Raw genomic sequence first — 557,972 nt, forward strand, 5'->3', positions numbered from 1 at the left:
CAAGTCTTAAGGTGTAATTGGGACGCTAACACTTGTAGGACGTGGAACTAATCAAACCTTTTTGTGCTCATTTGAATACTGCACAATGCAGAACGCTCTCCCTTTATTCTTTCAACAGAGACATTTTGAGGAAACGCAGACGTGAGGCGCTCTCCAAGGACTTTTAAACAAATATGAAGTTTAATTCAGTTGTTTCCTGTGAGGTTGACTTCTTGCAAAAGCCAAAGAAAATCTCTTACTAATCCAAAAGGTGCTCCCCCCCACCCCACCCCCAAAAAAAGTTGACACCGTATAATGAAGAAGGGCTTGGTTTGGAAAAGTTGAAGTATTTGGACAGCGATAATTATGAGGAGTGTGCGGCTGCACTGTGAATTCCATCGTTCCGTTTCTGCTCAAACAAGCAGCACAATGGTCCTTTTATCTTTTTATGTTTTTACCAGGAGACTGGTGGTGAGGCAGCTTTGATGAAGGAAATTCCTATTTACATCAAATCTAAACATCCAGGATGAATGGGATTTTTTTCCTGTGACCTGGTCACAGAACAGCAATGATCTTAAGAGTGAGAAATCCCAAGGAACCTATGATCCCAAAGTGCCTTCTGAATTATTTTAATTAAAAATATGAAATTCGAATTCTATGTAAAACAACATCGTTTCGAACGACGTAATATTAGACATTACACCAGCCTGTCTTGCTCTGCAGGGACCGGCCCTGCCCCACCTGGAAATTCCTCTCCATTGTGGGAATCCCCTCGGAGTGACTCTGTGCTTCTTAGACTCACCTCTGTGGTACCCACCAAGGCTGCCAGCATCCTGGGCCAGTGCGGGCTCCCAGTGATAACCGGAGCCTCGGTGACCCGGCTCTGCCTGCGGAAGGCCCGGTGATGCCCCCATCCCCCCAGCACCACAAAGGATGGAAGCTGCTGGTAGGTTCTATGGACGGCAAACTTCTCCATGTCACCTGGTGACACCCAGGAAACAGCTTGTTCCCTTCCTCATCCTCCTTCCTTGTAGACCACTCTCACCTTAAGCCTCAGAAGTAGGTCTGTGGGGTGGGGCCCTGGGAGGCTCCACCACGGAATTCCCTCCCTCTGAACCCGCTGTCCAGGGGTTTCATCCCCAGCACCAGGTTTGGGACTCCAGGCTTTCCAGATATTTTATCTCCAAACTACTACACTCAGAATGGCTTTCATATTTAGGTACACTTTATTGAATTCAGTTCTTGAAATTAACACTTTAATACTTCAATATTTTTGTGCCTGGCATATAGCACGTGCTTTATAAAGAGCCTGTGGCAAGTGCACACAGTGGGGCCACAAAGATGAGTGTGATTTGATCCATGCCTTCAAGGAGTTGTTGTCTAGATGGAAAGACAAAAGGAATCGTAATCCCAGTTACATCAGTAGAGACGTGAATACAATGTTCCAGAGCAAACTGAACCTGAACCTGAATCCAACCCCATTCTCCAGCTGTTCTTTTTATGGATTGAAGTATAGTTGATTTACAGTGTTGTGTAATTTCTGCTGTATAGCAAAGTGACTCAGTTATACATATATACACATTCTTTTTTAAATACTCTTTTCCATTCTGGTTTATCACAAGGCATTGAATGTAGTTCCCTGTGCTCTACACTAGGACCTTGTTATTTACCCATTCTATAGATAATAGTTTGCATCTGCTCATCCCAAACGCCCACTCCATCCCTCCCCCAACCTGCTCCCCCTTGGCAACCACCAGTCTGTCCTCTATGTCTGTGAGTCTGTTTCTGTTTCATAGATAAGTCTATTTGTGTTGTATTTTAGATTCCACATATAAGTGATATCATACGGTATTTGTCTTTCTCTTTCTGACTTACTTAGTATGATCATCTCTAGTTGTATCCATGTTGCTGCAAATGGCATTATTTCATTCTTTTTTATGGCTGAGTAATAGTCCATTACACACACACACACACACACACACACACACACACACTACATCTTCTTTATCCATTTATCTGTCCATGGACACTTAGGTTGCTTCCATGTCTTGGCTATTGTGACTAGTGCTGTGATGAGCATTGGGGTGAATGTATCTTTTGAATTAAAGTTTCTTCTGGATATATGCCCAGGAGTGGGATTGTCCAACCATTCTGAATCAGCACACATTTACCATAAGTACCTTATTCTAGATGAATATCTAGTTTCCTCAAACTGTTTCCAGCACATACTCCCATCACTGCAACTCCTCCCTCTGTGGTCCACAGGTATAAGGCTGTGACCCAAGCTGCCTCACATTTTAGGAAGACCTCAGGTGTCTTATGCAGGGGAAGGGAGGGGGTATTGGTCAGCTCATAACAAAGTACCACAGACTGGGGGGCTCAAACGACAGAAATTTATGTCCCACAGTTCTGGGGGCTGGAAATTTGAGATCAAGGTGCCAGTAAGTTTGGTTTGTCCCGAGGGCTCTCACCGTGGCGTGTAGACGGCCGCCTTCTCCCTGTGCCCTGACTGTTCTTCCCATTGCGTGCCCACACCTGGCATCTCTTCCTCTTCTTATAAGGACAGTGGTCCTGTTGGTGTAGGGCCTCCTATGACCTTACTATCTCCCCAGTAGCTCCTGTATGTCCCCAACCTGTGAGTTTCGGCCGGGGGAGGCAGATAAAGTCCATAGCAGAGGATTTGCAACATTCATCTTAGAGGCTTGGAATTACATTCAGAAGTATCTGAGTGTGTCACAGAACTGTAACTGATTATCTTTCAATACCGTTCATCGTTAGGAGAATAGAGTTTTGAGATTCGATTAGTGAACCTGCTTTAGGACCTCCATGTGATACATCACGGGCAGATGGCCAGTTTTACAGCTGCAGCCTTTTTTTTTTTTTTTAGTTTTAGGTTCTTTTTTATTGTGATAAAATACACATAAGATAAAGTTTACAATTAATATGGTTTAGTAGATTCACAAGGTTGTGCAACTATCACCATTTCTAGTTCCAGAACATTTTCAATCCAGAAGGAGAGCCTGTACCCATGAAGCCATCACTTCCCCTCTGCCCTCGCCCCAGCCCTAGGCAACCACTAACCTTCTTTCTGTCCCTGTGGATTGCCTGTTTTGGACATTTCATATAAATGGAATCACACACTATGTACCTTTCTGTGTCTGGCTTCTTTGGCTTACCATAGTGTTTTCAAGGTTCATCTGTGGTGTAGCCGGTGTTGGTACTTCATTCCTTTTTATTCCAAATAATATTCCAGTTGTACGGATAGACCATGTGTATCTGTTCGTCAGTGGGTGGACATTGAGTTGTTTCTACTTTTTGACAATTGTAAGTAGTGCCGCTTATGTGTACAGTTTTCTTGCCTGGGCATATGTTTTCAACTTTTTGGGGCGTGTATACGTAGGAGTGGAATTGCGGGGTCATAGGGTAATTCTGTGTCTAACTTTTGAGGACCCACCAAGCTGTTCTGCGCAGTGGTTTCATATCCCCAACTAGCAAAGTGCAAGTGTTGCAGTCCCTCCACCTGCTCTCCAGCGCAGGTTATTTTCTGTTTGTTAGTATCACTGCTGCCGTCCTGGTAGGTGGGAAGTGTTATTGTGATTTTCACCAGCGTTTCCCTAAAGACTAATGATGCTGAATATCTTTTCATGTGCTGGTTGTGTATCTTCTTTGGAGAAATGTCTATTCAAGTCCTTTGCCTGTTGTTTTTTTTTTTTGCCTGTTTTTTGATTGAGTTGTTTGTTTTTTTGTTGTTGAGTTGTATATGTACTCTGGATAGTAGACTCTTCTCAGATATATGATTTGCAAAAACTTGCTGAAGGCTTTTTGATGCTATGTTGATTTTGTTTATGCCATCCTTTTAGACACTCTGGCATGATTGGAAGAAGTCCTGGGTGGTTTCTAGCTCCATATCTTCAAAAAGAAAATATACCAATAGTAAACATCAAAATCAACATAAAATGGTTCAGTAAAACTCTGGGGTTAGGGGTGAGGATGGGGCAGCGAGAGCAGTATGTCCAATGTTTAAAGTTTATAGTAGATGAGAAGAAAAAGAATTTTATATATGGAAATTACTTTTCTGAAAGTCAGTATATTAATTACAAAGGAAAAAACAGGAGGATGAAAGATGAAAACTTTTAAAGCAATATGGAAGATTGTTTTCAAAAGTTTATGACCATTTTTATTTTCAGATGAGGTTAAGTAACCACAAGACAAAATTAATAGAAGTGTAAATTAACATATTTGTTTGGGGTTGCGGTCTCATTTGTTAACACAAACACTTTAACTTAAAAGAACTTCTGGTACACCAAATGTGAGTTTTCAATCCTACTCCTATTTATAAAAGAGGAGGGGGAGAAGTGAATGAACCCAGGGAAAGCCATGCCCAAAACAGACTGCTGACTGGGGTGCAGATGGTAGGAACCTTCTGCTCTTCCTGAAATTTACTGAAAATCACTGTAGATCTTGCTGCTTTTAGAACTGCCAGCCAAATGAAATATGATTGCCTCTATATGATTTGCATCAACAGCAGTCAGCAGAGTTATAAGCCATGATTGCTTTAGTTCTATGACTTTGTACTTGTACTCCTGAAGATAGGGCAGAAGTTTGTTTCTAGGTCAATTGCATCTTATTCATATGTATCTATAGGCACAGACTGAAAGGCAAAATAAACTGAAAATATACTTCTGCAGTTATTAGTGTCTATAGAATTCAACTTTTTAAAAGGTAGGAGGGCACTCCTTCATCACTGTTTAAACCTACTTTGGCAGACTGCCTGACATTTCATTTTGATTATAATAAATTATTATGACTACTACCAAATGTTTTGATAACTAGTTCTAGCTGCTCAGAAGAGAAGAGTAAAATGGTGTAAGGCTTGTCTGTTAAGGATTGTGAGGGAATTTCTTATGGAAGGAATATCACCTCCTTAATACATCTCAGTGGCACCTTCCACACAGATGCTGATTAGTACTTGACAACTTATTTTATAACATTTCAATACAACATACTAGATACACAAAGAAGGTACAGGTAAAATCAAGTCAGAGGAAGGAACCGAATGATATAAAGGCTCTATGAGCACTGAAGACAGTCGACCACCGCATCGAGTAACTACAAAACAGGCCTCTCCTTCACTTTTAAGGAAGAAAGGAACACAGCAGTAAAAGAAAGAGGATGAATTTGCTCAAAGCTCCGCATCTCCAAGTCTGCCAGTCGTGGAGTAAGTTCTGAACCGTTTGGGAGAAACTTCTGTGTTTAAGCTCTGGCATCACCAGGTGATAAATCAATTTCCATATGAAAATGGCCAGCACTGCTTTCTTCATCAGTCAACTCTGACAAATCATGGGTGTTTCAGAGAAGGGGATAAATGGATAGTGGGAGGAGGCTATGGCATAGGTACTGTCTGAGGAAATGGACAATTCCCATGCATTAATTTTTTCCCCAAAGGCAAAAAAAAAAAAAAAAAAAAAAAAAGGAAAAGAAAAGGTAAAATATTAACCCTCTGAACACCACCCCAGTCATCTTATGATGACATAGGAAAATAATGATGCCTAACCATCTGGTGATTGGCGTCAAGTCTGCAGTTAACTCTGGGCTTTCTGTAGTGGAGACTAGTGACCAGCTGCCTGGTGGGCGGGCTTTGGGGTCTGCAAGGGTTGGGCAAGTTATCCTCACCAGTAAAGTGACACGAGTCATTATGTCATCTTTGTGGGGCTGCTGTGAGGATTAAATGTGCACGTAAAACTGAACACCGTGCCCGACACGGAGTAAATGCTCAATAAACGTTAGCTTATAGTGTTTTCCAAGAAAAAGACTCAGTCTGAGAAACGGAGCCTTCTTTTCGCTTTCTCTGGTCTAAGTGCTGTTGCTCTGATGATTTTTCTGAACCCCCACCTCCTTATGTGCTTCCATTGACCCTGTATGTCACTGATCATAGCTTTATAACACTCATGCTCTCTTTGCTTTTTCAGTTGTCTCTCTGTCCAATTTCCAGAGACCTTCAGCTCTGTTGGAAGCAAACAGCCATGGATGTCTGGCTTCTTGGAGAACCCCCAGCACCCAACACCGAGCACAGCACACTGTAACCGCTTGCGTGTATTTGTGGAATGAATAATTAGATATTAAAATCTTGTTAATTTACTAGGTGTGTAGAAAAGTTCGTGGCTGGTGCATTTAAAATATATAATTTTATGTAGCTAAAAATAAGCCCCCCAAAGTGCAGTGAAAGAAAGTGCAGTGAAAGTGCAGTGCTTGGAGAGAGGTTTACTGAAAATGGCACATGGAAAGTGTTTTCCTTTGATTCCGTGGGGTGAGTGGCTGGGTAGCCACCCCACCCGAGTCCACGCGGCAACCGAGCCTGCACGGGTGCCCGATGGTAGCTGAACAGCAGCGTCTTTGCTGTGACTAAAATTGCCTTGGGTTCCATAGACATGGACTTGGAAGGGACCTCAGTGGTCAGACCAACCATGCTCCATTTTAAAGATGAAGAAACCGAGGCCAGCAAAATGCAAGATTTTTTTTCTGATCGGGTTGGGCCTAGATTTCAGGTCGCTGACTTCCAGACCGTGTCGCAAGGGTCCCCAGATCCTTTAAAAATCATCACGGCGGCTTTAATAGCACCAGCACCTGTCGTTTCAGCTTCCCCAAGACAGGAGCTATTAATTTCTCGTCCTCAAAGCCGCGTCGCTGGTCTGTCGCAGCCGTGCTGGCTCCTCGCGCAGCTGTCTACACCCCCGGGGTCAGCTGTGGAGCCGAGGCGCCTTTCTGCTTGAAACCAATAAATCGCTCTGCCCACATGTAGAAGGAAAAGCGACACCGATCATCCGGACAGCGGCCACATCTGGCAAGTCTCCATCCCACCTGGTGGAAGCCCGAGCCCGCCGCGCAGCCCCGGCCAGTGGCCGGCCGCGGCCTGGACCTCAGAGGCTGGGAACTGGCGGGGCAGTGAGTCCAAGAGGCAACTTCAGGGTCTGCAAAATGGAGCGCAGTTAACATCCTTCTTTGGGACGTTTTCAGCATCGGGACCGTGAGTGCCGAAGGCCTCAGTAAGCAAGGTTGCTGTGTCCTGATTGCCGTCCCTCCGTGGGGGCTCGGGCTCGGTTCTCTCCCGCGCCGGCTGGAGCCGGCAGCCCACCGCCCGCCGCCGCCGCCGGAGTCCGACAGGGAAGGGCTCGCGGCCCCGGGGCGTCCGGGGGTGGGGTGGGGGCGGCCCAGCGCGCATGCGCGCCCGCGGCGCCAGCCCCCTCATAAGAGCGCAGCGCAGCGGCGCGGCGGGCGAGTCGGAGCCGGGCGCGCGGGGGTGCGGGGCTGCCTCCGCGCTCGGCCCGTTCCCCAGCCGGGAGGAGCGGGGCTTCCGTGGGAGGCGCCCGGCCGTGCGCGTCTCCCGAGGGCGCAGCGGCGGGGGAGAGGGGCAGCCGGGCGGAGCGCGCCGCGGCCGGAGAGCAGGCGCGGGCAGCGGGGCGAGCCGCCCGCCTGGACCCGCGCCCGGCAGCAGCCGCGGCCGCCGCCAGCCCGGCCGGCTCCCGGGACCGCGGCTGGGCGCGCCGGACCCTCGTCCGTGTCCCCGACGCCCGCGTGCGCCGGCAGGAGCGGCCGTCCGGCCCGCGGAGCGGAACGCGGGGGCCGCAGCCATGCGGGCCGAGTTCGGAGCGCGGGAGGCTGAGCGCGGCCGGCCGCTGCACTTGCTGCCCCGAGCCCCGAGCGCGCTGCCCGCCGCCTCGGCCTCTTTTCGCCGCGCGCGAGGGGAGTAAAGGCGAGGACACGCGCCACGACCCCGAGGCTGCGACTCTGCGGCTGCGCAGCGGTCCCCCGGCTCGAGCGAGCGTCCCCTCGGGGATGCACGGGGAGGGTCCCGTCGCGGGTGAAGCCTCCGGGGGCTGCGGGCCGGCAGCCCCGGGGGCCTTGTGACTCGCTCCCGGAGAGCCGCATCGGCGAGTGCCCGCGACGTCGAGCCAGCCCCTGCCGGGCCCGGGCCGCCGGCCGAGGGAGGGCATGGCTTAGCTCCCGGGGGTCGCGGCGGGGGGCGGGGGCCGGCGCGGGAGGGACAGCCGGCGGGGGGGGGGGGGGCCAGGGCGGCGGGCCGGCCGCGCGCGGAGTCGGCCCCGCGGCCTCTGGAGACGCGCCGCCCGCGCGCAGGGCGCTGCCATGCGGGGCGCACGCCGCCCGGCCGCCCGCTCCCGGGACGCCGCGGCGCTCCTGCGGCTGCTGCTGGCCGCGCTGCTGGCGGCGGGGGCGCGGGCGGGCGGCGAGTACTGCCACGGCTGGCTGGACGCGCAGGGCGTCTGGCGCCTCGGCTTCCAGTGCCCCGAGCGCTTCGACGGCGGCGACGCCACCATCTGCTGCGGCAGCTGCGCGCTGCGCTACTGCTGCTCCAGCGCCGAGGCGCGCCTGGACCAGGGCGGCTGCGACAACGACCGCCCGCAGGGCGCCGGCGAGCCCGGCCGCGCGGACAAGGACGGCCCCGACGGCTCGGCAGGTAGGCGGGCCGGGCGAGCGGACGGGGGAGGAGGCGGGGGCTCTGCCTCGCCGGCGGGACCGGGAGCCTGGGAGGGGAAGGGAAGTGGGAGCCTGCGATTTTAGGAAAGGGGCTTGCACCGGGAGGCCGTGCCTTTAATTTGTGCGGGGCAGGACACCGGTGCAGCGCCCTGGGCCTCAGTGTCCCCATCTGTCAGCCAGAGGGTGGCTTGGCTTGGCTTGGCTTCCCCCCTCTCCCAAAAGCAAGACAAAAAAACCAAAAAACACCCCAGAACCTAAAGACGCCCTAACATCCAAGGCGGGGCGGGCCGCGCCGCCGACTGACCCACATTCCTCCTTCCCAGGGGTCTCTGTGCCCCTTCCCGTGTCTCTTGTCTCCATGGGGCTAAGTCCTAGGATGGGGTCATGTCTTCGTGGCGCTCCCTCGCGAGACAGCTGGCAGGGGCATTTAAGGGCTCCTCAGGGAAGGCAGCTCCTCGGGGCTTTTCGAGGGTGAAGTGCTCCACCAGACCCGCGGGGGGGTCTGCCCCTCCCTAGGGTGCGGCTCCCCCGCTCCAGTCTCCTTACCGCTTCAGACTTGGCAGATGTGACATCAGAGCGGTGCCAGTCCTGCTCTTTGTGGCTTCGAGTTTTTTATTGTATTTTTTCAAGTCGCCAAAGTTAGAGTTGGAAAAATAAATAAATGCGTGAAAGCATGTGATAGGTTCCACTTCCTCAGCCTGTCACCAGCCTCCCAGACCCCCTCTCTCGAGGGTCTGTCCCAGGATGTGTTTGGGAGGGAGGATGTCCCGGTGGAGGTGGCAGGGCACACGTGGCCCGGAGCGGCGTGTCTTCCGCCGTGAGGTGAGGACTTTTTACCCCCCGGGAGCCCAGGGTTCCAGCCGCCAGAGCCAGGGTCCTGCTGGTCCCTGTTCACAGAGGTGGCTGCGGCTGGTGAGAGGCAGCTTTTTTCCGTGTCCTTCCCTTTGCAGTCAAGCATTTTATTAGCTACTCCTCCTGGTCGGCTGCCTTGACTAAAGAGGAGAAGGGAGGGTAATTCCAGAGGAGGTGCGTGGCAGGGTGTGTGGCCTCCCAGGAAACTGGAGGCACGAGCGGAGGGCAGACTGCTTCCTGCTTCCTCTGTAGCTGCCAAGTCGGCTGTGGCTGGTCTCCCGAAAGTTGGGATGACGGTGGACAAATCAGTAGGCAGCCAACTTCTCGTGACGCCGTGACGTGTGGGGATGCCTTCTAAATTCCATTCTTGAATCTTTTTTCCTAAAAACTGTGCAGTTTTGCATTCAGGGAGGACAGCGTGTCTAATTAAGCACTCTCTACCCTGTAAAGTTAATACTCTCCCAACTAAAATCCTAGAAAGAGAAGAGTTATTTTTCCCCAGAACTTGTTATGTGGACTTAGACTGCTTTCAGTTAGTTTTGCTATAATGTTTGGGGTATTTTTTTTAACTGTTACTTGTGTACTTCTTGGTAACATATAGGGCTGGCATCGTAGAGAATGAGATCTTCAATTGTCAGCCTTTGGTTACACACTTAATAAAGTATGTTTTATTATAAGGCGTCAGTTTTCCATGGCTCTCTGTGGTACTATGTTCTAGAAACACTGACTCCAGAAATATCAGTACTGTCAGAGGAGCGTGATTAGAATGGCTGCTGCAGTGTCTCTGACCTCAGATGTGGGAGAGTTGAGCATCTCCCTGGACCACACTTTGCCGAGACCAGCAGGACCAGTTCCTGTCCTCGCGTGGCGTCTAATCAAATAGTCAAGGAGATGGGCAGGAACATGTCAAAAGACATGGGTTCTTGGTCACACGGGGTGGGACTCCACAGACCCCTCTGTCCTGATTCTCGGTCCCCATCAGCCAGTGTGTCCAGCTTCTGAAACCCAGTACTGCTAGGCCCATGGCGCCCCTAAGATCTTTTTAAATAAAATAGTTGAAAACTGGAGCTCGCTACTGATTTTAGCAAAGTGTTTGTTTTTATCTTGACAGTTTTAATTTTCTGGAATAAACCTCACTTGTTGAGTAGGATGCCCGTTGCTTTACGCTCCGCGGGCTTTCCCTGTGGCTCTTCGCATGAAATCAGTGTCCTAACTCCAGGCCTGATGCCCCGCCTCAGCCCCCTGGTCCCGCCTGGGACCTTCGTGGCTCAGCGGGAAACTTGTGTCCTCCTCAGCACCTGACCCGCTGCCTGGACAGCTTCCCCTCATGTAGGCCCACCTCCCAGGAACCAGCCTTCAGCTTGGCAAGCGTGTGTGTGTGTGTGTGTGTGTGTGTGTGTGTGTGTGTGTGTGTGTGTGTGTGTGTGTGTAGGGCTTTTTTTTTTTTTTTAAACCTCTTTGACCTCTGTGCCTTACAGACTCTTTTTGGAAATGGTTTTGATGTATTTGCCTATGAAACAAGAACCTGTGAAAAAATGGTCGAAGAAGTGTGCAAGGAATGTACATAACTTTCTGGGGGGAGAAAAAAGACAGAAATAATTTCAGCTTATTTCTGTGCAGACCCTACAGACTCTCTGTTAGGGTCTGAAATGTGGGCAGTGTAGTTACTGTAGAAATTTAGAACCGTCTTAATCCGTTAAACTCGTATTTCTGCTGAATTGGGTATTTGCCTCAATGAGCGTTGCATTTGGTGAGTCTGACTGTCAGTGTCAGTAGCGTTGCTTTGGGGGCTGATCTGCTGAGCCCATCGGCTGTACCCCTGCCCCGCTTCCTAAGCACTTGATAAAGGCCGCTGCTTCCCGTGGGCTGCTGGTAACTACACAAACCAGCCCGGCCTAGGTTCCTGGGTTTTGGGTACCGGCGTTGCTCGTTCGTCCACCTCCACTGCCCATCTCCGATTTTTACTGCATCCCTACAGGGAGTCACCACAGTATGTCTCTCTCCTTTTCTTCAGTCCCCATCTACGTGCCCTTCCTCATCGTGGGGTCCGTGTTTGTCGCCTTCATCATCTTGGGGTCCCTGGTGGCTGCGTGCTGCTGCAGATGCCTCCGGCCCAAGCAGGAGCCCCAGCAGAGCCGGGCTCCAGGGGGACCCCGCCTGATGGAGACCATCCCCATGATCCCCAGTGCCAGCACCTCCCGAGGCTCCTCCTCCCGCCAGTCCAGCACGGCCGCCAGCTCCAGCTCCAGTGCCAACTCGGGGGCCCGGGCACCCCCGACCAGGTCCCAGACCAACTGTTGCTTGCCCGAGGGCACCATGAATAACGTGTACGTCAACATGCCCACGAACTTCTCCGTGCTCAACTGCCAGCAGGCCACCCAGATCGTGCCCCACCAGGGCCAGTACCTGCATCCCCCGTTCGTGGGGTACGCCGTGCAGCACGACTCGGTGCCCATGACTCCGGTGCCCCCGTTCCTGGATGGGCTGCAGACGGGCTACAGGCAGATCCAGGCCCCCTTTCCGCACACTAACAGCGAACAGAAGATGTACCCAGCTGTGACCGTGTGACGCAGGGTGGGTCCGGGCTCCTGTACCAGACAGAGGAGGGCAGGAGCTGCGGGCCTGGGAAGGCTTCCCCGCCTGGAAGTCCCTGCGTATCGGCGGTGTGTGTGGCACGGTTCTGTGGGATGACTTCGTTTGCCCCCACACTGTATGAAAACGTCTTTCTCCGAATTCGCGTGTCTGGACGTGTCATCCCAGCGCGTGACTGGCTTACGATGGAAAAGAGCGTCCCCTGCAGGTGCCTGTGTCGTTGCCCGTGCTCGTGTGACACATGGGAGCCCTTAAGTGCCCTCGAGGTACGGCTGTGGAGAGAATTTTGTGAACTGATGAAGCGTTTTTAGCATTTCGTTACTATTACTTCTTTTTTGTTTGTTACTGTATTGATTCAAGATCAGAATAGCCGTTCCCTCGCTTTCACCTGGGCCAGTGTCTCCTCAGCATCCAGGGTTTTAGGGAACGTAAAGAACACATTTCTTATAAAAGGAAACCCACTTGGACTCTGATCTCAGTATTTTCCAGGCACATCTTAATTCACTGTAAAAAGATATATATATATTGTCTATTTTTGTGCTTTCTTGGGGTCTATTTTGTGCTTTTTTTACCTTGTGTAGAGATCTTATTACAAAGTGATTGTCTACATTAAAAAGAGACTGAAAGAAATTGTATAGTTACCTAACTGATGACATTTCAGAACTCTGGGATTAAAATCTTGAAGGAGTGGGTGGTGTAGTAATAAAACCATTCACCCCCTTCTTGATCATATCTGACTTTACATTGACATCTGAGAAGGAATTAAGTGTTTTTATATTGAAATCATAAACTCTAGCACCTGCTGCTTCTCCAAGTGACTTAGTTTTGCCGTGTGGTCTGGCATTGGCATTGCATTCTGTTTGGTGTTGAGAGCTCTGTGTCTATATAGTACTGAGTGCCGGTAATTACCGCGGTTAGAAATGAACGTCAGCCTTTCTGCCTAGATCTGATAAAACATTTTCTTGTTTCCCCTATAAAAACTCCAAGAAATGCTTTACAGAGGTACTTAGTATCACCCCTCAGCCATAATCTGAGACTTGGGATGAAATTTAAACCACAGATACCATTTACCTTGCAAATCATAGGCTTTTTATACTGTTGTTATCAAAATGCCTTATTTTTCAGGCAAGAGAGACTATGAAGTTGAGAGAGCTTTTCAAAGAGATATTGCCTTTCTTTCCCACAGTTAGTTCTTGTTTTCCTCTCTTTTAGTCCTCAGCAAGCACTGTGTTCATTACCAGTGTTCTCAATTATGAAATTCAAGTGAATTTGTGTATTGTTCACTTATAAGAAATAAGTTAAAGTGTGTGCCAGAAAATTTCCAACTGCTAGCAAAACCAAGATTTGTAATTATATGGTTGTAAGGTATGGTCTTTTACATATTTATATCTGTATCTGTGGTCATCTGTGTGTGATCCGTCTACCTGTTCTATCACCCATCTGTATCTCTCTCTCATGACTGAATAATGTAAAACCATTGTTGGCAATCGGTATCAACAAAGATACTGCGTCCAAGCTTTTAATAACCAAAGGCAGGGGAAAATCATTTTACTTATTAATAAATATTTTATGGTATGAATTCCTTGGGGAGTTGGGTTTTTTCCATTTTCATTCTACTTGGAAATTTTTCAGAGGGTCTGTTAAACGTGTTAATAGAGTAAAATTGCTAAAAACCATAAACATTGCTTTCTAGAACCAAGAGCCTACCTTTAAAAGTGATGAAAACCTGGGAAGTTGATAGTATGTTCTGAGTCAGTGGGTATTATGTTACTTGCTCCTTGGGAAATGTTGACAGCAGAAAACAAGCAGTTCTTTTGGCGTCATTATATTATCAGGCTAATGTGTGTTCTGTACGTTGCCTTTCATGGGGAGGATTCCAGCTTATCTAAGGAAGGAAAATTCCTAGGAATGTGGAGGTGAAAGGGGCCTTAGAGAGGACTCAGCCTAGGGATTGGCAAACTTTTTTTTTCGGTGAAGTGCCAGAGAGTAAATATTTTAGGCTTTGCATGTTGTCTCTAAAACAATTCAGCTCTGCTGCTACGGCACCAAAGCAGCTGGAGGAGGTGCCGAAGTGAGCATGGCTGTGTCCCAGTACAACCTGATTGATGGACACTGACATTTGAATTTCATGTAATTTTCACACGTCACAACATATTCTACTTTTGATTTTTTTCCCCCAGCCATTTCGAAATGAAAAAGCCATTCTAAGCTCTAGGGCTGTACAAACCCAGGATATGCCAGAGTTGGCCATCGGGCCATGTTCACCAATCCCTAATCTCGTCTATCATTACCTGGTGTCAGAGTTCCCCTGTGACGTTCTCAGCAGCCTTTTCTAAACACAGAGGAATGGAGAGTGCGTGCTTCTCTATACAAGGTTGTCTGACTTTAACTTCTTTTCAATATTATGATTCAAGCAAAAGTGCACTGTAATAAATGAAATGAATTTTTCACTTAGTGAATGCTACTTGGTCTTTCCAAAAAAAAAACGTAACATCCTTAGAAGCAACCTCAGATGTCTTCAATTTTGGTCAAAACTGGAGAAATTTAGTTGACAAAAACGTTCAAACACGTGGTTTCAGTATACCTTCCTTCCTGTCAGGAAATCAGAACCTGTAAGGTGTAACGTGTATCCCTTACAAGTACTGTAAAACTTGTATCGGAAAAACAAAAGGAGCACATACAGACAGAAAATAGTTTTCTGCTGCACACCTTCTGTAGGAAGCCCTCAGGGCTCATTGGTTCATGATGGTTCAGGGGGCATTTTGTGTCCCCGTGTGTAGGAAAGTCAGACCCTTGGATTGCAAGGAAGAAATGAACCAGTTCTTTGTGTCCACCTAAGAAACTCTGCATCTCCTGTCATTTCTGCTGCTGGGAAAATTGAAATTGAACGAGAATATCAACATCCAAAGTGGTGAGAAGACCATTAAGACAGACACATTTTTCTGGTGTGTTTGCTCTGTGATGCTCACCTCCGAGCCAGCCTTCCGCTTCTGGTTCTGGTTCAGCCCCTGGATGCAGGACTAAGGACGGATCCCATTTGTTACCCGTACCTTGAGCTGGGTTTTCAATGTTTGTTACAAGTTAGGATTTAAGTTTCCTGCAGAAGCATTTCCTGAGGAACCTGTGAAGGTGAGACCGGGGTTGCCAAGGCAAGTCGGGGCGGATGTTCGTGGAGGGACTGGACGCCGGGAGAAAGTTTAAATGGTGCTAAAAGTGGGGGTCAGACGGTTTGACTGCCGCGCTCTCTCCACAGGTGGCCGCTACCTAGTGACAGCCATCGCACTTCTCCGAGGCTTTGTCTCTTTTCTGCAGATTCACAGCAGTCTTTTGCTTACATAACATTTTTCCCACCCCCCCACACACCCTCAGCTGTTCATTAGTGGTTTAAATTAATGCACAGCTGCTTGCTTTTAGTTGCTTCAGCTTCCTAAGTGCCTAAAAGGAATACATTTGTTTCTTTTTAATGGACTTTTAACGTTGTGACTTCCCAGGAGCTTAGCCTGGTCCTCCTCCAGCCTGTCAGAACTGCACCATTAAAATGAGTCATGGGTGTTTGACCCCCCTGTCCCTCTACTCCTGGCCTGTGCATGGTGGGCCCAGAAACCAGGCCAACCCGGACGATCAGTAGGATGGAAAGCACACGTCCCGGGCACCTGCCAGCCCTGCTGGACTTGCTGAGTTGCTGCCCAGGGAACCAGGCTAAGTGAACTTGCTGGGAGGTTTTTTTTTAATTTGTTTTTTTAAATTCTTAAAAATTTATTTTTTTAACTTTTTATTTTATATTATAGTTGATTAACAATGTTGTGATACCTGCAGGTATACAGCAGAGTGATACAGTTATACATATACATGTATCTATTCTTTTTCAAATTCTTTCCCCACTTACGTTGTTACATAACAGTGAGCAGAGTTCCCTGAGCTATACAGTGGGTCCTCGCTGCTTATCCATTTTAACTATAGCAATGTGTACATGTCAGTCCCAAACTCCCTACCTGTCCCTGCCCCAGGTAACTGTAAGTCCGTTCTCTAAGTCTGTGTGTCTGTACACCGCCCTGAATGCGCCCAATCTCATGGGATCTCGGAAGCTAAGCAGGGTTGGGCCTGGTTAGTGCTTGGATGGGAGTTTTTAAAATGTGATCGCTTCCCTATTTTACTTATTTCCTCTGCCTCTTGAACAGGAGCCGAATCGGCGCCCGAGTTCGCCGCACCGCCTTGAGGGGAGGACTCTCCAGACCCAGAGTCGGTGGAGCAGGAGCTTAAAAACCCAGGGAAGGGTGTGGACGCCCTGGGACCCGCCCGCCCAGGAAAGGGCCTGGGAGCCCGGAAGTGGGCGGGAAGCTGGCTGCTGGGGAAGGCACGCCCTCCGTGCTCAACTTTGAGAGCCCTTGCATATTGGAGGAGCAGCCTGAATATGGCAAGCAGGGATGAATCACGAATGAGAAGCCCACTCCTCGTCATCAGCCTCAATCCTCTTTTTCGTCCCCTTCTTAGATGCGAGAGCCCGGAGGACAGCTGCATCCTCCTGCCCTCTCTCTTTTTTAAGAGCCAGAGATGAGCTATTTTCATGGGACCATTCATTCCAAAACACTTAGGTAGAAAATTTCTTTGACTTCTGAAATGTTTTTCTTAATTGAAAACATGAATGTTATTGTGATGCAGGTGCCTTTAAAGGGGGTGAGTGAAAGCTGACAGAGTTAGAAGTCACGGCGATGCACGAGGCGTGTGTTTCCTGCAGTGGTTTGCATTTGCTTCTGTGCTCTGTTCCTCTGGATAAAATCATTTATCAGTGAAAAACGGAGAAGTAAAACCCTAGGGAAAACAGTCCCTCCTGTCTAAACTGTTAGGTATTTTTGAATATTAACTATAACCCACAGCACCACGACAGAATCACTTTGAGATAAAATTTCAAAGTTTTATGTAGGAAGTTGGCTGTGATGGTCGTTTTACTTTTTACAGTTAAGTGCCGTCAACACTTAGGCCCAAAATTGAAGGACATAGATTCAAATTGAGAGCAAAAAATTTAGAGTGAGTGTTTTAAAAAAAACTTTTAAATGAGAGATGATAAAAAGGGGTAAAAGTTTATGATGGCAGCCTTAAGACTGACTTCAAGCACAAAACTGGCATCTTAATTTCATGCATCTTTAAGTGCAGGTCTTTCCATTTGGAAAAATCATAGGTTACACATTATTTACGTAGTAGACATAACAGCTGTAGAAGACTGATTGCCATCTGTAACGTGTATATAAAATTGCCACATGTGTGTACACGTGTCTAGAATGTGCACAGGGAAATTTGAAACAGGAGTGACTTTTTATATGAGGCTGTCTAATCCACCACTCTGCTCTCAGTCCTTGATGGGAATTTTGAAACCAGGGTTTATTTGCAGTGCTCAGCTTTCCCTGTCGCAGACGTAATTGGTTCTACCTAATCCCCCCCAGAGGTAGATGGGCCCAAGTTCGAACCCATTGCTACCACCTGTGGTGGGGCCTTGGAGGAGGGCTCTCCAGTCTCTGCACCTCGGTGTGAATTCTGTAAAAGGGGAGGAATACCCACCTCCTAGGGTAGGTGTGGGGAACAAAGGACATAGCATCACATGGCGCTGGTGGCATCCAGTAGGCTTTTATGATACACATACAACTTCTTGTCAGATAGTTTTAACCTGCTCAGTATAGAGAAATACATAATTTATGCTGACAAAATATGTCATGTATTTATATATATATCCTTATACTAGCTTAGGAGATGTCCCTCATTTTTGTTTCAATAGCTAATGGGTTTTACCTGGGTTAGTCTGCATGTCTTGTGTTTGGGGTTGCCTATAGGACGTGTGCAGAACTGGCTTCCTCTGACCCTGTGGTGAGTCCCTCTCTTTGTAATTTCCTGAGTGTCTGCCTTATTTCGCTGCCGCTGTGGCTCTGTGAATTCCCAGGCTCGCTGTCCTCCCTGTGTCTCTTCGAGGTTTGGCAGTTTCCACCCAGCCTTCCTACTCTGCCACTCGGTGGCATCTCTCTGAAGCAGTCAGGGTTCAGTCCCAAACCTGGACTGAATCATTTTAATTTCCTACTGAATTGTAACCTCCACACCGCAGAACAGACACATCTTAAATGTCCATCGCAGTGAACCATCCCCCAGATCAAGAGATAGAAAACCTCCACTTGATAGCGCCCTTTGAAGATGTGTGCTGTCATCATAGATTAGCTTTCCCTGGTTTTGAACTTCCTATGGATGGAAGCACACACTGTGTACTGTTTTGTGTCTCAGTGTTATGACCAATGTTGAATGGGGCTCTTTACTCCTTTTTCACTGCTGCGTAGTACTCCACCCTAGGAATATGCTGTGATTATGTGTGGACCCTACTACTGATGAACCCTGGGTTATTTTCAGCTTGGGGCTGGTAGAATAATGCAGTTAGGAACACGTTTTTTCCTAGACCTTTATTGGAGTATAGTTGCTTTACACTGTTTGTGCCAGTTTCTGCTGTACAACAAACTGAATCAGCTGTATTTATACACATATCCCCATGTCCCCTCCCTCTCGAGCCTCCCTCCCACCCTCCCTGTCCCACCCCCTTAGGTCATCACCCATCATTGAGTTGATCTCCCTGTGCTATGCAGCAGCTTCCCACTAGCTTTAAACATGCCTTCTGGTGAACATAAGCACTTAGTTCTATTGGGCGGAATTCCAGGAGAAGAGTTGCTATGGGGTAAGATATATTTGTACATTCGTCTTAGTAGATATGGCCATTGTCACACCATGTTATTTTTAACGGAGAGAATTTGCGTGAGGAATTGGTTAAATAGGTGTGAGAGGCCTGGAAGAGCAAAGGGGGGCGTTGAAGTAACACAGAGGGAGACAGAATCGTAACCTGCCTGAAGCAGTTATGACCCCAGGCCAAACGAAGGGAGGAAGTTGGGGTGTTGCAATCTAGAAGCTTGAAGACCTGTGATGCTCAGAAGAGGGGGCCCCTGTGGACTGGTGTCCAGGAGGCTGATTGTAGGAATGTCCCCAAACCCCCCAAACCTGGAACTGGGTACCAGCTGCCAGCAGGTGATAGCTGGGAGCATGGCACTGACCGCAGCAGACAGCCAGGCCTTGCCCTCTGCGCCCAGCCCTTCAGGCTCCTCTAGTGCCCCCGGTGGGCAGAGCCCAGCCTTGGCCTGAAGGCCCAGCAGAGGGGGCCGTGCAGGCCCCCAGCCTCGCATGACTTAGTTGGGAGGGCGGGGCCAGAGGTCAGGAACTGGCGTCTTTCAAGCTGAGACCCTCCTCATCTTTCTGACGTGTGTGTTGCAAACGTGTCCATCTACTCAGTACGGTTGTGTGTGAGGTCGGTGATCGAACCGAAAGCACCGTGTCTGTCCCGTCCTAATGCAGAAATGAAACTAAAAGCTCGGTCAGACGTGAGTTTAGGGGCCTCCCTTGGGCCATTGCGGGGGGTCTTTGCAGGCATCTTTTCCGAGGCTGCCTTCTGAGTGAGGCGCAGACTTCGGAGGCGGTGAGAGTTGCATTTACATCTCTCTCCCGTGCTGGACCGGTGAGTGACGGCGCCGGGGACCCCTCTGAGCTCTAGCGGCTTAACGTGGGCCTCAGCGTCACCTCTCCCCGTGGGGCAGTTGTGCCGGCGCCCAGCTCTCTGTACCACGTGGCTCCTGTGGGCTGCTTTCCAGGGCCTCTGCTTTCATGTAAGTGGTTTTGGGTTAAATTTTAAACCATCTTTAAAACCTCACCTGGCCGCATTCTGCTGGGTTCCTTTGGTTCCTCTGTTTTTGTCTTTTCCAATATTCCTTAGACATCGGGCTGTGGGGCCAGAAGGAGTGGAGGCTGGGGCGGGGACCGCGCTGCCCTCTGCTCCTCTCTCCTGCGCTTGGTGTCAACCTCCTCCTTGCTCTGCGTCCCCATAGCACTGACTGGTACCCTTGTGTCCTGCTGCCTGGCACTGCGTTTGGTTGTGTACGTGTCCCCTTGGGTGGTGCGTTCCTTGAGGAGAGAAACCAAGACTTCCTCATCCCTGAATAACCCCTCAGCACCTAGTACAGGGACTGCAGATGGTACACACGTGGTTATTAATTGCAGAGGTAGAAAAAAATAATCGGACATAAAGATTTCATGTATTTCAAAGGGAATTTAATAGGAGGTATCCTTAGGCCAAGGTAATACCATTTGTTAACTTCTATACGTTTATTAACCTCTATACGTACACATGTATGTTTATAGACACTTATGTATGTGTATATTGTCTGATCTAACGAGGCATTATGTGGACTCACACAGGTTTTTCCTTGACTTGAACAAAAACGTTCAAATAGCTGCTCAGCTAACAGTGCCTGAGAGCACGGGGACTTTAGTCCTGTTTGCTTTACTCTTGGACCCTTCTTATGGGGACCTTTGCGAGAAGGATATTGGCTGCTCTGTCTAGAGTTTAGTCACAGGTTGACGCCAAATATTTGGTCCAACACGACTAAGTGAGGCCGGCTAAAGTTTGAAGTTGCCAGAGCCATCTTAAAACAATTTCTCCTAATTATAAATTGGAAGGCTAGGAGTGATCTGGAATGGAATTTTCCTAGCTTTTATTATTAATAAGTTTCATTTTCTTTTTTTTAACCAGTACAGTATTTCTGTATCAGTTTTAGTGTTAAGACGTTTTATACCTAATGAAAGGTATGTTGGAACGAAAAGACTCCGTGTTGAGTACGTGAGGCTGTGTTCACTCAGCAGTCGTTTATTGAGAAGTACCAGAACCTCGTTTGACTTGGTGCCTTGTCTTTTTCATGATGTGGTTATAAGAAAAAACTGTGCTTGACAAATGGTATTTGAACCCACATACATCTCTATTATAACCAAAAGTGGGGTCCGGCTGCTCGCTGCTCAAAAGCCAATAAAGAGGCAAGGTTGGTGGAAAGGGAAGTTTACTTTAATTTGGATGCTGGCAGCCGGTGGGGTGGGGTAAGGTGGGGGAAGACAGACTGCTGTCCAAAGGCCGACTCCTCACCCCGGCAATCAGGAGGGAAGAACTTTTATAGACAGAGGGAGGGGGCTACTTGCAGAAAGAGCACAGGCAGCGCTGACCGTCACCTTGAAATTGGCCACGTGGTGCTCTGACCAGCGTCATCTTGATTGTTTTAGGTACAGTTAATCTCAGTTCCAGGTCGGTTTGTTCCCACTTGCTTGAGGCCAGTTCTCAGAACTGTGGCAGTGGATGTCATGGCTACAGCCTGGGCATCATGGAGTTAACGTCTTCCACCTGGTGGGGGTTTCAGTCTCTACAAGACAGCTCCCAGGATAGGGCTCGGAATATTACCTATGGCCCTTGAGAAGGAACTAAGGGTCCTTGACTTTGCTTAACGACTAAGCTCTTATTATTTCGTCCTGTTTGTTTTCCTTGGTTTCTGCATTTTCTCACTTCTCGGATTAAACTTATCCTCTGGCTGAAGTGTTTCCACAGACAAGAGGCGGGCTGAGGACGTGGGGGTGGGGGCGGGGGCACGGACCATAGGGTCCCCCTCCGTTTCGCTGTGATGAGCAGACAGTGGATGGGCAGTGATGGAGCACGTGACTGCAGTCCCCCGGGGAGAGCGTTGCGTGTGGCAGCGTGCTGGGCCTGGCGGTGGCCTGGGATGCCGTACAGAGCGAGGCGCCCCGCCCGGATATCATCAGCAGGACGCTTGGTTCCTGTAGGGCACACACGTCCGGTTACGTGTGCCCCCCGGTCAGCAGCCCAGAGTCCTGTAATGACTGGAGGAGGGTGAGAGGGCTGATTGCGTCGTATCAGCTGGGAATCAGCTGCGAAGCCTCATCTTAATGCAACATTTACGGTCATTGATGATGCCCTGGTGGAACAATTCATGGTTTATAAGAAATTTTCACATTCATTACCTCATCCTAGATGAGGCTATCTCCTTTTCCTGGAAAGTCTCCTGAATCCCCATAGGCATCTGGTGTCCACAGCACTTCAGGACCTTGTACACGCGTCATTCCCACGTTGTGCTGGAGTAAAAAATGGCCACAAATTCTCCGAAATGCCTTCCATGGAGCAGTGGGGGTGTGAGTCCCCTCCCCTGGGATCTGGGTGGGCGCTGGGACTTCTGCACCCATAGCGTTTTGGAAGTGATGCTGTGTCCGTCTCCAGGCGCCGGCCTTAGCACCGCTCCCACTTTTGCCTCTTGGATGCCTGAGCTGCCACACATGACCTCTGGCTGTGATGAGAGTGAAACTGAGTAACCACGAGGTAAACCCATTTCACCTGTAACCTGCCTTCATCAATCAAGGTTGCTTTAATTGTCGCAAAGGACTGGCGTGTCCTCCACGTGGCACAGAGCCTAAACAAGAAGATGTTTTCTAGGACCTTGGAGTCAGCTGTGCCTAACTCATGCTGAGCCTGTTAAGACTGGCTAGGACCACTGACCGCCCAACCAGGCAGGCGTGAGTGTCCGCTGGGAGATTTGTTGCGGTGAGGTCGGGAAGCCCCACCCTCAGCTGGGCCAGGTGCCTCCAGGTTTGAGTGCAGAGGCCTGAAGCCTAGTTACGCCTGCGCAGAACCGAGATGACGCACCTTCTTCCAATCACCTGTCCCCGCCCCCCACGCCCTCCACGCCCCCAGGCCCAGGGCGCCCGCGTCTTCATCCCTCATCCCATAAATACCCCCGCCCCTCGCCCACCCGCGAGCGGGTCTGGGGCTTGTCCTGTGGGCTCTGTGAGTAAACCCTCTCTTTGCTGCAAACCCCGCGTCCCCCAGTTGTGGCTCCTGACAGCCTGTCGGGCAAACAGACCTTCGTTCGGTGACAAGGCGAGATCACGTGGAGAGGCCACCGGGGCGGCCCTGAGACACGGTGAGGAGATGGAGACGCTGGCGGCCCCGCCCCTGAAGTCGCCTCAGGTGGGGGCCCCGCATCAGGAGCGGAGGTGAGTCGTTCCAGCTGAGCTCTGCGCAAATCACTGATTTGAGAGCAAAGGAAATGATTGTTCTTCTTTTTAAAAAAAGTTGTGGTCAGATATACATAAAATTTGCCATTCCAGCTCGTTTTAAGTGTACACCTAAGTGGCATTGAGTACATGCACGTTGCTCTAAGCCGTCTCCACCATCCATCTCTGGAAGTTTTTCATTTTCTCAAACTCTGTAACCTAAACACTCACTCCCTGTACCCCTTTCACCCAGACCCTGATGGCCACCATCCCACGTTTTGGGGGGAAGATTTTATTGTTTATTTTCTACTGAAGTATAGTTGATTGCCTAATAGTGATTACAATATTAGTTTCAGGTGACTCGGTATTTTTAGATTGTATTTCATTAAAAGTTATTACAAGATAATGGTTATAATTCCCTGTGCTGTGCTGCGTATTATTCTTGCTTATCTAGTTTATACATAGTGGTTGGTAAATATCTTTTCCTCCCCTCTTCCTCTCATGCCCCTATGCCCTTCCCTCTCCCCTCCGGGAACCACTAGTTCTGTGAGTGGGTTTCTGTTCTGCATATACATTCGTTTGTATTATTTTTTAGATTCCGCATATGAGTGATACCATACAGTCTTTGTTTTTCTCTGACTTATTTCACTAAGCATAATATTCTCTTGGTGTGTCTGCATTGCTGCAAATGGCAACATTTCATTCTTTTTTATGGCTGAGTAATGTTCCATTGTGTGTGTGTATACCCCATATCTTAATCCGGTCATCTGTTGATGGGCACTTGGGTTGCTTCCATGTCTTGGTCGTTGTAAATAGTGCTGCTATGAACATTGAGGTGCTTGTATCTTTTCAAATTAGTGTTTTCATTTTTTTCCCAAATATATACCCAGGAGTGGAATTGCTGGATCACATGGCAACTGTAGTTTTAGTTTTTTGAGGAACCTTCCTACTGTTTGCCACAGTGGCTCTACCCATTGACATTTCCACCAACAGTGTATCTTATTGTTTTGATTTGCATTTCTCTAATAATTAGTGATGTTGAGCATCTTTTCACGTGTCTGTTGGTTATCTGTATGTCTCCTTTGGAAAAATATCTATTCAGGTCTTCTGCCCTTTTTTTTTGTTTTTTTTTGTTATTGAGTTGTATGAGCTATTTGTGTACTTTGGATGTTAACCCCTTATCAGTCATATCACTTACAAATATTTTCTCCCATTCTGTAGATTGTCTTTTCATTTTGTCCATGGTTTCCTTTGCTGTGCAAAAGCCTATGTTTAATTAGGTCGTATTTGTTTGTTTTTTATTTTGTTTCCTTTGCCTTAGGATCCAAAGAATATTGCTATAAGTTATGGCAAAGATTGTTCTGCCTATGTTCTCTTCTAGGAGTTTTATGGTTTCAGGTATTAAATTTGGGTATTTAGTCCATTTTGAGTCTATTTTTGTATATGGTGTGAGGAAATGCTCTAGTCCCATTGTTTTACATGTAACTGTCCTGTTTTCCCAGCACCATTTATTGAAGAGATTGTCTTTTCTCCACTGTATATTCTTGCCTGGTTTGTCATAGATTAATTGACCATAAGTGTGTGGGTTTATTTCTGGGCACTTTGTACTACTGTTCCATTGATCTATGTGTCTTTTTTTGTGCCAATACCATACTGTTTTGATTACTGTAGCTTTTTTGTATAGTGAGAAGTCTGAGGGAGTGATACCACCAGCTTTGCTCTTATTTTCTCAAGATTGCTTTGGCAATTTGGAGTCTTTTGTGGTTCCATGTGAATTTTAGGATTTGTTCTAGTTCTGTGGGAAAATATCATGGGTATTTTGATACACCCTCCTACTTTTTTGTCTCTGTGAATTTGCCAATTCTAGGTACATCATATAAAGTCATATGGTATTTGTGCTTTTGTGTCTAGCTTATTTTGCTCACTGTATTGTCTTTGAGGTTCATCCATGTTGTAGCATATGTCAAAATGTCCTTCCCTTTTAAGGATAAATAATATTCCATTGTATGAATAGATGATTTTGTTTGTCCATTAATCCCTTGGTGGACACTTGTGTTGTTTCCACCTTTTGGCTATTGTGAATAGTGCTGCTGTGAACCTGGGTGTGTAAATATCAGTTTGAGTCCCAGCTTTCAGTTCTTTTGGATATATTCCCAGAAGTGAAATTCCTGGATCATACTGTAAGTCTGTTTAATTTTTGAGGAACCTATTGTTATTTTGAGCCACTGAGTTTTTTTTTTTTTTAATTTTAATCAATTTATTCATTTTTGGCTGCATTGGGTTTTTGTTGCTGCGTGCAGGCTTTCTCTAGTTGCCATGAGCAGGAGCTACTCTTCATTGTGGTGTGGTGGCTTCTCTGGTTGTGGCACATAGGCTCTAGGTGTGGGGGCTTCAGTAGTTGCAGCACGTGGGCTCGGTGGTTGTGGCACATGGGCTTAGTTGCTCTGCAGCATGTGGAATCTTCCCAGACCAGGGATTGAACCCGTGTCCCCTGCATTGGCAGGTGGATTCTCAACCAGTGCGCCATCAGGGAAGTCCCGGAGTCCCTGAGTTCTGAGGTGGTTTGTTCCATAGTAGATAACCAGAACGCTCATCGACTGCACTCTGTTTATTTGCCTGTCTTCTCCACTGGGCTGAACTCTTCGGGTGCTTTGTCTGCATCATGAGCATGTAGCAGGGTGTGTGGAACATGGATGAGGGAATGGAGGGTCTCACAACCAGATGTGATTTTAAGAATGGTTATCAATCTGATGGGCAGAAGGCATAGACTCGTCATAAAGGACAAGTGCCTTGTAGGGTAGGGGGTGCCCTGCCCTCTAGCAGGTATTACCTCTTAGTTGCTGGATGGTGGAAAGGTCCAGGGGCAGTGATGGTGTGGTACCCATCTGCCTCTTTACCAGCAGGGGACGCGGCTCGTTATTACCTTGTGTGGAGGTGTTTTAGCGTTTCTACAGGCAGTCGAGTCATCTCAGTGTTGGTGTAGTGCTGTTCACCGTGGTTGGTGGGGAGGCAGGGAGTGTGGTGCCCATGCTGCAGGTGGGGAAATTGAGGGGCAGGGGAGTTAAGTGGCTTCTACGAGGCCACGAGGCTGTAACTGGCCCGACTTCTGAAGCCCAGGGCTTTGATTCCTAGTTCGAGTCCCCCCATCACACCAGTGGCACCGCGCACAAGTGTCGCACAGGCCTCACACAGGGAAGTTCGTGGTCGTATTGGAGGGATGAGGCTTCAGTGTGTAACCCCTCCCTGCAGGGCGTATGGGCCTGGGGGCCTGGGGCTGTGGGTGCGGGTTGCAAGCACTGCTGTCTGGGACGTGCCCTGGGGAGGCTATGGGAACCCGTCTCTGAGGACAGGTGCATCACAGGCTTGGGGGCGGGGGGCCGGGGGGGAGGATGCATGGAGAGCCTGCGTGGATGGTGGGCCTGGGTGGCCAGAGGCCCCGAGCTCTGACTGAGATGGAGATTGTTTCGGGCAAGCAGGGAGACGGCCATCCAGGGGGAAGGGAAGGGACACTCTTACCTCCTCTCTGGTCATTTATTTGTGTGGCCGATGGGAATGTCCAGTTACAGAGTTTTCAGAGGTTGTTTGACAAGAGGACAGTGGCGTTGGCTGAGCGAGACTAAACCACCTGCCAGGTGGTGGGACCTGAGCCCGGGGGTGGTCAGTCACCCTCTGCTGGAACTGGGCACTGCATCCCCCCAAAACGCTCCCCCTGTGGATGTGTTAGGAGGCGGGCGGTGGGGAGGTGACCGGGTCATGACGGGATTAGACTTCTTATAGACGGGACCCGAGAGCTCCCCAGACCCTGGTGCCGTGGGAGGACGTGGCGGGAGGATGCTGTGACCTGACCAGACCCCTCTCCTGCATCTCAGCCCCCAAAACGTGGGAGAGGAGTGGGGCTGTCACCAGCCTGCAGGGCTGGGTGGTCTTGTGGGGCAGCGTCTGTGCCACGGGCCGAGGTGTCAGGTTCTGTGTCCCTTGTTCCGTGTCTGCTGCTCCCCTGGAAGATGAGCTCCGCGAGGCAGGGACCTTGTCTGGGTCACCAGCTCCGCTCCGGGGTCGGGAAGACGCTGGCGTTCCCAGGAGCAGCGAGGCGGGGTGTGTGAGGCCCTCCAGGCCTCAGCCCCTGGACAGGGCAGTGCAAGGTCCTTGGTGCGTCCTGCTGTTCCGAGCGTGGCCCCGGCGCCCACGTGGATGGCAGGGCCCGGGCTCTCCTCCTGTGCCTTCAGCCACGGCTTCTCCCCCGGGCGCTGGGGCCTCCGCAGCCTCATCAGAGAGGCCCCAGGCTCTCCAGCAGCTGTCTAGGCAGCTGGGACCGAGGCGGCCCTGAGCCGTTTCCCGTGCGCACACAGTTGCCAGAAGTGCGTTTTCTTCCGTCTCCAAAAACAAGCAGTGGGCTAAGCCCTCACATACCTTCGTGGCATTGTCGGAGGTGCTCTGCCAAATTCTCAAGGTTAAGACATTCTGTTCTCGTGTGTTCACGGATGTCTGTGTGTCCTTCATCCCCTCCCTCAGAACCAGCCCGTGTGTGCTGTGCCCACGCGGTCCAGAAGCGTCCTGTACGCCCCCCCGGGGCCCTCACGCGCGGGGGCAGGTGGTGGTGGAGGGAGCCCACCGGGGCTTGTCACCCAGTAATTGGAAAGCAGGATTCCGTTAAAACGTTTCCCAGCTAAAGTATTAAATACATGTGCTTGGAGGTGGGTTCTTTTACGGATGCCTAACCCACCCCCATTCAGTTTTAAATGTAATATTGAAACAAATTCAAGGGCTTTTCCTGCAGTCATCTTTGCAAGTAATTTGCACACAGCAGGCTTCTCTTAAGAACACAAGGAAGGGAAAAATGTGACTTTGGTTCTGGCTGAAGGGCTGGTCGGTTTCAGCTCCCAGCAGCGATTTGTACCCTCTGTTCAGGGCCGTTTGGGAAGCCGGACAACCAGCCACCTCCCGGCCACGAGCAAGGTGTCAGGTCAGCAGAGGGGCTGTACGTTCAATGAAATGTAATGGAGGCACCGTTGTTTTGCTGGAAGAATATCAGGAAGAGTCGCTCAGCAAATTTCAAATCAAAACACATGTTCTTTAGGGGAGAGAGTACAGGTAGCATTAAGCTTTGTAAACAACTCTAACAGCCATTCTGTAGAAACGGGGACAGACCCTTCCAGTTCAGGGCTCGGGCCAAGGCTGTGGCTCCCAGGACCTCCCCACACCCTCCCTCTCAGCATCCGTCACCCTGCCGTCAGAGGTCAAGGACCATTCACTGCAGAGAGACAAGCAGCTGAAGATGGAGCTTTGAGGCCAACCCACAGGAATCTGAAGTCATTTTCTTTGTGTGTGTGGCCTACTTTAAGCGAAAGCTTAGCGTTTGGGGCTGGACTGGGTTTGGTGCTTCTGGCTTTGGTAGGTGCAGGGATTTTATTCTGTCCTCCTCTGGGAAAAGATAAAAGTCCCAGACCTCCATCTGTAGTCCCAGGTACCTCAACTGGTTGGCTTTTCAACCATTGCTGGAAAGTTCCCTTGAAAGATTCCTGTGTGGAAGAGAATGTAAGCAGAAGATATCAGAGGCTAGAGTTGGCTCCTGCCACATGCCATTTTCTTTTGGCTACACTTCAGTCCTTCAGATTATGTATATCGTACATAAACATTTTGAAAATACACAACAGAATCTGAATGATTTTTCAAAATATCCCGAGTCTTTTCCAGAGAGAAAACTATCCTAGAGAACGTTGCCTTAGGCGGAAACGTGGGGTCTGCACGCTGTCTTCAGCTGCTGTTAGCCTCAGTGGTTCAAGTTCATTGTGGGATGCACGCTGGCAAAGGCAGGTTATGTAGACACCACCAAGAGATGGCAAAGGTCGGGCTATTGATTGTATTAAATCACTTTGTTTTACAGGATTAAAAAAAGGCGGGGGTGGGGGCAGGCCTGGGTCGGGCAGAGGAAAAGCTGCAGAACTCTGCCCGGGAGGGAGGCTGGCCTCCTGTCCCTGCTGTGCCTGGAGATGCGGCCACCAAGGTGGTGACTGCTGCCCAAGTGCAGTGCTGACGGGACAGGGCCTACTTGGGAGGACGGGACACTGACCAGGGCTCTTGGCCTCTCCAGTCAATAGAAACTGAGCAGAGGCCAGACAGGAAATTCAGGCTGGGCTTCATGGGGGCCCTGCTGCAGCAAGGGGGCCGTTAACACACAGCAGGTGACCTTGCTCGCTCCCCAGGAGGGGCGAGCTGGTTCAGTGTTATGTGGTGAGGCTAGGGGTGTGGCCAGGGGGCGGGCCGGAGGGGTGGCTTAGGTGGTCTGCCCACCCCTTTGGTGGTGCTGTGTGCGGGGGGGGGGGGGGGGGGGGGGGGGGGGGGGTGTATGTGCGGGGCTCCTGCCTTATGCTCCAGCTCTTCAGAAGTGGCAGTTGGGTTTTGGGGGCCTTTTTGTATCTCGTTGTCCATAATTTGCCCCAACCGCACATGCCCGCGGTTATTTTTAGTCCCTTACAGTTTCCTTGTATTTTGCTGTTCAAGCAGACACCTGCCCGGGTGCAGGCACTGCGGCAGAGGGCCCCAGGTCTCGCCTGTCTCGGCATCAGTCTACGGAGGGAAGCGGCAGTCAGTTTGAAGTGGGCGGTGAAGAGGTTTTTGGGTTCTGGGCTCGAGCATCTGCAGGGCTCTGTCTCCAGGCTTGCTTTCCTTCCCATCCTCTACCCCCAGGGAGTGTAGAGCTGCATCGGCCAGGACCTGAGGCTGGCTTCCAGCGAGGACGCCCCCCTGCCCTTCCGGGGCCAAGCTCTGGGCCCTCCGCTGCCCCGACCTGGTCCCCCAGGTTCCGCGCGGCCTCTGCGGTGTGCGCCGTGCGCCCCGGGCCGTGGACTCTTACCGAATGCCGTGTGTTGTGCCTACAGGGACCCCAAGAGGTCTCTTCGTGTTCTTTTAAAGTAACGTCAGGGAGGAAAACTTCCTCCTGCCCTCTCAGGTCCTGTGGCTGGTCTGAGGGACTCACTGCCGCAACACAGGTCAACAGGAGAAAAGCACACACGTTCATGTAATCTCTTCCCGTGTACGTGGGAGTCTGCGGAAGGAAAATGAAGCCCCCCAGAAGCCGTCAGGCCCCGCAGCCTCTCTACCTTTTCACACAGAGAGAAACTGCGGGATGTGACCCAGGGGGCTTGGGCTACTGGCAGCCAGCTGCGGGGCAGTGATTAGGAGATGCGGGGGGGAGCTCGTGCACGATGAGGGTTATTGCAGAAGGTGGCTGGTCCGGGTCCCCGCCCGCACCCACGCGCGTCTCTGGTGGTGAGAACGTCCATCTCTTCCTGGTGCCGGGAGGCCCCTTGCTCACGGGGATGCCAGGACCTGCTTTTAGGTGGACAGGGGAGGGCAGAGCTGTTTCTCAGGTGCCTCCGGCTCAAAATCATCATATGCCGATCAGGCGGGCTCCGCGTGGCCTCTGGGACCCCCTGCTCACCAGGGGGCCTGGCCTCAGCGCAGCCAAGCTCTGTTCGGCTGCAGTTGAGACCCCCCCCGCACGCCTGCCGGGAGCGGCGTGTCCTGGCTGTGGGCTGGGGAGGCCGAGCACGTGTGTGTATCGCCTGTGTACCTGCTGACAAAGCCGCTGTGTAACAGTCCCAAGTCCCGGGGGCGGTAACCGCTTACTAGCGGGAAAGAAAGTCACAAAGAAAGCACAGTCCAGTCATTTACTTTCACAAAAGATTTATCTGAAACAAGTTTGTGCAGACACACACCCGTCAACAGGATGGATCAAAGCCACGAATCACTACAGTTTCCAAACCCCCTAAAAATACGAGTGAAACGCCCTTCATCTGTATTCCCTCCAGGAGGGACCCAGTGCCTCTGTTCTGTGCTGCTGAAATCTAACAACCAGAGGACGTGCGCAGGACAGGAAGACAGTGACCCTTCTAGCGGGAGGGGACAAACCCCAGACTCCACAGAAGAGCCCCCTGCTCTGCTGGGAGCCAAGTAAACGTGCCCCGCCGCCCCTCCCCACTGCATAACCAGATTAGGACCTCCCCGGCACAAACCACACCTCCGCGGTGCGCGCACTGATGTGACAGCAGACAGCCAGCACGGGGCTCTGCCTGCGTGAGGGGGACACCCCCAGGACGGCACGTTCAGACAGCAGCCCAGGAAGGGCGGCCCACGGAGCCCGCAGGCCCTGGGGGGAGGCTGGGGGCAGCGGCCCGGCGCACCTCCCAGCCCAGCGCCGTGGGAGAGGGAGGGTGGAGGAGGAGGGGCAGGAATTGGATTGACTTTCAACTTTTTTTAATTAATTGGCTGCGATGGGTCTTCGATGCTGCGTGCGGGCTTTCTCTAGTTGAGCGAGCAGGGACTACTCTTTGTTATGGTGCGCTGGCTTCTTGTGGTGATGGCTTCTCTTGTTGCAGAGCACGGGCTCTAGGTGCACGGGCTTCAGCAGTTGCCGTGCGTGGTCTCAGTAGCTGTGGCTCTTGGGCTCTAGAGCACAGGCTCAGCAGCTGTGGTGCACGGGCTTAGTCACTCCGCGACATGTGGGATCTTCCCGGCCCAGGGATCAAACCCGGGTCCCCTGCATTGGCAGGTGGATTCTTAACCACTGAGCCACCAGGGAAGCCCCTGGATTGACTTTATTAATAAAAACTGAAAAGGTGTTCCCTTGTGCAGGGATCTCGTTGGAAGGAGGGAAGCTCTCTGAGAGGCAGATGTCTTCCTTCTAATACACCTGGTGTTTACTGATCTACCTGTGGCTGCACACCCATCTGTCTTTGGGAACACGACCAACTCCAGTCCCCGCAGAAGCGGGTTCACATCCTGATCGTCAGGCGCCCCCTTCATCCTGGCCCTTTCTGGGCACCGTCGAGCTCGCCTGTCTGATAAGCTCTCTTGACCCCTGGGCTTCCGGGCAGGGTTGTTTGGATAGCGCCATGCCTTCCACTTTCTTCTTCCTCTTGCCGTCGTAAATCAAAGCCACCTGACACTTTGTTCCCGACTCTTAAAACGAACAGGTCTCCTTTCTGTAGCCAGGTCGGGAGAAATGCCGATGGGCTAATCTTGGGAGCTTGTTTTTCTTGGTCTGGTGCCTGGGAGTAGATATCTCTAAGGCAACCCGGGCAAGAGATTGTCACTTGAAAATGAGCCGGCCTGGGTGTAAGAAGAATCGCTCTCTTGTCTCCCCGGGGTCAGGGGAACAGAGGTGTGCTCTGCAGGGTGACAGCTGTGGGCTGTGCTTGGCGTGGGGACACAGGGCGCTTGCCCCTCTGCTCCAATCCCCCTGGTGTCGCAGCTCTGGCCACTCAGAGCCGTGTGGGCTCAGAGGCCTTGCTTCCTGCTGAGTAGATTCCCCTCCACACCTCGCTCAGACCCAGCAAACCACGAGTGCTATGCACAGTCCAAATTGGAGGCCTGGCTTTAAATGGGGCTCTTGTGAAAGAGAATGGAAGCCTGTGCAGGGGACAGCTGGGGATGCCGAGAAAAACTCAACGAAGAGTCCGGCACGTCAGGTTGCGTATCCCAGGCCTGTTCCTTTGGGGAACACTTCATATGTCATTACCTGGAGGCCTGGGTCCTGACCTCTGAGACCCATTGGAAGATCTTCTAACGGTCCTCCTAGCTCTTCAAGATGGAAAGATGGCTAATATGAGGCGAGATGATCTCCCCCAAGGCTTTCAGAGACCAAGAACTGCCTTGAGCCAATGAAGAAACCAGCCTCAAAGCCAACTGCTGTATTGCTTCCCCCCCTTTTTTTTGGAGGGGGTGCTTTATTTTCACTATCTGCATCCCTGTTACACTCTCTAACCTAAGCATGTGCGTGAAGACTGTATTTAATGAATATGATGGGAGATGCCATCCTTTAACGTGACCTGATAACTCTTTTCTACGTTATTATTTCAGGCTCTGCTTAACCAGTTTCCCTGTTCAAGTTTTTTATGGACCCCAGGAGATAAAGGCTACATTTCAAGTGCTGAGCCTAAATCACTCCTTGAATTACTTTGGGACAGTGACCCTGGGCAGTAATTCAAACCCTGGCTGAAATGTGTGGAGTTTTTTTTAACATGTTCAAAACTAAAGACCACCTTATCCTACAGCAGAGTTTTGCAAACATTCTAGTTAACCTGTGGTCTAAGACATAAATCTCTAGAAGGAATATGATAGAAAATTCTCTTCCGTATGGTTCAGAAAGATAAAGGGTCATTGTTATAACAATGAGATTATAGACTAGAGCTTTCTTTAAAAAAAATCCAACCGTAAAGTCTATAATATATGTCCATATGCATTTTCAGATATTAGTTACCTATACTCACTTTTTCATTATTCACTGTTTCTTGACAAGTGATTACATGTTCTCACCGCCAACTCCCTACAGCGAGAACTAAAGCCTTGTCAGGGAAAAGGCCCACAGAGCTCTCAGCTGTGATCTGCTGAAGCCCAGGCTCACGTGTTAGGGTATCACTCCATGTGTTAAAAAAAAAAAAGGCATCTCCTTTCTCCAAAGCACAGGTTTGGTGTGTGCGTTGGGAGAGTGTAACACTGGTTAGGAAGCCTGGACTATTCTGCACGGAGACAGGCTGGACACGTCAGCGTGGACCACCGGCCCCAAGTGGAATCAGCCACGTCAGCCCAGCCCAGAGCCGGGCCCCGCAGTGCCGACCGGCCAGCCTGTGTGTCACTTTCCATGTGGCAGAGTGACAAGTCCCAGGTGGCATCTCCACTGAGCTGACAGTGTGCACTTAGCCCCGCTCACCCTGCTCCCCGGGGGTGGGCTTGTGTGCGACACTCTGACCTCAATTTAAAGACAGGACAAATGACACAGCCCCCAAGTCAGCCCCGGCTAAAGATCATACATCACACGTAGTGACAGCTGCTCCTCCTAGAAACCCAGTTTAGTTATTTGGCTACAAGATAGCTTAATTGCAGGAGAGGATAAATAGAAAGGCATCCCTCTAGTGCTTTCTTCTGTGTGTGTATTTCACGACTGCAAAGACTGTTTAGTCTACCTCTCAAGGGAACTGGAAAATACACTTAAACTCAGAAAAATCTGAACTGTATCTTAATGTAAAAAATAAAAACCAAAAAGCCCCAAACAAGTGCACGCTGTAATTCACAAATCTGATTCGGAAGGCTTCAAGTTCAAGAACCAGCCAAGTGTTTGACAAAGAACTGAGTTTGAATTCCCTCTTCCAACTAGGTTTAGTTCCCGAATGAAACTAAACAGGACGCCTAAAAGCACTCAGTGCCAGTGTTCACTCCTCCTCTGTCTTTAGGGCTGCGTCCCTCCGAGTGTGCAGGGAAGGTGTCCACCTTGCTCTGCTGTGTTAATTACAGGCACATGTTCTGCTGTGGTTCCTGCGTGATGGTCCTGCAGCCACTCCTCTTGCTGGGTGCTCTAGGATTTAAAATGTCTTGGACTTGGGGAGGAAGGAGAGGCAACGTTCCCAAGCTCGCCTGTCGGCTGCACGGTTCCGCTTGCCCTGGAGCTGTCTCTGGGTCCCGGCACCTCGTGAGCGTGGGATTCGTTTCTGTGGTCCCTGCAGATCACACTCTCAATCACTTCAGCGCCCGACGCGACGGGGACGCGCCACAATGAAGGGGGAGGAACCAAGGTGCCCTGTTTTATTTCCGAATGTAGCACAGCCCTCCCCAGAGGAACGGTGCTGTTCTAACCAGCAACAGCTGTCCGCAAGTATCGATGTTAAACCATCCAAACATCAGGTTTGGCAACCAAATCTGCGAGCAGAGCGTGAGCCTCCAGGCTGGCCTCCAGGTGCTGCCTTCCTGTCCTCCCGCCTGAAGGCACCCAGGTTGGGTCCACGTTCAGAACGTGGCACTCGGGGTTCAAAGTCAGTGAGTCAGCGCTCCCCTTCCTCCTCCTGGATTCAGGGCCCCTCGTGTGCTGGGAGTTGCCTGCACCTAACACTGGCTGGATAAGGAAGGAAAACCTGTCAACGTGAGGGAGGCCGTTTCCTTGAAACGGTTGGAGTTGTGTTCCATGGAAACCGTGTGTCCGTGGACACCTTAGGCTGATGGTGACAACTGTCTGAGCTTCGGGACTTGATTTCAGAATTTCTCCCGAGATTTGCAGGAAAGCGTCCTCCGTGTTCTCCTCTCAGTGTCTCGGTGGCCTCGCTTCCCTCTGACGGTCGCCTTCCTCAGCACCCTCAGAGGCCCTCCCTCTCCCCTTGGCTCACTCATCCGCTGAGATTCTAGAGCGACAGGTGTGCTCCTTGGCTGGGGAGACGTGCTGTACATTCGCTCGAGATCCAAAATGTGCTCTGAGCTCCCAGGAGAACAAGCGTGGGCTCTAATTTAAGCAGGTGCCCAGGTCCAGGGGTCTGGAGGCCGGGAAATGAGTTTTGAGAGTCTGACCAGGGCGGGCAGGGCCCCAGTGGCCCCACCATCACCCGGATCACAGGCCCCCCCGACCTCAGAAAGAGCCAGAGACTCTTAGAATATATGTGAATTGCTGTATTTCTTTAGTTATAGAAGGGTTTTCTTGCATCCATGTCTGCATCTGGGGATGGGGGAGGGCGCGCGTCTGGGTGGGTGCTGGCCACCGCCATGCACCGAGCACGGGGCCAGCCATGCGGCAGGTGTGAGCGCAGGGTGCCCGGGCAGCAGGGGTGCAAGAGGTCGAGGGGACCCCGACGGGCCCACCCTGCTGGGAACGTGCCTGAGGTTCCACTCATCGTTCTCAGGTTTACCACCCAGATAGCTATTGCTGTGATTTCACTGCAATCAAGACATTTATGCCAACTTCATACAAACAAAGGAGGAACAGAGCAGGCCGGCAGGCGGCCAGGAGCGAGCTTACACCAGTCTGTGAGCTGACCACATGGGGAGCCAGCGCGCCCGCCCCGGCCCCTAGGTGGGTTTCTCACGCGACATGACACCCGCGCCCCCTGCTCCCAGGGCAAGTGGGACTGGTGTCGAACGCTTCGGAACAGTGCAAACAAAAGTCAGGCCAAGCACTGTGGACGGTGCGGGGGAAGGGAAAGAGGCTGCCCCTGCGGTCCGTGTCCGGGTTTGCGAGGGCATCGAGGACTGACAGATGGGTGGGCTAAGGCCACAGGATGTGTTTCGGTGTTTTGGCGGCTGACACCAGTCTCTCCTGACAAACACGTGTTAACACTGGGTGCAGCAAACGCATCTCTTTCCCAGGCTCCATCAGGAGACCGCGTCTTACTTCCTCTTGGATTTCTGTTTGGTGGTGTCGTAGGCGCGGACGATTTCTTCCTGAGTCACGGCTCCGTGCTCCTCCTGGGAGAAGGCGTATCCATCTGCAAGAGGAGCACAGAGGGCCTGGTTAAGAGGAGGCTCGCGGAGAAGCTGCTTTTGGGGGGAGACTGCCGCCGAGCTCGGCACCCTGGCCTCCGTAGCCTTGGATGGGGGTCCAGAGACCTGTGACCCCCTTGAAGGCGCAGGTGGCAGAGAGCGGGCAGAGGCCGCGTGGTTCTGTGCTGCTGGGCGGGCAGGGCTCAGAGGGGCTGCCTCCCATTTCTGGGGGTGGCCACTGAGCACAGCGTGTGAAACACACTCAGCGGGTCACTGGTTCATGGCTGCACTTCCCCATCACCAATCAAGGGGAAAGGCAGGTCGTTCTGCGCCGGAAATGTCCCAATCTGCCTGAAGTGACAGGCCAGTTGGTAATTTATGAAGCTGTAAACATGCCAGGTAAACACACACATGCTGACAGTAGAGGCTAGCAAAGTGCACAGGGTGCCGGGAGCGCGCCTGGGTGGAATCGCACGGATTTGGACCAGTAATCCATTACAGCAAGTTTACTTTTCTGTGAATAAAGATCACTCACGTCAATAGGAATTTCATGATTGGGCCAGCGGCTACAGAAAGACTGGTTTTTACAATCAGTTCCAATAAGGATGATACCAATAGCAGACAATTATCGAATGCTCCGTGTCTCAGGCGCTGTTGCATGTACTACGCACACACAGCTCTTTTCTTCCTCCCGACAGCGCCATGAGACGGGTGAGAGTTCTTCCCATGTCACAGGTGGGGAAACTGAGGTACGAGGTGATGTCATGACTTGCCCAAGGGCCGGCGCCCTCCTGCAGCTCTGTTCTGAGGTTCTGAGATGGGGTTAGCACTCATAGCCCAAGGCAGGGCTGTCCCTCCTAACTGGTCCTTCCCACAGGATGGACATTTGCAAGACACCCTCTCTGTTGACTGACCCTTCTGGGTCGGGGTATGGAAATGTCCCGTAGCTGGTTAGACCTTTTCAGCAACAGACAACATAGGCAACAGCCTGCCTCCCATCCGTGCGTATTTACAACTTATTACTGGTGCTGTTTGTCATAACCTTTAAAGGAGAAGAAATCAGAAATTTTTCACACGTATCATCCTGGATTCTTTAAAAAAATTTTTTTTGATTTTATATTAGAGTATAGTTGATTAACAATGTTGTGTTAGTTTCAGGTGTACAGCAAAGTGATACGGTTATACATGTATCTATTCTTTTCCAAACTCCTTTCCCATTTAGGTTATTAAAGAATATTGAGCAGTAGGTCCTTGTTGGTTATCTATTTTATATATAGCAGTGTGTACATCTCAATCCCTAACTGCCACTCTAACTCTCCTCACCACCCCTGCCCCGATTCCATAAGTTCGTTCTCTAAGTCTGTTTCTGTTTTGTAAAGAAGTTTATTCGTATCCTTTTTTAGATTCTGCATATAAGCAACACCATATGACATTTGTCTTTCTTGGCTGACTTACTTCGCTTAGTATGATAATCTCCAGGTGCATCCGTGTTGCTACAAATGGCATTATTTAATTCTTTCTAATGGCTGAGTAATATTCCATTGTACAGATGCACCACATCTTAATCCATTCATCTGCTGATGGACATTTAGGTTGCTTCCATGTCTTGGCTGTTGTCAGTAGTGCTGCACTGAAGTGAACAGTGGGGTGCACAGATCTTTTTGAATTCTGTTTTTCTTCGGATATACACCCAGGAGTGGGATTGCAGGATCATGGTAGCTCTGTTGTTAGTTTCTTAAAGGACCCTCATACGGTTCTCCACAGTGGCTGCACCAATTTACATTCCCACCAACAGTGCAGGAGGGTTCCCTTTCTCCACATCCTCTCCAGCATTTATTGTTTATAGACTTTTTGATGGTGGCCACTTTGACTGGTGTGAGGTATATCTCACAGTTTTGGTTTGCATTTCTCTAACAATGCTGAGAATCTTTTCATGTTCCTCTTGGACATCTGTATGTCATCTTTCAAGAAATGCCTATTTAGGTCTTCTGCCCATTTTTTGATTGGGTTGTTTTTTGATATTAAACCATATGAGCTGTTTGCAAATTTTGGATATTAATCCCTCGTCAGTTGCATCATTTGCAAATATTTTCTTCCATTCTGTGCGTTGTCTTTTCATTTTGTTTATGGTTTCCTTTGCTGTGCAAAAGTTTTTGAGTTTAATTAGGTCCTATTATTTATTTTTGTTTTTATTTCCATTACTCTAGGAGATAGATCAAAAAACATACTACCGTGATTTACATCAAAGAGTGTTCTGCCTATGTTTTCCTCTAAGAATAGTATCTGGTCTTACATTTAGGTCTTTAATCCATTTTGAGTTTATTTTTGTGTATGGTGTTAAAAAAATGTTCTGATTTCTTTTTACATGTAGCTGTCCAGTTTTCCCAACACCATACAGTGAAGAGACTGTCTTCTCTATTGTATAGTCTTGCCTCCTTTGTCATAGATTAGCTGACCATAGGTGTGTGGGTTTATTTCTGGGCTTTGTATCCTGTTCCATTGATCTATATTTCTGTTTTTGTACTAGTACCACACTGTTTTGATTATTGTAGCTTTGTAGTATAGTCTGAAGCCAGGGAGCCTGATCCATCCAGCTGTTTTTCTTTCTCAAGATTGCTTTGGCTGTTTGGGGTCTTTTGTGTCTCCATACAAATTTTAAGATTTTTGTTGTTGTTGTTCTAGTTCTGTGAAAAACACCACTGGTAATTTGATAGATTTCATTGACTCTGTAGATTGCCGTGGGTAGTACAGTTGTTTTGACAGTATTGAGTCTCCTAGTCCAAGAAGTGTTATTGGGTTGGCCAAAAAGTTCATTACAAACTTTTTGGCCAACCCAGTATATCCTTCCATTTGTTTGCATCATCTTTGATTTCATCTTAGTTTTTGTAGTTCAGGTCTTTTGTCTCTTAGGTAGGTTTATTCCTAGGTATTTTACTATTTTTGATGTGATGGTAATTGGGATTGTTTAATTTCTCCTTCTGATCTTTTGTTGTTAGTGTATAGAAATGCAAGAGATTTCTGTGTATTAATTTTGTATCCTGTAATTTTACTGAATTCATTGATGAACTCTAGCAGTTTCCTGGTAGCATCTTTAGGATTTTCTGTATGTATTGGGTTGGCCAAAAAATCCATTCAGGTTTTTCCATAGGATGTTACGACAAACCTGAATGAAGTTTTTGGCCAACCCAGTAGTATCATGTCATCTGCAGTGACATGCTCACAGTGACAGTTCTACTTCTTTTCCAATTTGGATTACCTTTATTTTTCTTCTCTGATTGCTGTGGCTAGGACTTCCAAAACTATATTGAATAAAAGTGGTGTGACTAGACAGAGTTGTCTTGGTCCTGATCTTAGAGGAAATGCTTTCAGCTTTTCACCATTGAGTATGATGTCAGCTGCAGATTTGTCCTAAATGGCCTTTGTTATGTTGAGGTAGTCTCCCTCTATTCTGACTTTCTGGAGGGTTTTTATCATAAATGGGTGTTGAGTTTTGTCAAAACCTTTTTCTGCATCTATTGAAATAATCATGGTTTTTATTCTTCAGTTTGTTGATGTGGTGTATCACACTGATTGATTTGTGGATATTGAAAAATCCTTGCATCCCAGGGATAAATCATGTCTTAAAATGTGTATGATCCTTTTAATATATTGTTGGATTTGGATTGCTAATATTTTGTTGAGGACTTTTGCATCTATGTTCATCAGTGATATTGGCCTGTAATTTTCTTGTTTTGTGGTATCTTTGTCAGGTTTTGGTGTCAGGGTGATTGATGGTGGCCTAATAGAATGAGTTTGGGAGTTTTCATTCCTCTGCAATTTTTGGAATAGTTTTGGAAAGATAGGTGTTGACTATTCTCTAAATGTTTGATAAAAGTCGCCTGTGAAGCCATCTGGTCCTGGACTTTTGTTTGTTGGGAGTTTTTAAATCACAGTTTCAATTTCATTACTTGTCATTGGTCTGTTCATATTTTCCATTTCTTCCTGGTTCAGTCTCTGGAGATTGTACTTTTCAAAGAATTTGGCCATTTCTTCCAGGTTGTCCACTTTATTGACATATAGTTGCTTATGACCCTTTGTATTTCTATGGTGTTGGTTGTAACTTCTCCTTTTTCACTTCTAATTTTATTGACTTGAGCCCTCTCCCTCTTTTACTAGATGAGTCGGTCTAAAGGTTTATCAATTTTATCTTTACAAAGAACCAGCTTTTAGTGTCATTGATCTTTTTCTGTTGTTTTCTTTGTTTCTATTTCTGCTCTGATCTTTATGATTGCTTTCCTTCTGCTAACTTTGGGTTTTATTTGTTCTTTCTCTAGTTGCTTTAGGTGTGAGGTTAGGTTGTTTGAGATTTTTCTTATTAAATGAGTGAAGATTGTATTGCTATAAACTTCTCTTAGAACTGCTTTTGCTACGTCCCTTAGGTTTTGGGTAGCTGTGCTTTCATTTTGATTTGTCTCTAGGTATTTTCTGATATCCGCTTTGATTTGTTCAGTGATCCATTGGTTGTTTAGTTGCACATTGTTTAGCCTCCGTGTGTTTGTGTGTGTTTTTTCTTGTAGTTGATTTCTAATCTCATAGTGTTGTGGTTGGAAAGGATGCCTGATGTGATTTCGGTTTTCTTAAATTTACCGAGGCTTGCTTTGTGGCCCAGCATGTGATCAATCCTGGAGAATGTTCCATGTGCACTTGAGAAGAAATGTGTATTCTGCTGCTTTTGGATGGAATGCTCTATAAACAGCAACACTGTCCATCAGGTGTCACATGTATATTTAAAATTGTTATACGTTCTTCTTGGATTGATCCTTTGATTGTTATGCAGTGTCCTTGTCTCTTGTAAGCCTTTAAGTTGTTTTGTCTGATATGAGTATTGCTACTCCAGCTTTGTTTTTATTTCCATCCCCCCACTTTCAGTCTGTATGTGCCCCTAGATCTGAACTGGGCTTCCTGTATACAGCATATATATGGGTCTCGTTTTTGTATCCATTCAGCCAGTCTGTGTCTTTTGGTTGGAGCATTTAATCCATTTACATTTAAGGTAATTATCAATATGTATGGTCTTATTGCCATTTTGTTAATGTTTTGAATTTGTTTTTGTAGGTCTTTTTTTCTTTTGTTCTCTTCTAGTGATTTGATGACTAACATTGCTGATCTCAATTTCAAATGTGTTTCCAATATCCTGCATTTGTGCTCTCCTCTTCTCATAATTGCTGGTTTTGATACTATATGTGTGTGCAGGTGACTTCCTACCTTTACTGTATGTTTGCCTTTACTGATGAGCTGTTCTATTGATAATTTCCTATTTCTATTTGTGGCCTTTTCTTTTCTGCCTGGAGAAGTTCCTTTAGCATTTGTTGCAAAGCTGGGGTGGTGCTGAATTCTCTAAGCTTTTTCTTGTCTGTAAAGCTTTTGATTTCTCTGTTGAATCTGAATGAGATCCTTGCTGGGTAGAGTATTCTAGATTGTAGGTTTGTTCTTCCCTTTCATCACTTTAAATATATCATGTCACCCCCTTCTGGCCTGCAAAGTGTCTGCTGAGAAATCAGCTTATAACCTTATGGGAGTTCCCCTGTACATTATTTGTTGCTTTTCTCTTGTTGCTTTTTTTTTCCTTTGTCTTTCATTTTTGTCAATTTGTGTCTCAGCACATTTCTCCTTGGGTTTTTCGTGCTGGGGACTCTCTCTGCTTCCTGGACTTGGGTGACTGTTTCCTTTCCCATGTTAGGGAAGTTTTCAGCTATTATCTCTCCAAATATTTTCTCAGGACTCAGAACTTTCACTTTTGTGGGAAAACTTTGTGATATGATGACTTACCAGTTTGTGGGTCGCCTGCCTGGTGGGTATGGGATTTGACTTTATCAGGATTGCTCCCTCCTACCATCTAGTGGCTTGTGTTTTGTCTTTGGATGTAGGGTGTCTTTTTTGTAGGTTCCAGCATTTTTTCTGTTGCTGGTTGTGATGCTGGTGCTTCTGTGAGCAGCAGGGAGCTCCTGTCCTGCTCTGCCATATTGTGACCTGTCATCCTGGATCCTGACTTAGACGTTTGGCTTAAAAAGGAAAGTTTCTGGGCTATAAAGACATACAATAGTGATGTATAAGAAAGTCTTGGTGGGGACGGAAGAAAGGAAGTGACTTCCTGTTCTGATCATACTGTAAACTGAGTCTCCACCCCCACCCTGGGGCTGGCTTCCCAGCTCTTCCCAAGAGTATGCCTTTCAGCCTGAGAGGACTCCAGGGCTCAGGAGGGCCACTCCAGGAGGTGAGGGTTGGGCTGCAGAGGTGGCCTGGCAGCCACTGAGGACATGGCTGGACAGCAAGGAGTGGGCGGAGGTGAAGGCAAAGTGAGAACGGAGATGCTGCCACAAGACATTGGTCTAGCTGTTCCCCTGCATTTATAAGAAGACCAAACCCAAAGGTCCCACCCCGGGGCAGCAGCCCCCGGCCAGCATGAGCCCCTCCAGCCAGTGTGGGGCAGGCCAGTGGCTCATCCTGCCCTGGACATCCCCAGAGCCCCTGGGCTTCCTCATGGACCACTGCTTCCTACAAGGAGGCTGTGCTGAGTCTCCCAGCCTCTGAGGCTTCCTGGGTTCCAAAGAGGAAACACCTCCTCTCACCTCTGAGCTCTGGGTCGGAGATGACGGGGGATGAAGAAACCTCCTCAGACCTGCTGTATGGTCCCCTCCTCAGACAAGCTCACAAGGTGCTCTCTGTGCTGTGTCTTTGCTGCCATGGTGTACCAGACCAGCTGCCTCTCCCTGGGTTGTTTCAAAGCAAATCGTGCTGTCTCCTCCAGCAGCAAGGCTGAACTCTGCTTGGCCTGGACAACATTCGCCTTCCTGTGTCTTGAAGGGGATGTTTCTGGGCGCATCGGTTGTTTTTGGAGGTGGCCCTGCAGCTGTCCTCGGATCTAACGTGCTGCTGGATGGTGGTCCTGCCACCCCAGGGGGTTGCTCCTCAGCCCTGCAGAAGGGGCTCTGACCCCGAGCGATGGGAACACCATGTAAATGCTCTTCCCACCCCCAGGAGGCAGGTGACCACAGGGCTCTCTGTCTCCTTGCCCTGCTTTCATGGTGGAGCCAGAGCCCAGGGAGAGAAGGGCTTGGCCGAGACTTGACCACAGAACCAGGGCCCTTTTAGCTCTCGGTCTTTTTGGTTTACTTTTCTGTAAAATAAACTGCCTGGACCAGGTGAGGCCCAGGTCCTCCGGGCTCCAGTCCTGCATGTGGACGCCAGGATGGGTCCTCGGCTGGCAGTGCCCAGGCCACAGCCCTCCCTGGTGATCAGGACTAATTCTACACTTGGCACCCACAGAGAAGGCCTCTGCTCCAGGCCAGGGACAAAGGAGCCTGTCTTGACAATCAGCCCAAACAGAACAATTGCTGTGTGCTGTATAATGTGTTTTTTGGGGGGTGGGATGGGGAGCAGGATACTGGTGGATGGGAAGGAATGAAGGGGACTTGCTGAGATGTAAAAAGAAACATTGTTTGGGAATGTCCTTTTGGGAGAAGTACCTGAGCATCTGGAACTGTGTACCCCCTGTTCCAGTGGAAGGAAGAGCAGCCCCGTCTTTATTTACTATTTTCAGTTCAGACCGGCCTGTGCCTACAGAAGCCAGCTGCAGTGCCCTCCTCCACTGCTGTGTGTCTCACGGGCACAAGGGCCACCCAGTGGGATCACTCAGCCACTGGGGGGTGGGAAGGGTTTCCAGGCATCCAGTCCAGAGGGAAGCTTCTGGTTCGACAGCAAATCTCTTCTCCCAGGGTCTGCAGAATGCCCAGAGGTCATCCCCAGAGGGCTTGTCCACCTGCTCCCCTGGGTGCATCCACCATCATGTTTCCAAAATGGGCACCAGGATGTTCTTAGCCTCAACTGAGCTTAAGTGGACTTTGAATTCAAGAAAGAAAGGAGGCTGGCCCGATAGGGTGGTCCTGGGAACACAGGTGTCGCTGTGATTCAGATGAACGTTTTCCTCTTAGAAACAAAGTCTGGTAGGGGTTAGAGCAGGATACAGGGACCAAAATCACCCAGCCAGCCTCCGCCTGCCCAGCCCGACCAAGATGCACCATCCTCACCAGCTCCTGCCTGAGGAACACAACTACCACTTGCACCCAAACGGGGTTGGAGCCCCTGGCTCTTAGCATCTCCCACTGTCATTCATCTTCAGGAAGCCCTGGTGGCCAGGAAGGAAGGATGGGGGCTTGGAGAGAGCTTCAGTGGACCTGACCTTCCTAAGTGCTCAGCATGGCCAGAATCCGGGGACAGAATCCGGTAGGTGAAAGGGCAGGTGCATTTCTTAGTTGTTTTGTCTTCTTCTGGTAGAACATTTGGTGAAGTCCATAAAATCATGTCATGTTTTCATTATTTTGGAATAAAACTTCCGTTTAGTAGCATTCCTTCAAATCTGAGCTCTGATAACATCTCAGTGAAAATAGCTGTTTCCTGTCTGGAAAAAGATTCCTAATAGCAATGGAAGTTGGGAACACGATGTAGGAAACACTGAGCTCAGCTGCGAATACTGTATGTGGGTGCTCCATCGGAACTACTGCTCCAAGACTAGGGCTTTTCCTTCCGGTTTCCTGGGAAGACTGAGGCTGGAGACAGTGGGGCCAGGAGCCCTTCTGGGTGCTTGATGGTCTTCTCTGGTGGTCAGTGACTGAAACACCCTGGTATACATGAGGCTCTTACTCCTAGTTGCTGAGTGTCTTTAAAATGTGGTGTGATGATTTCAGCAGCTTGCTTATTTTTTGTACTTGTTCATTAGAATTTTTTTTTCAGTCCTTCAAAATATTGGGAGTTCAAAATACGTTTTGTAGTTGTTTTCAGACCCTTTTGGCACTCCCACGAAAGTTCTCATGTGGTCTTTGCTCTTTGTGTCTGTTCTCTCTCTGGTCGGAGGCCCTGTGGCATGAGCCCTGCATTTAGGGAACCAGCACTAACGTTCTCTGTGCTTTGCACACAGTGTCACGGAGCCTCACAGGCTGTGTAAGATGTATATTCTATTTTCTTTTTCTTCAGAGGAGAAAATGGACATTTACAGAAATATGTAAGTAAGCGGCCCAAAGTTATTCAATTAGTGTCGGAAAAGAAAAGTAATACCTAATGCTTATCAAACTCCATACTGTCAAGCTCTGTTCCAGACACTTTATGTGTACAGTCTCAGGGTAGGTTCTCACGTCATCTCTATCTTTACTATCTTTACAGGTGTAGAAACAGAGGGGTTACTTACCTAAGGTCACAAGGTGGCAGACCTGGGACAGGACCGCAGGTGCCGGCTCTGAGGTGGAGCCCCGGACCTCATGGCTTGGACCCCAGCAGCCAGCCTCCTCCAGGACTCAACCTCTGGAGGATCAGAGGCCGTGGCTGGGGTCCGGAGCCCTGGGCTCCACTGGGCCAGTTACGGTGCTGACCTGAGGCTCAACCAGGTGTCCTGGGGCAGAGAGGCCGCCGAGGACACAGGGCATGTGGGCCCCACTCGGAGCTGCCACAGCCCCTCCTCCCACGGGGACGTCCAAGGTGGGGAGGGAGGGGGTCACTGACCGCCACGATGTCCCACCCGTTCCTTCTCTCTCTGTCGACAGAGTCTGTGAAGACCTGTTCGTGGTGGGGAGCGGGGGGAGTTGGGGTGCAGGGCGTAGATCCTCCAGCACCTGTCCTAGGGATGCAGACTGTTCACTTTCTACACGTTGTTTCCTTCTCAACTCAGGGAGAGAAAGGAGAGCAGAAGCAGGGTATTGTCAGAGGGCATGTGGCTGGGGGGAGGCGGAATTCAGAGGCAGAGCCGGGGAAGGGAGGCCGCCCGCACAGGGGCCCCTGCGACACCCGCACCTGGCAGCCCAGGGGCTGGATTGCAGGTGAGCCCACTGCCTCCCTGAGCTCCATCCCCCATCTCTCATGCCTCCTGCTCCTCTGGGCTCTTCTGCATCCCCATGGACCCCTGCTTGGCAGAAACCGGGCCTGGGCTCCAGCTGCGGGGCCTGGGGACTGTCACTGTTTAATATGTGAATAGCACAGGGCCACCCTTGGGGAAAACCATGCAGAAGTAATATTGCTTCCACCTTAGAAGGAATCGGATTGGGAGGCTGACCCAAGGCTCTTAACCACGTCAGGACTTGAAGCTTACAGATCCTGTCATCCAGGCGTGGGAAGGGGTCCCAGAGCATCACCTGCCATCTGGCTGTCCCTGACTTGGGCCAGGTGCACTGACTCCATTTCCCTGCATGGGGCGCTGGCCTGGCAACATCGACCCTGCCCCCCAGCCGTGAGCGCCCTCCCGTGTGGGGAGGCCCCCACGCCACCCCTGCCCCGCGGGCTACTCACGCGGCACCGACTGCTGGAGGGAGCTGCCCCGGAACAGGGTGGGTGGCGTCTTCCTGCTCAGCCTCTTGAGCAGCCGGTCTCGCTCGTTCATCCTGGGGACACGTCACATGCGTGCGGTCAGTGTCCGTGCACACGGGCGACACCGCTCGCAGGTGCTCAGAATAAGTTCAGGTCGTAAGATAAAACAAACCAGGAAAAAGCTGCCCACGTCAAGAAGGATGTCCCGTTTCGCCAGCTGCCCCTCTATGGACAGCAGGTGCTGCCTGCGCACCTTCAGTGCGGCTCCCTCCTCCGAAGACCACTCTGTGCACAGCCCGCCCCTACCCGCCCCTGGGAGCCCCACCTGCCTCCTAACGGAAGGGACCAGTGCCCCTGCGTCCCGGGCATGGAGTGAGTAAAAAGTCTGCATCCCACCTGCAGCTGCCCATCACCTGCCCCAGGCCTGGAGCCTTGCCCCGGTGCCCGGGACCCGGCAGGAGACACATTCTTTCTGCAGAACCTGATGCTTATTTTGAACCACAGTGAAAACCAAGGGGGGTGGTTTTCTTTGAAAACACAAGGATTAGGGGTTCTTCCTGCCTCTCCTGAAATGATCCCCTGCAAGGCTGCTGCTGCTGTGGGGACACAGAGGTTCTCCTGGAGGACAGCCGGGCCTTGTGCCTACAGACCAAAGGTGGGGTGGGGTGGGGGGATGACTGAGGATGCCCCGATTCCCTCCTGCCGGGAGGTCCCTCTGTTACGGCTGAACTGCACCCTGCAGACTGCACCTGGGGAGCCCCAACCTCCAGGACCTCAGGGTGCCGCTGGATTAGGAGATGGGCCTTCAAAGAGCTGGTCAGGTTCAAATGAGGTCACTGGGGTGGCCCTAACCCAATCTAACTGGGGTCCTTATCAGGAGAGGAGATGAGGACACACACACACCTAGGGACCACCACGCAAAGACACAGGGAGAAGACGGGCTTCACCTGCAAGCAGAGGAGGGAGGCCTCAGAAGGAACCAGCCCTGCAGACAGCATGCTCTGGGACTCCCGACCCCCAGAACTGGGGGAAGACACACCTCTGTAGTTGAGACCACCTGCTGTGCAGTGCGTCCCCATGGCAACACATACACCCTCCGTCTGCTCTCGCTGGGACTTGAGGAGGAGCAGTTGCTTGTGGTCCAGAGCCCCTCCCCCATCCTGTTCAGGCCTGAGCCTGGGGCCCACTTCATGCCCCGGCAAGGGCCTCTGCATGGGGAGCGGGGCCGGCTGCTCTCCACAGCCCTGTGAGCTGTAGTTCGCTGTGCCCTTGGGTTTCCGGAAAAGAGCAGTTTCTGGTTATCTTGGCCGAAAGCACATGGTTTAATTCATCACAGCTTGGGGCGAGCCCCAACCTGGAGAGGAGGTCTGATGGTGAGAACATGCGCTTTTTCTGTCCCCTCACCCTGCCCGCCCTTCCCTTCCGGGGGCCGCACGAACCGCCCTGGGCTGCAGGGATGAGCAGATGCACCATGCGCATGTGGCCGCCTGATGCCCGCAGCTGCCGTGCCGGCTGCGCTCAGGACGTGGTGTGTAACACGGGGCGTCCTCCCTGTGCCACCACACCAGCTGCGATTCCTGCCCGGAAGCCACTGCCGGGTGGCTCCGAGCCCGGGTGCGAGGGGCTCCCTGAGGCCCTCCCCGCCAGGACCCCGGTGAGATGAAGGCATCTCTTCCCAGGAACCAAGGGGACAGGCAGGGCTGGGCGCTCCACCCCGCCTGTCCTCTGCCCTGTCCCTCCTGGACCCTCCGACGTTTCAAGTCCAGAAGGTCCTAGTAGTGACGGGGCTCCTGAGAACCTCACAGAACCACAGATGGGAAGGGCTCTCTAAAATCACACATCCTGGCTTCTCTCTGGGCAGCTGAGGAAACAGCCTCATCCTTGCCAGAGACAAAAGTCACAGGACACCGTGCTGGGCAGACATCTCTAACTGCTGTGTGGAGCGGTGTCTGCTTTTCTCTCTCTTTTATAATGAAATATTCAAGCACACAGAAGCTAGCACAGCAAACGTCCACCAACCCGCTCAGCTTTAGCCAACGATAGCACCAGCTTTTGACGTCGTGCTTCAGAGGGACCCACCCACTCTGTCCTGCAGCCCTTCCTTCCACGTGGGGAGGGGAACATGGGGCCAAGGAGACATGCCCACCGGGAGCCCACCCCAAGTGTGTGAGACCTTAGGGGTCCCTGCCAGTGATGCCCAAGCTGGCATCCAAGGCCAGCCTGACCCCCTCGCTAGCTCCGTCTCCCCAGAAAGAGACCACACTGCCAGCGTCCATGCTCTGAGGCCTGTGGGGTGGCCAGAGGGTGTTGCAGGGTGGGACGTGTGGGCTGGGAAAAGCACACACGAGCGCATATCCCCTCCCAGTGCAGGACAGAGCTGGGGTGGGGGGGGGGGTACACAGCGCCGCTGACTCCTCCCGGGGTCATCACCGTCTCAGAGAACCTGGGCACTGCGGGGCACTGCGGCCTTCACCCAGGTGCGCCAGACAAGGTACAGGGCTGTTCGTTAGGTTGACTCACAACGTTCACACACTCAGACCAGTCTCCACTTGCACTCCTGTACCAAGTCCTGCAAGTGCTGGGAAAGCTGAGGATAGAAAGGGGTATGAGAACAATGTTTACCATTTATCGTATTCTGTTACCTACACATGGTTTGAAAGCCATCTGCTCACAAAGACATAGGGAAAAAGGTGAAGAAAACACATTCAAATATTTACTTTGGTTAATTCTGGTTAATGAGAAGAAAAGAAAAAAGGAGTACAAATTAGCACAGGGAAAAACGAGATCTATGAGTTTGGGCTTTTAAAAAAGAGAACTCCTGACAATATACTACAAACCGAATTCAGCAGTATAATGAAAGGATTACACACCTCACCAAATGGGATTTATCTCAGTAACGGAGGGGTGGTTCCTCATGCACAAAACAATCAGTATAATACACATGAACAGGATGAATGAAAAATATCAATGATCATCTAAATAAATGCAGAAAAATCATTTGACAAAATCCAACACCTTTGCTTAATAAAAATACTCAGCAAACTGAGGCTAGAAGGGAAATTCCTCAACATAACAGAGCATTTATGAAAAACCCACAATTGACATCATACTCAGTGGTGAAACACTGAAAGCTATATGTGATCAGGAACAAGACAAGGATGCCTGCTTTTACCACTTCTACTCAACGAATGTACTGGAAGTTCTAACCAAAGCAATTAGGCAAGATTCCAACAGAAATATTTATCCTACGATTCATATGGACAACACAAGGGACACCAAATAGCCAAAACAATCTTGGAAAAAGAACAACACACTCATAGGACTCATACTTCCTGATTTCAAGATTTAATGTAAAACCACAGTAATAAAAATAGTGTGGTACTGGCATCAGGCTAGACATATAAATCAGTGTAATATAGTTAAGAGTCTAGCAATAAACCCATACGTCTATGGTCAGCTGACCTTTGGCTAGGGCACCAAGACCATTCACAATGCAGGAAAAGTCTGTTCAGCAAATGGGTTTCGAGTAACTGGATTCCCACACACTGAAGAATGAGGCTGAACTCTCACCTGCAATCATATATAAAAAGCAGCTCAAAATGGATCAAAGACCAACATAAGGGCTAAAATCATATAAATGTTTATGACCTTGAATTTGGCAATGTTTCTTAGATATGACACCCAAAGCATAGGCAACAAAAGAAAAAATAGATAAATTGGACTTCATCAAAATTAAAAACCTTTGTGAATCAAAAGACACTATCAAGAAAGTGAACAAATAACCCAATCAAAAAATGGGCAGAAGATCTAAATAGACATTTCTCCAAAGAAGACCAACAGATGGCCAAAAAAGCACATGAAAAGATGCTCAACATCATTAATTATCAGGGAAATGCAAATCAAAACCACAATGAGATTTCAACTCACACTGGTCAGAATGGCCATCATCAAAAATTTACAAACGATAAATGCTGGAGAGGGTGTGGGGAAAAGGGAATCCTCCTACACTGTTGGTGGGAATGTAAATTGGTACAACAATTATGGAGAACAGTATGGAGGTTCCTTAAAAAACTACATATAGGACTACCATATGACCCAGCCATCCCACTCCTGGGCATATACCTGGAGAAAACCATAATTCGAAAAGATTCATACACCCGAACGTTCACTGCAGCACTATTCACAACAGCCAAGACATGGAAGCAACCTAAATGTCCATCAACAGAGGAATGGATAAAGAAGATGTGGTGCATATATACAATGGAATATTAGCCATAAAAAAGAATGAAATGCCATTTGCAGCTACATGGATGGACCTGGAGATTATCATGCTAAGTGAAGTAAGTCAGGCAGAGAAAGACAAATATCATATGCTATCACTTATATGTGGAACCTAATAAAAATGATACAAGTGGACATACATACAAAACAGAAACAGACTCATGGATCTGGAATTCAAACTTGGGGTTACCAAAGGGGAAACATGGGGGGAAGTGATAAATGGGGAGATTGGGATTGACGTATACACAACTACTGTATATAAAATAGATAACTAACAAGGACTTACAGTATAGCACAGGGAACTCTACTCAGTATTCTGCAATAACCTATATGGGAAAAGAATCTGAAAAAGAATAGATATGTATATATATAATTGATTCACTTTGCTGTACACCTGAAACTAACACAACATTGTAAATCAGCTATACGCCAATAAAATTTTTTTTAAAAAGTGAAAAGGCAATCACAAAATGAAAGTATTTACAAATCACATATCTGGTAAGGGTCTAGTATCCGGAATATATCAATAATCCCAGCAACTCAACAGCAAAAAAAAGACAAACCAAATCAAAAGCAGGCAAAGGGTTTGGATACATTATCTGAAGAAGGGGCACAGTGGCCAAGAAGCACCTGAAAAGATATTGAACATCATCAGTCATTAGGGGAACGCAAATCAAAACTGCAAAGAGACAGCACTAAATGTCTCCTAGGACGGCTGTAAGCAGAACAAGAGGAGACAGTAACGAGCACTGGAGAAGACGCGGAGAAACTGGAACCCTAGCATGTTACTGGTGGGCTTGTAAGATGGTGCGGCCACCGTCCTTCAGTAACTTCGTCATGGAATTAGTCTCACCTAGCGAGTGCACTCCTAGGTCACAGTACAGCCCAAAGAACTGGAAATGGCCTCAGACACTTGTACGCCGGTATCTACAGCAGCATTTCTCAGGAGGAGCAGAGGATGGAACAATGTAGATATCTGTCAGTTTCTGGATGGATAAAGAATGTTCCTCAGCCACAAAAAGGAACAAAGTACTGATACACGCACAACGTGGAAAAACCTGGAAAACCTTATGGTGAGTGAAAGAAGCCAACCCAGTAGGCTGCGTCTTGCACGGTTCCATTCAGATAAAGGGTCTGAAACAGGCAAATACACAGAGACAGAAGAGCGAGGGGTGGCTGCCGGGGACTGCAGGGCGGGAGGTGGGGTGGGCCTGCTCAAAAGCGTCCAAGGTGTCCTTTTGGGGAGGTGAAAATGTTCTGGAACTAGACGGGTGATGACTGCATGACATCATGAAGGTACTAAATGCTGCTGAACTGTACACTTTAAAATGATAAATCTTATGTGTAGGATGGATAGACAAGGTCCTACTGCATAGCACAGGGAACTATATTCAACATCCTGTGATAGACCGTAATGGAAAAGAATATAAAAAAGAATGTATATATGTGTATAACTTTGAGTCACTTTGCTGTACAGCAGAAATTAACACAACATTGTAAATTAACTATACTTCAATTATAAAAAATAAAATTTTTTTTTAAAGGAGAGGAAATGGGTCCTGAATGGAGGTAAATCCCCCCCATCACCTGAACTGTTGGCAATGATGTCATCTTCATGTTTATTTCCCCGATGGTGGGGATGGAGTTCAGTGCTTGTTTTGGCCTTTTTCCCTCCCAGCTCAGGCAGGGATGCTGCCTGAGATCTGTCCCCCAACGTGGAAGGTGCAGGTAAACCCCAGAGATGGTGGTGAAAACCCCTCTCACGCAGGCCCTGCTGAGAGGCCGGCACCTCCCCGCGAAGTGGTTGGTGTGCTCCCATCTCAAAGAGCAGCGATGGGAAGGAGCAGAGCGCTGACAGGTGTTACTTGGGGGAATAATAAGGTCCACGCTTCTGTCAGGAGCCTGTGCCTGCTGAAATCACACACTCGTAACCAGCACAGAGCAGAACGTGGAGAAAACAACAAATAACTTACAAGTCTGTTTTCAGGTTGTGTCAGTAGTTACAGCTGGTAGGAATGGCAGCTGATACCAGGAGACAGCCAAAAACAAATTGGTATTTTTAGAAACTTATTTTTAAATGACTGCTGGACGGTCTTCAAAACATACATCTGACAGGTTCCTCAAGATAAAAGCTAATCAGAGTTCCCTTTCCTTCAGGTAGGGCCAAACATCTACCAAACTATCAGACTGCTGAAATTCGAACCCACTTTGAAAGCTCTATAGGGAATGAGACGTCACAGCCTCAACTAGTCACTTATTTTGCTTATTACAACCTGATCCTTAGGAAACGAGACACTTTGGGCTCCGTTGTGTCCCAGACCTACCGGGGCCTTTGTAGGAATAAAAACAAAACAAAACAAAACAAAAAAACCACCTCACCTTCGTTAAATATACTTATGTAATGAAGGAAAACAGCAAGAAGAAAACAAAGCAGAATAGGTTTGGCAGCCTAAGATTCCAATAGGATAGGCGTTCTACCCTGGACGTAGGAGCCCTTCATAAACTCTATCCTATTAGGTGGTAGTAAATTATTCTCCCCCCGAGTTGCCTCTGGTGGGTGGGGGGACACACCGGAGAGGAGATGCCGCCCTGGCCCCTCAGCGTGCAGGAACCACGGAGAGCAGGTGGGCAAGAGGCCCTGTGCGCGGAGACTTCCAGAAGCACCAACACGGCTGTTCCCCTGGAGGGCCCGTCCTCAGACAGGGACCAGGGCTGATGTCTGGTCTGCATTTTCACTGTGCCCGCCCTGGCTGAGAACAGGGAACACGGGCAGGGCACTGGGGTCCCCTGCACTGCTGGTTTGGGCCGTGACTCACTGGCTATTCCTCTGTGTCTCCATCACTGGATCCTGCGCCGTGTGTCTTTGCATCTGTCCACACTGCCCGCCACTGGGCTCGGGACAGCAGGTTTCCCAACCGTAGCTGAGAACATTCCTCTTTAATCGACAAATTCTTCTTTCACCATCCCAGTTCTCTTCGAGAGGAGGAAAGCCCCCTCCGAATTCTAGACAACACTCTGAGCAGGAACTAAAACAGCTCTGTGGCCTCTACAGAGACGGGGACATTGTATTTTGTTAAGAAAAGAATTCAGATTGTGCAGAACAGTTGGAGGACAGTCTGGCTGAGGACAGGATTGAGTTCAAGGTTAACTAATTTAATACACATTCCATTCCCAAAATAAAAAGATTCCTCGAGTCTCCTGACCATCAAAACTGGGAACTGGAGGGCAGAAAGGCTTGTTTTAGCGTAGTGTTTATTTTCTTCTCTTCTAGACAAGGCTTTGGAAAGTGGGGGTGAGGGGCCCATTCTGGGTGTTGGAAGAAATCTCATTCTTGTACAGTGTGGATTGGGTGATTTCCTGTCAAAAAGAAACGTGTGACCAGGGAGTGGTAGTATGAAATTAGGCAGTGAACTTGACAGGGGAAGCAGATCTGCAGCCTCAAAACAAGTGGCATCTATCTGTGAACAACCATCCCGGCTCAGGACACAGGTGGTGTGTGTGGGGTAACTGCGCTGATGGACAGGAATGCCCAGGAAGCCTTCGACGGAAAGCGGGGCAGGGGACACGGAAAAGACCCAAAGCAAAGACAGATACACGCGGTCCTTTTCCACCACGCCTGCCGGGGGGGTGGTAGCATGAGAAAACGAATGAGGTCAGGAGCAAAGTCCAAAAAGAAACAGAAGCTAGCAACCAGCAGCTACCCCGTCCTTTCACCCGAAACAGCAGCGTGGGTGAAACTGGCAAAAGGGCTCCTCCTGAAAACCAGTGCCGCATACAACACTCTACCTACTCTTAAAAGGTGTAAAAAACACTTCAAAAAAATTCCCGTCCAGAGAGATGTCTGCTTCCAAGAAGATGGACTAATGTTATTTCCTCCTGTTAACTGATAACCCTGGACATGACATATAAAACAAATAAAAGAAGACACTGAAAAGGTGGTGAGAAGACGGCCAGGTAGAAATCTTAGAGTATGAGACACGTGAGTTTTCTTTTGGCTCACAGATTCCAGACTTGGAGCAGGAGAGCCCGGCAACCCCACAATGCCCAGGGGTGCAGCTCAGAAAGCCCAGGGAGAGCGCCCTCTTCTCTTCAGCCAAAGAAGCAGGAAAGCGGCAGCCTTGACAGACAAAAAACTTTTAGACCACAATCGCTCTACCCCAGTCCAAACCCTAGAAAAAACTGTGGCTCCACTCCCGTCCATGCTGGCAGAGACCAAGTGGGGAGCCTAGAGGTCCACCCTCATGAGGCTCCAACAAGGTGCCCCAGAGCCCCTACTGGGGTGGTGACAGAGGAGGCCAAGTAGGGACCTGGGACTTCCATGCCTGCCAGCGGGGAATGAGGTCTCTGGTACCCTGTGGTGTCAGTGGAGATGTCAGGAGACGCATGGGGAGAATGGACTTCCGTCCTTCCTCTCCTCACTGGGGTAGTATCAGAAGAGGCCTAATGGAGAATCAGGACCTTCATCCTTACTCAGCAGTGACAAGCACACAGCCCTACCGTGGACCCCGCCCCACCCCCTGCAGTGTCTGTGGAGACCACGTGCAGAGTGGGGACTCTCTCACCCCCGCTCTGCAGGCAGCGACGCAGACCAAACAGGGGATCGGGGTTCCCTCTGCCTGGCAGGAGTGAACCTGACATAAATTCCGGATTCACATAAGGTAATATCCAAATGACCAGGTTTTACTTGAAAGGTTTTACACCAGGAACCAGGAAGACCTAAAGCTGAGTGCAAAGAGAAATCAATAGGTGCTGATATCAAGATGACAGAGGAGGCGGACTAACCTTAGCAAGACTTTGGCCACAACAGAAATGCTTCAGTGCGCAATTACAAACACGCTAAACACAAATGGGAAAGAGCCTCAGCAAAGACACGGAAGATGTAAGCTCTGGAAGGCAAGCATACAGTACCTGAAATAGAAAGCTTAGCGGATGAGCTGTCTTGATGGCAGGGCGGCGGGGACAGAGCAGACATCAGTAAACTGGAAGGCAGAACAGGAGCGACGATCCAATCTCGGTAACAGGGACAAGCTGGCCTGAGTCTCAGGGACCTCAGGGAATACTGCAGGAGCACAGCACTCATGTGTGCAGAGTCCTAGAGGGAGAGGAGGAGGAGCGTGGGGCTGAAAAAGCAATAAAGGCTCTGAGTGATAAAGGCGGACAGCTTCCCCAGTTTGGTGAGAGAGAGAATCCTACAGATGTAAGCCACATGAATCCTAACTAGGATAAATCCAGGCCAAGACAGATTATAGTTAAACTTCTGGACAAAGAAAAGATCTCAAAAGCAGCCAAAGAGAAATGACACTTTACCGATAGGGGAAAACCAATCTCAATGACAGTGGATTTCTCATCAGAAATCACTGAGGCTACAAGTGACATAAAATTTTTCAAGTACTGAAAGGAAAACTGTCAACTCAGTGAAAATATCTTTCAGGAATGAAGAAGAAATCAAGATATTCTCAAATGGAAAGAAAACTAAGAGACACCGTCACCATCAACACCACCCTATAAGAGTTTCTAAAGGAAGTGCTAAGAACGAAAAGGGAGTAATAAAAGAAGGAATTCTGGAACACCAGGAAAGAAGAAAGAACATGGTAAGCAAAAATATGGGTCAACACAACGGACTTTCCCTTTGCTCTTGAATTTTCCAAATTACGTTTGGCAAGTTAAAGCGAAAATTACACCCTGTCTGACGTGGTTCTAAATATATGCAGAGGAAATATTTAAGAAAATTATAAATGTGGGCGGGTAAAGAGATATAAAAGGAGGTAAGGTTTCTGTATTTCACTCAAATTGGGAAAATGACAACACCAGTAGACTGTGATGAGTTATGCACATAAAATGCCTAGAACAACCAGTAAAAAAACTGTACTGTGAGACACACTAAAACACACAACAGATAAATAAAAATGGAATCCTAAAAAATGTGCACATAACACATGAGAAGGAAGAAAAAAGAAAACATTGAGAAATGAAAAACAGAACAGAAAACAAAAGATAAAATGGTAAACTAAGCCCCAACATATTAATAATACATTGAATATATATGCTCTAAATACACCAATTAAAAGTCACAGACTAGCAGAGTGTATCACAAAGCATGACCCAATGATACGATATGCTGTCTACAAGAAACTCACTTCAAATATATTGCTATAGGAAGACAGAAAGTAGAAGGATGGAAAAAGATACCTCACACAAACATTAACCGAAGGGAAGCAGGAGTAGCTACATTAATATCGGAGAGTGAAAGACATTCCGTAAGAGCAAGGTCAGTCTACGGAGAACACACAGCAATCGTGAATGTCTAGGCCGCAAGCAACAGGGCTGCAGAGTGTGTGAAGCCAAGACTGAGACAAGTGAAAGGAGAAATAAATTCACAACTACTGTGGAATCAGTCAGTATTCCTCTCCCAGCAACTGAGAGTACAGACAAAAAAAGCATGGCAAAATCACATGACCATATCAGCTGATGCAAATGAAAACCACAGTGAGCTATTATTACACAACTATCACAGTGGTTAATATAAAAATTAGTGACAACACCAAATGCTGGCAAGGATCTGGAAGAACTGGATGACTCGGACATTACTGGTGGGGATGTCAAGTGGTCGACCACTAGTTCCTTAAAAACACCAAATATACCACATCCTTGTGAATATACTAAAACCACTGAATTTAGACTTCAAAAAGGTGAAGTTTATGTACTTGAATTGTAGCTCCCCCCCCAAAAAAAAGAAGATCAGATAAGCCTGGGCTAACATGCAGCCGGTTGCCAATCCCCAGAATTGTGAGCTAAATAAATGCTTATTTTTTAAAAAGAAAACAAACAAGTAAAACAAATACCTAAATATGTAACTACCATAAACTCAGCAACTGCACTCCTGGACATTTATTGCAGAGAAACGAAGACTTGCACATGAGAGCTTTATTCATAATAGCCCGAAACTGGAAACCCAGATATCCTTCAACAGGTGACTGGGTTAACATGCATCCCATGATGTACTACTCGGAGAGTAAGAGGAGGACAGTACTGATACACGTAACAGCACGGATGAATCTCCAGAGAACTATGCTGTGCAAACAAAGGTCACTCCCGGAAGGCGACATACTGTATGATTCATTTGCATGATATTCTTGAAATGACAGAATTATAGAAATAGAGAACAGATTAGCAGTCGCTCGGAGCTAAGCAGAGGACAGAGAGTAGACGCTGCTATAAAAAGATGACTTGAGAAACTTGTGGCCATGGATGTGTCCTGTATCCTGACTGCATCCATGTCAGTTTCCCGGTTGTGAGACTGCGCTACAGTTCTGCAAGATGTTACTATTGGGGGAAAGTAAGTAAAGGGGACAATGGATTTCTCTGTATTATTTCTTAAAACTGCATGTGAAGCTACAATTCTCTCCAAACAAAAAGTTTAAATTAAAAAAAAAAATCCTCAGTTTTATGCATTTGCTCCCGTTTCCTGTTTGTCTGCAGTTATCCTTTCTAAGCAGTTGGGAGAAGGCTACATCTCCTCCTTACATCTCGGAGCTGTGTCAGAGGGGGCAGGAGACCCTCCCCCATCTCCCGCCAGCACTGCCCCAGGGAGAGGCCGTCCACCTCCGTGCAGCCATCTGACCTCATTAGCCAGCAGGCGAAGTCAAGTCTGAATGACAGCCCCGGCACACATGGAAACCATTCCCGCATCCCAGGACTTGCAGTGAGGTAGGAGGCTCCTGAGACGGGGCTGAGCTCTGTGGCCCAGTCAGAGAGCCCATGGAGAGGTCAGGTCAGAGTCATGGGGCTGTCAGGAACAGATAAATTAGCAGGGGCACCTGGCTGACCCAGAGAGGCCTCGGGGAGCGGCCGTGCAGTGGGTTTGAAAAGCCCCAGGTGTAATGGAGCCAGTCGGGAATGGTCCAGGCTCAGTGTGTTTCCTGATGGGGCATCTGGGAAAAGGACAAGCCTGAACAGGACCACAGTGGTAAAGCACCACACTAGTCAGGAAGATGCAGCTTTACAAGCAGAAAGTGCCGTTAAAGTTCTGTTTCCACCCACTGGATGGGCCTCTTACGTACTCAAAATAGTACGCTAAAGGACCCAGGCTTCCTCTCAAACCCAGCTTCCTAAGAGCCAACCCCTCCCTCCCCCTGCTCCAGCCTCCCAGCCTTCTGCCCATTCCTGGAACACACTGGATAGTTTCCTGCCCCAGGGTCTTTGCACGTCTCTCTCTGCCTCCCAAGTGGCTCCCTCCCCCAGTTCACTCACAGCAGCCCCTGGACCAGTCATAGGAAAACTCCCCTCCTCTCTCCACACCATCCCTGCCCTTTCTTCATCCCACTTTTCACCACAGGGTCTGTGTTCACTGTCTGTGGTCCCCACCTGAATGTAAGCTCTAGGAAGGCTGGAATTTGGGTTTTGTTCACAGTTCTATGCCCAGCACCCAAAACGGTGCTTAGCCCATAGCAGACGCTCAAAAACTATTTGTTGCAGGATTGAAGGACTAAAGAGATGAATAATAAAAGCAGGCTGGGCCAAAGGACCAGAGCAAAGACAAAGATGGACGTGGCAAGGCCAAGGGGCCCTACATGTTTCTCCTCCAAAGGGCCCTGCGAGCTCTCCTCTTCCAGAGGGCGAGGGGGTAGCTGGCACGACCCCACAAGATCTGTCACAAGAGCTTCTTTTTATAAAAGGGAATTTCCAGGCCCACAGGACTCCCAAGTCTACTTTTTAATTTGGCCAAAGAAGAGTGGGCACTTCTCAGCAGACACAAAGTCTGGCTAAGAGTCCTTTCCTGTACGATGGAAACCACACATCTCAGCCCAGGTCCAAAGTGCACCTTCACGTGAAGTCTAAAAACCACAACCTTGTTTAAGGCTGTTAAGTTAACTAAACAAGGTGGCCCTGAGCCGAAATCGTTTAGGAATTGACATCTCAGGACACGCGATCACCAACAGCCGACTGGGCTTGAAGTGACAGCTTCCCCTCCTCTCGGCACAAGTCTCTCCCCAGCTCCACTTCTGGTTTGCTGCTGCCCAACTGACTCTAATTGCTTTTTGCTCAAATAAACTCTTAAATTTTAAAAATATGTCTCAGTTTTCCCTTTTTGTAGGACAGTGAATGTGATGAAGGAGGGAAAAACAGAGCTCGGGAGGGTGGAAAGAACGTTTATAAAAAGGCAACGGTGGGGCTTCCCTGGTGGTGCAGTGGTTAGGAACCCGCCTGTCAATGCAGGGGACATGGGTTCGAGCCCTGGGCCGGGAAGATCCCACGTGCCGCGGAGCAACTAAGCCCGGGTGCCATGACTACTGAGCCTGTGCTCTAGAGCCCATGAGCCACAATTATTGAGCCCATGCGCCACAACTACTGAAGCCCGTGAGCCTACAGCCTGTGGTCTGCAACAAGAGAAGCCACTGCACCAAGAAGCCCATGCACCACAACGAAGAGTAGCCCCTGCTCGCTGCAACTAGAGAAAACTCACGTGCAGCAATGAAGACTCAACACAGCCAATAAAATAAATTAAAAAAAAAAAAAAAGCGATGGTGATTCCTGAGGTGTTTGATGGTTACGTAACATCTGGAGGATGGAAGTAGCACAGGGTGCTGGAGAGAAGCTCTGGGGCATTGAAGCCAGGCAGCAAGGGTGGGTTTTGAACAATGAAGCCTGTTGGGCTACAGTCTAATTTCCCGAGGGTACAGCTGGCAGCTGTCATGTAAAATACTGAAAATTCAATGTGACTTGACAAAGTAGCCAATATATGAAGGTTAAGACATAGGGATAAGGACTTAATAGTATTTTTAAAATCAAATTCCTTGAATATGAACTTGCCCTTAAATGAAAAATAAAATTTGCCTATTAGAGCTTAAGAAGATTTGAATCAAGTTTGAAACCACTGGTATCTCTCACAATGGTTATTTTGTTTTACAGTAGCAAACTTCCTAGTAGGCTCAAGAAGCTGCAAATTAATTACAATAAAAACAACTTCCCTACCACTGCGGCTCTTTTCCTAGCATCCCCTCCAACACGCGCAGATTCTGGGTAGTAAGCATCCGACCTCACAAATTCAAATCAGCATCCAGACAGAGTAATTCAGAGCTGGCCACGAGGTGCCCCGACTCGGTTGCTGAAGTAATTAAAGCAAGATGAGCTTCTTTACCGATCAACCCCCTAAACGCTAATTAAAGAGAGTGAGGGATGGAGGTGCGGCCCGCCCTCTGTTCTCCGGGCGCCACCTGCCTGCTCCCGGGAGGGCGAGGCTGCCTCCCTGCCGACCCGTGGGGAGGACAGTAAGCTCTCCCAATAAGGGTGACCGAGGAGGCCTGCCGTCTCGGCCTCGGGTGGGTGCGTCCAGGACGTCAGCCCCGCCTGAGAGAGCGCAGGAGGACGGCAACCAATAACGTGTGATTCCTGGTCTTGAGTCGCCTGAGGCTCATTCTGGAGGCAGGTGGGGCGTGTGAAGAAGACGTCACAAAGGGGGTGCACTCGTGGTCGAGTCCCCCCGGCACATGGGAGGCTCTCCTCCCAACCTCCTTCGCTGCACCCCCGGGGAGGAGGGGGCGGTGGCAGCAAGTCCTGGGGAGACTCAGGAAGAGCCACGAGCTGCCCCTCCTTTCGGATGACTGGTCCACGTGGGACGCGGTGTGGGGCTGCAGTGACTGGGGACGGGGCGAGAGCGGGGCGAGCCCGGCACCTCCACGCTTGGGGCACAGGTGACCCCGCGGGACAGGCCTGCCTGCCTGCTGAGGCTGACGGCCCTGCTCCCTCACTACATGTGGACGGGTCTCCCCTACCTGGCGGAGCTGCTTGGGAGTTGCAGCTGAAACTTCATTTTCCAGAATGCCCTCTGGATGCTCGCAGCTGTGTTTCCCGTGGCCACGCAGCTGGGCTCAACACCTGAAAACGGCTCTGGAAAACCATCTGCGTCATCCAGAAAACAGTGCACCTTTCTTCCCCCGCAGGTGGTGGCTGTGGACAGGGGGCCCAGCTCAGCCGCGGGAAGACGGCCCGTGTGCGTGTTCAGCTGCGGCCACGCCTGCAGACAAGCTCCGCGCGGGACGGGCAGCAGCTACACCGCAGGGGCTCCTGCTGTGGGGCTGGTTGTTGAGCACTGAGGTGAACGGAGAGGGAAGCCCCCCCGCAGCTCTCTGGTGCCACTCGAAGGCAGTCCCGGTGCGGGCCCAGGCGACAGCAGGCGTGACCCCACCTCACCTGGCCGGTGGCCCAGCGGGGACCAGGCAAAGCGTCAAGGCCCCTCTGGGCCTCGTCTTTTTTTTTTCCCTTGTCCAATTTATTTTATTTATTGGCTGAGTTGGGTCTTTGTTGCGCGCAGGCTTTCTCTAGTTGCGGCAAGGGGGGCTACTCTTCCTTGCAGTGCGCAGGCGTCTCATTGCGGTGGCTTCTCTTGTTATGGAGCATGGACTCTAGGCACACAGGCTTCAGTAATTGCAGCACATGGGCTCAACAGTTTTGGCTCACGGGCTCTAGAGTGCAGGCTCGGTAGTTGTGGCGCACGGGCTTCGTTGCTCCGCGGCATGTGGGATCTTCCCGGAACAGGGCTTGGACCCGTGTCCCCCGCACTGGCAGGCGGATTCCTAACCAGGGAAGCCCTGGGCCTCGTCTTTAAAGAAGTGTCTTCACGGTGCGGGCAGGGTTGAGGCAGCTCCACAGTGTCGCAGAAACCTGGTACGTGCTCAGAGAGACGACGCCAAAGGGCACCCCCTCCCCCCGGGTGAGGCCCCGTCTTCTTCCCGGTGGGGAGCTGTCAAGCCTGCCCTGTATCTCTGGCAAACCATCGCTTTCAGAATTTCAACACAGGGTGACTGCCTACACCACCGCTGACTCACGCTTCCCAGTGCGAAGAAGAGCCCTCGCTGAAAAGACTCCCCTGGATCCCGTACGCTGAGGCTGTCCTGAAGGTCTGGCTGGATTCCCTTGGTCTTGGTACCCAGCAGCCTGGGGCAGGACTCATGGCAACTGATGCTGGGACAGCGTGTGAAAGACGTGGTGAAAAAGAAAAGCATACGGGGCGCGGGAGAGGGAAAACATGTCTCCCTTTCCTTTCCCATTGGAAAAAAAAACCCCTTTGGATTATGGATCTTTTAAAGAATGCATCGAATGTTTGCAATGAATTCCTCACATATTATTACCTGGACTCTCTCTGGGTCATCCATAAAGACTGTGAAATAGCAACTAGAACCACCATCTATCCCCAGTGTTTGATCCTTGTACTCGCTGAGTGGATGAACCGCACGGGAGAAAGCTGAAATCTCAGAGTAAGCTGCATCCCGCCTCTGGGAAGCAATGCTGTTTTTCTACGATAAAGAATAACATCCATTGACAGAGGCGTGGGTAGAGAGGATGCGGCACATGTATACAATGGCATATTCCTCAGGCATAAAAAGAAGGAAATAATGTCATCTGCAGCAACATGGATGGACCTAGAGATGGTCACGCTAAGTGAATTAAGTCAGAAAGAGAAAGACATACCATATGATATTGCTTATGTGGAATCTAAAACGCTGATACAGATGAACTTATTTACAAAATGGAAATAGATCCACAGACACAGAAAACAAACTTAGGGTCACCAAAGGGGAAGGGTGGAGGGGAGGGATAAATTAGGAGTTTGGGATTAACAGATACACACGACTATATACAAAACAGATAACCAACAAGGACCTACTGTAGAGCACAGGGAACTCTACTCAATATTCTGTGAAAAACTATATGGGAAAGGAATCTGAAAAAGAATAGATACACGTATATGTATAAGTGAATCACTCTGCCGTACACCTGAAACCAACACAACATTGTAAATCAGCTACACCCCGTATACAATAAAAATGGAGAGAAAAAAAGAATAACAGTCTTCAAGGGGGTGGGGATCCCCTAAGTGTCTAACGCCGACCTGGCAATGCAGGGAGATGGGGCCTGGCTTCCCCCAGAGAAGCAGAGGCCGGAAGGAGACCTCCAGTGTCACCCCCGACCTCCGCTTCCCTCCCCCGCTGGGGGGCACGCAGCCACACCCCAGCTTCCCACGGGTGGGTCCCAGTGAACCAAGACGAAACCCACCCACCACGGCACCTTCCTCCCTGTGGGATTAGCTCAGGGTGGTCCCATCCGGGAAAAGAGCAGCTTGGGAACGGGTTGTCAGGGGCAAACCCTCTGTTTCCCATTGGCTGAGAGCAAGGTCGCCCATGGCGTGACCTCCCTGTGATCACCACGGGTCGGGACAGGGTGAGTATAAGGCGTTGACGCAAAGTGAAAGGAGGGAAAGAAACCGGGTCCTTGGTGACATTCCCGGCTCGAGATGCACCACCCGCGGCTGTCCTGCAGCCGCACAGCACGTGAGGTGGGCCAGGGACGCTGCCCATCCTGACGGGGCCTCTCTTGTCTGCAGGTGACGCACTCTCTACTGACATGAGTTCTTGTTCCCAAATAACGAAGCACCAAGGGCAGATTTAAGGACCCAAGCATGTCTGCTCAGGAGACAGCAGGGAGAGTGAAGGCACGGGAGTGACAGAGAGGTAGAACGTGGCCTTTTATGCTTGACCTTGTCCCTCTGAGGTGCACTTAGTTGTTACCTTTAAAGCACGCTTTGGATGTAATTTGTAATAGTAATCTGGGTTTTATCACCTTCTCCATTCCTGTTAGCAGCATACATTATTTCTGCTCACTGAATAGACCCAGCAGGTCTTGCCTGAGGGACCACATTCCCCACAGGAGCAGTGCCACGAAACCCCAGGGCTGGAGGGCAGTTCTCCGTCAGCCCAGGGGGCAGCGTTCTAAGTCAGCACACGTGGTTGCTGAGCGCTTATCTGCAAGGCAGTTACTAACCTAACAATTTTCTTCTCAACACTGGTGTGAGGCCAGTATAAGAAAACTTTCCTGGGACTTCCCCGGCGGTCCAGCAGTTAAGACTTGGCCTTCCAATGCAGAGGGTGCAGGTTCAATCCCTGGTTGGGGAGGTAAAATCTCACATGCCTCGTGGCCAAAAAACCAAAGCATAAAAGACTTAAGAAGAAAGAAAAAAGAAAACCTTCATATATTGTGTTATTCTGGGGTGGGGTCTGAAGGGTGATCTTCAGACACTCTTGGATGAAATGTGTACGTCCCAGGACAGCCCTGCTTAGGGGAGGCATCCTGGAGACATATAAACTTTGTTTCTGCAAGGACACACTGCACAGACCTGGATGAAGGAAGGTCAACAGTCTCTACTCACAGGATCTCATTCGATAGCTGTTTCTTGCAAGTGAGGCTTTTGATGTCTCCCTGGGGTTTACAGAATAAAGCTTCAGCCGCATCACCAGTCATGTGATTTGGCCCTTGCCTTCTTATCCACCTAACTTCTCACCACCATGCTGGGCTTGCAGCCCTTTTCACTGGGCCTGGGCAACGCTCTACGTCTGCCAAGTCACTCCCTGCAGTCAGAATCCTCTTCCCCTGCTTCACTCCCTGGTGACAAACTCTAGTTTGCACTGTGCTCTCCTGGCAATCTCTCCATCGCTCTCTATTCCCCTCCTCTATACTCATCTGCCATCATTCCGTGACTCTTTTCCTATTGTTTAACTGTCCAGGATGATCTCTGGCAAGATGCGACGACCCAGCACACGCTCCTGCCTGGTTAGCACCGCCACAAATGTCAACAACACCGGCACCTCTGGGTGAGCAAGTGCGTACGAGCCACCCTGCGGGGAAAACCCTCGGAAGCTCTCCTTCTATCCAAGCCGAGCCCTGGCGATTAGGAGCAAATCACACCAAGGTTCTGTCAGAGAAACCTCTTTTTATAACGTGATCTTCAACAACAGGCTATGCCCACAAACAGGCATTTAAAAAAATATCAGGATACTACTTGCTCGGCAGGTGTTTTGTGCAAAACGCTTCTTAGAGTTTGTAAGTAACTTGTAATGGTTTGTGGAAGAAAAAAAAAATAAGGACGTATTATGACCTGCACTGCTCACAGATGGTCGAAGAAAGTTTTGAGAGAACAAATGAACTTCACTGTAAACTCTAGGGTTGGTGTTTTGGTTGTTACCTCATTTTCTTCTGTTGTTCCTATAAATGGTAGAAATGGATGTTCTTTTGCACAGCAAAGGAAACCATTGACAAAATGAAAAGACAACCTACTGAGAGGGAGAAAATATTTACAAATGATATGAATAAGGGGTTAATATCCAAAATATATAAAGAGTGCATACAACTCAATATCAAAGAAACAAAGAACCTAATTAAAAAATGGGCAGGAGACCTGAACAGACATTTTTCCAAAGAAAGTATGCAGATGCGACAGACAGGAAAAAATGCACAACATTGCCATCCTCAGGGAAATGCAAATCAGAACCACGATGAGCTTTCCCCTCCCACGCGTTAGAGTGGCTGTTATCACAAGGGCAACAAATAAGCGCTGGAGAGGGTGTGGAGAAGAGGGAACCCTTGTGCACTGTAGGTGGGAATGTAAATTGGTGCAGCCACTGTGGAAAACAGTATGGAGGTTCCTGAAAAAATTAAAATTAGAACCACCACAGGATCTGGCAATCCCACTACTGGGCATATGTCCAATGGAAATGAAAAGGCTAATTCGAAAAGATAAATGCACCCCAATGTTCACAGAAACATTATTTATAATAGCTAAGATATGGAAGCAACCTAAGTACCCACCAACGGATGACTGGATTAAGAAACTGTGATACACACACACACACACAATGAAATACTACTCAGCCATAAAAAGAATGCAATACTGCCATTTGAAGCAACATACATGGACCTGGAGGATATTATGCTTAGTGAAATGAGTCAGACAGAGAAAGGCAAATACTGTATGATATCACTTGTATGTGGAATCTAAAAAGTAAATACAAATGAATGTATACACCAAAACAGAAACAGACTCACAGATATAGAAAACAATCTAGTTTCTGGTGGGGAGAGGGGAGGAGGGAAGGGAGAGATAGGGATATGGGATTAAGAGATACAAACTACTATGTATAAAATAAATAAGAAGGATATACTGTACAGCACAGGAAATTATAGCCATTATCTTGTATAATCTCTAAAAATACTGAATCACTGTTGTACACCTGAAACTAGTATTATAAATCAACCACATTCAATAAAAAAATAGAAATGGATGATCTTTTGTTATTCTTGTAAATTGTAGCACTTGATGAGAAATGCTTCTCAGTATACGTGTATGTGTGTGTACCTAATATATATCAATCAGTTGTTAGGTATGTGAAAATATTTGCTGCTGACATGAACATGAAAGCAGCACAGAAAATCCAAACGGATCAACAGCAGGTGCGTCTCCAAGCCTACACGCTATGTCTACTGATGTCATTGGTTGGACACGCTCCAGCAGGGCTATAAAAGAACAAAAGCCAGAAACCATGAAGCCTCTGCAGAGTAGAAGCTGCTGCGTTCAAGAAAGAAATGAAGGCAGGGAACACAGCAGTGACACAGCTATGAAGTAAACCTGATGGAATGATGTGGTTATGTCCTTTGAGAATATTACACAAAAAGGAAGAAGAAGAAGAAGTTGCCTGTAAGGATCAAAGGAGAAAGGAAGATGTCTGGTGGGCTGAGCAGGCGAATTCCCTCAAGATGCTCAAGACAGTTCTTTATCTGGGATCAGCCCATGCACTTTGCCCGCAGACATTCCTTACAAAACAGCACAGATAAAAATCAATTGTTTCTGAGGACGAAAGGGTGTTTTCATTTCCCAGCAGGGCAGAAGCTCAAGCGAGAAACTTTGAGGGACGGCAGAAACGTGGTCCTCAGCCATTGGATCAGGACAGCATGATTTACAGATGCAAGAAGCAGAGGTCAGAACGGAGGGGAAATGCAGCTGCAGCGTTTCCCTGGGTTATCAAATAAGAAGCTCACTTGGATTTTACTTTGGAAAGTCACTGGGTCTCAAATGCTTCAGGACACAAAATATCTGTGATGCTGGTCAAAGAACACCGCATGGTGGCCACCAGGCCTGCACACAGCCCAGCCCGGTGCTGGGGCTTTAGCATCTTTCATCCACTGTGAGAAAGACCAAAAGAGGCCACCTGGATGGAGCAGGCAGAGGGCTTGCTCTCCCATTTTCTACATATTTGTGAGGAAGGCGAGAAGATGCAGCCCGGACAAGAAGCCCAAAGTTCCACCTGACAAAAGCGCTAGCAGCACGTTCCTGTCCTACGTGCTTTTACAAAAGCAAATGCGTTCTGAATAGGTAGCACACAGCCAGGAGGACAACAGGTCTGGGTGATATGTCAAGGCCTTAATAAACAAAACAACTATCATTCGAGAAATACCTTGACTATCTAAAAATCATGACTGTTTCTGATGAACTGACAAAAAGAAGTATATGGTAGAATTTAAATTTTTAAACTTTCATTAGTAATGAAAAGTTATATTTATCAGGAAATCAAATAAGTGCATGTAAAACTCTTGCCTAAATTTTACTTTTTAATTTAAATACCAAAATTTAAAGTTATTCATTTTATATTCCTAAATTAGATTTATAAGTAACATTAAAATAATTGTTTTATTCTCTCTAAAGTCTATATTCTCTTTTTTAGACTTATTTTATTATTTATTTATGTATTTTGGCTGCATCGTTGCTGCACATGGACTTTCTCTAGTTGCAGCAAGTGGGGGCTACCCTTCATGGTGGTGCACGGGCTTCTTACTGCAGTGGCTTCTCTTGTTGTGGAGCACGGGCTCTAGGCGAGTGGGCTTCAGCAGTTGTGGCACGTGGGCTCAACAGTTGTGGCTTGCAGCTCAGTAGTTGTGGTGCACGGGCTTAGTCGCTCTGCAGCATGTGGGATCTTCCCGGACCAGGGCTCGAACCTGTGTCCCCTGCACTGGCAGGTGGATTCCTAACCACTGTGCCACCAGGGAAGTCCCTAAAGTGTATACTCTTATAAACACTTTAAATTTTTTGAAGAATGTATGCATCTGGATATGGTGATTGAATTGAAATACACAGATAAGATATATGCTTTTAAGGTTACTGTTTACTATTTTTTCAAACCACAATCTAAATCACAGTCTCTATATTTTAAAAATATTTAACTAAAGAACGTATAAATATTTCCTATGGTTTAAATCTTAACATATTAGAAACCACAAATGTTTTCAAATTAACTTGCTTCCCTAAAGTTCTCACATGAAATGGTCTTATAGTTGACTTTACAAATAGGTCACGTATTAGAAAGGTTGCAACTATATATCGCTATATTTAAAAGAGCATTCTTATGTGTCCATTCATAGCCAATGACAGTGACAGTGAGCCTGTTCAGCTGATATTCAGCTGAGTGCTTTGCTTGACCCCTGTTCCTGTCTGCAGTCAATTCTCCAACAAGAGAGCAGTCGGGATACCACGTGATGCTGTCTTAGAGAGTTTTATGCTTATAGAAACTGTCGGGTGCTTCTTTAGATGACGCGTACATTTTTCAGAAGAAATTTAAGCAAATTTATATTATTTATATGTTATGTATTCTTTATATTTATATATTATTTGATAATTATAAAATCATTATGTCATTATTTAATAGTATACATTATTATTATTTTATATATTAATTTAAGCAAATGAATCATTATATTAAATATAATCAAGAAAAAAAAAACAGTCTGAGGTTACAAGGTGAACTGTGAAATACTTAAACTTGGCAACTAATTTCTGTATATCAGGGCTCTTCTAGGTACAACCGCAAAGGAAATAAGAGAAAAACTGAATATAGAGGTGACGTGAGGCATCTCTCCTTCCTGAGACTAATTTCAGAGTTTTGTAATTTTGAAAATCATCTCAGTGTGACCACCAATTGACTTTAAAACAAATACACGTGTTAATTTGAATTTTATAACAAATTCATACTAATAAATACCTTGTTTTATATATTGGGATTTCACTTAAATTTTTAATTTGGGCATGGGAGTCCATGGCTTTACACATCACGGTCATCACGTGTTCAGAAGAACCAGGTCCTGCATCCCCTTGCTATAGACCCTTCCCATGATCTGGGGGCTGAAACCCTGGTCCCCTGAGCTGGCTCACAAACCCCCGAAGGACCCAGTGATGTGGACCCTGCCGCCTCCCAGAAGACTGGGCCCGCACCGCGGAGGCCGTGGCCAGACCAGGCGGGGGGGGGGGGGGGGGGGGGGGGGGAGGAGTTACAGCTTCTCTGAGCTGTGACTCCTCCACGTTCTCCAGGCTCTCCCAACCACAAGGTCAGTGATGTCATGCTCACCAGTGACCAGATGGGCCGTGACGAGCCTTCCGAGTGCCAGCTGTGGAGACGGGGGCCACCTCACCTGACACCAAAGGCCAAGCTCAGGCCCCCGGGCAATGTATCGAGAGCAGTGCTGGGCAAAAGCAGAGGCTGGACGTGAATGCAAAAGGTCCAGCAGCACCCAACTCCTCCTTCCCCCCCACAGCCCAGTACGACCAGGGGATTCAGGAACTGTCGTGAAGGCGCTGCAAAACCCCCTCTGCACCTGCACTTTCCAGGTGTCAGAAAGGCTACCCTTCTTTTCCTCGGCCTCCCCAAGAACTGAGGAGCGAAACAGGCTGTGGAATCGGGCACTTCCTGGACGATGTCTCACTGCGACTCAGTTTCACAGTGGGTGTCCCTGGGCGTCCGTTTTCCTCCAGCTGGGATGTTTGCTCCCATCCCAGCTGGATGCAGGCAAGACGGGAGGCAAACCGGAAACAAACAGCTTACCGATAATGAAAGAAGAGCAATTAGCCAGGATCTTCTAAGAATCTCCCGAAGAACTAATCCCTGCTTGGAATGTGAGACATCACTATTCTAATTACATGACCCAGGTATACAACAAAAACAAAAATTTTAAAGTCTACCTTTAACTATTTCTGTTGTTGCTCAAATGGGTTAAATAAAACCAACTTTCCAAAAAAAGGATTAAAACGCTTCATGTTAGTTTAAAAGGGAGGCAGTGAGCCATTAGCACTAGTCAGTTACTGACATTAACCTCATGAGTAAAAATAGTTTTTAGAAAGGGGTCTGGTTGGCAGAGAAAGCTGACATTGAGCGAACTTAAATCATAATCCAAGAAATAAACGTATTCAAGTCATCCGAGAAACGGGCTGAGAACTGTTGCCAGCAAACCACTGACCAAGACTGAATCTGTTGCCTCTGTCTCACCTCCCTACATCTCAAGGAAACACAGTTCCTTCCCGGCCTTCTCCAGGCATCCCGTAAGGATGTTGTCATCTTTCATCAAGTTGTGGCCAGTGGCCAGGCTCTGGGCAGATTCTAGAACAGCTAACGCACCACTCAACAGTGGATGAGAAATCCTTTTCTTGTTTCCAAACAAATGACAAATGGTATTCAGAAAAGTTGTGCTTAATTATTAAACAGCAGGCCATAACAACAGCAACCACAAAAAGGCCCCTGGGATGGAACATCTGTAAAGTAACAGAGCCAATTATTTTCAGCTGACATGGCGGCTGAGGTGTTTATTAACCAAATGCTAATTAGGCCTCGTGCCTCCTTAGGCGTTTACTCCCTCATACTTTCCTTCCTGTGCCCAGGATGCAAGCAGTCCCCAGAAACCCCCACGTGGGTAATCCCGTCAGCCCTCCTGTCACTTCCTGGGCCACTTACTCTCTTTGTCCCACGAATGCACTTCCTGGCTTGTTCTGAGGTTCCCCTGGTCTCGCCTGGCAGTGTGGCCGATGCCCCCATGGTTGTTTCCCTGAGAAGGCCCCCTGGTCTGTAAACTAAAATACCTGCCGGCCTTAGGCCTTGCCCAAGGTTCTTCCCCACGTGGGATTAAACATGCTCAGTTAGGTTCTTTTACGGACACACGGGTCCCAGGTAAGGGGATGCTGGCTGGAAGTCATCTTTCTCAAGAAGGCTGTTCTTCTTTCCATGCTGTTCCTCTCCAAGCTGCATGGAAACAGGAACAGCCTGCATCAGCTCCTTGCCTTTCTCTGCTCTGCAGTGGTCAGCTTGCTTGGCTTCTGTGTTCCTTTAGGGGAGGGTACGGTTTCTACATTTGCTCCATGTTCTTTCTACATTTAGGGACCTAAAGCCACCAGTACCACGACTGCCTGGCTCCTGCAGAGCTCGGCTCACGACTCCATCAGGCTGGCCGACGTCGGGCCCTGGTCTTGGCCTCTGATGGGGCTCCTGCTATGGGGCAGCCGTCCCTCCTGGTCTCTGGGGCTCTGCTGCTTTCTGGGGACTCTGATGAAGGTCAGGTCAGAAACGGAAGCACTCGGGTATCTCTCAGTATCTTGGCTCCTTGGAAAGAGCCCTGGACTTCGGAGACTGGGTCCAGCCCCGGTTTAGCTGGGCCACCTGGGGGGTGAGTGCCCCTCCTGGAGGCCGGGCTCCTCCTTCTGCACAGGAGGAAACTGTCCTTCGCTGCCCGTGCTGATGACTGCCGGGAAAAATCACACAGGGCATCCCCTCTGCCAAGCCCACGGCGTTAAGAACAAGGAAGGGGGCGCTTCTTGAGCGTCAAGGAGACTTAAAAATACAGCAAACAACTGTTACGTGTGGGCCTCACCTAGATCCTAAAACGAACCTGATAAAACCCTAAAAAGACAGAGCTGAGAAGATCCAGAAAACCGGTGTATGGACTGGGCATCCACCAATACAGAGGCGTGACTGTGGATTATTAGATGTGACAACAGGCAGTGGAGTTCGTGTTTCTACGTCACAGCACAAACAAGGGTAAGGTGGATCCGCTATAGACACGCGGGATATTTAGATACGTGCTAAAGTGCCTAAGGGGGAAATGCTGTCACGTCTGGGATTGGCAAAGGAAAAAACGGGTGGGGAATTCCCTGGTGGTCCAGTGGTTAGGACTCGGTGCTTTCACGGCAGGGGGCACGGGTTCAATCCCTGGTCGGGGAACTGAGATCCCGCAAGCTGTGTGGAGCGGCCCAAAAAAAAAAAAAAAAAAAAAGGGCGGCAGGGGGCGTGCAGAAAGGGGCTAGATGAAGCAATTGTGGCAAACTCTTGGTGAGTGTTGAATCCGGGCAGCAAGCACACAGCAGTTCATTGTCCCAGTGTCTCTGCTCTTGTGTATGTTGAGTATTCGAATGATTTAGAAAACTTTAAAAATGGATGTCCTAAGGGAAGCCCAAGCAGATGTTAGGATAGTGGGAGAAGTCAGAAGCGAGGGAGCAGTGTCAGTGTGGGTCCCGAGAGGAAGCATCTGTGCTCAGGGCTGGGTCCCTCCGGGACGGGGATCGGACTCCTCTGTCTCTCCAAGTCCTCTGGGAAAACCCCGTGTGTTCAAAAGGTCCGCAAAATGGAACTGTGGTTCCGCTTCTAAGTCAGAGACATAGGGGTGTTCACACGTTCTGAAAGTCTACATATGCTATAGATTTAATATGTATTATTTCATTTAAACCTCAAGTCAAATGGATGATAAGAACACGAAAGTTCAGAGAAGTCAGTAACTCAGCCAAGGTCACACAGCTCAGTGAGTGGCAGGGCTTGGAGGCCAACACAGGTCTGTCTGTCTCTACAATCTGGGCTCTCTCCTCAGCTTCACGACACGTCGCTGGAAAAAAATGCAGCTGGAAGTGAAATAAATCGTAACCAGGTGTTGGAGGCAGACATTTGCCACCTGGCCTGGAGAGGCTGCTAAAATGATGCCATAGTTTCCTATCCTTTAGGCTAATAAAACAACGAATGGATATTTTAGGCGGGAAAGTGTGGGAAGGGGAGGGAGGGAAACAAAAGACAGACAGAGACATGGGTTGCCGACAGCCAATACTTTAAGAAAGTATTTTTCCTGAAATGACATAAAGCTTATATTGGAGAAATAATACACAGTAAAGCTGGTGGAGCTCCTACTTTGGGCCTTGGTGATCTTCATCTTGGACTCAGCAGTTGTACCAATTCTGACTTGGAGGTATGATGATACACAATAGTTTTTTCAACACTGTTTTAAAGATCAAAGGATTTCTGTTTAAAGACCAAAGCACAATGGATATTTTTAGTAGAGTACACACTCAAGATGTATTGGGGAGTTTTTGTGTTTTGTTTTCAATGTAATTGGTTTCAAAAGAGCCTGGGAGAGTGCGGCCTGGGGTGGAGTGGGTAAGCTTTCGTTTGTCTGAAAATCTTGCTGATGTGTTTCAGGCTCTGACTCTGGTTTCCGGCAGGTAACACTGCAGGAGGAGGCCCCGGTCTCCAGTGAGGACCAGCGCCCTGGCTGTGCGGGGCAGCCTTGATGGAATGGAAGCTGGGGGGACACAGGCTGCGGCCCAGATGGAGGCGCGGATGGGATTCCCCGGAATTCCCGAGAAGGGGACAGGCCGTCCAGATATCCCCGTGAGCGCCGGCTCAGGCCGGGGGGCTTGGAGCCTGGGTACCAACGTTCACAAAGGACAGGAAGCCACCCGGGGGTGCAGCGATGGCTCACGGCCAGGGAAGGACCAGCCGCACGGCTTCCTTTACCCAGGGCTCAGCATAAGCGCTATTCAGGAAAGCACTTAAGCGAAAGAGAATCTCACTGCCTTGCTGGCCCAAGGCAGGGGCAGCAAGCAGACTCGTGACCTTGAAGCTGGAGAAAATCAGCACAGGGTCCACTCCCCTTCCACCAACTTTGATGAGCAGAAAGAAGGTCTAGAACAAGACAAGGGCCTCCTTGTTTATCTAGACTAAGCATCACTGGGAAACCAGGTGTCTTCATCAAACACATTCAACTTTTTTTCTCTCTTTGGTGAAACATCTGAAACACCAGGACACCCCTGATCACACGCCAAGGAAGAAAACCAATTTAAGGGGAAAAAATTAGTTTGTCACCTTACATGACATTTTAGGCATCTGTTTGAAAATTGTATTTGTAAAGTAAGTGGCCGCCGGTAGATTTTCTTCTGGCAGGAAAAAAAATGCATGAGTTACACATGAGAAATAAAGAGCGATGGATAGATGACAAGGTCCTGCTGTGCAGCACAGGGAACTATACTCAACATCCTGAGATAAACCGTAATGGAAAAGAATATGAAAAAGAATGTGTATGTATGTAGGACTCAGTCACTCTGCTGTACAGCAGAAATTAACACAACACTGTGGATCAACTATGCTACAATTAAAAAAGAAAAGAAATAAAGAAGGAAGAAATATTACCAAACACGGAAACAAGGAATGCTTTCACTTAGCCCCTCATTTTTCCGATGGTACAAAGTGATGGTGTACATGACAGACCCTCTTCCGCACGCAGAACAGTAGGCCTGTCTCTTGGTAAAGATCACTGGGAAGATGGTTTGGGGAAAGGTTCCTGAACCATCCAAATATCACTGTTTCTAGCCTCTCTAAGCCACACGAACCACACGGCGAGAAAAGTGCTCCACCCAGAAAAAACCAACGAAAAATCAAGAAAACCCATCCTCGTTCATTCCCTTCGCATTTCTTCCTTCACTCTACTTTCTCCATCTCTAATTCTCTTTCTCTTTATCCACTTGTTTTCTCTACGTCATGAGAACAGGCAGATTTATGCACAAATGACATAGGTTAATTTTGGAAGCTGATTTACTCATGGGAAAGGGCAGAAGCTCGTTCATGAAATTTTAAGGTTTACCAAAATCGTGCAGAAGTTCGGGGGCTTAGATAAGATCAAGAAAATGTTCAAGTGTTTTAATGAATGAGTTAAGGGCACAGAGGGACACTTAACATCTCCAGCTACCGTTGCAAAATGGTCATTTGGCACAAAAGGGGTTTTAGGGTTCATGCATAAAGATTTTGATTCTGTTTCTTATGAGTACATTCCTGAGAAAAACAGCTAGACTATTTGCCAGTAACTTGGACCTGGGGTTTAGGACTTAGGAGGCTGTCCTCGAGAGGGGCATCAGAGCCGAGCTGAGGATCAGCGATGGTCAGGGTGGCCAGAGAGGAAGGACGCCTGGGTGCCCGGGGTGGTGGGTGGCGAGGAGCACCAGCTCTAGGCCTGTTTATCTCTGCACAGATAGGACCATCTGCCCACCTGTGCTTCTACGTGAGCTCTACTCAAGCCACGAGATAAAGGGCCCTCTCACTAGAGGCCAAGCCATGGCCTGCATCCCTCTCTGGCCACTTTCAACAGCAGCAAACGCCCTGGGCACCAGCTACACGGACCCTGCAGGCTCACCTTCCTCTCTCCACTGGACTTCTGTGTTTCCACTCAGTCAACAAATATTTACAGAGCTTCCCCTACATGCCAGACTGATGGCGAGAGAGAGATGCCCGGATGAACCCAAACATCCGATGGGGCGGGGAATCGGGCACGGGGAGGCGAAAGAAGAGGCAGAACACTCAGGGTCTCTCCAAGAGGGAGTCAGTCCGTGAACCTTCAGAAGGAAGGACAGGGCTGCAGAAATCTCCACCCCCACCCCCGCCCAGGCCACCCCTCCCCCAGCCCCCCGCAGCTCCAGAGCAGCACGGAAATCCAGGCAGGTGTGAAAGGGCAAGCAGGTGATGAAGGAACAGCTGTGAGGGCAGAGTCTTCTCTGCAGAGAGCTGCCTATCCAGGCTGCACATGGACCACCCAGGAAATTTGGAGGCCATTAGGAGGGAGAAGTCAGATGGGGGGGGGGGCGGGGAGACACTGAGGATGGTGGGAGGTGTGGGGTCCCTGAACGATCTTCTCTAGGAACACAAAAGGGAGGCCAGACGCTGGGGCAGAGAGAAAGGAGGCTATGACCTGGCGGGGAACTCCTGCACCCGCAGGTTCACAGACACTCCCATCAACCACCACCCAGAGAAGAGATTCCAAAATGTAGAGGGCAGGAGACCACATTTACACTGTCACTACCTTCTGATTCATCTGAACATGTAAAAGAGAATTTTGAACAGGATAAGTGCACTTAAAATTTACATTCTTGGGGGACTTCCCTGGTAGCGCAGTGGCTAAGACTCCATGTTCCCAATGCAAGGGGCCCGGGTTCGATCCCTGGTCAGGGAACTAGATCCCACATGCCACAACTAAGAGCTTGTATGCCACAACTAAGAGTTCATATGCCACAACTAAGGAGCCCACCTGCTGCAACTGAGGAGCCCATGTACTGCAACTGAGGAGCCTGCAAGCCACAACTAAGGAGCCCACCTGCCACAACTAAGACCTGGTGCAACCAAATAAATAAAAATTACATTCTTTTAGAATCTGAAAAAGAATATATATGTACAATATATATGTCACTGAATCACTTTGCTGTACACCTGAAACACATATTGTAAATCAACTATACCTCAACAAAAAAAAATATATTTTTTTAATTATAGTTTTTAATCAACCACAAGCTCTCTCAAGGCTGACAGGCCCCGACGCCCTTCAACATCACGACTCTCCTGACAAACTGAAGCCCCGCCCCCAACGCCTGGCTGGTCTCCGAGGGTCAGCGAGTGTCACACGTCTTGTTTCATAAACACCCCCTCCCCCCACAACCACCCAATCAGCCTTCTCCTGTACCAAATGAGGACACCCTCCTCCCAGGAAATCCCTCGCCCAAGGCCACTGGCTCATCGCAGCCGAGGCAGGATTCAAAGGCAGGCTTGGAGCTCTGCGGACGCGTGTGGTCCCCACCCGCACACGCCTGCCTCGAACCTTCACCCAGGCCCCTGCCGCAGACATGCCTCGTCATTTCTGTCCATCACCATCACGCATCCTCAAAGCCCAGCCTGTCTCCATGGGGAAGCTTGTCTCGAGCTCTGAGGCCAGAGGCCATCTGGGATCGCGGCCTCTTCCGGACACCCCCTGTGCGGCTGACCCCCCAACCCAGGCCTGTTTTCAGGACCTCACAGGCCAGGAGACCACCCCCACCTCCCCCAACGTCGGATCAGACTTGGCGAAGTGAGTTCTCATGCTGCCTTCCTTGCAATGTTTTCCTGTCCAATGTTTGAGAGGAGTTTTAGAATTCTGCTTGGAAATTCTCATTTTCCTTAGAAATGACTCACGATCTCTCCGCGATCACTGTGTATACGGGAGGATTCTTGAGATATAAAAGAACCTGAGCTTTTTTTGCCAACAGGATACAACAGTGTGCTTATCTCGCTTAACGGTTAGTAAGACGGCACCCATTTATTAATTTCAGTTGGCAGAAGTTTCTCCCTATTTTTAGAGCCTATGAACACGTTGATTTCAGGGCTCAAAGAATTCTGTGGGTCACTGACAATCTAGCAGGTGCTAAACCCTGTGCCTGGTGTCTAACGGGGAGAAGAGCCCTGCTCACGCGGCCAGTGTAACACTTACACGCAGCGCACCTTAAAGCCCAGCCCTGCCCCCACCAGTCATGACTTAAGCTTCGGACGGTGACTTTTTGTCCTGTGGACAATTTCTTACAACAACTAGCACAGCTGCCATACAATGAATCCTGACGGACTCACTAAAAATAAGTCATAAATACACAAAAAAATCACAACTTCAACTCCATACTCTTCAACCCCTTTCCTAAAATATCTATAGTTATGTGAGATTATATTCCTAACACGTCTCAAAATGTTTGGATTCTCTTTCCTAAAGGCAAAACAAAACAAACAAAAATGCTTTGTTTCCATTGCTTTGAAAGGTAGCAGAAGTAAACAGAATATAAACAAAACAATTTAAATATAATAGGACCCTACAATTCAACCTCTAGATTTTTGTTTCCTGAGCAGCTGGCTACAGGGTTCCTTCCAAGTACCCACAGGAGAGCCGCACTCATAATTTCCCAGACGCCCCAGTCCGTGTCCCTAAGGTAGCAACGGCTCCTTATCGCCCTGCAAAGTCCCCCTGGGCCCAGGTCAATTTCCTTGGGTAAATTTTAGCCAAATGCAACCTGGTAACATTTTAACATATGTGATTAAACAAAATCTACTCCCACGCCCAGCAGCTGGGTGTTGGGGGGAGGAGGCTGAGGCTCTGTGAGAAATAAGGGGCGGGCTGGGGGGGGGGAGGGTGCAGCCCTTGCTTCCCCGGACCAGCCAGTAGGTCACGTCATGCTTTCTCAACACCAGTAGCAAAAAAATAATTCATTAGAAACAAAACAAACCCCAGGTATACCTGAAGTGAACTGTAACCAAATCTAGACGAATAACACACGTTCTTCAGCAGGCAAACCTTCAGGGCAGACACGCTTTAGTAAAATAACTGGGCCTGATAGCAAAAGGCTTGGCTTTTAAACGCTCTCTGCTAATATGGCCACACACAGAACTCCTCCACCTGAAGACTGCAATGCTCCTATTTGCGTTTTCTGCATGCGGGCTGTTTTCCCCACGTCCAGACCCCATAAAAACCCCCGTTTCCTCAGGGGGCCAGCCCAGGGACCCAAAAGTCAGATTTCACGTTGCCCCTGAGGGTGCAGTTTACATCTCACGCATCCCCTGCTCACACTGAACACAGAGAAGCAGAAAGGAAACCGGGAAGGAGACGCGGGAAACGGGCAGGGGATCCCGGGCGCACAGCCTGGGGCAGCCCACCTCTTCCCGTTGCTGTCCCGGAGCATGGCTCTTCCCATCACTTTGGACTTCATTTCCAGCTCCTGCACCTCCTCCAGCAGCGTTTTTTTGCAGGTGTGCTTGGCCCTGTGTCACGAGGGAAAGACAAGAAAGACATGACATGTGAACTTCACACAGCCGTGAAGATGGGCTGCTCCCCTCGTGGGCCACCTCGGATGCCCTCTGACCCAGACAGAGGCTTGGGGACACCTGGGAACATCGCTGTCCCTGTGCACGGCGAGGGCTCCCCCTCTGCACCCCGGGAAGCACCGCAAGTCCTGTAGGAGAGACTCAGGACAGGAGCGTCAGGAGCTGCTCACCCTGAGAGCTTCGGAGCTCTCTTGTCACTGCAGAGCTTCCCTGAGGCCCCCCACATCCAGATAGAAGCCCAGGGTTCCTGGAGAGTCATGGGTCTACCTCTAAAGCTTTTCACTGCAGGACCGAAAAACCCAGAAGATGCTCTAATCCTCACCCTGGTGGATGTATGCAGGTCCCTCCGGCTGTGCCCTGACCGTGAGATCAGGAGCCCAGGGAAGGGGGAACAGTCTCCGCTCTCCTTTTAGGGTGAAAAGAGCCACTGCCGCATCAGGATTGGGTGTTATGATGCCAGGGTTCACAGTCATCATGCCAAACCCTTGACCTGAAAGTCAGGTCAACACCAGTATCCAGGCACAGATTTCCTTTCTTCTCTTGCAGAAACTTACCATCATGGCCCACGTCCGCAGGCCTTGGTGGCGTGAAACAACGCACAGGGTAACAAAACAGGCCGGCCCTTCCAGCCGTGTAAACTGCAGATGGGCCCTCTTCCTGAACTGCAGGAAGAGCTACCTGCACCCTTTCCTGATTAAACTAAGGAATACCTTACAATGTTCCAATAAGTGTCTGATCGCAGAGGTCTTCCTCAAATTGAGATTAAACAGTGAGCAGCTGGTTGGAAACCACACAGGGGAAGAAAGGGCATTTAAGGAGATGCAGGTTAGAAACGGGAAAAGAAAAACTGTAAAAAAGCACAAGGGCCCTAACGGAGCAGCCCAGCGCAGCATTCCTTCTTCTGAAAAGCTTGTTAGCTTCTGTATGAGCGCATGTGGGGAGCCCACCAAGTACCAGGACGCAGAGACAGAATCACAACAAAACTGAGAGCATCTGCAAGGATGTGGGACAGGGTGATGGAACATTCTGGAGATGAGAGCTGTTCCACAGAATCATGTACTCCGATCCCTGCTCCACCTTTAAGGAAAGGAAGTCTGTGAAGACAGCACCCAGTCAGGCGCTGACATCCCAACATCTCCGATGGAGGATCCGAGCTGGGACTCTGTTTACGGGAAGGTCATTACTGCCCCCGGAGGAAACAAGAGAACCGAACCGCACAGGTTTTCACACATAATTCCTTAATGACGCCAGCAGCGTCCCGAGACTCAGGGGTGATAAAATACAGCAGCTCAAAGCGGAGACGGCGGAACTTCCGCTTAAACAAGACATGAGAAAACGTTTAACTTTTTGATGGAAAGGAGACAGAAAGACTGTGACCATTAATACTGTTCCACATGAATGAATACACTGAGCCCGAACGTCACCTGTGACCTCACGGGCTTCTGGGGCTGTAATGGATAAAAGCCAACTGGGTCAAGGGCCAGCCCCACTCCACGGGGTCCCCCCAGATACGTGGTCCCGGGGAGCGCATCTGGTTCGCCCCGGAGGATGAGCTTTCTCGCTCACTGTTCCAGGACTATCCTCACTCCGTCCATCATCCTCCCTCCCTCCGTCCCCTCATGCCCACAGAGCAAGCAGGGTTCATCCGCCCCCAGACCAGCCCCCAGTGTTATCCTCTGGGCTGGGGTGCTGGGGGAAGAGTGACATGAAGAAGTAGGCTTGGAACAGGAAGGCTGGACCACAGGGTGCAGAGCACTGGAAATCTACAGCTTGGGCCAAGAGAAAAGGAATCTGACCCACCGTGCTGAAGCTGCCGGGTTTTATTCAGTCACAAAATCTCCGGAGAGGGAAGTGACTTCAGTATCTTGATGCTACTGGGCGTTGTTCATGTTCCCAGTGGCTGAAAATGCATCCATGTCCCAGGTGGATACTATCCAATTTTATAGCATTAATATTTCCGCTAGGCTAGTTCCCGGGAGCCAGCCTGGGAACTTAACCAGCATGAGTGAACACGGCTGGTCCCTCTGCACAGAGCACTGCGATACGTACAGGCAATGCTAGCAATTTTAAACCGTTTTCTCAAGAACCTTTACCCAATAAGGCCTTACTTAGAGAACGGATTCTAAGACCTCCCCTGTCAAAGTCTGCATGTGAATCGACTAGAAGCTAACACGCAGAGGTTTCAAAAGACAGCCTCTAAGTGTTAGCCACTGGCGTGGAAATTGGATCTCACCACGAGCGGGGGCTGGGCTTGTTCTGAGTCACAGTCCATTACCTGTGGACAGCTGGTCCCCAGGGATCCAGGGCTGCTCACCCAACCCCACACCAAGAGGCCAGGTGATCACAGAAGGGGCAGGTGGGGGTGCTTAGCCCCTGTAAGAGAACGTGGCCACCCGCGGTGAGGCTTCACATCGATCAGAGGTATCTCCAGGTTGTTAAGGACTTTTGAAATAAATAAGCTGGCTTAGAATCTTGAACTTTTCATCTTCTTGTTTCTGAAACTTTTCTTCCTGGTCTCTTTCTTTCTTTTCTTACGGAAGGAGAGCAAGTCAGAAGGAAATGTTAAATTCTAAATGTGGATGAAAATGTAGATACAACGTGCTTTGAAAGAAATTCGTCTAGTTAGGTCTGTTTGTTTGTTTTTAAAATCAAGGCCTCATTGTACACAGAAATTTCTTATTACCTTTTATTTCCATTCAACTGCCTATCTGGGATTATAATAAGGAAATGAAGTCATTCTGGACTTGCTAAATGCACTGTGTGCCGACTGGTAAGGTACAAGATCTACAGTTAGATAAAAGGAAATGCATCCCTGTGTTCCGTGGCCTTGAGCTTTACATTATTCTCATAAGGCAACATTAATTTCTCCTCCATGAGTATAAGTACATGGCAGCGTACCTAAGAATGCTGTCATAGGTAAACATTTTGGAAGCATGTAAGCTAAAGGATATGAAAATAGTTCTGAGTAATTTAAGCTTCATGCGTCTAATAAAAATATTCATTAGCTAGGTATCACATATAATCAATCACTGATTTTAATAAAAGATGTGTTAGTTTGGTCCCTCATGAAAATTCTGGTTAAAGGATAACAGGGGGTATTTTACGGTGTCCAAATCAGACTCAAGATAGTCAATGGTAATGGATCTTTGTTCAGAAATTTGATAGACTTCATGGAAAAAATGACCCAATTACCTCATGCTGTTTGTGTATTTTTTTTTTTTCCTTACCCTTAGCAATGTAGGTCCTGAAATGGGAGAAACACTGGGCAAAGGAAGAGGGAAAACACAGGAAGACACAGCAAACCAGCAAGCACAGAAATGTACGTGAAAAGGCAGGCTTGCCTTCTGCTGGAATCTAAAAGCTCTTTCAAACTAGAGTTAGCCACCAAAACTCAAAACAAAAACCAAAAAACCTCACGATTGGTCCAAGGCAAGATGAAAGAGCCACAGCAAATCTACAGAAGGTTCCAGGCCCTGCCTCAAGCTGATTCATCACAGCTAAGCTCTCCAGCTGCTCCCTGATCCCCCATCACGTAACTCAGGCTCTTCTCTTGAGTCCAAGGTGCAGCCTAGCACATCACATGTCAAAAAACATTCCACAATTTGAACCAAACGACGGGCGATTTCCTGGACCATCAGGATGAATACGTTTGTTCAGTGTGCAGGAAGGAAAAACGGGACACGTTTTATGAAGCTGAAGAGAGAGAAACGACACGGCTGAGTATTGTGGCCTCATCAGAGGTACACAATTCATAATACACATGCCTTCTCTTCTTGGGAGAAGGCTCTGCATTTACTTGACTCAACAACAAATATTTCCGGCTGGGAGCATAACAGGAGATAAAACACGGGCCCCGGGATCCGGGCAAAATGTCCAAAGAAACTTGCCCAGTTCTTGTTTTGGAGGAGAGGGATAAGTATGGTTTAGACATTAACTGTACATCACAAAATGGGCAAATCCTTTGGGCAAACACTCCAGGTGAGAGGCAATCTACACCATCCTCCCTAGACCCCCAAATAAAATGACACAAAAATGCATTTTGGGAGATGTGTCTGGAATTGCGTGGGGCCCTTTCCTGCTCCTGAGAAGGGTGGTGCCCTGGGCCTTTGCTGGGCCCCTGCTCCTACCTCGCTGGCAAGCTCCTTAGAAAGAAAATGACTTTACCCCTCCTGTATGGTGGAGCTGGAAGCAGTGTTGTTTCGTGTATCCTTGTTAGAATGTAAACAGAGATAATTTTACAGGGCTGGGAAAACCCAAAACAAATCCTGTTTGAGGGAATAATCTGCTTCGTGGTGACTGGGAACTTTAACTTGGAATGTATTGGAAAAGATCCAGAAAACAGACGAGGAGGCAGAGACACTGTAAAGTGCAAACACTCTCTGAAATGGCAGAAAGGTATTTCTGCTAGTGTCTCACTTGGCAAATATCTGAATATCAACAAAATTTTTTTCATGACATTAATCGTTGAATTAAAACAGGCTGAGATTATGGATACCAAGGGTGGGGGGAGGGGGGGATGGATTGGGAGATTGGGATTGACATATATACAGTACTATGTATGTAACAGATAACTAATGAGAACCTACTGCAGAGCACAGGGAACTCTACTCAGTGCTCTGTGGTGACCTAAATGGGAAGGAAATCTAAAAAAGAGAGGCTGTATGTATATGTAGAGCTGATTCACTTTGCTGTATAGTAGAAACTAACACAACATTGTAAAACAAGTATACTCCAATAAAAATTTTGAAAAATAAATAAAATAGGCTGAGATTACTTTCTGATCAAATCCCTATTCTGTCACTATACACTGAAAAATGATCTGATGTAACCACATTCTATTTACCTAAAACTAACTTGATCCTGCAAAATGGAAGAAATGTGACAAGGAAATACATTGTGCCACGATTGGGGTGTGTCATGAGTGAGAATTGTAGAACTAACATTTGCTCTCAGTTCATTTATTAGATTAAGAAAACATTTTTCCTGGGCATCATAATTTCATTTCCTAGGATTCTGATTCTGCTATTCACAGAGCGCAGTTTCAGCAGATAAAATGGAAGCAGTGGTATATCAAGGCATTTAAGAAAGTAGGGTTACTTAATTTTCACTAACAGTTGTAAAACTTAGTGAAGAGAAGAAAAAAATAACACCCAAAATATGTGCTATAAAATTCTCTCTCTCCCCTTCGCTCTCTGCATTAGGTATCATTGGTTGTCAAGATAATGCCAAGAAGATTTTCTCAAAAACATCTTTAACTGTCAGGCAAGAACAATTCTCATTGAGTGTGGGAGGAAGGGAGACAGAAAAATGAAATCTGATGTCTTTTCTTGGAAGGACTGGAATAAAGTCTCAATTCTCTTCCTCAGGGGCCCCAAATACTTACGCTTTGCCTAAAGTAAAGCCAAGCTGGGAGTCTCGATTTTTAGGGAAGCTGGCAACTGCAGGAAGCATCAGGCCTTTCCCCAAACCAACTGGACCTCACTTGGAGTGTTCCATCTTTTCCTCGTGGATGAAGTACACTTACATCATCTTGCAACTTAGTAGCTTTTTTTACATGACACATAAGATACATAGGAAACAATAGATTTTGAAACATATAAACAAAAATTGAGCCTGAATTATTTCCTATCGAACCTATGTTATAATTTCGTCGTAGTGACTAATCTTCTCATAGACTTGTAAACTGACACTTCAGAAGAATTATATTCGAAGGATTCCTATTGGGAATTATTTGGAAAAATGAAGAATACCTGATTCTAAAAACTTGGTGATTTGAAATGACTTACACATACAAGCAATTTCCCTTTAAGCATGGGGTTTAAAGCCAGACTACATTTGTGATCATTCAGTGTTGCGTTTTAGATGGAAGGAGAAATGAATTTTGAGTTACGCTTCTTAAACCTGATGGAATGGATCTCTGCTTAGAAATTCTCCCTTATGATCGTGTATAAGCAACACCTCTCCTGACCTTCACAAAGCCTGACTCCTTTTTGACCATATTCTCATATCAAGGTGAAGCACAGGTTAAAAGAAAAAAAAAAAAAAAAAACAACCCAACATCCTTTATCCATTGTTGCAGGTGGCAGGAGACCTGTTTCTTCAGAAGTCTCGCAGCATCTAATACCCTACGGTGGGGCTCACTAAAGACTAACTGGAGGACACGGGACAAGACCTGGGGTACCACTTCATCTTTCACTTACGCTCTCCACGCCACATCTTCGATCAGACACGTGGTAGGAACCAGAAATAATCCCAGCCAGAAGTGCGCAGAGCTCAGGACCATAGTTGCCTGCAAGAAACAGAAGTGACATCTGCATGAATACTCTTTCAGAAAAAAAAAAAAAGACAGAGAGATGTAACTGAATCAGTGTAAGACGCCCATCACACGAAAGCAACAGAACATATTAAATTCAGTCAAAGTTGAAATACACACCCAGGAAGAACGTCAAGGGACTGGCGGGGTGCGTTCCCCACCGTGATCTCCATCAGCTCTTGTCTCCATCCTGACATTCTGACGAGTGTTGCCTCTCTCTCTTATAAAGAGCTTCAAGCCCCCCTCTGGTCAGAATGCTGTCCTAAATCCCTCCTATGGAGAAATGCTGGAGCCACTAGACTCCAGCGTAATAAACTTCACTCCACTAGGCGCCTTGCATCCGCCCACGTGTCCATCAGTTCCTGGTCCTTCACTGCTCGTTCGCTGATGTAAACAGCACCTGGTGCAGGGCAGAGCAGTTCTCAGCACCCAGAGGAGGAAGGTGAACGGGTTATGGTCCTTGCCTCCTAGGAACTTAACATGGGGTGGTGTCTCTGACATCACACATGGAATGGGTGTGTCCCGATCATATTCTCTGGGGCGGGGGGAAAGGAAGGCCAGAAGGCTGGGAAGACTTCTTAGCGACAGAGCGTGGGATGCGATACGAAGAGAAGCAGGATTTCAACAGCTAGAGGGGCGGAGGGAGGGCAGCCCCAGAACACAGCCTCCGATGAGACTCCCAGTTTCTGGGACAGGACACAGGGTCACAGAGAGGGGGAGGAGGCAGGAGAGGGTCTTAAGGGAGAGTTCCAGGGCAGAAGTCAGTTAGGGGAGGAGCTGAAAAGAGGGCTCAGGGCCAAAGCGGAGGGAGGTAGGGAGAGAGGTGAGTTTGCTCTGAACAGAAGTGGGGCTGGGAGGCAGAGTCCTTAAATTCTGTTTTGAGTGAGCAAGGCCAGAGCGCAGAGCTGGAGGCAACGGCCAGCTACCCAGACGAGGCCCGAAGTTGAAGTGTGACAGACGCCTTCAGCATGTTCACCGGTTTCTCTCTTCTGAGTTCTCAGCAATGGATTCTACTGCAGTGGGTGTGTTCTGCTCCAGCCCACGCCTAACCACGCCGGTCTCGCCCCTAAACCCCAGCACGTAGCCCTGTTTGTGGTGTCGGAAATGTATGACAACGAAACTGAGAAGCAGTGAGGTTTGGGCTAAAGTTGAACACCAACCCTGGCACCAGAGGACCTGCTTTCCTCTTCTAAAAGCAAGAGTACCAGCTTTCTGGAAGAGCAAGTTAAAACCTTAAAAATATGTGAGTACATCTTGCCCCATCCATTACACGTCTCGCAATTCATCCTGTGGATGTAAGTAAGAACATGGGTAAAGAAGCCAGTACAAGAGTATTCATGCAGTGCTGTGTCTCTCTCTCCTCCATTGTCAGGGGTGCTTCATGGAGAAAGGAGTTAATTCAGGAGAGTGGACTTCACAGTCAGGAAAACGTATCTGGGCTTGAAAATAATTTGCACACAAGATGGCCACTCACAGGCACAGCACGCGGACAGGAGCTGAAGCCGGAGCTCGGTGGGGTCGAAGCAGGTGTGGGGGGACACGGAGGGGTCTCGGGTCACCAGGCTTCCACTGCATCACAATTCCACGGATTCAGGCTTCCTGTGCTTCCTGACACTGCTCTGATGCAGGCTTTCCTGCTTCCCACCACAGGATCTCGTGGGGGTGCTTCTCAGTCTGCATCCCAGAATGGACAAGGAGGGTTCTCCCTGGGGACAGGGCCCCTGTGCTTCTCCTCCTCCCCCTAAGTCACAGTGAGCATCTTCCAGCGGAGCAGAGTTCTCTCCCCCAGGCAGCGGCCTTGTTGCTCTGGGGGGTTTCTCAGGAGCTGAGCAGGTAGTGCAGGGTGAGGACTTTGCGTTCAGACGGACCTGGGGCGGAACGGTGCCTCTAAGCTGTAGACGGTGACACGTGCACAGGTTCACTGCTCTCTACGTGCCTTAGTTTCCCCCGCTGAAGGACCAGGACAGCAGAAGCACCCCCCTCGTGGGGCTGTGGTACCCAGCAGACTGCCAGCCACGTTCACAGACCATCCATCTCACCAAACCCCCAGGAGCCCTGGGCCAAACCTTCAAGAACAAGCCCGTGCCTCTTCCCTCCTTGAAGCCCATCGTGCCTCCCCAGCCCCCAGCATCTGCACAGGGCCTTGTGCCGGTCTGGAAACAGCTTTGCCTGTAAAATGACTTAGAAGCAGCGCATGAGCTCAGGGGCTGGCGCATGGCACTGGCGTCTGAGCCCCAGCCAGCTGGCTGTGCTCCATCCCTCAGCTGCCTTCCCCGAGCAGAACAGTCCAGGGACCCCTCGAGGAGACATTTTCTCCACTGTTTTCTTTAACTCTGACAACTGCAACTGAAATTGAGCAGCAGCCCGTAGCCCCCCAGGGACTCCTTCTGCATTTTTTTCCCTCTCTCTCACTCTTGCTGTTACTTTTTACCGCTCATGCAACCAAAGTTTAGGTTGCTTTTTCTTTTTTTTTAAAACAGAAAACAAAAATGTTCTTGGGGAGAAAAGACTTGACTTCATAAAGAATTTATGATACCCAAATGAGGGCTGCAAACAATCCATCCTAAGGACCGAACTGAGAAATTAAAATTATACTTTCTACCTGTAAAGTTTATTTCTTTCATGAATCTAGAAACTTCACAGCAACAATCGATCTGCCTTACGCGCCCCGCCCCCCCACGCCCCCCGCGGTTTCGGAGACTCCTTATGTGCCAACCTCTCAGTCCCTTGGAGAGACACAGAGACGCAGGAGGCCCAGCCCTCCAAGGCTCTGTATCCACCCACTCGCAGAACGTAGGGCGTGTTGTTAAGATCGATGCACATAAGGACCCTGCGTCACCTCCAAATTCCCCACGAGGGTTTCCCAAATAATAGACATGCGTATTAGTAGCCGAAAACCAACCCTCCCACCTTCCAACTTTAATTAAGCGATACGACTGGCCTCAGGCACAAGTAAGAGGTGGGTTTTGGTTTCTGCTTCTCCTCTCTTCTATTAAACCTCTCTTCCTGGGTGCTCCACGTACATTATTTCTAAGCCCCACAAAAAGCCTGCAAGAGAAATACTAGTTGTTCCCATTTTACAGATGAGGCAACTAAGGCGCAGGGGTTAAGTGGCCAAGGTCACCTGATAAGGGGCTGAGTCAGGATGTGAACCCTGGTCTCCGACTCTAGAGCCAGGGCCTGTCCCATGGTCTGAGAGCCATGTTCTTAACAGACAGTGGCTTTCATGTCTACTGATAATTCACTAGTATTTTCTTTCCTATATTTGCTAGTGTTTCAATAACTTTTATTTTAATAAATTGCAATCCTTTAGATGCGTATAACCCAGCTTCCATTTTTAGCCCAGAAATCCTACTCTGACTTTTCCGTGCATAAATTAACTCCGCTGCAACCTTTCTGACCCTTGTCTTTTCCTATTCTGCTTAAAATGTAACATTTTTAAATGATGAATTTAGTAGCTGGGCTACTTCCCGGGAATGTGGGAGTTCCAGAGCACGATGCCATGTGCAGACCCAGGCGACAGGCATCATGACTCAGTAAGGCACAGGCTGCCACGTCTGGGGGCCCAGTTAACAGACACCACAGCACAGGTCCGTTAACCGACGGCCCAGAATCAGAGCAGCCCGTGGGTCCGCCGGGTCTCGCGGCCCTCACGACTCCTCGGTAGGAGGAGTCTTAGTAAGGTTGGTACCTATGTAGCAAAACCAACAACCCAGTCTTTACAGCAGCCTGGCTGGCATCGACAGGTTAGGAAATAATCATTTTTATAAAAAGGATGTAATCTGAGTGGGGAGAGGAGGCTTCCAGTGGATGGCCCAATAGTCCTCTAGAAATTTCCAGCTTCTAGAGGCTTAGCCTTACCTATACCGAAGGTCTTAGGACTCTGAGACTCTCCAGAGGGACAGAGCCTCCCCTGCGGGGACCATCTCAGACACACTTTACATTCAAGACACCCACCTGCAGCGAAGGCTCACAGTCCTCAAAGCCGGGCTAACAGAGGGCCCCCTTCCACGGCTCAGACCCTGCCCCTCAGACCCGACCCCGAGACTCAGCTCCTGGACACGAGGAATCCCAGTGACAACACTAGAAACCTAGTGGTCAGGAGTCCCACGCTGATGGGGGAGGAGGGCTCGCCGGCCCAGCTCTGCGCGTCTAGATGCAACACGTTCAATTCCACCTGCTTCACACCTCAGACACACGTCACTTCCAAGTGGATCAAAGACCTTCCGGTGAAAAGCAAAACCCTAACACGTTTAGGAGAAAACATGGGAGAATGTCTTATGACCGTGATGAGCTCTTAGAAAATGTGATACAAACAGCAGACACCATGCCGGAAAACAGAGGAGTCCGCATTACGATGGAAAGCTTTTGCACGGAAGGACACCATAAACAAAGGTGAAAGAAAAGCCACAGATGAAGAGATCTCCAACGTGTGTTCCAGTCCCAGTGACACGCACCCTCTGGGGAAACCCGCACGTGTCCGCAACCAGATGCAGGAACCTGCGGGGTGTCTGCTGCTGCATTTTTGGTGACTGACTCCCACCCCCACCGAACGTCAAACACTTAAATGTTTATCCACAGGAGAAGAAATACGTTTTGGCATATTTACATAACTGCAGACAGCGTGACAGTGAGGCAGCTACCCTTTTATCACGATAGATAGACTTCAAAAACCAGTCCTGAAAAACACCAAAGCAACCCAGACCTGAGGGGAAGGGTGTATGTGACACAATCTCAGTAACGTGTCAAAACCCTGAAAAACTCAACATTGCCTACTGCTTATATTTTCTATGGGTTTACACGTACACAATACACGCATGAAAACAGTAAACATGAAAGTAAGGAGCGTATTTCTAGTTCCAGGGGGATGAGGACGCAACAGCACGGCTAACATTTTTTTTCTTTTTTCTTTTCATAAAGATACGCAGCAAGTGGCATGTCAGTATCAGACCAGGCTGGGGATTTAACGCCACACCCTCTGTCTCTACATGTGACGTCTGTCGCCTGTTGAACAATTCCGCCCTGAGGCCCCATGAATGGCAGAGTACAGGGGGTCCCCAGGATGAAGTCACGAAGGTTCAGCTCAGTGTGTGCTGTGCTGGGACTACAGGGGAACAAGGGGGCCGGTCCTTGTCCTCTGCGGTGTTTGGGCTGCACGGGGCGGGGGGGGGGGGGGTCGCGAGGATCTGAGATCTGAGGCCACGTGGAGTGACACAGGTCCCACAAGAGAGACTGTGTGAGGCTGAGACCCTGCCCAGCAGCAGGAAGTGAGGAGCCCTCCAGCCCGAAGAAGAGAAGCAACAAAGATGCTGACGCAAGCCGTGGGAGCAGATTCCGCCAGAGAAAACGGGCCTGGGTTCAGGGCCTGTGTGGGAGGCGGGTCGAGCCTGCAAAGGATGGGAAGAGAGTGGGGCTGAGGATGTAGATCTCATTCAAGAGACGACAAAACGTCACAGACGGCGTCTGAGACAGGGGCCACTCCTCCACGGTCCAGCAAACAGAGGCCATCAGAGGGAGGGTGGGGTTGGGAAGGCCAGACGGGGGTCTCTGAAACAGCCAGGGGGACACAGGCGAGCCTGACGGGTCAGAGGGCAGCAGAGGGGGGCACAAGGGTGGGCACGGAGCCTCATGCAGAAGCAGGAGCCAGCACGGAAGGGGAAGGTGCGGCGCCAGGTTCTGAGGCTGAACGAGGCGGACTTTCAGACCGTTCTGGTTTTGGAGACAGCTGGGAGCTCACAATTATGACACCACGTGGAGGTGGAGGAGCTCGGCCACAACCACGAGGAAAGAGCCACAGATACCTGTGCCTGCTGTGTGCTCAGCCCTTCCCCCGATCTGCTCACTCCATCCTCCCCCAGCGCTGTGAGGCGGGCGCTGGGGTAACTCCCGGCTTACAGATGAGGGCGCTCGGGCAAGAAAGGTCTAGGGTTTGAACCTGTAATAGGGACGAAGCTTTGTATTCTACTACAAGTTAATGACTAAAGGGATGTGGCTTATAAGCTTAAATTCTACATAATGGTTCATTTCTGGGAACCCTGCTTCCCAGGTAATGAGCATTAAGCTAAAATACCTTTGTCCAGCTCACAGGAAACACCCTGACCAGGCCTGCCTGTGAACGACTGCAGGGAGGAAGAAACTAGCACATCCCCTCAGGAGGCTGAACCAGGACTTTACTCCCTCCCCTTCTAGCATAAAAGCAGCCTGAATTCTAACTCAGGCAACACCTTCTCTGGGACACGAGTCCAGCATCTTCTCAGTCTGCTGGTTTTCCCAGTAAAGTCGCTATCCCTTGTTCCAACAACTCATCTCTCTACTTTCTGGCCTGTTGTTGTGCAGGGAGCAGTACGACCTTGGACTTGCTAACAAACCCAGCCATCCGACCCCAGGGCCCACGCCCTCTCACACGGCAGGTGGGCTAGCCCTGTTTATTCGGGGGTCATTTGTACCCAGTGATAGGTGAACCTGTGGAAATACATGAAATCACAAAGAAAGGGGATGCTGGGTGCGGAAAGGCTTGAGGTTAGAGCCTGGGTGGTTCCTATACCAGGAGGTGGGGAGAAGGAGCCAGGGCTCAGTGACACCTTGGTACGGAGGGAGTCCAGGATGGAGCTGTGCTGTGAAGGTGGGAAGCTTTTAGGGACAGCAGGGGGAGGGTGCTGGGGGTGGGGGTACAGCCACATCATGAGGAAACGGGGGGAGGGCCGCGTGGAGCGTGTCCAGAAAGACGAGCTGGCTGTGGGGGAGCTGACGGGAAGAGAAAGAGCCGTGAGTGGTGAAAAGTCAAGAGGGGAGCGTGGAGAGCGGTCCCTGCGGAGTGCAGAGAGGGGATGATGTGGAAGGCGTGGCTTATGGAAGTTCAAGGGCCTATATTAACTCAGAGGTGCTGTGGATGGCCTTCCACGACCCACAGACACACACGGCTGCCTCACAATTGCCAAGAAACCACCCTCCCAGCTTCTCTGGTGAACAACCGACTTTGAGCGAAAGCCTATCTCCTCTTCCCTCCATCCTCGGGCTCCCAGGCTCCTGCGTGACGTGGGAAAGGAGCAGAAGACCCATCACGCATCCTGGTTGCACGTTTGCTCCCGTACTTACAACCGTAATTCAGATGGAACACACACACACGCACGCGTGTGCAGGCGTGAACGTTAACAGCACATCCCGGAACATGAAATACTACACATGTGCAGTGGGGCTAACGTACAGTTACTGCGGGATCCGTAAGTGTGTAATTTCCTGGCTTGGGTCTGTACAGCTTTCCAGACTCAACATTTTATTAACTTTTCCTTTAAACCAGCTATCTGTCTTTGGCTAGTATTCCCCATCGTCCTGGTGTGCATACTTCCAAGCTGAATATCGTGTTGTAAAAGTCTGTCCATTTCCTCTCATCTCTCTCAGTCCACCTGTATTTTTTACATTGAACCTCCTGGGCCTTCACCCTTTTTGGCTCTGTAAATTTAATTAACGTACTTCTAACATTCTTTACCAGGTCACTTGAAAATTTACATAAAACAGAGTCAATTTTTTCCATCACACTCTAATAGAAACACGTCATCTATGTTTCCCTTTCCCATATATTTCAATTTATCTTTTCAATACAGCTCCCCGAGTTTAAAGTCTTAGATACAATGGCAGAGGCATGCTTCTGACTGATTCTTCTACAGAGAGCCTACTGCATTTCCGCATCCTCCCATGCTAGAATGGGGGTTATTATGTAAATAACATGTGACAGCATTTGCTCTTCATAAAATCATCTAGACCTTTTTTTTTTTAAGAGCTCAGCACAGAGATTTGATTTGATTTTTCAGTTATACATATATCCTTTTTTGTATTCTTTTCCATTGTGGTTTATCACAGGATATTGAATAGAGTTTCCTGTGCTATACAGTAGGACCTTGTTTATCCATCCTGTACATACCAGTTTGCATCTGCTAATCCCAAACTCCCACTCCATCCCTCCCACACACACACCCCCTCCCGCTGGCAACCACAAGTCTGTTCTCTATGTCTGCGAGTCTGTTTCACAGATAAGTTCACTTGTGTTGTATTTTAGATTCCACATATAAGTGATATCTTTCGGTATCTCACACCTTCTTTTTTTATGTCTTTGTTCCCCTGAATATTGTTGAAGGCTCTGAGGGATTTCTTCTGCTTTTATAGAACTATCTTCTTATATTTCTATTAATTTTGGAGAAATGAAAATGTTTTCAGAGGAGAAACAATTGCAATAATTAGCTGCCTTTCCCATTTTTTTCAAAAACAAACCCAACGTGGCTACTTTGAGTCACTGTTAAAAAAAAAAGACATTCCTAGCTGATTGCATGGATGAATTCTAGTAATGCATTTGAGATTTTGAATAATACAATATTTATTGCAAGGATCCACTCTGTTATTCCTCATAGTTTTACTTGTTTACTCACTATGGCATTTCATACCCATGGCATACAATTTTATGTATCCTTTATCTTTTTCTTTAAAAACATTTATTAATAAGCTACCATCATTTCTTTGTTCTCCATGTTAACAACCTGCTTTCTCCCTGGCACAAACATTCACGTGTTTAGCCCCAGAAACAGCAACGTACATACTCCATTCTCGGAAAAAAAACAAAAAACTCAACTCTCTAAGTCAGTAACAGCTGAATGTACACCTTTGCCTGCAATTCTTTCTACTGAAATCCTTAATGGGCTATAAATAAGTTGGCAATGAAACCAAATGAGGAGAAAAATCTGAAAAAAACGCATTTTCTGAGTTCTATTCCTCTTAGAATCCTTATTTAAGTACTTTGCCTTATTTCTAAATTTTTCTTCGATGACCCTTACTGGTTGAGATGATTCTAATCTTAGCATCCCTTTTTTTCTGTGGCTCTTTAAATAACTTCGCTTTTTAAAAACCAATAACACTTACTGAAATGTACTGACCAACACAATTGAATTGCATGAGAAAGATCAAACTGGAGTTCACTAAACCCATGGCGTTACCTGGAAGCACCTAAGGTAATTGTCTTCTGGTTAGCTTTCCTCAGAGCAGCGCTAAGAAAGAGCTGAGGATCACAGGTGGTCCACGGAGCAGATGCTAAAACTGTCACCCACAGCACGGTACGCTCTGCACCTCTAACTCACAGGGTCTCGGGAAGCAGGCTGAGCGTTTAAACAATGGCACAAATACCGCCGGTGGAGCAGCGGGACAGCGGGACTTCAGGATGGCAGGGAGAAACAGCTCTGCGTTATACTGGGCTAAATCAAGCCCAGCCTTGGAGGAATTTTCCTGGAAGCTGGGTGGGGGATGGGCAGCCAACCTTCCAGGCCTCGGCCAACTGCCTCCCAGTGACTCACGTGGAATCAGAGGGTCCTACGCTGACGCCTCAGTGTCACGGTACCACTCATCGATTCACAGATTAGGGTTTTAATGAGTATCTGTGGGATGAGGGTTTCTTCCCTTCTCCGTTCAGCTGGACTTGAAGATGATGGACGATTTCTCTTTCAGTCCAAGGACACCAGGAGCACGTGTGCTTGGTGTTCTGCTCTGCAGGCCCAGTGAGGCTTACTTCCTAGGACTTCTCACTGCAGGTTCAGCGGGGCCTGTCCGCGTCCCCACAATGAATTACTTCTGCAGATGTTCGGGCCCACGGCCTCCCCGAATCCTCCCAGCTAATCCCCAACATCTGTTCTGTGTCCAGTGCCGACCAGAGTGAGAACTGGCAAGTCCCGGCCGTCAGCCTCGCACAGCGGAGCCGACAGGCGCACGCGGCGTCAGCCCTGTGATTCCAGCTGAACACGCCGGACGCGGCGAGGCTCTTGTTTAAACCATTTGCGATGCAGAGGAAACACCTGTTTAGAACTTGTCCAAAATAAACGCGGGGTGAGCATTCCGAGGGCTTGGGCGGACAGCCGCAGGGACGGTTACAGAGCTCGGGGTCCTTGGGTGTGCCAGCCTGACGATGCTCCACCTGAGGCTGGTCTGGGTCTTGTTCCTCTCTGGGTGACGTGCTAAACTTCATGAGATCCACAGCTTCAACCTCAACCAAATGTCCCATGTTACCTGATTTGGGGCGCAAGCCTAATACCTTTCACTATAAAAAAGTAAAACAGAGTGTGCTGGTTTTAACAGGATGCTCCATTTATATGGAGAGGATGTGACCCTGACATGAACCTCTTCAGCAGTGCATCTCTCTAAAGGGGACGCTCAGCCCCACTTCACCCAGCCCGCGGTCCAGCTGGGGACGGTCGCCCGACTCCTCAAGGGTTCCTCATCAGCGGAGATGGTGTGTTTTACTTATCCACAGTATTGTTTTGTTCCAAATGCATCCAAGGTGGGATAACAAGTAAATAGCAAACAAAAAAATAAGGCAACACAACTGAACATGAGTATCAAATGAGACAACATCTCCTTCAGCTGGGCAACCCGCCTAATCCCCCCCAGTTAACACGGTGAATTGAATGACGAAGTGACAATGTCCTTGAGCCCAAATGCACGCGTCTGTAAAATGTGTTTGTTTCTTTGTTGGCCTTTGCTCACCTTGTTCTGTCAGCGAACAGTACCTGCCTCTGCTGTTGTTCTGACTGTGAGAATCCTCCTTGCTCCTTCAACAGTCAGTTCACGGATCCTCCCCTCAGCTTCTCCAGGCAGAACGACTCGCTTCCTCCCCCGTATCCTTCTGTAACGGTAACGATTCTATGGCTGCCATTTTCTGAGTGACTAGCGTTTGTTGGGTGCTGTCCTGGTCACTTGCCGTCCCTAAGTTCATACACGGACGGCCCTACAGCAGCAGCGTTAGGCTCTGCGTCACAGATGTGGAAGGTTTGGTTCACAGAGGTCCCGTGACCTTCCTCTGGCCCCGCGTTCAGGAGCACCACCGGGTCCAGGTCTGCAGACCCCAGAGGGCACCGCCTTTCCACCGTCCTTGTGACTCTGCTTCACGCTCAAGGATACTGCGCTGTTTCTTCACCTTCTTCCTTAGACAGAAAGCCTCCTGATGGCAGACGTGTGTTCTCTACACCCGCGTCCTCAGCGGCTGACGTCAGAGGCGGCCACTTACTCACAGGTTTACTGGAGACAATGAAGGAGAAACCCCTCTGACAGGAGCCAGCCACAGAGACTAGGCACGTACTCGACCGATTCTACACTGCTGGCCTGACGGGGGTGTGGCCCACGAGTACCACCCAGGTACCACCTGTTCCTAAACCTTTAGCAACGGACACCAAGTATTTTCATCCAGACTCAAGGATTTTTGTTGGTATCAGGCAAACCTCCCCCTTCGGGTGGCTCTCCAGCACCTAGATCAGGTGAGGCTTCAGCGCGTGGGTCCACGTTGAGCCGCCGGCTGAGGAGCGACGCGCTCCGAGGGGCTGGCAGTGTGCTCACTCTCAGGCCGGACCGCCCCAGCCCGGGGGACACGGCTGCTGGCCTGCAGGTGCCACCGGGGCTGCGATTCCGGCACGAATCGCCCTGGAGGCCCCGCTCGGAGCCTGACTTCAGAGTGAGGGCCCCATCACGTACCCACCACCTGGCCCCAGCAGCTGAACGTCTGCAGGCGTCCTTGCCACGTAGGAGGTCTGCCGGGCAGGCCGGTCACGTGGACATACGCCACTGCCCTCGGCTGGCCTGTGCCACGCGTGGAGCCTCTCCTGTGACCCTGAGGCCCTCTTAGGTTGGGTGAGCTCTGGAGCTTTGGGGGGAATCTAAGTGCACAGCCCTTCCTGGGTCCACTGGCTGCAGCAACAGGGTGTCCTGCCTGTGTCCTTGGATAAGCACAACAACGGCTGCCACTTCACACGCAGCCTGAGCCGGGTGTCCCGCGAAGTCCTCGGACACAAATTCCTTATGAATGAACACAGCAAACCCCGTGACGCGGGCGCAGTTTCCACTGCCGCAACCCTCCTCTGGCAGATGACACAGCAAAGCATAAATGATGGTGACTTGTCTAAAGTCACACTCACAAGAGGTGGTCCAGCTGGGAGACCCCGTGCTCTGAACCGTGAGCTACGCTGCCTCTCAGGCAACCCTGTGTCTTATTAAAGCAAAGGCCTTCCGGGAAAAGCAGGAAAGGAATCCAAGGTTGGGACTGCCAAACCAGGCATAAAGGCTGGGCTGGCCCCGCCGCGTAACCCGGCATCAGCGGAAGGAAAGCTGAGTACACAGAAGTCAGAGTAAACGTTCACGTACGGCTCAGAATGACGCACTGGGAGTGGGGAAACCTAACCAAGAGGATGAAAAGTGACATGTGGGGGGCACGAAATATGGTTCCTTCAGCTCTAAAGCCCATGACTGACTTCCCCAGCAGGCTTCAAGCCATCCAAACAGCCAAGACAAATCCTATCAGCATACTTAATGGAATAATCCAGATTCTGCTTCCTTGGGTTTGTGAGGCATCAAAACAGCTCCTTTCTGTGCTTACTCTGGCGGCCCCGCAGTTTTAATGAAGCCTCCCAAGGCTCGCAAGCATATTAAAATCACGCGGAAAGAGAGCCCCGTGGCCTCTGATGCCAAGGACCAGAAGGTGCAGGTCTTCCGGTCCGATCTCTGCTCAGGCGGTCTCAGCGGATGCTCAGCGTCAACCCGGAGGAAGAATTCTCCATTTATTTTCCCTTGTGGGGCGGGGCCCGTGACTACTCAAGTGATGAAAAGGCTTCTTTCTCGTGGGAAGCTGCAGCGAGACAGGTGCCGGGAGGCCCCCGGCGGGCTGGGGTTTCCCTTTGGCCCATCCTGGGAGAAGGGGTGACGGTGGGCCCCTGCCCTCTCTCCGCACGGCATCCACCCACCACTGGTCCCACTCTTTTTCTGCTGTAGCGGAAGGAAGTCACGTCACGCCACCTCCACGGCTGCATCTTCATTTTGGCGCTCATCCTGTGTGGTCCAGAAATGGTGACTGGTCTCCGCTCCTGCACGACCAGGTGAGATTCTGGGGGAGACTGTGTCTCGTGGGTCTCCCCGGGTAGATGCCCTGGATACACCCCCTCCTTCACCTGGCCTTTAAAGATGCTTTGCTGAAACCCCTCAGGGAGTTGAGGGTTTTCCTGAGCACCAGCCGCCCCTTCTCCTTGCCCGGCCCTGCGATAAACTTCTCTTTGCTCCAGACTCTGACGTTTCAGTTCGTTTGGCTTCACTGTGCGTTGGGCACAGGAACTTGCGTCGGGTAACATGGGCTACTCTCTCAACAAGCCTGGGAGTGAAGAAGGGTGCAGAGTAACTTATGGGGCAGAGGCCGAGGACAGGAAGATGCCTGCAGAGCTCACGGTAGCGAGAAAGCCAGTCAAGACAGGCAAATTAAAAACGTACAGGAAGTGCCCGTTTAGGCATGGTTTTTATATTTGTTTTGTTTTGGGAAGAGGGAGTATCAGTTAGGTTGTGTGTGTGTGTGTGTGTGTGTAACTAAAAATTCAACTAACTGTGGCTCAAACAACACACAGTGGCTGATTTTGCTTTTTCTCCCCAATTACTTCTGCAAGAAGGTATCTGCTCCTCCATGCTCCAGAGAACCCAGGCTCCTCCCGTCCTTCGGCACTGCCACCCTCAGGGTTGGCTTTCTTCTCCTCTCACCTGTGGCCTCGTGGCCCCAAGACGGTGGCAGTAGTACTAGACACTCCACCTGCCTTCCAGGAGGGACGCGGAGGCAGCCAGCCAGCTCCCCTGGTGATGGAAGGCCCTGGCTGACTTCCCTAGTGCCTACTGGCTACATCCGGCTCACAGGGCCACCTCCAGACACTAGGGAGGCTGGCCACCCAGAGGTGTGTCCTCTTAGCATCCTTAGTGGGAAGTGGTGGGGACAAAAGAGGGTGCTGATGGCACCTGAGTCAGCCATGCGGATGCAGATGGTGAGCTGGGGAAGAGCCTTAGCGCCTGAGAGCCATCACAGGGTTCCTGAGAAAGCAGGTGAAAACACATGATCCAGAGGAGTTCTGAGAAAGAGAAACACGAAATTGAAGGTGGTGACAGCTCAGCCACCAGTGTGGAGCACGCGACTGTCCTCTGATAGAGCACGAGTGAGAGCGGGCAGGAGAGAAGCGGTGACCTTAGGAATGTCCCACTGTGCAACACGGTGGAGCATCTGTCCACACAAAGCGGGACCCACCGGGCTTGACTTTATTGAAACACCACTTCTGATATTGATTTCCTTTTAACTATTTAGAATAATCATTTTATTTTTCTTAAAAGGTTGGCTTTCAAATTTGTGGGAAGTTCTTGCTCTTTATTCCTTTAAATATTTAAGGGATTGGTTGAGCTAATTTTAGGGTATAAATATCATCGTAGGCTTAAAGTAAAGAAAGGAGAGAGGACAGAGAAATACTGTCACCAATTTCCATGTGAACACAGAGAAGTTAACGGAATAAACAATTCTTCTACTTTCTTCAATTACATAATTTTGAACCATTTGAAAGGATTCTGGTATCTATCATCCCAAAGGGAGTCCTTAAATATGCATGTCTGCTGACTCCTCGCCTCTTCCTTAAGAAGTGATGCTCCCCCCGCATCTGCTCTGGGAAGCCCAGAAGTAACAGGGAAGTTGTTCCTTCTGCCAAGCTGGAGCTCCTTTCCAACTGACAGGGAGAGAATGTGGGTTTGTAGAACTTCCCAATTGTTTTCTCTGGGGGTTGAAATCATAACATTTCCATTCAGAGGAGACAGTCTTAGGATGTTTATTTGTTCAAACTTCATGAATATTAAAAGCACTGTGACTGAAGCCAAAACATAAGAAAAACGAAGGCAGTGATACCAAATGTGGGTGTTCTGCTTTCAAAGCTGTCTGCATCCGTGTAAAATGTTTGAAGCAAAAGAAGAGAAATGGTAAGAAACATAAAGCAAAATCAAATGCCATTCTGGAGACACGGGGATCAGTTTTATCTGGGCTTTGGCCGCATCTCGGGGACAGCGGCATGGGGGAGGACGGCACTGCCCCGTGAGTGGATGGACCTCAGAGAAGAAGGAACAGAACACTCAGTGGTCAGCTGACAACTCAATGTGCCCATTCTTTTTTAAACCTTCACACTTATTCCGTGAGGATATACCATGAACCTCTGAGGATTTGCATATCTTAATGTGAAGAACTAATAACCAGTGAATGGCTTAGATAAGACCTTATGAATATTCAGACCTTTCAAGTCTTCGGGGGCCAAGTCGCACATTTCCCAGTGTGAACACATTTACTCTAGCGAGCATCAGACTTTTTCTTTTCCAGCCCTGCTGGCCCAAGAGCAGCCCCACAGTTGGAGAAACACTAACCGGCATAATGACAATAAAAGTTCAGAATGCTGACACAGACAACTACTGGCCTATTTTGGGACTGAGTACAATGCAGGGCCCCCCGTAAGTCAACCCTGATTTATTTTTAAAGAGAAAAGCCAGGGATTTCCCTGGTGGTCCGGTGGTTAAGAGTCCACGCTCCCAATGCAGGGGGGCATGAGTTTGATCCCTGGTTGGGGAGCTAGATCCCGCGTGCTGCAACGAAGACCCAGCACAGCCAAATGAATAAATAATCAAATAAATATTTTAAAACACAGAGAAAAACCAAACACTTCTAAAATGAAGAAGCCATTAAATTTTGTCCAATGAAAGTGATAAAATGCAGCATCTTAACCTTTTTATTACATGCTTCTTCCGCCGTGTTGAGCAGCACGGGAGGTGAAGACAGCACGACAGTGGGCTTCCTGAGCACAGGGGCAGCCAGCGGAGGGGGCGGGGAGCCCAACCCTGAGCTAGCATTGATGCGTTTGTGCTGCAACAGACTGTGCACCGGAGACGCGGGGGAAGGAAGGAAGGGAGGGAAGGTGAAAGGATGGCGAGTGGAAGGAAGGAACAGGAAACAAAATCAGCAGAGGAGAGGGAGGCCCAGGAGAATCCGGGAACGCACGTCGCCCGCTGTCCCCGTGGTCCTCTGGGGCTTTCTGGGGTCACGCTAAGTTACGACCAAACCATTTTTCAGGTCATTAGTTCTTTCTTCCAAAGAGTTCCGTTCACTAAACAAAACTGTTAGCTCTGCAGTAATTTAACTTTTTGTGACTGCTAATAATTGGTTTTTATTTTCAAACTTTAAGTTTTTTTTTTCTTCTTCTTTAAATTTCTTGGTGCTGCTGCACAGCATGTGGGATCCTAGTTCCCTGACCAGGGATTGAACCTGCGCCCCCTGGAGTGGAAGCGTGGGGTCTTAACCACTGGACCGTCAAGGGAAGCCCCTAAGCTTGTTTTTTGAGACATGATCTGTCAATTTATGTTTCTCGTTCATTTAGCAAAACCTCCACTGAACCTACCATGTGCCAGACACAGTCTCACGTGCTGGAGACGCCGTGGGCTCCGTGGGGACACGGGGGGCTCATGGCCTCCAGAGCCTCCTCTCCATTGGAAAAGAAGGATGTTCAGTGAATGATAAGGGCATTGAAAGTGACAGTGAACAGCAGGGTGTCTGGGGTGGACGGCAGCTGAGGGGAGGAGGGGGCAGGAATCAGGAAAGACCCTCCTGGATGAACCACTTTTCAGCAGAAGTTTGAAAGATGAGTGGGAGTCGATCAGGTAACTGGGGAGGCGGGCAAAGCTCCAGAAGCTGGAGAGAGCCTGGGATGTCCCAGGAACTAAGACAGCAGAGCAGAGAGCGAGGGAGAGCTGAAACTGAGAGCAGTTAGATCAGGGAGGGTCTTTATACCTTGTTTAGAATCCGGACCGTATCAAAACGTCAAGATGAAGCTATGACACACACACTCGGGCTGACATTACAGAAAGATGACTTAACCCTGGTAAATGTCCTGTAACAACTGAGAACTTTAAGGGACTTCCCTGGCGGTCCAGTGGTTAACACTTCACCTTCCAATGCAGGGGGTGCAGATTCCACGTGCCTGGCGGCCAAAGAACCAAAACACAAAACAGAAGCCATGTTGTAACAAATTCAGTAAACACTTTAACAATGGTCCACATCAAAAAAACAGCAACAAAACAAAACAAAGAAACAAACAAACAAACAAAACCAATTGAGAACTTTAGCCTGAAATCTTCAACGCTAAACCTTTTTTATGCCTCTCAATGTGCCTACACTCACACCCACGTAAATCTCACTTCATCTTAGATGGTCAGGCATCTCTCTTCTTGGCCGAAGCTCCCTGCTCGTGCTGAACTCCTGGTCCCACCGCGCCCCCTCTGCGGGCACTCACTACGCTCGCCACTCCTCCCCGCCCTCTCTCCCACCTGCCGTCCTAGAACCTTTCCTCCGCCACCGCAACGCTGCCCTGGCCCTGAAATGCTGGGGAAAGGCTCTGTGCTCATCAGCAGCTTGCTGAGGGGAGTCCCTACTATCCCTAAGAAGCTCCCACGGCTTCCTTGACGCCACCCCGCAGCTGACCCTGTTCTTTTGTAGTTTGAGGTAATTTGTTCCACCTGTATATTACATGCATTACACAGAACACATTTACTGTATGTTGTTTCCTTCACGGAGCCTTTAAGGGCAGTGGCCAAGCATTTCATCTTTATATACTCAGCACATGGCTCAATGCCTGACAGAAAGGAGACTCACCGAATAATTTTTTTTCACCGGAATTCTGTAAAAACAGCAAACATTTTAAAATCCCTGTGATTCCCCAAGCCTCGCTGAGAGAAGATGCTTCAGTGAAACAGAAGTACGACATCATTTGCAAAAAAAAAAAAAAAAAAAAAAAAGCACAATCCAGTCCTTCACCTGGTTGGTTCTAAGTGAGAATTATATACAGTAGGAACCAAAAATATCTCCATGAAAAATCAATTTAAGATACTGTTATAGGTTGAACTGCATCCCTCCCAAATTCTCATGTTGAAGTCCTAATCCTCAGTACCTCAGAATGTGACCTTATTTGGAAATAGGGTCATTGCAGATATAATTAGTTAAGATGAGGTCATTAGGATGGGACCTTAATCCAATATGACTGGCGTCCTTAAAAAAAAGGTGAAATGTGGACACAGACATGAACACAGGGAGAAAGGCATGTGAACATGAAGGCAGGAATTGGGGTGATGCTTCTCCAACCCAAGGAATGCAAAAAATCACCAGCAGACCACCAGAAGCCAGGACACAGAGGCCTGGGCCAGGTCCTCCCTTATTGCCTCAGAAGGAACCAACCCAGCTGGCACCCTGACCTCAGACTTGCAGCCTCCAGAACTGTGAGACAATACAGTTTTGTTGTTTAAGCCCCCCAGTGTGCGGTACTTGCTTATACTGTAGCATTCCTAAGAAATGAACATGGGTGTTAACAGGTCATCTTCTGCTCATAGCTCATTTGCTCTTGTCAAGCCCTCTGTTACTCTCCTGAGGGTCAGGGAGGCTCAGGAGGAAACGGGAAAGGAATAGCACATGTTTGATGGGATGTAAACCACAGACATGACCAACCTATTTGATTCTTGCAAAGACACGGGAAATGAGTTGAAGGGCTGCTGACTGGCTAATACTTATTCCCCTGCCCACGCCAGCTATCTGGAAAAGAAGGACCCTTTGATAATGATACAAACTCACCAATTAAAAAGCCAGACACTGTAACTATACTATCATTTTCTGAAATGTCTTATGCAGCCAGAGAACAACTTTACAGAAAACGGTAAAATTACACAATCCTATCTAGACGACATTCTTCAAAAAAATAAAGCCAGAAAGGAACTAAATGGTTGAACCCTCCATCTACAGAAAGAGGAAGATCAAAGCCATTATAAAGTCCTCCCCTCTGGACGTGGGCAGCATTTTTAATACTCACAGGACCACCACGTCCATTGTTTTGATAATTTCCAGGTACCGGGGACTTAACATCATGCCCATTTTACAGAAGACAAATGGAGGCCAGAGGTCGAGTTGTAATGTAAGTAGATGGTGGGTGGGGAATCTGAACCTGATCATTGGAATTTCAGTCTCAATCATTTTGCTACAACACATGGTGCCTGGATGGACATCAACACTGAGAGGGTGATTTTTCTTAACGTGAAAAAAGGTAACAGTAAACAGCACCAGAAGATTTCACGCGCTGTGCGTTTCATGCTTTTCAGCACTTAGACCAGCCCTCGGTGGCGGCGGGGGCCACGGTTTCCCCTCCTGTCTGCAGCACCTAGCGAGCGCTGGCTTAAGGCAGGTAAACAATAAATGTTCACTGAAAGTGAAATAAAAGACTTCAATAAAATGCTCTTTTAGGAGCCTCCATGAGCTGGCAAGTCTTTCGCTACTGCTCTTGGCAGGGCAAGGACCGCGGATCCGGTTATGGGAAAACTTTACTACATTGTTCAGCCAAACACGACAACTGCCGACCTCTTCTGATGTGAGGAGGGGCGCTCTTTTTCACTCTGTGTTCCTCTCCAGACATGCATTTCCAGGTTGCTCCTTGGCTTTGTGAAGTGAACAGGGCAGCCCCGTCTGGATGCGTTTAACCCCACCTGTCCCTTCCCTTCACGCTGATCATACAGAGAAGAGACTCCACCTCAGATCTGGGCCAGCACGGTGCACGGCCCAAGGCGTGGTCCCTGGAAAAGAAGGCGTTCCGGGGTTTCTGACAGGTGAGGCTCCGGGTGCAATCAAGGCAGCGCGGCTACACGGGTTAGAACTAGCGCACGTCGCCGGCTGGCCGCCGCCTGCCGCCCGGACAGCTGCGCGACAACTGAGCGGCCGCCCCGCCCGGCCCTGGGCCTCCGGACACACACGGGCGGCCGCGCAGGGCCAGCGGCATCCTAACGGCAGGCCGAGGAAAGAATGCCCGGAGTCACAGCCCCTCTGCTCCGTCTCTGAAGGGGTTCCAGCAACTGCTTATTTATAACCTCTGAGCACTCGGTGGCCGTCCAGGGAAGGAGCGAGCAGCTGCCCTGCCCGCTGACTGCAAACACATGTTCCTTTCTGTCATCTTGGGGGAGAGCTGCAATTCCAGAACGGGCTACTTGTCCACTGATTTCCTTTTCTTTGTGCTTCACGGAAACTTCAGGACCGAAAGGTCTCATCATCCTGTCACCAGCCGCTGTTAATACCCCAAACAATGTTACAACAATAAGACCAATCGTACTTATCCTTGTAAGATCATCCTTTCATCCTAAACTACACGACTGCATGGGGCCCTGCTCAGGTGTGCTCAGATATCCGAATCCTGGATGCCTGAACAAAATTCTGCATGTTTAGAATAAAAACTCTTCACAAGCAATGGTGAGCTGACCACAGAGATTTCTTCAAAATTGCATGTTGCTGGTTAAGGTGACAGACCCATTGGTAGAATTTGAGAGTCTAAGAATGGATCCGTCCTGTGGTACAGTTTCACCTCCTTATTTTATAAATAAGATCCAGGCAGCCATCATGCCAGGATTTTCCTGTTCAATTGTGAAGCCCTGAAAACGCAGCTAATTCTTACTCTTCAAAATTAAATGCAGTTAATTCTTACTCTCCAAACATCGCACAACAAGCATGTCACTGTTTTTACGTTTCAGAAGTTGAAGAAATAAACCGGAGAAGGAAAAATATTCACTACCTCAAGAAATTATTTAACTTATTTCTGGTTTAGAAATCTAGTTCAATATACATTTCACTTCTATACACATTTGATCAAATAAACACCGAGAACTACAATATGTCACATATTCCACCAAAATAGCATATCTTGACCTTTAAGTCTTTGATGCCAGCACAAGATTTATAAGTAAATAAATTAAACACAACACAGAGATACGAATTACTTTCAGTTCAGTTTTTCTAATATCTGACCATCATGTATACATTTTAAAGAGGGAAAAAAGATTCAACAATATTAGTTCCTTGAAACTTGCTTACACTAGCTTATTCTGTTGGAATCAAAGTCTTTTAGCCTTGCTATTGAACTCTGTTAATCTTATTCATTAGTCATTGCTTTTACTGTGCACGTAGGAGTAGGGAAAACAGGACAGTGCCGCTTCTTGGAACACCAGGAGGAAGACAGAGTTTCTGCCCCCTGACCCCTCCCCGTTTTTCCTCTGGCACAAATAAGAAAAAGTAAAATAAGAAAATGTTGGGAACATTTAGGAAAAGGAGTCTGTTAAAGGCCAAGGAAGGGCTGGGAACTCCAGGTGCCGGGGCAAACTGCAAAGCTGCAGGATGGGGACCCCTGTGGCCACCTTCGCCAGAAACAGTGTGATTCCGCCAGCCAGGCAGCCAGCACGCAGGGAGACCTGGCACAGTGTTTCAGAGGCAGCATCCCCAGACTCAGTGATGACTAGCCTGGTGAGAGGGAGGACAGTGGCTCCTGGCCATGTAGGCTGGTAGATGGTAAAGCCATCTTTTCTAAGAAGGCGCAGAAGTGCAGACAGATGCAGGGCATGCAGGGGAAGGTGAGGACTCTCTCCCATGTGCTGGGCTAGGGGTGTGTGGCATCCAGCCTGGAAGGTCGGGAAGACACTGGGTCACTGAGTCTGGCCCTTAGAGGAGGTCGAATCTTTCAAAGATTCGACTTGGATGTCATCAGCACGGAAGCAGCAGTGGCTTCCAGGGGAGCAGATAACACCAGGCAGGAAGAACAAGCCCGTGGCTAAAGACAGAACCCTGGGGAGGGGGGCATCGCAGGGAAGCAGCTGAAGAGGGAGGAGCCAGGATGGAGCCTGAGAAGGGCTGGCTGAAGAACGGAGAGCATCCCGGGGAAGACGGCTGTAGAGGAGCAGAGGAAGGTGTGAGTTTAAAAAACCCAACAAACTACAGAGAGGTCTGTAAAATGGAAAATATTCTTTGGGATTGGAATTAGGAGCTCGTCGCGGACTTGGGGGAGACTAGTTTCAAAGACACGATGGGGGCAGTGGCCAGTGCTGACAGGTAAGGGTGAACTGGAAGTAAGAAAGGGGGTTGAGGGACTTCCCCGGCGATCCAGTGGTTGGGACTCCACGCTACCACTGCAGGGGTGTGGGTTGGATCCCTCGTCGGGGAACTAAGATCCCTCATGCCACGCGGTGCAGCCAAAAAAAAAGGGGGGGGGGGAGGGGGGTTGAAAAGGTAAGGGTAAATCTTCCTCAACAGTGTCCTATGGAGTCTCTCTGGACTGTCGCCAAGAGGGGGGCAGAGAATCCAGAGAGCTCCCCAGCCCCCCCGTGCACCTCCGCTGGACCCGTCTCCTGAGCGCACAAACACGTTTACCTCTCTTACACCCTAACACCCAAACCAGAGCCCCAGCGCCACCAATCTCTCGGGCATAGTGTCTGAATACACCCCAGAAGGGGGTGGTCCACTCAGCTAGGAACCCCCAACCCTAAGTGGTAAAAACTGTTAACCCTGGCCGATGGTTTTAGTGTCATTTTTATAATACGTAACAGAATATGTAACATACATATACAGATTATCACAAGGATGCTTCAGTGTTTGAAATAAAAATGTTGAAAAAATCCAAAATATAGTAAAAGGTTATAATCAAGGAAGACGTCATAATGATAACCAAATAAAGTTTTATATTTAAAAATTAATTCCTGGGAGAGGGCGGTGGGGGAGGGATGGAGTGGGAGTTTGGGGTTAGCCGATGCAAACTATTGTATACGGGATGCGTAAACAACGAGGTCCTAGCGTAGAGCACAGGGAACTGTACTCGACGTCCTGTGATAAGCCACAATGGAAAAGAATATTAAGAAGAATGTGTGTGTGTGTACAGTGGAATCACTTTGCTGTTCAGCAGAAATTAATGCAACATTGTCAATCAAGTATACTTCAGAGGATAGAGCGTTGGAAATGGTGGATATGAAATAAATGCTCACTGGAGAGCATTCTAGGAAACCACTGCAGCTGCGGCCAAGGCTCCGAGCCCTCAAGTGATTTCTAGGGTCCAACCAGCAGGCTAGGGAGCAGGAGGTCCTGGGGGCAGGAAGCCAGTCTCAAGGGAATGACCGCCCTTTACAAATGTAAGTAAATGCCATTAATGGTGCCAGGAAAGGGACTAGCTTGCCTCTATTTTACTAAAACATACGTGTGTGTATGCACACAGCATTCATCAGAGATTACTTTTAAAATACCTAGAAAGAGGTAGAAGTCATGCTGTGTGTCCAGTCTCACATCCTACGTTACTCTCAAAAAACTATTCACAAGCCCTTTTGTGCCCTTTAGTGCAAAGATCACATGTAAGGAATCAGGGCAGAGAGAAGGACCAGTCATCTGCCAGAACGCTAAATGCCTTGGCCAAGACCTGTCTGATGTTTTTTCCCAGATGAGCATCTGTAGTTCTTCTCTGCATCTAAGTCTGGATCTTGACCACAAGCTCACCTGAACCCTTCCAGTGGAAAAGAACAAGGTAAAATTTTGGAGAATATATTAAAAACACGGATGACCTCACATCTGGAAAAATATATCCTTCCTTTAAATGTGAATTTCATTTACTTTCAAGGCCGCATTTCATTCTGGTTCAAAAAGCAAATTCATTACCTTGGTGGGCTCCGTCCTCCAACTCAGTAACTTATAAGATCTCAAGCAACACAGGCGTGCACACTGACTTTTCAAAAAACGTGCCAATAGCCCTGCCTACGAGGAACAGTACTTTAAAGCTCTTCTTCCTGCTGCTTAACCTCCGTTCCAGTACCAACCCCCAGGGAGCAATTTACTTTCTTTAATAATTAATTTATGAAGAATACATGGGAAATTAATTAAAAAACGTCACATTCTGGGGTCCAAAATGAAATGAAATGTCTGGGCCAGGCTGGGGGGATGGGAACGGATGGGCGTCAGGTACCAACCGTGATGCTGAAGTCACGCTAGCCTTGGTTTTACCGCACCTGCTTTGTGTGAACTGATTCATGAGTTTTAGGGGGGCCCTAAAGCTTTCACAGATTAGAGCAAATTTTCCATAAAATAAGCCACTGTAATACTTATCACATACACTTCTGCTCATTCCCTTGAGGGTGGACTCGTCTTTCCGGGTTTTCCTTTGGGGCTACGGGTAACAGACACCATTTTCGCACCACGGAATGGTCCACACCACGCAGTCCTTTTCTTGATCTTAACTGTGGAGCTGGCTCTTCCTGCAACCATGTCGTCACCTTGCGGTGACAAGTAACCTTGCGACTGGAACATCGCACCGTTGGAGGCTAACACAGACCCATCAACACAAGCAACATCTTGGCTTCCGCACTTCCTGTTACAAGTCTCCCTCCCTCCTACTTCCATAATTGACGTCCTCCTCAGAACACCCTCCTACCCAGCCCTCATGCCTCTCTAGCATCTTGAAGTATTTCCTTTCCATCAGAAGGCTTTGGGAAGCCTACCCTAACAGGCTGCACCCCTGCCCTCTCGTTTCTAAAGCGTTCTTTATCTGGCAGTCAGTTCAAGTTCATTTACTGTATGTGCTTTGGCCAGGATTTCCACTTCATAAAAGATGAATTCACTGCCTCTAAAAACATATGTTCCTCTACAGAGAATTATTCTCTTCAAATACCCACCTTCTCTTATTTTCTCCCTTCTTTCTCTGCAGTCAATAGTCTCTTGAGGCCTCTAATACTCAAAGCATAAAAATGTCTTTTCTGACATTTAAAAAATTTTAGAATTAAATAAGGCATCTTATTCTATTGCACTTTTGTGCTACGATACATCAATTAACATTTAAAAATAATGTGTCCCACACAATGGGATACTACTCAGCCACAGAAAAGAATGAAATTGTGCCATTTGCACCAACATGGATGGACCTAGAGTAAGTCAGACAAAGACCATAGGATGTCACTTATATGTGGAATCTAAAATACGACACAAATGAACCTATCTATGAAACAGAAACAGACTCACAGACACAGAGAACAGACTCGTGGTTGCCAAAGGAGGGGTGAAGGAGGCATGCATTAGGAGTTTGGGATTAGCAGATGCAAACTATTATATACAGAATGGATAAACAAGGTCCTACTGTAGAGCACAGGGAACTATACTCAATGTCCTGTGATAAACCAGAATGGAAAAGAATACGAAAAAGAATATATATGTGTAACTGAGTCACTTTGCAAAAAAAAAAAAAAATGTGTCCCATTATCAAGAACTTGTTTTTATACTTATCGGGGGGAGTGGGGGAAGATATATCTCTCTTTAAATATATATCAGCACAGTGAAAACCATGCTACTTTTAAACTTCACCAAGACATAATTTTCTAGTAAATTATTCGTCAACATTAATCAGTGATTGTTCCTGAAATTACAGTTATTTATAAGACTTCTAACTGGTCTGGCCACCCACTGATTATATAATTGTAATGCCATACAGTAGTGAGTTACATGGTGTTGCGAGCTGGTCAGACCCAGCACTGGACCCAGCTTTGCATCTGAACAGCTCTGTGAGACCAGGCAAGTTCCTCGGTCTCTCTCTTCCTCAAGTTCTTCATCAAGTGCAGAAAATAAAACTGGAGCTTGGATGAAGTGAGAGAGTAGCACTGAAATATACACACTACCAAAGGCAAAAAGATGGCTACAGGGAAGCTGCTGCATAGTACAGGGAGATCAACTCGATGATGGGTGATGACTTAGAGGGGACAGGGAGGATGGGAAGGAGTCGTGGGAGGGAGGGGATATGGGGCTATATGTATAAATACAGCTGATTCACTTGTTGAACAGCAGAAACTGGCACAACAGTGTAAAGCAATTATACTACAATAAAGAGCTTAAAAAAACCCTGGAGCTTCAAGATCACTGTGAGGAACACACACACTCAATATAAAACAACCAATAGAGCATTGGGCTCGAATTAGACACCTACTAATCTCACGTGCAAAAGCAAAGTTCAGATTGGTTCTCTGCAGATTTAGAACGTCTTTAAATGGGGAAACAAGAAAGGAAGAGAAGGGAAGAAAAGGGAAGGGAGAAAAATGAGGATATAATGTCCCTAGGTTCAACATTTGGGGTCAACTTTGATGGACTGCACCCACACGACGTCCAGGGCAGAGGAGACGTGCTCCAGCCAGGAAGTGAGTGGGATGACGATTTTCCTTGTTTCTCAGACATGGAAACTCTGTCTACATGAAAGGTCGCTCCAGGGCTGGGTGCCTATACCCCATCCTTTTGAGTTGAGTACCATCTGCTCATGCACTAAGGAGTCAGAGTGAGCGTGAGACTTAAGGACTTAGGAGTGAGAGCAAGTGGACGCGTGGGAAGGACACATGCTGGAAAAGCCAAGAAATGTCTCCCGGACATTGTCTAGAGTTCAGCAAGTGCTCAATCTACGATCTCAGAGTCCAGTCCCAACAGAAGCTAATAAAAGAGGTATAGAGAAAAAATTAATTCAAATAATTAGAAATAGGAGGAGACAGGACAAGGAAAAGTCAATGAATTCATTGACAAGGACATGATGAGGACAAGAACACTGCCATGCACTGCTGACAGTTCACGGTTAAAACCACCCCTGGAACTTGCACAACAAGGGGCTCAGAATGACCCAGGTCAAATTCTAGGTGGGAACACTGCCATCCAGTCACCAGCCAGGACCGTCACCACGTCCAGGCTTCCATTGCCTCATGGAAACAACAGGCTGGGATGCTCTCTAAAATTTCCTGCTCAGCCACCTGCTTCAAACAGTAGAGCCCTTGGTGCATTTTTCAACGCTGAAGTGCAGCTGATTTACAAGGCTATGTTGTTAGTTTCAGGTGTACAGCAAGGTGATTCAGTTATATAAACATTTCTTTTCAGATTCTTTTATACTATAGGTTATTATAAGATATTGCACATAGTTCCCTATGGTATACAGCAGGTCCCTGTGGTTTATCTGTTTTATCCGTGGTATATTTTAAGTTGAACCCTGTGCCCGATGGAGCCAATCTATAGGATGGGCTGTGGCCAGGTGACATCAGGAAGGTAAGGCTGATTTATCAGCAAGAGGGTGATGTCTGAATCCAGGGCCACGGGTGCTGCCCCGGGGATGCCTTTCTTCTTTGGAATGAGAATGTCCCCTCTGACGGAAAGCAGGATCGGTGAGGAAGGCAGGCAGCCTGGCCACACAGCTTCTGCCCCACACCTGCTGTGCCTGGCCCGGGATGGGCCTGTTCTCTCTGGAAGGTCCGCTCTGCACGGCCCAGGGGGGCCTGGCTGCAGCCCGGGAAGGAGCCGGTTCAAAGGCTTATTTAGGATGAGCTATGCGAGAATGGCCCACAACATCATTTTTTTCTTCTTCTCTCACATTGTTAGCATTTATGAAACCCATGTCTCCATTTCCCTGCCTTTATTTTCATCTGACTCACAGTCGGTGGAGAATGTTTTCAAAACCGAACCTGGAGCTGATAAATAGCATTGGTTTAATGGTAATAAAGGAACAGGGTTGAGATGGAATGAAAGCCTGGGTTTAAGTAAATAATGACATGAAACCCTATGATTTTTGTAAAGAGAAATTTTATGGAAATGTTTCATGTTCTTTTTTCAACATGGTGATAAACTGGGGCAAAGCATGGGTAGAGGAAGCATCGTTTCAGTCCTGGAAGGAAACCTGAGAATTCAATTTGCTAAATATCTATTAAGCCCTACTTGGGGCTGGGCGCTGCGGTTACAAAAGCGAGTACGACGAGGTCCCTGTTTTCAAGCGGCTCAAAGCGTACTCGGGAGACAGAGCCCCTGTCTGTGCCTGGTCTCTTCTGCCCTCACACCCCTCCTGATCGCTCCTGCTCTGCTCTGCTGCGCGGGGGCCGGCCCCTGTAGGCTGCAGGTGCGGGTGGCTCCAACTGGGTCCTGCCAAGTGGGAGGCTCTGGCAACAGATGGGAGGGTAGGAAGTAGGGAGAAGCCAGGATGTCCCCCCTCTGCCGGGATGTCTCCAGAGTGGCTGTGTTTTCCCTGCACACTTGCTTCTCCTGGACATGCCCACCAGGATTCCTGCTCCGTGGAGTGGTCCAGCCCCTTCCTTCCTACCTCCCAGCCTAGGGAGGGGGAACCTTCTGTGGTGGTCCACCTCTGGCTACCCTCTCAGCCCCTGTATTATCTGTACAACCAATTCTTTGAATTAAAAATAAAAGCACTATTAGGGACTTTCCTGGCAGTCTAGTGGATAACACTTCCCCTTCCAATGCAGGGGGTGCGGGTTTGATCCCTAGTTGGGGAGCTAAGATTCCACATGCCTTGCAGCCAAAAAACCAACACATAAAAAAACAGAAGCAACATTGTAACAAATTCAATAAAGACTTTAAAAATGGCCCACATCAAAAAAAAAAACCTAAAAAAACCCCACTATTTAAAGTAATGGCGTGGCTGCCGTATTACTGCTTAGATCCTGACCAATGTACAACAAATTAATGATGAGATAGTGAAATACATGTTTTTCTAGCAGCTTGAACACTTCAGAGCTACGGGTGGCCATGGAGAGAAAGGTTAATTTTGCTCAGAAGACGGGAGAAGACCCATCCAGGTAGTAACACCCGTCACTGAAACCCTGACACGTGATGACGGTTTGGTCCTTGAAAAGTGAGCAAAGAAGAGCTGAGGAAGGAGGATGGGCAGTGTTTTCCAGGGAGATGAAGAGCTTGGAAACAACCAGCAAGTTTCCAGCACAGGGTGTAGTGAAAGAAGATGATGGTTTAGAAGCTGGAGGGGGCTCCACTGAGGGGATCTTGAAAGCCCTCCCAAGGAACCTAGGATTTGCTCTTTAGGTCGTTGGGACCTTAGCGTGTTTCTAAGCAGGGAGAGAACTGCAATAAAGAGTACGGCATAGCGTGAAGGAGGTTATGACACGAAGACCACGCACAGTATCTGCCGTGGTTGAGCAGAAGGTGACGAGGCTGCAACCGTCATGGTAGCAGGTGAGAGTATGGAGAAGTGTGGATTTACAGGACACATGGGTGATGGAAAGGATGGGGATGGAAAAAGAGGGATGTGTAGGCCAGGGACTAGTAGCAAGAATATAAGAAAACTTCCACGTTGGAGCCTAGAGATGACCACGGATGCTCACAGGCCCACAGGTCATAGGCAATGAGTTTGATTTCTGAGGACGCTGACTCCTCCGTGACCACGCGAACACGTGAGAGAGTCTTAGAGATGCCAGTCTGGTCCTCAAGGAAGAGGGGAGGACTGGAGATGTATACTTGCCATGTCAGTATTTCCATTTAGTTGAAACACGGGAACTGAAGAGGTGACCAGAAGACACACAATATCCACGAAGGATTGACCTGAACCCTGACAAACACGACAACTAAGGGCCAGAATGGAAAAGAAGAACCAGCAAGTGAGGCGGAAGGCGATGCGCAGGAGGAAGTCAGGCAACAGACACAATTCGGGTGTCAGAAGAGCCCTCAGGCGCTGAGAGCCATGAAGACGTAACAGCACAAACACCAAGTGCCGTGCTGACTGCAGTGTCTTTGGTCGGGTGTCGTGATGCATGCTTTTATACGTCAACTTGCTGAGGAGTGATCTGAGGTCTTCTGCTTCCACTCCCTCATCTTAAAGTTGAGGGAACAGATCCTGGGGTGACTGACGAAACCGGGCTCAGAACTGCTTAAGAATAAAGCTGGACTAAAACTTGGGCTTTTGACAGTGAATCGGAGTGTTTCCGGCTAAAAGGCCCATTGTCTGTGATTAGAACCAAGGTGTCTGATGGAGAAGCCCAAAAGGACCTGGTACTCTGCATTAATTCTCTAAGTCACTTCCAGAAATGGGGGTTGTATTTTTCAGGCAGTAATGTTCTTATACACATTAACCTCAGAGAACTTAATTCTTTAAGACAACTTTCTCACCAGATGAAAAACCCAGACCAACACAGACCAGACCTCTGATGGCGACATTTGAAGCCGAAAAGATTCTTGACACCAAGTTCAGGCATTAGCACGCACCCTGCAACCTAGTTTATAAGCAGTAGCTTTTCCTCCTGGGAAACAAATATCGTGACCTTGAGAACAATCAGTGTCTTGCTTAAATGTTCTCCCTCCCCTGACATGCTTGTCAGAAATAAGTAAATCCTAGTTTTAGGAAAGGAAAATAACTTCCAGGCCAAAGAGATCAGAAAACAGATCATGAATTTTCAGTTATATTTAACTGACATTTTTTTCCTCATCTGCTGTTTTGAAAGATGGAAATAAGCTTTCCTATTTTATTCTTCAACATTTTTGAAGTATGATCATATTTTCCCTTAAACTCTAGTGATGACCTGACAACAAGGCATTCTGGGAAAGCACAGGCTTTAAGAGTCAAACAGGAGTTGCTGCGAGTTTATCTCCACCACTTCCTGGCTCTGCAATTGCGGGCGCCAAGTACAAGGGATGGCCTATCTGTGCTACTTACCTGGCGCTGAGTTGAATGAAATGAAAGATGAGCTCATGTCTTTTCTCTCTGCCGTTACTTTACGAAGTAGGCATTTTCAAGGCAGAAACTTAAGCTTAGCCCTTTCAGAACCTTGTTTCAGGGCATACAGGCTGAATGCAGCTCCGCTGGGAGAGGAACCTGGCTCTGTCCCACCTCAACGGCCACACCTTATCCAAAGCTCTACAGCATTTTTGTGGTCTCACGAACACCTCCCACCTGGACTGGGTTGTTAGACTCACTAACTAAACACTCCACGTGAAATGTGAATCGCTCGGACACCAGGTAGCCCCTAATCGATCTTACGATGGGGGGAGGAATGCTAGTTTAAAATACTAACTTGATGAGAATTAGAATGTAAGATGACAAGTAGAATTTTGCTAGGTAGTACATCCCATCCTATCCCAGCCCATCCCAATATAGTTAATTTCTTCAAAACAAATTCTCGAAGAACCTCAATACTGCACACAATTATTTATAAGGGTCTGATGATTATAAGGAAAGAGGTGACACTAGGTTTGGGGACACATGTAAACTGGCATCTGAAACTAAACTGTCCCTTTTTACAAAAAAGGGGAACCGAGGTGTGAGCTGGAACCTCGGGTTTTCCTGCACAGCCGCAAATGCTTTGCAACCTTGCTACCCGTGCTGGAGCCTTTGACCCCCGCCCTATCACTGGGTCCCGCACTGCCGAGCTACTAACTCCTTCCTTTCAGACTCTTAACTCATTCCTCTAGGATTCTAAGGGTAGATTCTAGTGGCTCTCAGCACACTTCCTCCTGGTTAAGCCCAAATGAGTCCCCTCTCCTGGACTCCCACGGGGCTGCCCTGGTACGTCACAGGACAGGACGCTCGCGCAGAAAATCTCTTTTTAGTCCCTGCAAATCACTCTGGTACCTGCGACTCTGCCGAGGCCTGTGCCATTATTTAGTACAGAATAAGCCCTGGTTGTTGAGGGTCAATTATTCCATTGACCAGGCATGACAATAATTCCTGGTAATTAAAAGAGGTACTTATGTGAATCTGGGTGCATATTGAAAGAAACATTAGTCCTTTTGTCAACTTGGCAAGTCTATTGTTCTGAGCCAGGCCCAACCAATTAACATCTTTTGCCAATCCCTGTCAGCTGGGGCTTGAAAAAAAGGAGAGCAAGGGGGTCACTCAGATGCTAATTTAGATACAATTGTGTCAGGGCTGTTTGGAGGGGCTGGCTCTAAAGGAGCCACTGGGTTTAATGAAGCAAACAGCTTGGGTCCCGGTGACCCTGCCGGGGTAATTTTAAAAAGACCCTTCTGTGTTCCTTTGCCAAATAGAAGAGGGCATCACAAGAAGCCCTTCCTTTAAAAAAAAAAAAAATTAAGAGAAGGATAATGATCTGTTTAATCTGCTCATTAAACAAATCTCTCAGGCGGACTTAACATGAATTAGCACGTCTCTAAAAAGGTAAAATGTGACATACAGCAGACAGCTCGGATAATTTGAAAGGTCACGATTCTTTGTCATAAGCTCAATTGTTAATGTATTAATATTCGATGATACTGAGCAAAGACCACCACCTCCAGCCAACCCTGCGAGCAGAATATTATACAGCTTCCTAACTGGAAAACAAAATCACTTTCTCCAGGTCCTGATATGGATCGGAGCACAAGTTAACTGTAGAAGATGCCCTTTGTTGCGTGATTTTCAAACACAGGAATTGAGAAAGAGGAGAAAAAAACCACAACTGAATCAGCGGGCTCCCAGCACTGCTGTCCACCTGACACTGATGGGCTCACACGTGTGGTAGCCGAGCTCCAGCAAGACTGCCCTGCTGCAGGGAGCCTCAGGACCTGGGGGCCACTTGGTCTGAGCATCACAGCCTGGACATAAGGACTCCAGCGGCTGGGGCTTCAGGGAGGTTCACATTGACAAGATCTGGAAGGCAAACTTCCTGGGTAACAGTGGAATCTTTTGTTCACCAGTGAAACATCACACTGACAGAAGCACCTTTCAAAGATCTCAGCTGCCTCTAAAGGGGGATAATTAGTCTCCACTCCACACTTACCTAATTATTTTATAGGTGCTGTGAATGGGGCCGCTATTACGTTGAGATGGTCTTTACAAGGAGGCATGAAGACTTACATGATCCTCTAACTAGTCAACCTAGACCTTCACAGAGGATGTTTATACCCATGGAAGAATTATTTCACGGGGAAAAGAGCAAAAAGGCCAATCCTGGACCACTTTTGGAAGAGACTGCTAACATTTCTTATCGAAAGGTATTTCCTATCATAAGAAAAAGTGAGGCCCATTTCAAGAGAAATCAACACTCAAACAGAAACGTGCACACCCATGTTCACGCAGCATGATTCACAGTAGCCAAAAGGTAGAAATAACACGAACGTCCGTCAACAGGTGATGGATAAACAAAGTGTGGTCTATTCTCACAGAGTTCAGGACACGCTTCCCCCATATACGGCACCTTGGCAGACTGAATAGTTTAAACTGAAGGAGTTTGAGCAAATGGCAGAAGCAGGAAGGTGTCTCTGACCTTCTCCTGCCTGGCACCCCTGACGCGGGTTAAGGACCTACACGCGAGAGGAACCCCCACACCCAGAGTAAAGACCGTGGACACAGAGGGAGTCCCCCCAGGTCACCACCCTGAGCTCACACTCTGCTCAGCACATCCTTCCATAACTTTCCTCTCTTCTTCAAATGTAGCATAAAAACATTCAGGCTTAACCCTTTCTTCTGGTCTTCATTTCCTTATGAAGGTTCCTGAGTCACATAAAACTTACATAAATAACTTTGTATGCTTTTCTTCTGCTAACCTGTCCTCTTCAGTTTAATTTTCAGACACAGCTAGGGACTCGAAGAGGGTCAAGGAAATCTTTTTTTCCTCCTCTACAAAGCATTTAATAGAATCACTCACCCTTAGAAAGGAATGAAATTCTGGTGCGTGTTATGACAGAGATGAGCCTTGAACACATCATGTGAAGTGAAATAAGCAGGCACAAAGGACAAACGCTGTATAATTAATTCTAATCACATGCGGTCCTGGACCAGGCAAATGCAGAGAGACAGAGGGGGCTGGGGGTGAGGGGAGTGAGGGGTTAACGGGTACAGATTTTCTAAAGATGAAAAAATTCTGGAAGTGAACGGTGGGGATACTTGATGCCACAGAACTGTACACTTAAAAGTGGCTAAAATGATTAAAAATTAATATAAAACAAAATACGACATGGATAGTGAGTCATAGTTCCATGACTTTACCAGCTACATTATTCTAGAAACTTCTGTTGTGAAGCTTGTGAAACTATTACCTTGGAATGATTTAATTATAATAACATCAATGTGTAGTTACGATTTCCTTTTTTAGGAAGTAAATAACTATAGGATAAATCAATCAACAATTCTGATGTCAATTTGCAAAGCTTTCCTACTCAGCTTAAATATGATAATATTCAGGTTGAAGTAAAGATTTAATATATGGGTATTACTGGTAAATAAGACTCCTCAAAGTTCAAGGCACATTTTACATAATCTAAAAGTTAACACCATAAGTTCAATTTAAAGCCATTTATACATATAAAGTGTTTACTTTTATTAATAACACTCCTTAACACTGTTCCTCTTATTTTCCAAAGAATACTTTCTACTTTATTGGCTTGTTAAATAAAAGTTAAGTATCACACACTAAAAATACTCAAAATCATTGAGCCAACTGTCCCCGCTATAAAAGGGCCAAGAAACAAAAATGCTATCGAAGTCAGAGGAGCCTGAGAGCTGCTCCTCTGAAGTCAATTTCTTTTGAAGAAAACAGCAGCTACTTGGTATTTGAACTGTTTTCTCTCTTTGGAACTTGTTGTCTGAACAGTAAGTCATGTCAGCTTTGGCTCAGCCCCCTTGAGGCCCAAACCAAGGGACGCCTGCATTCACCACTGAGCGCTGCAGCAGCCGTGGGGCGTCTGGAATTTGTTGAGTGCAGTGAGCCTTACAATGGCCCTGCTGCTGTGGAATGCTGCTACCAGACACCCATGGGGCCCGGGCCTCTCGGACACCCTGTTTATTCTGAACAGGGAGGCCAGTCATGGCTTCGTTACCTTCTTACCAGACAAGAACTTGCAAACGGGAAAGTGTGCAAGAGCAGCCTAAGGACCAATGGGGAAAGCCTCAGCTCCTCGGCAGCCCTCACTGGACACGACAATTCAATGGGTGAAACTCCGTGCAGCTCCCCTAGGTCTCTGTGACCACAGACCAAAGTGCTCAGAACAGACCTCCAGGCTGGGGGCACACGGAACTGATGATTCACAGAAACCATCCACTGTGTAAATACACCACGTCTTCTGTATCCATTCCTCTGTTCGTGGACACTTAGGTGGCTTCTGTGTCCTGCCTATTGTTAATAGCGCTGCAATGAACATTTGGGTGCATGTATCTTTTTGAATTACGCTATGTTTATACAATGCAATATTACTCAGCCATAAAAAGAATGAAATAATGCCATTCGCAGCAACGTGGATGGACCTAGAGATTATAATACTAAGTGAGGTAAGCCAGACAAAGACATTGTATGATAACTGGATGTGGAATATAAAAAAAAAAATGATACAAATGAACTTATATACAAAACAGAAATAGACCCACAGACACAGAAAACAAACTTACCGTTACCAAAAGGGAAAGGGGGGTAGAGAGAATTTAGCAGTTTGGGATTAACAGATACACAATGCTATATATAAAATATATAAACAATAGGATCTATTTATAGCATAGGGAACTGGACTTAATATTTTGTAATAACCTATAAGGGAAAAGAATCTGAAAAAAAATAGATATCTATGTATGTATAACTGAATCACTTTGCTGTACACCTGAAACCAACACAACACTGTACAGCAGCTATACTTCAATTAAAAAGAAAAGAAACTACCAAAACCGGTGCATGAAAGATCCGCTCTATAGATGCCAAGCAAAGAAAGTGTATCTCAGCAGGAAAGCATCAGGCATGCAGGAGCAGGCTCCAATGGAGATTTCCAATGTTTATGTCAAAGTGTGGTAGTTACCTAAATTATTTCAATTTTGACGGTCTGGTAGGGGGGACCTAGACCATAGGGTTGGTTTGTTATCAGAGAATCATTATCTGAAAAAACCTATCAAGACTTTAAGCAAAGTCTTAAAATGACACAGCAATGCAACAGGACAGCTTAACTCCTGAAAAGCACCTGTAAGACCCCACTTCTGTAGAGCAAGCTCTACTGTGTCAGGCTTTGGTCCATCACAGAATCCTGAGAAAATCTCTTTTTACTCTATAGTCTACTGCATTTATTTAAAAGTGTAGTATGATATCTGATAGCCAAAAGCACAGGGGCCAAGCCGTGGATGAGAAATAAAGGTAGGACAAGAGAGAAAAAAGGAGGCGGGGGAGAAGGGCGTGTGGAAAGTTTGTAATGGCAAAAAGGGAATAAAAAAAAAAAAAATCTCTCAGACGCCTGTTAATCAAGTAAGGTTTTTGTCTGTCTTCAGAAAACGTCATTGCTATTGTACAGCTGAAAGTAGCCTTAGAAACCCCCATGTCCCTGTCATAGGTATTCACGAATGATGGCTGAATGGCTAAGTTAATAAATTCTATTACTGAATAAATGAGACAAGTAAGAGGCATGAAGAAATCTCAAACCTCTGTTTCGGAGAAACCCACTGAGGAGACCGAAATTCCAAAGAGCGTTCATATAAATGGTTAGCAAAATGGGGGCTGATTTTAATCGCATCCCCTTTCAAAGTTATCAGTGTTGGGACGCGACAACATACCAGTTTCAAATGTTTTCAACCCTGTTTTTTTTTTTTTTAATTTTTTTTTTATTTATTTATTTTTTAAATTTATTTATTTTTTTTTGGGGGGGGTACACCAGGTTCAATCAACTGTTTTTATACACATATCCCCATATTCCCTCCCTTCCTTGACACCCCCCCCTCGAGTCCCCCCCACTCAACCCTGTTTTAACTGCTCGACAACAAATACTGATTAAGGAGCTGTGCTCCAGGCGTGGATGTGCTCACCAGGGAGAAATAAAGATGCAAAGTCCAGCCAGGGAGCCACCAGGTCACAGAAGCCAGGATCTCCTATCCAAAGGCTCTCGTTTTTGTCATCTTGATAATTAAGTAGAAAAAGCCCCAGAGGAGCAAAGATTGGGGTAGGATGTGTTCACAAAAGGACAAGGAGAGGAAAAAAGGGCAGGATGTCTGGGTGGAGAGAAGGACGGACAGCATTTCATACGGAAGCACAGAGGAGTTCACAGAGAGACAGAGGAGAGAGGAAAGAGGGGACCCCGAGGCTGAGCAGTGGGTGCTGGGGGGGGCAGTGGGAGGGGCCGTGGGGAGCCTGGAACACCGGGTGGGGAGAGTAGAAGGGAAACACGGGAATCGCTGCAGATGCTGGGCAGAGAGACATAACGAAAACAGGCTTTCAGAAGAGTCAGGGTTGTAGCCGTGCACGTCCCAAGAGGAGAGACTGGAGGCAGGGAGGCCTGAAGCAATAAAAGACGTGAAGGTTTACACTCGGGCGGGAAGACAGTTAACAGGACGCAGCCGGATGGGCTGGGAAAGCACATCAAGGAGGAGGACAGGGGCGACCAGAGGCTTGGGACACAGTCAGAGGATGAACGACAAAGACAGAGAAGTTAGCAAGGGTTTGTTTTTAAAGGGAGTGAGGAGAGAAAAGATAAGTTTCAGACAGTAAAGTGTACTTAGGGCAGAACCCACGAGGGGCACAGCTGGCAGTATGGCCCAGGATGGAATAAAGAGGGAGCGGGGACCGCGGGCACCTTCGGGAGACGCTCTCTCGAGGAGGATCAGCAAAGAACTAAGGGGAGATGAATGTGGACGTGCCCCTGCGCTTTCCTGTCAGTTCCCATCTGTGCACAGCAGCCCCGCGTGGGGAGATGGGAAGGCTCCAGAAGAGGCAGGATGGGGACCCAGGAGAGCACAGCTCGCAGGGGCCTGGCAGCGTCCTGCAGGGAAGCAGGTGGCAAGGGGGCGGACACTGGTCAGCGGGCAGACAGGAGCGGCTGGGGGACAGCCGTCTGGACTTTAGGTGGAGGCCATTGCGTCTGCTTAAGAGCCTGAGCAAACAGGCAGTGCGCAGATGCCCGGGGCTCCCCAAACAGACGGGGGCGCAGAAGAGCAAGCAGCAGAGGGGCAAGCCAGGGTTTTTACTGCTCTTCCGCTTTAAACGAGAAGAGAGACCAGGATATTAAAAGACATGGGGTGGGGGGGAAGGGCGTAGAAATAGGGGTGAAAATAGAATCAAGGTCCATTGCAAAGGGACGGAGGGTAGGGTCAGAGAATGGGAAGCAAAGTTAAATCTGGAGAGGAAGAGAACAATCTTATCTGTTTAGAAGTGAATACATAAGAGGTGTCACTTGGAAAGCCTTCCTTAAAAATATTTTTAATGTAAAAGTACCTCCTGAGGTCATCCTCTGAGAGAGAGAACAGCAGAGCTTCAATTTAGCAGAAGGAGAAGGCACGCAATGGCCAGTAAGAGAACAGCGGGTAACCTGGGCTCTCCCTTCAGGACCAAGGGATCGGGACTGGACACACACAGGCGTCTCCTTACACGTGTGTGTGTGCGCTCATGTGTGTGTGCACCTGCATCCAACTACCCAACAGTCAAGAAAACCCAATAAAGGTATCTCGTGTCATCAAGATAGTTGCTCTTTTGGTACGCTGCTTTAAGAGCTGTATTTGATAATTTGCTAGATGTTGAGGATAAAGCCATGGGGTGTTCCTATAATCTCCCAGGTGTTTAGAGTCTGACGGGGAGCAGTCTAACCATAATGGGATAAGATACCTAGAGACCAGAGTGTGTGCTACAAAAGTAACCAGGGCTTACTTGGATGGTTGTGGAGAAAACAGGGCATAAGGGAAAATTACACTTAACCGCTGACATCTGAATCAAGACGTCAACCATGAGCGGTTCACCCAACAGAGAGTGGGGGGAAAGCACTGGGGCAGAGACGAGGCACGTGGCCAGGAAGCACGTGACACGCTGGGGAGACACAGGTTCCTGCATGCAGCAGGAGGGCAGGCAGACAAGGGGCAGGGCGGACTCGGGGTCCCCAGGGGTCCCACCTGCACAGGGTCTTGGCTGTCGCCTGAAGGACTCTGGGCAGGGACTCCAGGGGAAAACGGGGAATGGTGGAGGGTTTTCAACAGGGGACCTCCACGGTTTAAGGTCTCTCCCTGGCAGGGACGGTTTCCACCTGGGCGGGGCCCTGCATCCCCTGCGGACCCCATAAATATATCAACGTCCGGTCCCCAAACCCTGGGGTTCTGATGCCACAGGTCTGAGGCAGAATGCGCATGAGAGAGTTTGTAAAATGTTCCTCGGACGATTCTCCTTCATGTATTTTTAAATCACTGAATGAGTTCCTGTTATTTTCAACTGAGAACTCCACAGTGAATAAAACAGATGAAAACTGCAGCCGCTCAGAGCAGATGTGCGCAGGAGCGCAGATCCAAGACCAACATGAACGACACAGAGTCGCAGAAGGGGGGCGCAGCGGGGCCAGGAGCTCAGCGCGGGAGGAAGGCTGGAAAGCAAGGCAGGGGTGGTGGCCGTGGAGGAGGGCACCTGAGCAATGACCCGGAGGGTGCCGGCACCAGGACCCGGACCTCTGAGCAAGGAGGACTAGCCGGTTTACAAGCTGAGGATGGGATGTACCTTGGGCGGTTGGACGGGGAGACCAGGGCGGCAGAGAAGGATGTGTGAGGCAGGCGGTGGCCGGGGACGGTCACGCGTGGTCTCCTGGACCATCGCAGGGACTTGCTCTGAGTGAGGCGGGCAGCGCTGGAGGTTTTCGAGCAGAGGAGGGACGGGCGTGATCCAGGTCCCTAAGCCCCCTCTCGCCACCGTGCTGACAGTGGACTTGGAGGGAGCAAGATGGAGGCAGGGAGACCAGGCGGGCAGCAGGGGGCTGGCAGGGGTCGGGGGAGAGCGGTGGGGCCCCGACGCACCCTGTCGGGAGGGCTGGGACGAAGGGCAGGGGGACAGCTGCGGCAGCCAGACCACACGGAGCGGCGGAAACTGGACAGCAAGGTCAGGGTCGCGCTGCCGACCTCGGGACAGTGCACATGGGGAGCGAGGGAGGTGGGGGAGACGTCAGGAATGGGTCCCTGGTGTGGGTTACTCGAGAGCAAGACAGGGTGTACTGCAGGAGGGACACGTTTTGTCCTGCTTCGTCCCCTCCCACCCTCCCCCCGCCGCCTCTGCTGCACGCGTGTGCGTGCGTGTGTGTGTGTGTGTGTGTGTGTTGTGGGGGGGGGGTGTGAAGTTAGTTAATACTTTGACATGTTGATTTTGAGAGGCCTAAAGATCAAGTGACATTTAGGAGGACGTGACCAGTTGAAAAGCCGGAAATTCATTCAACAAGCGAGGGCCTGAGGCTCAGGACGCGGTCTGGGCTGGACGTGGACTTGGGGTCACCGACTGAAAGCAGTGGTTGATGTCACTGCCAGGATGTGGCTGAGCACTTCCGATGAGTGGACACGATCCAAAACGTAAGCACAGACACGCAGTACTCACTCAAAGACACGCAGTACTCACCCACAGACACGCAGTATTCACCCACAGACACGCAGTACTCACCCACAGACACGCAGTATTCACACACAGACACACAGTACTCACCCACAGACACGCAGTACTCACCCACAGACACGCAGTATTCACCCGCCTCTTTGCCCACCAGATACGGGGATTCTATCACTAGAAGCTGGATCTCCTATCCCAAAAACGCCCATCCTTTGGACAAATAACCCCATCAGCTTGTACAGAGAAATGTCCAGTGTCCCCCAAGGCTTTGGGGAGGGGGGTAAAGAGATACTATTAAAGCTTCAATGTGTAAGTAAAAAAACACCAGATAGACTATTATCACATCACTCTGCCGTCAGATAATGTCTTCTGGCAGGAACTGCATCTGCCTTTTGAAACACCGAGATGGTGGTCAGAGAGACGGGTCCCTGCAGGTCTGCTGAGGAATCTCCCTTTCCTGCTCAACTTTTCCATTGTTCTTTTCCAAACTCCAGGCTTTTGCTTCATTCGCTTGCCAAGAATTTTTCATTTTGTTACCTTTTTCTATAAGTACTAGGCTAGTTACTCAATGGGTCCCAAATCTAGGTCAACATCGCTAAATTACTTAGAATTATCTTTCTTTAGTCATCTTCCAGTTTGGTAGATCAGCCAGTAGTTTATATACTTGCACATGTGATATTTTCATTCAAATCATCTTTATGTGTTTAAAAGCCACCCCTCTGAGCACCCAGGGGTGAGCTATTGTCAGAACAGGCAATGATCATTTACAAATAATCACCACATCCTGTTTGCAGAGAGTTTCCTAGCCAACAGGCTAGAAGAGGCCCCTCCGGAGTGAAATCTAATCTGACTTTGAAACCTCAGCCACCCATAGCAGTTTCTTTGTTATCAAGGGCTGCTTAAAGCCTGGCTATTCACCCCTCTCAGAATCACACTTGTAAAATCACTGCTCCTGCTTCTAAGATCTGTGTATGAAAACAATGCAAAAACGAGTAACTGAAATTTTTATTTTAATCCCATCTAGTTGACTTGGTTTCTTCTACAAATCACTTTAAATCATATGTATATAATACAGCCATGAATTTGTATTCATAGCTATGATAAATTTTTACATCAAATTATCTCCTGAGTATAAAATTTAATTCTTTAAAGACATACAGGGACTTCCTTGGTGGTGCAGTGGTTAAGAATCCACCTGACAACGCAGGGGACATGGGTTCGAGCCCTGGGCTGGAAAGATCCCACATGCCGTGGAGCAAGTAAGCCTGTGCACCACAACTACTGAGCCTGCGCTCTAGAGCCTGCGAACCTCAACTACTGAAGCCCTTGTGCCACAGCTACTGAAGCTCCCGCACCTAGAGCCCGTGCTCGGCAACAAGAGAAGCCACTGCAATGAGAAGCCTGCTTGCTGCAACAGAGAAAGCCTATGTGCAGCAACAAAGACCCAATGCAGCCAATAAATAAATTAAAAAAAAAAAGGCATACACATGCATAGAAAACGTCTCAACTCCAAGTACTACACGTGATCACTTTTTTTCTCGGACATGAACACAGATGACGCTGGAGCTCCTTACTTAACAAAAGTTCTCCAATCCCTGAAAATCCCGAAGGCCCTGCTGCTCAGTCCACTTCTCTTCTTCCTGCTCTTCAAACTAACGCTCAGCTTCCATCCTCCAGTGCTGCTCACAGCACCCCTCGGTCCAACACTACTCATCCTCCACTTCCAGCACCACCCAGGCTGGCAGAAGCCTCCAGATGTTTCTTCCTCCAGGACTGGCATCGTCAGCAAATCACGTCAGCCTCGTTCAGTTGCCACCTCAGCAGGCTTCTCTGCCATCGCAGCATGGTCGCCACCACCCCGTCTTCCTTCACCCCCTCTGCTTCTCCTTCCCTCTGTGGCCAATGGAGAGTCAGCCCCTGGGCCCCACCTCCGAGCACATCACATCACTAACTATACGTTTGCTTCTGCGATGGCTCACGCCTCAGATACTGTCACATCGACTTTTCTCTTGCCTAGAGACAAACTCCATGAAGATGCTCTCTGATGGGCTCACGTCTTCCACACACCTCCAGAGAACAAACACAGCCAGAAGAGAGGAGCTGACTGCCCCACAGACCCCCACCATTCCCAGTGTTTTCCATCCTGCTAGGCAGAAGACATCATCTCCCTACTTGCTCAGACCAACAATCTAAAAGGTGTCTGGGATACCTCTCCTTCCCCAAGCCTCTAATGCAGTCCCCACGCAAGCTCGGTGTATCCTGGACACATTTTCCTCACCTCCACCCACCACTCACTCCAAGTCATCACTGCCTAACTTGGTCAGCGGATGCTGGGCCATCCGGGGGTGTCTCCCCACCTCCACTTTTTCCAGGGTACCATCTCTCTCCCACACAGTGGCAGGCTCATCTTTTAAGATGTATATATCAGATCGTGTATGTATCAGATGCTGTTGAAAACTCTTCAGAGCCTTTCCATCCCATTGAAAGTAAAATTCAGGTTTCTTACTTTGTCCTTTACAAAGGCCTCCACGGCCTGGCCACTGCTCATCCCTCTGCTCTCTTTCCTGTCACCCTCCCCTGCGCCTGCTCTGGCCCAACCAGCCGCTGCACCCCGCACTCTCTGCTCCCTCCTGCACCTCCGGCTTGGGGTCCCTGGGCTCCCTCGGATCACACAGACCCCAGCCACGACGGCAGCCCCCCGAGGTGCCCCCACCGCCCTCCCTGAGGGAGGCACAGTCCCTTGCTGTCGTAATTCTCGGCACAACAGTGACAGTAATAATTTTTCCTGCTTATCTATTCATCTGTATCTGCCTGACGTCACCAGGAGAGAAGCTCCATGAGAAAAGGGGCCCCATCCTTCATCCTGGCTGAACCCCAGGTCCTAGGACAGTACCTGGTACATCACAGCCACGGAGCTACTGGTACTCAGTGACCATATCCAGGGTTTTTTACAGAAGATACTCCTGAACCATTTCAGATAGGCTGACACCATCAAGTGAGAAAAATCCTATAAGTGCCATTTACCAAGTAACTGTCACAGGAGTTTCCCGACACCTTTGTGTGTTTGCTCACAAAACCCTTAATAAATTGGATCCTAACTCCTCCACCTTCCAGACACGCTTGGGAGGGTAACCAGGCTGTGGCACGTCACATGGCAGAGGGGCAGAGACTGCGGATGCTGGGCGATCCCTGGGGGTCCTGAGCCATCGGGGGTCCTGGCTCCGCGAGCTCCAGCAGGCGGACTGGAGCCAGGGAAAGCCCGCCTCCACGCTTGTCAGGAACAACCCTCCCCAGACCTACACTGAGACGTTACTGGATTGAAATGCCCAATACACTGGACAGGAACAGTGCAAAACCCGGTCTATCCGATACTAACCACCACGTGACACACTGTGCTGGCGCGAAAGGCTTTCAGACCTGGGTCGCGTGTGAAGAATATTTTCAATCAGGAGTCATTTAAGGACCCAGCCCTCATTTGCATGCAGAAAAACCACCCAGCACACAAAACAACCCCTCTGTGCTTCACACAAAGGCAGCTGAGCCTGGGCCCCCACACAAACTGCGCGCGCTGGTGATGAGGCCATTGCAGGGAGGGGAGGGGGCACGGGAGACGCTTCCAGCCGTAAAGGGGAGACGGCCCTGCGCTCCGTGTGCCCAGACCTTCCCCGAGCATCTCAGCAACACAGGTGGAAGGAACAAGAACAGTGAGGAGTGTGAAAAGCAAGTTTCCATGGGTTTTCACTTCCTTTCCACAGACCTCAAGAAAATGTGTCTCCTCAAGCCCAAATAAATCTCATAACAGAGATGCCACACCATGCCCAGATAGGCCCTGCACGGTAGGCACCCAAACTGACACCACCTCCCAACAAAAACCAGAAAAAAGACATTCGAGGTCACACATGTCCATTTTCTAAAAGGACACGGAACCTCAACATCAAGCAAATGACAAAAAAACACCAGTCCAATCAATCTGTTAGATATGTTACCTTGGGATTTCTTTTGAATGCTCCAGACAAAAGAAGACCATTGTTGGTCTTTCTGTTTTTTGTCCTTTTCCCAGCATGGGACACTTTGGTCCTTCTTGGAGAAACACTCAGACACCCAAGCACAGAGGCAGAGATGGCAGTGTCCCCTCCAAAATTAGTCCCCTAATGTCAAAAGATCTTTTTTTTCTGGTTTATTAGTTTTTTTAAAAAATTTATGTTATAGACGTATAATTGATTTACAATGTTGTGTTAGTTTCAGGCATACAGCAAAGTGATTCAGTTATTCGCATATATATGTATGCATTCTTTTTCATATTCTTTTCCATTACGGTTTATCATAGGATATTGAACAGAGTTCCCTGTGCTATACAGTAGGACCTTGTTGTTTATCCGCGATAGACAGATTTTTTTTAATTCATAGGGATGAAGATGAGTGGTGACAAGATCAGATGGTTCAGGTCTAAGAAGCCACCCAATTTCTACTCCATCCACAATTCTGTAGGCTTTTAACGTGATCTTTTGTGAGTGGCATAACTTTGCCCTAAAGAAACATCAAATACACATTCAAGAAAACAATGGATTTTCCCCGGTGAGAGCCCAGTACAGTGTCTATTAAAACACATTTTTCATTAGACAGAAGTAAATCTCAAAGACGAGGGAGCCTGCTCAACTCAGGAAGAGCATCATGGTGCCTGAAACAATGTGGAGGCCCCTCCCCGCCTGGCCTGGCGGCCCCCGCACACCCTCAGCCGGGAGCTCTGCTGAGCTGTCAGAATGTGGTCCAGGTTAGAACTTGGCAAACATGACTTCACCTGAGAGAAATGCTTTAAAACAAATTTTCATAACATCTGCCATGTCCTTCTTAAGCAATATCTTCTGTTTCCACAGAACTTAAACACAGCTTTGTTTTTAAAAGCTAAACTTCACAGGTCCTTTTTCAGCTCTATGGGAGATTCACTTCTGGCCATAAAAGGCTCCCCGCTAGGAAAAAAGGTTCCCAAATGTTTTAGCATTTCTGCACCATGGACTTAAGTTCAAAATCAGTCTGTCCCACAGGAGTCAAGGAAAAAGAGTACTCCGCAACGTGTCACCTTGATCCCTAAACAGGCACTTCTACAGGAAGTCTGATGGGCTGGGTCCTCAGGTAAAAAGGCACCATGGTGCGCGTGGCATCAGGACAGAAGTGTAACTAAGTCTCAGGGAAAAGAAACATCCTCTTCACCTTCCAACACGTCATTATTCGGAGAATACTTCATTAGAATAAGATCGTAAAAGTGAATATGGAAATTAAAAATCTTCTATCAATGTGAGCATGTTTTTCATCGCTCTAATATTTATTATATACCAGGAATTCTGATAGGTATTCAAAGAGATACAAAAGGTGAAAAAGACCTGTCTCCATCTTCAAAGTGAATCAAGCTGTAGGCAACTATCAAATGTTGGCTGAAAGATATATAGTTGGGAGTTGTTAGTTTTTAGCTGAAATTGAAGACTTTAGTATATCTACTGTAACCTAAGAGAAAGCAAAAATAAAATAAGATAAAATAAAATGAAGAAGGAATCCCTCAGGCCAATTATACTTAAGGGATGTGCCTTAAGGGGTAGGATAAACCAATGAAATTGTGGTAAAGAAATAGTTAAGAGAAACAGGAGAGAATTATGCTTCAGAAGCATAAGATAGAATTTCTAGAAGCCTCAGGGTCAAGTCCTGCCAGGAGATCAACCACCAAGAAGGTGAAGAAGAGGTTATTGCATAAGGGAGGGAGGCGGCGGAAATGGTATCGATAATATCCAACAGGAAAAGAGCTAAGGTTTGCATAAAAACCCCAAACTGAGCCTAAAATAATAGTCCTTCCTAAAGAACACTTTCTTCATCTGCCACGGAGCCTCAAGCAAGTGTGAACAGAGTTATGACCAGACCGCATCTCGGAGACGTTCTTAAGAGAAATGAAACCATGTCTTCAAGAGTCCTCTGGCCAAGAAACAGGGAGAGAAAAAAGTGATCTCAACAGAACTTGTTCATATGATGCTCTGCCCCGGGCAATTCCAACTTCCTGAAATCATGAAACCTCTTATTATCTTTGAAAAATCATTTCAGTGATATATTTGACAAATGAGAAAGCAAATTTAATAGCAATAAAGAGACACGGGTCTCTGTTGGGAAACAGGGAAGAAGTTCAGAGCAGAAACAACAACAGGACAGTAAAACAAATTATGGTCTGAAATGGTCTTCAAATGACACTTAATTTTTCCTCCGTAGAAGGAAGTCTCTCTTATGCAACAAAGCTTAAACAGCTTGCTTCCTGGCACAGTCCCTGACAGATCATAGAGAAAAAAAAATTGCCATATTAGGGTGAAAAAGAGATGGGAAGCTTCAGAAATCGTATTTCCCCATACACTTAAACATATGGGAAAAACTGATCTATTTCAACAAACCTTCCATCTCTGAGAACAGCCCCCCCGGAACCCGCACAGGCTGACACATCAGCTGGTCCAATAACGTGGCTCCTCCCCTCGTCTTGCCTCCATCCACCCAGCACGTCGACCCTGTTGAGCGGCTGCTGCACACAGCCTCGGTATTTGTTTGCTTTCCTTCTGTTTTCAGCTTTTTCTGAACTTCCCCTTCAGGAAAATAAAAAATTCCCCTTATTGTCCAGTTTCATAAATTTTTACACAAAGCATTTTAAAGCTCTTTAAGGAAGTAAACTGTAGTCAGGGTATTGTTCTCACATTTCAGATAAAGCATCTCATGGCAGCAAAAAGCCATTTCATTTATTTTATTTTTTTTAATTGAAGTATAGTTGATTTATAATGTTGTGTTAGTTTCAGGTGTATGGCAAAGAGATTCAGTTATACATACATACATTTTTTCCCCCAGATTCTTTTCCCTTATTACAAAATATTGAGTACAGTTCCCTGTGCTATAGAGTAGGTCCTTATTGGTTATCTATTTTATATATAGTAGTTTGTATATGTTGACCCCAAACTCCTAATTTATCCCTCCTATACTGTTGGTGGGAATGTAAATTTGTACAGCCACTATGGAGAACAGTATGGAGGTTCCTTAAAAAACTAAAAATAGAGCTACCATATCACCCAGCAATCCCACTCCTGGGAGTATACCTGAAGAAAACTCTAATTTGAAAAGATACATGCACCCCAATGTTCACAGCAGCACCACTGACAACAGCCAAGACATGGAAGCAACCTAAATGTCCATCAACAGAGGAACGGATAAAGAAGATGTGGTACATATATACAATAGACTACTACTCAGCCATAAAAAAGAATGAAATAATGCCATTTGCAGCAACATGGATGGACCTAGAGATGATCATACGAAATGAAGTAGCCCAGATAAAGACAAATACCATATTATACTGCTTATATGTGGAATCTAAAAAAAAAAAAAGAACTTACATACAAAACAGAAACAGACCCACAGACATCAAAAACAAACTTAAAGGTTACCAAAGGGGAAAGGGGAGGGGCAGCAGATCTGAAAAGATATTTCTCCAAAGAAGACATACAGATGGCCCAAGGCACAGGAAAAGATGCTCAGCAGAGCCATGTCATTTTTATAAAGAGAAAAGCGGACTGAGTTATTCAACACACCTTTCTGGAACCATCACTGTACTGCCTAGCAATCTCGTGCCACCTCTGGTGAACAGACGGCCGTTTACCCACCCTGTAAGTGCTGTGTTCCCTGGGGGCTGTTCCCTCCTCGTCTCCCTGCCCACCACCATGCACAGTGCCACCCGCTCCCATGACCACCACCCACACGGTGGTAATTTCCAAGCCAGCGTATTAAAAGGCATGTTTAAGATTATTCACTGCAGACGCAGCAACAGAAGCATTTATCCAAAAGCACTCTACTGAGATCAAAAAACATACTGATATGCTCATTATTAAAAAGCAAAACCAAGTCAAAAAAACCAACCTGGGACCCTCAAAAGACAACCCAGCACTTAACAGGAAGAGTCATTAGAGGCTACAGACCCCGAGGGCTCCCACCTCAGGCGCTAAAGGGAAGACCTAGCTAGATGTGCAGCCTCCTCTCTTATCCTTTCATCTGAATTTATTATTAATGCAAGTTGGACTGAGGAAAGAACTTATTCCTTACGCTCTTATGTCATGTTTTTAAAGGCAAACTTCTGATAGAAGTAAAATATGTACACAACAAAGTGTACAGATGACACGTGTATATCGCAAACAAGTTTTCATTTTCACAAAATGAATTCTGTGAACACAGTAAGTACGCAGATGAAACCCCCAGAAACTCAGCAGAAAACTCCTCACACCTCTCCCGTTTCTCACTCCTCCTCCACCCAAGCGTAACTCCTGCCCTGACCTCTAACACCATCAATTAGTTTGGCAAGTTTTTGAACTTTCTACAAGTGTAATCACACAGCATGGATGTTTAGAGAGACCACTTGGACATCATGGAGAGCGGACTGGTCCACAGAACAACGTTCCGTCGGCTCGTTGACCGGGTGTTGTTCGTGGCCTTGCTGGATGCCCTTTGCTTTGCAAACTGGATTCTGTACTGAACAAGCAGCAATGCGGCGTCCATAAAGCCCATGGAACGCTTAGGGTCCGGCAAATGGAAGCCTCATCATGCTTTTCTCATCATTTTCCACTTTAACGGCAGTAAATCTCTGCTGGTCCCTCTGGAGAAGGCTGAGTCTCAGAACATTTTTCCTACATGCCTCTGAACAGCCACCAGCTGGTACAAAGATGCTGCGGGCTGCTGCTTGGCATGAATGCCTGCATGGCCCGGGGGTCGCTCTGCCCACGAGGTCAAGCCCTGGGGGCCTCCCCTCTCCCACGGTCGGCACCCAGAGCATGTGGCAGGTGTAAGGCCACGCCTGGCAGTGGCTGCATGTCACGCCCTAGCCTGGATTTGGTGACCTGTTCACAAAAGGCAGGCTGCGCTTGCAGATGGGACCAAAAACAGGGAGGCCAAAGGGCAGGCAACGTCCAACAGGCACTGCACGTAAAACAGGGGCACGGAATGCCCTTCTCTAAAAACACAAAGCACAGGCATCAAATCCAGCAAGAGCCCAAAGCCATCATGTCCACTTTGAGAATCTTCCAGAATGAGCGCTAGTTGAGATTTATGACCGCATCCCAGCAGCATTTTAATCCACCATCATCACCCCGACATTCCAACTTCTTTTGTGGGGGGGGGGGGGCAGGACGGTGTCACATTAGGTAATGTGCAAAACTTAACATTGTTGATTAATACAGGTATATAAACACAGAAGCTAATCTAAGAGATGATACACTCCATTACTCGCCTGTTTCAGAACTAGCTTCTAGAATATTCTTAGAGAAGAAACTTCCTTCAGATCAAACGCAACTTTAAAACAGTGGAGTCTCCACAGAGCTCCAGTAATGTGCTGCTCTGGAAGAGCCCTCTTTTTCTTTTTTAATTTAATTTGTTAAGAATTTTATTGAAGGTATAGTTGATGTACAACGTTGTGTTAATTTGGAGATCACTCTCTTAATTCAGACTTTCCCACGTCATCTTTGGTAAGGCCTTATTCACTTTCTCTCTGGAATTTTGAACTGTCAATTCCCTTTGTTTTTCTTGAAAAAAATCCCTTCCTTCAATAGGAATCCTGGTTATTAGCTAATATTGGATTACTCAGGGCAAGAGAGAATTGTGTGAGTCTAGGTAAATAAACTCACCATCAAGGAGAAAAGCATGGAAACAACCCCTGTGGCTGCGAAAAGGCCAATCTTAAAAGAGGAGAAATGCCTCGACTCCACAAATACCCTGCTCTGATGGAATTCCCATATCAGATTGAGAAATTTTTAACTCTAGGGGAAACAAGACTATAGAATTAATAAGAAGAAAACAGCACAGTCAGAATCAGGGGAGCAGTGAGACTTCTCTGGGTTAGCACTGGTTTACTTAGGCCCCTGGTGACTCCCAGACCAGCCGCCTCTGCTCTGTCCATGAGCTGGGAAGGGACAGCGACATCCAGAGATGATGACCAGACCTCGACATTCGCCTCCTCCAGGAACAGGCCTCACCCAGGTGGAAGAATGGAAGGTGAGAGGGATGGGGCTGGGAAAAACTACCATGTCCACTTTGAGGATCTTCCAGAATGAGAGTTAACTGAGATTTATGAGCTCGTCCCAGCAACAGAGGTAAAAGGAGGAAGAAAGAGGCCAAAGAAGGAAGGAGCCCGGGCCTCAGGCTAGATTTAGGAAGGATGTCCTGGGCAGAGCTCGGCTGCATGTCCTGCTTCAAAGGCCACATCCCAGGAAGGCCAGGCCCCTCTGGTCTCTGTGCAGGGGGCTCGCGGCCCCTGCAGGCCACACGGTCAGCAGAGCAGGTGACGTGGAAGGATGAAGAGGCACCCGGATCTGGGAGGACTCGAGGGAGGCCAGCAGGTGACAGCAGCCATGGCCGCAGGGAAACACAATTCTGTCCCTGAGGCTCTGGTTCAGGTCCGTTCCTCTCACGTGTCTGACTTTTCACAGTGAGCTCAGGACCTCCTCAGGCCACAGTGAGGTGCACGGACACGGAAGGGAAAGTCAACGTATCCGCCTGCATCCGAGCAAACGTCCACAGACTGAGGGCTTATCACGGACCCAGCTCAGCCCATCAGGGCACAGAATTGCTGCGTCCCAGAGCAAGCAAGCCTGAAGCTCAGGCCAAAGCCAGTGGTCTTCTGGCTTCCTAAGGGCTGAAGGCAGGAGCAGGAGACCACACTGGCCACGAGTCGACCAGTCCCTGGATGTAGGGGAGGAGGTGATGAGCGATGGAGACTCAAACCCTGAAATGATTCCCTTCCCGACACTGTGTACCCGCCATCCTGACCCCCGAGGACGGAGGTACAACTGTTGAGCCCTGAGCTGGGATGGAGAAGGGAGCCGAGACCCCTCCCCTTCAACCTGCCCTGGTCTGCGGGAGCCCCTGGGCACGACCCCCTGGAGGTGGTGGTCCCAGAAGGCAGAGTGAGGCTCCACTGTCCTGCTGGCCGGCCTCCCAGCAAGCACCATGCTGTGGCAGGTGACGGAGACTCAGCATGGGCCTGAGGGATGAGGTTGAAGAACTGACTTCCCTCTTTTTTAGCCCCCGGAAACCCCTTGGCCCTGGAAGGAAAGGCCGCGTGTGCAGAAGGGATAAAGTCACTAGAAATGAAGGCTCCTTGATCCAGTGGCGAAAAGGGGCTCATGGGTCATTTTTAGCTGGGAAACAGATGTCTCTTTGGAACACACAACATTCGACGAGGTCCTACAAGTGACGGCATGAGAACCACCTTGTATTGGGCTGGCCGAAAAGCTCATTCGGGTTTTTCTGGAGATGTTACAAAAACCCTGATGAACTTTTTGGCCAACCCAATAATATGCAGGCAAGCGTCTTGCCCCGCGGGGCACCTGGAGTTTAATAAATATGACCTGGTAATGATCACTCGGCCCCCAAAAGAGTTCGTGAACATCAACTGCCAGAAACCAACCCTGTAAACTTTGTACAGGCTCATGGTGCCAAGGATGCTCTTACCTTATCGAACTCAATCTTCCCCTCCCTGTTTCTCAGGGACTCAGTTTTGTAAAGAAAGAGGGGCTGTGAACAGGTTATTTATTTGGACAGGTCAACAGGCTGTGTGGGACCGGCCACTGTCCTACTCATCTGAAACCCTGGAAATTCGATCTGTATTGATCTAAGAGGAGGGGGGCAGTCCAGGGCACTTCATCTTTCCAAGTAAGACTTGATCTCTGCGGGCACAGCCTCTCCAGTGCCACTTGGTTTGGCACTTAACGCTGCACTGAAAACCTCCCTCACACGATCAGGGTAAGAGCAGCTTGTCCATCATTATCTCGTGGTTGCGGGGCCATCGGACGGATCCCCGGCCGGCCGTTTGTGGTGCTGGCCCCTGCATTCCTGCCTGCGCCCTGCAGGAAACGGAGCCTCTGCAGCTGCCAGCGTTTATTTACACACATTCCTGCCTCAAATTGAATTAATGAGCATAATTTAACTCAGGCGATGTCCTCCCCGCCCTCCTTCCTCTCTGCCCCCCACGCTCCCGGGAAATATTACTGGGATGGGCTCTGCTGGCCAGAAAGTAACTCAGGGCTTCTTCCCCTTTAATGTCCTATGAACCCCTGGGACTCTGGTTAAAATGTAGACTCTGGTCCAGTAGTTCTGGCATGGGGCCTGAGGTTCAATATTTCTACCAGGTCCTCTCTCCCTCCAGTGACACTGAGGCTGGCAGCTGCAGGGGTTCCTGAAAACCTCACCTGCGTTGCATATAATAGGCGGTGTCCTCAATGAGTCACCCGAAGGCAAACGTGACCCTGTGATCCTTTTGACAAATCTGATGTGATGTAAGGTTTCTCAGAAGCGCGTCCACAGGGGATCTGCTTCCCTCGTCCACCTTCTCTGTGTGTGCACAAGTAACAGGGAATATGTCCTATTAAACCCCAAGGCCTGTGAACCCCTAAACACAGTCGTACACCAATGCCAAAGCAGAGGAGCTAAAGAAGCGGGAATAGGAATGCCTGGACCCTTAACTCTTACACAAAAAGTAGAAGGAACCCCACATAAGAAACTTCAGCGTGGATGCGGTTGGATGCAGGAGGTCTGTTTATTGCATTGGGCAGACCTAGGAGGAATTTCCTGCGTGCCATGCCAAAGTCAGAGTGCAAGGAACTTTCTCTGATGTCTGCAATGAAACCAGCAGCTCTCCTGTGTATCCACACACTGTCTACCTTCGCTCCTTACTCCAGGGCAAAAATCCTTCCAAGCTCTACCAAGTGTGGAAAAGGATTAAAACGGGGAGCGGGGAGAAAAACATTCCCCTAAGATAAAAGAAAGTAAATTAATATATTTGAAAACACTGTCAAACGTGTTGGATTTTGTTCTTTCTGGATACGAATATATGTAATACCTCCAAGCAATAAATATCGTTAACCTTGGACCCAAAACTGTTTGCCCAGGCCCACACAAACTCAGTATTTGGCTGCTTCAATAGAGAAAGCCTTTCAAGTCGAATTTTGCACAGCAAAGTAGATTTGGGGAATTTTTTTTTTTGGAGGAAAGATTGAATTTATCATGAAACATATTTCATCGAGAAACTGGTAAAATGAACCACCTTTTTACCCAAACCACAAAGACTGCAAATTCCTTTGCTGGAGAAGCTGGCTGCTCTGTTGAAAAGATTAACTTATCCTGAATAGCTCTTGGGGGGCACGCATGCGTAGATGAGATTGCATTTTCCATTTAGGGGCACAGAACTCGTAACGATACTTAGTGACTCCCAGGAGAGGAAAAATGGTATCTCACTGTAAAGATTCTTCTGGAAAATTTACATGAATTGATCTAAAGGTATTCTAGAAAGATCCTCACAATGCCCAAATTCTGCTGCAAAGCCAAAATTCTTCTCAAACATTTCATTCCCACTTAAGGTCTCACTCTAAGGATTACAAAGAGGGGAGCAACCTCCCTTGGTATTAGTAAATGATGCACTCAAGCTGAAACTACTGTAGTGCTTTAATTGATGTGATGAAACAACGCTAATTGTATGTTTTCTCCTCTTTTTTTGGTTGCTCCTGACTTGACAGTATCCTGAAGAAAGAGAAATTATACTTTTTAATCTGGTGGGATGTTTAGCTACTTCACACGGAGCAACTTTGCCAAGAATTAGCTGCTGCCTTTCCTCCAAGCAGAAGGAAAAGAAAATTTGTTCTTTGAATTGCTATAGACATTGACAAGTTATAGATAATTAGATGCCTATATGTTGTTAATTTCTGACTTTAGGATTATGTCCTTCTTGAGTCCTTAATGAGCAAGGCTACTTCCCAAGCCATGTCTGAGGGGCTGATAGAATGGCTTTAGAACTCATGGTGAAACAGATTTTGGTAGGAGATCCTCTGCCAAAACTGTGATCTATAAACTAAAATTTAAACTTAAGCCACTATAGCAGTATACAAAAGTTCAGAAAGGCACTTGCTCTAAGAAACATGAGAGGACACATCCCATAGAAACTACCACTGACTGGGAACCAGAGTCAGACGGAAGAGCACGGGGCGACCATGACAGGACATCAAAGGGAAAATCAAGAGCTAGCCTGAAAGAAGGCAAGATGTATATAAGACTAATGAATATAAACAATTCTCTGTGAAACAAAGTAAAATGACACAGAGAATTCACAAACAATGCAGCTTCAAACACATCATGTTATTAGTCAGATGTTCGTTGTTTAGAGTTTTGGGAGCTCATCCCATCCTACTGGAAGTTTAGGGAAGCCTCTGTGGACCACCTGGCCCCAAACCGCAACTTTCTAAAATGACAACTCCCAATCTTGGCAGTTACATAAATGATGTTGAATAAAGGACCAATTACTTTTCTTTAAAAAAAAAGTTGTTTGGGGGAGAAAGTGGCCTGAAATGGCATCTCGCAGATGGCAACCCATCACTATGACCTACTTGCCAGAAAAAAGTATTAAAAGGGTTACATAGAATTCTCGTTCATGTCTTGTAAGAGAAGACTACCCTCCTTAAATTATTCCACTAAATCTGAACTGTTGAAAACACTGAAAAAATAAAGGATCCGTTTTTCTTTTAACAAAATGAACAACTCCCCAAGTGGAAAACTTTGTTAATCATCTACAGTTGCCTGTTGATTTTTCATTTCCGGTTCAGAACAAACTATTCTGGCATAGTAAGCTATTTTCCAAAATCACGATCACCTCAGATTTTTAATCTCATTTAGAATCATTAAGTTTATATGAAAGAAACGACTATCATGTTCTAATGAAATATTTAATTATTCTTGAATGGTGGAAGGACTAAATTTTTTTTTAATAGCCTAGACAAGGGCTACTTTTTAATTCATTTCAAATGACCGAGTCATCAGAAAGTTAACAAAAAATAAAACTCCTACGCTCTCCATTTCCTTTTGTTTCTAACAATTAATTTTCCCACATCAATCACAAGAAGGTTAAATTCTGACTTATTATGTTACAGGACCTTTATTTATGGTCAAGCTCATTCTTTCTTGATGCCATGTCTCGGAAAATTGCTCAACAACCCTGTAATTTCCTTCAGTGAAATTTTAAAACCCTCTCCTTCCAGTTTCATTGCCCCACCTGGCCTTCTCCATCACACTAAGACTTTTCACGTCCTTCTCGTATCAATCACTTCTCCCTCCATCCTTCTCTTTTTCCCACTTCTGCTTCTTCTGGTTTTAATGCACACAGAATCACTTTATTTACTGCTTTTCTTGCCTTTAATGAAGATGCTGTACTGGGGACAAATTTCAAATCTTAAACTTTTTCTTTTTTTGTAATATCACTTTACTTGACACTAAAATTCTACGTCCCAACGAGGCTCTTGGTGTCAGATCCATCCCTGCTTTTAAGCCACTAGCCTGGAATTCTTCCCCATCTCATTGACTAAGGCACGAACTCCAAGAGAAGGTCTGTTTCTTCCATGAAATCATCTCAGATTTATCACAGGCCAGCTGCTAATGAAACTCTACCTAGGCTCGACATTTTCTTGACCAAAACCTCCTCTGCAACTATGTGCTTGTATTTATTACTCCAAAAATACCAGTCCCTTCAACATAATAATGAAAATGCTGTCCAATGATGTATTGGTTCAGGGAACTTACATTTCTGCTAAAACTATCTGTGATCCACTAACTTCATCAGGTTTTATCTCCTGTAATAAAACTGTTGGGAAAACAATTAGCTTAGTGTCTCCTTGAACTAGGTACTCAAAAACCCATCTCGATTTCGTATTTGTCTTTTCTTTAATACCAGTTCCAAAACAATTATTTCCATTAAGTAATTAAACCTTATCATTAGCCCTTTACAAATACCAACATCAACAACAAACATTACATCACAGGTATCACCCATGTAGCTAAAACAGTCCAACTAGAATTTTAACTGGAAATAGTCTAAAATATTTTTTAAGTGGAAATCATTCTTTGGGTGGGAAAAATGCATGGCTCGTGCTACTGGTTTTTTGAGGACACCTCAGAAAACGCTAAATTCGTTACTTAATCACTCCTATGTACGTATCACGTGCTAGGCTATTTCCACATGTTTAAATACTTGGCATCTGTTTTTGTCTCCAATTCAGCAAACATATTAAACATCTATCACACAAAGCCAAATCCATTCTCTGATTCTACAGGAGAGGGGTTTAATTTTACTTCATTCATTCATTTAAATATTTACTGAATGCCAGAAAAGAGAGGCAGGTACGAGGATATACGGAAGAGCGTTTACTTTCCTCATAAACTTACAATTTAGAAGAAGAAACTGACATTAATTATGAAATCACATAAATTTTTGAAAACTGTCATAAAAACACATAACAAAGTTTACCACCTTAACCATTTAAGTTCAGTGTAAACTATCTTTACATTGCTGTGCAACAGAGCTCTAAAATGTTTTCATCTTGCAAAACTGAAACTCTGTATCTATTAAATACAAGTACTTCATTTCCCCTGCCCCCAATCCCTGACAACCACCATTCTATTTTCTGTTTCTATGAATTTGATGATTCTTGGTACCTCACACAGTGGAACCAGACGGTATTTGCCTTTTTGTGACTGGCTTATTTCACTCAGCATAACATCCTCAAGATTCATCCACGCTGTAGCATGTGACGGGATTTCTTTCTTTTTAGAGGCTGAGTAATATTCCGCTGCATGTACGGATCACATTTTGTTTACCTGATCATCTGCTGACAGGCATTTTTCTTGTTTCCACCTCTTGGCTGTCGTGAATCGTGCGGCTATGAACAAGGGTGTACAAGCGTCTCTTTGAGATCCTGCTTTCAATTTCTTCTGGAATAAGAGGTAGAACTGCTGGATCATATGGTAATTCTGTTTAATTTTTTGAGGAACCTCCATACTGTTTTCTGCAGTGTCCACACCATTTTACATGCCTACCAACCGTGTATATAAGGATTCCATTTTTCCATGTTTTTGCCAACACTTGCTATTTTTCAGTGGTTTTTTTTTTTTTTTGTAGTGGCCATCCTAATATGTGTAAGGTATCATCTCATACACAAATGTAGATTTTTAACTGTGGTAAATGCAAGGGAGGAGAGGTAAATTGTGTTAAAAGAACATGAACTGGGAGGGTTTAACCTTGTCAGGGACACAAGGAAATGTACCTGCAGGAAGTAATGACTCACCTGAGGTCTAGAAAGCAGGTGAGCCCTAGCTACGTAGAAGACAGAGACCAGGGCATTCAGGAATTGAGGGGAGCAGGTGCAAATGCACTGTGGGTGCCCAGGCAGGGCCGGCCCAGAAGCGAGGGGAAGGTCAGTGCGGGTGGGGCAGGAGCAGGCGCCGGGCTGCACAGGGCCAGGGCCTGGCAAAAGGCCTGAACTTTTACCCTGAACACGTTGGGAAGTCAAGTGAACAACTCCATCAGACTTATATTCTAAAAGACTTCGGCTGCAGTAGAACAATGGGTCCAGGCAGACCAGATGCTAGAAACTAGTCACGAGGCTACTGCAATGGTCCAGGCAAGAAATGCTGCAGTACCAACTAACTGGGCAGGACCAGAATTGGATGGAGGAGACACAGGTAAGAGATGTTTGGGAGGTAAAAATGACAGGATGTGGATTCAACATAATGATGGGGGAAGGGGCCTGAAACTCCAGAAGGAAGAAAAGGACGAAGGGGTCACACAATCTTAGGAATTAAGAATCATACACAGAAATTGCCACTTGTTCAACAAATTAACCACCTGTTCAAAACGTATCTAGTTTATTTTTGGTGGCACAGGTTACAACTGCTCAGCTGGTTGCAGCAAGCAGAAAAGTAACCAAAGGCCCCCATCCTGACCTCTTCCCTCCCATGTCCAGGAGGATGTGGTTGGGGAATTAGCCAACGCTTTGGAAAAACTACCTGAAGTCAGACCCATGCTTTGTAAATCTGGTTTATAAGCTCTGCTTAAAGCAATAAATAAGCAGAGATGAACAGCTCAGTGGTGCCCAGATTTTATTCTTTAGGGAAAGTCTTGTGTGAGAGCCAAGACCCTTCTCATTGTAGGTGACAGAAATCAAAGTCAGGCACCTACACCCTGGGGCAGGGGAAGGTCCTGAAGGCCAGGCTTCTCCCAGGCCCCAATCTGGTCTGAACCTGGGTTTCCCACCTCGTCATCTTGCCTGCACTAAATTTAGCTTTGGAGAGTGAATCTGTTAAGAGCTGGGCTGTCCAGTACATTAGCCACTGTCCAGATATGGCTATTGGGCAGCTGAAATTGACCTAGTTTGCCTTGGGACGTGCTGTAAATCCTATATACACACTGGATTGCCAAGATTTAGTGCAACAATGTAAATTATCTCAATAATTTCTTTTAACGTTGATTACATGTTGAAATGATGTTATTTTGCAAATGGTGGGCTAACTATATTAATAAAACTAACTTAACCTGTTTCATTTTCCCCTTTTTAATGGGGTCGCTAGAAAATTCAAAATTATAACGTCTCCCATCATGCTTCTACGGCACACCGCTGCTCAGGACCACAGGACGCTGAGCCGTGTTGAACTGCTGGCTGCAGAGAAAAAGAGGCCCATCTCAGAAAAACTTTTACTTCCTTCCATCTCTGTTTTGAACAATCAGTTCTACCCAAGCGGGTGTTCTTTTTCCTGGGTGGGGGAGCTGGCAGGGAAGGGGCCTGGGAAGGAGCCTAGGAAGGCCACAAAAGTAGGTAAAGTCCCTTGGTAGCTTGACTTGCTGACTTGGAAGATGCACAGTAGGAAAAGTTTACCAGCTGCTTTTCTGCAACATAACCAATTTTCCAGAAAGGATAAGAGAGTTCTCTCTACCTTAACTTGACCCAGCCCATTTTACCTTTTGTGTCTGGCTTAATAATTTCTTTGTTAATTAGGACTCTTTTCAGAAGTAATAGAAATTCAACTTGAATTGTCTTCTGCAGAAATGGGAACCTATTGATTAAGTGTATCTGAAAATTCAGAGATGGCTTCTGCTTCAGGCAGAGCTGGATCCAGGTGCACACTCAATCCTGTCATCTCTCAGTTTGGCTTTTCCCTATGCTCGATTCACCCTCACCCAGGCACTCTCGGTGTGGCCCCTCGAAGCTCCAGGTTGATGACAGGTTCCTGATATATAACAAACCCTACAGCAAGACAGCTTTCCCTTTCCCCTACTAGTTTCTATAAAAAATCCTTGATTGTCCCTAAGTGGCCTTGGTGGGTCACCACGCTGTTCCTGAGTCAATTGCCGTGGTCCATGAGATGAAGCTGGTGGTTGACTAGTCCTGGGTGGTAGGACCAGACCCAGAGGTGGAGCAGAGGTAGAACCAGCACGGTTTGAATGCGTGTTCTAAAAGAGGGGACGGGATTGGGGGGCTATGACCAGAACGGGGGGAACTGGATGGAGGGCAGGTGAGAGGCGAGGAGGTGCCGCTGCCCCCAGGTTGCTGCTGCTGGGCTGAGTGGGCGGGGCTGCCTCACAGCACCCTGGGGAGGACCTGAGCCTCTAAATACACCCTTCTTTCTGTTTCTGTCCTTTATCAAAACCAGGGAGCCCTCCTACGCTCTTGGTGGGAATGTAAATTGGTGCAGCCATCGTGGAGGATAGTATGCAGGTTCCTTAAAAAACTAAAGATAGAGCTCCTGCAATCCCACTCCTGGGCATATATTCAGAGAAAGCCATAATTTGTAAATATGCACCCCATGTTCACGGCAGTGCTATTCGCAACAGCCAAAACATGGAAACAACCGAAATGTCCATCGACAGAGGAACAGATAAAGAAGATGTGGTACATATACACAATGGAATACTACTCAGCCATTAAAAAGAATGAAAGTGCCATTTGCAGCAACATGGATGGACCCAGAGATTATTATACTAAGTGAACAAAGTCAGACAAAGACAAATGTCATATGCTATCACTGCTATGTGAAATCTAAAAAAGGATACAAATGAATTTCTTTATGAAAAAGAAACAGACTCAGACATAGAAAACAAACTTACGGTTACCAAAGGGGAAAGGCGGGGAGGGATAAATTAGGAAAAATAAAGTGTATGTTAGATTTTTTAAAAAACAAACAAGGTGGAGACAAAGGAGAACTGGGTGTCGGGTTAAGGATGGACCTGCACTTCTAGCAAGTAAGACTGAAATCAGTGGCCATCTCCTTATAAGCGATGCCTTGTCCTGCACTAATGATTTGACTTTGCTTTTGTGTACGTCTAAAATTTTCCACTATAAAAAGTCTTAAAAATTAGAAAAAAAACCAGATTGCAATAATTTTAAAAAAATCTGTGAATGAATTCCCTGGTGGTCCAGCAGTCAGGACTGTGCACTTTCACTGCCATGGGCCTGGGTTCGATCCCTGATCGGGGAACTAAGATCTCACAAGCCAAGTGGTGGGGCCAAAAAAAAAAAGGGCAAGAAAAAAAAAATCTGTGAATGAAAGTGCACTATAGGTGCAGACACACGTGACCTAGATTTCTCTTTTCCCGCCTTTAGCCAAAGCAATGCCAAACACTTATGACAGCTGCTTAACCTGGTTCAAAAGGCACACGATTTCCTCAATGAACGTTTGATATTTCGCAGGCTGATGGCAACAACCGTAACCCCAGCTCTCGCTTCCCTGACGTCCATCCACTATTTTGGTGCCCTCGGATGCCGCCAACGAGAGCTCTGCATCCTCACGTACACACAACAGGGAAACCTCCGCACCCGCTTCACAGCACGCTGTGATTCTGTTTCCTCCCTTCTCAGTCTAACCCACCCTGTTATCTTTTCTTGCACGAATGCTTTATCTAGCGGCCCTTCTCAGGCACCTCTCTGTCTCTTAAACAGAACAAACCTAAAGAACACAGACGTCTTTAGGGGGGTGTGTGGGGGGGTGGGAACTGCAGCTTTGGTCAGCAGACGAGGCATCTTCCTCCACAGATGTCTGAGAAGTAAATCCCTGCAGAGAACCTCACCCCCAGGGCCTCCCATGCACATTTCCACATGTTTGGAGAAAGGAAAAGTTCAAAACCACATCAAACATACTCTGCGACCACGGAGTATAAATATTCCAAACAAACAAAATCAGCATGTAATGTGTACTTCAATTTGCTGACAGATACTTAAAAAATTAACATCATAATGAATGGCCAACACCACCGCAAGACCTTTAACCCCAGAGAAAAATAACTCACAATCAAAGCTGCCTGGCCTCGAATTAGCACACAGCATCCTTGAAATGAGAGGCCAAAATGAAACAAACTGCCAAATGGAGAGAACGGTGCAGGCGGGATGGGGCAGGGCTAAGAAATTAGGGCTTTCCGTAATGTACTTAACAAAAGTAACTCCACATTTATATTTGAAAACTTCTATTACACTGCAGGGCAAGTCACTTCAGATACAATTTCATGAAAGCAAAATTTTAAGAGGTGACTGACATTTTTCTGACCCCTGGTTTCCACCAAGCCTCACCCTAAGTGCTTGCCACAGTGACAAGATCTGGGGGTTCATACCTGAGGTCTAGGGGACTTGGGAAGTCCCAGTTACACCCCTCCCCAGCCTGAACCAGGCACTGGTTCTTTCTTTCTAAGCCCTCATTTGCTCATATGGTTGCAGAGTTGATTTTCAGATGAGCTAATGCTTAGCTCATTAGATATGTAATTTCACAGACAACACATATTTTAAAAAAATTTTTTTAATTGGGGTACAGTTGTTTTACAATGTTGTGTCAGTTTCTACTGCACAGCGAAGTAGAATGCCCTATGCTATACAGCAGGTTCTCATTAGTTATCTATTTTATACATATTAGTGTATACGCATAAAATTCCAATCTCCCAATCCACCCCATCACCACCCCGCCTTTACCACCTCGGTGTCCGTACGTTTGTTCTCTATGTCTGTGTCTCTATTTCCGACAGGCAGAGCATACTCATGTGAATGTATGTTTTGTCTGGGACACAGTACTTTCTCAGCAGACATCACCAACTATTACTCACATGCCTTATTTTCTTTTATGCCTTTAGTAACTCCGAAGATAGATATTATCTATACCTTATACCTGATGAAACGAAGGCTCAGAAATAACACAACTATAGCTATTATGAACAACCGACTTAATTCGATGAATGTCTTAGGCACTAAGGTTAATGTCATTCAAACCCCACCTTCACTGTCAGGGTTTGCAGTGAACAGGAGAGAAGTTTGGCTCGGGTGACATTCAACCAGACTGACTTGGTTGATCCTGTGGCCCCAGCAGGAAGTGACCAGGATACAGTGGGTGTCGGTCGCATCCCGGCCTGCAGGAAGAACCTGGAACCACTTTGAGGGGCAAACAGACTTCATAAAACACGCTTTCTTCCTTCTTTGGTAATCGGGAAAAGAACAAAAACAACTCAGCGTGACATAATGACCACAAAAGCCATTTTCTGGCCTGAGTTTTCTGATTTTTAGAGCCCAGACATTTACAGGCCTGTATTTATAGCAAGAACTCCACTAGAGAGCCCTGATCAAGTGAATGTTTCTGATTTTTCTCTTCATTATCAGTGAAGAACGTTTTGTTACAGTTTTAATTTTCTTTTCAACTCTAGTGACTGGCTCAGACAGGGATTAGTGTAGGCTGGCTTCAAGGCGGCAAACGCACATGAATGCAGGGACCCTGGACGGGAGTGACGAGACTTACAGACATGCAGAAACAAAGAAGGCCCTACCCTCTTAATTTTGTTCGTATCGCTATTTTTTTTTTTTAGATAATGATGTTATCCAGAAACATAGCGTGTTCCTTCCTGTAAGTTAGTCTTATTACTACACACAATGCAAAAGTTGAAAAGCAAAATGTAAACTGGACTTCAAGCAGTAATTTGGCCAAGTTCCATACACAACAACACTGTACAAAGAAGATGCCAGAAAGTTATTTCAAACCAAGAAGCAAGTCTCCAGTGGTGGGACTTCCTACCTTACCAGGCTGACCGCTTCTCACACTAGCCAGGCCACTAGGCTCCTGAAATACGTTATTTGAGGAAAACAGGACCAACTCTATTCAATATGGCTGTACTGAACATGATTCCAATGAATTCGTGACATTCACATCAGGTGTTCCAGGGGTGTTATCCTCTACAGCGCTCATGACTGCAAACTCCAGTAATTCGTTAACAAATTCTCAGATAAACCTACCAGCGCCTAACTCGAAGTGTAATATAATATGCGATACTAAAGCCGTAAGCCTGTTTTTAAAAAATCACCTGTCTCCTCGGTTGTCAAACTTGTGACCATAAGAGAACACCCCAACATTCACAAGAGGCTGGAGAGTGTTTCCTGACACTTGCTTCTCACTGAGGCCGGGCGGCCCTGGGAGCATGCTCCTGGGAGGGCCCTCTGGGGGTGGCCTTCGAGGCTGGCCGCACCTCCTGTCCGCACAATCGTGTAAGAGACTTTCTCTGGTTCTGGTGTTTCTATTCGTTCTTTCATAGCGGCAGTCGGATCTGGAGCTGTGAAAGAGCAACTCCAGGCAACTTTACCAACTGTGCACCAGGGAAGGTCACGTCTTTGATGGGTTTCTTTCAGGAGCAAACATGCTTCTTTGCCAGAAACCCCCAGCAAATGTCTCCTTGCGTCTCCTTCAGGGTTTTGAACCACCCATGACAGCACAAGCTCCCCGCTGGACTCAGGGGTGGAAAGGGCTCCCTGAGGGGCCGGGCGCTTGCACAGGGGCCAGAATGGGATACAACGTGGGCCCCCTCAGCAAAAGGGGATGGAGGGCAGGTGCTGGGGACAAATGACCATGGCCCACGCCACAGAAGTGAACCTGAGGACAAGTCCTCTCCTGGCCCTCAGGCTGGCCTCTGGCTGACACAGACGTTCTGGAATGTTCTGAGCAGAGATGGCCCTTATCCTGCTTCTCAGCGTCCCTCCTGGGGCACATGCAACCTGCAAACAAAACCTTCTTTTTATATTCATACAGAAAATACCCGGGCCTGAGACCCTGCTCAGCAGCCAAGCCCAGGAGAAGGCCAGTGCGGGAAGATGCGTAATTAATCGCTTTGATCCAAGGACGGCATCGCAGCAACCGGCCCTCCTCCAGCAACCGGCCCTCCTCCTGTTCACGTTTCGTCCATCGGGATTTGCATTGCGTATACAAAGTGTGTACATAAAACTCAAAAGTTAACCCAGTCCTGGATTTAGGAGAAAAAAAAAAAGGCTGCCCTATGCCAAAAGCCGGCTGGGCCTGGAGCCTGCCTGGCACGGCAGACAGAGTTAGCAGTTTGTAGGCTTTGAAGGGAATGTTTTTTTCCCCTCGTTTACTAGCCACGAAAAGAACTTTAAAGGAAAAGCAGCGGAGTCGGTGAGGAGTATTTTTCCGTGGCAAACGATGTAATGTCTTTGGGTATAATCCTCTATTTAGAAAGCCAGGGCCTTATGGCAGACACCATACCACCTGCAGCTCTCACAGACCCACTGCTCAGAGAAACAGGGCCCCTGTGCACACCGAAATATGCCGTCTTCTCCTGCAGCTCCCGTGACTGGCTTCAACATTGTCCTGGGGTCATATTTTAGGTGTTGTGAGCAGGCGGAAGAATAGCCTGGAGATTTACCAAAATTCAGAGGCTGGGGCTCCACGCACAGGTACTCTGATTGTGTGTGTGTGCACACGTGCATGTGTAAGCATGTGTGCACGCGTGCGTGTGTACGCATGCGTGTGTACGCGTGCACGCTGCAGATACATATCTTTTTTGGTGGGGAAGGAGGTTGTCATTTTAACAAGCAGCCCACGTGATTCAGATGTAGGTGGTCACTGGGCTGTACTAAGAAACTTCACATCGAGAACCTAAAAATGTTAAAAATAAAACAAACAACAAAACAAAACAAAAGAAAACAAAAGAAAAAAACCAAAAAGAACACAAAAAGAAACCTATAAAATGTTGAAATTCTTTAGCCAAAATAATCGGGGAGTTCAAGTCACAATATTCCTATTTATAAAGGCCCGAGAAAATAATTTATCATTGCAAGATAAGGAAGAGTAGGCACTCTTTCTTTTCCCACAGGTAATCCTATTATATCTGCACCACAGCCCTCTGAGGTCACAGGGCAGGTGACAGTATTTTGACTTTGCTGATAAGGAAACGAAAGCAGGTTAAGTGACTGCCAAAGGCTCCAAAGCTAGTTGGGGCAGGTCATACAAGAGGCCCCCCCTTAGAGACTCCTCAGGGTAGTAAGCCTTGAGAAATGCATGACGAAAATAAGAGCCCATTTCCTGATCCAATTTTAGACCACGTTTTCTTCATCTCTAATTCAAAGCCCTACTTCAGCACGCAACTCTGGGCTAAAGAACGCTGATAATTTTCCACCTCCAGGTCTTGGCTATGGGGACACATCATGGAGAAGCTTACATCCCGTGGTGATGCTACTGGCAGGAAGGAAAACGCCGGTCCCCTATGGAAAAACAGCATCACACACTGCACCCAGCCGAGGGCCGCGGCGTCCCTCAGGACACACACAACCTGAGTTTCTGATTCACTCCAGGTGAACTGGGCCTAGAAAAATGGAAACACAGGGTGCCCCCTGAGGTCCTCCCAACGCTGCCCGTTCTCAGGAGAGGAAGGATCCAGAGGACTCTTCTGATGTGAGAAATTTCTGCTGGGACTTCCTGACTCACTGGTTGGCTTTCGTGGACCATATCGTGAGGTGCTTCAGGGAAGGTAAAGATGCTCTGACGGTGGGAAATCCCTGTTCTACAGCCCTCCCCCCTTTGTCCTCAGGGCAAAACCTGCCTTCTTCCTTAAGAGAAAAACTCCGCATATCGCATATGGTGGACAAGACAAAGAAATGGTTAAGCAACTTGGTTTAGGAAACCCAGGCAGAAACAATGCATCTTTTCAACAGTTTACGATGCTACGTACAGAAAGGGAACGTTCTGTGTGCCAAGTCCGTCTCTGGCTCCTGGGTGAGAAGTGCCATTCACCATCAGACACCAGTTTAATTCCACAGCTCGAAAGAACCGTGTTCTTCCGCCAAAACCCAACTGCTTTGTGAATTACAAAAAAAAAAAAAGGCTTATAAAAAGACTAGGAACATTCTTATAATAACAATAAGAAGAATTTTTTTAAATAGTGGTCTTTTCCAGAACACCATCGCTCCTGTGCATTCACCAATCGTCCTAGCCAGCTCGGGCAGCTGTAACAAAATGCCACAAGGTGCATGACTGACCAACAGCAGGGATTTACTCCTCGCAGTTTTCAAAGCTGGACGTCTGAGATCAGGGTGCCAGCCTGGTCGGGTTCTGGTGAGGACCTTCTCCTGGGTCACAGAGGTCTAACGTCTTGCATCTTTTTTTTTTTTTCCTGCTGTTTCTGTCAAGCATTTCTTAAAAATTTAAGTATAGCTGATTTACAATATTGTGTTAGTTTCAAGCGTACAGCAAAGTGATTAAGTTATCCTTATGTACCTACATATATAATATATTTTCAGATTCCTGCATTTTCACACAGCAGAAAACAAGCGAGCTGGCTCTCTGGCCTCTTCTCACCAGATCACTAATCCCTCCCAAAGGCCCTGTCTCCATGTTGGGGAGTCAGGGCTTCAACACGAATTTGAGGGGAACACCAACATTCAGTCCACAGCCCAGAACCAAAGGCATGGACATGGCTTGGCCATACTTTCAATATCCCAAAAAGGAGCCACCTCCTGTCACTGACTGTCCCTGTCTCTGTGACAGCACATCACCCCTCTGGAGGCAGCAGAAAGCCTTTCTGAGACTTCAGGTTAGTTTAGCCACTCTCTCCCCAAATGACTCTTCATAAGTGTTAAACACAACAATAACAACACATTTATACTTTCCCACTTTTCAAAGAATGAACAGACACCAGGTGAGGCCCTGACATCGTTTTCTGACACCCTGTCCTCACTAAGAGCTCCGCCCTGGATCAAGACTGGAGATAAGAAATCACTTTCAATGCAGACAGGGCATCACCACCAGCAGACCTGGGTCAAGAAACTACCATAATATCATCTTCCACGTCTAGTCTAATGAAAACCTCCGTCTCTGCCAGTGGTGGCCGATTCCAGAACAACATTGTGCTTCGTGGAAACAGACCAACCAACCAAAAAGTTGAAACGACGTGGTTTTCGTTAAAAAAAGGTTTTTCTCCCCGAGTGAAATGGGATTTAATGTTATAATTCCTTTGCTTTCAGATGGTAGGAATAGCTCATTCGATTTTTTTGGAAAGTCCCCAAATGGAAATGTCACCATCATGCTGAGCCTTCGAACCACACGGGCGGGCGTGCAACTCGGACACTGAACACGTGGCGTGTGAGTGACCCCATGGTAAACGGTCCCTCCGTGCTTCAAAAGTCCGCCTCCAGGTGGGCTGGCGCCCAGCCTACCTCATGCACGTCTGAACTGGAGGCCCTGGTGCCAGCATACACAGAGGGGTCACTCGACCACCCCTCTGTGGAGGGCACTGTGAGGGGCTGTCAAAGGAGTGGGCTTTGTCGCCAGTCACCCGTCGGCTGACTGGCCTCTAATTTTGGAAACTGTCCACAGCAGTTGGCCGCTGTCCCTTTCACTGTCCTGCACCACAAAATCCCCCCAATGAAATATTCATCAGGCCACATCCATCCTTAACCAGAAGGAAAGAGGAAGCAGATATTCTAGGCACCAAGGCTTACAAGTGACCATCATTGTGGATACTTTCTTGCTTTCAAATATAACTGATTCACGTGTGCGAAGTATCTCTGCTGGGAGATGCTCGTTTTGCTACACAACGATCTTCTTGATTCATCCCATGCCCTATAATTTCCTCTATCGCCTGGATTTGGGAAGGAACTGAAAAGTGTGTTACGTGTTTGTCCTCATGCCTTACAGAAGGCAAAGATGCACACAAGCCACCCCGCAGGACACGTCCGTCTGCTTAGCGCCCACACTCAGACGAGGTCCCAGACGCCCTGGGGTACGTCACCAGATTCACCAAGTGAAACAGGCAAGCAGCCTGCCCTGGATGGCCTCGCACGGGACAGCTGCTGGGCACGTATCCAGACCTGGGGAGACCCAGAGCGTGCGCTCATTTCTGCAGAGTAAGTGAGGCCCCACGTGCCACGCAGGGGCCTGCCCCCACAACATGTAACCGTGGGGCAGGGACCAACAGAAGCCCCCAGACCCACAGTCCTCCTCTTCCCACGCTTGGTTCTGACCCACGGCACGAGTGTTCTCATGCGAACGTAGGTGGCTGTCCCAGAGCAAGCCCCCAGCGGACCCCGGCCACACCCCCTGCAAGCAGCTGCCCTTCGGCCCAGGGGTGTGAGCCGGGCCTGGATCTGGGGAGAGAACCAGGCAGGCCTGTCAAGTGGGCTTCTGGCCGTGTGGGAGAAAGACTCGGGGTCCTGGAAACCCAGTGAATGGACTAGAGTTGGCACGCTGCCCCTGCACCACGACTGCCCACCCTGTGAAGAGGGACACACCCAGTCAGGGACCGCCAGCACAGAGGCCTCCAAAGGAGTTCAGATGTAAAGAAAAAAGAAAACGCAGTGTCTTCACAAACATTCTGTGTCTCTTCCTACCAATCACATATTCTTTTGTAAACCCTGAAAAATTTCCCTATGCAACAAAATTTACAGCTTCATTTGTAAACTGCGGGGGTTTGGAACTCAGGGCTTTCAAGCTCCTCTCCACACCCGATCCTGCGGGATCCTAAGACCCAGTGTGTCAGTGGTGATGGTTCCATCTCAAACAGTGGACAAAGATAATACAAAAGATGGAAAAAAAATCCAACCAAGTGTAAAGGTCTTCAATGTCAGCCTCTCCAGTTAAGAGATGAACAATGAGATACTGTGGTTAATGAATGATCCGGTTAATAGAGAGGTTAGATCTATCTTTCACAGGTGACTAATTATCAACTAATCAAAGTATAATAATACCCAATATCCAAACTGCAATCAGTACAACCATGAACAGCTCAAAACATCTCCCGTTTTCCAAGTCCGTGAACTGTACACATGAGAACTGTAATTAACACGCAACTCATTAAGGAAAGGTAGAGGCACTGGGTAGGTCAGAGGATTTAAGTCCACAGTTTACATAACGGTTAAAACTTCCAATGCTGTTTCCGTGGCCTGCACAACCTCTTCCAGGGGCTCTGACCTGGTGTTTCCTGCCTGACACGTTTTGACGGAAGCAAGCCACGCCACCCCGTCCTGAGACGCGGAACGCCCGCTCACAGTTAGCAGCACTGACCTGTCCTCTCATGTCCGGAGCGATGGGAATGGTGGGCCAGATGGTCGAGTAGATGCCAAAGAACAGCAGCCAGATGAGCATGCTTCCCCAGACGGCCAGGTGACTGAACTGCAGGAGGAAACAGACGCTCAGGCAAGGGCTCTCTGCCGGCCCAGGAGCCACCTGAACGCCACCCGCTGCAGGAGCCCCGGGTCCATGCCACCTTCCTTTATGGAGAGATTTCTACGGGTCACTGGTCACTGGAGAGTTTGGTCGTTCTAATTTTCTTGTCTCAGAGTGTTTAACAATGAGTTGAAGTAACTAGTGGCCCCAAACGACCCTGAAGAGGAAAGGGCTTTGCCACCACCGCCGACCGTCCTGCAGACCCGTCCTGTAGGTGCCACGAGGCCCCTCTCTGTCCCTCACCAGTGTTCGCTCCAACCCGAGGCTGAATAAACAAGGTCTCACTGATCTAGGAAGAGGGCGCTGGACAGACAAAACGAACCAGATGGGTTTATTTATCATTTTGGGACTTTGATTATTCTTCCCATTTTCCAAAGAACTTTAAAAAAATTTGGAATGGATGTACACCTTAATGACAACACTTGGAGCATCTACTGAGTTGTGAATTTTTTCTCCTTTGTCCTCTTGAGAGGATGACCCGTGACTTCTTTTCGGCCACACTCTATGATCTAATCCATCACGAGCCTCTGTCAGCTTTTCAAAAAACCTGACCACTGCTCACTGCCTCCTCTAACGCCACAGGCTAAGCTACCATCCCCTCTCCCTTGGATTCACTGCCTCTGTCTCTTAGGGAGTTCCCCGCTGCCACTTGCAACTCTCACCCCTCCCCCATTTAATCAGCACAGAATTTGTAAACAGCAGAGACAGACATGAAACGCTGGCCATAATCTTCAAAAGCTGGAAATAACCGAAATGTCCAAAATTGGGAACTGATTAAGTAAGGGATGAGATATTGATAAAGCTCAATACCCTTCAATCATGAACTAGGACTTTGTAGAAGTATATTTTAAGGTGTGGAAAATTTTATGATATATTTTTAAGTGAAAACAGACTATAAGACTACGTTCGATAATGCACTGTCTTATTATTCACAGAGAACGAAGTCTGGAAGGTTATACAGCAAATGTTAATAGTAACTATCTCTTCGTGGTAAAATTATGGAAGTTAAAAATTCCCCTTTCTGTCCTTCTGTATTTTCTTTGTGTGTGTAACTTTTTTTTTATATACAATGCACACATACACTGGAAGTGAGCTGACTGTTAACAGCTTAGAGGTGTATTAAGTGCCCAGCAAATGTACCATCAGGGGACTTTGGATTGAAAATGTGCCCTGCTAAAGATCAAACCACAATTTTTACATGCAAAATTTAAAATAAGACAGCTAGATATTGCTTATTGTTTTCCTGGGGCTTCAAAAGATAGTACACCATAAAAAAAAAAAAAATCTATAGTGGATAGAGAAATAATACTAGAGAAAACTTACTTTTGTCCAAGCTGTAGTCTCCAAACCAGCTTTCAGGCAAACAGTAACAACAACATACTGTGAAAGAAAGAGGAATTTGGGAAGTGCGTTAACCTCACTTATTTTCACTTTCCAGAAGAAATCCCACCTCCTCCCCAGAGGCAGCTTCTCCACGGCAGCTGGACTTTGAAAGTGCCAACTTGGCAGCTAATTCCCTAGGGGTCAATTTTAGGAAACTTACAGGCAGGTTTCTTTTAAGAAAAGCCCTCATTTTAGTTACTTTGCCCTTTCCTTAGCTTGGAAGATTTGGGAGAAATCACGTTGCCTTGGTGTTCTTTTTCTTGTTTGTTTTTGTTTTTTGTTTTCCCACAGTAGATGTGAAACAGTCATCTGAAGAACGGGGAAATCCGCTGATCACCTGTCTAGAAATCTTAACTCTGCGCAATCTTCACTCAAACACGAGGTAAGCATTTCACAACTATTCTGAGCTTCAAGAAATCTATAACATATAGTTTAAAGATTTGAAATAAATCATAATAATGAATGCCTTACATAAAGAGTGAGGCAAAACCCACACATGTACCACTTAAGAAAGACTCAATAAACAGGTAAACTTACTGTATAAACGATATTTCCAACAAATAAATAGTCTGTGGCATGACCATTGGCCAACACAGTATCTGAAAAACACAGAGGTTACAATTACCTTCCGGAGCAGAGCACTGCAATCTATTTTACTCAGAATGTAAAAACAGAACTTGAGAGACATTTATCAAAATGTAAGGGAATTTTGAAAATTCCATTGGCTGTGATTCTAATGCCTCCTCTTTCTAATTCTAAATTTTTTCAACTTATATTTTCGCCAAATGAAGCAAACAAACAAAATCAGGTTTCCAACAAACCAAACAACCAAATGCTTGATCTGTGCTAACATTTACATTTTCAGACAGATGACAACCTCCCTTTTGTGGGTTAGAAGAAGGAATAGAATAAAAACGTATTAATCTATCCATGTGGGCACCAGGATTAGACCTTTTCCATGTGATCATTTACTATTCGTCTTTCATTTTTGCTAAATTGGAATTATGGGCCAATAGCAGAAGAGAACTACATGGCAGAAAATGAGTTCATGGTCACTGAACTCAGAGTTTTAAAGGGTGGCCACTACTCATGGTCCCCACCAACTTCTAGACGAACTTCTGGAGTCTATAAACGGGTGAATGCAAGCAATCCAACGAGAGACGCCCAGACAATACGAGGATTCTGAAGCTCTAATTTTGTAGCTTTTCCAGTTTCTCCTTCTTAAGGATGACTATTACAGCAAACATACCAATCACTAAGAGAGAACTCTGAGAGAATGGTCTAGGTCAAATCAGCTGGCCTGCTGGGAAAAGTCTGGTTTTTACCCTGACGGGTCAAAACCTGTTTTAAGGTCAGAAATAGTTTCTTTGGGTGACACTGCCCAATTTCCTGTTATTTCCCTTTATACTCAGATGAGATCTGTGGCCTCCAGGCCAAGCATATAGGGATTCTTATGTTCAAATTTCCAACCCAGTGGCTACTGTACACACATATCTGGGCTCACCAACTTACCATCTGTTTGTGAAGAATCCGACTCTTATTAAAGAATCAAGGACTATTTAGTTTTCTCAAACACCGTAAGGATCAAGCAGCATGGTGGGTAAAACCTGGTCATCATGGGGCCCTGGATCCAGCCTCAGGGCAGGTCCTTCCCCCTGATTCTAGGTAAGTGCATTTGTGGATAAGACAGGTGGACCCGCAAAGGACACCACGGGCTGCGTTAGGTACTGGCCTAACCTGAGGGGCTGCTCCTGGGGACTGTGAGGGTTATCCTAGGGTGGCCACTGACCTGAGAAGGATTAATCTCAAAGCTTAGGGGAGACCTGAAAAGAAACAAAACTTAGGCAGGACTTTGTTAAAAAGGAAGGAAGGAAAACAATAATCAGAAAAGCAAAGGAGAGTCTAAACTAAGCTCAAGAAGGCCACAAGCTGATGTATTAGCAAACAGCTATTCAAAATTGTGAGGGTTCAGGACCCCTTCCCAATGCAGGGGGCGCAGCTTAGATCACTGGTTGGGGAACTAAGATCCCACATCCTGCATGGCTCGGCCAAAACAAAAAAGAAAAACAAACAAAAAACCTGTAAGGGTTCACATTTTAGTAACTGGTCCTAAGATTGTTTTAATAATAAAAATGACACTTTTAAAGAAAAGCCTCAATAAAGAAACACTTGAGATAAGACAGGAGACCATTTCTTTGATTTTAACATAGATGAATGCCATGAAAGGGGTAACATTAGTCTTCTATTTACATGACAAATATTTATTTAAAGACTACTTTATGCAGGTGCTGTTACAGGAAGTGGGGAGACAAGATCCCTGTGTCTGTGAAGCTCCCAGTACAGTGAGGGAGACCGGACAGAAACATACAAATAGATACACAATAAAATGTCGGGTGTAACAAGAGCCATGAAGACGCAGGTCTGCTATGTTAGATGGGGAGTTCTGGAAAAATCCCTGAGGAGGTCACATCTGAGCAGATGGGAATAGCTGGAGGGAGGGAGTTACGTGAACATCTGGGGGAGAGGGTTGCAGGCAGAGGAATGGCCAACAGTCTGAACACAGACAGCAGTGGGTGCGCTCAAACACCACCACAGAGGCCAGACTGGCTGGAGACACTGGGGAGGGCGCCCACACAGTGAGAAGGGGCCAGTTAACGTAGGTCACGGCGAGGAGTCTGAATTTCTCTGTTCAGCACGACAGACAGGAAACCACTGGAAGATTCTGAGCGGAGAGTAAAGTGGTATGAGTTATGTTCTTAAGGGAATAGTCCGGCATTTATGGGAGAACAGGTCCTGGACGACCAAAAGCAGAGCAACAACAGATGCCGCTCCAGTTTAGAAAGGACTGCAGCAGTGCATCCAGGAGGATGATGTGGGTGGCCTGCAGAGTTGGGTCCAACACGGTAGCCTCGAGCTGCTGTTTACATTTAAATTAATTAAAATACAATAAAAAATTCAGTTCCTGCTAGGGGCTGGGGAGGAGGGGAGAAAGAGGACTTACCGCAGTAAGTGTAAAGATGTTCAATTTAGGGTGATGAAGAGATTTTGGAATAGATTATGGTGATGGCTGCAAACATTCTGAATGTAATGCCTCTGAATTGGATACATAAAATGGACCACAGAACCGAAGCCAAAAAACTCTTAGGATGAAACACAGGATTAAATCTTTATGGCTGACATCAAAAGCACAGTGACAAAAGAGAAAAACCGATAGAGTAGACGTCATCAAAATTATACACTTTTGTGCTTCAAAGGACACCATCCTGAAAGTGAAAGACAACCTGCAGAATGGAGAAAATATTTGCAAGTATTTATCTGATAAGGAATCTGTAACCAGAATACAAAAAGAACTCTTACAACTCAACAACAGTAAAAAGACAACTCAGTTTAAAAGTGGGCAGAGGCTCTGCATAGAAATGTTTCCAAAGAAGATACACAGATGTCCAAGTCCAGAAGGGATGCTCACCATCCCAGACACCAAGGAAATTCAAAACCCAAACCATGATGAGATATCATCTCACACCCACCAGGGAGGCTATGCAAAAGATAGAGAATAACAAGAAGGGGTGAGGACGTGGTGACATCAGAACCCTCAGACACTGCTGGGGGGATCGTCAAATCACTGACACCACAGAAAACTGTCAGGCACTTCCTCAAAAGGTTATGCCTAGTTACCACATGACCCAGTGATTCCACTTCTAGGTACACACCCAGGAGAGAGAAAAACATGAAACGTACAAAAACTTGACAAGAGGGCAGACAGCAGTATCAAGCAGTATCAGCAGTATTTCGTCTTGCGGAACTGAAAACCACAGCCACAGAAAGATACAGAAAAATGAAAAAGCAGAGGACTTTGTACCAGATGAAGGGACAGGATAAACCCCCAGAAAAACAACTAAATGAAGAGGAGATAGGCACCCTTACAGAAAAAGAATTCAGAATAATGATAGTGAAGATGATCCAGGACTTTGAAAAAAGACTGGATGCAAAGATCGAAAAGTTTACCAAAGACCTAGAAGAAGTAAAGAACAAACAAACAGAGATATGCAACACAATAACTGAAAGGAAAAATACACTAGAAGGAACCAATAGCAGATTCACTGAGGCAGAAGGGCGAATAAGTGACCTGGAAGACAGAATGGTGATAATCACTGATGTGGAAAAGAATAAAGAAAAAAGATAATCACTAATGTGGAAAAGAATAAAGAAAAAAGAGTGAAAAGAACTGAAGACAGCCCAAGAGACCTCTGGGACAATGTTACACGCACCAACATTCGCATTATGGGGGTCCCAGAAGGAGACGAGAGAGAGAGAAAGGACCTGAGAAAATCTTGGAAGAGATTATAGTTGAAAACTTCCCTAACATGGGAAAGGAAATAGCGACCCAAGTCCAGGAAGTGCAGAGAGTCCCAGGCAGGATAAATCCAAGGAGAAACACACCAAGACATATAGTAGTCAAATTGACAAAAATTAAAGACAGAGAAAAGTTATTAAAAGCAACAAGGGAAAAACGACAAATCACATACAAGGGAACTCCCTTAAGGGTAACAGCTGATTTCTCAGCAGAAACTCTGCAAGCCAGAAGGGAGTGGCATGATATAGTTCAAGTGATGAAAGGGAAGAACCTACAACCAAGAATACTCTACCCAGCAAGGATCTCATTCAGATTCGACGGAGAAATCAAAAGCTTTACAGACAAGCAACAGCTAAGAGAATTCAGCACCACCAAACCAGCCCTACAACAAATGCTAAAGGAAATTCTCTAAGCAGGAAGCATAAGAGAAGAAAAGGACCTACAGAAACAAAAACAAAACAATTAAGAAAATGGTAATAGGAACATACATATCGACAATTACCTTGAATGTAAATGGACTAAATGCACCAACCAGAAGACAGAGACTGGCTGAATGGATACAAAAACAAGACCCATATATATGCTGTCTACAAGAGACTCACTTCAGACCTAGGCACACATACAGACTGAAAGTGAGGGGATGGAAAAAGATATTCCATGCAAATGGAAATCAAAAGAAAGCTGGAGTAGCAATACTCATATCCGATAAAATAGACTTTAAAATAAAAAATGTTACAAGAGACAAGGAAGGACATTACATAAAGATCAAGGGATCCATCCAAGAAGAGGAGATAACAATTATAAATATATATGCACCCAATATAGGAGCACCTCAATACACAAGGCAAATGCTAACAACTATGAAAGAGAAAATGCAAGGCAGAAATAGAGACACAGGTGTAGAGAACAAACACATGGACACCAAGTGGGGAAAGCGGGAAAGGTTGGGGGGGAATGAATTGGGAGATTGGGATACCAAATTGTACACTCTAAATATATGCTGTTTATTGTCTGTTAACTGTATCTCAATAAATTTTCTTAAAAAAAAAAAAACATGAAACATACAAAAACTCGTACATGATTGTTGACAGCAGCAGTAACCACAACAGCTGAATGTCCATCTGCCGGTGACTGGATAAAATGTGGAAAATCCACACAATGGAGCATCATGGAGCTAATAAAAGGAGTGAAGCACTGGTACGCACCACAACACAGGTGAACTTTGAAAATCCTAGGCTACGTGAAAGAAGCCAGACACAAAAGGCCAAATATCGTATGATTCTAGGTGTGTGAAATGTCCAGGATAAGCAAATCTACAGAGACAGCAAGTAGATTAGTGGTTGCAGGGGCGGAGAGTGTTTGGGTGGGAATGGGGAGTGGGAGCTGATAGGTATGGAGTTTTGTTTGGGGGCAATGAAAATGCTTGATCATTGATTAAGGCAATAGTTGCAAGACCATGTGAATACAGTAAAAATCACAGAACTGTACACTTGAAATGGATGAGTGTATGGTATGTAAATTACATATCAATGAATCCACGATTTAAAAAACTCAGTTCCTCGATCACACGTAGCCATGCTTCAGAGGCTCTTGGCTATGGTCCTGGAGATGTAGCCATGTTTCAGAGGCTCTTGGCTATGGTCCTGGAGATGTAGCCATGTTTCAGAGGCTCTTGGCTATGGTCCTGGAGAGTACAGACACAGGACGTCTCCATCATCACAGAAGGCCTAGTGGACACTGCAGGCCAGGGGGCTATGCTGGAGGCAGAAAGAAGTGACAGCTTTCGACACATGTTCTGAACATAGAGATGACAGGATTTGTTTTTGATTTGGAGGGGAGTGAGAAAGAATCTGAAGAATCAAGGGAGATTTCGAGGTTGTGGGTCTGGGTACAAGGTGAGCGGTGTCATCATTCACTCAGTCACAGTAACATAGGAACGCTGATGAAAAGGGTGGCCCATGAGAACTCGGTACCATGTGATCAGTGTCTGAAATTTACAACAGGAAGAAGAGATAGCAGTGAAGCATGCTGCTATTAGGAAGAGAAACAAAAGGATACTTGGAAAAATGAGGTGGAGAGAAGCAGCTGGTTTAGTAGAAAAAACTCCCAGAGATGAGAGTGAGAAGACCTTGTTCAGCCCTGCTCTCTTGTTCCAGCTCTGCCCTGATTTAGTATTTTAACATTTTAGGTTCTGGGTCTCAGTGTCCACACCCATAAAATGGGGGCATTCTGTCAGACCACCATCATCATTAAGGTTCTTTTAGATAGAAAATGCTAAGGTTCTAAGGTCCACACTCTTAGCTGCTAATCAGGGACTCAGTGGTAGAAACCTGAGAGTTTCAGAGCTTCATTCCGTTCATTTTAGCTCAGGATGGATTCCCTATCCTCAGTCTCATCCTATGTGCTCATGAATGAAGAAAAGACTTTCAATTGAGAAGAGCAGTGATCTGAGGGCCCTGGAGTTCTACCCACATGAAGCCTGACGGGCTCTAGAGAAGACGCTGATCAGACAGAAGCGTTCAAGGGGTCAGGAGACCCAGCTGAAAACCGAGGGTTACAAATGATGGTTTGACAACTTTTCAATTTCCTTTTGATAGTAGTATTTCAAACGTTGGGCAGCATATTTCATGTGCTAAAAGAAATTAAATTACAAAGAATTTGTCTAAAAATGAAGGGCTCAGAATGTGTTTCATACTTTAAGGATATACTTAAGGAACAGAAAACTGTTAGACATGGTTAATTCCACATGGAAAACAGATAACACAAGTTCCTAAGTATACGACAGGCTCCGCTGTAAGCACTTTACCTACGTGAGTACACTTACTAATATAGGTAATGCTAACATAGCACTAATAGCATTACTAACATGCAACACTCATCGATGTAATACTCCTTTAATGCTCTAGCAATGCTATGAGATGGTATTATGACCTGCATATTTCAGATGAGGAAACTGGGGCAGCAAAGAGAAGCTAAATGACATGCAAGGTCACACACTTAGTGAGAAACTGTAAACTTTGTAAATAAGAGTGTTTTCACTAACCGAGTTAGAAAAATGGACCCCAAGCAATAAAAGACAACAACTTCAAGGGGGAGAAATAATCAGACTAAGAAGAACTCTTTTAAAATACCAACACCTAAAGGGGAGGAACTCTCAAGGAAAGACATGAGGTGGAAAGAAAGTGAGATTCACACGCCAGTGATTCTGTGCCACCCAGGACACAAGTGCGGGGAGACACATGACCTTGTGTTCTGAGTGAGGGTGGGGATTTCATTCGTCCGGAGTGGCTCAACCTCAGCACTACTGACATTTTTCCAGGTTAATTCTTAGCTGGCGGGGGGCGGGGGGGGGGGGGTTGCTGTCCTGTGATTGTAGGATGTGTGGCAGCATCCCAAACGCCTCCAGACACTGTCAGTGTTCCCTGGGGGAAAAAGTCCCCAGATTGAGAATCACAGCACTAGAGGAAAGAAAACAGAGGAGCTCGAATAAGTACCGAGAATACACCCCAAAATAAGAGTGGCTAATGAAGGGAACCCCTCCTCTGTGGTCAGGCCGAGGAGGAGAGTGCTTTCAACAGCAGAGAAACAGGGTGATGGCTTGGTACAAAGGGATACAACTGCCATCGCTTGATGACCTTTAAAGGGGGCAACTCTGTGATTACTTCCAGGACTGGGAGCTCACTGATGAAGGGAACATCTCCATGGAGACCCTTAAGATCATGGACCACCATGCTGGAAATCTGGCATGAACAGAAGAAACAGGTAGCGAAACCCAGGGATATCATCCAACCGTAACTTCTAGAATTTTATAATGCATAAATTTCTACCTTGCCATGATAGTAAAATGCTACTGGCATTAAACAACATGTTTGCACTTGAGTTAATCTGAATATACTTAAGATAATTTTCAGTGAAGCCAGGACAACCCTACGATTTCAGCTCCTCATTTTGGAAGGATACCTCAACACTGCATTTTAGTTTTCTGCTTACGACTGTCTCCTGCCCCAAACAAAACTAATACCGCTTGGAAATAATTTATTCCTTGGAGGAGAAACTCCCAAACTAACTTGAGATTCTGGGACACGCCAAGAGCCTTGGAAAAGATAGCATCCTCTGAATAAGTCATAAGTCATTGCTTTGCCACCCTGCTGGGGAAATTCCCTCTGGATAGAGTGTTCTCATAAAGGTTATATTTCAGATGTTTAGAGGCAAGTACCTGTGGGCATCATTCCTTGTTAAAATGTGCCAATAACATTCTCCTGAAGAAAAGATCCTAAGTCCTAAACCATCACTGGTGGATGAACAAATTAATAGGCTACAGCTTGCTGATAATTCAAGGCTGGAAAAGCCTGTCTGGACTGTCCAGTTTATTCCTGAAGCACACTACTGCCAATTATTTCTTCCCACTTTGTTTAATCTCAACAGTTAGCTGTTAAGAATAATGATTATGGTTAACAGTTAATGGTTAACTGTTTAATCTTAACTGTTATGATTCTACCACTCTACTCAGGAGAACACTCCTGTAGTTTAGCTATTTTCATTTTAACCGGATATGTAAAATCTCAAGTGATTTTTTTTTTGATAGGAGAAAAAGAACCCCCAAACTAAGGTGAGTCCTTGGGTCCCTAAACCGGCCTTCAGAACATGATTTATCCACCATCTATGTAAAAAAGAACAAGAAGATTACTGCAGATGCAGCAGCATGGGGTGGTACAGACGGGTACTGAGGAGAAGGGGGGCGAGAGAGGGAAGGACAGGTCAGGCAAAAGAGGACTCAGCCCGCAGAGAGGCATGCAGGTGGGCTCCTGCCCTGCCGGAGCGGAACCAACCATGAGATGCACAGGGTGGGGTGGGGGAATGGGAGCACCTCAGGGGTCTGTGCCAGGACGGCGAGGTCAGCGGGGACCGGACCACACCAGCTTCTAGAAAGGTCCTTGTAAAAGAGATCCGCCCAACGTGCAGAGGGAGGAGGTGATCTCACCACACCTTTGTTACCCAGCAGCACGCGGAGCATTTCCCAGCAGAAACCCATCATTAGCACACAGAGGCTCAGCAGAGCCAGGGCAGAGGGCAGGGCCTCGGATATGAGGTCACCCAGCCCTCTGAGGATCAGCTCCACCCAGAGGGGAGCTGACATGTGGTTGGACTAAAGGTCCAGGGAAGCAGTTCCACAGAGTAAAGAACCCGAAAGAGGGAAAGTTTCCCAACTGCTTTGTTGGATAAAATACCGCGTCTCATTTAGAAAAACCTGCTGAGGCCACGTGTGGTGTAAAACCTGATAGAACACTGGCACTGACCATACACACTGAAAGTGTTATTACAAAACACCAGAGCTGGAAGCCCCGTCCTGAGCGGCAGTCATCCTCTCAGAGGCCAACACGGCCGTGGCTTCAGGACCCCCAGACCCACAGCAGCGCTGAGCCTGTTCTTCCAGACTTACATTATTTGCAAAATCTGGTTGGATCCAGGGACTGACATGAAGTAGGATTAGCCAAACGAGGTTTAGAAACGCAGACACTAAAGCGGACTGTGGGAGCAACGCGGACAAACCCACGTGGGCCCTCGCGTGAGTAGCGTCGGCCCCAAGCGCTGCATGCAGAAAGCTTTCTGAAAATACTCGTGGGAAAACCCACGGTTTGTAAGAAAAGTATGTCTTGTTTTCTAAACAGAATGATCAAGGAACTTACCTCAGACGCTTCCAAAGGGCTAGGCTACTGATATAAAGATGCCATTCCAATTAAATGCTCATAGAACATAAGACATCATGGCCCAGCTAAACCACGAAAACGTATTCAGAAAGGGCTCTGAAGAAAAAGCAAAATCTGAGGACTAAGTGAGAGTCTAGTGCTGTGAGGCCAGAGAAGACAGGGCTTAATAATCAGGAAAACAGATGGGGGGGACGTACGTGTGCAGTTTTAGTGCAGTACGAATCCGTGGAGCACCCAGATTCAGAAGCACAGGCACCCCGCTCCACAGGACTCCGCCAGGAGGATGCGGGGAGGGGCACCATTCCCTCCCCGTCAGGGCACCTGCCAAGAATTCGGGGTGGAAAGCAGATGCCAAGTTCCTCCTGTTTTCCTCCTCCCACACGTCTGCTTCTAGAACCTTCACGGCAGCACTAGTTCAGAGCAGCCCTGATTCCAGAATATTAACAGGCTCTCCTTCCCCATCTCACTCTTGGGGCCTCTTAAGACTCCAGAGGCTCAGAGGAGCTACCATGCCGACCAGCTAGTATCAGACGCATACCAAGAGTGAGCATGTCTTCCGAGTTTCAAGTAACTAACTTACAAATAAGCTTAGAACTCATCCTGCTCAGATGTCTGTACCATCTGCACTACAGCTGAAATGATTCTTTCTGCTTCCAATGCTGTGTGTTCATAAGAGAAAATTTATTTTTTCCTTTCTCAGTAAAGAGTGGTATAAACCGTTGGACAGAGTTTCTAACAGGTAGAGTTTATACAAGCGTTAGTGGTTATAACTACATTCATAACCAGCGCTGGGTGAAGTTCCTGGTTACATAAGCCTTTTGCTGAATTTTCTCCTCCCTAGTGACATTTCTGCTGGATAAAGTTAAGGATATGAAACTCAGATTTCAACCTCTCTTTCTTCACTCTTGTTTACTAAAAACAGACTTTTAAAACGGAAATAAAAATGATGGAAAGTAAATTCGATTGCCTGCCAACGTGAAACAGCCAGCTTGTAGGCACTGACTTGTTTTTCATTCCCAGGAGGATAGTCTAATGACATTCCAACATTCCACGGCCCTTTGTACCTAGGGAGGGCCCCGTGACTAGTTCTCGCCAATCAGATGCGAGCAGAAGTGATGGATCCCTTCCTGCCAGAGGAGGTTAAGAGCAAGCAAGTCTTCTGCCTGCCCTCTCCCGTCCCCACGTGAAGGCTGAAGGTGAACCCAGGGGCCCTGCACAGATGTAGCCCCACTGCATTGAGATGAACAAGGGCTTGTTTTAATCAGGGGTCAGAAGACACATAGACGTAGATGTGATGGTTGTGAAGGAAGCAGTTTATACTCACGGGTCCCTAGAAACAGGACACACGGGATGTCAGGCAGGGCCATGCAGGGAAGCACCAGGGTCAGTCAGGCGGCAGGAGGGGGGCAGCATGGCCTCTACCTCCCTACTCTTTTCCTAGCTCGCTCCTACTCATCCTTCAACTATGCTGTCACATCCTCCAGGAGGCAATCTTTAAAGCAGGGACCAGGTTAGTGGTCCTTAGGATGCACTGTATTTGACCTTGGCTGTCCTTTCGTTACCCTTTTTGTTCGGTCCTGCCTTGTCCAGTGTAAGCTCCACGAGGGCAGGGAACTAGCCTGTTACGTGCACTACCATCTGCCAACACTGGCCTGGCACAGAGGACACGCTCATCTTTTTTTTTTTTTTTTAAACGAATGAGTAGTTGATTTTAAGAAGTTGCGATCTCAAAGAACAATGGCAGTCATGCCCCAACTTAGCTTAACAAGAAACTTACATGATATAAAATAACCAAGCTTACAGTAACACATATAGGTCATAAATCATTCAAGCTAAAATGACCCAATAATGCCACAGGCAGAGAGAAGTACCCTACATCTCATTTTATACATGTGCACTATTATTTCAGTTTCTAGAACAGGCCTCGTCTTACAGTAGCACATTTATTAAAAAGTATAAAATAACCTTCTCCAAAAATGTTCAGAGACCCTGTTGCTTAATTAGTTGCCAATATAGTAAGTACCCACATGGCATTTCTTCTTCTGGGAAGAGATGGGAATGGTTTCCAGAGTGTGGACCATGCAGAATCAAGAATAAACTTTTTTTCAGGACTTTTTCTCTGCTGGGAACTACATCCTTAAGTATATTCTCTTTTCCATCACCTCCCTCTTAAATTTCATCAAGAAAAATCTAAAAATTTCCTTTTTTAAAATCAAAACGGATTTTACGTCCTTTTGCCAATAACCACATACCAGTTTAAGGAGGGTTGCTCAAATATGCAGCCTGGATACACCAATGGAAAGCCTGAGTGTGGGCCAACACCAAGGTCTTGATGAATTTCGGTCCCTGCAAAGGTGATGTCTCTGGTTTTAACCTAAAATCACGTTTCAGATCAAAGGGTGGGAGCTGCACACCAGCCATGGCCATGAGCGTAAGGTTGTGATGGTTGGAAGAAATCTGATTTACAGAATTGCTGGAGTGGAAAAATGTATTTTGAAAATTGAAGTGAATCATCACAAACTCCATCAGCCAAGGACTGCTTTGAAAATTCTATCCAAAACCACGCAAAAATAAGCAAAGCAAAATTCTCGGAAGCTTCCTAAGGAATGAACAATGGGCTCACACCTTCTCAGAAACGTTTCTTCCCAACAAGGACGCTGGGAAGGGACCAGCACTGTATGTACCTAAGCCTCCCTCCATGGAGACCGGAGAGAATTTCCTGATAGACACCACTGTCTTTGTGACACAGTCCACAGAGCATGAAACAAGGCAACGAGGCTGCTCTGTGGACCTCAGTCCCCGGTGGAGCAAAGCCCTCAGGGCCCTGAGTGTGGCACATATCTGATCGACCGCTTCCGCAGGACTTGGGGCTGGAAGGGGCCCGAAGGCGCTGTTCTGTGAGATCAGGGTCCCTGTGCTTTGAAAGTGCCCCAGTTTGTCTCAAATTGGTGCCACGTTCCTACGCTTCTTTGGGAGTGGGGTGAATGCATCTTTCTAAGGGGCGATTCAAAGTGTAACAGGAGCACATTTATATTTAGGACAATCAGCACATGAACAAATAATGAAATCAGCTGACATATCCCGGCTCCTCTTGCAAGCTTTCTTGATTGTCACCTCTGACTTCCTTCCCTCCACTGAAAAAACAAACAAACATACAAAAACCCACGCGACTGCCAGACCGTATGTATTTTTCTACACAGTGGTCTTCGCTTCCTCACAGGCAAGTCCCACGGTTTAACTGTCCCACCCCAAACCCGTCACTGACAAAAGTGCCCACTGGGTTCTGGTGATCTGACCCCCACCCAACACCCCCAGTGCTACAGCTCTCTTGACGAGGGATGCCACTGCAGACCCAAGGGGATGCTGGAAATGTGTGCAGACGTGTTTTGACTCATAGTTGCACAAGAACAGGGAAAAAAGCGGTGTGTATGTGTGTGGTGGGGAGGTTCACTGGTCAGAGATGCTCAGTGTCCAGAAAAGCTCACCAGAGGCTGCACAAAGTCCCGAGTCCAGCCCCTCTGCAGCCCCACCCCTCTGGGCGCCACGGCCCACGGGCTCTCCCAGCGCCTCGGCAGCACCGGCCCTGGGCGCCTGTGGCCCCGGCCGGGAGTGCTCTTTCTCCCTGCCCTTCCCCATACCTCCCCTTTCCCACTGGATCACCCTCTACCCATCTTTTAAGAACTTAGGTATCGCTTCCTTGGAGAAGATGCTTCCTTGACCCACTAGACTAGCTTGTGTCCCGCTACTACAAGCTCCCCGTGAAGCCTGCAGGACACAGCTCTCTGGGCATTAAGCAATTACGTGTGTAATTCCTGATCATCAGCTCTGATCTCACAGAAGCCCCCCGAGAGCAAGACAGGCAGCGTTTACATCCGCCGCACCCTCGGCGCCTGCACAGCATAGGTCTGCCATGATTTTGCTGAATAAGTTCTCCTCTAAACATGTTCCCTCCTCTCTACCCAGTCCCTGGGTCTAACCCTCCTTAAGCTCCCCTGGATCAGCCGGAGACCTAGCTAGGATTCTTGTCACCAGTTTGCCTTCTACCATTCACCTTATGAGACACAATGGATTCATTTCCCCAACATTGCTTTGACCACAATACTCCCCTCGATCTAAATTCTACTGACTGTTCACTGCCTCCAAATAAAGTTCTGATTTCTTGACGTGGCCTTCAAAGCCCTCTGCAGTCCAGCTTTCACCTGCCTTCTCCCACTTTTCCCTGCCTCCCACCGGGTAAGGGATGAACTTCTCAAGCTCTCCGCATCTGTCCTGAATTGACCGCCTTCGTTTGGCTCTTCCCTCCTACCCTCTGCATCTCCCTCTGCCTGGACTTCCAGGCTAAGCCTATACACTATCTCCTCAAATTAGCCATGAATCATCCCAAATGAAAGGCATCCCTCTCTCAGCCGTCTGCAATCCGAGAGCACTTTTCCTTTATTTCACTTGAGAGCTACTTTCTGCCTTGTACTACAATCACCCAATTCCCTTACCAGACTACAAACTCCTGTAAGGTTAAGATCCCCTTTGATTCATTTACCCACCACCCTCAGGATCTACCACCGTGTCTCGGACATAAAGACCTCGTAAGTGAATAGGGCTAAGGAACAGTAATCACCTTCCTGGGTACTAATAGTGAGAATTTAGAAATGAATTCTAAAATATTCATTCCATTTATTAGAGGACACCCATGAACATGCAAGAACGCCAAGGGCCTTCTGTTGTTCTTTGCTTAATATACTCAATGTTTGCAATTTATTTCACCATAAACAGTTTCACTCAAAAGGTTGCTGTTTACAATGCAACCAAAAGAAAACCTCTCTGCTAGAGGCTTAGTAAATATGATGAAATAGTGACGCTGCCAATGATGGTGATAATGACTTTAAAAATGGGGGAAAAAATCACCCTTTTGGCTGCTACGCAAAACGCTAACCTGCGGGAAGCAGGTAAAGGTGATAGAAACCAACTCAAAATTTACCTGGTGATGGCTCTTAGGTAACTTACTCACTGTTTGGCATCTACCGCCTTTTAAATACAGACCACATTAGGAGAGTGAATGGATTTACCTGATGGACTCGAGGTAAACAAGAGCGATCCCACCATACACTGCAAACCACACTCTCAGAGCACATAATCATGACTCAAGATCAGAAAACCACCGGGTCTGCTGCAGACGGGGGCCACGCTAGCTCCCTCTGGAGCGGGCAAGTAAACGACCATCGTGCCAAACTTCTGTGAGTTCAAAGGCAAGCACTGCGCATGGAGGGACAAAGTCAACGTTGAGATAAGAGAGTGGGGGGGTCTGGAGACAGTACTTGTGATCGGTCCACAAGTCTCTTCCTAAGGACGAAAGGCTGGGCTCGGGGACCAGAGGACACTTGGTCCTCTGTTGACCAAGCTGTTCCTGGGCTCACCAGACACACTGCCTCCCACCCCAGTCCAGCCTGACACCATGATGGCTGCTTTACCACCAAACTGTCCGACCTTCTAAAACAAACCACAGTCAACACTCATATTTGTTAAGCCCTTACTCACAAAACCGTTTCAAATACATTAAATCCACTATGAGTAAAGATGAATCACAGAAAGCTTTATCATTCAAAGAAAATGATTCCATTAGAATGCCCCTTTGGGGGTAGGACTAGAAGCAGAAACTTTTATTTTCTGATTTAGAGACGTAGGGATCCTTGCAGGAAAAGCGTGTCTGATGAAACTGAGGGCAAAGGTCTTGGGTATCACACGTTAGCTGTGCATGCGTCTTCTCTAACTGTCAACATGACAGGTTAAAGCACATCAGTGAGGATGAATCATGTCTGTTTGAAGCACAATAACATTGACGCAGAAACAAAGAAGCTTGGGAACTTTATATTCTTTGGTTCTCTGAACAATAAAAGGCCTTGTCTAGTCAACATGGAGTAATTTCCCCAGGGGTATTATTATGATTTGAGAGGGGTAAAACAGTAGCATTCTCGTAATATAATACGTTTTCATTTTTTGAGACTAACAGGTATGTCTCTTTAAGAGGCCACATTTTGGATGTATTAAGAAGTGTGAACAAATACACCCTCCTCCAGCTTAGGTAAGACTGAAACCAACCGGGAGAATCAGTCCTCTGGCAAACTTCAAACGTTTGCTTGAAAAGTGTATGTAAAGGAAAGGAGACTCTGAGAAAACTGGGTATAAAATGAAACTCTCACAAGACCTGAGTTCCTTGGCACAGAGGTATGTCAGGCTTGGAAAACGAAAGCCCAAGTATTATAATTAACAGAAAATTTCAAACTCGTGGACAAGAGGCATCAATGTTTCATTACAGTACAGTGCTTTTCTTCAAGATCCTTGACTCAAATTGTTATTAAAAATAAAGTTTAGAATTCCTAGTATTTAAACTCTCCAGGCACCTGGAAAGAACATGGGTTTTCAGAGCCAGAATGGGTGAAACCTACAAGCTATAAATCCGAGGCTAGCTCTCATTAGATGTTTCTTGTATTTTTCTTCTGAAATTTCTTCCTGTGATCTCTGGGTATGCAGAACTGGGGAAAAAAACTGTGAACAACTGGCACCGAGGGGCTGCAAAGCTACTTGCTGAGAGTTGAATCATGAAGCCATTACCTACCGTGCTCCATTGCTTTCATGGGAAACCAGAAGAGGATGAGCGAGTGGACCAAGGCGTTGATGCAGTGACCCCAGAAAACCTAAGGGAAAATAAGAGTCAGGGGCTGCCCACACTTTGACCTCTGTGGGCTCAACAAGCCCCTCACTGTCAGGGATGCTGGCTTCGAGACCCAGCTCCAGAAGGTGAAAAAAACCCAATTTCCTCATTTTTACATACAAATGTCCAGGCTATCTCCAGATAATATTACTCTAGTACAAAGACCTAAAGAAATATTCACACAAAAACAGGCCAATATACAATCTATCCACATCTGAAAAATAAACGATGACCCATTTCCTTTAGAATGGAAAGAAAGACAACATTTCATTCAACATAATCATGCAAAAAAGGGAGTACTGGGTCAAACTGTTAATGGAGAGATTGAAACTGTTCTTTTGGAAAGCATTAGAAACACTTAAAATGTAAATCCCTACACAGCATGCTCACACTTTTGTTTTACCCCTAAAAATTCCTCCCCTTCAATTTTTCAGTTTTTAGGATTATAGATGAATGTCATTCACATTTAAAAGTTCTCTTTAACACCTGAAAGGTCGAACAGAAGAGCGTGAAGCTTGGTTTCTTCTAAATTACAGTTTCATAAATGCACTTCAATCATCTTTTTCAATTATGACAGAATTACTAAAGCCAGACCAAATGTACTTAAAAATCTACAAATTGTTCTGAGAATTGCCATATAGTTTGATTTTAAGTAGTGATGGGGCAACAGAAAATAATGAGAAATGATAAGACATATGGGATTTTCCTACTTTAAATGCTCATTTTTTTCTGTCTCCTCCCTGCCCTCTGTATGCCACCCCCCCCCCCCCAAGTCAGTCTCCGAGCACCCTCAGCTCCACTGCCTTTCCAATGGGCCTGCTCCCTACCTCCCACCTTACATAGCCTTTGAATTCCAACTCTGTAAAGCACAGATTTGATTTACATAAACAGTGCAGAACACACAGGCCACATTTCCCATCAACAGAGACAGTGAACAGGGACCGACAGAATGTCATCCACGGCTCCTTGTGCATAGAACAACACGAGAGGCAGCAGGGTCCCTTGTATTTTCTCCAGACATGAACATGCCTGTTGCTCTCTCCCAAACAGGAGGCAGCTCTGAAGGAAGACAATCTCGACACCGGGCTCAAAACGAAGCCTTCAGAGACTGCTCTGTACCAAGGCCTCCCGTGGCATCCTCACGAAGGCCCCAGGGGGTGTCCCCGTAGGCTAGTCACACACACAACCGGCGGGCGGTGTCTCAACCGGGCTGGGCACCGAGCCCCTGTTCCAGCCTCCGAGTCCCCTCCTGCACAGACACCGGAGACGAAAACTCGGCCAGGCAAGCGCGTGGGCGCCTCTGCCTCCCCTTCGGGCCGGGGGCCCCGCCGCTGCGCCTCTAGCCGTGGCCGGCGGGCCGCTGCCGAGGGCGGGACTCCTGTGACACCCGGGCCAGGCTCCTCTCAGGGTCGCCTACTGCCTGTCTGCCTAGATGCTTCCTCTCCCCTGACGCTCCAGGCTGAGATCCCCCAGGCCTAAGCAGATCCCCGTGTCCACCTCTGGCCAATCCTCCTCCCGGGCTCAAGGAGCACTTCCTGTCGCCGAGAACCAGGCAGGGATGGCGGGAGGGCTGTGCCGGGTGACAGGGCTCTGCTGGAGGGTGGGGTGGGGTGGGATTGGATCCTACAGGCCCTGGGGCCTGGGGGCCGCTGGCCACATCGTCATCGGGGCCCACACCAGGCAGAAGCAGGCGTCACTCAACAGGAAGGGACGGCCCCTCCCCTCTGCGTCGGGCAGCTGGCGCTCACCGCGCTGGCGATGCCGGCACAGGCCCGGGGCCTCCCCGCCCGTCGGCCGCCCCCCAGGGGCCCCGCGCGCCGCTACCTTGGTGTTGAAGCCCTCGGCGTTCTGGGTGATCTTGTAGAGCTGCGGGAACCTGAGCATGCTCTCCTGGCTGCACGACCTCTCGAAGATGCCCAGCGTGAAGGGCGGCAGCGCCGTGAAGATCTGCGCAGAGGACCGCGGGCCGTCAGCAGAGGCCCTTCCGCACACGCGCGCGCCCGGCGCCTCAGGGCGACGTGGTGACGTCACGCGCGCTCAGGCCCACGCCGGGGTTCCGCGGTGCCTGCCTCCCCGGACGCCCCCCTCAGCAAGCAACGTCGGCGTCAGATGAAAACACCGAGCGCGCAACACAGCATCCCACATATCCGATTAGCCAAGAGATCGAGCTCGGGTAACAACTGCCCCGCTCTGCAGACGGCCTGTGACGTGGCATCCTCCCACGAGACCTCTGGGCGGCGTGGGGGTGTTTTCCTGTGCGTGCCGAGGCCCCGTTTACGACCTCGCACCCTGATTTTATACTCACTTTTCGGGAAGCACGAAGTACTTCACTTATTCGCTCGACAGACTTTTACTGGGAATGCGTGACGGGCCAGATATTGTGATAATCCCCAGGGAGAAAGCGATTTAAAAACGGAAGAAGAAAGAAGGCAAAGAAGCAGGTCCCTGACCTCTAGGAGCTCCGTCTGCTGCAGAGGTGGGGACCGGGCAGCTGGCGACAGGCATGTAATCAAACACATAAAACGAGAGCGCTCTGCAAAGTCACTCCTAGGGGAGAGGATGCAGGAGGAGAGGGGGATCACAGGAGGATGCTTGCACCAAACAGCCTCTGGCCTGTAAGGTGCTGGACCTGCAGGATTTGGCAGGATGCTGAGGGATGTGGGTGGGAGGTGGGCAGAGGGAAACATCCCCATGGAAAGAGCACCCGTCACAAAGCTTTGAGGCACACACACCGTACATTGGTGGGGAACCTCTAGAAGGTCCAGGATGGCGGTTGGCTGGGGACACGGCACAAGACAAGGCTAGGATGGAGACAGAATGCCCTCCCGGGATGCCGAGCTCTTGGGCAGGGGTGCTTCCTAAGACGGTTCCCTTGACCTATCCTCTAGAGCGTGTGACATGCTTGTATTTGTGTTCTAGAACGAGAAGGCCTGATGCTGAAGACGCGGGCTGGAACAAGCGGGTCATCCAGCCCGGGGGCTGGGGCAGAGGGAGGGCCACCTCCTCCCTGGGCGTGCGCAGGGGCCGCTCTCCGCTCTGCATCAGCGTCGAGCAAATCCGTACCCACAAGCCCAGCAAGCTCTCGGGGCCGTGGGAACTGGGTGTGTGTCTCTATGAGAGCTCTGGCTGCACGTGAGTTCCCGGGAGCCTGAACCTCTGGCCAGAGGAGGCAGCCTTTTACAAGTCTGTTGGGATAAGGCAACCAGAGGTGCGGTGGGGTGAGGCCCATCAGACGCGCCGGCTCCAGCTGCACCCGGGAGCAGAGAGGAAGACAGCCCTGGATGTCAACATTCCGCGGATTTCGGGGAGAAAAACATGCAGAGTGGTGGCCCTCGCGTCTCACAATAACAAATGCTAGAGGAAGGTACGTCCCGCACATCTCAGAAACTGCACACTCGGTGTATAAACTCACCTTCACTGTTCGGGCTAAAGTAGATAAATGCAAACTATCTGCACGGCCAGCTTTATTTTTTCTTTTCCTTTTTTCACTTGACTTTCTCCTTCCACCCACTTCAAATCCTCTCCCCCCACCACACCCCCAGGCTAACAACCTACCAGATTTCTCACCCAGCTTGTAGCATACCCCGCCACACACACACACACACACGCGCTGCTCGGGGATCATTACTTCTTTTACAGAAACACGCCATCATACAGATTTTCTCCATCATATTTTTCTCTCACTAAATGATGCACCATGGGAAGTCCCCGAGTTCTCTGAGTTGACCCTGGAGCAGCCTTTTTCACGCTCACATAATAAGTCACAGTGTGGATGGACCGTATTTTCTCAACCATCACCTATGCATAGGCGTTCATCTTGTTTCCAGTTTCAATAAACACCTAGAACATATTGTAACATCTATCCTTCATCTTTTATGCAAAGGATTCCCAGAGGTAGGGTCGTGGGGTAAAAAAATACATGCATTTTAACTTTACAGGATGCTGCTTGGCTGCTTTCAGAAAAGGTTCCCATCCTTTATCTCTCCTTCACAAAGGTCAACAATCTTCTCCCTGCTTCCCTGTCAGTAATGCTTATATTCCATTTAATACTTGCCAGCTTGAAAAACTGAAGATGCTGACTCGTACTTTAAAAATGTACATTTCCTGGGACCACCAGTGAGTATGCACATGTTTTTGTGTATTTGTTGGACATAAGGATTTGCAATTCTGCAAAATGTCCAGTCAGGTTCTTTGTCCATTTCCTATTCATGGTTTATCAGCTTTTCTGAGAGTTCTTGAGTACATAGTTATCAACTCTGTCTTTCTGTTATAATAAAATTTCCTCCAAATACACTTTTTGTCTACCAGATTTCTTTATGGTTTCTTCTGCCATATAAAAAGCTTTTAATTTTTATATGGTTAAGAATAGCTTCTCAATGTCCAATTATGGTTATGGAAGTTTTCAGGAGTTTCTTGCAGGATTTTTACAGTTTTACTTCTCAGATTTATGTCTCAATTTATCTGAAATTAATTTATTTATGTTGGATAAGAAAGGAGCCCAATTTTATTTTTTTCCCTATAAATAGCCAGTCATGAGAACACAATTAGTTAATCCAAACTTTTCTACTACACTAAGATACCACCTTTGACATTTATTAAATTCTCACATATTACAGATCTACAATCTAGAACTGGGATTTAGTGCTAAGTTCCCTGACTTATTTGTCCAGTTCTCTGTCAGTATCACGTTGATGTGGTTATGGCAGCTTTACAGTACAGGCTGATGTTCAGGTAAGTCTACCTTTCCGATTGTTCTTTTTTTGAACATGCTTTGCAGATTTATTCTTAGGTGCCTGTTAATTCCATTTATACCTTAATATCATTTTATGCAATTCCCTTCTTCCCTCCCCCCAAACAATCATCCATTGGGATTCTATTTGGAATCTTATAAATTTATATACTAATTTTGGAAGGGTTGATACTAAGTCTTTTATGATACTAAGCCTTCCCATATAAGAAAATAGTATGACTTTCCACTTGTTTCACATACTTCAATAAGATTCTGGGTGTTGCTGATGTAGGTACTATAAAAATTATTCCTATGAAATGTATAACTAATTACATTTTGAAAGTAATTATTATTCTCCTTGCATTTCTAAGTGCTCATTGCTAGAGTTAAACAAAAAAAAGCTAGTGATTGCCAGGAGAGAAAAAAAAACTATTGGTTTTTATATATTTATTATGAATCTGGCCACCTTATCAAATTTTCTTATAATTCTAGTATTTCTTTACTGGTATATTGTGGGTTTTTTAGATGTACAGTCATATATGAACATATTTAACATGGCCATTTTTGGTGCACATATTTGTATAAGCACAGAAATATTTTACTTTTTCCTAGTATTTGTAATAGTTATGTAATTTTCTTGGCAGTTGCTGAAAATTCCAAAACAATGCCAAATTATATAGTGATGGCAGGAATCCCTGACTAATTTCTTTTTTAAAATGAAATAGTTTTAGAATTTTACCATTTATGGTAATACGCTACTGTTTTTTTTTATAAATAGTCTGCATTATAGTCAGTTAACTTATTTCTTTCCTATATGACTTAGATTCCTTATTTCGGGACTGGCATTTGAAATGACTCAAATAACTTTTGCAGCATCTAATGACGGGATCACATTTTTCTTCTTTATTTGGCTGATACAGTGGTATTTAGGAAGTTTTTTAAATTTTAAGCCTCCAGTATTCCTGAAATAAATCCTTCTTTGTCAAATATTTTATTCTTCTGATACATTGTTGAGCTCTATTTGCTGATACCTTGCTTAGAAATTTTATATTTATGTTTACAAGTCAGGCTGGCTCAGTTTTCTTCAAATTATGCTGACGATAAAAGTGAAGTAGGATACATTTTCTGAAAGTTTTAAAAACATTAGAGTTATAACTTCACTAAAAAATGGATAAAATGTAGCTGAAATCCATCTGTTCATGGCAGCTTTTGTCACTGGTGGCCTCTTTAGTCTCCTTCTACCCATAAAATAAAATGATGTAGAAATTCGACTATGGATATAATGAGCATCTAATAGGATGGCATTGATTCATGACCTTGGGAGATGGAGTAGTTTCAAGTCAGTTTCAGTGCTGTTTAATGTGCTATGAGAATTAACTCGAAAAACAGTAACTTGCTACTTTCGCTGGTTTGGGGAATCAAATATGAAGAGTTAAGTACCGAAGAAGAAAAGAGCAAGAGGGAAATACTGCTTGAAGAAAAGGGCAAGGGAGACTCCAGCCCAGAAGAGAGGTCACTAGCAATGGCTCAGATGTCACAAACTGCCTCTTGCACTGGGTCTCTATGGAGTGACCCAGAGTGGAAGAAAATGCTAAACAGAAAAGTAATGACAAAATTGGAACATGGGCTAGTATGGATTAGATAGTACTATTGTACCCATGTTCAATTTTATGATTTTGATCATTATACTGTAGTTATTTAAGGGAATGGTCTTTCCAGCTTTGCACTAAAGGATGGAGCAGGAGGGGCACGATGTCTTAACTGACTCCCAACTGGCTCAGAAATAAACATGTTGCAGTGTGTGTGCACGTGTGTGTGTGTCTTGAGAGAGAACGCAAATGCGGGCAAAATGCTAATAACTGATGACTCTGGGTATTCAGTTCTTTGTACTTTTTTGGCGACTTTTCTCTAAGTCTCTATTTCAAACAAAAGTGAGCAAGACAATTTCCATGAGGGCAGAATTCCAGGTCCTCAAAAGCTTTGGCCCTTCCAGTGATTGACTGTGGAGGTCAATTACCCTCTGACCCCGCTGGACTGGACTGTCCCCACGCTGCCACCACCCCCGGGTGACCGGCTCCCACACCAGCACCGTGGACCACAGGGCCATCTCACCTGGGAATTCACTTCTCTGTTGCCATGTGCTCTCTCATCTGGAGGACACAAAGGGTATAAAACATATCCCCAACCCTAGGGATCAAAGGTCACTGTAGGTCTTAAACTTCAATGTGGGTAACCACTGCTAGAGAGTTTTGTTTAAAATTTTGTTTTGCTTCCCAATATCTCTGAGAAACTCCCTGTTAGTTGAGATGATGCTCGGGAATCTGCATCTTCAAAGAAGTCCTGGTGATCCTCACGCGAGTGGTGTGTGGACCATATTTTGATCAACATCGTCTCACAGCCTATCAGCATCTGATGTGGACTAGACACCCAACTCGAGTTTGTTGGATGAACCTGAACTGCCCAAGCCTGCAGAGAGCCGAGGAAAGGATCCAGCGCTCCTGCCTGAGCATGAAAAGAGGGCTCAGCTCCTTTCATTGTGTAGCCAGGTGACGTGTTTCAGTCCTTAGCGCTAAAGCATAGCTTCTAGGTCTCAGCCTTCTAGTTACAAACTCATACATGGGCCTGGCTTGGCCTTTTCCACACTAAATCACCACGGAGCAGGCAGTATATTTCCCCCTAAACGGTCACATAATTTTAACCTACTGAACACACTTTGAAGTCCTGCCACATTAACCATCTGCCCAAGGGGAGGCCCTGGAGCCCCTTTCCACGTGGTAGGTGGTTAGAGCCGCTTTGCCGGCACAGGTGATAACCGGCCATTCCTCCTGCCCTGCTCTCGTCCCCTGTCACTTTTGTCTTTGGGGGCATAATTATCAGCAACAAATATACCAGTGCACTTTGTAGCGAGTAACCCAAAAGCTGAACTTGGTTCAGCGGCATCTTGGTCTATACACGTGATCCCCTTCACCTGTCGAGCTACGAGGGCTGAAGCAACGTATATGCAGGTTTTATATGGAGCACCTAGCAGAGGGGTTACTTTAAAAAAAAAAAAAAGAGGGAGTTGAATGGATGGGTGACTTGAACATCCAGCTGCAGATGTATATACAAACTATACATATTTACAGCACCACGATTTACATTATTGTATGTCTGGTAACGTCCATCTATGCCTACCTATGCTGGCTGCTTCAGAATACAAACTCCCCCAGGGCAGAGAACGTCAGAGTTAGGGTCCAGAACAGTAGTGAAGGTGCAACTCAAGAAATGTGCCCTACTGGGGTCTCTACAGCACCAAGCTACACCCCCTGCCAGTAAAACAAATGGCTAAGGAGCTACTTCGTCATTTTAGTCTATAGTTTATATTTACTTCTAGCTTTTGAATTCATTACAGTCAAGTAATGAAAACAGAACTCTAAAATCGTGAAAAATACCAAATAAGCTGATTACTATTCACCAAGGGAACTGGAAGTCAGAATTCATTATTTTAGCACTAACTGTGGGAGAAAACTTTCTTCCGCAAGGACAGATACGCGTTTAAGAAGGACAAAAAGGATACCAGGTTACATACTGTATATTCTCATCTATGTTTAAGAATTCAGAAGTGAAATTATGGAGTGGAATGAGTTTACACGTAGTTCAGAAATTTTTTTCTTGAGCTAAAAACATGGAAATGTTGCCCAGGCATTCAGTCAGGAGGTAACAAGGGTCTATTATCAAGATATATGGGTTAATAATTTCATGGGGTTATTCAAGAATGATCTGCTATGATTGAAACCATGTGTGGGGAGTTTGGGCTTCTGCAGGATGTGTGGCAGCAACAAGGCCCTACAGATGTATCTTGTGCTGCCTGCCACGGATGCAGATGAGGGACTCAGATACACTTTGCAGACAAACAGTGCAGTTCTGCATGCCATCAGCTAGAGGCGGGGAATGCTTACCACGTTGTACAAGCCGATGCACCAGCGCTCAAATAAAATCTGCCCAGAAAATCCATTAACAAATGCGAACCAGAGCTGAAAGAGAAAAAAGTTCATGAAGTTTCATATCAATATTGATCTAAATGTTTCCATTCACTGAAGGAGTAGCAGGGAATGTGGACCACCAGCTGGACACAGCTGTCGAGGGATAAAGAGCCAGAGGACCGTAGCCGCTGTGCTTTCATAAAATACAGTTTCCCTATGTCACAAATACAAATATTTTAAGGGAAATTTACACTTAAGGTATACATCGATTTTAATAGGTAGCATGCATGTATTTACAGCAAAGCTATTTGTGTTTAATTGACATCTACTATGTCTTGTGTCAACACTTTCTCAATACTGGAAGGCTCTCCACTTCATGTTCTTTCTCCTACAAGTTGACTCGATGAATATGATTTATCTTTGTCGGACTTTCAAATAGATAAAAATAAATAAAAAACGACAAACTCCCCTGATGGTCACGTGTGTTCTTAGTTCATTAAGTACTGACCCTCCTTAATCAAATGTCCACCACCTTAGCAAAGGGCAACACACAATAATAGGAAAGAAACATGCTCAAATCATTTTGTGGAATAACACGGGATGTATAAATAAATGCAGATTATACCTTCAAGTAGACCATAATTCTAATTGACTAGGCAAGGCTGACAGGAAAAGAGCTGCAGGGTAAAGTGCCAGGGACATGAACAACAAAGAAAAAAAAGTTATTTTAGAGAAGGAACCATCCCAGGTATAATTAGGAGAAGACATGGAGGCGGTGAAGCAGAAGAGGGGGCAAAACATCGGGAGGCTGGATGGAAACCTGATTTAGAAACAAGCAAATACAGAAACAGGGGTACAAAATGCTGCTGTTTAAAATTCAGCTGAATTTACATGATACAACAGGATCCCAGTGATGTGGGGTAGACTTTAACATACCCCATGCTAATCACAGAATCCACCTTAATGGTGTAAAATCATGACAGACCAAATCCATTACTATAGTGGAAGGACTTTAGCAACACAGAATAGCCACCCCACAATAATTTGGGCTGAGATCACCTCTGCTACCAACATTTTACTAAGTCAGATTTTTCAGAAGCAGTTTCTTGACTCCATCAGACTAAGCTTCCTGAGCCAGGAACTGTTCCCAAGTTTGCACAACTGTACCCAGTAAGATGCTTGGTACAAACAAGGACTTACCGTGTCCCAGTGGGACTGGACGGAATACCTCAATTCCACGGCCAGCTGGAATTTCCTTAGCACAGCCTTCATCATCTCATTCCCTCGTTCAAAAGGCTGCCCGGGATCCCTCCGAAATCTAAGATAAGTTTGCTTGGGCTTCAAAAACTCTTCCTCACTCCTATTCACTCTTCATGTCAACTCTCTCCCCAGAGGTCCCCACGAGGCCTGGCTATTCTCAGTGAAGAAACACTGGTGGAGAACTAAGAATCAGAAGTTTGTGCTCTGCACTCAGAATATTTTTACAATCCCTATTCAAATATCAGCCATCTCTAAAACAACAATTTTATTTCCATGGCCTCCCTACCACGTGAGCCTTGGCAATCAATACTTCAACCAAACTTTCAGAGCGATGAGAGTCCAGACCCAGACCTGATTCAAACGTATTTGTAAAGGGTTTCAAAGGTCTTAACCTAATTTTCCCAAGACTGTGGTCTACTTTTCTCCTGTCCTATTCAAACAATTGAGCAAACGTTGATAATACCTAGTGAACAAAACTATCTTATTGCTTAATTCTGTTGGTGTATTGTCTTTTGCTGAAGGTAGAGTAGTGATATTTTTACCGCCCTCCCCTCCCTAATATCAATTGAAAGTGCAAAAATAATTGAAATTAGAAAATAGCTATTTTCAATGAAATCATGAGATAGCCTTAATGAAAACTAAAAATGACAAAGAATAGAAACTTATATGATGAAGTGAGATCAAATCAAGGGAGAATGTCAACAGCAGACAAAACCTTCAGAGTGAAGAGGTTTCCGAGAGACAGGTGAAACAACCCGAGAAAGAGCTGCCGCAGCTCTTATTTAGAGGGTGAGTTACAGAGGTAGGTACGAGTCACAGCTGAGGTCCCCACACTGGTTCAACACAGCAGGCAGACTGCAGATCAAGGGCAGTGTGCACACGTATGCCTTTTCCCCCCAGAAGTGACTGAGGACGATGGCAGGGCACAGCAAGGAGCAAAGGGCAATTGACCCAGAAGATACCAATCGAGGTAAAGTGAAAAGAAATAAATGCAAATTCACCTAATAGAAAACCCATAACACACAGAGATTCACTGTGAGGCACAGAGGCCTCCCACTCACCTGAAGCGAAGAAATGGTGGCCAGGGAGGTGGTCGTTACTGCAAAGTGACAGGTGATCAGTGCGGAAAAGACGGAACATTGATGAGAAAGTGCTCTGAAAAAACTCTGAAGCCCCCTCCCCTAGACATTATCAAAAAATAATAAAGAAAAAAATATAAACAAAATATGACATATAAATAAATGATAATAATATGAAACAATCTCCACAGAAAGAACCAGGACTAAGCACAGAAAAATATTTTGAATGCTCTTGACAAGCCGAAGAGCTAAAGAAGATGTGGCTTTTCATTGAAACAAGAGCTAAAATAAGATGTGTAAGATATTAAAGAAGGAAATGAATAAGAAGAGGTTGATGTGACAGATTGAGGCCACATAAAGGGAAACAAAACCCAGAATGGACACTGCTGAAACCAGTCAGGGTCGGGTAGGGCAGGCTCAAGAAAACAAATGCTGAGCAAAGGACAAAAGTTAACATTGATTTTAAGAGAAACTGACAGCCTTCCAAAGATAATAACAACAGCAACAAAAATCCCAAAGGTGTACCTTAAAAAAAAGTAAGAAGAGAAAAAACATTCAAAGATATAATAGAAGAAAAATTCCTGAAATATTCTAAAACCTTAATCAGCCAATAAATAGAGAAGGCACCCTTTGTTCCCAGGAAACAAAACAACAGCTATAAAAATACCAACAGCCACGCAAACACTGATATATGAATTAATGAGTTTTAAAATTTTATAGGATCAACTCTTTAATATATTCAGGCAGAAAAAGCATTCAGCCTACAAGGGAAAAAGTCAAGTTGGCTTCACATTTCCCTGGCACAGTAGACAATACCAGAAGTCAGCAGTGAAGGTTCACAAGTCCTTAGGGAAATAAAGCATGACAAGAATTTCAGCAAAAGGTAGAAACCAAGGAAACATGAAGAGCTGAAAACATATAAAATGTGATGACAGAAGTAATACCAAGTATGTCTGTTATATTAATAATATATTTAAAAATGCTGAAAGGATAAAAATATAAAACCCCAAATATATGTTAAGTATAAGAGAAATGTGAAAAAGAAACACTATTCGAATAAGGTTGAATTCATAACCCTAACTTACAAAGCCCTACAGTGGACGAGGCCCTCGCCTGCCATTCTGAGGTCACTGCCTTTCCTTATGGAGATGCAATGGCCCTCCACTGGTTCCCTGCAAGCACCAAGCATGGATCTAGCTTCATTATTTTGTACCCAAACATGAGGCAATTATGTTAACAGTATTTGGTTAATAGCCACCTTTATCTCACTCTGTTGAAATGCCCTTTAATATATAATAAAATGCCATGCTATTTAGGAAAAATTATATGTTGTTTTGGTCTCACTCCATATACTCAAACTAGCTACAGATGGCTTGAATACTTAATCATAAAAACGCAACTCAAAGCGTTAGGAGAAAACAGGAAAAAGAGTTGTTTTTTGTATGTGAAACTGAGTTTCTGTATGACATGAAACTCAGAAATCATACAAAAAGAGAAATAAATTTGAAACAATTCATTTCCATAGAGATAAATATTAGTACAGTTGAAAGAAGATGACTAAACAGCACACATATATTTGTAACATCTGTGAAGACCTAATTTCCTTACTATACAAGAGTTCTTACAAATGAGAAAAAAAAAATGCCCAACAAGCTATCAGGAAAACAGGCCAAGACTATACATGCAGTGCGATCACAGGATGCAAAACCACTTAGAAATGCAGGAAATCTCACTTTGTATGAAACACACACACAAAGGCCCATCATTTTTTACCCAACAAATGGGCAAAGCTTTAAAAGTTTGATAACCTGAAGAAATAGCTACCCTCATATCCAGATAGTAATACAGCATTGTCCACAAATATGCTTAATATATACTTTTGCTTTGACCCAGCAATTCCATGTTTGGGAACATAGTCTGTATCTTATAGATATAAACACGTGGTATGCAACATGAAATACAAGGCTGTTACCGTGGCATTGTCTGGAAGGATAAGAAATTAGAACCTGCATCTCAGCTAGTTAAATGGATATAATCCACCCCTAATAATGAAACACTATGCAGACATTAAAAAGAGCGATATAGGTCTGTGAGCACGGTGACACAAAACTCACTGATGTATTCGTACATGAAAACTATCAAGGTACACGTTGAGGGGTCATGAGTATACAGAGTAGGTGATACACTCTCACACACGTGGTGACTTTCCGGAAGACCCGTAAGAAACTGTCACTATTCAGTATCTTGAGGTAGCAGAAGTGTTCTCGAGGGGGTGGTACGGAGACTCACACACTTTGCGTACTATTTTGAACTCTGTAAACACGTTCACGGTTTATTTAGGTAACTGTTTTAAGCAGTTACTCTCAAGTAGGGTTGATTTGGCCTCTGAGACACCTGACAATGTCTGGAAACCATCTGAGGCTGCTATTGGCATCTGGAGGGTAGAGACCACAGATTCTGCCAAATATCCTATGACGCCCAGAAGAGCTCCCTACAGCAAAGAATTCTCTGGTCCAAGAAGTCAACAGTGCCACTGCTGAGAAACCCTAGATGAAAGAGATAGGTTCATTAGGTTCAACCCGATAAAACTTTGAAACCATGTTGTAACTTGTTTGTTATAAGCAAAATAATGCGTGTGACAGACTGCAGGAAGCCATGATTAAATCTGCGTGGCTGGGATGGGGGTTCAGAAAGCTTCGCTTCTTTTCGAGCAACTCCTCTCTGGCCTGACCTCACGCATAGAACCACAGGTCTTACTCTTTAGAGGCCGTGGTAGCGATGGCTGTGAACGCGGGACTTGACAAGATGAGATTCCTAAACTAGAAATATATCTTGATAAATTATTAATGAGCAATCACTTTCAAGACTGAGAGTGAATTTCATACAACTATGACATTTTAGTTGTTGAAAATACACAGTAAGGAAATCAAGCATCTCTTTCCCAAACCTTCGCCCCGAGCACTCCTAACCATGCCACAGTTTCCAATCTTCACTTCAGATTAACATCCTTGATTAGCTGAATGTTGACCTATTTCCTCTAACCAGCCAGTGTTCTGATTCTGTCCAAGTTGGCACTGGCTGGGCCACATGTTTCTTCAAATATTTTTGATATGTTTGTATTAATTTTTATCAGTTGCAGGTGCCGCAGCTTTTTGAAAAGCATAAGCCAGCTCATTTTCAACATTTCCAATTCAATTTCGATCTTCATTCAAATAATCCATCATTAGAGGATCAGACCTGTTTATTTCATTGGAAAGATTTGGGAGAGAGAAAAAAACCTAAAACCTAAATAAACAAAACAAACACAATCCGGCTCCTAATTTCAAAATCCACGAGCTGGTTTTCTCTTACATTGTAAACACTCAAACTTGATTTTACGTTGGCAAGATTTCCCTAGGTGAAATGGAAAAAGTAGGAGAACACGCTGCATTTTAAAATATTTATATAAATGTACTGAGTTTTTACTTTATTCACGAGACAGGTACACGATGGCTGCCTGACACACTATAAAATCAGACTTTCACACTGGTTAGTCATATACAAATGTTAATTCATCTACAAAAAAGAAAGCACTGCCCAGTTCGTAAACATCAATGTCATTTTTGAAGGACTGCAGCTCCAAGCTGCACCCCCAAGCTCACAGCTCGCAAGGCAGAAACACCGCCCGCCCCTTCTGTGTGGTTACTTGGACCACGGTCTTGCTACAGCCACTAAATTTTACTCTTCTGGATTAAGGGGGCAAAGATTCCTCTGCCTTCACTCGCCCGTTAACTAGGAATGCTATTAAATGGATACAGTCAAAGCAGAGAGCCAGGTTCTGCCTGGACGTCCTCAGACTTGTGAGCTGGTGGGAAGACGGGCCAGCAGCGATGGTTTGCCAAGCTCCTGGGGTTTCTCTTGCTCAAATGCAGTGCTGTTATGTGCAAGCTGACCCAAACTTATTAAATGGCTTTTCCTTCTTGAAAAAAGATCCTTCTTTGCTTTAACTGCGGCCTCACTGCCAAGAATGCAGTAACCGTCCTGGCTAATTGCACAGACTCTTGTCTACGGGTCCCAGCCGCCACTGTACCACCTCGGCGGCTGCACCCGCCCCTGCTCAGATTCTCAGCTCCCAGCCACATACTTGGGTGATTGCTTCATCGGGGACTGGGAGGACCTGTTCCTCAATGTACTCTGCTCTTCCAAGACCCACAGTAGAGGCCTGAAGTGGAAAAGTACCCTGCAGAGGGTAATGGAAGAACTCGGCCATGCGGCTGCTCACTAAAGTGGCAGCAACACCGGGCTCTACTGATGCGCAATCAGGCCTGAGCTGCTTCAAGGTCTCTGTTTAAAAGTCAAAGGGCTGCAATCTTTTTGGAGTTTGGTCTGACAATATGTACTAGGAAAAAAAAGAAGCATACACGTCATCTAGAAATTCTATTTTTAGCAGTTCATTTCTCATACATAAAAGCACCTGTGCATAAAAACATATTTTGTTTTGCAGTACTGTTAACAGTGGAAAACAAAACAAAACAAAAAGCACAGGGGGAAATCCCTTAAAGTTCTTTATTAGGGGGTGAATACAGCAATCCTGTCTTTTAAAATGTAAAATCTATACATATAGAAATGAAGGGATGTGTACCAAAGAAACACTCTGAGATTGACAAAGGAAAAGGGAGAATGAATAGGTGAGTCTGTAGGTAGGTAGACAGGAAATTATGGGGAAAAAACCAGGGATGCCATTATAGCATAAGGGTTATCAGAAATAAAAAAATTATAATAACAGTAATAGCAAGGTACCCTAGGAACTTCCCCCTCCAGCATCTTTTGTCCAATAAATATGGGATTGAGTGACCAGAGTTAAATGAAGATTATGGTAATAAACAGGCTAGGTTTCATCTCTGAAATCTTTGGAGAGTTTTTCTTTCTGGGTCAGTTCTGGACAGGCCCAATGCCATCAGCGAACACCACATACTTAGAAAACTTCTAGGGATTTTTTCAAGGCAAACCAACACAAGAGGGATTTCCCTGGCAGTCCAGTGGTTAAAAATCTGCCTTCCAATGCAGGGGACACAGGTTCGATCCCTGGTCGGGGAACTAAGATCCCACATGCCATGGAGCAGCTAAGCCTGAGTGCCACAACTACTGAGCCTGAGCTCTCTAGAGCCCGTGAGTCACAACTAGAGAGAAGCCCGTGCATCGCAACGAAGATCCTGCATGCCGCAACTAAGACCCGACACAGCCAAATAAACATCAAAAAAAAAAAAAAACACACAAGAAAGAAAGTTACAGAGTAATGCGTATAGAATCCATTCCTTGTAAATCCACAACAAAAATGCCACATGTTTACATATTTCTATGAATGTAAAGGAAAGCATGGAAGCTATTGACTACTAGGGCAGAAACAAAGGCGGATGAGGGGAAGTTATTTCTCCTTTATACACTGCTACCATACAACAAATAAGCATTCCTTCCAAGAATTATGCAGAAGAAAAGGCTTTGTTACTCTGTCACTCCACCGTGTTCCTTTCTCTCCTGTAATTTCTGTCGCCTTGTTACCAGTCTATCCCACCACCTGTGAGATGCACCTAGCCAAAGATTATATCAATTTCACTCACTGAATTGCTACCTGATCAGGGCAGCTTCCTTAATCCCCCTATGCTTCATGTTTACAAATTTTTTATTTTATATTAGAGTACAGTTGATTGACAATGTTGTGTTAGTTTCAGGTGTACAGCAAAGTGATTCAGTTACATGTATCTATTTTTTTGCAGATACTTCTCCCATTTAGGTTATTACAGAATATTGAGTAGAGTTCCCAGTGCTCTACAGTAGGTCCTTGTTGATTATCTGTTTTATACATAGTACAGTGTATCTGTTAATCTCAAACTCCTAATCTATCCTTCCCCCACCTTTCCCAAATTTCATTTTTAATGAACGAATGGAAAGAAAACCACACACTGCAGAGCTGTGATCATCATTTTTGATGCTGATGGTAAACGCTAACGTGTACTTAATGCTCACCCTGCACAGAACCTTCGAGCAGAACCTTCTCAATGGAGTATAGTACAGTATCTCATTTAAACCTCGTAGCAATCCTAGCCAACAGGCATGCTCTGCGTTTCATAAATGAGGAAATCAGGGCACAGAGACAAAGATCTTATGGCTGTGACCAAATAGATATCTGATGGACTGCTGTGGTTGTTAACAGCAGACCCTGCATCACAAATCAGTGACTTTTTTTAGAACACTGAAGTTAAGGCGATTCAGAATCAAATCAATATTTTAGGCAATTGATGGTTTAAGATGGTGACAGGAACAAAATACTTCACAACTATATGCCCGTCAGCAGCTCAAAAATCTTATTAACAAAATGACCTCAATCTTAAGCCTCTAAAGCCATGGAAGGCTCATTCTCAGATTAAGATATAAACTTTCGAAAAACAAGCCACATAGCAAAATGCAATCACTCTGGTTTTAAAAACATTTTCCTGCAATATTTTAAGCTGTACTATCACAGTCTTTCACTAATATGGTTGAAACCAGCCCAGAAGACAAAAATAAGCCTCTCACCTTTCACTGTCCAGATTTTTTAAACAAAAAAAAAAAAACACAAATTAATACTAATATGACTCTCTAAGTTATGTTTAAAGGGATTAGAATGTCAAAAGTATAAAACAGAAATTATCACATGCAAATAAGTGTAGCATACAATGAGCATACAGAAATTTTCTTGCTTCAGTTTAAACATTTCTTTTCCATTAAAATCCCAAATAATGCAAGACGTTGAATCTTACAACTCAAAAGTCCCCCAAGTTAGTAAAGGTAAATCTGGTAAACACTTTCAATGTTTCCTTAATTTTTCAGGGCTACCAAATGACACGCTTATCCCACGGACCATCAGGTAAATACAGAATCGTGTTTCCTTCTCATAAAAGACCGTAATACCGACCAGATGGAGTACGTACAATTAAGTCGATTTTTAATAAGGAATTCTTGGCACAATAGAAGGTAATCACTCCAAATTGTGTCAAGGACTACTTACATTTTTTAATAGTTCAAGGCTTAGACTCTCAGCCCAAACCTCGTGCTCCAGCGTTAGGAGACCAAATCGCCCTGGAGACTAGTAATGAAATAATGAGACTTTCATCTGGGATCCCTGGTTAGGATCTGCTCTCGTCCACTAATGACACAGTTGTTTCCAACCTCCTGGTGTTGGAACAGTGGCAGGGGGTTTATTACAGAAGGGGTAGCAGAAATATGTATAAGATCATTCCATTTATGGATAGGACCTATGGCAATTATTTGAGAACATGTGTTTTATAACCAATAAAGGAATGTTCTTAACATATGGACGGTAAGATTTAATGCCTAACTCCAGAGACCCGGGACTGTAAGAATGCAAGATAGGTGTGGTTTTTTTGGCCTTTTTTTTTTTTTTTTTCCACACCATGCTGCATGTGAGACCTTAGTTCCCCAACCAGGGATCAAACCTGCACCCCCAGCATTGGAAATGCAGAGTCTTAACCGCTGGACCACCAGGGAAGTCCCAAAGGCAAGAGAATTCTGATGCGGTCTCTCCATCCCCACTGTCACCTGATACCTGCAACCTGGGCGAGGTGTGACATTTCTTTTCCTTATTTACTTGTTCTGGAAAGTGGGGTGGGAAGTTCTGTCTACTCTATCGGAGACGGATTAGAAAAATCATACATACTTTTAAAAGTTCAGTTATTGAACTATTTACTAAGACCTCGCTTCAAATTATGCTCTGTGCTACGTGTAGCAGTCACAAAGGTGAAGCAGACACCATCCTCGCCCTTAAAGACCTGACTCTGGTTGAGGACAAGTTTGGGACGAATCAGACGTGTGGGAAAGTTCTTTGGGAAATGGGTTCTGTCTACAGAGTCACCACAGCTTTCAAAGGTGGTAGGTACTTGCTATGTCTGGAAGTATCAGATTCCATCATCAGCTCGTGGGGGCGGAGGGTATTAAAGGCAGAGGAAAGACTTGTATGTGATCATAGCAGATGTGAATTTCCAGGTGGCCAGAGCAAGGAAAATGAAGTGAGAGGAGAAGGCTGGCTTCAGACTCTGAAGGACACTAGACAGCTGTTCTTTAAGGATGTGAACAGTGCAGCATACACAGCCCTAGAGAAATCTGAAAACTACATACCTACAAACCTGAAAAAACTCTCTCCGTATAGATTTATTTATTTTATTGTGGTAAAATATACATAAAATTTACCACTTTAACCATTTTCAAGTGTACAATTCAGTGGCATTAAGGACACTGACATTACTGGAAAACCATCACCACCATCCATCTTCAGACCTATTTCATCATTCCAAACTGAAACGGTCCCCATAACCCATAACTGTCCGTTTCCTCCTCCCTCTCGTTGCTGGTAACCACTCTGCTGCTTTCTGTCGCCATGAAGTTAACTAATCCAGTTGCTTCATGTAAGTGGAGTCATGCAAAATTTGTCCTTTTGTGTCTGCCTTATACCTCTTAGCATAATGTTTTTAAGGTTTATCTATGTTGTAGCAATTATCAGAATTTCAGTCCTTTTTAAGGCTGAATACTATTTCATTGTATGAACAGAGCAGGTTTTGCTTATCTCTTCATCCCTCAATGGACAGCTGGGTCGCTTCCACCTTTTGGATACTGTGAATAATGCTACGTCCTTGCTGGCATTATGTCCAAGTATCTGTTCAAGTTCTTGCTTTCGATTCTTTGGGGTATATATATCCAAAAGTGGAATGGCTGGACTATACAGTAATGCTATGTTCAACTTTTTGAGGAATTTCCCTACTGTCTTCCACAGCGGCTGCACCATTTTACTTTCCCACCAGCAAGGCACAGAGCTTCCAGTTTGTCTATATCCTTACCAACACTTGTTATTTTCTGTGTGTGTGTGTGTGTGTGTGTGTGTGTGTTTAATAGTAGCCATCTTAACGAGGGTGAATTGGTATTTCACTGCGGCTGTGGTGTGCATTTCCCTAATAGTTAGTAATGAGCACACTCGAGGTGAAGCTTGGAGGTGAGAGGGCAGAAGACAAGTTCATCTTGGGGGCGTGTTAGATGTGCAATAGCTCTGGGCTCTCCAGGGAGAACTTCAAACCGTACAAGGTTGACGCCAAGGGGAGCTATCTACAGAACCAACATTTATAGGTCAAGGGCCAAAGGCAGAAGCAAAGCAAAGGCACTTTGCATAAAAGTTTATAAATGGTACTTAAAGTTTATAGCTCATTTATTTCAACCCAAAGTAAATATTTATTCGTGGGCCAGACACTTCTGGAAGTCTACCCAGAGGCTTTCACTTATACATGACTGGCCAGAAAAAGGCACACAGCCTGGTCCAGGACAATCGCTCAGTGGTGGGGAAGGGGCGGGGGGCTATGGGGAAAAAGGTTATCGATGAGGTCAAGCTAGTCCAACAACCCTGTCCGTCCCATCACATCAAGCACCACAGGAGACAAAAGCTACAGTCAGGCCACACTGTGAAAGCACCCACCTACCCTACGCTTTGTCCCAGCTGTGACGCTCAAAGTTCCCGCTTTCAGTGTGGGGCCCTTACGGGTGGCAGCTTCCTCAGATGCCCCAAGTTGAGAGCTGCTTCAGCAGCTTTCATCTCAGGCTCCCTGAATGAATTAAAACAGGACGCATCATCAGGCACGTCCCGTCTCTCAGTCAACACCACGCGTCTGCCCCCGGCCCCGAGTTCAGCAGAGGGCAGAGTGCTGCTGCGGAATGAGGCTTAGGGCTTCACCGGCTGCTTGAACACTTTTTCCTTTTTCTTCCCCCTCTTCTTGGGTCTTAGCTTTTACTTTCAGAAGGAATACTATGTCCTCCATAAATTCATAGTATGATGGCATTTTATTGCCTTTTGTTTAATTATGGCATAATGAATATTTAGGACAGAATTTAAAATAATTTTGAGGCATTGATATAGCAACTTGTCTAGTTTAAGTGTATGTATGTATGATTTCAGAAGAACAGTTTAACAAGCAGCAGCAATCTTTTTCACTCTTGCTAAAAGGCCTAGAACACCAATGGAGACTGAGTTATCAGCACGTGCCGAAGGCATGAATTACAGCCTGGTAGGTGTTTCGTGGGGAGTTAATTTCTCAAAAGAGCCTTTTTTGCTACAGATACTTGTCAATCTTAGACCTCCACTAAATAAGCTAAAATACAATTTAACTTGAATCTTATATATAACACAATTAATTATTAACATCTGGGAAAAATTCAAGAATTCCTTCCAGAGAAAGCACTCTTGATTGCTATACGAGGATGTCTGTGCACACTCAGTAATAAGGATGCATTCTTTATGCTTTATACCTGCATGACAAAAAGGAGCAGGCACAGTGCTTGTCATTATCTACATCTGCTGAGAAGTTTGTTTTCAGTTATTTTCATAACTTTGTTTTTTTGGAAATTCTTTCTGAAGAGGAAAATAAATGTGATAAACAATGGAAAATGCTGTCACCTTTCACTGCAGGGCCAAATTACTATGAGTGTACATTAACTTTATGATCATCTGAAATGTATTAACTTATTCAGTGTTTCAGTGTTTACAGTATTTGATGAATGTTAAAATATATACATAAGAAATAAAAGAGCTAATTAAAGAAACTCTAAAACCACATACTGGAGCTTCTAAGAAGAGCTTTCAAAAACAGGAAAAGAAATCTAGATAAAATGGAGATAAATACAGAACCAAAAGAAAAATTCAAATAAATTTTATTTCACAACCTCAAAGAGATGTGAGAAGATATTACACCTACAAACTAAGTTCAGAATGTTACTATAAAAGTCGGGGGAAACAGAAATAAAGCACTTGCAAATTAAAAAGAAATAAAAAGATTAACATTTTAAAAAAACCTCAATAGCAGAACTAGCAGATAAGACAAGGAATCTCCAAGAGAACAAAGAATAAGACAGAGTAAAATTAAAGAAAATATAGGCAGCTTGGGAGGTAAGTCCAGAAGGTTCAATATATGACTAAGTTGTAGAAAGACAAAATGCAGAAAATGGAGGAGAATGTTACCCAAAAATAATACAAGAAAATTTCCCAGACTAAAGAAAACCAGTCTCCAGGTTGAAAAGGCACATAAAGAAGATCCCTTCTCCTTCCACCACACACAAATCTTTGCAAATTTCAGAACACAAAACATAAAGAAAAGACAGAAAAATATTCTGGAGTCTAAATACAAATGACTGGGAATCAGAATTTCATTGAGTTTCTTTCTAGCCAACCAGAAGAAAGTTAAAGGACACATAGAATTCTGAGAGGAAAAGAATTTCAGCCTAGGATTTTATACCCAGCCAATCTACCAACCAAGTACAATCACAGCATACAGGCATTTCTGGTTATCCAATGTCTCATAAATGTACTACCCATGTAATACTTCTTAAGAATCTACTGGTGTTTGTGCATCAGGAATGTGGGGGAAGAAGTTGAGAATAAAGACAACAAGGGGTCCAGGAAACAAATTTCAGTAGCAGAAGGAAGGTCCAGAGAACAAGTGATCTAGATGGAGCTGGAGGACAGGGGCTTTGGAGGGAAGGGAGGGGATGGCGGACAGAGATGCAAAAACGTATGTGATAGGATGGAGCACATGGAGAATATTCTGCAGAGTATGAAAAGTATGTAGAATTCAGTTAGGGCAAGAGACAAAAAGAACAGGTTTTAGAAACTACAGGAGAAATTGAAACCTGAGCAAGAAGGAAAAATAACCCCAACATACTTCTTGGCTCTAGAGCGAACACCATTTACATCACTTTAAAGAGGTTAATATGGACCCGTGCATTAATAAAATGACAGATGTAGTTGCCCTGGAAGGGAGGAGGGGAGGCAGGGCAGGCTGAATGGGAGGGAATTCCTCACCCACCAAAACAGGAGGTCAAAGGTGAGGTGTGAAATAGACAAGCCAGCACAGAGCACACGCACATTCATGAGAGATATAAAGATAATTTCCAGGAGAAACATCTAAAAGGGCTTTTCTTTTGGAATTATGACAGGAGGAGAAATACAAGTAGGGGTAAGGATTATTATTTTTAATGAAATGTAAATATATACATACTCCCAATGTATACACGTATATGCATACACACACATCCTATGCCTCTGGGTCCTGTGACTTTTAAGTTTTAAGTAAACTACATGTTTTATTTTGATTAGAAAATGTAACGTAATTGACTGTATTTCCCAGAAATATTTTCCAAATTATTGACTACCCGGTGTCAGTTTTATTTCTGTATTGACATTTGGATTATATTTATATTTTTCTCCTGCCAAGGTTATGCCACTGACATTGCTGTGTATTTCATTGCCAAGTGCCTTCCACACACTAATTATCAACTTAAAATCATGTTATTACATCCCACTCAGCATAGCTTATATAATTAAGAGGAAAGAAACCCAGGAAAACAGCTGCCTCAATTATGAGGACAAGGTCTTTCAATACAGTTATGGGTATTTTTTTCTCTTAGGGGAGGCAAAAGACAAACATTTTGTATAACTATTTAATTCATCCCTTAAGATCCTAACTCTAACAAAATTTATAGGGCAAACTGAAAACAAAAGGATGAAATAAGATGTAAAGATGATTATAATTCTACTCTTAAATATTTCCAAGAAATTGGAAGAAGACCATCTACGATTTGAGGGTATAAACTAATATATCATAATCTCAATAATGGTTAAAAAAAATGCAAGTGGCCCACCCAGGAAACAAGTGACCTGCCTGCAGTCCTACAGCGGAAGGTTCAATCTGGCTTCTCCTGCCCTCTCGCTCTCCCCCCACACCCCGCCTCTTCCTCAAGACCCGAGTCTCTCATTGAGCCATTTGTGTCCCTGTATTTGAGTCTTCTGGACATTTACTATTACAGCAAAGTCACACGTTACTGCTGCTGGAAAATGGATCCACGAATCACAGATATCAGCATTTTAAAGCCAGAAAGGAATGTTTACTATCGATAGAACAGTTGGAAAAAAAAAAAAAAGACAGACGTATTCTCTGGCCTCAAGGAGGTTTTTAGGCTGGGGCAACCACCGGCTGGACAATTAATTTTGTCCCCATAAATGTGACAAATGCTATTAAGGGCAGTAAAAGTTGCCAGGACCCAAAACAAGGATTCCACTCCAGCTGTGGCATGAGAGACGGGCGGCAGCTCCTACAAGGATGGACCAGCAGGGTCAGTCACACTGTCATTTCTAACTTGTTATCTAAAGAAACAGACTCTTGTATCAATTCATCAGCACTGAGATCAGAAGCACAGCTACATTCAGACACAACATGACGCCTCTTTCAGACAAACTGCTTCTCCCACAACAGTCAGTATCGAATGAAGGTCACAGCCCGTCGGGGTTGAAGGAGAGCTGTTATGACAATGACTTTTTTGGGGTTCAAAGTCCAGGGAAAAACAAAAGCACACAAAACTGAAACAACTTCACTGCATCCGAATGGTGGAGGCTGGTAAGTGGGCTCCCCAGGAAGCGGGCAGTATAGACGGTTCACCCCGTGGCAACACATTAATGACGGCTCTACACAGAGGCTCATTCTTGCAGACTCTCCAGGAGTTCAGCTTTTGGTTATAACTCACTACCTACGGTTTGATCGTGTGTTGGACACGTATTAATGGAGCTCAACCATGTACTAGGCTCTCCTCCAGGTGCTGGAGATTTACGGGGGAAGAAAGATCCTTGTCTCCAAGGCGATTACAGACCAGTGGGAGACACAGGAAATAGGGAAGTAAACATACAAATCAGAGCATCAGGGCTGGGAAGAAAATAAACAGGGTGTTGTGAGCTGGAGGTGAGAACAGTCAGCCTTTCAAAGGGAGACGGAACAGCCCACAGCCCGGTTAGAGCGGAAGGGGAGTTTAGTCTGTTCAGATAACAGGACAGAGAGCAATTCCGCTGGAGCTTAACGAGTAATTGGGAGAGTGGTGTGAACAGGCTGAGGGACTGATGAGGGTGGACCACGGTGGGGAGGGGGGAGAGCGGCAAGAGTGGGCTTTTTTTTTAAATAACTTTTTTTTTACGGTGGTTTTTTTTTTTTTTTTTTTTAATGTGGACCATTTTTTTAAAGTATTTCTTGGACCTTGTTAAAATATTGCTTCTGTTTTGTCTTGGTTTTTTGGCCATGAGGCACGTGGGATCCTAGCTGCCTGATCAGGGATAGGACCCCCACCCCCTGCATGGGAAGGCAAAGTCTTAACCACTGCACCACCAGGGAAGTCCCAAGAGTAGGCTTTGAGAAGAATCAACACCTCTCTGGGACAGGTTAAGTTTGAGAGGGCAAAACAACGTAGACTTTAATCTGAAATAGCAGCCTTTCTCTGTCTAATCACTTAAAGCTAATATTTCACATATAAGCCAAGTCATTGTCAAAATAGGGTCATGTAAAATGTGGCACGTGAGCATTCACTGGAACAATAAAGTTTAAGATGTTACATGTGTTTTTCATGTCGCGCTCTTAAGGAGGACCCGATCCTTCCTCCTGACATGTGAATTCCTTAGATCTCTTTCAACTTTTTAAAAACACTCTCAGTTCTCTGAAAATATGGATTCCTGGTTTGGTTCTCAGGCGATCTCTTTGTTTGTAAGGTCACAGAGGTACCTAGAAGTTAAATCATGGGTAGTAAAGTATAGGTATCTGAAAGATTCTTTAAAAAATTTCAAGCAGAAATATGCTTTCAGTAGGTATTTCAGGTATAAAAGTCTTTGGGGAGCCAAGAAATCAGTTTGAACGTGGGTTCCGAAAAAGTTTATGTGTTGTTCAGAATGTTCTTATTTCTTGCCCTGAAATTAAGGTGACTTGTGATCTAAAGCGCTCACGAAAATATTTCTAAAAGTGTGTTAAGAGGCAGACTTACATGCACAGCTGGTGCAGGGCCCCCGTACTGCACTCAGTGAATCAGGGAACAACAAAGAACAGAATATTAAAAGGAAATTTAACAAGCCTTTTCCCCTTCCTCTGTGTGTGTGAGAGTGTGTGTGTGTGTGTGTGTGTGTGTGTGTGTGTGTGTGTGTGTGTGTGTAACGTGACCCTAGGGGTCCTGCTGCTGTGGGCATCCCCTCTGTCTTCCGCAGTGTGCAGAAAAACAAACAAGCAATGTGAGCAGAGTGAGTTTTTTTTTAAAAAAAAAAAAAGGTAAGAATAACAACGGTAAAGGAACTAAATGGTCCAAGTCTCACTCAAGGGAAACATGGCAAAATATTCACAGTGACGGGATTACAGGTATTTCTCCAGCCTCTCTTTTCCACGTGGAGTAAGTAATATGACTAAGTTAATTGTCTCGCTCTTGGTATTTATTTAAAGACTCTTGCGGTTAGATGTATAGATCAATAGAATAGAAGTGAGAATTCAGAAATCAACCCTCTCATTTGTGATCAACTGATTTTAAACAAGGGTCCCAGGACAATGCCACGAGGGAAAGACTCGTCTTTGGAATAAACAGTGCTGGTACCAGTGGATATTCACAGGCAAAAGAATGAAACTGGACACCTACCTTACACTACATACAGAAATTAACTCAAAATGGACAATAACCCTAAATTTAAGAGCTGAACCTATAGAACACCCAGAAGGAAACACAGGAGTACATTTTTGTGACCATGGATTACTCAATGGTTTCTTACATATGACACCAAAAATGAGGGATGAAAGAGAAAAAGATAAATTGGACTTCGTGAAAACTAGAAACTTTTATGCTTCAAAGGATACCATCAAGAAGGTGAAGAGATGGCTCACAGAGTGGGAGGAAATATTTACAAATCATACGCCTGATAAGGGATTTGTATTCAGAATACATAAAAAACGCTTACAGCTAAATAATAAAAAGACAACCAAACTGGCAAAGAAAAAATGGGCAAAGGATCTGAACAGACAACGCTCTATAGAAGATATACAAATGACCAACAGGCACATAAAAAGGTGCGCGACACCGTTAGTTATTAGGGAAATGTAAATCAAAACCACAGCGATACACTCCACACCCACTAGGATGGCCATAATCAATGAGAAGTGTTGGTGAGGGTGTGGAGACACTGGAACCCTTGGACACCGCTGGCAGGGATGTGAAATGGTGCAGCTACTTTGGAAAACAATTTGGCAGTTCCTCCAAAAGCTAAACATAGAGTTTTTCGCTCTCTCTGTCAATATATACACACCTCAACAATTCCATTCGTAGTACACACCAAGAGAACTGAAAACATGTGTCTACAGAAGAACTTGTATATGAATGTTCAGAGCAGTATTATTCACAATAAACAAAAGGTGGAAACATTTCAACCCTCTATCAACTGACAAATGCATCAACATGTGGCCACCGCACACAATGGAGTGTTATTTTGCCATAGAAAGAAAGGAGGTACAGACACATCTACACCACAAATGAACCCTTGAAAGCCTCACGCTAAGTGAAAGAAGCCAGACACAGAACGCCACATACCGAATTATTCCAGGTATATAAGATGTCCAGGACAGGCAAATCCACAGAGACAGAGAGTAGAGTAGAGTCACCAGAGGCTTTGGTTGGGGGATGGGGGGGTGGATGCAGAGTGACTGGTAATGGGCATGGGTTGTCACTTTCTGGAGTGACAGAGGTGTTCTGGAACTATAAAGTGGTAATAGTTGCACAAGGAAATACACTAAAGCCCCTCAATTGTATACTTTAAGGGGCAAATTTTATGGTACGTAAATTACATTTCAATAAAAACAAAACAAAACAGAACAAAACAAAAAAAACTCTGCTTTTAGCTCTCACCTCTCATTCCAATACCAGCCTATGTAGCTACAGTCACCCACCAGGCATCTCATTGGATCAGCTCAGATGCTCTGCACCTGCCGTGATGTCAGAGAAGAAATACAAGGCTGCCTGAGAGAGGAATTCCATTCTAATCCTGATTCTGCTCCAAAGTAGCCATGTGACTTCAGAAACTTGCATTCAGCTAAAAATAACTCCATGCTTGTTCTGCTTTTGTAAAACATGCTTGCTGCACCGAAAAAGGAAAAACAAAAACAGGATAACCTAGCAATCAAATGTAACCATAGGATGTTTTGCTATATATGGAATGTTCTGCACCTGCTCTTGTAAGTTTCTGTTTGGAAACTTCCATGCTCTGTAAACCAAGTAACCAATCTACCAATGCTAACTGTAACCATGTGCATTGACCTCTATAAAAGTAAAGCTCACCGTGAGCTCTGGGGCCCAGAACTTTGAGTTCTCCAACCCTCCTTGTGTGGTGCTTGGTTTCTCGAGGGACCAATTTCTGCAACAGATAGGTTATTACTAGCTAAGTATACAGTATACACTTGGGTACACTATGTTCTCTAAAGTTCTATGGGTTTTGACAAACGTAAGATGTCAGGTATCTATGATCCCGGTATCAGCCACAGTACTTTCACTGTCCTAAAAATCTGGTGTGCCCCACCTGCTCACCCCTTCTCAACTCCCCATCCATCACTGCGATTTTAACATCTCTAAAATCAGCGTGTCACTTTTTAACCCACCCGATTTCTCTCTGGATGTCCCCAAGTGCAGGCTTACGATCTGGAGTTCAAGATTTCTTTCCTCCTTCTCTTACTCTTTCATTCATGCTCTTTGCAGTGTCTTTGGTTTCCTCTCCCTTCCCTTTTCTCTGATGTTCTATTTTACTGTAAATTATGAGATTCATTTCAAGCAGGGAACTTGCTGTTCTATGTGTTTGTAGAGCGAGTTATCTCCAGGGTCTGAAATAAACTCAGTCTTCAAACAAATGAGTGACGGCCTCCCATCGCATCCCCAGAACTTGATCTTGTGATCTGCCCTCCAAAGTAGCAAACGCCAAATTATAGGAAGTGCAGATTGGCACTGTTTTTGAAGTTAAAGTCTGCATTTTTTTTCACCTTCTTGTAAGTACTGACATAGCTTCAGTGAATGAAACTGCCCCCCACCCCGACAATACAGCTAGCCACATTACCAATCATTTAGTATCTATGGGGGTCTTCAGATCAGTGTAAGAACTTAAAGCTGAAAAAGCTGTAGCCTTCATCAAGATGGTAACTAAAGTATTCTACAGTTTCAAAATTAGATGCCACATGCCATTTTATAAGCACAATTTGTACTTAATTACTGAAATGCCAGTATGGTTTTCAGTGTGGAAAAAGGGTAGAAACTCCACCTACATGCACAGTTTTAGATCCCAGGCATGTGGAAATTTAAAAAGCAACCTTTGCCTTTGAATACATTATACATATTACAGATTTTTATAATCAAATCAAAGATACATTAACTCTACTCTTAAATAAGGATAAATAAGAAAAAGTAAGCAAACTCAAGTATCTATCTCTAAAGCAAAGTCAGAATTTGCAGGACATGAGAATTCAAACAAGAAAAGGTATTCTTAACAAAATCCTCAGCCAAGCATTAAAATACACCCACTGAAAAGTCACAATCAAGAAAACAGAAACTGGCAACTGAATGTTTAATGACAGTGAGTTGGAAACAGTTACATTCTGGACCCAAGACCTGAGTGCTTCAGAACTATTAATCGATGCTAAAAATTTGGTGGCTGTGTCTAACACCTCATTTTTCTCCTAAACAAGCTTCTTGGACCTCAGGTAGCCTCTGCCTTTTCTTTGTGGAAATGTTGCAGAAATCGGTCAGTCGAGAAACCAAGCACCACACTCAGAGGGCTGGAGAACTCAGGTTTATTAAGCCGGCGGCCCCAGACAAGCTAATGCTCCAAAGTTCTGGGCCCCCGAGCTCAGGGTGAGCTTTACTTTTATAGGGGTCTGTGCACATGGTTACAGTTAGCATGGGTAGATTGGTTACTTGGTTTACAGAGCAGGGAGGTTTCCAAACAGAAACTTACAAGAGCAGGTGCAGAACATTCCATATTTAGCAAAACATTTTATGGTTACATTGGATTGCTAGGTCATCCTGTTTTTTTGTTTTTCTCAGGGCAGCAAGCATATTTTACAAAAGGAGAACAAGTATGGAGTTATTTTTAGCTGAGTGCAAGTTTCTAATTTTCCTCTTCACTAGGAATCCCCTTGGGCTGTGATTTCAAGTTCACAGAATTCATTTTTCTACACACTGAGACATCTTTGCAAGGCCACCAAATCCAGTCTGTGACAGCTGTGCATTCAGGCCACACCAGGTTCAGATTCCCTTTCAGTAAGGAGCCCCTTTATAGCAAAATGCCAGCGCAACTGAAAAGAAAAAGGGAAAAAGTTCACTTTTAAAGACACTTTTAGATTTAGAATGTGTTTATAGAAAACTCCTTGACAGTTTTGGGGCCCCATTCATAACAGAGAAACCAGCCCCATCAACTCGCCCTATAAATGCAGACACAACCACTTTCTCTACTGAATTGTTATATCAATACAATTACAAAACTACAACACTCATTACATGAAACTGGCTAATATCACAGAAAATGAAACTCCAAAACACATGGGGATACTTCATAGTTAAAATCAGCTTCCTCATCCCTGGTAGGTTCTAAATTTTATAGCTTTTCAAGTAGGCACCACTTACTTCTATCTTTACACTTTTAATACAAATTAAAAGTAATTAAAAGTTAGTAACATTTACTAACCCTGCTTCCCAGCCCAGAATCCACTCTATGTTAATATCATCAAAGCCACTCTTCTTCACAGCACCCCCCCCCCAAGAAAATGATAAACTGATACATTTAAAAATATCCTGGCAAAAACTAAAAGGCTCTCGAAATTTAAGCAAAACGTTTTGCCAAAGTACATGGTGCACTCTACATGCAAGGCATCACTTCAACAGCAGAATATTCCTAACGTGCTTTTTCTCAAAAGATGCATCTGTTCTCCCGTGCTTGGAGGAGCGCTGGCTGTCTCTTCCCATACCTAAGCTCCTGCTGCTCTTTGCAGCATTTCCATGTGAGCTCTCTTAAACAGGAGGTAAGTAAAAATGTTGAAGACACTGTTTCAGAAAAACTGGAGATGTGGTGCTGCCCACAGACAAACACACACCCAAGTGCAAGTATTGATACAATCTGGTACACAAATACCATATTTAACCTGGAATATATAAACGTAAATTTGTTCACCAAAACGTGATTCTACAGTCAGGAACTGCTCTTCTGTGTGTGATAGAGAAAAGGGCACTTCAACCAGACACCACGACATGTCAATACTAGTAAGTCACAAAATGCCCAGTTTCACTTTTTTTTTAAGGTAAAGAGAAAATGTACTGTTGCAGAAATCGGTCTATGGAGAAACCAAGCACCACACTCAGAGGGCTGGAGAACTCAGGTTTATTAAGCTGGCGGCCCCAGACGGGCTAATGCTCCAAAGTTCTGGGGCCTGAGCTCAGGGTGAGCTTTACTTTTATAGGGGTCTGTGCACATGTTTACAGTTAGCATGGGTAGATTGGTTACTTCGTTTACAGAGCACAGGAAGTTTCCAAACAGAAACTTACAAGAGCAGGTGCAGAACATTCCATATTTAGCAAAACATCCTATGGTTACATTTGACTGCTAGGTCATCCTGTTTTTGTTTTTCGGTGCAGCAAGCATATTCTACAAAAGCAGAAGGAGTGTGGAGTTAATTTTAGCTGAGTGCAAGTTTCTAACTTTCCTCTTCAGTACATGGTAATTTGAGTGTACATTCTTCATGATTTTTTTTAAATCCACCAGTTTTTCAGTTGTTTCACTATCTAGCTTTTAAAGAAAACCTCACCTTTGAGTCTTTCCAAAGCATACAAATTAGTTCTCATTAGAACAACACAACTCCCTCACCTTCTGCACGTATATTTCATCACTTCATGTAAGTTTATACTATATGGTTATGACAGCTTGCACTCCCAGTAAGGCAGTAGCCACTGAAAGGGACTCATGGAATGAAAGGGAAACAGAACTTCATTTTTCCTTCTCACAACTGAAGGAGACAAAATTTCCAGGTGGAAGGCTGGAGGTTTATTTTTATGATCAAACTAAAAATAAGTTGATTTTCAGATGTCTCTCCTCCTAAGTTAATATCTAGCGGCTAAGCCTTCTACTTCACAAATAAAATCAGAACTGTACACACACTGATAACAGAATCCCAGTGGTTATGTTTTCTGTTGCTTCCCGATCTGCTATTTTCAACTCAACCTGAGAAAAGCACATGGACATTTACCACCTCCCTGTATTTCATGTAGGAAAGGAAGCTCACTTGGGGTTACTGTGCTTTTTTCAATTAAAACATGCAATTCATATCTCCTAGTTCTAAAATTAATGTTAATTTTTTACTTTTTTTTTAAACTGAAGTACAGTGAATTTACAATAGTGTTAGTTTCAGGTGTACAGCAAAGTGATTCAGATATAGATATATAGATATATATATATATATGTTTTTTCTCTTTTTCAGATTCTTTTCCATTATCGTTTATTACAAGATATTGAACATAGTTCCTTGTGCTGTACAATAGGACCTTGTTAGTTATCTATTTTATGTACAGTAATTTATATCTGCTGATCCCAAACTCCTCGTTTATCCCTCCCCCCATCTTCCCCCCTTGGTAACCAGGAGTTTGTTTTCTTTGTCTGTGAGTCTGTTTCTGTTTTGTAATATAAGTTCATTTGTGTCATTTTTCTTAGATTCCACATATAAGTGATATCATATGGTATTTGTACTTCTCTGACTTACTTCATTTAGTATGATAATATCTAGGTCCATCCCTGTTTCTGCAAATGGCATTATTTCATTCGATTTATTTTTCGGAAGTTGGCAAGCATCGACAGGGCCTTCATCATCCCATCTCTCACCACTCTAGCCTGCCCCCAGGGAATCGGAACGAGAACGGAGCTTCTGGCCTCCAAGGTCTCCGTGAAGCTGTCCTACAGAAACCGAGCCTCCCTGACTGAACTGTGATCACCTGCTCCACTGTAACTATTCACTGTGTGTATCTGTAAAGACAAATTCTAAGAGGACAGACGCCTATTTTTAACAATCATGGGAGGAGTCTCTTAACACATTTTTTTTAAATTCTATTAACCAGATGATGAATCTCTCATGAATGTAGGTTACCACACAGATCACACTTTTAATATTTAAATAGTCAAATAACATCCATTCACAGCCAATCTCTTCGTGACCTTCAAGTTTCAAAGCATATTTTAAAATCTCCCAATAGCAAGTCCTGGTCCTCTGGGAAGAGCGAGGAAAAAGATTCAGAAGCAGTTCCTCCCTGATCATCCTGAAACTCCTGGCCGTCTTCATGAGAGTACCACCCACAGACACGGACGTGGGAGGCAGATTTTTAAGAGCAGCATTGGTTGAAGTTTACTGGTATAAGCTTCCAAAAGAGTGATGTGCTTGGCCACTGGCTGGCGTGATGTAGCAATCCTGAAGCCTTAGAGAATTTGGCTTGAAGCTGAGAGACAAGGGGAGTTTTATTCGGGTCAGAATGCTAACCCACTCCAGGTGAGCATGTCTGGACAGGCTACCAAGCACGGAAAACGCCTTAGAGAAAGAGCTGCCCTGGGCCCCACAGCCCTCCCAGGACAGGGAGTGCAGGTTCCACAGGAGCCTGAAGAGGAGGCAGGGCACGGAGGTGGGCCACCCACCGCCCCAGTACATTTTAATTCTCTTTCGGGGCAGACTCTTTCCTGGTTGTAACTGGATGTATCTTACTCCGACGACAGTCCGATGTGTTCCTACAGACAGACCTCACGAAACCAAGCAAGGTTAGGGCTCAGAGTTCAGGCTCTGTGGCTGAATGGAAGTGGACTTTTGCCAAGGGTCACGATCTCAGTAATTCTCGACGCGGAAAGAGGCTTTCTGCTGCTTCTGCCCAGAATCAGTACAGAGTTGGCAACGAAACGCTTTTAAGGGAGACCGTAGAATCCTGAGTCCCCTTTGGCTGCTGAAACTGTACCCTAACAACACCCTGCGGTTCTTCTCACTGTTGTTTACTGAGAGTCACAAAGGTTAAGTTTTCCAAGCATGGATGGAGGTGGGCCAGCAGGCTGGAGCAGGACTGGAGCTGGAAAAGCTCAGGGCAGCTGTCGTGCCTGGAGTCCTACTTCCCAGCCCTGAGACACACACGTCCTTTGTGAGAGCTCATTTCTCAGATCGGCCATTTCCTCTCTAGGGACAGTTTTTTAGGAAAAAAATATAGTGCCTCCAGGTGTTCAGGAACCTGCCATACAACTCCTTCAACGTCAAGATGAGAAGCTGCACCTGAAATCATATGCGGGATTTCTGAAAATCACTGTGCAAAGGGTTCTATCAAACATCTGGACCGGATTCAAGCTGTTGCATCGTAATTTCTGGTGTATCTTTTCCTTGACTTCTTAGGATTGACCTGTCAGCCAATTTGAGGTTTTATAATCATGTTCCTGTAGATTTTAACTGCGTTTATTACCCTCTGCCCAGGTCAGCGTGGATGCCTGGCCCCCGTCCTCACTGTTCTCAGAGATGTCTGGTATAGATGCAATGTGTGCATTAATTCTCTACAACCAGTATGTCTGGTTTAAAATGTTGACTTGGCCATCACTTAACTACGCACAGGTCACTTATAACCTGTGTGCACCCTGGTTTCCTCACGTAAGATGGGGATCGCGGTAGTGAACATCTAATTGGGGGTAGAGGGTATTAAATAAGTGAATACGTGTAAGGCACTGAAAACAGCAGATGGCACCTACACAGGCCCAGCAGATGTTCGTGGCTCTTGTGACTGCAGTTATGACAGTCACTGGGAAATATTTCACCTTTTTTACTTCCTTCCGAAAATGTGTTACAGTTTCCTGAAGACCTGGATGCTCTATTGGGAAGGTCCAAATTTTGTTTCCATGAAGAGTCACTGTTCTGCTCTCCTAGGAGCAGAGCGGTCCTTTGTCATGAGCCCTGCTGCCATGGCCTCGAACAGCTTCACCTGCCATCAGCACGAGCAGATGAAATCCTTGAATGTGAGAGCTGCCTACAGAGGAGTCCTCAAAAATACAGAGAAGAAGCTCCTCGTTCACCTGAACACAGCTGTGGTTGGGAGCAAGCCTGACCTGGACTCCTCTCTCTAGGCTCCCATTCAGTCCCCTTCTGCCCTCCAGGGAGGCAGACATGGTTAAAATGCTTTTCAAGTGATGAACTTGTGTCGTACCCCATATAACCATCCACTAGAATGACTCTGTATTTCAGATGGGAATGCATTTAGGAGTTTAGACTCTGGTAGGGGCCCATACGTCAATACCAATTAACTACTGCAATACCGAATAGATCAGTGAAGTCCAGTTTTATACTTAGGACACTGAAATGCAGAAAGATTCCCCAACAGGAGCTCGAGTCCAAAGCCAGCCTCCCAGCCTCTTCCTTCTAATCAGCCCCTCTGATTCCCCTTCCCTGCAAGTACTGCTCAAACGCACAGCAACTGATACCATTTTCTTACTAAGCATTTAAAATTGTTTGAAAGAGTCTTTCCCCACTGAAGACTGGACACTCAATTTTTGTTTAAAGTCATCTATAAATGGAGAAACCTTCAGCTTCAATAGGTCCGGTGGACAGTTACATTAAAGTACACAACCGCTTGATGGTCATGTGAGCCAAATCACCGGGGGGGATACCTCTCCCTGTGTTCCTGTGCCTCAGCCCCAAACACACACAGAAAGCCGAGGACATTTCTGAAAATAACAGATGCGTTCCTGAGGCAGCACCTCCTTGAGGTGCTTCAGAGTTACATGAACCACCCATCATTTTATGATACGTGTCTTCCCAGTAGAATAACTACTATTTCTTGCAGCACAAATGAAACCAACGTGGCTTGATATTCATCCGGAGGGTTATCACAGGACACACGGTAGCCATCTGTAACGTACATCAATCGGAGATTCTCAAGAAAGAACCCTGAGCTGAGGGCATCGCGGCTTCACCAAGACTCAACAGGGAAAATAACACATGTGGTAAAGAATCTTTGAAATAAAATTAACTGTGGAACACAAAAAGGGGTTTGTTATTATTGGATACAGATCTGATCTTCATAAATTATGTGAGCATCTAGGACTCATCACTAAATAGGTTGGATTTTCCAGAGCACCCTTCCTGTGGACAACCACTCACGCTTTAACAGCATCAATGTGAATGCTACACTGTTTCTCTCTTTTGATTATAATTAAATATCAAGACCTTTCATTTTTTATGAATTCAGCATGGGATGTTAAAACGTCAGCAATTTGAAAATGTGCCACTATGAATGGCACTGAAACAGCTAATAGGTCCTTGGAGATCCTACTCTCAAATGCTCATGCCACCAAATAACATTAGTTTTGGTCCTCTAACACTTACAGACACGGTAGATAACAGACCTTGAATAAAAGCTATAGTAAGGCAACCTATACATCCAATTTCCCCCCAGATATGCACATAAGCTTGATTAACAGTCAATATAGTTGCAGATGAAATAGTTCCCTTATACTTGGATTAAAGCTTCTCATAAACACATCACTGATTATTATAACCAATTACCACTAAGTATAAACTTTTAAATACACAAGCACATTTTTAAGCCAAAAGGAGCAAATTCATATAGAAGAACTCAACAGAAGACAACACAGCTGACTGCAACAGGAACGAAACTGTCCTTGGGTACAAGGTGCACATCTGAAGAGCACTGTATCTGACACTCAACGAGTGAGATAAAATTGGTGATTGAAATAGGCTTGACCACACAGCTGCTCTGTTTACCCCTCACCACGGCAACTTTTTGTTATTATATTTGGGTGCGTTTAGAACTCAACTCATGCAAAGGTATAAATTACCTAGTGTCCACCAGAGACCCTTGAAGAGAGAGTCCAGGAAACCCAGCCAAGGCCAGGGCCATTCTGAAAAACCACCTCATAGTGTTTCTCCCTCAGGGAAAACTATTTGTAAACACCTATGTATCACTGACCGCAAAAGGTCCAGCAATAATATAAGACTACATAAGTGATACTTTCCCCATAACAGCCTAAGTTTTGTTGCAATGGCCTACTTTAGCTTCTACGGATTTGGGGGGTGATTTTGGTTTTAATGTGCACGTCAGCGATAACTTCTGCTTGTCTTCCTCCTAACCCTCTTCACTAGAGCATGTATACACACATGTACAAATTGAAATGACATTTTTCTGAATATGAAATCAACATGCTATTTTAGAACATTTAAAAATATCTACAAAACCCATAGAAAAATCATCCATACCTTTACTGAAACGTGAGCAGGGAATGCATGCATATTTGCCCCGCTAGTCTTTTTCATATGCACATATATTTGCATAGCTGAGTTTATACGGTATAAAAATTGTCATTATTTATCTTAACAAAGCTTTCTCGTGGTCGTGAAAAATGCTCAGTCACCATATTTGTAAATACAGACTGAATAGTGGGGCGGACACGGCAAATAAGGTGGCAAAAGGCTTCCCACTCACCGTACACGTCACCCTAAAAAGGAGGGTCTGAGGCAGGCTCAGACCAAGGGCACGACTCGGCCAAGGGGTACTGTTCTGGGCTTGGAAGCAAAGCCGTGACGGCACCTGTGTCTGCCAGTATGTTCTAGTAGTTTCGCTTTTATATTCTTTTTCGATTTACTATCATTATTATTGTAAATTACCACCCTAGACCCTCTCTAGTTCCTGCGACCAGTGAGGTTCATGCCTTGGGGCCTCTTTCCATGAAGGCATAGGACAAAGTCTCCTGCTCAGCCAGCCAGGAGAGGGTCAGGGTGGTGCAGGGCAGTGGACGGAGACCTGAGATCTCAGGGCCGGAGGTCAGGGACCCGGGGCTGGAGTTCTATGGGGCAAGATCCACATTCCCACAGGACGCTCTGGAGTCACCTGACAAAGCTCCCCTGGGGACCCCATGCAGAAACCTTCGCTGTGTGCATGCAGCTGTTGAAGGATTCGTGGTCCCTGGTGGCTGTTGATTATTTTCCAGAGAATAATTAAAACTGCTTTCTCCTCTACACAAAATCTACCTTCTTCACCCATTAGATGGTGTATCTACCTCCCTGGGTCCGTGTCCTTAAAGATCTCTCCTGTAAAATCTTGCCAGTTTACCAGGAATCAAGGCACGTGACGTTTTGTGCGGTACAATGGCCATTTCCAACAAGATGGTCCCAAATGTTCAGAGGCAGAAAACAACACACATCCTGTTTTCTGAACAACTTCCGGAACCTCCAGGTAGCAACTGAGTCATAACCGCATAATTTAGCCCCTGATCCTAATAAAGGATCCAGGATCTCACAAAGTGGTTACAGTTCTTAAAACAGATACACTAGGGAAATACTGTCCCACCAACTCCAGAGTTAAGTTCAATTTCAGAAATAAATGTAAGGGAATGCCTTTCTCCCAGGTGTTGATCAGTTCCTTTCCCAAATATTATCTAAGTAATAAAAGACAATAAAGGACCAGAAACAATTCTAAACCATTTAAAATTTTTTTCCCTGCCTTGAGCCAAGACGACTGAAATGACTTCTTTACTATTTACCCACAGGCCTATTTCTGCAGATGTGAGAAGGTCTTTCAGCAAACTCCAAATTTCCTTTGTCTTTCCTAGAATACTTGCTACTAATCAGGGACTGGGTTGACCATAACCCCAAAAGAGGAAACAAATGCTGTAAGTTTGACACATGGAATAACAACCCTTCTCCCTAGTATCATATTTCTGAGGAAACCTCACTTAAAAATCATTCATTCCTACTAAAAATATACATCTGAAACAATCTATGTCAACGTGCTGACAATCTGTCCTCCTAAAGAAATTCCTTCAGCTGTCACTGAGTGCGGACGGAAGAGAAACTGACTAAATACGCTAAACGTGGGCACAGATGGTGTTTGCATTTTTGAACTGTGGTATATCATTTACTATAATATCCCTATTTGAAGGTTAAGGAAATGTGGAGAAATATGAGCATTTTAACTATCTTCTTATGACTCAAAAATAATGAGGAGTGTGAAGCTTTGACAGCCAGATGGTACATAAGTCAACTGCTGCTCCAGCATCTCTGTACCACGTCACCTCTCAGGGATGAGAAAACAGAAGGGGAGAAAATTCCCCGGTGCTCTTCACACAGGCACATGTGAGGGGCACGCGTTACTTTCCCAGCATTCAGCTGTCGTGGAGGAGGCCCAGTTTAGCTGGGTCACGTGTTCCCCAGGTTTATAAGGTACAGAACCAACCTTCTGATCACAGCTCTACCTGGTGCATCAAAGCTCAGGCATGGCTGCATGCGCCAGCCTCAGCAGCGCCCCCAGCGAAAACAATGATAAGAACGTGTGTGGGATTATGAGAGAGAAAGAGTGTGTGTGCGTGCGTGCATGCGTGTGTTGAGAGAGGGGAGGTCATGGCAGGTCCAGGTGAAAAGGACACCAGGGTAGCCAGGACACTGGGCGGTCTGCCAGTGCCTGACAATTACACCTCATGGTGACAAGGTCCTTGGAACTAGGCTTCTTTTCAATGAGTTGATCATTTGTACATAACACAGGATTCCTCAAAGTGACTGGCTCAAAGGGACGTGAACCAAGAGATAAAGAAACTTCTTGACCCGATGGGACATTAAAGTGAAAATCAGCACAATCAGCTATTTGTTCCAGTGACTGCGGTAACTTAACACGTTATTCCCCAAACGTAGTGGCTCAAAACAAGAATGATGTGAACGTTGCTCACAGATCTGCACCCGGTCGGGCTCAGCAGGGCGCCCGTGTCCGCTGCCTTGGCATCAGCTGGGGGCTGGGGTCCTCTGGAGTTCTCTCACTGCTGTGCGGCCGGCAGCTGAGGCCTCGGAGAGCTGTGGACCAGAAAGCTCTGTGTGTCTTCTTCATGTACCCTGGTCTTCCTACAACAGGATAGCTGGGTTCCAAGGCTGCTGTCCCTTGCATGCCCGACCCCTGCAAGTCACCTGGTGTCTATGTAAGAGGGAAGCCATCTGACCTAGGGTTTCACGCGTTTACCTGAGTCACAATTTCCTCATGCTTCCTTCCCTCCCATCGATAGATCCTGATCTCAGTCAACACCCCTCATGGCGGCTCCAACCCAGAGTCTCCTTCCCCGGAATCCCTCCCTGCAGCGCACGGTTTGAGATGATTCCAATCTTTTATTACAACGAAAAGTAAAATGCTCTCAACTCGTGCCACTGACAATGGGCTAATCTCCCCGATGCATAAGGAACTACTAGAAATTTCTTTAAAAAGGGAAAAGGGCAGTATTTATCAAAATTATTAATGCATTTACCCTTTGACATGGAAGTCCCACTTCTGGGAATTTATCCAACACTGTAGGATAATTTGTTGAAGGAAAATGTTGAAGTTGGAAAAAACCCAAGTGTCCATCAATAGGGGACGGGTTAAATAAACTATTTACCTAACTGAACACTTTGCTATTGAGAAGACTGCAGAGGCCCTCTGGCACTATGTGGGGAGATTCTTGGGATATATTGTTATGTCACAAAAGTGGGTGCAGAAGAGGCCTGATACTCCAATTGTGATATACACGGATATATGTGTATGCATACGTACGAGATGGAGTCAAAAATTATCCGCACTCTGGCTGCAGAATTTACAGAAGTTTTACTATAACCAGAGTGCGGATAACTTTTGACTTACCTGCGTTATATAGGTACGTACATATGTCTGTACGTATGTGTACGTCTTGGTATGTGTGTGTACATATTTCTTCCTATCCAAGAGGGGGGAACGTCTTCCTTTTTATTCACATTGACTTTTACAGTGGTACTTTTCTTACTATACTCTAGTACCTTTCAGTTCATTTAAAATATATCTTTTTGATTAAGGTTTAAAATAAATATTTTGTAACTCATCGTAGGCAGAAAAACTTGACTTTACATACCACTTTAATTTTATTCTTTAGAATTCCTTCTACCGACTTAATCAGCAACAACTGACTTAACTGTTTTACAGGGAACTTAGGGTTCTTTTTTTCCGTTTATGCTTAATGTTTAGAAAGCACCAATTAGCGTCTTCTGATATGGGCAGACATCCCTCGTGGGATTATGCCTCGTGGCCGACGCTACAGAAGCAGGAAGAGAGGAGAAGCGGCAGGCTGTCAGGCATGACCCATCTGTGGAGACGCGGGCGAGAGCAGGGCGATCACGGCACTGGCTGTGGTGACAGGAAGCAGCCAACAGGGAGGAGGGATGCAGGGAGAGGCGTCCAGTGAGGGTCCCTGGGAACAATCCCAGGGAACTTCCATCACCGATCTCTATCAGACCACACACACAGGAAGAGGAAGGAAAAACAAACACCCAAGAGCACGGCTATGTACATGGCTCTTGTGAGTCTGGCGGTCCTTATTCTGGGAGGAACTGCTAGAAAGATGGGCCCAGGAGACCCACGTTAAAACAAGGGCCATCTGCCTGGCGAGAATCAGGTGCTAGGAAAAGCCCAGAGCTGCTGTATAACCTTCCTACGGTGAGTCTTCCATCAGTCGTTTCAGATACATTTGGGGATAAAGTATCGAGATCCCGCAAATACTTCATGTGAGCTTTTAATGTTTCCAGAAAGAATCACTAAGTCAAATGCACGTTTTACATCAGCTAATGATACTGTGAACGGGCCCCAGCGGCCTCTACCATGACCTATCAAATAGCACAGCGATGTTTACAGCACTGCCTTTGGGGATAAGTTCCTCTGGCAGGACTCCGTCTCCCACCAAAAAAGTCAGGACATACACAACGCACCCAGCTTTTACAGATTTAAAATACACTCAGCAGCAAGAACAGCAAGAAGAACCCAGGAAAACTTATTTTCCATTTTCATACCAACACACACCGGTGGCCAGGCCGTACCTCACTGTTGCTTGCGCTTGTGTCCCAACGCAGGTGAATTTACACCTGAAGGCAGGTGTAACTGACAGAACTCCGGATACTTCAAGGTCATAGCTGGAAAACGCCCAAGGTCAACGCAGCACTTTACCCACCCGAAAGCACTGACATTATCTCTGTTGACAGCACAATTCCCACCCGGTTTGTACACGAGGAGAAAGGAAGGTGTGTTTTCAGGCCATCGGTGGGCCCCTAGAGGCAGTGCTATCTTGGCCTTTAAAGCAGGCAGGCATCTTGATCCATCACAGATGGAGCGTGACCTCCAGTCAACACGAGAGGGCTTGGATTTGAAAGAAACTGGCCAATCTCATTCTGGGAGGAACCACTCTCCAGTGGATTTCTTTCAGCAAAGTCCAGCAGAGTGGACTGTTGAGAGGCTGAAGTTTTAAGGAACGAGTTTTAAAGTTTCATTTACATGCTTTTGACGTAACTTGGGCAAAGGGGTCTAGGCTACTTAATGAAATCTGAAAATGCCACTGTGGGTCAGGGAAGAAGATTATACCACAGATGATGGTAGAGGAATTATTTCTCAGTTATGGACAGGGGCCCACATTACTGGAAAGCAATTTATTAGCACATCAGTTACTAGGAATGCACAGACAGGAAGCAGGCAAAGGTCCAGCTGATGTAACAGATTTAAGTGTGGTTGTTTGCTCTACGGTGATTATACACAGTTGCAGAGTTTAGGATTGCATAGCAAGAGCTACCTTAAGGTAGAGCCGACTAAAGATGCAAGAAGGTAAGATGTACCTCCTCCTGGGAAGGCTTCCGGCAGGGGGTGGACTAGAAAACTAGACTCCTGTTCTGGGAGGAAGCAGGGACTAGAAGAGCCTCACGCCCATAAGCACAGTACAGCTGTTAAGATTGTCAACTATGAAATACCGTCAAATGATGCTAAAGGCTGACGTGAGAGCTGGCGACATGGCTGGCACCATGCTAAAGGCTTTCCAATACTATTTCACTTCATCCGCACCAACTTTTGGATGTCTGTACTTTCTTATCATCATTCTACAGAGAAGGACACGGAGGCTGGGAGTGGTCTGGAAGCTTGCCCAGATCGGCACGGCCTGAGCTGGAGGCAAAGCCTCTGGCCATGGCCATGAGGATGCTGCCCTCAGCGGACGGTCACCAGCCAGAGAGCGGGTGGAAGCGTGGCTCCAGGAAGACAAGCCTGTGGGTGCCAGGCCTTTCTCCTCCCCAGGAGGGGTCCAGCAGAGGCATTCCCCAGGCCACCTCACCCGTCCACGACCGTCACCTTGCTGCACGAGGGCCAGTGTCATCCTAGTCACACGTTCCCCCAGCCCTTCCTTAAGCTACAATATTACCTGGAGTTCACGGACTTCCTGGCCCCTGGTTCTCAACCCCTTGGGACTGGGTTTCCAGAACTCCCCAGTCACGGGGAACCTTATTGCTATAAAGGAGTACTACTCAGCAATAAAAAAGAATAAACTACTGACACTCTCAACAACTCTCAAATGCATCATGCTGAGAGGAGAGGCCAGCATAAGAAGACCACACACTGCAGTCCCACGCCTATGACATTCTAAGAAAGGTAAAACTATAGCATCAGAAACCAGAGCGGCCATTTCTAGGCGCTGGGTATGGGGGTAGAGGCTGATACAAAGGGGGCTGGGGGAGGTTTGGGGAGTGATGGCGCTGTTCTGTATCTGAGTGTGGTAACGCAGTGAAGACTCACAGAACTGTACCCTAAAAAGCATTAACTTTGTGCACGTAAATTGTACCTTGTAAAATAGGAGAATGGCATACCTTACTAATAAATACCTTCAAAGGAATAAGGGAAACCAATTAACTGAGGCTAATGAGCAGGTAGAAGCTTCTAGTTAATAGCTAGTGTTATGAAAAAGCAATGTCCAAATTGACAGGTGACCCCCAAAAGATTATCAAAACAACATGCAGTTTAGTTAAGGAGCAATAGTAAACGTCATCCTAGAATCCCAGATAAAAGAGGCCAATATTTTAATTAATCTTCTTCTAACGGCATGTTTTGGAGGTACTGGCAGTATTTGATGGCACTAATCTACTTTGCTTCCCCTCAGTTTGAAAGACCAGACAAGAAAGCAGATACATCACCCCCACTCCTGAGCCTTCTCTCAACAGTCCCCTCGATCTGCTAGGACCTTGGATCTAAGAAGGAAAGGGCACATTCAACTCCCAGGACACCTGTTGGAAAACCAGTACGTGGGCTCACATGAGCTGTCAGAATACAACAGAGATGAGTTACCACTTAAGAGTACAGGCATTCACTGGGGAGGGGGCGAGGGGGATTACCTTCTTCATATGACACTTATTAGTAGGAGTTATTCTAACAAAGTCAAAGCCAACAAAACAAAACAAAAACCTCTCAAGTCCAAGAAAGATAAATGGTATTACCATAAATAATCACATTTTACTTGCCTATAAAAAAGGTATTTAAAAACTATAACGCAGGCTACCATATGACCCAGCAATCCCACCCCTGGGCATATATCCGGAAAAGACAGAAATTCTAATTCGAAGAGACACAGGCACCCCAATGTTCACAGCAGCACTGTTCACAAGAGCCAGGACATGGAAGCAACCTAATGTCCATTGACAGAGGAATGGATACAGAAGATGTGGTGCAGATACACAATGGAACATTACTCAGCCATGAATGAGTGAAAGAAGCCCTCTGCAGCAACATGGATGCAACTAGAGTTGATCATATTGAGTGAAGTAAGTCAGACAGAGAAAGACAAATATCAAATATTATCATTTATATGTGGAATCTAAAACAAATGATACAAATTAACTTATTTACAAAACAGCAACAGACTCACAGACATAGGAAACAAACTTATGGTCTCCAAAGGGGCAAGGTGGGGGAAGGGATAAAGCAGGAGGTTGGGATTAACAGACAACAAACTACTACATATAAAATAGCTAACTAACAAGGGCTTACTGTGCAGCACAGGGAACTATATTCAATATCTTGTAATAACCTATAATGGAAAAGAATCTGAAATATTTTTTTTCAGAAAAGAATGGGGATATACATATATGTGTGTGTGTGTGTAGATATACATAAAATTAATTTCCTGCCACTGGAGCCATATGTCATTGATCAGTTCCCTCCGTCTCTTCCTGTCAGCCCCCTTCAGAAGATGCTCTTTCTGTTGTCACCTTGTCCCTTCCTAGTCTATAACTGAAGCCTCCATTCTTGACCTTGGACTTCCTACCACCCTTCATCAAAGGTCATGAGATCTGCCTCCTTGGCACAGTGCTCCCTAGGGTGTACAGAGATGAGCACGGACCGGCAGGCATCCTGAGACACTCTCTCAAAATTAACTGTGAAAATTAAAGGAAATCTGACTTCAAAAGTTTTAGGAAACCCGGTCTCCACTGGCTGGAGAAAGGACAGAGGAAAATATAGGAGAGCAATACAAACAGAGTAAAATTGTAAGAAATACCAGTCGAAAAAAATCTAATCAATAAAATCAACTTCATGAGAGTGAAAATGTATCTGAGAGTTTCCACCGAAATGAAAAGTAGTTTGAGTAGGAAAGCATTTAAAGAATGCAATCAAAATCATCCTTCACTCTTAAAAGATGAGATTAAACACACTGTAAAATGAATTAATTTTCTAATACTTGGAGGGCATACTTCTCTGTGTGAAAACCCGACCAGGAAAGATTTAAGTTAGACCAGAAAGGCATTTCCTGGGACTTCCCTGGTGGCACAGTGGTTAAGAACCCACCTGCCAATGCAGAGGACATGGGTTCGATCCCTGGGCCAGGAAGATCCTGCATGCTGCAGAGCAACTAAGCCCGTGTGCCACAACTACGGAGCCTGTGCTCTAGAGCCCTTGAGCCACAACTATTGAGCCCTTGAGCCACAACTATTGAGCCCATGTGCCACAGCTACTGAAGTCTGCATGCCTAGAGCCCATGCTCTGCAACAAGAGAGGCCACCGCAATGAGGAGCCCACACACTGCAATGAAGAGTAGTAGTCCCTGTTCTCTGAGACTAGAGAGAGCCCACTCCCAGAAACGAAGACCCAATGCAGCCAATTAATTAATTTAAAAAATCTAAAGAAAAATGATAATAAAGACTTATAAATATTTTTTAAAAAGGTATTTCCTTCAGGATCAAGATGGCGGAGTAGGAGGACGTGCGCTCACTCCTTCTTGCAAGAGCACCGGAATTACAACCAACTGCTGAACAATCATCGACAGAAAGACACTGGAACTCACCAAAAAAAAAACCACCCCACATCCAGAGACAAAGGAGAAGCCGCAATGAGATGGTAGGAGGGGCACAATCGGGTTAAAATCAAATCCCATAAATGCTGGGTGGGTGACTCACAAACTGGAGAACAGTTATACTGCAGAAGTCCATCCACTGAAGTGAGGGTTCTGAGCCCCACGTCAGGCTTCCCAACCTGGGGGTCCAGCAACAGAAGGAGGAATCCCTAGAGAATCAGACTTTGAAAGCCAGCGGGATTTGATTGCAGGGCCTCCACAGGACTGGGGGAAACAGAGACTCCACTCTTGGAGGGCACACAAAAAAGTGTGCTCTCAGGACCCAGGGGGAAGGAGCAGTGACCCCATAGGAGACTGAAACAGACCTACCTGCTGGTGTTGGGGGGTTGCCTGCAGAGGTGGGGGCAGCTGTGGCTCACCAAGGAGACAGGGGCACTGGCGAGAGGGGTTCTGGAAAGTGCTTATTAGCGTGAGCCCTCCCAGAGTCCACCATTAGCCCCACCAAAGAGCCTGTAAGCTCCAGTGCTGGGTAGCCTCAGGCTAAACAACCAACAAGGTGGGAACACAGCCCCACCCATTGGCAGACAAGCAGATTAAAGTGTCACTGAGCTCCACCCACCAAATTGGATTAAAGTTTTACTGAGCTCCGCCACCCAGCCAACCCACCATCAGCCCCTCCCATCAAGAAGCACCCATGAGCCTCCTAGACAGCTTCCTCCACAAGAGGGCAGACAGTAGTATCAAGCAGTATCAGCAGTATTTCATCTTGTGGAACTGAAAACCACAGCCACAGAAAGACAGAGAAAAATGAAAAAGCAGAAGATTTTGTACCAGATGAAGGGACAGGATAAGACACCAGAAAAACAACTAAATGAAGAGGAGGTAGGCACCCTTCCAGAAAAAGAATTCAGAATAATGATGGTGAAGATGATCCAGGACTTTGAAAAAACACTGGATGCAAAGATTGAAAAGTTTACCAAAGACATAGAAGAATTAAAGAGCAAATAAACAGAGATATGCAACACAATAACTGAAAGGAAAAATACACTAGAAGGAACCAATAGCAGATTCACTGAGGCAGAAGGGCGAATAAGTGACCTGGAAGACAGAACGGTGATCATCACTGATGCGGAAAAGAATAAAGAAAAAAGAATGAAAAGAACTGAAGACAGCCTGAGAGACCTCTGGGACAATAGTAAATGCACCAACATTCGCATTATGGGAGTCCCAGAAGGAGAAGAGAGAGAGAAAGGACCTGAGAAAATACTGGAAGAGATTATAGCTGAAAACTTCCCTAACATGGGAAAGGAAATAGCTACCCAAGTCCAGGAATCACAGAGAGTCCCAGGCAGGATAAACCCAAGGAGAAACACGCCAAGACATATAATAGTCAAACTGACAAAAATTAAAGACAGAGAAAGGTTATTAAAAGCAACAAGGGAAACATGACAAATAACATACAAGGGAACTCCCTTAAGGGTAACAGCTGATTTCTCAGCAGAAACTCTGCAAGCCAGAAGGCAGTGGCATGATATATTTCAAGCGATGAAAGGGAAGAACCTACAACCAAGAATACTCTACCCAGCAAGGATCTCATTCAGATTCGACGGAGAAATCAAAAGCTTTACAGACAAGCAACAGCTAAGAGAATTCAGCACCACCAAACCAGCCCTACAACAAATGCTAAAGGAGCTTCTCTAAGTGGGAAACATAAGAGAAGAAAAGGATCTACAGAAACAAAAACAAAACAATTAAGAAAATGGTAATAGGAACATACATATCGACAAGTACCTTGAATGTAAATGGACTAAATGCACCAACCAGAAGACACAGACTGGCTGAATGGATACAAAAACAAGACCCATATACATGCTGTCTATAAGAGACCCACTTCAGACCTAGGCACACATACAGACGGAAAGTGAGGGGATGGAAAAAGATATTCCATGCAAATGGAAATCAAAAGAAAGCTGGAGTAGCAATACTCATATCCGATAAAACAGACTTTAAAATAAAAAATGTTATAAGAGACAAGAAAGGACACTACATAAAGATCGAAGGATCAATCCAAGAAGAGGAGATAACAATTATAAATATATATGCACCCAATATAGGAGCACCTCAATACACAAGGCAAATGCTAACAACTATGAAGGAGGAAATCGACAGGAACACAATCATAGTGGGGGACTTTAACACCCCACTGACACCAATGGGCAGATCATCCAGACAGAAAATTAACATGGAAACACAAGCTTTAAATGACCCAATAAATCAGCTTGATTTAATAGACATCTATAGGACATTCCATCCAAAAACAGCAGATTACACATTCTTCTCAAGTGCACATGGGACATTCTCCAGGATAGATCACCTTTTGGGTCATAAATCAAGCCTTGGTAAATTCAAGAAAATTGAAATCATATCAAGCATCTTTTCCGACCCCAACACTATGAGATTAGAAATCAATCACTGGAAAAAAACTGTGAAGAACAGAAACATATGGAGGCTAAACAATACGCTACTAAATAACCAAGAGATCACTGAAGAAATCAAAGAGGAAATCAAAAAATACCTAGAGACAAATGACAATGAAAACACAATGATCCAAAACCTGTGGGATGCAGCAGAGGCAGTGCTAAGAGGGAAGTTTACAGCAATACAATCCTACCTCAAGAAGCAAGAAAAATCCCAAATAAACAATCCAAACTCACACCTAAAGAAACTAGAGAAAGAAGAGCAAACAAAACCCAAAGTTAGCAGACAAACCGGGACGTATGTAGAGACATGGATGGACCTAGAGACTGTCATACAGAGTGAAATGAGTCAGAAAGAGAAAAACAAATATCATATTAACACATATATGTGGACTATAGAAAAATGGTACAAATCAACTGGTTTGCAAGGCAGAAATAGAGACACAGATGTAGAGAACAAATATATGGACACCAAGTGGGGAAAGCAGGGAGGGTTGGGGGGGAATGAATTGGGAGATTGAGATACCAAATTGTACACTCTAAATATATGCTGTTTATTGTCTGTTACCTGTATCTCAATAAATGTTCTAAAAAAAAAAAAAAAAAGGCATTTCCTAAAAGACAAGACAAATAGTACAACATGCTGCTTAAGTAATCTTCTATTCTAAACCCACCCCACCCCCCAAAAAAAATGCCAAAGCCCAACAGATTCTTAGAGGTTGGCCTCTACTGAAGACCTGCACAGCCGACTATATGCTTATTAAGCACTGTGTCATCATTGCTGCCTGGGACGTCACCATCCATCTGATGAACAGACAGGCACCCAGTACTGCCCTGTGCGGCACCATGTCTGAAAGCAGGAGGGCCTTCAGGAAGGGAAGCGAGCTGGAGGCTGTGAGCCTTAACGCAGACGTGATGAGCTGGACCCCTTGCTGGGCTTGGGTCCTTTTTTTTGCAGGAGCACCCCGTGGAGGGGAGGAGTGGGCACCTGGAATAACGCACATGGCCAAGCTCTCAAAGCTGAGGCAGGGCCCGTGACTTTTTTGCATCAATTTTGTTTTTGGACTTGTGCTTTTTTTTTTTTTTTTTTAATTTCAGGGAGGCTTAAATATGCTACGGAGTTAGAGACTCAATTTTTAAAACAGCCGTGCCCAAATACTTTTTTTCAGAATGTTGGATCTTTTTAACAACCCTCTTAGGTAAAGCAGCTGCAAAAACATCATTAAAAAAGCATACATTGTCACCTGTAAAAAGCAGTAAGCGTCTATTTTTATAAAGTTCAAAGCGCTCGGGTATCTGGCAGAGCAGTCCCTCCAGACTGTTAAGCCTTCTCCGGCTTTGTGATGGCCCCTCCCCATCACCCCTCCCCCTCCGCTAACAAACTCCCAGCTCTAAGGACCAGCAGCAACCAGAGCAGCGAGGCTTTGAGAGAATGGTCCTAAGTCCACATCCATCTAGTCCTGCAGCCGCCTTCCCGCGGAAACGGAAGCCCCGGCAAAGTGCACGTTTTCCCTGTTGTTTGCCAGGCCGCTGACTCCTGATGCTGGTCACAGAGCCGGAATAAACAGAGGGGGTGGATGGGAAAGGCAGGTGCGGGCTCTCCTTGGTTCAGGGGCCTAACCCTCCCTCCCAGGCCCTCCTCCTCCTTCAGGTCTTCACTCATTTCACCCCGGAAACCCAAGGCCACCCCGCTCCCCGGCTGTGGAGCACCCGCTCCGAGAGCTCTCACTGCCCGCATCTTCCTGGCGGCCAGCGCCCAGCACGGTACTGAGCGGTGGGTGCTCTCCTCTGCGCCCCCTCACTCGACCCCACGGGCCAGGGCTCTGTCTTGCTCGTCTGATCCCACGACCCCAGATGGCGACGGTTTAAATCTCTATTCCAGGGATAATATTTCCAGATCTCCAGGCTAATATGCGTCCCATTTCCTGGCTAGTATCCCATACCACGTTAACGATCTCAAGAAAACATTAAAATTTCTTATATATGTTGCCAAAAATAAGTAGACACTCTAAGTGGTATAAAATTCCCATTTTTTCCCACATCAATATCGACGTGCCGTGGTTACCCTCTGTATTAGGAGCCACCAGCCACTCACCATCTTAATGGCCATGATTTATGCCCCAGGTTAAAACTACGAGATCACATTAAAGGTCTCTGCTTACCATCTGCCCGACATATTGAAAGACACATTTTCTGAAATCACTTTCACTGTGAAACCTGCCCATTCCAGAATGAAAAAGGAATCCCTGCTTCCAAGAGCAACAAAGCTCCTGTCTGGTTTTCAGGCCCCTTCTCTGGCCTCTCCAATACCCCCCTACCGCCTTGTCTTCGCTAATTTCATTCTTTTTCTTTTGCTAGTTTCACTCCTTTCCCTGCCCTCAAGACAGACACACAAGGCACGCTCCCTGCTAGCTGGCTGACGGGAGTCCCACCTGCCTGGCGTCCTTGCGAAGCCCCTCCTAGTTCAGCCCCACAACAAGGCTTCACCTTCTGAGAAATACCGTCCATCTAGTCACAGCCACTAAACTTAGCATTCAGTGGGTTTTAATACAAAACAAAACGACATGATAAGCTTGTCCTTCAAGCCTTCAGTGAGCTGATGTGCGTTTTTTGTTTCCCTCCAGGTGACAAAAGCAGGCAAGCGCGTGGGACATTCTTTTATAACATTTGAGCATTTTTTAGAATTGTGGTGGAATACACATAAAGTTTACCATCTTAACCACGTCTAACTGTGCAGTTTAGTGGCATTAAGTACGTTCACACCATCCCACCGTCCATCCACAGAACTCTGTGACATCCTTGTCTGTCATCGTCTGTCGGGAGGCAGACAGAAAATTGCTAGTTTCTAGAGATAAAAACCCAGTTTTAATTCACGGAACTGTACACCTCAAAATGGCGTGTCTTACAGTGTATTAATTATACTTCAACAACGCTGATTAAAAAGAAAACAGGAGGGATGAAGCGTGGACCATCAGGGTCGAGACCACCAGGGGCTCAAGGGAGAGATGGGGAGATTCTCAAAAGACACAGGGACCCTTGAGGAGTCCGAAAAGAGTAGTGGAATTCATTTGCTCACTCATGGCCAGCACTTTGAGACACCCACGCTCCAGACTCTGCCTGGCACTGGAGCTGGTCTGATATATGTTTCCGAAAGCTCATCCTGGCCACGTTATAGATGTTTGAATGGGCAAAGCTAGTGGCCTCTGCTCTCATCCAGGTAAAAAGTGCTAAATTAAGGCAACAGCAGAGAGGATGGAAAACCAAGATGGAATATATTTTTAGTTTTACTATTAATAGGGGCACTATGAAATCACTGATTCCAGCATTTTGTTATTATTTTTTAATCACTCGAGCCAGCAGTTACTTTGGCCGGAATACATTTTATACGGCACAGCACAGAAGCATTACGTAAGAGCTGTCACCAGCAGAGGACATGTGGTACAGATAGCAATGCATGACGTGAGCGTGTGTTATGTTCAAGGCACAGCCGTGAAAATGGCCTAATTAGATCAACATCATTTTGGTGGAATATTTATGGCCTGCTTAGAGGGAACGGCTGTGATTCCACAAGGCTTCTTGTGGGTGAAGCTGGAGGTGACTGGAACGTTTATCAACACAGGAAGGGCTGAACAGGTTGTAGGACACTGTGGTGTGAAACACCAGGTGATGGATGGATCACTACGTGGTGATGGGAAATGATTCCAAAATACACTGTACGTAACACAGGAACTGCAGGACGTGTGGCAAAACAGGGTGACGTGTGTAAAAACACTGACTTGTCTCTATATGTAAACATCCCTATAAAGACAGAGAGAAAGGTCAGAAAAGAATACACATAAGCGAGGTGGGGGTGGAGGCACTTTCAGATGGAGACCCTGTGAGAGCATCACCGTGCATTCCCTCTCTAGAGGAATCCGGGTCCCTAGGTTAGCAGACCAAGTGCATGGACTGTATTACATCATAGGCTCTAGTTTGTCCATACAATCTTTACTGCTAATTCAAGTCATATAAGGAGCCTCATAATAGTGGCTAAGGCTATATATGTGTGTATGCACATGCGATACCTTTCTTAGTTGGCAGATTATTTTACGTTTGTGTTTCTAAATGACGGATAGTTACATATATCAGAGGGCATCTGAGATGAGAACATCCTGGCTATTGCAAAGGTTCCTCCTTGAGTTTTAAGAAAACCATTTCAAAAAAACACACAATATATTTACTTTATTCACGCGTAAGTAATTCACTACACAGTAACCCTCAGAACGCAAAACTAGTCATTGCAAATGAGCAAATCAAATGACCACAATCTTTGATCTTTCAGCTCAAAACACACTAAGACAGCTTGCAGGTACTACCTTCCCATGCTGGAGTTATCCTTGACGTGCACAGGCTGATGCCACGGAGGTTATATAGCAACGGCCGAGGCTGTCTGAATCCCTGCTCTGTCTGGGCTCAGCCAAGGAGTTTGTTTCTTGGTTTCACAATTAAGATGGCTCAGAAATACGAAGGAGAAGACTGGCCACGGAGCAGTGGATACGTTTTATTTATTTTTCATTTTGTAAAGAATGTTTTAAAAGGCTGTTTAACCCCTTTTGCTTGCCCACAATTGAAATATCAGGGTAAGGAACTCGCCCAGCACTTTCAGAATTGAAAGTGTTCCAGACAGAATTTTTCAGACAGACTGAAACTGTACTTGTCTAAGCCTCAGCCCACTTGAAGTTTTTTTCCCAAAGGAAAAAGGCAAGATAGTAGGTGTAAATGACTAAGAAGGGCCCCCAAGGAAGCTCTGGAAAGCTCAAGGGGTGGGGCTTCATGGAGAAGGTCTTGATAAGAAGTCTAGACTATCTGTAATGTGCTGATTGTGAGGAAAACCAGGTTACTGGGAAACCTTGTGAAGCCGGCAGCTCCGGGAGATGACAATGTACGTGAAACTCGCTGACACGTGGGAACAGGGGCTCCAGTGCTCCTTGCTCCAGCCCACAGCGCTAATTATCTATGACCCCAAGTGACATCCAGGAGTGACTCCTATCACAGATGCAAAAATGCCAAGGGGCGGGGGGGGAGGGGCAAACATCTTTAAGTGCCAAAAGGGAACTGTGAAAACATGGACAAGAAGAAGACAGAAACCACAAAACCCATCACGTGTAACATCTGAAAGTTCTTACTCGGAGTGGGCCGAGGTGAACATGGCAGCGTAAGACGAGAAGACAAAGCAAACAGGCTGCCCTTTGTGCAGATTAGAAAAACACTTCTCTTTTTTCTAGGTTTCCCTACGTTTCAGCCCCATCGACCTCTTTGGCTGGGCAGCCTTGTGCAGTGAACGACCTGTGCAACTTGGGAAAATTACTTGGTAGGCGTTTAGTTACAGAGTAAGTGATGTGAACCTCTATGTCTGACCTGAATATTCAACAGCAAGGAACCGACACTTTGGTAAAGAAACAGTTACTCACAGTTCCATCCGCAAACCACTTGTTCAATGATCTGGGCCAAGCATTTTAAGGGACCACATCAGCAAAAGTAGATCTACGCCTCAGTTATTATTTCTGCCAAGAGTTGAGAAACTGGACACAAAATAACCCACAACAGAATGAGATACCAGCACCGCACACAATGACCATTGCTTTTCTATGTCCCCACAGAGCCACTGCCCACTTCCTCTTTCCAAAACACATCTGGAAATCTCTTAGGCATGACGGCCACACCTTTATGGCAGAGCTGTTCTTAAGAAGGAGGAATGAGTTGGCTGGTGCTCCCACCGGGACCAAACATGAAGTGTCTTTTCCACTTGTCTCTCGGCCCGCCCCATCCGCCCCACTAGTCCCTCCAGCCAGCACATTTATTTCATTTACAACTGAATCAGCATCTTGAAAAACAGGCTGACAACTCAATGAGTTCATTGAGATATTCTTAATTACATTCCTGGCTTCCTCCCCACTCAATCCCACATCCTCCTGGCTGATGTGGTAGCATCCAAATATCCCAGAAGCAATAAGTGAAAGCTCAGGAAACCTGCAGATTCCATGAGACACCCAGCAAGGAACCTTTTCATTCGAGCAAAGAGAAAATAGACTGGGTCGCCTAGGAAGTTCTCCGTGCCCACCAAGAAAGGTGCCAATATCTGTTGTCCTGGCTCTGGCCACCCGGGGGAGGGTGCGAGTGACAGCAGGAGGGACACGCAGAGGAGGGGGCCTTCCTCTGTCTGTCTGTCCATCAGGGAGAAGGAGGAAGGCATGCAGAGTACAGAAGGCATCCCTGGACTCCTAGCTTTTGATCCAGAGAAACTGGACCTGGAAGGTGTCCCCAGTTTTAAAGAGGTCAAGTGTGTCACAGGTCTCAATATGCTGGGGGAGCATCTTTTTAATTTCCTCTGAACAATATCCTTCCTTGAAATTACCTAATTACCTAAAGGCCCTCCTCTTCAAGGAAGAAGCAACCCTTGCTCACCTCAATGATGTAGAGGACCACGTTCTTGTAGAAACAGTACAGGATGCACTTGGTCACCCGGTTGTAGCTCCAGGCACCGTGAACCAGCAGGAGCTTCTCCAAGTAGGAAAACTGAAAAAGGAAAGAAAACAGGTTCAGAAGAGCCCATCACTTGGGAAGGAGAGTCACAGAATGTCCTTCGGAGGAGAAGACAGGCAAGGGAGTGGAGGAAACCAGATTCCGCAGGTAACCCAAGAACATCATTCCCTGTAAAGGCAGAGTTTTCAGGCCAGGTGAGAACAACTAGCAGCTCCTCTTCAATCTACAGAATTTTTATTTTCCCCAAACACAGCTGGACTTCGAATGGTTATTCTCGTGAAATTCTGCTTATGCAACTGTTTTAGAATCTTATTAAAAGAAGGTGACCAGGCACAGAGTATGCCCTTATTAAATGTTTGGAGAATGAATAAATGTGCCTTTACCATTAATTTAACTAGATACTGAGATTACAAAAATAAATTTGATGCTGTTCCTCTTTTCAAAAAAAAAAAAAAAAGAAGGTGACCAATTAGAACTGGAAGAAAGGAGCAGCGGGAATCAGATGCTTCTACTGAATCACAGATTTTATGGTGACGACAATTTTAAGGAGCGAGGGACAGGGATGCTCGTGCACCAGTATCCTTTTAAAAATAGAGGGGCGCACATACACACGCTACCTATTTCCACTGTCGGCCTACAGGTTAAAGACACACACAGAGACGCACACACTCTGCCCTGCACATCTTTTTTTTTTTTTTTTTAATTGGCTGTGTTGGGTCTTTGTTGTTGCACATGCGTTTTCTGTAGCTGCAGCAAGCAGAGGCTACGCTTCATTGCGGTGTGCAGGCTCCTCATTGTGGTGGCTTCTCTTGTTGCAGAGCACGGGCTCTAGAGCGCAGGCTCAATAGTTGTGGTGCACGGGCTTAGTTGCTCCGTGGCATGTGGTATCTTCCTGGGGCAGGGATTGAATCCGTGTCCCCTGCATTGGCAGGTGGATTCTTAACCACTGCAGCACCTAGGAAGTCCTGCCCTCCACTTCTATAACCATTTCCTTCCCCTTTTGGCCTCCAACAAGTACAGAGCCCCTCTTGCTGGAGTGCAGTGTAGTCACCTATCCAAACAAAACACCAACACGGAGCTGATACTAAGCTGGGGGTGACGAAACAGCTTAGCTCTCTCAGTCTGAAACATGCAGCGATATTCCAATAAAACACTTGAATCTTCCTTGGGGCAGGGGGTCTTTGGACCCCACTCTAATCATATCTCCTCAGCCTCCCCTTAGCCTGGCTTTGCCTTCTGTGTCCTATCTCACAGAGGTCCCCAAAAGTGTGAACAAGGAGCCAGAGGGAGGGAAATGGGCTGTGTTCTGGGTTGTAGCGAGCGTGCTCTGGCGTGTGTGCACCATTAGGGGCAATTCTGCTTAAGTTCACGGCCCCTGTGTATTCAATCGGCCTCGCCTGGTGCTGAATCGCTCCTTGGTTGCCTTGAACTGAAACCTTAACTTCTGTTCTGAGCCGTAGGGCAGCCCACACACTCCAACTCTGTTCACTTTCCCAGGAGAGATAACCAGACTGGACTGAGAACATGCACAAATACGAGGAATGTTTTTGCTATCGTAAACTTCGTGTTCATCCCAGATGACTTTTGAAACTATATGGAACTATCTGTAGAAAAGAAAGACTGCCTGAAAATAGAGTCGTTTTTTAAAAATATTTTTCAAGAGGAAGCCATGCAATAGTTTGCGTTAGCACTAGGAACAGGGACTCAATCCCACGTGAATCACATCTGGGCGAGTTCCTGCAGATCAGGGAAGGCAGACGTCTCATCTCCGTGCTGCTCCAAAACCTGAGTGAGACCCCAGAATGGCAGGAGTAGGTACATATGGAAAAATAAAACTCCCATAAAAGCTCATCAAGGATTCCAGAGGGGAATAGGGAATCATAAAATAACCAGCGAAACAAATAAAAAGGAAGTTTGTATTAGCCCTGGACCTCGTGGCGTTCAACCTTAAATGGGTACCGAGGACATCTGTTGGACTCATCCAGAAGGCCCTAGCTTGGCGCTGCAGTGATTTCTTTTCAGGAAAAAAAAAAAAAAAAGATCCTAAATCAAAATGCTGTTTTCATGAGGTCGCTCAAAAAACATTAAGAAGGCAGGGGGCAGGAGTGACTCTCTCCCGAGGAGAAGAGGCAGTCAGGGGGCGGGAGACCCGACACGACACTGGCAGCCCACGCGCAGCCCGGCAGCAAGACGGGCCGGCCGTCAGCCCCGGGGCCACCTCTGCAGACAAAAGTATGGGCCTGCGGGGAAGAAACAGAACCAGAGCTTTGCTGACCTCATAATTTTCCCAGGGACAAGTCTCTGAGCTAACTTCTTCCCTCTAGATACAACTCACCAGGGCACTTTGTCGAAAACGCAGTCAAAACTGTATTGGTCCACATGAAAATAAACAGATCAAGGGCAAGACAGGAACTTCAAACAAGGACATTTATCATTTTATCAACTTCAACCAAAGGAATTCAGCAAATTGTGGCATTTCCTACCTAGTAATTGAGGCAGCGGAAGCATACTGGTGAAGCGGGTATAAAGCCAGGAGAGTGCAGCCCGGAAATAGCAGGATCTCTGCCTGAGCGTGAACAGGACGGTGGGCCGGGCAGGAGGGATGGTGGACACACGGGGCCACCCATCAGCTCCTCTGGCAGAGGTGACTTACGCTGCATGGGCAAGAAAGCCCCTAACTAGAGTTGCAAAGTCCTGCTCCCCTCTCCACCCTGCCTTGATTTTAATTTGCCTTTAATTTGAAGAGACCAATTGCTCCAGATGCTGTATCCTATTAGTACAGTTTCAATAAAGCAGGTCATGGAATCTCCCTTCCCTAGACATTCGGAAGAAAAAGACAGACAAATATTTGCCTGGAACTCCTAGGAAACCTCTGAAGATCCCTGCCAGCCAGATGATGCTATAACTCAAGTATTTAATAACGCTGGGGTGTATAGCATCTACAGTTGCTGACAGACTGCAGGAAGCGTGAGTCCCACAGGCCTTGGACTAGTTGACTTGGGAAAGTAACTGGGCAGGTGTGCGGGGCTGGTCCCCAAGGTCACATGCAGGTCCGCTGTTCTCTGACCCTGAGGGCTGGGACCCGTGGCAGGTCACCTATTGTGAAGGAGCCCTAGTTTCCCCACCTGTAAAATCGGAATCCCTTCTTCCTACCTACTTAGCCATCATCTTCAGGATTTGCTTGAAATCAACAAAGAAACAAAGTTGATTTCATGCTGGTTTCAGAGCCATGAGGATCCTGCGATTCTCCCCTGTGTTTGCAGAACCACCAGCTGGGAGGGGATTTGAGATGGGACCTGAAGCACAGCCCCCCACTCTGGGAGGTGGGGCCCCCAATGCTGCAGAGGACCAGCCTGCAGCGCTGGGCTTGCGGCAAGCTCTTCCACAGTTTACATGCAACCCCAGATTTCGGTTTGGAGGAGATAAAAGCCATGATTACTTGTGTTTATGTGATTAACACATTTTTCAAAAGACGAACACTGGAGGAGCACGAGGGAACTCCAGCCAACTGCGACCCGGAGACAGGAGGAAATGGTCTGTGCTCCCCGCGATGTCTAGATTTTCCAGATGGTCAAGCAGCGTAAACGGTCTAGGTGTGCACCCCAGGGGTCAGGAGATTGGCCATTATCCTTCACTCCTGGGCTGTCATGAAGGAGTGGACGTTTCTTTCAGCCTCAGGCTGCCGGGACAGGAACTACTAAGTACGTCAAGAGCCTCTGCTGAAAGGTACGTTCCGGAGAGGAACGGGCTGGACGTGGCCGAACTGCCCCAGCCGGAAGCTTCGTGCTGCTGACCTGCTGACCGTGGGGGGACCACCGCCCAAACCCAGGGCTCGTGCTCCCGGCCGTTCACCTGACAGCAGCGGTCCCGGGCAGCCTCAGGCACAGCCCCAGAGGGCGGCCGCTGTGAATCCCTGATTCCCCTGACCTTAAATAGCTGCTGAGAGGATTCCAGCACCTTCTGGAAGAGGGGAGATGCCAGGAGGGGATTGCAGAGAACGGATGCTATGAGCACAGCCACCCTTGGGCATGGGATGGCATTAGCAAAGCACATGCAGCAGATGCAGAGCTGAGGGGAAGAGGTTATTATTACAAACCAGAGACCCATCTGCCAGGAATGACATCTCACCTGGATGACGGAAAGCCCAGCCCTCCCCACAGCTGGAAAAGAAACCCAAATCACAGGACAGGGCCTTGTAACTGCACAAGAGCAAGACAATGGAGAAACCCAAGTACACGGGTGGTTTCTCCTCCACGCAGCCTCCAAAGCGGTGGCAGGGTTCTAGGGCTGGTCTGAAGGTCAAACGCCAGGTCTTCACACCCAGCGGACTCTGTCAACAAGAGGGGACAGTGGCCCATCCATGCCGCTGACCTGCGCGATGGCGTAGTCCGAGTTGTTGGTGGCCTGCATGCCCTCGTTCCCGCTGATGCCCACGCCCACGTGGGCTGTCTGGATCATCCCCACGTCGTTGGCACCGTCCCCGATGGCCAGGGTGATGGCCTTCACCCGCTTCTTCACCACGTCCACTATCTCCGACTTCTGCAGAGGAGACACTCTGGAGGAGGAGAGACAGAAATTATGACTCTCTTTGTTTTTCCAGAGGAAACAGCTGTAATCTACATTTCGCTGCATTAAAAGGGCAGTTGTTGGACAATTTCCAAATTCAGTACAGACGTGTTAGGCTCATGTGCAAAGTAGCTTTCAGAAAACAGTAGCCTGTGGCTTTCAAGTATTTGCCAACTTCACAGATGAAATACACAACTCAAACTAACTTAAAACACGGCCCGTTTGTAATCACAGTGCCCAGCAGGCGATGTACGTGCAGACTCCTGGGGGCACGTGTGCCCCCCTGAATGATAAAGGCAGCCGAGCTGGTCACAGGGGACTTAGGCTACGTCTTCCCAATAAATCAGCAAACTAGCACAGGGCGCAGTTTAGCTTTGCCGTCCTGGCAAGGGAATTTTTGTAAAACCTGCTTTCAGAGAAGGGGACGAAAATTGGCAGGACTTGAGACGTGCAGAAAGAGGACTAGTGTGAGAAGGAAGAAGAAAGAGTTCTCCATCTCCACTGCAGAGGTGGAAGTAGCGTTTGAAGGGCCGTCAAGGCAGACGGTTGAAGAAAGGGCGTCTCAGGGTAGAGGGTCTGCTAAAACTGAACTGCGCGCAAGCACAGCCCCAGAGGAGAAGGCCAGGCACCCCGTGCCTAAGAGGGGTCGTTTCCATGGGGAATCAAAGAAGATGGACTATTTTCCACAAGCCCACTGGGGAGGAAGAGCCAATATACATCTGCGAGGTCCAAAGCACAGCAGCATTAGTTATGACGACGTGTGTGTTTGGAGTATAAGACCAGTTACTGTAAAACAACAGGATAAAACCACTAGTACGTCAGGACTGCCCTAGTCTAAGTTTGATATGGGTAGGCTGATATTCATCTGTGAAACGTACAGGTAAATCCCTAAATCACGAACGCACGTGTGCACGCACGCACACACAGAGCCAAAGACCACTCTGGGTTTCCCGGAGACAGACCCCCACGCCCACGTGTGGACTGCACCTACAAGCTGAAAGGGGCCCTCAAAGTCTGTCTCTGTAGCATCTTTCATATGGCCTCCAACCCACCGAAATACCTGTTTCCAAACAGAAAACTTCCATTTTTACCAACCCTGGAAGGAAAGGTGTTTGGTGAGACCGCAAGCTGAACTCGCAGACAGGAAGCCGGGAAGCCTTTGCTCAGTTACAAAGAAAAGAAGACAAGCGAGTTGGAAACACAGAATCTAAGGGTCGAAAGGGCTGTAGGAGCCATGTTGTGTGATCTACTATCTCTTTCATCATTTTCACAGGTATTTTCAATGGTGGGAATTTACTGCCTCCTTGGGGAAGGTGCAGCCACTGAGAATTAGTTGTTGATAAGCATCCTCAAAAGTCCTAATCACGTCCTCCGGGTTAGGACAGAACAAGTGTGTTCTTCTTCCAGATACTAACAAGGCTGAAGTATGATGACACCCATCACCTCCTTCTTCCTAAAGTTCGGTTTCTGTTGGCTCAGTCGGGTCCTCTGCCTGTCATGTCACAGATGAGCTGCAGAACTTAAAAAGAGCTTCCAAGGCGGGTCTTCTAGACAGCTGAGAGCAGAGCAGAACCAACCATCACCTCCCTGGTAAGACAGACTTACTTTAATGTAGCCTGAGAGGAAATTACTGGAAGCGTTACTCTTGTTTATCTCTGAGCTTCTAGTCAACTACATGAAAGCAGTTAAGCAATCTGAACGTATAGGGGTATAAGCTCTGTCTGTTCCCTCCACGTTCAGGCAGTTGCCACTTGGACCCAAGGGCTGATCTTTACATTTCTCTCTCTCATTAAATTTCTTACCAGCAGACACAGCCCGTAATTCTCCTCTGCTACACAAATGTGATTCGTCATCCCATTGCTGAACTTGATAGAAGCAGAGATCAAACGTGGTGCGGAGAAGACAGCGGAGGATTCGAGTTTCAATGGCTGGGCCCCTACTATTTAAACAGGGAAATCATTCTACGAGTCCTTGTCTTTCATCAGTGAAATGGGAGAAATGCTAACCACCCATCTCATGACAAGGTTGCGATGTATTTATGTGAAGCCACATGTTAACTAGCAGGTGTGAAACAAATGTTATCTCCTATCCCACCCAAAAATCTCAGTTGGTGGGAAAAACTGGATGCACCGGAGAACTGCAAGGCCATCTGACCCATGGTTCCCAGACTGTGTGTGCGAGGCCCTGGGTACCTCGGGGGGGAAATTACACATGCCCAAGGGAAGCACAGCATCTCTCAGGTGGGACAAAACACAGCTGGAAATAGCTCACACGACATCCCTCTCTATGATCTATCTTTGCCAAGCTGGGTGTTCATGGCTGCTGGGATGCGCCACACACGCCCTGTGAAAGGTCACTGTGGGACAGGAAGCCCGGGAGGCAGCACCCAGTCAGGTCAAGATCTGAGAAGCTGAACAGGCCCTGCAGGCACCCCACACCTTACCATCGGCAATGCTTACGGTCGCTTAAGGATGAAAAAGTGAAGCATGATTTCTCTCCATTTATGTGCATTCTTGTGTCAAACGTCTGCTAAGGGATTAAGACATAACCCTTCTTTGGCTCTTTGACTTTCCTCCTCAAGAGTGAGAAACGGTCCTGTTTCCTTCGGGCCTGGGGGCTCTGCAAAGCCGTGAGGAAGACACCAGGGTGCTGTGAAAGTACAGACTGGGGATCTCTCCGTGATGACATCATGAGGAAGACACCAGGGTGCTGTGAACGTACAGACTGGGGATCTCTCCGTGATGACGTCATGAGGAAGACACCAGGGTGCTGTGAACGTACAGACTGGGGATCTCTCCGTGATGACGCCATGAGGAAGACACCAGGGTGCTGTGAACGTACAGACTGGGGATCTCTCCGTGATGACGCCATGAGGAAGACACCAGGGTGCTGTGAACGTACAGACTGGGGATCTCTCCGTGATGACGTCATGAGGAAGACACCAGGGTGCTGTGAACGTACAGACTGGGGATCTCTCCGTGATGACGTCATGAGGAAGACACCAGGGTGCTGTGAACGTACAGACTGGGGATCTCTCCGTGATGACGCCATGAGGAAGACACCAGGGTGCTGTGAACGTACAGACTGGGGATCTCTCCGTGATGACGTCATGAGGAAGACACCAGGGTGCTGTGAACGTACAGACTGGGGATCTCTCCGTGATGACGTCATGAGGAAGACACCAGGGTGCTGTGAACGTACAGACTGGGGATCTCTCCGTGATGACGTCATGAGGAAGACACCAGGGTGCTGTGAACGTACAGACTGGGGATCTCTCCGTGATGACGTCATGAGGAAGACACCAGGGTGCTGTGAACGTACAGACTGGGGATCTCTCCGTGATGACGTCATGAGGAAGACACCAGGGTGCTGTGAACGTACAGACTGGGGATCTCTCCGTGATGACGTCAGTCACTCTTCCAGGACAATCATTCACCTCCTTTTTGGGTTGGCCAAAACGTTTGTTTGGTTTTAAGTAAAAATGAAAGACATTTTTCACTTTCGCCAACAGCTTTATTGAACGTATTTGTTAACCGAACAAACTTTCTGGTGAACCCAACAGAACTTCAGCTACCAGTGCCCTCATTTCATCCTGACCTCTTCTTCTGCTTCCACGAAGACATCACAGGGGCGTGTGAACAGATCCTTCAACAACACTGGGCCGGCCTGAGGCTGCAGCTCCGTGACATTCTATATGCCACCAGGTGACCCACCAGGCGTGGTCTGGAGGGAAGGGAGCCCCGGGGCTGACGCCCAGCCACCTGAACACAGTGCTGTGGGAGGTTCAAGGACTGAGATGGTGGAACAGGGAAGGTGCTGAGAAAATCCAAGAGTGACGTTGTTGCTTTCTCTTTTTTCCTGGGATTTTAGCAGTAAGCCAACCAACGTGAGACAGTAGCAAGTCCCATACACTCAGTGCATTTGCCTCTGAGCCCTGGATTCAAGTAGGTCCCGTCAAGTCCTAATTCTGCTGGATTAAAGTAAAATCTACGCAAGTCCAACAGCTGCCATTTCCCAAAAAGCAAAATTAAAGAGAAGCCCTGATGGGGGTATAGAAACCAAGTCACATCCCCATGTTGCGGAAGCATGAAATTCTCATCCCGGGTTTATCAGGCCCTCAGCTGTGATGCCTTGAGAAAACATAATTCTAACACACACTCGGGGTTCACAACATGTCAAACAGCTAATTTTCACAGAACGGAATAGGCTTCACTACACTGAGGACATACATAGCATTTCTGAAGGCCAAGTTACCAGGAAGCACAAACAGCTCTTTTTAAATCTTCATTTGTGACCTGGAATCGCAAGCCACACTTATGTATTCGCAGCATATAACACATGCAACCCCATATAATAAGAATTCCAGACCATATCTGAGCCAAGCTAGGTGCTGGGACACTTATATAACCTATTTGGGTGCATTATGAATAAAAACCTCAACTCAAAGATCTTCAATCAACTGCAGAGGTATTTTAGCTACATCTTTGGGTTAACACAACAGATTCTAAAATAAAACCCAAAGTTTCCTTTTGATTAAAAAATATTCAGTATTCTGGAGTCCCTGGTTTTATGAGATACGTTCTTACAATTTTAAAACTCACTGTTAAAAGTTATTTCAAATATAACAGTTAAGTAAAATCTTTGGTAACTATTTTTAGAAGATTAATGTTCATGTACTATTTGACCTACAAAATCCCTGGTCTCACAGTGAGTTTCTAAATTTTGATATTTACCGTATCAAACTCAACCAAACCCCTTCCCTTCTCAGAGCTTAGCTGCCCCATTTGTCAAAAAGGGGCTGGATCTCCACGACTGATGTGTAAAGTGAGCTCAGATGAACCGGGGTGTTACAAGGATCTCCACCCAGGGGTACCCAAGAGAACTTAGACCAGAGTCACAACACTTACTAATCAACCAGATGCACTAAACACGTCCACGAACTCGACTTCCGAACTTCTTTACTCCACATGGACGGGCCTCAGGACTGAAACGGATGTCTGACGACCACTAGCTGAAATCACTGAGTCTCAGTGGTTAAGGGAGCATCCGAACCATCTAGAGACCTTGTAGAAGTACAGATTCTGATTCAGGGAGTCTGAGGTGGGACCCGGCAATGTGCATTTTGACAAGCTCCTGGTGCCTGGATACTGTCTATCTGTAGACCACACTGAAGCAGCCAGCACCGTTCTGGACAAGATAACAAGTTCTCTCTTGCTCGATGTTCTAATTAGCTAAGTTCATATTTCCATAGCACAAGAGTCATGTAAAATTTTCGTAGAGTAACAAAATTAATGAACAGAAACACCAAATTTCATCCTCTTTTTTTTCCAAGCTTGACATATGTAGGTTCTTCTTTGCTTTTAAATCCAAATGAGTAAGTACAAATTTGGGTTGGAATTTCATTTAAAATAGCTTCCTGTCTGAGTGTCTCACATATGAGGGTGAGAGGGAAAAGTGCTAACCAAGATAAGGTATATAAGACTTCCTAAGTTTTTTTTTAATGATGCAGAAACCAACATATATAATTTCCTTTCTGAAAGTTACTATGCTCCCATGAACTTCAAGATACTATCCCACGAAAGAGACTGTCTTTGATTAAAAAACCACTGAAATAAAACATTACAACTCATTTCTCATATTAGTCAGTTATCCTGAATGTTTCAAAAACTGCAGCACCTTAAAAGTTTCAGTTTTAAAAAAATTTAATATCCTATACAGTTTTGTAATATACAAACACCTAACATGAGTCTAAACTCTAGAAATAACGGAACTATCATACGTATATGTTTAATAAACGTTTCCACAGCTGCCTCACCAACACGCCCTCTGACCCCTCTGTTCTTTCTTGAGATCTATTTAGTGCCATTACGTGGGGCCGGTGTCCAGGCTTCTGGACAGTTACCCCCTTCTGGAATGTCCTACCTCTGTGCTCTGACCCAAATGTCACACTTAACCTCATGTCCCAGTTTTCGGTGCATCTCACCGTAGGCTCAAGCTCCAAAAGGCAGCTTGGGATGGGCCCCGGGGCCCAGCAGCACAGGTGGGACTCAGGCGAGGCGGGTAGCAGGAGGATGAGGGCATGTCTAGCTGAACCCAACAGGAGCCTGGGGGCCGGCTTATTCGTAGGTACAAAGAAGTGAAATTTAAACTAAATCACTCAGTGATTCTAGAGGAGACTGAAGTGCTCCCGCATTATAAAAACTTACAAGTAGAGAGGAGCTGTATTCTACTGGGTTGGGTTTACATCTTATGGAAAAACCTGAACGACCCTTTCAGCCAGCCCAACGCATGAGGAAGCCACGAGAGATGGTGCCTCGGGGAGAGGCAACTAGAAGCAGTCCAGGTTTTTTTTTTTTTCCCCCCAAAGAATACAGGGCCTAACCAAGAGGCAGCCTCACAAGTTGAGGCTAGCACAGAACACACGCTAAAAAGCAGGATGAGAGCTTTGCAGGAAAAAACGCCATCCACGAGCTGACAGCTTTGAGACAGTGGCACCCCGCACCTAGCTATCTTTCAGGGATGAGGGTTTCTAGCCATGGCAGCTTCAGCAGTGAAGGCTTCTGTCCTACCCCAGCACCTCCTCTGAAGATTGAGGTGCTATGCAGACCCTCCAATCATTGCGGGTGTCTCTCCATCCTTGAAAATTTCAAGACCACATCTGAAATCGAGTGAAATAATGTCATTTGCAGCGACATGGATGGACCAGAGATTATCATGTGAAGTGAAGGAAGTGAGACAGAGAAAGATAAACATTGCATGATATCACTTATATGTGGAATCGAAAAAAGATGACACAAATGAACATGTGTACAAAACAGAAACAGACTCACAGACTTAGAAAACAAATTATACCAAAGGGGAAAGGGGGGGAAGGGATAAATTAGGAGCTTGGCATTAACATGTACACACCACTATGTATAAAATAGATAACCCACAAGGACCTACTGTAGAGCACGGGGAACTCTGCTCAATTCTCTGTAACAACCTAAGTGGGAAAAGAATCTGAAAAAGAAAAGATACACATATATGTATAACTGAATAACTCTGCTGTACACCTGAAACAAACATAACGTCGTAAATCAACTTTACTCCAGTAAAAGTTAAAAAAGAAAATTCAAAACCACATCTGATCGTTCATATAAAAAGGTGGGATTTCCTACAGGATGCCACAGGACTGAAGGTACTATCCCTTCTCTAACCTTAGCTGCCTCATAAAAGAGCAGAAAGGACCACAGACCACGTGGGAGCCACCAACGTTTTAAGAACTGATCCCCCAATTTTCTAACAGGGGTATTTATTCCTATGAACTCTATACAGTCAGTGTAACTGCTCACATCCGCTCTGTGGGACGTGTTTGTTCGTCTCTAATCTTCACCTTTCCTTCCTTCCCATCCTGCCTGTCCCTCACCCCAACCTCACTGCTAGTCCACGGATTCATACAGTGGACTTTCAGTCAATGGGGACTAACGACCAGGATTCTAAGACTAATTACACCTCTGTCACTATGAACAACAGGGAACAAATATGCTTCTACGTACACAAAAATATATTAACTTTCACGTAAGTGACAGACCTAGAAACACGATGAATGAAAGCATCCCCCAAATGACCAGACACCTCTTTAAGGTCTAAACTCACCACCCTTGGAAGTAGATAAGAACGCCCCACTTTTCCTGCGCTCTAGGAATGGACACTGTTTGCAAACTTCCTGACCAAACAAGCTGATGGTCCTGATTCTGTTCTCTACTAATATCCTTGGAAACATTACAGGCTTATTATAGCTTTTTTTGTGACAGCTCTTAATGACATATAGCTGGCAATGCTCTCTGGCCTCGTATAGAGCTCTCCGGGGAGAGGCCAGCACATACGCCTGCTCTCTCTCCCCCAGCTGCTCTCAGTCATGATGCTTTGACTATTATAAGCCAGCAGTGAGTCCCTGAGTATCACCTTGCATAAGCACTTCGAGGGTGTAGCAGACACCGGCTCACCAAGTCTTTACAAATGGTCTCGGGGATGTCAGCGGGTGCAAATCCTCCAAAGTCTTTCTATTTAAGCACCTCACTGTGTATTTGCTCTTCGCACAAGGATTTAATTCTGAAATCACACTCTATAGAAATCTCAAATACCTTGGTACCTTTGCCCTGTTAAAAACTACTCAACACAGAGGCGAGTAGAACGAGCACTGAACTTGCTGAGTAAGTTGATGGCCTGTATCTCATTATTGGTGATAAATAACTGCATGAAATAACTATGAACCCCGAAGTGACCCAGCCACCCCGTGAAATACAGGCCAACATGCCCCTGGGTTTGCTGAGAAACAGATCTAGGGGCCCAGATATACCAACGGTGTTACTTATTTTGGTATGGCTGAAACATACAAGTTTTGATAGCATTTCTCATATTCTCCCTGTCTCGGCCACAGGGCAGTCTCGCTTTGGTCACACTGAAGGTTGAGCGCGTGCTACGGGCACAATATGACAATTCTGACACCTCAGGTGGGGCGAGGAGCAGGCAGGCGCCTGTCATCTTGCTTCACGTGCTGGTGGTGCAATTCTGTGGCCATTCTAGGACCTTCATACATATATAGGGCACATATTAAATCAAATTGCAGAAAGGTTAACATTTCCGTGGCATCCTACAAGTATAAAGATGGTTTTCCACATGGTCTAAGTATTTATTTTTCAAAAATTCTAAGGGTAAATGATTCCACACTCTGGAAAAGACTCTTCAGGTACAACTCAACTCTCAAAAGCAGACGCGGTCTTGGGGTGGGATGAATTGGGAGATTGGGATTGCCATATATACATTACCAATAAGAAAAAAAAATCAAATTGTACACTTTAAATATATGCAGTTGCAGTTTATTGTATGTCAATTATATCTCAATAAAAGTCCTAAAAACTAAACAAAACAAAAGCAGAAGTTGAGTTCATCTTCACACTCTATCAAAAAGGGGGAGGAGAAGAGGGAGGAAGGGGAGGGAGGCGCGGGAGGCCAGAAGCAAAAGAGAACTTGAGAGACTTTTAAACAATATTATTTACAATATATAGATTTGCCACTGTAACAATATATTAACATTTACTACTAATAATTTCCTCGTTGTTTAAAAGGTTCATTTACCTCATTCAATATTTAATACTTAATAATCATATAAAGTTTGTAGGGGTCCCTGATGATCTCAGGGCTGTACACACACACACGCGCACACACACACACTGCACAAAACACAGTCCTGATTCTCCTGTGTTTAGTGTCGGACCTTGAAAAACAAACTCACTCATGCATCCTCACTGGGATGCACTCCCAGGCTTTAAAGATGAAGAATTTTAAGACCGGATCTTCCAGCTGTCCGAAGTCATCCTTACATGGCCTCTACGTCTCACTTCCAAACCCTACACATCTCAACAAACAGGAATTTTAAAGGTAAGGATGCTACCAACTGAGATGAAGCAATCTACTTATTACTGGCCTCCGGGACTACCTGCCCGGTGATGGCCCCACCATCCTCCCCAGCCTCAGGGCTACAAACCAACCACCTGACAGTGCGAGTCGGGAGGGAACTTGATCTTCTTTACGAAGCTAACAAAACCCTTATAACCCGATCCTGAGCCAGGGCCGGCCATAAATGCTGTCGGGGCAGCTCAGGCTTTCAGAGAGGCTCTCAGAAAAGGGAGGACACCCCGTCTGCTGAAGATCGGCTTACCCTGCGACCGAGAAAGGGCTCCCTTTGAAATCAGGATACCCTGCTTGGGGGTTCAGAATTTATCATCTGTACTTGCAACCATGACAATTTCATCATGTGCCCAGGAAACAGAGCAATTCAAGAGGCGCTCAGACAGGAGGCTGGCTTCTGAAAACCTAACATCTACACGAAATGGTGTCAAATCGATTACGATCTGGACAAGCGCATTTTATAAAAACTTTACTAAGTTGTATGTTGTGAATTACACACAGTTTACATTCACTGAAGTCGCCTGGTGAGAATCTGTTTCTTCCTGTACTAGGCTCAAAAGGACGGCGCAGTCGAGGAAGGCTGGGATTTAAATAAAAGATATTGGATCCTCCTGTTCCCAGGCTGCAGCAGGGATTAGAATAACACATTTAAATACCTTAATGTTTTTAGCACAAAAAGCACGAATTTGATACTCTGCTTCCTTGAAATGCTTTACTAAGGCCCCCAAGACCCTCTCAGGAGTGTCTGCCTTCCTTGAAGTTAACGTACATTTACTGTTCCCCACTGTAAATTTCACTACTATTTCAAAACAGCGCGCCTGGCCTCTGCAGCGGGGCAGGTGGGTACAGGAAACAGAGCCCAGGGGAACGCTGAGAAGGGCTTGAGTTCTGATGTTTCGGAGCAAGCTCGTGGCTCCATCAGGACCAGGCAACACGAGGTGACGTAATGCTGAAAGTGAATGATGATCAAGGTGCTTAAGAGAATGACCTTAATTATCCCTGCCCTTCACCTGCCACCTGTGCCTGGAACAAAGGCCCTCTGCCTACCAACCCAACGAGTAACACCCAGCTGTAACTACTCGTACTCTACAAAAAAGAGGGCAGCCTCTCCACTTCTGACCTTCATCCCAGTCCTAATCCAAACAGCCAAGAGCCCTGAGAGCCCCGGGGATGGCTGTTAGAGCACAGATTAATGCCTCTCCTTTTCTTTTTTTTCTTAATTTAAAAGTGGGATTTGTTGGGTGAAAATGGAGGTAAATTAAACAAAGCTCTTTCTTCCAAATACCACAGACCCTTTTCAAAGCTGAAGCCTATATGACATAAAAGCCACAAATTCTTGGTCTCAATAGCAGGAAATGATAATGCTTTTCTTTTTCATTACCACACATGTACAACTGTTGAACGCAAGAGGTACCTTTGTCCAAACCCACAGAATGTACAACACCAAGAGTGAACCCTGCTGTCAACGTCTGGGTTCTGAGTGGTTATGACGTGGCCGTGTAGATTCACTGGTTGTGACAAAGGTGCTACTCTAGAGTGGGATGGATGTTGGTGGTAGGGGAAGCCATGCATGCGTGGGGCAGGGGTATAGGGGGACACTCCGGCCCTTTCCTTCACTTCTGCTGTGAACCTGAAACTGTTCTAAAGAATAAAGGCTACTAGGGGAAAAAAAAAAGAAACAGCAACATTCTACCACTTCCCAAACAGAACATGAAAATGACGCCCAACGATTCTGGAGACCTGCTAGAGCCCTGGACGGCGGCAGAGAGAGACGGCCGGCCACCAAGCACAAGGGGCAGGAGGTCCCGGATTGGTGGGCACACCCGGCACAGTGACCACCCACGTGCGGGTCTGTGTAAAGAGAGGACGCACACCCCAAGACACAGTGCACCCCCAGGAGAAGGGGACTACGACGGCCGTCTGCCGAGTCTCCTGCGAGGCTTCATCTGTAACTTGCTCTTCTAACTGATCAAGGCCATCGTAATAGTGCCTCTTTGGACAAAGTCGCATCGGAGATGCGGTCAGCTGTGTACGTCTGTCTCCATGACTGGGCTCTGCGCTACCTGGTGTTAGGGATTCTACTCATCTTCACATCCCTTAGCACCAAACACAGCAGGTAAGAAAAGATGTTCGCCGAATTACCCATTTTTCATGATTTTTTGGAACTTCAAACAGCTCCCTTTCTGCTTCTTAATTATAATGAACAGATTTCATTTCATGTTCAAGGACACGCTTGTCGTACTAAGAGAATAATGATCATCTTGCAGTTTGATTAAAGAAAGTGCAAGATTAAGACTATTCCTTTGTTCAGAAAAGCCCAAATCTCAACCTTTGATTCCACCTGGTACATTTCGGAGGAAATGAGTTCAGGAACAATCACATGTATCACGTTTCCACCTTTTGTAACCTCTTGTACCACCGCCTAAATATCAAGGCTGCCGTTTACAGGCTGGTAGGCGGGGTCAATGCCACCAGCACCAGCCACATCCACCTCGTCTGGTGGGTCCATGGCGCCTTCGGGGAAGAGCGCCAGATGCTGAGCGTGGAAAGGGGACCGAGGCAGAGCTTGCCAGATACCTGACCTCAGGATCAGAGCTGGTACCAGACAGGGGTTAGAGTGAAGAAAGTTCCAGACGAGAAACTTGAGATGTGGAGGGGGTGCTCCTAGAGGAGGGCTCCCAGCTCTACCCAGACGGCTCTGAGTTCTCGGCCCACGAGAGCCTTGAAACACATCAGGGGAGGAACCTTATGAGTCCACCCACCCCGCAGCCCAAAAGGGGAGTCATCAATGAAACTGAGCCCCAACCAAGGGGATGTGACAGAGGGGGCGGCTAGAGCAGTGTCACAGTGAACACCTGGTGTCTGCCCTTCATCTTTACACACACACACACACACACACACACACACACACACACACAGTGTCTCATTAAACTGCATTGGTATATACCACAGATAGAATCTAAAGTAGCGATACCTTCAGTGTTGTAATTTTTTTTTTTTTAAGCAATGTAACAAAAACCCACAATGCTACTTTGTCCTCTGTTCTCAGTTTCCTGCTTGTACTTCAGTGGGTTAGCGGGGCCGCAGCTAAAAGGTATGCGGTTTCTTTTCCAGGGGATGCAAATGTTCTAAAATTGACTGTGGTGATGGTTGCCTACCTGCGAACATACTAAAAACCACTGAACTGTATAAAGAGGTGAACTGTATGCGATATGACATTATATCGTCTATAAAGCTGTTTTTTTAAAATAAATGTTCACATATTGAGGTGTGGGGAAGGCATTCTGGCTCACACGCGTGAACTTGAATTTGATGCTAACTAGAGCAGCCTGTTTGTGGCCTATCAAACATACCGTGGACATCTGCTTTATTAAAGAAAAGGACACGCTGACCAGAAGTAAAGGATGCCCATGTTAAAAATAAAGATTAAAGGCCTCCCTTCCTGGGATGTCAGTGCCCGTCCTCCTCGGATGATAAGCCTCCCTTCCCAGGTGCCAAGGCCACACTGACTCGCTGTGTACGTGCTGCTCTGTTTCTTGAAACCTTGAAGACATGTATTCCTGCCTTGTTGAACGTTCTTTGTTCTGACAAGATACAAAATCGTGCCGCAAACCCTGCTTCTCCGGAGCAGCTTCTCAGAGGCATCTGGGAACCAGGCTTCTGGGATACAGTCCTCAGTGTGGCTCAGATAAAACTCTTTCCTATTCTTATTATTGATTGTTTATTGACAACTTTCCTCGCCAGAAGCCTCTATGGTCCTGTGGTCCCTAAGAAACGTCCACCCTTCCTCCGACAGCTCCCCTCATCCTCTGGAATCAGGTCTCTTCCCTGTAAGTTTTCAGCGTGGACACGATGAAAGCCGTGGAAAATGAACTCAGTGATGACCGCGTGTGAACTAGCAAACAAGCTTTGTTCCGTGGGGAACGTGTCAATGAGACAGGGTGGAAATGGGGACCTTGCGTCTGCTCATCCAGACGGACGACCTCCCTGCTTCTTGTTTTCCCTCCCCTGTGACCAGCAACGAAGATTTCTAATGTTCCTTAAGCTCTGAAATCTACACTTTTAAGTTGAAAGCAAAGATGTGAGACTGTAACAGTAATGATAATACAAGTGCTGGTGCAGAAAGTACTATTATTCATCAGTACCTGGGCTCTGCGCCTCCCCCACACGGGCTCACATCACCCTCACGGCAACGCGGAGAACCTGGCACCAGTATCCTGCCCATCGCACTGGGGACAGGGCCAGGCTCAGGAAGATCAACACGTGTGCAGGGTCACAAACCTGCCCAGTGGCTGAGACAGGACTAGATGCACCTGTCTTCCTCCGGGGTCCACACCCTCACTACCCTGCCCCACTCCTGGCTCCTGAGAACACAACGTCTGGAATTTTCACTTCGTTCTGCTGAGCAATCTGGCCAGGCTGGGCTGGGGTCTCCACCCCCACCACTGTGAGGACCCACAACGCTACTTTGCCCCTGGTTCTCAGTTTCCTGCTTGTGATCTGCGGGTGTCACCACTGCCATCGGCCTCACAAGACAGCCATGAAGACAGAATAAGTGCTACAGGTGGGTAAGCCTTCTGAAAGGTACAGGAAAAGACCCATATCTTCCTGTCCACCGGACTCTTGGACTCACCGCCAAGCACCAGGCACCCCCTCTCCACTGAGGATGCCCCTGCCCCCAGGCTCAGCACCAGTCCTGGCTGGGAGTGTCCTCCGTGAGTTCCAGGCTTCAGGGCCTCTCAGGGTCTTCAGGATGGAGACGGGATGAAAATCAGAAGAAAATCTGAGCCGATGTGTCCCTGTTTATCAGCCCTTCCCTTGAAGTCCTGTGTGGGATCGTTTCCGTGTATAATTTATTACAGGGTTTCTTTCTATACCAACCCACTAAATAGTGTCATAGTTTACACTAATATTCATCCCTACTAAAAGTGGATACAAGGAACGCAAACAAGATGTCCCCTTCCTGCAGGGGAAATTACGTCTTCCCTTTATAAACTGTCCACATATCCAACAAAGTACTCGGCACACAAGGGCTAGAGCTCATTTACCCACGGGACTCAGGCTGCAGAGGGACCAGAAGCCGCTCCCGTGTGTGTTCTGGGGGAGGGGGGTGCCTGAGCAGAGGGCAGATGAGGAGTGAATGACCATGTCACGGGCAGCACTCCTCGCTTGGTAGCTCCGTCCCCGGGGAAGTGGGGAGCTAAGTGGGGAGGCCTGCGTCTGAAGATGGAAATGCAATAGTTATCAGCTTTTCTTGAATGATTACAACTGAGCAGTTAGCCCACTCCGTCCTCACGCCCTCAAACAATGCCAACTGTTCGCTGTTTGAGTAAATTACAAACACGACAGACGTGCAGCCGTCACAAGCACCACCTCCTCCCCCAGCAACCTCAAACACAGAAGCATGATTCTCTTCACTTACGGACCCCAAAGCCTTCTTCCTCTTGCTCTCAGCTCCAAAAGCAAAACGAAGCAGCAAACCACAACCCAGCTGGAATGCAATTAATACAAATGGAAGTCTGTGTAATCAGTTTTACGCTTTCTAAAGAAAATGGGTGAAAACTGATGTAAAACAAATGTCACACAAGCCCAATTAAGTAAAAAAAACACCAATGAACAAATCAGAAACAGAACTACCCCCTCTAGCAGGTGACCATTCTCAGTCACCCTATAACCCTAACAAAATCTGTAATTATTCTCCTTTATCAGAGATAACGTGCTGTTATAGTAAAAAATAACAGAATCTAAAAAGCGCTTCATCTCTGAGACGATTAAAATTACAGAAAGAAATTCAATGAAAGTTTGAATTTGTTCTTTATATTTGATCTGAACAACTTTAAGAGCTATGGCCTCTGCCTCTGTGACATCAGACAAGTCTCCAGGATGTGCTTACTCATTTGGGGCTCACTTGAGCTACAAAACTCTAAGTAGAGTTCTAAAATTGAAGGCATTAATTTTCAGGCAAAGGAAAAGATTTTTCAACACTGAAAAGATGGTTTGGTTTCCAAGAAGCTAGCTGTAGCTTATTAAGTCATATTAGCAAAAGCACCCCCACCCTCCAAAAAAAAAAACAAAAAACAAAAACCATAGAGGGTTTTTTCTGTTCAAAATGTTGAAAAGTTGGAGTTTTCCTAAGAAGCAAACAGAGGCCACCGCTTCCTGGAAAGCTGATGGTTTGATGGGCCTGGGCTGTCCTCACGGGGATAAGTCAGCTGTGTGCGACTTACTCACGGATGTCCTGAGCAGAGGCACGGGCCAGTGAGCTTAATGAGACACGGACACGCTTTGTCAGCTTTCTTTCTACATTTTGGGACTTTTTTAATCAGCATGTCACTAATCAAACAAAGAAAAATAACAATCCAGTTATGCAGACTGCAGCTAACTGGTCAACCAATATAAATGCCTCAGGCAATTAAGTCGGACGTGTAGAGATAACGGCCCCCTGCTCCCCCCTCCCCCCGCCCCAATGCTGCAGTGGAAAGGCAGGCCGTCAGTCCCCACCGAGTCACATATATCTGCAGGGCGCCCAACAGCTCCTGGAATAAGTCACACAGAGACAGTGCTAAATGCACAGGGAGTGATTTCCTTCCAAGTCCTTGAGTGAATGAAGGAGAGAAAAATATACACGAATGTTGGCTTAATACACTTGAATGGTAATTGGGAAATAGGCATCTCTATTTCTTCCAGATGCACGTTAACCGAGGAAACAGACTCTTCCTGAATTGTGCTTGGGGGGGTGAGGGGAGGTACATTTTGACACAGGTGCGGTACCTCTTCCTACACATCCCCTCACCAAGCTTGGCTGGAAAGGAGACCCTTCACTCCAGAGTACCATCCCGGGCCCCCGATGGGGCTGCCAGTTCTCAGACATCAGGTCCCTAAGAGACAACCTGGGAAACGACCTCACAGACGCGGAGAGGCCGTCCCTCCACGCTGACGCCCACCCACCCTCTGTGACCCCCTCGGAGGCAGCACCAGGGTCGCTGTTTCCCAGCATGAGGCCAGTGCTCACCGCACAACCCGGCCTGTGGCCCACAGTCATGGTACCTGTGACCCAGCCCGCCAGAATGAGAGCTCCAGAGCCACAGCTGCTCGGCGCTCTGGGCTGCGGGAAAGGCGGAGCACCACGTTCACTAAGGGAAGGGGACGTGACCAGCCACACCCCCCGAGCGTCTGGCCAACATTCACGTGATTCAGCCCTGAGCTGCTGCTGAAGGGGCTGGAGATGGTTTTACGTGTGTGCGTGGGTCGAGCGGGGGTGGGACAGCTGCAGGACCACACCCAGGAGAGTCACCCTGCTCGTGGGCTCCCACGTGTGTCCCCCGGTCCGGCCGTGATGCCACCTCCCAGCTTCACCTGCGTGTTCTGCTCACGCAGCGTTCCGACGCGTGCTGTGAGCTGTCCTGCCAGCATGTCTCTGGTCCGTGATGCCCAGGGCACTACTGCCCCGACCGGGTCTGTCCCTTCTCCCGGCAAACGCGCTTCAGGCCCAGCTTGGTGGAGTTCCATGGCGGGGGTCCAAAGACCCCACGGTGAGCCAGACCCCATCCCTGACCCCCGGACGCCACACTCCAACAAGAGAGAGCTGTTTATGTGTCACCCCAGCCGGGGCGGGGAGTGAAGACAGCCAGGACGTCACAACTCAGCCAAGGACACAGTGGAGGGTGGGCAGTGAAGAGGAGGAAGACGGGGGGGAAACGATCACAGGAGCCCTTCTCGGAGCACGTCCTCAAAGGATGGGCAGAGACGGTGGCCAAACCACCAAGAAGTCTTCAGGTGGAGGCAGCATTCTGAACAGAATTTGGCAAAAACTAAACAGACTAAAAATACATAATGATAATGTGTGGTTACACACGCCGCACCCTAATATACCACCAATAGGCTGATGTAACCAGATACAACTTCTGAACAAAACAGGCCACTCAACTCCAGGAACTCTTCCTAAGAAAGTAAACAGATAGCAGGCAGGTCAAGGGGTCAGCACAGCCCTGAGAGCCCTGTTCACAAGCACAGCATCCTTGTTTTCTTAAAAACAGAAGCTGGTTAACCATCTTTTAAGGCCTCACTTAATTCCACGCTTCTCTTTACTGCTTTAATGACCAGCTTTGGCCCAGATCGTGGCCATCGAGTTATACTGTCCTACAGGATATTTACAGTCTCAGAGCTATATCCCAACTTTCCAAATACGAAGCACAACGTCCTGGAGAACAAGATGCAGATGTTTCTTTGCCCTATGCCTCCATCCCTTTCATGACGGGCACCATTTCTCATATAGTCTCAGGCTCGCCAAACATCCATGGATGAGACGGAATTCGAAATGAACCAAGGGTGTAGGAGGTTGACTTAGGTACCTTCAAATAACCACAGAGAAGACTTCAGGAGAATCAGGAAACCCACCAAATAAATCAGATTCACACTGAAAGCTCAACTTCACCAGGAAGATGTGCATTTGTCCCCCGCAGACAGCAGTGCTGGCTGAGCGGACGGCCCCCAGAGTCCTCAGTCGGTTTTCTAATCCACTGGAATGCCGTCAGAAAACTCACCTCACGTTTAGACGCGGGACCAAAAGAACAACACATGCTCCGGCTTTAAAGATGGACATGTTGCCACTCCGTCGCTTCACTGAGCTGCAAACGTCATCTCCAAAGGGTTTCTATTTTTTCCCCCAAGGAACTCTTTCAAAATTGAAATTTTATGGACACAAGTAGGCGCTCTTTACATGCAACTAATTATTTTTTAAACTTCTATATAAATGATCAGAAATTAAGGAGACAATATTACAATTACCTAAAGTAATTCATGCTTTTCAATAATAACCAGAACGTCCGGTTTTGATGTCCTTTCCATTTTTAAAACAAATCTGAACAAGCACAATGGGTGTGTCTAGCCTTGCTCTGCTCCTGAGGCCACTCTGCCCAGCGCCCCTTTTCCGAAGCACTGCACCTCTCCCTCCAGGAACAATCCCAAGCTCAGCAGCTCACCATCAGCTTTGGAGGTGATGGGTGTGTCTGGTACCCTGATTGTGGCAATGGTTTCATGGGTGTTTGCATATGTTTAAGCTCATCAAATCGAACACATTACATATGTGCAGTTTTTGTCTGTCAAACGTACCTCAACAAAAGTAAAAAATATGCAATAGTCACGGACTCTGCGTAGAGCATCGTGTTTTATATTTCTAATTGTGTCTTCCTGGGTACGCCTAGTTTAGTTTTCTCTTTATTTGACTCTCTTCTGCATTTGGGATGCAAATTAATATTTCAAACACAGCATCTCCCCTTCTTTTTCTGAACTCAGACAACTATATCAAATTACAATAAATCCCTTTAAAAAAAAAAATTAAGAGGTTTCCTGACCATCCCCTGCGTAAGGCTGTTTCCTCCAGACACTGCCTCCCTGACAACTCTGGCATCCATAACTATACGCTGTCCACACCCCCTATGCACCCACCCACCCACATTCCTGTGCCTGCTTCTTCTCCCGACAGAATCTCCTCCTCCAACTCTCCAGCTTCCTGTTTCTCCTCAGCTAACTTCTATCCATCTTGAAGACCAGTTCCAAGGTCACCTCCTCTTTGTGAGATGTCTGCCCCAATGCTTCTCCATTTTTGGTCCACACACCAACCCTGTCCAGCTGCCCTCTGCTACCCTCCTGCCCTCCCCAGGTAAATATCTCAATCAGAATCCTCACCCCATCACCCTGAAGTGACCATTCATGTGCCTAGCTCCTAAAGGCAGATGAGTTTCTTTTGTATCCTCAGCACAAACAACGCTTGGCACAAAACATGCCAATGATAATAAAAGTGTCAACTTGTATCTAATGGAAGGAAAAAAAAAACCCTAAGGACACACAATTTCAGGTGAATAAAAACTATTCTTATAACGTCTCTCTCAAATGGCGTTATAACTTCATTGCCTTCTAATGACAAACACTGATTACCTATTTTAGCTTTCAAACTTCCTAAAAATCTTGGCACAGGACCAGCCTGGGTTCCTGTATTTTGACCTCCATGTCTTTTTTTTTTTAATTCAGGTATAGTTAATTTACAATATTGTGTTAGTTTCAAGTGTACGGCAAAGTGGTTCAGTTATACTCACACACACATATTCTTCTTCAGATTCTTTTCCATTATAGGTTATCACAAGATATTCAGTATAGCTCCCTGTGCTGTACAGTAGGTCTATGGAAATGCCCCTGGTATATGTATGTGGGAATGATGGTGGGGCTGGCTCTTTACAAATACTAAAAACATTAAAAGAGAAAGAGGAGAAGAGACATTTTGAAAATGCTATAACCCAAACCAGAAATAACTGCTAATACAAAGAGGCCGCTTCCCAAATGTAAGCAGGTCACAAGTCATGGGTCACCTCAGAGCGGCCGCAGCCATACTGTTTCCTCTCCTTTGGGGGCTTAAAAGCATCTTCGTTGATGAACAGGCTCTGAAGCAGAAACATGGAAACCCATGCTAATGCCCAGCAGAGCAGTAACTTGGTTTGATTGATTTACCAGGACTGAAAGCAGGAGAGAGAGATCAAACCATGCTCCACGCTAAACAATTAAACAAGCAGCGCCCCCCTCCAGGATGGTGTATCTCAGGATGAAAGCAGGATGGGGTCGAATGAAAAAGCAACAAATAGCTTACATTGATTAATGCTTACAGGATTTTCCCCCCTTAATGTCATAACATTTCATTCAAGGGTCCAACCAAAGAGTTTATATAACATTTAAAACAGAGAAAAAGCTCCAAAAGCTTAAGAAAACTCAGGTGTGTCGTGAGGAGAAAAATCAGTCAGTTTCAAAAATCCTTCAAAACGGGCTGGCAGAAGGCTGGCCAGTTTGTTGAAAAATCGTCAACATGAAAGAGCACGAGGGGAAATCTCACTGCCTCCTTTCATCGAAAAATAACTGTTCTACGATGCGTGGAATTTTCTCAAACTATTTAGCCCATTTACAAACGTACAATACTATCTGTATATACTGCTTTGAAAACACAGCGCTAAAACAAACAGAGCACACATGGATCTCTACTTCATGTTTTTTTTTTCCTTTGGGCCAACAAACTGGAATTTGAACCAAACTGGCTCCCAAATCAGAACAAACTACAAATATGATAGTCATGAAATCTCAGATCTTCCCAATGATTAGCTGAAGTAGTTTTTTAAAAATCCAACGGAACCTCTGGTAATGAAACAAAACTCACTTACATACTTGTAGAAAAAATATCTGAATAAAGGCAGCTAAAAATGTCAGCTGACTGGAAAGTCAAAAGTGGCTAATTTTATATCCCTGAGGAACATGTCTTAGGTGATTCAATATTATTTTTAAATGTATTGCTGTGTCTTTGCGGGTACTCACTGCTCCTCTTTCCTAACCTGTAAAATGCGGGTGATGAGGCACACCCTGTAGGATTTTAAGATGAAATGAAACAGTGTTCATAAAGCATGTACCTTTAAACCCTACCACGGGACATGCCTCACCGCACACTCTGCACTGGTCCCCGCCCGACCCCCCGCAGAGCGGTCCCTCTACCTGGGATGCATCCCGCGCGGCCAACTCCCCTCCTTGCTGGAGAGTCACCCCCGATTTCACACGGATCCCATGTGTCCTAAGGGCTCCTTCCCACGCAGCCTTAAGGGCAGCGATCGTTCTGCAAAGGTTCCCTGGTATGTGAAAGACATCACCATGCCCTTTACCGCTTCGGCCCCCAAAACTAAAATCGAAACCCTTAAACTCTTATGTGGAAAGACCACAGAAATTGGGGAATGCAGAAAACGGACTCTTCTACTGACCTGCTCACAATCCTGTCCCCCTTGTGAAGATACATGAGCCCTGAGAGCGCGGACGCGTAAGCATGTTTTCCCGCTTAAGCTGGTTCTACAGGGCTCGGATCGCTTACTATAACGAAGAAAATAAATGGGTTATAGATAAGACGTAAACTTCTATTGTTCCCTATTTCTGATTTCTCCTATGTGTACGGAAAACCAAAAATTGTTCTTGCAAAGCTTTTCATCCTCCTCTGTTAAAAAAAAAAATTGAAAAGCTCTTGGGTGAGATCAGGAAACACGAGGAAGGAGGGTCTCCGTTTACAGAGGAAGTGGAGGAATGTGAACGTGGCCCCCAACGGGCGCTGGGATTCCCCCAAATGAGCTAAATGCCTCTGATCTAAGACGCTCTGGTCACAGGGGTATTTTCAAAGCCCAGATGGAGGAGCTAGAGATGACACCACCATGGTTAAAACATAAAATTAAGAAATACCTATGAATTATTCCACAGCGATTTTTGCTCCGGTTGTAAAAATCGGCTTTCACTGTGACCTGTTCATACGGCTCAGGCTTAAATGCGATTCTCTCAAAACATCCTGAGCTGGGACTGTCAGGTTTTAGCTATTGAGTAAAGGCTTTGCTGTTTATTGTTTTTGTTGTTGAGGCATGAGAGTGTCCGTCCAGGGCCAGGGATGAGCTGGTAAAGTGTCCTTTCGGAGCCTGATCCTCAGATCGGCAATGAATGAGCAGGGAACGTAGTAGACTCAACCTGGGTTCATTTCTTCCCAACTATGTTGTAATTTTATAAACATTTCAACACCTGTAATACACGAAGTCATCAGAAAGATCTTCCTAAAAAAAGAGACCATTATGTATACAAAAAGGACTGTCTAAAGTCCTTCCACGTTCAAACTCGAGTCTGTGTGACAGCTTTACTCTAAGAAACTCTACCTGCCTGTTTGCAAGCTTCACTCTTCTTGTTTCCCAAGTTCAATAACCAGGGAGGTGTCCACGCCGTTCACCCAGCCCTGCCTGAAGTCCACGTCATCTGCAGAGCCCACCGACAGCCTGAGAGCTCTGGATCAGTCTTCCCTGTTACCCCTGGAGTTTTATTTGTTTTCAGACTTTGGGACTTGAATTGGTTTTATCATTCGTTCACTGAGCACGTCAGGGAGCACACCAATTTCAGCTGGAAACATGAAGAATGTGAATAACGTTATCCGGATTTTAAAGTCTTTTCTGAAAAGCATTATTTCAATGGCAGCAGTCCCTTGGGTACGGAATGACACTGTTTCAAAGGCTCACTGCAGAAGAATGAGAATTCTGCTCCAAAAGATGCCCAGAGTGTGGTGAAAATATCAGAGGGCACAGATGGCGGGCGTGGGGTTCTTGCCCCACGCTCAGCAATTCTGTCCAATCCAGGGACACCTATCCCTACAACGCTATTTCTCTTTGACTAAAATATCAGTTTTGTCACCAAAAAAAAACACACTGCCTTCCTAGGAAACTGAACGAGAGAGTGAAACTCAGGTGTTTTTTGTTTGCTTGCTTAAAAACAATTTTAGCTTTGAAAAGAATAAGCAATAAAAGTTCTAGTAGCATTAGAAATTGATACTGGCACTTATTCATGCAATAGTCATTTCTTTCCTTAAATATTACCCTATCTTTATATCAACTGTATCCTGCCGGAATTCACATTCCTCTAGACGTAAACTCTCCAGCACAGCCCAGGCACCAGGAAAATTCCACACTTGGTCACAGGTGGATATAGTCCAGAGCAGCAATGGACTTCAACCAAGCAAATGAAATTAGTCTAAGTCCTCATGAGACAATCCTGAAAATGATACCCAATCAAATGCAAGCATCTCATGTAGGTCACTGGGAGCAAGATGGGCTATAAATAATGATAAGTTAATAGCATAACTGACTTGACTTTAAATGCTAGGCTGGCTCCCCCATCACTGGCACGCGACTCCTGTTGACATCAATCGGCTTGTAGCACGACACACAGGGCTTGTCATCAGCCTCAGGAAAATGAGTGGGGGGTGGTGGTGAATTATACACCACCCACACTCCCACCTCATCTCAAAGATTCCAAAGCCCAATCAGAACAGGTAGGTCCCTGCCCTAGCACTCTCCTCCTTTCTCCTACCAACCACTTAACCCAGCCATAAAGTCACTGCACATTTCTCAAAAAGGGTTAATCCCCTCCAGCTTTACTGAGATATAACTGATACATAACATTAAGGCACCTAACATGTTGATTTGTACACTGATACATTGTAAAATGATTCACTCAGCCCACATCTGCATCACGACACACAATTACCATTTCTTTTTTGTGGAGAGACTGTTTAAGATCCACGCTTCAGCAATTTCCAAGTATATAAGACAGCAGTATTAGCTACAATCACTACGCTGTGCATTAGGTCCCCAGAACTTACTCATCTTACAAATGCAAGTTCGTGTTCTCTGACTGACACCTCCCCTTGTGCCTACTCTGCAGCCCCGGACAACCACCCTTCTCGACGCCATTTCTATGAGTTCAGCTTTTGAGACTCCATACATGTGATATCATACAATATATGTCTCTCTCCGACTTACAGTTTCCCTTTTATTATCTGCAGGACATGGGGCCATATCCCCGGAAAATATACCTAAGATCCTTTCCTCTTAAATGCAACCTGTGTCTAATCAGCAAAGATGAAGAAAACTCCAGCATTTCTCTCCAGATGCGTGCACATTTCACAACACGCCTCGTAACGTGCTGTGAAATTAACTGTCGTTACATTATCTGAGGCAGGTTGCTCTCACCATGAGTTTGAGATTTCTAACCAAGGTCACATAATGAGGACACAGCTGAGCTAGGACCCGGAGTGCCACCTCCCTTCTCAAGCTAATTATCAGCCTGCAATTACTTCCTAAGTATTACTACCATGGACATAACTGAAATGATCCCATAATCTCAAAATACGGAACCATATGTATACAAGTTAAGTTCTCGCCTTCTCCCATCTTAGTCCTTTTGAAGGGCCAAGGAAAGTGCTTTCAAGATGAAATGTGCAAAACCACAGAGTGCCCACTTCCCAGCAGCGTCTCTGACCCCACACCCCTGCATGTTTGGGTAGAATGAACCTCACAGACAGACAGACAGACACACACACACACACTCGGGAGGAAGGAGCAAGCAGCATTGGGGGAGGGGGAAGCACGTGTAGGAGAACAAAGAAAAATATTCCACCTGCGGTTTCAGGGTTAAATAAAATCTACTGCATTCACATTGGTTTACACGCTGAGAAACTAGAAAGAACTGGGCAATGATCTCAGAAAATTCATACTTAGGGTCAATGGATTTCAGTCTCTTCCCTCTTACAAGATCAAGGCACATATACTGGAAGACGTTAGTTTGTAAAAATGACTAAGCCAGACCCACAAGAGAAGGTCATATATGTCTTTAAACGTTACTGCGGTGCTAAAAGACAGTGTATACATCTTCTTTCCCAAGTAATAGATGTAGTCACAGGATTACTTACAACCTACAGCATTTCAGAATACTTTCCTTCTCACCCAGAATGCTTTTTCCAAGAACATTCCATCAATGAACACATCAACTGATAACTGATAGTAAGCAGATTCCTCAAGGGCCTCCACCTCATTCATCAACATAGGTTTTCACAACTAATCAGCATTCTTGCCAAGGTTAAGAAAAACTCAGCCACAGGTAAAGTGGGTGAAATTGATCAACTTGCTGAAAGCTTTAGAACAAATCACCGCAGAACTCTCTCAGTGGCGCTGCCTGACACCCCGAGACACGTTGGTCTAATGTTTCTTTTCCAACCCAACATATGTCAGAAGCTGATGCAACATCTCCCATTACAGATGAAAAATGTGACGGGTAAATGCCGCATGTAAAAGCAAAGCTGTGTTCCCAGATTCTATGACCACCCACACCGGGCGCCCCTCCTCCACGTCCTCAAGCAGAACCTTTCTGTGTCCTTCTCGTGAGCAGACCGTCTGCTCCTCTGCTAGAACCCTGCAAGAGCCTCTCCTTTGTGATACCGTCTCTCCCTGTGTTAGTCTGCTGGGGCTGCCATAACCAGGTGCCACAAACTAGGCGGCCTAAGCGACAGAAGTGCACGGTCTCAGGGTTCGGGAGGCTGGGAGGCTAGAGGCAGGGTTGGCGGGTTTCTTCGCAGGCTCTGAGGAAGACCGCTCCTTTCTCCTCGCTTCTGGCGGTTTTGCTGGTGGTCTTCGGCCTTCCTGGCGGTCTTCGGCCTTCCTGGCTTGCAGAAGCATTGCTCCAACATCTGCCATGTTCTCCCCATGTGCCTACCTGTGTCCAATTACCCCTTTATATGAAGTCACCCTGTTTCAGGGCACATCCTAATGATCTCATCTTAATTTGATTAATTACATCAGAATGACTATTCCCAATTAAGGTCACAGCCTGAGGAACTGGGGGGGGGGGTTAGGACTTCAATTTAAGAATTTAGGGAGACAATTCGACCCTTAACACCCCTAAATCTTCCACCTCCCACATGGAAACCTGGGTGCCCCCCCCGAAGGCCTGTGCTACAAGGGTTCCCCCACCTGGATCCGCCCCCCAGGGTCCCATGTTCAATTCTTCAGATTGAAAAGCCAGCAGCCACCTTCCCGTAACCCTCCACAGGCCACCTCCAAACCTGCTTCCTCCACCTGCTGTAAAACCCCTGGTTTTGACTCCCCTTCCCGAGGCACGTTCCTCAGAGCAAATGATCACAGGATTCACTGCCAATAAAAAAGCGCGTGTCAAATAAGTCAAATACGGGCGGGCACCACAGCCGGCTACATATCCCCCTTCTGAAAATTTAAAACAAACGATGCCAGTAAGAGCCTGCCACACAGCACAGGGAGCTCCACTCCGTGCCCTGTAATAACCTGTGCGGGAAAACAGTCTACAAAGAGAAAGAGAGGGTATACGTATATGTATAACTGATTTACTTTGCTGTACACCTGAAACGAACACTGTAAACTCCAATAAACATTTTACAAATAACAACATTGTATATTATTTTAAAAATAATAACATTATTTTTTAAATAACACTAAATAAAAATTATAAAAACCACAAAATAAAATAAAATAAAATAAAAGATGCCAACAGGGAGACACTAATGGTGGTGAGAGGAGACAGGAAATACTCTGTGAAGTACAGAGCCTCAGTGACTCCTCAGCCCACAACTTGTCCTCATTCTTTCTTAGGATGAAACCCACGCATCCCTGTGTGCTGTCTGCCTTAGTCACGTGGTCGCTGCTGCCAGGAACACTGCACTTGACACAGGCACTTTATCTCCCATATCTCACCTGCTCCCTGAGGAATCTGACTCTTAGAAAGACCTTGCTGAGATTTCCATCAGTGAACACACACACACCAGAAAGTCTACAATGAAGGAGGAGAGAGGGGCAGGCACCTGCCCTCAGGGAACCGGCTCAGTGGTGACCTGAGCAGCCAGAGCCCTGTCAGAACTCACACATCTGAAGGGCAGAGCCAACCCCAGAAAACAGTTCTCCTGATGCTGGGGTCCAGGGCTCTCCCCACAGATATCATGCCATCGAGCCCTCATTTTGTAAAGGCAGCATTTTAGTGGAAGGTCAGTAATTCACCTTCCCTAAGCATTTCACTTAAGAGCTAAAACTTTGCTTGCATGTGTATTTCAGCTATTTTAGGGACACTTCTATTCTGGACACTCTGCCCATTAAATGCTAATTATCGTCAACGGATCGAACGTTTTAAGAAACAAAGTGGCAATCTGACCAACTCACACATCATCAGTATCCTTAGAATGCTAGGCTTACATCCAGTCCTCATCAAAATTTCCAGGATGTTCTAGAATTAGTTGATTTTTTAACTACTTTTTTTCAGACGAGCGTCTTTCCTATAAAACTAAAATATGAGAACTTATGTAAGTGCTCTTAAAGATATTATTTTCTTATGCAGTTTGTAGCAGCTACACGTTTTTAAATCTCTGATGATTAAAATAGCTTTATTTACTATAGCTATAGTTAAGAAAGGTGAAGAAGCACAGTCTCGTGAGAAGAAGAAGGATGTTTAAATAATTGGCTTCCATTGCTTTGCCCGAGGTGTCTGAGACTCTCACAGTTTCCAGCCTTTTGGGATGAAATGCTGAAGGTCTACACAACCTAATAACTAATGTTTTATATCAGTCACTAACACATCATTCAGTTTACAGACGAACCCAGCTGGACCTAAACATCTATTTGGATTCTAGAAACCCCTACAGCTGAACATAACTTTTAGCCTCTGCAACTCAACAAACACGGACTTTCCCTGTCTGCCAACCCTGACTTGCCTCCTGAGATCCCACGTGTGGAGCTCACGGCGACCCCCCGCTGAGCTGATGGCAGTGCCATCTTCAGCGTCTCCTCCTTCCTTCTTGGATCTTCATCCTGTTGACTCTGCCTCTTGAATTTCACTGAGGTCCACCTATTTCGACTACCCCACTATCACGGTCTCAATTCAGTCCTCGTCCTCATCTCCATCCCCATCCTCCCTAGGGTCATGTCAACTTCTACCAATGACCACCTTCCGACCTCCTTATCTCTTAAACAGTGAAACGATGGACACTAAACTCAGCACGGCCGGTCCTCTTTCTGCAAACGACATCAGCTCTTTGTTGAGGAGGAGCAATGTGGGTGGCCCCTAACGGGCAGTCCATGGTAGTGTACCGCACCGTCCAACCGACACTTCTAAACACTGCTATCCTTTGGCAATTTAGTACACGTTTCTTCTGTTCACTTGGATCCTGCATTTTACATTATTTTTCCCAGTTGTATCAGTGTGCGTTTTTCCATGCTGTATCTCATTTTGTGATTTCCTGCCTATATTTTTAATCCTTAAGGTATAATTATAATAGTTCTGTTCTTCCAGATTTTTGAAATCTCCCGATTCAGGACCATCTGCCAACCTCATTAACATGAAGTTGACTCCTCCTTAAAGAAAATGGGGTAGATCCTACAAATCCCTGCAACATCAAGCTTCAGTGGTAACCCTGCCATTTATGGTACATTTATTTACTGTCTTCCCACTAGTTTCCATCTGTGTGGCTCTTCTCCAAGCCAAGCTGAACTTCCTTGGCAATAGAACAGGGTCAAAAGTACTGTTAAAAAAAAAAAAAAGAAGAAGAAGAAGAAAAAGAAAGCCTCCTTCTATTCTGTATGGCGACGGCTTGCACCTCTCAGTTTACCTAGTTATAGAGGAAAAAGTTAATGTCCACTGGTTTCACTCTTTAAATCTTTCTGCTCCTGTTCTCTGTTTCAATACAGTTTGACTGAGAGAGAAAAGAATTTCTCTTGCAAACAAGAGCATCAGATCAACAAGCTCCATTTAGGATAATGAAGGGGTTGGGAGCGTGGGACCCGACCTACCCAGCATGGCTGATGTCTTGGAACCTGTGTAGGCAGGTGCTGTGAGGGCTGGCACCCCAGCATCCATCCTGTGACCAGGAGGTGCTCAGGCAGGCATCAGAGAGAAAGCCCAGTCCATTTCCTTCCCCTTCTCAAATGCAGGGTGTGCCTCTCCTGCCCCAGAAGTTCACGAGAAAAGGCAGAACTTTTACTCACCAATTTCACATGCCAACCTACCCTTTCATGCCTCATGTCTTCCTCCCAAACTTGCCAACACGGTAACAGAAGTTTACTCATGATGAGGCGGTTTATTGGCTCAATACTTTACACAATTTTCAGACCTGGGAAGTTTCATGTTTTCATGTTTCATGTTTCTTTTTAAAAAGGAAACCAATACTCAGATATCCTGTGCTGAACAGCTGTAACAGATGCAGCCTTATCTCGCCACCTCATTAGAAGAAACAAACAACCATCCGTCTTGTATTACATCCAAAGGATTGTCAGCCCGAAATAAAAGCAGGCAAAGATCCAAGTGGCACGCACCTCAATTCCAGCCATTTTTGCCTGTAGTTCTCACATATGTAAATTGAGAAACTGTTAGCAGAAGCAAGCCAGCTGAAAACAGATGTGTTTTGGGTAAGCAGACACGTTTGAGGGGCCCGCCAGGCTCGGCCCCCTTCCCACCCTTCACCGCGAATCCCTCTCTGCCTCCTACCCCAGGCAGCCCCTGCCCACCTCCCTCCCATCACAACCCATTTCCATCATGTCTGCAGGCTAAGTTCACCCGCTCGGCCATGGCGGCAGACCTCAGAATGAGAACACAGGATGTGACAAAATTCCACAGCCTTCTTAAAGATGAAACCAGAGCAACCATCAGAAAAGGAGGTTGGGGTGGGGTGGGGTGGGGTGGGGTGGGGGGAAGAGGCAGAAACAAGAGGAACAAGCAACACACACATCACATCTGTGTTTCCGAACCTGCCGTCCATGCTGCCCGCTCGTCAGAAGTCTCTGGCACGTGGGGGTTTAAACCCCAGCCCACCACTCACGCTGGCAGGCATCCTGGAGGCCCCTAGGCTTTTCTCATGGGCAAAATGGAAATAACACTTCTGAAATCAGAGGGCTGGTATAAGGTTAAACAAGCTGGCGTGCCTAACGCGCTAGGCCCAGGGTAGGACATGGTCTTAGGACTTAGCCAGTGGTACCCTATGTACAAAAGGGTCGTCTGGTCTCTGGACATGAACGGGAATAGTTTATAGAAATAGGAATGGGGCTTCCCTGGTGATGCAGCGGTTAGGAATCTGCCCGCCAATGCAGGGGACATGGATTCGAGCCCTGGGCCGGGAAGAGCCCACATGTTGTGGAGCAACTAAACCCGTGTGCCACAACTACTGAGCCCACACGGCACAACTACTGAAGCCCGAGTGCCTAGAGCCCGTGCTCCGCAACAAGAGAAGCCACCGCAATGAGAAGCCCTCACACCGCAACGAACAGTAGCCCCCGCTCGCTGCAACTAGAGAAAGTCTGTGCACAGCAACAAAGACCCAACGCAGCCAAAAATAAAATAAATAATAAAATAAATATTAAAAAAAACAAACAAGAAACAGGAATGAAGTCTGTCATGGATTACTTGAAGAACATAAGCTTTTACCTACACACAGCAGACCAATAGGTAACTTTTCCTTCTTGGTCAAACCAGAAAGGATTCTCTTAATTTGGGACTTAACAAAATAACCAAAAGAGGGAATTTGCCGGGGCCCAGGTGGGTATAGCAAACAACAACAAAAAAAACCTCTACACAAACACCTGAGTCTGCATTTTGGCTCAGACTTGAGTAACTCACTCACCTTTGTGAGAGTCTACTTCCCTGTATGTAAACTTGGGGTAAAGACCCCCGTGCTCGCTTGTCCACCGTCTATTCACCCTTCAAGCTACCTGCGCCCTCCTTCCTGGCCGACGCCTCCCCTACACGTCCCTCCTGCCTGAGCGGCGCCACAAGGTCTTCACCTCAGCACTCAGACTGTCACTGTGACCGCGGACTTCGACATACTCTCCCAAACACTGGACGCCTCTCCCCACATGTTTAGTCGCTGCTTGAGTTCCCCAGGGCCCTGCGTCAGACAGTCACACAGCATACGGTCTCACCCACCGCCACGTTCAACGGCGATCTCGACGTGATGATCTCCTAGACCAGGGGGCGAGAAACTACAGCCAGGGGTCAAAGCCAGCACACCGCCCAGCCTCGTGAGTACAGCTGTACCGGGACACAGCCCCCTTCGTTTGTTACAGACCTTCCACCGCTGCACGAAGCCCAGGACTCCCATTATCTGACCCTTCACAGAAAAGGTGTGCCAACCCTCAGTGCAGACGGCATCCCAGGTCACACTGGCATGGTGTCTCCCAGGACTCCCCCCAAACGTCTACAAGTGGCCACTCCCCTATCATTCATCCTCACGTCGCACTGGGGATTAAAGGACGTGTGGTCCATCCACACCCAGGAATCCACCTGTGACAGTGAGGTCACCCTTACCTCCTGCTCTCTAAGGCCCTCCCCCAGCCGCACCCTGCTGCCCCTCCACCCACTCTCCCCTGGAACACTGCAAATGCCTCCTGGTTTCCTCCCCTCCCCCGCCTCGCCTTCTTCTCATTCACCCTCCCCCGCTGTCATTTTTCTGGCCTAAAAATCTCCAACTCTTATTTCTTCCTCAGCGTCCCCTAAGATGTGGCCCTGAACGCACCCTCTCCATCTACACTCACTTCTCTCTGCACATCCAACAGCTGCACGTCCACAGGTCCACAACCTGTGCTAGGATTTCCAAGACAGACGATCCAACACCTACCTGCTAGGAAGGGGGTGGGACCACAGAACTAAATAAAGGGAACTGGATTTTAGGTGTTGTGCCAGGACCCAACTCAACCACCTTTTCCTGAGTCTCCCTTGACCAGATGAAACTGATCGTGTGTTCCTTTCTGCCACCGTCGCGCCTTGACCTTACGTCTATGAGACAGCTGATCTCAATGCGTCACGGCGATTTGTTACATCCCATCCCCTCTGCTGGGCTGTGAACTCAAGGTAAGAGCTGTTTTGAGCAACCCCAAAGTTCCATCAACCTCGCCCACTGCAGTACATAACAGGTGCTCAGTAAATGCCTGTTAAGATGCAGAACGCTCTGGAAACTGCAAAGTACGACACAAGGTGAAAAGTGAGAAACCTATGCTGCCCACTGTCTTATCCTCAGTTTACTCCCCACTTCCTACCCTACACACACAAACTGAAGATGCAAAGGCCATCTGTGAGGACGTGATCAAATTCTGAGCTGAGGGCTTTCCCAAGTGTTATCTTAGCAATGCGCTCAGTTTCTACTCTCAGCTGGACGCAGGGGCCTTTCCAAGTAGTGTGGACCAGGAGGACAGAAGTGGGGATGAGGACGGGGAGACGGTACTGAGGAAGGAAAGTGATACCTTATCTAGACAGCAAATCACAACCAACACTGAAGTTCATCCAATCAAACGTATTTCTGGAAGGCACACCACACGGCGGGCACGATATTCGAGATGTCCACAGGCAGCTTGTCATGGTAGAGAGGATGAAAAGAAGAAATTTAACATGAAGAGAAAGTTAGAGGGAACTTGATCTCGTTAGGACGTTGGGAGAAGGTAATGTTACAAAAGAGCGGACCAGCTGTTCTCCATCTCCAGCGAAGAAAAATCGAAAGGAAATGGGGCAAGCTGCCCCATCAGGTGTTGCAGTTAGGTAGAAGGACTACTCTGCTGACATCAAAGGGTGCGAAACACGATTTGTGGTTTACAATTCTATTTTCAGGAGGTCCTTAAACAGTCTGAGATGCTATCTGGGCAATTCCATTTGAAGAAAGGAAAGAGAGCTGGTAAATTCTCAAGCTACCTCGTTGGATCACGACACACTGACTTTTGTTCAAAGTGGGCTCAAGTGTAAAACAGACTAAGTGATTCCATACTTGCAACCCCTAGACAACATACCCTTTGGAAACACTATTAAAATCCAGTAAGTACGACGGTTGACCAAGTACAAAGAACAAAATAAATAACTAGTAGAGCAGCGTGGATGAAAAGGGAAAAGTCCCTAGCGGGAAGAGCACACCTTCTGGGTCCTGCTGACCTACCTCTCCCACCTTCTCCTGCCACTGATGACCTATTTGACCTTGGTTCCCCATGCATGATAGACGTGGCGTAGTCCAAGAAAAATGTGACCCCCGTGTGCACACACACACAAGCACATGCAGACAAAGCGTGTTAGAAGAAAATAACAGCAGATGTCTGAGAATGGTGACACCACTAGTGATTTCTAGTTCCTGCACTTTTTTCAAATTCTACAGTAAATATCTATGACTTTTACAGTTCGGGGAGGGGGAAATTGTTCCCCCTCCCCCCCAAAAAAAATCTGTCTTGTTCTTTTGGGCCAATATAGTCCTTCATGCCATTCTTTATTATGCTACAAACTAACTTCTCTGTTCATCAAAACACCTGCTGTCGGTCAGCTTCTTTCCTCATGCGGCTTGAAGACGTCACGAGGCACATTCCCCACTGGAGGCACATTTCCCACAGTCCGTGTTTCATCCTAAAGGCATGTAAAGCTGTCGTTTAACAGCCTATTATTCTCAGATCTTCCCCATTCAATTTTCTCACATGTGGGAAATGACACCACTGAGATATAAGAAAAACCCCAGCCAACTGTAATAGTTCTAGATTTTGGATGAGAACAAAGGTGGAAGTTTTGTACCACATTTCCAATAAATTTTCAATCACTTCCAAATGTGTATGCTTTCCGGGTCTATTCACACCTGTGGGACAAGTCAGCAGTAACACCGGGTATGAGACATTCTTTTCAGCCATAAGTTAGTTCTTTGTCTGGGACAAATTACGTATTTTTTTTCATAATTTTTAACCCCTCTGAGACCTCACTGATTGATTCATAAAACGCAGCATCCAGCCTGTTATCGCTGAGTTTGTTAGACCGACTCAGCTCGTAGACAGGCTGACATCCCTGACACGTCAGGACGCCATGAAAATAAAACATTTCAAGTCAAAGACAGTCCCACAGAAAATTTAAAAGGCACTTCCCTGAATGATTCATCGACATCAGTGAGCATCCTTGGCTACGAACAACATACTCAAAATAAATTCAGGAGACATTTCATTTATTTATCTTAGGTATTGAAACTCAAATAATATCTAGAATTTCTGAACAACAAACAATACCTTGGAGATCGTGGAGCCGATTCTTACTTCACAACCAGGAAGGGGGGGCTGACGTGTGAACAGCTTGTTCAAGGGACTGATGGTGAGTGACAGTCCCCATGTGGCCACAACCCCTGTCTTCTGAGCCCCGGTCCAGACGCTCTCCCATCAGGCAACGCTGCTCATCCCTGCAAACCCATCCGCAGTCACTGCCTGCAGAGGCCCATCTGCACATCCAACTCCAAACACTGTTTTGGGGGAAAACGGCCTCTTTTCTCCAAACTCAGTGACTGGAGTAGGTAGGGGTTTCTTTCCTCCTGGAAAAGCCCCGCTCCTTGGGCTGGGGAGAGGAAAGGTTGGTTCTATCCTGACGTGAGGGAGCTCCAGCAGCATGTCTGAGGTCGAGAAGCACGGGAGGGACGGTGAAGAGGAAGGGGAACCAGCTGGGGGGGGGGTGTGGCACTGGGACCCCGTAAGGACACCAGAGCTCCGCGGGGGAAGGCAATGCCCACCTGTGGAAGATGTCCGGTTTTCCGGTGTTCGTGGTGTCACCTTCAGACCATCCACGTGCATTTTCAGAGCCTAAGCTTTTCACAGCCTTCAGTGTACGTGAAGTCCAGGCCCAGGGGTGGACGCTCACTGTCCTTGGAGTGAGGACACCATGTCGGTCCCCATGCAGGTGCCGCCAGACTTCCCTGTTCTCAGCAGCCCCCCTGCTTTAGTCGACCGGGGCACCCCACTCTGTGTGCGTGCATGTGTGTCTGTGTGTGTGCCTGTGTCTGTGCGCATGTGTGTGCGTGTATGTGCGAGACTCGGCCACACATCCCTCCACGTCTTTAACTGAAGAAAGCATTATATTCTACTTTTCGTGGATTTGGTTACACCAACAGGCGTATTTCACTAACCATGGGCACGACCCTAAATGCCTTACGTTTAGGATTCAGCCGTTTTACCCAGAAAAATGGAAGTACGAGACTGGACTTCCTCCAAAGAAAAAGCATTCTGTGGCCAAAAATGTTTGGGAAGACAATGGGAAAAACACACAGTACAAGAATTCAATAGGTCAATATTTTAATTCTTATGGCTTTCTAGCAATCCCACTCCTGGGAATAGATCCAGAAAAGACAAAAACTTTAATTCGAAAGGATGTGTGTGCTCCAACATTCACAGCAGCACTATTTACACCAGGCAAGCAACCTACGCGTCCATCGACAGAGGAGTGCATAAAGAAGATGGGACCCACACACACACGCACACACACACGATGGAATACTTCTCAGCCATAGAAAGGAATGAAATAAAGCCATTTGCGGCAACATGGATGAACCTATAGATGACTGCACTAAGTGAAGTCAGACAGAGAAAGACAAATATCAGATAATAGCACTTACACGCGGAATCTAAAATAAAAGATACCAATGAACTTCTTTACAGAACAGAAATAGACTCACAGATGTAGAAAACAAACTTAGGAATACCAAAGGGGAAAGCGGGGAGGAGAGAGAAATTGGGAATCTGGGACTGAGACATATACACTACTATATAGAAAATAAACAACAAGGTCCTACTGTACTGCACAGGGGACTGTATTCAATATTCTGTAATATCCTATAATGGAAAAGAATCTGGAAAAGAATATATATATGTGTGTGTGTGTATAACTGAATCACTTTGCTGCACACCTGAGACACTGTAAATCAATTATGTTTCAATAAAAAAAACACTTATCCTTATTTCTTCCTTTAAACAATTAAACAATAAAAACTCAAGAACTCCTCAAATTCCACCTTCCACAGTAAGCTTTTCCAGAATAAGTAAACTGGGCAGAGATTCTACACTTGGCCTTTTTTATGGCAGTTCATGCCAGGTCTATTAAACATGAAATACTATAAAGTAAGAATATAGAAGAAAATAAAGAAGTCCAACCCATAAAGAGAGCTCAGCCCTGCAGGCTGCTCGTAAGTATGATGGGACGGACGCCACGCGAGCCTGTGAATCCTCCGGGCAGAGGCCGCCCGCTGGGCCCCTCCCCACGAGGGTGCCCTGTGGACACTGGTGCGGTCCCAGGCAGTCCTGACTCACACCTGCAGCTTCCAAACCTCTCTTCCCTTTTGTCCTTCAAACTAAAATCAACTGGGTGGAGTTGAGGACAAATCTGTCTTCATTTGATGTCTGCTTTGTACTAAATTAAGTTAGATGTGAACAGACCGATGCTTGTCTAGGAGGTGCTCTACACTCCAGTCCCGGCGAACAGAGGCAAGACTCAGGGGGAAACACGGTGAAATTTAAATACCGTAGAAGCTGTACTCATTTACTTGTACAGGGAAATGCTTCCTTCCCCACTGCCGTCAGCATCCTGAGCAATTTTGTCTTCAGTGAAGTTTGCGAAGTGGCAGAGGGGAGGGGCAACCTACGTCCCTCGTAAATACCACATCTCATCACCCTCGCAGGCTTTTGCAGTTTTAACAAAGTCGCCTAATGGAAAAGGGGGCAAAGAAATCAAACAGGACAGGCCAAACAAGTGCAGAACAGGACAGCGTCCTCCAAGCCTCGCTAGGGGAGTAATAATAATAATACCAAAAATAATAATAATGATACCATCAAACCAAGAAAAAGACCTCGGAGTCACAAGTCACAACAGACTCCAAAAGAGCAGCTGGACGCGGCCACCACGTGCCTGGTCTGACCACAAGAGTTACCGCCTCCTGCCCTCCCTGGTTCTCTGAAGGACGGACGGGCTAAGAGAGAGTGGAACAGAAATCAGGGCAAGGTCATCCTCACTCTGCGTTGCAAGGCACGAAGGAAATATGCTGAATTTATGGTCCCAGAACAGAAAGGATGAGGGAGAGCATGGGGGAAGCAACAGAAGCAACGCAAGGATACAGTGCCGTGAGGGTGATCCAATAAACCGATGAAATCTTCCGCAAGAAGAGAGAGAGGAAAAAGCAAGGTGAGCCCTGAGGGTGTAGGAGTGCAACAGGAAGACCCCCACCTGACAGGGGCTGGGACGAGGTTGCACTTGTACTCTGAAAGTCAGTTCTCAGCGCCAGCACTACCAGCGGTCACTGTCCAAGGGGAATGTGATGGGAACTTTGCACACGCCTCCACATGCACACGTATGTGCTATTTCCAGATCTTCCCACACTCACGGAAGTGGGTGCAGTGACGATCTCGACCTGAAAGCCCACAGCGGTGCAAACAGCACGAGACAGGAGGTAAGATCTCAGCGGTTCTGTTCTCAACGCAGCCGCGCGTGGGGACACAGCAGCACCCTTCTCGGAGGCTCAGGTGCTTCACCGCTCGGGTTTCAGACGCTCAACTCAAACGTCTGCTAGCAACAGCGTGATGCCATCCCTACCACTTATAAAGTCCATTTTCTCTCTGAGGCAAAGACCTTTACCTGTCCATTTCATGGCTCAAATATCCTAAGTTGTCCTGAAAAGAAATATGACCTTTAAGTACAGATCTTCTTGGACTTACGATGGGGTTATGTTCTGATAAGCCCATCATCAAGTTGAAGATACAGTAAGCTGAAGATGCATTTAATACCCCAAACATCACAGCTCAGCCCACCTTCCTGTCAATGCTCAGAGCACTTACATTCGCCTACAGCTGGGCAAACTCATCTAACACAAAGCCTATTTCATACTAAAATATTGAGCACAGCGTTACTTTATTGACTACTGTACTGAAAGTGAGAAACAGAATGGTTGTCTGCGTCCAGAATGGTAGTCAGTGTATCGGGTGCTTCCCCCCTGATCGCGGGGCGGGGGGTGGGGGGGGGGGCGGATGTTTGCTCACCGACACTGCCCAGTATCACGAGAGAGGATCAGACCCCATAGCGCCAGCCTGGGAAAGCATCCAAAGCCAAAATCCGAAGTATAGTTTCTACTGAGTGCCTACCACTTTCCTGCCATCGTAAAGTAAGTCTGGGACCATCCGTCCTGGTGGCCTCCACTCAAGATGAGAAGGTCAGTAGAGGTGAAATAGTGGACAAGACCTCGCTGCCCCTTTTACCTCCATTATTAAACAGGAAATATCACCAGCCAGGTAGTGTGCTGGGCGCATCACACTGGCACGGATGTGTCCGTGGGGCAGATGCCCCCATGTTGTAGAGAAGAAAGCGCACGATTCCGGTCCACTCCCTGATGAAGCCCCACAGCTGAGACATGGAGGAGGCAAGATTCAGAACTCACGCCCTCCTCACTTCTAAGTTTCTTCACGCCAGGGATTTAGATATTGTTAAATTCTAAACAATAATACATTATTAATAATGAATACTTGATAATAAATAAATAGGTAATAAAGAATATTGTTCCAAATTTTGATGTTTGGTAAAGACTATGGAAATGGGTTTGGTTTAACTAAATCTGACAAAGGATGTGGTTGGTTAACAGACCTGTGCGAGTTGAGAGCAGGAGAGGACTGTAAGGACGCCCCGCCCTGCCCTGCCCCGCCCACACCCACCGGCCCCGCCCACACTCGCTGCCACGCCCCCACTATGCCCCACCCACCCCACCCATGCCCCACCACACCACGACCCCAGCACCCCGGCCACGCCCCCAGCACACCCTGCCACGCCCACTGTGAGGGGTGGGGGCCACACCTGGGGAGTGGCCAGGGACCACGGAGGAGCTGCGATGTTGGGACCTCAGAACACATCTCAAGGCCAGATTGAGGGTCTGGCCAATTTAAGGTTCCGTCTAGGTCCTTCCCCAAACGCAGCCATTGCAGAGTTAATGTTCTGTCCCTAAGTGAGGCAAACGGTTAGGAAATAACAAAGGAGGCATATTCCCAGTGCTGTCATACTTGAGGAAATGAAAGGATTTAAGCATATCTGGCTTGAATAAATATTTTCTCCATACAAGTTAATCTACAATTACATTTAGTGTGAAATATTATATAGGATAACATCCCACGTGTTTCTGTTGCAGGGGGACTCTTTATAGTTTGTGTTTTATTACTGGTCCCCTCCGTAAGTCTGGAAAATTCCCTCTGGGGAAGTTTATTCCGGGTGAGAGCCGACGTCAGCTGTGAGCATCTCCAGTCCTCTAGGACACAGGTTCTCAAGTTCTCCAAATGCCTGCAATATCTGCTTCTCACTACCGCATGGTGGCTGCTTTGCCCTTGACGAGTCAGAACACAAATAACACCATGGATAAAAATCACTTCCCTGGCTGTCCACAGCATCTAATGGGAACTGATGTTTTCCTGAAACCAAACAGAACCCCAAAAGCTCTAAACTCCTTCCTGTAATATTCCAGGGCAGTAAACAATACTTCTCAGAGGACCAAAGTTTGTCACAGGAGGGTCAAGCGTGAATACGTTTCAAGTTTCATGGTTTATCTTGAAAATTTAGGCGACCTTTTACAGTCTCCATCATACTACAGTTAGGTTAATTTATACATAAAGGCTTTCCTCTGAGAGCTGAGAAGAAAATGTTCCTGAGACGGGCCAGGTTTTCTGTTGGCTCTGCTTACCCCAGTTCTACACGACATGTGCACAAACACCATACCCCAGCTGCAGGAGGACAGGGATGTGTATTAAAGGCACCGGGCACTGGGCTTCCCTGGTGGCACACTGGTTAAGAATCCACCTGCCAATGCAGGGGACACAGGTTCCAGCCCTGGTCCAGAAAGATCCCACATGCCGTGGAGCAACTAAGTCCGTGTGCCACAACTACGGAGCCTGAGCTCTAGAGCCCGTGAGCCACAACGACTGAGCCCATGTGCCACAACTATGGAGGCTGCGCTCTAGAGCCCGTGTGCCTAGAGCCCGTGCTCCGCAGCAAGAGAAGCCACTGCAATGAAAAGCCCTCACACCAGAACGAAGAGTAGCCCCCTTACTGTAGAGAAAGCCCGCATAGCAACAAAGACTCAACACAGCCAAAAAAATAAAAATTAAAAAAAAAAAAGGTACCAGGGCACTTCACTGCACACCAAGACAAAGGAAAGGGAGCTGAAGTGTACACCCACGTGTCCACTCAACCTGCTCCTCCTCCTCCGGCCGATTCTTCACTGCTCTTCCCTACAGCCTCCCCGCCGTCCTGCCTGGCGGATGCACACTTCTGCCGGACCCTGGAAACCCAAGCTTCTCACGAAAAGGACTCCTTGGAGTCCACCAAGCCAACCACTCTAGGCTGAACAGCAGCATACGTCCACTTCCTAACCCCTGCAACCTGTGAACGTTACCTTACATGGCAAAGAGGACCTCTGCAGAGAGGATGAAGTTAAGGGCTGGAGATGGAGAGATTACGTGGGATTATCTGTGGGGGCTCCAAGTGTGATGACTCATGTCCATGAGGACGGTTTTACTGCAGAAGGAGAGGAGGCGATGTGATGACAACAGCAGCCTGCAGGGGTGCATCTGGAGGTGGGAGAAGGGTCCACAAGCCAAAGAGTTTACCGTTTACAGAGACTCTTTAGAACTCAGCATCACCAGAAGCTGGAAACGGCAAGGGAACAGCATCTCCCCTGGAGCCCCCAGAACTGTAAGAGAATAAGTTAGCATTGTTTTCAGCTACTAAATCTGTGGCAACTTGTTGCAGCGGCTTCCAGGTCGCGCCCTGCCCTTCCCCCACCCGTCCCCGCCACGTTTCCCACACCCACTGCGGCTCCCCCAGCCCTGTCTGCCTTCCAAACGCAGTGTGCCTCAGCCTGTGGACAGTGAAACACGACGATTTCACCCAAATCAGAAAACTGTTCTCTTTGGGAAGAACTCTCGTTAAAGGATTCTTTAAATAATAAACACCGATGCCTTTGAAATAAACTAGTCCAAAATATTTTGCCATAGTTTTCTAATCAATGTGTCTGTATCTATACACCCAAGGTGAACATAAGCTCTGAAATAGGAAGTGCTTGTCAAGTCACTTACCCATCCTGAGCTTCAGTGTTCTTTCTAGAAAAATAGTGCAAATGAAATAGATAACATGTAAAACTTCTCACCTAACACCTGGTACCTGATGAGCCCTCAGTGTGTGACATTCAGCCACAGGTACCATCAGACTGATCCCCTGTGGTCCTGATGGAGAAAAGACTTAAGAGGCACCAGATCGGTCTACGAGCCAGAAAACCAGTCCTGATTTCTTCCCAGTCTCACTACCTGTGGGCTCGAGGATGAAGAGAAAGCCCGCTGGTGGGGATGGAAAATGGTATGGCTGCTAGGGAGAACAGCCTGGCAGCTCCTCAAGAAGTTAAGCATACAGTTACCATTGACTCGGCAATTCCACTCCTGGGTACGCACCCGAGAGAGATGAAAACAGATGTCCACACAAAAAGTTGTCCATGAATATACAGCAGCATTACCCGTCAGAGCCAGAGGGTGGAACACAGCCCAAATATCCATCAACCAATGAAAATACAACAGGGTATATCCACACGATGGGATGTCATTCCTCCATACAAAGGAAATTCTGATCCGTGCTCTCACACGGACAAACCGTGAAAACACTATACCAAGTGAGAAGGGCCAGTCACAGAAGACCACATGCTATCAGTCTGTTTACGTGAACTAACTAGAAGAGGCAAACCTACACTGACGGGAAGAAGATTCGTGGCTGCTCAGGGCTGGAGCCTGGAGCCGCTCGTGTGCCCGGGGTTTCTGCTTGAGCGGCCGAAAATGTTTAAAATCCACTGATGACGGTTGCGTGTAAGTGTGAACATACCGAAAACCACTGAATCGTACACCTAAAAGCCTGCATTGTCTGGCATATAAATCATATCTCAATAAAGCTGTTAATTTTTAAAAAGTGCCCATGGCTGGGGTTGGTCACAGTGGAGGCTTCCATCCTGGCTCCGGGACAAGGTTCGGCCCCGGGATGTGGGGTTGAATCTGCCTCCACGAGGCCGTGATGAACATTTAATAAGAGAAGGTGCAGCCCCATGGATGGATCTAGAGAGGATCATACAAGTCAAGTCAGTCACACAGAGAAAGACAAATATCATACGACAACACTTACATGTGGAATCTAAAATACGACATAAATGAACTTATCAACGAAACAGAAACAGACTCACAGACATAAAGAACAGAATTGTGGTTGCCAAGGGGGAGGGGGTGGGGGAGTGGAATGAATTGGGAGTTTGGGATTAGTAGATGCTAATTAGTATATACAGACTAGATAAACAACAGGGTCCTGCTGGAGAGCACAGGGAACTACATTCAACATCCTGTGATGAACCAGAATGGAAAAGAATATGAAAAACAATATATATGTATAGAGTCACTGTGCTGCACAGCAGAAATTAACACAACATTGTAAATCAACTAGACTTCAATACAATTTTAGAAAGAGAGAAGGTGCACCAAGTTCTCAGAGGAGGCCGCAGCACCATTTGCTCAAAGATGAATAAATGGAAAAGAAGTTAGACTTAAAGACACAATCAACAAGAACCAAGAACTGCTGCTGGGGAGTGGTGAGGGAGGAGAAGGAGGAGGAGAAAGGTCAAGGGCTCTGAGGATGCTCGTGGCGGGGCTCACAGAGCAGCTGGGAACATGAGACTGTCATCAGCAACACTTACGATGTTCACCTAAAATGCAGGAGGCGGCCAACGTTCGTGAAGTGCTCGCCTGGGAGGACGTTATCTGTCTGCCCCTCTACCTACCCGCCTATCGGCTTTTTCCAATTTAAGAGCCAACTTTCACCCCCACAGCAACTGTCCATGGAGGCAGGCTGCAGCCCCGCAGGAAAGCTCATTTCCTTGGTCTGAGAAAGGCAACCGTGCCAAAGCGACAGTGCATCTGACTCCCCTCTCCTTGGTGCAGGAGCGAATTACAATGTGCTCGGTCATCCCTGAAGGAGAACGGGCAGCTGCTGAACTAGCACAGGGCGGCGATGCGGTGGAACCATTTCATCTTGGAAGAAGTGAAATAGGGAGACATTCCGAATTGAAGCCTGGAGCCCAATGATGACGTCTTTCTCTGGCGCTGAGCTGCAGTCACAGGATGGCAGGGCTCAGCTGAGGAAGCCTGGGGTGACGGCGCCCACGGAGAAGGATGGACGCGCTTTTCACACACGTTCTAATTCAAAGAGGCAGGACAAGGTGGCCTCTGAAACCCTCAACCCCACAGAAAATGCCACTGGGTGTGCACGTGTGTGTTTTTACGCATGAACAGGGGCCCGGTTACTTTCACTCCCTCTGCCACTTTGCACCAATTTTGTCCATTCATTCATTCATTCATTCAGTTTGTTCTAACTGAAGCCAAAAGCCAGTTACAACAGAACAAATACTCCCACACTTTACCATCACTACATAAAACAGTCCATGTTCATACATCTTTACTTTTAACCAACTTTAAAAAAATTCATTAAAAACAATTTACTTGTGCTTTAATCTCTCATTGTTATTCTTGGCTAAAACCACCTGTTTTCTCTTCCCTGATTCGCATCCTGTCTCAGGAGGCTGAGTACCTGTTGGTCTTCTTGGAGGATGTTTCCTAGATTATTGCTGGTTCTTTGATGTTTACTTTTTTTTTTAGTATATATTGATTTTTGTAGCTTATTGAGCAAAAAATCCCTATTCCTCCACACTTAGCACATTAGTCGGCCAAATAACAGCAAACAGGCTCTCAGCTTTGTGTACCAGAGAGCATCCGTAGCCCCAAGTGATAAACACCTAAGAAAGAAACAAGAGATTCAGAATAACACAACAATAAAAAGGAAACAAAGCTCCAAAAAGGGTAAATGAAAAATTCTACTTATTTATATCTAGTCAATTTTTTTCTGACCCTGAGTCTCTGAGATATTAAAATGCTCCTTAATAAATTTTATAATTCAAGATTTGCTCCAACTCAAGGAATGACAAAAATGCTGTTATGAAATAGTTGCAGTATTTCATCATTATGACAAAAAAGTGATCTCAATCCAACTTTCCTGATGTCACTATCCTTTCCTAAAAAAAAAAAATAGCACAATACCACATAAATTAAAATCCCCTGACCTACCAGTTCCAACATCAAGGAATAAAGTGTTGGGATACATGGGACCTAATTTAGGAACAGGCCCAGGACCCTCCTGCCGTCTGATCCCCAAGTCCTTATAGACAATATCATTTCCTTTTCCTTGTTAGCCTGGACTTTTAAGCGCTATCGTTAAAATATATATCGTGTAGTAAAAGGGAGGAAATTAAAATGCCAAAGACAAGCAAGCTTGATCTCAATTCTTCAGTCCAGCTTGCGTGTATCAGGCCCTTGCCACCCTGCAAGGAGCGTCACTGGAGCACATGCTCTAACGACCAGGATCAATTACACGAAGAGTAGTGTTCAGATTTGGGTTTATCTCCCCAAAAGAAAGCAAATCCACCAAAAGACAGTCATACATTACACAGAGTCAGTGAGGTTACGAGACATTTATTTTTCGGTCAGCTTTCCTTTGGAGTTTTCTTTTTTAAAGATTTACTTAGAACTACTATATATTCTTTCATTCAATCTTTGGACACTTTTTGAAAAGAGGAGCTCAACAAAGTACAAGGAAGTTCATCAAAGTAGTGAAAGGCACCACAGTTTATCACGGTTCATAGTTTCAAGATCTAGGGCAAGTGACTTTATCTTCCCAAGCTGTGGTTCTGTCTGATGGTGGTAGTGGTGGTACCCACCCTGGAAGGATTTTTTGGACATCATGTAAAGTGATGCCTGGAAAGTGCTCAGCAGAGAGCTCACGCTCGGCATTAAGTAGCTATTATCGCTCTCAAAATAGTGAATCCCTGATCCCATTCTTGACAATTTGCTGTTTTTACTCTTACTTTTCATACTTGATTACAGAGTCCTCTCCATTGTCCATCCTGACCTCCCTCAAATCTATTCACTTCTCTTCACCTCCTTAATCCAAACTACCCAGATCTGGCTTAGTATGGATGGATAAATGAATGAAGGAGATGAGTAAATGAAAGAGTGGTCACTGTTTCAGTCTGCCCGTCTCTGGCAATGCTGCCAGAAGTTGGAAACACACATTAAATGAAAACTCACAGGTGAAAGTAGTACCTGTGGGGCAATGACAACTAAAGACATCCTTCTTTTCAAACGACTCTTCACCTGACTCCGTTCTACCCAACTTGTGTGTGGCTTGGCATGTCCAACTCAAGTGTGGAAACACGTGAAATTAAAGGGAAAAGAATAAACAAGCAATTCAGTCTATGTGCTCAATATCCACATCACTTATAACGCACAACATCACTGTTTCTTCTTCCACAATTTGTAATCATCTCGTTTGCTTTTTTCCTTTTTCCCGTTAGATTTGCACCTTTGTCCTCAGTACCTGCAGGAGGCCAGGGTGATGTCTGACCATACTGTTTAGCACAAAAGTTCCAGGGCCTAGAATGATGTTTAACACATGATGAGAGCTAAATAACTATGTCTCCAATTGACGTCCTCACCCCTACTCTCACCACCTCCCCCCTAAACCATTCTCCACACCACCAGTTAGAGTGATCTTTTAAAAATATAAATCTGGCCAAGACCATTCAATGGGAATAGAACAATCTCTTCAATATATGGTGCTGGGAAAACTGGACAGCCACATGCAGAAGAATGAAACTGGACCCTCACCTCACACCATACACAAAAAGTAACTCAAAATGGATCAAAGACTTAAATGTAAGAGCCAAACTATAAAACTCTTAGAAGACAACACAAGAGTAATTCTTCACGACCTCGTATGAGGCAATGGCTTCTTAGACATGACACTAAAAGCACAAGCAGCAAAAGACAAAGTGGACAGACCGGACTTCATCAGATTTAGAAACCGTGTGCTGCAGGCAATGCTATCAAGAGAGTGAAAAAAAAAACTATGGAATGGGATGAGATATTTGCAAATCATATGTCTGATAAGATAGTTGTATCCAGACCACATGATCGTACAACTTGATAATAAAAAGACAGCCATAAAAAATGGGCGAAGGACTTGATGCCCCACAAGAAAGACACACGAATGGCCAGTAAGCACATGAAAATGTGTTCAACATCATTACTCATCAGGGAAACACAAATCAAAACTACAAGGAGGTACTACTTCATACCCACTAAGCCCGTTGCAATGAGAGAAGATAACAACAAGTTTTGGCCAAGATCTGGTGAAATTTTGGCCCTCATACATTGCTGGTGGGGATGCAAAATGGTGCAGTCACTTTGGAAAACAGTCTAGCAGACCCTCAAAGGTTACACGTAGAGTTATTGTTTGACCCAGCAATCCCCTCGTAGGTATATACTCAAGGCTACTGAAGACAGACATCGATACAAAAACCCATACCTGAATGTTCATAAAAGCATCACTCGTGACAGTCAAAAAGTGTCAACAGTCCAAACGGCCACCAACTAATGGTATACCCATACAGTGGAATATTATATGGAAGGTCCACAACAGCAAATCTAGAGAGACAGAAAGCAGATGAACGGTTGTCTAGGGCTGGGGGCTAGTAAATTGGGAGCAACTAACAGGTGATGAAAATTTTGGGCGTGGCACAACTGTTCTAAAACGGACTGTGGTGATGGTTATATAACTCTGCAAAGATACTAAACACCATTAAATTGTACACATCAAATGTGTGCCTTATATGGTATGCGAATTAAATCTCTATAAAGCTGTTATTACAAAATACATATCAGATTGCATCATTCCTTGGTTAAAATATTTCAAAGGTTGCACCCTGTGCTGAGGATTAAGTCCAAATTCCAACAAGATTTACAGACCTGTGTGGCTGGTCTACCCCAGCCGCATCTTGTACCACTCTCCTCAACACATGTGTATCCATAATAGTTGCTCAACAAACGTGAGCTTAGTGGACTGATTTTATGATAGTATTTCAGTGGTGTTAGCTATAAGTGAAGCCAACTTCACCCTTAAGAGGGATAGGAGAATGAGAAAGGAAAAAATGAGGTAGGTAACTTTCAAAGGAAGCATGTATTCAAATTTCCAGTCGATGTTTTTTTTTTTTTCCCTTCTATTTCTAGCACCCAAGGAAAGATTCTAGGAGCACTCTGCACTCAGAATCAATGGCCAACTCAGATACAAAAGCTCTTTGTTTCCCCCTTGGGCTTCTGTATTCTTACTAAGTGTCAATTTCCTACGGGCATGTAGCCAAGAACCTGGACATAAAAGCAGCTAAGGAGGTGCCCTGAACTGGAAAGATCATGAAAGGAGAAAAAGCTCCACTCAGAGAGCATAAACATCTTCTCTCCCAGTGTGACGTCATCGATGTTCTCAGCATAACTCCAGCAACTGTCCTGAGAAGGGAGTCCACTGCCCCCAAGAAAATAAAGGTTGAGGGAGGGTGTCACACCATTCATTTGTTCGCAGGTATTTACCGAGCACTCACCACGTGCTGGACGTTGGGTGGGCACAGAGGACAAAGACAAAATCACAGCTTTGATGGGGCTTACGTTCTGTTGGGTGCAGACAGACTCCCCATCATTAAAAGTATAGTAGGTCACGTAGTGCCAGGTGCTATCAGGCAAAACAAAGCTAAGGAAGAGGAAGGGGTGCTACTTTAGCCAGGCGTTCAAGGACGGCCTCACTCAGAAGGCAGTGTCAGAGCAGAGACCCGCATCACGTGAGCACGTGTGCCGTGTAGGGTGAGGGCTTTCCAGGCAAAGGGAACAGACCCCGCAACGATCCCGAGCTAGCAGGCTGCTTGGAAAGCCCGAGAACAAAAAGGAGGCCAAGGAGGCCAGGGCTTGGTAGGCAAGGAGGCAGCCGTATCCACCAAGGTCTTTTCATGTTATTCTCAGAGAGGTGAGAAGCCACTAGAAGCCTTCTTAGCTAGGCACATGGCTTCTCTTGTAACCAAACTCTGGGCTAATCAAAGCAGATCATTAAGGGAAACCCCAGAAATCTGCATCAGCTACAGCAGGAGAGAAGCTGAGGCCAAAGGCATCTATGCACTGAAACACAGGAGACTGAATAGTAAATTCACGATTGTTCAAGCCATGTGGTTTCTACTGTTCTGCTCTTCCTCCAGACCATGGGCCTCATGGACACAGGGGCTGTGCCAATCTTGTTTCCACCCCCGCCCCCCAATACAGCTGTGTCCCCAGAACAGACCAGGAGCCCCAGGGAGGTGTTGGGCGGGAAACATTTTTGCAGCATGTACCGGTAACTCATCCAACACACATGCAGATTTCATCTTGATTTTCAACTCAAGACATGCAATGTGACCTACATTTGAAATATTCTTTAGGAGACTTTTACATGCGCTGCAGTAGTCACAGGAAAGACACTAAGGTATCAACAGGAAAGACCTCAGTCGCTAGCAACTGCTAGATTCAGGTTGGGCTTTTCTAGAACCTTGACTGAGAATCTCTGTTCGGGGCAATGAGATATTTATTTTTCCATAAAGTATCTACATGAAAGCTGTAGCACTCAAAACCATGCTGATTCACTTCAGGATTTTGAAAAGTGGGCTAATATAAATTTGTTCTGGATCGGTGCCCTTTCACACATAGAGATATGCTTGAATAGTGTAATATGTGTAAAACTGGTGAGAATTTCTAAGCCAATGAAAAGCACCCCTTCGTCCTATCAGAGACCACAGACACAGTGCGAATGATGAAATCTGTTACACAGAATTGTAAACATGCCTTTCAAGCTGGAAACAGAAGAGTCAATTTCTGCTTCTTAAAGCTTACATCAAAACTGAAAAATGGAATGAACTGACAAGGCTGGGAATTTAGTACAAGAGAAACAGACATCATTTGGGGCAAGGAGGGAATTCTGGACAGCAATTGCCATCTCTATTTTTTAGGATTAAGCTGCTAAACTTACCTTAAGACAAAACACATCAAGTTAATCTTAGGATAGGTTTAAGGGAAGATTGCTATAGCAAACTAAACACAGTATTAAAGTTTCAGTTGCATGACGATATTCCTTACTTTTGCTTCTATCAGCTGAAATAACTTCTCCTTTGTTGGAATGGCATCATTTTCAATTCAAAGAAGCCCCTGGTTTATTCTGCAGGGAAATATTTTTATGGCTATCATCTCCTCTTTTACACATACAGACTCAGAACTGGTTAAGGGAACTCCAGCGCAGGATTTTATTAATTAGCTGGGGCTGTACGGAAACCTAAGCTTACTGTATCCGTTGGCTTGGGCTGGCATAACAAAGTACCACAGACTGGGGGTACTTAACAGAAATTTATTTTTTCTGCAGTTCTGGAGCTGGAAATCCAAGATCAAGGTGCTGACCCATTGGGTTTCTGGTGAGAGCTGCTTCCTGGCTTGCAGAAGGTGCCCTGTTGCTGGGTGGCCTTCTTACATGGCAGACAGCTCTGTGGTGCCTATTGAAAGGACACTAATCTTATTGGATCAGGGCCCCACCTTTATGACTTCATTTCACCTTAATTACCTCCTAAAGGCTCTCTTTCTGCATACTGTCATATTAGGGGCTAGGGCTTCAACATACGAATTTTGGGAGGACGTAATTACGTCCACAGTACTTCTATTTACTTTCACTCTGTCTTTCGTCTAGGGCAAAGCACGAGGGAACCACTTAGATCCTTGTCACCTAGTCCCCTCGAGTCTGTAGAGTTTCAGCAAACCCACGGGACTAGCCTTCCTACAGGTAGCATATGCATCCTACCCGGAACAGGCTTATTACTCAGCAAGCAAGTCTGACCTCACCCAAAGCCCTGCCTCTTGGTCACCTTGACAGAGGCACTGAATTATGGGGGGCCCTTCACCTTCCTCAACATATCCTCTTGTTTCGAGCCTGCACCTAGAAAGACAGACACCCTGCAAGGGCTGTCCTCCTGGCTCTGGAGTCCTAGAGGCAACAGCACTGGCCTATGAAGATGATCTCTGTGCCTTGAAGGCGAAGACCCCTATGGTTCTGTGCAAACCCAGAGGAGCTCAAGAACCCTTTTCTCATGCGGAACTGCTCCAACAGCCTGGCTCACAGATCCAAAGCCAAACAGCAGCCTGGTAACTACACCTGATGGAAGCAAAACAAATCGGTCCACGACAGCACATACCTTCAGCGGCTGCTTTTAGGTGCTACTTCACGCATCAAGGAAGTCAATACAGAAAAGCAAGGGCCCCTCAAAATCAATGACAAAACACTTGAACTTCCTCCCACAGTCAAAAAGGGTGACAACGTTGTTCTATGAATGACGTGGATGATGTCACCCAATGTCTCAGGACATGTCACCCAGTGTCCTAGAAGGACATCACCTCGTGTCCCAGACTGCATCAGCTATGATGCACATTCCTCCTGAAGTCTTGTCCTTCTCAAATCCAGCCTGGTCCGTACAGTAGGACAGTCTCTCCCCCTGTTAAAAATTTCCATCACCTTCTGCAAGCTGTACAAGGAATTCACCTTCTCCAGAAAACGTCCCCCGATTAGACAAAGTGCGATAAATGCTGGAACTTGCAGCTTTTTGATATTTAATTTGCAATCAGTTCTCATCATCTACACGTGCTGTTTTATGTATTTCCTAAAGCCATATTACGTTCAGTCATTTTTTTTCCACGAGGTCATCTGTAAGCAAAGGGTGACTGTGTGTGTATCCCCGAGTCTTTCTCATTTTCCACCATGTAGCCGCAAAGCCTATCGTGACTGGTCAAAAATAGGCATCTGGTACACGCTAGCTACAAGGTAACTGACCGGGGGGGGCATCTTCCATAGCTTCTGACAGACAACAGGCTGTCGCTGGTGGAATCTGGGCCCAGACACCCATGTGCCCAGACCCGGATGCACGGCAGCTGCTGGAGAGGACACAGCACCCCGAAATGCTGGAAGTTGATTTCCCTCCAGCGTCCCCTCTGACATGGCCTGTCCTACAGCGAGTCTCAACTTAACCCCCGTCCCGCCAAGCCCACTACACTCAGTCCGTCACCAGGAGGTACTGATTCTAACTCCCTAATGACCATGAATCTGGATCCCAGCCCTTCCGGAAAATCTAGAAATTACATCGAACAGTTTCTTGCATACCTACTACGTGTCAGAGGCTCAGGCTGCCACTACCCTAGTTCAATGTCACCAAGTTCAAGTACCGCGAGGGCCTCAGACCTCACCTACACGGTCTATTCTGACCTCCTCAGTGTTGCCTTCCGCCAACACAGGCCAGCTCTGTGGATCTGCTCAGAGCCCCTCAGCGCCTCACCCTCATCCTTACAGCCTCTCAGCGTGGCCTCTGGAGCTGGAACCGTGGGGCCCAGACCGTGGACCTGCCCGCTGGAGCAGGGGGCAACGTCTGCAGTGCTCTGAGCCTCGGGTCTCTGGACTGTACAGTGGGTGGCGAGCTTCCTCTGTGTGGGCTTCTTTCAGGGGTTCCTGGAGGGAACAGGCGGGAGCTGTCTGCAGAGGGTCTGGGCACAGTGCTAACAGGTGTCCGTGTCGATGACACTGGTGCTCCCGGCAACACCCTCCCCTTGGAGCCAACGAGGCCCCTCCGCTCCCAAGGTGTGACCTTCTCGGCACCTCGCTTTGCACGCTGTGCTCCCACCTGTCACGTCTGGGCCGGCCCTCGCGGTGCCCGCACTCTGAGCCCTCGTGGCAGGCAGAGGTGGTACTGTTTGCATGTATTCATCCACCTTAATTGATAGACGCTTGCTCAGCTGGCTCACAGCAAAGAGCCTGGGCGGCCCAGTGAGCTGACCGGGGGCGGTACGGTCACCTGTGCAATTCCACTGACACCAATTTATCCCCTCCCCTCCCCCCCAAAAATTAACAGGATCGAATACATCAGACAAAACAGACCTGAGCAGGCCTGGAAGATGCTTAAAAGCCCTCTTTTTCTCCGCAACATTATCTAAATACACATGACACTGAATCCAGAGAACTCTTCGGCTCGAGACAGTCTCAGACAGAAATGCAGAATTTCAAGGCCCCCGGGGATGGAATCGCACTAAAGGCTCGTCTGGAGTTTTAAATACAGGAAACACAAACAGGACCACAGCCAACTCCTGTCTTCTTTCTTTAACTTCTCTGATTATAAATATTTTAAAATTTCCTGAAATGTTGGCACCAGCCCTAATGCATTTGTTATTTATTCTTCTTAAGTAGCTGTGTTTATACTTACATGGGTTAATATACAATTCCAGCTATATAGGGTTAGAAACTCAGATTCCAAGTGCCATGAAAGCAAATGAACAGCATTCCACACTTCCATTTTTCAAAAAGGCTTCACGGCCATTTATATCCATCTTGTATTTGTTCCCAGATTTGGTCATTCAAAATTCCTATTTCCACACGAAGCATTAGGGTTTGAAAAAACACTGAACACACACCTATAGGCTCACATGTTCAGTGACACACAAATAAGCCTCTATTCCCTCACTGTTCTTATCCTCTGTCTCAGGAAACAGAATATGTGTTCATCATGATTTTATACAGACAAGATAAGGACTCACGGCTCAACTGTCTGTACACTGGCAAAATACTGTGATAACACAGGACTCCTAATTTCTCAAGCTCTGGTATTTTCAAACAACACCTATTCATTGAAACAAATAAAAGGAAAAATGCACCAACGACTGACAGATGATTTTCACTCGGCACTTGTATATTTGTGAAAGGAGTATCTTCAAGCTGGTGTATTTACTTTGGTCTTTAATGACTGGCATACCCAACTGAAAGGTCCCCCCGTCCCCCGCAAGAGTACTTGCTTAGCAGGAGAAAAAGGCTGTCTCTGGTCTTCTCAGATGACCCAGGTGTCAATATTTTGATGGGATGTTGGGGGGGCGGGAAGAGTGGCTGCCTGTCTGTCTGTCTGCCTCTCTCTCATTTGCGGGCCTCTCAGGACCTCAGCCACTGGAGACTGTGGAGCCCGGGAACACTGACAGACCTCAGTTAGCTGATTAACAAGAAACAACAGAAACCAGACCTTTCAGCAGAAGCTCTTAGCCTCCGCTGACCCAGCAAAGCTGTGCAGAGGGCCGTGGTATCAAAGCTCAGAAATCAGCCATCAGAAAACTCAGGTTAAGCCCAGGCTTCCAAGATGTGGCAACTTTGCCCCACCAATCTGATTTATCTCCTGTTGACAATTTACTTGTAACCCTAAGTGGGACTAAATAGAAATATAATATCAAGAGCTCTGAGGAGCAAAAGACGTAAACGTTCTGCTCTTGTCTTACATTCTCTGTCAAGTTCAACAGGTAAGAAATGGAATCGCAGGGGCTCAAAGCAGAGAAGCCGTCCTATCCTCGCGATGGGTGGATGGACGCAGAAGACATTATGCTGGTGAAACAAGTCAGTCTCGGAAGGACAAACACTGCACGATTCTTCTTACATGAGGCGTCTGAAATAGTCAAAGGTGTAGAAATAGGCAACAGAATGGTGGTGACTGGGGCGGGGGGCAGGGGAGCTGTGTCCAATGGGTACAGACTTCCAGTTACACACACGGAGTACGTTCCAGAGACAGTGCTCACAGTTCACGATGAGGTCCTGTGCACTTTGCCAACAGGGCTGATCTCACGCGAAGCATTCTCACTACACCAAACCAAACCAAACAAACAAAAAACCACCAATGGGACACAAGGAAACTCTGGGAAGTGGTGGCTATCTTACTCACCCAGACTGGGGTGATGGTAAAAACGGTGGATATACACGTCCTGACTCACCAAACTGTGTATGTTAATTACGTGCTGTTTTGGGTATACCAATTATACCTCGATAAAGCTGGAAAACACAACCAGAAACAGAGCTGCCCGCAGTCCGTGGGGAGCCGCAAACTGCAATGCTGGCCCTTCCTGTTCAAACTGGAGGACAGTAAAGCTTCAGGGTGGAGTACTCCTTACACTTTCAAAGTCATAGGAGGAATGCTGGCTGTCAGATCAGGGAAGGGAAGGCATCAGCAATTCAGGAGGTGATAAACGAGGGAAACTGTCAGATGTATAGGCAGGAAAAGGGAAAACATAATTTTCTTTGGGACCAATTAAGGTAAGAGCTGCTTTGCATATTCTCAATCAGAAAGACGTCGGTGCTGTCAGAAGTGGAATTTTTTTCCGAATGAAAGTTAACGCTTTCTTGTATTAATGAAACACGTTCTGAACGACTTCACAGGAAGAAGAAAAAAAAGCACTTTACGTACAAACACTATCGCAAGGTGAGACGCAGGGGCATAACTATTCACCACGTACTCCACGTTTAATCGAGCTCTATTCTTAACTAACTTTTTCCTCCCCTGGTTTGTTTTTCTAGGAGGAAAGATGCCAAACATTATGAGCTTCTCTTTCAGAATTTTGGACCACAGTTTGACCTAACAACACCCTGTTTCATTTGGCACGCAGTATTGTCAAAAATGACACGTGCCTGCGAATTAATCATTCATGAAGAGAGGGAAAGGAAGCAACATGGGGGCGGGGAGGGGAACCTGAGACATGACGTGTCCATGAGCTCCTCTGGCATCTCCCACGGGGTCCCAGTGTGTTGGAAGCAGCAGAGCAGAGAGATGGAGATCACGGGAACCCTATTACCGTAATTCTCAGACTACAGCTGAAAGCGGAAAGGGTCTCATTCCTTCCACTGCCCATTTTCCACCTGAGCATCTGCGCAGACACATTAGCGTGAAGACCACCAACCAAAGGGAATTCCGGCAATGTAAACCCCTTTTCAGAACGGTTCAGAAGGACAGTTCTACTATAGAAGAAAAGTGATGTGATCACACCAATTTCATAACCAAAAGTAATTTTTTCTAGGAAATGTTTCCAATTACACAGCATATTATTATAGATCAAACCTATTATTAAATGCCCCCCAGGAGGTATTTCTGTCATGTTATCATGCTGTAAGTATCACCTTTTAATATTGATTACTTATACCAGATTTTCGTAAAGAGGATTTTCCTGCATTCTCAATCTATGCTAAAATACCCACATCCCATGGCATCAAAATACACACACACACACACACACACACACACACACACACACACACACACACACACACCCCACCAGATCATCTTGCTAGTTCAGAACACAAGCAGCCAAGTGGACGGGTTAATTCATTTTTCTATTTCTCACCCGAAGAAGTTATATATATAAATAGTGATAACATGTAACTTTCAGCTGGAGGGAATCAACATATCAGAAATCCTTAAAGGTCAAAAGTTGATCTCAGAGTGATCAGCATAAATTATTTCCTGCCATAGTTATTTAAGATGAAAATAGTCCTTCATTTCTAAACATGAGTCATCACCAAAATTATCTTTCATTTCCAAAAGTTTAATAAAATTTTTTTTTTCTATGCTAGACGTCTTCAGAAAGGGATTCCTTTTTCTACTCTGGATTAATACTCCGAAGTCTCCAAGTATGCCAGTCTCTGCAATGGTTCACATAAGTGATTTTCTTAAACACTACAAAATTTATATCGTCTAATTTTCATTCTAGAAAAATACTAGTAAAACCTGTGGGTGGAAAAACGTTTCTTCAACTTTGAACTTCTGGAAATTGTTTTCACTCAACCTGCTGCCAAAGAACTGCTACACCTGAGCACTCATCTTTAGCAGAGTAACAATAAAGCCAGTTAGGACCACATAAAATTGCTGCAATCATTCAAATAACAGCATTAATTTTACAGCTAACCCCCCAAAACCTGTCTAAAAATGAATTCTCCCTTAATTGCATTTAATCAACAAATGGGCAAACGTACGCTAAGCCGTAATGCGAACAACCCACGGATAGGGTTACAACCTCGACAAGTTAATGATGCTCTAATAATAATAATAAAAGATCCAAGGAGGAAACCGACTTATAATTAAACACGTAGGATGCGGAGAAACCACATCATGAAAGAAACCAAAGAGAGGTTTTATTTTCACAAGTGTATGGCTAGATCCCTACCAATATAGAGGCCAATGAAAACATGACTGGTGGTACAATTCTAATCAGTGTGTCTCAGCTCTGTTTTCATATGATTCTTGGATATGGTTCTCAGGCTGAAAGATACCACATAACAAATGCACAGCATCCTGAGATGTCCATCACGCCTCCAGCTAGAGGGGAGACCAAGTGGGAAGAGGCAATTCCTTTCCACACGAGCAGTCCCCAGGGAGGACAGAGTTTGCACAGGGTTTGGATAAGTGAGTCAGAGGCTTCAGAGAGTCCAGAAAATGGGTATAAGACCAAGCCAGTCGTGGGAATGATAGACTGTCAGCGTGTAAAACTGCGGTGTCGGTTTCTTTCTAGACTCTGCTCATATGTGCCCTGCCACAAGATAATCTCTCAACTGCTTCCCTTTCTAAGAGAGATTAACAAAGCCCAGCGCCGCTGACAAAACAGAGGACCGTGTGTTTGTTCCAACCAGGCAGGGAGTGAGCTACTGACCACACCTAAGTCATATCACTTTGCTTTCCTAGGGAAAGGGCACAAACCCTTTTGCAAATTTCTGTATTGCTTACTCTTGAATCCATTATTATTCTAAGGAAATCATCAAGCGTCTTTGCAAAGGTTAAGCTATAAAGATCTTATTCATAGTGATACTTAAAATAGTGAAAAAAAAAAAAACCCTCTTAACCTGAATACTCAACAACTAGGAATAAATTAAACTAACCATTGTGTTTTCATAACAGAACATTACTAAGCTTTTTAAAAACACATCTTATGTTACTATTTGCCATAGAAACTGCTTATCGTCTTTTCACTTTATATACTATGAACTGGCTGATGTTCTTTCAAGAAAAAGCATTTTAACTGAAAAAGATCGACATTTAAATACCAACTGCTGACCGTGATGGTCTCTAGGCTGCAGGGCTGCGAATGCTGTTTTCTTTCTTCTTGCTATCTTCACGTCTTAACTTTTCGCTACAAGAAATATAAATCACTCTTGGAGGTAGAAAAATAAGCCCCCGAGGTTTTTAGAAACATTGGTTGTACCCTCTCTGCCCTCTCCTCTGGAGTGGCTTTACTCCTATGGTATCAGAGTAAGTACATACACGTTTATCTTTGAATCTATTCTGAAAGACAGAAGTCTAAACACATTGGAGAAAATAAATGATGTCTTCTGAGGCCCCTAATTTGCACAACCAGGGGGAAATCTCTGCTGTGATGTTTTCCTTCCACTCCATCTCCTGCCCAGAGACACAAAGCCATAAATCACGTCTGCCGGGTGGCCGCACTGGGGCCCTGAGCGTCCCGCGTTTGCAGGGGGCTGCGGTGGGGCCGTCCACCAGCTCCCTCGCACGAGCAGCACTGATGACTCTTTCATGACTCTCTTCCTGACAGTACAAACCTTTTAAATTTCTCAATGTTCTCAAGAGGTCAAAGTGTCCCCCCAACTCCCATCTGTGCCTACAAAATTGATCTCCATCTTGACAGAAATAAAGAGCTTCATAGAGAAAGGAAAAATGAGCAAACGAGAAAGACGGTCGTTTTAAGTAAAGGAAACAAGGAAGAGAGAACAGAGAATTCCTTCTTCAACACGCTGAAAACAGTTTACCCGTTTTCTACATGACTGTGATCCCCTTGGAGGATGACAACGCCCCCAAGACTTTATGCTAAATGGGTTTAAACAAATTCTACGGTTTGAAAAATGTGTTAAAAGCCAAACCTTTCCTCTGAAACTGAGTCTTGACAATAATAAACATGGGAGCATGGATCTACTGGCAGAGACAAGTCCATGACTCAAAAGCAGAGGCCCTGGTCTCATTCGGATCCAGGAAACACTGCTAACGCCTCCATCACTTGCTGAGCCCGTGGGCAGGACGGTGTAATTGGTCTGAGGCTTTTATTTCCTTGTTTATAAAAACCAAGACAACACTCATTAAGGATCAACGAGTTACGAGACTAACTCCTGATCTCAACATCGTAATTTGTTCACATGCTTTAGTCTCTCTACAAGTCCCTTGGGTATCAAATAGCGCCTGTTCTGCTATGAAAAGGCCCTGGCAACGGAGAGGAGAGAGGTACCGGTCCCCTGAGACAGACAGTGGATTCGGAAGACCAGTGGGGAGACCAGCGGGGATGAGGCGACACCTAGAGAAGGGGATGGTGACTAATTCTGTCACATTTCCAACTCGAGGTGCCCAAGGACGTCAGTGTGAAAAACCCCAGGCATAGATGGAGCTACAGGAAGAGGTCGTGTTAGACATGCAGCCTGGGAAGGTCATCTATTCTCAACCCCAACTACTCATTAGAACCACCTAGAAGTTCGTAAAATTCCTAGACTTCTGCTTTAATGCTGCTGGGGTACTGCCTGGGGACCAGGACCTTTTTTGTTGTTTTCTCTCAACAAAGATTTTGTTCAAACAAATAAAACTTCCAATCAACATTTCATTTTTTTTCTTTCAATAAATAATTCATTTCAGTGGGTGAATTCTTTTGCTCATTTGTTTATATTTTTAAGGTAAAGTTAACATAAAATTAACCACTTAAAGTGTAACAGTTCAGTGGCATTCAGTACATTCACAGAGCTATGCAACCATCACCTCTATCGAGAACATTCCAGAACACTTTCATCATCCCCAAAAGGAGACCCCATGCCCACTAAAAAGTCACTCCCGATTCCTCCTCTTCCATCCCCTGACAACTACTCATCTGCTTTCTCTCTAGATGGATTTGTTCATTCTGAATACGTCATATGAATGGTATCCTATCATACGTGGTCTCTTGTGACTGGCTTCTTTCCCTAGATATGTTTCCCAGGTTCACGCATGCTGTAGCACGCATCAATGCTTCATTCCTTCCTATGGCTGAAAAAGAGCCCATTGTATGGACAGAACGCATTTTGCTTGTCCATTCAACCATCGATTGGCACTTGGGTTGTGTTCACCTTCTGGTCATCATGACTAGTGCCGCTACGAACAAGCACATGCAAGTATCTGCTTGATTACCTGTTTTTAATTCTCTTGGGTGTCTACTCAGGAGTGGAATGGCTGGATCACATGGTAATTCTATGTTTAACTTTTTGAGGAGACAAGGTTTTAAGTTCTCCAGATGATTCAGTGGGAAGTTAGTGTTGAGAATCACTCACGGAGAGGATGGATGAGCCGTGAGAGCAGAGGGAATGCCCCAGAGAAAGACGCGGGGTGGGAACACAACAGGGCGAAACCTGGAAATACAGCATTTCACAGCTGCTGTGAAAGAGCCCATTGTGTGTGTGTGTGTGTGTGTGGCGGGGGAACACAACTAGGGAGAAGGGGCGGTGTCACAGAAACAGAATCCAAGAGGGGCCCTGGATACCAGACAGAAGACAAATCTGGAAAGGAATGGAGAGGCTGTGTGTATGCAAGATGGAGGTCTTCCTGGAGGAGGCCTGGTTTCAAGGAGGAGGGGTGTACACGAGAGGCAAAGGCTACAAAAACACATTCAGCATTCACACTTCAGGCAAAGACCAGTCTTGTCTCTGCTCTCCTATGACGCCCCGGAACGTACGGGGCAAACAGCAAGCCTACAATACAGATCTTATGGGACTAACCAGTTTACACCTCAACAAATAACACCCCTGCCAGACACCACAGTAACTGCAGTCCACACTGCCCGTAACTGTTCCACTGACCAGACGATGGCTTTGTGAGGATTTTAACCACGTCGAAAATACTCAGGAATAACAATGTTTAATTAGCAAAATAGTGTGATTTCAATCTCAGCAAAATCTTTAACAAATGCGTACATTTTCCCTCTTTCTGCTGCCTAAAATATTGTTTTAGTTTAAACATATTAATCCATTTTCGCACCACCTTTGCCAGTCTCTGAATCAATACTGCTGGGAGACAGTGCAACACAGTTTCACTGAAAAATTATTTTCTGAGAAAAAAATTGTCTTCTATTATTAGAGAAAAGGGTAACTTTTATAACAATTACATTTTAAAGGTGAAAAGTGTGAAAAGGTGAACCTTATATGTGAAGTCACATTAAATTTAACTTAAGCTTAGATTCTCAATGAATAGAAAGCATATCTGAAAGGTGTGAGTGATTAAAAAAAAAAAAAAAAGTACGTGGGTTTTTTTTTCCCCTTAAGTATGAGACCAGCCAAGAAACGTCTCCTGGAGGTAAAATAGTCCACTATCCTAGATTCCTTTTTTCAATTAGTGCTTCTAGTTTGTAGACAGTAACCACATTTAATTTGAAATTTCCTCTCTCGGTGCCAATTCCAGTTTGAACGCCTTCTGTGAAGCCGTTAGGGATACAGCGTGATGTGACACACAAAGCCCTCTGAGAACAGCCACAGTCAGAAGGGGAAAAAGAGGTTTTTCTTTGGTATCAAACACCTGGCAAGCAGAGCCTGTGTTCCCGTAGAGCCTGGAAGGCATTCCTGGCTTTCCCCTGAGAATCCAAACGGACTCGTTCTGATTTCCCTTTGAAAAACCATGAAGCTAGAGCACGTGTGCTATGATTCACAGTTTACCAGGGTTTCCGTGTTGCTTCTTGGTGTTCCTGGTGTGGGGTGTCTCTGCTCACCACCACGTCGGGGTGATGACTCCAAGGCCCTCGTGGCAAGTGCCAGGGACAGTGACTTTCTCACCGTGACCTCGGGCTCTGGGTGAGACAGTGACCACCTTGTAGAAATCAGGTGCCGCCTACTCAGCCACTTTACAATGTAGACGCAGAGGGGAAACTGTGAGAAAGTCCTTCCCCATCATTCTTCTCACCCCTCTTGCCCTGTGCATGTCCCTCATCGAAACCTCCCCAGTGGAATCCAGGAAAAGAAAGCACAGTGACCACCGCTTAGAGAAGTGGGCTTGTCAGATATGACACCAAAACACAAGGGACAGAAGAAGAAACACGTAAACTGGACTTCATCAAAGTTAACATCTTTTGTGCTGCAAACAGCACCATCGAGAAAATGAAAAAGCCTACAGAAGGAGAAAAAAATGTATGTAATATATCTGATAAATACTTTATCCAGAGTACATAAAGAATCCTTACAACTCAATAATAAAAAGACAAATACTCCCATTAAAAATGTGCAAAGGACTTGAATAGACATTTCCCCAAACAAGATACATAAATGGCCAATAAGCCTATAAAAAGATGCCCAACACCATTAACCATCAGGGAAGTGCATATCAAAACCACAATGAGGTATCACCTCACACCTACCAGGCTAACCAATCAAAAGATGGGTAATAACAAGCATTAGCCTGGATGTGGAGAAACTGGACCACTCACACACTGCTGGTGAGAATGTAAAAGGGTGCAGTCCCTTTGGAAGCCAGTCTGATGGTTCCTCCAAAGGTTAAATATACAGTTACTTCCTGACCCAGGACTTCTGCTCCTGGGTGTGTACCCCCCAAAAATAAATATATAAATCCATACAGAAACATGTACATGAATCTTCATAGCAGCATTACTCATAATAGTCAAAAAGTATCAACAATCCAAATGTTCGCCAAAATAAATAGGCAACATGGGGTCTATCTATCCCTACAATGGAATATTACTCAGCAATGAAAAGGAACAAAGTACAGACACAGCCTACAACACAGATGAATCTGGAAAACTTTATGCTCAGTGAGAGAAGCCAGTCAGAAAAAAGACCACGTTCTACGGGACTGCATTCCTGTAAAATGTTCCAAATAGACGAATCTGTAGAGACGAGCACAGATTCACGGTCGTTTAGTAGTGAGGCGGGTTGACAGGGTGAAGGAGGTGGGGACTACCTGATATTGGATAAAAGAGTTTCTTTTAGGGGAGGGATCAAAATATTCTAAAGTCGGTTGTAGTGATGGTTACAAAACTCTGAATATACGCAAAGCCACTGAACTATTATATGCCTTAAATGGGTGAACTGTATGGTACGGGATTTTTCTCTCAGTAAAGATGATTTTTTAAAAAAGGGAGGGGGGCCATTATAAAAGCAGCAAGATGGTCTTTCACTTCCAGATGCTCTGATCATCCCTCACTGCCTCCGGTCCCTCAGAGTCACACCAAGCTCTCTGACTTCCAGGCAAAACGCGCTTCTCAGCCATTGCTTCAAACACATTTGAATTTGCTCCTCACCCCATGGTCCTCGGACATCCTACAACCACAGGCACAGAAGCAACATTCCTTCCCAGCACGGAGGCTCCACCAGCCTCCAGCTCTCCTTGGCCTTCAGCAGCAGGTTCCAAATTAAGAAAAGGGATCAGGAGAGCAGAAAAATAATGTCAGGAAACATCATTATGTGCAGACGGACGGTTACGGTTCTGGGGGAAGGTGTAGTGGGGAAACGAGAACAGATTCTTTGGTCTCATACAGGAACCGGGGGGTGGGGAGAAGGTTGGAGAGACCTGGGAGAGAGGACCTTCCTGATGGCAGGGCAGGTGGGCTTGCCCTCAGACTGGCTGGGCATCCCCAACGTGCAGGGCCCTGAGATCTGGGCAGAGAAGCGTGGCATCACCAGGGCCTTTGAGTAAGGCAGAAATGGCAAGGCCACCCGTCAATGTGACAACAGTTATTCTAACTGGACTGGGCTCAAACCCACAGGACCGGGCTCCAACCCACAGGAGGCGTTCCTCAAGGACTAACACAGCCAGGAAGTTCAAAGCATCCTGATAACAGCCTTCTGAGACAGTATCAAAGAAAACAATGTATAAAAACTGTATAACCATAAAATGTGCAGGCACCAATGAAATGATTCATCCGGCAATATTCATTGAACATTTAACCACATACCAGGTACTGCCTGAGAACAGTACTGTCTGATTTCAGAAATGGGAAGCTCCTCTCTCAGCTTTCAAGTTGTTTACAGCAAAACTGGGCTGGTGCCACTCATCTTTAGTTTATTTTCTGTACATAAGCAGACCTCATTTCATTGTGCTTTGCTTTATTACACTTCACATTGTGTTTTTTTTTGTTTTTTTTTTTTTTACAAATTGAAAGCTTGTGGCAACCCTGCATAGAGCGAGTGTCCTTTTGTTCCAACAGCATTTGCTCACTTTGTATCTCTGTGACTCTGCCCTCACATGTTGGTCATTCTTAAAATATTTCAAACCCTGGACCAGCAAAGATCACCACTCACTGAAGGCTCAGATGACGGTTAGCATATTTTTAGCAATAAAGTATTTTTGATTTAAGGTTTGCACATTCTTTTCGACAAAATGCTACTGCACACTTAATAGACTATAGCATAGTGTAAAAATAACTTATACACGCACTGAGAAACCAAAAAATTCACATGACATGTTATTGCAATATTCACTTATTGCAGTGGTCTGGAACCAAACTCGTATCTCCAAGGTCGCCTATAATTTGCCTAACTTTCAAATCTCTATCATAACTGGACCTGGTAGAGCCAGTAGTCAATGGGTTGTACCAAGTCCACCCTAAAAAAACTTCCCCAGATTTTGAGAAAAGCCAGCAAAGGCATCTGGTTAGATCTTAAAACAGCCATTGGCACAGCAAGGTCCCCACCAAAGCTCCTTGCGCACTGAAAAGAAATACCCACTGCCCATCAGGAAAGAGGCATCCAAACCCCACGAGACTTGGAAGCAGAAGGCATTCAACCAGAACCAAGGAACCAAGTACCCGGGACCCTTCTAAGCTCCCTGCCAGCTTGAGGCCGAGGGTGTCCAGTTTATCCCATGTGAATACGACCAGAGACCCTGCCTCAGATCACTTTTATCTTCTCAGAAAACAATCAACAAGACAAAAAAGCGAACCTACTAACTGCCTTCCGCAAAATCTTTGAGTGGACAATTGAATTTGTATTATTGTTTTGTTTTGTTTTTTTTCCCCCGAAACTTTACCCCTAGAATTCCTGTGCATGGCTCTTTCACATGAATCCAGGACAAGCTGGAAACTGAGTCTCAGGCAGCCTCCGTGCGCCTACCTGCAGCATATGACCGCCTTGCACGAGAGGGCCAAGTCCAGGAAGCTTCTCCTGACCTCGAAGGACAGCGCGTACTTCAGGGTGTGGCCGTCGATGATGAGGGCCGCGTCGTTCTCCTTGCCCAGCAGACTCCCGAGGTCAGCGCAGTGCTGAGTGATGGCTGCCCGTGTGGCCTGAAACAAGACGGGGGCGCGGGTGTCACATTTCAAGAAATCAAAATCAGAAGCTTTTAAAAAGCAGGAAAAAAGGCCCAGAAATCCAGAGTAACGTCCTTAAAATGAAAACATGTCCATTTTAATGTAAAACATACGGAGTTCAACTTGGCATGTACATTATACGTTAAACATACGTTCAAATGACACTGGACTGTCCCCTAGGTCTGTGTTATGGGTGAAAACACCTTCATGGTGATGTTTTTTTTAAGATTTTTATTTTTTTGATGTGGACCATTTTTAAAGTCTTTATGGAATTTGTTACAGTATTGCTTCTGTTTTATGTGTTGGCTTTTTCGCCCCGAGGCACGTGGGACCTTAGCTCCCCGACCAGGGATGGAGCCCGCACCCCCTGCACTGGAAGGCGACGTCCTAACCACTGGACCGCCAGGGACATCCCCCCCCATAGTGATATTTACATTTGATGTTTACAATAACCTACTCTGGTTGCCATCTACCGCTGGCCCAGAGCATCCAAATTCTTCTCCATCGGAGTTTTAATTGCTAAGGTTCTCACGAATATCTTTCTCTCTCCTCCTTTATACTGCACACACATTATTCTTGGTGTCCCTAGAACAGGAAGTTCCATAAAAACAAATGTGCTTTTTGGGAAAAGCTAACGTTGCTAGAGCTCAAATGTCAAGCATCTCGCAGTTCATACAAGGTCATCTTTAAAGCATCCAAAAGATATTAGAGGACACAAAAATAACACAAAAGATGAATTTCTATTTTCTGCTGAGATCTGCAGATTAAACCATTTCTCTCCATGGATCATCAGAATAAGAAACGAACTGATGATTTTTTCATGTTACAAAAAAATATCCAATCAAATTAAACTGCCAATACCTTTTAAAACACTACTACCAACCTAAATCAGTGCTTTGGTGTGATGTCTATTATCAGATGGAATTAAAGCGCAGAACCATTTTTAATATTGGAAAAAGAGGATGTTCTGATCTTCTGAAGGAATTCATGATTATGGACAGGATATCTGACTCAAATGTAAGAATACAATTTTTGACTCATAATTAAAAAAACCTCAAGTTAATCAGGGAAGCACACAAGTAAGCTGAAATTATTCTGCCCGGACAACTGTCCTTCGGCTATCAAGTTACATTCACATCTAATTTATCATCCGGTAACATAAGTTACAGTTAAGAAACATGTGCAACGAACAGGAGTTCTCCTCACCCTCGTTAAACTGAGCATCGGCTACCAACACAAGGTGAGAAGCAGCTTCTACTGTCTTACTGCTCATTCTTCCTTTTTAACGAGAGACTTTGACAATATCAAAAAGATGCATCTAAGGCATCTTTTTGTGGGTCTGTGATCAGGTGGCCTGGAGTCTGGTCCCAACTCTCCACTTATTACCTGTGCGACCTTGGGCAAGATACAAAACCTCTTTGAACAGCAGTTCTCGTGAGTGTAAAGCAGAGCTAAGCACGCTCTCTTCATAGCACTTTTCTTACGAGAAATGAGCTACTCAGCGTAACCTACTTGGCACACACTAAGCATCTGGTAAAAGCCGTTCCTCTTCCTGTTACTATTTATTCATGAGCTTCCTACATCGAGTAAGGCACACATCTCTACCACTTCAGACAGTGAATAAACGCCATCGGTGACAACGCCTGCTTTGTCAATGCAATAATAGAGGAATTGATAACGCTCTAAGAAGCAAAGTTAAATTGACTTTTACTAAAGATAAAAATAAAGGACACTTTATACTTCTTACTCTTGGTTAGTTGCGTAATCCTGAATCTCAAACAAAGCATCTACGTTTACTTTATCTCTGCTAACAGCCTGATGTTTAGAGTTTGGGTAGAGAAGAAAATTCCACCCACTTAGGGAAAACCCCAGCTTGGCAACCTGAAGTGTCACCGGGGGACCAGACAAGTCCGGGCAACTTTGGAGGGTGTGCCTCCCGGGGTCAACGCACAGTGGACAGAAAACCCTCCTGTGCTGAACTGCACCCTGTAGAAACATGGCGGCCAAGCTCTCCACTTGCAGTGAGAACACCAAACCTTCCTAAATCACACAATGCCAATAAAAGAGATTTCACATTTATATTCCATTGACCAGGCATTTTCTCATACACTGGTAGGGAGTACAGTACATTAACAAATACAAGTTTTCTCGTGCATAAAACGGGTTCAACTAAGCAATTATATGAGTCAAACCCATTACAATCAACCAACCAAGATGGAGTTATTAGAGTACCCGCTATGCGCTACAGTATCTACCCCCGTAAGTCCTACAATACAATCAGGGTGGCAAACACACAAAAAAGAATGAAATAATCAAAACCTAATATTCTCCTTATAGGCCGACTGTCAATCTCACCAAGATCCTACCCCAGCCTGATTTGGCTCAATTTTTGTGTTTGGCTGGAATTACACGAAATTGTCAATTCGAGGAGGCAGGACCCCCTTTGCCAACCTCTGATCCTGTGAGAGCAGAGCAGATGCTCAGTGAACGTGCTGACTTCGTAAGTGAATTGACGTATCTAAGCTAACCCTTCACTGCAATATATTTAAGAGACTGTTTACGGGTCTTGGAGGCATCTGTTTATGTGACCTCCTTGTGGGCTATTCAGCCTTCTGGGTACATTTTTCCATTAGGTTTTCCTTAAAAATGATTGCTTCTTGATTCTTCTTATTGCCATGCAATCTGGCCTTTTGTCTTCCGTGTCTTTGATACCCAACCTTCCCCCTTACCTGAACCATCCTGCTCTCCTGGATTTTATCTGCTCAGAATCACACCTGTACCTTCGAGACGGAGAACCTTTCCCACCACTACACCCCCTCCAGATCCATCCTTCCAGCTCCACCGTTGACTTGTCTCCAGTCTCTGCTTCAGTTTTAATTCCTACGCTTTCAATGCCCACTCAGCAATCACCTTTGATCAAACCCAGACTGGCTCGGTTCACCACACACATGTGGCAGAATATAGGTCCCTTCTGTGCAATTCTGGAGCAAGCGATCGGAGGTATTACTATCACAAACAGTTCCTTATTCTCCAGTGGACTATGATTCGAAAGTCTATTTGTAAGTTCCTTATTGGGCACTTAGAATCCATTTTCCCAAAGGAGCGATGTTACAAATTGTGGTTGGATCCCAGGGCCTGTTAATGCCTATTTAGCCTAGTTGCTAAAATTTATACTGCAGTCTCTTATTTTAATAAAAAACCAATTACGGAAAGTTACAATGGACTTGGCTGTTACGAGGGGCGTAGGGAGTTGAGGCTGGGATTTCATTCCCTGAAAGTTAGGAAACATTCTGAAATTCTTCATTAGAATTTGCCTTTCAGGCATTAACAGGAAAAAATATATTTCCAGCTTTTCATACATGTTCTCCAATTTTATTTTCCTTCACAATTAAAAACACACACGACTGAAAGCCAAAAGGGGGTAACTGTGAGAAGAGATTGATCCCTGAGCCGCGTCAGACACTCTTCCCCAGACGCGCTGTAGGATGAACCCCGTGCTTCTTATCGGTAAGGTCAGCACTTGCCTCTGCCTTTCCGGGTTTTTAAATAAGAGCATATAAACACCACAGATAGCGCTACCCTGTGATCTCAGGAAATGGTCGCCTCTCTGCTGATTCACCGATCAGAGGTTCATCTGATGGCGCCTGGGTACACCTGAAGCGTACCCCGCTCAGCCTATGAGCAGATGGGGCCTGGGAGGCGGTGCGTCGGTTAATCCCTTTAGATTCAGGAAAGAAAGCCGGAGAGACGGCCATTTCTAGAACCTGGATGCATTTCTACCGATTTGCAGATGGCAGGAATCTTCCCTCACAGTTAAACAGGGCCGGCAGCAGCGAGCTCTGCTGTGGCGGGCCATCCTTCCCTTCCCCGAGCTTGGCGCTGTCCTCAGGAGTTCCTGAGACGCCCTGGGGGCAGCAGCTGCCTCAGCCCTGGCTCTGATGTTCTGCAAATTCCAACGGCCTCAGAGCTGACGATGCTGAAAAGCCAGGGCAGCTCTAGTTTCAGGAGCAGCAACCCTCAGCCTTCAAGTTCAGGAGCAACCTGCCTTCTCCTGAGCCAACCTTGGGCTCGTGAGCCTCGAACGCTCACGCCCCTCCTCTAGACCACGGGTTCAAGAGGAGAGGCATCTGTAGATAAGAGGAACCTATCAAATGCATCATGTTTCAAAGACGTCCTATAATACAAATACTTTCAAGGAAGACGAGATGATACCTCACAGGCACGAAGCAAACATCCTCAAGAGATAACATGGCCTCTTGCTACAAACACCCAGGTGCCTGTCTGGTACCCTCAGATCACCTTTCACCACTCCCCCCAGCAGACTTTTCTCTACCCTGGCCGTCTCTACCTCCCACAGAACTCTTCCATTTCTGATAAAAAAAATATATATATCTTCTCAACATAAACCAACTCAATGTACTGGATTCATACTAGTATATTACCTCATAGAAGATTTTTTGCTTCTGTTTTGTTTTTTGTTAATCAGCTTCACTCAGTTATAATTAACACAAAGTTGAGCCATTTTAAGTGTACAATTCAATGAGTTTTGCCAAAAGTATACAAAGGGATTTCAAGACATACAACTAAGTGGAGTGGCGTAATTCAAGTAGCACACAGGGTACTAACAGCGGAGGACACAGGCCAGCCCCAGGACTCTCTCTACAAGGTTGTCACGGAAACTCTTCTACAATGAGAACACAGAGGATCTCCACTCAAGTGTCCCCTCCCCCACCCCCAGCATTCAGCCATCACGGATCCCCTTCTGTTACTACAGTTCTGCCTTTTCTAGAATGCCATATGAATAGCATCACCGTTTGCAGTCTTTTCTGTCTGGCCCATTCACTCAGCCTAATCCTTTGAGATGTGTCCAACGTTTCGCACTTATCAACAGTTTATTCCTTTCTGTGTCCAGGTAGTACTCCAATGTATGACACACCACAACTGTCCACTTGCCTGTTATTATGCACTGGGCTTGTTTCCAGCTTTAGGATACTCTGAATAATTCTTCTATAAATATGTGTATACTAGTCTTTGCGTGGACACAACTTCTTCTTTTTCTTGGGTAGATACCTAAATTGGAGTTACTCCATCATACCATCTATACAGATACATGCAGAGCGCACGCACGTTTAACTTTATGGAAACTGTGAGACTGTTTTCCAGGTGGCTGCATCATTTTGTCTTCTCATCAGTCCCGTCTGAGGGTTCTAGTTATGCCTCATCCTTGTCAGCACTGACACCATCAGTCTTTTTACTTTCAGCCATTCTAATGGGTATGTGGTGTTAGATTTATTGTTTTAATTTGCATTGCCCAAATGACTAATGGTGTCAAGTATCTTTTAATGCTTAATGAATTAAACAGATTTCTTTTTGCTGGGATTTCATGACATACAACTAAGTGCGGTGGAATAATCCAGGTAATACACCGGGGATGATTTTTACGTAGGGTAATAACCACCAGGGACACAGGCTAGCGCCAAGAATCTCTCTTCAGGGCTGGGATACCCTATTTTTGCACTTTCTTCTTTTCTTTTTACATGTCCCATCTCTAAAAGATTCACGGTTTCCTGAAAGGGCATCCCCGGTGATGTTAGAAGAGAGATTCAGCAAGGGGGGGGGCGCGTGAAAGAAACTGGACAGGAGCTGCTCACCAACAAGTATCATCTATCAGAAAGAGACCATTTATTCACTTCGGCTTCAGAGCCGAGAAAGTTTGAAAACTATCAATCACCGCGATTTATGGAAAGAAAATTTGACTAACAGTTGCGACAGAGCTCAAATCGCCGAGGTTAAAAACCTCCCTGAAAATACGTGCTTTCTTTTACTTCTCAAAGGATAGGGAATAGCAAACCTAATAGGCTTCATTTAGTTTCTGCCACAAAACTAGACTTTGATTTTAGCACCAGGAATCCTTTTATGTACTCACCAGATATGGTCCTGCATAGCTGTGTATAATAAGATCTCAGGAATAATGCAGATGCGTGAGAAAGCATTTGCTATGTGAACCTCAAATAGGGATCCTTTTGGCAATTTCTGAGAAAGGAGAGAACCCTTTTTCTTTAGGAAATGATTTGAAAGTGTGCCCCTCCCACAGGAAGAATGTGACATCCATCCGCATGTGTGAGCGACCACGCAACTGCGTATAAAATGACCCTCTAGGATTCCACAGAGCAGCTGCTTCTCACACATCTGTCCAGACTGGACCTCAGGAAGTTACTGTCTATTTTGGGGACACAATGAATAGGTTTAAAATCATCACACGAGATAAACAACAAGGTCCTGCTGTAGAGCCCAGGGAACTACACTCAATATCCTGGGATAAACTCTAAGGGAAAAGAATATGAAAAAGAATATATGTATACCTGAGTCACTTTGCTGTACAGCAGGAATTAACACAACATTGTAAATCAACAATACTTCAATTAAAAATAAAAAAATAAAGAACTCATACAAAATACAACAGAAAAAAAAATAGGGATTTGTCAGTGATTCTGAGAGTCACAGATAACACAATCTCTAAAGCGCCTGATACACTTCGAACTTCTCAGGCATCCCCCCGCCCAAAAAAAGCATTACACTCAACAGGAATAATTTTACTGTGAACACAACAACCATAGCTTATTTACTTAATTTCCTGACCTTTGGAGATTTACATTTTTAACTTTTAACATATGTATAATACAGTCATTGTGCTTAATTATTTCTAAAGTCACCTTGCTTCTTGGAGGAATTATAAAGTGCCCAAAGCAAACACAATGGTGATTGAGCTTAGAAATTTAAAAAGAAAATACTGCAGGAAAAAGTTGCTGGAGTGTTTTTAACGAACTGTGCGATTAAGTATGTCAGGTAAACTTTGGCACAGGAAGACAGAGTGCTATTAATTTCACACAAGCAGATAAAATACCCCAACAAAGACCCACTGTATAACACAGGGTACGATACTCAATATTTTGTAATCATCTATAAGGGAAAAGAATCTGAAAAAGTGTATATATATTTACACACACACACATACACACATATATATACATATATACATATATATCCATGTATAACTGAATCACTTTGTTATACAGCTGAAACTAACACACTATAAATCAACCGTATTTCAACTAAAGAAAAGATGAAATACCAGTTGCAAACTAAAGATCTACATTTGCTACAGGGACGAATGCTAACATCTGCCACGTCCTCGTGGGGAGCACATTGTAAGTACTACAAAATCATCTCAATTCTTAAACGACCTGTTTGATGTATGATAAGACCAGTTTCTTCACAAACACAGGCTAACTTTTAAATTAAACCTTATGGGGGCTTCCCCGGTGGCGCAGTGATTAAGAATCCCCCTGCCAACTCAGGGAATGTGGGTTCGATCCCTGGTCCGGGAAGATCCCACATGCTGCAGAGCAACTAAGCCCGTGAGCCACAACTACTGAGCCCACGTGCCACAACTACTGAAACCTGCACGCCTAGAGCCCATGCTCTACAACGAGAGAAGCCACAGCGATGAGAAGCCCACGCACCGCAACGAAGAATAGCCCCCGCTCTCCACAACTAGAGAAAGCCTGCATGCAGCAATGAAGACCCAACACAGCCAAAAAATAAACACATATATAAATAAATTAAAAAAAAAATAAAAATAAACCTTGGGGATGCCATGTAAGAAAACAAACATCATAATATTAATTTCCTGATTGGGGATTTAAGCTTTCAGTGTCAGTATTTCAATAAATACAGCCTTTGCACTTCCTACTTCTAACGGCTTCTGTACTCTTAGAGGAATTATACTGTGTCCAGACCGTGTTTAGACTGCTGTGAACAACAAAAACAGTAAAAAGGAAAAAATAAAAATCTGAAAGAGAAATAGCGAAGGCAGATCCAGAAAAAAATCCCAAATGCATGTGTGGCAGCTGCAGGCTGTGCAAACAGGCTGTGAATACAGTCACATGAAGAAAACAGGCCCTTGGGCTCCCGTCCCGGGTGCACTGAGGCAAGAGCACAGGACATGAGGGGCCGGGCCGGGCTGCCCCCCACCGGCTCCCCAGCCACAGCTGACCCACCCCGGCCTGGTTCTGGAAAGAGCCTGCCGGCGGGTCCTCTTCACATCTCCTTGAATCAGTAGTCATTGGGGAGAACAGACGGTCACGGGAGAGGAGAGGCCAGCTGTCTGCAACCTTCTGCTCTGTTAGGAAAACATCTCATGTCAGCACGGGACACCGTGGGCGCATTTAAATACTTTCTAAACAAGGGTCTCTGGTCAGAAAAGTCAAGGGCATATTTCATGACACATATTTTAAAAAAATAAATGCAATCAAATAAATCAGTAAAACGTGTAGGACAGGGCTCATTTTCACGGGAGACCTCCACACTGATGTCAGAGCGGGGAGGAAGCCGTGTGTTCACCTGGGCACCTGGCCGAGGGCCAGACCCCACAACCAGCCGGGGTGGGTGAGGGCGGGCAGCCTGGGACACATCTCACCACCCCCTACACGGCCTGGCAGGGACTCGGGGTTCCGGAGATAAAGTTTACCTTGAAACACAGAGCAAAGAAAAGAATGCTTTATGTCACCTGTACCCATCAAATGTCTATTATGTGCGTCAGGTTCTAGGGGTAGAGAGGCCCAGAGAGAGAGAGAGTCACGCAGACAAAAGCCAAAGATCACCACGCGCGTCCAGGCGGCAGGACCGGAGGCCCGCGAGGCTCGGGGACCCACAGGCGTGCGCTGGGATGCACCAGGGGACAGGCCGGCAGGATGGGGTGAGGGGATCATGAGGACTTCCGCCCAGAGCTACAGGAGCTGACGCAGGCCTCTATGTATAACATACCCCCCACATGACACGTGTTGCGTGCGAGATAGAAAAAGGACACAGGGTAGCTAAGGGGCCTTCAGATGACGAGGGGCTCACCTTCTTCATGAGGACACAGACAAAACGCACTGACGCAGAGAACACATGGTGCTTGTGAACAGTCAGAGGACGAGAGACAAGATGGGGGTGAGTGGAAGTCTCCCTGCAGGTGGATGAACCGGCCGATCACCGGGAAAGGGACAGGAGGACGGGGGAGGGGTGGGTGGCCTGGGACTGGGGATCAGAGCATAGTGGATTTGACTTTGTACAAAGAGAGAAGGGTCTTTGGTTTAAGAGGCACCCCCTGTTCCCTGCGAGACTGTGCTGGGCAGGCCGGCTGGGTGGCGGGGACCACCCGGCCCGGCTCTCAGGGGCTTTGCTCCCCAGAAGCCGCCCCGGCCACTATGTCTCGTTACGCCTGTAAAGTTCCCACAGAACATCCACATCTTCTGTGCGGATCATATAACCTCTCCATCCATGCTGCCCGGAGAACAGAAAGGAAACCATCTGGGCGGTTACCTCACCCATCCTTAGTGAGCAACGCCAGCAAAGCACATCGCTCGCCTGCAGCAGGTTCTGAGCAACGCCCGCAGCTTCCTGGACCCCGACCCGGCCAGAACCATCATTCCCTGTCCGCTGAGAACCATCTCCATGCTGCTCGTGCTGGTCCCCTCCACGCATCACCTCCCGCCTGCGGTCAAGGGCTTTCTACTGAGGTTTTAAAGTCCTGCAGGCGTTAGGTTGGCGGACCATCCACACCTTCAGTAAGTGGGCAGGGATGCGACTGAAACACGGCTGTGCTCCCAGATCAACCTACCTGTGGACACGTGCAGTGTGTTCACGGGTGTACGTGCCAGGGAGGAAGGTCAAGTGGGGTCAGGAAGCAGGAGTCCATCAGAAACTGGACATGAGGGGCCTCGGTCGAGAAGACACTGACGTACGGGCCGAAGTACAGCAGTTTACGCTTAACTGGACAAAAGGTCCCGACAATCGATTTGAAGTCAGGAAATACAATCCACAGGTTGATTCTAGGTTAGTTATTCATCCCACTTAAAATAAAACAAACCCTATCTTACCCAAAATTTAAGAAAAACAGGCAATTTCACATGAAAACTCTGATATCCAGTTTCTCTTGAAAACTCACAGTATCTGGGCCCCCTGGCCCTGCCAGCTGCACCCGAGATACAGGAAGGACCTCTCCTGGCCGTGGAGTCTCCCCCCCCCCAATGACTGTCCCCCAGTACTGGGCACCGGGCATCCTGGCTCCTGGGTACGTGCTGCTCTGTTTCTCCGCCCACCTCCCTCTGAAAGTGGGAATAACCACGAGAAGGGTGGCCACAGCCCCCTGGTTCAGGGATGCTGAGGTACCTCAAACATTCCCTGCACATTCCCGGCCCCGCAGGCCTCTGCCGCACCTGCTCACCTTGGTGAGCACCGTCCTCTCTGATCTCTAACAGGACGCAGCTGGTCCAGAGACATGCTTCCCCGAGGGCTCTGCCCCACTTCTCTCCAGGCTGTCCTGGGCTGTTTCCAATACAGGCACCGGCGCAGGGTTCTATACTCTACCCAGCTGACAAAGGATCAGCCTCTACAATTGAACTAGTAGTTTTGAGAGAACATACAAATTCCCAGATGTAAAACCCAAAAGGGATCCAGAGGAATGAAGATTTCCTGAAGCTTCTTAAGTGGCTTTTCCGCAGATACTTCACCTCAAACACACACACACACACAGAACCTTCCAGATGGCTAGCATTTCTATGGGGAAGAATAAAGCGTCCACTTTACTATTTACAACTTTGGATAAGATAGCATATTGGATGTCGTTAGGAAGGTCTAATGTGCCTATGCGAGCTTCCTTCTTCAAATATATATTTTGGGGGTCCCAAGTCTTAGTATTGGGTTGGCCAAAAACTCCGTTCGGGTCTAACGGCAAACCCCGAACAAACTTTGGCCAACCCAATACCAAAAGCTTGAGAGGAGAGATGAAAAGGTATTCTGAGAAAAATATATACATATATTCTTTGTATCATATATATGACATATACAATGTATAAAGAATAAAATATTTAAATACTATATATATACACTACATGCCATACCAAATAAGGTGTGTGTGTGTGTGTGTATCAGAACCCATTCTTGTAAGCTTTAATAAATTCTATTCAACAAATACTATGCTGTTACATGTAGGTCATACGCAAAGTTCTAGAGATTTTAAGGATAGATTTCTGCCCCCTCCACTACCCCCGTCTTTAAAAAGCTTGCTTTCTAACAGGCACACAAGAATGAAAATGCTTGCTTTGCTTAGAAGAGGAGTACGGGTCTACTAGACTGAGTGTGTATGTCTGTGTGAATGTTGGTGGGTGGGACAGGCACCAGACTGGCCACAGACCTCACCCCTCCTTAATGTGCTATTATAGAGAGCTGTGAAAAAAATAACAATGTAAATGAAACAGAAATAGATTCTAACAGCGGAGATGCAAGGAGCAAGAGAAAACTACTTTAAAACACAAACAAAAAAACCCAGAGATTAGTTTATAATTGCCAACCTTTAAAGAAAAGTAAAAGAGGAAAATTTAATACTAGAAAACTTAGCGGAGATTCAGGATGAACAAAAGGGCACTCCAGTGAAGAATCAAGTCTGCAAGGGAACTGAGCTTGAAACCTGTGCTCACCTGTCAGCATCCGCGGAGGAACAACACCTAGACACCCCAGGAAGCTAGGCTTGGGGCGAGGGGCAAAGACCCTGGCTTAAGAAAGGTGAACTTCTTTTTTAAATGTTTTTAAATTTTTAATTGAAGTATAGTTGATTTAGAATATTGTGTTAGTCTCTGCTGTACAATACAGCAAAATGGCTCAGTTATACATAAATACTCTTTTTCATATTCTTTCCCATTGTGGTTTATCACAGGATGTTGAATATAGCTCCCTGTGCTCTACAGTAGGACTTTGTTGTTTACCTATTCTATATATAATAGTGTGCATCTGCTAAGTCCAAACTCCTAACTTATCCCTCCAGGAAGCTGACTTTCTGAATCCTATAAGGAAGATGATTTGCGACTCAGCCCAAGGACCTTTGTTGCCCTCAGGGCACTGAGCACGCCCAGCTTCTCCGCCTTCACTGCCAGACCTCCTCACTGTCTGCCCCCCCTCCAGCCCACAAGCTCCTGGGGACCAGGGATCTCCTGGCGAAGGCTTTCACTGCCGCTGCCCCCTCTCGAGGCTCAGAGGGAGCCTGACCCGCACACTATGCTCCAGTCTCTCCCAAGTGAAAGGACAGCTTGAGGAAGGGGGCCGGATGCTAGGTGCAGAGGCTGCGCCGACGGCCACACACGGCGAGGCCCGGCTGAGACGTGCTGGAGTGCTGGGACTGAAGACTTTTCAGGAGCAGAAATATCGCGGGGGCGGCGGCGGTGGGGGGGGGGGGTCTGGTAACCAAGCGAGGCCGTGGGAGGGGTGGTCACCTTCAACAGTAGCCGGACAACCTTCACGGAGACGGTGGCGGCCAGAGGATGAGGGGAGGGGAGGGGAGGGCAGGTGGACACGGAGTTCAATTTTTAAGCCTGTTAATTAAACGAGGTGCATTGATCCATCCTTCTCAGCCGTAGTTCAAAGCCTAATCAACTCCTCCAAGACGATTTTTAAAGGTTTAAGTTATTCCCAAATGGAACAAGCCTGAAGACTCACAAGGGCTCAAATTCACTAGCTATCTGTGCTACAGATTACCCTCCCGTCCTCCAGGATAAAAGAACAATTACCAACACCAGAAATATGTGGGAAACGACGATCTGCAGGAGAGCAGAGCATCCCCAGTGCTTGAAACCACGTAGAGAATAAAAAAAGAGAAGCGGCCCTGTTCTCCAGACTTACATTTAATAGGTTCTAAATCCAGCCCAGATTTGACCTTTGCTTTAAATAGATTTTCTTGCAGAGAAGGGAAGAAAACATTGATTCATCCGAGACTCCTGAACGACCTACTGTTCACATTACTTGAAATAACGTCTGCTTTAAATCAGAATTCTTGAGACACAGAAATAAATATACCGAGAGGTCTCTAATTCTGTGCTTTCACCAACTGATTATTTTCATTCACAACAGTGGACGAACCCGATCCGGCCTTTCCAGGAGAAGGCCCGCCACCACAGAGCAGAGGCAGGGAGGAATCGATCAGATCACTGCCATCCGGGCTCAGACGTCAGCCTGCCTCGGAATCAACACTTTGAAAAGAACAAGTACGAGAAGTATGTGAGATGGAGAGGACTTTTCAGGGGTTTCCAGGGCCTGTGTTAATTCAGCAACATGTGGGGAAAAAGGGAAACCCAGCAGCAAACATGTTTCCAGGAAGATCAAAAAAGGTGAAACCAGAATCATTCAATACCAGGACTGTTCCCCCAGTAAACGTGAAACGTACAAGCTTCCCACCCTGCTAAATGCAGTCCTTCAGATCAATGTCACCCATGGAAGGGCTAATTAGGTGGTGAGTCTATAATCCTGGCCCTAAGCCTTCTCAGTCTATCCTTCAGCAGTTTCATTTCCTCCCATGAATTTTGAGCGTTTCACTGTTCGTTTTAAACCATTGTCAGAAAACAGCTGGAGAGAAGAATACTGTTGACCTTTGAACAACATGGGTTTTGAATCGTGTGGGTCCACTTATATGGAGATTTTTCCCAATAAATATGGTGCCTCTATTTTCATTTTACAGATCTTTAAGTGCGGGGGAAAACTAGTGTTCGATTAGCGATCGCAAAATGTGAAGTCTAGAAAATGAGGGTTTGAGTCCTGATTTCTACCCCAAATGTTTCAGCTCCCTGACCTTAAGCAAGTCATCAATTCCTTTGCTTTGTGTGTGTGTGTTTTCCAGTTTAGCTAACTATATTTGTCTTCTTTGTTATTACTATTATTTTACTGTATTAAAGTACAGTTGATTTACACTGTTGTGTTAGTTTCAGGTGTACAGAACAGTGATTCAGTTTCAGGTCTTTTCCGTTATAGGTCATTACAAAATGTTGGGTAGAGTTCCCTATGCTACACAGTAGGTCCTTGTGGGTTACCTATTTTACATATAGCAGTGTATACATGCTAATCCCAACCTTCTACTCTACCCCTCCCCCATCAATTCCTTTGTTTTTGAAGCAGAGATAGTAGTACACGGATTTGTGACTACACAAGGGTCGGCACCCCAACCCCTGCTTTGTTCAAGGGCCAACTGAATAAACTGAATAGACGTCTGCCTCATTATCTCATTGCTGCTGGTTGGGGAGGAATTTGAAAACGTACTCTGGGTACCAATGTAGATAAATGACCTCAGGGCACCAGGCAGGTAATAAAGGTACGACTGACATTAAGGAGCGGTGAGGTCTGCGGCCAGCCGCAAAGTGCCTGTGCCGCCCACCAACATTCACACAGAAGTACACTCGCAACCCCAGGAGACCCGTGTGACGCTCCCACCAAGTCAAGCATCTTGAGAATCTCCCCGTCAAGAAGACGTACAACTCAAAGGCCCAGCCACAGCCCAGAGAGACAGCCCTGACGCAGAGAAGCAGCAGGAATTGCTCGTGCACACGCCCGGTCCGAACCTCGCCTTGGACGTGGCAGCTGCCACAGCTTCACACCCAAGGGTGATGTGTTCACACCACCTCTGTCCTCACTGGTCTCCTTGCGTGTTTCACCCTGCACACCATTACGAAAGTAACATCAGATGGTAATATCAGCAAGTCATCTTTCTGTTTATAGTCTTTCGCAACTTCTGTCCTATCCAAGTCGGTATTTAGAGATCATTTTTTTTAGGCCACTCTGTGCAGCAGGCGGGATCTTAGTTCCCCAATGAGGGATCGAACCTGTGCCTCCTGCATTGGGAGCACAGAGTCTTAACCATTGGACTGCCAGAGAAGTCCCCAGAGATGACTTTAATGTTCGTTTTTGTTTGGTTTATGGCTTCCATGATTAGAGCTTTCAGCCTTTTATGGCCAGCGACCACAGAGTGTCTCTCTAGTTGCCGTAAGAATGTCTTCTTTAAAATTCCAGGCAAAACTATTAGGTATTAAAAAAGAAAAGTCATTAATATGTGTGAAACCAGGCAGAAGGCAGTGGCCTGGACAGCAAGGCAGCCTGAGCTCCGGGCCCTGTGAGAGTACCACCTCGTTTTCCCTAAGGAACTCACCCATCCACTGCAGGGAGAAAGCGCTCACGCTGCTGTAAACCAATCCACATGTGTGACTCCTCAGCCCAGACCTCGCAGCCCAGGGACGCTGGGGAAAGACATTCTGCAGCTGAGAACCAACCGGGGTCAACATTCCTCAGGGGCTGATGCAACGGGTCGCCCTGCAGAAACCCACCGGGTGACGACTGTGCCAAGAAAGCGAGCAGAGGGCGCGGTCTCCTCACCAGCAGAGAAAACAGCCCCAGTAAAGCAGGGGGGGAAAGCATGCGCGTTTAGAGTTTTCACGACAGATGACGAGAACGGGGGCCAATGAAAGCAGCGACACAGCTAAGGAAAACAACAGCAGGGGAGCACGTCAGGCTGGCCCGGCTTCCCCACCGGGAGGGTGTGCGGGCTCCCAGAGCCGGACTGCGGGGGAGGGCTGGCCTCCATCCCGGTCGCCCCCGCTCACCCCTGCGAGGTGTTTGGGGAGGAGGGTGGGGGGAGGCTCCCGTAAACCACAGACCCACGGGGAGGAGGGGGAGGCTAGGAAGGCCGGCGTGGAGACACGGTGCGGCTGCCTGAGAGCAATGCTTCCCCCAAATTGTCACATCTTCATTTTTTTTTTTTTGACATCTAATCAAATTCTATTTGTTCACATGGCTAAAGACATTCCTACCTTCCATTCAACAGCATTATGACAATTCTCTCATAAACCTTCTGCTAACGCCCCCCCCAAACCCTCACCTTCCTTAAAACTGCAACGGCGCTTCTTACGGTAACAGAGTCTGAATTCCAGAGAGTCACAAGGTCTTCGCCAAAACAATTCGCCTTCCTGCATCTACAGTTACGCGCGCACGGTCACGTGCAGAAAATGACGTGAGGTTACCTTGCTTCTATTTGACGAGTTTTTCTTCTACGCGTTAGCCAAGGCCCCGAGGGTTCTCTCTGGCCTGGGTGATAGTCAAGCACGGTCACTCGGTGGAGACACCGTTCATCGGCGAGTGGGCGAGGCAGACCCCAGCCGCCAGCCCGAAGGGTCCCCCCTCGTCCTCTCTGTTCTCAAAGGTACACGGAACGGAAGAGACCTCCGAGGTTCTCCTTTTTCCCTGCCATCTTAGATCACTGTCTTCACACCTTTTCAGCCACTAAGTCATTTTGCAGTGTTCTCAAGGAGCTGCCTGCTTTGTTTTGGGGAGAGGCAGGAGGCAGGTGAAAAGAGAAGGGATGAAATGCCGGATCTACGGAGGGGAAGCAGGACCGTCCGCAGCTCCTACTGGGACCACGTCTCTCTTTCCACCGGGAGAAACTGCTGTTCCTGGAACTGCCCTGGAAACTGTGAGAAGCGTTCCCTGCTGGCTTCCTTCCCAGGCTGGACTCAACAGACGGGCCACTGCCCGGAGCCCACGGCGGCCAGGATGGCAGGAAGGCACACAGGTGGCGCGGCGACCCAAAATCACACACCTGTCCATCTCCGGAAGAAACACGAGCGCCGAAACTTAAAGGAACCATTAAGTGAGGGGAACACAAACACTTCATCCTGCACCCAGTACAGGATGCATCTTCTAGAACGTCAGCACGGAGGCCCAGCTCACCTCCCAGTGCAGCAGCTCTAAGGCAACGGACTAAAGACGCAGGTTCTCACGTGTGGAGTCACCGGCACAACGGCCACCAGCCTGCAGGGCCTCGCGCCACCCCCAGGCCCTGGAGCTTGGGGCACCCAGCTGCCCGGACACAGGTCTTTCTTTTTTCTTCTTCTTTTCCAAAGTTTTCTAACCTTCAAAGACGCTCTTCTCCAGAAAGCTATTCTAGAATTCCCAGTTTTCCTGGAAGCCCTTGCAAAGGAATCGGTCACGTCAAAACCAACGGCTTCCCTCCCTTCAGAAAAACATTCCAAGGCTGTGTGATCACATTCTCTGCAGTGACGATGACCGGGGTTAGTTGGCACACTGAACCCAGTCAACCTGAAGACCTCAGGCCCACTTAGATGCATGGAGCCCCTTTTATAAAACCTGCCAAGAAAACCCACATGCAGGAACCCACCAGGAACTCAGCCTCGCTGCTGAGATGGGTTAAACTGTGAACGGAGAAGGCACCTTCAGCATGAGGAGGCAGGCCCCGCACTTCACTTTCAAAGTAAAGTCAAAGAGCTCCCAACGGCAGGACCCAGGGAGGCTGCAGACCACACCTCTCATCGAGAGCTTTCCGCGCTCAGCACTTTTCTTCAGTCCATCTCGGCATGCTGTCCGCTGAACCTGGAGCGTGGTTTCCACAATCTTCATGCCCCCGTCCCTTTAGCCATTTACCTTCCCAGGATGCCACAGCTAACCCTGAACAGGTGGCTTCAACAACAGAAAATCAACCTCTCAGTTCTCGGGGCTGGAAGCCTGAATTCCAGGTGTCAGCGTGTCAGCAGGCCACGCCCCCTCCGAAGGGGGATCTTCCGGTGCGTTGCTGACCGCAGCCTCTGCCCCTGTGCGTGAGCATCTCTCTTCTCATGAGGACCCACCTCTCCAGCACGACCTCATCTTGACGGATGACATCTGCAGTGACCCTGTCTACAAATACGGACCCCGATGCTGCCCTGGTCCCCTTGGCTTTCTGTGTTTCTGTTTTTCCTAATCCACCATCAACAGCCTGTGCTCTGAGCCCACATTCTCATCTACAGAGCATCAGAGGAGAAAGACACGACCCAGATCAACTGGTCTCAGTGAATGTCACTCGACCTGGAAGGGGCCCAGGATGGTGACCTTGACCCAGCCCTCTCCTGATCATCCCTCACAATCCCCACCTTCGTTTCAAACCATCATTCATTCATAAGATAACTTATAAGTACTTACTGTGTGCTGCTAGGCATTTAACGTATGTTCAAGATTTGATGGTACCCAAGATGAATACAATCCCCCCCTCCCAGAATTAAGGGTGTGTCAGGAATACGCACACGTGAACACACGTGCTAAGTGTGGCAAGGGCCATGATTCAGGCAGCAAAGGAAGCTACCCGTGCATCCAGGCAGCTAAATCCCATCACCTCCCCCCGGAGTCTGTCCCTGGCCTTCTTCGGACGCTGCGCCTCTACCCGGGTGACAGCACTCGACTCCACCGCTGCCGGTGCCTGGGCCCCACCCCCAGCCTCCATCCCCCTCTGTGCTTACAGCTGGGTACCCTCCTGCCCTTGTCCGGCAGGAGGTCCCCGTAGCACCTGGAACTCGGTGAGCCCACCACAAAGGTCCTCACCAGATTTCCAGTCTGTCCCCGCACGACTATTCAATTCCAGTTAATTTTACCACCAGACCCTCCGTCACGCACAGTGGAATCCTGGTATCTTTCCTGACCCTTCCTTCGCTTTCACCTCCCCCCACCTCCCGCCCCCAATTGCTTAACTTATTTCCAAGCGTAATTTCTAAATTCTTACTAGAAAACTATCCATTATTGTCTATTTCTTCCCCATTGTTACAGCCCAGATTCGTGTTCTCACTAATTCGTTGTGAATCTTGTAAAGATATCTTCACCTGGTTACCTCTTCTCAAATCTCGACTAACTGCAAACCAACGTACAGATAACTTGCGTTTTCATCACATGTTACAGCTTATAAAATGCTTCCAAACAGAAACAGACTCACAGAAATAGAGAACAGACTTGCGGTTACCGGGGGCAGATGGGGGAGGGAAGGACTGGGAGTTTGGGATGAGCAGATGCAAACTATTATACAGAGAATGGATAAACAACAAGGTCCTACTGTAGAGCACAGGGAACTATACTCAATGTCCTGTGATAAACCAAAATGGCAAAGAATAAAAATAAGAATGTATATATAATGGAATCACTTTGCTGCACAGCAGAAATTAACACAACATTGTAAATCAACTATACTTCAATTAAAAAATCTGCTTCCACACAAATCACCTTTCATTCCCACATCAGCCTGCAGTGGTTGGGAGAGTGACAATTCTCCTTGTTGTGTGAAGAGGAACTGGCCTGAGAGGTTAGGGGACCTGCCCAAGGTCACAGAGCAAACAGAGGCAGAGCAAGCTCTCAACCCCAGGTTGGATTTCGGGGGCAGACCCCATAGCCCCACGGCTGCACAGTCATCGATCGCTCCAGTGGACACCTCTGGTTCCAGGTCTCCGCATAGAACACGTGCCCGAGAGCCAGCCACCGACTGGGAGGAGTCTTCGAGACAGCGACAGAGGCCTCCCCTCTGCTGGTTCCACCAGCCCTGCCCTCCTGCCACAGAAGAAGCCCGCCCCCACCCCCAGGCACGGCTCTCAGGCCAGAGCCAGCACCTGGAGGAAGTACCGGGCTGAACCAGGGATGATCGTTCAGCACCTTGGGTCTAGGTAACACGGAAAGCTCGGCAGCTCCCCAGTGGGGCTTTTAACTCCATCAACTCAGCGATGTTCCTGGCCATGACCTCCAGCTGCTGCCACCCCCATCACGGAGCACCTCTCCCTTTCTCCTCAGCCTCCTCCAGCCGTGCAAAATGACCACCGGAGGCCTGGAAAGCTACCCAGCACAGATGCCACGGCTGCTCAGGGTGGTGAAGCCCAGCCTCCCACACAGGCACCAAATGCTCGACAGCAACTCATGAGTCACCAGGGGCTGGCAGGCACGAGGGACACCGAGTTCAAGGCCAAGCTCTTGCCACCACGAATGACCTGTGCCTCCATGCCCACCCCCCCCCACCCCGCCCCCAACACACACACACACACACACTGATCCCAGGGAACCCGCGCTGTCGGGAGCCTTCCTTCATCTTAAACTTATCTTCCTGCATCGTGGTCACCACGGAAAACCTGACTTTCTCTAAAGACACCCCTTGCCTCATAAACCCCCTGTGGTACTTTCTGCGTCCGCCCCCCACCTCCCTCACTCTCTCATGTGCCCCAGGTCATCACGGGGCTCCTTCTGGCATCTCTCACCTCTCCCATCACCACCTCTCTTCCTTCCATCACCCATGAACATCCTGTTCCCATCCTCTTTGCAGCTCCTGGGTAAACTCTTTCGTGTTCTCTTTTTGAGGACAGAGGAGATGAAAGATGGTTGAATTCAAAGAGAAACTGAAGACTAGGAAAAGGCACCTTCCATAAAAACCCTAACAGAGAACACAGGCCATCTGTCTCTCCTGTTGTCCTTGATTCCCTTACACCTCACCACGATCTTCTGCACTTCCTAAATTATCTTCCCATTCACACTTTTCCCCAGAACCACCTTCTACAGCCTCCTGCCTGTTGAAGCACCATTCATTCTCGAAAGAGGAATGTGATGTCTCTCCTGTCCCACTGAGTCTCCTGGGAGCTCCAGCCCGTGGATTTTTCCTGACCACCTTCTAACAAATCACATCCAACCTGTACAGACATCAAGACTGTGGGCAGCTCAGAAGCCAGGCTAAGGTGTTTACACGTAAAGTCTTAAAAAACAGCAAACTGTTGTGGATATTAGACCAGCATCACCGATAGAACTTTCTGTGATGACAGAAATGTCTGTTCCGTCCACGTGTGGCCACTGAGCACCTGACGTGTGGCTGACACACTAAGGAACTAACATTTCCGTTCTGCGTATCTAATGTAAATAGCCACATGTGGCTGTGGCAACGGGAGTGGACAGTGGATTGCGAGATTAAGTGGATGCCACGATGGAAAAGTTTTTAAAGAGAGGTCTGATACAGCAGGATGGCAGACAGTGTGCTGGGGACACAGGGAGGGAAACGAGCCGGGAGCACCTGGAGGCAATGTGGACTGATTTCTCTTTCTCGAGAAAGGACAAGGAAGAGGACTCTGTCCTATCACCAAGGTGCGAGGAAAAGAAAAACAAACAAAAAAGGAGTAAGGGGTTTCCTAAATTCCTTCCAAAAAAAACAAAAACAAAAAAGGACTTCCCTGGTGGCACAGTGGTTAAGAATCCGCCTGCCAGTACAAGGGACACAGGTTCGAGCCCTGGTCCGGGAAGATCCCACATGCCACGGAGCAACTAAGCCCGTGTGCCACAACTACTGCAGCCTGAGCACTTAGAGCCCGTGCTCTGCAAAAGAAGAAGCCACTGCAATGAGAAGCCCATGCATCTCAACTAAGAGTAGCCCCCACTCACCACAACTAGAGAAAGCCCGCGCACAGCAACGAAGACCCAACGCAGCCAAAAAATAAATAAATAAATAAATAAATAAATAAATAAATGACTATAGAAGATAAGACACTTTTCTGTTTGGGAGTCTTAACTTGTCAAATTGAATTTCCTTTTGAAAAACTCTACTAATAAGAGATTTTGATCCCCTACTAATAAGTTCATCATTCCATCAAGTCAAATACAAATTATTTTCTAGAAAGAATATATAAAATATAAAATAACCATGTAATAGGCTGTCTATGTTTTCCTTTCCATGTTGGCAAAATTTAACCTTTTTATTTTGGCACATATAAAGCAATCTATTCCTGAAGAAGCGTGGTGAGGCTGGGCAGAGGTGTGGGGTGTTACGATACGCTCATATAAAATCATCTGTTGCCAGGGAAACGGTTAGGATGTCCTGAGGTAGAGTTCCCAAGTGGTCTTGGAACCAGATTAGATCTCACCCCCCTGAAATAACTTATTTCTTTACCACCCTCCGCCCCACACCAACGTCTGGACTTGCCCTGTATAACTCACTTTTGGCGAAGAGCTACTGAGTGTGTAGCAAACGCAGAAACACCTAAGCCGGACGTGAAAAGACAATCCAGCTCACCCATCCCCAGATACCTATGAACATTAAGGACATCTGAACATCTCTATGCTTGAGCCCTCCAGTGAGAAACATAGTCCTTAATTTGAAATTTCAATCCTCCGATTTGTACAACCAGTCAGCTCATGAGCTTATAACCAGTGTCTTCTAACCTGTCAGAAGACTCATTCTCCAAAGTACTCTGATGTTTCAACTCAGTAAATAAGCAAGTGAATAAGTAACGTAATTACAGCGATTGGATTTATGTAACCTAAATCAAAGGGAGAAAGCACCAACTGGGGGATTTCCACTTAAAATGTTCTTTTCCCACAGAAAACAAACTTATGGTCACCAAAGGGGAAAGTTGGGGGGGGGGAGGGATGAATTAGGAGACTGGGATTAACAAACACACACCACTATATATAAAATAGACCATCAACAAGGACCTACTATAGAGCACAGGGAACTCTACTCAACATTCTTTAATACTCTGCTCAGGAAAAGAATCTGAAAAAGAAGAGATATATATCACTGAATCACTTTGCTGTACACCTGAAACTAACACAACACTGTAAATCAAGTACACTCCGATGTAAAATTAAAATTTTTTTTAAATGTTCTTTTTGGAGACTCTCCATCACTCATTGGATGCACTCAGGCCTGCTAACTGAAGGTAAGCCTATTCAAGCCACTAACTCCAGCAGAACCCAGGGGAGTATTTTCAACACTTTCCCAAACACCTTCACTCTCTGAAATATATTCATCAGAACAAAAACTAATGCCCAGATCTTCTAAAACGTATGCATGTGATATCCTTCTTTCCCAATCCTTTCCTACTTCTGGTGGAATGACTTCACATTCCATCAAAAAGCACACAAGATATTAACGAGCAAAGGTTGTATCATCACATTTCCCAAAATACTAAAATGAGAAATGCATGACTTCCACACAATCACCGGCATCTGAAAAAAAAACCGGAGGCATTTCCCTAGGTGCCACTGTGCACCTGGCCTGCTGTGATTCTTTCTGTCCTGTTCTACAACTCGTGCATCCGCCAGGCCTGATCTCAACAGCAATGATGTGTACACACGGCACGCCTTCTGGAAAGGAAGAATGTCAGACATTTTCAAGCATTTCAAGATTGACAACGGCAGGGCAGTGGCCCTGGAGACAGTCATCTTGGCTTCTGCTCAGCCACCTGGCATTCCGGGCGATGGGACCCGAATCCTCGGGACAACACAGACACAACAGACACGTCAGCTACACTGCTGCCATTCCTCAGATTCCGACCCGCCAGGCCTCCCCTCTGCCTCGTGGGGACCGTGTCTATTTCATCTGCTCACCTCCTTTCTAAAGCCTGATGCAAACGAGCAGATACATTCAGGGCAGCAACCAGAAGTAGGGACAAAGGGGGAGAGAAAAAGCAGGTTCACCCCTACTTGGTTCCAGAATATTCCCACGGAAACAGACGGAAAAGGGAAAAGAAGAGAAGGGTCCTTCCGTGGCTCCTTTCATTCATTTGGTGCCTGCAGTTTGCTTTCGAACCACTCAGAAACACGACCAGTGAATCCGATACATTCGAAAGCCCAGCAGTGAAATGCTCTTTTGGAGGCAAGCGGGGCACGATGGAGACGTGGGTTCAGCCTTGAAGCCGCGGCTCACCCCAGCGCTGCGCCCAGTGCTGCGCTACTTACAACTACGGTCACGTCGTAATTGCGAAACGTGACTCAAGCGTCACCCTCTTGATAGCCACGCAACGGGAAGAAATGTACTGCTGAGGATTTCGGGGTGCGGAGAATGTACATGAGAACGCTCTCTTTCCAAGTTTCGAAATGCTTTGCTCTCCAAGTCTGACGGGAATGTTATACGCTTTAGAGAAGGAGTAGAAACTTAAGTCTGTTTCAGGGGTTGCAAAGCGACACATACACCACCTGGTAGGCGAGACAGAAACAAGAGGGCAGCCCCGGCAGGGGACCCATGCTAACCTCCTCATGCAGAAACACAGGGCCCGACAGGCATCAGAGACACTTAAAAGCCAATCTGTTTCAAACAATTCAGGACCGAACGACTTGATTGGGGGCCTAAAACTGGCTGGAATGGAAAAAAGCATGTGAGGAGGCATAATTTATCAAACACCTAGCTTGCACGCTTCATCCCACGCATGGCTGAAAACAAACAAAACGAGCAGCTGAGAGCCTGCCCTGGGTCCTCGTAAAACAGATACAGTTTCTTGGGGGCTCACATGCGGCCCCTCCTGAGGACCCCTGGAAAGGCACCACGACCGAGATGAATGTGTTTACATCACAGAGATCTGGTGGCTTCTCTGAGGGCAGAAATATTACTTTGGGCAGAAAATGGAGCTCCTTGGATGGACAGCTTTTAACCTAAGACATCCTTCTTCGGGCAGGTTAGAGCCATGATGGATGTCTTCTGTTGAACCACAAAAAATAGTTTAAAACACAAGCTTCAGGCTGACAAAGCAGCACAAGGACTACAGAATTCCCACCCAACGTTCTGTACCGTCTTCCACTTTTTCCCCCTAAAATCACTTTTCGGTTTTCTCCCACCCTCCTATGGAACCAAGCGTAGCTAGGACCACACAAGCAAATAAAGACGTCTTTTGAAGTACAGGGTTCCTTTTCTGTTAGTTCAGGAGTCATTTTCCTTTCTTTTTTTTTTAAATTCCACTGTTGAGAATCATTCTTTACAAGCCTAAACTGTTTTCCCCACTTACCAAGAGCTGTTTTAACAGGATACCTGGAACATCACGATGACACTTATTTGGGGTAAGAAAGAGAGCTTACTAGAGGAACAAAGCAGGGTAAGCAGGGCGTGATAAATGCCAATTTTTAAAATATCATGAAATTAAGGTAAATTACTTGGTAAGGCTGTCTGACTCTCAGGATCACATGGGTTATTTCTGTTACTTCCATTCCTATAATTACATCATATTAAACACAACAGGATAAGAGTAATGAGATGCAATTTCCTGTGTGGTGCACAGGCATCAGGGTCACTGCTTTCCAGTTACAGCGACCGGTCTCATCATGGGTCATCTCGTAACCGCGCCAGGCTCTCTGAAGTTCAACAAGAGTTATCAAACAGAATCCCTGGTCAATGTATAAAAGGCCCGCAGCACGCACGGGGAAAATCACAACAGAAAGGCCCAAACAGTGTGATCTCACAGCCAGGGGAAGAGCTGGAGGTCCGGACGAACGCATCTGTCTCCCCTCCAGTCCTCCTCTCCTGGTAGGACAGGGGCAGGGCTTGAATGGAAAGACACTGCTAACGGGAATTCTGTGATTTTTCAATCTAGAACACCATCAATATTTTCCTCCTGAAGACAGAAGTTGGAGGGATTATTTTCAGGGCATACTGACCATAAAAGCTACCACGTGAACACAGCTTTTGTCTGTCCGGTGCCCTCGTCTTTCCCACAGTGCCTTGTATTATTCACATCCCCAAAAGTCTCCAAACCACCTGAGTCTGCCCTGTCCTCCTCTGTCTCCCACTCTCTGCAATTGCCTCCTCCCTACTCTGTGACCCAGACTCTTCTGGTCTTAAATAAGCATGTTTGCCGTCTTGAAATGTTTTAATAGCTATCATATGCAAGGGAAATTAGATTGAATATATTAGCTCCCAAAGGCAGAACTGGGACCCACTGGTAAAGTTTTTGACCCCGTCCAAGGGTCAAATCCATCCACACCCAGAGAAGTACATTAGCCAGTGCCTGGCAACCGGAAGAGGAAGCTCCAGAAATACTGTCGACAAATGAACGTAGAGAATGAAAAAAAAAGAAATAGAAGCAGAATTAGAAGCTTGGAAGTGAGCAAAATTTAGGGCTTTTTTTTTTTTTTTTTTAAAGAAAGCACACATTTTAAAAATGTATTCCTTATAGTTTGGGATCTAACTTCCCTTATCAAATGTGTTAGAGAAGAGTACCTCCCAGCCCACAATTTCAGCCCCAGAGAAAAACGGACAGACCTCACCATGTGATGCTATGAGAAGCTAGTACTGTACAAAAAAGCTTATGATGATACAGTCAGAAAAGACAAAGGGCAGCTTGCAAAGACAAGCTGAAATGGAATTGGCATCTCCTTGGGCATTTAGCACTGTCTCTGTAGAAAACCTGTAATCTTCAAACAAGACAAAGGCATACAAAGAGACAAAGAAAGAGATGAGACAGGCAGACACTAACTCCAAGTTGGTGCCCATTGGAGGGGGATGCTACAGCCTACGAGGTCCACACCGGACAAAACTGTACCCTGCTCCTCTGCCCCTTTTTAGCGGCTACAGGATGAGGTACAACATGTAATAGAACCATGAACAAGAAAAGAAGTAAACAAAATGTTCAGTGATGAAACTGGCAGGGAAACAGCACTGTGATCTCACACACGGGCCAACCCTCCAGTGGTAGGGACCCAACACACGTTGCAAAAACATCAAGTTGTGATTCTAGGCAAAGCCCTGAGACAAAACCATGCATCTAAGCACACAGCTGGTCTGCAAGGAAATCTAAGTGTTTAATTAAGGAATCCATGAGAAAATCCTCTAAAACATGGAGTGTTGCTACCTGTTTTCTCTCAAGAAGTCAAAGGAAACCAAGCTAAGGGCTCTCCCAGTCCGCTCAACAAATTTATTTAAATTTAAAATCACACTTGTGCTGGCTGTGTTAGTTTGACAGCTAAAACATAAAAAAGGTTAAAACATTCTTCTGAAAGTACTTTCATCTTATGCAGCTAAATCTAAATTCTCACTTATTCGGCAAATATTAGTAAACACGTAAGACAGCAGGGCACTGAACCAAGAAATTCAGAGAACGTAAAATAACCAGTGTATGCCGTCCTCGCGTACCTTAAGTCTGAGAGAAGACACAGCGCATGTACCCCAAGTAACTACAATACAAGCACGAAAACATTAAGAGCAAAAAGTAGTAAAGTAATAAGGAATGTTTTGTAAAAGTAGATATTACTTTTACAAAGCCTTCCTAATCCCCCATCGCTGGCAGGTCCAATATCTGAGCCAGGTATTGAGGGACCGGCAGATTACAGACCCAGGAAGAAAAGGAGGGAGGGGATAAACTGGGTAAAGTACAAAGTGGGGACCCTTGGGTTCTACTCCAGCAACGGTGACTGGCTTAGTGTGAACACAAGAGAACAAAACGGGAACTGGTGGGCAAGTAAGACCAGGCTGCGTCACTGGAGCATCTTGAAGGTGAGACCCTGAAGCTGAGGCTTCATTTTGAAGTTGCTAACAGGTGCTTTTAAAAAAATTCTTTAATTCACGTATAGCTGATTTACAATGTTGTATACATTTCTGCTGTAGAGCAAAGGGACTCAACGATACATACATATTCTTTTTCATATTTTTTTCCTTTTTGGTTTATTACAGGATATTAAATATGGTTCCCTGTGCTATACAGTAGGACCTTGTTGTTTATCTGTTCTCTACATAATAGTTTGCATCAACTAATCCCAAACTCCCAATCTACCCCTCCTCCAACCCCCTCCCCTTGGCAACCACAAGCCTGTTCTCCATGTTAACATGCTTTGTTTTTTAAAGTGACCAGATCAAAGTAATGCTTTAAAAACACGAGACAGGCAGAAACACTGCACATGGAGGGAAGGATGAAGAGGCAAAGGGCAGGAGGCCACCAGGACAACACAGGTGGGAGTTCAAGGGTCGGTCAGCTAAGAAACTAGCTGAGAACATAGGGAGAAGAGAACACTTCAGCCCAGACTCCATGCACACAGCTGGAGCCTTGACCGGCCGGGCAGAAGAGCCGATTCAGTCACCCCCAGGCAGGAAGACGCTCCAGGGCTCTGAAAGGCTGCTTGAAGAACAGCATGTTTGCATAAAATATTACTTCTCAGGTCTCCATAAAGTGGGAATATATGCCTTCAAAAGTCCTGACCCACACCCGTTGGAAGGGCCACGACCCAGAACACTGACAGCTGGGTGAGAGCAGGACTCTCACTGCTGCTGGACATGCAGACGGTACAGCCACTCTGGAGACAGCCTGGACGCTTCTAACACAACTAAACACACTCTTACATGTGATCCAGCACTCTCACGCCTTGGCATCTGCCCAGAGGAACCGAAAACATGCCCACGTGAAAACCTGCATATGGAAGTTTACGGCAGCTGCATTCATAATTACAACCTGGAGCAACCAAGGTGTCCTTCCGTACGTAAATAAACAAACTGGTCCATCCAGACAACGGAATATTATTCAGCACTAAAAAATGAGCTATCAGTCATGAAACCACACAGAGGAAGCTTAAATGCACATTGCTAAGCGAAAGCAGCTTATCGGAAAAGGGTACATGCTATATGATTCCAACGCTATCACATCTGGGAAAGGCAAAACGATGGAGACAGTTCAAAAAAAAAAATCAGTGTTTGCCAGAGGTTGTGAGGGAGAGACAGGGCTAAACAGGTAAAGTGCAAAGGATTTTTAGGGCAGTGAAACTATTCTGTACGATACTGTAATGGTGGACACCTGTCATTACACACTCGTACAGACTCACAGGATGTACACAGAGAGTGAACCCTAAGGGGGAGGGAATATGGGGATATGTGTGTAAAAACAGATGATTGAACTTGGTGTACCCCCCAAAAAATAATAAATTAAAAAAAAGAGTGACCCCTAAGGTAAACGATGGGCTTTGGGTGACAGTGGCGTGTCCATCAGTCGTCACTCCGGTGGGGGATATTGATAGTGAGGGAGGTTATACGTGTGAATTTTAAAAGTCCTCATCACACAAAAAAAAACAAATTTTTTTTGTAACTATGTATGGGGATGGATGTTAACTAGACTTATTGTGGTGATCATTTTTCAATGCATCCAATCATTATATTGTATACCTGAAAGTCGTATAATGTTGTATGTCAATTATCTCAAACTAAAAAATAGATAAATAAGTTAGAAAAAAACCACACACAAAAGAAAGAAGTGTTGGATGCTAAGTGAAAGAAGCCAGACATCAGAGATCATGTAGTATATGGTTCAGTTTATATGAAATAACCAGCATGAGTAAATCCACAGAGACAGAAAGCAGATGGGAGCTCACCAGCAGTTGCAGGGAGAAAAGGATGGGGAGAACTGCTCAACGGGCACAAGGTTTTATTCTGGAATGATCAAAGTATTTTGGGACTAGGCAGAGGTGGCAGTTGTACAACATTCTGACTGCGCTAAATACCACTGAACTGTCCACTTTAAGATGGTTAATTTTATGTTATGTGAATTTTACTTCCACGGAAAAGTAAGGTGGCAAAAAAGTAATTGGCTCTAATTTTGTTTTCCTTCTTCTGGTGGTAAAAAGAAAATAACCAAAGCTTATCCCTTGTAAGAATAGACTGAACAAGATTAGTCCTCCTACAGAGATACCAGAAGTCCCAGGACTATTTCAACCTTGCTCCTACCCAGGTAACCTGGTTGCAAATTCATCTTGAAGTTTTACTCCTTTGTCCTTACCTTCCTGAAAGCGAAGTTAAAATGCATGTTTATTTGTCATACTGCAGCTTGGTGTCATCAAAGTCTCAGAGCTTAATATATAAAAATGAAAAGAGGGACAATGCCAAAAATACACACTTTTAAGCCAAAAAATCCAAATAATTATGATAATAAACCCCAATATTTCAGATAGCAAAATCTAACCTGAAATTATTCATTTTAAAACTACTGTTTTCAAGATGTGACCATTTGAATGTTCTAAAGCATCTCTTCCCATGAAGTTTAAGGCCCGTGTCACAGCATGTCTATTTCTGAAAACAGGAAGGCAAACCTGCCTTGGCTGGGTAAACATTTTATGTTTACAATCCCGTGACGTCCTCCCCACCAGCCAATAAAAGGCAAAGGAAAGAAACACCACTCAATCTTAAAGTTTCTACCACACATTTTATGAATGTACAAGGCTTAATAAGCCAGCTCTGGATTTAAAAAACCTAGCCAACACAGTTACCATGTGCAACTTCAAAATCCAAGGTTCTGGAATTCAAGGCTGGATGAAGACCTTGGCCGGCACAAGCACAGCCGTGCAAACGTTTATGAGTATTCTTCCCCCACGAGTCCCATAACCCGGAGCATGTGTTGCTAAGACCAGAGGAAAGCCACGTTCCAGGCAAGGAAAGTTTACACACAGCATCTCGCAGGTGATACAAATAATAAATCATCCCAATTCTGACCTGCAATTTCTAAATACTCAATAAAGCTGAATGATCTGTCATGACTCCCAGGTCCATCGACATTACCCTGAAAAGCTAGGTATTAACTTGAACAACAGTTATCAGGAGATAGTTATCCTTCACCTCACTGTGTGTGGAGACTTCCACCTCGAGGGCTCTGCCAGCTGTGGCCTCTGGCTCCTGCCCTGGACCTGTGTGCTCTGGAAGAAGCCATGGCCATGCTGCTCCCAGTCTCAAAGGCTTTCTTTACCTCTGATGCTACGGGAAATAATTTTCTTGATTCTACAGCATTCCAGACCATTCTTGAGTACATGCAACAGATGTCTTTTTAAGTGTCATTTTCCTTGTAGTTAAGGCTCGCTGACATCCAAGAAAGTCAGTTATGTCACATGTTCCCTCGAGGAAAAAGGTGCACCGTCAGTAGACATGCAGGAGAAAAGGAAAGTCAAGCCTCGGGAAGCCAGAACCTGGTGGGCTGTGCGAATGTGGAAAAACCCTTCACATGTCTTCCATGGTGTCTCTGGTTCTCTCTGGAGGACTTTTTATATCTTCTTAACTGACTGGTTCCCTCTCCCTACCAGGTCTCGGCTTCACAGGACCCATCCTCGCCTTACAGATGTGGACTTCATTTGGCTTTGCAGCTCCAGCAATCACCAGACCCCTGGCAACTGCTCTGTTTTGAACAGCATCTCAGGGCATTCTTTTTTCCCCAGCTTTATTCAGAAATGATTGACAAATCCAGTTATACATAACTAACGTGTACAACATGACAATCTGACATACATACACACTGTGGAAAGACTGCCAAGATCAAGACAGTTAACATCCAATCCATCTCTTCACATAGCTGACTGTGTGTGTGTGTGTATCAAGAGAATACTTAAGATCTAGTGTCAGACTCTCAAGTGTAAGATACCATATTATTATCTACAGTCACCACACCGTACGCTAGACCCTCAGAATGACTTCTTCTAATAACTGAATGTTTGTGCCCTGGGGCACTCTTGTTGGCATGCTTCATCTTTTGAGTCCGTCTGTGTCAGTGCCTCTGTTGGCAACCTATAGACACACTTCTTGCTTGTGATGTCGCTGGTCCTGAAGAGGAAAGATAGAAACTTACACTCAGCTAAAGATAACTCCATGCTTGTTTTGCTTTTGTGAAATATGCTTGCTGCACCGAGAAAAACAGAAAAACAGGATGACCTAACAATCCAATGTAACTTTGAGATGTTTTGCTAAAAAATGGAATGTTCTGCACCTGCTCTTGTAAGTTTCTGTCTGGAAACTTCCATGCTCTGTAAACATGTGCACTATAAAAGTAAAACTCAACCCTGAGTTCGGGGCCCAGAACTTTGGAGCGTCAGCTCGTCTGCGGCCGCTGGCTTAATAAACCTGAGTTCTCCAACCCTCCGAGTGTAGTGCTTGGTTTCTCGACGGACGGATTTCTGCAACAGTCCAACTGGCTGAGAGGAGAGAGAGGGTCATGTAACCCACTGCCCACACTGAAAGTGGTGTGGGTGGGCTGGACAGTAATAAAATCTCAAATATCACTGCAAACAGTGACAGTTTTACTTCTCCCTTTCCAGTTTGGATTCTTTTTGTTTCTTTTCTTTTTTTATCTGATTGCTATGGTTAGGACAATACTACATTGAATGAAAGTGGCAAGACTGAGCAGCCTTGTCTTGTTCTTGATCTTAAAGGAAATGCTTTCAGCTTTCCACCACTAAGTACGCTGTTAGCTGTGGGTCTGTCATATATGGCCTTTATTCTGTCGAGGTAGCTTCCCTCTACGCCCACCTTCTGGAGAGTTTTCTTTTCTGCATCTATTGAGATGATCATATGGGGGTTTTTCTGTATTTTTTAAATTAATTAACTTATTTTATTTATTGGCTGCGATGGGTCTTTGTTGCTACACACGGGCTTTCTCTAGTTGCTGCGAGCGGGGGCTACTCTTCACTGTGTGGTGTGGAGGCTCCTCATTGCCATGGCTTCTCTCATTGTGTAGCACAGGCTCTAGGTGCGTGGGCTTCAATAATTGTGGCACATGGGCTCAACAGTTGTGGCTCACAGGCTCTAGAGCACAGGCTCAATAGTTGCGGCACACAGGCTTAGATGCTCCGCAGCACGTGGAATCTTCCCAGGGCAGGGCTCGAACCTGTGTCCCCTGCATTGGCAGGTAGATTCTTTACCACTGAGCCACCTAGGAAGTCTGATCATGTGGTTTTTATTCTTCAATTTGTATTGGCATTTTTCACAGAACTAAAACAAATAATTTAAACATTTGTAGGAAACACAAAAGACCCTGAAGAGCCAAAACAATCTTGAGAAAGGAGAACAGAGTTGGAGGGATCAGGCTCCCAGACTATACTACTAATTTACAGCAATCAAAACAGTATAGTTCTGGCACAAAAACAGACACATAGATCAATGGAACAGAGCAGAGAGACAAGAAATAAACCCACACACTCATGGACAATTAATCTATGACAAAGGAGGCAAGAATATATAAGGGATAAAAGGCAGTCTCTTCAATAAGCGGTGCTGGGAAAACTGGACAGCTACATGGAAAAGAGTGAAATGGAAACAGTTCTCTAACATCATATACAAAAATAAACTCAAAACTGGTTAAACCAGAAACCATAAAACTCCTAAAGGAAAAGATAGGTAGAACCCTTTTTGACATAAATCTTAGCAATATTTTTCTGGATCCATCTCCTAAAGCAAGAGAAAGAAGCAAAAAATAAAAAAATGGGACCTGATTAAATGTAAAAGCTTTTGCACAGCGAAGGAAACCATCGACAAAGACAGCCTACTGAACAGGAGAAAATAGTTGCAAATGATATGACTGATAAGAGGTTAATATCCAAAATATTTAAACAGCTCATACAACTCAACATCAAAAAAGAGATAACCCAATTAAAGAATGGGCAGAAGACCCTGATAGATATTTTTCCAAAGAGGAAACGCAGATGGCCAACAGGCACATGAAAAGAGGCTCAACGTTGCTAATTATCAGGGAAATGCAAATCAAAACCACAATGAGATATCAATTCACATCTGTCAAATGGCCATCATCAAAAAGAATACAAAAGTTGCTAAGAATGTGGAGAAAAGGAAACCCTCATACACTGTTGATGGGACTGTAAACTTGTGCAGCTACTGTGGAAAACAGTATGGAGGTTTCTAAGAAAAACTAAAATTAGAGCTACCATATGACCCAGCAATTCCATCCCTGGATATATACCCAGAAAAACCAAAAACACTAATTCAAAACGATACATGCACCCCCGTGTTCATAGAGGCAACCTAAGCATCCATCAACAATAGATGACTTCCACTCCCTCTTGCAAGAGCACTGGAATTACAACCAACTGCTGAACAATCATCAACAGAAAGACACTGGAACTCACCAAAAAAGACACCCCACATCCAGAGACAAAGAAGAAGCCACCATGAGACAGTAGGAGGGGCGCAATCGCGTTAAAATCAAATCCCATAAATGCTGGGTGGGTGACTCACAAGCTGGAGAACAGTTATACCACAGAAGTCCACCCACTGAAGTGAGGGTTCTGAGCCCTACATCAGGCTTCCCAACCTGGGAGTCCAGCAACGGGAGGAGGAATCCCCAGAGAATCAGACTTTGAAAGCCAGCGGGATTTGATTGCAGGACCTCCACAGGACTGGGGGAAACAGACACTCCACTCTTGGAGGGCACACAAAAAAATGTGCTCACCAGGACCCAGGGGGAAGGAACAGTGACCCCATAGGAGACTGAACCAGACCTACCTGCTGGTGTTGGAGGGTTGCCTGCAGAGGTGGGGGGCAGCTGTGGCTCATCAAGGAGACAGGGGCACTGGCAGCAGGGGTTCTAGGAAGTGCTCATTGGTGCGAGCCCTCCCAGAATCTGCCATTAGCCCCACCAAAGAACCTGTGGGATCCAGTGCTGGGTAGCCTCAGGCCAAATGTTCCCAACAGGGTGGGAACACAGCCCCACCCATTGGCAGACAAGCAGATTAAAGTTTTAATGAGCTCCGCCCACCAAATCAGATTAAAGTCTTACTGAGCTCTGCCCACCCAGCCCTACCCACCATCAGTCCCTCCCATCAGGAAGCACCCACAAGCCTCCTAGACAGCTTCCTCCACAAGAGGGCAGAAAGCAGTATTAAGCAGTATCAGCAGTATTTCATCTTGTGGGACTGAAAACCACAGCCACAGAAAGATAGAGAAAATGAAAAGGCAGAGGACTTTGTACCAGATGAAGGGACAGGATAAACCCTCAGAAAAACAACTCAATGAAGAGGAGACAGGCACCCTTACAGAAAAAGAATTCAGAATAATGATGGTGAAGATGATTCAGGACTTTGAAAAAAGACTGGAGGCAAAGATCAAAAAGTTTACCAAAGACCTAGAAGAATTAAAGAGCAAACAAACAGAGATATGCAACACAATAACTGAAAGGAAAAATACACTAGAAGGAACCAATAGCAGATTCACTGAGGCAGAAGGGCGAATAAGTGACCTGGAAGACAGAATGGTGATAATCACTGATGTGGAAAAGAATAAAGAGAAAAGAGTGAAAAGAACTGAAGACAGCCTAAGAGACCTCTGGGACAATGTTACACGCACCAACATTCGCATTATAGGGGTCCCAGAAGGAGACGAGAGAGAGAAAGGACCCAAGAAAATATTGGAAGAGATTATAGTTGAAAACTTCCCTAACATGGGAAAGGAAACAGCAACCCAAGTCCAGGAAGTGCAGAGAGTCCCAGGCAGGATAAACCCAAGGAGAAACATGCCAAGACATATAGTAGTCAAACTGACAAAATTTAAGACAGAGAAAAGTTATTAAAAGCAACAAGGGAAAAACAACAAATAACATACAAGGGAACTCCCATAAGGGTAACAGCTGATTTCTCAGCAGAAACTCTGCAAGCCAGAAGGCAGTGGCAGGATATATTTCAAGTGATGAAAGGGAAGAACCTACAACCAAGAATACTCTACCCAGCAAGGATCTCATTCAGATTCCACGGAGAAATCAATAGCTTTACAGACAAGCAACAGCTAAGAGAATTCAGCACCACCAAACCAGCCCTACAACAAATGCTAAAGGAACTTCTCTAAGCGGGAAACATAAGAGAAGAAAAGGACCTACAGAAACAAAAACAAAACAATAAAGAAAATGGTAATAGGAACATACATATCAATAATTACCTTGAATATAAATGGACTAAATGCACCAACCAGAAGACACAGACTGGCTGAATGGATACAAAAACAAGACCTATATATATGCTGTCTACAAGAGACTCACTTCAGACCAAGGGACACATACAGACTGAAAGTGAGGGGATGAAAAAAGATATTCCATGCAAATGGAAATCAAAAGAAAGCTGGAGTAGCAATACTCATATCCGATAAAATAGACTTTAAAATAAAAAAGGTTACAAGAGACAAGAAAGGACACTACATAAAGATCAAGGGATCCATCCAAGAAGAGGAGGTAACAATTATAAATGTATATGCACCCAATATAGGAGCACCTGAATACAGAAGGCAAATGCTAACAACTATGAAAGAGGAAATCGACAGGAACACAATCATAGTGTGGGACTTTAACACCCCACTTACACCAATGGACAGATCATCCAGACAGAAAATTAACATGGAAACACAAGCTTTAAATGACCCAATAAATCAGCTTGATTTAATAGACATCTATAGGACATTCCATCCAAAAACAGCAGAATATACGTTCTTCTCAAGTGCACATGGAACACTCTCCAGGATAGATCACATTTTGGGTCATAAATCAAGCCTTGGTAAATTCAAGAAAATTGAAATCGTATCAAGCATCTTTTCTGACCACAACACTATGAGATTAGAAATCAATTACAGGAAAAAAAACTGTGAAGAACAGAAACACATGGAGGCTAAACAATACGCTACTAAATAACCAAGAGATCACTGAAGAAATCAAAGAGGAAATAAAAAAATACGTAGAGACAAGTGACAATGAAAACACAACAATCCAAATCCTATGGGATACAGCAGAGGCAGTTCTAAGAGGGAAGTTTACAGCAATACAATCCTACCTCAAGAAGCAAGAAAAATCCCAAATAAACAATCTAACCTTACACCTAAAGAAACTAGAGAAAGAAGAGCAAACAAAACCCAAAGTTAGTAGACAAACTGGGACGTTTGTAGAGACATAGATAGACCTAGAGACTGTCATACAGAGTGAAATGAGTCAGAAAGAGAAAAACAAATATTGTATATTAACACATATATGCGGACTATAGAAAAATGGTACACTCTAAATATATGCATTTTATTCTCTGTTAACTGTATCTCAATAAAAGTTCTTTAAAAAAATAGATGACTTGATAAAGAAGATGTGGTATAAATACACAATGGAATACTACTCAGCCATTTAAACAAAGGAAAGTTTGCCATTTGCAACAACATGGATGGACTTGGAGGGCATTATGCTAAGTGAAATAACTCAAAGACGAATACTGTACGATCTCACTTATATGTGGAATCTAAAAAATACAACAGACTAGTGAACATAACCAAAAATAGACTCACAGCGAGAGAGAACAAGGTAGTGGTTACCAGCGGGCAGAGGGAAGCGGGAGGGGAAATACAGGGGCAGGAGAGAAAGAGGTACAAACCACTCTGCATAAAATAAGCTACAAGGATACAATGCACAACATGGGGGATAGCGCCAATATTTTATAGTAACTATAAATGGGATGTAACCTTCAAAAACTGTGAGTCGCTATATTACACACCTGTAATTTATATAATATTTACAGCAACTAAACTTCAATTAAAGATATTGATGCAAAAGTCACAGTTGCACTGAGTTAACATGTAGATGCATTAGCTGAGCTTTATTAAACCTGCACATTCAGGAGTTCCAGCAACTCTGGAGTTACTCCAAACTGAATGATGTGAGCCCTGGCTCTGCCCTCCTCTGTGTGTGTGATCTTGGCTGAGATACCTTCTCTGAGCCTCGCTTTCCTCCAGACGGAGCCCCCGCGTCCTCTTCTGGATGCCAGCGCACGTTCACTGGGATGACGGCTGAGGACGCCCAGCACAAAGTGCAGGCAGGGTGGTGGTGAAACGTCCTCCTCCTTGCTCCCTGCCTGCTCTGTAAGTTCTAGGTGATCCCTTTCCTTTGCATTTGGGCTGCTGCCTTCTGTTCACTGACAGAGTACCTGGAAATGAGCTAATATCTGCATAGGAGGGTTTTCTCCTGGACTGTAACAGGATGCTGCAGGCAAATATTCCCCGTTCCCACAAGAACCTTCAGCACAGACCCAGGTTTCTTTAAGCTTTTCAAGGGCACCTTCTTAGATTCCTCAGCTGATGGTTGTAAGGAACATTTGCAGCCTAAAGACAACTGCACACAGGTACCTTGATGTGTGAGGTCTGTTACCAAGGGATCGATTTTTTCCCCCAGGTTAGATTAATCACTAATTCACTTTTAGAACAGAGATTGTGAACACACGTTTCCCAGAACAATCGTTTCAGTTTGCAGTGACTCTCTGTGAATTTCCAGTCAGGTTTCTGGCAGTTTCACAGACCATTTCAAGAACATTCTCATTTTTATACCAAAGATTCCAAAAATTAATAGGACCTCTCCTCTGTTTAATACAATTAAGAAAAAAAATATTCAACAGGCAAAGCTAGAGAACGACAAAGTTAATCAGGAACCAGAATCCCGCACAGAGGCAGGCAGCATTTAGGCTCAAATCAATCACATGTCAGGCCTACAGATTCTTTCTTTCTAAAGAATGGGGAACCATCTTGGGGCACCTACTAAACTTTTTTTTTTAATTTAAATATAATTGATGTATAATGTGTTAATTTCTACTGTACAGCAAAGTGATTCTGTTCTACATGTACACATTCTTTTTTATATTCTTTTCCATTATGGTTTATCCCAGGCACCTACTAAACTTGATCAAGGATGCAGCCCCTAAAAAACTTCATCTCTGATGCTGTGAGCTTCCTTCGTGTCCTAGCAAATCATCTCACTTCAAAGCAAGGATTGCATGTGTGTCGATCATGGCCTCACGCCATCCCTTCATCCCATCCTTCTCACTTTAAAATACGATGCCTTATTTTTAAAATATCTTTATACAAACAACAAATCAACTCCTCACTCCCAATGGGCTTAATCGAATGTCAAAGCCCACCGGGATGTTAGGAACAGGTGCCGTGCTTCGTGATTCAGATATGCTACCTCACATCTACTGAATCCTGCTCTACACAAGCGATACACAGAGAAACAGCCTCTCCAGAGCTATGCAAATTGACTTAATCCTGCTTAAGTTCCTAAGCATGTCCCCCGTGTTTCCTTCAAGCAATTTTCACTTGATTTACTATCTAACTGAAATACCAAGAGCTACTGAACAAGAGAGAAAAGATAACTCTTGGGCTCCACTCAGTGCTCTTCATAATTGTGGTCAAACACAAAGTGTTTATCTATCCTAACCAGGACCAATCAACATGCCGATAAACAAAACGAATGAACAAATATTTGAATCGAGAAGTACAAGTAGAAAAATAATCCTGATCTTCAATACTATGCATTTTTTTTCATCTTATAGATCCATCTAGATTAGGAGAGGGGAGCCCGAGGCAGCAGCAGGTTTGGGGCAAATGGAAGAGCAGATGGTCCTATAGTCGGTATCTGACAGGTGCGCCAGGTATGTTCCTGTGTCAGAACGTGTGTATCATTGTACCCTTGAACTTCAAGGAACTCACAATCCAGTAGGGGAATATAAATCCCCCACACACATATCAAGTTAATCCTCTCTCAGACCCATGTATACACACACACACACACAGAAATCAGCTCTCATTAGAGAGTTATTCAGAAACGCAAGACATCTCATACAGCTACTGTGAGCAAAGATAATTATTTTAAAAGCATCCAGCATATGAGGACTCAATAAATCCTGTCCCTATCATCAACCTGAGAAATGGATAAAAAAGTAATATACCTATTGCTGCGTTCAAGACTTTCCATAAGCTAAAAGGCATATATAATCACATTGTTATGTATAGTTTCTCCCAATTTGCTGAAAATATGCTAAAGGGAATTTTCCTAAAAACTGTCTACAAAGTAATCATCCTACCACAGTTACAAAAATTTCTATATGTTGTCTTACACATGCACACAGGCTAGTTCAGACAGTGGCCCCTCGTTTATAGCTTTCATTAACCTATCCTAGCAAATGTGTGGGCTTTTACTAAGTAGGCATGTTAGATGCCAGAAACCAAAAGACTATCTTGACAGGCCCTGCTCTCAGGAGGTCTTGTTACAATAAGGGACTATTTCTAGATTTGTGAGTTTATTGCTTCATTCCTGACATAGTCTGTTTTCTGTGATGTCTTCTGCAGTTTGACAATTTGTCACCATTAGATAATCTGGGGTAGCCTTTGTTTATTTTAGGTTTGTGGTGTAGGGTCTAAATTTTTGGCTCTAAAAATTGCTATTTTTCTACACCACCATCATTCATGAAAAGATCTAATGTCTTACTTGGGAGTAATATTTGATATTAAAATAGACCCAACTTTCTAGCTTGCGATTCCTCCACTGCCGTCTGGGTTTCTATCATTTTGTGTCCCCACCACCACACCGCCTCAAGGACTGGTGTGTTAACTTGGGTTCTAGTATGTGATGTTTTAAGCCCTCTCCCAAGATCCGTTGCTTCAGAATACAATATTGGCCTTTCTGGCCCATTTATTTTCCATGTGAAGTCTAGAATCACCTGATTTCAATGAAGATGATGTGCTTTATTTTAGGGAAGAAAGCTCAAGCATGTGGATGGGCACTGGAACATGAAAGTAGAAAAAGTAACGAACTGGGTTCTCCCGTCCCACTTTAATTAAGAAAAAAAATAAATGGATACTGTGTAGAAGACTTTTAAGTCTAACATTTAGAAGAGTTAAACTTGTCTGAAATAAAGGGCCTGGCAGTAAAAGACTGAGTTCGTTTCTGACTGCATCCTACTTGCAACAACTGGCTTCGACGGGTTCTAGTTCATTAACAAGAAAAGAGGGAAAACGGCTAACAGCAAAATTCAAGGGGGTAGCTTGGCTCTCAGTAATTTAATTCTAAATGCAATAACATGCTTATTAAAAATGGAAGGTCACTCTTCCAAAAATTTCCCCAAAGGCACAGCTGCCGAATTGACTTCTGCTCTCGTCTTTACAACATTATGAATTCAATGACATAATAAAGCTGGCAAGGGAAAGCTTCACGTTTGCCTCACAAAGAGAGCTGCCAGGGCCTGACAGAGGACCTTGCATGTTTCCTAGAAAAGTGACCTGAAAAAATAAAAGTCAACTTACATTTTTTAAAAAAGCTATCCTGATAAAGGACTAAAAATACTCTTCTCTGGCTTTTGGGAAGAGCCTACCAAACTGCTTCCCTAATTCAGCGGTGCAGAGAGGGCTGGTCCAGGCCAAGCCCCCCGGCATTGGGTCTACCAGAAAGCTGGTCTGGAAAAAAAGGCAGCACCTCCTAGGAGATTTCCACAGTGACCGCGGAAAGGCACCTGGCGTGGAAGTCAGCCTCCAAACCACACCTTGGCATCAAACTCTAATTAAATGAAACTTGACGGCAAAATGCTTGTGGATCTTAACTTGTCTCCAGTCCCAGACCTGGACAGCAGGTTGAAACCTGCTGTGATTGTAACCAGTGCAATTGACAGCTTTTGGAAAGGACTTTTCTGCGTGGGTTGCCGAGGGTCATCTGCTCCTCCTGTCTGAGAATCACACCACGTCTGCAGGTCTGCCCCTGGGGATGCACTGGCTTTCCCAGACTCTGAAGGGGCCGCCCCCCAGGTCCCACAACCCGGACGGAGAGAGCTTCTGGGAAATAGCTTTGAATGAAATGGATCACTCACTCAGTTTTCACCATTCATCTTCTTTTATAAACTTTCCTCCTACAATATATCTTTCTGCCTTTCATTTCTCACAAGTACCGAAGGAAGCAAGATGTAATAATATCATCAACTCTTACACAGATATCAATGCCTTTCATGCACAAGTCACCGGGACAGACTGCAGTAGCTCATGGGAATCAGGAGACCAGAAGGCTATCGGAACTGGGGAGAGGGTCCCGACAGAGGTATAGGAGGGGCCTGTTACAGATTTGGGTTCTGTTAGGTGATCCGAGGAAAGTTCACAGAAGTGTGAGTCTGCTCTGGATATGGAGCTGTCAGAAAGCAGAGGCAAACCTGTGACTGGGGGTCTCGGTAATTTTATCAAGAAGATGGGAAGACCAAAGGAAGGGATGATCTTCAACAGGTAAAGCAGAGCAGTCACCTGTATCAGCCAGAGGAGGAGAGCATGTGCTCATGTCTGTGGCTTGGACACCAGTAACTGCTCATGTGTACCTGCCTTTAGAGTCAACTTGCAAATTTGCATGGTTTTGCAAGCAATACAAGTTAGGAATCTTCAATGAAAGCCAAGTAACTGCCTGCAGAAGTGGCCAATCAGTCATTCAACCTGCTCTGATGTATTAAGAGAACAGTCTGCACATCCATGCCCATGAGGTGGGGGTGGGGGGACCAGAGGGTCCTACACGTTCAGGAACCTCTGTCAGTTCCCAGGCCACCCCTGAATTTGGGACTTTCAGCCATAAAACTGAGATCTTTTAGAAGATGATGCGATCGGCTGAACATGAAAGAAGAACCAAACCTTGAACCCTGACAAAGGAAACATCACTAAAAGGCAAAAGACAAGCATGCCAAGCATGTTACAGAAGGGCCCGTGCTGCCTCCGGGCCATGTGTAACCTGCAGCAACTGCTCTACTGAAAATCTCTCAAAGAGACTGTGCAGTAACTCACACAGCAGGTGTGCCCCAAAACCAAGACCAGGCATCCCACAATAACCTTAACCATCCATCCCACAATAACCTTTTTACTCAGAGATTCCAGTCACATCGCCTGTTATCTTCAGTATTTATGTGTTACACGCATAATAAATGTTTCCTTCCCATTTCAGAGATTGCCAACAGATGGCTTCAAGCCTGGATCTAATCTAAAGATATGATTTATTTGGGCCATGCAGTACTCCTGAAACATCAGTTTCCAACATGTCAAAATAAAGAGATTTGACATAAAAACCTAGGTTTCTGCCTTCTTTTGAAAAATCAGAGATTCTGGGACAGTGGGCCTGAATTCCTACATGAAAAAAATGGTTGGCACCGGTTAGCGGCTGTTCCCTTAGAAGAAAAACGTTTTGCCTTGGTGACAGTCTCTACCTGGCCGCCATACTCATGTATGTCACCATCTCACCCCATAGGCATCTGAGCTTGTGAAACAGAGTAGGACCCTATGGGTCCTCCCCAGGACAGCCGTCCCCCTCCCACCCCTACCCCCATCATGTCCTCCGCCTGCCTCTTGTCTATAGAAAAATTTTAGTCGAAGAATAAATTTAATCAGAGAAATGAAGAAATATAGAAACAAAAAAAAATAGGACAAAATAATAATGTAGTCATTAAACAAATGACCTTGACCTTCAGTTCCTCCTCAAAGGCTACAGATACTATTCTGAGCCCTGTCCTGTGAGCTGTTTTGTAGATACTGAAACCCCCACCAGGTGGAAGAGCTTCAGGAGATTTGATCATAAAGCTGGAATTCTGAATCTTTGTTTAGAGTCTTATTTCACATCCTAGGTCAGAATAGAACTTCAGATTAGAGTTTCATTAGAGATACAAATAAAATCAAGTTAGAAGAAATTTCTAAATCTTTAATTTCTAGATAGACGATGACTTTCCAGGTCTAAAAATAATGGGAGAAATTTCAAACGAAATAGTTGACTAAATAAAGATTAAAGAATACCTGAGAAAGTCATTGACAACAAAGTGGGAAGTTGTCAGTTAGATGGTTAATATCTTCCCTAAATAAAGCCATAACTTATAAGAAATAAAGAAAATAATTATAACAGACAAGAGAGAAATAGACGCATACAACTCACCCCTCAGAATGGCTATCAAATAAAGCCAACAGTTTGTTCTTTGAAAAGTCTAACAAACTCCCTGGTAATACTGGTCTGATCAAAAGATCGGAAATAAATCAACACTAAACTGAATGAAAATGAGAGGTGCTGCAGTCAAAGTTAAGAGGATCATAGCTATAAATAACTTTAAGCCAATAAATTTGAAAATGTAATGATATAAACAACCCCCATCCCCCAAAAAACAGTATAGCACAGGAAGATGACTTCCCAAGAAAAAGAAACCAGAATAATCTTATGACTAACACATTGACTCAGTAGTTTAAATCTTTCCACAAAGAAAATTCCAAGTGAGTTCTATCAAACATTCAAAAAAGAAATAATTTCAGCTTTATGTAAACCATGTTGGAGAAAAAGAGAACATGTCCTTAACTCATTATTGTGAGTTATACAACTAATATCATAACCCAACCTAAGGACAACAGAGGAAAACAAAAATTACAAATTATCTATACTCATATAAAGTAGACATCTATCCATACACACATAAATATGAAATGCTAAATAAATATTTGCAAACAAAAGTCAACCATGAATAAAAAAATGTAATTCATCCTAAGCTGGATATTTCTGGGAACGCCGGATTGGTTTAATATTGGATAAATGTAAGTGTGTTCAAAAATTAAAAGATTAAAGCAAAGAATCAATAGAGCATCTGAATGAATGGAGAATATAATACAATTCACATCCATTCATCTTAACACGGCAAAGGGTATCTACAGAAAATCTACGAGCATCACTCTTCAAACATGAGAAGAATTCAGATGAGAAAAGAGCCAAAGTAACCCCCTGAGTACTTGTGCTTGGCAATGCTGGAGGACCCAGTCAGTGAGATAAGGCAAGAAAGGGAATAAGCCATGAGGACTGGAAGGATGTACCAAAATGTCATTCAGAGGTGGTATTATTATTTTCATTAAAAATTCCAAAGGAATCTACAATAGAATTAATATTAGAGTTTAGCAAAGTTCCTAGATTACAAAATAATGTTCTAAATAAATTCCATTTAGAAATGCCAGCAACGTGTATGTAGAAAATAAAAAATTTTTAAGTCATTATCTATCATAGCATAGAGAAACAAAGTACCCAGAAATAAATCTAAAAATATATGGGAGACCTTTAGGGAGAAATCATCAAATTTTATTTGCAAGGCATTAAGGAAATACTAAATAGATCATGTCATGAATTATAAGACAATATTATCATAAAGATGTCATTTCTTCGGAAAATGACCTACAGATTAAATGCAATTATACGCAAAATCTCCGAGTATTTCATGCCCATAGGGAAAAAAAATGAGACTGAGATTTCACAGCCTGTACAAGAAATCGATTCCGTAATTAGGCGTGAAAGACAAAATCACCAAAAATAATTAACCTGACTGCATCAAATTCACAAACTTTCCTTCATCAGAAGAAATCACAGAGAGACTAGAAAAGACAAGCCACCATCTGGAAGAAGATATTTGCCACACATATACATTAATAAGATTCTAATATTCAAAATATACAAAATAATTCCTATATATGGGTAAGAAAATTACAAACAACCCCACAGAAAACCCAACAATAGACATTAACAGACATTTCACAAAGGAGGAACCTAAATGTCGACTGGCAAAAATTAAGACGTCTTACTATACCAAGGGCTGGGGAGGAGACGGAGCAGCAGAAACTTATGAGGAAGAAAAATATGTAAGTTGCTGCAACGGCTCTGAGAAGCAGGTGGCATCATCTCAGAGGTGAAGAGCTCAGACACGATGGTCCAACCCTCACAGTGGGGGCCGAAGACCACTCAGGAACACACTGCTCTTAACAGCAAAAAAACTGCATGCACCCACAGGTCCCGCAACAGGCTAAAGGATGAAACATCATGCTACAAAGTAACAACGCACAACAGTGAAGGGGCTGCACCTGTATCACAACACGGATGCATTTTTCAGCATCACGGTGGGGGAAAATAAACAAAACCCAGAAGATCACATACAGCTCGATTTTTAAAGCACAAAGACAAGCAAAACTACACAGCGTGCTGCTTAGGAAGACATACACCTGTGGGTTAAAAGCAGGGGGATAATAAACACAAAGTTCAGGACGGGGATGGGGTCGACAAGGAGGAGCAGGCGGGGGGGACGGTGGCCCCGGCAGAGTCAGGAGGAGCCCCCACGGCTGGCTCACGGGTGTTGATGCCTCACAGCTCGTCACATCTATTTTGCGTCCACTGATATTACATATTTTAAGAAACAGTAAGAAGATGGTACCTTCTGGAGAACTACAAACATTGGGTGAACTCCAGCTAGGAAACACCTAGAAGAAAACCTACAAATTTGGTGGCTGGTGGCACCGTGGGATCTGCACACGCGTGTTGAAACACTGCAGCATCACTCACTGAACTGAGTCTTGTCATCAACAGTACTCTGTAGCAGAAGGACTTTGCACATCATAAAATTTAATCAGTCCATTCATATGGCTTGACTTTTACCCTGTATCAGGCAGGAGTCTCACTGCAGACACAGCAGGGAGTTTAAAAAAAAAAAAAAAAAGTCCTCCCTCTGGCCAGGGAGTATTTGATATTAATTTGCTCAAGACAGAAGCTTTCAGAATTCCAAGATATTTCTTTCCCATCCCCCAAGTCCACTCCCCTAAATTGTCAGTTTCACCTTCTGCCTCTTTTCTGCCAATCCCCAAGGTCTCTGCCCTGCAACTCCATCACTCCACGACCCTGGTACCACTGTGTCCCCTCCATCCACCCTCCAGGCGCACAAATCTGGACAGGAGACATCACTAGAAAGCACCCTCCCGGGTTAGAGCCTTCTGGAAAAGCTCCATTTAAAACAATTACCTTCAACATCAAGATAGGCTGCATCTCTGCTTCACCCCGAAGCTGTGAGTCCCCTGAGGATAAGAGGCCAGCCACTTCTTTCTATCTTTCTCCAAAGCAGACAGCCTCTTGTAATGACAGCAACTCTGTTTCCTATAGGGGTTGTGAAGACACTACAATTTCTACACAAAGGAAAAACGCAAGACTAGAGCCTGGCCGATCAAGGCTTCCTCCAGCCCGGCTCAGCCCAGCTCTGCAGATGCTCTCACGCCTCCACAGCAGCCGGCATTCCCTGAACCACGGAACAGTTATTCTCCGGAGTATTACAAGGATTCCATGCAAAACCCTGGATGAAACCAATTTCAGCGGGTTTCCTGGCAGGGCGACATCGCCGAGACTTCAAGAGGGTCATGTGGCTCAATGAGGTATCACCTCACACCAATCAGAATGGCCATCATCACAAAGTCTGGAAACCACAAATGTTGGAGAGGGTGTGGAGAAAAGGGAACTCTCCTGCACTGTTGGTGGGACTGTAAGTTGGTACAGCCACTATGGAAAACAATGTGGAGGTTCCTTAAAAAACTACAAATAGGGGCTTCCTAGGTGGCGCAGTGGTTAAGAATCCGCCTGCCAATGCAGAGGTCACGGGTTCAATCCCAGCTCCAGGAAGATCCCACATGCCGCGGAGCAACTAAGCAAGCCCGTGTGCCAAAAAAAAAAAAAAAAAAAAAAAAAAAACTACAAATAGAACTACCATATGATCCAGTCATCCCACTCCTGGGCATATACCCAAAGAAAACCATAATCCCAAAAGAAACTTGTACCATAATGTTTATTGCAGCACTATTTACAATAGCCAGGACATGGAAGCAACCTAAATGCCCATCAACAAATGAATGGATACAGAAGATGTGGCATATATATACAATGGAATATTACTCAGCTATAAAAAGGGATGAGATGGAGCTATATGTAATGAGGTGGATAGAACTACAATCTGTCATACATAGTGAAGTAAGTCAGAAAGAGAAGGACAAATATTGTATGCTAACTCACATATACGGAATCTAAAAATGGTACTGATGAACTCAGTGACAAGAATAAGGATGCAGATACAGAGAATGGACTGGAGAACTCGAGGGATGGGAGGGGGCGGGGGGTGAAGGGGAAACTGAGAAGAAGCGAGAGAGTAGCACAGACATATATATACTACCAACTGTAAAATAGTCAGTGGGAAGTTGTTGTATAACAAAGGGAGTCCAACTCAAGGATGGAAGATGCCTTAGAGGACTGGGGCAGGGAGGGTGGGGGGGACTCGAGGGGGGGGCGTCAAGGAAGGGAGGGAATATGGGGATATGTGTATAAAAACAGTTGATTGAACCTGGTGTACCCCCCAAAAAAAAAAAAAAAAAAAAAGAGGGTCATGTGGCTAGAACATCTCCAAGAGGGGAACCAGGACGTCGCATCCACAGACCCTCTCAGCCACAATCACTCTTTCTCACGAGTACCTGCTCACAGCCTGCAGTACAAATACTTAGCAGGACACTGCCCACACGATGGCCACGTCCTTTAAGGAAGGGTTTCTCACGCCTCACTTTCCCCCCATGCTTTCTCTCCAATTCATGTGCTCAGGCTTAACCCTCCCCAATTTTGCCCACTCCTGCCCTGCGTCCCCCCTTATTTTCGGAGCCGTCTGTTTATGAGTTTGCACTTTTAAAACGTCACGTGGGTCCCGTCCCTTGCACTGAACTCGGTGAGCGTGGCGACGTGGGCTTGTCTCCCCAGCACAGAGCGCCCCCACCACCACGCAGTACAGTTGAGTAAAAGTTGACAGACACTAGTCAGATAGAAACAGCACTCACACAGCAATGCAACTTCACTTTCTTCCTGGTTTTGTTCCTGGTACTTTTTTTTTTTTTTTTTTAAGGCATTCCCCACATTGAGGCCGCCTCTTTTTTTTTTTTAAATTTATTTATTTATTTTATTTATTTATTGGCTGCGTTGGGTCTTCCTTGCTGCACATGGGCTTTCTCTAGTTGCTGTGAGCAGGGGCTACTCTTCATTGTGGTGCACGGGCTCCTCACTGTAGTGGCTTCTCTTGTTGTGGAGCACGGGCCCTAGGCGCGTGGGCTTCAATCGTTGTGGCTCACGGGCTCAATAGTTGTGGCTCACGGGCTCTAGAGCACAGGCTCAATAGTTGTGGCGCACGGGCTTCGTTGCTCCGTGGCATGTGGAATCTTCCCAGGGCAGGGCTCGAACCCGTGTCCCCTGCATTGGGCAGGCGGATTCTTAACCACTGCACCACCTAGGAAGTCCTGCTCCTGGTTCTTTTTAAAAAAAATTATCAGTAGAAGGAACTCTCCCCAGAGCAACTTCAGGAAATACTTTGCTGCTTCTTTAAAAAAAAAAAAAAAAAAAAAGGGCTCGCTAATGATTGGGTGATTGTATTTTCTGTGTTTACAGCTTGCAGATCAATGGCTGATCACCAGGATGGGAAGTGTGAGGCAGTGAGTCCTCAGAGGCCCAGGCTGGTCCCAGACAGAGTTAAAATTGCAATTCTGTATCCACTTGGACAAGAAGAGCCGGCAAGTGGACGGAGGGCGTGGCAAAGGTCTTCTTTCCAACATTTTCCTCTGAAAACAAAACACAAAAAGCCGCACCACAGGAGGCGGTGGCGAAAGCAAACCAAACCTGGCCTTATTTTCAACGGCACTATTTGGTATGGGAGAATATAGAAGAAAACATCAGTTCCAACTTCCTATGAGAATCTCAAGAGATCACTGCAGTTGTAACTGAAAAGCCTTAAACTACTTCTCATTAAAATTTGAATTTTTTTTATAGTTTAGCTGTAGCTTGCGTTTATGATGTGTTAGAATTTTATTTCTGAATGATCACTTTATAGAGCGGAGGTACTGAACACACACCTCCTAAGAGCACTGACTGCAATTAAAGCAGAATGTTGCCATTTTAAAGGGCTAGAAATGTAGTATTACTTTTTAGAAATAATGAATATTCATAAGCCCAAGTGATCTGATGCCTACTCCAACGGGAGCACAGTTCCCAACCGTAGCAACGGTCCCCAGAGAAACCCTGACAGCTTTTCTGACAACTCACTTGGAGACGCTGTCTCCTGAAAACTCTGCAGCTAAAAGTAGAGACAGAGCAGGTCTGTATCAAGCTTGACTGAGTTAATCCTTTCAGATCCTACATTTTCTGGTGAAGTTTTGTAGAGTTTGAGAGACAGCATTCAAGTTCACTTTTTCTCGACCACTTTTAATATTCAAGTGGTTTTTCCATCAACAAAAGATACTTACTTGCAAGGGACTCTTCACTATGATTTTGAGGTAGCTGATGCTACATTACATCCAGCTTACCCCACACCTCAATTCCTGGGAGGCAGAACTTTCCCAGAGACAAACCCACATCAAGTGGCTATTCCATCACCATCAGTATTGTGATCACTGCCATTTTGTTGCTGTTATTGAAAGGGCAAAGTAAGAAATTAATTTTCATGCCCACATCTAAGATTTGTAAAAAGACACAGATGTGATCTTCTCATTCACACTCCCTGATGCAGTTCGTATTCTCCTTCTCTTTCTCTCCCCACTTCCCACCCCCTTCTCTGGAAAGAAGGTCAAGACTGCAACTCAAACCACTGAGAATGAGGATGGATTTTATACACTCTTCGTTCTTAGAAATCACACTACAGGGTGAATCCCCTTAAAAGCGGGCTCACGAGTGATGAACATGGAATACACAGTGACAACTCCAGGAAGCAATGAATTTCTCTACATCCCATTCTGAACGAGAGGGCGTCATTCACTCAGTGGACACGTGAAGAACCTCAACCTTGACTCTATTTGTAAAAGAGCGCCCCCTCAGCCAGATCAACATCGATCTCTAAAGGTTATTATAATGGATGGCACCAAGCTCAAGAGGAATCTAACTTAATTTTTCTTTGCTAATGGGACTAAGCAGAGGCTTGAGCAAACCAATCCACAGGATCCCCCTTTTCAATACTTTGGAAATCAGTCAAACATTCTTAGACACTAAATATACCCCCATGACTCAGCGCTTTTACTGAAAAGGTTGAATTACAGACAGTTGATCATCTAGGCATGAAAGCATCACCAAACCACCAGCAGTAGATAAACCGTGTCACTCTGAGAGCATCTTCCAGAGCCTCCTCCCCAGGGAAGTGCCGACAACTTGGAGGGTGAGCAGAGCACCCCCACTTCCCCCTAGAAGAGCAACTTCCCAGTTCAACTGGAGACTCAAGAAGGCCCCTCATCACGAAAGACACAGATGCCCACGCTTCCTCCGAATCTCTGCTAAATGAAAGATGCTCCTCCCACAGGGCCGCCCCCACACAGCCCAGGATCCCACCATTCATATACCTCCTACTCACCCTACCCCACTGTGAGTCACTCCTGTGCTGTGACCTCATTTATGGCCTGCAGAAGCCAACCAGGTAAAAGACAGCAGGAGGTGAAGGACAGGAGCTTTAGGGCAAAAACCAGGTGAGCTGTGAATAATACACAAAGCTGGAGGGATGACACCCATGTTGACAGTAGCAACATTTTTAAAAGCCCTTTAAAAACACTGTAATAATATTCCACTGTAAGGTAAATCGGCCTCAGCTGAGAAAGTATCACATCAGGACAAGTACAGCCTGCTCCTCTCCGCCTTGTGAATGAAGTAGGACCCACCAGGTTACTCTTTACCCACATAAGCAGCAAGCTTTTCCTTTTAGAGTCCACGCCACCATCTTCGACCAGCACTGGACAAAATGATGGTGCATAAAGATAAAGTTGAGATGATGTCAAAAACATAAGCCTCTTCTCATATCAACTTGGCATCAAAAATATAAATGTGTCCTGGAGTAGACGTAAGTACACTAAATTTACCAGCAGGTAGAACTGTCTCCGGTCTTTAAAAAATATTCTAAATCTTCGCTGTTTGATATGGTAGCTACAAGCCACAGGTGGCTAGTTGCACAGAAATTCAGTAAGATAGAAAGTTCACGTCCTCAAGCACACTGGCCATATGTGACTAGAGGTTGCTATGGTAGTGGACAACACCAGTGAACATCTCCATCCCTGCAGAATGGGACACTGCCACTATAAGTTCTGAAAACTAGTTTTTCCCCATGGAAAAATCACGTACATAGTTTTCTCTTATTAAACAATTACTTGGGAAAAGTATTCACTTGCTGGGTCAGAAACTGAAAAGGACATCGCACTAAGCTCTCTCAGTCTCTGAAAACCCACTGTCAACAACTCAAGATGCATTTGTTTTTTGCAGAAACAGACACAGATGTAGAGAACAAACTTGTGGACACCAAGCAGGGAGGGGCGGTGGGATGACTTGGGAGACTGGGATTGACATATACACACTATTGATACTATGTATAAAATAGATAACTAATGAGAACCTACTGTAGAGCACAGGGAACTCTACTCAGTGCTCTATGGTGACCTAAATGGGAAGGAAATCTAAAAAAGAGGGGATATATGTACGCATATAGCTGATTCATTTTGCTGTACAGCAGAAACTAACACAGCATTGTAAAGCAACTATACTCTGATAAAAATTAATTGAAAAGAGAATAAAGCAGTAGAAACAGAACTTATACAGACATGTTACCTAAATCGAGATAATCAAAGGAATATATGTCTAACAGAAAACAAAAAACAAAAAAACTCAAGATGCAAATGTTGTAATTAAGCTACAATAAGAGAGGCCCCTCACGGTGAAGCCCGCAGCCTCCAGCACAGCCACGGGCCCCTGAACCAGACTTAATCCCCAGAAAATACTCCAAGTCTGTCCCAGGAGCAGTCACTACTCCTGTAAATTAAAATGAAGGATGAGAAATAGAAGGACTCTAAGGACATCTTGATAAATGATGCAGTGGCTATGGCATGTCTAGCATATTCATAAACATCCTGCTTATCAGCCAATCAGATCGCCCCGGCTCTCAGCCATCACTCCATCGATCTATTACCAACATCCGTTACTAAGACGCGTGTTTTACATGCATCAACAACAAGGGCTGTCTCCAGATTTCCTGCAGAGCCATTCCCTCCAGGAATTATCTGGAAGAGCTTTCTATTCCTCAGAGGACATAGCACAGCTAGCTGCGTGGAGCAAAGCACAGCTCTTTCACTTAAAATTGTTAGCTGGAGCTAAGCTTCACCCACAAGGCATGAACACGGGTGCGTGTGAAATGAGGATGAGGGCTGGGCATGTCGGCCAGGAAACTGACGCTGGGAAGTCAGTGTCACACCAAGTAAACATTGTCAGATAAAGAGGGAAAGGGCTTTGTGTCCTCTGACTGGCCATCTCTACAGAGACCTGGCACTTCTCTTGGACACATGACGGTAACTGGACGGGGCTTTTGCTCCAGTGAGTCTGCGTAAGTTATAAGTTGTTCTCTGAATATACTATTTCCCACTAATTGTGAGCAAAACTAGAAACATTTCAAGGCCACAAATTTAAAGCTCTGAACCACCTAGCTTTGGCTTTATGTGACCATATGGTCTCAATTCACTTAGAAATAAAATACTAGAAGGCAAGCAGCAAAAAAATCCTAGGCCTGGTTTTCCCTCCAGTTCCCTACTCAGGGAAGGAAAAAAAAGTGCCTTTAATAGCATGAGGTGGGGTGCAGGTCTATGACAGAATAATAAGAGTGGCTTTCTTTGAAAGGAATTGCCAGCACAAAGCTTTCAGTACTATAAATACGTCACCCTTTCTAAAGTCGTTGATTTTGCCATAAAATTAAACTGTAGCTGCCACATGAACTGCAATATTATATTACCCCTCTCTCCCCACATCTTAAGTTCTCTCTCAAATATCAAAATAATAAAAACGTTAGTATAAAAGTTGTCATAGGCCAATTTACGCTGTATGTTAAACCAGCATTTCTTCCTTTGAGGTAAGGGGTTTTACACTGGAAAAGAGAAGCCACACTGGCCTCAACAGAGAGATGAGCCAGAGGGAAAGGCTGTGGGGGGGGGAAGGAGGTGGGTGACCATAGAGAGAAAAGAGGTGTGAATGCAAGAGGACACTCCCATAGGCCCTGGCATCTAGTTCATCCTATCTCCTTCACCCCAGAACACAGACTCTCCAAAAGCTATAGAGGATTTCAGCATATTATACGTGTCATGTAGCAAAATGCAAAATATCTGGCAGTTCTTCAAATATCAAATGAAACAGAGTAAAGATGCTTATGTTTTGAGCTGTTACCTCAAAGTGAAAGAATATTCCTAACAAAGATTAGAAGAATTTATGAAGACTATCTACAAGATTAAACGACTGATCAAGGAAAAGAACTTAGCATGAAAAAAGGCATCCAAATCAGAAATGAAGGAGGAAAACTGCCACTATTTGCAGATGATGCGATATCATATATAGAAAACCCTAAAGACTCGACCAAAAAACTGTTGGGACTAATAAACTAATTCAGTAAAGTTGGAGGATACAAATCAATACACAAAAATCTGTTGCATTTCTATACATTAATAAAGAACTATCAAAAAACATAAACTAAGAAAACAATCCCACTTACAGCTGCATCAAAAAGAATAAAATACCTAGCAATGAATTTAACCTAAGAGGTGAAATACCTGCACACTGAAAACTGCAAGACATAATGAAAGAAACTGAAGACACAAATAAATGGTAAGATATTCCACACTCATGGATTTGAAGGATTTATATTGCTAAAATGTCCATACTACTGAAAGTGATCTATAGATTCAATGCAATCTCCATCAAAATTTCAATGGTATGTTTCACAGAAGTAGGGAAAAAAATACCTAAAATTTATATGGAGCCACAAAAGACCCTGAAAAGCCAAAGCAATCTTAACAAAACCAAACCAGAAAACAAAGCCCTCTGATTTCAAACTATATTACAAAGCTATAGTAATCAAAACAGTGTAGTGTCAGCATAAAAACAGACACATAGATCAATGAACTGAATAGAGAGTCCAGAAATAAAGCTGTGCATATGTGGTCAATTAATTTACGACAAAAGATCCAAGAATATACAATGGAGAAATGGCAGTCTCTTTAATAAATGGTGTTGGGAAAACTGGACAGCCAGAAGCAAAAGAAGGAAACTGGACCACTATCTTATACCATACACAAAAAATAAATAAAAGGGGGTCAAAGATTTGCATGTAAGACCTGAAACCATAAAACTCAGAGAAGAAAACAGGCGGTAAGCTCCTTGACATCAGTCTTGGTGATGATTGTTTTGGATTTGACACCAAAAGTAAAGACAACAAAAGCAAAAAGAAGTGGGACTACATCAAACTAAAAAACTTCTGCACAGCAAAGGAAACCATCAACAAAATGAAAAGGAAATATACCAACTGAGAGAAAATATTTGCAAATCATACCTGATAAGGAGTTAATATCCAAAATGTATAAAGAACTCATACGACTCAATAGCAAAAAACAAAACACACAAGCCAATTAAAAACTGGTAGAGGACCTAAATAGACATTTTTCTAAAGAAGACATACACACAGCCATCAGGTACATGAAAAGATGCTCAACATCACTGATCATCAGGGAAATGCAAATCAAAACTGCACTGAGACGTCACCTCACACCTGTTAGAATGGTTATCATGAAAAGGACAGACAACAAATAACAAGTGCTGGCGAGGATGTAGAGAAAAGGGAACCCTCGTGCACTGTTGGTGGGAACGTAAACTGGTGCAGCCACTGTGGAAAACAATATGAAGGTTCCTCAACAAATTAAAAAACTGAATTACCATGTGACCCAGCAATTCCATGCTGGGTGTCTATCTGAAGAAAACAAAAACACTGTCTCGAAAAGATACATCCACTCCCATGTTCACTGCAGTGTTAGTTACAATAGCCGAGATATGGAAGCAATCTAAATGAGTAAAGGAAATGTGATATATACATATGCATATATATGAATATTATTCATCCATGAAAGAGGAAATCTTGCCATATGCAACAACGTGGAATCGTAAACAAAAAAAGCTCAGATACAGAGAACAAATTGTTGGTGGCCAGCGGTGGAGAGGGGAGTGAGGAGTGGGAAAAATGGATAAAGGGAGTCTAAAGGTACAAACTTTAGTTACAAAATACATGAGTCCTGGTGATGTAATGTACAGCACAGTGACGATAGTTAATAATACTGTATATATATCTGAAAGTCGCTAGGATAATAGATTTGAAAAGTTCTCATCACAAGGAAAAAACATTGTGACTATGTCAGTTGATGGATGGTAACTGGACTTCTTGGCATGACCATGGGAAAAAAGTGTCTCTCCAACCCCCCAACCCCCCCACTATAAGGCTGTGTCTCTACTGTCCACACGGGCAAATGTGCGGCTCTGTTTTCTCTTCTCCCCCCCCCCCCGTGTGCGTCCTGACGCCGCGGTCTGAACACCCTTTCTCCCGTCCTCATCCCAGTCAGGCAACACTTCCTGGGTACGTCTGCTCCAGCTGCTCTGACAGAGTACTGCACGCTGGGCGGCTTGCACAGCGGGAACGGTCTCGCACGTCTACGGGCTAGAAGTTTAAGGTCAAGGTGTCAGCAGGGTTGGTTCCTCCCGCGGCCGAGGAGACGCGGCTCTAAGGCTTCCTTGAGTTTCTGCCCTTCTCATCAGCGCTGCCGAGGCCTCCGTCCAAATAAGGTCACATTCTGAGGGGCTGGGGGTTAGGACTTCTACTGGGGGACATGATTCAACCCTCAACACTAGCACTTCTCCCCATCTTAGTGCAAATATGACATCAAAAACACCCTGGCCCCTCATTTGACCTTGGGCGTGATTCTCTCTCTCCTGCAGGTGCTCTTGCTGCGGCTTCTGACTCACCACCCTGTACATCCTGTCATCTTTATCCCGACGGATCGGTGGCTCTCACGAGCCCATTGTCATCTTGAGGACAGGGAGCCTGGTCAGCTGTGGAGCCTGTCCCTGGGCCCCGAGAAAGTCCTCATGGTGAGAACACATGACTACACTTCACGGTGGCCTTCAGTCCAGTCAAACTGATTTTTTAGAATAGCTAATCATATAATCAAAAAGAATAGGTTAACGTTTTTTAATTACGACAAGTAAAAATGCTATCACGAAGGCACAGTTTACATCAGGTCTCTTTTCTTGGTACAAAAAGTGAAAAATGGTATTTTTTCCTAGATGCAACGTGACTCTGTTGACGGGGGGTGGAGAGGCGGGGAAATGCGTTCTCTCCTTTGGTGAGGCCACTCTAGCCTTCAGTGCACGGACGCACGCTCGGCCCTGTGGGACGCAGACGTGACCGTGGCTGGTTGATGCCATCAAAGATGACAAGTTCTAGACGTCGAGATGCAAGTGTATCACCTGACAAAGTTCTATCTGTCAAACGATCCAAGCATATGGCTTGGGCTGACCAAATTATCCAAGGTTGTCTATCAGAAGACTGCTTAGTGAACTTGGACTCAGGATACAAGGGAACTTCCTCCTATAACTTCCACATTTCACAGCATCAGACGGTGTGACTAGGTCTGTGACAGACCCCCACAAAGCCTGGCTGGACCCTCCTGGGCACCTCCCTTTGGTTGATTCAAACACTCATGCTATTGGCCTCTAAGCAGCCTTCTCGTCTTTCCTTTTATACCAACTTTTTTCTCTTTCAATTTTTTTTTCCCTTAATGTTAATTCCTTCGGTCACAATGAATGGCCCGGAAGCCATTCATTCTCGTGAAGATAATGTCACACAACTGCGCTTTGATCCTTTATGTTAATTAATCGCGCTGCATTTTCAAGTTCTAGAATGTATAGGCTAGTCCCGCCTCTTTCTGTGTCCTACCAGGGCCCCACGTGACCTACCGCATTCTTTCCGGTTTCTGGACCCCACCCAGCAAGTCTTGTTCACGCGGCAGGGGGCCAGGGCTAGCGTCCGTCCTGCACGCTCCTCCCCTGGCCCGACGTCACCATCACTGGGTCTCAGGCTAAAGGTCACCTCCTCACGGAGGGCCCTCTTGACCACCCTACGGAACGCTGCCTTCCTTTACCCCAAACCACTCAAGTCACCAGCCTGTCACTTACCCTTCAAGCACTTACGCTGCCTCTTTGATCCATTTACTTATCCACCTCCCTCTAACTACACTGTGAGCTCCCCTTAAGGCACCTTCTGTGTCCTTTACAACCTCTTATTCCCTGTTGCCTAAAATCACGCCCAGCACCCAGCAGGTGCTCAATAAACTTATTAAACCAAAGAATTCAACCTCTTTTAATGAGCATCCAATCTTCATCCCTTGAGCTTGGAATGGAAAATCAAAAACACTGTAGATTCAATTTTGACTATAAAACATCTGAAACCTCAGAGTAGCTAAGATAAAGTTTAAAAAAAAAAAACCAAACTGGAACCAGAAGAGCCAGTGTGAGCAATCCTACTTGGTTGTGTGACCATCGATAAGTCGCCTCTGAGCCCAACACATCCATGTGTGAGATGGTGACAGAGCTGCTGGGAAGGTTAAGTAACAGTAACTGAGTTATGTACCAACACGTGCGTTTTGGGTCATAAGTCATTTAACTTCTAGCTACTCAGAGATCAACCCCAAATTCTAAGTAAGAGGCCAGTGATTCAAGAGACCCCCAGCTTTTCCAAACATCCAATGCAGTGAAGTGTCAAATCTCCCTTCTGGGGAAGGAGCACCAACCCACACAGGCTGCGGGCCAGCAAAGCTGTAATGAGACGCCCGGCACCCGGCCTCCCCGAGACGCACCTCCCCACTGCCCAAACCCCCGGTGCTTCCCACAAGAAGGCATCATTCAAGCACCTCTGAACTGCCGAGGTCTGTGTATTTCAAATCTGGTGGCTCAATTAGCAGCTAGAGTTCAATCACCACAGCAGCTCTTGTAATTTCAGTGATTTCACACCATGAAGGAAACTTTGGGTGTAAAGAGCCACGGATGTTAAGTCACTTTCACGGGACTGCATTTCTATACCCTTTTTATTAAACAATGTTTTCAAGGACTGCATTTGACGGGTCTGATAAAAAGTTTCTCCTGAAGAGAATTTTCCTGCATAGTCGATGGGACTGTAAAGTAGTGCAGCCAACGATGGAAAACAGAGTGGAGGTTCCTCAAGAAATTAAAAATAGAGCTACCACAGGATCCAGCAATCCCACTCCTAAGCATACATCTGGACAAAACTATAATTCAATAAGATACATGCACCCCTTTATTCATAGCAGCACCACTGACAATAACCAAGACACGGAAGCAATCTAAATGCCCATCGGCAGAGGAATGGATCAAGACGGCACATAAATACAACGGACTATCACTCAGCCATGAAAAGAAGGAAATCATGCCATTTGCAGCAACATGGATGGACCTAGAGATGATCGTATTAAGTGAAGTAAGTCAGGGGAAGACAAACACCAGATGATATCATTTATACATGGATTCTAAGATATGACACAAATGAATTTATCCATGAAACAAAAACAGAATCAGGGACATAGAGAACAGACCTGTGGTTGCCACAGGGGAGGTAGCTGGGGGAGGGATGGATTAGGAGTCTGGCATCAGCAGATGCGAACTATTACATGTAGAATAAACAATAAGGTCCTACTGTAGAGCACAGGGAACGATATTCAATATCCTGTGATACACCATAATGGAAAATATGAAAACGAATACATATACGTATAATTGAATCACTTTGCTTTATAGCAGAAATTAACCTAACCTTGTAAATCAACTAGACTTCAATAAATTTTTTAAAAAATGAAAGAAAAGAAGGTTCTCTCTTCTTAAGGAACACTTTGTCTGTCTCTTGATCACTGGTCCCCAGCTCATGTGTCCCCTTAAGGAACTGTGTCTGGTTCTCTGCAGCTGAAGCAGGCGCGTCTCTGGCTCCAGACCAACCTCCCTCCATCACTAAACGTCTACCTTCTCATCACCCACCCTTCCTGCTACAAGTTCTCCCCCCACCTATGTGACTACATCTAATTGATTACGCACAATCCGCTGTGGCTGTGAAGTTTTCCTCACACCATTAAAGTAAAACATACCCTTTTCAAGCATTTAGAGACAATTCAAATGCAAAAAGCCTTCTAGATCTTGGTCGACTGAAGTATGCCACAAGCAACACACTAGTGCAGATGGGAGGGACCTCTTTTACAATCAGACAGTTGTTAAACTTACAGGAGCTGAAACAGCAGTGAAAACTTAGAGGGGTGGCCACCAGGAAAATTATACTAATCACTTTATTTGGGTAAATCGACTATTTTTCTGCAAAGCAGCTCACGTAGACAAGACCACCCTGGCAAAGTGTAATTCATACAGTTTGTACTGACCCAACTCACAGCAAATCACCAATGTGATCAGCCCATAATTGCATGCATACGGCAAGGGCCCCGAGTACTTGTAATTTGGGGAAATACTATAATTTGTGCTTGGGAAGTGCACTGTTCAACCTTCAGGCGATGCTTTCCAATACAGATGCCATTAAAAATATACAGAAAGACGAACATCAGGTATTTGTGAAAGTTCACTGGGTCTCCTAACGACTTAGCAAGACATAAATTAAACTGAGATGACATTTTTAAAGGTAAAAGACTTGCCTACAGTTACAAAAAATTAGAGTGTTAAGGTTATAACTCAATCAACCCGAGGCAGTTTCTGTAATTTAATTTCCTCCAAATTCCTCTCCCTTTTCATTTCTATATTCATAAACCACAGGTATAAATAGGTCATGATAGGAACTCTGGCCCCTTGACTTAACCTACGGCTTCTTCTCAAGCCATAAAAGGCATGTATCAGGGGCTCGTACAGACCAGCAAAGGCAAGAGAAGTAAGAGAGATGACAACCAGTCAGGTGGAAAAGAAACACAGAAGAGAAAAAGCAAGACAGTTCCCCATGAGAAAACACGCTTCTCAGGGACTTCAATTCAGTAAGCGTCTAGCACCACCTACACGCAAAATGTTTTCAGGATCTCTGACGTCCAGAAACAATGTCTTAGGGGGCTTCCCCGGCGGTTCAGTGGTTAAGACTTCGCCTTCCAATGCAGGGGGTGTGGGTTCCATCCCTGATCAGGAAACTAAGATCCCACATGCCTCGTGTCCAAAAAAAAAAAACAAACAACATAAAAACAGAAGCAATATTGTAACAAATTCAATAAAGACTTTAAAAAACAAATGGTCCACATCAAAGAAAAGTCTTTTAATAAGAAAAGAAATAATGTCTTAACAAACAAGCTTAGAGCCCTAAGTGGAGGAAGGCAAGCTCTCTGCTGAATGATCAACAAAGGGCAGAAAAAAACCCCTAAAATGAGTACGTGGAAATCCACATCTAGTTTGAGAGATGCAGGGATGAGGAGCCACGTCAGGAAGAAATGACGATTCACATGAGCAGGAGGAGGGAGAGTGTTATAGGAGAGGAAATCAGGGACAAAGGGAGAAATTCACCCGTTCAGCACACTGAGTACCCATCGTACCTATGGCAGCACGCTGGATGCTAAGGATGGAGCGGGGACATTTGTTCAATAAACCAACTCAGAATTTCAGGGAATAAACAAGGAAAGATGGATTGGGACCATCTTCTGGGAAGCTTTCTGCAACATGTGAAAAGTTAGAGCAGTTTTGTTTCCATCAAGGAAAAAGCCTCCAGCGTCCCAAGCCCATGAAGGTGATAACCAAACCAAAGCAGACTGATCATGACACAATCAGAAAGTGAAATTAATTAGAAAAAATGACTATACAGCAAAATATATATTTAGCAAGTTTATAGGATTTTTCTCCTGACCTCTTCAAATCCATCCTTGAAAAAAAATAAGTGGAAAAAAATAACCAAAAAAAACCCCCTCCATCACTTCTGAGTTGATACTGAAAAAAAGTTTAAAATAAAATCATGCACAGCAAACTCTACCTAATGCACTGTGGTGACCTAAATGGGGGGGGGGGGGGAGTCCAAAAGGTGGGGGGCATCTGTACGTGTGTGGTTGACTGATTTTGCTGTGCAGTGGAGGCTGCCATGACATTGCAAAGCAGCCATACTCCAATAAAAATTTTTTTTAATTTTTAAAAATCATGGTCCTAGCATTTTTTTTAATTCAAGTTTAATTGGGAGGGTAGGGGATGCATCTCAGGATATATTCTTTGAAAGTCAGCTGCTCATAATTTATAATGAAATATTAAAGATATTTGAGAGTATTTCTAATGGACTTACACACTAATTTTTAAATGAGAAAATCTTTGCAATCCATTTCTCTCTTACATGATGACTTAGATCTGTAATGACCCTATAGTAAGTCCCATAACCGTTTCGTTTCAGATTATTTCACTTTTCCCCAAAGTATGGGAGTGAGAAGAAGGGCAAGCAGGACAAGTTTCACTGCTTTTCTAGGTTTCAAAATGTAATAATTTTATACCTCAACATTCCCACTCTTTTTTTTAATTCTATTGAAGTATAGTTGATTTACAATGTTGTGTTAATTTCTGCTGTATACAAAGCGATTCAGTTTTACATATATATATTCTTTTTCATATTCCTTTCCATTATAGTTTATCACAGGCTGTTGAATATAGTTCCCTGTGCTCTACAGTACGTCCTTGTTGTTTATGCATCCTAGATACATTAGTTTGCATCTGCGAATCCCAAACTCCCAGTCCATCCCTCCCCCTTGGCAACCACAAATCTGTTCTCTATGTCTGTGAGCCTGTTTTGTAGATAGGCTCATTTGTGTCATATTTTAGATGCCACATGTAAGAGGTACCACACAGTACCTGTCTTTCTCTTCCATCAACACTCCCTCTCTGTGATACCCTTTCTTCTCCTGGCTTCTGCTCACTGTCACCCCTCGCAAGGCTGCTTATGTCACTCTGACTATTCCCCTTTCTTTTTTCTCTCCATAAGAAACTAAACTTGCCAGTTGCCAGAAATCTGCTTAGCTCCACTTACACATCTCCCACTTGGCATATAAATTCCCTGAATGTCTTAATTTATAAAAATAACAGGGTCAAGGTGTGATTGAATCATGTCACAGGTCAAAATTCAAGGCCCACTGTGGATTTTCAAGACATCAAACTTTGGGATAAATTTGCTCTAGATTCAGTGCAAATTTGTTTACTACGATTTCCAATTTTGACAACAATCTTTCAATACTTGAAAAGAAACAGATCTTCCAAGTTCCTCAAGGGGAATCCATTTGTCATATAAGCAGCCCCACCTCCCCTGCCCCATTTTCTACTTACATACCAGGACTGGATTTGCTAAATGTCAACAATAGCTGCAATGGAAAAAAAAAAAATGGGCTCATTCTAAAAAGGTAGGATGATTTTGGGTCTGAGGCAAAAAAACTACGAAAATCTGCCAATAACATCACTGGTCGGGAAGAACATAGATTATAGAGCAAGTTTTTTTTTTTTTTTCTTTATTTTTTTCTCTACAATTCAGTCTTTTATTTGAACAACTATCTTAGATCACTGACTCATTGCCATTATACAGACTTTGATACAAACACAGAATTAGGCATGGCCTCCTGGAGTTCCTATAGAAAGGGCATACAGAAAATATATTTTGCCCATTGAACTGAATTTATAATTCATGGGTATCTGCCACCTGAGTGCAATTTAAAACAAAATGTACAAGCTTCCTTAGAGAAAGAAGGGTTCCTCTTTTATTGCCTTGGCACTTTTAAACATAACTCCATGTGCACATACGTCTTATGATACAAGAATAAGAAGGCATTATGTGAATTTACTGTATGGGAATTACATTTCAGTGAAAAATAAAAATGCATGAAATAAAACCCAAGAAAATTATACCTAAGAGAAAGGAACTGATCTCTTCGCTCTGTGACGTCCCTCAAGAATTTCCAAGGTTGACATCTACCAGCATTATCCGCCTGAGATGATACTTTAGGAGTAAAACATACTTACTCTAAAAACCCAAGATAATGGCAAGTAAGTACCAAATAACAGAAAAGGCTGCAGAAAATGAAAACAGAAAAGCAAACAGACTCAATCAAAACTAGGCCACATCTAATGGTTAATTTGTCATCCAATGTTTCCACCAACACTCAGCCCAGGCAATAAGAAACCTGCCATTTGACACACATAAGTAGGTTTCATACTTACTAATGCACAAGTTACATTAAGAGCATCTTTCCTGATTATTAAGTAAATGTTTCTTGACACATCTCAAGGTACCTTCTTGTAAACTGGAGAAGGGGACAGACTCAAGGATAACTAGGATAAGGTAACGTCTCTGGAGCGGCTAGTGGGGAAGATGCTTGGACCAGTCACTCGAAGACAGCAACAGGAGCAATGAAACAGGCCAGACGGCAACACCAGTAACCCTTCTGCAGGGACACTGTCCAAACCGCACCTTAACCTCCCTCAAAAGAACTTCCCATCATAATGATCATACATTTCTTGAGGTTTCTTTTATTTGTTTAGGTCTCTTTTCCCTTTATAGTTGCACATAATTTTACTGAAAAAAAGTTAAAATGTCACCACTGGAGCCACGACATGGAAGCAACCTAAATGTCCATCGACAGATGAATGGATAAAGAAGATGAAGTACGTATGTACAATGGACTATTACTCAGCCATAAAAAAGAATGAACTGATGCCATTTGCAACAACATGGATGGACCTAGAGACGATCATACTAAGTGAAGTAAGGAAGAGAAAGACAAATACCATATGATATCACTCACATGTGAAATCTAAAAAAAAAAATAATAAAATAAATAAAAAACATGATACAAACGAACTTCTTTACAAAACAAAGACTCACAGACAGAAAACTTATGGTTACCAAAGGGGATAGCTTGGTGGGGGGGATAAATCAGGGGGTTGGAATTAACATATACACACTACTATCCATAAAATAAGTAAACAAGGACCTACTGTATAGCACAGGGAACTATATTCAATATCTTCTAATAAACTATAAAGGAAAAGAATATGAAAAACTATACATGTATAACTGATCTCTTTGCTGTACAGCAGAAACTAACACAACTTTGTAAATCCACTATACTTCAATAAAAAATAATGTCGCCACTGGTTCACTGATTTCCAATTCTCCCCCTTGACGACCGGTGTCAAGCAACAGGATTCACCATGCCTTTCCTGAACATTCTGTTCTGTTATCCTATTAAATAGGGAGTAAAAAGTTTTTAGTCATAAGATTTCTATCAACTGTAAAGGATTTCTGATTGAAAACTATTTCCCAGCAGTAGGAGGATTTTCAGCACTTAATATCTATTTCCCACTCTTTGCAACATGCAGGCTATTGTCTTCTTATAATTCAAATCAACATTTTATCCCCCCAGGTATCACTGAATACATTCAGTATTAATCCAGGTTTTACCACGTATTTAACGCTTTGCTTTTCAGTCTGTTGTGCAACTCAGTTCTTCCGCCCACGATCATCTTCTGTATAAAATGTAATCTTTATCTTCTCAACCCTTGTCCTTCGAGTGCTTTGCATCTGACAGGTGAGAGAACCCAGGCTTCAAGTCCACAGGAAGCCAGCTTCAGCCCTGCTCACTCTGGCCCCAAGGCTGTGGCCTCAAAGGCTCCCAGGACAAGGTGGCTTCCTGGTCCCAGTGCCTCTCACTTCCTGGCTTCACACTCTCCCTCCAGTTCCACCGGAGAATCCCTGCCCTGTCTTCTCTTCAATGCTTTAAAAAAATTTTTTTAAATAATTCAACAGACTTATTTTCAGCAGGGGGGCTGGTTAGGGTACCCTCACCTACTGCTACTGGAAAACAGAAACTCAAGGTTTTAATTACATTACTGCTATTTAGAGAACTGGGAGTTCTTTCTATTTCAGGTCTAAGCAGCTGATAAAGAAAGTCCTTCCCATCATCCAAGAATAAAAACGCATGTTGGATGTAGGCCAGGAGCACGCTACTCCATACAAAACCTTATGGTACCTCCTAGCTACCACTGGGCATCACTTTCCACCAGCAGCATGAAATCCCCTGTCCCACAGAGGGGTCCCTACGGAGAAAGGAAATTTTAACTGCCAAGAGAACCTTAAGTCCTATAATTTCTAAAAAGGGACACAGTCTTCTTACATCAACTTTTACTCCCATTAAGGTAATTCTTTACTGCTCTAGAGCTTCAAACAAACACATTTCCTAATAAATGGTTTTCAAGCACTCACCGAGGTGCCAACAGAAGGCGAAGCCAGTATTCTGTTCACACGGGGCCCATAGCACGCCGCCCCCCACCCTGACACCCAGCCCGGCACACTCTCCCCCACAGGCAACAGAGCTCTCCTGACGGCACCAAGTGGTCTTGGGGCAGATCCGCCACCCAGCGTGAAAACCATCTCCACCAGTATCTTTTCCACATCCTCCACCCCCATGCTGCCCTACCGTAGTCCTCAGCTCCTCACTGCTCAGAGGTCTATGCACTTACTTATATCACACCTACAACACACACGGCTGACCAATCCTGGGCCGGGTACCACAGGAAGTCCCCCTCGACCTGCCTGTTCTACTTGAACATTAAAGAATTACCCAAGTCCTAGAAGTGGTAGGGCAAGGCCAGGTATACCCATGTATACCCAGGAGAGAAAGTAAAATCTGAAATCTAAGAGAAACTGAACACTGGGACCTCTGCCATCGATAGCTTCAGTTCTTAAGTACATTAACGAATCTCCTTCCCAAGCACCACCTAAACTTCCACCCGTGTTCACAGGCTCCTGCGGCCCCTACCGGTGCTTCCTACACGATGGGCATCTAGCCCGGAGTTCTAACACAGCGTTCACGACTATGGCATGCTTCCATGCTGGGAACGTGCATGTAATTTACAGAGCAATAATCAATTTCTGCGTTGTTTACATTCATAATATAAAGCACAGGAAGCCATAAATTAGCTAACATAAACAATGTGTCATGAGGCAGGGGGGCTGGTAGATTAAATGGGTAGAAAGGGTTTAGCGTATCAGATCCTAAACACACACGTACATCCACTACCAACCGCCACCTTGCAAAACAGTTAGAAGCCCCTCCTTTCTTTCCCTGTATCTGTTAGTTCTTACCCACTGTGTGTGTTTTAGGTCTAGATAGTAAGATGGATGAGGGGAAGCTCACGGGACAGAAGAGTGAAGGAGAAGGGGTGTTTCTTAGCATTCTCCCCAGATCACTCTCATTTTTCCAATTCAATAGTAATGAAGAAACACCATGGGAAAATATAAATAAGTAATTCAGTTAATTGCATGGTGGAAATCTAACAAATATGAGTCAATTCAAGAAATTCATAAAGAAAACCACAGTAAACAATAAAGTCAAGGTAACACCAAGTAAGGATCAGGTCAGCAAGGCCAATATCTAGTTCTCTTCTCTACCCGTAACTTAAGAGTTTTTGTCAGATAGAACAGTTTTTAGTCTCACTCCACCAAACTCTTCAAATCACTTTCTACTCACAAAACGAGCATGTCCATTCTCAACGGAAAGAAAGGAAATATTGAAAAGTGGGTATAACTCAGATTCAATGGAACAGAAAATCCCAAAATTTAGACAAATTAAGACACAAAGGGAACTCCCTGGCAGTCCAGTGGTTAGGACTTGGTGCTGTCACTGCCGTGGCCCAGGTTTAATCCCTGGTCAGGGAATAAATAATCAACCTCTAAAACTAAAAACTAATATCTAAAGACTGCAAATGCAACATAAATACCAAGGAAAAGACCTTCCAATTATTCTATTAGACAATGATAAACTGTATATGGTCATGAAATAAGTCTCCACACAATTAGAGTCAAAAAAAAATTAACATCAAAGAAATGAGACAGTTCTTACATTCCATGTGGCATTTTAGCTTTTGTTATTTCCATCCAAATGCAGCAGGATTTTCAGTCTTACGTGTATCTCCTTGCAGAGATTTATCACTTGAGCCTTGTCTACTACTAACAGTATAATTAAACTGTACAGTAAGCTATTCATATGTCTGCAATAATTTCCTTTTCCACATACAGCAGACTTCAGCTTTATTCTGCAAAATTATTGTCAACGCCACATTTCAGATCGCGGTTACTGCTTCAATTCCCCGAGCACCCCCCTCTAAGCCCACATCCTGGCTGGAGGCTCTGGCAGCAGCTGCCACACATGTCAAAGGGAGGCTGTTATTACCTTCAATAGGAGCTACATGTGCCGGCCAAGACAGTTTGTCCCCTACGACCTAATTCAACTTATCAGATTGTGGTCTTTTTTTTTAAAGGAACAAAGGGTAACTTCTAGGACTAGTGATTCAGAAACAGAAAATAAATGCTCCAGAAGTGGGGGCTTCCTAGAAGTACCATTTTCTCTCTAGATGCCCAAACAGGTAACTATTCAGGGACTTGGAGAATCTGACAAGATAAGCTGTACATCCAATACTGTCCTTAAAACTTAGATTTTATTAAGTGGTCACTTAAGAACGGAAACAAAGAAACGACTTATATTCACGCATGGGGGGGGGGGAGTGTTAGAGATGATCTACCCACAAATTAAAAAAAGAGAAAGACCACCAGCAAGATAGGGAAGGCATACTGAGTCCACAACTCCTGAGAATAACGTTTCACATATTGATAACGTAATTTGTCACACAGGTCCCAGAACAACTTGTGATAAATCAGGGTGGAGGAACACGCTGCAAACTTTTCCCAGTATGAAGCAGTACAAATAAGTCCCACTAAGAGGTGACCGTCAGCCTTCGGCAAAGATAGCAGAGCAAACCAACATCCTTTTCTGCCTGTTGTATCACAGATGGAGCATCTGCGAGGATGGGGATTCGGAGCCACGGACACTTGTACAGTCTCCTGGGGAAGGTGAGATTGGTAGAACACTCCAGAGAGAAATGATGCATTGCCTGGCAGCACTGCGGGTATGCACACCCAGCAGCTGGATTTCTGCTTCTCGGCGCAGGGAACAGGCACATACAACGTCCTCCGCAGCACTTGCGGCAATGCAAAAATGGAAAACAATCTGAAATGTCTACCACCAAGTTTTAACTGCTGCGCAGCAATGAGCTGGAACTAGACTGATCACCAGGAATCAATGCCAAGCACACGGATGAAGAAAGCAAACTGCACAAAGATACACAAACATGACCTCGTTTACATAAAAAAATCCAAAACCAGTTTCTACACAGCTTATGGACACACACATGCGGATGGCAAAGGTGCCCAAATATTCCAGACAAGAGAAAGGAGAACTAATGGGGCGTCAATGGTCTGCAACGTTCTGTTGCTTTTAAAAAACCATCCTGCAACCCAGGACATCTAGCAATAACAGGACACCTAGCAATAAAAGGACCACTGGCGGGAATGTGCCCATCCCTCTATTTGAGAAGCAACGAGTCCATCACTTGACCGTGAAGGGTATTTGACACAGGATTTTGGTAGATGCACCTTATTAGGTTAAGAAAGTCCTCACCTACTCCTGGATTTAAAGTTTGTTGGTGGTGGTGGTTAAAGGAGATAAACGAATGCTAAGTTTTTTTCTGCATTCCATTAGATGACTGTATTTTTTTCTTTCATCTGTTAACGAGGTAAAGTATATTAATAACAGATTTTTCTAAAGAAAACACATGCTTACATTCCTGCAATTAAACCCAACTATTGATAAATCATATACAGTATCTGATTTTTTTAAATATTATTGGATTTGGTTTGCTAATCTTATATCAAAGAACGTTACCTCTCAGTTCACAGCTGAGATTGACCTGCAACTTTTATCATTCTGCCCTATTGCTTTTGCTTTGAAGGTTACTTTAAACATCAACCTACATTGAAAAGTATTGACTTTTTTTGTATTATCTTTGGAAAACTTTGTATAACATGGGAACTCTTTGTTCTTTTAATTTTTAACCAAACTAGAGTAGGAACATCTCAAGGGTGTCTAGTGTTCTCTCTGGAGGAAAAAATCAGAAGTAGTGATCCTATTATTTAATGACTGTAGGGTTATTCATGTTTCCTACTTCCTCGAGTCTAATGTTTCATATTTTTCCTAGGTAATTACCCATTTCATCCGAGCCTCAAATTTATTTACATAGAGCTCTTCATATTATTCTAATCACTACTCTCTCTACCTGGAGTTATTTGTCTTTTCTCATTCCTACCAATTTTTCTTGACCAGCTTTGCGTATGTTAATCTCATGAGTCTTATTGAAGAATCCACTTGGTTTTGTTGATCTTATCTTGCTCTTTTGCTAACATCTTAAATTGTATGAACAGGTTACTAATTTTAAGCAGTTCTTTTATAGGATAAGCAGTGATGCCACAAATTTCTCTCTCTGGGAAATTCAAACCCCATGAGTTTTGATGCAAAGTATTCTTCAGTCATTCAGTTCTAAGTATTTTCTAATTTCCATTGTGATTTCTTCTTTGACTCCTGAATTATTTGTAAGGGCAGTGTTAAAATTTCCAAGGGTACAAAATTTTATAATGACCTTTTTAAATCACTGATGTGTTGGCTTGGATTCACGGGACATGAGCTGAGTATAACCACTTCTCTACAATGTCACCGAGACTCCCTTTATGACTCGTACAGTCATTTTTGGAAAATACTTAAAAATGTGAGTGCAAAGAGACAGGTTGTGTTTGGGTATGCGACACACTCACATCTCTGTGTGTGTGACGTGTGTGTGTGTACCGTCAACAGCTGCTTCCTCATTAAAAGAGGAGAAATGAACAGCTGTAACCTAGAGCCTACGGCACACAAAGCTTAAAATACTTACCATCTCATCCTTCACCAAGAAAGCTATGAACCCTGCCCGAACTATTCGTACTCCGCACCTTACACTTTTCCTTCACGGCAACTGTCACAAAAAGAACTAAATTGTCTACGTCAAGACAATGGCTATTTTCTCAGCTAAAACAGAACTCTGAGAGTGGAGCACATGCTGTCATTTACTGTTATGTCTACAATTCTAGCAATGCTGCCTGGCCTATTAAAAGCACTCAGATATCTCTGGATTTAACATAAATTCTGAAGTTAAACACACATTTTTCTGTTTTCTTACTCTGAACATTCTCTTTCATATGCTTTTTACTTTATCAGCTGTCAAGAGGCAAACTCTATTTTTAAAAGCAGCGTTTCTAAATCTGTGTCGCTTATCACAAGAGTTACTCATCAAAAAAGAAATTCAGTGGTTAAATAAGTTCGGTTCACAGAATATCCTGTATCATCCTCACCAGATTCACAGCGCAGCAAGTGTATTAAAGACCGCACAAATCTTGTGGTAGAGAAACGTACTTATTTATAACTCTGTATCGCCCCTAAATTAGCCAGAGATCCCATTTCTCTCATAATGTCTGTTCACATGTCATAAAACACGGTTTTAGAAGATACAGCAAGAGCAGACAATGGAACCAGAATGGGGCCAGCTTCTATCTCAGCAGGGAGGGCAGCAGTCAAAAAACGCTCAGCAAAGGACCAGACAGTAAACAGTTGAGGACGCGTGGTCCGTTTGCTGTGTTGCAATTACTCATCTTTGCCATCGTAGCACTAAAACAGCCATTGGCAATATGTAAACGGCTGTTTTCCAATAAAACTGTATTTACAAAAAACAGGTGGTCAGATCCCTCTGCTGTGTAACAGAAACTAACGGTGCTCTATGTCAATTATACTTCAAAAACAGATTTGCGGGTACCAGAGGTGGGGGTGCGAAAAGGGGAAACTGGATGAAGGTGGTCAAAGCTACAGACTTCCAGCTGTAAGATAAGTACTAGAGATGTCATGTACAACATGAGAAATATAATTAATGCTGCTGTATGTTACACGTGAGAGTTGAGAGTAAATCTTAAGAATGCTCATCACAAGAAAAACAGTTTTGCTGTTTAATTTTGCATCTACGAGATGATGTTCATTCAATATACTGTGGTAATCATTTCACTATGTACATAAGTCATTATGCTACACAACTTAAATGTATACAGTGCTGTATGTCAATTATATCTCAAAACCGGGAGAAAAAAAAAACAAGTGGTGAGCTGGAGTTGGCCCAATGGTCGGAGTTCGCTGACCTGTGCACAAAGGGACTGAAAAAGACCTATCCTGTGTGGTCCAGGACAGCAGCCACTTGCCACATGTGGCCGTTTAAGTTACTTAAAATTGATAGTTCCTTAATCAAGCTAATTATGTTTCAAGTAATTAATAACCACTTATGGCAAGTGACTGTGGCAATGGACAGCAGAGGAAAACATCTTCACTTCTCACTAACACCTTCTAGAAAGTATTTTTTCTTTCTTTCTTTTTTTAATATAACGATCATTTTAGTTTACACTGTTTGAAAATTTAAGTTCTGGGTAATAAAAGGAGAAGAGTACCTGAATGAAATAATGTTACGGCCAAATGAATAAGCTCAGATGGACTAAAATATCTTCTGGGAGGTTTATAATTTAAATTTAAGACTAGCTGTTACACGGGGTGAAGGAGACAGCGGTAACAATAAAGCCAGAATGTCCCCGCTGAAAGCAGAGCTGAGAGCACATCTCCAAGAGAGAAAATTCCTGTTGCTACCTGCATAGTAAGCTTTGGTTTTTATGTGCCAAGGAATGTTTTTTCTTCAACATGTTCCTAAATCATGCATTTTAAACTGTTCTCATGTTGGAACACTTAAAAGAAAATGCTCATCCAAACAGAAGCAGAATCAATGACACAGAACACGGTGCCCCAGAGAGGAGCAGCAGAAACCATGAGCACAGACTGAACACTCATCAGCATTTCAGGCTGTGCAACCATCCATTAAGAATTCATTTTGATATAAGAGCTTCAAATCTAGAACACGTTAAATATCATCTCAACTTAGAGGATTTCAATTCCACAGACAATCCTGAGAAAACATCCAAATTTCCAACATTTATATCACTTGTACACACGTGTGGTAAGCTTTTGTAACTTGCTAAGAAATTACACATAAGTTGTGAGAGCTTATTTGGAGGATGAGGAGGGGTATGCGAATACATGGACTTTGTGTGTGTGTGTGTGTGTGTGTGTGTGTGTGTGTGTGTGTGTGTACATCCCCATGTACGTGAATAATTTCCATCCAAAAGGGTATATTTCCCTTGACCTAGGATCCTTCTAGGATTTTATTCTAAGAAAATAAAACAGCATGAAACAAAATAAGATATGTCCCCAAACAAGAAAGGTTCGAAACAACCTCAATGTCCAATAATTAGAGTTAATTCAATCATGAAAATATATACCACGGAATCCATGTCATCCTCTAAAAAGGGCTGTAGCTAAATATTTATTGATCTAGAGATAGAATTCTAGTTAAGAGAAAAAACAGGCTAACAAGAGTGTCTGTTGTATATAATTCCATTTTTAAATGGCCACATATATACACACACGTGTATATACATATAGTTGCACTGTTAGTAAATGAAAAGCCAAAACATAAACATCATATATAATATAATAATAAAATGTATACTATAAATTGTATATATAGACACATAAATATGTATTATATACATTTAGGTAGATACAGACATCTATATTATACATATATATATATATATATATATATATATATATATATGTAAGGTAGATATAGATACAAAATATATGTCTGTATTTGCCCCAGAAAAAAGTTCTTCGACTATTACTCAAATTTTTAATTCCAATTCTTTGGGTAGAATTCCAAGTAATTTTATTTTTCTTTTCTCTCGTTTATATCAATTCTTTCTGCTTTAAATAGATGGAGTAATTTTTTACGGGAGTAAATGAGGTTTAAAGCTATTAGATCGACAGAAAATCTAAATTATCCTCAGAACAAAGCCAGACAGCTACGGTCCCACTAGTCAGGTGGACGACATCAAAGGTTCTGTCCTAGATGCACCTTGGACGCCATGCCAAGCAAAACACACCCAGGTGGACACAAGTTACCTTTTATAAGAACAACAGTGCTTAGAAACTTGACCACAGAATAAACTTCACTGAAGAAGGAATTTAACAGACTTAAGCCTCCCGTGTAGTCATTTTTCTCTGACAACACCCTGGCCGGCTGTCACAGCAATGCAGGTTGTTATCTCAGCCGAAGAACTGCCATTACTGTTGACACGAAACATTTTTCATGATACACCGTGATGAAACACCATGCAATTACTGACTTTCTCCACCTGGGGAGCCGGCACTGAGAAGACTCATCGGGCTCCCTGAGGAGTCACACGTGCTGTCTCTCGAGCCTTTGGAAGCTTCCAAGGATACCGTCAGCGCTAGAGCCAACAAAGCTGGGGGTTCCGAGGACACGGGTCACCTATTACGAACAGACCCATCGGATGGGAATCATTTTTTAAGTAGCTACCGTTTTACGTTTTATGAAAGACCAAACCAAAACAAAACCGTATGAGTATTAAATTATAAGGAGTTCAATACATTGAAGTTCTGATTAACTCAAATTATTTCAAGACTATTAGTAACAAATATTCATCACGTTCACGTGCACAGAGAAAATGTTCAGAATACTTTTTATTGGTAGAATTTTAAAAATCATGGTTTACAGTGCATTAATAGAAGAAGAAAGTTACTCATTAATGTGTTCTTCAGAATAAGGAAAGATTACCTCCCTAACCAGAGGTCTGTCAAAAGCTTCAGCAAAACTCACAGAAATCTCTACCCCTGTTTTCTCTCCACCCAATCCTTTGAGTCTACTCCGATCTGGCATTCATCTCCACATCGTCCCCCAAATAGCTCTTGAAAGGTCCCAAGAACCCCCCTCATCACTAAAATCAGTAACAAACTCTCAGAACTCATCTCACTGGACCCATAAGGCATCATGTGGTCCAGCTGCTCCTTCCCTCCTTCTTGAAAGACTTCGTTCCATGTAGTTTCCAGGATACCAACCCCTCCCCCTTTGTCTACCTACTTCCTTTGCTGGCACTCTTCTCCCAAACGTTCAAACTGAAGTACCCCCAGGGCCTCGTTCTTAACAACCTCACTCTCTCTATCAATCCTGAGGGTTTTATCAAGTCTGAAAACACTTTAAAAACGGTACACTGACTACTCCCAAGAATCTCTCCATCCTGGACCTCTCCCCTAAACTCCCAGACTTATCTATTCAACTGTCTAGGGGCTTCTAACAACCAGTTCAACCCTAAAATGTCCCCAAAGAGCCCTGATTCCACCCCCCCACCACACTTGCGCCTCCTACCATCTTCCTCATCTCAGAAATGGCAAGTCAATCTTTCCTGTTGCTCAGACCCTAACCCCTGGAATCCTATCCTTCTCACAGCCCACATTCACTGTCTTAGCAAATCCCATCAGCTTTACAGAGAAAATACCCCGAATCTCACCACCTCCCACCACCGATCTGCGAACACTGATCCAGCCTTGCCCGTCATCTGCTACCTGATTCCTGCCGCAGCCTGCTACCCGGGGTCTCGGCTTCTGCCCCCACCTCCCTTTACTCTACACCTACCCCAACAGCCAGATACCCTTTTAAAAGGTCAATAAGATCACGTCTGTCTTTAGCTCCCACTCCACCCATGACCACCCATCTCACTCAGCACAAAAGCCAAGTCATGACAACGGGGTACAAAGCTATGGCACGAAGTCCCTGATGTTTCTCTGACCCCCTCACCCACCACACGCGATGCTCAAGTAGAGCAGGAATTCATCAGCCTTGGCTCAGCTACAGAACTCTTCCCTAGTCTCGCGGGGAAGCAGAACAGAGTCCTGACCTTGGGAACAGAGCCACAGACGTATGAACTTGAAGCCTACCTTGCTGACGTCCGCTCCTTCAGGATCATCCAGTAATTTTGCAAGCACCTAATTTCCTGTTTTCACTTCCTATATACTTAACATTCGTTTATGTGCCGATTACTGAAGTAACATCTCTCAGCCTCAAACCTACCCGTCCACTCTTAGTTTGCGACGTGGGAGTGGGGATTCTACGAACCTCATTCCTGAAGCGCCAGTGGGCTCCCTGCCAGGCTCTACGTTCTGCTCACATTTCCACCAGTGACAATTAAACCTCCCAGCCACACCCAGACCCAGGGAGGCCGGCAAGTGTAGTCTCCGCCACAGATGCCGTGAATGAGTTTTACATGATCCCATTTGCACTGTCATTGACTATACGTACTTACTTCATAAAACTCTGCGTTAGAGAATCGAGATTTTGCTCACGTATATCCTTACCAATCATCTTTCTTTCGATGGCTCATTGAAAATAGTTTCTGTATTCCATAAGTTAACACATGTTAAAAACCGCTGTACTTTCCTAATAAATTTCATAGTTTGTTCGATCATTTTCTTTATGTCTCCATCCATATTCATTTTAATCACTGTGGCACGAAGGACAAATGCTCCCCAAATGGCTTGGCCCTTTCTGTCTTTTACTAACAAACATCAAAAGACGTTTAGCAATCAATAGCTGGCAGTAGGTGCTGTGAAATTTAAGAGTGACTGACTTGAACATACATTTTTTTTATAAACTGCTGATAAAGTTGTAGATTTTTATTCCCCTACTCGGTATTCTTAGTTTTTAAGGTCTCATTAATTCCAATAGCTTCATTTTGCCACAGCTAACGTTTCAAGTTACTGTTATACACTTAGGGCAAGAATCATGATTAATGATAACAGCCTTGGGGATAAAACTGCAATTTAACTTGTCAGACCTGATCACTGTTTTCACTCATCAAGCGCCCCCGAAGAAAACTTGCACTAGCTCACGTGTCCAGCCAGGGCACGCTATTGTAGCTTCTGCGTACACTACTGTTATCTCAGTTCCTTTTTTTTTTTTTATAAACAGAAATCCTTTCAAGCCAGCACCTTGTGAGAGTCAGTGTACCCAAAACTATAGTTCGTAAACCCATTTAACCAGTAACACAAATGACAAGATCGCACAACGAGCTTCAAGCAAACAGAGGAGTGAGGGTCCCAGCGTCACCGCTTCTTATTTGTGGGACCCCTTCTCCTCCCCTTCCTCCCAGACCCATCGCTGGTTAGTGCACCAGAAACACGACCGGGTGTGCCAGCACCAGTCCCCATGCTCTCGGCAACACTGTGACTTCACAGAACTTTTTTTAACCAAAAAGAAAATCACATTTTCTTCTGGTATCTTAGCATATTATCCAGTGCCCCCCTGGGGTGCACTTCCTCCTTGATTCCAAGACCACTGATCTCTGTATTATAGAGCTTAGATGTTACTTTGGCAACAGCTGAAACACTCAGAACACAGAGCTAAACCCTGAGCATTTACAAGCATCTGGGGTCCCAGCCCGGACACACTCACAGGTCAAGTGAAGGAGGGGGATGCCAGGTGATGGATGGTCTTCGAGGTAAGCCCCTTAATTCCCTCAGACTTAAACAGGAGATGAGGTGAGGAAGCCAGGCCTAGTGCTTCTGATTCCTGGCTCACTTCCTTGGTCCCTGTCTTGTTCGGTTCATCATCAGAACCTCCCTGTACAAGTGCAACTAACTCTGTCACCTACTCCAAGCACTGGCACTTAAATATAATGTACTGACTGCAAGTGTGGTCATGGGCGCCTGCCAGTAACAAGCTCTTGTTAAATGACCTACAAATGGAATCTCACTGTTGAGCTCCTATCTTCATATCAAACCGCCAAGCAGGTCACTGGTGACCCTCAAATCAGCTCCCAACCAGGGTCTCATCAGCAGCTTTAGGCCATGACGGGGTGTGTACATGTCTGTTCCACTCTCTGTGAGCTGGTGGCACTAGGATGTTGGAGAACTAAGCACCTGTGTATTCTGTAACAGGTAAACATAAACAATTCCTGACACTTGAATATCATCTTTAGTGTTTGTACTACAAAGAAAATCCTACAAGTCTCCTTAGCAACCAGCACTGGAATTGACCACCACCCCTTAACGGAAACCCTACCATGAAGTCGAACCAGATTAAAACTACCCCATTTTAAATGCACAATTCTAGGTAAAATAGTTATCACAAAGCAATTTTCTGAGCTTATTATTTTTATATGAATTTGGAATATTTATTGTACTTAACGCATTTCTTAACACCCATGGTACCCCTTAATCAAGAATATAAAGTCATCTACTTAAGGATTCTTAGGATGTGCCGAAGTGAGGAACATTCTTAGAATCACAGAATGATAAGCAAGTAAGTTTAGAAACATAGCAACCATCAACATCAGATGTTTTCCAAACCACAACTCTAACACGGACGTATATCATTCTCCAGACCTCACAAATTCTTAAAGTCCATTATCAGTACTGGGAGAGCAAGCTTTCAGCCGTGCAGCTAGCCAGAAAGACTTTTTTTTTATATATGGAGCGTGCCTCTCACTAAAAGCTTCTCTCCTTCCTCTAATATGACAGAACTGCAGCTGTGTCTGAAAAGAAAGTGAGTTTCTATGACAGCTACCATCTAAAAGCACATAAATCCCTGTATCTGGTACCAGAGGTAGAGCTGACCATCTTAATGTTTAAATAAATGACTTTATGACATCCAATCATAAATAAAAACAGAAAACACACCAAGCAGTTTTATTATTGTTTTTTAGTAAAAAAAAAAAAAAAAAAAAAAAAAATTAAACCCTGATTATTAATCATCCATAGCCGAAACAAAGAGTTTAACATAGTTATATCAAACACAGCTTCTGAAGAGCTACTTACATCCAAAGAATCCTCCTTCAGTAGGATAAGGGCCATATTCTGTGACACCAACCGGCAGGAATAGCCTAGAGTAAAAGAAGGAACAACATATGTGAATTTACCGTCCCCACCAGGAACTCATCATGGTCAAGGTCACCTGAATTCAGCCTCCCTTCCTGCACCTTCCTTATGACCATGTTAAGCCTATGGGCTCACACAGAGGAATCGAGCAAGAGCTGGGGAGGAAAAGTTTACACCGATCTCGCAGACAGCTCTAGTAGCACAGCTCGGGAAGGTCTTCATAACTAACGGCTGAAATAAATACTCGTCAATGTTCTGTGGACTCTTCCTTATCCTTGTTATTCTTGTATCATATTAGGATGAGCTTTGGGTTCTCTAAAATAACAGCAAACACTTTAGAAAGACAAATGGAATCCAACAGTGCTCCTCAACCAGCATAAACATGCCTACTGTGATATCAGGGCCCCTCACTTCATTTTTAAAAAGGCAGGTAATTCTCACAGAAGGTTTCTAAGGAATCCCACGCTATAACGAGAGATCACCTTCCCTGCAAAACCTCAAAGCAACCCCTGTTTCAAGACTTAAATCTGAGTTTAAAAAAAGTTTGTTTGGAACAAAAGTATCCCAATGCTAATTCTTAACAATTCCTATTATATTTTTAGACAATGGTTTCTCTGTAGGTTAATTTAAGAAGGATACTCTTTTCCGCTTTTCCTCCTGGAAGGTGAACGTATTTTCTCTGAAGCTCTTTCCTACTCAGACTTTGCAGTCCACACGTCACAGCTGGAGATGCTCAGTGACACCATGACCAAGGTAAGAGCCTCTCCGGACGCCTCCCCTTCAAGTCCCCACCCTCTGGAGAGAAGGAGGAGGCGGCCCCAGCCAACCCCAAGTCCAGGGGTGTCTGTCGGGGCCCTGGGCTTTCTTTCAAGTCACCCTCCACCGACTTGGTGCCCCCGAAGAGAGCTGCCATCGACATGTGCTTTTCACCAGCCTCTACCTTAATCTCATTGAGAAAAGGCAAGAAAAGAGTCCTTCCACCTAGAAAATTGGCCCTTAAAGGGATAATGGACCAATGATCACAGAAACAGGGGAAACGTCATCAGCATGAAGAACCGTCAACCTTCAAAACAAGGATGTGAATGACCATCTCAAGGAAGAGCTTTAACTAAGGATGTTCCTCAAGTGACAGCAGCTGGGATTCTCCCCCGCAGAAGAGCCAAAATACCCCTCCCCACAGATGCTATATTTAACTAGAAGAGGAGACAGGCACTTAACTAGTGGACAAGTCACAGAACTGCTGCGTTTATGTGCTCAATTCTACCCAGCAGGCTCTCTTTCCATCCTCAAGAAACCCTACTAACAGGCACAAAATAGAACCCAAGACAGACAACAATCAGGATGAGAAAAACCTTCGGGTTTTTTTTTTTTTTTTGGTGGCAGGGGGACAATAAATATTTTTGTTTCTTTTGGAATGTATGAAGTATATCCTTCACTAATGAGTATCATTTGAGAGGAATATTTATAAGTCACTTCAGAACAAATTTTAAAGCACAAAATTATGACCTTTCATCCAACTGTCACTTTCTTAAAGCAATACCTTAAAGATCTATTCCAGGCAGTTAACAGTTATCTGAAGGAAATGAGATAATTTTGCTGGTTAAAACCTCGTGTATTATTTTAAAAGCAAAAACAACTGAATAGCTTAAAATCACAGGACCACATGGGCAAATACCTGTTCAACCTCTAAGAGGAAAAATAAAGGGAGGAAACTCAGCACAATTTTCTATACATTTTCAAACTTGTTCAAGCCTGTATTTTAACACTAGTGATGAGTAGAAATGAGGCTTTCCCAGAAGGCCATTGAAAATTCTGCATGGCAGGATGGAAATAATTGAACTTTGTTTCCCGCTAAAATTTTACAAATATATTCTTTGTTCCTATAAAGTCTTAGATTAAGTGCAGGAGGGAGGTCTATATTTTATTTTCATTTACAAACAGGGATATTGGAACTCTCGTCATTTTTCTTCCCTTGTCCCAGAAACGTCTAGCAACTTCACGCAGTAGAGACAGTTACAAATTTAGTATAACTCACGCAAAAGGATTTGCTGGTAGTTTTTGGTATGAACAACAGCTGCAGAAGCAAGCTGTAACTTTTAAGCTGCTGCTTGCCGCTTGATCTTATATTCTGCAATTTAAGTAAAATACCACTTGACAACTGAAGCTGCATAAAGTTATTATGGAAAAATTCAAAGTATTTTTCTAGCCGTTGCAGGGAGAGGATAATAAATAAAACCACTGACATGTTCATGAATTTAAATACACAAAACTCAAGGTTTCTAAGAAGAAATAGGTTCTTTTGGTTTTGTTTTGTTTTGTTTTTTTCTTGGAAAACGAAGCAAGATTCTGCTTAGAGAATTATCACACAGAACACTTGCTCTAGACAGACCATGGAAGTTTAACACAGTTAAATGTGACTTAGTTAATGTGGCAAATTAAATTATGTCAATGCAAGTTTGGTGTGCTTGATTTCTAATGTTTTCGGATAAAATGAGATCAACTCTTGGAGAACAGCCAGCTATGAAATGTCAATCCACACTTGTAAATTGAGGTCTATTTCTTTAATCTCACAATCTAACAAGACGATCATAAAATGACTGAAAAAGGAACCTCTGGGATTTCACTTTTTTACTACGGCTGAACTTAACGGTACTCCACAAAAGTGTTTAGTCTTTCTACTACCTGAGTATAATCAACACTCAAAGAAATCAAAATATTACAGCATCTATGGTACTTAGAGCAGGACTTGATTTTACAAAAATAAAATCATCATTCACACTAGAAAATACGGCCAGACCAAACCTCTCTCGGAACTTGCAATCAGCGTCTTTTTTTGATGTAAGCATATACTGTCAAAGGCATCCCAGCCCAGATTTCTTTGGAGATGCTTCTGGAAGGATCAGGAACAACTGATCCTTACTAACCATATACCTAGGATCTATAAACTACCCCACAGTGGGATTCAACACGCTTCCAAATCCTTAACAAGTATGTTGTTGGTTGTAAGTAATTTCAGGGAGAACCTGGTCACTCCACATCTCAGTGTTGAGTGTATGAAACACACGGCCAGACGTCAAGAACGAAGAAACTCTTCGTCTACTCTGGACTCAATCAAGGATGTTCAGTGCAAAATCCCTCCTCACCCAAGAGCCAGGATGTTGAGACTCATCCACAGAACCACACCTGGGCACCCTTCCCTCCAGACCCTCAGATGCGTCTCAGGAAGGCTCCGTCACAGGCAGGAATCTGCTGCCTCTGCCTCACCTCGTGACCTCCCCCCAAACCGGGCCGTCCTGACCCACGCTGCGCTCATTCTTTGTTTTAAACAAATTCTCGAGGTTCAAGTTTTAAACCTATCTCATCTGTGAAGCCTTCCCTGGTCTTTCTGATGCCTATCTTTCCTTCTGGGACGTGACTATCACCGGTCATGGTCACGTGCTCAGATTCTCAGCACTCACACCTGTGTGGCCCAGCCTACGTTACTTGGTATCTCTGTGTCTCAGTTCTATCTTTAACAGGGGATAATGCCCATCTCAAAGCGGATATAAAACTTACCTAAAGGGCTTCGTTATAATATGCCAAATGTGCTAGCATTTAATGAGTAACTACTACTAACACCGGCCCTGCTCAGCACCTACACTGCACAACTGGTACTTTCTCATCTATTTCATTCCCAGGTTTATCTCCTCGTTAACGTAGGGCCCCAATTAGGGACTTAAGTGTCCCCAGCCTATAGGGGAGCATCTGGCAACAACGGAGCTGCAGGTAATGAAGACATTGCACACCTGCCTTTTCTGTGACCATCCCTGGGACCGTGGCCGCGGCCGAGCTCCCCCAGGCCCACCTGAGAATCGGACTTGTCTCCCTGCCAATGGGCAAGAATAGGACAGGCGAGCCACATTTACTGTCCACGTTTAAGACTATAGACATGGTTTAAAGGTATCAAATAATGGGTTACAAAACACGGGGGGAGGGGTGACCAAATTCCAGCTCAGATGGTTCACAGCGAAGGTGATTCCTCACGTGATGACTTTAAAATGGAACACGCACCAGGATTCTGTTCTCACTCATCCTACCTCCTCCAAGAAAACTGAGACTCTGAAAACTTCACATCTATTGTCGAGCTATGTAATAGATGCTTTATCCAGTCATGATAAGGAAGTGATGACCGCACGATTCCCAGAGGCTACAGCTGAAACTCCACTTTAGACTAGCTGATGCCAAATTTTTAAGCTAATAAAGCAAACTGCCAACTCTTGGAAACACAGCTAGCTAGCACAAATCCAAGCACAGCACAGCAGGGTCCTGGCACCCTGTCAGTTCCAAAGGACCTCAAAGCCACACACAGGATGACTGCACGTACCTAACATTCATAGACTCACTAATTTGACTAAGTACATTTATTTTCAAGGTATGGACTAAAAGTTGCACTTTAAATAAATCCTCAAACCGTGGTAGATGATGGATGGATGGATGCATGGATGGACAGATGGATGGGGAGAGAGGTGAATGTGTGGGTGGGTGGCTGGCTGGATGCGTGGGTGGATAAGTGGATAGGTGATAGATAAGTGACAGGGATAGAAAGACAGACAAAGCAAATATTAAAAAGAGCCAACAGCACCAAACATGAAATGTCACCTCTAAAGGGAAAGGTTGCCAGTTAAAACTGTAAGAGTCAACAATCATTAGACATGCCCAGCTCCAGAGGTGGTGAAATATGAAAACAATGTGTGTCACAGTACCCTTCTCCAGGGTTTTCTAACTCAAATTTCGGAGAAGGGTGTTCGTGAAAGCTTCGTGAAACTGTTTAAAATGAGCCCTGCACCAGGAGTCATGAGCCCTGAGACCCAGCACGAACAAGCCTGCTCATTAAGTACAGCATGACCTCGCAACTCTGAATGTCCCCCCAGCCCCGGGGCTCTAAAACTGTTGACATGTGAAGAGTGAAGACGATGCAGGGAAGGCCCTCCCAGCACAGTGCCCGGCACAAGGGACTCTTCTCCTTACTCCATCTAGCAGGAGAACTGCCAGACACTTGATCTGCTTCCCAGGTATCTTCCAGGTGCCCTAATATACACAGAGAAAGCACTAAAATGTACAGAATATCCAATCTGTACTGCAGGAGGCAGACCAATAATGGTTCCTATCACAGAAGGTGTGAGGAATCTAGGACTAGAACACAGGCTTCCGGTCATCCTGAGCCTGGAGCAGGACCTCGGGATGCTCACAGCCACTGCCTGTGGTCTGACGTGTACAAACCTAACACCACGTCCAGAGGTCCACACTGCATCCTCTGCAGGCTCAACAGATGCCCGAGTTCAGTGGTACACACACGCAACGGAACAGCACTCAGCATAAAAAAAAGAAATCATGCCATTTGCAGAAACAAGGTTGGAGCTGGAGATGATCACACTAAGTGAAGTAAGTCAGACAGAGAAAGACAAATATATGATATCGCTTACATGTGGAATCTGAAAAAAATCAAATAAATGAACTTATATACAAAACAAATAGACCCCCAGACATAGAAAACAAACTTATGGTTACCAAAGGGGAAAGGGAGAAGGGAGTTTGGGATTAGCAGATATGCACTGCTATATATGAAATAAATAACAAGCTCCTACTATATAGCACAGGCAACTACCATCAATATCTTGTAATAAACCATAAAGGAAAAGAATATGAAAAAGAAAAATATATATGTGTGTGTGTATATAACTGAATCACTTTGCTGTACACCTGAAACACAATATTGTAAATTAACAATACTTCAATAAATAAAATAAAGAATAAAATGTTTTTTAAAAGGTCAAATTTAAAATATCTAATGGATGCAAGTGCTTCTGGAACCAAAACTACAAACATTGCTACACTTTGTCTGAAAAAAAAAAGCACAAAATAATACAGCTGTTAATGGAAAAAACTGGACGGGTTCTGATCACCTTGTGAGGCTCAGAGAAGCCTGACTCCACCAGTGAGTGAAAATTTCCTTTGGGAATAATAAGCCACTTGTGTATTCCAGGTCGTTTTGGGGACCTTTGCTTTCACTTGTGTTTACCTAAACTTGGCTAGACCCCGACAGCCCCAGGTGTGACACAAGGACAGGAGGACAGGGTCGGTGCAGCACGACGGCTCTCCTGCGTCTCACGGCCAGCATGGGAGACACGCACCCATGGACGTGACGTCCGGGGCTGGGGGTGTGAAAGACCATGAGCCCAGCAGGAACACGCAAGACCTGATGGTGTTAAGACAGCTTATCACTAACCGTGCAATTTTAGCTTGAGGGGTAGCCCACTTCTTTCCTATCACTCTAGGGGAGCAGAAAGCCATTTTAATACCCTAAACTCTAAGTATTTCCAGGCAGGAGCTGGCTTTTGTGCCCTCTTTGAATAGGAACCATGTATCAGTAGGTGTTTTAGGCCAGATTTACATGGGTAATAATACTTGAACGGCCAACATATATACACAGCGAGAGATATTCCACCAAAAGCCAACGTATCACCCTTCATCTATAAAAATGTCGCCGACATCAAAGGGCTGTAAGCCATGGGTTTTTATTATCTTGTAGTGGTGACGGGTCTAAACAGAAACATCACCACACTCTCCTCCAAAAACACGTGTTTGGGAAACAACAGGTACAAAGTCGACACCTGACACTTTAGAGACTGTTTGGGATCACATGTCAGTCTCCGGTGACTTCAATCACACTTGTTTGGGAGTCGCAAAGGCATTCGATTGGCTATAGTGTTGATAAGAAATGATTAAGTGGCTTTTCTGTCTATAAGAAGATGAAATCCACCCCAAACGGGAGGCATTGTCTACAACTGAGGTTCTCTGAGAGTCGGGGCGGGTTCAAAAGCGCAGACAAGAAAAGGGGCCCTGCTGGTATCCATTGATAATGTTCCGAGGAGACCCCTTTGAACAGGACAGCAGTCACTCAAGCTCAGACTTTCTTTCCTGCAGTGAGCTGTGACACGGACTCTACGTCCATCAATACACAAGAAGTCATGCAGTCCTTACATAATCATTTTATCGCCCACGCACCAGAGCTTGTGACACCATGATGGTGACGGAAGTCCCAGATAACTTCAAAACAATTCAAACAACCAAAATTAGATTTTTTTTAAATTAGTAGTTTCACGAGTCCTTTTCAAACTCAAAACGTGCTGCTTTAACACCCATGAAGTCCTTTGGGCTCAAATTCCCGTTCTTTAATTTTCACTTCCACGGTGCTTCTTAGCAGGCAAAGAGGCTGCCAACCCAGATGGGGAAGGGAAAGGTTCAAGCCTCTTAGAAAAAGCTATCAATTGTTAAAAAAATCATTAAAATGGCTATAATTATATAAAATAATAATGCATATTAAAACTTAGTGAAAATATGCTTAGTCTCAGACTCAATTTTTATGAAGAAAATAATTAGAATATCAAACTCTCATCAACCCTTGAATTCTCTGGCCTCTGTGTGTTTAATATGTTTCAGGAAAGTGTCATATTTTTATAACAGGCATATGCTTATAACATATGTTTATAACAGGCAGATGCTCAAAGGAGCATCTTCATTTGGTTTCGGTAAACTTTTCTTGGCCCTGTGAACGAAGAATTCTTTTCAATATTCAATATAAAACACCACCTGTCAATGCCTCTGAGCAGCCCTTAGGCACCTCTACCAGACGTCTTAAAAACAGAATACAAAAATCAGCGTCAGGAAATTACTCTTTAAACGAATTACCTATATTAATTGCAGTTTCCTGTTTGTCGCCCGTCAGCACCCATATTTTAATTTCTGCCTTCAACAGAGTTGCTATCGTTTCCGGCACACCCGCCTGCAGACGATCTTCTATGGCCGTGGCTCCAAGCAGCAGTAAATTCTAGATTGAAAAATAGTGTCCGTTAAAGATGAGGACACACAGAAGAGTGGCATGAACGACCAAACTCTTGACAAAAGAAAGGCAAAGTGTCCTGAGACGGTTCTCTTATTTCCTCTACAGTAAACACTCGTCTGCAGATAATTAACGACAGTCACACATGTGGCATCTCAAACCCATTCACCAGGTGAGAAGCCCTCCACACACAAGGGCCAGCACCTGCCCTCTACTTCTGGGTACACGGGCACCTTGGGGTAGAAGCCACCTGGCAGGAGAGCACACGGGTGAGTTGTCCCAGGGACACGAACAGGATTGAGGCTCCTCTCTCCCTCCACTCAGTGACGGGGGTACAGGTAACACATGAGAAGAAACGATCCAGTGACCAGAAAAGCCACGTACCCCCTGAGCGCCCACCGCTGTCCCGGGGCCGCACAGACATCGCATCTGTTTCATTGCTTTATGATTCTCAGAGTAACTTTGGAATTTCCAGGGAAGCAGGGTAAATGAACACTTGAATTCAGTTCCATCCATACCCAAACGCCATTAAAATGACCGACGAGGGGAAAAAAGGCAAAGCGGAATTTAAAATAAATAAAGGAATGAGAAAAGCACGCAAGCGATGACGTCAAAGCTACTGAAACTGGAAAATGGATGCACCAGCGGTTGCCGACGTGAAACAGAAGCAGTTGAAACCCGGCTCCCAGGTTCAAGGGAATCAAGCTGTGGGAAGCTGCCTCATATCCTGGGAGAAACGGAGATAACAAGATCAGCACAGGCACTAAGGAGCAGCAGTGGCAACGCTCAAACAGCATCGGGACAGTACGTGTGAAAACAGTTAGCAGGTGCGGCGTGCAGCCAGCCGCGGCACTCTGACCGCTCGGGTAGCTCGGCAGGGCCGGCTAATCTCGTGAAGCCTCATCTCAGGCAAACCCAGAAAGTTGCCTGTGCTGCTTTTGACCAGATACTTTTTAAGACATGAATGCCCGGCTGAGGGTGGCTGGACCTTTCTGAGACCATAAAAACTGAGTGTTTCTTAAAGCAGAGAAGCAATGAAAATGTAATGGTGACTTAAGATACAAGATCAGAGACCATCACTGTACAGCAAAAAGGAATCCTGCTCCAAGACGTTCTGCTCAGTAGGTGTCACCGGGCACGTGATGGCATGCATCTACCGTGTGCAATTACCTTCTCGATGATCTCGTAACACTCTTGCAGCCGCTGAGCTCTGTCCTTCAAGATGGTGCTGGCTTCCCGGTAGACTTTGAGCCACTCCTGGTAATCGCGCTCGGAGAGGTCGGCGTACGCCACACAGAGAGTCCGCAGGCCTGCAAAACAGCCCCCGCGTCTCCCAGCCTGGCCACTCGCGACGGGCAGGCAGGTGCCGACCCCTGGGGGACACCGCGGGGTCCCCCCCGTGTGCGCAAAAATTAGGGAGACGTCTGCTTCGTGGGTCGCTCTACGTCTACGTTCACACGCTCAGAAAGAACTTAAAAGCAACTCTATTTTAATAGAAACCGCCTCTCCTAGAGATGTGGACAGCACAGAAGCAGCTGCGGGAGGGAACGCCCCGCGGCGGAGGGCGTGGGAGCCGCGCTCGCCCCGCGCGCGCACCTGGCACACCAGCACGCAGGGCAGGCGCGGGTGCGTTTCCAAGACGGCAGCAGAGGCCCCGCGCCCCCCCGGGACAGGCACGGGCTTTCAAGCAGCCGAGCTCGTGCGTGCGTGTCTGTCCCTGTGTGCGCCCCTGTGTGCGCGTGTGGGTTCCCCGGCGTGCGCAGACGTGGATACACGTGGCCACGGGAGCTCAGGAGGCGCGGCGGCGGCAGCCGGCTCTCGGGAAGGGCCCAGCTGTCACCACACCCTCTTGCAGGGGAGCCCGACGCGCGTGCTGTGTGAAGCCTCCCAAGCACGCCCTCCCCGTTCTCTCTGGGTTCAGCGGGTCACTCCCGCCTGGAGTCAAGGGTGAGCCCGCGTCATAAGGAAAACGAGAGGGGCCGGGAAATAACGCGGTGAGGGTTCCAAGAGAGGGAGTGAGAACTAGAAGCCGGTCCCGCGCAGGATGGAGGGGTGGCCTGCCTCCCCCGTCCCCCTGGGTAAGAGCCAGCGGCGCACGTGTAAGCAACAGAGCTCGGTGGGTCCAGGCCGCGACTCCCGTGCCTGCCAACGGCACAGACACCGCGGGTGGGGACGCGGTCGGCGCTGGACAACGACACGCCCGTGAAGCGGGCCAAGCACTGCACAAAGGTGACCCGTGAACACGGAGGCTCACCCGAGCGCCCCTCAAAAGCTCAACTCCAACAGCAGAAGCAGTGTTTCCGAATCCCACTCACCTTCTGTGGCAAAGTACTCCAGGTGGCATAGCGTTTCCTCCATGTATTTTGAATCTTTCGAAAGTCTCTCAAAAATCACATTATCCTGTAAAACAGGGAAACACTGACTGGCAAGCCCTGAGGTCGGCTGACCCCCCAGTGCTGTACACCCAGCCCTGTTCCGTGGCGCTGACCCAGTGCCCAGCTAGGAGGGCAAGGGGGCATATGGTTCTTGGTTGGATTCAGGTCAGGAGCTTCTGGAAAACAAACCGGGTGTAGATCTGTGTCCACGCACACACACTGAGGAGGAGCCCAGATGTCAGGAGAATGCACGATCGGGGACACGATGCGGCCGACCTTCACCCCACTTTGCAGAGCTCACACCGGAATGTATAACACCCTTTGCAGAAGCAGGAGGCGTAAAGCACACACCCTACGCGGCTCCAGTACGCACTCCCTTCTTGACGCTGCAGGGGCTCCCACGCAGGGGGGGCACCACCCACCCCGCACTGGACCCAGTCCAGCTGAGAACATGCTGTGTGGACGGCTCATCACCAGGGACCATTTCCATGACCCAGGAGCAGGGCTGGAGGACGCAGGCTACGCGCTATGCAGCAACTATGTGACAAGCGGCACCGTTTTCACCCCACCCCCCAAAAAAAATTTTCTTAAGAAATCTAGTTTGGTTTGGGGGAGGCAGGTTTGAGGAGAATTAAATCCTATAAAAAATTAAATGCACAGCACAGCATCTCCTGTTGCCCCTGGTCTGAGGTTGTCCGTCTTCCTCTGTTTCCCACACTGATCCCTCCTGGGCTTGCTGTGGTTCTCAGCACACAAAAGCAAACACACACCCAAAAAAGTCAGAGAGAGTATCATGTGAGAACAGAATCTAACAGAATTATCTAAGCTTTCATAGTCTAACCAATATCATCTGGAACTTGATGAGTCCAGATAGGATGCCTTAGAATTCACGCACATCATTCATTCTTTAAAAGCTCTGATTACTGGCCTCCAGTACTTCTTCCCACAACTGGTAAAGATGAGTAAGATTTCCAACCAATCATCGATCCTAGGATGGCCTCCTATTTGCCAACAGCCTCAAAAAATGAGCTTCATAACTCCCTCAACACACAAGACCACAATTTGACAGAACATAATTTTGCAGCTCAGGCTCATAAACAATGGCCTCTTTCTTTCAAGATCTAGATTCGATGACCAGGAGGCAGACAGGACAAAAAATATCACGTAGGAAATGACCAGAGGGGCAGTCATGATGGACCACAAACGGACGATACCTCCACCTGCCACACAGCCCCTGTAGTGAAGGAAAACCAGACCACAAATACTCAGAATAGCTGCTTAAAGAAAAAAATACACATCAGAGTCCTTACAAATGACCACATCTTCCAGGTCAGCACAAATGACCACAGGTCAGCACAAGTGACCACATCTTCCAAGGTCAGCACAAATGACCACACCTTCCAAGGTCACAACACTAGGAGGAAAGCGGAAATGAGAATTCATGCTCTAAGGATTCCGCAGGACACGGCCAGCTACCGTTTCTGAAACCAACCGCTGATGAACAGCAAGCCTTCCACTGGCTGTCTTTGCCACGCTAGCTGGAGACCCCATCCTCTCCAGGGAGCTTTTACTAAGTCAGCCACAGGCCAACTGAAAGAGCCTGTCGACCCTGGGCAACTGTCAAGGATGCTGCGAAAAGCAGTTAGAGAAGCGGCAGGGGTCCCTGCCCTGCAGACCTCAGCCAGTACTTACAGCCCCTTTACAATAGAGTCGGAGCTGTCCTGAAGGGGTTCGCACAATTACAGACATCCTTTTTCTGTCGCTGTAAGGGTAAAAACAGAAAGGAAAGAAAACTGTCATCGGTCTGTTTTACAGGACCACATCCCATGATTAAACACCAAACCGCCTAAAATGTGCTCTAGCCGCCCCTATATCGGCCAAGCTCCATTTTTCCCTACCTTTCTCCTCAAAGTCGGACTTTAATTGTGTATCTCCTACTCTTTTGTTTACACATAAGGGGCATAAACCCACTACTTTCCCTGCTGTGGAAACTCACTAGCACAGCTCGTGACAGTAGGAGAGACAGAAAAGGAGAACGTGAGCACTTACACCCCGTGCATCTAACTTGCTGTCCACGTCCTTTTATTTCACAGCTCAAGAGTATTCAGTAACCTGCCCAGTAAGTAGCAAAGTGGACGATTCAATATAAACCCACTTCACTCAAAAGCATCTCGGGGGTCTTCCCTTGACTGGAGTGAAGTGATGAATCCCGAGAACCTCCTGACTGAGCCTTGAGGTCCCCGGACGGGTGCCTCCCCGGCCCCTCCCCCAGCACACGCACCTCCTTCCTCATCGCTCCTCAGGACCCACCCTCACTCACTCACTCTGCTTCTTGCCCAGCTGCATATACACAGCAAGTTCCCCTATATACGAACGCGTTCCGTTCTGAGAGCACACTGGAAAATCCAACAGAGTTAGCCTAGGTACCCGACTGACACAATTGACTACATAGTACTGTACTGTAATAGGTTTATAATACTTCTCACACAAGTAATACATAAAAAACAAACAAAAAATACACTTTGAATCTTGCAGTAATCTTACCGGCACGTGAACTAACTTACATGATTGGACATGCGAACACACGTTCGCATCTTTGAAAGTTCACAACTTGAGGGTTTGTATGTAGGGGACTTACTACATATATATATAGAGAGAGAGCGGGCGGGCGTGCTTATTTCAAGTGCGCAAAAGAGAAACATACCTGGAAAATTCCAGGACATTAAGGATTCCAAATGTCTGTTCCCGTCCCATCTAGGGGAAGAAAAACAGGCTGAGATGCGAAGTATTAAAATCTCAAAACAGCCGACTCCCCAGTCATAAACCTCTGTGTATACGCCTCTCCCCTCATCCCTCTCCTCCTCTCTCCCTCCATCCAGTCCCACGCCCCGCCCCCCATGCCCTCCAACATGAACCGGTTGCCCCATTCAGTCTGGTGGAGTCACAGCTCCCCCATCTGGTGAAAGCTGCTCATTTTCTCCAGCAGGCGTGGCTGTCACAGTAGCTGGTGACAGAGTCACTTTCAAGATGCACAAATAAAGGACACAAGCTACACCGGTCCATCAGAAACCTGGGGCCAGTTATGCTCCCGAAACCAGAATTGTACACGTTTCATGGAAGTATAGGCACAGACCACACACCACTACATCCCCCCAGGGGTGGGGTGGGAGGCCCGGGCCTATACCCTGTAATACAACACGGGGATTTTCTGCAGCGAGATGTATGGCTACTCCCACCAAGTGAGACTCACACACAACGGAAGCAGCCCCATGGCACTTCCATCAGGTTTTGCTACCAAATGTCCATACCCCAAATTTAGGGGGGAAAAAAACTTAGGATACTTTTTGGATTTTGGATTTAGAAATAAGAGAGAATAAATCTGCGTCAGAATTTAGGGTGATTTATCAAATGTCTTTTTTCTTCCGGTTCTTCAAAGTTGGAACTTCAATATTCTCAACTTTTTCCCAAAAGACTCCAGATTATGTGTGTACTATTTTCAAACTTTTCAATCTAATCTGCCACTGGCCCCCTACATCACAGTACAAAGACTGCGGGCTTTGGAGTCAACAGATATAAGTAGAATCCAGTCCTGCCGCTGCCAGCCCCTGTCCCCAGGGTCTGAGAGAAACAATAAATGAAGAGACACGTGGATGCCCCGGGCCGTGGCGGACATACAGGAAGCCCTGGACAGTCACCTCCGGCCCCTCCACGACGCCCCGCCCCTTCCCATCCTGAAATAAATGACTGAGCCACTTAATCCAGCCCCCGTCAGCCTTTATCCCCCGCCTCTGCAACCCCCAGGTCCCTTTCCCCTCCGCCTGGCCCGGCTGCGTCAGGTCCCCGTCCAGAAACTCACCGCTGCAGCCCCTGGCACCGGTGCTGTGACCGCCAGGAGCCACCCCCCGGCTCCGATGTCACATCAGCACCCACATGCCCGCCGTGGACTGAACGGTGGTCAGTGAGGCCACTCCCTGTAAGTAGCAGGTGACCACCTCGGGGATCTGTGGTCTGAGGATTCCCCAGTGTTCACAGTTGAATAGGATTTTTAAAGTTACTGTTATTTATAAATCTCATCTAATCACATGGTCTGTGTACGCCCACACCCCTCCCGATCCCTGTGGCTGCCACGCAGAGAAACACGGCGGCACCCACACACCTGAAACCCTGCTGTGAAGGGTAACGTCTCCTCAACTGCAGGTGAAGATGACCCCGCGGGTGAGAAGCTTCCGTGCAGGAAACTATACTGTCAGTACCTTGTCCCACCCTGCAGTGGCTGTACGCTTCCCTAAGCCGAATTCCCTGTGCGGGCTGAAACCACGTACAAGTAAACTGCTCTGCTCTCTGTAGCCCATAAAAAAAAGAAACTGAAAACGTCCAGAAATGGGCACCCTGCACACTGTATGATACTTTATAGGTTTTGCACGTAAGTAAAAGAAAGAACAGCCCGCTGCCAAGTCAGGACGAACATGGAGTTATCACACCAGATAGACGTGAACTCCAAATGCATTCAAGACATCCAGGGGTTTCGGGGTGCAGAAAGCCAAGAGCTGAAGAAAGCCACAGTTCTCCCCAAATGGAGGGTGGGGAACAGCAGAGGGGCGAGCGGGGGGGACTGGCCCGCAGACCCCCACCCACCCGGAGGGCAGTGACCACGGCCCTCCAGCTGCTCACCGCAGAAAAGGCCCGTCCCACCCACCCACCCACGTCCCTGCTGCCACCCCAAGGGGCCCTACGTGACCTTTTCCTGATGTAGACTTTCTCTTATCCCCAAATTTCTCCCTCTGGCTCCTTGAGAGGGAAATCCAGGAAAAAAAAAATCAAACTCCTTGATATCAGGGGGGGAAACCCCACTAAAAAAAAAAAAAAAAGATCTTAAGTGCCAACTCCGTCCTCTGCCAGCCCAGGAGACCAGAGCCAGTGACTGAGGGCTTCAGGGGGACAGACATGGACCCGCCCCTGAGGATGGGGGCCGCGGACGTATTCCCAACAACTATGGGACCAGCAGCAGGCGTCCCAAGTTCTTTACTGCACGTTATTCCACATCAGTGGGTGGAAGACCGTGGGCCGTGCCTTTAAGAGAGAAAGATGATGGCAATGCAAAAACAACACACAACACGGAGCCGACAACGGAAAACACACACAACACAGCTGACGACGGAAGACACACAACGCCGAGCCCATAGAACCACACGACGTATCGATTCCCAACATGCCTAGTTTCTTGCAGGAAAAACCAAAAACTCAGCTCTTGTGTTTACAACAGATGTGCTATTTCTAGCACACAGTTTTCCAAAGCAGGTGACCGAGAGCATCTGGCGGTGCCCGGGGCGTCACTTACGGCCTCTATGATGACAGAGTAGGGCGTCCTGGCCGTGAAGACGAAGCCCAGCTTTCGAGCCCCTTTCACCAAAGCAGCTTCATCTGTCAATAAAGAACTGATGAGGCACTGACTAGTCTCTGGAAATGACACAATTCTGTTTGGCAAGTGTTACTTTTCACATGAACAGGACCCATACCAGCGACAGAGGCCTGGCCTCCCGTGCAGTGAAGACCAAGGATCTAGCAGGTGCTCACTCACCCCCTCTCCCCAGTCAGGACCCTGAAAGGAGCGCTACCATCAGAGGAGACGCCTCGGACCTAGAACTAGTCCCCCGGACACTCTGTAGCCAGCATGAGGCCAGGGACACAGAGTGGGCCTTCGTGGGGCCGGCCGCATCACCCCAAACGCCCAGGTCTCCCCCGGCCGGCCATGAGGCCTCACCTGGGGACGAGGCCTGGTAGATGATGTTGTCTCCATCCTTCTCGGGGACCACAGTGTGGCACACGGCCAGCAGCGTGAGGAACTCCTGGATGCACGGAGCTGTGGGCTGCAAACGGGAGTCGAGGTCACCCGACTGTCGGGCCACCACTCACGCACAGCAGGGTCAGGTTCAAGTCACCTCCCATCCCCTGCTGCTCACCCCCCTGCCCCCCACACCCTCCACCAGCCGCTCTGCCTGCAGTCCTTCAAACAAAGCTCGTCCTTTCCCGCCGGTGCATGGCCGTCCCGCACCTGCTGTCAGCTAGCCCCTCTGGTCACGCATCCTTGGGCTTCAGTTTATCAGCTGCTTCACTGAGGAGCCTGTTAACACCCCGCCTGGACTGTGGTCTCTTTCCCTACTACCTGGCAAGGTGTGTGATGTAATCTAGGCCCTTAAACTGTCTGAGAAGTGAATGGGTCTCTTAGTTGACCAGTTTGCTGTTCCACAGTCCAAATCGTTTGCTGCTGTTCCTAAGGCAACATCGGGATTCTGTGGGACTTGCTCACCTCACCTCCTCTGCTGCTTTAGCACCTCCTGATCTATGGCAGGGAAACTAGACTCGGAGCCATTTCCCAAGCCTCTCTGTCACCCTGCACTTCCTCCTTTCCTGTCCACCATCCCACTGCGAACAGACCATTTCAGTCACCCACCTGCATTATCACCCTCAACCTAAATACTATTTGAGGATGCTTCAGTCCTCTCTCAGAAAGCAAGTCCTCACAGGGTGCTTGTTTCTTCAACATCCCTAATTAAAACTACCCTCCTCCAGAGAGGGTTCTTCTGAGATGCTGCTCCTCTACTTGGAGAACCTCTAGTCTAGTAGCTGCATCTACCTCTGAGATCAAAATCCAAGAAAGGACAGCATCCGTGTCTGTGACCCTGACACAGAGCATGGCCTTTGGCAGCATCCTCTGTGTGGTGTGGAACCACTTCGTCAGCATCACTGGGGCTGAGGCAGAATGCCTGCATCCCAGCCCAGGAGCGTGGGTACCTTCCACACTCACATCTCAGAACCACTGCTGGGAAAGTTTTAGCATCAACAAATAGGGACTAACTGAAATAGAGAAAAGGAGATTTCCTCACTGAAAACTCAGAGAAAGTTTTAAGTATGTCTCTTCACAAAATTTGCGAAAGATAAAGTTTTAATGTTACTTGAGTTTACCTAATTTTAAAACTAAAATGTTTTCCAGAAAAGAGTCATATTAGATCTAATTTATACTGGTTAAACTGGTTGCAAAATGCTTTGATCATTGAACACTTTTCTAAGTGTTTTTCAGAATAGCCTTTAGAACAAAAATGAATTTAGATGAACCAGCAGTAAATCCTGGTTTCTTACAACAGTTCAGAATGTGACATCACAGTTAAGAATCAAACGGACCAAAGTCCTGACTCACTTCTGCATCTGTTTGCCATGTAACTCTTGGCCAAGTCAATCTTTCTATGAAACGTCCCACCACCTCTCTGGGGTGACTTGGGTGCTAAAGGAAATACACTTCAAAAGCCTAGCACATAGTAGGATGCTATCAATGCTACATGTTATTACATCTTACTTTTGTTTCCTAAATTATCCCAGCCAAAGGATACTGTAATTACTTCTCAAAATACATGACCTCTTAGAGTCACAACTATGAAGAACTAGTACTGCAGAAATCTCACAAAGCAAAAGAAATCTGAAATGTTAGAGAATTCTATGGTAAGACTCATCTTGATCATGATGTGCTACTTTATAACTTCACCACACACTTAATTCGGCTTTAAATTAAGTTATTCAAAGTGTTCATCACAAATTGATCACATCCCTAAAGTACTAACACTATATAAGTGAGGTCGCATCTCTTCCCCAGGCTCCAAAATGGCAACTTTAAAGACATTACACATACACACAAACGAAAGTGTGTCACAAGTTATTTAAAGTCCTAGAAGTGTGTATGTGTTAATCTTAATCTCCTAATTTATTACTTCCCCCAGCGTTTCCCCTTTAGTAACCATAAGTTTGATCTCCAGATCTGTGAGTCTGTTTCTGTTCTGTAAATTCATTTCTATCCTTTTTTATTAGACTCCACATGTAAGTGACATCATATGATATCTGCCTTTCTTTGCCTGACTTACTTTACTTAGGATGATAATCTCTAAACACTACTACATATAAAACAGATAACTAATAAGGACCTACTATATAGCACAGGGGACTCTACACAACACTCTGTAAAAACCTACATGGGAAAAGAATCTGAAAATGAATGGATACATGGATATGTTTAACTGATTCACTTTGCTGTGCATCTGAAACTAACACTACACCATAAATCAACTACACGCCAATAAAAATTTTAAAATGTAAAATTTAAAATAAAGTCCGAGAAGCAAATGGCAGCCTTACATGTTGATCCTCGATGTTCTTCAAAAGCCTCGGGTCATCAAAGTCGCACGAGTCACTAGGCGGAGGAGGCATCCGGCTGAAGACGAAACAGAAGATATTTACTCGGTTCACAAGTTCCTCTAAGATAACTCAAACCTAGTAAGCATCTGTCTTCATGAAGAACCACGCCTAAAAAGCCTAAAAATTTATGTTAAACTTTTAAGGATGTGAAATATTGTGCATTATTTCAAACCTCAAGACAGTGAATCTTTAGCCTGACCATAAATGAAATACAGATGGTCCCTGACTTACGATGTTTCGACTTAATTTTTCAGCTTTTCGATGGTACAAAACTGATACGCGTTCAGTAGAAGTTGTACTTCCGACTTTGAATTATGATCTTTTCCCAGGCTGGTGACAGGCAATGCGATCCTTTCTCGTGACGCTGGGCAGCGAGTGCAGCCCGGTTGGCCCTGCCACCACGAGACAGTTAGAATCGTGCTTACAACCATGCTGGACCCAGACAGCCACTGGTTTTCACTTCCAGTACAGTATTCAATAAACTACATGAGATACTCAACGCTTTACTATGAAACTGGCTTGCACTAGATGATTCTTCCCAACTGTAGGCTAATGTAAGTGTTCTGAGCACACTGAAGGTCGGCTGGGCTAAGCTGTGATGTTTGGTAGGCCTGGAGTATTAAATGCATTTTGAACTACATTACAGTATTTTCAACTTATGACAGGTTTATTAAGACATAACGTCACTGTAAGTGGAGGACGATCTGTAGTTACAAGGAGAAGAAAGAGATACAAGGATGAACACACCGTGACTTTATCATTTCAGTTGTCCTCCGCATCCACCGGGGAAAAATTCCCAGAGTGCCTGCGTAAAACAAGAGGACGTGGCAATGCATCTACGCAGCCATTCTTGGCCAGAGCTCCGATGTGAAAGAGAAAGAGGGGGCAAATAATTACAAAAAGGAAATGTGACACGATGGCTGCGTGCTGTCACACTGAAGGGACGCAAAGCGCTGAGCAGTGCTGAGTACACTCCTGCACCTTCACTCCTTCCTGAAACCCTTTCTTCAGGACAAAGACAATGGAAGACAAGGTGACAGCAGAGCTGATGTCAGTCTGAACCCTGCATAGATATGAGAGTTTAGTACAGCAGAGAAAACAGAAACCAGCAGTTTGCAAGGGGAAGCACCTAAAATGCGAGCTGCTGTCCCAGCAGAACCCTGTGAAAGTTGAGGACATGGCAGCATGAGGTGCCTGTGAGATAAAGGGAAGGTGGAGAACAGGACAGGCTCCAAATCCACCTGAGAAAGACTCAGCCTGCAAGAACCCTCCCTCATCCCAGGCAGCCAGGCAACTGAACCTCTGCACCCAGAGAGAAATGGAAGGTCTATCCGCCTGAGAGCTTAAACCAGAGTAGCCCTGGGCCCAGAGACACTGAGCACATGGGTGGGTAGGACAGGGCATCCTTCCTAAACAGGAGTTGTAAGTGAAACACTATATACATTGAAAGGTATGATCAACAACCCTCTGCCTCCACTCAGCTCCCATAACAGCTCCAGCCACATTCACAGCCCTTAGCAGGAAGCTGGAGAGGGCTTCTTGGGAGAAGAAGACTGACTGGCTCATAAGGAAGACCCACAGATGCTGACATCAGAGATCCTCTAATAAAATAGTCGTGGCTGATCATCCCACAGGGAAGACAGTCATCAACCACACTGCCCCCACCCCCGCCACACACAGCCCAAACAATCAGCTTCCTTAGTGTAAAAATCTTACAATATTAGCAGACAACACCACTAGTCTTAAAAGGAAATGCAAACCAAAACCACAATGAGATATCACTTCACACCCATTTGGATGTCTACTATATAAAAAAGACAAACAAATTAACAAGTGTTATGAGGATGTGGGGAAATTATGCATTACCAGAGGGAATGTAAAATGGTAGAACTACTATGAAAAACAGTTTGGTGGTTCCTCAAAACTTTAAACATGGAATTACCACATGACTCAGCAATTCCATTTTTTGGTATAAACACAAAAGATATAAAAGCAGAAACCCAAATACCTGTACATCAATGTTCACAGAAGCATTATTTACAATAGCCAAATGCCCATCAACAGGTGAATTAACCAACAAAATGCGGTATATACATATATGAAATATTAGCCTTTAGAAGGAATGAAATTCTGATATGTGCTAAACATGTATGCTACAACTTTGAAGACATTATGCTAAGAAGTGGAATGTGAATGGGATTTATCAGACCAATAGCTGCATATTTTTGTTAAAGCCTTTTAGTATTGCTGGACTTTTAAAACAATCATGTTTAAATTTACCCTGGTTCTCCCTTGAAATAACATATATGCAACTTTTATTTACAAAATATTCAGGTGAGAAATGTCAATATAAAATTATTCCAATGCCTTTCCCACTAAAGTATCAAGAACTGCTAAAATCTGCTTACCAGAAGTCATCTGATGATGGTTCCCTTGTCAATTCTGGAAAATGACTGCCAGAGAGAGAGAGAAACAGAGTGGTTACAAAACTGCGATCAAAAACACAGGCATTCACACAAAGAACAAGCTCCAGCATAGATCATACATTAAGCCACAAAACAAGACTTAGTAAATTTAAGAAGACTGAAATATTAAGCATCTTTTCCTACCACAAGGGTATAAAGTGGAACTCAATTACAAAAAAAAAAAGGAAATTTCACAAATATATGGAGATTAAACAACATGCAACTGAACAACCAAGGGGTCAACGAAGAAATCAAACATGAAATCAAAAAATATCTAAAGTCAAATGAAAATGGAAATACAACATACCAAACCTTATAGGATGTAGCAAAAGCAGTTCTGAGTTCATAGTAATAAAATGCCTACCTCAAGAAACAAACAAAAAATCTCAAATAAACAACCTAGCTTTATACCTAAAAGAACTAGAAAAAGAAAAAATGAAACTCAAAGTTAGTGGAAGGAAGGAAATAAAGATTAGAGCAGAAATAGAGACTCAACAGTCAATAGGAAAAAAAGTCACTGAAACTAAAAGCTGCTTCTTCGAAAAGATAAAGTTAAAAACCTTTAGGTAGACTCACCAAGAAAAAAAGGGGAGACTCAATAGAAATGAAAGAAGACATTACAACTGACATCACAGAAACAAAAGGATCATAAGAGACTAATATGAACAATTACATGCCAACAAATTTGATAACCTAGAATGAACAGATAAATTCCTAGTAACGTATAACCTACCAAGACTGCATCATGAAGAAACAGAAAATCTGAACATACCAATTACTAGTAAAGAGATTGAACCAGTAATCAAAATCCTCTCAACAAAATCTGGGACCAGATGGCTTCACTAGTGAATTCTACCAAACATTCACAGAATTAATACTGATCATTTTCAAACTCTTCCCAAAAAACAGAAGAGGAGGGAACACTTCCAAACTCATTTTATAAGGCCAGCATTAGCTCAATACCAGAACCAGAAAGAAAACCACAAGAAAAGAAAACTACAGGCCAATATCCCTGAAAGACATAGACACAAAAATCCTCAAACTATTAGCAAACGAAGTTCAACAATACATTGAAAGGGTCATACACAATGATCAAGTGGGATTTATTCCAGGGATGCAAGATCAATTTAATATCTGTAAATCAACATGTCAACACCACATTAATAAAATGAAGGATAAAAATCATATAATCACCTCAATAGACGCAGAAAAAGCATCTGATAAAATTCAACATTCATATATGATTAAAAAAAAAAAATCTCTCAGCAAAATGGGTATAGAGGGAATGTACCCCAATATAATAAAGGCCATATATGACAAGCTCACAGCTAGAATCATACTCAACAGTGAAAAGCTGAAAGCTTTTCCTCTAAGATCAGGAACAAGACAAAGATGCCCACTGTCATTACTTTTTTTTTTTCTTCCAATACAGTATTGGAAGTTCTAGCCAGAGCAATTAGGCAAAAGAAAGAGGTAAAAGGCATCCAAATAGGAAAGGAAGAAGTGAAAGTGTCACTATTTGCAGATGACATGATATTATATATAGAAAACCCTAAAAGATTCCACCAAAAGTCTGTTAGAACTAATGAACAAATTCAGAAAAGTTGCAGGATAGAAAATCAACATACAAAAATCTGTTGCATTTCTATACATTAATAAAGAACTATCAGAAAGAGAAATTAATCCCATTTACAACTGCATCAAAAAGAATAAAATACCTAGAAATAAGTTCAACCAAGGAGATTAAAGACCTATACACTGAAAACTGTAATACATTAAGGAAAAAAAATAAATTTTGAAGAGCACAAATGTAAAGATATTCCAGGCTCATGGATTGAAAGAATTAATAATGTTAAAATGTCCATACTACCCAAAACAATATACAGAGTCAATGCAATCCATATCAGAATTCCAATGACATTTTTCACAGAAACAGAATAAACAATCCTAAAATTTGTATAGACCCACAAAAGACCCTGATTTGCCAAAGCAATCTTGAGAAATAAGAACATAGCTAGATGCATGATGCTCCCTGAATTCAAACTATATTACAGACCTATAGTAGTCAAAACAGTATGGTACAGGAGTAACAACAGACACGTAGATCCATGGAAGAGAACAGAGAGCCCAGAAATAAACCCATGCATAATGATCATTTATGACAAAGGAGCCAAGAATATACAATGGGGAAAGGACAGTCTCTTCAACAAATGGTGCTCAGAAAACTGGACAGTCACATGCAAATGAATGAAATTGGACTATCTTACACTATACACAAAAACTAACTCAAAATGGCTTAAAGACTTGAGTGTAAGAGTTGAAACTGTCAAACTCTTAGAAGAATACATAGGTGATAAGCTCCTTGATATTGGTCTCCGTGATGACCTTTTGGATCTGACACCAAAAGCAAAGCAAAAATAAAGAAGTAGGACTACATCAAACTAAAAAGCTTCTGCACAGTACAGGAAATTGTCAACAAAATGAAAAGGTAACCCACCAAATGGGAGAAAATATTTGCAAATTATAAAGGTGATAAGGGGTTAATATCCAAAATACATAAAGAACTCATACAACTCAACAGCAAAAAAATAAATAACCCAATTTAAAAATGGGCAGAGGATCCGAATAGACCTTTTTCCAAAGAAGACACACAGAAGGCCAACAGGTACATGAAAAGGTGCTCAACATCACTGATTATCAGGGAAATGCAAATTAAAACCACAATCAAAACCTCACACCTGTTAGAATGGCTATTACCAAGAAGGCAAGAAATAAATGTTGACAAGGATGTGGAGAAAAGGGAACCCTTGTGCGCTGTTAGTGGGAATGTAAACTGTCGCAGCCACTGTGGAAAACAGTACAGAGCTTCCTCAAAAAATTAAAAATAGCACTATCATATGACCCACCAATTCCACTTTTGGGTATATATCTGAAGAAAACAAAAACACTATCTCAAAAAAGAAATACATGAACCCCCATGTCCACTGCATCATTATTTACAACAGCCAAGACCTGGAAACAGCCTAAGTGTCCACCAATGGCTAAATGAATAAAGAAAACCATGGTATGTATACAATGGAGTACTATTCAGCCATAAAAAAGCATGAATCCTTGCCATTTCAACAACATGGATGGACATGTGACAGCATCATGCTAAGTGAAATAAGACAGAGGAAGACAAATACTGTGTGATTTCACTTATATGTAGAATCTAAAAATAGAAACAAAAACCAAGCTCAAAGATAAAGAGAACAGATTGGTAATTGCCAGATGCAGGGATACGGTGTGGGTGAAGAGGATGAAAGGCACAAACTTACAGGTATAAAATAAATAAGGCATGTGGGTGTAATGTCTAGTATGGTGACTACAGTTAATAATACTCCATCACATACTTGAAAGTTGCCAAGAGGGTAAATCTTAAAAGTTCTATCACAAGGAAAAAAATTCTAACACGTATGGTGATGAATGTTAACTACATTTATTGTCATTATTTTGCAATACATATAAACTTCAAATCATTACGTTGTACACCTACAACTAATAACTTCACCTGTCAATTATACAATTTTAAAAAAGGACAGACATTCAGATGAAAACGTAAGACATGTACAATTATCACATTAGAAATATAAATGTATAGATTCCCTGGGATTTCCCATGAGATTAATGTTTGCAGAAACGAACCATGTTTTACCTCTTCTAAGCTGGGACCTATTCAGTTTTAAACACATTCAGTAGTAATTACGTATCTAAATCTCTTATAAATATCCTTTCAAAATATCAGAAAGTCAAGGTATTTGACTAGGCAGGTAAAAATACACTTATTTTGTTGGAAGAATACAAACAAAACTTGCAGTAAGCGATCAAGGCACTCACCCATAGGTCACCCCAGCAATGCTACACTTCTTGAAGTTCATGATATTGCATGTAAGAGTTCCAGTTTTGTCGGAAAAGAGGTATTTTACCTAAATCAGAGAAAATAAAAAAAAACATACACCAAGAATATAAAATGCAAAGTACCAATAAATGAAGTCTTTTCTTCTATATTTTTCAAAACTTTGATTATAAATTAGTTTTCAAAGGTAAATTTTCTTAAGCAAGCAAAATATATTTTATAATTATATGTAATAATTATGCATTATTATAAAATTAATATACTTTAATGCTTAGGCCACTTAAAAACCATTTCAATAACCAATTCTAGAGTCCAATTGTGTGGAAATGTACAAAAGAGGCTTCGGTAACAGCCCTGGATCCATTTCAGGTCTGTAAGCACCAAGTGCTGCCTCAAAGCATATCCGTGACACTTATCCAGAATCCGTTCTTGTGTCCAATATATCAAGACAACAGGCTCAGACTCTGGCAACCACAATCTATTTCTTTCTCAGACTCCATCCCTTAGTTGGACCAAGAAGGCATATCCTGAAACAGCACAGAACAAACACAAAGCTTCTCGGTCATGATCACAGTGAGGTTACGTGAAGTCAGCATGGATCTACTACGGATTATATAACTTTCCAAGGCACAAAGCCTTACAGGTTCAACACACTGAGCTCTCAAGATACAAAGGTGAAAAGAGCAGTTCCTTTAATTCCTTTAGGTCAATAAGCAAACCATTTTGCCATGATTAACTGAGTGCACAGAGATGAACCCAAATGCTCATGTGCTGCGTGAGTTCTGTCCTCCCGGGAGGATACTGTGGGGAGAAGAGGGGAAAGAGCTCAGGACCACAAGGGAAGAGAGTCCAGGTCAGGCTCTGGACACTGACCAGCCACGTGGGCTCGGGGAGAGCCACCTCACCCTTCTTAGACTCAATTTCCATGTCTATGAAATAAAAGGTTTGGCCAGAAGTAACGTCACGCTAGGTGTAACTTTCTGGGAAATTACGTCATGGATTGGTGAGGAAGTAACTAACAGAATCGTCTCCAGTAAAAAATTCCAGTTTCTTAGTGATTTTCTCAGGATGGGTTATGACTGCGGCCAGATGTGACACACACTCCAGGGACCCCCAGGAACCGTTCCAGGGAAGCCACACAGTACTGTTGTGCCGAAACAGGATTACGAACATGAACTGTGTACTCTGTACTCTTTCTTACTGCTACAATATAAGCAGATACACTGAAAATTATTTTTAAAACCATCAAAGGGCCTTTGAGTAAAGAAAGATTAATGATCCTAAAGAAATCCAATATTACATGGAACCGTAAGATCAGTACACTATGAGTAATGGCTGCTTTAACTGTAAGTAAACTTTTATGTAAGTTTTATATGCAGTAAGTCTGGGAGGGTACAAGAAGTTCAGTAGAATCGGCCTTTCAACAAGCAGTACTTCCTTCTGCCTCTTTTTTAAATTTAAAGATTATATCAAAATACTTTAAAAGGATAATTTTATAATAAGGAATTATTAGGATTTTCTATCCTTGTGTCTATTGAATGTTAAGTTATCCTTTAAGTTCCATCTCAAAACTAACTCCCCCATGCACACCTTCCCTATTCCCTGTTAGGATAACTATTTCATCGTGGGTGCCTGAGTACGCTGAATCCTTCAATCATTCAGGTCCAGTTCAGCAGCATCTGAGAACAGTTATAGGAAGCACTGTGCTAAAATGACAGAGGCGACCCGAGACCTTGTCTCAGGCACATCCTCAGCCTCGAGTGGGCTCAAAAGTCCCAGGACAGAAGTGGACTCGTGTCACTACCACACCTCTTATTTTACTGTATTTATGTTTGGAAAGACTGTTACGAGAACACAGATGAGAGATTAACTTTTCTGGAAAACTGGAAAAAGGTTCAAAGAGGAGGCAAATCTAGTCTGATATATATCACACTCACCTCATGGGGTTGTTAGGAGGCTCACATAAGACTTTTAAAATGAAATTATAATCTGTCATTGCAATGCATTCAAAAGAGGTGTTCCTTGCCGTGATTTCAACAGAAGACAAAGACATAATGCAAAACAGAACTCAGTAGTAAAGGCAGGAGGGGTTTGGGGGTGATGGTGGAAAAGCAACTGGTTCCCTTAAATATTCCAGAGACAAAATCTGGAACACGTGAGAGACGGTAATCTGTCCTGAAGATTAGCCCTCACATATTTTGTAGGGATACCCAATATCCGAGCACTTTAACCATTGTTTTCCCCATCATGTGCTCCTGGTTAACAATTTTACGAGTCCAAAATAATATTGCACTGTATTTTTTGTACTAAATTCGTTGCAGGTACCTTCCAGGTGATAAGATATATCCACGCCTCAAAAACTAAGTCAAAATCAATTAACATTTGTATTTAACAACACCTCCAGATACTACAGAGCTCTTTACACATCAAAACCACCTTTGCGGAGATTTTTGCAAAATCTCTCCATGGTTCTTCCAACACCTGTCCGCCACCACGCTCATACACCATCCCCAAAGTCCCCAAAGAGGCTCTCACCTGCCCAAGCTCTTCATTAAGGTTTGACGTCCTGGCCATGGCAGGAGTGTCATTTCCTAGGTAATACATATCCGTGTCCTGGGAGAGAGAAGGGGGTGCTTCAGAAATTGCCTACCGTCAATCCCTCGTTTCGATTAACAGAGTACGTTAAAAGCAGATAACTCAATATAAATGTTAATTTTTAATTTGGGGGTGAAAATACAGTGTCTATTGGTGTAGGGAAACACTGAGATACGGGGGAAACATGGTATTTACATCTAGAAGATGCGGCTTCAAGATGACCATTTCCTGACCTAGACTAACTCACACTTCTGAGCTCAGCGGATACCTCATTCGCAGGACTGTTGTAAAGCTCAAATAAAACTGCACGGGAATGTGTCTGGCGTCCAAATACTGGCTGCTTAAGTCTGGTGGTTAACGGCCGTGGCATTGCCTTGAAAATTCCACCTCTACTCTTGCAACAGAATCCAAGTTTACTGTCACCGTGAATTTCATACGCGGTGGACACTTGAGGAGACACACCTGAGGGAAGGTTCCTTCCGCACGAAGGCGACGGCGTGCACAGCTGTGGCCCCTCCGTCCCCACTCACCGGAAGACAGGCACCTGCTCCACGTCCTGCCCCATCTTCCCACTGCCGCTCCTGAGAGCCCCTGCCCTGCCCGTCTCATCGCCCGGGAAGCTGAGACGTAGTCACCGCTACCACTGGCTCAGGGACACCCCTGCCCGCTCTCCAGGCAGGTAAACCCCCAGACTGAATCACAGATCAACGACATTCTTCTTTTTCTGGGAGCCCAGTCCCATCACTGAGGCGCCGAGCGGGTGTTCGGAGACGGCCGCTGACCAGCTCAGCTTCCAGCCCCGTGTGACACTCACCCAGTTTATGAAGAGGGCTTGTGTGTACTTCACAACCTCCAACGTCACCAGCAGACTGATGGGGATCAGATTGTTGTACAAGATGATGAACGTCAACAAGTTATACCCAAAATTGTCCGAGCTCGTGTCTGTGGAGGAAAACCAGAAGGTCCACACAGCTCAGTCTCTGCTCCACTTCCTTTCACTTTATTATGTTGGAATATTTCGGAAAGACGGTCACAAAAAAAGTTTCCTGGCTTAAGTATACATTTAGAGAGTCAAGTTAAAAGAGTTACTGAGCACCTGCCCTGTGGCATGAACGATGGATACAGACTCTTGAGACACAATTGCTTCCAATAAAGAGCTGGCTTCCAACAGGAGGCTGCAGGGGAGGGGCGTGAGCAAAAGCAAGCGTCCCCCCAACGTGACCGTGACCGTGCAGCAGGACGCACTGACCAAAGAGGCAACCACAGGGCCCTGCGGAAACCAAGGCGCCGTCACGGAAGGCCACCCAGAGGAAGAGAGGCTTCAGGCAGGCTCTGGAGGACAGAAAGAAGGCAGCTGACTAAAGGGACACAGAGAAGAGGACAGACGTTGGAAATGGTTGCAAGGAATGGCTACAACCTCACTAAGGTAGGAGCACACTGGGGACACCCCAAAGAGTTGGTAAAACTGGGGGGGGGTGAACAGGGGAAACATAAAGAAAGGGAGGCAGACACGAAGCCTGGAGCCTGTTTACGGAAGACGAGAGGAGGAAGGTCTTGGTGGAACAAGGTCCCTAAAGGAGAGAATCCAAAGCAGAGGCAGGAGGAGGGACCGCAAGAGGGGAAAGAGGTACCAGGTCTGTGAGCGTCAAAGGGGAAAGGTCTCTGAACTGAAGTCAAAGCTCCGGCAGTGACGACGCAAAGGCAAAGTCTGATGGCTTTTACCAGAGCCACTCAGACGTTACCGTAAGGATAACGGGCACAAAGCATGATGAATGGGACCAAAAAAAATGTTCTTCCACCGTAAATCATGCAGCTAGTGCTGGAGTTGACATTATCTGAGCAACTTATTTTTTTTATTAATTTTTTAAAGATTTCTTTCTTTCTTTTTGGCTGCATTGAGTCTTCGTCGCCGCACACGGGCTTTCTCTAGTTGTGGCGAGCGGGGGCTACTCCTTGTTGTGGTGCAAGGGTTTCTCATTGCCGTGACTTCTCTTGTTGCGGAGCATGGCATGGGCTCTAGGGTCTCGGGCTTCAGTAGTTGTGGCTCGCAGGCTCGAGAGCACAGGCTCAGTAGTTGTGGCGCACAGGCTTGGCTGCTGTGCAGTATGTGGGATCTTCCCGGACCAGGGATGGAACCCGTGTCCTCTGCACTGGCAGGCAGATTCTTAACCACCGCGCCACCAAGCCCTATCTGAGCAATTTAAATGCCAGTGTCCACAAAGCCTGTATACCAATAGTGTCAATACTGTTTATTTACCCAGGCTATGATATCTTGAAACTAATACGTACGTGAATGTATCTGTCTTCACATTTGAAGCTAAACATACAACATGGTTGAAATCCAAATTTTAAGAACCAAAATCAAGGATTTTGACCCAAACTACAACTGAAGTCCCAGTCACTTTTCTCACATCTGTAAAGCAGCAACAAGAGTTCTCCTGGGCATTTCAAACGTGTGAGTTTTCTAAGTGAGATAACTAGAAAAAGGGGAAAAAAATCTTTCCATCAGTTTAACTAAAATACATAGAAAGATGGTCATAGAAATAATGACCACCCTAAGAAAATATCCCAAAGTTTTAAAATTCAAGTCTATTATTCGAAAAAAATTTTGTCATTATTTTTCTGGAATCGCTGTGTAAGGAGATTGGCACATCTTCTCTCAGAACAAAAAGCAATAAAACTGGACAAAATTGCCAAAAACAAGCATTTAAAGTGCTGAGAAACTGATCATAGTGCATACAAAAAATTCAAAAGCATGAATTCAAGAACAGCTGCTCAGTCTCAGTAGGTGGGAGCCTTTGGCATTTAAGCCGAAATCTGTCTTCCCCTTCTCTCCCCAGATTCCTGTTGCTCAGGTTCTGCGCTGGGTGGGTGGGGGGGGCCAAGAGGGCGGGTGGCGCTCCTCTCCCCTCCCCCGCCCATGTTGCTTAAGCTCTACCCCAGGGTGGCACTGACTGTCAGGACAGGAACAGCCTGAGGGATGTGACATTATATGAGCAGAGCATAAGAACAGCCACGGCCAGGGCACCAGCCAAAACAAGAGAGATACCAGTGGCTCCTGATCAGGGAAGACAAGTATCTCACAGCACTAGCAGGCGCACACAAAACAGCAGACCAGCCAGAAATTAAACATGCAGGTCCACGGAAAAAGATGGTCAAGGGAGCCTCGCTAAGACTACACCCAACCCTGCTGGTCCGGAAGGGCAGGTCCAGGTGCAAGGCTGCACCTGCTCAGGAGAGACCAGGGAAAGCATCTGTGAGCTACCAGCCCCTGGCTCAATGTGGGGCAGATTTTAAACTCCCCAAACAGTGAAGACACTTCTCAAGCCACACACAGATCAAACAACGGCTCCTTGCGGGCTCTAGGGGGTTAAGGACAACCTCTGATCAACCACTGGCTGACTCCTAAGCTATGCTGACCCCCTAGGAATCCAGAATTAAAAATCAAAACAAGGAGAGGAGTGGCTGCTAAGTGGGTTTCTTTCTTGAGATGATGAAAATGTTCTCAAGTAGTAGTGAGTGTTGCGAAAATCTGCGACTACACTAAAACCCACTCTACACTTTAAACTGCACACTTTAAAAGAACTGAAAACTAAAAACATGGCAATAGAAACTAAGTAGTGACGTCAGGGGCCATATACCCTGAGAATGTGGCAGAAACAATATCTGACTAAACAGCTGAAAACTTCCTGAACTTGATGAAAACTATGGACGTGCATATCCAAAAAGCTCAACAAACATCAAACAGGATACACTCCGTACTGAAAACCAAAGACGACGTTGAAAGCAGAAATAAAAAAATGACTCACCTACGAGGGAAAACGCGGTAAGGTTAACAGCTGACCTCGTGAGCAGAGTGGAGGCCAGAAGGAAATGAGACGGTACATTCAAAGCTCTGCAAAGAGGAGGAGGTCAACCAAGAATCCCTACAAGAATTCTGTATCAACAAAACTATCCTTCAAAAACGAAGAAACTAAGACATTTCAAGATAAAAATTGAAATAATTTGCTGCTATCCAGTCTGCCTTACAAGAAATAATGAAGGAAATTCTCCAGGATGATAGGAAGTGACACCAGACAGTAAGTCAGTCCACATAAAGAAGCACAGGCAATAAAGGTAATTACATATTTTCTACACTTTCTCTTAGATTTAAAAAAGTGGCAAAAGATTACAAAACTGCAGGTTGGACTTATATCTAGATGTAATACACAGGACAGCACCAAGGAGTGAGAAGGAAGGTACACGAAGCAAAGATATGACAAGCTGATAACTCAATGCACAGGATGACGAGAACTGGAACTAAGACTAAACAAGTAGGTGCATGTGAAACAACTCTACAGACAGATCTCTTTTTGCTTTCGCCTCTTTTAAGAGACATAATATTATGTAAGGCAATACGTGCAACACTGTAGTATCGGGTTGATAACAAAGACGGATGTTATAAACACGGCAGTAACAATGCAAAGCAGGGGAGGACGTGGGTGAACCCTGGAGTAAAGTTTCTGTCTTTTATCGGAATGAAGTTAGTATTAACCTGAACAGATGCTGATAAGACGTACACTGTAACTCCTAAAGCAACCACTAAGAAAATAACTCAAAAACCAACTGGTGAAAAAATAATATAACCTGAATATAAAACAATCCCCAAATGTGTCCACCTTCCCCAACTGTGTCACATGACTCCTACTCTTCCAGTTCTTGAAAGACGGGCATTACCTACAACGCCGAAGGGCAGAGAAGGAGGCCCCCCACACGAACCTCACATCACGTGTAGAAGGACGGCCGACTTCAACAAGGAACCCACCCCGCCACTCACCCATCTTCTTGATGTACCAGTTCCTTCCTCCTTGAGACCCGTTCCAGTACAGGGCTCCCACCGAGCTCACCAAGGCCATGACCAGGAGGATCCCGAACAGCACCAGGATCTGCACATTAGTTACTTTCTCAACATTCGATCTCTTGAGAGGTGCTTTGGTGGAATTCTGTGCAAGAGCATTTAAAATCAATCAGCGTCACAGAACACACTTGGGGGCAACCGAGTAGCCAGAAAAGGAGGGAAGGTAACCAAATGCAACAAATAAAAAGTAAAAGACTATAGTTTTTGTCAAATAACCAAGGAAATTTAAAAGAGTACTTGCTCCTGAATCAACAGCTAGTTTTAAATAAAGAACACAGAAGACACACTATCATTTTAACAGGGCACATTTCAACTCTACACGATTCAGTCTGTACTTCTTACAGTTCCATGTTAGCATAAAACTAGCTACTTTCACGATCTTAAAACACAGGCTCTAAATCACTTAAGCCCAGTTTAAGAGAAATCAGGCTGTTGCTAATTTGAAAGACACAAAGATCACAAAAATCTGGACTCTTCAAAGTCATAATGTAGCTCTATAATTAATACATAGAGATATTTTAAGTCCAGCAGCTCAAAATTTGAGAAGAGACATACACAAACACACACACACATCAATAATGCAAAATAGAACAACAGGTGTCAAAATAAATGGATGGACAAAGAGTTCATCTGGAAAACTGCGAACAAGAAACAAGCAGGAAGAGGCGGAAAAGCACTCGTGGCCACGAGAAACCTGAACAGGATCCCAAACCACAAACAGAACGTGGGCAGGAAGCTACAGCAAAGGCGGAAAGACAGCCCGGCACCTGCAAACGCTCCCCGCCTGCTTTCTCACCGCCCGTTGGGAAAGCAGCCCATCTAGGGAAGAAGCCATTGTCGGGAGCGAGTCCACAGAGGTTCACTAAAACCAGATTCAAGGACCTCTGCGCCTCAGGTTTGGAACTATACCCCCTCAGCGTGGAAAAGTCAACAGAACTGTTTGCACTGGACAGTCATTCACTTGAAGTCATTTTATTAAAAAAATTTCTCAAGGCAGTTGTCATGGGCAGAAACATGCCCATCTTCAATGACATCTGGGTCCTATTACCTGCACCAACAAATATGTTATTTTATATGGCAAAGGGGCTTTGCTGGTGTGATTAAATTAATGACCTTGACTTGCAGAGATGAACGTGAATTATCCAAATGGGCCCAATTTAATCACATAGGTCTCTAAAAGCAGAAAAAGAAGAGCTCCTTTCCCAGTTACGGTCAGAGGGAGATGTGTACAGACAGACAGCCAAAGAGCCGCAGCACTGAGGCTCTGAAGACAGAGAGGGGGAGGGTCTTAAACCGAGGGAACCGGGCAGCCTCTGGAAGGCTGGAAGAGGCAAGGAACAAAGTCTCCTCTAGAACCTCCTAGAATGTTCTAAAGAGGAAGGCTGCCTGGCTGACTTTCGAGCCACAGAACTGTAACCTAAGAGCTTCGCGTTGCTTTAAGCCGCTACCCGCGGCAGCGACAGGAAACTAACGTATAACACAGCAGATGGTAACTACCCCTTCCTGGAGGCAGGCAGAGCCTGGACTAGATCAGAAGCCAGGAGCGGGCGGGGGAGACAGCGGGAGCTTCAGTCCACAGTCTCCGTCCAGCAGTCGTGAGCCTCGTCCCTTTACAGACGACACTGACTCGCAAGATCAGCTGATCTGAACGCTTGCAGGGCACTAACTGGCCATAAAAATGGTGCCGGACTTGAGTCAGCACTGCCTCACTCTCCCCAGTCTACCTGGATCCCTTCCAGGGCTAGGATGACAATGTCTCTGAATATAAGGACACAAAGTCGCAACGTGAAAACAAAACCGAGATGAAGATGAGCGGCGATCCATTCCTACATTCCACAGGGAAGCTCACACCACAAGGCGGCTGAGACGTACCTGAATTCTGTCCCCAAACCCGGGACTGCTGCTACCCCGGCCAGGGCTCTCTGCGGGGGTGGGGAGTTGGGAGGTCGTGAGGCCGGCGATTTTCCAGCCCTGTAAGTATCCAAACAGCCGGGCACCGTTCCCTTTGCGTATGCTCTTTTTCCCGTTTCACTTTAGATAACTGGATTATTTGTCCTTTATAGACTTTTTTAAATGTTCCTCTAGATTCTAAATGGAAATTCATGACTGAAGGCCAAGTTATCATCAATTAAATACCATCGCAAGGTCGATGGGGATGACACACCATCTTTGGCCTCATGGTAAGAGCCAGAAGACCAGTTTCAAGACTGCCTACCCCAATTCTTTTAGAAACTAATCTTATCGCTTTTAATAAAGATTGGAGGCACAGGTAGAAAAAACGTTTTTACAATAATTATTTCTACGACTCCGTGAGTTTATTGACTTCTGATCTTTCCCAGTGGTTGAATCCTGGCCAGTTAATAGGATTAAGAAAAGTTATGTTTCATCCAGTACAAGAGCAACAACCCTAAGCTTCAGGCTTCAACCCATGCACTGAGGAAAGCCAAGCTCTACTTGGGCACTGCCATGCCCTGTGCATTTCAGCCTTGCAGTGATGAGCCTGCAATGTCAAATCCCTACTAGCATTATAAGTTCTTCTCCAAAATCCTTAGAAAATGCTACTTTTGAGTAAAGGAGTTCTAAACAGACATAGGCCAAAGTGTCAGATTTTGAAAAAACTTAAATCGGGCCTGAATTTGACTCATTTCATTCCCTTCTAAGGAAGTGGTCAGCAGAGTAGTAGTTAGAGCAAGGACTCGGGAACCAGACTGCCTGGGTTTGGATCCCAGCTCTCTCTCTTACTAGGTACGTAGCTTTGGTAACTTACTTAGAGATACCTCAGTGTCTCACCTAGAAAACAAGAACAATAACAGTATCTTCCTCATAGGGCCGTTAGGAGGAATCAGCGAGTTAACACGTGCAAATTTCTTGGAACAATGCAGGGGGTGCTGGTTGCTGGAATAACTGATCATCTCTTTCCCATTCAATCAACCAACAGAAACACCAGGCACTGAAATATTTCTAGTGTAACCACACGCAACAGGAAACAAGGGAACTCTGAAGCAGAAGAGTAGAAGGCGTTGAGGGGAGAGTTCAAAAAACGAAAAAGTAGAAGAACCCTAAAGCAATTGTGTTTCCTCCCTGTGGTCAAGTAGCACAAGTACAGACAAAACAACGTTATTTCACAAACAGGATGGCTTCCAGCTATGTATGTTCTAGTACATTCCTTCTAAAAGCTTGTTATTTTTACTTCTTGTTTTAGCCCTAAAGGCACAGAGAATCTAGGACAGATGTTTCTGGGGCTTTCCACTCTTCTGTACTTGAGCAGGCAACATGTGATAAGATTCAAAGAGATTTCCCACATGTAGGTGCAAGAAAGGCGCCCAGCACACTCACAGGATGCAAACTTCACGAGGTAACTTAGTGCACACCTTGCTCACTGAAGGGAGGATGGAATTATTTTTAAGTGTCAATTATCTCTTACAGCTTAGCTACAAAGCTGGATTACCAATGTACAACCTAGGGAAACAGCATTGTGCCCTGGAAAAAAAAAAAAACAAACAACCCCCAGGGTACAAGGAATTGTGGGGAGTGGCTACATTTGTAAAACGTACAGTCTGAAAACTAGCCTTGGGGTCCTGCCCAATCTGGGCGAGCACCTCCTGATCTGTCACGTCGTTGTGAAAACAGAAGTGGCCGGTGGGGCTCCACGTGCTAGGCGGGGGCTGCTGGCGCCGCCGGGGGGTGGGGGTGGGGGGTGGGTGGGGGATGGGGGGGTGGGGCCGAGGCGTCTCGCCAGGGCGCAGGGGGCTCAGCTGTGCGTCCCACCCAGCTGCGCAGAGCCGCACGCGGTACACATTCTAACCCGCGCCGGCGAACAGGGGAGGGGGCCTAGCAGGGAGGCTCTACCAAGCGCATCCCGGGTAAGCTGAACCACCTCCTTCCACCCACGCGCTGCCTCTCAGTGCTCACCCTTTCTCCGCGTTCAGCTGCCAGGGGCCCCTCCCTGTTCACTCACACTCACACACGCGCACACACACTCACACGCCCCCTGCAGCCATTCTGCCGCACCTGGGGCCCGACCGTCCAGCACCAGGACTGCCCTGGGCCCTCGCCCTCCTTCCTGCCTCTTCCTTCAGCAAGTCCACCAGCTCTCCCTCCACCCCCATACTCCCCGAAAACCTGAGCCACTGGCTATGGCTTCCGTCTCTACCCCAGCCTGGCTGTGGTCCATCTTCACCAAACGCCGTGGTCCCTCCATCCTTCACTCAACGTCGAACGCCTCCGACAGCTCTACTTCAGCTCCTGCCCCCAGGGTTCGGGTCATGTCTCTCCATTTTGCAAACTCTCCGCCCCAGAAGGTCAAAGCCAAGCCCCCTGCACACTGAGGCCTGTCACTCAGCCCTTCTAATCCCCCCAGCCCTCCACTGTCTGCACTGCATTACCCAGCTGGTGTGGACACCGGGCTCCATCACTCCGTCAGTTCTAATCCATGGTTAACTCTCTCCTCCTACACCATCTGACCAACACAGCACCCTTCCTTCTCCAGCTCAACATCTGAAATGCGCTTCTTAGTATCTGGTTAACTGACACCTCCAGACCTGGGCTGGGCGGCCTTCCATGCGGACCCCCAGCACTCAGTAATGACGCGCATCACACGATCACCTTTCCAGTCTAACCCCCATCACACCCGAGGCTGCCTGGCTCCCAGGGTGAGGCCGGGCCTCTCACTGCTGTATCCACACAGCTTGGCACACATATGGGGCACGGTGGCCACGGAACAGTTTTAAATCAAGAAATATCACCAAATCTGTGCTTTAGAAGTTACACAAAAGGGCAGACAAGCTGAAAAGCCAATCCTCATTAATAGCAACCCTTAGCAAAATAAGACACTAAGTGATACTGAAGAAATGACATGTAGGGACACTGATTGATGCAGGATTTCAGAGCTGTCTGGCAAAATGTCATAAATGTGGGCTATAAAGTCACAGGTAATAATTTTAAAAAATGAACAGGGAGAAAGAACAAAATCGTTTTAGTATTTTTTTTCTTTCTGGTATATGATATGAAGAATAAACATGAATTCAAAAATAACTGATTTTCAACTGCTTAGAATTCAGTTAAATAAGACAATTTCCTGTAAAATCTTAATGAACGGGGTGAGGAGGAGAAGTGAAGAGAGAAATAAAGAGGATAGAACAAATCCCCGCCCCCCCCCCGCCGCGTTAGAAATAAAACAGGTGAGGACCGACTGTCCCGTTAAATCCGGAAAACACAGACTGTTGATATTTCAGGCAAGAGGTAACAAATACTTGATACGGTAACAGAAATTCAGGGGAAACTATCTCGGAACCAAAATAAAAGCACTTCCTTTCCAAATTTAGGTTCACAGACAAAACTTAAGCTTCCTAAATGCAACATCGGCAATTTTCTACCCTCTACTCCATAAAAAACAGAAAAAGAGACTAAAATCAGCATTGTTTTTCAGCAGAGAAATGTTTTACCTGCATGAGTTTGGTGTCGTGTCCAGTATAAACAACTATGCCAAAGACCCACTGAGTATTCCTAAGCTGTGTACCTCTTAATAAGATCTGGTCAGGCCCAAGCGCAACAGGGCTAAAAATAAGAAACAACATTTATATTTAATGATAGTTTGAAAGAATGAGCATGAGTTTCCCCCTTAAACATAAACCCCACAATACATCAAATGTTTCCTTTAGTCAAATTTGGACTATTTCACTGGGACACGGGGGCCATTTAAGGTTACCGCTGGCTTTATCTACCCAAAAAAGACCCACAAAAAAAGGTTTATCTTATCCATTCATCAATACAGAAAAATATTTTTTTCCTATAAAACGTGAAAAGGAAATTGTGTCTCTTATAACTCTATTATGAAACTCAACATCCAAAAAGGAAATTAAGATAACCAGAAGTTTATTCATTTCAGAAAGCCAGTTTATACAGTGTAAGAAATAAAAAAAAAGAAAAAGAAAAAAGCTACAATATCAGATTTCTCAAAGATGACTTAATGATTAAATAAAAGTCTGAGTGATAATTTAGAAATTTAAAACAGGAGCCTACAAAATTGCCCTACGTGCTGCATGAAACCGAGAAGGCGTCACACTTAGAGTTGTCAGAATTATTCCGGGTTGGTTCCCGTGGTCGGGTCCTTCCCGTTGGGTCTATTCACAATATAAAGCGGGGAGCACTGGTAAGATGCATGCAGACTGGAGATGAGCAGAAGAGAGAAACTGCACCCCAACGTAACGACAAAACATGACTCAAACAATAAAACAAATGCCGAGGACAAGGACGACAGAATGTAGACAACAGGGCAGTGGACGTTCTGAAGGGAGGGTAATTGGTCCTTTCATTCAATTTGCTAAAAACATAGACTACTTGGAAGAAAGCAAAGAAAAAAAAAAAAGATGTTTCTCTAATAAATATCAGCTTTTATACACTTCAGACACCTCTCTTCTGCTTTTCTGGATTTTACTCAGCCAAAACCAACTACTCTCCTCCCTGGTGGGTAATACACACAGAAAGACCAGGCCTGTTCTGTGAACCTCATTTCAGACCCTCAGGACATTTTCTTGCCAAAAATCAGGTCTTCCCTTAAATTTAAGGAAAGGTGTAAATTGATTAAAATGGTGTTTTAAGAAAAGCTCTCTCTCCCGTATCTAAGCTAAACATGAAGAAATCTGTTCTAAAATATTATGAAACCAGAAAACTGATATTTTCCAAAGCTCCTGTAATACTTAGTCACATTAAAAACAAAATAAAATAAAATCCACTAGGACAAGAGGAAGTGATACCTTTTCCCATCCAAGTTCAAGTTTCCGGTGAAGTCGTAGAGGTGGCGGTTGGGCCCTTCACACTCTACGGTCCCAGACAACTTCATCAGCACCTCCCTCGTCTGCATGTCAGCAGTGTGACTCAAGCCCTGAAACGTTCAACCCAGAGAGGACACTGAACACCGTCTTCCAGGTTTAGGGACCACACTCAGCATCCCTACTGTCCATCAAAAGGAAATAACCAATCAACTAAAACGGAATAGCGTGGAGGAGGCGGTCCTCAAACTATCACCCCTCGGGAGGGACTTCACGGGCAGCTTCGGCCAGAGCAACCTAACACAAAAGCCTCGAAAGAATTCAGTGAAGCACAAAGTTCAGACCCCACCCCTGTGCAGACACATCCACGCTCGAGTCCTCATCAACCCAGGCACCTTCCGGAAAGCACACTCCACTAGCTGCACCGAACATGGCCAGAAACACAGAGTAAAGCACCCCTTTAACACGTGTGAGAGCTAGCCGCCCCTCCCCCCCCGTAACTCTTCTTTAAAGAGCAAAAAAATGTCTAAGTCAAATATCCAAGATAGAAAAGATATGTGGACAGAATCACCAAATTTTCTTCTGTACCAAGCTGAATTTAAGTGTCAAAATGAATTACTAATTTAAACTTAAAATGGTTATTATACTTGCTCTTCCCAAGGACTCCACCAGGCAGAACACTTTTCCCCCAGAAAAAGCACCAACAGGTAGCGTGTGGGGAGCACCTTTGCCATTTGGGCCCCAAGAGCATGCAAGTCATAAAAGGTGACTGCTTACCTGACGTATTTTAAGGTTCGTCTCCCCATCGAGATTGGCTGTTTCAACATAACACATTGCCTGAGGTTCACTAAGGAGAGAAAAAAATAAAATAAATACAATAACAGCCAAGTTGAGCAAGGCCCCCTCCACCAATTCACAGCTCAGAAAGCCTCAGCCATGGCAACCGTGATCGGCCCTTCGAAGTGGTGTCACAACTGACCGCCGCGGGAGGGTGACGGATGAGACAGACAGACAAGACAGAAGGACACAGGTATGGGGGTGGGGCACAGCCCCGAGACTCAGCTGTCTGTCCAATGATCCACCCGCACAGGCCCTCCGCAATGACCGCCCGACCCCAGGTGCACAGAGACAGCAGAGGATGAACGGGACGGGGACAGGCCCGTGACGGGAAACAAGAGGTCCCAGCTAAGACCGTCCAGTGGGCTCAGGTGACCCTGAAAGTCAAAGGCTGGCCTGCCCTTGACCAGAACAGCCGCCTGGGCCAGGCCGGCCACACACCTTCTGAAGGAGGTTACGGCCAGAGAAGTTCAGGCATCAGGGCACAGGCTTCACAGGCCTGTCCTTCCCTGCAGTTTTTACTACGTTGACAGGCAACTTTTTAATTAAAACACCTAATCTTAAGGACAGAAAACTCCAAGAATACACTTAAGCATGGCAGACACTACATTTCTACTTCGGCTGTTCAGGCCCAGGGAGCAGAGTTAGGGGTTAAGGGAACAGAGTCTATGACCACCAGCCGCTTGCAGCCTCCTGGCACGGCCCGTCCTGGCCTCAGCCAGTTGTACGATCTCTCTGTACCTCTTGTTTTCTCATGTACCAAGTAAGGCTGTCAAGGGTTTGGGGAAGATAAAATGGGGTCATGTGCTCAGCAGGCCAAACATCCGGAAAACGTGATGTCAGCTCAGACAACCCGTATCCAGACCAGGCTTCCTGAGGTCACACCCAAAACTCATAACCCCGAGCTGTCTCAGTGATCAGGGTTTTACTATTTCCGAGTTTCTGTTACTGATCAACGGGGACAAACGTGAATCCTGCCCCGTGTATACGGGGTCCTTTTGTTAAACCCTTTATCTTAAACAGAAAATTTGTGCTAAGGCTTAAAATCTGACAAAATGAGTGATTCAACCCCATAAAAGCGAGCATGTCTGCAGTCAAATCCAACACACGCAGTGTGAGATCTGATCCCCAGCAGCACATCAGGATAGAGAGGGGTGCAGCCTGGGCAGAGTCTAGTTTAGTCTCGAGCTCAAACAGACGTTTATTCTCATCCAGATTGTGGCTTTCCTTCTTTGATGCATACTTTCACGTATCATCCAAGGAAAAGTCAAGGACTGTGTTATCTATCATTTACTGCACTTGGTGACGATACTTCTGTAGCACAAAATTACCTATAAAACACGGCAAAGATGCTTGGACAGAAAAGGGGCAACGTATGGACCATCTACACGTCACGTGCACACTGAGAAATGCCTGTGGGTCTCTGAAGCACTGGATTCTGAGAAGGGCTGCTGGCTGGACCCCCCAGAGCCACTCTGCAAGTTTCAGAGATGCTATGTCCTGGGTGCTACTGAGCGAATCCCTCCACTGCTCTGGAATGTGTCCCTACCAATGAGGAGCAGCCCAGAACAGCCATGAGATGAAAATGAATCAATAAATGTCAAAGTTCTGAAAAAAGTACAAGGTTAGGGCAGCAACATGCAAAGGCGTAAAGGAAGAAGAGGCTGGGGAGAGGGCGGTGACCGGAGGGTGGAGGGAAGGCGGCTGGAGTCTCCTGCAGGCACCAGGTCACACTCCATTTTCTCAACCCCGATTTCAAAACCGTGCCCACGAGCCCACCTGACCTGGAGGACAGCAGGACCACATCTGCTGGAAGATACTGCCCGTTGACCACCTTCACGATGTCTCCCACGGCCACCTGGAACAGCGGGACAAGGACACAGAAGCATGAGAGACAAGAGGGCACAAACGGTGATAAAAGTGGAGAAAAGACTACTGTATAACTGTGCCATGAAGTTTAAGGCAGAGAAGCTCAAATTCCTTTCCTCCACAAGAATAAGAGGAACATTTCAATACAGACAGATGCTAATCCTGCCTTTTTGCAATGATGCTTAACAAAGGAGAAAAAAAAGGAGCGGGAGAAGAAAATATGAGTCAAAACAACCATCAAGGTCTCACTTTCTCACAGTTATTCATCTGCTTATAAACACGTGCACACCTGTCTCCACAGCTGTGGGCAGCGGGGTGAGAGGTTAGGAGCACAGCTCGGGAGCCCGCCTGGATGCCTGGGTCAAATCCCCCTGGGGGGCCCCTTCCCAGCTGCGTGCAACCTTGAGCAACTCACGTCAGCTCTGGGGCCTCACTTTTCCCGTCTACACAATGAGGTCAGCAGCACGTATTTCATGGGGCTATTGGAGGATCAACCGAGTTAACACACGTACGTCTCCTCTGTTCTACAGCTGGGGAAATGGACGTTCAAAGTGAAATCCTGGGTCACAGTCACAAAACCCGTGAGTGTTAGAACCAGGACTCAAAACCAAGCCACTGGGCTGGAAGGCCAGCGGTCTGACTGGAAGGTAATACTAAATTCACCCAGAAACAGTGCATCTCAAAGGTCCCCTGGAAATACACCACATGAAACAGATTTGTGTGGCCTCAAGAAACTGCCAGGAAAAGTCACGGCCAAAGTCAGAGACCACCTTGGGAAACAGACTCCACTGGACAGAAGACCCCAAGCCAAGGAAACAGGTGCTCACCTGCAAACACAAGCCCACGGCCGAGGGTCCACAGGGCCTTTAAATAACCTCACAGACACGCCCGGCCGGAAAGAACAAGGGCTTTCAAGCCAGGCAGGCCCAGACTCAGATCTGAGCTTCACAGACACAAACAAGCTCCGGGAGCCTGGCAGGCTCTCCACCTCCCTAAGCTCCAGTGTCCTCACTTATAAAATGGGAAATGCCACCACGGACCTTGCAGGGCTGATGCCATGAGTAAGCAGGGATATACAAGTACCAGGCATGAAGCAGGCAGGGGTAAGTGTCAGCCTCCAGGGTAACCGAACGGGCACTGTGAGCGTAAGAGTGAGGGTGGCGAGTTCTCTGACAGCACAAGAAAGGCCATTCCTGGTGCACAAGTTCAAAACTCAAATAGTTGGGACGTCCCTGGTGGTGCAGTGGTTAAGAATCCACCTGCCAATGCAGGGGACACGGGTTCGATCCCCGGTCCGGGAAGATCCCACATCATGTGCCACAACTACTGAGCCCACGTGCTGCAACTACTGAAGCCCATGTGCCTAGAGCCCGTGCTCCACAACAAGAGAAGCCACCACGAGAAGCCTGTGCACCACAACGAAGAGTAGCCCTCGTTCGTCACAACTAGAGAAAGCCCGTGCATGGCAACAAAGACACAACGAAGCCAAAAATAAATACATAAAATGCATTAAAAGAAAAAAAAACTCAGAAAGTCTAACCCAGCAGGACCCTCTGGGGCCTTCAGCGGACAGACCTCTCCCCACATCCTCTGCTTTAGCTCCTAGCTGAAGTACCTGGATCACAGTATCCGATGCACGCTTCCTGAGTCGTTTTACAGGTGCTAAAACCCCCACCACATGGAAGACATGAACTACCTGATGACCATGAACACGGAACCCCCAGACCTACTGGAGATTATGGGCTGGTAACGCTCACCCCTATGACCCCGCCCTGTAACCTCACCATCAACCAGAGAACTGTGCATGAGCTGATGACTTACCCTGGGATGACCCTCCCTCATCCAGCCTTAAAAGATGATTTGCTGAAACCCTCAGGGGAGTTTGGTGTCTGGAGCACCAGCCACCCAGACTCCTTGCTTGGTGCCTGCCATAAACGCCGCACTTCCCTTCACCACGACCCTGTGTCAGCAGACTGGCTTTACGGCACGCAGGCGAGCAGACTCAAGTTTGGTTCAGTAGCAAAAGGGCACTATGCTTGCTGTTTCCTCTTCCAACCCATGTTACTCTTCTTCCAAATAAAGAATTGTTAAAAACGAAACAAACAAACAAAAAACTACTGTATCTTATAAGCCAGGAAAATGGCCTGGCAGGTGCCTATGTTTTATTTTTTATTAGGAAAAAGGGAACGTTGCTACAAGTTATCCTGTTAGTGCTTTGATTTGCTTATCAAAGTGCGTGGGGAGGTCTGAGGAATCAGGCTGGACCTCAAGATGGTAAAAATTGTTGCAGATCCTCTGTACATTTGACGTTTGTATCCAATTTAAAGGCAAAAGAAAGGCATGTAATTCAAGTAGGTCCCACGATAAAGTCAGAGAAGCCACAGAGCTATTTCAACAACCACCAGCACACAAACAAAAGCACTTATGAAAACTGAAAACATCTTCTAAATGTAAAAATGTTTTAGGTGAATAGTTTAATTATATAGAAAAAATCAGAAGCTATTAGGTAAGGAAAAAACTAGAAAAGAAAATTACTCATGTTTTCAAATGAAAAAAGCCAGTGGATTTTTTTTAATCAAAGTGGGAGGACAAGGGAAATTAGGGCTTTCCCCTGTCTTTGTTAAGGGGATATAAATGCTTCTTAGATAATAAAGTACTAAAAAGTTTCATGTACATGAGAAACGACTTGCTTGGAATTTCATTTGAAAATGGTTTTCTATTTGTTGTTCTCATGTGTGGGTGTCCCTTCAGTGTGTCAAACTACCTAGAATTAAGAATTCTCCAGGTGGGAAAGAGGCCCCCTAGATCCCTGAATCCCCTCTAGCCTCACAGAACTGCTCAAGTCTCTCAACATTGAATAAGCTCAGAGGTAGGTCCTGTCAAAGAGCCAAGGCCACAGAGACCCACTCAGAGCTGCCCCTTGACGATCACACAGCTGCAGCCCAGGGACCAGGACGGTGACTCAAGCTTCTGCGTCTCAGATTCGAGCTGTGTTGCTTTGGGGACCTGAGAGATAGCCAGCTCCCCGCCCCTGCATGTCACCCCTGTCCCCTCCCACCTTCCCATCCCCACTCTGGGCAGTTCTGCAGCTGCGCTGGCTTTCCTGTCCATCTCCAAGTTTCACCCAGCTACCTCTTAAACTGGTTGCCATCCTTCATGAGAGCACTGTGGCATCTTGTGAGGGAAGCCATCCCTGACCTGAACCCGTGGGTCCAGACCAGCTGTCCCCTCACCCGGTGTCCTCAGGGCACGTGAAGCAGGTCCTGTCCCAGGGCCCAGCACCCACACGGCGTTCTGCCTACCTGCACTTCCACGGCACCTGTGATTCTGGAGTGGGGTCCCCGGACCAAGAGCCTCAGCCTCACCTAGGAACTTGTTAAAAATGCAAATTCTAGGGGACTTCCCTGGTGGTCCAGTGGTTAAGACTCCGTGCTTCCACTGCAGGGGGTGCAGGTTCGATCCCTGGTCGGGGAACGAAGATCCTGCATGCCACGTGGCAAGGCAAAAAAATAAAAAATAAAATAAAAAAGCAAATCCCAAGGCCCCAGCCTGGAGCTACTGAATCCGAGCATCTGAGAACGGGGCCAGCACCCACTGTACCAGCCCGCCGCGTGACTGGGATGCCGGCTGAAGTCTGACCACTTACAAAATTCTTCAAAGGGCCGGGGCCACGCTTAATTCTTGTCTTTATCCCCAAAGCCTACCACTGTCTCTGGAACATGTTAAGAGCTCCAATTAAATAAACAACATGCACTTTTAATTGAAATAAAAATGCACGTGGCAAAGCATGTAACAGGTATTTGGTTTGTTTGGGTCTTTTTTTTTCCCTCTCCAAATGTGTGTGGGAAACAGTAATGAGACTTAGAGGTCTGAATCCATCCACTCCTCAAACCCGAATTCTGAGATGATCACTCCATTTTCTGCTGTTTCAAGTGGTGTCAGCATCCCCAACTCAAACAATTCTCCATCCAGCCTTTCTGGGGAGGGGTGCGGCAACAGGAACAGAAGGGAAGGAGAGGCCAGGCCTAAGTGCGGGGGAGCTCCCGGCTTCCTACAGCACCGGGAGTATTGCCACCCTCTGCCAAGGCAAGCATTTCCAACCACTTGACCAAGAGCCACCACGCTTCCAACTGAGAGCGAGGTCAGTGAATATTTACGACCCGGGACTTCTGGACGGCTACCCAGGGTGACGTGCTATCGCAACACTACCAACGGGCTGCACGGTTCGCCTGTAACCGAGGAAAAAGAAAGCCAAAGCCAAAATGAAGGCTGCAGTCACCACATCACGGGCATCCTGCACTCACGAGGTCACAGAGGTACCTTAAAACATCGCTGATTAAGTGTTTAGTAAGAGACACTATTATAAGTTACCCTTCTCTAAAATGTAGCTTTAATCAGCTTTGAATCTTGGCGTCATGAGACAAAGATGTCTCGGCCTCCAAAGACATCTTGTGACCATTAGGTACCAGCCGCAACAGAGACTCACTGAAAAAAAGCTAATTTTAGCAGATAGCAAACACCCAGACGGCACAGCCTATTCCTTCTCAATCTTCCATTTATCACTAGTAACAACCAAAACACCACGCCATTCTCAAACCCCGCGGACCCCATACTCCAGGGTGGACACAAATCCTTCTTGCTCTTGTAAAGCTAAAAGCGGCAACAACTTTCAGCCTCAGAACCCACACAGGACGGTTCACAACCCCCACTCCAATACTTTATATGTAATGCTGATCACAAAGCCAAACCCTCTCCACCAAAAGTGTGAGAAGTGAGAATCTCAAAAGTTAAAAAAAAAAAAAAACTTTAAAAAATTGAATTGAGATAAAGAGAACTACAGAGAATGTTTCTGAATTGGATTTAGAAACTAGAAGATACTTTGAAATCTCAGAGATATCCATCAGGAGCAACGAATTTCCCAGCTCTGAACTGACACAGGGAACAGCTTCTAGAAGATGCAGCAACAGAGGACATACGCACCTCTTCTAGGAAAGCCTCAGGGAAAAACCATAATGCAGCACTTACATGAAACGGACATGGTTTTGTCTTAACACAAACTTTACACTGAAATCAACACTAGCAATGAGTTACAAGTCTCCAAACCAGTACTTTCTGGCATATCTTTAAAATTAAGTTTTTACCTCTTTCCACACAATGGTATGCCACATACCATTCCTTAGCACTGAAAAAGAAAAACAAAACAACGCACTGGTTAATACTGAGGATTAAAGTAAAATCAGCTTCCAAACCCCAAAAGGTTCCTTTTAAAATTCCAGATTAATTCCAACATACCATATCCTTAGGCATAAAGGTATAACCCCACCAGTCCCCAAAACGGAGCCCCAGCTAGCTACTTATGTACCATATATACAGTAACACATGCACATAAACATATGTGCATGCAAAGAAGTTACGTCTACGCGTATTTAACCCATAAGAAAAGGAAATCACCTTGCTGTTACAAGATGCACCGAAACACACACAAACAACCCACCCCACCCCACCCCCAATAACACAGAGCTACTGCTCTAGAAATGCAACAATACGTAGACAGAGGTAGGGGCAATTATAAACTGAGGCTATGAACGCTTTGACTTTTATGGACATCAAATACGTCTAGCTCTTGAAAATTACAACCTTTTCTAAATCCCTAAAATACACAAATCCTGTTCAAATCTTAATTACTAGGACTCACCGCTTGCTGGGTTTGTTTGCCATTTTGCTATTTTTAAAGTATTTTATCGATTTCTCTCAATTTTTCTCAACACCATTAACTATTAATTTAAAATCCCTTGAATGCAACCCTTGTTCTTAAGTTTTCCAGTGGAAAAAGTGAGTCAGCCTGGTATCTTACCTATCGTTTTCTTTTTATTAACTGCATTGTCTGCCTTATGTCGTTTCTGTTACAGAAAGAAAAAAAATGTGTTAGGTTCCAAAGTTCCAAATGAATAATTGAGATAGCAAACAGTGAGATCGGGCAACAGCAGGACAAGGAAAGTAACTAGCAGCAACACGAATGCCCTAAAATTCAGTTCAATGGGCGTGACCCAGCGTCACTCACTAAACTCAGAGACTAACAGTAAATGTACATGAGGTTTACATGATTATATTTTGGTTATAGCAAGGAACAAGCACTTTGAAGTATAAAACTTCTTACTCCTTGATCCTTTTAGATTGAACTAAAAGAATTATTCTATTTGATAAACTAACAACAACTGAATTCACTTTATGGATAAAGAACTCTGGGGGCAAGGTATCTTCACTTTGATTCGTATTGCATTTCCTCATTTACCTATTCCCAGAAAACTATGCATGTGTTGGGGGGTGGGGGGGGACAGAGAGGAAGGGGAGAAGAGCCTGAAAAGAGGACAGAGAGAAAACGGCAGAGAGTATGAATACGGCTGTAGCCAATGAACTTAGAGATGCACTGAAACAGGTATGAGAAGGGAGGACAGTTTTATAAAATAACCTCAATGCTGCTGCACTAGACAGCAACACAGCCCTCCATTTGCTACCCAGACTAGCACGCTTTTGAGGAGGATGCGAGGAACATCCGTGATAAAAATCAAAGGGTGTCCACTGGGATTGCCAAGTATACATTACTAATAAGAGGAAACAAACTGTACACTTTCAATACATGCAGTTTATTGTACATCAATTGTATCTCAATAAAATTCTAAAAAATATTTAATTTAATTTAATTAAAAAAAAAAATCAAAGGGTGTCCATAAACCTAACCTCAGGAAACACCAATTGAATTACTTCTATCTCGCTGTATAGCTATTTCAGACACTGTGCACACAATCCCTCCCCAAAACACCATCGTGAACCTTGAGAGCTAGTTAGCCTATAGACCAATGTTTCTGTCCTAAAAAACCCAAAGAAACAAATAAGTTGTAAGTTACATTCAATACAATGTTCTTATTATCTGAACGCAAAAACTTACAAAATCTTCTACAATCTCTTTGATGCCTGCGATTGTTAAAATAATGATCAACGGCACCAGGGTGGTATATCTTCCTGTTGGAGAAACATCTGGAATTTGCTGTAAGATAAAGAGACCAAAAGCGGGAAGCTGATGAATTAAAATCCTCTCCGTGAAAAAGAAAATCTGGCATTAGCCCCTGACTCTTCTGTGGTTCTGTTCCATTTCTGTTGCAAAGTGACTACCTTATTTTAAAAACTAGCTAAGTGTGTCACATATTTAAAAAATTTTACCCAATGTCGTTTTGTGTTTGGAACAGAAAAAAAGTGTTAGAAGTAGGACCCCACAGCCATGGTTCAACGCCTCTTTTTCGTAATTGCAATTTTCCTTAAGCCGAGCCCTAAAGAAGCCTCCCTTCATGCACAGAGCCCGTTTGTTCATGCAAACGATGATCAGATGAAGGAAGCAAATTTCATTCAACTACGATGACGCTTTCTCAGTTAAACGACCTTTCAGCAAGACCTTATTTTGCATGCAATTAAGGTTATGAATTTTAAGTAACTGTTTTGAAACGTCACCTGTAATAAGGCAATGAAGAGGAAGAAGGCATTGGCAGCTCTCCTGATCTGCTCGTACAAGAATCGAGGTAGAAACGTCAACACGCTGTACTTGGCCGTACTGTGAGGACAAAGGAAAACACTGCTATCAGTTATGGATGTATTAATAAATTCTAAAAAAAACAAGAAAACGAAGTTCCCAAAATTATACAAGTGATTGTAAAAACGAGATATTTCAAGACTCAGGATAAGAACATTGCCATGCTGGCCCCCTTCTACAAAGCTTCAGCCTGTAAAAAGACACCCTTCTTAAGAAAATCTTCCGATGCGATCTCGGTTTTCAAACTTTGATACATATGTGTTTGTTCACTGTCACACGGTGTAAGCACGGAGATGTACCCACCCTCTAGGAGACGTGTGCTATGTTTGTAAAGGGATGTTACGTTTCAAAGGTCACACAGCAGAAAGAGGCACCTGTCCCCAGCACAGTGAGATAAGAACACTGAGAGGTGACCCATCAACCGAGTAACTCACATAGTCAAAGGCAGAACGGTTACCCCAGGACTGGCGACGCGCTGCAGTTCTCATCACAGAGCCGCTGATTCAACAAGCAAGTCAGCTCTCCCAAGCGTGCCCTGGTAATGGGCGTGCGGTTGACAGTCCGGTGTGTCCCTCCGGATACCTCACCACAGACGTGCTACGCTCAGCCACACCGGAATGAACCTCGCCTTCCACACACCCTCCATCCGGCCACCTTCGCTCACACTCCACTCCCACCTGAGACATCCTGTCCCTCCACACAGTGTCTCCAGGACGAAACGGTCCTTCCCGTCTTGCCCTCCCCTGAAGTTTGGTCCAATTCACAAAGGCCCTTCCTCCTCCAAGTCACAGTGTGGTGTTTACACCTCTCTGCTTTGCTTTATATTATATGTACCTACCCCTAGAATAGATTCTGGGAATAGTACAAACGTTTACTTTGTTAAAAAAGAAATAACAGACCCAAAATGGAGTCACGTGTGCTCAGCCCATGTCATCAAACCGAGACTCAAGGCCTGACCTAAGTGAGCTGAAGCCTCTCCCAGGAATGTGATCTTAACTGGTCAGTCTAGAATCACCTGGTCAGCACTAGGGAGGTTCTCAGCCTGATAGGCCCTCTGTGGTCCCCCTAAAGGAAGGGGACTTTGCCCCAAACAATCTACTCTTTGCTCGCAGCCTCTTTGCCCTGCCCTACCTGCCTATAAAAGTCTTCCACTTTGCACAGCTCCTCAGAGCTCCTTTCTACCTGCTCGATGGGATGCTGCCCAAATCATCAATGACTGAATAAAGCCAATAAGGTCTTTAAAATTTACTCACTTGAATTTTTTTTTTTTTTTAACAACTTCAACTTCGTATATTCCTAGCACACAGCAAATAATCAATGAACAGTGAAATGATGGAAAGGCATAAACTGCAAGCCTGGGCGGTAGAACGAACCGCACCTCCTTCAGCTGCTCAAAGGCTCATGCACAGAAGTAGCTGCTGGAGTCCTAGCTCATCTGCTGAAGCCAACTCTCATCTGAAGTACAGTCTCAAGAGATCTTTCAGGTTTAAAATACACCTCAATTAGAAGCACCAAACAGAAGAGCCAAGGGCTCAGAAGACAGAGCACCTGAGGCACAGGTACTCCTCCAAGACCTGACGGTAACCAAACCTGAAATGACAATGAAAAGCCAAAGCTGACAACTCAAAACACAGCAGCCTGAGGCCGTCTGATGGAGTGGGGAAATAGCTCCATGTACCATTTGTGGCCACCGCCTCATGGAAGATCTGGCATCACAGCCTGGTGTTTTGCAGCATACAATGATTAGAGTTGTCCTCAAGACAGAACTATTTCTAGCCTCCTCCTACTGCTTAAGGTGCTGTGATACTGTGATGTATCTCCAGAAACATGCATTTGGTCTTCACCCCAGTTTCTGGCGTGGAGCCTAAAGCCCTTGGGATTTCCGTAGTGCTGTGTTGAGAGTGATAAAGGTGTTTTTGTTATGTCAGTGAGGAGACTCATGGGAAGCCCCTAGGGTAACCTAAGGATGGGGGCTGGAGGCCAGAGGAGCCAACTAAGTGATTGGAGGCTGGGAACTTTCAGTCCCAGCCCCTCCTAAGAGAGAAGAGGGGCTGGAGATTGATTTCAGTCACCAACCGCCAATGATTCAATCAATGGTGTGTTGGTAATGAAGCCCCCGTAAAACCCCCAAAGGACAGGGTTTGGAGAGCTGGAGACCTCAGGGAAGATCTGATGTTGCCTTTCAAGTCTACAGACCACCTGCTGGCAGAATTCCTTCTTCCTCAGGGAGGTCAATCTTGTTCGTTAAGGCCTTCAGCTGATTGGATGAGGTCCACCCACATTACAGCGGGTCATCTGCTCTACGCAAAGCTCACCAATTTCCATGTTAATCTCATCCAAAAGGCACCTTCAAAGAAACACCTAGAGTCATGTTTGACCAAGTATCTAGGCACCATAGCCCAGCCAAACTGATACGTAAGATTAACCACTGCAGGCATATCCTGAGTCAGTGGGTCTGGAGTGGGTCTGAGATTCCGCATTTCTAACAAGTGCCCAGGTGCGACCATTGCTGCTGGGCTGGGGACCACACTTGGAGTGGCAGCTACCCCTGAGGTGGTAGGTGTGTTCAAGTCTCCCATCTGAGTTCAATCCAACAGAACAGTATAAAATTTAACGGGATGGGAGACATTTACCATCACTGCCCCAGAGGAAAGAACATCGAAAGGACAAAACGGGTGAACAGAGAGCTTCGCAGCAGAAGAGTTTGTACACCAGGTGAATTCGTTGCCTCCAAAAGATTCCCCCTCGAATTACACGTGTCAGTAACCCTGACAGCCTGGCCAGGCATTGGCTGCAAGCATGTCCCTGGCGTTTAGTAAGCCCATAGGGCCTGGGGAACAGGCAGAAATGACCAGGAGGAAACAGAACCGTTTCCCGTGGTTTACCCAGTTTCCCTCTAAATACCTGTCAGACCAGTGTTTCCCGAAATCGGGTGACATGAAGAATGACCAGGGGCTTGCCATAAACCCACCCACCCATCCACCCTTCCACCCTTCCACAGGTATGTACCAAGTCCTATCTATGTACAGTAAGTCCCCTACATACGAACAAGTTCCGTTCCGAGAGCACGTTCCTAAGTCCAACTTGTTCCTACATCCAACAGTTAGCCTAGGTGCCCAACTAACACAGTCGGCTACACGGTACTGCACTGTAATGGGTTTATAATACTTTTCACCCAGCTAGTACATAAACACAAAAAAACCATGTTTCATCTTACAGGGCCTTGAAAGGTACCGTCATACAGTACAACAGCTGGCAGACAGGGGCCGGCATGGAGTGCGCGGGCAAGAAGAGGTACTGACCGGAGAAGGGAGGGGAGGTGGGAGACGGTCGAGCTGAAGGATGGTGAGCAACAGGAGACGGAGGGCGAGCTGCAGTGTCACGCACGCCTGACGCGGACGGAACGCACGTTCGCATCTTTGAAGGTTGGAGACTTGAAGGTTCGTATGCAGGGGACTTACTGTACCTGGCACTGTGCCAGGCACTGTGGGGAACCAAAGGGTCACAAATGCATAATCTCGAGGGAATTACATTCTAGGGGAAAAAATGAGACTTAAAAACCAAATAAAATATGTGGCAGGTTAGATAGTGATGAATATCATGGAGGAAAACAGACCAGGGACAGAGGACGGGGGAAGAGGTTATTTTCAACAGTGATCAGGGACTGTGTCACTGAGAAGGCGACGTGTGAGCAAAGACCTACGGGAGGTGACGAAGCAGGAACTGGCCACGTGGACGCACAGGGAAGAGCCCTGCAGAGAGGCAGCAGCACGCTGAGCGGGAGGGGCGGGGAGGGGACCAGGGGGCACAGAGCCGGGGCCACCTCGGGCCCTGCAGCTCACGTCCACACTGGCCCTTCTGTCTTCAGGAGACAGGAAGTCCCCGGAGGATTCCCAGGATAAGACAAGGTCGGCCAACAACACCCACCTGCAAACCTCTCTCCAGGGACCTGAGCCAGCAGGGAGGAGCCTTGGCTACGTGTGTGGCGGACACGCTCCTCGTGGAAACTTAGGCTCTGGCAAGACTGGAAAACGACCATCAGAAAACAGGGCCTGGAGGAACATGGGTCGGGGACTCCCCGCCCGTCACGACACAAAGCACTTACACGATCTGACTTCCAGAAGGCAGCCCCCGAACTAATCCCAAGATGATACCTGAGTGCGATTTATCAGCTGGGAGAGAAACCCAAGTGATGGCTGTTCTCCAAAGGCAAATCGAAAAATGCGGTAGCTGCTCAAAGCGTGGCCTCCCCGGATGACAAGACTCCGGAGACCCAGCAACCAAACTAGCTTAAAACTCATCTTGCAGATGTGAACAGTAAACGCACACTGGGCTGTCTTCCTTCTCTGGCCTCACACGGACAAGCACATTTCTTGTACATGCCCAGTGTTCCCTACGTGTTCAGTGTTTCCTGGAGGACTGGGGGCCCCTCAAAGCCCCTTCGCCAGAAGCTGACTCTGAGCTGACAGTGGCTCCAAGACCCTGATCCGGGAACCCTCCGCTCTCCCCACTCCCTGCAGGAGACCCCTCACCTTTCTGCTCTCACATACTCCCTCAGCAAGGAGTCCCGGGTTACCGGAGGTAGGAGACACAGCCTAAGAGGGTCATGCATGTCCTCATGTACAGCTGAACTCATTTATCCCTTAAGGGCACACTACACACTAACCCACAGGCAAGAGCAAGAGCCATGAGACCAGGGCAGCCCCTGCCACTCCCGCTGACAACGGGCCTCACCGCACGCCTGGGACCCGCCCAGGAGGACAGGCCGACGCACAGCCAAGCCCCCGGTCCTCTCCCCTGGCGTGGACTCCCGATGCGCTGTCAATCATCCCTTCCAAATTCTATTCTGGAAATTCTCCTAGAATGCAAAAATTCCCGCTGATCACCAGGGCCCATCCATGGGAAGGCAGGACCACGCGCGAGAAAGTTTTACTTCATTTTACTAAACTACTGACATCTCACCAGTTACAAATCACAGGTTAAGAAGCTCATTTCAAAACACGGATGTATTTATTTTCAACATCTTCCAGTTTCTTTGTCTACAGCTGGGAAAGCAGTGCTGTTTACTGCCTTGTCTCATAACCTGCTTCCAGAATGCAGTCACTGGACCCGAACCAGTCCTGATAGCGCTATAATTATTTTATAGCACTTTACTATAGATCACGCAGTCTGAAAAATCAGCCTGTTCTTCATAATACATATCCAAGGAGAAAAATGGGTTGAGTTCAAATCAATCAGCTTATAAATCCACGATTGAACATAAGTTCATAAATTAGACACATTCATAATTCCCATCAAACAGCATGAGTGTCCTGTTCCTATTACATTTCTAATTTGGTTTCTTGACTCAATGCACTGTTTGATGAATAGCTTTGGACACAAAGCAATTTATTTCACATAGAAACGTGGGCTAGAAGACGATAACAGGGAGACGATGACATTTTGAACACGGAGCTTGCTGCCAGGCAAATCCTTCAGTACAGAAAACTCTTACTCAAGCATTTCCAAAGGCCAGACATTAAATGCTTGCTGCTGACATCTTTAAACACAGCACTGTGGAAGAGGAGGCTTGCCTCGTCTGCTTTACAAGGAAACTTGTGAACTTTATGATATAAAATCACATGAAAAGGAGTTCTGAGACTCTTATTCAATTTTGCACTGCAAGTCTCCAAGGATCCTTTTCCATGAGATTTCCTATCTTCAGCAAAAAGAAACAGCAAAGACTTATTATGAAACTATCTGGCCTAGAGGCAGACACGTACAGGACGGTCACAGTTCAGGCCTGATCCCACCACTGCCACAAAAGAAAAGCAATACGGATCAGCCTATTGAATTACAACACCCTTGGCCCTTCACTCAGAATTCAATATATTCTTTCCAAACTCAAGGGAGAAAGCCCTAACAAAAGGTGAGGATTAAGGCTGCCCTAGAAGTGAAACAAGGTGTGACACGACTCTGAAAACAAGTTATGGAAACAGAAGTGCCCAAATCCATCCTGCAGGTCTCTGTCCTCAGTCAAGGAGGCAGTGGTACTGCTGGCTCCAAGGGGAGGTCATCGTGACTGGTCCAAGAGGTCACTGCCAAGCGGGCAGAGTCCAGGAGCTCCAACGACGAGGGACGTCTACAGGGGAGCCCAGCAGGTGGTGGAGTCAGGATGCAGGGCTCACTGGTGTAGACACACGCCTCACTCAGGGCTGGGGGTACACCAAGTCTGTCTGTCCGTGACCATTTTATTTCTGCTTGTTTCTCACAGAATTGCCAAACTTCATCCAAATGTTTAATTGTCATCACAAATTTCCTCCTGGGTTCTGTGCACTTTCCTGCAGGCACACCCACAGCATAAGCTAAGGATACCAGTGCATTTCCCCAAAGTGCGCTCACCCAGGGAGGCGCCTGCCTGAAACCTAACACGGAGACACGAGGGCCCTCAGTCTTCACGAGTGGGATTCAACAGCAGTGAAGGCCAGTCTCAAAGGCAGCTAGCTTCTGACACCCAGCTGTAAACTGGACACATACATGTATCCCCTCTGCCTATTCAGGCACCATTAAAATAGTAGAAAAGAGTGTAAAAACACACTGCCACGTTTTTAAAATCTAAGAACGGAATCATCAGCTAAGGAGTTCCCCTCCCCTCCCTGCCCCCCAAATCGACTCCTTTCTGCTCTTGGCAAGAAAACTGTCTATTTGCCTCTAAGATGCCTTCTGAGAAAGAGCCGTGGGGAGAGAGGGGCGTGCAGGAAGGGCCCTGGCCTACGGGGCAGGCAGCCTGACCTATCTGAGAGGACAGGTCAGCCCAGTTTCAAGAGTGTAGAGGGTCCACCAGAGAAACAGAACCAGTAGGATGTATACGCAGAGAGAGAGAGATTTGTTACAAATGGGCTCCCACACGTCCCAAGATCACCAGTCAGCAAGCTGCAGACCCTGGAGGGCCTCCTGGAGAGGCAGGAGGCACCTGGGGACGAGGACCCTCAAAGCAGCCAGCTGGGGAGCTCATCCCACCAAAAGGACCCGGGGGCTGGTGAGCGCTATTCTGAAACTCCCCCCTAGCTTCTCAGTGCTGGGACCTGGCCGCACCCACCAGCAGGGCAGCACCGAGACTGGGGCTCCCCTGGCCGTGCAGCCAGTCATGCCAGGACCCAGCCCCCCGCACCCCCCCACCCCAGCAGCAAGCAGCCTCCGCACAAGGCGAGGCCCGGCAGCCCACCGGCACACACGCAGCAGTCAGCACTGCCGCAGCAGAAGGGCCCACGCAGCCCGCGTAAAGGGCACCCCTAGAGCAGAGACGTGTGTGGCTGGGTCGCGTAGGACGTCTCCACGTGAGGCCACGTCTCCAAGGCTGGGAAACATAACCAACCTACCCAATACATAGGAATAAGAGCAAAGAACGAGGCAAAATGAGGTGACGGAGGACTGTGTTCCCAACAAAGGAACACAATAAAACCCCAGCAGAGCTAAGCGAAGCGGAGACAAGCAATCTCCCTGAGAAAGAGTTCAAGGTGATGATACAGAGATGCTCAGAGAACTCGGGAGAAGAATGGATGAACAAAGGGAGAGTTAGAAAACAGAAGAAGGAACCAAACAGACGAAAAAGGACAATAACTGAAACGAAAACTACACTAGAAGCAGCCAACAGCAGATTAGATGATACAGAGGAATGGATCTGTGAACTGGAAGACAGAGCAGTGACAGAGCAGTGGAAATCACTGAAGCTGAACAGAAAACAGAGACAAGGATTTTTAAGAAATGACAGTTTAAGAGACCTCTGGCACAACATCAACCGGCACAACATCAACCACTGCAACATTCTCATTACAGGGCTCCCAGAAGAAGAGAGAGAGAAAGAGGCAGAGAACATATATGAAGACCTAGCAGCTGAAAATTTCTCCAATTTGAGAAAAGAAACAGACATCCAAGTCCAGGAGGCAAAGAGTCCCAAATGGGATCAACCCAAAGAGAAACATACCAAGAGACACCGTAATTAAAATGAGGCAGGCTTCCTAGGTGGCGCAGTGGTTAAGAATCTGCCTGCCAATGCAGAGGTCACGGGTTCGATCCCAGCTCCAGGAAGATCCCATTAGAAAAAAAAGAAAAAAAAATGAGGGAAAAATTAAAGATAAAGAGAGAATATTAAAAGCAGCAAGGGAAAAGCAACGCCTTACATGCAAGGGAACTCCCATAAGGCTATCAGCTAACTGCTTGGCGGAAACTCTGCAGGCCAGAAGGGAGTGACACGATACACTTAAAGGACAAAAGGGAAAAGCCCATGACCAAGAATACTCTACCCAGCAAGGCTTTATTCGGATTTGATGGAGAAAAATGTTTACAGACAAGCAAAAGCTAAAGGAGTTCAGCATCACCAACTGACTTTATAAGAAATCTTAAAAGGACCTTTTCTAAGTGGAAAAGGCCACAACTAGAAATGTGAAAATTACACAAGAAAAAAATATCATTGGTAAAGGCAAACACAGAGTAAAGGTAGTAAATCAACCATATACAAAGCTAGTAGGAGGGTTAAAAACAAAAGTAGTAATATCTACATCCACAGTTATTAAGGGATACACAAAAAGACATAAAATACGATGTCAAAACAGTACCTTAAACAGTATTATACGTCAATTATATCTCAGTAAAGCTGGAAGGAAAAATAAATAAAAACACTTTAAAACATAATATAATATAGCAAGAGGTTGCAAAATACAGTGTTCTGATGGAAAAAATAAGAATTCATATGTAAAAAAAAGTTCCAGTAGAAAAATGAAAATGAGGCACAAAAAGTAGGTTATACTAGAAAAGAGACAAACATGATATACTACTTCACTAACTCATTCTGAAGTAAACAAGTTAAATCTTCACCTACAAGAGATTTCCGAGATATCACCTCTAAACCTAATTTAGAACTACGGTGGAAACCACCGGAAGAATTCAAAACAGCAATTGCCTTCAGTGGAACAGAACCAGAATGGGAGAGATGGGGCTGGAAGCTACTGATCTTCATGACAAGCTTCCACAGTATTTGATCTTTAAGCTACCTTCATGTATTATTTTAATAAATATTTTAAATAAAAATTAATAGTACGCAGACGGTCAAGGGACGGTCCGTTCTTGGATTTCTGGCTAACTTCGGGAATGGTTGTACGTAAGGAGCTGTGTACTGGAACATGATGTTAGGCTGAAGACCTAGTTTATTTGTATACTACATCCCACCACAAGATGATCTAGTTACACGCGTATCTGACGGCCATCCCCACGGTCACTTCCTCCTGCCAGCAGCGACGGGGCCCAGGTCGTGGGTAAAAGGAAGCGAATTCCAACCCGCCCTCCAAGGGTCTAACAAGAAGCCAACAGCAGCCTGGCACCCAGAGAACAAAGCGTTTACACACTTGTTCCTCTGAGGAGAGCCGTCTGGCTTTCAGGATGGGAGTCTTCACCCTGCATCTCAGCCCCCAGGAGAGATGAGTCCAGTTCCTCTCCCTTACGCGGAAATCACTTGACTCTGAAGCGTGTAGGCTCTTATTCAGTTCTCTGGCTTCCCTTCACCCTCTGCCAAATTCCTAGGACCTCTTTCTTCTTCTCCTCATCAAACCACATCCTTCTCTTCCGAGCCAGCAGCCCCAGGGGTCATCTTCTCTGCAAGCCTTTCCCTAGGCCTGTCTACCCAGCGCAGGATCGTCTCAACGGTGTGTGAGTGTGAACGTGGGAGGGGGTGAGGGTGGGGGGCGGGGGAGAGAGAAAAGGCAACTCCCTCTCCTCTGACCCGTGAGCTCTGAGCCGGCCACGTGGAACACTCACTCCCCGAACCATCTGTGCCGGCCTCGCAGGCGGGGAGCTGCGCGTGCACCCCAGCCCCGGGCCGCGGTGCCCTCTGCTGACCCGCCGTCCCGGCCGCGTTCCTGCCCCGTAGACCTCACTGCCCCATCCGTCCTCAGTCCTTCTCAAACCCTGAGTTTAAGCATTAAGCCATGTTTAAGCAAGAACGTTCATGCTTCAAGAATTGGTCCTTGTATATTCACCTGTGCCCACTGTATAGTTAAAAAAAAAAAATACTGTAGTTCATTCCTAAGTAATCCTAAAACGTTTCCTCTTTTTTTCATTTAATTTACTCATTTATATACTCAGAGTTAGATCCAGATTTTGTGGGGCCCAGGATATAATTTGTATACAATAAGCATACAATTTGGGCACCTCATTTTTTAAAAAATACAAAGTTACCAGAACAAAATAGAGTACAAAAGTGAAGACTTACTTAGAATGAGCGGGAAGACGTCACGACATAATTCATTAAGGCTGAAACATACCATGTTGTGACATCCAGAAAACAGTATTTTTATTAAATATCTGGTGTTCTGTAATACTTTCCTCCATATTTCTTATTTCATTGCTTAAATAGATTCTTCCACAACAATTTGGGAATGGTTTTTTATAGAAAGAATAGAAAGATAGCTCATTCTCCTAGTACGGTCAAGAAGTTATTCCTCATTGATCTTTCGGTAATGTTTCTTTCCTCTTCATAATTCGTGAACAGCAACGTCATGTACATTTTTATGACTGCTGTCAAATTCAGAGGCATGTCTCTCTAATGTCTCCTACACATAAAACTTAAAGATGGGAAGGTTTGCCTACAGACTAGCTTCTGGCTCCGTGCATTTCAAACACTGTATCCCCAATGTGACTTACACACTTCAAGTGTCACGTCACTGATATTTTCATGTTTCTATCCTTACACTGTTACATCACAACCCCCAGGGGCAAAAAGGAGCACGTCCGATACTTACGCTGAACAAGTAATAATTTATCTATTCACTAACGTGACTGCATACCACACACATGTCTCTAAACTCAGACAGAATGTTATTTCCAACTTTTCCAGCCAGATGAGTCTCGTCTGATTGACAGGGGAACATCGGTGTTGGGAGACATTGGTTTACAGTGGTGGAAGCACTGCTCAGTGATTAGTGCTTCTGTTACACGGACAAGAATCATGTCCTCTGTGTTCAAAAGGTTCAAATCCAGGGGGGAGACAAAAAAAAACGCTCCAACCAGGAAGCGTGCACTGTGAGCTCAGATCAAGGGCCCCACAACATGAAACTTTTAGAACTTGGCTACGGGAAGCAAGAAAGTGATTGCAAGAAATAAAAACAGGGTGGGAGACAAAGGCCACTAGACTCCATCCTCGCTTCCAGCTCTCACTTTCACAGACACACACACACACACACACACACACACACATGGGATCCTTCATCAACCCTTGCAAAAGCCAATCCCACCACTTCTTAACCATCGGCCAATCCTGAGGTCATGACATACTCTGGCCTCTTCTGAACAAAGAGGAGCTGGGTACCACCTCCAGGCTGGAAGAGGAGAGTGACAACAGGACCATTCTTGGGTCCCCATCCCTGTTTTGTTTACCCAAATCTGATCCTCAAAGTCCTTATGAATCACACGCCAGGACAGCGGTGCTCACACAGCGGTCGGGGACGGAGCCTCCAGCAGAGGGCAGAGCTGAGCAAACGCCCAACTGGGCTCAGGAAGGGGGACCCTCACCAGAGGAGGTGACCGTGGGACAAGATGACAGTAATCCCAGGGATGCCACTTAACAAAGAGCCACCAGGGGACAAGAGGGGAGGGGGCGGGGGAGGAGCTCACAGGCAAAGCCCGAGGACATCGCTGGGACAGGGAGACCACCGGAGCATCACGCTTACTCGTGGCTGGATGGATGCGGACAGAAGGTGTCCGAAAGAAGAGACGGGAAGATAGTGGTGACTGCGTTTGAAAACAGTTATAAAACTGTCTGAAGCTTCAGTTCAGTTTTTATCCTTCTGTTTTCAATTTTTTAAACACAGATGAAGGTGCTGTGAATATCAGAAAAGCAAAGCTCTTCTAAAAACCCACAGGAACCAAAGTCCCCGCCCTTCAAAAAGCAAAAGCAAAGAAACAAGACACAGGCTTCATCCCCTCCGTTCCCGCTCCTGTCATGCCCCCTCCCGCATCCATCGGTCACCACAGCCTCCCCGCCCTCCCTCTGCAGCAGCGGTTTGGCCCCCAGGAAACCTAATAAAATATTCATGCACGTTTCAATACGGCAAGACCCCCCCACAGCGACAGGAAGATCAAAGCTCCCCGACCACACACACAGCCCTCTCCGGAACAGTCTCCAGCACACACAGAAGTCACTGCAGCATCCAGGCTGATCTCTTAACTTCATTTGGGTTTTTTTTTTTTTTCTACCAAAGGCTTAAAAAACACGAATGCGTGTTCCTCAAGGAAGCAAAGCCCAGTGGGCCCTCCACTGTGCAGTGACACGTGTTTCCCGGGGTTCTCTGGGCCATGGGGCGGGGGTGGGGGTGGGGGCGGGGGTGGGGGGAGGGTGTTCCCTCCCTCCCCCAACCACCAGGTCGCTGCTCCTGTCCCCCCCAACCCCTCCCAACCCGCCCCTTCCCTCTGGGGCTGTGCCCCTCCCCCTGCCACGGGGAACACTGGACTTGATTCACCTTGACCCCAGCTCACTAGCTGCCCCTGCTCTTCCTCGAGCCTCAGCCCTTCCCATTCTCTCTTAGGAAGGGATGGCTCTCCTGTCCTCGTCCAAGTCCACAGTCTGCCCCTTAACCCCCGGTGCCTCCATCAGGGTCTGGTACCGCTGACTGTCCAGCACCTCAGCCTTCCTCTCCTCCCTTCCCCGCTTACCCCTCAGCCTGCAAACATGCTCACGACTCTTCCCGGCAAGATCTGTTTTTATATAAAATTCCTCCTTGCTTCTCCCCTTCACCAGCCTCTCTTGCTTCTTCGACTGATCTCAGCGGAAGGGTTCCTGCCCACCTCTCTCCTCGAAGGGCTGTCCTTGGCTTCTGCACCCACCTCCCTGGGTACCACCTCCCCTCCTTCACTGAGGGGCCCTTAGATGGGACCCTGTCTAGTTCAATGTCCTCAAGCATCTTCTCCACTCACTTCCGTGTCTCAAATTGCCACCAGTGTGTGCAGAGTCACCAAATCCACCTCCAGCCTTGACCCCTACCACAAAAGCCCTGCCTGGACCAATATATTTACCTCTGGGTGCACCTGTCTGCCCATCCCAGACCTGCAGGGTCAGTGCGGTCCAGACTGGCGGCTCCACCTCCCGTTCCCCATCTGGTTAGTAATTCCATGATAGGTGTTAGCAACTTAGCAACCACCACCAAGAGTCCAGAGACAAAGCAGGTAAGCAAAAACAGGAGGTGCAGCCAACAACGGAGGCCAACTGCCCCGCTGAACAGGAGAAGGCGCTCTGCAGGGATTCTGTTACTTAGAAAAAAAACAAATTCACAAGCAACAACACAAATGTGAACAAAAAGAAAGCAAAGGCTGTACTATTACATCAAAATCAAGTCTGAGGTTGAAACAGCGAATACGTGCAAGGCCAAAATACTAACTGGAGCCAGCCACCACCAGCGTGGTAAATTCTGTATTAAATGACATAAATGACACAGCACAAATCAAGCAAAAATCGTGAGTGAATTGACCAAGAAATCTGTGACGGGAGACTAATGCTATTACCAGACTAACTGGATAGGTAAGAACACAGAGGTATGTAAATTAAAAGTCTGAACACGGGAACTCTGGGTCCTACAGAAAATCTATTTTCTCCCAAGGGCGGAGGAGAGGAGACCAGAGCAAATCTCTCACTCCTAGTCGCAGGGGAATCCACCGCAAGTCCACGGACCACCTGCAACGTCTGCCGACGGGCAAGAACACCTGGTCCCGCCCGCCTCAGGTGCTAAGGATGCCAGGTGTGGGGGTCACAACAGACACTGGTCAACAGGTCCCCCCAGAGCCAGGCTCAGGGTCCAGTCACCACAGGATGCCCCAGCTGGAACGGACCCTGAAAGACCTACTTCAAGCCCCTCATTTTACACAAGAGGAAACCTAGACCCAGAAGACAAGATGCTGTGGCCAAGTACACCTGCACAGGTGCAGGAGAAGATGCAGCCCGCGGTCAAGGGCAGCGTGAGACCCAGGATGACATGGAGGTGCAGCGTGCATCTGGTGTGTCACACACCCAGAGAAGACTGCGTTTTAATAGTCCCCCTCCCGTGTGGCAACATTACTTTCAGGAACAATCATGAAATTAAAACACATAAAATTGACCAGGAAACAGCAAATACGGTCTTTATTAAGCTTTATCTAATCATGCCAATAAATACTAAAATTATAGTACAAGAAAAAGCTTTTCATTCAATCACTTTTATATCTGCATAGCAGTTTGAATTTTGATCCTTTGGCTGCTACAATATCTACATCAATAATTGTCAAGTAACTCACAGGTGAAATTTAACAAAACTGAAAAGTCTGCAAGAAATATAATTTAGACAACTACTAAATCGTACCACTAATGTTAGGTTTTTATTTTCTTGGTCTCCAAATTGCAAATAATGAATCATTGTGAAAAAGTTTCAATTTTAAGATTAAACCTAGTCTGAAAAAAAAGGGGGGAAAAGGTGGGGGGGGCTTTCCTGGTGGTCAGGTGGTTAAGACTCCATGCTTCCACTGCAGGGGGCACAGGTTCAGTCCCTGGAACTAAGATCCTGCATGCCAAGAATGTGCAGCACAGCCAAAAAAAATTAGATTAAATTTACAAGATATAAAATAAAATAAATCTAGTCTGTGTGCGGTAGATGGGGGCCAAGGGTTACCTGGGAGTGCTCCTAATTGATTCCCATGTCAAATATAATACCTATTTAAATCAAAAAAATGTGCTAGTTTGAAGTGTATATGTGTATATACTTTTTTTTTTTAGTAGAACAAAAGTGAGATTTAGTTGCATATGTTAGCACTAATTACTATTCAATATTTGCAATATTTTTTCTTAAATTCTTTTTTTTTTTTGGGGGGGGTACACCAGGTTCAATCAACTGTTTTTATACACATATCCCCATATTCCCTCCCTTCCTTGACGCCCCCCCCTCGAGTCCCCCCCACCCTCCCTGCCCCAGTCCTCTAAGGCATCTTCCATCCAAGGGAGTCCAACTTGAGGATGTATATACTTTTTATATATGTGTGTGTGTGTATATATAATCTTTAAAACTAAATAATCATCACTTCAATTGTTTAGAACTTAGTTCGACTGAAGACATTTTCAGGGAGTGTTTTTACTGCCCACGCTGCAGGCCAACGCTGGTGCACAAGGACAAGGCACAGCAGACGGACCTTTAGTCAGTTTTACTGTCTGCACCTCGGGCAGATGGTTCCTTGGTCCTCCAAGAACTTCAGGGCTCAGGTGAGTTATGGACCTTTTTCTTGCAGGTTTCCTCACCTGTGAAGCAGGGACCCCAGCTCCCCCTCGCCCACACCTCCTGCCTGGCCTCTCCTTTGGGGTGCAGGCTCGGAAGTGGGAGCCTGTCCCCCTTGCCTGGGTGTGGTGTGTCCCCCAAGGTGAGCTCAAGAGGAAACTTACACACGGCACGACCCGCCCGTGACCTGGGAAGAACACTCCAGGAGGCCACTCTGCGTCTCCTATTCCTGGAACACCTGTGCTAAGAGGCTGAGCGTGTGAGCCCGAAAGCAGAGGGGAACTAGGAGATCCAGGCCTGGGTAACACATGTGGTCCCTAAGCCATCACCTGCACCCAGACCCACCCCAAAGGCTAAAGCAGAGAGCGGGAAAAGAGGAGAGAGAGTCACAAGATGAACAGGATCATGAACGCAGGGGCTCTGCTTTTCCACTGGCTCCCCAAGGGCAGCTCAGGGACTGGGCTGTACCAGGGACCAGAGAAACATTTGTAGAATGAACACATTTTAAACGTCAGCTGATAGAAATGACTAAGGATGCCAGCTATCACATTAAATCCCAAAGGCACCGCGTTTGAGGGCAGACATCAATCTGTTAAGTCTGAAGAACTGACTTTAAAAGCATTTAACTCGGCGCCCCCTTTCAAGAGTACTTTATATATAAAAGCAAAACATCAAAACCACACAAAACATCAATTTCTGAGGCTTAAGTAACTGCTTTGGGGGTTCAGCTCTGTTCAATAAGCAATTAAGTAGGACGGCAAATCTTAGAACAACATGTGAAGCCAATTCCTAGTTTCTGCTCAGGTCTGACCTTCACCTGTGGAAGAAAGTCATTCAGCAAAGACTTTCTACTTCCGACTGACCAGGAACGGTGCCGGGGAGGACGCTAGGTAAATTGGACAGAGTTTGCCATCAAGGATGATACAGCAGAGCTGGGGGTTCAGGCATAAAAACAGATGAGATACAACCCAACAGGCTAAGTCCCCAACAGAAAAGTCAGCAGCGCTGCAGGGCTGGGAGGGGGCTAGACCTTCCAAGGGGGCGGGAGATGGGAGACAAGAAGGACAGGCTTCTTAAGAGATGTGAGACCCTCCTGTGATGAACCATCATGGAAAAGAATATGAAAAAGAATATATATGTGTATAATTGAGTCACTTTGCTGTACAGCAGAAATTAACACAACATTGTAAACCAACTACACTTCAATAAATTTTTTAAAAAGAGAGATGTGGGACCCAAACCTTAAAAGACCTTGAAAGACGGAAAGGAGAAAGCATTCCAGGGAAAGTGTGTGATTAAAGGCCCAGGGAGCACCTCGCTGCAGCCAGAACACAGGATGAGGAGGAACGGGGGCTGATGGAGCGGGAATCCAGGGGTCTAATGAGCACAGCCTTGCATATCTTCCTGAAGACAAAGCACAAGTAGCAATGGTCCCAGGACGGAGAATCCCAGCACCCTCACTGTTCTGGAATGAGAACCACTAGGAAAGGAAATGGTTGTGGGGTCGGGGGATGGGTCACGGTAGCAAGTGGAGAAATGAGAGCCTGAACCAGGGCAGGAGAAAACACCTACTCGACAAGGCAGGTCTGGTTAAAGCCATGCCCAATCCCACCAAGCTTCTTCCCTAGCCTTCAACACTCCATCCTGGTCCAGGAGTATCCCAACTTTCCTGGGACCACCAAGGAAAAATGGGTAAAGTCAACCACGCTGCAGAAATCAAGAGGCAAACTGTCATTTGAATTTCCTTTAAACTTTTATGCCTATTTTGAAAAATGCTGCTTGCCATGGTACACAGCGAGACGTAAGATCAAGCACAGAAGAATCAAAGGATGGAGACACCATAAAAACAACAGCTTGATAGAGTCCTGAAACTCCTTACACTTCAAAGGGCAGTAGAGGATTCTGGGAGGCATTGCAGCAGATAGATTCATTGAGACAGGAAGTAGAATGGTGGTGGCCAGGGGGAGGGGGAGGTTGAATGGATAGAAAGTCTCAGTTTGGGAAGAGGAAGAGTCCTGGAGATTGTCTGCATGGCAATGTGAGTTTACTTGACCCTACTGAATGGTAGACTTAAAATAATTAGGATGGTAAACTTAACGTTTTGTGTATTTAGCACAGTTAAAAAGAAAAAAGGGAAAGAAAGTAGCGCCAGGCCTACATGACATATTATGAATGACCAGAGAGGCAATATCCACGGTGCATTACATTCTCAACATTCACATTTGAAGCCTCATTTAACATCACAGGCGCCTTTCAAGGAAGTTTGCTGCCATCTCACAAATGAGGAAACGCAGCCTCAGAGAAACTACTGGCACAGGTCACTCAGCCAGAAACCGGGAGAGCCAAGACCTAGACACCAGGTTTGCTTCGCCCATTTTACTTCACCACACTGCCTTCCCGCCTCTGGTCATTCAAAGAGTTTACACTGCTAGTTTTTTCTCTTACTGTTTTTCCAATAAGTACTTAGTAACTTAAAATTCTCTGTGATAACCTCAGGCAAACACTAAAATGAAATCTTAAAAATCAGGTTGCTACAAAAGCAAAGTGTTTGTTCCTTACATCCACTCAGCCTACTCAATGTACACGTTATTGTTTACTCGCCATTTATGCAACTCCAAATCTGTTTGTTGTTGTTTTTTTTAACTCAAGTGATTATGTACAAAGTCTAGTGGAAAGTTATTGCCAAACATACAATCTAAAATGCAATCGACAGGAATATCAAAATTCACAAAGCACTTAGCCAGGCACTGTTGACAGTGTTTTCTGCACATTAATTCACTAATTATGCATACTAATTAATCCTCCCAATAATCCTGTGACATACGCACCGGGGGACAGGTGACAATACGGACCACCTTCAACAAAATCACTGAGTGGCTAGTTTCCAACAGAAATGACAGCTCCGTCCCAGACCAAATAAACATAGATTTTTCCTATGCAACGTAAGGTTTTTCAAAAAAATGATCTATAAATCCTGGTCTCCCCAACCACGCGACAGGAAATGAGAAGCACAATAGAGCCTGTGGAGTACAAGCACGACAAGAACAAGACATTGAGGGCGAACTGGCACAACAGTGTAAAGCAATTATATTCCAAAAAAGAGCTTTAAAAAATTACTATTAAGATAATTAAAAATTGAGGGCGAAAAGGGACCATCGGCACGGATGCCATTTTCAAAGATTTCACAAAAACGCACTTGATCATTTATGGGCTACATCAACCCGGCATAAAGGTTTTAGAGACAAAACCTTTTTTCTTTTAGTTTTATTGAAGTACACTTGATTTACAATGTGTTAATTCCTGCTGTAGAGCAAAGTGACTCAGCTATAGACGTGTATATTTTTTCATATTCTTTTCCATTCTGCTTTATCATGGGATACAGATATACTCCGCTGTGCTATACAGTAGGACCTTGTCGTTTATCTGTTCTCTATGGAATAGTTTACATCTGCAAATCCCAAACTCCCAACCCAACCCTCCCCCTCTCCCCTCCCCCTTAATGACTATCTTCAACGACTTACTAAGCAGAGAACACACCTCAGACGTTCCAGAGCTCTATCACTCAATCACTGTTCTATTCATTATGTTATAAACATTAATATTATTCTGTGGACATATGTGGGCCCATTTTTAGGCTGTTCTAATTTTTTAAGTACCCAATGTATTTCAAAAAGTAAACAGCATATGAGTTTCTCAAAAAGCCTAACATTCTTATTGTATTCATTTTTTTCCAACTGTAGTATCTCAAAATACCAAAACTCATGAGGTCCCTTAGCACAATAGTTCAAAAGAACATGCAATGTGTGATAGACTTATCCTCAACTGCTATGTGAGAAAACATAGCATCTGTGAACTATTTATGTAGAATGTATTATGATTTAAAACCTACCTGAGCTAACTTCCTTGTAAAGCAATCCACTGTTCCCCAATCCGTAAACATCATGGCTTGGTTTCTATAAAACACCGATTCTACCCGACAGCCAACACCAGCACTGCAGTAAGAGCAGCGTCTTGTCTAGGTAAGTGTATGATGTGTGCAAACAATTTTTGCAGCACTGCATTGAGCCCATGCACCCTCCGAAGAGAGTTACTCTCATGTGGACCACGAGACTCAAAAGGCATGGTCCTCAAAAACTGGAATTACACACTAGCTGATTCACGACATCAAGCTTTCTCAACAGGCCCTCAGTTTCATATATGCATGCAGTTCTGGAGTTTCCAGGTACAGGTTTTAAGGGCAAAAATACCCTTAAAGGGTAGATATAGATATAGATAACTTCTCCAACCCTCAAAGGAGACATGTTTGTTTGTAGGCAAATGAATTATAAGCGTTAAATGAGAGTTTCGGGCTTGTGTGCACGCGTGCAAGTTTACACAGAATGGGGGAAGGAGACTGGTAAAGACACCAGAAGGGATTTCCCATGGTGTTATCTTGGGCCTCGCGGTTTCCCAACCTCTTCACACTGACAATATTGAGCTTATAAACATGGTTGACGCAGGTCAAGACATCCGTATGGAGAATAACTGTGTATATACACACCCACACACTTCCTCCTGGCCTTGAAATTACTTCTCCTGCAACATCTAAGGAAACACAGTGAACAAAACTTGACTGAAATCCGAGCGGCAGTGAAACCGTGTGACAGCTGGCCGGCCAAACAGTAGCACCGAGAGAAGTCAATATTTCTGTTTGCCCTTGCTGCGGTCATTTATGAAGTAATTCAATTTATTCTGAAATATCAACACTAGAATGATTCATGATTTGCAAATGTAACATTAAAAATTAACATGAGGCAGTTTAGCAGCGATGGAATACTGGGGAGGTAAGTACGATACTATTCAGCCAACAGCCTTACAGTTTTGAAATAAAGAGCTCTATTTTTAAATTGTCAGAGCTTGGTAACACATTTCACATGCCAGCCAATACTTTCAAAACCTCCACCCTGTGCAGCAGCAGAAATGAAGGAGTCATTTTTTGATTGGATAATCTGAGTATTCCTTTCTATAACTGAATCAGCCAGAAGGGTCCCAGACACAAGTTTAACGCTGTCACCTGCCCCTTTAAAAGCCTTCTTCTCTGCAACTAACCCACCTCCAGGAGCCTGGCCTCCCACGGCCCCTCATGGCTGGTAAACCTTCTGCCCTTCGCGTGTGCCTCCCCCATGCCTGGATGCCCAGCCCACCACGGGAACCGTTACTCACCTCCAACCCAGCTCACTGGTCACCTGCCGCAGCTTCCCCTGCTCTGCTGCTGGGCTGCCCCGCAGAGCCACGACCCACCCCCAGCCCCCGTGCATCCGTCTTCACAGAGGGGACGGATGTGCTTCCCTAAGCACAGGTCAGCTCAGGCTTGGAAGCGGTGCTCAAGCCTCCTCACTGTCATCCGTCTCAGTGCTGCTGAGCCCTAAGGTCAAAGCCAGACTGGGTCAAACGACCTCGTTTTCTCCCAAGGAAGAGAACCGAAAGAGGTGGTTTCACCGTGGGGTATGGGAGGAAGGTACCAGAGCTTACAGGTACATGTACCTCCAAAAGTTAAGCTTTAATAACTTTTACTGAGTGGGTGGACCGTGGTGCCCCCATGATCCTCTGTAACACAGCTGAAGGACAAGCTCCCTAACAGTGGGGGTGGGGGTTGGGGGGGTGCTGTGCATTGAACTGTCCCCCGAAAATCTTTATGTTGAAGCCCTAACTCCCCCCACCCCCCGTGATGGCGTTTGGAGATGGGGCCTTTGGGAGGCGGTTAATTTGAGATGAGGTCCTGAGGGCGGGGCCCCATGATGGCATCAGTGCCCTCACCAGAAGGGACACCAGACAGCCTGGTCTCTCTCTCTCTCCTTCCCATGTGAGAAGGGGGCCGTCTGCAAGCCGGGAGGTGGGTCGTCACCAGAACGTGACCATGCTGGCACCCGCATCGTGGACCTCCCGCCTCTAGAACTGTGAGAAAACACACCTCTGCTGTCGATGCCCCCGAGGCTACGGTGTTCTATGGTGGCAGCCGAGATGCCCAAGACAGGGAGTAATAGAGGCGCCCTTCCCTGGCCATTCCCCCTGCTTACGACTATGTGTTTCAGTGTCTGTGTCCAGCTAGGTGCACTTGTGATTCATTTTATCTCATTTCAACTCAACTAACCCTCCCAAAGAGAACACATGGCTAAGAATCATGCTATGAAGCAAACTGCAGATTGAAAATGATAAACTAATGACCAGCAAATAAAACAGTAGAATTGGCACTTCTAAGAAATAAAAGCTCTTCAAAATCTTTCTTCCTAAGTAAATGTTAGGATAATTTAATTAAATCGGATCAATCAGCCAAAAATATTCAAAATCAAGAAAGTTACCAACAATGCAGACTGACATCCATAATTCTTAACGGAGAATCTTGGTAAATACGTACTGCGTCTTCAGATAAGGACAGTGATCCAGACAGACAGTTAAATAGACATATTACAGGTTCCTGGTAAAAAGTGTTACTGATGAGATGTGATCAGAGAAGTCTGGAGGCCACTGATGTGGATGCAGAGCTTATGAGACAGAGCGAGGCTCCCTCCCCAGCTGTAAGCTCCTCTGGGGCGGGTCTGAAAGCCCAAGCCAGCCAACACTCGCCAGGAGCCTGTGGAGGACAAATCCTGAAGACACAGAGCATCATCCCTCCCAAGGGCCAATCATAACATCCCGAACTCAACCCCAAATCCTCTCCTAACTACACCTAATAAAAGACGGGTGAGTATCTAAAAGCCTACAGTTTGAGTTGTGAAGAGCTGGCTTTCATTTAAGAGAAAAGGGTAGATCAGCATTCAGAGAGGACCAACGCCAACCTCATGGATTTCAGGAAATTTCTTTGTAAACCATCCCTGCTTCCCAACAATGGTCAGCCCTCCCCCTTTTGTTCTCTCTCCCTTTGTGTTTGTCTCTCCTGAAAGGGCTGCTGATTAGCCTTTCTGAGCAAGCTTCTGCTGTCTGTTGAGTGACTCAGCCAGAAGTAGCAGGATGAACACTTAGAGGCTACTTTCTAGATAACCATACAAAAGCTCCCGTGACTGAACTCTGACTGCAGAATTTTCTGCAGCCCACGGTTCTACATTTTCAACTTCAACACAAACTACCTCGGGACGTTTGCAAACAGACTCCACTGTTGCCGGGTAAGGGATGCTGTCTTCCCATCCGACCGGCACAACAGACATGCGAAGACACTGGCCCAGTCTCCGCTGACCACCACCCCTGCAAACACACGTCTGTCTCCAACACGGACCCGACGTTGCCCAAAGCAACAACAGAAAGATAAGAGCTGCTCATTGAGTTCCTACTCTCCCAGATACTTCTGGTTTTTAATATGTTTTTATTTTGAGATAAGTTTATACTCACAGAAGAGTTGTAACCGATGTACAGGGTTGCCATCAACGTTCACCCAGTCCCCCCACAAAGTCTGCATCTCCCATCACCATAGCATCATGACCAAAAGTAATTTAATATGACACTGGTGCAATAGTACCCCCACTACAGAGTTAAAAGTTCACCAGTGTTACGTACATACAATGGAATACTACTCAGCCGTGAAAAAGTATGAAATAATGCCATTTGCAGCAACAGGGTTGCAAGCAGACATTATCATACTAAGTGAATTAAGTCAGAAAGAGAAAGACAAACACCATAGGCTATCACCTGTATGTGGAATCTAAAATATGACACAAACAAACTTCTCTATGAAACAGAAGCAGACTCAAAGACACATAATAGACTTGTGGTTGCCAAGGAGGGTAGGTGGGGGAGGGAAGGACTGGGAGTTTGGGATGAGCAGATGCAAACTATTACATATAGAACAGATAAACAACAAGGTCCTGCTGTAGAGCACAGGGGACTATACTCAATATCCTGAGATAAACCACAGTGGAAAAGAATATAAGAAGGTATATACACGTATAACTGAATCACTTTGCTGGACAGCAGAAATTAGCACAACACTGTAAATCAACTAGACTTCAATTAGAAAAACAAGTTCAGTGTTTTCTCCAATGTACCTTTTCTGTTCCAAGATCTGACTTAGAACTGATACTGCATTTATTTGTCACATAGCCCTCACCTCCTCCAATTCTGGTTAATTTTAACTTGTTTTTCACACATTCTATTGCTTAATTCTTTTCATCAGGGAGAACTGGAAGCGCTCAAGTTCACAGGAGACAGTAAGAGTTAAACAGCATCTGGGAATAGGGGAGGGGAAAACAAGTTACTGATTAGAGCTCAAACCCAGCACCTTTGCCTGTTTTCATAAGTGGGAATAGCACAGACATTTCCTTAGGCAAATTCAAAATGTGCCCCAGACCAAGGATGGGAAGCAAGGAGGGCCTCTAATACGACAGGAGGAAAACAGCCATGAAACCTCCATGAAATGCACCCAATTCCTGTGCTGACAAAAGCTACAGAGCCACCTGGCAACCATGAAGTAGTCACATCCTTTGTTCCAGCGTACCTGGTTCTGGAAATTCAGCAAATAAATAAAAAGTCAAAACAAAAACAAAATAAATATGCCCCAGATCTATGCATACAAGGGTCAACTTGATAAAGAAATCACCCTTCCAAGTCGGTTCTCCTAGACATTTGCTGTTTCCTTAGAAACAAATACAAAACTGGCCCAAGGCTGACACATTTTTTGTTTCTAAAAATAACTACACTTCAAGAAAGCTCAAGCATTTCATGGTTACCCAAAATACACATGCCAAAGGCCCCCCGATGTGAATGCTTTCACTGCAGAATGCCTCAAAAGCCTTGTCCAGGGGTGCAAACCTGATAAGAGTTCCAATTACAAGCATCTTCTATGGCCTTAATTGCTCCTGGCATGTATAAAGTAAGAATTCTGAATACGCTGTGACATTCACATTCAGAAAATATAGGATAGGAGTGCTTGGTTTGGAGATTAACCAAGTATGTGTCTCAAAATTAAAACCAGTTTATGATAACTATGGGAAGAGATTACATGTTAATAAGCTTGACGGTAGTCTTTCATGATGTGAATCAAACCATCACGTTGTACGCCTTAAGTACATACAAGTTTCCTTCAAAATATAAACAGATCAGCAAAAACCAACAAAAATGGAAGAAAATCTTGAGGCCATTTTAAAGTAGGTAAATGGAATGCTTTCAACATAATCAACTATTCTTGATAAGGATTTTATATACCTTTACCAAACTTGGCAAAGGTTTAAAGATCTCACATGAGATCTCTGAACCTTGGTTTCAAGGCAACAATCTGTGTGTGAATCAAAAGGAAGGACTGTTACCAGGATCTTGGTGTCGTTTCTCTGTTCAGCTGTAAGCACCTTAAGTGTGAAGACCAGATTCTACCTAAATTCTGCAGTTTTAGCCATTTAGAGAGAATCACTCATCCTTGTAGCCCTTCATGAGCTTAGATCTGGAACCATATACGTCATTTACCACCGCTATTCATGTACAAACTGTTTTTGGAGATGACTTTGTTCCCTTCACTCCTTAAGACAAACATACCCTCTCAGACATAAGGATCCCAGCATAATATTATGAAACTCTGATGCTGTAAAACCTACTACCTATGTCCAATTCTCTTTTCTATAAAGGCAAAATTCTATTTCAAACTTATCCTGACAAAACCAACGAAATATTCACAGGAAGCAATTTTCTTTTAAGACAAGCCAACCTGAAGCAATGCAATAGCCTGACAAAGCTCGAATTACTGCTTTAATGAAGATTTTCGCTGGCTTAAACTCCCACCTGAAATGAATGACTCATTCAAAACTGAGCATCTGTAAACATTCCTAACTTGCAGACCTCCGCTCAAACACTGGAGAAAACCACTTGACAGCCTTGAAAGCCACTGTCTTAAACGGCATGCCCACGTTCACATAAAAAGACTGCACGCACTTGATCTTGATGACATGAATATCACCCATTCCTTTGATCAGTAAATGGTTAAGATGGTTTCCAGAAAGTAATTTTTAACTTGAAACACTTTTTTAGACACACAAAATTATTTGCCACCAGGTTCCTGTAAATGGCAAGCTTTCTATAAGCTTTTAATATTTAACTTAGAATGCTTAAAGGGAAATGGTATTACTCATAGGAAATGTCCAGAATAGGAAAATCTATACAGATAGAAAGTAGATTAGTGGTTGCTTTGGGCTCAGGGAGGAAGGGATGGGGAGATGACAGCTAAAGGGTACAGAGTTTCTTCTGGAAGTGATAAAATGTTCAAGCTGTGGTGATGGTTGTACAACTCTGAATATACTAAAAGCCATGGAGCTGTACCCTTTAGATGGGTGAATTATATAGTATGTGGATTATATCTCAATAAAGCTGTTAAGTTTTAAAGGAGACGTGATTGTACACGTCAGAAAAAAGGAATCTTGTAAAGTGGACATGTATATAATCTTTCATGTGTAGCTATAATAATTACACGGTAAAATCTACTCATTTCTGGATGACTGAAGACTGTTACTGTCTTCAGAGTTAAGGTCCTAGAGAAATCAGCGCCTAGGAGAAGAAGCCCATGTTCTATTTCTCCAGGATTATAATAATCCAAACTCATTGCCTTCATTAATGGAAAACTTTGACCTGCCACAGCTTCAGACCAAACACGGGTGTTACTTTCAGCGTCAAGAACAAGGTTTAGAGAGACATCCATCTACATGGCATGGACCCTCCCAGAATTTCAAGGAATTGCCTGGAATAAGTCACCATGTCTGGCATTCCCCTGGGGCTGCCAAGGTCACAGTCAACCCCAGCAGTGACCTTCGCACTCCCGCTCACCTGGTGGAGCCTCCTTCTTGGATAGACACACCAGTCCAAACGTTAACCCCAGGCCGTCCATCCCAGCCCTGAGTGGTACCATGCTGCCCCCTCCATCTCCCCAAATACCCAACCACCACGTCCCTCCGACACCCATCCCCCCACTACCCCTGCCGTGAAGTCAAGACAACAGTTGCCCATGAAGACTGTCACAGAGCGACTGCCAACATGATGAGGTTCCAAGCCAGCAAGGGCCGGGGGTGGGGAAGGTAAGTGAGAGAGCTCGGTTCCGGGGAGGGCCAGCCTGCGGAGGTGCAGGGCGTCGAATACACCCGACACCCCCACTCCACGGAGCCGCAGGAGCCATGTCCGTCCCACGTGGTCCCATCTTCTCAAATGCCTCAATTTAGACACAAACCATCTGGGATAAACACTCCACATCCCAGCTTCCAAGAAAACCCATTATTGTTTTCACAAGAAAAACAATACTAAGAAAAAGAAATCTTTTATCAACACTCTCTTATGAAAATATTCCTTTGAGTAGCTTTATCAACTTTCAGCAAACATTCATGACCAAAATAAAAAGCCTTTAAAAAATAAATAAATATTTTTTAAAGCTTGATTTCAGCGGTAGTCAAGCGCTAAAACACTGCAGCTCAACATTTGTAAATTCCTTGAGCTATAATGCCAAGAAGCTTTCAAAACCAACTCTCTAATGAACTACAAGTCACATGACCAGTAGCAATTTCTCATTAAATACAGTCGAGGTAAAGCGAATACTGGAAGATGCTTTCTTAGAACAGCAGGCACTACACTTTAATTTCTTAGAGCCCGTTCAGTATATTCTGAAACCTATGCTCACAGAATAAACCATGACATGAGAAACTCTATGAACTGTAAGATTTAATATAGTTGACATTCAATTATGCAGTCACATACAAGGCTTTAAGTGGAATGGTTTGTGTCTACCTACTTTATTCCTGGCCAACCCACGGTACACTCCCACTTAGCCCTCCCCCACCCCAAAAAGGCACAAATGAAACTGCGTACCAGGCAGTCGCTGGAACCCTCGAGTGATGATAAAAAAAATCAGTCTCCAGTCAACGTGAGTCTTCAGACAGAGAACAAAGTTACGGTTACCAAAAGGGAAGGGTGTGAGAAGGGATAAATTAGGAGGATGTGATTAACAGATATACGCACTACTGTATATAAAATAGATAAACAACAAGGACCTACTGTGCAGCACGGGGAGCTATGTTTAATATCTTGTAATAACCTACAATGGAAAAGAACCTGAAAAATAGATATATATGTGTACATACATGCGTATAACTGAATCACTTTGCTGTACACCCGAAACTAACACTACATCGTAAATAAACTATACTTCAATAAAAAAATAAAATTTTTTTAAAAAGTCCGTGTGAGTCTTAATTACAGAACAGGTGGTGAGGCCCCCATTACCAAGGCTTTGAAAACGCTTCACCTTTCATGGGAACTAGAGAATTCAGACAAAAAACAAAGACCCCTATTTCCCAATTTAAGCATGCACACACGGATACCAAAATTAAAGAAATTAGTAGGAACTAAGCAAAAATACTGTTTAAAGATATCTTAAAGTTAGAAACAAACGAGAAAGGCTGAGGGGATGGCACTGTATCTCAGTGTGGGATTCCAGATGGTTTAAGTATATTTCACAGCGTTGTGTAACCATCACCCCAAAAGGAAACTGCACGTATGAGACAGTCACTCCACTTGTCCCACCTTTGTCCTCAGCCCTGGAAACCGCTCATCTGTCTTATGTCTCCATAGATTTGCCTCCTCTGGATATTTCATACAAATGCCATCACACGTGCGGCCTGTTACTGGCGTCTTTCTCTTAGCATAATGCGTTCTAAGAGTTGTAGGACTGCATCCCTTTCTGTGGCCCCATGATATCCCACTGTATGGACAGACCACATTTTACGTATTCATCGGTCAGTTGCCAGGCTTCGGGGCTGCTTCCGCTTTTGGCTACCATGCTGCTGCCGCTCTGAACGTTTGCACCAGTTTTCCTGCGGACATATGTCTTCGTTTCTCTTGGGTATATACACTCTGCACCGCTGGATCATATGTCACGTTACATGTAACCTTAAGAAACTGTCAAACTGTTCCCCAAAGCAGCTGCGCCATTTTTCACTCCCACCAGCAGTGTAGGAGGGTTCCTATCTCCCCACATTCTCGCCAACTTTTGTTACCGTCGTTTTCATTAGAGCTGTTCTCGTGGATGAAGTGGTAACTGGTGGTTGAGGCTCTGTATCTGAAACCAAGCCCGCTCATCCTTGACGTTGGCTTCAGCCATTCTTCCAAGATATATATTTAAGTATAAAATAGGCCCCGACGGTCATTCTTAAGACCAAAAATAAAGCCTGGATAACCTAACACTTGTTTAATTAAAAAAAAAGTGTCACTTCTGTAGAGTATATGCACCATTATTTTATCCCAAATCCTATCAAGTTACAGTAATATCCAACAGCCAGGCCTTTCCGAATAAAGATGTCAGGCTAAGTTCAAGTGCTAAGGCTACAGAGGAACGCTTAACACATAACAAGGATTTAGTCGGCGCTTTCATGAAGGAGCCCTGGATTGGAATTCAGGTTTGTCAATAATCTGTGTGTAGCCTGACCAATCACTTACCTTCTATACACCTGAGTGTGGTGTTCTGAGCCACTCACAGAACTACATCCTCTGAAGTCACTTCCAGAGATAAAGTTGTCTAAGCCTGGAAGTTTAATGAAATTTGCAAACATGCTAACTCCTGTGCCTAAAAGATCTAGCTTTGCACAGCAGAAAGACTTTGAGCCTAGCAGTCAGGCAGGCTGGGTTCTATTTCAGCTCTGCTGTTCAGTAGCTCAACAGCCACAGGCGCTTTAACATCCTTCTCTGTCAGTCTCCTCATCTGAAGGGAAGGCTGCCTTCAAGAGTCTGTGAGGTTTGGACTTCGTAGGTGGCACAGTGGTAAATAATCTGCCTGCCAATGCAGGAGACACGGGTTCGAGCCCTGTTCTGGGACGATTCCACATGCCACAGAGCAACTAAGCCCGTGTGCCACAACTGTTGAGCCTGTGCTCTAGAGCCCGTGAGCCACAACTATTGAGCCCATGTGCCACAACTATTGAAGCCCACGCGCCTAGGGCCCATGCCCCACAACAAGAGAAGCCACTACAGTGAGGAGCCTGTGCACCACAATGAAGAGTAGCCTCCGCTCGCAGAAACTAGAGAAAGCCTGTGTGCAGCAACGAAGACCCAACGCAGCCAATAAATAAATAAAATAAATAAATTTATAAAAAAAAAGAGTTTGTGAGGTTTTATAAAGCCAGTGTAGCTAAAGCATTGGACAGAGTGGACAGCAAAAAGCAGACATTTAAATGTTAGTGTCCATCCACCTTCCTGCTAACTCTGGGCAAAGTTTCCCAGCAAACAAAGCCGTCTTAACAAATGTCCTGGGCGTTGAGAGCTGAATGCGAGCTCTTGTGACCTGAGGGATACCGTTATAAAGCACTTCTCCACTTTACAGTCAGTAAATTGCTAAGGAGAGCTATCAATTGGCTGAAAACAGGACTGGGGAGCTCTCGGAAAGGCACTCAGGGAGAAGAGAGAAGAAACCTCATTTTTGCCAGGAACAGAAGCCTAGAAACATCCTGCAGGCTCACAGACAGCGTGAGCACAGAACCAATGCAAAGGAGGGAAAGGCACAAGCTATATTCCCTCGACCCAGCTGGAAACGCGGGTGTAGCTGCCAGGCTTGAGGGGGAGGGGAGTGCAAGGGGCTAGAGGCAGCAGAGAGGGGGTGGGGGCTGGCTAGGAGCGAGGAACAGCCAAGGAGAGGAAGCCGAGCCCCTCCCAGCTGTGGATTAACTGCCTCCTGCGACTCTCGGCCACCACCTCCTACCTGATCTGGTTGTCACGGAATTTGTTGAGATGCGGTTGGTTGAGGTAAATGGTGCGGGCTGGTGCGTCCAGCTGGTCTCCAACAGACGTGGCCCGGGACATCTCATCATCCGCCTTCTTGTAGCCCGAAGAAGGACGAACAGGTCCTGCAGAGAAGAGGCGCGTGCAGAAAGCAAAACACAAAGAAGTCACGCCAGGCAGAGGCAGCCGCACGGGCGGGCGGGGACCAGCGGGAAAGGATGCTCTGGGCGACGCGCCGCCTCTGTACCTCTGGCGGCCCCTGGAGATGCGCGCAGCTTGCCGGCTCCGCCCCGCCCCGCCCCACGCTGGTCCCCAACGCTGAGGTGCCTCTCCCGGGGGTGGGAACCTCGGCCCCTCCCGCCCCTCGCCCCTCCCCCACCCCTCCGCTCCCCTCCCCCACCCCAGCCAGCCTGGCCGCGGGGCAGGGACGACTGCAGGCCCTGCGGGGCTGGTGAGGGGCGCACCGCTGGAGACAGGGCCACGGGGACTGAGGGGATGCGCGGAGCAGGGGCCAGAGCCTCCCCTCCCCGGGGAGAGTTCCCCTCCAGGCCCAGGGACCGAATCCTGGAGCTAGGCTTTCCCGGCTTCTTTGTGCTGAGGAACTGAGCGACGATCGCAAGGGGGTGTGCCCCGCATTCGCTGCTGCAGAAGAGGATGGGGAGGCCACCTCTGTGCTCCAGAATGACATTCCGGAGCCTCAGTGCGCACGGCTGGCTCCCCCGGTTTCTTGCACAGACCAGCTGCTTTTCCCCCCAGCTGCACCGGGCCACCTGAGGGCGGCATCCCGCCCAGCCCAGCTCAGGGGCGCCGGAGCCTTCATCCAGTGCGTCTGCGGTTGAGACCCAAGTGAGTCCATCTCTTTAAGGGGCGATTTCAGTCCCAGAGCCCAGCCTCTCTTGGGCTCAAGTTCCTGGCAAACCTTCACTTCAGGAGGGGTAGGGGAACGCTGACGTACCCATTCTGTCTGCCCAGGTGCAATCCCCCTCCCCCCCCCCACACCTCCAACTACGGGACAGGGCCACCCCCTTGAGAACTGACCTTCAGGGAGGGGCCCCTGAAGCCCAGGCTCACAGAAAAATAAGTGCCCTACAGATGACAGAGCCTTCGCTCCTTTTCCTTAAATTGCCTCTGCTCTAATACCTGCCGCACTTCCACCTATAAAAGAAACAGCTGTTGCATACAACTTAGGAAACGGGTATCTCATTTCAGCCAACTGCCACTTCATAGCTACGAAGGACGTTCCGAAACATTTTGAAATAGACAGTATGTCATCTTTTTACACGTCATTAGCATCCTATTACAGTCCTCGCGGTAAGAAGAGGACACCCAGATGGAAAACTGGGTACTGAGAGCTGCTGTGCTATCATGAGATGTGCTCACAGCCGGGCTCCTGGTCACCAGCCAGGTGTGGGTCTCAGTGCAGGACCCCAGCCTCAGATCCTCCCGCCAGGTCCCCCTCTCCTGGGTCCCTCTGCTCTGCCTCTGCTTATCCACAAGGGGCAGCAGAGAGCAGGTCCTTCAAGCTGCGCTGGCCTGGGAGCTCCTGCCTGACTTCAGAGGACGCTGGTTTTAGAGCATTTGCTGACGGAAGGCCAACAGGGGATATTTTTGAAACCGGCCTCCATGAAAGTGCTGCTTTCCTCTCTGCCCACTCATCCCACTTTGTTCTCCTCCACAGTCTGTATCATCATTACCTGACATTATTTATTTATGGTCTGTCTTCCCAAGGCCAAGAGCAGAAGCTCCAGGACAGCGGAGACATGTTTTGTTCACTGCAGTGACCTCGGCACCCAGCACAGTGCCTGGTACATAAGGGGCGCTGGTCTTTGGTGGCTGAGTCAGTTTTACTAAGGTCCTATAAAGGGTCGCCTTGAATTCTCCAGGCAGGGATGCGGTGGTTTGCAGCGAGGGTTCAGACCCGACGCCCTACTGTGGGCAAGACAGTTCACTGCCAGGGGGTCTTCACTTGGTGGCTCTCAACTCTGCCAGCACGTCATTACCACCAAGAAGGCTCTCAAAATTAGCCAGTTCCTGGGCCCAGCCTTCACCAACTGTGATGCTTTTGTTTTCAAAGCTCCTTAAGTGACACAAGTGGGCAGCCGCAGTTGAGAATCCCTTGTAAGATGCGGCCAAGAACAAAAACGAAAGAGCTGGCTTCTGCTCTTGAAACTGTTCACCAGCACAACCACGGTTACCAGCGCACCAGCATCTACGACCAAGAGACCAGGAGGGGGCTTCAAGGTGCTGGTGGGGTTAGAGGTCAGCAGCCTCTTTGTGGCGAGGGTGGGAGCTGGTCCGGCCGAGTGCGAGGGCAGACCTCAGAGCCTTAACGTCTGGGTCAGGTTTAGCTGGAAAGGAGAGGACCTTGTGGGTGAGGACAAGACAACCTTAGATAAAGACCCAGTAGACATGGCTAAGGATAAGATGACCTTAGATAAAGACCTTAGTAGACAAAAGGCACTGGGGACCAATTGGAAGAAACAAAACCCAGCACTGAGGGTTCACAGTGGAAGACAGAAAGGAAGCTCAGGAAAAATAATCTGTGGCCAGACTGTAGATGATTTAAGTGCTAGGGGAAGAAACTTCAACTTCATCCTGAAGGTCAAATGAACCACAGAAGGTTTCTAAACAGGAGAGAAATGTACCTGGCAGTGACAAGCAAAAGCAGGAAGAGGGGAGAACTTGGAGGTAAGGTAGGAAATTCACTCTACAATCTAGAAGCCAGGGGATAAAAGCATGAGTGAAATGGAGAACGGGAAACGAGATGGACATGAGAAACATCTGAAAAGAAAATTCTGCACAACTTCTTTTTGGGTGAAATATGTGGACCAGAAAAAAGAATAAGCATTGGATAACTGGTATTTGAAGAGGAGATTGGGGCTAAAAAAGAATCACTGATAGAAATAAGAATGGAAAATTTTTCCCAAGCAAGAATTTCAATGTTGGATAGTAAATATTGGGGTGAAAGTATCATTGACACAAAAAACTAGTGATAACAGAATTAAGTGAAATATTTCCCAAGTTTGTATCATGCATCAGGCCAGCTCATCTTTCTATACAATAGGGCCAAATCTGGAATTTTGTTTTAAGCAGAAATAAAGTCGCCCTCACGCCACCCCCAAGACTCGGATAACTTTCTTCCACCTCAGTGGCCTCATCTTGACCCAATCCCGCTTTGGAGAAAAATATTAATATTTTCAAAATAACACAGTTTGTTGAAAGTGTCCTGCCTAAGAAAAATACTATACCGTATATAGCAAAGCACATTATGACTAAGGTTTCAAATTCAGACTCATGAGATGAATCCTGAGTTAATGCACTTTGAAAATACCACCGTACAAAATCAAAGTGTATGCTTACAACTCCTGCATGTACATAAGCCTGGTGTCAGCAGATACTGGGAACTCAGGAAAAATCTACTGAGAAAGAAGCCAAAGTAAAAGGAAAGAAGAGACACAGATGCGCACAGTCTACACAGAGCGGACAGCTGATGGCCAAGGCCAGGAGGGCAGGGGCTTTGTTATTTCACGGCTCCACGCCCATCATCCTGAGGAACGAACTGGATCCACAAAGGGCTAATGTAGTGGGTGCCTTTTGAAGAGGCCTCCGCCAGCCGCTGAGCCAAGGACTTCTCCCTGGTCTGGTCACCTGGTCCCTCCCCTCCCCCTCCAGGGCAGGTGCCCAGCAGGAAGGTCTGAGTCGTGCAGCCCCTTCATCCTTCCCACCGCGGATGGTTACTTGGTCCAAGTCGGGCCACTAAGAGTCCGCCTTCTGGAAACTTTGATGTGGGACCTGGGGAGATGATTTCTTTTTCTGTTAAGCTGTCTTCTGTGATTATTAGACCCGCTGAAGAGCCTAGAAGGGTAGAAGGAAAATTCTTCTGCCCTTTCACATGTTAAGGAGTTTTACTATCTCACAGAAGCAATTCCTCGGAAAGAAACACTCTAGTCTTCCTAAGTCAGAAGCCTATGAAAGTGAGAAGCCTTTCGGCAGCACCTCTGTAACCAGCTCAGTGGAAAGACTCAGACCTCTTCACAGAGGAAAGGATGTGGCTGGTCTTAGGCCTGGCTTCCCGGGGGGCGGGGCTCTGGCCCCTTGGAATTTCCCAGATGACAGGAGCGTCTGTTTTCATGGTGGGCCCTTCTGAGCACACCCACGTTTATGGCAGTGAGGTGACCCATCGTGGACCGTCTTAGAACAGAATGGGGGCTGACCTGCCAGAGAAAGCGTGCGACGGGAGGGTTGGGGGTTGAGCCAGTTGACATCAGCCTGACCTCCTGACGGGGGGTGTGTGGGAGGAAGACACGGGGACGAGCTACATACAAGAGCCCCCTAAACATATGGGACCCAAAAGGCGGCCAGGAAGTTGCAGCCTGTATAACATCCAGAGCTAAAGAGAGGGGGAGGGGTCAGGACACAAAGGAAGAGAGGCCTTTCACCAGCAGGCAGAGATGTTTGGAAAACAGAGGTCACCCTGTTATGCAGGAGATCTCCCAGGTAGAAAGTTATCTCTGGTAAGAGTTCAGTCACGGGGCCAAGGAGTAACGCCTATGTAACGAAACCCCAACACAACTATGGACACCACGGCTCACGTGACATGTCCTGAGGGACCCACGGGGTCCCGCCCAAGGCTCACTCTGTGTCTCCTTTCGGCCAGTGCTGATTTGTACCCTTTCTGATAAAACTAGTATTATTATTGTAAGAACAGCCCTCTTTCCTGAGTGCGCTCAGTTATTCTAGTTTACTACGGAAACCACAGGGTCCCTGGGAGCCCTCCACTTGCAGCCAGTTGCTCAGCAGTGCGGGTGGTCTGGGGACTCCAGACCTTGCAGCTGCCGCCTGAATGAGGTTAGACTTACACAGAATTGTGTCCTTAGTCCGTGAGGACTGACTAACTCTGGGCAGTATTAGAATCACACTGCAGACATCACTCTGAATTCTGGGGTGACGGAGTCAAAAGGGAAACTTTATTAACCATCACTGAGTGTATCCGGTCCAAGGAAAGCAGGGCTGGAAGCCAGACCTGCAGACACTTGAGCCCGATTCTCCGTCCACTGGAACCAGCTGCGCCATAAGCTCAGGCCACCTGAGCCTTGGTTTCTTCATCTACAAATCAATTACACAAATCAAGGTTGGCAAACTTTTTCTGCAAAGGGTCAGGTAGTAAGTATTTTAGGCTCTGAGCCGCACGTGGCCTCAGTCTCATTTTTTTTTTTTTTTTAAACACAAAAGTCTTAAGTGTAAAAACCATTCCAGCCCTCCCCACCCCCGCAGGCCAGATTTCACTGACCCGTCACATAAACGAAATTATTCCACAGTTAAACCAACTACATCCCACCTCCCACCTCTGGGGGATATTAGGCCAAGTTTCTCCTGTATCAATAAGATAGGACACAAAATTTTTGGAAACGTAGGTGTTTGGGCTTTTGCTACACTAGTTAAAAGTTGGTTGGATAAATAACAAGGTCCTATTGTAAAGCACAGGGAACTATATTCTATATCCTGTGATAAACCACAATGGAAAAGAATATATATGTACAACAGTCACTTTGCTGTACAGCAGAAATTAACACACTGTAAATCAACTATATTTCAATAAAGTATTTTAAAAAATTTTTAAGTTGGATAAGTCATTTTCCTAATTTTTATGTACTTGTATATAAAAGTGGTTTTTTTTGCCTCCAGAAAGATTTCCAGTGCAACCTTCACAGAGCTTTGCACACATACACTCTCTCCCCTTCCCAAAGGGTTGCAGGTTCAACCCTGTCCTCTACCTCAGCCATGTTTACAAAGATGTTTCTGAACCTTCAGGACACAGATACGGAGTGGTCCAGCAGCCAGGGAAGCACTGGGGCTGATTATCTCTCTAATCAAATCAACATAATAAAAATGCTGCACAAAAGCAAAATGTGACTCTCCTCACCTTGACGGACACACAGTGGAGGCCTCTTCTAGACCCCACTGTGTGCAAACCACATCTCCCCAAATAGAGCATCTATCTCCATCCAAGAATTCAAAGGAAAGAAAACAAGGGATCAGGACCTCATCACTGCAAATACTTCCTGGTTTCTCATTTTTCAGGGAAGGAGAAGATGGGGAGGGAAATCACAGGCCATGGACAACTGTGATTTAAAATGTTGTGGGGCATTAATTCACCCAAAGTTAGGGGACACCTTCTACGTGGAGGGTATGTTGGAAGGGAAATAAAGGCAGAAGCTTATGCTTCAGTAGAGGCAACAGAAACAAGTGGGAACAAAAAAATCCAGAAATTCAGAGGAGAAAGGTGACTGCTAGGCTCACATGGGGCCAGAAACTAGGGCAATTTCATTAAGATAGAGTTTGAACTCGGCTTATAAGAATGGCTGTGATTTGGCTGTGCAGAAAAAGCACTGAGCCTTCCAGGAATGGTACCACGGGAGCAGACAAGCCAGCAGTGCTTCATCCACAACTTGGCTGACTCCAGCTGGTAGGTGAAAGGCGAGCCAGTATTCTGGAAAGCCTAGTTTCCAGTAAGTACAGCAATACAAACTGGGCTGTTCCTTGAAACCCATTTTATACCTGAGATGTGTTGAAATCCATCATGCAAATTACATGCAGACAAATGTGCCTTTAAGGAAGTGCATTTAATAGATAAAACCAAGAACAAAGAAGAAAAGCTATGTTTCAAATACTCGATTCAGAGGATTTTTCTATATCGGCTGGACTAGGGGAGGATTAAAATACAAGTCCAGCGAATTTTCTGGAGCAAGTTCCTCTATTGCTGGGTTGGATATGTTCCATTGCTCCTGGGACCTCAAAACTGGGCTCAAATTAGGGACACAGACTTCAAAATCCCATCACTGATTCTACATGCATGAATGCAGTCTCTGAACAGTTGATCCTAGGAGAGGGCCAGTGTGAAGCTGAAGTTTGCCTGTTTCAAGCATTTTCAAGACCAAGACCCACAGACTGGCCAAAGGCACACAGGTCCACTGCACGTGGTCTCCTCTCCAGCATCCTTGGTGACCCATCTCCCCCTTGGTCTTGAAGCTGCCCTATGGCAGCCTTCTCCCCACTCCTCCGCTCTGTTCCCCCCAGAGCCCTGGTACCTGCTTTTTCCTTCCACCCAGGATCCTCTTCCTCTAGGCTTGGCTTTGCTAACTCCTTCCCATCACACTCCCTGAGGACTCCCTCTACCGCGTCCCCTGCTGAGTTCTTCCTGGCGCCATGTCAGGCGTTCGGGTAGAGTTAAGGTTCTCTCACTGCACTTAGGAGACTGGTTTGCCCCTCCTCTGTCTTGCAACGTTAGCTGTAAGCTCCATGGGCACTTGTCCAACCAACAAAGTGGACGTGGCCACAAAACTTCACATCCTGTCTTGAGTGGACAGAGAAAAATGCTGTAGACTGAATTTAAGGAGTTGCAAATTGGACCCTAAGGTACCACCCAAAAGAGAATTGAGGAAAAAAAGGGAAATATCTGGTTGTTTGGAACTTAGCCCAATTCCATAATTTCAAAAGTCCATGTAAGTGGTGTTAAGTCTCTCTTGAATAAAGGTGCTTTGGCTCCCAGAATTTCACCCTCTTCCTCATGCCTTCGGATGGCGCTGGGGACATGGTGGGTAGGGGCGGGGAGTGGGTAGGGGAAGAGCTGAGATGGCTTCCGCCTCCTCTGGTCTATAGGGTGACATCCCTGTCCCTCTGCTGGCATGTGTGGCTACAGCCGGTGACGGGTCTGGCTTGGCTTCACCAGGGGGCATTCACGTCCCCAGCTGGCTCCCCTCACCTGGGCTCCCTCTGCCAACACCACAGCACCTGCCGTCCTCTGCATCCGGGCTACCCGCATTACCCAGCCACCTGCAGCCCTGCAGGGCCTGCCCCCAGGAGGGCCGGCAGCATCTGAATCAGCTCCCAGACCACACTGAAAGCACAGCTGGGCAATTCAAGAAAACGAAACCTGTTACCCCTCAGTCTTGCCCTTGTGTAACCTACATACCTCGGCTCTCACGGGGGAAACCTTCCCCAAAGGAGAAAAATTAAGATGTCTCTTGTCAGACTGGTCTCTTCTCACCTAACCCCCTCCTCTCTACCTCCTAACAATCAAAACCAGAGGCAAGCTTCTTAGTGTCCTGCCTGACATCATCCTTCTGGATTCCACGCACAACTTTCAAGACCCACTGAGGTATCCCTTCTTCAATGCAGAAAACGCGGAGTCAAGCCCCACCCCTATGTTTATTGTAAATATGATAAAAGGGTGAGAAAACCTGATCTGCAAAGTCTCCTCATAAACAAAAGCCTAGCTTGCCTGTTCCTGCTCTTTCTGAAACGTGGAAGGTACAGACCCCTTGACGTTTCTCCTGGGATTTCTCCTAACCTTTCCCAGGGCGGTGGAGGCTGAGTGCCCGGAAGTCAGATGCCGCGTACAAGAGAAAGGCGTGTGCGCGTGTGAGCCACCACCCAGTGTCATGTGCAGACCAGCCTGTTAGGGTCCTGTGACCCGTGGTGACAAGCAAACGCTTTATATCCACCAACACTCCTAACGTAACCTCCGAAACTATGCACAGATCTCAACAAGCCAGCGCAGAGGCCAGCTCCGTCATCCTCATTCCCGACTCCTCAGACACACAGGATACACTTCTCCAGGGTGCCGGCTCCTTCCGGCTTTCTTGTTGATGTGACATTTTGTGTATCACGTTTCTTCTCAGACAGAGAAGTGAGAAAGTTTCAAATATGGAGACATTGTGAAAAAGGCAGTGCGATGCCCAGGAGACGCAGATGGAGGCACCGGGAATTCCACGCGTTCGGTGTCGCCAGGTCGGCTGTCTTTGTCAGGTCACGAGGTCATAATATGATAAAAAAAAAAAAAAAAAAAAACACGACGATCTTTCATCAAGCCTTGTCTAAATGTTTTGTCTGTATTAACCCTTATGATCCCTGTAACCATCACAGGACCAGCGTGCTCGCCTGGGAGAAAATTAAAATGGGGCAAAACTAACTCTGCAACGAGCTCAGTGTCCACAAGTTGGATTTTTTTCTTTGCAGTTTGACACAGGCAGCTCCTAGGTCTTTCTTCCCTTGGACAACCCTTCCTAATCCCTCAAACCTCCGCGGAAGCAGCCCCTTTCAGACCCACCTGCAGTGGGAAGCAAGGCGCCTCCTTTATACCCGCAGCCCCCCGACGTCCCCCAGGTCTCGGTTGGTTCACTGTCTGCAGACACACATTCTGCCCTGGTGTGGAGCAGGCCCCTGCCGCCAGGAAATTGGTTCCAGCCCCAGGCGAAGCCGCAGCCGAGAGACAGCAGACACAGAAGCGCCCAGCACCCCTGTCCTGCTCACATGCAGGCGAGTCACGCTTGCCGAGAGGGACGCAGGTTTCGTGTCTACCCCTCTCATAGGAACAGCCTGGCATCCTGGCCTAAGTCCCTTTCAAAATGAAAGACAAATTCACTCTGTTTTGAATTTTACCATCACCTTCTACGAATAACTTTGAATATCATTTTTTTCAAAACTGACTGAAAGTTTCAAAGTCAAAAGCCAACGATCTTAATTATGTTTTACAGGAAGATAACGATTACTGAAGCCAATCCCCCGAAAAAGAACTCCTCGAGGGAAACGGGAGCTGGAACCCCCTGAAACGTCCAGCTCATCAGCAGAGCCTGGCTCTGGAGGCTGTAGTTCCTAATTCCATGTGCTCCCTGTCCCCGTTGCTATGGGTGTACACAGCTGTTCAGCGGCCTCTCCCCGAGGCTAACATTTCAGCCTCACAGTAAATACAACGCTGCCCAACCCTGTGGCGAGCTGCCACACCTGGCGCCCACACTGTGAATGCAATGATCTCATCGCAGCTACCACACCGGATGTTACAATGAACTCAAGCCTGTCTAATCCAAAATCATAATCCTACCTCCAAACCTCAGAACCCATCTCTTAATCTTCCTGACCCCAAACACGGATACGCCCTCCTGAAAGGTATTACCCGGAGTTAACAAAGACACTCTAATTTTACACGCGCAAAGTTGTTTTTTTTTTAATTCATAATTCTTTTAACTGATATGGATGCAACTGTCAAATGAAAAGGTTCCAACACAAGAACACTTGTGAAGCACCTAAATAGCCTGCGTGGCCTTCTTTTTTGCCATTTCTCCCGAGAATTTCTCTGTATTTACTTATTTGATGTTCTAACCAGGAATTCCTCTACCCTGTCCACTGAGGAGCACCAACTTTGAGCTTCAGATTCCCAGGGGCATCCCTGTGTTCACTATTCCCTCCAACTAGATCGCTCCTGTGCCTGAGAATTCTAGATGAAGTCCCATATTTCCCTTGCACACAAAAACTATTTGTATATTGCACTAACTGAGCCAACAAACTATTCTTTTCCTACAGTGGAGTCACAGTGCGTGTTGAAAAATATTTACCAGGTTTAAGGTTGCCTTCAAGGTTGTATCCTGGTGAGGCACTGCCTCATAAAAAGCCCCCGTCAATTACCCAAACAGGTGTAAACCTCCTGGCTAGAGTAAACCTCCTGGCTAGAGTACTGGTAAGTATCGTTACCAATTACCTAAAGATCAAAGATTATTCCATTAGAGCTCTCCAAAATGCTATAACGTGTATTGCTGTAATCAGGAAGAAACTTTATATTCTATTACAAATTCAATCCCATAGGCTTAAATTACACACAGTGGCCCATCTCTGGGACCTCTGCCTCCCAGGTAGTGAGCACTAGGCTAACAGACCTTTGTTTAGTTCACGGGAAGCATCCTGACCAGGCCCCCCTGTGAATGGCTGCAGGGAGGAAGAAATTAACACATCCCCTCCCGAGACTGATGGGAGCCAGGAAATGTTTGATTTACTCCCTTCCCTTTCAGTATAAAAGGAGCCTGAATTCTCACTCAGGCAACACGGTTCTCTGGGACCGGAGTCCACAATCTTTTCAGTGGGCGGGCTTTGCAAAGAAAGTCGCTATTCCTCACCCCAAACTTGTCTCTCTGTGATTTGTCTGCAGCCAGCAGTAGGAGCCTGCACTTGGTAACTCTGTAAACAATCAACACTTCGCTGATGCTGCAGTTTGGGTGTGCACCTAGCAATCTTTAATGGTAAGAACAATGCAGATCAGATAACAACCAGAGTGTAACACTGTGCGGTCCACCTTGGTAGCCACTGGCTGCGTGTGACTGCTGGGCACTTGAAACATGGCTGGTCAGAGCCAAGATACACACAAGTGTAAAACGCACACCGGATTTTAAAGACTTGGTATAAAAAAAGAATGCAAGATGTCTCAATTTTTATGATTATGTTGAGATTACATCTGGGATATATGGAGTTAAGTGAGATATCCTATTAAAGTACAAATATGCTCATTTTATTTCTACTTGACAGTGCTGGTTTAGCAGTTATAATTTCATTATTAATAATTATCTTACCCATCATCTGTTTCTTCCCTGTCAACGTCCCCCGCAGCCTTCCCTAACCCTCAATTAAACCTACGGCTTGTATCTAAAGAAGGAAAAGTAATTTCAAAACCAGCTTAAGGAACATTTAATAAGGAAGACAGATTTGTACCTAAAAATCACCACATCCCAACGCTAAGTCTAACACTTCACCCGGCTATAACTTAGCCCTCTGGCAAACTGCCTATCCAGTTGCAACTTGGGGATAAAAATGCCCGTAAAGAAATCCAAGTTCATGTAAGAAAGATTTTCACGAAGATCCAAAGAGTCTCCTTATAAGAGAACTTTAGTCCTGCCTTAGAAGTGAGCACATATTTCTTTATCCCTGTTTCACGATTAACTAGATACCCCTCTACCATAGATTAGAGACAAGAGGAGAAAAGACTGCTCTGGTCAAGCACACTAGTCACTGGTCAGAAGTGACAGCTCACACCAAGCAAGGGCACAGGATCTCACACACTCACACACGGTGACCAAGCACAGCCACCCCTGAGGACACACGTTACAGTGAGTGCGTGGCCCTCACAGTCCCAGCCACAAAGACAGCCCTAAGGAGGTACAAAGCAGCCACTGATGTTGACAACTACCACTCTGGAAAGTTTTTCTTTTATTAGGAAAAGTCTGCATAACACTTTCCTAGGGGCCCTGATGTTTTGCTCCAAGTAGTTTTTAATTCAAAAGCTTCCTTTTATATGTTAGTCAATTACCATTGAATGTATCAGAACTGCATTTTTAAGCATCAACCTCACGTTCTTAATTTAGTATCTACTGATCAAGCTAAAGAAGATCTTTGCTGTTTTAAATATTTGAGACCTTCCTGGAAATACAAAATGTCTAAAACAACCTACAGTAGTGTATCTTAAAGACATCTGTGCCTATAAATGCTTTTATAGCAGGTGGGTTACTTGTACACACTTAATACAAACTTCAATAGGATATCAATCTTTAATAGCATCTGTTGCAAGCATACTATATTGATATTTGAGTTACACAAAAATATCATAGCCAAGTAGACATAAAAACTAGTCATAATTTTAAAAGGAGAGAAAAAACCCATAAATAGAATTCTTCTAGTGAAGAAAAAAAATCAGGATGCTCTACTGCACCTAAAGAATATAACATCCTCTTACTATACTTTTAGGCCTTGATGGTGGAAGATGCCAGCTGTCACGTGCTTTTCCACTCCCCATATCACAGCTGTCTCCTGTGTGAACAACATTTGACCTACGTTGCAAACTGCCACTAAGTTCTCCAACTAACAGCCGTGGGCTTCTTTAAAGTTCATGAAGATGCATCAGCTTACAGAAAAGGATCTCTCTTCCTCTTCTCTCCCCCTTTTAAACTCTACACTGGGGTTTTGAAAACTGAGACCAGCTTGACACCTGTGTTTTTGGCACAGGGTGACTTTCCACGGCTGTAATAACAGCCCAAGTCAGAGGATAATCAACTGCAGCCCACCCCAGACCATGCCACAGCAAGCCCAGAAAATCGACACTAATTTAGATGACAAAAAAGCACACATCAATAACCAAGGAAATATAAAGTTAAACGAGATCATGTCTCACCAATTGGCAGTTTAAAACACACCAGCTGAGACCTGCTTCTGATGGTGAGGTTTATAAGGAGGTCCAGACGAGTGTCCTTTCACTATAACAATTAGAAAACCGCAATCTAGGAAGCTACTGCTTTCCGATATCAAACAACAGGCAGTGTAGGAAAGTAACCTGAGAGAAGAGAAGCAGACAAGGTGAGCCCAACAATCCTATCTTTCTACCTGAAAACAATTTCTGGGCCAAAGTGAAACGAAGCAGGGAAGCCACACGAAAGCCTGGCAGTCTCAGCAAATTGCAGAGACACAGATCTCAGGGTGATGAGGCCAAAATACTGAGAGGTGACAGGGCAGAGAACTGAGGAGAGTGGGGCAATGCAAAACAGACCCTCCAGAATTTGTACAGGGTCACCTTGACTTTTGGCTAAAATCCAACTTGCACGTATATATAGCAAAATTCATCAAGGCCAGGGAAAGAGTAATTACCAAGGAACTGCCAGAGAACGATCTCCAGAGTTCACACAAAGCCAGGAAAGTGTTAGAGTTACCATGAGCCAGAGCTGAGACCTTGTTGACTACATCTGGAATCATGCTTAGCTGTGGAACTAGCATAGATCCATAACAGCTTAAAAACTAGCCTCGACTGGGTCCAATGAACCTAGAAGTAATTAAGTGGGAACAAAGTCCAAAACACTTGATAGGAATGAACAAAATCCAGCACTCAACTCACATGGCATTCAATTAAAATTACTAGACATGCAAAGAAACAAAAAAAAACCCATATGAAATGGATGATCTAGAAGAAAAGCCAGCAACGGGAACAGACTCATAAGTGAAAGATGTAGAATTACCAGCCAAGGATGTTAAAATAGGTAATAAGTAGATTCAATATGTCCAAGAACTTAGAGGAAAAAATATAGCAAAGAAGAAATGGGAGACATATAGAAGGAACAAATGGAACTCCTAGAGATGTAAATCAGACTATCTGGAATGAAAATGACACTGGGTGGGATGAAAAGCAGACCAGGCACTGCAAAAGAAAGGATCTGTGAATCTGAAGACACAGCAACAGAACTACCCAAATGGAAGCAGTGGGCAAATACACAGCATCAGTGACCTGAGACCACATCAATGGGTCCAAAGTATAAATAATTGGAGTCCCGGGGCACAAAGGAGTGAGGAGGCAAAGGACAGACATATTTGAAGATACAATGTAGAAAATATTTCCCGATTTGATGAAAACTCTAATCTCAAAGGTTCAGAAGCTCAATGAACACCAAGCGGAACAAACAAAAATACATCAAGGCACAACATATTCAGATGACAAAATCTGGAATAAAGAAAAATATCTTACCAGAAGCAAGAGAAGACATGTTACATATTAATGGACAAAGAAATATCCCAGACTTCTCATTGGAACTATGCAAGTCTGAAAAAAATGAAACAATATCTTTGAGTTTCTTTTCAACTGTTAATTTAGAATTGTATACCAAGCAATAATATCTTTCAAAAATGAAGATGTAATAAAGACTTTTTTTAGACTAGCAGAAGCTGACTGAATTGTTGTACTACAAGAAAAGTTAAAGGATGTTTTTTAGGATGAAGGAAAAAATACAGATAGAAACAGATTACACACACACACAGAAAAAAACATGGGATGCCTAAAATTGCAAATATATAGGTAAGTGAGATTTCCTTTACAAGTTTTTAAAAAATTATTTAATAGCTAGTATCACACTGTGTTGTGGGAATTATACTTAAAACTAAAGTGGATAGTGCAAAGGACAGGAGAGGAGTGAATAAAAGGTCACATTCAGGTTCTTACATTAAAATACTGTATTGTTATTTGATGGTAGAAAGTGACAAAGGTGCCTATAGGAAATCCTGGAACAACCACTAAAAGTAGCAAATAGGGAGCTAAGGTTAATAAGCCCAGAGTGGAGATAAAATACCTAAAATACACAATTAATACTTTAAAAAAGGGGGCAGTAAAAGAGTAAAGTAAGGAACAAAGAAGGGACTGGACAAGTAGAAAACAAAGATGATCAATGTAAATACAACCACACTGATAAGTACGTTAAGTATAAACAGTCCAAATGTTCTTATTTAACTGTCAGATTTAATTAAAAAGCAAGATCCAACTATAGTCCGTCTACAAGAAATTCACCTTAAATATAAAACATAAATAGGTTAAAAGGGAAAAAGATACCATGCAGAACACCAAAAGAAAGCTGAAGTTTAACAGCACCAGACAAAGGAGATTTCACAGCAATATTACCAAGGAAGAGGCATCTTCCATAATGGGAAAAGGCGCAATCCACCAAGACGACTTAATTCTAAACATTTATACCTCTACTCACAGATACATGAAGGAAAACTAACAGACCTGTATGTAGAAACAGACAAAGCCACAACTATACTTGCAGACTTCAATACTTCTTTCTCAGTAGTTGATACAAGGAGGCAAAGAAAACAAAAACAAAACAGTGAAATAAGCAACTATACGGCAATGTGAACATCCTTATGAGGCAACTTGACACAGCTGGCACTTCGAGAACACTCCACCCAACAAAAGGACACAGTGGGCCGCTCTGCGAGAGAAGCCACAGCTTATACTCCACGAGTCTCCACTCACTGAAAAGGGCTGAAATTATGTAAAACATGCTCTCTGACCACAGTTAGAAATCGATAATGAAAAGCTCTTTGGAAAACATTGAAATATTTGAAAATTAAACAGCACATTTCTAACTGTAGGATAAAAGAAGAAATTAAAAAGGAAAATCAGGAAGTGTTTCAAACTGAATAAAAATAAAGAAACACTCTCGTTTGGGGCCGGGGTGGGGGGAGTGGGGGTAGGAGAGGCAACAGTCTTAGAAGCAGATACATAAAAATATTCAGACCAATTCTGCCCTCATTTACCTTGGGGTTGGGTGGGTAAAAAGAAAGTGAGATGACATGAAAATACACTGTGTTGTGTTATAAGCACCACAAGAGTTATGAAGGTGCCTTCAGAAACAGCACAGCTTGTCTTTTTGTGTTGTTTTTTAAGGTTTTTTTGATGTGGACTATTTTAAAAGTCTTTATTGAATTTGTTACAGTGTTGCTTCTGTTCTCTGGCCAGGAGGCATGTGGAATCTTAGCTCCCTGACCAGGGTTCGGACCTGCACCCCCTGCATTGGAAGGTGAAGTCTTAACCACTGGACTGCCAGGGAAGTCCCTAATAGTGTTTTTTGGGGTTTTGTTTGTTTGTTCTTTAATTCAAAGAATTGGTTGTGCAGGTAATACAAGGGAAACGCTCAGTATATAGTTGGGCATTTGTACACAGAGGTTAAAGCCGGGTCTGGCTGGAGATGAAGGGACTGTGCGCATGAAAAGGGTGGATGAGGTTGCCTCAGGAGAGTATGTTCACTGAGAAAATCCACACTGGCATTGGCTATGTGGTGCAGTATGGCTTAGAGAGAAAATGAGCTTTAAAAGCTGTCATTTCAAAAGAAGACAAGTCCAAAATAAATGAGCTGAGCTTTTATCTTCAGAAACTAGAAAAAGAGCAAATTAAACACTGAGGAAAGGAGAGAAATGAAGGGGGAAGAGAGAAGAGAAACTAAAGAAATAGAAAAATAGAAAATAAACTATAACAAAGACTAAGAGTTGTAATACGTACATCTGACAATTTGAGTACAGAATTTAAAAATGTCTAAAAAGAAATAGAAAAAAAAGTTTAAAAACAGGCATTTTTCCCCCGAGAACTGTCTTTTTATATACCTGAGTGTAACAAAAATAAAATTAAAATGGCCTAAACAAATAAAAGCTTTCCCTAGCTGTACCTTCAATTGTCATGATAGCAGGTAGTTCATTTGACAATAGACTAAAAGGAGAAATACAGGCTCCATGAAGGCATTTGTGCAACTGCAAATTGGCTTCCCCACAAGACCTCATTTTAAGAAAGAACTCCACCACCAATTACAGACCAATATCACTGATGAATTTAGATGCAAAAATCCTCAACCAAATACTAACAAACAGAATCCAGCAACACATTAAAAGGATCATACACCATAATCCAGTGGGGTTTATCCCTGGAATGCAAGGATTCTTCAATATATGCAAATCAATCAACATGACACACCATATTAACAAATTGAAGGATAAAAACCACATGAGCATCTCAAGAGATGCAGAAAAAGCTTTTGACAAAATTCAACACCCATTTATGATAAAAACTCTCCAGAAGGTAGGTTTAGAGGGAACCTACCTCAGCATAATAAAGGCCATATATGACAAACCCACAGCCAACATCATTCTCAATGCTGAAAAACTGGAAGCATTCCCTCTAAGATCAGGAACAAGACAAGGATGTCTACTCTCGCCACTACTATTCAACATAGTTTTGGAAGTCCTTGCCACAGCAGTCAGAGAAGAAAAATAAAAGGAATCCAAATTGGAAAAGAAGTCAAACTGTCACTGTTTGCAGATGACATGATACTACACATACAAAATCCTAAAGATGCCACCAGAAAACTACTTGAGCTAATCAATGAATTCGGTAAAGTTTCAGGATACAAAATTAACACACAGAAATCTCTTGCATTTCTATACACTAACAATGAAAGACCAGAAAGAGACATTAAGGAAACAATCCCATTCACCACTGCAACAAAAAGAATAAAATACCTAGGAATAAACCTAACCAAGGAGGTAAAAGACCTGTACTCAGAAAATTGTAAGACACTAATGAAAGAAATCAAAGATGACACAAACAGAGAGATATACCATGTTCTTGGATTGGAAGAATCAACATTGTGAAAGTGACTATACTACTGAAAGCAATTTACAGATTCAATGCAATCCCAATCAAATTACCAATGGCATTTTTCACAGAACTAGAACAAGAAATTTTACAATTTGTATGGAAATGCAAAAGACCCCAAATAGCCAAAGCAATCTTGAGAAGGAAAGATGGAGTTGGTGGAATCAGGCTTCCCGACTTCAGGCTATACTACAAGGCTACAGTGATCAAGACAGTATGCTACTGGCACAAAAAACAGAAATATAGATCAATGGAACAGGATAGAAAGCCCAGAGATAAACTATGGTCAACTCATCTATGACAAAGGAGGCAAGGATATACAATGGAGAAAAGGCAGCCTCTTCAATAAGTAGTGCTGGGAAAACTGGACAGCTACATGGAAAAGAATGAAATTAGAACACTCCCTAACACCATACACAAAAATAAACTCAAAATGGATTAAAGACCTCAATGTATGGCTAGACACTATAAAACTCCTTAGAGGAAAACATAGGAAGAACACTCTTCGACAGAAATCACAGCAAGATCTTTTTTGATCCACCCTCTAGAGTAATGGAAATTAAAAACAAAAATAAATAAGTGGGACCTAATGAAACTTCAAAGCTTCTGCACAGCACAGGAAACTATAAGCAACACGAAAAGACAACCCTCAGAATGGGAGAAAATATTTGCAAACGGATCAACAGACAAAGGATGAATCTCTGAAATATATAAACAGTTCATCCAGCTCATATAAAAAAAAAAAACAATCAAATAATGTGCAGAAAACCTAAATAGGCATTTCTCCAAAGAAGACATACAGATAGCCAAGAGGCACATGAAAAGCTGCTCAACATCACTAATTATTAGAGAAATGCAAATCAAAACTACAATGAGGTATCACCTCACACCGGTTAGAATGGGCATCATCAGAAAATCTACAAACAGTAAATGCTGGAGAGGGTGTGGAGAAGAGGGAACGCTCTTGCACTGTTGGTGGGAACATGAATTGATACAGCCACTATGGAGAACAGTATGGAGGTTCCTTGCAAAACTAAAAATAGAATTACCATATGACCCAGCAATCCCACTGTTGGGCATATACCAAGAGAACACCATAATTCAAAAAGACACATGCACTCCAATGTTGTATTGAATTGTGCTCCAATTGCACCACTATTTACAATAGCCAGGACATGGAAGCAACCTATATGTCCATCAAGAGATGAATGGATAAAAAAGATGTGGTACATATATACAATGGAATATTACTCAGCTGTAAAAAGGAATGAAACGGGGACATCTGTAGAGACATGGATGGACCTAGAGACGGTCATACAGAGTGAAGTGAGTCAGAGAGAAAAACAAATATTGTATATTAACACATATACGCAGAATATAGAAAAATGGTACAAATTAACTGGTTTGCAAGACAGAAATAGAGACACAGATGCAGAGAACAAACATACGGACACCAAGTGGGGAAAGCGGGGAGGGTTGAGGGGGAATGAATCGGGAGATTGGGATTGCCATATATACATTACTAATAAGAAAAAAAGATACCAAAATGCACACTCTAAGTATATGCAGTTTATTGTCTGTTAACTGTATCTCAATACAAGTTCTTTAAAAGGAAAAAAAAAAGGACTCCACCACCAGAGAAAGCTTGGAAACAATGTTAATAGACCTCAACAATGTGCAGTGACCTTAAACTTTACCAGCTAATTAAGTTGCACAATGGGGGCTACACTGAAATACCATGATGTACTCTGATGTGTAAGACCATACAGCTACTTCCTTCGGCTGTTGGGTTATCACATTAGCAAAATGATAAAATAAAATTTTATAACATCACACCTGTCAGAATGGCTATAACCAAAAAAACAAATAAGTTTTGGCGAGGATGTGGAGATACACTGTTGGTGAGAATGTGAACTGATGTAGCCACCATATGATGTAGAGCTACCATATGATGTAGCGATTCCACTTCTGGGTTTTGTTTTGCTTTTTTTCAAAGAAAACAAAAACATTAACTGGAAAAGATACATGCACCCCCCCACCCCGTTCACTGCAACATTATTTACCATTGCCAAGATATGGAAACAATCTAAGTGCCCACCAACAGGTGACTGGATAGTGATGTGGTACATATATACAATGGAATATTACTCAGCCATAAAAAAGAATGAAATCTTGCCATTTGCGCCAACACGGATGGACCTAGAAGGTATTATGGTAAGTGAAATAAGTCAGACAGAGAAAGACAAATATGTATGATTTCATTTATATGTGCAATCTGAAAAAGCAAATGAACATAGCAAATCAAAAACAGTTATAAATACAGAGAAGAAACACGTGGTTGCCAGAGGGGAGGAAGGTAGAGCGAGGAAGGAGATTAAAAGGTACAAACTTCCAGTTACAAAATAAATGACTCACAGGGATGAAATGTACAGCATGGAGAATACAGTCAGTAATACTCTAATAACTTTGTGCAGTGGCAGATGGTAACTAGATTTATCATGGTGAGCTTTTTCAAATGTATAGAAAAATTGGATCACTGTGTTGTGCACCCTAGGCTAACAATGTTGTAGGTCAATTATACTTCCATTTAAAAAGAGAGAGAGAGAGAGACAAAAAGCTTATAACTGAAAGCTCACAAATGAAAAGCGAGGGGCAAACCAGGGAAGTTATGCCCAACAATACGATGAGAGAAGGACAAAGGTTCAAGTCCAAGTCAAACAATCTGTTTGCTCTCAAATTATTATCCTCTTGTGTGGCAAAGAGAACATATCCTCTTTTAACATTAAGCAAAAACAAAGTTTAAAAAAATTCGTGAAGCATTATGGTGGTGTGAGTAATTTCTTTTCTCTCTCCCCTTTGATTTAGAACTAATCAGACATCCATAACTGGGGATAAAAAAAAAAAAAAAAAAGCACCTCTCACAGCAGACCAGGACACCAAGAGATGCACCCATCTGTGCACCTGAAAGTGGGTGGACTGGACCTCAGGGGAGGCTGCAGAACAAGGGAACTGGCCGTGGGCCAGTGGGGGCAGAGGAGATAGCGGTCTATCTGGCAGCAAACAAGCACAACCTTTCTGGCAGAGGTATCAGAGGGTGAAGGGGGTGAGAGGTCGTCTGCCAGGACCAGCCGCCCCCTCTGAGGAGAGACCACAGTGACCAGGGCAGGGAAAAGGAAAGAGGTGGTTGGAAAAAGAAAACTGGAGGAGAGCGTCTCCTGTTGTTTGTCCCAGGAGGCAAGAGCACCACTCCCAGACCTCTGCGGTACCCCCCCACCCCGATTCAAGGATCCCCTTACCAGGTGTGGGCACACCCAGGTGCCAAGTACACACCTCCCCCGACTCTGCTGCCACTGTTTATTTTTCTGTTCTTGTTTTCAATGGACTCCCAACTTGAGCACGGAGTTAGCTCAGAGAAGAACAACCAAAAACTTGTGCTGAAACACCACCTCCCGGAAAACAAAAAGACTCCTAACTAGCGACCTGCTGAATTATTCGAATCAAAGTGAGCAAAGAAGAGTCTAAGTGAGGAGGGTGTTCACGACTTCAAATGCGGCAGCAGAGGCACTTTCATCAAACACTGACAAATCATGGTGATGTGGTATCACAAAAAGAAAATGATTTTCCAGCAACTCAAACCCAAAGACAGGGAATATTGCAATATAACCGATAAAAGAATTCACATGCACTGTTAGGAAGAAAGTCAGTGAGCTACAGAAAAACTCAGAAAGGCAGTTCAGTGAGCTCAAGAATAAAATTAAAGAACAGAAGGAGTATTTATGAAAGAGACTGAAATTCTAAAAAAAGAACCCAACAGATTCTGGAGTGGAAGAACTCAATAAATGAGATGAAGAATGCATCTGAGTACATTGGAAATAGAGCAGATCGGATGCAAGAGAGAATATGTGAGCTTGAGGACAGAAAAATAAATGATTCAGGTGGAACGGGAGAGAGAAGATTTTGTTTTAAAAAGTGAAGAAACCATTCAGGAATTATCAGACTCCATCAGAAAAGCCAACATAATAATGGGTATTCGAGGAGGAGCAGAGAGTATATTTAAAGAAATAATAGCTGAGAACTTCCCAAACCTAGAGAAGGTTCTGAACACACAAAGAAAAGAGCATTAAAAATAACTATAGCTACTACAACTTGGTAACAAAGTCACAGCATAAAGAGATAATTTGTTACATCAAAAATATAAAAAGGGAAGCGTATAAGTATGGAACCTTCACAGGCAAATGAAGTTTAACTGCTATCAGCAGAAAAAGAACTATTTTATCTGTCAGATGTTTTATGTAAAACTCATGGCAACTACAAAGCAAAAAATCTAAAGCAGAGACTCAAACATAAAAAAGAGATTGAACAAATCACCTTGAAAAACTGCCAACTTACAAAAGTTAGACAAACAGAAGGAAAAAAAAACTGGAGACACAAAATAACCAAATGACAAAAGATAAAATGGCAGAAAAATCCTTATGTATCAAGAATCATCCTAAATGTAAAGGAACTGAATCACCAAAAGAAAAAAAAGAGTAGCTGGATGGATTTAAGAAACAAAAACAAAGCCCAACTACATGCTGCCTGCAGGAGACCCATTTCAGCTCTAAAGACACAAATAGGCTCAAAGTGAAGGGATGAAAAATGATATTCCAAGCAAACAGAAACCAAAAGAAGGCAGGTGTAGCCATACTTGTATCAGACAAAATAGACTTAAAGCCAACAAGGATAAAAGAGACAGTGAAGGTTATGTAATGGTAAAGGAATCCCTACATCAAGAAGATGTAACAATTTTAAATTTATATGCTTCTAGCACTCAAGCACTGAAATACATTAAGCAATACAGATCTTAAGGGAGAAATAACACAACAATACAATGATTGTAGGGGACTTCAATACCCCACTAACAGCAAGGCATGGATCACTCAGACAGAAAAACCAACAAGGAAATGTTGCCATTGAACCACACTTTAGAACAAATGAAACTGACAGTGAACATTCCATCCAACAGCAGCAGAATGCACAGTCTTCTCAAGTGCACATGGAGCACTCTCCAGGGTAGACATAAGATGGACACAAGGCAAATCGTAGCAAATTAAGAAATACTGAAATTATACCAACTATCTGGCCAAAATGGAATGAAATTGGAAGTCAAGAAGAGCAAAGTAAGATCTGCAAATATATGGAAACTAAACAACATACTTCTAAACCACTATTGGGTCACAGAATAAATCAAAAAGGAAATTAGAAATTAGCTTGAGACAAATGAAAATGGAAATACAACATATACCTTGTGGGATGCAGCAAAAGCATTTCTGAGAGTAAAGCTTAGAGAAATAAACACATGCATTAAGAAATTAGAAAGATCTCAAACAGTCTAACTTTACAGATCAAGGAATTTGAAAAAGAACAAATTAAGGTCCAAGTTAGCAGAAGGAAATAAGTACCAGAATGAAAATGAAAGAGACCAGAAAAACAATAGAAGTTATCAACGAAATTAAGAGCTGTTCCTTGAAAAGCAAAATTGGCAAAACTTTAGCTAAGAGTAAGAGAGAAGACGCAAACGAAATTAGAAATGGAAGAGGAGATCTTACAACTGATACTACAGAAATACACAGAATCATAAGAGACTACTATGAACAATTATATACCACCAAAGTACATAACCTAGAAGAAACTGAATAGTGAAGTAAGTCAGAAAGAGAAGGACAAATATTGTATGCTAACTCACATATACGGAATCTAAAAATGGTACTGATGAACTCAGTGACAAGAACAAGGAAGCAGATACAGAGAATGGACTGGAGAACTCGAGGTATGGGAGGGGGTGGGGGGTGAAGGGGAAACTGAGAAGAAGCGAGAGAGTAGCACAGACATATATATACTACCAACTGTAAAATAGTCAGTGGGAAGTTGTTGTATAACAAAGGGAGTCCAACTCGAGGATGGAAGATGCCTTAGAGGACTGGGGCAGGGAGGGTGGGGGGGACTCGAGGGGGGGCGTCAAGGAAGGGAGGGAATATGGGGATATGTGTACAGAAACAGTTGATTGAACCTGGTGTACCCCCCAAAAAATAAAAAATAAAAAATAAAATAAAATATAAAAAAATATAGAAGAAACTGATACTTTTCTAGAAACACACAACCTACAAACACTGAATGAGGAAGAAACAGAAAATCTGAACAGACTACTAGTAAAGAAATACTAATCCAAAAACTCTAGCACATAAAACCCCAGGACAGATGGCTTCCCTGGAGAATCCTACCAAACATTTAAAGAATAATTAACATTACTCCTCCTCAAACGCTTCCAAAATATTGAGGAAGGGAAGGGAAACACTTCCAAACTCATTCTATGAGGCCAGCATCACTTAGATACCAAAACCAGTTAAGGATACCACAAGAAAAGTTAACTATAGACCAATATTCCTGATAAATATAGGTGGGAAAATTCTCAACAAAATATTAGCAAACTGAATTCAAGAGCACATTAAAAGAACTGTATACCATGGCCAAGTGGGATTTACCCCTGGGATGCAAGGATGGTTCAGCATATGCAAATTGATAAATGGCATATATAACATCAAGAAAATGAAAGATCAGTGACATACTCATCTCAGACACATAAAAAGCATATGACAATACAACATCCTTTCATGATAAAAACCCTTAACAGACTTGGGACAGAAGGAACATACCACAACATAAGGGCCACATATGAAAAATCCACAGTTAATGTGGGAAGACATTCTGGAACCTTTTTGAAGCATTGAAAGTGTTGAAGTATGTGGGCCGAGCGATGGGATTCAGAATGTCCTGCTTGAGCAGTGGAGGAGCTGAGGGTGCGGGGCGTGGAGACTAATATCACCCTGTTTGGTCCTGAGGGATGGCTGGTTAGCCAAAGACGGGTAAGATTCCTCAGAGGAGGAACAACCTAAGACAGGCACAGCCGCAGAGGGGCCAACAGGGGTGGTGCATAGAGCCTTCCTTATATCACCGTGTTTGGCCCTGGAGGATGACTGGTTAGCCAGAGACGGGTAAGATTCCTCAAGGGAGGAACAACCTAAGACAGGCACAGTCGCAGAGGGGCCAACACGGGTGGGGCACAGACCCCCAATATCTGAGAGAGGTCTCCTGCCCCCAGGGCTGTTTTGCTCTCCACCCCCAGCTCAAATCCACACCTGCTCAACTCGGACCCAGGAAGTAAACAAAGATAATTGCCTCAGTCATGTGAGGCCTTTGATTGTTTATGAGGGTAACCTGAGAATGTTAGCCCATGAACTCAATAAAAGCAGCCTGGGATGAGTCAGCGGGGCTCTTGATCCGAGAGGTCTTGAGCCCCCCCGGTCCCACTTTTCTCTTCAGTCTGTGTCTGTGTCTTCAAGCTTGCGGCACCCGTCACTCACCTCGAGTCGCCGAGCTGGTCTCGGCAAGTGGCGCCCAACGTGGGGCTCGAAAGGCTTGAGTGACGAAGGTTCACGGAAAGTGAAATTGATAAAAGTAAAGAATTGGGAAGTGCCGTGAAGCCCCCAAGAGGAGAGTAAGAGGCCTCTGAGAAAATCCTGCCAGTAAGTAAATCTCTTGGGTAGTTTGTGTTCGGGGTAAAATATGGGAAATAAAAGTTTAGATTAATATCGACCAGATGTATGCCTGTTACGGCAGCTCCTAAGGGCAGGTGGAGTAAAAAGCAAGTGAAGGTCTTGTAAAAAGCAAGTGAAGGTCGATTGTTAGAAATTCTGTAAATAGTTGAGAATACTGTACATGGTTTCCTTCTTTAGGCTAACACTGGGTTTATGTACTTAGGGATAAGGTTGGGAACGAACTTAAAAAACTGCATTCTAAGGGGACTCCCATACCTGGTTCTGTTTGGTCAAATGTGGTCTCTGATTAAGTCAGTATTAGAGCCTCTATTAGCGCCTCTATGGGCTCCTGAAGGCTCAAATGATAGCTTTGATGAAGAAGCCGGTCCGTCAGAGTACCGATGGGCATGTGCGGTGCCAAACAAAACTGAAAAACAGAAGGGAATACAAATGGCTGAGGGATTAAGACCCTCGGTTTCCTCACTTGTGGAGGAGGGCAAACTTCCTATACTGCCCCCTCCTCCACCCTCTTTAATGCCGCCTGGGGGAGCTTATGCCTTTCCTGTGTCTATAGGACACTCAGTTTTATCACCCTTACAGAAGGGCATTTTACAGGCTAGACAAGAGGGAGATCTGGAGGCTATGCAAATGGCATTTCCAGTGACTATTCATGAAAGGGTGGCACCTGGAGTGGATCCTAATAATCCTAATGGAATTTATGAGGCAGTACATGAGCCGATACCCTTCAAAATATTGAAAGAATTAAAACAAGCAGTACAAAATTATGGAGTAAATTCTCCATTCACCATAGGTATCATACAGGGAGTAGCCGAAGGCTCTCGTTTGATTCCAGCTGATTGGACAACGTTGGCTCGTGCAGTACTAGCCCCGGGAGAATTTTTACAATTCAAAACCTGGTGGTGTGATCATGCTGAAACTATGGCAAACCACAATCGAGCAAGGCAGGTTCCTATCTCCTTGGATCAATTGATAGGTAGTGGAAATTGGGGCAGAGTTCTAGACCAGATTCTGATGGAAGATCAGGCCATAGAACAGGTGAGACGTTGTTGTTTAAGAGCCTGGGAGAAAATAGAAGCTAAAGGGCAAGCGCCTGTCTCTTTTCAAAAGATCATGCAGGGGGCAGAAGAGCCCTATACTGAATTTATTGCCAGATTACAGGAGGCTATCAGGCGGCAGATCACTAATGCTGAGGCTGCTGATACTATTTTGCAATTATTGGCTTTTGAAAATGCGAATACAGATTGTAAGAAGGCCATTGGACCTATGAAAGGAAAGGGAACATTAAATGATTATATTAGAGTGTGTCAGGGAGTGGGAACTGAGAGCTTTAAAGCAACAATGATGGCACAAGCTATGGCTGGACTGAAAATAAATAACCAATTTCCAGGGAAATGCTTTAACTGTGGTAAACAAGGACATACAAAGAAACAATGTAGGAAGAGAGTGGATAGAAGGGCTGTTAATTTTCAAGATAATGTAATCAAAGGGCAAAAACAGCCTGGACTTTGTCCAAGATGTGGAAAAGGATTTCACTGGTCAAGCCAGTGTAAATCTAACTTCCATAAGGATGGAACCCCCTTGTCGGGAAACTATCAACGGGGCTCACTCCTAGCCCCGCAACCAAAGGGAGCCTATCAGATCTAGAAACAGACAGAAGTGGCCCAATACTCCGCAGTGCCATGGAATTATCACCAGCCACAGCAGGCAGCGCAGCCTTAGACCTTCCTTGTGCAGAATCTATTATTATACTGCCTGGAGAAACTCCAACATTGGTCAGGACAGGAATTACTGGACCTTTGCCAAAAGAAACCGTTGGCTTAATACTAGGAAGGTCTGGTTTAACATCAAAAGGAATTAGAATTCATACTGGAGTGATTGATAATGATTATACTGGAGAAATTAAAGTGATGATATCAACTTCGGTTCCATGGAAAGCCCATCCAGGTGATAGAATAGCACAGTTGCTTATTCTGCCATATTATAAGATTGGCAATAGTACAAAAGTAAGGAGAACGAAAGGCTTTGGAAGCACAGGAGAGGCTGGAGTTTTCCTCTCTGAAAAAATTTTAGAAACACGCCCGACATGCTCAATAACTATAAATGGAAAAGCTTTTAGAGGATTAATAGACACAGGTGCTGATGTTTCAATTATAAGCAGTAATCATTGGCCTTCTCGCTGGCCTACTTGTCCTGCAGACATTACAGTGGTAGGTTTAGGTAGAGCTCATGGCTTGCAGCAAAGTGCTAAAATATTGCCTTGTATTGGCCCAGATGGGCAGCCAGCCCACTTACAACCCTATATAGCAGACCTTCCAATTAATTTATGGGGAAGGGATTTATTGCAACAATGGAAGGCTGAAATCCACATCCCAACGTTAGATACTTACAGTATGCAAAGTCAAGAAATGCTGATAAATCAAGGATATCAGCCAGGGTTAGGTTTTGGTAAATATCATGAAGGGAAACTATTTCCCATTCCAGCTGAAGGTAATGCAAATAGAGAAGGTCTTGGATATCAGTCTTTTCACTAGTGGCCACTGTTCGTAAAAGCTTACTGCTTCCCCCAGCACCCATCCCATTGACCTGGAAAACTGATACACCTGTATGGGTTGAGCAGTGGCCTTTAACCATAGAAAAGTTAGAAGCTCTAACAGAATTAGTGACTGAACAGTTAGAAAAAGGGCATATTGAAGAATCTTTTAGCGCATGGAACTCTCCAGTATTTCCAATAAAGAAAAAAACTGGTAAATGGCTTTTATTAACAGATCTCAGAGCAGTCAATGCAGTTATACAACCAATGGGGGCCTTACAACCAGGCCTCCCATCACCTAATATGATCCCTGCTAATTGGCCTCTAATAGTTATTGATCTGAAAGACTGCTTTTTCACCATTCCATTACATCCCAAAGATAAAGAAAAATTTGCTTTTTCTGTGCCTGCACTAAATAATAAAGAACCTCGAAAAAGGTTTCAATGGAAGGTGTTACCTCAAGGCATGTTGAATAGCCCTACTATTTGCCAGAATTTTGTTGCTAAAGCCCTTGAACCAGTACGACTAGAATTTCCTAATTGTTATCTTATCCATTATTAGTAAAGCATTTCAACAATTTCTTGATATGTGGTCTATATCACATTCTACAGGACTTCCTTACAACCCCCAGGGACAAGCAATAGTTGAAAGAGCAAACCAACTACTTCAAAACATGCTCCAAAAACAAAAAGGGGGAATCACCCAAGGGCAACAAACAATTTTAAATAAAGCCTTATTTACTATTAATTTTTTGAATGTATCTGCACAGGCTACAGATACAGCAGCTGAGAGGCATTTTCGAGCCTCATCTAGGAATGTGACTCATTTTAATGATTCACAGCCGCTGATATGGTGGCAGGACCCATTGACTAATATCTGGTCATCAGGAAGGTTAATCACATGGGGAAGAGGGTTTGCTTGTGTGTCACCAGGACAAGGCCTGGAACCTGTGTGGATTCCATCTCGGAGAATTAAGCCATATCATGAGCGTTCCAAAGAAACGCCATCTTGAATGGGATATAGAATCTCCGGAGATGAACTTTGTACATTTGTTTTCAGGTTTGAGCTTTGGAGACTAAGTTTACTAATTATGCCATCCCTGATAGACCTTTGTGTAAAATAAAACGGATATGGGCTGATAGACAAGATCAGATTCTTTGGGATTTTTGCTGTGGGACGGAGGGTGTGATACTACTTAATGGTTCCTATGGAACAGTATGAAACTGGTCCCCTAAGGGGTATGCAGTCTTTGATGGTTTACACCAAAAAAAACTCCTCCTGCAATCCCTGTAAAAGGTTGTGATGGCATATACCAATATTGCCATGCACTCGCCCTATCCCATCTTATGGTTTAGGATTGGATTAATACTTCCTTGGCCTCAATTAGAGAATGGCAGAGCTCAAACAGAAATATGGAAACTTCCCTTAAGTTTAAGAACATTACAAATCTGGAATGGCCATGACGCCAGTGACACATCTGCTGGGATATGGAGTGGATGGTGTCACACTGGACATACAACAATTACAAACTAAAATTACTGGCATGCAATATGATTTTTGCAGTCTCTACACCAAATTTGCTACTTTACAAAGTATAGCTGATGGATTAAAAGCATTGCATCCATTGGATTGGATAAAAGGCATGAATAGCAGTCTCCTAAGCATTTTGATACTTTTTGTTGTCTTTTAATTATCCTATGTTTAAGCTCTCAGGTGCACAGGAAGAACGCTCCAAGGATTGACTGAAAAAGAAATAACTCGAATAGGCTTATCTTCTCCTACAGGCTTATCTTCTCCTACGAAAACAAAAAGGGGGAGATGTGGGAAGACATTCTGGAACCTTTTTGAAGCATTGAAAGTGTTGAAGTATGTGGGCCGAGCGATGGGATTCAGAATGTCCTGCTTGAGCAGTGGAGGAGCTGAGGGTGCGGGGCGTGGAGACTAATATCACCCTGTTTGGTCCTGAGGGATGGCTGGTTAGCCAAAGACGGGTAAGATTCCTCAGAGGAGGAACAACCTAAGACAGGCACAGCCGCAGAGGGGCCAACAGGGGTGGTGCATAGAGCCTTCCTTATATCACCGTGTTTGGCCCTGGAGGATGACTGGTTAGCCAGAGACGGGTAAGATTCCTCAAGGGAGGAACAACCTAAGACAGGCACAGTCGCAGAGGGGCCAACACGGGTGGGGCACAGACCCCCAATATCTGAGAGAGGTCTCCTACCCCCAGGGCTGTTTTGCTCTCCACCCCCAGCTCAAATCTACACCTGCTCAACTCGGACCCAGGAAGTAAACAAAGATAATTGCCTCAGTCATGTGAGGCCTTTGATTGTTTATGAGTGTAACCTGAGAATGTTAGCCCATGAACTCAATAAAAGCAGCCTGGGATGAGTCAGCGGGGCTCTTGATCCGAGAGGTCTTGAGCCCCCCGGTCCCACTTTTCTCTTCAGTCTGTGTCTGTGTCTTCTTCAAGCTTGCGGCACCCGTCACTCACCTCGAGTCGCCGAGCTGGTCTCGGCAAGTTAACATTATACTCGGTGGAGGGGAATTAAAAGCATTTCCTCTAAGATCAGGAACAAGGCAAGGATGCCCACTCTCACCACGCCTATTCAATATCGTGCTGGAAGCCTTAGCCAGAGCAATTAAGGAAGACAAAGAAATAAAAGGCATCCAAATCAAAATGTTAAAATCGTTATTTGCTGAGGATATGATCCCATGTATAGAAAATCCCAAAGAATCAGTCAAAAAACTGTTGGAATTAATCAGTGATTTCAGTAAAGTGACAGGATATAAAAATCAACATACAGAAATCAATTGCATTCCTTTACACAAAGGATGAACCATCTGAATAGGAGATGAATAAAACCATCCCATTCACAATATCAAAAACAGTAAGATAGTAATAAACTTAACCAAAAAAGTGAAAGATCTGTGCAACAAAAACTGTAAAATCTTGCTGAAAGAAATAAAAAACAAGTGGAAAGATAACTGTTCATGGATAAGAATTAACTTGTTAAAATGGCCATACTACCCAGAGCCATCTACAAATTCAACACCATCCCCATCAAAATACTCACAGCATTCTTCACAGAAATAGAAGAAAATCCTAAAATTTTTGTGGGACCACAAAAGACCTCAAATAGCCAAAGCAGCCCTAAAAAAAAAAACCTAAGAGGTATGACACTTCTGGATTTCAAATTATACTACAAATCCATAGTAATAAACACAGTATCATACTGGCAAGAAAATAGACATACTGACCAATGGAACAGAATAAAGAGCCCAGAATTAAACCATGGCATATACAGCCAACTAATATTCAACCAGGGGGCCAAGAATAGCCAATGGGGAAAGGACAGTCTCTTCAACAGATGGTGCTGGGAAAACTAGAGTAACACGTACAGAACAATGAAACTGGACCCCTATCTCACACTACTCACAAAAGTTAACTTAAAATGGATTAAAGACTTGAACAGAAGACCTGATACCATAAAACTCCTAGAAGAAAACGCAGGGAAGAAGCTCAACATTGGTCTTAGCAGTATTTTGGGATCAGGATTCCAATGCACAAACAAAAGGAAAACAAAAAACAAAAACCAAGTGAAACTATATCAAACTCAAAAGCTTCTGCACAGCAAGAGAAACAGTAAAATGAAAACAGCCTGTAGAATGGGAGAAAAAAAAATTCCACACCATTTATCAAATAAAGTGTTAATATCCAAATATATCTGGAGAAAACTATAATTCAAACAGACACATGCACCCCTGTGTTCACAGCAGCACTATTCACAACAGCCAAGACATGGAAGCAACCTAAGTGTCCATCGACAGAGGAATGGATAAAGGTGTGGTGCATACATACAATGGAATATTACTCAGCCATAAAAAAGAACTAATGCCACTTGCAGCAACATGGATGGACCTAGAGATTATCATACTGAGTGAAGTAAGTCAGACAGAGAAGGACAAAAATCGTATGATATCACTTACATGTGGAATCCAATTTTTTAAATTACATAAATGAACTCACAAAATAGAAACAGACTCACAGATTTCAAAAACAAACTTATGGTTACCAAAGGGGAACATGGTGGGGGAGGGATAAGTTAGGAGCTTGGGATTAACACACACACACTCTTACATATAAGACAGATAACCAATAAGGACCTACTGTATAGCACAGAGAACTCTATTCAATATTCTGTAATAACCTATATGTGAAAAGAATCTGAAAAACAGTGGATATATGGACACATATAATCACTTCGCTGTACACCTGAAACTAAATCAACTATACTCAAATAAGACTTTTAAAATAAATAAAATTATTTTTTATTTATATATATATATATATAAAGAACTCAGTCAACTCAATTTAAAAAATCCAAACCATTCCATTTTGAAATGTGCAGGACTAAATAGAAATTTCTCCAAAGATGACAAAACAGCTAACAGACACATGAAAAGATGCTCAATATTACAGATCAGGGAAATGAATATCAAAACTACAATGAATGATCACCTCACACCTGTTAGAATGGCCATCATCAAGAAGACAAGCAGTAACAAGTGCTGGTGAGGAGGTGGTAAAAGGGGAACCCTTATAAACACATTGTGGGTGAGAATGTAAATGGGGCCAACCACTGTGGAGTATGGAGGGTCCTCAAAGAATTAAAAATAGGACTGCCACATGACTCAGCAATTCCACTTCTGGGTATTTATCCAAAGGAAATGGAAATAGGATTTTAATGAGATATCAGCACTCCCATGCTTATCACAGGATTATTCACAACAGCTAAGATATGAAAACAACCCAAATGCCCATCAACAAATGGATGGATAAAAAGAGATGTGGTACCCATATGCAAGGGAATATTATGCAGCCATGAGAAAGGAAGACATCCTCCCATTTGTAACTACGTGGATAGACCCTGAGCACATTATGCTAAGCAAGGCAAGTCAGAGAAAGACAAGCACTGTGTGATCACTTGTAAGTAGAATCTAAAAAAGCTAAGCTTGTAAAAAATAAATAAAATAAAACGGTGGTTAACAGAGGAAAGGGGTGGATAAGATTGATGGTGTTTAACGGCACAAACTTGTAGCTAGTAGCAAATAAGCCCTGGAGATCTGATACACAGTATAATCAATACAGTGTTGTTGTACTGTATGTAATGTGATTAAATACCACTACACTGGTCATCATATTGCAACACATAAGTGTATGACAGTCACCCACTGTACACCTGAAACTTACAGTGTTACACAACTATATTCAATAAAAAATTCAAAATGATTTGTGTAGGTGAAAGACCACAGAAAAGAAGTCTTGTCTTTGTCTTATTCTCAGTAACAAAAAGGTGTTTTGATTGCACAGCTGTCTAAACTTAACCCTTTTTCCCTTTCAAGTGGGAATGTCGAATTCAAGCTTACTTTATTTTGCTACTTGCATTATTGGCTTTAAAATCATTCCAAGATAGGCAAAGTTTTCTTAAACAGAATACAAAAAACAGCCTTTAAAGAAAACTTGATAAATTTGACATCGTTAATATTAGTAACGTCCATTCATTGAAAGATATTGGGGGAAGGAATAGGAACATCACAGACTGGAGAAAGATATTTGCAATACGTGTATCTCACAGAAGACCTGCATCCAAAATCAAGAATTCAGGCAAAACAATAACAAAACGCAAAAGCACAGTGAGCACCACCCTTGACCAAGAGGATACCCAACGGCCCAGACACACATGAAAAGATGCTCTGCACCAGCGCTCACTAGTGAAATGCAAACTAGGACCACAAGGAGGCACCATTAAACGCCCACACATGTGACTTAACCAGATACTTGTGTTCACCATAATGTGAAACAGTTGCTGGTGAGAATACAAATCACATCAACAGTGCTAAAAAACCCACCTGCCAGTTTCTAAAAGTATACATCTGGCCTATGATTGAGTTAATTCTACTCCTACATATTTTATCCAAGATAAAAGTCATGTCCACCAAAATATACAGGAATTTTACTTAAAATAGCAAAAAAAAAAAAAAAGGAAACACCTAATGTCCCATCAGCAAGGGGTGGATAAACATATGGTGATTATCACAGGACAGACACTCACGAGGCTGAGTCTCACCCATGGTGGCTGAAAGAAGCAGGACAAAAAAGCACTTCCTGTGAAATTCCATTTATATGAAATTCGAAGGCAAACGCATCTATGGATAATAGAAGGCTGAACAGTGTTTGCATTGGGCAGGGAGGGGACTCTCTGGGAAGGGGTGTAAGGGTTCTTCTGGGGTGATGGAGATACTCTTTATTTGGATATTGGCATATCGATGGACAAAAAATTCATTGAGCTACATACTCTAGATTTGTATGCTTTGTATGTTAAATCTCAAAAATAAGAAGTTTTTAAAAGTAAGATATCCCAAATGCATTTGTCCTTCAAGTTGCGTTGTTTTACTTACAATAAGGTATCACTCAGCATTTCCTGGCTAATCCCCTACTCTGCACCAGGAACTCTTCTAGGCCCCAGAGCTAAAGCAATAAACAAAACAGCAAGTGTCTGCCCTTACATTTGCGAGGGGCGGGGGCGTGGGGGGGAAGCGGGGGAGACAGTAAAGAAAATAAGTTACACAGTATTTTATAAGGAGAATGGTAAAATAGCAAAAAAAGTTAAATGAGTGAGGATGGGGAACGGGATGGGGAGGGAGGCTGGATTACAGTTCTGGTACTGACCCCATAAACTACTGTTAAAATCGAATCATGATGGATACACACACACAATTCCATGTATGTTTTTTAATTGTGGTAAAATTGGTTAGGTTATAATAGCATATGTGTTTTAAGCAGATAAAAGTGTGAAGTCCATTCACAACATTGTGCAGCCAACCTCCAGAACTCTTTCTTGCAAAACTGAAACTTTGCCCAGTTTGAACACTAATTCCCTACTCCTCTCTCCCCACCAGCTCCTGGCAACCACCCTTCTACTCCGTCTCTATGAGAGTAGTAGGTTTCATTTGTTACATATAGTAATACAACAACAAAAAACTTCTAGCTATGTGTGATGGATAACTCATTGAGGTGATCAGTTCCCCACACACAAGTATCACATGATGTTGTACCCCTGAAACTAACATGATGTTTTATGTCAACTGTATCTCAATTTTTTTAAACCCTGGTCTTCTTGTTGAAAAAAGTATATATACAAAGCAGGACATTTTAGTGCTGGGTGTTTGCTACAGCCATTTTCTTGGTAATCCAATAATACTTATGTAAAGCATACTTGAAAGAATCACAATTTGCATCAGGTTGCAAAAATCTGAGTCCCAAGCTATAGTTAGGATGGAGGAAAAAAAAATGAATGAGTAGATAGGCCAGGAGACCAGACAGGATAAGGAGGAAAGTTCCTAGGATACTTCATGGTACACGATGCACTGACATCCTCGTCGCATAGATTTGGTATAAATCACCATCAATTCTGCACTCACGTTCCTGACACTGTTGTTCTAAATGTACAGTAAGGACCAAAACATTCAACTGCCAAAAGCACCGTATCTTGACAAACAGCTTTAGGGGCTGCTCAGCTACAGTTGAACAGTTGTAATTCTTACCAATGAAAAGAAGTTGCCCAGAAATTCAGAATCCAACTCATGTTCTTCGGATTTTTATAGTTTAGGCAGCTGTTACATCACTGCTGCAAAAGCAAATTAAACACCTAACAATAATTCATCAAGATATTTACACTAAAAGAAATAGTAAAACAAATATGGCAATTGTGATAGTCAACATTATTTTAAAATTACTTTCTCTCGCCAACCAGGACCTTAAAGTTTTGAGCTTATAATATTCCTTTCGCACACTAAGGGGGAAAAAAACCTGTTTCAAGACCACAGAATATTATTAGATCATTTTCACATGTAGCTTCTGTTTTAAACACCATCTAATTCATTTTAAGGTTTCATCTAAATATTTTTATTACAAAAAGCTATTTCAAGGTTCTCAACATATATTTTTAAAATACCTGGCTAACATTTGCAGAAAGAAAAAGAATTCCCTAAATCATCATCTTGGCTGTTTTGGCTTCTTTTTAAGCCACAAGACCCATAATCAGTATCTAGAAGGTGCAGGATTGAAGAATTGCTAGCTACAGACTCAAAAACTCGCTGTTCTTCTCAGGTCTCCATCACCCATGCCTTGTGTGGGCTACATCTATATTCCACAGCTGTGCAGGTGTGTCTGTTACCTATAGAGCAGCATCTCCTCCAGCTGTGGGGCAGAGGCATGGCGCTCCGTCCTCTACCCGGACACACGGAGACAGAGGCAGCAGCAACCGTTCATGGGTGTCTGAGTATTAGAAGAGCTCAAGGCTGATCCCAGAGATAATCTGGGAGAATTGTATGACGCCCTGAAACTGTCCTGCTCTAGTTCACCTGGCAGAAAACACAGCCCTTGAATGTAACTCACAGGGGATAGTAGAGAGTCACTTGGAATTGGGGTGAGGATGCAATTTTGAATGAAAAAAAATCAACACACACAAAAAAAACCTTTTACCTACTAAATTAGGGAAGGAGGAATAACACTCAGTGGTATTTCCTGCTATGTTACAGTAAACTCTCTAAACAATAGGACATCTTGGCTTGCCTTTTTTCCTAGTCACATCTGAGGATTCATTATAGAGCCTGTGATCGAGTCACAGGAAGAACCACATCAAGACCCTGGCTGCCCCGGCCACACTGGACCACCTTCCCACTAACCAAATCTCCCCGCAGAATCCAGTTACACCCAGGCAGCAACACTGTCACGTCATTTGCAAAGAAGGCGCAAACGGGGGATACGTGCACCCCATAGAATTTCTCCCTGGTTAACCTCTCATAAAATGGCTCTTGGAGGGTGCGGAGAAAAGGGCCCTCCTACACTGTTGGTGGGAATGTAAACTGGTGCAGCCACGGTGGAGAACAGCATGGAGGTTCCTCAGAAAACTGAAAATAGAGCTACCATATGAGCCAGCAATCCCACTCCTGGGCATATATCTGGACAAAACTCTAATTCAAAAAGATACATGCACCCCAATGCTCACAGCAGCACTGTTCACAGTAGCCAAGACATGGAAGCAACCTAAATGTCCATCAACAGATGAATGGATAAAGATGTGATACTTATATATATACAAAGGAATATTACTCAGCCATAAAAAATGAAATAATGCCATTTGCAGCAATATGGACGGACCTAGAGATGATCATACTAAGTGAAGTAAGTCAAAGACAAATACCATATGATATCACTTATGTGAAATCTAAAATGATGCAAATGAATTTATCTATGAAACAGAGACTCACAGCCATAGAGAAGAGATTTGTGGTTGCCAAGGGGGAGGGGTTGGGGAGGGATGGAGTGGCAGTTTGGGGTTAGCAGATGCAAACTAGTATACACAGAATGGATAAACAAGGTCCTACCGTGTAGCATAGGGAATTGTATTCAGTGTCTTCTGATAAACTATAATGGAAAATATTTTTAAAAAGAATGTATACATACGTATAACAGAATCACTTTGCTGTACAGCAAAATTAACACTGTAAATCACCTATACTTCAATTAAATAAATAAATAAAATGGCTCAGATTTTAATCCTCCAACTCCATAGACAAAGATCTCTCAGTTTGGCTTTCGGTTTGGACATTTATATAGAATACATATAGATGTCCCCAAACTCAATATGCGTAACAAAATCATATGTGGGATTAGTCACAGTTAAAAACCCAAAAACTGTGGTGGGAAAAAGTTAGACTCATGTGACATTTTTAAAGTCCACCATGCATCAGAGGATGTGGCAAAGGCAGCGGCCAACGTCATCCTTGAATGTGATGGCAAAAAATAGAGACTCTTTCTCGTACAAAATGGCCCAGTCGATTCTGTACCTCCCCACAAAGACATCCGGGACATCAGAGTCAGCAGAGTTGCCTTCTGTAATGTCTTCTGTCCTGAAGCATCTCCCACCTCCTGGGAAGATTTAACAGCACCTCCCGGTAGGAAGACCCTGCAGCAGCTCCAGGCCCGTCTAATGGGGACCATTTCCAGGAACCGCCCTGGCACGCAGTGGGCACCAGGCCAGCTGCTGGCAGGCACATCCCAGGCAACACATCACACTCTTTTCTTCAGGGATGGTGTCAAGGTCGTGGTCCTGAATCACAGTACGTATCTCCATTCCCATGGGAGAAATTCCACCCAAGGCTCAGTATCAGAAATAGCTCCGTGTCTCCAGGGCAGAATTTTTCTACTCTAATCGACACTAATTCTTATGACAGATCATGTTTCCTTTTTGCTTTGGCTAAGTAAAGGCTGAGCCAAGTATTTTTGCTCTGCTCTCTGATTTTCTCTTACTTTTTACTCTTTTCTCTTATCCCGTTTTCTCACTTCTTTTCAATTGTGACATACCAAGCCATATTGATATGTGGGATAAATTCCTCCACAAAAGGACTAGAGTGAAATAAAAAATAATTTGTCACATAGAAACAAAACCTCAGCATAAACAAGGCTGAGTTTGCTAACAAACTTGATTCAAAGATGAGAGACTATATTTTCTAATTCATCTTTTTTTTTTTAAATAGAAAGTGAAAATCTTTCTAAAGAAATAGTCCCCAAAAGTTGATACCACACTCAAAGCTCTTACTGAAAACAAGAGGTTTTTAGAGGTGGGCTTCTTAAGTATTTACTGGACTTTTCTAGGTTACAAGTCTCCTACCTAGAACGTCCCTCGTCTCTCATCTGCCTTCAAGGTTTAATTATCCCTCAGTTTAAAATCCTCTTAGGATCACAGAATGCCTTAGAGGCATTCACTGATTTAAGATTTTAAAACAAAATTGTGACTCTGAAAAGTAATAAGTAGAGCAAACCAGTGAAAGCAAAGAATTAAAACTCATTATTTCTTAAGAGGATAGACACCAAAATGTTAGTAGTGTTTCTCTTTTGAGGGCTTTAAGAATACAGATGACTTTTTTCTTCTTTATTTCTGTTCCTGTTCTCATATTTTCGAAAATGAGAACATTTCGTGATTAGAAAAATAGGAAAGGTTGTTTACTACATCTTATTCTTAATGCCTTATTAACATTGAATTAATTATTGACTGCTGCCTTTAGAAAGAAAAATACTGTATGATATCACTTATATGTGAATTCTGCAAAATACAACAAACAAGTGACTATAACAAAAAAAGAGAACAAACTAGTGGTTACCAGTGGGGAGGGGGAAAGGGGGAGAAGCAAGTTAGGGGGAGGGGATGAGCAGTACAAACTTAGGTACAAAAGAAGCTACACGGATACACTGTACAACACAGGGAATAGAGCCTGTATTTCATAATAACTATAAGTGGAGTAGAGCCTTGAAAAATAGTGAATCACTGCATCATACACCTGTAACTTACAATATCACTCATCAACTATACTTCAATTAAAAAAAAAAAAAAAAAAAACAAACCACAGGGCTTCCTAGGTGGCGCAGTGGTTAAGAATCCGCCTGCCAATGCAGAGGTCACAGGTTCGATCCCAGCTCCAGGAAGATCCCACATGCCGCGGAGCAACTAAGCCCGTGTGCCAAAAAAAAAAAAGAACTAAAAAAAAAAAACCAACACAGTAAGGTATTATCTCGCACTTGTCAGAACAGCTATGATCTAAAAGACTAGAAATAATGAGTGTTGGAGAGGCTGTGGAGAAAAGGGAACCCTTGTGCACCGTTGGTGGGGATGTAAATTGGTGCAGCCACTGTGGAGAACAGTGTGGACGTTCCTCAAAAAGTTAAAAGTAGAACCACCACTCGATCCAGCACAAAACACAATCCCTGCTGTCTTATCCATGTATGCTATTCTGTAGCTAAACTACAGCCAGCCCCACGTCCCTTGGGGAATTATGAAGGTTCCAGGGTGTCAACTTGTTTAAAATTTGTCTCCCTTTCTTTGTAAAGCAGGGTCCACACTCCCTCACCCTGTCTCCCCCTGTCCTTTAGACTTCAGGAAAAGCAGGAGCTTCACTTTATGCTCTTTAAATTCCATTTTTAATTTTGACTTTAAAAGATACACAACTTTCTAATCCTGTTTAATGATGAGGTTTCTACCATCAGGAACCTTTCAGAAATGCTAAATACAGCATCTAACACCAGCAAAAGCCATACTGATGCTTTAAAAAGTCATACTGATTTTATTTACACTATTTCCAGAAATTCCACAGCTTCAAAAGCTTTGATGACTGATTTTATAGGACTTTGATCTGTTGAAAAGCCATCATATAAACACATCCCTGGGAGGAAAAAAGCAAAATATATAAATACCTGAGTGTTTATTACAGCTAAAGCAGTTACTAGCAACAATGTCAACACGGTCAAAATATTGTCCTGAATCTACCGAATGATAAATTTGGATCCTAATTGGAAGGTTAGAGACACACCCTGCAAGTTATCGCACCTGGACTTAAGGCAGATTTAATCCAGTGCTAAGATCCAGTTGTGTGGCCATGAACCAGTAAAAGATAGCCAACAGTTTAGTCAGAAAAGGCCATGCACACGTAGACTGTTTTTGCTTTCAACTGCGCAAAACTTTAAGACATCAGTTTAGCCAAAAGATAAATTAGGGAAACAAGAAATAAATTCTAGTCCAATGGGAGTTCTGAGGCTGGCTGGGACCCGGGACCCTTCGCTGCAGTGCTTGCACCTGGGCAAATGTCTCCTAGCGCAACAAGACACAAAGAAAACTCTAAGGGACTAAAAATAACTCCACAGGGCAGTTGGGACAGATTATGAACAGTAAGATGCAAAAAGGCCACAAACCAACTGCCACGTCTGAGGGGCAGTGAGCAAAAGCGGGAGTTCCCTGCACACAGCACCACCAAGGGTGGGTAGACCATCCAGCCACCCAACCACCGCCAGCCCCACCCACGGATCCGCCCCTCCCCCCCCATTTAAGGGACCAGCTGCCCCACCCCCCTCAGAGCGAGCGGGGCACCTGGTTCTCATTTTCAACCCCCCTGCTGCAGCACGGGTCCCAGGAAAGCTGGCCTGAACTTCTCATCCGGCCTGTTACCAATTTCCATCAATTAAAGAGTCCAGGGACCCGAGTTGGCACCAGTTCCGAAAATTTAGTCTGTACTGTTTCCCTTATGCAGAACTCTTAAAGAGGAGACGCAGAGACACAATTCACTATAAAAAGTATGTTTTCAGTGGGGAAAACTCAACAAGATTATTAACTACAAATAAGGCTCAAAAGGAAGAAACTCCAACCCAATTAAAAAAACCAAGAAGTCATCGGTGCCATCACTTCAGGTGACATCCACACCAGAGGAGGACTTTATGGGGCTTGAGTTTAGAGGATTCCAGAAGAGAACGCCTAAGAGGATTTTGCTGATAAAAACAAAACCTAAACTTCCCAGGTTCTCTCTCTGGGCAGACATACCCCCTGTGGTTTAATTGACTGTATAAAGGTTGCCCACAGCCAGAAGCTGCCGCGGTTCAGACGCCTCCTGAAGCTGTCACCTTCTGGTCATACCAGGTGCCTACCAGGCTGCAGCCGGTGAGCACACGGCCCTCCACGGTGTCCGGGCGTGGAACAGGTGAACATGTCCCACGAGGGTATAAAGGACCCTGTGGCTGCTTCCCCCAAACTCCCACCATCACCCAGGGCTGGGACGAGATGAGAAGCAAAATGCCACACAGGTCACACCTGGGTCAACAAGGCAGGGTCGTGGGCACACAGTCATGTTGGGGGGGAAACCCGCGTGTGCGGCAGTGCGCCTTCCACACAAGAGCATTCTGATGCAGGAGTGAAAACTCCGAGAGAGACAGCCGTCCACCAGCAGATGAGCTCGGGGTGCGCGGCGCTGGAGGAAGCAGAGGAGGCTGCTTTAACCATCTCTGCGGCGGGGCAGCTGATGCGGAGGATGCGGCAGGTGAGAAACGGCCTCGCGGTCCTCTTCCCCGAGCGGGTGGGGAGCCCGGCGGCGAGTCCTCAAGGGCAGACGTGTGAGCAAGCGTCCTGGCTGCGCCCCGGGCACCGGGCGCCCGTCGTAAGCAACTCTGCCCCGACGTAAGGACAGCTGCAGGGGGCAGGGGGTCGGCACCTTCCCTTCCACGACCGCCGAGTGCGTGGTTCTCACGCTCCGGGTGCGACTAAACATGTCAGCCAAAACCCGGGAAGCAGGCTGTGCCTTTACTTTCGTAGACGCATGGGACGCCTTAGAGACAGACCAGGAAGCATGTGACCTGCACATGCACCTGAGATTCGGAGGAAATCCACAGCCCCCTCTCCTCCCTTCCGCCCCCCGCCCCCATCCAAGTCAAGGAATCAACGTGTATTCCATCCCCACGAAATCCCAGCAGGACGTAGGGCCAAAGCTTAGGACCTCAGGACAGGCCTTCTGACAACTCGACTCAGATAAAATCAAGAAGAAAAGAGAATGGGGGAGGGATAAATTGGGAGATTGTGACAGACACATACACACTACTGTATATGAAAGAGATCATCGACAAGGACCTACTGTACAGCACTGGGAACTTGACTCCGTACCTGTGATAACCTATATGGGAAAAGAATCTAGAAGAGTGGCTATATGAAGATTTCTATAGGTATTAGAATACAGAACGGTGGAGTTTTGGAAGTTTATTGTGTGATATTTATGGAATTTGTAAAGAAATGAGACCTAATTATTTTACTTTTAATATTTTATGAAAATTTTTGTATGTTCAGAGAAGTTGAAAGAATTGTACATTGTACATCTATGCATCTCCTACCTAGATTCTACAAATAACTTTTTTTACTTGCTTGGTTACATATACTTAAAAAAAAAGTGGACATATGTATGTGTATAATTGAATCACTTTGCTGTACAGCAGAAACTAACAACATTGCAAATCAACTATACTCCAAAAAAAAAAAAAAGTCATTCTCCAGATTAATTGAGATTTTTCCAAAACTGGAAAAGTACACAAGGAGCCTCACTAAGCTGACCAGGCCCCATCCCGCATGCAGCCAGGAAAACCCCAGTGCTCAAGTGCATGTCCTCAGATCACACGCGCTTTGGAGAACTCTGGTCACAAACCGTCCCTGTCATTTACCCTGTTCGGGGAGAAATAAAATGTGTTTATTTAGGGGGAAAAAAAATAATCAAGGGTGTTGGGCTCCATGGGAGAACACGTGACCGCCCAGAAGTCCACTCAGTGGAGCATCTGAAGTGAGAAGCAGGGACGTGGCCGGGCGTCCACGGAACCATGGACCGGACACGTGCAGCCTGGGCCCCCTGCTGCAGTTCCCAGGGACGCCCCCGCGGGGCTCCTGCCCGGGAGGCTCCTTCAGGCCTCTGCTCATCAACGTGGGGCCAGGTGCAGCCCCAGGATTTTGCTAGAAACCATCAAAGCCCCCGAACTCATGTCATGTTCACACAAGGAGAAAAAGCTCCCTCTGTATTTATGCCAATCTAAAGAGCCCCCACGAAAGAAAGCCAATGGACGTGCTTCGTGTGAGCTTTCTGCTCCATCCTAGGGTCCCCAGAAATACCCCATCCCAGGTGCACTTCCGATAAGACCCACCACTGTCCCCTGGCCGTGAGCCCCCCAGGATGGGGACACGCCAGGGCACCAGAGGTCCGTGGGCAAAGGAGCCCCAAGGGCAAAGACACGGGGCCTGAGCAGAGGGCAAGGCTGTGCACGGGCTCCTGTGGGGTGCCTCCTGCACGAGCCTAGCCCAGTGCTTCAAAACAAGACATTACAGAGCAATCACAGGTGTGGATGAACGCCTGTGGGACATCCCTACAGTGGGGCGGCATCCACCAGTAAGTAAAGACGTCACATTCTAATTCAAGGTACAACGTGAAGGAACCCTGGAAGCATTATGTTGCTTCACAGCAGCCAGACTTAAAGGGCCACGTATCCTAGGACTTAGAAGAAATGTCCCAAACAGGCAAATCCATAAAGACAAAGAAGGTTAGTGATTGCTGGGAGGGGGACTCGGGGGAGGACAGGAGGGGGAAGGGCTGCTAAGTGGTACAGGCTTTCTTTGGGGGTGATGAAGATGTTCTGGAAGTAGATGGTGGTGATGGTTGCAGGACGCTGAAAACAGTAAAACCTACCGACCTGTACATTTTCCAAAGTTAAATTTAATAAATGTGATTTATAGCTCAAAAATAAAACTCATGCACTTTTCTCTAAGTAGGTTCTATTTCAATAAATAGTTAAACTTTAAAAAAAATGCTACAAGCATTTTCTAAGAAGCACCTCCTATGAAATTAGAAGCAATCAAGCTAGAGCTAAACTGCATCTCATAACCTCAGGTTGTTTTCTAGAGCTCAGGGGAAAAAAACAAAAATCAATTCCCATTTTGTTGTGACTGCATGAGGTTTCTTCCCAAAGCAAAGGTCACCATTAGAACGCGATTAAAATCTGTTTATAGAAAGTGTACAAAATGAACTGTGTCGAGGTCTTCCAGCCCGTTCAAAGGCTTTATGATCAAAACAGGAGATATTTACATCATATAACAGGTAATAAATGTTACGTACTGTGTATCATATGCAATACCTGTACATGTGTATCTACACACACACACACACACACACACTGAATGTCTACTCTGTAAATACACCTTAGGAGGGACGACACCCTGAAGTGGTGGGGGCAGTGCAGCAGCCGTCCCCTCCTTTGTCCCACAAGCCCCCTTACTGTCTCCAGCGATCCTGGTCCTGTGTGACCATCACTCACTCCTCACCCCCTGCAGGGGCCTCCTGCTAAACCCTCAGAAACGGCTCCCCGAGGTCAGCCCCTGCTCCTGCAGAACCTCTCACAGCACCCGGCCTCCAGAGAGTCCCCCACTGCCTGCAATGACCCCGTGGGGGCTGCCAGGAACCCCTGTGCCCAGCTACCTCACAGCGGATGTTTCTGTCCTCTCCTCACGAGCGCCCCTGACATTCCCCACTCAAGAGCCCCGATACCTCCTCCTCCCCGCCCTGCTCTGTTGGCCTGGCTCCAACATCCGTCCCCTCCCAAGCTCGTCTTGGTCCCTGGTCTCTGTCCCGGCCGCGAGCCCATGTGGCCAGCTGGCCACTAGACACCTCCACCTGGGGGTCCCATGTCCTTCTCCAACCGACTCCAAGCTGATTGATCTTTCCTCATTAAATCTCCTCTTAGGGCAGGAATAGAGACGCAGACGTAGACAATGGACTTGAGGACACGGTTGGGGGAATGGGAGGCTGGGGTGAAGTGAGAGAGTAGCACTGACATATACCCACTACCAAGTGTAAAACAGGTGGCTAGTGGGAAGCCGCTGCAGAGCACAGGGAGATCAGCTTGGTGCTTTGTGATGACCTAGAGGGCTGGGAGGGAGGCTCACGAGGGAGGGGATGTGGGGATATATGTATAAATACAACTGATTCACAGAACTGTACAGCAGAAACTAGCACACCACTGTAAAGCAGTTACACCCCACTACAGAGGGAAAAATCTCTCTAATTAAGCTCTCAAACCATGAGCACCACAGCCATCTCTGATCTTCTGCCTCTGAGGAGCCTTACCAGTCTCATCTCTCAAAGCCTGGCCCTCTCCTCCAGGGTATGGTGCCCCCATCAGGACCATCATACACCTGCTGACTACCCCCCAAGCTGCCTCCCCTGCCACCAACACCGGATCCACGTCCCCAGGCCATGACAACGCCCCATGAGCCCCCTCGGGCTCCTCCCGGCCCGCGGGACAGAGACGCCGCTGGGCGAGTGGCACCAGGCATCGTGGCCTCCCCGCCTCATCCGTGGCCTCACCCAAGCACACGGGCAGCAGGTGCATCCCTAAGCGGGCAGGTGCCTGCAGGACCACAGGGTCTCACTGTTACTCAGCTGAATGTCACAGTTACAGATCTCCTGAGTAATTAACACACTAGACGGAAAACACTCGAGGGGCACCAATGGCCGCGGCGTGAAGAACAGGCCATCGTTCAGCTGCTCTGTCCCTCCCTGGAGGCAACCACCATCACCAGAATGCAGGGAATCCAAACCTCGGGGAGATGGGGACCATGTGCCCTTCTGGCCCCAAAGCACTGCTCAGAGCTTTAAAGACCACACCACAGGGTTTTCAGTGCCAGTCCCCTGCTCATGTCTCTTTCCCACCATAGACTAAGATCTCAAGAGGAAGAAGATATCCATCCCTGAATCCAACACACTTGGCACAGCATCCGAAAGAGGGAGGATGCTCAGCCCTCTTTCACCCAAAGAGTGAACAAACACCAAGCAGCAGCGGTCGGTGTCGTGATGGTGGCACCAAGTGGACAGAACCCTGCGGGAGGAAGAGCTCAGTGACGAAGGGTGTTTCAGGAGTTTTCTCCACACGGGGCCAGTTAGGTTTGCCAGCTCTTTTTTTTAACTTTTCATTTTGTTAATTAATACTTTTTTTTTTTTTTTGAGAGCAGTTTTAGGTTTACAGGAAAATGAGCAGATAGAGAGTTCCTAGATACGTGCGCACCTTCTGTTTCTCTAAGACCTTGAATGACTGAGGTATAGTCGTTATAGTTAATGAACAAATACTGATAGTCACCAGAGTCCACCACTTACTTTAGGACTCACACTTTGTGCTGTACATTCTGTGGGTTTAGACAAACACCTGCAACATGTATCCACCATTACAGCATCACACAGAACACCGCCTAAAAATCCTGGGCTGCATCTATTCCTCTCCCCCTCTCCCCGCCAGCTCCTGAGATGCACTCATCTCCCTCCTGTCTCCACAGTTCTGCCTCTTCCACGAGGGCGTATGGCTGGAGTCATACAGTATGTAGCCTTTTCAGATTGCCTTCTCTCACTTATCACGTGCGTTTAAGGCTCCTGCCCGTCTTTAGATGGTGTGGTAGCTCATTCCTTTCATTGCTGAATAATAGTCCGCTGTCCGGAGGTACCACAATCCATCCACTCTCCTACTGAAGGGCCTGTGGACTGCTTCCAAGTTTTGACGATTATTTAAAAACTGCTATAAACGTTCACATAGGGGTTTTTTGTGTGGACATATGTTTAACTCTTTGGGGTTAATGCTGCGGACGGTGATTGCTGGATCATATGGTGAGAATACGGGTTTTCTGGTAAAAACCTGCCGTACTGTAGTGCAGCACAGCGGCTGCACCATTGTGCGTTCCCACCAGCAGTGCACGCGCGTTCCTGTTGCTCCACACTCTCGCCAGCTTCTGGGGGCGTCAGCGTGTTGTATTTCGGCCGTTCTGACATAGTGCGGTGGTATCTCACTTCAATCGGCAGCTCCCTGACCACGTGTGCAATGTCACTCCCTATGCTTATTTGCCATCTGTGTATCTTTGCTGAGGGATCTGTTCAGATCTTTTGCCCACTTTAGACTGTTTTCTTATTTTAAGGGTTCACTGCATATTTTGAATACCTATCCTTGGTCAGGTGTGGTTTGCAAATATTCTCTTAAGTGTCATTTATAGAACAGATGTTCTTGATATAAAGTCCATCTTTTTCCCCTGGATCATGTTCTTTGGTCAATTCTAGACCCATCATGACCTAGATTTTCTCCTGTTATCGTCTAGGAATCTTATAGTTTTGTGTTTTATATTTAGGTCTGTGATCCATTTTGATTTAGTTTTTCCGAAGGATACAAGGGATATGTCTAGATTTTTGCTTGTGGGGTCCAGTGGTTTTAGCACCATGTGTTGAAAAGACTGTCCTTTCCCCACTGAATTGCCTTTGTTCTTTTGTCAGCGATCCGTTGACTCTATTTGTGTGGGTCTATTTTGGGGCCCTCTATTCTGTTCCATTGATCTATTTGTCTATTCTTCTGCCACACTGCCTTGCTGACTGTAATTTTATAATAAGCCTTGAAGTCGGGAAGGGCAAATCCTCCGACTTTGTTCTTCTCCTTTAATGTGTTGGTTTTTCCAGGTCTTTTGCCTCCTCCATAGAAACGTCAGAGTCAGTCTGTTGATACCCGCAAAGTGAACCACTGCGATCCTGACTGAGATCACGTTGCATCTACAAAGCAAGTGAGGAAGGCCAGCTCCTTTAAACAAAGTACGTTGCATCTCTCATCCTTCCTGTGTGCTGCCTTCAGGTCAGCACGTACACCCTCCACGCACTTGTCTCCTGCTCCTTGGGGTCCTGAGAAGGAGGACCTCAAGCCCCGGGGACCCAGTCAGCTCCAGAGCTCCCACCAGTGATGCCGAGGGAGGTTCAGGACAGACCAGGCCCAAACAAGGCACCCCGGACTCCCCAGGACCCGCTCGGACATCACACTTGACCTCAGATTTGCCTTCCGAGAAAATCTGAAAAGTACGATTTTCGCTAACATTTCGAAGAAGCACGACTCTGGGAGGTAACATCACGACAGAAAGGAGTTACACTCACACACCCAGCTGTTTAGAGAGTCAAATTATACCCTCCACTCCTCCCCCCAAATCTAAAGCATCAGGAGATTTACTAGAAAAAGCCAAGATTAAAAATAAGATCCATTTTTATTCAGGTTCAACAATGAAGCTCTATGGGGGGCAGGGGGATGGACAACACGATCAACTCTGACCTTGACCTCAGGGCAGCTTCTCACCCTCCTTTAAACCACACCTCAACGGATCAACAAGAACTCTCTCCCGCTGTGTCCTCCACAAATGTTTCCTAGTTGCGATTTTTGGAAGCTTCTAGTTTTAAAAATGGATTGATTTGGGGCAATAATTAGAAGAAACGGGAATAGGTAAAATGTATACCCGAAACACAGCAGGAACAGAATACGTGGACATACTGATAGTAAAAAAAAGCCCATTTGCTAAGATTTTCACATTGAGTCCACATTTCAGGGTTTGCACCTCAGTCGATTGCATTAATTTTTTGAGATGTGCTGTGTCTTCAAGTATCAAAACCACGAACACCTAGAAAACAAGGTGAACCCAACTCTCCGTGCAATGCACACAATCGATCATGAAAGAATTCAGGAAGCATCTGTAATTACATAAACGAAGTCCTTTCACTGAATGGCTTAAGTGAGCTTGTTTCCACACAAAAGAATATCAGTGGAGTATTTTATCATTGTTTCAAAGAAATCATAAATGCTTTCATCTATCTGGTAATACACTTGACCCTAAGTGTCACAGCATTAAAGCCTATGTATGTGCCTGTGAGGGGGACACCTGCTCAGAAGTCCCTACAAGAAGGGGCCACACGTGGAGAACAGAAGCACCGATTTACTCTCCCAAATCGGAAGGTGTCTGAAATTCAAAACAACTGTGCTCAAGGATGCCATTAGAGAGACCATGAGGCTAAGAGAAAACTGCTTCCCTGTTTGAATAATCAACTACAGAGGAAAAGACCCAAGGAGAAGAGTGAGTAATTAGCCAGGTGAGTGACTTAGGACACAGTATCCGTCACACGTTTGGTCAACGCGTGCTTGTAGAAGAGATCAGGGGCTCCTCCACCAGGCCCCCTCCGCAGCCGGGTACAGCTGGTCCCACCTCCTCCCAGCTCCACCGCCCACCCCCCAACTCGGGAGCCTCTCCCAAGCCCCCAGGACAACGCGCCTTTCTAAGGCACCGCGTGCTCACAGTCTTGCGCTGTTACTGGCCTCTGCCCACTGGCCGCACCATTTACACCTGGAGAAGTCTTCAAGCCCGGCTGCGACCTCACTCTCCGACGCCTCCTCCTCACATCCCCCCTTTAACCTCTGCCCGCACTCCCAACAGAGCACAGTTCCTATCTTATGATGGTCTGTGCACATCTCGCTGCTACCCTTGGCTTGGGTCCTCCTTAAAGGGAGACACTTCACCTTCCTAACCCCTGAATCCCGCCCCCTCCTCGTCCGTGATACACAGTAGAGACCTCACGTCATCGTGTTGAAAGATGTATGCTGAATAACTGACCGGGCACGGGCCCCTCCAACCTCACCTGCGCCGCCAGGTGAGGCATGAAAAACAAGTCAGTGCTCACAAAACAAGCATCTTTCCGTCTATGAGCACGTGCTGGTGCCAAGACGCGCGACGGAGCTAAGGCTACAGGCTTTCAGAGAGCCCCTGTAGGTGTCTTAAGTCCTTAAGGAATTCTTTACATCACTCTTGGCTCAGAAGAGTTTTGTCTGTTTAAGACATACTGCAATTAAGGAAAAAGCCAGAAAAGGACAATTCTGTCTTTGCAGAAACCGGAAGTCAACGTCTCCGTCCTAGAGCCACTTGTATCACTTTCCAATAACGGGTCAGTATCACCATCTCACAACGGATGGGGGTGAAGGGGAGAGGACGCACCAAGAGGATCAGTTCTGGACACTACGTGATATGAAAACATGGTGATACAGTTACAAAGAGCAAAAAAAAAAACCCAGAATTCAAATATTCCCAGAGGGACCTCAGTTGCCTTTGTCATCCCTGCCAGGCCCCAGAGTTCCGCAGTAAACATGCACACAACTCGGATTTTCCAGCAGTGCACAGAGCCGCACAAGCGGACAGAGGGAACTCTGTGTCTGTTTTCTTTGCCCTGCTGTGTACTTCCGGTTCTGTGCAGCTAAAAAGTGATGCCTACTTGTGTAATTTTCAGGTGGCCAGGCCGCTCACTCCTCTTTTAGGAGAAGAGAGGCTAAGCTACGGAGAAACACATTAACAAATGTAAGAAGATAGTCTCTACGCCCCACACATGGCGGGGAACAGGGCTCCGCAGGGACCCCGAAAGCACCAGGCACCGCCAGCAAGCTCCCGGGCACCTCTGCAACGCCAGCCCATTGAGGGAAGGTTCCCCGTGAACCAAACTGGACCTGCGCGTTCTCCGCCAAGGTGGTGTTGATGAAAGTGGTCGATAAACGATCAGTAATAAGAAGAGTTTTACTCGAACTAAACTGAGGACTAGCCCGGAAGCCAGCTTCCCAGATGCCTCTGAGAAACTACTCAGAAGCAGGTTTTCAGCAGTTTTGTGTCTTGTCAGAACAAAGGACATTAAAACAAGTCAGGGATACATTTCTTCAAGGTTTCAAAACAACAGGCCAGCACGCACACAGCGAGTCAGCGTGGCCTTGGCACCTGGGAAGTGGGTCTTATCATCAAAGGAGTAACCAGCACTGGCATCCCAGGAAAAGAGGAATTTAGTTTTTATTTTTAACACGGACATTCTTTACTTCTGATCAATGTACACTTTTCTGTAATAATTAAAGCAGACGTACACTGTATGTTTGATAGGCCACAACCAGGCTGTTTCACGTAGCGTCCAGTTCAAGGTAACTCACATGTAAGCCAGCATGCCTTCCCCACACCTCAATATGTGAAAGTTTCTTTTATCAGTGATCATTTCTTAAAGAATGTGAGGTCTCTGTCCCTCTAGAATTGTCTCATACTTTACACAATAGACAAAATCCGAGATATTTCACATTCAGTCCTGGAACTTGAAGCCAAGTTTGGGAAATAAAGGGAAGGCACAGTTTAAATAAAACAACCCCAGGGAGACATTCCATGGATGTAATTTAAAGATAAAAGACACTTGTACAGAGCTATTTATAGCTATTCCAGCTAAATCTTAAAACCGAAATTCATCATTTAAAGTTCGAGCTCTACTAAGACAAGATCCGCATTCCCATGGCTGTGATAATTAAGGCGTACAACTTTAACAAATTCAATGTTAAGCCCATTTCAATTATCGTCCCAAGTTTTATTTGCACTCACAGCACTGCACCTAAAGCGTGTCTGGTATGCAACATAATAATCTTTGGTACATCACACTTCTGTGAAAATGAGTTTTAAAATGCCAACAAGAGACATACCTTCCTTCCTCTGCAGCCTGTGCTCTGCTCCAGCCAAAACCCCACCCCACCCCTGCCCCATTTTGTACCGGTCTCTGATTACCACTGGCCCCAGCTGGGGTCCTGCCGGAACCAACCCTCTTCCAGCCAATTCGTTCTAAAGTGGTTCTTTTTAAATGGCCCCAAGGATGAACCCCCTTTGCCCGGTCCCCATCCTCAAAAGGAGTTAAGTTTGGAGACGCTCCCAAGCTTCTATTGGAAGGCTGTTTCTGTGATGGTTTTTTCCACAGACACCGTTCCGTAGAAAAATGCAGAACCCTGGGAAGGTGATTTACTCGCCCGGCCAACGCGTGCACACACACATTCTGCGCGTTATCTCTGATAACCCTTTCTAGAACTATTCACACACCGGTCTCAATTCTTTGCTCGCGGCAATCGCCAGCAGAATCCCCGCTGAGATCGATCACCGCGTATCAGGATTGTGTAAGTAGAAGACCAGGGCCCTTTCCTGGCCACCTGCAGCTTTATCACGTACTTACATGGCTTCCCTTCACAGCTCGACCACATTTTACTCTTGTAGAATCTCCTCGCTGTTACGCTTGTGTTTCCAATTAAATATAAGATCCCTGAAGCAAGTGATTGTGGCTTACAGTTCTAGGGGCCAGCCCGGGGCCTGACGCTTGTACTACGTATATTGTGGTTGATGGGAGAAGACAGACACTGATGGCTCCCCCTGACCACTGCCCATTCGAATCACAGCCGGCGCTCCGGAACCGGGAACGCGGAGAGCCTAGTGCGAGGCACCTGTGGTGTCAGCTACACGTCGTGGCAGTTCTGCGATCTGGATGCTGCGGGGGCCCGTGTTCCTCCCCCCACCCCACGATGGATGAGATAAGGTCAGCAGAGCTGGAAGCAAACTCGCCTTCGGGGAAGGCCTGCTGCGTGCCAGGCACTTTGCATGTCACTTGACGTCACGTTTATGAGATCCCGGGAGGTGAACACTGTTATCTCAGTGTGAAAGATGAAACCCCCGGGGAATCAGAGACGTTCCGTGGCCTGCTCAGTTCACACAGCAGGAGGAAAGAGCTAGAAGAAGGATCTGACTCCGGATCCAAGCCCCCTTCGCTCCCGTACAGCGAAGGACCAAAATCAAGGGTGGGGACGGAGGTAACAGCCCGCAGGACGAGGCGGACGGGACCACCCAACACGCACGCAGCACGCGATCGTGTACGAAGCACGCCGGCAGCACGTCTGAGCTGGTCCTCACACGGACCTTGCAGGCGGGCAGCCGGTGCTTCTGCATGTTTCAGATGAAGGGTCAGCAGTCACATGGCTGGACCACAGCCGCGAGGCGCGCCAGCAGCTCAGCAGGACCAGCGTTCAGGTCCCTAGGGTCCAGGGTCACTGCCGTGCCTGGCAGCAGCGGGAACCCAGAGCTCCGGAGCGGTCGTGTGTCTCAGCAAGGCCTGGGAGCTTTCCCACCACACACATACAGGCACATGCACACACAGGGCCGCACGTGTGACGGAGCTGCGGCTCCCTTCCCCCTCCCCCACCCCCCGCCTGAAGGGCCCCTCCCCCCTTAGAGGATGCGCTCCCGTCTCAACACGAGGGCCCAGGTGACACATCTCAGCGCAGCCAGCTCGGGATCAGTTCCCTCCCGCAGACACACTGGACACCAGCCCCGAAGCCAAAGCCGGGGCTGGTGCTTCGGCCGAAAGCCACGCGTCGTTAACCACCCTCTCCCAGGTGACCTGACGCCCGCGTCCCACGGCCTCTGAGCTCTGTGAACTGCAGGCACCTGAAGCCAAGGCGAAACAGTTCTCTCACAAACAGGGAGGTGCTGTCAGGTGGCGGCGCCATTGACTTCCCCTCCCCCCGCCGTGGACGTGGCAGCCTTGCCGCCACGCACCTTCATCTCAACGTCCCTGACTCTCCGCGTGTCGGTTCTTCGGATTATGCTCTGAACGGATCATAACACGTTACCGGTTCCCTCTTCTCTGTGAGAGTCGGGATTTAGCTGTTTTTCCAATCCTCCTCTAACACGGTGCAGCAACAGGGCAAGAGGCCAGCAGAGCAGCCCTGTCCCCGAGGAGAGCAGAGCCCCGGGGCAGGCGGGGCAGCTGCCAGGCTAAGACCCTGTGCGCTGCGCTCTGCAGCCCTGCCCGCCACGCAGAGACGTTCTCAGCCTGCAGAGACCTCAGCGGGCCCTCCTCGGTCCAGAGCCTGCCGGTCCTGTGCCCGGTCAGACGTGTTCTTCCAGAGGCCGTGCGGTCTTCTTGTTCGGCTCCCCTTTCCTCCACGTGGCGGGGCTGGTGGTCACTGAGACATTCATTCTGGGCGTAGAGATCTCGATGGGAGAATTCCTGGGCTTCCTGCGTCAGGCCGTCCAAGGAAAGAGAGGGACAGACAGGCTTTAACGGGGGGCAGGGGGTGATGGTTAATTAGCAGTGGGGGTGGTGTCCGCGGCCTGGGGCATCAGGAGGGCGCCAGGAGCCACTGAGTTCATTGTACCTCCAGACACTTGGGGGCCCCAACAAAGGTGGGTTTCCATTCTGTCCACTGGGTGCGCTGTCACCTGTTTATCTCTATTTAGAAGTTTTAACTCTGTCTCTATGGTTAATACTGACCTGAGTTCGGTTGTCCGCTGATTAAGTCAACGAGCACTGACGACGGTGTCTGCCACCGCTGGCGCAAAGGCAGTGTCTCTCCAAGGGCAGCCAACGGCTCCCTGCTCGGAACAGCTACGATTCCTCGTTAGGGTGGAGATTCCTGGGCTCCACGCTAACGAGCTCCTATTTACACCCACGGAAGTCCGCGAACCACTGAGAGCGAGTCGTTACCCGAGGCGGGACTGGACAACTGGACTCAGAACCATCGTTGTTGGGAGCGGCTTCTATCCTACCTGTGCCGTGGAGCTCGTCACACGTCATGTGACCTGCCTCACAGCAACGGTCTGACAGCCAAGCGGATCACGTGTGTGACCGTGCTTTGCACGCGGTGAAAGCAAATACGACCACCCGGCTGCCTTCAAGGATTCCCAAAACCAGCTCCGACGCGAGTCAGTGAATAAATGACTCAGTCGGTGAGGAGCTGTAGAAGCTGAGGACCCCTAAATATCTGTGGATGGATGAATTCTCTGACGGATGCTGGCACACAGCCGCCTCATCTTAAGAGGAGGAAACTGACGGACAAAACGTCACAGTCACTTGGCCACGATCCTGGAGCTAGGCTGACGATATCTTGCCCAGACCAAGAAGGCAGGACACGGGGCCAGGCACCTGGGGTTGGGCGGGGGGGGGGCCTGCAGCGGTCAGAGAAAGCTCACCGTGTGGCGGGGACACAGAGGCACGGCTAGCGGAGACGCCGCGAGACCATAAGGCAGAGGAAGAAGGAAATGCCAGGTTCAGCCTACACCAGGGAAAACGAAGCCACGCCTGCCTCCTGAAATGGCCATGAATGCTACAAAACTGAGGACTAAAGGTCCCAGGGGACAAACCAGCGTCTTCCAACAAGCGGGAAGAAGCGAAGTGCTTTCACTTCTGATGAAAGCGCTGATCAATGACATCTCCTCATCTGGAACCCAGTTTCCAAATCAGCCCCCCCGAGGTGGCCCAAGTTTTAAGCCTGGTGACAAACCCGGGCAGGAGACGCCCCAGAGCTCCCATCAGGACAAGAAACCACAGGTACCACATAGGGCCTGGGGGCTGCTTCTCTCAAGGCCTTTAACACGTGCCTGTCTCAATACTTTCAACCCGAAAAGAGGAGGGGCTGCTGTTAGCACCTCCAGCGCATAAAAGAAAGTCGTAAGGCCACGAGAAACCACTCAGAGATTAATCATAAAGAGTAATGAAGTTAGTCGTCCTGCAAGAATTATGGACCGTTCATGCTTCTCCTGGGCAATGTATGTCTCGTGCTGCCACACGCTAACCCAAGAACGGCAGCAATGGGCCCCGAGGGGTTAGGATCTGCTCATTTTGAGAGGCCGGGGGAGAGGAAGACACATCCTCAACTTTCGGTCAAGGTTACAAGCACCCTCGTACAAGGGCGCACCACCTCGGCTCGCTGCTGCCGGATGCCGGGGCCCAAGAAAAGCACACAGGGCTCCCGCCTTCCATCTGTGGCGCCAGGACCTGCCCTGGAGCCTTCCGGAGACCGTCGTGTGAGATCTACAGATAAACCTGTGGGCCTTGGGCTGCGGTGGGGGTGAGAGCCACACACACAAATCCAAGGAGGGCAAACCCTAGCGTGCTCCTCTCTGCATGTTGCCAGCACCCTTTCAGCCCCAACAGGCAGCAAAGCTCTTGGCTTTCGCAGGAATTTTAATCATCGCAACACAGTCTCAGATAATCCCAGTTATCCATTGAACAAATACTGCTGTTCTGTAGCTGAAACAGTGAACAAAACCCCATGTCTGGGCCGTGGAGCCTGCCATCTAGCTGGGGGGCAGATCACACACAAAGGCATATATCACATACTCGGCGAAGAAAAACAAAGCCTAAGGGCACGAGGGTGAGCCCAGGGTTCAATTTCAGATGCAGGAAACAGGCGCCAGCCCGGGAGTGCAGGGCATCCCAATGGAGGCCAGAGCAAGTGCACAGGCGCGTTTGAGAATCGGTGGGGAGGGGCTTCCCTGGCAGTCCAGTGGCTAAGGCTCACCACTCCCAAGGCAGGGGGTCCAGGATCGATCCCTGGTCAGGGAACTAGATCCCGCACGCCGCAACTAAAAGAGCCCACACGCGGCAACGAAGATCCCTCGGGCCGCAACTAAGACCCAGCGCAGCCAAATAAATAAATACATATTAAAAAAAAAAAATCAGGGAGGTCATGGAGGCCGCCAGGGCCCAATCACAGAGGCCCCGCACCGCCATGAGCTTCAGACTAAATTCTAAGCGGGACTGAAAGGACACGTTAGGATTGGAGCAGGAATATATTGCTTGGAGCATCTGTTCCGCAGAAACCATCCGTCTTTACCGTCTCCTTGATCTGCAAAAGTACCGTGCTCTTTTGCCTCTTCCCTGAAAATTTCAAATATGTATGCTCTCCTGGTTAATTCTTTACAGGGCTGCTTGATGTGCCCTGGGCCACTAGGAGCTGATAAAAGAACAAATGAAGAGATAAAATAACAGCTGGGTGGTGGTGAGGGCACAAAAGCAGGAAATAAAAGCAACCTAGGGCAATGCTCCAAGAACAAAATGTACATTAGGTAATTAGCCGCAGATCAGGCAGTGAAATTCAGCATTATCTGTGGTTCTGAGACTTTGCAGCATGGAATTAATATACGATGAGGGTCGTTAATACGTAGGAAGCCTCAATCAGCTACATGGAAGGACTCAATTTATGGAAAAGTAACATGTAAGATGGTCCCGGGGACTGAATAAGACAGATGTTTCTGATTCTGTCCTGGGGTAGAGAGCAGCCAGCTTCAACTCCTAAAACATATTACATTTACTTCTATAGCCTAATGCAACTGATACCTCTCTCTAGAAATACAGTCCTTCAAGAAGACAGTCACGGCGTCAAGGGTCTCGGTCCTCATCACAGCCCTGGTCCCTGTCAAGCCATTTGGTGTCCATGGGTCTCAGTGTCGGAGTTTGAAAGTCAAAGGCAGGTCAGTGACCACCCAGCCTTGACCGATCCCCCACCCTTATCACTGAGGCAAGAAGACAGCCACCTGCTTCTAAAGATTTTCAACCCCCCTCTGGGAAAAGGATGAATCTCGTTAGCAACAAAGAAATACAAATGAAAGCAGCGGGTTACTGAAGTATAAAAACAGCAAGGCCTTCGAGGAATCCAAGAGCCTTATTCCGAAAGGATGGCCAGGTCTTGGGTCAGTGATGGAGGAGAGAGGCCCCCAGGTGGGACCTCTCCCAAGGTCCCCGCCAGCCTCACAGTCACTGGTCAAGGAACATTTCTGGCCTCTATTTTCTTGTTTAAAAAAAAAAAGTGGGTTGGACTTCCGCGGTGGTCCAGTGGTTAAGACTCCATGCTTCCACCTCAAGGGGCGCAGGTTTGATCCCCGGTCAGGGAACTAAAATCCCATATGCCGTGCAGTGCGGCCAAAAGAAATAGAAAAAAGTGGTTTGAACTCCACGCTATATTTTAGCTTAAATAAGAATCAGAAATAGTAACCAGGCTCAGTTGTTAACGTCAATGATCAAATCAGGCTGTAAATCTTTTGAAAAATAAGTCTGACGGCAGGTATAAAAGATATTCCCACCACAAGAACTTGATTTATTTATGAGTACTTCACATAAAAGTGAGCACAGGGCTGGATTTTTGTTTCCTGAACCAACAAATGGACCCATCTGGCCTCGTGGGGGCACACCCACGCGGGTCCTGCCCAGAGGCCGTGGGGCCCAAGAAAGCACAGGCGGGGGGGCGGGGCGGCGGGGGGCGGGCAGCCGGCTTTGCTGCGCCCCTGTGAGCCCGCGAGGCCCCATCCCCTCGGCCTCGGCCTCCTCGGGCCACCACGAGCAGGTTCACTGCATCCGAGGTGACCTGGTCTGCCTTCTGCTGGCGCCCGAAGGCCCCTCCCCGGAGGCCTCCAGCAGCCACCCGGCCGGCAGCTTTGTGGACGGTGACAGGTTCTAAGTTGTGCCTCCCTCGAGTGCATCGCTTTGGCCTCTGATACACCGAGCCCAGCCTGTGGCCGGGGAGGGCAGGTGACCTCCGCACAGTCAACTCCTGTCTCCAAAGGAAACCAAGTCACCATCCCCGGTCCCTGAAACTGGCTTAAGCTATAGTTTTTGTAGAGTAAACCATTTCCTACTTGGGGATCCTGCTTTACGCAGACGGACCGGCCTGCAGGAGCGGACAGGGAAACCGCTACCCATCACTAACTGAACACCCGGCACGGCCGCCCGGAGGGACCCCTGCGTGGACCTGGACACGCGCGTGTTCCACGCAGCGCCACGACCCGACCTGTGCCTGCCCTGGGGTGGCCACCTGTCCGTCCGTGCCGTGTTCCCCGGCCCCACCCCAAGCCTGCTCAAGTGAATCTTCGGTTTACAGAGTTGCCCGTATTTTAAGTCAGGCCATCCCCACCACGCCTGGCCAATTTCACTACAGAGAAATCCACGTGGTCATTTTGGTCACAGGCAAGAAGAAACAGAACTACAGGCAGCAAGAACCTGCGTTTTATTTGTACAGCACAAGGAGAAGAGTTTTGGCAGGAAAACGTATGGTTCTTTTTACTAACTTGTTTTAAATGCTGCGAAAGAGAAGGTAAAAGTCACCCAGAGCCCCACCACCTACAGAAAGGAAGTGACACCAACTGCCCATCCACAGGGCACGTCCTCCCAGGATCCGCTCCGTTCTCCTACACGTGTACACACACAGAGACACACGCACACACACACTTCTCGTACATAAAACAGAATCACGTGGTAACGTTTCGACAGCGCCTCCTAAGCATCTTCGCAGAGTCAGGACTGCAGAGCTACGACTGGGCACCACTACTGGATGCACTGAACTTGTCACCCCTGTGCCCCATCTCCCAACGATGGTGGAAACAGTTTTACTGACATGACAGATGATGACCTCCCAAGGTAGACAGGGACTATTATCCCTGCTTTCTGTGTAAGAAAATTAAGGTGGAGAAGGTTAAGTGACTCATGGAAAGGATAAGGGAAGAGTCTGAGGGGCGATAGGAGGCCAGCACTCCTGGAAGACAGCGTCGTGAGGAAGCAGAGGTGCTGACGGCAGAGCGGAACAGCTGGGTGGACCTCGCAGGACCCCACACGGGATGGTGTGACCAGCAAGAGGAGGATGGTGGAGGGAGTGGTCAGGGAAATGTGGAAGCAAGCCGCGGGCCCAGGAGGAGGGCAGAGCCGGTTCCGGGAATGTCCTAACGTGCAGCTCCTGGGAAGATGTTGGCTCAGCCTGCTGCGAAGGGGGTGAGGCCACAGCAGGCTGCGCAGTGGCGGAGACCTCTGCTCCAGTCCTGACAGCAGGCTCAGCAGAACACACGCCCGCCCTGCTCACTGGAGGAGCTGAAAAACCACGTGCTGATTTAACACGACTTGCTATACAAGGGTACCAATACTTTTGCTTTATTTAGAACCAATTTATTCCTCCAGCAAATATTTGCTGAGAGCCTAGAATATGCCATCCATGGTGCAGGACACTGAGAACAGAAGGGAGAAGAAGATGCAGCCTTTGAGTTCAGATAAATCAAAATCCAATGGGAGAGACAAGAGTGTAAATAAATACAGGACACTGGACGAACATCTCCCTAGCAAGAGACACTGGTGCACTGGGGCATTTAGGAAAAGTTAAATTCACACTGACACGAAGAAAGAGGAAATGCTTCCCAGAGGAAAGAGCCTTTGGCCAGGTGCTGAAGGCAAAGTGAACGCAATACTCAGAAACGGGAGGGAACGTTCGCGAGAAGAGGGAGAGGGCCCGAGGAGCGGCACCTGCACAAACCCTAAGTGCCAGGGCCCTGCGTGTGCTGTGAACCAGGGCCCTGCAGCGGCGGCCACGCAGGAGCCCCACAGCACACGGCGTCGCCCTGACTCCGGAAAAGCACTGCCCTGGGGGTAGCCTCTCTCGCCCCTGGTGCTCACTGCAGTATGACTAGGTGTTGGTGCGATAGGGAAATTCTTCTTCCCCTCTTGGCAAACTTAGAGGCCCGTGGTCCTTCCTGAAGACACAGCAGTACATCCTATTTCCTTAGTGAATGTAAATTTTTTAATACTTTCAATGTTTTTCCCCAGTTACCCTCTGATTCAGAGGCCAGGAACCACATTAGACTCGAGCTTCTATGTGCCTGGTATAGACCTTTGTCTCTTCCTGAAGGTCATGGTTTATCCTTATAAGAACCTGAAATAAAACATTAACATCCTTTTGAATCACTTTTTCCATTTACTCTTCCAGGTTATCTATTTTACCATCTCTGTCTCACTTCAGCCTAGCTATTGCTATGGTATTTGGAATTTTTCATCTTAGGCCTCAAGTCCTGGATGTCAGAGATCTTGTATTTTCGTGTCGTATTTTTCATGCTCCGTAAGGATCAGACTGATAAACAAATGTCCGTAACAGTCTCCTTCCTCCCCAAAACGAAATGAGGCCCGGGCAAATCCCTTTTCTGTAAACAGACAAATCGACATTCGTACTGAGCCTGCAGACTTTGAGTCGATACTTCAGTAGACTGAGTGTATCGTGGCAGAGGAGGGATGAAAACCAGTCTGCTGGTCTAGCCAGTAGTGTCATTTCCAGAAATTGTTGTTTACAGAAAAAGTGAGCTTTACAGGAATACCAAAATAAGAAAGAGCGTACATCCCTACAGGCGGGGCACAGAAAAATATAAAAGAAAGATTTTTCAAATTTGCAAACTATAGCTGAAGGTACTAAAATCAAGCATTACAACGATGCTTTATTAAAGTGTTACTACAATTGTTTGCATGTTTTCAGAAAGCCTATTATTTCCATATGTAAGCTGTTCCTTGTGCAACACTCCAAGAGGATCACAGAATTGTTCTCCATCTATAATCAGAAATTAAAATTATTAGACATAAAATCAGTTTCCAGGAACCATGAAAGCTGTTCCAAAGCACAAGAGGTATGAGGATTCCCTAATTAAACTGTCTTTTAAAACAAGGCCGAGATTATCTGGGGAGGGAGGAGAGTTTAAGGTAATGGCTTAGTATAGAAAATCCATAAGCAGAACTCATTAATAACACGCTAAGACAATACTTGGAGAGTTTTTACTTTGCTCTGCTGCCAACCTGGCTACCAAGTAGTCATCCACGGATGGACAACTGGGAAAAACGTCTTTCAGCGAGACGAACACATCACCGTGTGTGATCCCGCCCAGGAAACGGGGCCTTCCCGGCAGGGCCGTCACTGCTGTCTCAACAAGACCCGAGCGGCAGGGCCGACCTGCCGGGGACCCTGACCACACTTGCTAACGCCTGGGGAGAGAGGGCCCCTCTGGCGTCAGGGGGGACGTTATCTTTGGCCACAAGAGACACCAGCTCCGCGTTAATAAAATGAGAGCGATCACGCCAGCTCCGTCTGCAGCAGCTCCCACCACCGGTGCAAAGGTACATCTCAGGGGACAGAAGCCACAAATACCCCCTTCAGTTTAACCCGCTTCCTTCCAGGCCTTCCGACCACATCTCCACCGTGAAATGTCTCAACAGCTGCTGCGGTCGTCCTCACCAGACCCTTGCAGAAGCCTCCTCTAGATGAAATAATCCCTACGCCCCAATCCCATACACTCCCCGAGACCTCAAGAGGAAGGGAGACTCTACGTGAGCCCAAGACAGCCCTTTTCTTACTCCCCGTTGACGTCATCGGGAATGTGGGACGTGAGTTTCCAATTCAGACGCTGTTTCAGGGTGACCCTAGCTGATTCGGATTATACGTTCCAAGAAACAGAGAGCTGGGAGAGTTTGACTTTTTAAGTCGGCTTCCTCAGTCGGCGGATTTTAACTCTTGGTCATGAGTAAGGGGTGCATAAAACTCAGCGGCCTTCTCCTCCCTCAGAAGTCTGGGCCCAGGGCGGGAAAGAAGCCGGTGCTGAGGCTGAAGGACCGTCCTTCCCTGCTCCCTGCAGCCCCGCGCCCTCAGCAGCTCCTCCCCACTCAACCGACGTCTGGCCGGATCCTCTCCGAAGTGTCTGTATTTTCTCAGGGGACCTTGGACCTCGAACGTGACGGGCCGGCCTGAGCCTCTCCTGTTGCCACATTACTGCCCGTCCCTGACACGGGCCTGGTCTGGACATCGGGGCCCCCAAAGCCCCTCGAGAAGGAGGACACTGCTTCTCCACAGAGGGACCAGCTCCTGAGCCACCAGGCTGCAGCCAGGTACACGAGGCCAGCAAGGCAGAGCCAGCATTGCATCTATAAACAGACAGAAGCAGCTCGCGCATTTCTCACTGCATGGAGTCCTTGAGGATGTATGACGTCCAGAGAGTTCTGGGGAGTGAAGAACTTCAGGCTGCCCACAAAGACAGATGTCACGGAGTCCTCAGGTGAGGAGCTGACATTGGAGAAGAGAGGACCTCAGACACCGCTGCTCCGTTCACTTACTGCGCTGGAGGGACCAATGGGAGAGGGCGGCCCTGCCTGGATTCAAGAGCAGGAAACTGCGATGGTTACCGTAACTTTAAACCTTCACAGTAGTTTGACCATGGCAATCCCAGGAAACTGCTGTTCCTTCAGTGTCTGCTTTATTTAGCAAAAGTTCACTGTGAGCCCGCTGTGCCTGGAACCTGGGTGGGCGGGGCAACACCGCGACTTGCAAATTAGCTTTTGCCCATGGGTTTCCCATCGGACACCATGCTCCTCACCCCCCCACCAGATGCCCCGCCAGACATCTGCATGGCTCCTCTCTCCTCTGCATCCCCGCACCTCATCAAGTCTCTCCTGTGAGCATCCCTCCCTCCACCCTCACTGCCAAGACTCCCCTCCCGTTAACACTTTCCTGGACCTCATCCCTCTCCTCCCCAAGCCATTCCCCAGAGCGGAACCAGAGTCAAAACTCTCTAGTGCAAATCCCACTGTGGGACCTTAAAATCCTTCAAAGGATCCTCCACCTAGCAGATGAAGTTCAAGTTTCAGGGGGCTGGGCTTTCCTGCTCCCCAGCTGGGACACGCCCTGCCCCCCACGGGCTCTCGCTCCGGAGGGCTCCGTGAAGCCTCCCCTGGGTTCTGCATCTAGGTGCCCCCTCCCGGGCTCCCCTCCTCCCCCTGCCGTGGTACCTACCCATCACTCTGAACAAGGCTGTCTCCTCCTCCGGGTCCTCCCAGCCCCTAGCACATCGCTGGTGCCTGCACACAACAAGCAATCGACAAACATCCCGGCGGATGGATGAGAACACGAACAAGCCACCCCTCCAACCCTTGTGCTTTTAGGACTTATTACCTGTGATAAATAAAGAAAACTGATAACTTCCATGCAGATTACAGAATCGATCCGTGGGATTTTCTTGGATGTTCCCAACGTCAAGCTCTCTACTCCTCTAAGCCCCTAACCTTCAGTGTCATGGCTGCAACTAGCAGTGAGCAACAGTCCCTTTATACATATATATATATTTCAGAAATATATATACATATAAAACATATATATATGTTAGAAAAGTAGGGAGCAGTTTCTCAGAGTTTTCTGAAATGCTGTCTCCCAGGCTGCAGGCCTCATTTTGCCCCAAAGAAAACTTAACTCACAACTCTCAAAAAAAAAAAAAAAAGAAAAATATATTTCCAGACCACGTGTTCCCGTTGGGTTCTGGGACAACATGGGGGCCACAGATACAGAGGGAACCCCCACCTGGCTGTGGAGAGAGCTGGCCCAGGAAGAAACACCCGGGTGTGGAGGAGCTGCACACTTCTTCAAGGTCGCCCGGCAAGTTCCTGGCACAGGTGGAGGTAGAATTTACAACCCACACAACTCAGCCTGAATCCTGCTTGGAGATGGTTTTTTCCATATTTTCTCGGACACCATCTCTCCCAGCTCAGTATTACTAACCAAGATGGACTGTTTCATGGACCAGGAACCATTTTACCAAGGATGCCCCTCTCGGTGGGCACGGGGAGCTCAACATTAAAGAATCCGATTTCCACTGGAGTCTTGACGCGGTGCCCAGCCGGATTCAGCCACCCTCCACTGAAAGGCCGGAAGGAATGAGATGGAGCCGCTAAATCCGATGCTTGTTTTCACGCAGACCCGGAGCCAGCACCCCAGCCCGCCAGCACGGGAGACGCGATAGAGGGCACTTTCAATCAATCCCTCCCTCTCGGCCACATCCCCCCAACACACAGGGGCCCCGCGGCCACGCCGCTCGGGGCGGACTGCCTGGGTCTCTCTCTCTCTCTCTCTCTCTCTCTCTCTCTCTCTCTCTCTCTCTCTCGCACACACAAACACACACACACACACACACACACACACACACACACACACACTGCCTTCCCCCCACCCGAAAAGCACATATCTTTGTCACTCACAATCTGGCCTAAATTGTATCCACTGCTAAAAAAAGAACAGCCTGAAGCAGAACAGGGATGAACAATGGTTATTTGGGGAGAAAAAAGCTTCTGGCTGCCTCTTAAAGAAAACAAAAGCCTCCTATTACAGCCTGAGCACGTGTTTATTACCAACCTCGCCAGGCCCTTTATTCAGACTTGATTTATACCCCGAGAGACACAGCACTTGCTCTGGTGAGGCAAGCCTGGGGAAGACGCCGCCTCTGTGACAGCATCACGCCAGTTATCTGCAGGTTCCAGTTTTAACACTGTCGGTGAAAAGAATAGTGATCCCTCCCCCGGCATTTTTGCATACTACTGAACCATTTTAAAGGGCTTCTGCATACATTTCATTTTATCCTCACAACTCTGCAATACTGCAAGGGCAAGAACGTATTCAGATTTTATGGCGAGAACAGGCATCTCAGAGCAGGTGGGGGCCCCGTTTCACGTCCCAGCTGGGCGGTACTGTGTGCCTGATTTGTCTTTGTATAAACCCAGAGCGTGTGGCATCCTTCTAGGGTGACTTTTTGTTAACTGACTTTCCTGCTACGTCCTCCACTAGACCAAGAACTTCTAGGGGTCGGCGGTTATAATGTTTAGTTTATTTACCTGTTTGCCCTGATTCTAGCTGGGCACCTGACACTTCGGAGGCCTTCAACAAATGTTGCTAAATGATGAATAAACAGAATAGGTAAATAGTTTTTTAATTGCAGTCTAGTTGATTTACAACATGGTGTTAATCTCTGCTGTACAGCAAAGTGACTCACATACATATATATAGATGCTTTTATATATATATTCTTTTCTACTATGGTTTCTCATAGGATATTGAACATAGTTCTCTGTGCTCTACAGCAGGACCTTGTTGTTTATCCAATCTGTATACAAAAGCTTACATCTGCTAACCCCAACCTCCCACTCTATTCCTCCCCCAATCCCCTCCCCCCCTTGGCAACCACGAGTCTATTCTCTGTGTCCGTGATTCTGTTTCTGCTTCATAGATAGGTTCATTTGTGTCATATTTTAGATTCCACATATAAGTGACATCATATGATATTTGTCTTCCTCTTTCTGACTTACTTCACTTAGTATGACAATTTCTAGGTCCATCCATGTTGCTGCAAAAGGCATGATTTCATTCTCTTTTATGGCTGAGTAATATTCCATTGTATGTATGCACCACATCTTCTTTATCCATTCATCTGTTGATGGACATTTAGGTTGTTTCCATGTCTTGGCTACTGTAAATAGGGCTGCTATGAACATAGGGGGTGCATGTTATCTTTTTAAATTAGAGCTTTGGCTGGATATATATATCCAGGAGCGGGACTGCTGGATCATATGGTACTTCCATTCTTCGTTTTCTGAGGAGCCTCCATACCGTTCTCCATAGCGGCTGTGTCAATTTACATGCCCACCCACCGGGTAGAAGGGGTCTCTTTTCTCCACAGCCTCTGCAGCATTTGTTATTTGGAGACTTTTTAATGATGGCCATTCCGGCCGGTGTGACATGATACTTATTGTAGTTTTGATTTGAATTTCTCCAATAATTAGTGATGTTGAACATCTTTTCATGTGTCTCAGAATAAGTAAATCGCTGATGGAGGAATGGATGGGTGGACAAATGGACTGATGGGTGAAGAACAGACAGAATAATAGGAGTCCAGGGAAGGGAGAAATTACTGCTGGTTGGAGGACAAAAGGGTAGAAAAGACGTGAGCTGGATTTACCAATAATAAAAATGCAGACTAATCCTCACACTCAAGAGTCTTCCTCTCTGTTACTGGCTCAGCCCAGAGGCAGGATGTACCTCCTTCTGGTCTACCTTGTGCCACTTTACCTCCAAATTGCCCCGTTCCCTCCCCACGACCACCACCACCACCTCCATGTAGCCATACGCAGCCTTTGAAACCTGAGGATAAACAGGCAAACGGATAAACAGACGGCAGTACATCCATACACAAAAACACGTGTAGACGATATAGAGGGACGAAACCACAGATGAGGTGACCCGCAAAGGCAGCGCGTGAAGGAAGCCAGACACCAGAGGCTGCCTATGTAGAATTCTGTTTGTCCGACATTCTAGAAGAGGCAAAACCACAGAGACAGAAGTCTGATCCGGGACGGAGCGGGGAGGGGACTGTCTATGACGGGACGTGGGAGAACTTCCTGGTGGTCAGGACTGTACACGGCTTTACACGTCTGTCAAAATCATCAAGCCGTGCTATGCACCTAAAAAGGGAGTAATTTGCTGTATGAATTCTCCCTAACAACCCTGACTTTTTAAGAAGCCAAAAAATAAACACCTAACTCAAATCCTCCTCTTAAAAGCTACCCCTGACCACGGTGTGCTTCAAGTGTTTATCATCTGCGTAAGTCACCCAGCAATGAATTACGTGTGTGGGCAGCTCTCCTGCGATTGTCATGAGGGTGATTTACTTTTCATTATTTTTTCTTATCTCCCCACCCAGGTGGTCAGGTCCTTGGAAACGGACTGTGTAGTACTGTGCATCCTTTATCCACAACTAAGTGTCCAGGTCACTGCTGGACACACTGTACATGAGACATGCTCAATACATATTTGTTCATTTGAGTAAAAACCAGAGAAGGGAAGATTATTTGGGGTACTTCTTCAATCCAAAATCTACGGTGATAAACAGGCACGCAAACGCCTTTCTCCACGAAACCCGCCCCTTCCTGCAGCCTCGGATCACAGATTCTCCTAAAGTTACCAAAGCACCATCGTCACGCAGGAAACCGGTGCTGTGTCACGGGAAGAGACAAGTTCTCCTGTGCATTTGCTGATGTGAGCAGAGTTCTGTAACACTCTTTAAAAATTAAGCCCACTACAAGTCCATGGACAGAAAAATGGATAAAGAAGATGTGGTATCTGTACACAATAAATTACTACTCAGCCATCAAAAAGAATGCAGTGATGCCATTTGTAGCAACATGGATGGACCTAGAGATGATCATGCCACGTGACGTCAGTCAGACAGAGAAAGACAAATATCATATGATATCACTTACATGTGGAATCTACAAAGATGACACAAATGAACTTACTTACAAAACAGAAATAGACCCACCAACATAGAAAACAAACTTATGGTTACCAATGGGGAAAGGGGGGAGGGATAAATTAGGAGTTTGAGGTGAACATATACACACTATTACATGTGAAATATATAACCTACACAGACCTACTGTATCGCACAGGGAACTCTACTCAAAATCTTGTAATCACCTATCACGGAAACACTCTAAAAAAGAATATATATGTGCGTATATACACACACACACACACACACACACACATGTATACACATACATAATATATATATAAGAATATATATGTATATAAACTGAAACACTTTACTGCACCCCTGAAACTAACACAACATTGTAAGTCATCTCTCTTTCAATAAAAATTTTTTTAAAAATTAAGCCCACTAAGACCATCATTTGACTTTCCGAAGACATCTGTATCCACATAGAGTTTGTATTATACACTTCCCCGAGGACGCCCAGCCAGGACGTGTCAGGGTCAGACCCCAAGCAGGTGTGCCGGGAGTCACTTGGCTACACCCCACCCAAAAGCAGGGCTGTGCTCAGCCCAAGCCACAGCTCCAACCAAATGAGAACAGAGTGTGGCTGGCTTCCCTCCTCAACCAGCGCACACGCACTGAAGCTGAGAAGGGAAGACGGGGACAGACGACTCTCACGGGCATATGGTCCCTGATGCCAGGTAGGGGTTAACCCACTGAAACACTGAAAGGCCAGCAGTTTTCCTTCAGAAGGGCCCCCGTTCACGGGGCCTGTGGAAGGATTGAGGCGGACAGGGCCCAGCAGACCAGCCACGAGGCTGCCCTGGCAGCCCGCTCCGTCATCCTACGCTCACTGCAAAAGTGTGGACGGTCCCTGTAGCCTGCTGCATCCCCTCCAGCCACTCTAACTCCCCACCCCCCACCAAAAAGAGCTTTCTGGAATCACTGAGCCCTAAAGATGTGTGAACACCATGAGAAGAAGAAAGCAAGCAGAATCACACTCAGTAATAAAGTGATCAGAAGACACTCGGAAGCAGGTGTAACTCATGTCCCGCAGGAAGTGAGTATTCAATCCATGAAGCGATACTAGACTGTTACAAAAAAGAATCCGTTAGAGACTTTGGAAATAATATACCTAGTTGTTGAAATAAAAAGTCGATAGATACTAAAAACTGACAAGACAAGGAAAGCTGAAGAAAGAGTTACTGAACTGGAAGGCAACTCCAAACCATTCTCCCCAAATGGGGTATAAAAAGATGGAGGAGCAAAGGAGAATTCAGAAATCTGAGGGCGGGACTTCCCTGGTGGTGCAGTGGTTAAGAGTCCGCCTGCCAAAGCAGGGGACACGGGTTCGATTCCTGGTCCAGGAAGATCCCACACGGCGTGGAGCAACTAAGCCTGTGCGCCACAACTACTGAGCCTGCACTCTAGAGCCTGACAGCCACAACTACCACAATGAAGAGGAGCCCCCACTCTCTACAACTAGAGAAAAGCCCACGAGCAGCAACAAAGACCCAACGCAGCTAATAAATAAATAAATAACATTTTTAGAAAAGAAAGAAATCTGGAGGAGGGACCAGTGGCAACCTAACTGGGGATGCAGGGAGGAGGGGGAGCAGAGGAAGGGGAGCACGTGACAAGGGAGGTGAGACATGAGAATTTCCCCCCAAAGAAAGACACAATGCTCAGATGGAAAGACTTTCCAGCACTGAGCATTTAACTAACGGGAAAAAAATACTTAGGCCATCGTACTGAAATCTGAGAACATCAAGGACAAAGATATTAGAAACTAATCAAAAAGAAAAATAGCTTAGCTGCAAAGCAACGCGAATCAGATTGACATAGATTCGTATCAGCAGATCTGGTTAGAGGAAGACAAGGAAGCAGTATCTTTCAAGTGCTGAAGGAAGAGCATTTTGAGTCTAGAATTTTGTATTCAGCAAAAGTATCCCTTAATTGCAAGGATGACACAAACGCATTTTCAGGGACAAAAGCATCAGTTTACCGCTCACAGGTGGCACTGGGATCTCTTCCAATGAGAGGAATGAAACACAAGGGAGATCTGTGAGTAAAGAAATTAGTAGGTACCTGTTTCTGGAACCAACGCAGGGGAGGTCAGCAGGGAGGCAGTGGGGGGAGGGGAGACACTGTCCACGGTTGGGGGGCTCAGTTTGGAGAGGAAAAGGATCTATACACTGATGAATTCTAGCCATTGTTAAGGGAAAACAATAAGTAAATGTATGTATTCATAGTTTAAAAGCACCCTCTAGAAGAATGTTTACATGGATAAGTTTCCAAAAGCTAAGGAAAAATATTACCAAAGAAAATTGGAAACAACAAAAACATCATCCACGAAAGAAAATGTTGATCAGTTGGAATCCTTTTTAATTAAAAACTTGTGCTCTGCAAAAGATACTGTTAGAGAAGGAAAAAAACAAGTCACAGACTGGGAAAAAATATTTGCAAAACAAAATCTGATACAGGACTTGTAGGTAAAATATACAAAGAACCCTTCAAACTCAAGGATAAGAAAACAACTTCATGTACAAACGTGCAAAAGATCGGAATAGATGCTTTACCAAAGAAGATACACAGATGTCAGGTAAGCACATGAAAAGATGCTCTATGTCATATATCTTCAGGGAAGTGCAAATTAAAACCACAATGAGATACCACTACACACCTATCGGACTGGCTAAAAACCAGAACACTGACAATGCCAAATGCTGCAGGATGGGGAGCAACTGAAATGCTCGTCCACTGCTGGTGGGAATGCAAAATGGTACAGCCGCTGCAAAAGACAGTTTGGCAGTTTCTTAAAAAATTAAATAGACTCTTACCACATGCTCCAGCAGTCATGCTCCTTAATGTTTACCCAAAAGTAGCTAATATAAACTCATGTCCACACAAAAACCTGCGCACGGATGTTTAGAGTGGCTTTATTCACGATTGCTGAATCCTGGAAGCGACCTTCAGTAGGTTAATAGATAAACTGTGGGACATCTAGACAACAGAACATTGCTCAGGGATTTTAAAGCAAGAAGGAAAGAGGGAAGGAAGAGAGAGAGAGAGGAAGGAAGGAAGGGAGGGAGGGAATGAAGTATCCGCCACGGAAAGAAGCTTGAATGCACATCATTAAGCAAAAGAAGCCAATCTGAAAAGGCTACATTCTGTATGGTTCCAACCAAATAATATTCTGGAAAAGGAAAAACTATGAAGACAATGAAAAAGGATCAGTGGTCGGTAGGGGCTGGGGGTGGGGGAGGGGAAAGAATTAGCGGGGCACAGCAGGCAGTGATGCACGTCATCACACACTGGTCACCATGACGCCACTCCACAGCACGGACTTCACAGTTAACACAGACGTCCTCACGTCCCAGATGCCGGAGCTTCCGGAGGACAGACGCTCATGCAGCTTGTTTGCCGGATATACAGTCCCTACCTCTTAGGGGGTTTAAAGACAGACAACCTAAATGTCCATCAACAGAGGAATGGATAAAGAAGATGCGGCACATATATATACAACGGAATACTACTCAGCCATAAAAAAGAATGAAATCATGCCATCTGCAGCAACATCTCCAGGATAGACCTACAGATGATCATACTACGTGAAGTAAGTCAGAAAGAGAAAGCCAAATATCAAGAGACTGCTTACATGTGGAATCTAAATATGGCACAAATGAACCCATCTATGAAACAGAAACACACTCACAGACCTAGAGAACACATTTGCGGTTGCCAAGGGGGCGGGGAGGGAAGGACTGGGAGTTTGGGATGAGCAGATGCAAACTATTACTTACAGAACAGATTAACAACAAGGTCCTGCTGTAGAGCACAGGGAGCTATAGTCAATATCCTGAGATAAACCACAATGGAAAAGAATATGAGAAAGAATAATATATGTAAAACAGAGTCACTCTGCTGCACAGCAGAAATTAACACAACATTGTACATCAACCAGACTTCAGTAAAATTTTTTTGACTACTGTAGCTTTAAAACCAGAGTTATGTTTCCTCAGTGCAGTGCGATAAAGAAAATAAAAAGAAAATGGAAAAGAGTCTTAAATAAGGATCATGACGGATGAGGCTAAACATAGCTGACAGGAGGCCTGATCCCGCAGCGCCCTGACCCGAATAACCGCCGGCAGGGAGCTGCTGTCCCTCTGAATACGAATGAACATCTCCCTGGCATGAAGGTATCATCTAAGCCAGGGAAAAGCAAGCCTCTTTGCACTTAGGATCTGGAGTGAGATTCCAAATATCAGAACAGAGATGTGCTGACTCCGCGTGCAGTTTGCTCTCCCTGCTTCCCCGTAAGATCAGTCTTGGTGACGTGCTTAAAATATTCCAGTAATCCTGGGATCCTCAGTGCCGCTGAGGGCTAACACAGAACAGGAACGGGAAAGGGGCTCCCAAACGCTCCACCAAAACGTGGGAGATGTGCCATTAGCTTATTATTTGGCATGAGATGACAAAAGACTGGAAAACGTACTGGCAAGTGTAAAACCTCTCAAAGTTAATCAGGATTACATCGCTTTTTAGGGTGAAGTTTGATGATATATCAGATGGATTCTTACAGAGAGGCAGTGAGCAAGGTAAGAGATGAACTGTCAGAGCGAGAGACTTGCACACAGAAAGAACACACACACACACACACACACACACACACGCACACACACGCACACTTCTGACACAGTGAGCCCTCCGTGACCACTGCTGATGAATGAACAGTACACGTGCTCTTGGGGGCACAGCTTCGCAGGCAGACCCAGGCAGCTGTGTGGGTGGGGCTGTGCCCCTGCGGGCTGTCAGGGCACTTACAGCTGAAACCAACCGTCCTCACCTCCGGGCGAGGCTCTCTCCAAGGTCCTGCTTCTGCCTTTGCCCTTGGTGACGGGGAGAAACTCCCGGGGCACGCATAAGAGATCAGTTCTATTTGTAGCCTTTCTTAATGGTTGTTAACATTTGCTGGAGGCGCTTTTACCACCTAAATGGATGTAAATAACACCTTGTATGCAGCGTGGTATTGACCGGAGGTTATATTTAGTCAATGGAAAGATCCAGGGAGGAAAGGCAGAGACCCCGCGTCAACGGTGCTCTGTACACATCCTCCCGTAAATGTCTGAAAACTTTTTAGAGACTAATTTTAACTTAATGCATGTGTCTAGCTGGCCCCTCTGTCAGATGAGGGGTTACGATAAAACATCTGCTGTAAAAGTGAAATCAGTGAATGATGAAACAACGGAAGCCATCCGCCGAGGTGCTCAGTGACCCCTGCAGGACAGAAAATGGCCTTGGAGGCTGGACCGCTTCTAACAGAAGGTGACACCTTCAGACACATCACAGGATGAAAACCGCATCCACAATCAGAGCCCTTGCCCGGTAATCACACACACTGGATAACGACACAAAAAGAACACACATTCTCCAGTGACGACCATGCAGTCATCTTCCAGTTAGGACTCCATCAGACGATGGAGACAGGAAAATAAGGACAGCTGACGTTTCTGGCAATTCTGCTGCTTGCAGGGTAACTATCTAGGCAGTGAGGTTGACCTTGGCTGATGACGGGCAGCAGGAGAAAGATCAGACATGTTGTCGATGCGTGCTCGACCTCATCGTAACGTCCTCTGAATGGGATGAGGAATCAACGCGTGCACATTCACACACATCACTCGCTAATCACAACAGCCCCACCAGCTACACAATTTATTTCCATCCTCACCAGGAATGGAAGTAAAGGAAGCTTTTCAATGTCACACAGGTAGCGAATGACAGTGTCAAAATTTAAATCCACTTCCCTCTAACCCAAGAGCCTGATGTTTTAACCCCCATACGTACGACCTCTAAGAATCTTCCAAACATAATCTAGACCCTTAGACCAAGTTCAAAAATAATCCATGACAGAGCTCCGTCAAATCTGTATTTACGGAGTACACACAGGATATACAGTACAGAAAATGGAAGAAATCAGACCCAGTTCTTTATTTCCACTGGAGGAATAGAAAGCAATATAGAATGGGGGAATTCTTTGGCGGTCCAGTGGTTAGGACCCTGAGCTTACACTGCAGGGGCTCGGGTTTGATCCCTGGTCCGGGAAGGCGGCATAGCCAAAAAGAAAGAAAGAAACAAAAGAACACAGAACGAATGGACTTGCCCTGTGAACGCAGGTATGGCACTGAACCAGGCAGGCAGGAGACGGTGGAAAGCACTCTGGGTCTGGGAATTAGCTGGTCCTGCCAGAAGCTGACCAGCAACTAAGACAAGACGGGATTGTTTTTCTCTTCTGTGAAATGAGGGGATTAAACTCTCTCTGAGATCCCTTCCAGCCCTCGCATTTGCTCTCTTTGCGCTTTCAGCTGCCCGAGTTCTCCTCATTCTCCCTTCGAAACTTGGGTCAGATTGTTAGGGGAAAACTAGGTCCATGTAGGAACGCTTATTTAAAACAAAATTCAAGCCGCCTTTGAAGACCAGGAGAGGGCAGAAGAGATGGGCGGGCGGAGTGTGGATTTGGTGGACTCTTCTGGAAGACACGTCAGCCTCCAGGGTCAGCGTCTGGTCTGTGTGTCTCCTGCCTGTCTGCTCATCATTGCTAATCTTTTGTCATGCAGCCAAATCCATAAATTCAATAAAGCAGGCGTAAGCTGCTGCCCTGGATACCACCGACACCGCCGGACACGGTCCTCCACGGAAAACACCTCCCCTTCCTCTCCGTCCTCACTGCTCACTCTCATCGTCCACCCACAAACATACTCACCGCTTCGCTTCCCCCTACACCGTGTGCGCCGTCCGTGAGGACACTCACCCCACGTGCGTGGCACACAGCAAGCCCTCCACACAGATCTGTTAACATCAGTAACTCTGCTTCCATGCTGTCTCCCTGACTCAACTAAAAGGCTCCACCCAGACCAGACTGTAAGCTCCACAGAGGCAGGAGGACCCCCTCTTACTAGTCTTTGTGTTCTCATCCCCAGGGTGAAACGTCTGAAACACACCAGCACAAGGTATATTATGGAGAAAGGGAGAACTGACCAAAGTACAACTGAATATCCAGGTTAAGACAGGAGTCAAAGACGTCTCGTAGGCAAGAAATAAGAGTCCCAGAACGATTTTACTAAACAGTATGCAGCTTGGCGTATAATCTTTAACATTTTATTGAAGTTTAGTGGATTTACAGTGTTGTGTTAATTTCTGCTGTACAGCAAAGTGACTCAGTTATACACACATATATTCTTTTAGATATTCTTTTCTTTTATGGTGTTTCGCAGGAATATAGTTCCCTGTGCTACACAGCAGGACCTTGATGTTTATCCATCCTACATATACTAGTTTGCATCTGCTAACCCCAAACTCCCACTCCATCCCCCCGCTGCCCCACAAGTCTGACAACCACAGGTCTGTTCTCTAGGTCTGTTGGCACATGATCTTAAAGCAGACGGTGACCGCTGATCCTTACATTACTGGTTTGTAAAAAAATGAGAAGCATACTTTGAAGGGTGTACACGATCGTGTAAGTTCACCCCTGCCGCAGACCCTACCAAGACATATCAAACAGGAGGTAACATGTCAAGCATAGAGCTGCTCAAACACAGAGGCTCTGTGGTGTTACAGAAACAGGTGGTAGGCAGTTAAATCAAGGGAACATCCCATCAATGACATTACTATAATATAACTCATGTGTCTTCAATGGGAGTATACTGCAAGGCCTGAAACATGACAATTATCTGTTTTATTTGATGAAAAGCGGCTGTGGTTTACTTCTGTATATTAAACTTTATATTTGGAGGTCATTTCAGAAGCACATACAGTTGTAAGAAATGACACTGAGCTTCTGTGTACCCTGTACCCAGTTTCCCCCAACAGCACCATCTTGCAAAACTACAGGACAGCATCACAGCCAGGATACTGATATTGAGGAAGTCAAGACGCAGAGCATTCCCATCAGCACGAGGATCCTCAGGTTGTCCCTGAATCCTTCCCACCCCTGCATCCTCCATCACCCCTGGCAACCACTAATCAGCTCTCCATTTCTGTAATGTTGTCATTTCATGAATGTTATCTAAATGTGATCAGACAGTATATAACCTTTTGCAGTTGGATTTTTTTCACTCGGCACAATTCCCTGGAGATTCACCCAAGTTGTAGTTGGTTCCTGTCCATTGCTGAGCAGTGCTCCGTGGTGTGGAGACACCACAGTTTTTGTTCAATCATCCAGCCACTGAAGGACATCTAGTTTTTGGCTATCAGGAGTAGAGCTGCTATGAACATTGATGTACAAGTTTTTGTGTGAAGATGAGTTACTGTTTCTCTGGAATAAATGCCCAAGGGTGCAACTGGCTATGTCAAACGTCACTGCAGGTTCAGCTTTGTAGGAAACTGCCAAACATTTTTCCTTAGTAGCTGGACCACTTTACCTACCCAGCAATAAGGTATAAAGGATCCAGTTTCTCAGCACCCTGGCCAGGATTTGGTGATGTCACCATTTTTCGTTACAGCCATTCTGACAGGTGTGCCATGATCCACTTTCAATGAATGCAAAGATTCAGCGACAAAAGGGGGAGACCCCCACAGCCACCAGGAATCTTTATGTGTCTTCCTGGTCCCTTATGATTATCTTAAAGGTGCACAATAAATCAGCCTCTGCCCTTACTGAACTGCGTAACGGGTAGGAGGAATACAAGAGTATTTCCCTAGCGTAATACAACCACCAACCTCTGAGAGCAAATGTCATACGCCAGCAGCATGAAATTCTGGAAGCATTCCCTTGAATGCTCTAAGAGCAAAGCAAAAATGGCACTTCTGGTAAACGTTTATTGGCAGTACTAGCAAACATAATCCAATAAGAAAAAACAAGGGTTCCAACAATTATAAAAAAAAGAAGCAAAATTATTATTTGCAGATAATGAAAATGTCTACACTTGAAAAACTTAGAGAATCCATAAACTATTAAAATTCATATTTTGGGACTTCCCTGGTGGTGCAGTGGTTAAGAATCCACCTGCCAGTGCAGGGGACACGGGTTCCATCCCTGGTCCGGGAAGATCCCACATGCCACGGAGCAACTAAGCCCGTGCACCACAACTACTGAGCCTGCGCTCTAGAGCCCATGAGCCACAACTAATGAGTCCACATGCCACAACTACTGAAGCCCGTGCTCCTAGAGCCCGTGCTCTGCAGCAAGAGAAGCCACCGCAATGAGAAGCCTGCGCACTGCAATGAAGAGTAGCCCCCGCTTGACACAACTAGAGAAAACCCCGCACACAGCAACGAAGACCCAACGCAGCCAATAAAATAAATAAATAAATAAATAAATATTTTTTTAAAAAATTCATATTAAGGCCCACTAGGTTGTTGGATACACAATCAATATAAAAACCCCAAAGCTTTGGGAGGCACCAGCAACACCAATTGAAAATGTAATTTTTGAATAATCCCATTCATTTTAGTAATGGAAGTATCTTGGAATAAACCTTTTAAAATGCATAGAAACCTCATGGAAAAAATCATAACACTTTAACAAAAGACATAAAAGGAGACATACAGAAATGGTGAGAGAGATCACATTCATGGTTAAGAAGATTCAACATTTTTAAAATGTCTGTTCTCTCCAGATTAATCTACAAACTGAATGCAAATTTAACCAAAATCCTAACAGGATGTTTTTGTTTTATTTTCAAAAAAGCCTCTTTTAAAAATACTCGTGGACCATACTGTACAGCACAGGGAACTCTACCTAATGCACTGCGGTAACCTAACTGAGCGGGAAGTCCACAAGGGAGGGGACATCTGTACGTGTGTGGCTGATTCATTCTGCTGCGCGGTGGAGGCGGACACGACATTGTAAAGCAGCCATACTCAAAAAAAAAACCAAAACAAAACCAAAAACCTATGGGTGAGTACAGGGCTGAAAAGATCCAGGACACTTTTGCAGGATGGGGAAAGAGCCCTAGGCTCTGAGTGCTGGTCCTGCTGACGGCACTGCCCTGGCTTCAGAGCTTCACCAAGTGGAAAGAAAGGGCCTCAGAGCTCAGGACCCCCCCTCGCAGCCCTCACAGTCCCCTCCCCAATTTCTATCTGCCGTCTTCATCGTCCAAACTGAGCCTAGCAGCCCGGTTACCCAAGTTCAAATGTGTGCCCCGGGGAGCCCACACTGCCCAGGTCTCTCACTTCCTCACGCGGTGTGCAACCCCAAACAAACTCCTGCCTCCTAAAACCTTCCTCTCTGCCTTGGGGAACTCGCAGCCTATCCATCCGCGAGGTTCCCTCCACCTCTGACTTGCCTGACGACACTGTGCCCACTGTGGACCCCAGATCCCTGCCCTTCCTTCTCCCTAAAATCCCCTGGCTTTGACGTTCATGCCTGCAACCGAAGGACTGTCACCTTAGCTTTAAAACAGCCTTCTAGAACCCATACCCGCCTCCAGCAACCACTCGCTCTGCCTCCCTACCTCCGAGTTACAAAATTCACCCAAAAGAGTTTTCCGGCCATGCCGTTTCCAACACCTGTCATTGTAGTCTCTCCCGAAGCTGCTCTAACAGACATTCTTCCCAGCGATGACACCAAATCAGCTCCCTGCAAGGTCACCGATGTCCTCCCCGCCCCACCTGTCCTGAGCTCTCAGGAAGGCCAGGCCAGGCCCAACACCCCCGCTTCCTGGACACCGCCTCTCCGGTTCCCTCCGAGCTCACTGGCCATCCCTGCAGCCCCCCAGCTCTTGCCCTCATCTCCCTGACCTTGAAATGTTGGCGTATCCAGGGCTCTGTGCAAGGACCCCTCTCTTTCTGGCCACATCTATACACAGTACGTAATCGGCAGGGCCCAGCGCCAAATGAAAACGCAGGCCCCCTGTTCAAACATCAGTAAGACTTCCAAGCCAGCAAGAGCAGAGCATGAAGGGAAATTCAAGACTCTTCCAAGACTGGGGCCCATGTGAGTGCAGGTCACACACTGTCCTGTGAGCCCGTCCTGCTGGGCCCGACCTGCTGGGCAGGCCTGACGCTCTCCATTCAGCTCTCTGGCAGGCACTTCACATGTTCAAAACCATATCCCTGACCCGCAACCCCCCCAAAAAAAGAGAACCCTTCTCTTTCTGCAGCTTCCCCATCTCAGTAAGAGGTACAGCCTTCCAGTCTCTCGGACCAAAACCCCCCGTCCTTGCATCCCCCCTTTCACTTGCACCCCGCAGCCCAATCATGAGCAAATGCTGCGGGCGCCACCTTCAAACACAGGGCGGCTGTGCCCCCTCCCAGCTTGGCACCGACACAGGGAACAGCTGGCACCTGGTCGGCGCCTGCCCCGCCCGCACCGGGCTCCCCACAGTCTAGTCTCAGCCCGGCGGCCGCGTGATCCTCTGACTCCGGGATTCTCGCAAATGACTCTGAAGGTGCCCTTACATTACTCAGGTTTAGGACACACGGGTCTACGCTGCCTGGTAAGCGGCTTCCCTCTCACATCATCCACCTACAGGGACAGGAACGCCACTTGTCTTTATATGCCTATTTTCTCAAAAGGAACAGACAAAACCCACGATTACAAGCGACCCCAGCTCCAGACTGCAAACCCTGTACCTTCCTCGTATCAGAGATGGACCTACAAACGTGCCGAGACTCCTGAAATGGCATGAAATCTAATCATTTTGAAGCTCCCTTTCAATTTTTCATGATCTAAGGGTATCGACAGCGCATCATGTCTCACAGTCACGTGACATGCTGCTCCACAAGGCTGTGGTCCCTCAGCACGTTATATAACGAACCCAGAAGGGCGCCTAGGGATGCGAGCGGCCGGGATGCCGCGCCGGGAGCACCGGCGTGCGGCTGTAAAGCACCGGCCTCCGAGGCCCAGCCGGGATGGCGGGGGCGCCGGGAATGCCCAGCGGGTGGGGAGGGGAGGGGTCCCCGGCTGCAGCGCCGCTGCGCGCGGCCCCGGGGCTCCAGGGAGCGACAGAGCTGGGGTGCCCCGCCGCCTCCCCCGCCCCTCCCCCGCTCTGCAGCAGAACGCGCGGCGGCGCGGGAGGGGCGAGAGGCGGGTGCGCGCCCGCCCCGAGCCCACCGCGGAGGGGCCGGGGGCCGGCGGAGGGGGGACGACGGCGGGCGGGGGGCCGCCCTCACGCGCCCCCGCCCCGCGCCGGCGGCCTGACCCTCCCCCACCCCCGGCCTCGGCCTCCCGGCGGTCGCGGCGCCCAGCCCCCCGGCGCGGGCGGAGGGCGGGGCGCTGTGTCCTGACCCCGTCCCGCCCGCGCCCCCGCCGGACACCCCCCCATCCCATCCCCATCCCCATCCCCATCCCCATCCCCCGCGCGCGCCCCGGCCCCCGCCGGGACCACAGCGCCCCCGCGCCCCCGCTCTCACCTACGGACGCGCGGATCCGCGACCTCCGGGGCAGGGACATCCTAAGAGCCTGGGCGCGGCCGGGGCCGCTGGGCATCGCGCCCCCCGCGGGCGCTGCGCGGGGCCGGCGGCCCGAGGGCCATGGGGGGCGCGCCGGGCCGGGAGCGGGCGGCCTCCTGCGCGGGGCTGCGCCGTCTGGGCCGCGGCGGCGCCCAGTGCGGCGGCGCCGGGGCTGCGGGGCTGCGGACGCCGGGCGCGGGCGGGCGGAGGGGGGGCGCGGGCCTGCGGGGAAGCCTCTGGAACGTCACGCAGGACGAGGCGCCCTCAGGTGCGGAGGAGGCGCGGGGGTGCGGAGGCATCGGTGCTGCAGAGGCTGGCCTGGGGGCCGGGCGCCCCTCGGGCACCGTGTCTCTCGGTGGCCATCTGCTGCCTGTTTCCCTGCCTGTCACTTGGCAGGAGGCGCAGGTGTGCGTGGTTCAGGACCCCTGCTTTCCCTTTCTATCCCCCCCGCAGTTTCTGACCTTCCATGTCCGGTGTGGTGGGACCTACGCCGGCTCTTCACAGGAACAGCCAGGGTGCCTGATGTGTGGCCTGGGAGCTCAGGAAAGCCCTGGGCCCTTGGACGCCTCACCCCCAGCCCTGCGGCCTCCCTACAACTCTAGCTGGTGGCGTGTGAAAGCTGTAAGAGATTTTGGGCATCACTTAGCGCGCGCGTACACACGCGTCGACACACACACCTCTCCCCCCCAACCCCCCCCCCACACCCCTTCTCCATAGAAACAGAATCGTTGAGAGGTGAGGTGACTGGTCCAAGGTCACTTGATCTACTTTTGGTTGTTTTTACTTTAATGTAACTGTTGAACCTGTGCTTGGTCCTGCTGGGCACAGCTCCATAAAGGGGGAAAAAAGAGGAAAAAAAGCGGAATCTTTTTAATATCTGATAAAATTCTGACTTCGGAGTGAATACACACAAAAAAGCAATTTCAGTGAGAGCCTGACCGTGTGTTTACCGATGTGATCGTTAAGCTTCACTGAACACAAGTTAAACATCAGGGACTGACAAGGAGAGCAGGGTTCAGCAGAGAGGACCCTCGCCCAGGAAGGCAGAGCCATGCGGCCCCAGGCTCCCCCCACCCCAGCCCCCAGCCTCTGCCTCAGATCTTGCTAGAAAAAATGCAGAAGGGATGGATACATTGCTCTGTTTTCAAAGGCTGGCAGTTTCAGCTTCAAGTAGGATTCCTGCCTGACTATTCTGGGCCCTAAAACAAAACAAAATGGGTTCCTGATAAGAAATGAGTCTTCAGCAGGTAGTTGAGGAAGAAGAAATGTTCTACCTTGTTGAGCTGTGCCTCATGGGGGGAGAGGATGTTTTCTCAGTGGGTCATCACAGCTGTTGAGGGTAACCTAAAAGTTCCTACCAATGAGTTTATGTCTACAAATTTATAAATAAGACTTTAAGCCATTTCTTAAGCCCTCAAACTAAAACCCCATTTCCTTTTAAAAATGTTCAGACATGTATATATGTGTATGTCTACCTTTTATATATGGATACATGTTTATAAACATTTTAAAGGAATGACATATATATGGCATGTAAAAAGGTACAGATAAGCATATCATACGAGCCCCTACTCCCCAGGTTAGGGAACAAAGCAATTCAGACACAGTGGAAGCCACCAGTCCCTAATCCCTTTCCTTTCGCTCCATCCTCAGACCAATTTTCTTTCAGGCTTTCTTCATAGGGCCTCTTCCCTGTCGTTATTTACAAACTGACAAAGTAAAGAGCAACCCTGATGGAATGGGGCAAAGGGTCCAGGAAGGAAGATCACTTATTGGAAATCTTTCCTCTTCTATGGTGGGCTTCTAAAGCACTCTGGAAATGCATTTTGATGACTCCTCCAGATTCTTCTCATTTGTACACATTGCTTTTAGAGAGCAGTGGACCAGACTGGACATATCTATTTTCCTAATGACAAAGGGGGCAGTTGTGGCAGACCCTGCCCCCTCAATCATTCATTCACTCGTTCACGTTCATGTTCGGTGTGTGATGCTGGCCTCTTTGGGTAGCCTGGACCTCCTCACAACATGGTGGCTGCATCCAAGGTTGCCAGGAAAGAGAGGCAGGTGGAAACTACGTCAGCCCTTCTGACCTGGCCTTGGAAATCACACAGCATCTCTTCCACCACATCCGGTTTGCTAAGGCAGCCACAAAGGCCTGGTCATTCCAAGGGGACGGGAAAGAGACCCCATCTGTTGATGGAAAAATCCGCAAGATTCTGGAACAGTGTAAGGATTGGACACACTGTTGCAGCCATTTTTGGAAATACAATCTATCAGAATTAGCAAGAAGCAATTTTAATTTTAATAAAGTATTATTTGTAATTGCACCAAAATCATAAAATACTTATGGAAAAATTAATGAAGGATGTATAAGACCTCCACACCGAAAACAAGGCATTTGGGCTCCCAAAGGACAAACCCGAAGGACTTACACTGCCGGATTTCAGGTCTTACTCTAGTACTAACACTGACCAAGACACTGTGATGTGGACATGTGAGTAGACAGAGCACAGAAACAGAACAGAGCCCAGAAATAGACACCTGCACATCTGGGCAAATGATTTTGACAGGCACTAAAACAATTCAATACGGAAAAGGTAGTCTTCAATAAGTGGTGCTGTGACCACTTGATGTCCATAGGAAAAAAATAACCCTTGACCCCTTAACCATACACAACAATTAACTCAATGTGGATCACAGACTTCAATGTAAAATACTAAGCATATAGAGCTTCTAGAAGAAAACAGAGGAGAAAATACTTCTTATGAGGACCATAAAAAGCCCTGACCATAAAAGGAAAAACTAATATACTGAACATCATCAAAAATAAACCTTCTGCTTATCAAGATGCCCCCAAGAGAATGAATAGCTCATTCACCGAGCGGGAAAAGACGTTCGCAATGCCTCCATTTGACAAGGACTTGTATCCGGAAGGTATAAATTATCCCCACAGCTCAACATGAAAAGGTCAGTTCTAGTTTCAAGAAAATTCTTCATCAGGAAAATGCACATCACAGCAGCTACCATGTGATGTTGTTTATGTGTGGAGTCTAAGAAAATGATACAAATGCACTTACTTACAAAAGAGAAATAGAGTCACAGATGTAGAAAAAAAATCCATGGTTGCCAGGGGGGAAAGAGATGGGGAGGGATAAATTGGGAGGTTGGGATTGATATACACACACTACTGTCTATAAAACAGATAAACAACAAGGACCTACTGCACAGCACAGGGAACTCTACTCAATACTCTGTAATGACCTATGTGGGAATAGAATCTTTAAAAAAGTGATACATGTGTATGTATAACTGATTCACTTTGCTATACGTCTGAAACTAACAGAACATTGTAAATCAGCTATATTCCAATTTTAAAAAAAACCCACAACAATATTCCACTACACACCCACCAGGATGTTGAAATAAAGATAAACAAAATATTGTGGAGGGTGTTGAACAACCAGAACTCAGACATTACTGGTGAGAGCGTAAGCTGTTATAACCACTCCGGAAAACTGGCAGTAGATGTTAAATGTCCACCTTCTGTAAACCCACAAATCCCACTTCTAGGTAATTACCCACGAGAAATGAACACATATTTACAAAAAAGACTTGTGAGAGGGGTGGGGGGTGAAGGGGAAACTGAGATGAAGCGAGAGAGTAGCACAGACATATATATACTACCAACTGTAAAATAGTCAGTGGGAAGTTGTTGTATAACAAAGGGAGCCCAACTCCAGGATGGAAGATGCCTTAGAGGACTGGGGCGGGGAGGGTGGGGGGGACTCGAGGCTGCAGGAGTCAAGGAAGGGAGGGAATACGGGGATATGTGTATAAAAACAGATGATTGAACCTGGTGTACCCCCCCCCAAAAAAAAAAAAAAAAAGACTTGTAAGACAATTTGAATAGAATTTTATTCATAATAACCTCACACGGGAAACAACCCAACAGGTAAATGGGTAAACAAATTGCAATATATTCATAGGATATGACGCAGCAGTAAAAAGGAATGAATTTACAATTACCAATGTGTACAACAACATAAAGGGGCATCAAAAGCCTGACACTGGAGGAAAGCAAGACACAAAAGAGTAGATACAGGATGGTGACGTTAAAGTAACCAGATTAGCCCCAAGATAAGTCACTCATGCTAAGCCCCACATCAGCAAACCAAAGCTTAATGAAATTTCTATGTGCTGTGCTCAGCTGTCCCAGAAAAGGAAAGCCTAGTCCACCCATCAGGCCTTGTCTACTCAGCACAAGTTTCCTGCCCACTTCAAGATTTCCCTTTGCTCCTTACAAGGAAAATAACCCCACTTTAACCAATCAGCAAATGCCCAGTATAATTTCCTTGTTCCTGATGACTCTGGTCTATAAAAATCTCTTGCAAGGTGCTCAACATCACTAATCATCAGACAAATGCAAATTAAAACCACAGCGAGATTACCTCATATGCTGAAGAATGGCTGTCATCAAATGGCTGACATCTGGAGAAAAGGGAACCCTTGCCTACTGTTGGTGGGTGTGTAAACGGCAGCAGCCGCTATGGAAACAGTATGCAGCCTCCTAAAAAAATTAAAAATAGAACCACTGGGACGTCCCTGGTTGCACAGTGGTTAAGAATCCACCTGCCAATGCAGGGGACACAGGTTTGGGCCCTGGCCTGGGAAGATCTTACATGCTGTGGAGCAACTAAGCCCGTGTGCCACAACTACTGAGCCTGTGCTCTAGAACCCACGAGCCACAACTGCTGAGCCCACGTGCCACAACTACTGAAGCCTAAGTGCTCTAGAGCCCATGCTCTGCAACAAGAGAAACCACTGCACTGAGAAGCCTGTGCACTGCAATGAAGAGTAGCCCCCGCTCGCCGCAACTAGAGAAAGCCCGTGCACAGCAATGAAGACCCAACACAGCTAAAAATAAAAATAAATAAATAAATATTAAAAATAATAGAACTACCATAGGATCCAACAAATTCCACTTCTGGGTATTTATCAGAAGAAAACGAAAACACTAATTTGAAAAGATATATACACCCCTTTGTTCGCTGTAGCATTGTTTATAATAGCTAAGATATAGACACAACCTAAGTGCCCATCCATAGATGAATGAAGAAAATAGATGATAGATATATAGACAGACAGATGATAGATAGATAGGGAAATAACATCTATAGTGAAATATTATTCAGCCATAAAAACGAGGGAAATCTCACTATTTGTGACAATAGGGATGGACTTTGAAGGCATTATGCTAAGTGAAATAAGTCAGACGGAGAAAGACTGTATGATATCTCTGTATGATATATCTCACTTATATGTAAAATCTAAAAAAAAAACATAAAACAAAAACAACAACAACGACGAAAAACCCAAGCTCATAGATACAGAGAACAGCTTGGTGGTGGCCAGAGACAGTGGCGGGGAGGGTGTGGAAGAAATGGGTGAAAGGGGTCCAAAGGTACAAACTTCCAGTTGTAAAATAAGTGTCCTGGGGATGGCACGTACAGCACACTGACTATAGTTAATAATACTGTATGGATACTTGAAACTTGCTAAAGGAGTAGATCTTGAAAGTTCTCATCTGAAGGAAAAAAAGCTTGTAACTATGTGTGATGATGGACATTCACTGGACTTCTTGTGGGATCATTGCACAATATACACAAATACTGAATCATCATGTTATACACCTGACACTAATATAATATGTCAATTACATCTCAATTTTTTAAAATAACCTCCTGCCTTGTAAAGCTCTTCGGGGCTCCTTTCCATCTTCTGGATTGGGTGCTGCTAGATTCATGAATTGCTGAATAAAAGCCTACTTGATTTAGTAAATTGATTTATAAAATGTCTGTGAACATTTTTATTTTAACAATTCCATTTAAATGAACCTTAAGACAAAAATATATCTCAGAGCCAGATTGTAGAGATTTACTGGGAAGGGTAACTTCAAGGGAACTTCCTGGGATGACAGAAAAGTTCTTTCTTTTGATAAAGGAGTGGATATTGGGTGTATGCATTTTTCAAAACTCATCAAACTGTGCAGGTAAGATGTTCACGTGTCACTGTAAACTATACCTCAACTTTTAAAATACTAATAAAGGGAACTCCCTGGTGGTCCATTGGTTAGGACTCTGCACGTCCTCTCCGGGGTCACGGGTTCCATCCCTAAGATCCCACAAGCCTAGAGGTGCGGCCAAAAAAATAAATAAAATAAAATACTAATAAAGGGGAGTTCCCTGGTAGCCTCGTGGTTAGGATTCCAGGCTTTCACTGCTGTGGGCCTGGGTTCAGTTCCTGATTGGGGAACTGAGATTCCACAAGCCACGCAGCGTGGCAAAAAAAAAAAAAATTAAAATAGGAATAAAGGAAGCGAGTATTTTAAATGCTTTCACTGGGATGCCCGTAGCGATGTTATTTATAACAGCACAAGTGGGGAAAGCAAGCCCAACAGCAAAGGGGTGGGCATTTAAATAATTTAAAATTCTCTCTAGAAAATGATTCTCTTTAAAAACAAAATTTTTGAAGACTCTTTAATGGCTTGAGAAACCATAATATGTTAAGTGAATGTCAATGTTAAATGAACAAAGGGAAAATGTAACTGTCTACGTTGTGATTTATTTTTAAATACACATATCTATTATATATGTGTGTGTATATGTACACATATCTTTCAACTTTGCACAATACAATAAGAAAAGGTGACTTCTGGAATGAAGTGAGTCCATCAGCCTGGAGCTGGTGCTTTGCTGGGATCCCACTGAGAAGAACACGCGCACAGGGGGAAAGTCAGAAAGTGACCTGAGCAAGCACTGGTGGCCAGGCTGAACCAGGGGGACAGAGGGACGTTGTCCTAACAGAGTGAAGCACCTCCTGGGGGACGTGCAGCAGCGCTGCTGGGTACTGGGAAATTCAGCAGCTAACACAGCAACTGGGTGACCAGTGAACAGGCGTAAAAGCAGATGAACTAGTTTCATAATCATGATAATGACAGCATTTCTAAGTGCTTCCGCTGTGGCAGGCGAGAAGCTCAGAGCTTTGCTTGCGTATTCTCTTTTCATTTTTTTTAAGCTCTTTATTGGAATATAATTGCTTTACACTGTTGTGCCAGTTTCTGCTGTACAACAAAGTGAATCAGCTGTATTTATACATATATCCCCATATCCCCTCCCTCTCGAGACTCCTTCCCACCCTCCCTATCCCAGCCCTCTAGGTCATCACCCATCAACGAGTTGATCTCCCTGTGTTATGCAGCAGCTTCCCACTAGCTATCTGTTTTACATTTGCTAGTGTATATATGTCAGTGCTACTCTCTCACTTCACCCGCCCCCTGCCCCTGTGTCCTCGAGATCGTTCTCTACATCTGCATCTTTATTCTTGCCGTCACTGGGTTCATCAGTACCATTTTTTTAGATTCCATATATATGAGTTAGCATACAATATTTGTTTTTCACTTTCTGGCTTGCTTCACTCTGAATGACACATTCTAGGTCCATACACCTCATTACAAAGAACTCAATTTCATTCCTTTTTATGGCTGAGTAATATTCCATTGTATACATGTACCATATCTTTTTTATCCATTCATCTGTTGATGGGCATTTAGGTGGCTTCCATATCCTGGCTGTTGTAAACAGTGCTGCAGGGAACACTGTCGTACATTCATTTTTAAAACGGTGCAAAGAGGTAAGCACATTATTTTCTCTGTTGTGTGGATGAAGAGATGCAGGGTTAGAGAAGCTGAATAACTTACCCAAGATCATACAGGTAGGCAGGACCCGGAGCCAGAAAGTGGGCTCTTTGTCAGTCTGTGTCCAGGGCCACACTCATAATTACTGTCCTCTCCTGAGGCTGCAAAGAGGTCTTCCAACAGAGAAGCAGAAGTTAAAAAAAAAAAAAAAATCTAATAGCACAAACCTAAAAGCACAGTTTTATATAAACAAAATGAAGGACTTTACTCAAGCATCTATATTTTCTTTCACATCTGCTGACCAACAAAGGTAATGACAGCTCTGGGGGGGGAGGGTGTAAATTAGGATTAGGATTTGGGATTAATGTATATACACTACTGTATATAAAATAGATACACAACAAGGACCTACTGTATAGCACAGGGAACTATATTCAATAGCTTGTTATAACCTATAATGGAAAAGAATCTGAAAAAGAATAGATATATATGTATAACTGACTCACTTTGCTGTACACCTGAAATACAACATTGTAAATCAACTATACTTCAACTTAAAAAAAAAAAGGTAATCACAGCTTTGAACACATGTACTGTCATATACGATATGAGTAAAATCTCATATTCCACTAATTCTGAGGTTCATCGACCCTTAGTGGACAGACATCTGTGGCTTTGTCCTCTTTTACAGCGGCTGTGTCTCCATGCCAGCGGTTTGGGGGGAGAGACCAACAATGTCACAGCCCACCCACCCCACCCCACTCCCACCCCCCACCGCAACCCCTGCAAAGGCGTGGCCGTAGGAGCCATGCTGGCCAACCAGAGTAAGTCTCCCTGGAAACCGGGCTTTACCTCCAGGGGAAAGGGTGATCCCAGCAGGAAAAGCCAGAGGGCTTTACAGGGGCTATAGGGAGTCATGAGGAGGATGTGAGTTTGGGGTTTCCAGCAGCCATCTTGGCACCACTGGGAGAGACCGTTTTTGTTTTGGTTTGGATTTTTGGCCACGCCACATGGCATGGGGGATCTTAGTTCCCCAACCAGGGCTTGAACCCGTGTCCCCTGCATTGGGAGTGCCGAGTATTAACCACTGGACCGCCAGGGAAGTCCCTCTAATACTGTTTGACCTGACTGGTCCAGCTTTTTCTGAAGCCCAGGCCACTCACTCACTGGACTTTATGTGATTGAATAAATTCCTTTTTTATGCACTTAATGTGCTACTCTAGATGTTCTACACAGGAAGGATTTAGAGAGGAAAGGGTTAGGGAACATATCTTGAAGTGTGGCAAACTGCTTTACTCACAGTGTAGATTTTGGGGGGGATCATGGAGATTAATGGGGGTGGGGAACGAAACGTCCCCCCCAAGTCACTCCTAAACCAGCTAGGTCTGTATCACTTGCAACCAACATATTACTGAGTAAGACAAATCTCTGCACCATTTGGGCATCTCTTCTCCTCTTTGTCATCAAATTTGCCGGGAACACGCCGTGTGTAGATGGATGAGTGTCACCTTAAAGCAGCGGCAAAGCCTCTCGAAGTGTCTCGGCACTTTCTGACTTCAAAAATAAAATGCGTTTATGAGCATCAGCCGATATACTGACCACAGTGTTCCCATCACAAAACCCATAAATCTCTACACTTGTCTCCTACATGTATTTGGACCTTCTTAGGTCCATTGTGTGATGCTTTCGTGGAAAGAAATTAAGACCATGGACATAGAGAACGCCTGCCCACTAAAAATTCCCCCATCAGTGTCTTATTGTCATTTATATAATTTGCCATAAATCAGGTAAGCACTTCCTCCCTTCAAGGATGATACAGCTCCTCAAACACTTTCTCAATTATTTCCTTTTCTTAGAGAAAGTTTAGGGCTCAGAGTCTAAGTAGCCAAGCAGTAGCCTTCTACCTGAGATACATTTCAAATATCAAGAAAACATTTCAGAGACTTACAAGCTTGTAAATATGTGATTTCTATTAAGATCTGATTTCACAATTTAAACTCAGTTCAAGGCCAAGTAAAACAAATTTTACAGACTCGCTTTCGTGTCAGCATTTTTAGTTTAATTTAGAATACTCTCTATCACCAGAGGAAGTTGACCTTTCATGTTTAGATGAATGTGAAAGATAACGAACATGTAATCCTTTTTTCCCTGTTTTCCTTCCGCAATTCGTTCTCTGAGTTGCATTATACCTTTGGGTGCAAGTTTCATGGTCCCATTTGGGCAGCTTGTACGGAGGTGCCATTAAGGAGACACAGTGGAAGAAAGAAAAACGGGTTTCTCGGTCAAGTCACTACCTATCTATTGGCCTTATTCAGATGAGTAGTCAGTCTTTATAAACTCGGAAATTCAGCGATTACAAAAATAATGAAGTCCATGCGGTATAAAGGATCTAGAGCCACATGTGCTCACAACAGCAGTCGCCTGTGGACAGTTCTACACCGCCTTCTGTGTACCTTGGACCAGCAGGTGTCCAGCTTTTGCACAGAAAGGCACCTCTTATTTAACCCAGGAAACTTATGACCTGCAGCTCCCCACCCCCCACCCCCACCTGATTCCGTGAGCGCTGGATGGTAGTCCCAAGGGTATCCGCCTTTTTGCAAACATTCTGGGTGGTCCGGATCCGATCTGCGGGGCCTCTGCCGCATTCTGAGAAAACTGCCTTAGATTCAATCCAACTGCCTACGTTTTGCATGAACGGAGAGCAGCCGGCCCTGGGTTTGGCTGGTCCATCTGGATGCCCCGCCGCACAGTGACAGGAGGGTCGGAACTGCTCCGTTAGGGCTCGGACGGAAAGAACCCCGGAGAGGGACCAGAGCAGGAGTGTGGGGGCCCAGAGAACCGCGGGCACTCAGGTGGGGGCGTGAGCGCGTGTGGCGTATGACCTCACACGTGTGCATGAGGATGGGCGGCGTCTTGAAGCTTCAGGCGCGGTGGTTGTCCCTCTGGGGATGCGGGGCCTGGAGCGCAGAGACGACCTTTCATCCCGGACGTCAAAGCCCAGGGACCCGCTGAGCAGAGAGCCGGCCTGGACCCCGCTGTCAGCCATGCGCTACGGGAGGCCGGTCTCTGGGACACAGGCGTGGAAAAGAAGCTGCCATCCGCGCCATCCCACCCCTCCGCCCACCAGTGGTCACAGCCTGGAAGGCAGTCTTGACCCTTACACCCTCCCCGGCTACCTCTCAGGAAAACTTAGAGGAGTTTCCTCTCCCCTCTGCCTCGGAGAAAGAGGAGACCCAAAGAAAAGAATGAGCGTCCAGTGAAAAAGAGCGCGCAGGTGCGGGGACGCAGGGCGCAGCATGGGGTGAACTGGGCCGTGAATGCAGGGCTTGTAGAAACCCTGGCAGTTTGCTTCCCTGTGACTGCTGCGATTCTCAGCGCTCATCCAGTTTCTAACCCATCTTGTTAACTGCATGAGTGTTATTTTAGTTAACGTTAGACACGATCCGTACAGCCATACAACCAGGTAAGAACGTGACTACAGGATACACCAACCGAGTTGTAAACTCCACAAGGACACTGTAATAAATCTATATAGTACCTAGGAATAAGGTAAATGTCTTTTCATTTCATACATTTAAAAAGACTATTTATCAACAAAGGATGCTGGAACAATTGGATATACATACACACAAAGGTGAATTTAGACCCTTATGTGTCACTGGGTAAAAAAAAATTAACTCATAATAGATCATAGAGCTGAATATAAAAACTAAAACCATAAAACTTCTAAAAGAAAACAAAGAAAATTCTTGTGACTTTGGATTAGGTAAAGGATTCTTAGATAGGATACCAAAAACATAAAGAGGAAATGGCAAGTTTGACTTCCTCAAGATAAAAAATATTTGCACTTCAAAAAACACCATTATGAAAAGATTTGCAAATCATATATCTGGCAACGGATTCATACAGAACAATTCAATAAGCCAAACAACCCAAGTTAAATAACAGGCAACAGCTTTGAGTAGAAGATATACAAATGGTTCAGAATCACATTTTAAAAATTAGTCATTTAGGGAAATGAAACTTAAAACGCCAATGGCTATAATAAAAAGACAGACAATAAAAAGTGTTGGTGAGCATGTGGAGAAATTAAAATTCTCATATGCTGCTGGTGAGAATGTGAACTGGTACAAGCATTCTGGAAAACATTTTACCAGTTTCATGAAAAGTTAAATATATACTTACCACGTGACCCAGCAATTTTACTTCTAGGAATCGACCAAAAACACGAAAACATTCATCCACACAAAAGCTTGTACACAAATGTTTACAGCAGCGTTATTCATAACAGCCCCAAAGTGGAAACAACCCAAATGCCCACGCACTGGTGAGCAAAGACATGAAATGCAGTGTGTCTTTACATGGAATACGGCTCAGTGATGGCAAGGAAGCAACTGTTCACACACGCTATGGCCCGGACAGACGTCCATGACATAATGCTGAGTGACAGACGCCAGCTATAAAAGACTACATATTGTATTGAAACGGAGAGGACCCTGTGGTCCTTGTCCCCTACCCCCCCCCCCCCCAGTCCAGTGTCCTCAGCCTGCCTTTTGTCTGTGGAAAGACTTTAGCCAAAGAATAAGTTTAATCAGAGAAGTGAGAAAATGCAGAAACAAAGGAAAACAGTCAAAGGAGACCAAATAAGAATAGTTTAGTCATTAAGCAAAGTGAAGGACCCTTAGTTCCTCCTCAAAGGCTATAGATAACATTCCGAGCCCTATCCTGGGAGCTGTCTTATAGATACTGAAACACCCACCAGGTGGAAGACGTTAACTCCATGATGCCCAGGCTGTAGCCATGACATAAGCTGCCACAATTCTGAGAACTGGCCTCAAGCAAGTGGGAACAAACCGACCTGGAATTGAGATTAACTGTACCTAAAACAATCAAGATGACGCTGGTCAGACCACCGATGACCAGTTTTAAGTTGACTGTCAGAGCTGCCTGTGCTGTTTCTGCACGTAGCCCCCTCCCTCTGTCTAAGGCTCTTGCCCCCTGCTTGTCAGGGGCAGAGGAGGCAGGTAGCAGTTGGCCTTTGGACAGGCGTCAGCCCTCCACCCCAATTGCCGCCATCCAAAATAAAGCAAACTTTCCTTCCCAGCAACCTGGCCTCTTTATTGGCCGCTGAGTGGCGAGCAGCTGGACCTCACTTTTGGTTACAGTATGATTCCATTTACACAAAATTTCCAGAAAAAATCTATAGAGACAAAAAGCAGCTTGGGACCTGCCTGAACTAAGGGCGTAAATGAAGATTGACTAAACATGGGCACGTGGATCTTTTTTGGGGTGATGAAAATGTTTTAAAGCGGATTGCTGCTCATGGCTGCACCCCTCTATAAATTCACTAAAGATCACTGAACTCTGTCACTAATTCCAATTCCATTCACTTAAATGGGTGAATTTTATCATAGTAATTTATGCCTCAATAATGCTGTGAAAAATTTGAAGGAAGAACCAGGATTCTGAATGTATAAATTCCATACGTGGAATATGGAATATCGAAATTTTAAAAAATAATGAAAAGATAATCTAATATGTCTTTCCCCTATCACAGTGGGTCACCTTCTCACCTCTCAAGGTGCGAGCATCCCAGGTTAAAAATCTCTGTGGTTCTACCCTAAGACTCACCTCTGAGGGGCTTATTAAAAGTGCAGATCCCTCAGCCATATCCTGCCATCCCACCCCCAGTGACTGGTCCAGTGTGTCTAGGGTGGAGACCAGGAATCTGAGCACTTCCCAGCCCTTCGGGACCCAGACCCTCCAGGAGGGCAGGAAGGGGGGAATAAGGAGGATTAGGACCTGCCCCCGGGGGAGCGCAGAGGACTGGGCACTGGGAGTGAGGGAGCATCCTGCTTTAGCCCCGGGGGAGAGAGGCCCCGGGAACCCGTGGATGGGCTGTTGCCTCTGAGTCTTAGTATTTTAGTGGAAGTGAAAGCCTATGCCGCTAGCTCGAAGATTAGCTTTTACCTGGAAACAAGGGAGGTGCGTTTTACAATCTGTTGGATCCTGCGCGGGTGGATTCATTGCCATCTGAGGAGAATGCGGTTTAAGAAAAGGTACAAAAATGTAATGTGCTTTGCCTCCATGAAAGTAAATGGAGAAGCAAGACCCGGTCACTCTTTACAACTAATTGTGTTATGATAGTAAACTATTATATATACCCAGTGATTGTCATCCTAGGCACGTGGAGAAGCTCCTGCAGCCCAGACTCGGGAGCCTGGGACACCAAAAGAAAGAGGGGTGGGGCCTCGCCATGGGGAGGGGAGGTTCTGCTGGTTTACGTTCTTGAATGCGCGCATCATCCTTAAAATTGTCGGATTTATAATGGATGAGGGACCTTATGCCTTATCATTGATAGGTGATCTCTCTTCTCAAGTCATAGGAAACTTTTTTTAAGGGATTAAGCCCAGGGCTCCGTCAGAGCTACAGGTGAGGCTGATTCCGTTACTGGTGCTGCTGAGACACGCGAACAGCGCTGCTGAAACCACAGGATTCAAAAGACATAATTTTACTTGGGAAAAAAATTCCTAACATCCTTCCCTGATCGAGGGAACAACTTTCATAAAACAGTACATATGTTATGAAAAATAGAAACATTAAAATCAAGCTCGTTAACTTTTGAGAAGTTGTTTCATATTTGGTTTGCTATCTGCTTCATCGCTTTTAGCTAAAAATATTTTAGAAACATTCCTGCTCGTATAGCATTCACTTTAAACATGTTTTTCCTCACCATTTTCTACTTTTTTTGCTCGGAGTTTTAAAAGGAGCGGCCACGACAGATGAATGTTCGGCCCGAGGCTATTCCTGAATTATTTAACCACCGAGTGCTCTCGGTTGCCTTTTGGCAGCGTCACCCGGGCGCTCTGGCCCCCGAGGGTCGGGAAGGAGGGGCCGGCTCCGGCCAGGCTGCTCCAGGTCGGGGCAGGAGTGGGGACGCCGTGGGGGCACAGGGGGCCCAAGGTCAGGCTGGAGGGCATAAGTCTTAGGGGCGCCACCGCTGCTGGTGAGCTGTTTACTTAGATCCATCTACCTCCTGGCAAAGACAGCGGCAAGATGCACCATTTGTGCCCGAATTGTGGAAAACAAGTCTGTCCAAGGCGCCCACAGATGACGGATAATGGGGTGCACATTTACGGATACAAGGGAGCACCCGGCTGCTAAGCGTTGGTAGCCGGGTGTGCAGAGCCCCCGCGCCCGTGCGCCTCCCGACAGGCGGTCCCGGCGCCCCGGGACAGCCCGGGTCACACGGGCAGCCCGCGCCCTCCGGCCCCCATCCGCTGATCTGACAGCCTGGAGAGAAGAATAGGCGAAGAGCGGGGGCAGAGCGAGGGCACAGGGCGCAGGCCCTTCCCCGGCCTCCCGCCCGGATCCCACCGCCGCCCGGAGCCGCTGCCTCCCCGAGGCTGCTCTCCCGCCGTCCGGCCTCCCCCCTCCCCCCGCACCCTCTGGATCCCAGCGCCATCCCTCGGGAGCCCTGGCCAGCCGCACCCACCCTCGCCCTCCTCCTGGCGCCTCTCCACGCGCGCGCGCCACGCGCACCCTCCCCTGCGCAGGTACACTTCTCCCCCGCCCCCTCCTAACGGCGCGCTGCCCGGGGCGCTCTCCGCCCCGCCTTTCCCGTGCCCCTTCCTGCCCTCCTGTCTTCCCCTCCCCTCCGGCCCACATCGCTGCCCCCTCCTACCCAGGGCATCCCCAGCGGCGCCCTCAATTGTTTCAGGGGACCCGCGGCAAGGCTCCCAAAACCGAACCAGGTGTGCGCGGCGGCAGGTGGAGGCTGAGCTGAGGGCCCGGGGCGGACACGCGCCCACCCGGGTTAACCCGGCTGCACACGCCCCGACACAGGCCCGGCCCGGCCTTCGGGAGGTCTCTGCAGCGGTGCGAACGTCTTGGAGAAAGAGGAAAGCAGGGCGCGGGTCAGAGGTACCTCACAAACAAGGAACTGGAAAACAGACAGAACCTCACATCCAGCCAGGCTAAGGGAAGAGAGATGCTCGCTGAGAAAGAGGGACCAGACGCCTTGGGACCACGGCCCGTGGCTGTTTTTAGAGTTTGCATAGCTTTGCTTATTAGAAAGATTAAACATTCTGTCATATGTTTATTGGTATTTTCCTCGTGTGAATTGGTCATTAACGTTCTGTGTCTATTTTTCTCTAGTTGATCATTTATTCTTACTGTAAATATTTTCCCAGTTTGGTACTTTTCTTTCAACTGGTTTGGAATGTTTTATGGGGTGAGGGGGAGAAGAGGAGCAGGGAACCCCCCCCCCCCATCCAGGTCCCTAATTCACTAGAGTCCTCTGATGCAAGCACTAAACACTGGCCCTGGCTAACTTCAGCTGAAAGAGAGCTCGGCCCTCCACGACCAAAGGCAAAGGATCAGGAGAGCCTGGGGCAGGACAAGCGGCTGTGCTCCGAGGTCCAGGCACCGGACAGTCGCCTCAGGGAACCGCCCCCTTTCAGTCCGGGTCCCCAACTCCACATTCACACTTGCGGGCGGAGGCCTGTCCGCAGCCCAGCCTCGGTGGCCAGGCCCGGGGGAGCGTCGCTGGGAGGGGCCGGCCCACGCAGGCCAACCTTAGGGGCTGGGCTGGAGGAGGGACGGAGCGGAAAAGCAGAAACAGCCAGCCCCGGAGGCCTAATGTTCAGGTGGTCAAATTGTTTATGATCCTAGCCCGTAGCTTTCGGGATTTCATGGCATTTTATGAAAGCATTCTTCATTTCAAGCTTATGCTTTTTTAAATGGCCCGTTTACTTCGGTATCTTTGTATCTGCCCCTCTCACATTTGAATCTTCATCCCATCTGGAATTTCTCTTGTTTTCTAACAGACAGGGGTCCCAGTTTTATTGTTTTCTGAAAGGCAAGCAGGGATGTCCACACCATGTATTGGACTAGCCATTTCCTCCTCCTGTTGGCAACGCCACCTGTAAGGTGGACCTTTATTCCATAGGATTCCCGCAGAGACCTACGTCTATTCCTGAACACCATCCTTTACTCCACAGACAGGGCTCTGAGGGCTGGAAGATCCCGCGGCCTCTGGGTGGGCTTAGAAGGGGACAGGGTCCAGGACAGAGCCTGTCTGCCCAGCAGAACCCCGGGAAGTTTCAGTGCTCAGAAACATGGGCTCAAGGGACAGCGGACGAAAGAACTGCGAACAGGGGAGTTAGTGCAACCCTGAGGGGTCCACACAACCGTGTGCACACACACAGACTGTGCACACACACTCCCGTGCTCCGGCACACGCTCACACAGGCACACGGGCAGATGCACACATGTACCCACATGCACAAGCACGACACGACCCCAACACACACAGACACATCTGCCTGCTCAACACACCGAACTTCCAGCAGCCAGACATTTAGAGAAATAAAACAAGATAAAAAATTAGAACATCAATCTGATTGTTAACAGGGGTTTCAGGAAGAGAAAAGTGAGAAAATTAATAGGTGAAAATACTTTTTTTTTAAATGTAAAGAGAGATTTCTAGAGTTGTGTTCAAGGGTTTTCTAATTAAAAGGACCAGTCAAGTACCTAACACAGGGAATTAAAACAAAAACAACAACAAAAAACTAAATACTCTACATCTATACAAAATACTGTGACATTTTAGAATATCAAGAAAAAAGGGAAGAAGCAAAGGCTCACAGAAAGAAATAAGCAAATTACTCAAAGAAATGAGATTCAGGCAGAGATGACCTTCCTCTTCATGAACATCATGCTAGAAAACAAAGGAACAATGCCTTCAAATTTCCGAGGCAAACAACCTTTAACCTAAAATTTACACCCCACCAAACATTTACATAAGATGATGGAAGGTAAAATACTGCTGTTTTCAGACTTGCGATGACTCATAAAGTTGACCTCCTATATATCCATCAGGAAGTGGCCAGAGTTTTTTAGGATGTGTTCCAGAAAACAAGGGACTAAATTTAAAAAAAAAAAAAAAAAAAGGCAAGACAGGAGTTAGGAAATCATAGATTCTACCGGTGAGAATAAGGGGGGATGTCCCAAGATGACAATTGTGTGTGGAAATGGAAATTGATCTAAATTGGTGCAAGAGGGTGGAGGCTTCAGGAGGCAGGTATGCAGGGAAATGGGGACTGGGGATAGGAGAGCTTTGACTCTATTTTTGAGAAGTGGAGAAACATAAGGAAGCAATAATAGCCAACAGTTTAAAGGAAAATAAGGCAATTAGAATGTAAGAACCAGAAACATAGAGCTTATAGGGCTTTCTGGGGAAAACCAAATGTTAAAGATGAAACCTAACCAACCAACAGAGGAATCAGAATGGAGCGCAGGCCACCAGGGCCGCTGAAGCCCAAGGGTTACAGAATTACAACGAAGTAACGGCAGCAGCGGGAGTATCATGCTGGAAAGGGAAGTCAGGTAAACCGCATCAACAAAAGATAACAATATGACTCTTGTAATATAAAAATTGGTTACACAAAGATGGGAAGTGAGAGGAATGAGGTGGGGTTACTGGCTTTCTTTCACTCTTCACAATAGGAAGCGAATAACATTGTTTAAAATTAACTCATGCTGCAAAAAATATATATATATAGTATAAAGACTGTAGCCTCTTGTTATTTTTTCATGGTCTTACCTTCATACCAAAGAAATTGTTTGGAAACTAATGGTTCCTGCAGTCAAGAAATATTTCTCTCTTGGGACTTCCCTGGCAGTCCCGTGGTTAAGACTTCGCCTTCCAATGCAGGGGCAAGTTCGATTCCTGGTTGGGGAGCTGAGACCCCACATGCCTCATGGCCAGAAAACCATAAAACAGAAGCAATATTGTAACAAATTCAATAAAGACTTTAAACAAAGTCCACTTAAAAAAATCTAAAAAAAAAAAAAAAGAAATATTTATCTCAATTTTAGTATTTCCATCAGTTTCTATTTGGTTATTTTTTTCATATTGGGAAATTTGATGAAACTTCACCAAACACAGATTGAAGTCAGTAGATTGAACTCAGATAGTAGGCCTGAGTGTAAGTGTGTCTGTGTGTTTCTTCCCCTTTAAAGAGTCCCAGCAAGGGCTTCCCTGGTGGCGCAGTGGTTAAGAAGCCACCTGCCAATGCAGTGGACACCGGTTCCATCACTGGTCCTGGAAGATCCCATATGCCTCAGAGCAACTAAATCCGTGAGCCACAACTACTGAGCCTGTTGTGCACTAGAGCCTGCAAACCACAACTATTGAGCCTGAGCGCCACAACTACTGAAGCCCGCATGCCTAGAGCCCTTGCTCCGTGATAAGAGAAGCCACCGCAATGAGAAGCCCTCACACAGCAACGAAGAGTAGCCCCTGCTGGTCACAACTAGAGAAAGCCCGTTTGCAGCAATGAAGACCCAACTCAGCCAATAAATAAATACATAAATAAATTAATTTTAAAAAATAAAAAAATAAAGAGTCCCAGCAAAATGAACATTTTTAAAAAGGTCCTTCCACTGGAAATGTAAAACCTTGCCTTTAACAACTCTTAGGGGAAAAATTTTTTTAATTACAAAATTTCTAAAGAATAAAGATATTGAAAAGCAATAAGTACCAGAATCTATAAGATACTGTTAAAAATGATAAAATTTATTATCTTAAACACCTATACCAAGAAAAATAAAAATTGCAATAAACTAATTATTCAGCTAAATGCTATCTATAAGAGACATGACAAAAAATATAAGGACAGAGAGGTTGAAATCAAAAGCTACATTATGCAGGTATTAACAAAAAGGAAGCAGGAGTGACTATGATAATAAGACACAGTGGATAATAGAAATATTACTAAAGGTAAAAAGGGCTCTGTCTAATGAGAAAAGATCCCATTCACCTACTACAATAGTCTGGATACGCATAATGAAAACCTGATAGAACTCTAGTGTAAAATAGACAGATATACCAATACTGTGGCAGCTCAGAGCATGCCTTCTGCAGCCAGAAGGCCAGGTGTGATTCCTTACTCTGGTCTTTACTCGCTGTGTGATCTTGGACCTAGTGCTCAATTCATTTCAGTTTCCTCATCTGTAACGTGAGGATGATAATAGTACCCACTCATAGGACAGTTAAGATAACTAGTAACTAATGTAAAGAGTTTGGAACATTGCCTGGTACATAGCAAACGCTCTATGACTGCTATTTCATCGTTGATAGATCAAGTGGACAAAAAGCAAACAAATGGAAGAGGTAGAGGATTTAAATAACACAGTTAAAGGTTTGATTTGTTTTGTAAATTGATTGGCTGCCTTGGGGTTTTTGTTGCTGCGCTCGGGCTTTCCCTAGTTTCAGTGAGCAGAGGCCACTCTTTGTTGCGGTGCATGGGCTTCTCATTGCGGTGGCTTCTCTTGTTGCAGAATAAGCGCTCTAGGCTCACGGGCTTCAGTAGTTGTGGCACGTGGGCTCAGTAGTTATGGTGTATGGGCTTAGTTGCTCCACAGTAAGTGGGATCTTCCCAAACCAGGGCTCTAACCTGTGTCCCCTGTATTGGCAGGCGGATTCTTAACCACTGCCCCACCAGGGAGGCCCTAAAAGTTTGATTTTTAATAGGCATTGAAACCTTGCACTCAACAGTCAACAGAATAAATGTTCAAGTACACAATGTAAAAATGCAACAAGTGCTATATCAAAATTTCAAAAAAAAATAATATTCAGATGACCACATTCTATGACCACAATTCAACTGTTAGAAATTAATGACAAAAATAAAGATACATATTTTAAGGAATATGGTTGAAAGTGTAGACTCCTTTCTAGATGACTCATGAATCAAAGAACTTGTGCTGAAAATTAAGAAATACTTAGAAATGAATATTAATGAAAATAAAGTATTAACGAGACTTGTGGGGTAATGCTAAATTGACACAGAGAGATAAGTTAGAGACCTCATGTTTATGTTAGGAAAAAAAGAATGAAAAATAACCCCAAAATTAATTAGCTAAATGTCCATTTTTAGAAAATAGAAAAAGAGCAACAGGGTAAACCCAAAGACAGAAGATACTAAAAATGAGAACAGAAATTAGTGAGACAGGAAAGAAACATACAACACAGAGGATCACAAAGTCAAAAGATTAGCCCTTGGAAAGACTAATAAAATAGTTAAAATGCATGGGTTGGGGGAATGAGTGTGGGGTAGAGAGAGAGAGGAAGAGAGGGAGGAAGAGAGAGACGAGAGGGTGGAAGAGAGAGACGAGAGGGTGGAAGGGAGAGACAAGAGGGTAGTTTACAAAAAAGGTAATACATCATGACCAAGTTTGGCTTATCCTAGGAATGCAAGAGTAATTTAACAGAAAATAAATTAATGCAATTTAGCACATTAACAGATTAAAGGAGAAAACCATATTATCATTTCAATGGATGCAGAAAAAGCAAGAAATTCGATACCTATTCATGATTTTTTTAAAAAATGTATATACACGGTAACTTCTTTACCTGGATAAAGAGAATCTAACAAAACAAAACAAAAACAAACAAAAAAACAACTATTAATGGTGACATACTGACCTCTCAATGACATACATTTCCTTTAAGACAAGGATACTATTATCTCCAGTTCTATTCAACATGGTACCAGCACACCCAGCTGGGAGAGTAAGAGAATGAAATCAAGTATAAGAACAAAGGATTGGAAAGAAACCAAACTGATTATTTGCAGACAGTATGATTGTCAAAGTAGAAATTTTTAAAACACACACAGATAAATTGTTAGAATTAATAAGGATTTAGCAAGATTGCTGAATACAAATTTTTTACATGAAATTCAATTACATTTCTATACAATAAGAAATGCTAATTGTTTTCTTTAAAAACTCATTACCACTTATAATAGCAATAAGGGCTTGTGAATAAACCTAACAAATAGTGTGAAAGTCCTATTACGGGAAAAAGTTCTAAAACTTTATTAAAAGACATTAAAAAGACCCCCCCAAATGTAGACCCCTATACCATACTCACTGAAAGGAAAAGTCAGTGCTATATGATGTCATTATCTGCAAATTAAGCCACAGATTTGATAAAATTTAAAACACATTTCCAATAGGAATTTTCACAACACTTGAAAGGTAGATTTTCAACTTTATAAGAAAAGCAAAGGGCCAAGAGTAAGCAAGTTCCCCAAAAGAACAAAGTAGGGGAACTTAAGCTACTAGACTTATGAAGTTATAGAAATTAAGTCTCTGTAACAATTAAGTCAGTGTGGAGTTGATGCTGGGAGAGAGAAACCACCAGAGCAGAAGAGTGAGAAAGAGATGTACACACACAGGAAACCTGACCTGTGACACAGGCTGCACTCCGGGCAGTCGGGAAATAATAGATTAGTCAATAAACAGTGCTGGGTTTCCATGTGAGAAAAATGAAATTGTGTTTCTCACACCATCCACGAGTCAATTCCAGCTGGAGTGAATACTTTTATGACTTCTAAGCAGGGAACCATTTTTAAAATCAACAATAACAAAAGTCCACAAGGATCAAAAAGGAAAACGATGAGTAATTTCACCTACATTAAAACTAAGAACTTCTCACCCAAAGACACTATAAGACAAGCCACAAACTGCAGTTAATTATTTGCAACATGTATACCAACAAAGGATGAACAGCTAGAATTTACGGATGAATGAGAAAGAAAACACAATAGAAAAAATGGGCAAAAGATATCACAGGTATTTAACTGAGAAGAAAGCACGAATGGCCCACAGACATGTGAAAATATTTCCAACCTTATTAGTCACTTAATAACTAAAAAGTAAAAGCACCAGGAGGTACCACTGAATAGCAGTTCGACTGGCAAAAGGTTAGGAATCCCTCCTTCCTAATGCTAGTGAGGACGTGCCCGAACAGGGGCGCACAAACACCGCTGCTGGGGTGGAAATCTACACCACTGCCACGACAACACTGACCATCGGCACCCTCAGACACTCCACAGAGGGGCCCCTCACACCTTCGGACTCTCAGCACAAAAAATGCATTTCACATCCCAACCAGGACACCAACATGCTTACAAGACCAGTGCTTGCTCTTACTGCGTGCGATACAGTGTGATGGGCTCTGTGTTTTCATAGAGGTCAGTCCCGCAGCCTAGACTCCTTACCTTGGGCCTTCCACAAGGGACTTGTTTTGGGCAGAGCGGGTGGGCACTCTGGCTGCCCCAGGTGCCCCTCTCTCCACCTGCATTTGTGTCTGATCATTTTTCTTCACATTTCTGGGAGCTCCATCTGTTCGTTTGAGTGCTTAGTAATTATGCACAAATCACACATTCATTCTCTTGGTAAATACCTTCTGTGATCCAACAGTTTCAGAAGCCTGGTGTTTGACGTTCTGGGTTCTTCCTGGCTTTGCCATGGTAACGTTTGTGAGGCCTTCCTGTTAGAATCAGGATATACTCCCTTGATGTCCACAGCACGGCCTTTCTGTGGATTCCCACGTGTTCGGCAGGGCCTCTCCTGTGTTCCTCTCCTGTTCTCCATTCTGGAGGTTGCTAAAAGATGTCCAGTGTGGTTGAAATCTACCGATGCTGGTTGTATTCTATTAAACTTGTTTTCAGGACTTACTAATGGATCATGACTCACAGTTTGAAAAACATCACCCTGCAGACCCTCTTACACGGTGTCAGGGAACACGCACAGCGCTGTTCATGGGTTCATCACAGAAAACAGTGTAGGGGGACTTCCCTGGTGGCGCAGTGGTTAAGAATCCGCCTGCCAACGCAGAGCACACAGGTTCGAGCTCTGGTCCAGGAAGACCCCACATGCCACAGAGCAACGAAGCCCGTGCACCACAACTACTGAGCCCACATGCTGCAACTACTGAAGCCCGAGCGCCTAGAGCCCGTGCTCCACAACAAGAGGAGCCCCCTGCTCACCACAGCTAGAGAAAGCCCGCACACAGCAACAAAGACCCAACGCAGCCAAAAATAATCTTTTTAAAAAAAAGATAAAATAAAAACAGTGTAGGAACAACAAAGTGCCCACCCTCAGGAGACAGGATGGTGAGCTTCACTCAATGAAGTATACGTGTGGGTATATTTATATGTGTTCTGCGTACTAGATGGTTATTATACATCATATGCTTGTCATTATTATAGACTTATTATAGGATACCTGCATTTATTTTATTATCCTACAGAAACTGCTCTTCCTTTTTTTGTATTAAAGATTATATGAAGCATTTTTTAAATGAAACAAACTGTAGATTTGGTCCAGGTTCCCATGTACAAGAGTCGAGAGGGCGCCCCCCTGCTCAGAGCAGGAACAGTGGTGACCCAGGCCTCAGACCTCCCCGGCTGGTCCTGAGGGGCCCGCTGGGATCCGTGAGCTCCAAGCTGGATCCCCAGCCCCCGCCACCCAGACACCAGCAGGAGGCTCAAGATGCCCTTTACCTTTACGTCAGACCCGCAGCACCCAGGCCCCCACGTACCCTTCAACCCCCACAGTCACACACGTCACAGCCTTGCACGCAGACCCTAATCCCTCGCTCGCCCTCCCTCAGCCTCGAACTGCGTGTTCTCTGCAGTGGAGGCCAGTCATCAGCGAAGCCCCTCGTAACCCCAAATCTGAAGACTCCCTGGCCTTCTCGCTGTGATGGAAACCCACCTCTCCCCTCCAGGGCACTGCATCTCTTGCAGCCTCTCCATATCCCCCTACACCTGGCCAGGAGGCGGTGGACGCATCTGCTCCTCCTCGGGGCTGCTTCTGGGCTGATTGCCCTCCTTCTTCCAAAGAATCCCTGAGCTCTGAAGTTCAGGCCACCAGGCTGCACCACGGGCTCCCCCAGGTCATCCCTCCTCTCTCACTCCTCGAAGACCTCAGCTCCTGACTGAGTCCCACTCTTTCCAACACCACTCCTGCTGTGACCCGGGTGACTCCAAGATCACGGGGCCCATGCAGCACCCTGACCTCGGGGTTCCTTAACGTCCCTTCCTGCACTGATTCTGTCGGCACCCATGCCCACGGGGACAGGCCCAGCACTGTCCAGTAGGGCTGTGCTGATGGGAATGCCCTATATCTGCACAGGGCAGTATGGCGATCATCTGTCACGCGCGGCCTTCAAATGTGGCTAGTGTGACTGAAGAACTGAATTTTCAATTTATTGACTTTTAATTAATTTACTTAGCCACTAGCCGAGGCTAATGACGATTGTGCTGGAAAGCACAGCTCTAAACTTGCTCATGATCCGTAACCGGAAAACCTCCCCAGTCTCAGCCTCGGTCATCACATCCTCCTCCACCAGCTATTTTTCCAGCACATTCTCTCGAACAGCAAATAATCCTTCTATCCCCATAGGACCTAAAACCTAGAATCCTGATTCTAATTTCATTGAGTTCAACTCTTTATTTCCCTCCTCACCCAGTTTGAATTCTATAATCCCAAACCTCTTGTCCTTCTCTACCTTTATTATACCTGCTTGGCTAACCTAATAGCTGATTTAGTACAAGTCTCTGCCTACCATACACTAAAATCTGAACATCTGAATGTG

At 45.9% G+C, this 557,972-nt stretch overlaps 2 protein-coding genes and 1 non-coding gene across 3 annotated transcripts; 2 read left to right on the plus strand and 1 right to left on the minus strand.

The window, feature by feature from the left end:
- The first annotated feature begins 8,121 nt into the window (after nucleotides 1-8,121).
- Nucleotides 8,122-11,892, plus strand: SHISA2 (shisa family member 2). The gene is made up of 2 exons (XM_057707930.1): nucleotides 8,122-8,452; nucleotides 11,339-11,892. The coding sequence occupies exons 1-2, from the start codon at nucleotides 8,122-8,124 to the stop codon at nucleotides 11,890-11,892; spliced, it is 885 nt and encodes a 294-aa protein (XP_057563913.1).
- Nucleotides 11,893-35,958: 24,066 nt separating this feature from the next.
- LOC130835882 (phospholipid-transporting ATPase IB) lies at nucleotides 35,959-452,895 on the minus strand. Its single transcript, XM_057707762.1, has 36 exons — nucleotides 452,780-452,895; nucleotides 422,758-422,857; nucleotides 422,201-422,299; nucleotides 421,109-421,154; nucleotides 420,396-420,436; nucleotides 415,170-415,243; nucleotides 413,326-413,395; nucleotides 412,534-412,661; nucleotides 411,223-411,334; nucleotides 405,698-405,863; nucleotides 401,696-401,823; nucleotides 400,822-400,899; nucleotides 398,268-398,356; nucleotides 394,335-394,379; nucleotides 391,867-391,942; nucleotides 389,447-389,552; nucleotides 389,024-389,106; nucleotides 386,390-386,439; nucleotides 385,378-385,447; nucleotides 383,626-383,710; nucleotides 382,481-382,620; nucleotides 381,160-381,298; nucleotides 373,372-373,436; nucleotides 295,870-296,042; nucleotides 232,171-232,354; nucleotides 227,722-227,832; nucleotides 181,406-181,480; nucleotides 174,563-174,685; nucleotides 172,643-172,721; nucleotides 156,508-156,569; nucleotides 155,911-155,967; nucleotides 154,426-154,533; nucleotides 85,418-85,506; nucleotides 79,050-79,154; nucleotides 46,363-46,454; nucleotides 35,959-36,056 (listed from the first exon to the last, which is right to left on the minus strand). The coding sequence occupies exons 1-36, from the start codon at nucleotides 452,878-452,880 to the stop codon at nucleotides 35,959-35,961; spliced, it is 3,447 nt and encodes a 1,148-aa protein (XP_057563745.1). The 5' UTR covers nucleotides 452,881-452,895.
- TRNAD-GUC (transfer RNA aspartic acid (anticodon GUC)) lies at nucleotides 362,334-362,405 on the plus strand. Its single transcript has one exon. It is a non-coding gene; the product is annotated as a tRNA-Asp (tRNA).
- Nucleotides 452,896-557,972: the final 105,077 nt, after the last annotated feature.

The sequence above is a fragment of the Hippopotamus amphibius genome, chromosome 14 (genome assembly GCF_030028045.1).
Source record: "Hippopotamus amphibius kiboko isolate mHipAmp2 chromosome 14, mHipAmp2.hap2, whole genome shotgun sequence".
Taxonomy (NCBI): Eukaryota; Metazoa; Chordata; class Mammalia; order Artiodactyla; family Hippopotamidae; genus Hippopotamus; species Hippopotamus amphibius.

Excerpts from the sequence above, each read along its gene's own strand:
- SHISA2 (XM_057707930.1), top strand. The coding sequence starts at position 8,122 with ATGCGGGGCGCACGCCGCCCGGCCGCCCGCTCCCGGGACGCCGCGGCG. Across the intron at positions 8,453-11,338 it reads CGGCCCCGACGGCTCGGCAG|TCCCCATCTACGTGCCCTTC; the intron begins GTAGGCGGGCCG and ends CCTTTTCTTCAG.
- LOC130835882 (XM_057707762.1), bottom strand. The coding sequence starts at position 452,880 with ATGTCCCGGGCCACGTCTGTTGGAGACCAGCTGGACGCACCAGCCCGC. Across the intron at positions 401,824-405,697 it reads CTGGTACATCAAGAAGATGG|ACACGAGCTCGGACAATTTT; the intron begins GTGAGTGGCGGG and ends TTTCCTCCACAG. Across the intron at positions 386,440-389,023 it reads ACTCTGTCATCATAGAGGCC|ATGGGACGGGAACAGACATT; the intron begins GTAAGTGACGCC and ends TTCTTCCCCTAG.